Below are 468082 nucleotides of genomic sequence, written 5' to 3' on the forward strand. Positions count from 1 at the left end.
CTCAGGAAATAAAATTAAAAATCCAAATGATATATTACAATGCCTCAACTGCTTTTCAAACATGCAAGAATTATTTATATATATATTATATAAAAATATACACACAAAAATATTTATTAGTATATTCAGATCTAAATAGGGAAATTGATGTTTAAACTCAGTGGCCTGTGAGTTGGACTCTACTGCATGAGGAGGAATCCAAATGCATGTGAATGTATGTTAAGTATTATTTAGATTTGCTGCCGTACAATCAACGTGGGCACCATTAGACATAGGAGTAAAATTAGGCCATTCAGTCCATTGAACCTGCTCTGTCATTCTGTTATGGCTGATTCATTTTCCCTCTCAACCCCATTCTCCTGCTTCTCCTTGTAACCTTTGATGCCCTGACTAATCAAGAACCTATCAACCTACTCATTAAATATATCCAATGATTTGTCTTTCACAGCAATCCAAACAGTCACCACCTTATGACTAAAGAAATTCTTCCTCATCTCTGTTGTAAAGCATCATCTTTTTATTCTGCCTGTGCCCTCTGATCCTAGACTCTTCCACAACTGGAAACAGCCTCTCCACATCAACTCTATCTAGGCCATTCACTCTTTGGTAGGTTTTCAATAAGATCTCTCCTCATTCTTCTAAGCTCCAGTGAATACAGGAACAGAACAATTGAATGCTTATCATACATTAACCCTTTCAAGCCTGGGAACATTCTCATCAACTTCCTCCGGACCCTGTTAAATGTCAGCACATCTTTCCTTAGATATGGTGCCCAAAACTGCTCACAATGATTAAAATGTGGTCTGACCAATGCCTTAAAAAGGTACAGGTATTATATTCTTGCTTTTATATCCTAGTCCTTTGAAATGCATGCCATCATTGCAATTGCCTTCCTTACTGCCAGCTCAACCTGCAAGTTAACTTTTAGGGAATTTCTGAAATCTCTCCTCATTTAGGAACAGTGTACACCTTTATCCCTTTTACTAAAGTATATGACCCTACACTATATTCCATCTGCCACTTCTTTGCCCATTCTCCCAATCTGTCTAAATCCTTCTACAGACACCCTGCCTCCTCAGCACCACTTGCCCTTCCACCTACCTTTGTATCATCTGCAAAAGTCATCAAATCCACCTTTAACTTATAATGTGGAAAGTAGCAGATCCAACACCGACCACTAAACACTGGCAGTCAATCAGAAAAGGCCCCCTTTTTCCCTCCTGTATGACTCCTGCCAGTCAGCCAATCTTCTGTCAGTGTTTGTATTTTTCTGCAATACCACGGGCTCTTATCTTGCTTAGCAGGTTAATGTGCAGCTCTTCGTCAAAGCCCTTCTGAAAAATCGAAGAATCCTGAAACCTCCAAATACCTTTTATACCTCAGCTCTCCTCAATGAAATGCCTTCGTAGAAAAGCGCCACGGTAGCATAGTGATTAGCGAGATGCTAATACAGCTTGGGGCATTTTGGAGTTCAATCCCGGCGCCGTTCTGTAAGGAGTCTCTCTGTACGTCCTCCCTGTGGAATGCGTGGGTTCGCTCTGTGTCTTCTGGTTTCCTCGCACAGTCCAAAGACATACTGGGGAGGTTAACTTGTCATTGTAAGTTGTCCCGTGATTTGGTTAGGGTTATTGGAGGGTTGCTGGGGCGATGTGGTTCAAAGGGCCGGAAGGGTCTACTCCGCACTGTATCACTAAATAAAATACAAAAACCTTTTTTTCAACTATAATACTGACACATTCAATTTTAGCTTTGCTCTTTTAAAATGTAGGGTAAATTCTATTCTATTATGATCAATTTCATCAACATGCATTGGAAATGTTATTTGATTATTTTCAGTCAGTGCAGAAATTGCACAGTGTTGAATTTCTCTTGTCTGCTGAGTTTGGGCAAGAAAATTTGCTGCTATAACCAACTGTATCATCTTCAAAGACCTTGTTTATCATAACTCTCCTCTATTAATGCCATGATGCTGAACTTTGCCTTTTGTGTCCAGAAGGCCTGACGAACCCTAGAAAATCACACGAAGAGTAGGTTCTACAAATACTTATGACTCCAGCCATTCAATGTCTTGCCTGATCCTTATTTTCTGAACTCCATTTCTACCCAACACATAATATAGCTTAACTAGTACAACCAGAACTTAAAGATACTTCAACTTCACCTATTAAAAGGTAGGACATAGCAGTAAGCAGTCACTGGTAGGGATTCAATTCCCACTGCTTTTGTAATCCCCATGACCTCTTGGGTTTCTTCACACCAAAGATGTACGATTAGGGTTGGTGAGTTGAGGGTGGGTCATGTTGGCACCAGAAGCATGGTGACACATGGGCTGCCCCCAGCACAATCCTCATTGATTTGATTTAATGCAAATCATACATTTCACTGTATGTTTCGATGTACATGTGACAGATAAAGCTAATCCCTTATCTTTCAAAAGCTACTCTTTAACAGTCCATTGCCTACCAATTTAAAACAAGAGTCTTCAGGATCAAGGACAGCTTCCTTCCATTCCAGTTCTGTAGGTTTTGAGGTGACTAATGAGGCCAATTCAGGACTGGCAGACCCTGTTGGAGGTGAGGGAGGAGGTAGTTAATGGTTGGGCAGGGATTCTGCATGGGCCTGATGAATGAACTCCCAGCTCTCAACACCATGGTGATTGCTCCTTGCACTTTGAGCTGCTGTGGCCCATGAGAAGATGTTACAGTCTTTGGCCACATTCTTGAATCACTTCTATTCAGCAGGTTTGCTCTTCTCTTGACAGCCTAAACAGAGAAAATGTTGAAGAAGTTGGTGTTGGCTATGCAAACAACATGTTGGGGAGCCTTGCCTTCACTGAAAGGGAGCTGCTGAGATATAGGAAGTAATCCACATTATCCAGGGTTGACTCATGGACCTTCTTCCATGAGGATGGCACAGTAGCGTAGCGGTTTATATAACACTTTACAGCACTGGCGATCATGATTTTCAATTGCTGCTGCTGTAAGGAGTTTGCACATTCTCCCCATAACCACATGGATTTCCTTCAGGTGCGCTGTTTTCCTCACATATTCCATATACGTATAGGTTAGGGTTGGTATGTTAGAGCTGACACTTGTGGGCTGCTCCCAGCACATGCTTGGACTATGTTGGTCATTGATGCAAAATGACACATTTCACTGTATATTTTGACTTACATGTGACAAATAAACCTAGATCTTTAATCCTTTTATTATTGGGGAATGGTGTTGTGCACAAGTAGATCGATAGGGACACAAGAAACTGCAGATGCCGGAATCTGGAGCAACACACAATCTGCTGGAAGAGCTCAGCATTCTCTCTTCCCGCTGATGCTGAGTTCTTCCAGCTCGTTTCAGTTTGATAGAAAATTCTTCTTTTGCCCATTTTGCCACTGGCATTTAGGGCAGCAATGAAGGTCCTCCATCTCTGGCGGCGTTCACGTTTCCTTCATTGTGTCAGTACCTTCCTCTTGGTTTTCACAACTGTCAGTCACGCAAGTCACAGATCGAGACTCAGGAATACCATTGCACTCAGATGTAGAAGGATTCTTCATTGCTGTTTCTGTAACAATTTTGTTTTTTGACCAGTCAGGGTTGTCAGCCCTGAGCTGAACTCCTGAACTTAGAGGATGAGTGGACCACTCTTCGTCTGGCCTCTACCCTTTGACTTGTTTGGCATGGGTGACCCCACCAAGAGCCAAAGAGTAAAGCCCAAACTCCTGCCAACATAGCTCTACAGGTCATTGAGGCATACAACCCTCAAATCATGATAAGGCCATGGTCCCCTTGGAGGTAATAGAAAATTAACACACACATGCTGGAGGAAATCAGCATTTCAGACAGCATGTAAGGAAAGGAATGGAGTTTGCATTTCAGGCTGAGACTCTTCCTGATGAAGGGTCTCACCCCAAAACTTCAACTCTTTGTTCTTTTCTATAGATTGCTGCCTGACCTGCTGCATTGCTCCAGAATTTCATGTGTGTTAATTTGGATTTCTAGCATTGATAGAAGATTGTTGTTTTATGGATATTATATACAAGGCTCATTTTCTTGGATGCTTCAGCCAGTGATGACTTAGAACCCGAGCTGTGTGCATATTCATACTCACGCATTATATGTGCATACGGCTGTCTGAATGAAATGGACCTGAAGTGGAATTAATGTAGATTGAACTGTTTCCCCATTTGTCCTGGAGTTTGGTTCCATCCCAGTGGGAAGCTTTGTTATGAGTGAGCTAACAAATTGCCACACAAAAGATTCAAAATAAGGGTACAACTTACAAGCACAACTCTGACACTTAAAAGACATTTGGACGGGTACACGGATAGAAAAGGTTCAGAACTAAATAGGCTCAATGCGGTCAAATGGGCCTAGGTCAATTTAGCAACTTGGTTGGCGTGGGTGATTTGGACCGAAGGGCCTGTTTCCATGCTGAGTAACTCCATGAGCACCCATCTCCAGTAAGATTGGATCTACACTAGACCCCCTGGCCCACATCCCATCGCATAGGGAATGTAAGTCTGAGATGAATTCTATGAGGGTCCAAATTTTACAAGGATGCTCCATACAAATTCCCAATGGACAGATTCAAAGGCTTTTGTGAAGATCATGTACAGTCATTGATATCCTGCCTGCCATGGTGTTTGAAAGAATACAAAGAAGTTAGGAACACACAAGGAGGTTCTACAGACCTTTGAGACTCTCAGCCATTCAATATCTCAATCTCCAAGCTCCAGTTCTGTCCACATCTGTAGAAATATGATTCAAACTTCCAGATATTTCAGTTTCACCTTAATAATATCCCAATATATTGTCCTTTCATTTTCAATGTATTAGCCTAAGGTAGAGTATGCAAATGAATTTATTTCAAACTATTGCAGATTACCTTAAAATCTCATTAAAATTAAGTCAACAGAACTCTTTAATGAAGTATCAATTTTCACATGAGTATTAATATCCATCTATCATACAAACATTGAGCAATTAATTTTAAATTTTCACCCAGCAGAGTGAGCAATGAGGTTTGGTTATTTGACATAAGCTCTTGCGTAACAATAGTCAGTGTTAAAATTCTGTCATTGCTACGTCATCTTGTATAAGCTTTTCTGATTTGCATTTTGGGCTGAGATGTGTTGAAGAAGATGCACTTTGGAGTCATTGTTTGTCTGGTTCTTTGCCTAACAAAGAGTGAAGAGTAGTAATTGATGTACATATTGTATTTAATTCTGTATAAAAATCCTTATAATAGCAAATTAGCTTTATTTTATATGATGTGACAGGTCATTTTGAAATTATGAATGTTCTTATTCAAAATTTGTTACAGCAAAGTGTCTTACAGAAAGGGGTTGCGCAATTTACGTCTTTGTGAATAAAATATCTTTGCACAAATTCTGCTGGACTTTCAATTTCAAATGTCATGTTCTACACAGGAATATTGAAAATATATTATAAAAGATTTCCAAGAGATTTCATAGAGAAAGGCACATTTTCTCTTCTTTTTTCCACATGTGCAAGGGACAAAATTGGTTTTCTGAAAGATCAGAATGATAATCCATGCGTGAAAGCAAAAGAGATGGGGAAGATCTTAAGTGGATTTTTTGCCTCTGTATGTATTCAGGAAATGGGACAGAGTTTATAGACGTGAGGTAAAGCAGCATTGACTTCATTGACCCTGTACAGGTTACAGAGGAGGTATTTACTGTCTTCAGGCATATTCAGATGGATACAGCCAATGGGATGTTATTCTGAAGTTGTATAAGACATTGGTGAGGCCTAATTTGAAGTATTATGTGCAATTTTAGTCAGATGTAAACAAGTTTGGGAGAGTACAGAGAAAATTTACAAGGACGTTGCCGGGACTGGAAGATCTGAGTTAAAAGGAAAGGTTGAAGAGGTTAGGACTTTATTCCGTGGAACGTAGAAGATTGAGGGAAGATTTGATAGTGGTATACAAAACTATGAGGGGTATAGACAGGGTAAAAGCAAGCAACCATTTTCCGCTGAGGTTGGATGGGACTACAAATAGAGGTCATTGGTTAAGGGTGAAAAGTAAAAAGTTTAAGGGGACATGAGGGGAAACTTCTTCTCTCAGAGGGTCATGAGAGTGTGGAACGAGCTGCCAGCGCAAGTGGTGCATGCAATCTAATAGGAAGGATGTGAAAGCCTTGGAGAGGATGCAGAAGAGATTTACCATGACGCTACCTGGACTGGAGTATGAAAGGTGTACAAGATGACAAGAGGCATCTTACATGAAGAATGGTGGGTACACGGAGCAGAGGCAGAGGCAAACACATTAGGAACAATTAAGAGACTCTTAGATTGAAACATAGATGAAAAAAGGGAGGGCTACGTGTGAGGGAAGTTTAAATTAATCTTGGAATAAGTTGAAGCGTTGGCACAACATAGTAGGCCTATGGGCCTGTACTGTGCTGAACTGTCCTATGCTCAAACAGATTCTCCCAAATAAACTTCCTGACATACAATAGTGCTCACATTCTGGATGTGTCAAAGGTTCTGTTAACTAAACAGAATGGAGAAATAGGTTGAGAGAGCATGGCACCAACAGCAAAGGATTTTAAGTGCAAGATGATGATGAGGCAATTCTCCACATAATGGAGTAAAGGGAATTTGGAGGGAAAGTATTGTTAAGGTAGCAGATGAATTTGTCTTCACTGAGAAAATGCATAGATCTGGTGCCATTAAAAAAAAAGCCTCGATGTGTGTTGCTGCAATAATGTACATTCTGTATGTAACTGCTGATAAAATGTGGGCAAACAACACCCAATCTGCTCATAAACAAGAGAATCTGCAGATGCTGGAAGTCCAAGCAACAAACACAAAATGCCTCGGCAGGTCCTGCTTGAAGGGTCTTGGCCCGAAACATCGATTGTACTTTTTCTCCCCCATAGGTGCTGCCTGGTCTGCTGAGTTCCTCCAGCGTTTTGCATGTGTTGCCCAAACTACTCATGTTTCCTCTGGTGTGGCAGACTAGAATCCGAGGGCACAGCCTCAAAGTAGAGGGATGTCCATTTAGAACAGAATTGAGGAGATATTTTTTAGCCAGAGGGTGGCGAATCTGTGGAATTTGTTGCCACAGGAATTGTGGAGGCCAAGTTACTGGGTGCACTTAAGGTGGAGGTTCTTGGTGGATAGGTTCTTGATTAGTCAGGATGTGAAAGGTTACAGGGAGAAGGCAGGAGAATGAGGCTGAGGGGGAAATGAGTCAGCCATGATGAAATGACGGAACAGACTCAATGGGTCAAATGGCCTAATTCTGCTCCTATGTCTTATGATAATTCATCACCTAGCTGCTTATTTTGCTGGTATTGGCAGAATTGTATATCTTGATAAAAGAGCTGTCCTGGTCATCAGTAGGGAGAAGCTCCATGTTTTATCTGCAAGACAGCTATACCTTACCATACATTCACAGTATTGTCCTAGATTGGAAGTGGTATTTATTATTATTGTCATATACACTCAGTGGCCACTTTGAGGTATACCTGTACACCTGCTTGTTAATGCAGTCTATCATGTGGCAGCAACTCAATGCATAAAAGCATGAACACATGGTCAAGAGTTCAGTTGTTCAAATATCAGAATGGGGAGGAAATGTGATTTAAGTGATGTTGATCATAGAATGATTGTTGGTGTCAGATGGAGTGGTTTGAGTATCTCAGAAACTGCTGATCTGGGATTTTCATACATAACACTCTCTAATGTTTACAGAGAATGGGGAGAAAAATAAACAAAAACATCTTGTGGACATCAGTTCTGAGGGTGAAATGTCTTGTTAATGAGAGAGGCCACAGGAGAGTGGCCAGACTGGTTCAAACTGACAAAAAGGTGACAGTAACTCAAGTACCGATGTGTTACAACAGTGGTGTACAGAAGTGCATCTCTGAATACACAACATATCGAACCACAAGGTGGATTGGACCACAACAGCAGAAGACCACAAAGGCTTTTGTTTGTATGCCATCCAGACAGATCATTCTATATACTAAGTAGATCAAGGTAGTAAAGAGAACACAGAATGCAAAATATAATTCAGCAGTGATAGAAACATAGAAAATCTACAGCACAATACAGGCCCTTCGGCTCACAATGCTGTGCTGAACACCTACTTACTTTAGAAATTGCCTAAGCTTACCCATAGCCCTCTATTTTTCTAAGCTCCATGTACCTATCCAAAAGTCTCTTAAAAGACCCTATTTTATCCACCTCCACCACCGTCGCTGCCAGCCCGTTCCACACACTCACCACTCTCTGTGTAAAAAAACTCACCCCTGACATCTCCTCTGTGCCTACTTCCAAGCACCTTAAAACTGTGCCGTCTCGTGTTAGCCATCTCAGCCCTGGAAAAAAGAGCAAGTCCAGTAGAGGTAAACAAATCAAGTTCATCATCATGATGAGGGAAATTGGGAAACCAAGCCAATGTGGCACTTGTATTGGTTTATTATTGTTGCATGTACCAGGAAACAGTGATAAGCTTATAGGGATCAAATCATTACACAGTACAAAGAGCTAGAATAAGGCAAGACAATAACAATGCTGAATAAAGTGCAAAAGCTACTGAAAAAGTACAGTACGGATAAACAATTATGGTGGCTCTGTCGTGTAGTAACTAGCATGCAGTACCAGTGATCAGTGTCCAAATCCCACTGCTGCCTGTAAGGAGTTTGTATGTTCTCTCAGTAATCGTAAGGGTTTCCTCTAGGTATTCCTGCTTCCTCCCACACTCCAAGGACATATGCATCAGTAAGGGTTAGTAAACTGAGGACATGCTATGTTGGCACCGGAAATATGGTGACTCTTGCAGGCTGCCCCCAGCACATATTCCGTACGTGTTGGTCATTGACTCAAATAATGCATTTCATTATATGTTTTGAGTACATATGACTAATACAGCTCATGATTATCTTTAAAAAAGTGCAAGGGATAACAAGGGATAAGAACCTCTTCCAAATCAGAGGCATGCAGAACATAAGGCATGCCCTACCATAGATCAAGAGTTTGCAGTTGCTTGCTTTAAACAATGCTCTTGGCTGAAAGTTGGATATGAGCACTTGTTGTTGGTTTACATCATTGGTAAGTTAGCTTATTAAATTGGAAAATGCAGTGGCTGGTGATGGGGAAGGAATCTATATCAGAATGATCCATTCAGGAGTTCCCAATCTTTTTTATGCCATAGGCCAATTATCATTAAGCAAGGGGTATGTGGACGCCAGGTTGGAAACTCCTGCATACTCAAAGCAATAGAGTGCATGGGAAAAGGGCAGGAAAGTGGGACAATTTAATTAGCTATAATAGCTGGTGTGTTGAAGAAATGACCATTTGTGTTATTCTTTGACACCGATGCAGCCCAATCAAATTAGGAGTGAGAGAGGAGGTGACTCACAGGTTGGGGCGGCCTAATCAGATCACAATTCATTAGCAAGCTCAAATAAAATAAGTCAGGGACAAGCAGAGTGGTCATTGTTGGAGTGGACCAGTGTTAGAATGGGGAGGCTTTGGCTCATCAGGCTTGGGCGAGGTAAGTATCTGATACGTTTCTTCATTCTTTGTTAGTACATAGATAGAGCAGTGATAATGGATTCAGCGGCTGTGTTGTGTTCTTTGTGTGAGATGCGGGAACTCTGGGAGACAATCAGTCTCTCGGATAACCACATCTGCACGAGGTGCACCAACCTGCAGCTCCTCAGCGAACGTGTCAAGGAACTGGAGCAGCAGCTTGATGACCTTCGGCTCATACGGGAAACTGAGGAGGTGATAGATGGGAGCTACGAGGAGGTAGTCACCTCTAAGTTGCAGGAGGGAGGTATCTATGTCATTGTGAGGAGAGGGAAAGCAAACGGGCAGCCAGTACAGACGACAACTGCGGCCGTTCCCCTCAATATTAAGCGTACCGATTTGGATACTGTTGTGGGGTAACAACCTACCGGGAAAAGCCACAGCGAATGACTCTGGCGCTGTGGCTCAGAAGAGAAGTGGGAGAGAAGACAGCTGCAGTAGAGATAGGGAATTCCATAGTTAGAACAGTTGACACGAGATACTGTGGCTGCGATAGAGACACCCAGATGGCACGTTGCCTCCCAGGTGCCAGGGTCAGGTATGTCTTGGGTTTGGTCCATGGTATTCGAAAGGAGGAGAGTGAGCAACTAGAAGTCTTGGTACATATTGGTACCAATTGCATAGGTCAGAAAAGGGAGGAAGACTTGAAGAGATAATTTAGGGACCTAGGTAGAAAGCTGATAAGCAGGACCTCAAAGGTAGTCATCTCTGAATGGGATGTCTACCAGTAAGAGTGAGAATAGAATGATTTGGCAGGTGAATGTGTGGCTAAGGAAAGGGTGTAAGGGGGAAGGGCATTAGATTTGTGGATCATTGGGAACTCTTCTGGGGAAGGTATGACCTGTATATAAGGGATGAGTTACACCTGAATTTGAGGGGGACCAATATCCTGTGGGCAGGTTTCTAAAACTGTTGGGGAGGGCTTAAACAAATTTGGCAGAGGGATGGAAACTGGGGTAATAGAACAGAGGATGGGGCAGTCACTATACTACTAGATGCAATGCGTATCTGACTATCAATGACTATCAGGAAGGACATGCAGATGATATGGCAAAATTGCAGTCAGTGGGATAAGTTGTAGTGTAATGGAGGACAAACTTGGAAAGGGTGACGAATACTGGACTGAAGGTGTTATAATTGAATACACACAGTATATGGAATAAGGTAGATGATCTCATAGCACAATTAGAGATTGGCAGGTATGATGTTGTGGGTATCACTGAGTTGTGGATAAAAGAAGATTATGGTTGGGAGCTTAACGTCCAAGGACAGGCAGGTAGACAGAGGTGGCTTTGTTGGTAAAAAAAATAAAATCAATTCTTAGAAAGAGGTGGTGTAGGACCAGAATATGTAGAATCTTTGTGGGTAGAGTTAAGAAACTGCAAGGGTAAAAAATCAGAATCAGGTTTATCATCATCGACATGCATCATGAAATTTGTTAACTTAGCAGCAGTAGTTCAATGAAATACATAATATAGAAGAAAAAATAAATCAATCAATTACATTATATGTATATTGAATAGATTAAAAATCATGCAAAAACAGAAATAATATATATTTGTAACCATTATGCCCCACTTGACTCCCGTTCATTGAGGATAAACTGGCATTGACCCCGCCAACTCTGTAATCGCGTTGGTGTGGATACCGTGTGATTGCACCCAGGTACAAGCCCAAGACATAAAATATCAGATGGTACACAATAGGCAAGCAAATGATTACTTTTTATAATTATTTCTCGGTGATGGGTTAGTAGAAACAAATAAAATAAAGGCGCCAAATCAATAAATTTTATCAGTTCTGTGCACAATAATTCGTTGGAGCTCACGAAATTGGGTATCCGTTTCCTCCCCTCGATCTCCTCCGAACTCCGTCGACCCTTGGCTGGGATCACTCCCGGTGATCTACCAGAGCGCTCGACTCACGTCCGACCTCTTCTCTTCTCCTCCACCAAAAGTCTGCGCTTCTCCTCCGGTTCCTGCACATACAGATAGAATAACATGATTTCCATTGGCTAGTAAACGAATACAAGTCCCGTTATCACTAATTATAACTCAAACATGCTGCTACAGAGAACCCCTTACTCAGCAGTTAACAGTACAGAGAAGCCATTTTGTCAGCCTTAACAACTAACATTACCATGAGTATTACTGAGAACCCTACATTCTCCTCCCACCGAATTTAGTCATGCCCTTATGACATTCAAATAATTTGCCAACCCTTCCTGCAAAACACAAAGCCCAATCCAAGTGCGGAAAGCAGTGACATGGCTCCCCAGAACAGTGGAGACCACACCCTGTTCCCCAGGTGCTACATAGGCCAACCTCTCTGGGGGGTTCCTACTTCTCTGAGACCTGCATACCCCCTCTTCTAACTCTTCCACCTCAGGCACTACAGGAGACCCTTGGGAGCAACGTGGCAAACCCTCCCGCGAGCGATCACTCAAACCCCTCTGCACCCCCGAACCATCTGGCTCTCGTTCAGGCCCCACATCCTCTCCTTCCGCACCCTGCGGTACCACCGACTGCCCATCACCAACCCCCCTTATCCTGTCTAACCCAGTGGGGGAAGGGGCAGGAGTCTCTTCCTCCATCACGGGGGCATCAGCGAACGGCAACAGCAACCAATCGTCCGAATCATCATCCTCTGAATCAGTACACCCCGCAGGGGCTGGGCCCAGGCCTGTCTCTTCTGGGGTGGGCTTTTCCATCACCCCGTGGGTACGCAGAGTCCTTGTGCTAGGTGCAGCCACCGCGTCAGGCTCCCGCTCTACCTGTACATCTTGCCCCAGGGTCAAAAGGTGATTCTGATGGAGAACCTTGACAGGCCTCTTTCCACCTCGGGCCGCACCTGGAAGACCGGTAAGTTTGGCATCTGATTTTCCACCACATAGGGCGTGGCTGCCCAGTGATCAGCCAACTTGTGCTTTCCAGGTAATCCCAGATTCCTTATGAGGACTCAGTCTCCTGGTAGGAGTTGAGAGAATTTTACTTTCTCGTCATACCTCCTCATATTTCCCTGATTCTGCCTGGCGGCCGCCTCCCCAACCATCCCATAAGCCTTTTTCAGCTCTTTGCTCATATCAGACACATACTTCAGGTAAGGCTTCGGTGACACCTCACCCGCATCAGTCCCGAAACAAAGGTCAATGGGCAACCTCACCTCGCGCCCAAACATAAGATAATAGGGCGAGTATCCAGTAGCTTCGTTGCGTGTACAGTTGTAACAGTGAACCAGATGCCCAATATATCGACTCCATCTGTTCTTTTTGCTGATCTCCAGAGCCCTGAGCATGTCTAGCAGCGTCCCATTAAACCTCTCCGGCTGGGGATTGCCCTGCGGATGTTAGGGCGTGGTCCTCGATTTCTCAACCCGCAGCATGCCCAGTAACTCATAGATGAGCTTACTCTGAAAGTCCCATCCCTGGTCACTATGTATCTGCCGAGGAAGGCCATAATGCACAAAGTACTTCTTCCATAGCATTTTCGCCACCGCAGTCACCCTCTGATCCTTGGTAGGAAAAGCTTGAGCATACCTGGGTGTGGTGGTCCGTAATGACCAAGACATTCGCTGTGTTGCTGACATCGGGTTCTATGGAGAGGAAATCCATACACACCAGGTCCAAAGGCCCCACACTCTGCAAGTGGGACAAAGGAGCAGCCTGCCCGGGCAGCGTCTTCCGTCGTATGCAACGAGTGCAGGACTTGCAGTACTCTTCAACCTCCATCCTCATTCGGGGCCAGTAAAACGGTCCTTGAGCAATCCATAGGTCTTTTCCACCCCCAAATGTCCAGAGTCATCATGGAGGGACTTCAACACAACCTTCCGATACTTCTCAGGCAGGACCAGCTGCCAACACCGAGGTCGGTCCGGGGGTGACATGACCCGGTATAAAATTTGGTTCTTCAACCTCAACTGAAGCCATTCTCTCAGTAACAGAGACACCAAAACATGTTTTGCCTTCTCTGCCCATGTCACATCCCCCTCTTCAACTGCGTACCAGACAGGGCCAATGCCCGGGTCATCTCACTGAGCAGTGGCCACTTCCCCAGGGCTTAACTCCAGCAGCTGCATGGTCTTCAGAGCAGTCAGGTCACAGTAAGCTAGGGGTAGGGCATCATCGGATGTCCCCAATGGGTCCACTGTGCGACCTGGCCTCTCCTTTTCCTCGGCCTGCACGGTGATAGCAAACTGACATGTGGCCTCCGCTCCAGATGCAAGAACACTCTCCCACTCCTCATCCCTCTCTAGTTCCTCATGCATCCGTCGGGACAGAGCATCCACGTCGATATTCCGGTTCCCCGGCTGGTACTTCAGGCTGAAATCATATACAGACAAGGCTGCCAGCCACCGATGGCCTGTGGCATCCAGTTTCACCGCGGTCAGGATGTAGGTAAGCGGGTTGTTGTCTGTCCTCACCTCAAACTTGGCCCCGTAGAGACAGTCACTCAGCTTATCCACCACCACCCATTTCAACACCAGGAACTCCAACTTGTGGTGGGATAGTTTCTCTCAGAGGGCGGCAAACCCAAGCTGACAAACGCTACGGGCCTCAGCCCGGAGCCCGGAGCCCTGATCCTGATGCAGGACGGCCCCTAATCCCTCAGGGCCAGCATTGGTGTGTAGCACATAGGGCAATTGGGGGCCCGCAAAAGCCAGCATTGGAGCATGAGTCAGTATCTCTTTCAGCGACTGAAAAGCCTCCTCACATTTGTCATCCCACCTCTGTCCGAAGGGCTCTGACGGGTTCAGATATTCTCCGACCTCCCATCTTCTCCTCCCTTTCCCTTTCCATCCCGGGGAGGGTAGCCACGCAGAAGCTGGTTCAAGGGGTGACTCACCTCGGCGTAGCCCTTCACGAATCTCCGGTAGTATCCACAGAACCCTAAGAATGAGTGCAGAGCACTCACAGTCTGGGGCCTTGGCCAAGAGGTCACTGCTTCTATCTTAGCTGGGTCAGTCACTACTCCATTCCGCTAGATTATGTGTCCAGCATAGCTAACAGACATCTGGCAGAACTGACATTTGTCCAAGGAAAATTTTAATCCTTCATCCTTCAGTCGGTTCAGCACCTTCATTAACCTCGCCTCGTGTTCTTCCAAGGTGGATCCAAATACCATCAGGTCATCCAAATATACCAGCACTTCGAACAGGTTCATATCCCCCACTGTCTTCTCCATGATCCTCTGAAAGATGGCAGGGGCTCCCGATATGCCCTGGGGCATCCTTTTGAACTGGAAAAGTCCCAGATGGCATATGAATGCCGTCTTCTCTTTATTGGCCTCACTCATTGGGATCTGGTAATATCCACTCCTCAGGTCCAGTACACTGAACCAGTTTGCCCCACTTAGACAGGCCAGCGCGTCTTCGACCCTCGGGACCGTATACTGGTCAGGGACAGTGCACCTGTTCAGGGTCTTGTAATTCACACACACACAAATCTTCCCATTTTTCTTCCGGGCCACTACTATTGGGGACACATAAGGGCTTCGGGACTCTGGGACTCCGGGACTCCGCGATGATCCCGGCTTCTTTCAACTTACACAAATGCTGCCACACATCTTCCATGTCGGTAGGGGCCAGTTGCCGCGACCTCGCTCGAAACGGGGTATCCTCAATCACCTGGATGGTGTGGCGAGTGCTCCTGGAACAACCCACATCAAACTCGTCAAGGGAGAAAACATCTTTCAGTGTCAACATCTTCTCCACCAGCCTCTGCTTCCAATGCTCCGGCACAGGGAAGGCCCCAAAGTTAAAAGCCTCAGTGGTCAACTTACCCCTGTTTTCCAATAGCTCTCCCCCAGCCAGCCTCACCGGGGCTCTATGCATCACCGTCACCGGGAACAAATGCGCCAAGGGCATCCCACGCTTAAAGGTGACCTCCCTTTCCGTAGTGTTCCTGACGATCACCACCATCCTGCGTGCCTGTACCACCGAGAGCTTCTGCAACTCAAGTCTGACCAGCACCCCAGCGGAAACCTCGATTCCCCCTCGAGATTTTCCGGGGCGTCCACTAACAAGGCTTCACCCTCAGGCACCCCAGGGAATCTGGGGGTCCCCATCACTCTCGCTTCTTCCCCGGGCCGTACCACCCTGGGCTTCGACTGAGCACACCACACCGTTCCACTTTTAAATTCCGTGTCCAGCCCAGTGCGGCCACACACTTCCTTGAAAGCAGCTTGAAACACTGGGTGCACCGACAGGGTCTCCAAAAAGTCCTCACCTGCCTACTCCTTGCAGGCCCCCAGGAGCCTCCGTACAATAGGGGTGTTGGTCTGCACCAGAATGGACACCCGCCCCCCCCCAGCCTCAATGGGGTCCGGGTAAACCAGCACCAAGGCCTTATCAGCTGCAGACAGTCCGACCTCGGCCTCCGAGAACTCCAGCTTCACTGACAAATAACCGTTGTACGGGTAATCACCAGAGCTGATGCCCAAATTTCCACTGCACTCAAGGATGTCAATGGTAAATGCTGCAAATACTGATCGTAGAACGAACAGTACAGTAAGGTGACCTGCAACCCAGTGTCGAGTATGGCTTTTGCATCTACTCCCTCTATCTGAATCGACAAGCTGGATCGGGGTCCCACAAATCCTTCTGGGATAGGGTCTTTCCCTCCCGGGGGTTCTGTGGCACATTGCTGGGAACGTGTCTTCCCAGAGACTCCAGGCTGTTCCTTCACTGGGTCTCCTCTAAGTTTCCTGACCCCTCTCCCTCCTGGGACACCCATGGACTCGCACTCCAAGGGGCACCCTGCCGCTCACATTCCAGCCTGAACTGCCCCTCTTCCCCACAGTTATAACACACGCCTCGTCTCGCGGGATCCCAGCCTCCCATGAGCCATTGTGCAGTCCGTCCCTTCGGGAAAGGGCCCTCTCTGCTAGTCCTTTCACGCGGAGGAACCCCTCCTGCCGCGACCCCCTTTACTATTTCCCGCGTGGAGCTGGCCCCAGTCACTTCACCACAAGGGGCTACTACTGAGGACTGCACCGTACTCACGGAACCCTCTTCCGACTCCCGTGTGTCCTCCTCCTCCCTCACCTCTCTGTGCAACTGAACGAAGGATAGGCGGGGGGGAACCACGTCCTACGGGACTGCCGGAGACCCATAGCAATCTTGTCATTCCTCTGTGCGCCCCTGGCTACCTGGTCTATCCTTATCCAATCCACCTCAGTCCCGAAAATGATCCCCTGGTGCCTCAAACAATTTAGCCATCGCTCTTTCCGGAAAAGATACTCAGAAAGCTTTTCTCCTTTCTCCTGACGCAGGTTCCGAAGCCCCCCTAAAAGTTCCACCGTGCTCCCCGTCAGACCGAAAGCTTCCTCTAATGCTTTTAGATACTCAGTCAGAGAAGCAGAAGGCTGATTAACTTTCACCCCTCTTACTACCTCAGCCGGCACCCCCTCAAACATTCAACCAATCGCTGTCTCTTTTCTTCCTCAGAACACTGCCACACACCTAGCAGCTGAGACACGTGCTCTATCCATGTCTCATAATCATCATCCCCTTCGGGGGTGGGAGTCCTCCCTGAGAAAACTCTCAACTTCTGACGAGGACCCACCGCCTTGTTCACCAGGGAGTTAATGGCTGAGGCCAACTTGGAGCCCTCACCCGTTCCGTGGGGGATGGGGACTAAGTAAATCTTCCAAATCTGACCACTCCCTTCCTTCATTTCTCAGAAACGATAAGACTCTGTCCCTAAAATCTCTGCCCCCAGCGTCAGGCAACTCCTCTGGTGTCCCATCAGACCCTTCCTCCGTGACAATGTGCACGCCCCACTGCCTGCCTCACCAGTGTCACTGATCGACACTGGCAGTCCCTCTGCCGTGACATCAGCACTAGTCTGAACTAACACAAAGCTGGCCTCCGCCATTTTACCAAACTTTCTGGCTACGATTTCAACTTTACCTACAGTTTTTATCATACTCAGCCATTGAATTAACACTTCCTCCGAGGTACGCATATCCACCCCACTTAATACGCAAGCATTAAGTAATGCCTGGTACTTCCTCAATCTCACACCAGGGTTCAATCTTATCTGGGTCCATCTCCACTAATTTAACCCAGGCAAATTACACAGTATCCATCAAAATTCAAATCCCAGATGAGCAACCCCCACAATGCAGCGATCATGCCCCACTTGACTTCCGTTTGTCTAGGGTAAACTGGCGTTGACCCCGCCAACTCTGCAATCGCGTTGGTGTGGGTACTGTGTGATTGCACCCAGGTACAACCCCACGACATAAAATGTCAGACAGTACACAATAGGCAAGTAGATGATTACACTTTATAATTATTTCTCGATGATGGGTTAGTAGAAACAAATAAAATAAAGGTGCCAAATCAATAAATTTTATCAGTTCTGGGCACAAATAATTCATTGGAGCTCACGAAATTGGGTATCCATTCCTCCCCTCGATCTCCTCTGAACTCCGTCGACCCTCGGCTGGGAACACTCCCAGTGATCTACCAGAGCGCTCGACTCACGTCCGACCTCTTCTCTTCTCCTCCACCAAAAGCCCGCGCTTCTCCTCCGGTTCCCGCACATACAGATAGAATAACATGACTTCCATTGGCTAGCAAATGAATACAAGTCCCGTTATCACTAATTATAACCCAAACATGCTGCTACAGAGAACCCCTTACTCAGCAGTTAACGGTACAGAGAAGCCATTTTGTCAGCCTTAACAACTAACATTACAATGAGTATTACTGAGAACCCTACATATTAAAAAGGTGAGGTAGTGTTCACGGGTTCAATGTCCATTTTGGAGTCAGATGGCAGAGGGGAAGAAGCTGTTCCTGAATCGCTGAGTGTGTGCCTTCAGGCTTCTGTACTCCTACCTGAAGGTAACAGTGAGAAAAGACCCTGATGGAAGTTATACAGTATACATGCCTCCTAACAGTAGCCAGGATGTGGCCTACAAAATACAATGGGAAATAGAAAATGCATGTCAAAACAGCAATGTTACAATAGTCATGGGGTATTTCAATATGCAGGTAGATTGGGAAAATCAGGTTTGCGTTGGATCCCAAGAGAGAGAATTTGTAGAATGCCTACAAGATGGCTTTTTAAGAGCAGCTTGTGGTTGTGCCTCCTAGGATCAGCTAATCTGGATTAGGTGTTGTGTAATAAACCAGATTTGATTAGGGAGTTTAAGATAAAAGAACCCTTAGGAGACAATGATCATAATATGATATAATTCACCCTGCAATTTGAGAGGAAAATCTAAAGTCAAATATATCAATATTAGAGTGGAGTGTGAGGATTTACACAAGCATGAGAGAGGAGCTGGCCAATGTTCATTGGAAGGAGACACTAGTAGGGATGATGGCAGAGCAGCAATGCCTGGAGTTTCTGGGAGCAATTCTGAAGATGCAGGATAGATATATCCCAAAGTAGAAGTATTTTAAAGGCAGGATGAAGCAACTGTACCTGACAAGTTAAGTCAAACCATCATAAAAGCAAAAGAGAGGGCATATAGTAGAGTAAAAATTAGTGGGGTTAGAGAATTGGGAAGCTTTAAAAGCCAACAGAAGGCAACTAAAAGAGCCATAAGGAGGAAAAATATGAAATATGAATGTAAACTAGCCAATAGTATCAAAGAGGATAGCAAACATTATTTTTTCAGATATATAAAGATTAAAAGAGAGGCAAGAGTTGATATCAAACTGCTGGTAAATTAAGCTGAAGAGCAAGTAATGGGGGAACAAGGAAATGGTGGATGAACTGAATAAGTTTTTACATCAGCCTTCACTGTGGAAGAAACTAGCAGTATGCCGGAAGTTCAAGAGTGTCTGGGGGCAGAAGCGACCGCAGTTGCTATTACTAGGGAGAAGATGCTTGGGAAGCTGAAAGCTCTGAAGGTAGACAAATCACTGGTCCTAATGGACTACATCCCAGGATTCTAAAAGAAAAGATTGTGGAGGCATTAGTAATGATCTTTCAAGAATGAATAGATTCTGGCATGGTTCCTGTTGTGACTGCGCACAAACACATATCGATTAAAATAAAAGCATGCACATGGGAAATGGCTTTAACTGGTGCATTCACATCGCAGTGAGAGAGGGAACAATGCGCATGCAGAGACAACAGTACATGTGCAGACAACAGATCAGTACGTAGTGTTAAGGGGGGGGTCATTGCTCTAAAAGAAATAGATGCACTTCCTCCTCCTTTAGATTAATGCAACATAAAACGGTATATATAGAAACATAGAAACATAGAAAATAGGTGCAGGAGTAGGCCATTCGGCCCTTCGAGCCTGCACCGCCATTTATTATGATCATGGCTGATCATCCAACTCAGATCCCTGCCCCAGCCTTCCCTCCATACCCCCTGACCCCCGTAGCCACAAGGGCCTTATCTAACTCCCTCTTAAATATAGCCAATGAACTGGCCTCAGCTGCTTCCTGTGGCAGAGAATTCCACAGATTCACCACTCTCTGAGTGAAGAAGTTTTTCCTAATCTCGGTCCTAAAAGGCTTCCCCTTTATCCTCAAACTGTGACCCCTTGTTCTGGACTTCCCCAACATCGGGAACAATCTTCCTGCATCTAGCCTGTCCAATCCCTTTAGGATTTTATATGTTTCAATCAGATCCCCCCTCAATCTTCTAAATTCCAACGAGTACAAACCCAGTTCATCCAGGCTTTCTTCATATGAAAGTCCTGCCATCTCAGGAATCAATCTGGTGAACCTTCTTTGTACTCCCTCTGTGGCAAGGATGTCTTTCCTCAGATTAGGGGACCAAAACTGCACACAATACTCCAGGTGTGGTCTCACCAAGGCCTTGTACAACTGCAGTAGTACCTCCCTGCTCCTGTACTCAAATCCTCTCGCTATAAATGCCAGCATACCATTTGCCTTTTTCACCGCCTGCTGTACCTGCATGCCCACTTTCAATGACTGGTGTATAATGACACCCAGGTCTCGTTGCACCTCCCCTCTTCCTGATCGGCCACCATTCAGATAATAATCTGTTTTCCTATTTTTGCCACCAAAGTGTATGCAAAACATTCATGTTCCCTTTCATAAACAATATTTCATATAAACATGCTTTTACAATAACAGTCCATAACACCCTCATAGATCTAAAGGTTCAGTCTTCTGGGTGGCGCTGTTTCTTTCAGGATAGCACCTCTGGAGTGGCATCAGGTTTGGTAGGTGCCTTGTTCAAGACAACGTTCTCGGTTTCCAGTGTCACGTTGCTGCTAATGACATGATCATCACCGAGAGACAAGTCCAGTAACTGTAATGTGTCCTTCTTGTTGAATGCAAGAAATGTCGAAGTGTGTTCTTCAGTTGAGCATCCAGCATCTGGTCCAATGTCTGATCTCCAACATCCACTGTGTACATCAGTGGTCCAGTTCTTGTAGCTATCCTACCGGGTGTTCACTTGTCTTCTCCGTAATCATGCACTAAGGCTTCCCGTCCAATCTCAAAACTCCTTGTTGTTTCACTTTGCAACTGATTGAACTGTTTATTCAGCACTTCCCTCTGTAGATCTGGTTTCAGGAGGTCTATGCGAGATCTCAGGTTGCTGCTCATGAACAGCTTTGCAGGTGTATGATCAGTCGTCGCATGAACAGAATTCTGATACACAAAAAGGAAGTTGGCCACCTTGTGCTGTAGAGAAATGACCTCCTTCTCCATCACTTTAGTGGACTTCTTGAAGGTTTGGATAAACCTTCCAGCCAACCCATTCGTTGCTGAGGAGCTGACTTGAAATGTCTGATGCCATTTTTCTTCATGAACAGTCAGAATTCTTCTGACGTGTATTGTGGACTGTTGTCACTCACAATTTGTTCTCGTAATCCATTTCTGATGAAGATGGTCCTCAGAGTGGAGACAGTCTGTGCTGAGGTGGTTGAGTTCATTGGTATAACCTCTGGCAACTTTGAATGAGCATCCACAGCAATCAGGAACATGGAGTCCATGAATGGCCCAGCAAAGTCAGTACATACCCTTTGCCATGGTGATGACGGCCACTTGCATGGGTGTAACGGTGCCTGTGGGGGTGCATTTTGAACTGTTTAGCATTCTGAACAGCTTTTGGCCAAGTCTTCAACCTGTTTATCTATTCCTGACCACCACACGTAGCTTCGGGGGAGACTCTTCATCTTGACTGTACCCACGTGTCCTTCATGCAGATTTTCTAACACTCTGGTGCACAGTTTAGAGGGAACCACACATCAGCGTTCTTTGACATACCAACAGTTATTTTCGTCTTTCTGAGAACTCTGGAAACACAGGGTTACCATGAGCTGGCCATCCTTGCATGGTGATCTCATAGACTTTTGACAATGTCGGGACATTCCTTGTTTCCCTTTGTATTTTGGAATTAGTTATCAGCAGCTGGTCCACCAATGTCGTGTGGGAAAACTTCTGCTGGGTCACAGTATGAAGACTTTTCTTCTCAAGTTGCCATTAGTGGAAGACGTGACAGGCCATCAGCATTGCTGTATTGTTTGGTACCTTTGAACTTTATGTCATAAGAGTGGGTTCCTAGGATTAGTGCCCAATATTGTAACCGGGTAGCAGTCATCACTGGAATTCCCTTCCTGATATTGAAAATGGACACAAGAGGTTGGTGATCTATCACTGGCATAAATAAAATGTCTTCTATTCATGGAAGGGAATATTGCACAGTACACAGCACTAGGTTGATGCTCACCTTGAAATCCCCACATATGAGAACGGCTCCAGCTTTCCCTTTCTTGAAGGGCATGGCCCAATTGCTCCACTCAACCTTCGAGGCAATTCCAGACTCGTCCAAGATCAGTTCAGGATCCACTTTAGGATGTAGTGCATAAGGCACTGGACATGATTTATGGAATCTTGGTGTTGCTATTTCATCCAGTTCAATTCTGATCCTCATGCCTTTGAGTTTTCCAATCCCCTTCTCAAACATTTTCTCATTAGCATTAAGCAGCTGTGCCAGTCTCTGTTAGTGCTACCATCTGGGCTGCCGTTGCCTGTTGATGTCACACTGAGAGCTTTGACTGAGTGCCAGTGTAGTTTGATTTTTTCTCAGCCATCCATGTCCGAAAAGTGCTGGCCCTCCACTTTTCAATACATAAAGCTCTAACTGTTGTGCTTGGCCTCCATACGTCACATTTACTTTCAGTTTGCCTTTAGGAAATACTTTTTCATCTGTGTAGGTCTTTAACATCACTGAGGTCTTCTCTAATGGTATCCTTGAAAACAGTCTGTTGTAGTCAGCCTCTGGAATTACAGACAAAGCTGATCCTGTATCCAGCTCCATTTTCAGTTTTACACCAGACACATCTATCGTGATCCAGGTGATTATGTGATCTGCTTCAGTTATACAATGCAGTTCGAAGCATAACAGCTCACCTTTGCAAGACTACATTGTCTGGTTCTGTCTTACGTTTGGTAACTTTATGCATTTGCTTAATTTTGTGTTCAAGACTTTTCACTCGGTTGAGTTTTTGTCTGCCTTGCACATTCTCTCTACGTGACCTTGTCTGTGACACTTTCTGCAGACTTTTTCTTCGAACAATCAGTCATATACATCATGGGAAGATTTGCTGCATCGATAACATCTTTGGCTTTTTGCACCATTCAGGGATAATTTGTGCATTTCACATTCTAACCTTTTCTGTATTTCTCCTGCATCCTTTGCTGGAGTCTCTAACAATATTGCAATGGTCAATGCCCATTCTAAGGTTACATCTCTTTCAGATACTAGCCTATTTTGAGTGCTTTCACTATGCATGCCATATAGAAGCCTGTCCCTTAATGCATCAGAAAGTCCATCTCTAAAGGCACAGCACTGCAATGTATTCAGAAATGCTTTCATCCTTTGACTGGTTCCTTTTGTAAGATCTAAATCTCTCAGCTATTACCAGCAGTTTAGGGCTGATTTTATTGAACATCTTGGTTGCTGCCTTTGCAGGGGTTATGAAGCTGCACAAGAGTCTATATGTTATTTCCACAGATTGAACTAAGAAGCGTAGGGGCTTTCTTTTGCTCCTCCATGTTGTTCATGTTTCGTGTTTCAATACAGTTCCACCCTCTTGATATACGACTCCCAGCCTTCATTAGTGCTATCAAATTCATCGACCTACTTGACTGAAGCCATTGTCACGTTATTCTCACTTTAAATTCTGCACCAAGTGCTAAGCTGTACTACACATCAAAGTTGCTTGAATTTCCAGCATCTGCAGAATTCCTGTTGTTTGCTATGCTGTACTCATGCTTTTGTTTGCATCTGTAACAACTTTCTTGTGCTGTTTAACTCTCACTATTTCTTTCCATAACTGTCGGTGCAGTTCATGTTATTTTCTGGCATTCAGGGTCATAAGCATCACCAATCTGCGTCTGTGCACAACTATATATCCATTAAAATAAAAGCACGCAGGTGGGAAATGCCTTTAACTGGTGCATTCACATTACTGCGAGAGAGAGAACAATGCACATGAGTAGACAACAGTGCATGTGCAGACAACAGATTAATAAGTAGTGCTGGGGGGGTTGCAGGGTCATTGCTCTAAAAGTAGTAGATCCATACTTTACAGTTCTGGATGACTGGAAAATTGCAAATATCACTCCACTCTTCAAGGGAGGGATGCAGAACAGAAATTATAGGCCAGTTAGCCGACCACAGTAGCTGGGAACATGTTGGAGTCGATTGATATGGATAAGGTCTCAGACTACTTGGAGGTACATGATAAAACAGGCCAAACTCAGCGTGGTTTCTTTAAGGGAAATCTGTTGGAATTCTTTGAGAACATCACAAGCAGGATAGACAATGGACAATCAGTGGATGCTGTATACTTGGATTTTCCAGATGTCTTTGACAAGGTGCTACACATAAGGCTGCTTAGCAAGGTAAGAGACCATGGTATTATAGGAAAGATACTAGTATGAATAGAGCATTGGTTGACTGGCAGGAGGCAATGAGTGGAAATAAGGGAGACTTCTCTCATTGGCTACTGATGACTAATGGTTCTACAGGGGTCAGTGTAGGGACAACTTCTTTTTACATTGTACATCAGTAATTTGGAAGAGAGAATTGATGGCATTGTGGCCAAGTTAGCAAGGGTCAGCTAATGTTGAGGAGGCAGCTAGGCTGCAGAAGTACGTAGACAGATTAGGAGAATGGGCAAAGCAGTGGCAGATGGAATACAGTGTCGGGAAATGTATGGCCATGCACTTTGGTGGACGAAGTAGAAACATAGACTATTTTCTAAAAGGAGAAAAAAAAATCTGAGATATAAAGGGATTTGCAAGTCCTCGTGCAGGATTCCCTAAAGGTTAATTTGCTGGTTGAGTCAGTGGTGAGGAAGACAAATGCAATGTTAGTATTTGTTTCAAGAGGACTAGAATATAAGAACAAGCAGGTAATGCTGAGTCTTTATAAGGCACAGGGGAGGGCTCACTTGGAGTGTGAGAGTGGTTTTGGACTCCATATCTAAGAAAAGTTGTGCTGACACTGCAGAGGGTTGAGAGGAGGTTCATGAGAATGATTCCAGAAATGAATGGGTTATCACATGAGGAGTGATTGATGGCTCTGGGCCTGTACTCACGGGAATTTAGAAGAATGAGAGGGGGATCTCACTGAAACCTATCGAATATTGGATGGCCTCGATAGAGTAGATGTAACGGGGATGTTTCCTACAGTGGAGGAGCCTAGAACTAGAGGTCAAAGCCTCATAATAGAGACATCCATTTGGAACGGAGATGAGGAGGAATTTCTTTAGCCAAAGGTGATGAATCTGTGGAATTTGTTGCCACAAGCAGCTGTGGAATCAGGTCATTGGTTGTATTAAGGCGGAGGTCGATATTTTCTTGATTTGCCAGGTTGTGGAAGCTTACAGGGAGAAGGCAGGTAGATGGGGTTGAGAGGAAAATGGATCAGCCCTGATGAAATGGTGGAGCAGACTCAATGGGCCGAATAGCCTAATTCTGCTTCTATGTCTCAGAACAGCTCTGAAGGAATGGTTGAAGGGTTTCACACAAGATTTTATTCGCTAGATTTACAAGAGACTACCGTTAATAAAATTGGTAGCACATTTACTGTAAGACCTAAGACATAGCAGAAAACCACGTAAAAAGTCTACCTATATTTTCCTCCAATCGCCTTAAAAGTTATGCCCCCTGTATTAACTATTTCCACCTGGGAAAAAGTCTCTGGCTGTCCACAGGACATCGGCTCACTGAGTGTGCTCCACCATTCCATCATGGCTGATTGATATCCCTCTGAACCCCAATCTCTTGCCTTCTCCCCATAATCATTGATGATCTTGCTAATCAAGAACCTATCAAACCTCCGCTTTAAATATACACAAATACTTGGCCTCCACTGCCATTTGTGGCAGTGAATTCCACAGGTTCACTACCCTCTGGCTAAAGAAAATCTGCACCTCTGTTCTAAAGAGATGTTCCTTTATTCTGAGGCTCTGCCCTCTGATCCTAGACTCTGCCCCTATAGAAACATCCTCTCCTCATACTCCAAACTTCCAATTTTGCTGAATAAATGGATTCTGGTCATCAGAAAGCAAAACTGAACAGTGGCAGTAAAACATATTAGCAGAGGCACTGAGAAATGGCTTAGATACACATAGATAAATAATTTCAACAGACTCACCCAGCTTGGAAATTTCTCCCTGTTGCTTCACCACCCATGTTGGCATTTACTGATATTGGTTATGCTGAAGAATACATTTTCATCACTTCGTGAGGTTTATTTGATACAGTGGCCTGGAATGAAATTCTTGTAATGCTGTCCACATGGGAATTGTACATCAATATATACATTTTCAGAAAAAAAAAGAGGGCTATGTTTCAGGGAAGGGTTAAATTGATCTTAGAGTAGGTTAAAAGAGCAGCAAAACATTGTGGGCTGAAAGGCCTGTACTGTGCTGAACTTAACTACATTTAAAAATTGAGGCAGTCATCAGTCAGCTAATCACTATCTGCGTCAGACACGTTATTGGTTTGAGAGCCAACTGTCAAGGAATTTGCCTCAGTTGGCATTTCTGACCACGTGGTCAGCACAACATTGTGAACCAAAGGGACTGTACTGTACTATGTGCTACATTTGATCAACAATCTTTGATGACTTTTCAAAAATTTACATATACCTAAAGCAAGTGAAGCAGAGGCTCAGAGTTCAAAAACAGCATGGATATAGAGCCAGAGAGTATAAATAACCCTTTAATGATTGAGAGTTTTGGGAGTAAGGTCCTAGTTTATTTAGTAGTTGCTAAAAATAACTAAATGGTTAGTGACGACAGGAGAGCACAGATCCATGTGCTTCTCCTGCACTAGGAGACATCATAGACCTCTCCATTGTACTTGGAAACGATGTGTGCACATATCCAATTACAGCTAACAATTAACTACTTTGTGGAGCTAGACATGCTAATGGACTAATCCAGGAATAACCACACAGACAGCCCTATTAAGCTCATGGTCACACAATAGAATAACAGACTCTCACCATCCAGCGGGACATGTCCCCTTCTAATTACTAACAGCAGGGAGGTGGTACAGGAGCCTGAAGACCACTCTTAATGACTCAGAAACATTCCTTCCTCTCTACTATGAGGCATCTGAATGGTTCATGAACCCATGGACACTACCTCATTATTCTTCCCTTCTTGCAATATAGATTTACTTTGTAATTTATAGTAATTGTACGTCATCGCACTGTACTGCTAACACGAATCATAGAAGGCAGTGATAATAAACATGATTCTGTCATCAGAGGAAGTAGAAGTAGTGCAGGAACATTCTGTGGCCATGCCCCACCCTAGCGGAGCAGCTGGTAAAACCGCTTCCTTACAACTTCAGCAACCTTGGTTGAATCAGAACTTCTGATTCCAGATATGTGTTGAGCTTGCATATTCGCCCTGTGTTTTTTCCACCATATGAAAGATGCGCAGGTTAACAGGCTATCTGGCCAACGAAGGGTCCAGGTGAAAGGCCTCAACACAAAACTCTGATTGTCCATTTCCCTCCACAGGTGCTGCCTGAGCTCTGAATTCCTCCAGCACTTCAATTTTTGCTACTGAATTTCACTGGTCAACTTTGATTCTAGTAAATGTCATAACAGGTTTGAAGGGCCAAATGGCTTTCTCTTCCTCCCCTCTGCTTCTGTTATAGTCATTTCTTTCTTTCTTCCTTTTCTTTGGCGTGTGCCTGCATGCGTGCGAGTCTGTGCGTGTGTGCATCCGTGATGATGAATTTTTCATGGCTTTTTACAAGGCGCAGAGCGAGAGAGAGACCGTGTGGCGCACCACTCCTCACACAGACATTTTCGCAGTATTTTCCCCTTTATTTTACGAGGTCGAGTTGTGATCTCGACACTCAACCCGGCACGGATGGAAGGCGTACTCAGGAGCGGACCCGACTGGTTTCGAACCGGGGAACCTCCGCTGCCAGGTCCGGCGCCGATGTCATTGCGCCACCAGCCAGCCCAAGGGTCATTTCTAAAAATAATAGAATTTCCCAATTTAATCCATCCATTTATTTTATTTTGAAACAAAGAACAGAGAACACAGACTAAAAAAAAAACACAAAATTGAAAACCGAAAGATTTAATTTTTAACATATCCGTGAGGTAAGCTTGTCTTACAATGTGAAACTAAGGAACTTAAAGCAAGGAATCATCACAAGTTGAATACAGAAATTAAACATACAACATAAAGCAACTGCCCCAATAATTGGCACAAAAAGTTGCATTTATAACTTTAAATCTATTTTTTACATTTGATCCTAAAAAACTAAGATTTGGCAGAATTATTTTAATGCTTAGTTTACGTTTAAGAGCAATGACTTTGAGCAGCCAATGGTATATTTATAGTGCTATAATTTTTGCATGGAATATAATATGCCTTTGTACTTCAATTAGAACAATGCACCATCTTCAGTGAACGTGAGCAAGTAAACCAAAGTATATTTTTGAGACTAATGTTTCTTTTCTTGCTATTTGAACTGTAAGGACGCATATAAATTTCATAATTATACATTTTTGTAATTACTGTATCAGGATGATCAGATCACTAAATAGCTCAGTCCTCTTTAAATATACTGTATGCTATAATTATAGTTTCATACAAAAACATTTTTATGCAAGAAAGCTAATATAGATTGATAAACTTCTGAAATTGTACAAGTGTGCAACATACTTCAAAAATACAGGACTATTTGTTTTTAAAGATTCCCTTTTCTAACAATTTGAAGAGCTACAAATAGTTTTTTTTTAAATATTAAAAAACAAACATGAGTATAAATCAAATGCATTTGCCTTCAGTCCAGTGACTGCTTAAACTATAAAAGGACAGCACATTTTTTAAATCTTATTCTCCAACCAATGGGAAAAATATTATGTGGGCGCCCTCTACAGGCTGAAAGGAGAGCTCAGAACAAAATTGTGGTGAACAAGTACAGAACAAAAACAAAAGTCTGCTACAGAAATGAGCAGAACAATGTGATTTCATGACCAAATTTCCTTAAGTCAGTTTGTCTTTCAACATGTTTCAGTATCCCATTTCATATAAGAGATCTCAGAAACACCCTTACACCAGCTCAGGGGGAGCAAACAAACTCATTCAGTGTCAGGAATGGATAGGTAGTTTTGTGCTTGTACAAAATCTATTAAACTGATATCCTATGCTCCAAAGTAAAACTGCAGCCTAGACATCACGGTCAGTTATGAGAATAATTAATAATTTCATTTGTGCAAATTTCCATGCTACTTTAACAGAGGCATTAATTAGCAGGGTAAAACCTGTGGCAGGCAAGGCAGTAGAGAAACATCTTGCGAAATGGCTGAGGCATTTACCTATTGTCCACCAATGAAGAGATTCAGAGCTTCCTGCATCAATGCAGAATGGAATATTGCATATGGGAATCACACCACAAACTCAGTCATTGGTTGTTGGCTGATATTTAGCCTTCAGTTGAAAAGATTTAGTTTGTTCTATTTTTACCTTTACGTCAAAATGTTTTTCAAAAAACGTAACCAGAACTGGTTCATTCAACAGCGATGCCAGTATCTGTTCAAAGGCAAAGGTCCAACCAATGTCAGTGTTAGATTCCTGGAGTGCTTCTTCGGCCTTCTGGGTCTCTTGGCCATCACTGCTGCTTCGGCAGTCGTGGCTTGCAACTGATGCACTGTGGATGGGGGAGTTGGGGCTGTTCAACATTCGTCCCACTTCTTCCATTCGAAGCAAGAGGCTGGTGACAGTAGTTATAGCTCGGTAGAGTGCTTCCTCGTTGGGATCACCGTGGAACAGATTGTATAGCGTCTTGGAAAAGTGGACAAATTGCGACTAGAGAGTTGAGAAAATCATCAGATGCATCAGTTTTCATCAAACCATATTTCTTGCTATCATTAAGATTATTTTGATCTCAAAATTCTTTACATATTATTTGCAAAGGACAGAAGATAATGGCTCATGGGAATCAGATAAGCACTATTTAGAGGGCAATAATCTTTCATGTGGGGGAAAATGTAGCCTGTAAATTTGGGGAAACAAGCTCAGAGAAACCCTTAATCCATTATTTCATTGTCTGTTTATGATTTCCAGCATCTATGCTACATTGCCAGCCACTTGTTTCTCCAAAATGAGCTGTTGACATGGAGATTTTAGTTAAGATCCTCTTTAAGTACTGAGGATTTTGCTTTAATGTCGCATCTTTTCATGTACTTATTGCATTTCAAAGTGACAAGAATTCACAGTAAAAAGCCAGAATACATTCTCCTGTCAGTAAACCTCTTGAATCTGGCAAAGATGAGGCTAAAGAGTCCTAACTGTGCATATTGGTAAGGAGTGCTAGTTTAATCTAAAGTTATTATTTTCTTTATACTTGTGAATAGTTTGAGGACGTATAAACTAATCAGAAACAATATAGGTGTTTATTCCAAAGGTTATTTTAATTTAAATGTTTCAGGATGCACTATAGTTTACTATGCTGAGGTGTAGAACATATATCTCTTGACAGTTTACTTATTTTTGACACAACTAGTGAAAGACAACTGAGACAGTCCTATGGAGAAATGGACCAAAATGTCCATCACTAAGGATCTAGTGTCTTGAAGGAACATTTTTGGGAGATATGTTCATAATTTTATTGGCTGTGCTACACTGTGTCACAATCAACATTATACATCAGCAAGGTGAGACGGGAAGGAAACAACAAAAAAAAACAATAAAGGTCACATTTTTCTCAGGATAAAAAAAGAGCGATGACATTTATTTCCTCAAGTCTTTCAGTCAAATTGCATCTGATTAGATATGGTCAAAATAATGAGTTAGTTACATTTCAATCATATTTAAACTTACTGAATATGAATTGTATTGCAGCAAGACGCAATACACTTCTCTACTCTAGCTTAACAGGCCAAAGGTAGCTAATTTCCTAAGGTAACATAAACAGAGGCCAAGTTGGCAAGGAGCTCAGGAGCTGCTCACACCTCTTAAGCAGTGTGCCATGATGAATCATGGCCTTCAGGAGAGGACAGATGACATTCCATCTGTTACCATTCGTCTGCAGACGAGGAACACAGATTGCAAATGTTCACTTCTTTCTTGCTAAATGCAGAGTCTTTGGTGGGATAGAACTGGCAGCATATTTAATATGCTCATAACTCCACAGGCGTGAAGCCGGTCCTAGGCCCAAGAGCTTCCTCAGAATTGGCTGCTTGACTGATGATTGTGAAGTGTATTTTCTATTTTACAGGTTTTTAAAAAAAATCATAACTGGGTAACGCTCTGCAGCTTACTGGTCCCATTAAAAAAACCCCACTTGGAGTACTGTGCTCAGTTCTGGTCGCCTCACTACAGGAAGGATGCAGAAGCCATAGAAAGGGTGCAGAGGAGACTTACAAGGATGTTGCCTGGATTGGGGAGCATGCCTTACGAGAATAGGTTGAGTGAACTCGGCCTTTTCTCCTTGGAGCGACAGAGGATGAGGAGTGAGCTGATAGAGATGTGTAAGATGATGAGAGGCATTGATCATGTGGATAGTCAGAGGCTTTTTCCCAGGGCTGAAATGGCTAACATGAGAGGACACAGGTTTAAGGTGCTGGGGAGTAGGTACAGAGGAGATGTCAGGGATAAGTTTTTTTACTCAGAGAGTGGTGAGTGCGTGGAATGGGCTGCTGGCGATGGTGGTGGAGGCGGATACGATAGGGTCTTTTAAGAGACTTTTGGATAGGTACATGGAACTTAGAAAAATAGAGGGCTACGGGTAAGCCTAGTACTTTCTAAGGTAGGGACATGTTCGGCACAACTTTGAGTGCCGAAGGGCCTGTATTGTGCCGTAGGTTTTCTATGTTCTATGTGCCTCTCCTGACATATAGCTGCAAGGATCTAGCTGCCTATGAAACAAACTGAGAACTGTTTTCCTGTCTGTACATGCAAGTGATTCTGCAGATGCTGGAAATCTTGAGCAACACACGCAAAATGTTGGAAGAACTCAGCAAGTCACACAGCTGCTATGGAGGGGAATAAATAGTTGCCATTTCAGGCCGAGGATGAAGAGTCTTGGCCAAAGTATCAACTGTTTATTCCCCTCCATAAATGCTGCCTGACTTGCTGAGTTCCTCCAACATTTTATGTTTCCTCTCTAGAGCTTCTTTTAACCATACTGACAATATCACTAATTTAAAAATTCTTTCACTGAAGAATTATAATTTGCAATAATTAGGCTCATCACTTAATAACTTTGACATTGGAGGTTGGTGGTGGTTGATGTGGTAGAGGAGAAAAAAAGCGGTCAAATTATAGATCATTCAGGTCATATGCTATGGAACTAAGGATATCAACTGTTATCATTGTACTAAAGAATGTAATAGAAACAGCATCAAATTGTACTGATAACAGCACTTCTAACATAAATATAACAGAGTTCATCAGGTTATTGTGCGCTGAAAATGATGAAAAGAAGAATGATAGTCTAAGAACTGGGCCTTTGGAAACATCTTAAAGAAGAGAGAATTGAAAGCAAAGGGAAAGGTTCAGAATGCAAATATAAGCATAGTATCAAGAAAACTGAGGCAGGTGCAAAAGGAATGACATGAGTAAGAGCACATGGTGCAAGTACGATTTTCAAGTTAAATCAAAACCAATGCGCCCAGAGGGTATGCCGCTGGTTCTCTCTTTCAATGATGTTGAAGGATGTTACTAATGTTTTCTGCATTTACAGATTAGGACTTTGGACTCCCAATGTCCCCCGTCCCCCCCCCCCAGTCTTATAGTTTTTATATTTTGTGTTTTTGACTGTTCCTTCCAGTTATTGTTTGTTTCGTGCAAGAGGAGGGGATTTGGGAATCGATGATCTTGTTGTGTTTTTGTTTTTTTTTTGTGCAGTGAGGGGGATTTTGGGGTTTCTCTTTTGTGCGGGGGTGTGTTACTGTTTCTCTCTGAACTGACTTCCACAGTTTTTCTTTGTTGCATGGCTTTCTGGAGAAGAAGAATCTCAGAGTTGTATACTGCATAAATACTTCCGTAAAAATGAATCTTTGAATAGGACAGCCTATACTGGGGCTAGAAGAGTATCATTAATGCAAAGAACACATTTCATTGTATGTTTAGATGTACATGTGATAAATAAATGAATATGAATAGAGATGCAGCTCGATGACCTTTGTCTGGTCAGGGAAAGTGAGGAGGTGATAGAGAGGAGCTATAGGCAGGTAGTCACACCAGGGCCTTGGGAGACAGGTAAGTGAGTAACAGTCAGGAGAGGGAAGGGTGGGAGTCAGATGCTAGAGAGCACCCCTGTGGCTGTACCCCTTGACAAGAAGTACTCCCGCTTGAGTACCGTTGGGGTGGGGGAGGGTGGTGGGAGACAGCCTACCTGGAGGACACAGGAAAGAAGCACGGATGATAGTTTTCCTCCCAGGTGCCAGGGTCCGGGATGTTTCTGATCGTGTCCACGATATCCTGAAGTGGGAAGGAGAACAGCCAGAGGGCGTGGTACATATTGGTACCAACGACATAGGCAGGAAAAGGGAGGAGGTCCTAAAGCAGACTACAGGGAGTTAGGAAGGAAGTTGAGAAACAGGACCACAAAGGTAGTCATCTCAGGATTACAGCCTGTGCCATGTGACAGTGGGTATATGAATAGAGTAAGGTGCAGGATGAATGCATGGCTGAGGGATTGAAGCAGGGGGCAGGGATTCAGATTTCAGGATCACTGGGAGCACTTTTGTGGCAGGAGTGACCTGTACTTGAATCCCAGGGGGACCAATATCCCGACAGGGAGGTTTGTTAAGGCTATTGGCGGGAGTTTAAACTAGGATTGCTGGGGGGTGGGAACCAAAATGAAGAGACAGAGGAGGAGGCAGTTTGCTCACAACTACAGAAAGCTTGGAGACAGTGCGAGAGGGAGGACAGGCAGGTGATAAGAGAAGGGGCATGCTCAGACCGATGGTTTGAGATGTGTCTATTATAATACAAGGGGTATTATGAACAAAGCGGATGAGCTTAGACTACTTGGAGCTATGATGTTGTGGCCATTACAGAGACTTGGATGGCTCAGGGGCAGGGGAATGGTTACTTCAAGTGCCAGGCTTTAGATGTTTCAGAAAGGACAGGGAGGGAGGCAAAAGAGGTGGGGGCGTGGCACTGTTGATCAGAGATAGTGTCACGGCCGCAGGAAAGGAGGAAGACATGGAGGGATTGTCTACGGAGTCTCTGTGGGTGCAAGTTAGGAACGGGAAGGGGTCAATAACTCTACTGGGTGTTTTTTATAGACCACACAATAGTAACAGGACATCAAGGAGTAGATAGGGAGACAGATTCTGGAAAGGTGTAATAATAACAGGGTTGTCATGGTAGGAGATTTTAATTTCCAAATATCAATTGGCGTGTCCCTAGAGCGAGGGGTTTAGATGGGGTGGAGTGTTAGGTGTGTTCAGGAAGGTTTCTTGACACTATATGTAGATAAGCCTACAAGAGGAGATGCTGTACTTGATCTGCTATTGGAAAATGAACCTGGTCAGATGTCAGATTTCTTAGTGAGAGAGCCCTTCTATCTCCTTTACCATTGTGTTGGAGAGGGATAGGAACAGACAGGTTAGGAAAGCGTTTAATTGTAGTAAGGGAAAATATGAGGCAATCAGGCAGGAACTTGGAAGCATAAATTGGGAACAGATATTCTCAGGGAAATGTACGGAAGAAACGTTGCAAATGTTCAGGGGATATTTGCGTGGATTTCTGCATGGGTTCGTTCCAATGAGACAGGGAAAGGATGGTAGGGTACTGGAACCATGGTGTACAAAGGCTGCTGTAAATCTAGTCAAGAAGAAAATAAGAGTTTACGAAAGGTTCAAAAAAACTAGATAATGATAGAGATCTGGAAGATTATAAGGCTAGCACAAAGGAGCTTCAGAAAAAAATTAGGAGAGCCAGAAGGGGCCATGAGAAGACCTTGGCAGACCAGACTAAAGAAAACCCCAAGGCATTCTACAAGTACATGAAGAGCAAGTGGATGAGGTGAGAATAGGGCCAATCAAGTGTGACAGTGGAAAAGTGTGTATGGAACCGGAGGAGATAGCAGAGGTACTTAATGAGTACTCAGCTTCAGTATTCACTACAGAAAAGGATCTTGGTGATTGTAGGGACGACTTACAGCGGACTGAAAAGCTTGAGCATGTGGATATTAAGAAAGAGGATGTGCTAGAGCTTTTGGAAAGCATCAGGTTGGATAAGTCACCAGGACCAGACGAGATGTACCCAAGCTACTGTGGGAGGCAAGGGAGGAGATTGCTGAGCCTCTGGCAATGATTTTTGCATCATCAATGAGGACAGGTGATGTTCTGGAGGATTGGAGGGTTGCAGATGTTGTTCCATTATTCAAGAAAGGGAGTAGGGATAGCCCAGGAAATTACAGACCAGTGAGTCTTACTTCAGTGGTTGATAAGTTGATGGAGAAGTTCCTGAGAGGCAGGATTTACGAACATTTGGAGAGGCATAATATAATTAGGAATAGTCAGCATGGCTTTGTGAAAGACAGGTCGTGTCGTGTCTTACAAGCCTGACTGAATTTTTTGAGGATGTGACTAAACACATTGATGAAGGTAGAGCAGTAGATGTCGTGTATATGGATTTCAGCAAGGCATTTGACAAGGTACCCCATGCAAGACTAATCAAGAAAGTAAGGAGGCATGGGATCCAAGGGGACATTGCTTTGTGGATCCAGAACTGGCTTGTCCACAGGAGGCAAAGAGTGGTTGCAGACGAGTCATATTCTGCATGGAGGTCAGTCACCAGTAGAGTGCCTCAAGGATCTGTTCTGAGACCCTTACTCTTTGTGATTTTTTATAAATGACCTGGATGAGGAAGTTGAGGGATGGATCAGTAAATTTGCTGATGACACAAAGGTTGGGGGTGTTGTGGATAGTGTGGAGGACTGTCAGAGGTTACAGCAGGACATTGATAGGATGCAAAACTGGGATCAGAAGTGGCAGATGGAGTTCAACCCAGATAAGTGCGAGGTGGTTCATTTTGGTAGGTCAAATATGATGGCAGAATATAGTATTAATGGTGAGTGTGGAGGATCAGAGGGATCTTGGGGTCCGAGTCCAAAGGACACTTAAAGCTGCTGCGCAGGTTGACTCTGTGGTTAAGAAGTCATACAGTGCATTGGCCTTCATCAATCGTGGGATTGAGTCTGACAGCCAAGAGATAATGTTGCAGCTATATAGGACCCTGGTCAGAGTAATGTGCTCAGTTCTGGTCGCCTCACTACAGGAAGGATGTGGAAGCCATAGAAAGGGGGAGATTTACAAGGGTTGGGAAGCATGTCTTATGATAATAGGTTGAGTGAACTGAGCCTTTTTCCCTTGTAGCGATGGAGGATGAGAAGTAACCTGATAGAGATGTATAAGATGATGAGAAGTATTGATCGTGTGGATAATCAGAGGCTTTTTCCCCAGGACTGAAATGGCTAGCATGAGGGGGCACAGTCTTAAGGTGCTTGGAAGTAGGTACAGAGGAGATGTCAGGGGTAAGGTTTCTGTTTTCACACAGAGAGTGGTGAGTGCGTGGAATGGGCTGCCAGCGATGCTGGTGGAGGCGGATACAATAGGGTCTTTTGAGAGACTCCTGGACAGGTACTTGGAGCTCAGAAAAATAGAGGGCTATGGGTAAACCTAGGTAACTTGTAAGGTAAGGACAGGTTCGGCACAGCTTTGTGGGCCGAAGGGCCTGTACTGTGCTGTAGGTTTTCAATGTTTCTATGAATCTAAAAGTGTATTAGGGACCATCACAAATGTTTTTCTTTGCTCCCATTTATTCACAGACATCAACATCCCTAGCTCGACTAGAATTTATTTCACATCATCTTGAGAACTATGGCATGTCATGTGATGTGTGTACACCAGTTAGTGATTTGCTAGACTTTTCTAGAAAGGAGCTGAGTCTAGTAAAATTTCATGGGTCTGGAACCATATACAAGCCAAACTGGTCAGAAACAACTGATTTCTTAAGGCTTTAGTGAGTCTCATGTATTTAATGTGTTAATTTGGGCTTACAAAATCAACTTTCTCAATGTCTGCATTTTGGATTTATATGATTCCACCACTGAACGTGTTTGTGGGTTATTACACCATTAGGTCCCATGTGGTAACATAATTTCTGCTTTGACAGTTACATCCCATAATTAATATTTGACCATACAATGCTTGTATTAATTCAGAATAAAATCAGAGGACCAGACAATGAAGTTACACCTGATAAGAAAGAGAAAATCTGCAGATGCTGGAAATCTAAGCAACACACACAAAGTGCTAGTCCATTCTGACACCTCCCACTCCTTTCTCAATCTGTCTCTATCTCTGAAGACAGCTTATCTATTGATATTGATTATAAACCCACTGACTGTCACAACTACCTGAACCCCAGTGCTCTTTCCACCCTATTACTTACATGCCATCCCCTTCTCTCAATTCCTCTGTCTCCACCACATCCACCCTCAGGATGAGGCTTTTCATTCTGGAGCATAGGACATGTCCTCCTTCTTCAGAGAAACGGGCTTCCCTTCCTCCAGCATCAACACTGCCCTCAACCGCATCACTTCCATTTCGTGCAGATTTGTCCTCACGCCATCCTCCCACCACCGCACCAATGATAGGGTTCCTCTTGTCCTCACCTACCACCCCACCAGCCTCCACATCCAGCACATAATTTTCTGTAATTTCCGCCATCTCCAACAGAATCGCACCTCCAAGGACGTCTTTCCCTCCACCCCACTTTCTGCTTTCCGTAGGCATCACTCCCTACGCAGCTCCCTTGTCCATTCGTCCCTCCCCACTGATCTCCCTCTTGGCACTTATCCTTGCAAGCGTAACAAATGCTACACCTGCCCCTACACTTCCTCCCTCAATACCATTCAGTGAGTCTGTTGGAGTCATCTACTGTAATGGGTGCTCACAGTGTGACCTCCTGTACATTGGTGAGACCTGACAGAGATTGGGAGAGCTCTTCTCCGAGCACCTACACTCCATACGCCAGAAAAAGCAGGATCCCCTAGTGGCCATCCATTTTAATTCCACTTCCCATTCCAACATGTCAGTTCACAGCCTCCTCTACTGTTGCAAAGGGCTACACTCAGGTTGGAGAAACAAACCTTATATTCCGTCTGGGTAGCCTCCAACCTGATGGCATGAAAATTGATTTCTCGAACTTCTGATAAAGTCCCCCACTTCTCCATTCCCTTTTCCCTCTCTCACACTATCTCCTTACCTGCCCATCACCTTTCCCAGTGCTCCTCCCCCTTTTCTTCTTTCCACGTTCTTCTGTCCTCTCCTATCAGATTCCCCCTTTTCCAGCCCTGTATCTCACCAATTAACTTTCCAGCTCTTAACTTCACCTCCCCCCTCCCGGTTTCACCTATCACCTTGTGTTTCTTCCTCCCCTCCTCCCAACTTTTAACTCTGACTCAACCTTTTTTCTCCAATCATGATGAAGGGTCTTCAACTATACTCTTTCCCATAGACGCTGCCTGGCCTGCTGAGTTCCTCTAACATTTTGTGTGTGTTGCTTGAAGTTACACTTCAGCTTCCTATGAAGTGAACAGGTCATCTGCTCTGTAGAAGAGTTACCAGAAGGAGCTATTTCAAAAAGATTCCAAAGTAGATTTTACATTGTACTGCTCTGCCAGGTTACCACAGCTTTGTGAATCAGTGCCAAGGAGACATTTTCAACATCATAAACACATTCCAAGTATAAGGCAAAGGCACCCCCTCATTTACACTGGAGGAATTCATTATGCTAATATCTTGGGCGGGATCATGTTGAACTTCTCTACAGAGCTTTCAGCTAACTGTAGTTCTTTGGTTAAGATTACCCTAGATTTTGTGCCTGCACACCACTAAAGAAAAATCAGAAGCAAGCTGGAGATCCAATGCATTTGACCTCCCACTATGCTCCTGTAATCAGTGCTATAATGAGAAGGGGATGGGTACGGCCTAGATCATCTGAATTAGGTCAACGACTTAACCGAGAATTTAAGTGTAGGTAAGTGTTTTTTTCTATATTTTCCTATTATTTTACTATTAGTTAATTCAAGGAATGAAGTATATTCTTCAAACTATTGAAATCAGCCTGAATACTTTAAATTCACTGAGTGGCAACCAAGGTTGGAAAACTACAGGGACAAACAGATCAGACATTCAGTGGTACTAGAAAGTTTGTGAACCCTTTAGAATTTTTTCTATTTCTGCATAAATATGACCTAAAATGGATTCCGATCTTCACAAGTCCTAAAACTAGGTAAAGAGAACCCAATTAAATAAATAACACAAAACATTATACTTTTCCATTTATTTAATGAGACAAATAATCCAATATTACATGTACTTGTTGGAAAAAGTATGTGAACCTTTGCTTTCAGTAACTGGCTGACCCCCTCGTCCAGTAATAATTTCAACCAAACATTTCTGGTAACTGTTGATTCGTCCTGCACATCAGCTTGGAGGAATTTTAGGCCATTCCTCCACACAAAACTGTTTCAACTCTGGGCTGTTGGTGGACTTTCTTGCATGAACTGCTTGCTTCAGATCCTTCCACAACATTTCTACAGGATTAAGGTCAGGACTTTGACTCAGCCATTCCAAAACATGAAATTTCTTCTGCTTTAACCACTCAATGGCAGACTGACGTGTGTTTAGTGTCGTTGTCTTGCCGCATGACCCACTTTCTTTTGTGCTTCAGTTTACAGATCGATACCCTGACATTCTCCAGTAGAATTTGCTGGTACAATTCAGAATTCATAGTTCCATCAATGATGGCAAACTGTCCTGGTCTCGAGGCAACAAAGCAGGCCCAAACCATGACAGTGCCGCCACCGTGTTTCACAGATGGAATGAGGTTCTTATGCTGGAATACAGTGTTTGCTTTTCGCCAAACATAACACTTCTCTTTTAAACCAAAAGGTTCTATTTTGGACTCATCTGTCCACAAAACATTTTTCCAATAGTCTTCTAGCTTATCCATGTGGTATTCAGCAAATGTTAAAACTTATCCACGTGGTCTTGGAGAGTAGTGGCTTTCTCCCTGCAAACCTGCTATGCACACCATTGTTGTTCAGCGTTTGCCTGATGGTAGACTCACGAACACTGACATTAACCAATGCGAGAGGCCTGTAGCTCCTTAGGTGTTACCCTGGGGCTCTTTGTGACCAACTGGAATATTACACAGCTTGCTCTTAGAATGATTTCTGTCAGTCGATCACTCCAGGGAAGAGCAACAACGGTGTTGAATTTCCTCCATTTGTGCACCATCTGCCTGACTGTGGATTGGTCGAGCCCAAACTCTTTAGAATTGGTCTTGTGTTCTTTTCCAGCCTGATGAACATCAACAACTTTTTTCTGAGGTCCTCAGCAATCTCCTTTGATTGAGGCACAGCATGTTTTCAAAAACATGCATGGTGATGATTAGACTAATAGTGAACACCCAGATTTATGTTCATTAAATAGGGTAGGGCCTCCCACACTCACCCGATTGTCATCCCATTGATTGAAACACCTGACTCTAATTTCCCCTTTAAATGAACTGATAATCCTAGAGGTTCACATACTTTTCCCAACTAATACATATAATATTGGATCATTTTTCTCAATAAATAAATGAACAAGTATAATGATTTTTGTGTTATTTATTTCATTGGGTTCTCTATCTAGTTTTATGACTTGCCTGAAGATCTGATCACATTTCAGGTTATATTTATGCAGAAATAGAGAAAATTCTATAAGATTCACAAACTTCTAGCACCACTGATCCATTCATTTTTCATTTCTTATCAATGAAATTACCAATATCTAATGGATAATATTGTGTTGATCCACATCTAACTTGAACCAAATGCAAAGTCCAACATCTTGCATTCATTTGGCTTCTATAAATTTGCCAAACATCTAAAGGCATTTCATAAATACTAGAGATTCTGCAGATACCGGAATTCCAGAATAATGCACACAAAATGCTGAGGGAACTCAGGCCAGGTCGCTGCAATGGAGAGGAATGAAGAGTTAACATTTTGGGCTGAGACTCTTCATCAGAACCGATGAAGGGTCTTGGCCTGAAATGTTGAATCTTTATTCTCTCCATATATGTCACTTAAAGGCATTTCATTGATGTTATATTCAAATCTGACAAATGCACCACATATTAGTTCAAATATCTTCAGCAGTTTGATCGGGGCACGACTGCGCAAGCGTGTGGATGTCAGCCAGTGAGAACAGCAAGAAGAGCTTAAAAGCGAGAAGAGTTTAAAAGGAGACGGTTATTTCTTCAGTGGTTTGATCGGGGCACGACTACGCAAGCACATGGACGTCAGCCAGTGAGAACAGTGAGAAGAGTTTAAAAGGAGACAGCTTTATAGAGCAGGCATCAGAGGAGTGGGTTACGGAGTAGAGGGAGACAGAGTAGGAAGGCTTTGGCTCAACGGGGCTTTGGTGATAACGGGTCGAGGCGAGGTAGATTATCTGTGTATATTACAGACAGGAAGTATGTGTGTGAGGCCAGTGTTCTGTGCTCGGTGTCAGATGTGGGAAGTCTCCCAGTCTCCCGGACGGCCACATCTGCACCAGTTGCATCAAACTGCAGCTCCTTGGGGACCGTGTTAGGGAACTGGAGATGCAGCTCAATGACCTTCAGCTGGTCAGGGAGAGTGAGGAGGTGATAGAGAGGAGCTTATAGGCAGGTAGTCAAACCGGGGCCTGGGGAGACAGATGTGGGTAACAGTCAGGAGAGGGAAGGGCAGGAGTCAGAGGCTAGAGAGCACCCCTGTAGCTGTACCCCTTGACAATAAGTGATCCTGTTTGAATACTGTTGTGGGGGGGGGAGAGGATGGCCTACCTGGGGGAAACAACAGTGGCCACACCTCTGGCACAGAGTCTGGCCCTGTGGCTCAGAAGGGTAGGGAAAGGAAGAGGATGACAGCAGTGATAGGGGACTCCATAGTTAAGGGGTCAGACAGGCGATTCTGTGCATGCAGGAAAGAAACACGGATGGTAGTTTGCCTCCCAGGTGCCAGATGTTTCTGATCACATCCACGATATCCTGAAGTGGGAAGGAGAACAGTCAGAGATCATGGTACATATTGGTACCAATGACATTGGCAGGAAAAGGGAGGAGGTCCAGAAAGCAGACTACAGGGAGTTAGGAAGGAAGTTGAGAAGCAGGACCTCAAAGGTAGTCATCTCGGGATTACTGCCTATGCCACGTGACAGTGAATGAAGGAATAGAGTGAGGTGGAGGATAAATGTGTGGCTGACGGATTGGAGCAGGGGGCAGGGATTCAGATTTCTGCATCATTGGGACCTCTTCTGGGGCAGGACTGACCTGTACAAAAAGGACGGGTTGCACTTGAATCCCAGGGGGACCAATATCCTGGTGGGGAGATTTGCTAAAGCTATTGGGGAGAGTTTAAACTAGAATTGCTGGGGGGTGGGAACTGAGTTGAAGAGACAGAGGAAGGGGTGGTTAGCTCACAAAATAGAGAAAGCTTGTAGGCAGTGTGAGAGGGAGGATAGGCAGGTGATAGAGAAGGGGTGCGCTAAGACTGACGGTTTGAAATGTGTCTATTTAATACAAGATGCATCATGAACAAAGCAGATGAGCTTAAAGTGTGGATCAGTACTTGGAGCTATTTCTAGGTAATTTCTAAGGTTAGGACATGTTCGGCACAGCTTTGTGGGCCGAACAGCCTATATTGTGCTGTAGGTTTTCTATGTTTCTATCCGAAAGATTACTTCCTCCACCAAGTCTTAAAGTGTAAAAAGAAAGAGAGAGCCAAAGAGACTGGGGACAGGATTTCAACTCGATGCAAGAGTTTGGTTAAACCTCTTATAAAGCTGACTCTGAAGTTACGTTCAGTGTTAACTCTGCATTTCAGCATCTGCAGAATTCTGTGTTACTGAAGTAAACCTTATGTTGGAGGAAGTCAAGCAGCATGTATGGAAATGAATAAACAGTCTTTGTTTCGGGCAGAGCCCCTTCTTCAGGAATGGAAAGGAAGGGGAAAGACACCCAAGTAAAAAAAGCTGAGAGGAGGGGAAGGAGGACTAGTTAGAAGCTGAAAGGTGAAGCTTGCTTAGTGGAAAGGTAAAGGGCTGGAGAAGAAGGAAACTGACAGAAGAAATTGGACCATGAGAGAAAGGGAAGGAGGAGCAGCACCAGGGGGAGGTTATAGGCAGGGAAGGAAAAGAGGAAAGAGGCCAGAGTTGGATGTTGGGGGGGGGGGGGGGGGAGGTCAAAGGAATAAAAATACTGGAAAGAGAAATTGATGACCATGCCTTCAGGTTGAAGGCTACCTAGACAAAATATGAGGTGTTGCTCCTCCACCCTGAGAGTAACCTCATTGTGACAAAAGGAGAGGCTCTCACTTAATCATCTGGCATTCCAAAATAAAAGAACAACATGGAAAGCCATTTCCCAGGATATGTCGGCTGTAAATGGTGAAATAGACTAGATTGTAACCTGATTTATCCTGGGAAGGGCTCGGATACTTTCTTCCTTCCGCACCAGTTCGTCATGACACTGTTTCAAATAGGACTGGATATCAACCTTCCCTTTGTTACTTCCTGGAGTGATTGAGAAAAGAAAAATATTAAACAATGGTGACTATTTGGCAACTTGTGCAGCTTCATTTATCTCATTAACTCTTTATCCACATTAGGTTATATTCCTTGCATTAAAAATCGTATCGACAGGCACACATACTGAAAAATCATAGAACTGTTAACATGGACAAATCATCAAGGCCTGATTCAATCTATGGGAGGCAAAAGAAGAGATTGCTGGGGCTCGAACAGAAATTTTTGCATCAATTTTAGCCATGGGTGAGGTACTGGAAAACTCCAACTAGCTAATGGTATTTCCATATTCCAGAAGGACAGTAGGGATAAGCCAGAAAACTATAGGCAGGTTAGCCTTATATCAGTACTAGGGAAATTACTGAGACAAAAAAAACCTTAAGGATACGATTTGTAATCACCTGGAAAGACAGGGATTAACTATGTTTTTGTGCATAGGAAATCCTGTCTAACAAATAGAACTACATTTTGTTTATTTCATTTTTATTTTATTTAGAGATACAGTGTGGAGTAGGCCCTCCCAGCCCTTCGAGCCACACTGCCCCACAACCCTCGAACAACCCTGATTTAACCCTGAAATAACCATGGGACAATTTACAATGACCAGTTAACTTATCCAGTTGAGCTAGTGGACTTCCGGGTTGAGCTGGTGCTGTTTTAGCAGACTCTAGTCTGACTATGCACGGTGTTTGGGAGAGTATGAGAGTGAGTGAGTGAGAGAGAGAGGGGTTTGGTTGGTTTGGCTGGTTTGGCTTGTAGCATTCTTTTGTTCCATTTTAAATTTTGGACATGGCTACTTGTACAACTTTTGTTTGGTTGCCTTACAAGGACTGCAAGGGGATTTTTCTTCTGGCCTATCCCTTGTTTTGGGCAGCTGGTTTTTCGCCTTTATATAACCAGTTTGCTAGCGCTAGCAGTAATTGAGGCACTTCGCGTGTTTACAAAGAAAAAGGCAAACTGATAATGAGAATAGCCGCAAAGTTGTTGCAGGCCTAACAAGGTGGGACTAAAAGTTGCTTCACAGTATAGTTTACCAGCAGAGCGGAGTTTACCGACTTCGGCTCAAGAGGCTTCGGTGTGGAGGCAAGACTGAGTAGCAGGAGTAGCTTTTGTAGCGGTTTGAAAATAGGTACCAATTAAACAACTAATTAAATAAAGGAAGGAAGATGCAGGATCAGGTGATGCGCTGTAGCTGCATTATGTGGGAGCTGGTGGACCCCATTGTGGTTCCTGGTGCACATCTGCAGCAAGTGTTCACTGCTCGAGGAACTCAGGCTCAAAGTTGATGACCTGGAACCTGAGCTTCAAACACTGTGACAAATCAGGGAGGGTGAGAGCTACTTGGATGCTGTTTCAGGAGGTAGGCACACCCATTATTTTCAGCTGCCTCAAATTCATCTGTGGTGTGGGACAAGAGGGTGCGACTGTGAGTGAGGCTGGTAGCGTGATCCAAAAGAAGGCGCTTGAGGAGCCTCAGCCATTAAGCTCGTCCAATAGGTCTGAGATTCTTGCTCCCTGTGTGGATGAGAATGGGGGACTGAGCAACCTAACTGTGGCATTGTAGCTTAGAGAGTCATTCGGGGGGCGGGGGGGGGTGGCGGTGGGAGAGAAGATAAATGAAGTGGTAATTGGGTTAGTATAGTTAGAGGAAAAGACAAAGTTCTCTTTCACAGAAATAGAGCATCTCGAAGTCTGTGACGTCTGCCTGGCTCAAGGATTGTTGTGGAAGAAGTAGGTTTGAATTAATGGGAAACCGGGGAAGGAAGCAGCTACTCCACCTGAACCGCGAAGGGGCCTGGATCTCGGCAAATCGCATAACTCGGGTTGTGGATAGGGCTTTAAATTAAATAGTGGGGGGGGGGGGTTCAATAGATTGGAGAAGTCTGGATAAAGTTAAAGAGAAAAGTGTGGATAAAGGTAAAGCAAAAGCAATAGTTAAAAAAGAGAAAAGTAAGGGTGGAGTGCAGAAAAGCCAAGTGCATAAGAGACAAAAATGACCAAATTTTAAAGGCATAATGAGTGCAAGGGCACTTTATCTGAATGCCCGTAGCATTCATAATAAAGTCAGTGAACTTATGGCACAAATCGGTACAAAGGGGTATGTTTTAGTGGCCATTACAGAAACATGGTTGCAGGGTGGAGACGATTGGGACTTAAATATCCAGGGATATCAGGTAATATGGAAGGATAGGCAGGAGATAAGTAAAGTGGGCTAGCGCTCTTAATTAAGGATGAGATCAGGGTGATAGTGAGAGACGATGCAAGACCCAAGGAGCAGAATGTTGAATCCATCTGGGTAGAGATAGGAACAGTAAAGGGAAATAATCATTGGTGGGAGTTGTCTATTGACCTCCAAATACAAACGTAGTAACATTACAGTAGCATAGGCAATAAACAGCAAAATATTTGAGACATGCAAGAATAGAACAGCAGTTATCTTGGGGGACTTGCACATAATTGAGTGAATCAAGTTGGTCGAGGCAGTCTTGAGGAGGACTTCATAGAAAGCATATGTGATAGCTTTCTTGAACAGCATGTTACTGAACAGCGTAGAGGTCCTGTGCAGTAAGTTTAGGGAGTTACAAGGAGGAGGCTGAAGAGCAGCACCTCCAAGGTGGTAATCTCCGGATTACTCCCAGTGCCACAAGCTACGGAAGGTCAGATGAATGAGTGGCTGAGGAGATGGTGCAGGGGGTAGTTCTTGGATCATTGGAACCTTTTCTGGGGATGGGTGACCTGCACAAGTTGGACAGGTTGCACCTGAACTGGAGGAGAACCAACATCCTAGGAGGGAAGTTTGCTAATGCTACTGGGGACAGTTTAAGCTAGATTTACAGGGGGTGGGAACCGAAGTGAAGAGGTAGAGGGTGGGGTGGCTGGGGCACAAGTAGAGACAGCCTGTAGGGAGTTTGTGAGGAAGGGCAACAGATGATAGAGCAAAGGTGCACTCAGATGGTTTGAAATGTGTCTATTTTAATGCAAGGAGTCATAAACAAGGCAGATGAATTTGGGGGGGGGGGAGGGAAGGGAACGTCGACTCAGACCATGAGAGATCCACTAAGAGCGTGGATCAATACATGGATCTATGACGTTGTGGCCATTACAAAGACTAGGATGACTCAAGGGCAGGAATGGCTGCTGAGTGTGCTGAGTATTAGATGTTTTAAAAAGGACAGGGAGGGAGGCAAAGGAGGTGGGGGTGGCATTGCTAATCAGGGGTTGTATCATGGCTGCAGCAAAGGAAGAAGACATGAAGGGATTATCTACTGAGCCATTGTAGGTGGAAGATAGAAACAGGAAGAGGCAATAACTCTACTGGGTGTTTTTTATAGACCCCCCAATAGTAACAGAGACATCGTGGAGCAGATAAGGAGGCAAATTCTGGAACAGTGCAATAATAATAGGGTTGTTTTGATGGGTGATTTTAACTTTCCTAATACTGACTGGCATTTCCTTAGAGCAAGGGGGTTAGATAGAGTGGAGTTTGTTAGGTGTGTTCAGGAAGGTTTCCTGTTGCAATATATAGATAAGCCAAATAAAGGAGAGGCTGTACTTGATCTGGTATTGGGAAATGAACCTGGTCGGGTGTCGGAGCTCTCGGTGGGAGAGCATTTTGGAGATAGTGATCACAACTCTATCTCCTTTACCATACAGCTGGAGAGGGATATGATCAGACAATTTGGGAAGACATTTAATTGGGGTAGGGGGGAAATATGATGCTATTAGGCATGAACTTGGGAACATAAATTGGGAGCAGATGTTCTTATGGAAATGCACGGCAGAAATGTGACAAATGTTCAGGGAACCTTTGCATGACATTCTGCATAGGTATGTTCCATTGAAGCAGGGAAACGATGGTAGGGTAAAAGAACCATGGTGTACCAAGGATATTTTACCCAGAGAGTGGTGAGTGCATGGAATGTGCTGCCAACAATGGTGGTGGAGGCGGATATGATAGGGTCTTTTAAGAGACTTTTGGATAGGTACATGGAGCTTAGAAAAATAGAGGGCTACAGGTAAGCCTAGTGATTTCTAAGGAAGGGACATGTTTGGCACAACTTTGAGGGCCAAAGGGCCTGTATTGTGCTGTAGGTTTTTATATGTAGAAAATCTAGTTAAGAAGAAAAGAAAAACTCATGAAAGGTTCAAGAAACTAGGTACTGTTAGAGCTCTAGAAAATTATATGGTTGCCAGGAAGGAGCTCAGGAATGAAATTAGGTGAGCTAGAAGGGGCCATGAGAAAGCCTTGGTGAGCAGGATTAAGGAAAGCCCCAAGGCATTCTACAAGTATGTGAAGAGCAAGAGGATGAGCCGTGTGAGAATAGGACCAATCTGGAGCAATAGTGGAAATGTGTGCACGGAGTCAGAGGAGGTAGTGGAGGTATTTAATGAATGCTTTGCTTTAGTATTCACTAGTGAAAAGGACCTTGGCGATTGTGGAGATAACTAACAGCAGACTGAAACGCTTGAGCATACAGACATCTGTTAATCATAAGTTGGAACAATTTGATTCATACTGGGAAAAATGGCTCAACTACATAACACCTCATAGGCCTGATTTTATTCTCACAAATCAAGGAATATGTTGTTAAAAAAAAAAATCACTCCCAACTTGTACATAATTTTCTCCTTTTGCTTCTTCTTTTTTTCCTCTCTTTTCTATAGGTGTATACCTCAGATAAATATTATGTGGAGATTTGTGGCAAATATGATTATATGATATTTATGTACAATATCTGAAATACATCTTATGGAAATGTTTGTTTGATGATTTACTTCAATAAAAAAATTACCAAAAAAAAGAAAGAAAGAAACAGGATGTGCTGGAGCTTTTGAAATGTATTAAGTTAGATAAGTCGCCGGGACCAGATGAGATATACCCCAGGCTACTGTGGGAAGCGAGAGAGGAGATTGCTGAGCGTCTGGTGATGATCTTTGCATCATCAATGGGGACGAGAGAAGAAGCAAAGGATTAGAAGGTTGCAAATGTTGTTCCCTTGTTCAAGAAAGGGAGTAGAGATAACACAGGAAAATATAGACCAGTAAGTCTTACTTCAGTGGTGGGCAGGTTGTTGGAGAAGATCCTGAGAGGCAGGATTTATGAGCATTTGGAGAGATATCAAAGATTATGTAGTGCATATGGATTTCATAAGGCATTTAATAAGGTTCCCCATGCAAGGCTCATTCAAAAAGTAAGGAAGAATGGGAACCAAGGAGATCTTCTTTGTGGATCCAGAACTGGCTTGCCCCACAAAAGGCAAAGGGTGGTTGTAGGTGGTTCATATTCTGCATGGAGGTCAGTGACCATTGGTGTTCCATAGGGATCTGTTCTGGGACCCCTCCGCATTGTGATTTTTATAAGTGACCTGGATGAGGAAATATTAGGTGGGTTAGTAAGTTTGCTGATGACACAAAAGTTGGGGGTGTTGTGGATAGTCTGCAGGGTTGTCAGAAGTTACAGCGGGACATTAATAGGATGCAGAACTGGGCTGAAAAGTGGCAGATGGAGTTCAACCCAGATACGTGTGAAGTGGTTCATTTTGATAAGCCAAATTTGAAGACAGAATATAATATTAATGATAAGACTCTTGGCAGCGTGGAGGATCAGTGAGATGAAATGCAGAGGAGACTTACAAGGATGGTGCCTGGATTGGAGAGCATGCCTCATAAAAATAGGTTAAGCAAACTTGGCCTTTTCTCCTTGGAGTGACGAAGGATGAGAGGTGATCTGATAGAGGTATATAAGATGATGAGAGGCACTGATCATGTGGATAGCCAGAGGCTTTTTCCCAGGGCTGAAATGGATAACATGAGGGGGCACAGTTTTAAGGTGCTTACAAGTAGGTACAAGGGGAATGCCAGAGGTAAGATTTTCACACAGAGAGTGGTGGGTACATGGATTGCACAGTCAGCCACAGTGGTAGAGGTGGATACAATAGGGTCTTTTACATAGAGCTTAGGAAAATAGAGGGCTATGGAGTAGAGATATCTTAGACAGCTTCTAGAGTAGGAGATATGGTCGGCACAACATTGTGGGCCAAAGGGCCTGTAATGTGCTGTACATTTCTATATTCTATGAACCTACAAGGGAACATGCTATCTTGGATCTGGTCCTGTGCAATGAGCAAGTAAAATTAGCAATCTTGTAGTTAGGGATCCCCTTGGAAAGAGTGATCACAGCATGATTGAGTTTCTCATACAAATGGAGGGTGCAATAGTTCAATCTAAAACTAGTGTACTATGCCTAAAAAAGGGAGGCCACAACAGGATGAGGGAGGAGTTGGACAGGGTAGACGGGGAACAGGCTATATGGTGGGATGGTTGAGAAACAGTGGAAAGCTTTCAGAGACTTTTCATGGTGCTCAACAAAATATATTCCAGTTAAAAGCAAGGACTTTAAGGGTGGGGAGAGACAGCCATGGATAACTAAGGAAATAAAAGAAGACATAAAACTAAAAACTTGTGCATACAAAGTTGCCAAATGTAGTGGGAAACTGGAAGATTGGGAAAACTTTAAAAAGCAACTAAGAACCACCAAGCGAACAATAAAGAAAGGGAAGTTAGATTATGAAAATAAACTAGCACAAAATAAAAATGGATAGTAGAAGTTTTTAAAATTATATAAAGCGGAAAAGGGTTGCTAAAGTGAACGTAGGTCCCCGTGGAGGACGAGGAGGGGAAAATTGATGTTGTGTAATGAGGAAATGGCCGAGACTTTGTTAAACTATTTTGTGTCAGTTTTCACAATGGAGGACATGTCCAACATGCCGAAGAGAGATGACATGGATGCAATGGGAAGTGAGGACCTCAATACAATAGCTATCACTAAAGAGGTAGTGCTGAGCAAACTTGTGGGCCTAAAGATAGACAAGTCCCCTGGTCCTGATGGAATGCATCCCAGGGTACTGAAAGAAATAGCACAGGTTATAGTTGAGGCTTTGGTGATAACTTACCAAAATTCTCTGGACTCTGGGCAGATCTCAGCAGATTGGAAGGCAGCAAATGTCATGCCATTGTTCAAAAGAGGATGTAGGGAAAAGGCAGGTAACTATAGGCCAGTTAGTTTAACATCTATAGTTGAGAAAATACTTGAAGCTATCATCAAAGAAGAAATAGTGAGGCATCTAGAAAGAAACGGATCCATCAGGCAGATGCAGCATGGAATCAGCAAAGGCAGGTCCAGTTTGACAAACTTACTGCAGTTTTTTGAAGACGTAACAAGCCCAGCTGGAGGACAGACGGACATTATTTACTTGGATTTCCAGAAGACATTGATAAGGTACCACATAAAAGCTTTATCCATAATATAAGGATGCATAAAATTGGGGTGATGTATTAGCATGGATAGAGAATTGGTTAACCAATAGGAAGCAGAGATTTGGGATACATGGGTGTTTCTCTAATTGGCAATCAGCGGTGAGCCGCAGGGGTTGATGCTGGGCCCGCAACCGTTCATGGTATACATTAACAATCTGGAAGAGGGGACTAGGTGTGAGTGTATCTAAGTTTGCTGATGACACTAAATTGAGTGAAAAAGCAAACTGTGCAGAGGGAACAGACAGATACAGATAGGTTAAGTGAGTGGGCAAGGGTCTGGCAGATGGAGCACAATGTTGGTAAATGCGAGGTCATCCACTTTAGAAGGAAAAATGAAAGAGCAGATTATTACTTAAATGGTAAAATTGGGAAAGCTTGAGCATGAATCTCAAAAGGTTGCTTTGCAAGTACAACAGGCTATCAAGAAAGCAAAAGGATTGTTGGCTGTCATTGCCAGAGGGATTGAATTTAAGAGCAGGGAGGTTATGCTGCAACTGTATAGGGTACTGGTGAAGCCGCATCTGGAATACTGAGTGCAGTTCTGGTCTCCTTACTTGAGGAAGGATATGCTGGCTTTGGAGGTGGTGCAGAGGAGGTTCACCAGGTTGATTCCAGAGATGAGGGAGTTAAAGACTATGAAGAGATATTGAGTCACCTAGGACTGCACTCTCTGGAATTCAGAAGGACCAGAGGAGATCTTATAGACACATATAAAATTATGATAGGGATAAATAAGATAGAGGCAGGAAAGTTGTTTCCACTGGTAGGTGAGATTAGAACTAGGGGACATAGTTTCAAGATTCGGGAGTGTAGGTTTAGGACAAAGATGAGGAGGAACAGCTTTTCCCAAAAAGTGGTGAATCTACGGAAGTCTCTGCCCAATGAAGCAGTAGAGGCTACCTCAGTAAATATATTTAAGACAAGGTTGGATAGATTTTTGCATAGTAGGGGTATTAAGGGCTATGGGGAAAAAGCAGGTAGGTAGAGTTGAGTCCATGAACTTATTAAACTTATCAGCAGGCCAGATAGCCTACTCCTGCTTCTATTTCTATGTTCTTATATTCTTACATCGAATTGAATTGAATTGACTTTATTTCTTACATCCTTCACACACATGAAGACATCTTTGTACCGTGGGAGAAAACCAGAGAACCTGAAAAAAAACCCCACACGTTCCACAAGGAAGGAGGTACTGAGAGACTCCTTACAGAAGACAGCAGGAATGATCTCCGAACTCTGAAGCTCCAAGCTGTAATGGTGTTGTGCTAATCACTACTTTGACAAGGCAGCAAGATCCCCAGGGCCTGACGAAATCTATCCCAGAAGGTTGTGGGAAGCAACAGTAGAAATTGCTAGAGCTCTGACAGAAATTTTTGCATCATCTTTAGCCATGGGTGTGTTACTGGAAGACTCCAAGTAGCTAATGTTGTTCCCATATTCAGAAGGGCGGTAGGAATAAGCCTTACATCAGAGGTAGCAAAATGATTAGGAAAAGCGATTTTACCAATAGGATTTGTGATTACTTGGAAAGACTGGGATTAATTAAGAGGAGTCAGCATGGTTTTGTGTACAGGAAATCTTGCCTTACAAATATAACTACATTTATTAGTAAATTACATAAGAAAATTATGTATAGGAGGTAATCTGAAGCGTAAGTTCATTGTTCCCTGTAAAGGTGACCCATGTGGATAGGGTAGTGAAGAAGGCTGGGCCTGCTTACTTTCATTAGTAGGGACATTGGATGCAAGAGTTGGGACAACACATTGCAGCTGCACCAGACATTGGTATGGTCCTGGAATTGGAATAATTTATTATTGTCACATGTACCAAGATACAGTGAACAGCTTGTCTTACACACTGCTTATACATATCAAATCATTACACAGTGTATTGAGCTAGAACAAGGTAAAACAATAACAATGCAGAATAAAGTATAAAAGCTACTGAAAAAGTACAGTGCAGGTTTAAGGGGGTTTCGACTTTTATGTTCCTGCGGAGGCTAATTAAAATGGTGTCTTTGTTATGTTAATCTGGGGAATGCAGCTTTGTTGTGTTAAACACTGAGAAAGTTTGCGCTAGCAGCTTGTTTTGGTTTAGTGTGTGATAAGAAATATGTTATTAACCAATTGGGGTAGTTGTTACGTTTTTGGTTTATTTGAAGATACTGTATGCGCGGGGTTTTGGGGCAGAAGGCGGGAGAGTGAGACAGAGGATGGATGAGGTGCTGTGATGTCCGCTAATGGGGTCGGACCCCAAGGAGGGCGTTCGGCGAGGAGACGGACTCGGACTCGTGTGGAGTGTCTGGTCGACCACCGTTGTTGGTCCTAGGCGACCGGTCGAGGTGGTCCGAGGGGTCGCAGGGTGAAGGTGGTCCTTGAGCTCCAACTGTTTGTGCACGAAGAAATTGAACTTTGATAAGCATGGCGCCTTTTATTTTCCTTTTATATTTTATTCTCTATTAATTATATAGTTCCAGTGATATCTATAAATTGTAAATCATTTGATTGCATCTGGTGTATTGTCTGTTATTTGGGCGGGGTGGGATACATCACACAGCATCCACACAAACAAATTATCCAGTTTGGCAGGGCCGAGGCTGTTTCTCTAGACGACAGCGAGCCGAGCCGGGGGGGGGGGGGGGGGCTACACGTGTAAATGATAAAACTGTAAGATCGTAAAGGTAGATGGTGAGGCCAAGAGTCCACCTTACCGCACAAGAGTTTGAAAACAATAGATTTTGAGCCTGGTGGTACATGCTTTCAGGCTTTTATCCTCTGACTGATGGAAGAGGGAAAACAGGATGACTGGGGTGGGCGGGTGGGTCTTTGATTACTGTGTTACTGAGGCAGTGAAAAAATATAGACAGAGTCTACAAAGGACATTCTGTAGAGACATCTGTACTCTTTTGCTGCCTCAAAGGGCCAGGCCACACTTGGAATAATGTGTGCAGTTCTGGTCACCACACTATAGAAACGATATGCTAGTGCTAGAAAGAATGCAAAAGAAACTCTCCAAAATGCTGCCTGGAATGGAGGGCTTCAGTTACAAGGAGAGACTGGGTTTGTTCACATTGCACTGCAAGAGGTCGAGGGGCACACATAAGGCAAACGATCATAGTCTTTTTCCATGGATAGGTAAATCTAAAACTAGAGGGCATCAGTTTAACGTGAGAGGAAAAGTATTTAAAAAGTGATCTGATGGGCAAGTTTATCCATACAGAAAGAGGTGGGTTAATGGAACAAGCTGCCAGAATAAGCGATAGAGGCAAAAACAATTATTGCATTTAAATAACATTTGAACAGGAACATGGAGAAGAAAGAAATAAAAGGAAATGAGTCAAATGCAGGAAAATGAGATTAGCAGAGATAGGCATCGTGGTCAGCATTGTTGAGCTGGACTGAAGGGTCTGTTTCCACTCTGTAACACTTTAAACAAGCAAAACATGGAGTATGTGGAAACCCTATGTTTTATTAGAAATATTTCTTACAATGATAATCATACAAGCTATAATTAGGGAAGGGGTGACGAGGGCATAGGGAGAAAACATAATTTCTCTTCTTTTCTCAGATCCTTCCTCAATACTGTTAAACCATTACACATACCCATTTTCAACCAAAGTTTATAAAAACTGCACAAGATCCAAGTAATGCCATTCAGTTGACAACAATAAAAGTCCTCAGATAAAGCAGTGTGATTCTCATCCATCTGTTTTGACAGTCCAGATGTCAAGGGGTTTACAAGTGGAATGTCAGACTAGAAGGTAAACTCTGGTTCCCTAGTTCTAGGTCCTGTCAAAAATTACCATCCTCCAATGCCCAGGTCAAACTTGCTACTCTCACATCATTCCTTTACAACAAATCAACAAAGCAGGTCAGGCAAAAACCATCTGCAATCTGAAAATATGTTCCAGCTCAATGGTCAGCTCAACTGTGCACTCCGTGCACAATTTAATTCAAAATGATGAGTTTTGTATCTGGGCACAATGCTACTTAAAATGTTGTCAAAATTGCTTCATCTCTGCTTACACACTCTTCCATGCACCTTGGTACTTTGCCCTGGAACCAGAGGGGTGCAACACTCGTTGTGAGGGAGAACAGGTTTATAGAACCAAGCGGGGATAGGAACAGGAAAAGGAACAGAGATATCCCAGGTACATTGGTGTTGGGCATGTGGAACTTGGTGGAGAGGAGCATGTTTAGGTAATGAGGGGGCGAAATGGACAAGGCGAACAAAGAGGAGGAAGACCCTAGTATAAAATATACAAAATGCTGGAGGAACTCAGCAAGTCAGGCAGCATGTATGGAAAGGAATAAACAGTCGAAGATTTGGGCCAAGACCTTTCATCAGGACCCTAATGGGAGTGGAGAAGGAACACAGATGGAGTGGGTTACCCGGTATCAGAAAATTCAATTTTTCTGCCAATGGGAAAGTGAGCCAAGCAGAATGAGATGTTCTTGTAGCTTGCTTTGTGATGCAGCACAGCAGTGGAGAATATCAAGAACAGATCGATCAGTGTGGGACTAGGATTGGAAGTTGAAATTACATGCTACCAGAAGCTCATGACTGCCGTTATGGACAGAACACTGCTGCTCTGTAAAATGGCTGCCTAGTCTAACCAACGTAGAGATCAAAGATTAAAGATCAGCTTTATTTGTCACATGTACATCAAAACATTCAGTGAAATGTGTCATTTGCTTCAACGATCGACACATTCTGATGTGTGCTGGGGGAAACCTGCAAGTGTTGCCATGTTTACAGCGCCAATATAGCAATTGTACGACTATGGAAACCAGACCACCGGATGAAACTCACATGGTCACAGGGAGAACGCAAAAACTCCTTACAGATAGCAGCAAGGATTGAACCCCGACCCCGATCGAGTACGGGAGCAGGGAGGTACTACTGCAGTTGTACAAGGCCTTGGTGAGACCACACCTGGAGTACTGTGTGCAGTTTTGGTCCCCTAATCTGAGGAAAGACATCCTTGCCATAGAGGGAGTACAAAGAAGGTTCACCAGATTGATTCCTGGGATGGCAGGACTTTCATATGATGAAAGACTGAATGAACTAGGTTTATACTCATTGGAATTTAGAAGATTGAGGGGGGATCTTATTAAAACGTATAAAATCCTAAAGGGATTGCATAGGCTAGATGCAGGAAGATTGTTCCCAATGTTGGGGAAGTCCAGAACGAGGGGTCACAGTTTGAGGATAAAGGGGAAGCCTTTTAGGACCGAGATTAGGAAAAACTTCTTCACACAGAGAGTGGTGAATCTGTGGAATTCTCTGCCACAGGAAACAGTTGAGGCCAGTTCATTGGCTATATTTAAGAGGGAGTTAGATATGGCCCTTGTGGCTAAAGGGATCAGGGGGTATGGAGGGAAGGCTGGTACAGGGTTCTGAGTTGGATGATCAGCCATGATCATACTGAATGGCGGTGCAGGCTCGAAGGGCCAAATGGCCTACTCCTGCACCTATTTTCTATGTTTCTATGTTTCTTACAGCAGCCACTGGAAAGTGCTACGATAACTGTGTTGTCTTCTAACCACATCAGTCACATGGAGAACACTGAATGTAAGTGATCAACCACTTACAGTGTACCCACTCAAAGTCAAAGATTTGAACAAAAAAGTGCAAACCGTTAAGCTGATCACCATAGGTCTTTGTTTCTTCAAAAAGTTCTGGGTGTTTTGACGCCATGGGAATTATTCCTTCATCTTCAATAAATGCTGCAAGCAGAAGATTAACAAAGTCAAATCATTACCAAATTAATTGTGAAATTACATCTATTCTTCTTAAAGACATTTCAAACTGTTTCACAGTGAATTCATTAGTGAATTGTAGTCACTATTTAAATCAATAACTTCCTAATTTGCTGATGACAGTAAATTGAGTGGAAAATACAAGTTGGGCAGAGGATGCGGAGAGGGCAGATAGATACAGATAGGCTCAGTGAATGGGCAAGTCTGGCAAATGGAGTACAGTTGGGAAACGAGAGTTCATCCACTTTGGAAGGGAAAACAGAAGTTCAAATTATTATTTAAATTGTTAAAGATTGTTGCAGCATGCTGTTGTGCAGAGGAACTTGGGAGTACTTGTACATGAATCACAAAAAAATTGATTTGCAGCCGCAACAGGTTATCAAGAAGACAAATGGAATGTTGGCCTTTATTGCTAAAGGAATTGAATTTAAGATCAATTCCTTGAGTTATGCTACAACTGTACAGAGTATTGGTGAAGCTGTAGCTGGAGTATTGCATGCAGCTCTGGACTCAATACTGGCTTTGGAGGTGACACAAAGGAGGTTCACCAGATTGATTCCAGAGATAAGGTGGGGTTAGCCTACGAGGAGAGACTGAGTCGCATGCCACTATACTTGTTGAAATTCAGAAGAATCAGAAGGCATCTTACAGAAGCATATAAAATTGAATGGGATAGATATGATAGAGGCAGGGAAGTTGCTTCTACTGGTGTGAGAGACCAGAACTAGAGGAATAGTTTAGGAAAGAGATAAGGGGAACGTACTTTTCGCAATCAGCAATATATCTATGGAATTCTCTGCCCAGGGAAGCAGTCAAGGCTACCTCATCAAATGCATTAAGACAGTTACAGTAGATAGATTTTTACATGGCAGGATAATTAAGGGTTGTGAGGGAAAAGACAGGTAGGTGTAGCTGACCTCACGGCCAGATCAGCCATGATCTTAGTGAATGGCAGAGTAGGCTCGACAGGCCAGATGGCCGACTCCCATTTACTGTATGTTCTCCAGAGCCAATTAACACAGAGCAAAATTTTTCAAACGCTAAAAATTGACATGCAACTACTTAAATTGTTTGATAGAACTGATCAAGGGACAGTTTCCGACAAAGAAACTGTGCAATTCAAGTACAGCTATAGATTATTTTACACTCTCTAACAAGGCAGATACAATCTCAGTTTTGTACCTCAGCAATGAAACAGCTCCTTTGCCTATGCATCAGCTTAAATCATTTCTCGAGATTAACCAAGCCAGCAGTTGAGGTGAGTTGATTAGAAGCCCATGAACACTACCTTGCTATTCCTCTTCTGCACTACTTATTTATTGTAATTTATAGTAATTTGTTATGTCTGCATTGTACTGCTGCCACAAAACAACAAATTTCACGACATATGTCAGTGATAATAAACCTGATTCTAATTCTGACCAAATTATGGTGTACATTTGCCTCCTGACCACAGCAGCACAGTGATTAGCACAATGCTCTTCCTGCTCAGGTTGGAGTTCAAAGTTCAACCCTGGCATCCTCTGTAAGGAGTCTCTGTGCATGGAATGCATGGGTTTTCTCCAGGTTTCCTGGTTTCTTCCCACAGTCCAAAGACGTATCAGGTAGGTTAACTGGTCATTGTAAATTGTCCTGTGATTAAATTAGGTGCTGCTGGGTGGTGTGGTGTGGCTCAAAGAACCAGAAGAGATTATTCTATGCTGCATCTCTAAATAAATAAATAATGGCATCATGTGCTCTGTGAGTCAGAGCTGATCACTATGAATACTGTGTGGCTTTAGATACAAGTGCTAACTACATCAATAAATAAAAGCCTTCTATAACTTTCTACTTGAGATGTGATCATCACCACTGAACCCAATATTTCAGTCAAATGTAACATTGTGTTGAGATGGAAACTGTGAAGAAATTGCACATTTTGCTTCAGTTCAATAATTTAGTAAATGAGTAATCATCCCATTTAGTATTGTAGAAATAATTTGACTGTCACAGTTAGCCCAAATGTGCTTTACAACCAAGCCAATTCTATCAGCAATTTTTAAGAGGTAGAGAACTACTCCACCCTTCAGCTTAATACTATGGTAATTACATGCCATTGCATTTTTAAATAGAAATGACTCATTAAGTATAAAATGATGTATCTTCACTAATAAAAACTGATAGCAACCATAATTACATGAAGTAAAATATAATCTTCTAGGGTTAAGAACATTATTCATTCACTGAGTTTAATTTTGTAATACTCAAGTGGATTTCCAGTAATTACTTGATTTACCTGGTGGAATATGTAATTTAAAAAGCAATTTCATTTTGTCTGTAAATGATCCATTGTACATCACATCTGCAACAGAAAAGGATTAACAAATGCATTACTCCATGACCTCAACTCATTTCTGCATTTTAATTAAAGATTCAATAGAAGAATAAGGATAAACTACTCTGCATTTTTAAAAAAATATTTATTTATTCATTTGAGGGACATGGACAGCACCAGCACTGTAGCCCACCTTAAATCATGCCCTGAATGGCACAGTTAAAAATCAAACACATTTTATCCAGCACAAGGAGGAGAACATCCTGTTAATGTCAGGCATCCTACCTTGTACTACACCCACTTGCAGGTGCCTGAAATCTACATCATTTTGGATGGTCAGTCCTTTTTTACACAGTAGAGGAGCCTAAAACTAAGATGGCACAGATTTAAAGTGAGAGCGGAAAGATCCAGAGCAAAAATGGAGGGGTAGGTTTTTCCACATGAAGGATGGTGGGAGTATGGATGAGCTGTCACAGGAAGTGAGACAGGTGAGTACAATTACAGAGTTTGGAGGAAGAGAGCACTTTTTTTTTTAAGGAAAACATATTTCCCAATTTCCCTCCAGGAAGTCCTGACATAAAATGTGCAACCTCTCTCTTTATTCTGCATTCCTCGTTTATAGTTGCTCTGAATCTACCTCATTATGCTTGGTGAGGTTATGCCCAAATTCTGGTTACCCTCTCACCTTTTTTCTACTCCTCACCTGCCCATCACTTCACCCTGGTCCCCTTCCTCCTTCCACGTTCCACTCTCCTTTATCAGATTCCTCCTCCCTTCAGCCCTTTACCTATTCCACCTACTGTATCTCCTTCCAGCTTCTCACTTCATCCCCCCTCCCCAATCCACCCATCTTTGCCCCCAACTGGCCTCAACTATCACCTGTCAGCTTGTATTCCCCTGCCTATAAAAAGTATTCCCCCCCCACCCCCCAGAAGTTTTCATGTTTTATTGTTTTACAACATTGAATCACAGTGGATTTAATTTGGCTTTTTTGACACTGATCATCAAAAAAAGAGCCTTTCGTATCAAAGTGAAAACAGATCTCTACAAAGTGACATAAATTAATTACAAATATAAAACATAAAATAATTGATTGCACAAGTATTCATCCCAATTTAATATGACACACCAAATCATCACTGGTGCAGCCAACTGGTTTTAAACGTCACATAATTAGTTAGAGATCTGTTTTTGGAGAACTGTGTGCAGTCAAGGTGCTTCAATTGATTGTAGTAAAAATACACCTATACCTGGAAGGTCCAGCTGCTGGTGAGTCAGTATCCTGACAAAAACTACATCATTAAGACAAAAAAAAACACTCCAAGCAACTCCATGAAAAGGTTATTGAAAAGCACAAGTCAGGAGATGGAAACAAGAAAATTTCCAAGTCACTGAATTTCACTTGGAGTACAGTTAAGTCAATCATCAAGAAATGGAAGGAATATGGCACAGCTGTAAATCTGCCTACAGCAGGCTGTCCTCAAAAACTGAGTGACCATGCAAGAAGGGGACTAGTAAGGGAGGCCACCAAGAGAGTTACGACAAATCTGAAGGAGTTACAAGCTGAGATGGGAGAGACTGCACATACAAATGTTGCCCGGGTGCTTCACCAATCGCGACTTTATGGAAGAGTGGCAAAGAGAAAGCCACTGTTGAAAAAAACTCTCATGAAATTTCAGCTAGAGTTTGCCGGAAGACATGTGGGAGGCTCCGAAGTCAGCTGGAAGAATGTTCTATGGTCTGAAGCGACCGAAATTGAGCTTATTGGCCATCAGACTAAACACTGCACATCATCAAAAACACACCATCCCCTCCATGAAGCATGGTGGTGGCTGCATCAAGCTATGGCGATGCTTCACTACAGCAAGCCCTGGAAGGCTTGTGAGGGTAGAAGATAAAATGAATGCAAGAAACTACAGGAAAATCCTGGATGAAAACCTGATGCAGTCTGCAAGAGAACTGCGACTTGGAAGAAGAATTGTTTTCCAGCAAGAAAGTGACCCCAAGCATAAAGCCAAAGCTACACAGGAATGGCTTAAAAACAAAAAAGTTACTGTCCTGGAGTGGCCAGGTCAGAGTCCAGACCTCAATCCAATTGAGAATTTGAGGCTGGACTTGAAAAGAGCTGTTCACCCACGATCCCCATGCAATCTGGCAGAGGTTGAGTACATTTGTAAAGAATGGGGAAAAATTGCAGTGTCCAGATGTACAAAGCTGACGGAGACCTATCCACACAGAATCAAAGGTAATTGCTGTCAAAGGTGCATCTACTAATTACTGACTTGAAGGGGATGAATACTTACACAATCAATTATTTTGTATTTTATATTACTTTGTAGAGATTTGATTTCACTTTGACATGATAGTCTATTTCTGTCAAACAGTGTCAACAAAACTAAATTAAATCCACTGTGATTAGATGTTGAAAACAATAAAACATGAAAACTTGCAAGCGGGGTGAATATTTTTAATATATATAAAAACATAGAGCGGTGGGTGCATGGAACGCACTGCTACGGGTGTTGGTAGAGGCAGGTGTATGAAGATTGGCACATGTATGAAAGAAAAAATGGAGAACTATGTGGGAGCAAAGAGCTAGAATGATCTTAGATTAGATTACAAGGCTGGCACAACATCATAAACTGAGGAGCTTGTACTGTGTTGTACTGTCTATGCACACTGGAGATGCTGATCAAACCTATCATGTCTGTAGTAGCAGCACACTGAATCCGATATTTAAAGAAAAAACAGGCAAGAGAGTACTGCTGATTTTCCAAAGAAATCAAATATCTGTTAAATAAACCATACTGCTCTAAGGCATATTATAATTTCAGGTTTAAATGCACCCACACTTAGCTTTTACATGGAACAGCATCAGCTAAAGCGCTCTCCACTGATATACTTCAGGGTTAACCCGTGATGCCAAATTCCACACATGCAAACATCCTCTCAAATACACAGGTTGTTTCTAATTACAAAAATCTGAAGCAAAAATACAAGTACTACAAAAAAGATACCCACAGCTTGAAGATTAAGGTGTTTTACCTAGAACAGACACAAATTCTTTGAAATTGATCAGGTTGTCCGAATTTTCATCTAGAAGCCGAAAACTCCACATTGCTAATGAATCTGCATTTGCAGAATGAGACCACGGACTCAAGTGCTTGAACAGCCTGCGGTACTGCTTACTGTCGATTTGATACTGTTCTAGATATGGGAGGCTAGAATCATGGTGTTTGAGTGCTGAACTATGCGAAATCCAGTAGCAGCTCAGGAAATGCTCTCGCTGCAAAAAGGAAAGAGTAATGTTTAAGGCTTACATTGAAATTAACTACACCAATCACAATAAACACATTGTTGGAAAAAGTGGGTTTTCTTAGAGTATGTTGCACGGGTACAATGTTATACAGAGCTATATTCTTCACATCCACTGAAAAAGAGCAAGTAATAATAGTGACAATTCAAATTTACCAAAAAAAAGAAAAAAATCTGCTTAACTTAAAATCAAAGTGCAAGTGACTCTGCTATTCAAATTCTGCTTTACAAATTCTAAAGGTTCAGAGAAATTAAATGTAGAAATAAATACCATGTATAGGACAATACTTAAATCAAACTAAAAAAAAAACAAGAAAATATTATTACATTTAATAAAAATGGAAAACCCTGAAAATACTTGGCAATATTTTTCTTGACTCTCCTATTAGACTAATTCTTACAGAAGTACTTTTTTAAAAATTTTGTTATTATGCAAATGTATGTATTATCAACTCATCAACTCTGTAGAACTCCCATCCACTGCAATCAAACTCAGTTGCCCGACCCCACACTGCTCACTTCTATCTCCTACCCAAGATCCACAAACCAAACTGCCCAGATAGGCCTATTGTCTCTGCCTATTCCTGCCCCACTGAACTTGTGGCTTCATAGCTTGATTCAATACTTTCCTCCTTGGTTCAGTCCGCTTACATCTGTGACACTTCTCATGCCCTTGATCTGCTCAGTAACTTTCAATTCCCTGGCCCTGACTGCTTCATCTTCACCATGGACATTCAGTCCCTATACACTTCTATTCCACCATGAAACGGCCTCAAAGCCTTCTGCTTCTTTCTTTATGAAAGAACCACCATCACCCTCCACCATCTGGCAGAACTGGTCCTCACCCCCAACAATTTTTCCTTCAGCTTCTCCCATTTTGTCCAGACTTGAAACGTAGCTATGGGCACCTGCATGGGCCCCAACTTCGCCTGCCTCTTGGTTGGTTACATAGAACAGTCAATGTTCGAAGCCTTCCCCTGGTAATACTCACCAGCTCTTCCTCTGCTACATTGACAACTACATTGGCACTGCTTCAAGCACCCTCATTGACCTCGTCAATTTTATCAACTTCGCCTCTAACTTCCACCTTGCCTTTAAATTCACTTGGTCCATCATCTCCCCTCTCTTGATCCCTCTGTCTCCATCTCTGGAGACAAACTGTCAACTGATATCTTTTAGAAACCTACAGATTCCCATGGTTATCGTGACTAGAATTCTTCCCACCCTAGCTCCTGTAAAGCCGCTATTCCCTTTTCTCAGTTCCGTTGCCTCCACCGCATCTATTCCCAGAATGATGCTTTCCACTCCAGGATATCTGAAATTACCTCCTCCTTCAAAGAACGAGGCTTCCCTCCCTCCACTATTGATGCTGTTCTCACCCACATCTCCTCCATTTCCCATACATCCATGCTCACCCCATCTTGCCATCACCTTAACAGCAATAGAGTTTCTGTTGTCCTTACCTACCACCCACGAGCCTCTGATTCCAACATATCATCCTCCGCAACTTCCACCATCTCCAAGGGATCCTACCACTAAACATACTTTTGCCTTCCAGCCCCGGCGTTCCACAGGGATCATTTCCTCCAGGATACCCTTGTCCATTCATCCCTCCCCACTAATCTCCCTCCTGGCACTTATCCCTGCAAGTGACCCAAGTGCTACACTTGCTCATACACCTCCTCCCTCACCTCCATTCAAGGCCCGTAACAGACCTTCTAGGTGAGGCAACACTTCACCTACAGATCTGCTGGGGTCATCTATTGTGTCCAGTACTCCTGATTCGCGCTCCTCTACGCTGATGAGACCTGTCGTAAATTGGAGGACCAATTTATCAAGCCCCTCCACTCCATCCGCCACAAGCGGAACTTCCCAGTAAACATTCTAATTCAGATACCTGTTCCCGTTCTGACAGCATATCGGTCCATAGCCGCCTCTTGTGCCAAGATGAGGTCATCCTCCGGGTGGAGGAACAACACCTTGTATTCCATCTGGGTAGCCTTCAAGCTGATGACATGAATATCATTTTCTCCTTCCATTAAAGAAATTCCCCACTTCCCTGCTTCCTCTATTCACCACTCTGACCTTTCACCTCTTCTTACCTATCTATCACTTCCCCCTGGGTCCTCTCCTCCCTTCCTTTCTACTCTGGTCCTATCAGATTCCTTCTTTTCCACTCCTTGACCTTTTCCACCCACCTGGCTTCACTTATTGCCTTCCAGCTAGCCTCCTTCCCCTTCTCCCCCACCTTTTTACTCTGGCAACTTCACCCTTCCTTCTCAATCCTGAAGAAGGATCTCAGCTCAAAACGTCAACAGTTAATTCTTTTCCATAGATGCTGCCTGACCTGCTGAGCTCCTCAAACATTTTGTGTGTGTTGCTTTAGTAGTAAATATAATTTATGTTAATTGTGGCTGACATTAATCATATTTGCCCTCGTTATGTACTGTGCTGCTGCAGGAAGCTAATTTTAATTGCATTTATACCCCAAATATGTATGCCTATGACAACAATAAATGCAAGTTTGAACCAATTACAACATCGTTTGAAATTTGATACATTAAACTACAAATCCTATATAGGTTGACTTCCCCACTTATAGTGCTGAGTCTTACTTACTTCCAGCAATCATGGCATTTTGCTATTGTATATATGATTACTTATGGTGGGCTATATGTGGCATATGCACAGGACTGCATCTATAAAGATCACTGCATTTCAAAATATTGTGCTGTATTGTAACACAAGGTGACCATTTAGCTTCTTGAGTCCATTACACCACTTATACAAGCCTCTTTCAAAACTATTGATGATCATTTGCACGAAATCTCAAACTGTTAGCACTGACTAAATGGAAGCAAATCATAAATACTAAAAAAGTCCAAATTACAAACCAGTTAATAGCATTAAACTGATCAATACAATCCCTTACATTTTCCCTGCATTTAAATTTCTGGAGCAATTTTGATTTTCCTTTTTATCCTTCATATTCAATTCCCTCTGCCTGACTGAAGTTTCTAGATCAGAGTCCACTGTCTCAAAAGGCACGGTCATTCAGAGGAGAGATGAGAGCTTTTTATTCCCCATATAAAGTTGTCTGAAATTTTCCACTCAAGGCGACTGTGAAAGCTCAATTGATAAGTTCATTCAAAACAGAGACTGATTATACTTTTAGATGTCAAGCAAATCAAGAGATCTGGATCTGGTGCCGTAAAGCAGCAAAGAGGTAAAAGATCCTGTTGAATGGCAGAACATGCATGATGGACCAAATAGCCTACTCCTCTTTGTTTCTTGTATTCTTTTAAATATTAAAAGAATATAAATGCAGTTAAAAGCATTTATATGACAGAAGAACTTACTAAGTTCATGTAAAGATACAAACGCAGATTCTGAAAACCCAGAGTAACATACATAAAATACTGGAATGGTGAAGGGTCTTGGCCCAAAATGTTGACTATTTATTCCTCTCTATAGATGCTGCATGACCTGATGAGCTCCTCCAGTATTTTGTGTGTGTTACTTTTGATTTCGACTCCTGTGGCAATACAAATACTCAAAGCAAGTTCCTTCTCTTTGGAACTATATGGATGGGCACAGATGATTTTGATAGTTGAGACTCAATAAAAGATGAGGAACTCTGACAATCTGAATTTATAAAGCATCTATGGAGATGTAAAATGCTAAAGTCATAGGGTGCTTCACAAGGGTTTAATCAAATAGCATATGATATCCAGCATCTCAGTAAGTATGATATGATAACGTACCCCCTACCATCAGGCAGGAGGTACCTCAGCATTAGGACAAGAACTGTAAGGACAGAAAACAGCTCCTTCCCTCAGGCCATAAGACTACTGAACTCCCTGCCACCACCCAGGTCACATCACTTATGAACAGCTGCAGTATTATACTGTTTACTTTTTAAATTTGTATTGAGCATGCACCTTATTAATTGTTAATTTATTTGTGCTAATATTACTTTATGTACAATATTACTTTTTTTGAATATGTGCGAGTGTGAGTATATACATACACGTGGGCACGTGGCCAAGTGGTTAAGGCATTCGACTAGTGATCTGAAGGTCGTTGAGTTCCAGCCCCAGCCGAGGCAGTGTGTTGTGTCCTTGAGCAAGGCACTTAACATTGCATTAACATACATTGCTCTGCGACAACGCTGGTGCCAAGTTGTATGGGTCCTAATGCCCTTCTCTTGGACATTGGTGTCGTGGAGAGGGGAGACTTGCAGCATGGGCAACTGCCGGTCTTCCATACAACCTTGCCCAGGCCTGCACCCTGGAGAGTGAAAACTTTCCAGGCGCAGATCCATGGTCTCGCAAGACTAACTGATGCCTTACATACATACTGTATTGTACACCTTGGATTGGAGGAATGTTGTTTCATTTGGCGATATACATGTGTACAGCTGAATGACAATAAACTAAACCTGAAATTGAACTTGGAAAAAGCCTGGTCAATGGGGGAGACTTTGATGAAAATATGATAACTGAGGTGGAAAAATTTAGGCAAAGGATTGGGGAATTTAGGGCTTTGGCACTGAAAGGAACAACAATCAAAAATAGTGAGACTAAAATAGCAGGTACAGGAGAAGGGGTTTTACGTACAGAAACATTATCAGGGGTTTCAAGGAGTAAATTCAGTATATTTATCTCCACCATGAGTATTGCTAAATTGATACTTGCTATGTAACAAAAGTTATTTCCAACTCAATACACCAACCTTAACAAATGGCAGTCAAAAAGCATCAAATAATTGTTAGCGATCAGATTAGTTTCAGTTCAACAGAAAATACTGATTTTTGAACAAGTATTTGATTGACGACAGCAGCTAAGTGAGTCCTTGAGTCACAGGTTTTTATCCTAAAGGATGTGAAGGCCCGATCTAGCATGTCTCTAAAGTGCCACATTTTCAGGCGTCATTTTTAAAGATAGGACAAGCATATGTCTGCTTGTTGCAAGATCTTACACATTTAATCAGAGTACAAAAGGTGTGACAGAATATAACTAAACTATTCCAACAATAGATTATATATAAATTTATAGATCCAAGATTCAAGACTGCTTATTGTCATCCTTTAGTATAATGGGTGTAAAGAAGAACAAACGATTGTTATTCTGGATCCAATGCAGCATAAAAAACACAATAACGATTAAAAAATTAATCACAGTGAATATAAATATAAAAGCAATTCTATAAAACTCAATGTACAAGTAACTTTTTAAGTGTGGCCATATATACACAAGATTAGCTTGTATACAAAGACTGATTGTATATACATAACTGACACTAATTGCAGGAGTATCTATACTGACAGGAAATAATTTGACAAAGTAACTCTTGGCAAAAGGAACGCTTCTAAGTAGCAGCAGGGCATCAGAAAACACAACAGAACAGTGACTGTAAGTGTAGCTATGAGGTGTGAAGTGTAAGCGTAAAGTGAGTGCATGGTGGGGATGATGAAGGGTGCTGAGGGACTGTGGAGGAGTGGCCTACGTGGATATAGTGGTAGTAGGGTGTGGTGGGGAGGGTTAATGGGTGGAGGTGTTGGTTATCCTGACAGCTTAGAGGAAATAGCTGTTTTTTTTTGGTTTTTTTTTTTGAGTTTAGTGGTTTCCACAGGGATCACTTCTAACACAAGTCCCTTGTCCATTCATCCCTCCCCACTGATCTCCCTGCCGGTACTTATCTGTGCAAGCAGAACAAATGTCATTCCCGCCCCTGCACCTACTCTCTCACTACTATTCAGGGCACCAACAGTGTTTCCAGGTGAAGCAACACTTCACCTCTGAATCTGTTGGGGTCATCTACTGTATCGGTGCTCCCCGTGTGGCTTCTTGTATATCAGTGAGACCTGACATAGATGGGAGTCCGCTTTGCTGAGCACCCACGCAGAAAAAGCAGGATCTCCCGTTGGCCACCTTTTTCAATTCTACTTCCCATTTTGACACATCAGGCCATGGCCTCCTCTACTGCCGCAATGAGGCCACACTCAGGTTGGAGGAGCAACACCTTATATTCTGTCTAGGTAGCCTCCAACCTGATGGCATAAAATTCAATTTCTCAAACTTCTGTAATTGCCTTTTTCCCCCTTCCTGGTTTCCCTCTCTCACCTTATCTCCTTACCTGCCCATCATCTCCCTCTGGTGCTCTTCACCCTTCCCTTTCTTCCATGGTCTTCTACCCTCTCCTATCAGATTCCCCCTTCCCGAGTCTTTTATCTTTTTCACCAATCAACTTCCCAGCCCTTTACTTCACTCATCCCACCTCTCCTGGTTTCATCTATCACCGACCACTTTGTACTTCTACCTCACCTCCCCCCACCTTATTGCTCTAACTTCTCATCTTTTTTCCAGTCCTGATTAAGGGTCTTGGCCCAAAACATTGACTGTTTACTCTTTTCAATAAATGCTGTCTAACCTGCTGAGTTCCTCCAGCATTTTGTGCGTGATGCTTGGATTTCCAGTATCTGCAAATTTTCTCATGTTTGACTTACCTTAAATAGCTCATAGAGGTCTTCCAAATCTTTAGAGCTGAACATCACTTCCTGAGATACAACCCGCAGCTAAACACAGACAAAAGGGTTCAAACTGTTAAACAGAGGACAGCATATTCAAATCAGAATGCAGTATAACATCAGATGTATAATACAGCTGAACTTTAATCAGGACAGATCAAGGTAATTTACTTCTTTAAATCAACTTTCTGGTCAGTAAAGTTATAATTCTAAGCAGAACAAGAGGAAATAGATGAGGCAAATACATTAATATTTAAAAACTTGGACAGGTATACCAATAGATAAGGTTTAGAGGGATACATGTCAAATGCAGGCAAATGGGACTAGATTAGATTGGCATTTTGGTCACATGGACCGGTTGGTGTGAAGGACCATTTCAGTGCTGTGACTATCACTCTGATATCTCACTTTTTACAATTCATGGGGATTTAAGCAGAATACTGCAGGTCAAAAATATTTGATTTCATGAACTAAAGTGTAACCATCACCACTGCAGTTATACAATTAGAAATTTATGCCATACTAAATGATAAATAGTTCTGAGGAAAACGAGATAAGGATTAACCAGGTAATAAACACACAGCATTGATCACCATGCCGTCACGAATATTAATAAAATGCCTTATTTATTGTTATGTAATCAAGAAGCTATCAACCTCTGCTTTAAATATACTCTATGACCTAACCTCAAAGGATGTAATGCTGAAGCTTTATAAGGCATTGGTCAGACTGTGCCTGGAGTATTGATAGCAGTTTTGGGCTCCTTATCTAAGAAAATTTATGCTGACATTGGAAAGGGTCCAGATGAGGTCCATGAGAATTATTCCTGGAATGAAAGGGTTAACATGTGAAGAGTGTTGATGCCTCTAGGTCTGTACTGACTGGAGTCTAAAAGAATGAGAGGGGATCTCATTGACACCTATCAAATATTGAAAGGTCTGGATGGAGTGGATTTAGGGAAGATGTTTCCTATTGTGTGTGAGTATATCATCTCAGAATAGAGAGATATCCATTTGGAACAGAAAGGAGGTGGCATTTCTTTAGCCAGGGGTTGGTGAATTTGTGAAATAATTTCCAGAGGCAGCTGTGGAGGCCAAGTCATTGAGTATAGTTAATGTGGAGGTTGATAGGTCCTTGATTAGCCAAGGTGTCAAAGGTTACTGAAAAAAGGCTTGGGAATGCAGTGGGCTGAGAGGGATAATAAATCAGCCATGATGGAATGCAGAGCAGACGCGATAAGCTAAATGGCCTATTTCTGCTCCTATGTCTTACAGTCTTATGTTGGACAGAGCAACTGCCTGCAAAGATTGTTAACAGCTGATGCCAGTTCATTGGCACTTCACTCAACCTTGGATAGCGAAGATGCTTACACAGGATGTCTTAAAATTGACTACATGTCTGCATTCAATACCATCATCTCCTCAAAACTACTCAGAGCTCTGAGACCAAGGCCTTGACACCTCGTTGGGCAACCAGATCCTTAATTTCTTTACTTGCAGGCTCCAGTCAGTTCAGATTGGCAACAATATCTGCTCCACAATCACTATCAGCACAGGTGCAACACAAGGTTGTGCGCTTAGCCCCCTGCTCTACACCAATGATCGAGTCCAAGCACAACTCAAAAGCCATATTTAAGTTTCTTGACAATACCACTGTCATTAGCCAAATCAAAGGTGGTGATGAATCAGCATATAGAGGGAGACTGAAAATCTGGCTGAGTGGTGCTACAAGAATAACATCTTACTCAATGTCAGCAAGACCAAGGAGCTGATAATTGACTTCAGGAGGAAGAAACCAGAGGCCCATCAGCCAGTACTTATTAGAGAATCAAAGGTGGAGAGGGTCAGCAACATTAAATTCCTCAGTGTTATCATTTCCGAGGATCTGTCCTGGGCCCAGCATGCAAGTGCAATTATAAAGAAACCATGGCAATGCCTCTACTTTCTTAGAAGTTCCTGAAGATTTGGCACGTTATCTAAAACTTTGACAAACTTCTATAGATGTGCAGTGGAGAGTATATTGACTAGTTGCACCAAAGCCTGGTATGGAAATATTGATGCCCTTGAACTAAAAAGCATAAACAAAAAGTAGAGGATATAGCCCAGTCCATCACGAGTAAAGCCTTCCCCACCATTAAGCACATCTACATACAGCGCTGTCACAGGTCGTGCCATCAGGGAGGTGGTACTGGAGCCTCAGGACTCAGACCACCAGGTTCAGGAACAGTTATTACTCCTCAATGATTAAGCTCTTGAATCAACATGGATAACTTCACTCAATTTCATTCATCCTAACATGGAACTGTTCCCACAACCTATGAACTCACTTTCAAAGGCTCTTCATCTCGTTCCCAATATTTATTGCTTATTATTATTTAATTTGTTTTTTTTTCTTTGTATTTACTGTGAATACACACAAGTAAATGAATCTCATGGTTTATATGCTGACCTATGTGTACTTTGAAAGTAAATTTACTTTTAAAGATTACTAGACTAAAAGGTTGTGTAAAGGTTGTCTCTTATGTAAAGAAAGGAACATGTAAGAATCACAAGCTAATCTGGAAAAGCTTGACAGATTTTCCTTGATATGGTAGCACGTTACAGATACCAAGCAACAGAGCACAGCTTAGCGAAAAACAGCCTGTTCACCTGTGGTCTTATTACAGTACTGGAGCCATCATTAAAATAGAAAAAGAGAGCAACCAAGGTGACAAGAGGCAGAAAGAAAGAGGAATGACTTTCTCAGTAATGAAAACCTTACTGGTACACAATGGATTAAAACAAAAATGCTGGAAATTCTCAAGCTAGACAGTATCAGTGGAGAGAGAAAACGACTGAGATCATGTTTCAGGTCAATGAACTTTTTTGATCTGAATTTTTAACCAAGTTTCAGATTGATAAAAGTCCATCAGCATGAAACATTAACTGCTTCTCTCTCCACAACTGCTGACTGCCTAGGTGAAGGTTGCTAGAATTTTAGCTTCGGTTTCCAGCATTTGCAGTGTTTATTTTGTTTTTCTCTGCATACTCTGATTAAAGAATCTGACCAGTATTGGTTAGAGTAGGTTCTCCAACTTTCATTGAAAGCATTTACTTGTTAGGATTCATTCAAATGATTCCTTCCAAATCATACACAAGAATCTAATTTCCATTCTAATGATCAAGTGGTGAAAACAGACGTTTCCTGATCACAGGATTTCCACTTTATGAACAGTAGGCTTAAGTGAATGCAGATAAGTCAGTCAATGAGGTCATGCTCTCCACCAAAGGCACCAAAAACCACAAGGTGAAGTCAAAAAGAAACCAGAGATAAACTACAGGTTCTCCCTCAACTTTGTCATATATGACACAATAATTATTGCTATTGAACCCAATCTTCTCTACCTCAGAATGCCACTGCAAGTGTTCCTCTGGGCAAACAGATATCACTGCTGCAAACCATAAGTGCTTAACATAGTGCAGATTCAACCAATTTTCAAAGAACACTTTAAACTCACAACTGGTTTTTCAGGTTCTATGGCAATTCACGACATCTCATTATCACCTTTTCAGGAGCAGTTCAGATATAACAATTACCAAAAGTACAAATTATGCCTATACTGAGGATTGAATAAAATATCAAAAGTACTTGAACTAAGAACCCTCAAAAACCTCTACTAAGTAAAATAATCACAGCATGTAATAAAAAAGCAATATATTAATTATGTATTCACTCATTAAAAGGAAAACAAAAATTTACCACATTTTGTTTTGTAGTATCTTCTAGAGTCTGAATGACATATAACCTGCTCCTACGTCGCAGACTTTCAACTTCCATTGATTGAACCTCACCATATTTCTGGAATAAAGAGATTTAAAATACTTTAGCAGTGTTTAAAAGTGAAAGTTTTTTCCCCTCATCATCTACAATAAAGACATGAAGTAATGGTTTGTGATTTAACCTGGTAGATTATGGGAAATATATTAATATGAATGTACAAACGTTTGTACTTTTATTGATTAATGGAATACACGCAAGAAAAAATGGGAAAGTCAGTCAATGCAGACAGAAAGGACTGAAGACTATCAAGTCATTGAAGTTTTAAAGATCCCTGGATCTTAATTGCATAAAAGTGGGAGGACAGATACACAAGGGAGGGAAGCAAAAATCAGCAAGTGAACTAATTGCAACAGCAACCTGCCATTACAAGAACAAATACTGTAGGCGTTCAATCCCATGGAATCAGAAGTATCTTTTATTAATAAGCCACTCAAAACCTCCAACAAATGTACAAGCTACATTTTCCATCTTATAACAAAGAGCTTAAAAAAAACTAAAAAGAGTGAAAAATAGAGAGCAGATTTTTCAATCAATATCACCCAAAGGGATGTTCTGAGTATTTTTGCAAGTAAGTCAGAAGGACATCTTCTTCTGCAATATTTATTATAATTGTGAAGTATTCTTAGAAAAAGTGCAAATGTGTTTACCCAAATACCCACTCCATATACTCCATCCTCATTAAACTGTTAGGCAGTAGTGATAATGTAAATCAATACACTGAGAATTAGTAACATAAAATTGCATGCATATTTTAACAAACTATTCAATAGCACAGAGGTAGCGCTCATCTCTAGTCTGAAATTCAAGTCCCACACCAAAATCCAAACATACACACTGCAGTACTGAGTGTGTGCTGCACTGTTAGACCCAGCTCTTTGAAACCAGATTTTAAAACAACGACCCACTAAACTCTCAAGTGAACACAAAATATCCCATTGATTTACTTTTACAAAGAGTCAGGGGAATTAGCTGATATTTATCCCTCATCTAAAATCTTGGGAAATGCTCGACAGGTCAAGACAAATTTCATCTTTATTTATGAAAACTGGAGAACTTTATATGTGAAGATTCTTGTTCAGGGAAGAGCTATTTTTCATTTTCACACATTAGCACCGTTCTGTAGATTAAATAAACCACTGTGGCCTCTAACTTCAGCACTTTCCACACACTTTTGTGGGTTAGTCAGAGAACTACGGCAGAGAAATAGGCCCTTAGGCCCATCTCATCTAGTCCATGCCAAACTGTTACAACAGGAATTCTGCAGATGCTGGAAATTCAAGCAACATACATCAAAGTTGCTGGTGAACGCAGTAGGCCAGGCCATCTCTCCCCCTTCTGTCTTCTCCTATCATTTTGGATCTCCCCCTCCCACTTTCAAATCTCTTACTAACTCTTCCTTCAGTTAGTCCTGACGAAGGGTCTCGGCCTGAAACGCCGACTGTACCTCTTCCTAGAGATGCTGCCTGGCCTGCTGCATACACATGCCAAACTGTTATTCTGTTTATTCCCATGACCCGCACCTGGACCAAAGTCCTTCATACCTTCCCATGCATGTACTTTTCTAAACATCTCTTAAATGTCAAAAATCAAACCCACATTCACAAACCCGGGTCCTGTCAGAAGAGATTCTAACATCTTGTTTTCCCCAAGGGTCAGTGACTACTGCTTCTTGGCGTTACAGAATATTTCGAAATTATATTATCACACAGTGGGAACATCAGTCTTTTCACCTACCTCATAAGATTCCCGGATAAGTTCAGTTATGTCCACTTTAGGATGAGGATGCTTGTCATCACAATCTAGAACAGGATGGTGCACCATTGGTGGTAAAGGGCTATCCTTGTTGGTGACGTTATCAAAAAATCTACAAAGCAATTTTATATTCCTTACTGAAAAGAGGTATTAAAGCCGTATTAAAGGCAAGATGCATCTAATCACATTTTAACCAGTATTATCAAATCATACTTTATAAATCACAAAATATTTCCTAGATAAACTCTACAAATATTCATTGACAATGGATCCAAATTTTAGCTTCCTTCCCTCTATAAAAGCTCTACAAACAACACAAGTACATTCGTTGTGGATGTATTCAACACAAGTGAATTCATTGAAAACAGGTGATCCTCCAGTTTTCCACGTCAACAAATTGGGTGAGTTGAGGTCATACTGTATATTGCACCTGAGTGGAGTTAATGTAGTAATTACGAAGGAGAGGATTCATTTTTCAGCCTCACAATTTTGGTTTTTAAATTTTTGGTAAGTTGTTGACAGGTTTTGGAATTTTTCTTTTCATTTGACATGTTGCATAATTTATAGGTTAGCTCAAAAATCCTAACTGAATATTTTTAAAATTTAGAAAATGAGACAATAAAATGTGAAAATAGTTGCGAGGGCTGAATACATTTTCAAGGCACTGTATTTATAGCTGCAAGAGAGTAAAGTCAATTATGAAGTGAATGTGGACATCAATATGGACATCTAAGTAAATCAATGCTGAATACTTGTAGGTCAGTTATACATTTTGGCTGAAGTGCTTTCCCACCACAACCTGCCGCTCATAAATTATGAAGGCACATTCTCATTCAGAACCGACTAAGAAAGATGAAAGCACTAAAAAGCATCTGAGTGAGTTCTGCGTGATGACGGAAGGAGTGGCAATGGAAGGGAAATAAATGAAAGTGGACAAGGGTGGATCTCGGATTGATAGGAGCAGAATAGGCCATTCAGCCCATTGAGTTTGCTCTGCATTCCATCATGGCCGATTTATTATCCCTCTCAACCAATTCTTCTGCCTTTTCCCCATATCCTTTGACACCCTTACTAATCAAGAACAAATCACCTTCTGCTTTAAATACACCCAATGATTTGGCCTCCACATCTGTCTGTGACAATGAATTCCATAGAATCACCACCATCTGGATAAGTGCCCATGCATATAAATTATGAAATCTTTCCTGAAGTACACACAATTGTCACCAGATCCTCATTACTACCATTTGGCAGAATAGCATAATTCCTAAATTAAGTAGGTGGTACTATTATATATACTTGAACTAGAATCCATAACAGTTTCTAGAATAACTCTTGATGAAGGCTACAAGGTTTTAAATTCCATACTTGTTTAAAATGGTGACTGCCTCAGCATCATCTTTGCAGAGTAGCAGCTTGTCCATGTTATAATCTAGAATGGCCAGGCCCAGCTGTAGGATTGCTTTTATACCATCGAAGAAAAAACAATCGACGACGTTCACTGCACTCTCGATGGGCAACACAGAAATGAAGATAGTGAGAAACCAGGACAAGGAAACAGATGAGAAGAAAGTCATATCTGTCATGTGGTCAGTCAGCTGAGGAAGGTGACTTCTAATGAATTCTTCAAAAACTGCCTGGTCCACCAAAGCACCTGTTAAAACAACAGGGACAATAATGCAGGACACAATTATTTTTCATACCCCACTCAGCTGTATTGATTCTAGTGATCAAATTTTTTGTTGCATATGTGCGGAGCACGAACAACAACAGAGTAGCAAACTTAAACATTTTACTGAGTCGTCTTAGTAATGGTACATGCTAGGCAACTTACAGTGGGGGACTGATGAACCACGCCCTCCAAGCCAAAACATGCACTCAAACACCTGAACATAAGGGTGAGGCCCAATCGATTCACTGCACTATCAAACAGCTGACTGCGCACCTGCTACATTCTCACAATCAATCTCCTTTAATTCTGTTTCTCCCAAAAAGCACTTAAAATTGATCTTACGAGCCCATTGGCAGGGATCATGGTACTTATCTTTGTATTTAATCAAGGGATTCCTACACAAGTTAGTTTAAAATCAATGATAAATACAATGCTCTTTCATTTGGGTGTTAGAAAAAGTATAAAGCAATAGAAGCAATACAATTAATTTCAAACAACAGGAATTCTGCAGATGCTGGAAATTGAAGCAACACACATCAAAGTTGCTGGTGAACGCAGCAGGCCAGGCAGCATCTCTAGGAAGAGGTGCAGTCGACGTTTCAGGCTGAGACCCTTCGTCAGGACTGGCGAATTAATTTCAACATCATTTTGCTTTAGCATTAGCTTTGATCAGGCAGAACCCTAGTTAAATGTCTCATACAAATACTGGAAAAATGTTTTAACTTAGCAATGCACCTCCAAGGGACTACAACCTTGTCATAGGGTTTGGAGGCTTGTGTGCCTGTAGACCCAGAGAGCTCTGTTGGCTGGGGTCAGGGCCTTGTGCTTTGGCTCTTGGTAGGGTTAGTCATGCCAAACAGGTCAAAGGGTAGAGGCCAGACTAAGAGTGGACCACCAGTTCACCAGTCCACCAGGTTTGGGGGTTCAGCTCAGGGCTAACAATCCTAACTGGTTAAAAAAAATTGTTATGGAAACAGCAATGAAGAATCCTTCTATATCTGTGTGAGATGCTATTCTTGAGTCTCCACCTGGGACTTGCATGGCTGATAGTAGAGAAAACCAAGAGGAAGCTACTGGCACGATGAAAGAAGCCCTGAGCACCAACAGAGGTGGAGGGCCTTCACTGCTGCCCTAAACGCCAGCGGGTTAATGGGCAGTAAGTCTGCAATGCAGACCGCAGGACAGCCATTGTACTGAACACATACACACAGTAAGTATTAACACACATTAAACTAAGGAAATAAGAGATTCATAACATCAAGTTAATCTTTCAGAAAGGCTGAAACTGTCACAGACTAGTGCAGTGAAGCTCATCTTACTTGGAAGGACACAGGATAGGTTAGAGGTAGAGTTACATGGGATGCTCCTTCACCAATCCCATGATAAAGATCACAAATATCTTTCAACAAAGCAAGTGCCATAAAAAAGATTTGAAGCATACTCACACAAGGATGATTAAATCTTATTTCAGATATCTAACATTTGGAGTATTTTGTTTTCGAATCCATTCTCATCTTACCCATTACTTTTTTAATGAACCTAACTTTCTATTATAGTGCAAATAAACTTCCAATTTCCATTAAGAGCTGAGAAATGAATTTCTGTCAGCCCAATTTTTAATTAGATATGAGAAAACAATGTGATAAAGAATAAGCCCCCTTATTGTCATAATGATTAGGAAATAAAATACTTGTATATTTGCAAACTCAGGAGATTGGGTGAAAATGAGGCTAAGAAGACAACTTACTTTGAATTTAACCAATGACTGCTTCACACAAGTGAGCTGATTGCAAACAAAGCCTTACTTTATATCTCCTAATCTTCAACCAAGAGGAGAAAAAAATTATACCCTGAATTTCCTCCATGAACTACTGGTACTTCACCACTTAGCTATCAGGGATTTCAGAATTCCTACGCAACAAAGTGCGCAGGAATATTTGTTACTGTGATTCTAACTAACATCTCCCAAAGCAGTGGAATGACAACCAATTCTGCAGTTTCACTGAGAACTTCAACCCTTGGTTTGGCAATGAAAAATTTAAAAACAACAGATACTTACAATGTGAATCTGGCGTTAGTTGTTACCATATTTTACATTTTATGAACTAAATGAAATGTATTGAATTGCTTTTAAGTGAAAAAGGATCTGGTGCTTTCCCGGTATATATAACAACTAAATTCTTCTCAGGCTTCCAGTCAGGTACAGGTATCAATTTTAACCGACACTTCAATGACAAACTCTGTCACCTTCGTCAGGGATCCAAATTCTGTCAACCCTGATGAAGATGGCAGAGCTTATCATTGAAATGATGGTTTATTTGCTTTGAAGTGTTTTAAATAATTCAGTGGTTCATTTATTTTTAAGAAGCTTTTTTAAAAAATACAAACGTTTGTACAATGATATAATGATGTAGTAATAGACAGCAAATCAGAGAATTGGATGGAGTACAAAAATGCTATAAAGAATGACTAAAAGATTAATAAGAAATTCCTACTATTTTCTAAAAAGGATTAGTTAGTGTGATCTTGGATGCATTAACTTACATTTTCCAAAATTTCAATAATTCAGGAGAGGATACATTAGATTAGAAAATAGCAATGTAATTCATTTATTCAAAAAGGGAGGAAAATAAGGTATGAAACTGCAGGCTAGATAGCACAACATCTGTCATGGGATGAATGCTAGAAGCTATATTAAATATATTACTTTGATTTTTTTTGTTGTGTAATCAGGCAAAGTCAATATGATTTTCTGTAATTAAAATTATGTTTGACCAATTTATTGAAATGGTTCAGATTAAGAATGGTTGTGGAGAAACATATGTACTGTGTGTACTAAGATTTCCAGAAGGCACGTGATAAAGTGCAACATCAAAAACTATGAAGAAAAACAAAAGATGATGTAGGAAGTAACATAATGGCAGAGATATATTGCCAGAAATCAGAGCATGAATAAATTTGTCATTTTCTGGTTGGGCAGTGGTATTCTACAGGGATCGACTTTTACAATTTATATTAAGGGAAGTTGTCAAAGCAATGGTCGCTAAATTTGTTGATGGCTAAGTTAGTTACCTTGCTATTCAGGAAGTTCTCAATGAAGGGATCTGGATGTGGCAAGTGCCAGTGCTCAACTATAATGTAAATAATTTCATTGAAGATTCATTGAACAGGCCATGTTTCCCTTGAAGCTAGCAAGTTCCAATTAAAATGAAAATAAAATTTAAGTCTAAACTGTGCTAATAAATAAGAATTTTAGCTTTGCCAAATGACATTCTGAATGTAATTAAACTATAAACATGTACATTTTGAAAGGCACTGAAGCTTATCATTCCAGAGCCACAAATATTTTAGAGCACACAGCACAGAGATTTACATATTAAAGGTTTGCTACAACACTATCTCAAACAGATCCAAATACAGGGAAGAATTTCACAAGGATATTTTAGCAATTTCGTCAAACTCAAAACAAAAGGCTTCTGTGCTGTCAGGTTTCCATTTTACAAGAACAATATGTTTAGTAATATTAAAGGACCTGAATTATTCATGAATGGCATTAAGATGCAGTAACCTAAGCTTATTATCCAAATGCACTCAACTGAATTGAGGAAAAAATGCCACAGTTATAGTACTAACTGTCACTTTTACACACGCCATTTTACTTATACTGACATAGTACATAACATGTTAGGAGAAAATATGTTGAACTTTTACAGGTAGACACAATACAGCTTATTGTGACAGATTGCCTGGGGGATGGAGTAAGATGATATGGCATTCAAAACAGGAACAAAGATGCAAATCATACTTCAAATAAAATTGTACCTACTGAACCCAAGTAACACACACACACAATGCTGGAGGAACTCAGCAGGTCAGGCAGCATCTACAGAGTGTAGACATTTTGGCCCAAGCCCCTTCAGCAGGACTCATGTACTGTGTTTACATATTGAACCAGTGTAATTACAAGAAGCATCTTCAGATTGAGCATATTTGAAGTTGCCCAAATACATCAGTCACATGTGTGTGCAAATTGAGTCCAGAGTACCTACGCCAAACAGAGCCTGGTTACTGGCAACAACATCACTTTCAGGATTACCAGGACTTGAGTCACATGATTATAGCTTGGAAGGACATTCTCATTAATCATATAAACAGCTATTCTGGGAGAAACTAGTAATTGCCTCTAGGGAGAGATCAGATGTACTTTGCCCTTGGGATGGATCGAACTTGATTCAAAGAGATGCCAAAATAACTCAGTGCTCAACGTAAGGACAACCTACTGGAACAAATCAAAGAGATCTCAATCTTTGACAGATAAACAATGGCGTGATATGACCAAGGTTGCACATAAACTCTTCAAACAAAATGGCAAAAGATTGCCCCATTTTCAGTGATTACAAATGAGTTTATATCATCAGCAAAATGTTTTTTGGTAGGTTAATCTCTGACCTAGTCATGGTTGTACTTAACCTAGTTAATAAAGTAACAAGCTACTTATGGAACAACTTTCAACATTAACTCATTAGAATACAGAACAAACCACCCAGTACAAGCTCTTGCAGATCAATCTAACCTACTCCTCCCACAGTCCTCCATTTTTCTTTCACCCACATGCCTAAGAGTCTCTTAAGTGCCCCTAAAGTAAATGCCTCTACCACCACAGCCAGCAGCATGTTCCACTTACATATCACTCTGTGTTTAAAAAAAAACCTACCTGTGACATTCCCCCCACACGTTTTTCCCCAAACACCTTAAAGTTATGTCCCCGCATACTAGTCATTTCCATCCTGGGTAAAACACTCTAGCTGCCTGTTCTATCTATGCCTCTTATGAACTTGTACACCTCTATCAGGTTACCTCTCATCCTCCTCCTCTCCAAAGAGAAAAGCCCTAGCTCGCTCATAAGCAATGCTCTCTAATCTAGGCAACATCCTGGCAAATCTCCTTCACACGCTCTCTAAAGCTTCCACGTCAGTCCTGTCCTGTAATGAGGAAACCAGAACTTAACACAATCTACATGCAATAAAATTGGTGTGGCTTGTAAAATTCCAATTTATGCACAAAACCAGAATCAGCTTATTTTTCTTATTTTTTTTAACCTGCTCTACTTATTCTACATAAGTGTTTATTGGGCTCTGTACATAAACCACTAAATATATGCATAAATTGATTTGTAATAGAAATATTAAGAGGATCACAGGAGCACTATGGCATAGAATTCAACAATAAAGATATGATGCAACAGATATTAAGGAGGATAACAGCAGAAAAAGGTAAACAATAAGAACGACTTACAGAAAGAACATCAGAACTTAGCGACTGCTCCCATACCAGAGTAGTGGAAATTAAGTGCAAACACACAGAAGTGGAAGCTTGTAGATGACAGGAGTTAAAGAGATTACTAGGAGATTAAGTTCAAGCAGGATATGAATACAACAAGATTATTTTATCATAAGATGTTCTTCATGTCTGCTTACACCATGAAACGGGAAAGGAAAATCCCGTTAAGTGTAATAATGACAAAATGATACAACAGAGGACAGTCAGGAACAGGTAGAAAATAAACAAACAATTCAAAACTAACTCACAGAAGGAGAACCGATGGGTAAATGAGGACTGGATGGAGTGGCTGAAAGCTTCTACTCAAAAGGTAACAGCTCAATTGTTGTTTACAAAATCCAATCTTTTAATTCTTGATTGTGCCCAATAAAGTCACACCAAAATGTGGTTTCACCACTGAACAACTAAAGATTGCTTATAGAGACCAAATGGACAAACTTGTCCAGCAAACTTCTGAAGTCCTCCACTGAGCAAAATTAAATCACTCAATACGTAACATCTGCTGGCATAAATTTACCTCATGAACATTTCTCAGCAAATGACAAGGGACTACAGCAGTTATAAACTTATTGTCAAGGATACTCACAATGAAAGCTTATTTTTAAATTCAACAGACAACAATCCTGTGTGCCCACTGTACGCTGTTAGATGAAACTGCATTTGGAAACAAAACTTCAAAAATGCACATCAGAGAATCTAATGCTTACCAATTATTCGACGATTGAAATAATCTGGCAACATCCTTTCACACACAGCAACCAGTAACCAAAAGGCTTCTTCTTCTTTTGCATAAAGTAGTAAAACAGATGTCAAAATATTCATCGCCTTTGCAAGTAATATGAAAGAAAGAACATATACTCTACTAAATAACTTGCAACTATTCATGAAGTTACAACATCATGCATTTTGCCTAGGCCCGGGGGTCCCAACCTGGGGCCTACCCCTCAATTAATGGTAGGGATCCATGGCATAAAGAAAATTGGGAACTCCTGGCCTAGGCCATTCAAACATTAAGTGACATCCAACTTTTGATCTAGCCAATGGAACAGGATAGTGTAGGGCAGCAACAGCGATTAAAGAACTGTGCAGCAACCTGTATTTACAAATGTATATAGTACCCATGAACGTAACTATCTCAAGATATCATAACCTTAAACCCACAGCCAGAGGAGTTAAGGGTTAGCTCTATGTTCAGCTGAATCCAATTAATGTATGAAAAAGAAACCTCTAAAAACTTCCCTAAGCATCCACCATGTCCGGGGTTATCCCAGACGTGGTCCAACTACCCTTCAACCTTCAAAATCCCAGCCAGGTCCAACTATCCTTCAAAATCCAATTTATGAACTCTAACTGCTTGATCCAGCATAGTTCAAGTACAGAAACTAATTTGATTCCAAATTTGCTTTGCCAGACATATCCTGGTGAAGATACTTATACCCCCATACTTACCCAAAACAAACGCCAAATTTACAAAAAACAAAATATACTGTTCAGTTCACTGAGAAAACAATACTTCAGTTGGGAAAGTTGTACTAAAGGTAGAAATACTTTAACCAGAAAATTATTTCCCCTTGCGTCCTTAATTATCCTTTGGCCACTCACCTGAGATGTACTGACATTTATTATCCATGCAATTGCAGAATAAAGTTCAAATCTTTCTTTATATGAGGTTTGCCCAGATATTAAAGAAGAAACAATGATTTAACATAGTCATCAACACTATGTGTCATGGTGTCTGATGTGGGCAATCATTGTCTTTAATTATGATTGCCCTTGGCAAATTTTTCTACAGAAGTAATTTGCCACTTCTTCTAGGCAGTGTCTTTACAAGACAGGTGACCCCAGGCATTATCAATACCCTTCAGTCTGCCTGGCGTTAGCAATCGCATAACCAGGACTTGTGATATGCACCAGCTACTCAGACCACCAACCACCACCTGCTCCCATGGCTTCACTTGACCCAGATCAGGGAGGCTAAGCAATTGCTACACCTTGCTCAATGGTAACTTGCAGGCTAGTAGGGGGAATGAGCTCTTTACTCCTTTGGTAGGGATGTATCATCACTCCATAACCCATTAATATATACACACTTGAAAATAGTTAGTTTGACAGTGAGCTACCAAATCCAACCTGACAATAGCCTATCTTCGGGTTCCGGGAAGCATAGGCTGTGAGAACTCTTCTCAATGCAGAGATGCCTGTATCACTTTGAAAAGCTGGATGTTCAGGAAGTGAGCGATGTAGGTCACGTTCTATTTCATCAGTAGCCAGACTACAGGTGCCCATCGACCTTTCCACCAATTGCGTATAATAGCCTGGGTGAGCAGCCATGTCATTAACTGCACCTAAAAGTTGAATTTTCACAAAATTTACCTCTGTCATTATACTGCCGTAGACAATGAACAAGGCATTATTATTTAGAAATATCCACCAATATAAAAATCAAATATCTAATTTTTATTGGTGTTCTGAAAATGACTTATTTTTAAGAACAGAAACTGTCAGCTGACACATCTTTTTGCAGATACAAGGATTGTTATCCAAAAGCGTATCCAAAACCAACTCTGCTCTTAACAAAGGACACGCATTGGAATCTGCCTTAAGAAGATGCAGTTAAATATTTGCTCTCCCAGCATCTGTATAATGAATTTTCAGTTAGGTTATAAATAAAATTCTCTGTTAATTGATCACACTGCAGTACATTACAAGTTTATTTTGATTGGAGTTATCAAAGAAGCTGAGAAACCTGACATGTTTTTAGTGGTAAGATTTCATTTTCCCAATGATGGCACATTGAGAGGATCAGCCAGCTGCTGAAGGGATAATTTAATGTGATAGGCTACAGCTGGACAGAGGAGATAGAAATGTATACACTTAAGGTGGGTAACTGGGATGGGAAAGACAGGAGATCTAAGGAAGGAGTCAGAAGAAACAGTAATTCAGACAAAGGAAGGCTGGTTAGGGGACAAGAGAAATAAGTCTGGGAAACACATGATCCACAAACTACAGAGGATTTACCATTAAACTACACACCCATAAGGCTCAAAATCCAGTTCTAGATTTCTGCAGTTACTTGCATTAAATCTGATTAGTAAATGTCAGGATCTCTCATTTGCAAGAAATTACCATCTAAATGCCTTAATGTCCCAACCTGTCTGGACCAAGCCAAACAAGCTTCCATGCAATCTGGCAGCCACATGCTGGAGCTGTACAAGATAATAAGAGGCACACATCAAGCAGATAGCCAGAGACTTTTTTCCCCCAGGATGGAAATGGCTAATACCGGGGGCATAATTTTAAGATCGGAGGGAAGTATAAAAGGGATGTTAGTGGCAACTCATGTATTTTTTTTAAAACAGAGAGAGTGGTGAGTGTGTGAAATGCCCTGCCAGGGGTGGTGGTAGAGGCAGATATATTAGGGACATTTAAGCAACTCTAAGATAGACACATGGATGAATGGACAGCTATGTAGGAGGGAAGGGTTAGATTGATCTTAGAGTAGGTTAAAAGGTCAAGACAACAGCATGGGTCGAAAAGCCTGTACTGTGTTGTTGCGAAATATATAGCTTTCATTATACCTCGTTTTGCCACTAATTCAAATTCAAGTTAATTGTCATGTGACAACCAAACGAAAAACAGTGATACTGTGGAGTACGCTGCACCCACAATACATATATTACACACAACACATAAAACAAAATATTACCAGAAATGTCAATAAAATATAACTCAAAATGCACATGAAGTGCACAGCACAGATAAACAGTATACAGTGCACAGCTCGCTGTTCTAGTGACGAGACCTTGGTGGTGGCAGGTCACTCAGTTGTCTCATAGGAAGCTGTTACCCAGTCTGATAGTCCTAGTCCTGATGTTCCTGTATCTCTTTCCTGATGAGAGGGGCTCAAAGAAATAGACAGGTGGTAGTCCTCAAATGAGATAGGTGGTAGTCCTCAAAAATGCTTCAGCCCCTTTGTATACAATGTTCCCACTAAATGTCACAAATAGCAGGGAGGGAGAGCCCAACGATCCTCACTGCGGTTTTAACTACCCTCTGTAGGGTCTTGCAGTCCAAAGCCTTGCAGGTTCCATATCACACGATGCAGCCAGACAGGACATTTTTGATAGTGCTCCTGTGGAGAGCTGTTAGAATGGGAGCGGGGAACCTTGCATACCTCAACCTCCTCAAAGTGTAGACACTGATGTGTCTTCTTGACTAATGAGGAGATGTTGTAGGTGCAGGTTAGATCGTCTGTTACATTCACACTTAGAAACTTTGTGCTCTTCACTATCTCCATGGCAGAGCCATTGATGTGCAATGGAAAGAGGTCCATCTACACCGTCCCGAAGTCCACAATCATCTCTTTTGTCTTGTCCATGTTGAGACGCAGATTGCTGTTCTCACACCATTTGACAAACCTCTCTCCATTCTCTCTGTATGCTGACTCATTATTGTTGCTGAGAGACCAACTACTGTTGTATCATCAGTGAACTTGATGATGTTGTTTCACCTGGATCTGGCAATGCAGTTGTGAGTCAGCAATGTGAGCGGCATCTGGCTGAGCACACAGGCCTGGGATGGAGCTACCATCTTGGATTGACTGCAGTCTTTCTGTTAAGAAGTACAAGATCCAGTTACAGACAGGTGTGTCGAGTCCCAAAGGAGCAGCCAACCCAATTCACGCATCATTTCTTGAAATTTGTCTTCTACTGACTCTGCAAGAGTTAAAGCAGGCTCATACCAAAGAAAAGAAAACCACAAAATGGATTCCACTATTGTGAAAAATGTGTGGAAACACACTCTGTAATTTGGAAAAACAGAATTTCATTCATTTCTGCAAATTTAAATGACTAATCATTTGAAAGACTTGTTTCATAGCCACACAGGTGACAACACATACCTGAAAACAACAGCCAAAGTTCTCCCCTTAAGGCTTCTGGGATTCCTCGCATTACCAGTTCTCGAGTCTTTTTTGTACGAAACATACAGACTCCTTGACCATATTCTACAAAATGAATGTTCCATGACTGCACCTTCATCTTTTCTTTTAACTGCAACCCATAAAAAAAAGCTGCAGTTTAGTATCTCATCCTCAAACAATACATTTATATATTGGTAATGAAGCAATAATTTTCTGCCTGCAATAAACTTGCTGGAGCACATTAAAGGAACCATCATGACCTGGATTTTCTTGTCTTGGACTTTAACAAATACCCTAGAATTAAATTACTCTTCCAGACCAACCTGTTACCAATATTTAGAATTGAAGAAGAACCAAAAACAACTTTGATAATCAATTTGTTTTATTATGCATGTTAGGAGAAGAAGAAGCGTCTACTGGCATGGCTGAGAAAAGCAATTCATATTGAAATAACAAACAATGTCCAGATAAATAAAGCAAATCTAATGAAGTCGCTGGAGTGACTCAATTTTGTTTTTACAATTCCTACCTCTCTATAAAACACAACTGTAGCCCCTAGATTACTACTGGGCTCCTGGTTCTTGAAATTTAAACCACAGTATTACATGGAACAAATCAATACAGGAATATGACTTTCAGCCAATAATGGCTGTGACAACCCACCCTGATGGCGATAAAAACTAATTTCATCTGCCTTCAGGTGATCTATAACCCTCCATTCCAACCCAGGGTCCTGACGAAGGGTCTCGGCCCGAAACGTCGACTGTACCTCTTCCTAGAGATGCTGCCTGGCCTGCTGCGTTCACCAGCAAATTTGATGTGTGTTACCCTCCATCCCTGCCTGCCCAGATGCCTTTCAAATTTTGAAGGACATGCTTAAATAAAAATTCTTATATTAGGGCGCGGCCTAAAAGCTTCACTTGCCTTTGGAGGACTGAGATTTCGTGCCTCTGGAAACGGGGTGGGAGGGTGGGAATCAAAGGTCAGTGTCCGGGCAAGAGATCCATGTGTCATGGCAGATGGAAGATCTAAGGCTGTGTGCCTGTTGACCCAAGATCTTCATGCACAGAGCTCGGAAAAAGCAACGCAGCGGACTTTTAACATCGTAAACCAGCGAGTTGTTTATGTCTCACCTCTCACTGTGGAACGGAGACACCTCTTTCTCCTTTATTAAGGAGGAAGGGAGCCTGTGGTACGTCAAATACCGGGTGAACTAGTAGTCTTTGGAGTACTACAAGTCTGTGTCTTTGCTGTTGCCTTGCTCACACTTGAGTGCTCAGTGGTGGGTGCCGATGTTTTTTTTTGCCAGAGGGGGGAAGGGGATTGTTGCTTACTGCCGCTTATGCACGGGAGGGAGGGGAGTTGGGGGGGACTTTGGGGTTCTAACATTTAACTATCATTCATTCTTTGGCAGCACTTCTCTGCTTTTGCGGATGGTTGTGAAGAAAAAGCATTTCAGGATGTTTATTGTATACATTTTCTGACATTAAATGTACCTTTGAAACCTTTGATGTTAGACAAAATAATACAATGATTTTATATTATATATAATAATATAATGACATAACCAATCTCAGGATTCTAGACTATTCAAACAGTAATTTACTCTACAAAACACATGACATTATACAGGTGACCTCCATGTCAGAGAACAGTCCATATCATGACTTTCCATAACCCAAAGCCACATCACCTGCACATGCATCAACAAGCATGAGATGGAAAAAATTGCATTTATTTCTTTACATTTTCTCCACACAAAGAGTGAATCTTATTCAGCTTCTCAAATTTTCTGTAAGTGAAATTCCTAATAAGAGCGGATTTCCATAACGTGGATGGCTGTAAAATTCCGCCACAGATAGTCCCAAATCCGGCTACGAAAGGAGGAGGGTTGGACAAGGGGACAACTTGAAAGACTGGCCCAGGATATAGAACTCGGGCAAGCTGGTGTCAGCAGCCTATGCCCCAATGGGTTTAAGTAAGAATAGCTGTAACATGGGGGTTACCTGTACCTTAAAGGTCTAAACCTGCAAGCGGAAAAAATTATCAATGGACACAATTAACCAGATTGTTAACACGGAGGTGATGTAGCAAAATATGTAAAAACTGCACACCAAATTTTTTTATGTACAAACAAAAAAAACTACTTGCCATTTTTGAATCCAGATTTTCTGCCTCTTGTGGATGAAAGGCTCGCATTAATGCTTCGGTATTGACTGTTTTATTGCTTTCTTTCAGTAATGCACTATGTTGTTCACCAGTAAGTGAAAACATGGAATCACTGTGCCCAAGGAAGGCATCATCTCCCTGAGCAACTTTTAGACACGATTCCTACCGAAAAAAGATGCATCACACATCAAAGTATGAGTAATCAGCTTCTACACCAAGGAAAGTTGGATTAGCTCAGCTGCTCCAAGTAAAGATTCTAAACTATTTCTTATTTAACTAAAATCCACGATTAAGCTTTGCAGCAATCGGTTGGGGGAACTCAGCAGGTTGATCAGCATCTGTAGAAGGAAAAGAATTTTGATATTTCGCATTGAAACCACTGCATCAGTCTGTATCTCTTGTGTCTTCATGATTAAACCGTTACTCTACAGATTGATAACAAGTTTACTATAATGTCCAGATACATGCATGGAAAAAATAATGATTTCAGTGTATATAAATTACTGTCAGAAAGGGCATAATATCTTAGGAGTAATGCAGAAAAGGGCTTACTAGAGAGGTTCCACAAATAAGGTATTTCAAATACAAGATATTCTTTTTATTTCTTCATAGTACAGCAAACTCTCAGCTATAAGGCATCCAAGTCACATGAGAATGGCATGCAATAAACTTGCAAATATATTGCCAAACTATGTCCTAGCTTTACACATTTCCATTTTCATTTTCAATGTTAAGAATATGCATCTGATTTGTACCTAAGCCAAGAGTATTGTTATCCAACAAAGTGGATAGAAAGGAGAAATAACACAGTTTCAGAAGCAAAATTGGAACTAACCACCATTTATACACATGAGAGACTGAGGACAATCTGCTCTGCTGAAGGTTGATGGGAGACAGAGAATAGACTAAAATCATTGTGGTGATTTATGTTTAAGAAAAAAATATTAAATTAAATTCTAATTTATGTTTAAGAAAAAAATATTAAATTGCTTAATATTCTGAGAAATTTTAGCACTAGAATTCTGGATGCACATGCAAATAGTTGAGAGTTTACTGTATGTGAACACCACTGACGACACCAGCATTTATCATCAATCCCGAACTGCCCCTGACTTACAAGGGGTGATTGATAAGTTCATGGCCTAATGTAGAAGGAGTTAATTTTAGAAAACCTAGCATATTTATTTTTCAGCATAGTCCCCTCCTATATTTACATACTTAGTTCAGCAGTCGTGGAGCATATGCATCCCTTCTTTGCAGAAGTTGGCATCTTGGACCTCCAGAAAGTGGTCCATAGCAGGGGTAATTGATAAGTTCGTGGCCTAAGGTAGAAGGAGATGAGTTATACAGCTTTCATCACATGCATGTGCAGTACAACTCTGAGTGATTATGCAGAAAGTTTGAAGTTAATAACTCATCTCCTTCTACCTTGAGCCACAAACTTATCAATCACCCCTGCTGTGGACCACTTTCTGGAGGTCCAAGACGCCGATTTCTACAAAGAAGGGATCCATATGCTCCACAACCGCTGGACTAAGTGTGTAAATGTAGGAGGGGACTATGTTGAAAAATAAATGTGCTTGGTTTTCTAAAGTTGACTCCTTCTACCTCAGGTCACAAACTTATCACTCACCGCTCGTAAGTAAATGAAGAGTCCACCATATAGATAGGCTTGCAAACACATAAATGCTAGAGTAGTAAAGGAGGATTAGAAACTTTATAATAATCCTATGACTTTCATGGTTCCTGATACTAGCAGCAGCAATTCTACAATTTAAACAACCAGTACCAAACTTCTAATCTACTATGGTATTTCCATACCAAGTTGCATCAAGGCCTGGTACGAAAACGCCAAAGCCCTTGAACTTTGAATCCTACAAAAAGAAGTGATACAGTCCAGTCCTTCAGGATAAAGCCTTCGACAACGTTTGAGCACATCTACACAAAGCGTTATCGCAGTAAAGTAGCATCCGTTATTAGGGACCCCCACCACCCAGGTCACGCTCTCTTCCCACTGTTGCCATCAGGAAGGTGGCACAGGAGCCTCAGGACTTACACTAGCAGGTTCAGGAACAGTTGTTAACCCTCAACCAGCAGGCTCTTGAACCAAAAGGGATAACTTCACTTGCCCCTCATTGAACTGTTCCCACAGCCAATGGACTCAATTCAATTCACTTCACCTCATCTCATGTTCTCAATACTTATTGCTTACTTATTATCATAACTTCTTTCTTTTTGTATTTGCAGTTTGTTATCTTCTACATTCTGGCTGAAAGCCCATATTGGGAAGTCTTTCCTGGTCTGACATCTGACAGGTAGAACCCTAGTGCATTAAATTTATGATTCAGACCGTCTATGATGTCTTGCCAACCCCTGCAAACCTCCCCATGTCTGGGGCAAGAGTGATACACCAGCATGTCCTCTCTGTCCAGAAAGAGGATCACTGGAGCACATCCTTAGCAGCTGCCCTAAAGCCTTGGGGGAAGGTTGCTACCGGTGGCATCATGACCAGGTGCTGAAGGCAGTGGCAGAAAGCATTGCGATGGCCATGACCACCAGCAAAAAGAGTGGTCAGAGGAATAACATCTCCTTTGACAGAGCCGGAGCACAGCCCCTACGTCAGCCCAGACCAGCATCATCATAGGGCCTGCTTAGCACCGCATCAGATTGGCTGCTTCAAGTTGACCTGGGGAGGCAGCTGAAGTTTCCCGACTAAATAGCAACAACTTTACTGAGGCCGGATGTGGTCCTTTCTTCAGTGTCCTTGAAGAAGGTTGTCCTCATCCAGTTGACAGTTCCCTGGGAGGACCGCATTGAGGAGGCAAATGAGCGGAAGTGGGCCAAGTACCAGGAGCTGGTGGAGCAGTGCTGGAGGGCTCACTGCGAGCCCATCGAAGTAGGATGCAGGGGTTTTGCCGGCCACTCACTCTGCAGAGTCTACACCCTACTTGGCATCACTGGGGCTGGCAAGAGAAAAGCTATCAGGACCATCACAGAGGCCACTGAGAGAGCCTCCAGATGGCTATGGATCAGGAGGGATGATCCGTGGGCGAATGCTGCTGGGACACAAGCTGGAGTCTGATCAACCCCGGCTGGGTCGCCTGGGCAAGGGTGTATGATGTTGAAAGACCCAAAACACCCGATGACCCCAGGTTACATCCTTGATGATGTGTCTCAGAGCATCCGCAGATGTATCTCAGAATCATTAATTTGGTTAGGGTTATTATTCTATAGGTTTATTATGCCGCAAGAAAATGAACCTCAGGGTTTATATGGTGATATATACGTACTTTGAAAATAAATTTATTTTAAACTGTGAACTTTTGCAAATAACAATCCCCCAAAGATCTTTACCTCTCCTTTTCCTAAAGTGTCTTGTGTGCTTCCACCCGTGCCACACTTCAGCTTCCCTTGGAGTTTCTTCGTCAGACCATCACTGTCCTTAATTTCAGTGAAGCGAAATGTTATTTTACTTCTGGTACTGAAGGAGATGTGTTTGCCTGAACCACCTGGCGTTTCCATACCAGTGACCTGTTGGAAAACTCACATCAATCTGATGTTCACATTTCCATAGCCTCTAGCTAAAGGTGTTAGTGAGGATGAAGCTGAAAGAACATTGGAAATAGTTCATATGCATCACAATGTGTGTGTGTATGTGTGTGTATATAGTCAGATGACACTAAACCTGTACTTCATTAAGAATTATAACTAAAGCATGAAGCAAACCATTTATGCATAGGAAAGGTTCAGAGGATAGACAGGAAAGGTGTAGGGAGGGGGTTATTAGCCAAATGGAACGGGCCCAGAACATAGAACACTGTGGTATAGTATAGATCTTTCACTCCACAATATTGTGCTGATCTTTTAACCTAGTCAAAGACCAATCTCTCCTACATAGCCCTCCATTTTCCCATCATCCATATGCCTGTCTTAAGAGTTAGAATGTCCTTAATATTTCTGTCTCGACCATCTCCCCTGGCAGGGCATTCCAAGCACACTGACCACTCTCTGTGTAAAAAAATCTATCTCTGACACCTCCACTATACATTCCTCCAATCACCTTAAAATTATGGCCCCTCATATGAGCCATTTCCACCCTGGGGAAAATAAATTCTCCAGTTATCCAGACTATCTCAGCTGCTTATCATCTTGTATACCTCTATCAAGTCATCCATCATCCTCTTTGCTCCAAAGAGAAAAGCCCTAGCTCACTCAACTAATCCTCATAAGACACTCTAATGCAGGCAGCATCTTGGTGCCATGATAACAAACAAATTAGTATGACGCTATTACAGCTCGGGGCATTCCGGAATTCAGAGTTTAATTCTGGCGCTGGTCTCTAAGGACTCTCTGTATGTCCTACCAATGGAATGTGTGGGTTTTCCCCCGGGTGCTCTGGTTTCCACCCCCCGCCAGTCCAAAGACGTACTGGATAGGTTAACTGGTTGTTGCAAATTGTCATGTGATTAGGTTAGGGTTATTCAACGTTGTGGGGTTGCTGGGACAGCGTAGCTCGAAGAGCTGGAAGGGTCTTCTTCAGGCTGTATCAATAAATAAATATCCTCTGCATCCTTGGGTAGGCAACATGGTCAGCATGGGTGAGTTGGGCCGAAGGATCCATTTCGATGTTGTATAAAACTACGACTTTGTGATGTTATAGCACTTACACAAACAAATGCAAGTAGGGCTATGACACTTAAGCACTGCAAAGGTCCTGTTTGATGTGTCACATCAAAATTGATCATAAAATTAGCTAAATGTTTAATATTGTAACAGCAGCTATATGAAAACAGACCATTCTTTCTGCAAGAAATGTGTAGCCCTACTTAAAGACCAGAACAGTATGTAACAACAAAATGGCTCTTTGAAGCTAGAACTGATAATGCAATTTTGCCTGTGGAAAATATTGGTTTGAAATGAAATATTAAAAACCCTTACAGCCAGATCAGTGAGATTTATAACAGCATTCCTTTGGTGTAAATGCCTAGTTTGTGGGAACAGAGAACCTGAACATTTCTCAAACTGTCGATAATTCCCAACCTTTCGATCGGCCCTCTTAGGGAGTGCCTAGCTCCCCAGAACCTCCCTGCAAAGATAGCAGTAGAAAAACTGTAACCCAAACCTACATTGCAGGTTAGTAATAAGCTTCCTTGGTGTGATGTAGATACAAATAAGGACATAAGCATCTTTCACCTTTTCATTATAGTGCCAAGAAAAGACACTTTAAAGCTGGATTTTTAACAATTTTAGCGTTAACCACTTCTTTGAAATTTCTAAGAAAGGTCTAGCAGGGGCTTTAACCCCCCCCCCCCCCAAGTTCTTTTAATATTACATATCAAATACAAAACTTGTTTGACAGCATCTGCAGTCTCCTGTGTCCATGATTAAGCTTTGCTCTACAGATTTATAACAATTTTACCAATAATTCATTACCTCCCGCAGTGGAATGACTACATTACAATGATTTCCATCCTGGCTACTGAAGCAGATGTATTTTTCTGAAATGAACATTTTCCCAAATGCATGGGTATGGTAAAAGGGAATCCAAAGAAAACAGTCAAGCACGTCATCCAGACTTTCTTCCCTGGGAAGCCTAAAGAGTGCAGTGAAATATTCATTCCTCGCTCGATTCTCCAAAAGTCTAAAAGAAGAAAAAATAAAACCACTGTTACAGGGCAGCTTTATGATGTATTAAGAATAAACTACATTGCTTGGCTTCAGTGACAAAAGTTCTTCTTCAATAATATCATAGTTCAAAAAAAAGTATATTTGATTTCTTAATGCTTTGGGTATCTCAGTACAGAGCAACATTTTTTCATTACCTTTTTGTTATTTGTAAATGATCACCGAGCAATAAATCCATTTCAAAGGTTTCTTTATCAAATAATCTCTTTACAGCATAATCTGCCAGCTGTTCCATCAGCAAAAATGTTTCATTTAAATGCATGAACATTGAAAAGTAATAGTCTTCTCCATGACTGCAAATGTGTATGCTCTCAGAGAAGATGACATTTGTTGTCTTTGTAAGTTGTGATACTTCATCCCAGGGAATAATAATCTTAACTGCAAGTTAAACAGAAGTTACAAAATCAATATACAGATAGCAATTACCAAAAACGCTTTATAGTAGAGTTGGTCATTTCAAGGCAACACAGTAGCTAATGCACAGACCTTCATACCCTGCTTTCCAATGAAGATGAAATACTTGCAGTAGTATTATTTTAAACCTGTATGCATTGGATCATCTTTAAATATTGAAATCTTTGGAGATCTGTAGCATTAGTTTCTAAAATTGTTTCCTGACTTAACCAATATTTTAAACCTGTATGCATTGGATCATCTTTAAATATTAAAATCTTTGGAGATCTGTAGCATTAGTTTCTAAAATTGTTTCCTGACTTAACCAATACAAGTTCTGATGAAGGGTCTCGGCCCAAAACACAAACTATACTCTTTTCCATGGACGCTGCCTGGCCTACTGAGTTCTTCCAGCATTTTGTGTGTGTTGTGAAGGAATGTGAGAGCAGCATCCAAAACAAAATGGAAAAAATAAAAATTGGAAACTGCTTTTGATGGTTGTGTAGTTCAAGTGTAAGAACATGTTAGATACTTTCAATTGTGAAGTAAAGCAAGCTACAGCAATTTCAGAAAAATGAAAACATAAGATAAAAAGTACAATTAATATTCTCCCTTTTGTAATACCACCCAAAGTTAAAATTATCCAGTTAGAACTTGCTTACCTCTAATCAATACAGTGCTGTAGCCTCCTTCACTCTAACATTTTGTGCACTTTGACCACTAACAGCAATGAAACCTTAAGCCACCTCACTGTCTGGAATATACTTCCCATTTAATTTTAGTCCTTTGAGTAGCTTTTGTAAAGTCATCTTTCCAATTACCTTTCAAATGACTTGGTCTAGCCTTTCCCTCCATGCCCTAGAACATACTTAAACTATAGAAAGGGTGCACAGGAGATTTACAAGGACGTTGCCTGGATTGGGAGCATGCGTTATGAGAATAGGTTGAGTGAACTCGGCCTTTTTTCCTTGAAGCAGCGGAGAATGAGAGGTGACCTGATAGAGGTGTATAAGATAATGAGAGGCATTGATCGTGTGGACAGTCAGAGGCTTTTTCCTAGGGCTGAAATGGCTAGCACGAGAGGGCACAGTTTTAAGGTGCTTCGAAGTAGGTACAGAGGAAATGTCAGAGGTAAGGGTTTTTTTTTAAAACGCAGAGAGTGGTGAGTACATGGAATGGGCTGCCGGCAATGGTGGTGGAGGCAGACACGACAGAGTCTTTTACATGGAGCTTAGGAAAATAGAGGACTATGCGGTAGAAACTCCTGGATAGGTACATGGAGCTTAGAAAAATAGAGGGCTGTGGATAACCCTAGGTAATTTCTAAAGTAAGTACTTGTTCGGCACAGCATTGTGGGCTGAAGGGTCTATATTGTGCTGTAGGTTTTCAATGTTTCTGTAACCAATATGCTAAGATGTTCTATTCAATTAGAGCCATGTTATAAAAGCATGGCATTATGGAGAACAACGATGTGCATATGTTATTTAAGAACATGGGAAGTGGGGTAGGACTTGTCCATATTACTCCTCAGATCTACTCCAGCATTCAGTAAGGTCATATCTTATCTGACCTTGCACTCAACTCTACCTGTGTGCCCATTATAAGCACATAACAAATAAACTAGTATAGTTAGTGGGACGGGTGATAACATTCAGGCAGCAGAATAAATACAGTTAGATCTAAACAAAATCCAGATGTGGGCAGATAAATGGCAGATGAAATTTAACGTAGTAAATGTAAAATAATACATATAGGAAGTAGAAATACTAGATATAGATATACATGGGGGGGTGGTCTTGAGTTAGAAAGCGCACTGTATGAGAAGATTTAGGTAACCCTATCCTCGTTATATACGTCTTCAGACAATGCGGATTCAGTTATGCGAGGAACCTATTTCTACCAACGTCTCCTTACATGCGTCCAAAACTCACAGTTATGTGAGGAGCACTGCTTTCCCGCCAATACAAGACAGGTGCACGCACCTCACACTCTCACTCCCGCCAGTCTCGCATTGGTTTTGGCAAGGTGGGGATGCGCGATCTTGCGCTCTTAAACATTTGTTGGTTTTACCCACGGTGCAGTGATTTTGCGCTTGAAGTATTTAACTATGCCTCCTAAGCATCCGATGTCATGTCTTGGGCCGTCAGCCGAGCGGCAGAGAACCGCTTTAACACTTGAAAAAAAGTTGGAAATTATAAACAACGCGGCATCAGCTGAAGGTAACATAGCTCTGGGACGCTACTGCCGAGAACAGAATCTTGCCTTTAAAGTTCTTTTGTTGCTTGACAATGCACCAGACCATCCTAAACATTTGCATGACATTCATCCTAATATAACAGTGCATTTCCTGCAGCCTAACACAACATTACTGATTCAACCACTCAACCAAGGTGTACGGATTTTTTTTTTTTTACGGCGAACTATCTCTCAGATGCTGCAAGCAACAGACGATTTTAAAAATCCCATGAGTTTACCAAAAGTGAGGGAATGGTGGAAGTCGGAACACTTGGCACAAATGGCGATGGACATAGACCCAAGTTTAGAACGGAGTCAGCATTTCAGTCATTCCCTGTCGTCAACCCTTCTTCCCTACAAGCAAATTTATGCTGAAAAACAAAATGCTGCCAAGCAAACAACCCTCATCACTTTCTTCAAATCGGTGTCATCTCCTGCTTCCAGCAGTTCTAAGAGTTCAGTAAGTCTTCCTTCACCCCTTGCTGTGCTTGATATGATCCTGACAACCACAACCATCCACCTTATCCATGTAAAGCTGCCCGACACCACAACGACCACTCATCTCCCGGAGTGAACACACCTGCCACTGTTGGTGAGTACTGTACACCCTCGGATGTTAACTTTCTATGATTTATTACATTGAATATTACCTTAAATTGATGAAATATAATACAAATGTTGTCTTGTGGTACTGCTTTTGTGTCGCATTGGTATAAAAATGTGAATAAATTACAGATAAAACATATTTAGGAAGCCCCCTGGAACGCATCCCTATTTTCTCCATTTAAATAATTATTCACATTATGCGATTTCACATTATGCGTCAACTGTGAGGAACGTATCCCCCGCATATAACGAGGATAGGGTGTATCCTGATAGACTCACCACCATCAACATCTAGACAATGCTCAGAAGCAATTAGGAAGGCTAAAAGAATGCTGGGCTATATAATGCACTCAGTGGAGTACAAGTCTAGAGATGTTGTCCCTAAGCTGTATAATGCACTTGTGAGGCCACACCTTGAGTACTATGCACAATGCTGGCCTCCATATTTTGTGAGGGATGTGAAGGCACTGGAGAGTTCAGAGAAGGGTGACGAGACTCATCCCAGGTCTGCAGGGTAAGAGCTATGAAGAAAGATTGAAAGAATTAAATCTTTTTAGCTTAAGTAGTTGTAGAATGAGAGGAGACATGATAGGTGTTCAAAATCATTCAAGGGTTTAAGTATAAATCATTATGGGATGCAGCTGCTACTTCAAAATTAATCCATCAATGAAGACACAGGGCCATGGGTGGAGACTGGTTAAAGGGAAATTTCAGACTAACATCAGGAAGCATTTTTTTTTCTTTTAAACACAGCAAGTTGTGGACACACGGAACAAACTACCTAGTTGTGTAGTTGAGAGTAGTACCTTTGAGACTTTAAAATCTAAACTCAATAGTTATTTCAACACATGATGTGAAAAGGAATTTGGTAAGCTTTGTTGGGCTAAATGGCCTGCTCTTGTCAAAAAATTTCTTATGCTTCTAATGTCCTGTAAGGCTGGGCTCCCTCAGACTGCAAAAATTTATCTTAGCCTTGAATATACTCCATTACTTGATCCCCATTGCTCTTTAGGTTGAGAAACATAAACATTCACAACCAAGAGAAAAGGGAAGAGAAAAGATCGCGCTACCGGAGACATGCAACAGCCTACTTGTAGTTCCAAGGCAAAAGATTTCCATTAAAAACATAAGTAACACTTTTTTTTTGCAGTAAATTAGGGTAAACTATCACCACAAGCAACAAAGAGGCAAGTGAGGGCAAAGCAAATTCGAGAGATGTGCCCTGCTGGTGTGCTGCAAAATCGATGCATTTGGAGTAGGAGCTGTGCTGGTTATAGTGGACGATTCAAAGGAGGGAAGGTGGGAAGGGGAGGAATTTCTAACGCCCGTCCAACTTACCTGGGTGCAAGGGTGGATTGCTCTAAGCGCAGAGCCAACTTGGTGAGGTGGAAAACGGCTTCTTTGGCAGCAAAATCCAGGTCCGAAGCAAAATCGCTGGGTGGTGTGATCCTGACCCGGACCAATTCGCTGCAGCAAGGCCTGGGTCCTAATGCGATGTACAATATGCTATTTGAACAACCTAAACACTGGCCTAGATAGATAAGACAGGCAGGGTGTCGAGAGTTGGGTGAGGTTGGAGTACTTTCAGTGCCGAACCAACTTGGAGAGGTTGAGAACGGCTTCTCCAGCAGTGAAATCCAGGCCTGGAGCAATTTGCCGCAGCAGGGCCCAGTTCTCAGTGCAAGGTTCAGACAATTTAAACACTGGCCCAGATAGTCTGGGGGCACCTCTCTCTCTGTGAGACTGCCCCCGGCTGCTGTGCTTCATGTCCTTGCAGTGACTTGTCCCGCTAGTATGATGAACAGAATACGGAGGCTTTGGGCCTACTCCTGGCTGCACCATAAGCCATAGGAGCAGAATTAGGCCATTTGAGTCTGCTCTGCCATTCAGTCATGGCTGATACTTCCCACGTTCCTCATATGATAACACTTTCATTCCCAGGTCCTTGTGAACCTCCTCCAAACTCTTTCCAATGCCAGTACATCTTTTCTTACATAAGGAACCCAAAAATGTTCACAATGCTCAAGGTGAGGCCTCACCAGTGCCTTATAAAGCCTCAGCATCACATCCCTGCTGTGGTATTCTAGACCTCTTAAAATGAATACTAACTTTGCCTTCCTCACCACTGACTCAGCCTGCAAGTTAATCTTTAGGATGTTCTGCACAAGGACTCCCAAGTCCCTTTGCATCTCCGATTTTTGGATTTTCTCCCCATTTAGAAAATAGTCTGCACATTTATTTCTTCTACCAAAGTGCATGTCCATTCATTTTCCGACACTTTCATTTGCCACTTTCCTGCCCATTTTCCTAATCTTTCAAAGTCCTTCTGCAGCCTTCCTGTTTCCTCAACACTACCTGCTTCTCCACAAACCTTCGTATCTTCCGCAAACTTGGCAACAAAGCCATCTACAGGTGTCCCCCGCTTTTCGAACATTCGCTTTACAAAACCTCACTGTTAGAAAAGACCTACATTAGTACCGTTTTCGCTTTCAGAAGGTGTTTTCACTGTTATGACAAAAAATTCAGCACGCGATAAAAGGCAGAGCGCGCCCCAAGCAGCCGCTCTCCCCTGGATTGGGAACTGCTTTGCTTTAACACGTGCCCATGAGCAGCCGTTTGCAAGATGAGTTCTATGGTATCAGAAAAGCCTGCAAGAGCTCGTAAGGGTGTTAAACTTACGGTAAACCTAGACATAATTATGCATTTTGATCGTGGTGAACAAAGTAAGGAGAAAGTGAGTTTGGCTTGTGGAAGCTGACGAACATGATGTTGAAGAGGTTTTGGCATCCCATCACCAAGAACTGACAGATGAAGAGCTGATGCAATTGGAAGAAAAAAGGATAACAATCAAAACCGAATGAGTAATGATAAAGTACGACTTTAATTTTGAAAGGATACGTCGGTTTAGGAGATATTTGCAGGATGGTTTGAGTCCTTATTAAAGAACTGTGTGATAGAAAAACGCACAAGGCTCAGCAGTCAAGCAAGCCTTCCACATCAGCCACAGCAGACAACGAACCTCGACCTTCGACATCGAGGCGGGCAGTCATAGGAGAAGATGAGCTCCCTGCCTTGATCGATGATGGGATGACACGCCAGTGTCTCACCACCCCAACCCCCAGGCCATGGACAGATACCAATTCGTGGAAAATGCAACAGTAGCCGGGACGCACACAGCACATCTTTAAGAAAAAAGCCAAAATAAATATGCTAATTAATTAGGTGCCGTCCAGCACGTATTTGTCGGCCCAGATCAGTGCCGATTTCATCGGCAATCGCCTCTGATCTTAAATACGAAATTAAGTATTTTGAAATGATGCAACTGTGCTCTGGAGTTCCTCCCAAGGTTTGAGTCTTAGGCATGAGTATCTGCTTTGAATTATGGAGGTACTGGAGATTTATGAGCTAGAGACTGGAGCACGAGAAGCCTACGAGACATACGTTGAAGAAGCTGCATCTAGATGCCATACGAACATGGATCAGACTATTAAACCCAAAAAAGAGCGATAAAGACACTGCACAAAGATAAATGTGAAGGATAAAAGGTTGGAAAACTAAAGTACGATTAAAATTAAGACTTGTTGGAGGGACGGGAACATATAGAAAAGAAGCCAAAAGAGGCCAGCACGGCTGTAAGATCGGGATTCAATTCCCGCTAATGTCTGTAAAGTGGTTCTACATTCTCCCCACGACCACTTATTTGCAATTGGATATTAGCTTTTTATGATCAATCAGAAAATAGGATGTAGGACACAGATTCTCACCTTCCTTGCCCAGGAAAAAGGAATAGAAGCTGAGAAAATTGGCACTGAGGTATAACCAGCCTTGGCACGGTACCCTTCCACTCCAGTAACTGCACGAATAGTAGGTCACCAACTTCTCTTGCTCAGGCAGTCCAAACCACTTATCAAACTTCAACAAGACCTCTCGAAATTTCTCAGGGTCATCTTCCTGCTTTATTGATGTACTTTGAGATTCTTCTGCTATTAGCCCCTTGGACAGAAACAATCCAGGATTACATCAAATATGATTTTTAAACAGTCACAGTGGTACATCTTATTAAGCCAATAAACTGATCCAAACAAAAAAAACGCAAGGAAGTTTCTTAAAGATACATATTTAGTTGAAATACAAATATCATTTTGAAACAAGTTGCTTTGTAAAATGTTGCAATTTTTTCTGTATAAACGCACAATGATGTTGGGGTAGCACGTACTCAAACTGCTTGAGTAACCATTCTAATTGCTTTTATTATTCATGGATCTAGAGATTCAAGATACAAGACTGTTTACTGTCATTCTTCAGTACAAACGCAAAGGAGAACAAAATGATTGTTACTCCAGATCCGATGCAGCATAAAAAAAAAGGAAAAATGCGGCAATAAAAATAACAAAAAACACATTAAATATAAATACAAAAGCAATCCTATAAAACACAATGTACAAGTATATGAGTGTGGCCATATACACACAAGATTAGTTTTTATACAAAGACTGATTGTATGTACATGAAGTGACACAAAGCGTAAGAGCATCTGTATACGAGGTGACTGACAGAAAAGTGAAAAAGTGACTCTTGCCAAGAGGAACTTCTAGGTAGCAGCAGGCCATGTGAAAATGCAATAGGACAGTGACTGTGTGAGGTGTGGAGTATAGGCATAAAGCGACAATACACAGGGGATGCAGTGTGCGGAGGGGCTGTGGAGAGGAGTGGCTGTTGTGCATACAGTGGTGGAAGAATATTGGGTGAAAGTGTTGATCAGTGTGATGGCTTGGGGAAAGTAACTGTTTTTGAGTCTGGTGGTCCTGGCAGGGATGCTGTGAAGCCTTTTCCCTGATGGAAGTGGAACAAATGGTCTATAAGCAGGGTGGGTGGGATCCTTCATGATATTGATGGCCTTCTACTGTGATCTTTCCCGATACACAGTACGTCTTTGATGAGGGATAGCTTTGGATTCCATTGCTCTGAAAGTTGCAAAATTACATCAGGAAACTTTTAGGAGCAGATGTCTGATCAGCTTTTTGTGCAGCCTTCAAACTACAGAATGGATTCAAAATTAGAAGCACTTTGACAAGACTGAATGGAAATATTCAGTTCTCCAAGGCTCAGTATTAGGACCCACTGCTGCTTCTAACAATTCAAAAATGATACAGGCAGAATGGTGAAACTAGGCAGACAATGTTAAAACAAGATGGTGAATTGTATTATCATAGAAAGAATAGAGAGAGAAAGTATGTAAATAACACAACTTTAAAATGCGTACTACATGAAAAAGTGCTTGAAGACACCATTGAGAGAAACAGAACAGATTACCAAAGCCACTGGGACTCCGGAATTTATGAACAAAGGATTACAGTCCATTGTCATTGCTAAACAGAAAACACAAGTTTAGCCCCTACAAGCGAGTACCCAATTTCAGGCACCTGAATGACCAGAAGGACTTTGAAAAGCTACAACAGAGATTTACTGATCTGTTAACTACAGAGAAACAGGAATAAGGAGCGGGAGTACGCCATTCAGTCCTTCCAGCCTGTTCTACTATTTCATACAACCATAACTGATCATCCAAGCTCACCCGTTTCTAATTTCTCCCCATTAGAAATATCTAACACTTTTTTGAATGGACTTAATGACTAGGTCTCAGCTCCCTTCCGTGATAGAGAATTCAGATTCAACACTTGGTGGATGAAGACATTTTTCATCTCAGTTGTAAATGGCCAACCCTATATCCTTGGGCTGTGAGTGCTGAATCTGCACTTTCACACCAGGACACCTTTCTGCATCTAGGCTATCCAATCCCATTAGTATATTATAAACTTCACCAAGGTGTACTCTCATTCTTCTCAACTCAAGCACATGCAGACCCCATCTTCTCAATCTCTCTTCATGCACCAAAACCACCATACCAAGGGCCAGTCTGGTGAACCTTCACTGGACTACCCCTTCTCTTAAAAAGAACAGCATTCCTCAGAGGAGGAGATCAAATTACACTCTAGGGTAGGCTCACCACGATGCCATACAACTGAAGACAGACATTTCTGCCCTTGTATCGGATATCTCCAGCTCTGAAAGGCAACAAGCCTTCTTACGCATCTGCTGCACTTCAATACTTATTTCTATTCAAAACTGCACCCTGGTCTCGCTGTAGCCACCAGTGTCCCAATGTCATGCAGTTCAGATAGCAATCTGCCTTTCTATTTTGTGAACAAAGTTGATAACTACATGATTATCCACATTATAATGTGACTGTTTAGCATATGTCCATTCAACTGGTCGAAATTATTCTGGAGCCTCTCTGGATCCTTCTCACAGTTCATACTCCTGTCCAGCTTTTCGTTACCCACAATCTTAGAGACATTACATGTAGCTCCTTCATCTAAATCATTAACACAAGTGGAGAGTTGAGAAAATCTGGGCATTTCTTAAATCAAGGAGTATGAGGAATTTAAGAAAAAACCAAAATGCTAGAAATCTAATAAAGCTTTGACTGAGGTGCAAAACTATATTATTGAATTGTGTCTAAATTTATTTCCAGTAGCTTAAAGACTGATAGCCAGAAAGTATCATTTAATATAATTGAGAAAAGAACAGGAAAAGCATAAGGAAGAAAAAAAAATCTTTATGACCCGATAGGAGGAATTTGAAATGTGCAGCCTGACAGAGTGATGAATACAGTAACCTACAGAAGAAGTTAAGTACCTGGAGGGTTAAAAAAAACTGCAGGTCAGTAAGAAAAGAAGGACTTAACAGACATCTAGTTAAAACGAGTCTAGACAATGGACTGAATGGATTCCTTCTACTGAGAATCCAATACCAACTCGGTCACTGGTGATACAGTTCATAAAAACCCTAGAATTTGATCAAGGCACGACTGCACAAGCGCAGCAGTTAGACCAGCAGGAATGATCTTAAAAGAAGACAGCTTTATAGAGCAGGCAACAAAGTAGAGGGAGTCAGAGTAGGAGGGCTTTGGCTCAACGGGGCTTCGGCGAGGTGAGTTGGGTGTGTAGAATAGAAACAGGAAGTAAGTCTGTGAGGTCGGTGTTCTGTACTGGGTGTCAGATGTGGGATGTCCGGGAGACTCCCAGCCTCCTGGATGGCCTTATCTGCACCAGGTGCACTGAGCTGCGGCTCTTTAGAGATCAGGTTAGGGAACTGGAGATGCAGCTCGATGACCTTAGTCTACAGGGAAAGTGAGGAAGTGATAGAGAGGACCTATAGACAAATTGTCACACCAGGGCCTTGGGTGACAGATAAGTGGGTAACAGTCAGGAGAGGGAAGGGCAAGAGTCAAGATACTAGAGAGTACCCTGTGGCTGCCCCCCTTAACAATAAGTACTCCTGTTTGAGTGTCTGAGTACTGTTGGGGGGACAACATATCTGGGGGAAGCAACAGTGGCCGCGCCTGTGGCACAGAGTCTGGCCCTGTGGCTCAGAAGGGTAGGGAAAGGAAGAAGATGGTAGCAGTGATAGGGGACTCTATAATTAGGGGGTCAGACAGGCGATTCTGTGGACACAGGAAAGAAACACGGATAGTAGTTTGCCTCCCAGGTGCCAGGGTTCAGGATGTTTCTGATTGCGTCCACGATATCGTGATATGAGAAGGTGAATAGCCAGAGGTCGTGGTGCATACTGATACCATCAACTTGGGTAGGAAAAGGGAGGAGATCCTGAAAACAGACTACAGGGAGTTAGAAAAGAAGCTGAGAAGCAGAACCTCAAAGGTAGTAATCTCAGGATTACTGCCTGTGCCATGCGACAGTGAGTATAGGAATAGAATGAGGTGGAGGATAAATGCATGGCTGAGGGATTGGAGCAGGGAACAAGGATTCAGATTTCTGGATCACTGGGATCTCTTTTGGGGCAGGCGTGACTTAAATCCAAAAGAGACAAATATCCTGGGAGGGAGGTTTGCTAAGGCTACTGGGGACAGTTTAAACTAGAATTGCTGGGGGGGGGGGGGTGGAAACTGAGTTGAAGAGACGGAAGAAGGGGCGGTTACCTCACAAATAGAGAAAGCTTGTTGGCAGTGTGAGAGGGAGGATAGGCAGGTGATAGAGAAGGGATGTGCTCAGACTGATGGTTTGATATGTGTCTATTTTAATGCAAGAAGCATCATGAACAAAGCAGATGAGCTTAGAACATGGATTAGTACTTGGAACTATGATGTTGTGGCCATTACAGAGACTTGGATGGCTCAGGGGCAGGAACGGCTACTTACAGTGTCAGGCTTTAGATGTTTCAGAACGGACAGGGAGGGAGGCAAAAGAGATGGGGGTGTGGCACTGCTGATCAGAGATAGTATCATGGCTGCAGAAAAGGAGGAAGTCATGGAGGGATTGTCTGCTGTCTGCAGGTGGAAGTTAGAAACAGAAAGGGGTCAATAACACTATTGGGTGTTGTTATAGACCACCCAATAGTAACAGGGACATTGAGGAACAGATAGGGAGACAAATTCTGGAACGGTGAAGTAATAACAGGGTTGTCATGACACAGTATGTAGATAAGCCTACAAAAGAGGGAGGCTGTACTTGATCTGGTATTGGGAAATGAACCTGGTCAGGTGTCAGATCTCTCAGTGGGAGAGCATCTTGCAGATAGTGATCATAATTCTATCTCCTTTACCATAGCAATGGAGAGGGATAGGGGACAGACAAGTTAGGAAAGCGTTTAATTGGAGTAAGTGGAAATATGAAACTATCAAGCAGGAACTCGGAAGCATAAATTGGGAACAGATATTCTTAGGGAAATGTATGGCAGAAATGTGGCAAATGTTCAGGAGATATTTGCACAGGTATGTTCTGCATAGGTACATTCCAACGCCAGCACAGAGCAGGAGATGCAGCGTGAAACGGACTGCTTCTCACAAGTCTGCGACAACTTCGGTCTCACTATCAGCACCAAAAAGACCGAAGTTATGTACCAGCCTGCCCCAGGAAAGCCATACCAGGAGCCGCGCATCACGGTGAAGGGCCAGAACCTCCAGGCAGCCGGCAACTTCACGTACCTGGGCAGCATACTCTCTCGCGCAGTGAACATAGACGCTGAGGTCAACAACAGGATTGCCAAAGCCAGCGCTGCCTTTGGGAGACTCCGTGAGAACGTCTGGGAGCGGAGAGGACTCAGCCTTACCACCAAGCTGAAGGTCTACTGTGCAGTGGTCCTTACCACCCTCCTTTACACCAGCGAGACCTGGACTGTCTACAGCAGACACGTCAAACAGCTCAATCATTTTCACCTGAGCTGTCTCTGCAGACTCCTCCACATCAGGTGGCAGAACAAAGTCCCCGACACGGAAATGCTGGAGCGAGCTGGGCTTTGCAGCGTCTACACCCTCCTGCTGAAAGCCCAAGCCAGGTGGGCTGGACATGTGGTCAGAATGCCAGACAGCCGATTGCCTAAGCAGCTGCTGTACGGAGAACTGTGTCAGGGCAAGCGCTCAGTCGGGGGGGCAGAAGAAACGTTACAAAGACTGCCTGAAAGCATCCCTCAAAGGCCTGGGTGTCGACATCAACACGTGGGAGACGCTTGCCCTTGACCGTCCAGCTTGGCGCAGCAAGATCACCACAGGAGCCCGTGCAGCTGAAGTCAGGCGCATCATCGAGGCGCAACGAAAGCGTGCTGTGCCCAAGGCCTGAGCAGCATCCACTGCCACGACAGCACCCACCCACTTGTGTCCCATATGTGGGCAAGCCTTCAGGGCCCGAATTGGCCTCATCAGTCACCTCCGGACCCACAGCCACCAATCTCCCATTTGACTTTGAAGCTATGGTCATCTTTGACTACGAAGGACGAAAAACAACAACAACAACAACATTCCAGTGAGACAGGGAGAGGATGGTAGGGTACAGGAACTGTGGTGTATAAAGGCAGTTGAAAATCTAGTCAAGAAGAAAAGAAAAGCTTATGAAAGGTTCAAAAAACTAGATAATGATAGAGATCTAGAAAATTATAAGGCTAGCAGGAGGAGCTTAAGATTGAAATTGGGAGAGCCAGAAGGGGCCATGAGAAGGACTTGGTGAGCAGGATTAAGGAAAACCCCAAGACACTCTACAAGTATGTGAAGAGCAAGAGGATAAGACGTGACAGAATAGAACCAATCAAGTGTGACAGTGGAAAAGAGTGTATAGAACCAGAGGAGGTTACAGTGGTACTTAATGAATACTTTGCTTCAGTATTCACTACGGAAAAGGACCTTGGCGATTGTAGGGATGACTTACAGTGGGCTGAAAAGCTTGAGCATATAGACAGTAAGAAAGAGGATGTGCTGGAGCATTTGGAAAGCATCCAGTTGGATAAGTCACCAGGACCAGACGAGATATACCCCAGGCTACTGTGGGAGGTGAGGAAGGAGATTGCTGAGCCTCTGGCAATGATCTTTGCATCATCAATGGGGACGGGAGATGTTCCAGAGGATTGGAATGTTGCAGATGTTGTTCCCTTGATCAAGAGAAGGGTTAGAAATAGCCCAGGAAATTATAGACCAGTGAGTCTTACTTCAGTTGTTGGTAGGTTGATGGAGAAGATCCTGAGAGGCAAGATTTATGAACATTTGGAGAGGCACAACATAATTAGGAATAGTCAGCATGGCTATGTCAAGGACAGGTCGTGCCTTACGAGCCTGAATGAATTTTTTGAGGATGTGACTAAACACATTGATGAAGGCAGAGCAGTAGATGTAATGTATATGGATTTCAGCAAGGCATTTGATAAGGTACCCCATGCAAGGCTGACTGAGAAAGTAAGGAGATATGTGATCCAAGCAGACATTGCTCTTTGGATTCAGAACTGGCTTGCACACAGCAGGCAAAGAGTGGTTGTAGATGGGTATATTGTATATGGTGGTTGGTGACCAGTGGTGTGTCTCAGGGATCTGTTCTGAGACCTTTTCTCTTTGTGATTTTTATAAATGACCTGGATGAGTAGTGAAGCCATGGGTTAATAAATTTGCTGATGACACAAAGGTTAGAGATGTTGTGGATAGTGTGGACGGCTGTCAGAGATTACTGTGGGACATTGATAGGATGCAAAACTGGGCTGAGAAGTGGCAGATGGAGTTCAACACAGATAAAGGTGAGGTGATTCATTTTGGTAGGTCAAATATGATGGCAGAATATAGTATTAATGGTAAGACTCGGCAGTGTGGAGGATCAGAGGGATCTTGGAGTCTGAGTCCATAGGACACTCAAAGCTGCTGCGCAGGTTGACTGCCTGGTTAAGAAGGCATACGGTGTATTGGCCTTTTATCAACTGTGGGATTGAGTTCAAGAGCCAAGAGGTAACATTATAGCTATATAGGATCCTGGATAGACCCCACTTGGGAGTACGGTGCTCAGTTCTGGTCACCTCACTACAGGAAGGATGTGGAAACTATAGAAAGGGTGTACAGGAGATTTACAAGGATGTTGCCTGGATTGGCGAGCATACCTTATGAGATTAGGTTGAGTGAACTTGGCCTTTTCTCCTTGGAGCGACGTAGGATAAGAGGTGACCTGATAGAGGTGTTTAAGATGATGAGAGGCATTGATCGTGTGAATAGTCAAGAGGTTTTTTTTCCCCCTACAACTGAAATGGCCAACACAAGAAGACACACCTTCAAGGTGCTTGGAAGTAGGTACAGAGGAGATGTCGGGGCAAGTTCTTTTTTTTTAAACGCAGAGAGTGGTGAGTGGTGAATGAGCTGCCAGCAACGGTGGTGGAGGCGGATATAATAGGGTCCTTTAAGAGGCTCCTGCATAGGTACATGGAGTTTAGAAAAATAAAGAGGGCTATGGGTAAACTTCGGTAATTTCTAAAGTAAGTACATATTTGGCACAGCATTATGGGTCAAAGGGCCTGTATTGCGCTGTAGGTTTTCTATGCTTCTGTTTCTATTATAAACAGATGGACATGGTGGAACAATATGTTGATTTATCATGTTTGTTAAAAAACTACTACAATAGAATTTGATTTATTACACTACTTGCTTCATACCCAACTTATAACTTCTGTAACTAAGGCTCGAAACTAAAAAATAGGAAAATAAGCAAAAAAAGAGAAATATAAGCAAAAATAAAAATGGAAAAGAAAACAACTTCTTGTGGGCTGAGAAATCTGCTCTTACCCGTACTTTTCCCTGAATAAAGCTGGTAACATCTTCATTACTGTCAAATATGGACAGTATTGGCATCACATTTTTCTCCAGCCATTCCCAGTGTTGGTTTATTTCTTCACTGCTGGCTCCTAGTTTAGACAAAAAGAAAAAAAAAAGTCCATTTGAAATTTTTAAAGCCCATGACTAAATATACATTTATCCATTTTAAGCAAACAAAGCCAATCAAATGGGAATCACTCTGGTTACTTGAGCAAGTAAAGCTCCTTAAGCAGCACACATTTAAAAACAGACAGACCTGAACATCCTTGCAGGTAATTTCTTAGAGCATGTGAACAACTGGTAAAATAGAGGCCAAAGACTTATCATCCAATTGCTATTTAGCTAATAAAATCAGGATTCAGACTCTTTTGATTAACAACTGGAGACTCCAACTGTTCTGGCCACTGTTTCATTGCTTTATTCAATTGTCACAGTTCTCATTTTCTGAACATCTTCAACTCTCTTACTAAAACTCATAAATAAGGTTAGTGAAAAAACTTATGTTCTGGCCTTTCACATACTATACACAAGCAACAGAAGATACACTCCAACAGAATCTGTGACCTCCGAGGCAGATTTACACCAAATATCAAGAGATTATTAGTAGGCTATAAAAGGAGACAACATAGCAAAGATTTGTTCCAATAAAAATAATGCAGGAATAGCTGCAATACAAAAATGAAAGTTGTATTAGATTAACCAGTTGGCATAGTGTCAAAAGCTATGTATCAAAGTATTGTATCTTATAATGAAGGCACATGCAACTTTCATAGGTCATGGAATCTGCCTTAAGTTCAGTAGAATTTTGGTCAAATCTTCATTCTGTCTCTATCACTATGTAAGAGGTGCCATCACAAAATTAGGTAGTCATTTTCCTGAAAACCACAAAATAATTTCAAGTCTTCCCCAACCAGAAGCCCTGGATGAACTAAGAGATCCATAATCTACTGAGGGCCAGATCAGCGGCATTCAGGACCGGTGACCAAGCAAGATACAGAGATCCAGGTACAAACTCCGGAAAGCCATCTCACATGAGAAGTGACAAGTCCAGACCGAACTAGAATCACAAAATGATGCTTGACAACTGTGGCACAGCTTGAACGCTGTCACCTCCCATAAAGTAAAACCAAGCTGACAACAAGGTTTTGCTTCTAGACAAGCTCAAAGCTCTTCATACTCACTTTGACCCACAAAACATGGAGGCAGCTTCATGAACCTTCACAGCCCCTAACAACACTTATGTTTTCAGTCTCTCAGGTCAACGTGAGAGCATCCTTCAGGAAGCTGAACTCATGGAAAGCATCTGGCCCTGATGGGGTACTTGGCCAAGTACCAAAAACCTACGCTGATCAACTGGCTGGAGTGTTCACCGATATCTTTAACCATTCACTTCAGCATTCTTATTTACCCACCTGCTTCAAGCTAGCTTCAATTATACCGGTGCCTAAGACGACCATGGTAACCTGTCTCGAGGACTTTCATCCAGTAGGACTGAAATGCACCGTGATGAATTGCTTTGAGAGGCTAATGATGAAGCATACAATTCCTGTCCAAGCAGCAACTTGGATCCGCTCTAGTTTGCCAACCATCGCAACAAGTCAACAGCAGATGCCATTAGCTCTTCGCTCAACTCTGGAACATCTGGACAGTGAAAATGCATACATCAAGATGCTCTTCATTGACTACAGCTTTGCATTCAATACCATCATACCCTCAAAAACTCATCATGAAACAGGATACTCATTTCCTCACTCGCAGACCTCATTCAGTTTGGGTTGGCAGCAACAAATCCTCCACATTCACTACCAGCACACATGCACCACAAAACTGTGTGTTTAGCTCCCTGCTCTACTCACTTTAAACTTATGACTGTGAGGCTAAGCACAGCTCCAATGCCATATTTAAGATGACCACTATCATCAGACAAATCAACATGTACAAGGGAGTTTGAAAGTCTGGCTGAGTGATGCCACAACAACTACCTGTCACAAAATGTCAGCAAAACCAATGAGTTGATTACTGACTGAAGGAGGAGGAAGCTGGTCATCCATGAGCGAGCACGAGCGAGTCCTCATTGGGGTGATCAGAGGTGGAAAGGTTGGCAACTTTAAGTTCCTAGGCATTATCATTTCAAAGGATCTGTCCTGAGCCTAGCACACAAGTGCCATTACAAAGAAAGTACAGCAGGAATCTCAACGTTCATACAATTTCCGAAGATTCGGTAAACATCTGTAGATGCGTAGTGGAGAGTATACTGAATAGCTGCGTCATAGCATGGTATAGGAACACTGATGCCCTTAAGTGGAAAAAAAAACTACAAAAATTAGTGGATACCGCCCAGTATATCCTTGGTGTACTGAGCACTGCACAGGAGATCCTTTACAATTTGAAATGCTTGCCTGCTGTTGTTCTTGTTCAGGATATCTCCTATCTCTGTACACTGTCTCTCAATGCATTCTTCCTTGGCCTTGATCATGTTTTTCCTGATCGTCTTGCTGATCTCTCTGTATGCTACAGCTCCTGTTGATGCGAAGGACCCCACTAAACAGAGTCTGAGTGACTAAACTGAGTCACCACTAGCCAAGACAAAGAAGGAAACTGTCTCACAGAAGATGAAGACATTCTCAAAGGATGGACTGAGTGTTGTTCAGACCTTTCCAACCATCAGACCCAAGGAGATTCCAGCATACTAGCAAGCCAGGTCTCACCAAAATGACATGGCTTTCCAATTCTGCGGCAAGAAGCAGAAGCTGCCATAAGATGGCTGAAAAATGAGAAAGCTGCAGGAATAGACAACATCCCAGCAGAGCTGACAAAACATGGAGGAGAGACAGTGACAGACATGCTCACCAATATCTGCAACAAAATCGCTCACCATCACTCTCCCAAAGAAAGACAACTTACAGCAGAGGCCAGGATTATAGAACCATAAATCTTATCAGCTATGCAAGCAAAGTGACGTTGAAAGTCATATTGAACAGACTAAAACTACAGACAGAAGAAATAATCACCAAAGAGCAGGCTGGATCCAGAAGTGGAAGTAGTATAAAAGAACAGATATTCAACCTGAGAACTGTGAGAAAAATACAGCCCATGTCAACAGGACATCTTCCACATGTTCATAAACTTCAAGAAGGTATTCGATAGGGTGTGGCATGATGTATTCTGAGCCACAATGAAGAGATACAACATGGGCCAGAAGCTGATCCAAACCATCAAGCCACGCTACACCAAAGCTAGAAGTGTGGTACTTGTTCGAGGCATAAATAAAAGTGGTTCTACAAGTCACTTGGTCCGACAAGGCTGCCTCTTTTCACCCACGCTGTTCAATGTTTCCTGGAGCAAATAATAACAGATGCCCTGTAAGGCCATATCAACACAGATCGGAGGACAGATCATAACCAACCACAGGTTCGCTGATGACACTGATGGGCTGGCAGGAAGTAAGGATGAATTGGCCAGCCTCATGAACTATCTGGGTGATACATCTACTAGATATGGCATGGAGACCAGCACAGAGAAAGCCAAACTGATGAAGAACAGGGAGGAGCAAACCATGACAAAAATCAGAGTCAGTGGACAAGAACGAGAGACTGCCACTGTCAAACGGTTCAAGTACCTTGGCGCCATCATCAACCAAGGATCAAACCCTGAAGTCCCTGCAAGGACAGCCCAAACAACAGCAAAGCTGGTTAAACTAAAACCAATCTGGAGGGACAATAACATCACTCTCAGATCCAAGTTGAAACTCCTGCATGCACCTGTGCTCTCCATCTTCCTGTATGCATGCGAGTCACGGACTTTGACAGCAGAACTACAAAAAAAAAGACCCAGGCAGTAGAAATGAGATGCCTTAGAAGGCTCCTCCACATCTATACAGACCATATCTCAGCAACAAAGTATGAAGAACCATCAGCCAGCACATGAGACACTACAAAGATCTACTGTCCACAGTAAAGAAGAGGAAACTGAGATGGTATGGCCACATAACAAGATCAAATAGACTCTCAAAGACCTTCTTCAGGAAACAGTGCAGGGAAATGAAAAAAGGGCAGACAGAGTAAAAAAAATGGGCAGACAACATTGCAGAGTGGACTGGAGAGAGCATTGCTGCATCCCAGGCACTCATCCACAACCATGAGAGAGGAGCAACTGGTGCAGCGCTCTTCTGTACAGTGCCCCTACGACCCAGGTGGGTTGTGAGATCTGTAACCGTAACTGCACAGGAAAACAGCATCCATCATCCAGGCCTTCCTCTTTCCTCACTGCTGCCATCTGAAAGGATGTACTGGAGCTTCAAGTCCAACACCACCAGGTTCAGGAACAGTAATTACCCCTCAACCATCAGGCTCTTGAACTAGAAGGAATAATTTCGCTCAACTTCACTCACTTCAAGAATGAACCGTTCCCACAACCTATGGACTCGCATTCAAGGACTCTTTATCTCATGTTCTCAATAATAAATATCTTTTTTTTGTATTTGCAGTTTGTTGTATTTTGTACATCGGTTGTTTATCCATCTTGTAGTGTGCAGTTTTTCATTGATTCTATGGTGTTTCTTTGTATTTAGTGTGAATGCCCACAAGAAAATGGATCTCAGGGTTGTAGGTGGTGACATACTTGTATTTTGATAATGAATTTATTTTGAACTTTGATCACTGCTTAAGATAACTACAATCATTCAGGCTTCGATGAAAGATGCATCACAGAACCGCTAATTAAAGTCAATGTAGTTAGCACTCCTGTACCTAATAGAGTGACCACTGCGTGGATGTTCATGATCTTCTGCTGCTGTAGCCCATCCACTTCATGGTTTGTTGTGTTTTATGCTCAGAGATGCTCAACTGTGCATTACGGTTGTAACGCGTGAGTTGCTGTCACCTTCCTGTCACCTTGAACCAGTCTGGCCATTCTCCTCTGACCTCTCTCATTTGGTGGACAAGGCCTTTCTGCCCACAGAACTGCTGCTCTCTGGATGTTTTTGGTTACTATGTCATTCTCTGTAAACTCTGGAGACCGTTGTGTGTGAAAATTTCAGGAGATCAGCAGTTTATAAGATACTCAAATCACCCCATCTAGCACCAACAATCATTCCATGGTCAAAGAAACTTGGATCACATTTCTTTCCCATTTTGATGTCTGGGCTGAACAATTGATCCTCTTAGACCACAAGATATAGGAGCAGAATCAGGCCATTCGGCCCATCGAGTCTGCTCCGCAATTCAATCATGGGCTGATCCAATTCTTCCGGTCATCCCCACCCCGCTGCCTTCTCCCCATACCCTTTGAGGCCCTGGCTAATCAAGAACCCATCCATCTCTGCCGTAAATGCATCCAATGACTTGGCCTCCACAGCCACTCGTGGCAACAAATTCCACAAATTTACTACCCCTGACGAAAGTAATTTCTTTGTATCTCTGTTCTAAATGGACGTCCTTCAATCCTGAAGTTGTGCCCTCTTGTCCTAGAATTCCCTACCATGGGAAATAACTTTGCCATATCGAATCTATTCAGGCCTTTTAACATTTGGAATGTTTCTATGAAATCCCCCCTCATTCTCCTGAATTCCAGGGAATACAGCCCAAGAGCTGCCAGACGTTCCTCATATGGTAACCTTCTCATTCCTGGAATCCTTCTCGTGAATCTTCTCTGAACCCTCTCTAATGTCAGTACATCCTTTCTAAAATAAGGAGCCCAAAACTGCACACAATACTCCAAGTGTGGTCTCACGAGTGCCTTATAGAGCTTCAACATCACATCCCTGCTCTTACACTCTATACCTCTGGAAATGAATGCCAACACTGCACTCGCCTTCTTCATCGACTCAACCTGGAGGTTAACCTTTAGGGTATCCTGCACAAGACTCCGAAGTCCCTTTCAATCTCTGCATTTTGAATACTCTCCCCATCTAAATAACAGTCTGCTCATCTATTTCTTCCACCAAAGTGTATGGCCATACACCTTCCAATATTGTATTTCATTTGCCACTTCTTTGCCCATTCCCATAAACTATCCAAGTCTCACTGCAGGCTCTCTGTTTCCTCAACACTACCCGCTACTCTTTGTATCATTGGCAAATTTAGCCACAAATCCATTAATCCCACTGTCCAAATCAATGACATACATCGTAAAAAGCAGTGGTCCCAACACCGACACCTGTGGAATTCCACTGGTAACCAGCAGCCAGCCAGAATAGGATCCCTTTATTCCCACTCTGTTTTCTGCCCATCAGCTAATGCTCCAGCCATGCTAGTAACTCCTCTGTAATTCCATTGACTCTTATCTTGCTAAGCAATCTCATGTGCAGTACCTTGACAAAGGCCTTCTGAAAATCCAAGTACACCACATCCATTGCATCTCCTTTGTCTACCCTGCTTGTAATTTCCTCAAAAAATTGCAGTAGGTTAGTCAGGCAGGAATTTCCTTTCAGGAAAGCATGTGGCTTTGGCCTATCTTGTCATGTGCCTGCAGGTACTCTGTAATCTCATCCCTAACAATCAACGCCTATTTTGTCATGTGCCTGCAGGTACTCCGTAATCTCATCCCTAATGATCAACTCCAATAACTTCCCAACCACTGATGTCAGGCTAACAGGTCTATAGTTTCCTTTCTGCTGCCTTTCCGCACCCTTTTTAAATAGCAGAGTAACATTTGCAATTTTCCAGTTATCTAGTGCAATGCCGGAATCTATCGATTCTTGAAAGATCATAGTTAATGCCTCCGCAATCTCTCCAGCTACTTCCTTCAGAACCCCAGGGTTCATTCTATCAAGTCCAGGAGATTTATCCACCCTCAGACCATTAAGCTTCCTGAGCACCTTCTCAGTCGTAGTTTTCACTGCACAAACTTCACTTCCCTGACACTCTTGAATGTCCGGTATACTGCAAATGTCTTCCACTGTGAAAACTGATGCAGATGGAAAATATAAGATGTATACCAATATGTTTCACTGAAATCTAACAACAACAATCCATTTCACTCAACTCCCTTCCCTCCACATTGGCTCAACCCATCCTGAGCTAATGTTGTCAATCCTTATTTCACCAACCTTAATGAATGGCAATAAAAGATCAGATTAAGAGATGAATTCTCTCTCCAGAAAAAAGATAAAAGAAAACTATATTGTTAAAGATCTCTCTGCCCCTCCCACCCCACACCCTCCAGACCAAGGTTAAACTAATATAACACCAGGAAATCAGCAGACACTGGAAATTCAAGCAACAAATAATAAAATGCTGGTGAACGCAGCAGGCCAGGCAGCATCTATAGGAAGGGGTACAGTTGACGTTTTGGGCCGACTCCCTTCGTCAGGACTAACTGAAAGAAGAGATAGTAAGGGAGATTTGAAAGTGGGAGAGGGAGGGGGAGATCCAAAATGATAGGAGAAGACAGGAGGGGGAGGGATGGAGCCAAGAGCTGGACAGGTAATTGGCAAAAGGGATATGAGAGGATCAGGGGACGGGAGCCCTAGGGAGAAAGAAAGGGGGAGGGAAGCCCAGAGGATGGGCAAGGAGTATAGTGAGAGGGACAGAGGGAGAAAAAGAGAGAGAAAAAAGTTTAACTACTATAGATTTGCAGAAAGCAAAAACAAGATAAAGATATACCCATGACGACTGTATAGAGATAGCTTCTTGGCAGTCAGCAACGAAACATTTGCAGCAACAAAAATCACTCCTCCATTAGACTACGAACCATGATCTACACTTACTCCGAGCATTCTCTGATGACAAATGCTACGGCAATTTTGCTGTCACCCACCACTTTAAAAAAAAACAAATGTTTGATTATGCAAAACCTCTATTTTCAGTAAAAACAAATATTAAACTGTAACTAGGATGTATTGTTTTGAATGCCCAAATAGCAAAATAATTGTTCTGTCAACAGTCTTTAGACTAAACTCTGTAATTTCCTAATACAAACCTTCAACAGGAGTTGTGCCTAAATCCAACAGAATGTCATGCTCCCAAGAATAATTACAACTGTGAGGACGTCTAAACTATTTCCTAATATAAACTTAATATTTAAAATCTCACATGATACTAAAAGCTAATAATAACAAAGAAATACAATCAAATAATAATTATAATTGCTGCAAAGCTTAATACGACGTTGGCCAGGTAAATTATTACTCTGAGGTTGATTACCAGTTTATTAGCTGGCAGATCAAAGAAAAATCACCATTACTTATGACAGCACCTTAGTATCAGTTACATCCTCCTGAAATGTAAGACGAGGTTTTGGGTTCAGAATGACTGCTGTGAAGGTGACTGAAATTTGATTTGTACTGAAGTGCCAAGTACTAAATTGTGGGAAACTTGCCACTGATAATATTAATATTTGAAAGGAGTTGAGGCCCTGTATGCAACCAGATTACTGCAGAACCATGGATTACAAACCTGGCAACTGACATCCCCAACTTTTGAAAGACTTGGGTTTACAGCTAATGGAAGAGAAAAGGAGGCATTACAAGGACATAGATTTTATTTCCCTTGTGAAGCAAGTTTTCAAGGATGCTGCAGGATACACACTCAGGCTACGTCCACACTAGACCGGATAATTTTGAAAACGCCGGTTTCGAGTAAAAACGACAGGCGTCCACACTACGCAGTTTTCAAAATATCTCTGTCCACACTAAAATGGATATTTGGGCAAATCTCCTCCTACTGGGCATGCGCAGACACATCTACAGAAAACAAGCGAAGAGGAAACGGTATAATATTCATGTTTCTGCAGCGGCGTTGTGCTATTTCCATTGGTCAAAAACTAGAGTACCAACAACAACAGCGAAAGAAAGTTTTCAAAATTGTCTTCAAGGAATACAAAGAAAACCTCCGCTGGAAAAAGCAGACTGGACTTCTTCGTTTAGACAGACAATGAAATCGAGCTGTTTCTGCGCGTTACAAATGGCTACAAAGTCAGCAAAGCAGTGGAGAAGGTGGAGGGAGATGTTTAACTCCAAACAAGCTATTAACGTAGACAATAAAGTTAACAACACACACATGAAGCCGTCCTCTACCCAAGATCAACAAGTGAGTGGAATCTTCTGCCGCCAGAGCTGCACATTAATATGACATTAATATTTTTAAAGACACACTCAATCAAAAAAGTTCACTTTACAATTTAACTCTCACGCCATTCACACTGACTGCGCGTTATAACAGCCGTCAGCAGAGCTTGCGCAGTACCAAGCAGAAGCAGAAAAAGCATTGTTGTTGTGGTGTTGTCATGACAATGTTTTTAAATCTCTCTGTTTACCCCGTCCACACTACAACACGAAACAATCGTTTTCAAAGTTACACACTCTGGAGAGTGTTTTCGAAAATCTCCATTTTCAGGGGATGAAAACGCCGTTTCAGTGTGGACGGAGGGTCAAAACGAAGAGTAAAAGCTTTGTTTTCAAAATTATCTGGCGTAGTGTGGACGTAGCCTCAGTAACCATATTAGAAACACCAGTAAACCTGCTCGATATTGCAAATCTCTATCAGTCAATCATATGGCAGCAACTCCATGCATAAAGCATTCAGACATGGTCAAGAGATTCAGTTGTTGTTCAAGCCAAACATCAGAATAGGGATGAAATATGATCTAAGTGACTTTGACCAAGGAATGACTGTTAGTGCTAGACGAGGTGGTTTGAGTATGTCAGAAACTGTTGATCTCCTGGGATTTTCACACACAACAATGTCTAGAGTTTACAGAGAATAGCACGAGAAAAAAAAACATCCAGTGAGCAGCAATTCTGTGGGCGGAAATGCCTTGTTAATGAGAGAAGTATGACAAAAATGGCAAAACTGATTCAAGCTGCCAGGAAGGCAACAATAATTCATATAACCATGTGTTACAACAGTGGTGAGCAGAAGAGCATCTCTGAACACCCAACACATCAAACCTTGAAGTGGACGGGCTATAGTAGCAGAAGACCATGAACATACATTCATTATTAGATACAGCAAGTAATAAAGTGGCCACTGAGTGTGCATCAGTTTGAAATTTGGGTAGAGATATGGCAGATGGAGTAGAATGTGAGGCAATGCATTTTGGGAGGTCAAATTCAAGAGTAAAAAAATACCGTCAAGGAAAGGATCCTCAGAAGCTTTGATAAACAGAGGGATCTTTGGATCCAAGTTCGTAACTCCAGGAGGAGAAGAAATATTTAGTAAATGATTCAACGTAATGAGTAGTTTTGTTATACTGAATAAAAACAAAACATTTCCACTAGCAAAAACAAACGATGCAAACAAAAGAAATGGAAAAAACATAACTTAAAGGAGAATTTTTTTTTAAGTGCTCCATTTTACTTAACTGTTCTCATCAAAAATTGCAGGGTCAAAGTTCAAAATACATTATCAAAGAATGTATACTATATACAACTAAGAGATTGGTCTCCTTACAGTCAGCCACAAAACAAAGAAGCCCAAATAGAAGCAACACACATCAAAGTTGCTGGTGAACGCAGCAGGCCAGGCAGCATCTCTAGGAAGAGGTACAGTCGACATTTCAGGCCGAGACCCTTCGTCAGGACAGGACAAGTCCTGACGAAGGGTCTCGGCCTGAAACGTTGACTGTACCTCTTCCTAGAGATGCTGCCTGGCCTGCTGCGTTCACCAGCAACTTTGATGTGTGTTGCTTGAATTTCCAGCATCTGCAGAATTCCTGTTGTTTGCGTTTTAGTAAAGCCCAATAGAATCTATTTTTTAAAAAAAGACCCAATGTTTGTGCAAAGAAAGAGCAAAACATGTAAACAATAAAAAACATTCAGAAATAAAATTCACGAAAGTGAGTTCACAGCCATGTAGCCAATCATCATTGCAGCCAGTCCAGGAGCCCATTAATTGCAGACAACAGCCTCAGCTCAGCTCAGAGACATGTAAACCTTGTCAAGCAGCGAGCTGAACACTGGCCCATTCCACACCTCTGGCCCTGAGACCCTGACCTTTCCAATCTGGCCCAGCACTTAGACTGGCCAAACCTCAGCTTATTCCTCGCTCTCGGACCCAGGCCCTGTCGCTTCGATATGCTCTTGGGCCCAGGCTCTGCTGCCACATCTTGGGTCACCTTGCCTTAGATCTGCCACTTTGAATCAGCTTCAACTCCACTCCAGCAACAACTGGGTCATTCCTCGTTCTCAGGCCTGGGCCCCTCCATCTCAATCCGGCGCATACAAGCCACACTACAACCATCCTGCATCTTCAAAACTTCGGCTCACACTATAAAAATGCCAGGTCATACAGGCAGTTCAAAAGCTCAACTCCGAAAGGTAAGTTACTAGCCATTCATTGCATTGATCATTGTCCAGAAAAAGTGTAATTAATATAGTTCGGATTTGTTTGCTGTCAGTAAAATGTCACTGTGTTTCACCAGCGCCATCTTAAACCAGAGCAGTTACTTAAAAGAAAAGACTACATGCTTAAGATTTTTAAATGGGGATTTGCTGATGCATTATTTTATATGTTGGACTGCGGCCCAGTAACTCTGACGTGCATCATCATGAAGTGGTTTGAGAGACTCATCATGGCACCCGTGCAACGTCAACTCACTGCAATACATCTATCACTCAAACAGATCTATGACTGAGACCATCTCACTGGCCTTACATTCAACTCTGAACCAACTGCAGAGTGAAGACACCTGCATTATACTACAGTTTATTGACTATTGCTCTGCCTTCAATACTATCATTCCAAACAAACTCATCACCAAACTCCATTACCAAGGAGTCAACACCTCCCTCTGCAACTGCATCATCGACTTCCTTACCAACAGATCACAAACAGTAAGGAAAGGCAGCAACACCACCAAAATTATTCGCAATACTCACTGGTGCTCCACAAGGTTGCATCCTCAATGCTCTGCTCTACAATCTGTAAACTCATGACTGTGCAGACAGATTCTGGTCTAACTCCATCCAGAAGTAGCAAATGAGACCATCATAGTGGGCTGTATCTCAAATAATGGGTCAGAGTACAGGAAGGAGATGGAGAACTCAAGTTAATGGCATCATAGCAAAAAAGATTCCCTCAATGTCAGCAAAACAGAGCTGGTCATTGACTTCGGGGTGGGGGGGTGGGAATCAACCACAAAAATGAGGAAATCTGCAAATGCTGGAAATCTGGGGGGGGGGGGGCGGGGAGGGAAGAGATGTGCATATGCTCCTGTCTACATGAACTGTGCTAAGGTGAAGAGGGTTCAGAGCTTCAAGTTACGAGAAGTGAAGATCACCAATAAACTGTCCTGGTCCAGCCACATATAGACACCATGGCCGTGCAAGCTCACCAGTTTCTACTTCCCCAGGAAACTAAAGAAACTTGTATGTCCCCTTTGACTCTCACCGATTTTTATCAATGCATCATAGAAAGCATCCTATCTCGATGCATCACGGCTTGGTATGGCAATGGCTCTGCATGTGACCACAAGAATATGCTGAGTTGTGGACACAGTTCAGCACATCACAGAATCTAGCCTATCCTTCATGGAATTTCTCAATACCTCTCACTGCCTCAGTAAAAGAAGCCAGAATAATCAAAGACCCCACCATTCTAAACATTCTCCTCACCTCTCCAAGAGACAGAAGATACCACGTCTGAAAGCACGTACCACCAGGCTCAAGGACAGTTTCTACAATGCTCTTATAACACTACCGACTGGTTCTGTCGTATACTAAGATGGAGTCTAGAACTCATGATTTACCTCATTATGACTTCTCACTTTATTGCCTATCTGCACTGTTCTTTCTCTGTAAATGCATTTAATTCTGCATTCTGTTATTGCTTTACCTTGTAGGTCAAAGAAAAACATCAAACTCCCAACAGGCAAAAAAAAAGAACAAATCGCCCAAACAGCAAAAAAAAACAAGTGAAAAACACAGAATATAAAACATCAAACCAGTCCAGACATATTCAGTTCACTCAGTTCAATCTACTGCTGCGTTGTTCGTTAACATCAGGTCACAGAGCCAGTGGACCCGATCGAAATTGCACAAAATAGCAACAAAATAGGAGTACAGTAACCAGAAACAGATCATAGCATGAACTACAGAGTCTAATCCTCAAAGCACGTTGATTAAACCTGTACTTTGGTACGTGTCATTAATAAACCGATTCCAACTCAACATGTTAATTAACATAGCTTCAACTAACCAAGTTCTGCAAATCCCAAACTAATGATGATTAAAGATTTAGCTATAATGATTAATACAAGTTTTTATTTACAAAGTAATGTTATGACTTACCACAGGCAATTGACCAATAAATCTGCGATTCTGGTATCTGATGTAGGATGCGATATGGAGCTACTTTGGAAGTTGAATCAAACACAGTGTCAAGTGTTCCAACAAGGAGACCTGTAGAAACCAGAAATAGATATTGCAATTTAACACACATAAAAGTTGCTGCGCAGAATTCCTGTTGTTTATTGCAATTTAAACCTGAATACTCTGGTACTTGTACATTCAAGCACACACATTTGGAAATGTATTTTAAATGAGAATTAGAGTAGAATATTGATCAAACATAAAGGCTTGTAAACAGAAATTATTTATAGTGAATTGTTGTATCAGATTGTTACAATTACTGAAAAAGCTCCTGTCAAGATCATATAAAACTTTGTCCTGTTCCATTTTCATATTGCTTTGAAAATAAATTGAAGAAATATTATCCTGTACATATAGTATGCTCAGTGCAGAGTAATACGCCTGCATGACTAATTTACCAGTCGGTTACTTCCAGAGTTAAAGCACTTAAGGGAAGAACAAACAGGACATTTCATCATTCAGATAAATACAAAGGATATCCAAAGGTTAGAGTATTTCTATTGTACAACATGCTATGTCTCAATCCTGAAAATATCTTAGTATCAGCGTTTTTGGAGTACCTTCACCATGAGGAATGCAGTGGCTCAGGGAAATGGATCGTCACTACTTTTAAAGATAATTAGGAATGGACAATCATCTACAGCTTCCCAGTGATTTCCACATTGTTAGTAAGTGAATAAGGGAAAAAAAAGTGTTTTAAGCAAGTAAGGAACTACTGTACATTTCCATTCTTGTAAATATCTGATCTTACAAATTATTAGGACCAAACAAACAGAAACACATCTGTACACGTAGGGATGGCCAAGCCACCAGGAACCACTTGCAAAAGCCACTTGGACCCAATCAGATATTATTTCAACAAGTTCAAGGTAGCAAGTTGCTTGTGTGTCTTAAATATGAAACAATCCCAAGCAATGACTATTTTGGATCTTCAACACTGACTCATTTACAGCTAACTTTTTTTTGAGACACTGCATTAATATTTAGTCATTTTACTAACATTCATTGTTATTCTAAAATAATACAAGCCTCATGTCATCATTAAGCAGAATATTTAACAAATTAAATCTTGTAAAAGAATATTGATAAATGATTAATCATGTCCACATGTCCTAGGAGAACTGTCAGGACATTAGTTTTCAAATGTCATCCAAGCCACAGCTAATATGCAACACACCTTAATTGTAATTTAATCCAGCAATTTGTGTTTCTCTACTTCTTACTGTGACGGGGTCTTATTTGAACTTTGCAGTGAAGGTATTTGTGGATGTTATACAGCTGTTGCTATTCTGGTGGATAAATCATAAAATTAAGTCAGTAGTAACAGCTCAATATCTAAATTAATAGGAAGGATGTGATCAAGTCAGAAAAGGTGAACTCACAAGGATATTGCCAGACCAAACAGTTCAACATGGATTAGAAAAACTGGAACTTTAATACCCAGAAAAAAAGGGACCAAGGGGATTTATAAAATTATCAGGAGCATAAACAAGGTAGCTAGTCACAATATTTTGTCCGTGACAGGGCAGTCTAAAACTAGAGAGTGCAGGCTTAAAGCAGGGGTTCCCAGCTAGGGGTCCACACTAAGGCTCCATGGCATAAAAAAGGTTGGGGACCCCTGGTTTAAAGGCAAGAGAGAAAAGGTTTAAAGGAGAAATTTTACCACACAGAGGGTGGTGGATATATGGAAAGAGCTTTAATTCCTGAGGAGGTGGTACAGGCAATTACAATGTTTAAAAATCATGGATGGAAAAGTTTGAGAGATGTGGACCAAACAGAGTCAAATGGGCATCTTGGTATCTCATCAAATATGGAGCTACTTTGGAAGCTGAATCAAACACAGGCATCTTGATCAGCATGATGAGTTAGGCTGAAGTGTATAACTCTACGAAGCTATTATTTGAAATATTACATTTTCTTCAAGAATTATTTTAGTACACACCTAAATAGTACCAAAAAATGAAGAATTTAAACACATTCACCATAAAATATCAAAACATATTTCTTAGTTATGCTTCATAATTTCTTTCCCCAGATGTCAGGCCACGGTTTCTTTATTGTTACAGAAATCTCTAAAGCAAGCCATGGAATGCATAACAAACAGGAACTGTGATTGGAAGCTGAAACCTCACTCCAATTATTGACTGAAGATTATTAACACACATCAAAACTCTGAATTAAAGGGGAATTGTACACTAAAATATCTGAAATACAGGAGCTGTAACAACTAAAAAAGGCAAATAGTAAGTTAAAGAATAAATGGGTTTAGGGTGGAAGGCGAAATATTTCTGGGGAACCTGAGAGAGAATTACTTCACACAGAGGGTGGTGAGAGTGTGGAACTAGCTACAGCCGAAGTGGTGGAATGTGGGCTTGATTAAGAGAAGTTTGGATAAGTATATGGATCAGAGGGGTATGGAATGCTATGGAGGGATATGGTCCAGATGCAGGTCGAAGAGAGTGGGCAGGATAACAATTCAGCCCAGACTAGATGAGCTGAAGGGCCTGTTTCTGTGGTATGGTTCTCCATGACTCAAGAATGTCAATATGCCTGCACAAAGGGCAGTAAACTCAGCTCTTAATTGTACACACTTTTGAGAATAACTAAACATAACAGCAATTTATAAATGACTAGCTGCTCTGAGCAGGCTCATTTGAACAGGAACTCCCTCCTTGGCTCTTGTTTTACATGTGTACTATTTATTTCCTCCCTGGTATGTTTATCCATTTCCCTCCAAAAAACTACTACTGGATCTCTTTTGGGCATACTATAATGCTTTTATGCAGTTTGGCATTCCTAGCCAAACTTGGCATAAAAAAAATCATTTGGTTTTTAGATCATCTGTCAATCTCTTTAAAATCAGAAACACAAGAGGTTCTGCAGATGCTAGAAATCCAGAGTAACACACATAAAATGCTGGAGGAACTCAGGTCAGGCAGCATCTACGGAAATAAACAGATAGTCAACATTTTGGGCCAAGACCCTGCTTCATGACCAAGAAAGAAGAGTCATGCCAGAATAAAAAGATGAGGGGAAGAAAAGGAGGCTGGCTGGAAGTGATAGGTGAAGCCAGGTGGCTGGGAAAGATCATGGTCTAGAGAAGAAAGAATCTGATAGGAGAGGAGAGTGGAGCATAGGAGAAAGGAGAGGACCCGGGGGAATGAAAGGCAGGTAAGAAGAGGTAAAAAGGCCAGTGTGGTGAATAGCAGAAGAGGGGAGGGGGAAGGAATTAAATTTTATTGAAAGAAGATATCGATATTCATGCCATCAGGTTGGAGGCTACCCAAATGGAATACTGCTCCTCCACGCTGAGGGCGGCCTCATCTTGGCATGAACACAATAGATGACAAAAGATAGGGTGGGAAGAGTTATAGTCAAGATAACTGTGGGAATCAGTAGGTTTATAAAAGATGTCAGTTGACAGTTTGTCTCCAGAGATGGCGACAAAGAAATCGAGAAAGGGAAGGGAGATGTAAGAGATGGACCAAGCGAACTTAAGGGTAGGGTGGAAGTTAGAGGCAAAGTTCATGAAATTGACAAGCTCAACATGGGTGCATGAAGCAGCAGCAATGCAGTCTATGTAGCAGAGGAAGAGCTGGGGAGTATTACTGAGGAAGGCTTCAAACATGGACTGTTCTACATAGCCAACAAAGAGACAGGCATAGCTGGGGCCTATGCAGGTGTGCACAGCTACCCCTTGAGTTTGGAGAGTGGGAGGAGCCAGCCAAAGGAAAAATTGTTGAAGGTGAGGATCAGTTCTGCTAGATAGAGGAGGGTGGTGATGGAGGGGAATTGGCAGGTTCTTTTGTCAAGAAAGAAGCGGAGGGCTTTGAGGCCTTATCAGTGAGGGATAGGAGTGCATAGGGACTGAACATCCATGGTGAAAATGAGGCAGTCACGGCCAGGGAACTGAAAGTTACTGAGGAGATCGAGAGCATGACAAGTGTCGTGAATGTTGGTGAGAAGGGACTAAACCAAGGGGGATAGAATGCAATCAAGGTATGAGGACACCAAGTTCAGTGGGCAGGAGCAGGCGAAGACAACAGGTCTAACTTGACAGTCTAGTTTGTGGATGTTGGGTAGGAGGTAGAAATGAGTAGTACAGGGTAAGGGAACTATGAGTTTGGGAGCCGTGGATGGGAGTTCTCCCGAGTTGATTAGGTTTCTGATTCCAGAGAGGGATCCTCTTCAGGGGTAGATATGAGGAGGTGTCTGAGAGTTGCCACATGGCCTCAGCAAGATAGAGGTCAGTGCACCATAATACAACAGCACCTCCTTTGCCTGCAGGTTTGATGGTAAGGTTGGGATTGATGCAGAGAGTAGAAAGCAATGAATCTAGAAGGACTAAGTTTCAAGGAGTAGAGAGGAATGCTGAAATCGAGATGGTTGATATTTTGTCGGCAATTCAAGATGAAAAAATCCAGAGCAGGCAAAGAACCAGAATGGGGTGTCCAAGAGGAGAAGGATTGGAGATGGGATAAGGGGTCATTGTGCAGGGTATGGAATTCTTGCTAAAGAAGTGGGCTCAGAGTCTGAGCGACGGAAGAATCTCTTCAGAAGCTGCATCTGGTTATGCACTCAGCACTAGAAGTCAAAAATTCCATGCATCCTACAAGATATTTCAACTCTCCAAGATAAAATTAATTGATAACCATGTAAACAAATTACCAGATGTCATAACAGTTGATCTCAAGTTTACTGTAAAAAGATTATCCCCAGATTTTAATGATGGTGCTTTTATTGCAACATATATATCCCTCTCCAAACAAAAAGGATGAAAACAGTGATCACAGATGTACTAAAAGGAATTCTGCTGTGTGTCATTTAGTGTACATTATGATTCCAATAATGCAGGCAAGCACTTTGCAATAAGTTCAGTGCTGACACAGTGACCTCCTGGCCTCCTCATCTACACTAAAGACTCCATGTACTATTTCTGAAACCCTTAGTGGGGACTTGAAAAATATGAAACCCTCTTGTAACATTACCGAAACCAAATTATCTTGTCATCACACTGATGTCTGCAGGACCTTACAGTGCAAATATTTAGTGCTACCTTTACTCTGTAGAGACTGCATCGGCTGAAAACATTACTAAGCACAACATAAATGCACGCACTTTTCTCAGGATTTTCTCAGGATGCAAGAATACGGGCCTGACTGAAGCAAAAGCAGACTACTACAACAACAATCTCTTGCATCGATAACTCAGATTTTATTGAGGAAAGATTCTTTGATGCGATTTGTCCAGAAAGGCCACAGAAAAAACAATAATAACACTCAAAAGGGAGTTAAACAAATATCAAGAACAGCAAATATCTTGATAACTTTTCAGAAAAAAACAGCAGCAGATAATTCTTTTGAGACCAGGACAAGCTATGGTGCAGTTATATAACACTATTATGCACTCTTGCAATGACAATGTAAAATAGATTGATTTTATAAAATAGGATTCATTCATTTGTTACGTGCCATGTCTTATGACGTGGGTGATCATGGTCTTTCCACGAGCAGGATTGTCCTTGGCAAATTTTTCTAAAGTGGTTTGCCACCTTCTTTTGAGCAATGTGTTTAAAAGACAGGTGACTCCAGCCATTATCAATACTCTTCAGAGATTGTCTGCCTGGCATTAGTGGTCGCATAACCAGGACTTGACACATACATACACCAGCTGCTCATACAACCATCCACCACCTGCTCCCATGCCTTCACGTGACTTTGACAGGGGTGGCTATGTAGGTGCTACAGCTAACCCGAGGGGAACTTGCCAGCTAGCAGAGGGAAGGAGCGCCTTACACCTCCATGTAGAGGCTTACCTACAACCTGCCACCCGATAAAATATGGTGGAACTTCAAAAAAAATACAATAAATGACAGGTAACGATCTTTTTGCTACATGAAGGCTTCCTGTCTATGTTCACACATTGAAAATGAAAAAAAACTGAGATGCTGGAAATCTTAAATAAAACAAAACTGCTGGAAATATTGAGCAGTTCAGGACACATTTGTGAGAAGAGAAACGGAATTAAGGCTTGTTTTATCATATTCTATATCCCATATGAAGGTTGTTTATATTTCAGATTAACATATTGTTAACTACGGGCATTTGTGTTGGTTGAAATCAATGGCATTGACTAACTTAACTCCTGACTTTTGGTTATTCTTTCTGAACGGGTACCAGACAGCTATATTCAAACACGATTAAAATTGAAAAGGCTACGGCTATTTCTCCAAAAATAAGTGAAGAAGCCAGCACTGGTAGGGTAAAACAACAGATACAAAATGCTGGAGAAACTCAGTAGGCCAGGTGGCACCTATGGAAAAGAGTAAATGGTCCATGTTTCAGGCTGAGACCCTCCTTCAGGTAGACCCTGAAGAAGAGTCTTCGCCCGAAACGGCAACTGCTTACTCTTTTCCACAGATGCTGCCTGGCCTGCTGAGTTCCTTCAGCAGTTTGTGTGTGTTGCTTTGGAATTCCAGCAACTTCCAGACCCATGACTACTACCACCGAGAAGGACGAGAACAGCGGATATCTGGGAACACCAGCACTTGGAAATCCCCCTCCAAGTCACTCACCATTCTGACCTAGAAACATATCGCCGTTCCTTCATTGTCACTGGGTCAAAACCACAGAATTTCCTCCCTAACAGCACTGTGGGTGTACCTACACCTCAGCGGTTCAAAAAGGCAGCTCATCACCACTTCCTCAAGGGCAGCTAGGGATGAGCAATAAATGCTGGCTTAGCTGTCAACACCCACATCCCGCAAATGAATTTAAAAAAATTCTGGGACGGGACCCCGCTGCCATGTTTCGGCCTGTACCCGACGTTCGCCCCAACTTTGCCTTGCACCCACATGCTTCGACCCTTGACTCAGCCTCGCCTTCACGCGCCTCTTCATTGTTTGCGGTGGTTGTTTACCATATTTTTTTTTTAAGAGTAAAACTGTTATTAATAAAGTATTTAGTTGTATTCCTTGTTTTGTTAACTGCCAGTAGGCAGATGTGGGATTTCAGCAGCCTTGTCTTAAACCAGACCATTCAAGTGAAAGCTAATAAATGTGAGCAAAGAAATAAAAGCCTCCTACAACAACTGCAATGAAGCAAGGCAGGAAGAGCATGGTGTAGGCCACAGGCATCCATGCAGACCAACTGTACCATTTCTGTGGTGTGAAACTCTTATGTCCACAATGACTATCCAGCATGAAGGTAAGCTAGCCAGCTAGAGGATACCAAATTTTTTTTTCAGCTATCAGAGCTCCAGAAAATGACAATGGAGAGGTAGTAATGGGGGACAAGGAAATGGCAGATAAACTTAAAAAAGTATTTTACACCTACAGTATCTTTATTGTGGAAGAAACTAGTACTATGCCTGAGGTTCAAGAGTGTCAAGAAGCAGAAGTGAGTGCAATTGCTTTTATTAGGGAGAAAGTGCTTGGGAAGCTGAAAGTTCTGAATATAGGGTAAATCACCTGGAGCAGATGGACTGCACTCCAGGGTTCTGAAAGAGACTGTGGAGATATTAATAATGATCTTTCAAGAATCACTAGATTTTGGCATGGCTCCAGAGGACTGGAAAATTGCAAATGTCACTCCATTCTTCAAGAAGGGAGGGAGGCAGAAGAAAGAAAATTACAGGCCAGTTAGGCTGAACTCAGGGGTTGGGAAGATGCTGGATTTGATTGTCAAGGAAGGTCTCAGGCTACTTAGAAGAACATAAGATAGGCCAAAAATCAGGAAAAAATTGCCAGACAAACCTGCTGTGATTCATTGAGGAAATAACAAGCAGAATAGACAAAGGAAAAATCTGTGGATGTTGTGTATTTGGATTTCCAGAAGGCCTTTGAAAAGGTGCCACACGAGGCTGCTTAACAAGAACCCATGTTATGACAGCACATCCTTTCTTACATAAGAGGCCCAAAACTCTCATCAGGTGTCTATAATGATTTCCATGGCAGACATATGAAAAATAACTATGGTGACAGTACAAAACTCCCAAAACAGAATCAGAATCTGGTTTATTTTCACCGGCATGTGACGTGAAATTTGTTAACTTAGCAGTGGCAGTCCAGTGCATGATATACAAGTAAAGATAAAAAAAATAAGTAAATCAATTACAGTATATGTATATTGAATAGATTTTAAATCGTACAAAAACAGAAATAGTATTTTAAAAAAGTGAGATGTGTCCACAGGTTCAATGTCCATTTAGAAATCAAAGGGGAAGAAGCTGTTCCTGAATCGCTGAGTGTGTGCCTTCAGGCTTCTGTACCTCCTACCTGATGGTAACAGTGAGAAAAGGGCATGCCCTGGGTGCTGGGGGTCCTTAATAATGGACGCTGTCTTTCTGAGACACCGCTCCCTGAAGATGGCCTGGGTACTTTGTAGGCTAGTACCCAAGATGGAGCTGACTAAATTTACAACCCTCTGCAGCGTCTTTCGGTCCTGTGCAGTAATACACCGCCCCCCCAACACCAGACAGTAACGCAGCCTGTTAGAATGCTCTCCACGATACATCTATAGATGTTTTTGAGTGTTTTTGTTGACATACCAAACCTTGTCAAACTCCTAATGAGGTACAGTCGCTGTCTTGCCTTCGTTATAGCTGCATCAATATGTTGGGACCACGTTAGGTCCTCAGAGGCCTTGACACCCAGGAATTTGAAGCTGCTCACTATCTCCACTTCTGATTCCCCTATGAGGATTGGTATGTGTTCCTTCGCCTTACCCTTCCACAACCAGCTCTTGCGTCTTACTGACGTTGAGTGCAAAGTTGTTGCTGTGACACCACTTCACTAGTTGTCATATCTCACTCCACTACACCCTCTCGTCTCCATCTTAGATTCTACCAACAATAGTTGTATCATCAGCAAATTTATAGATGGCATTTGAGCTATACCAAGCCACACGGTCATATATATAGAGAGTAGAGCAGAGGGCTAAGCACACACCCCTGAGGTTCACCAGTGTTGATCGCCAGTGAAGAGGAGGTATTATCACCAATTTGCACAGATTGTGGCATTCCAGTTAGGAAGTCGAGGTTCCAATTGCAGAGGCCCAGTTTCTGTAACTTCTCAATCAGGATTGTGGAAATGATGGTGTTAAATGAAGAACGTCCTGACATAGGTGTTTGTATTGTCCAGGTGCTCTAAGACAGTGGTCCCCAACCTCTGGGCCGCGGACCGATACACTGCCGCGAAGAATGCAGTGGTGTGGCGGTAATAATTTCGGCTTTTTTCTTAAAGATGTGCTGGGTGCATTCTGACTACCACTGCACCACTGCATTCTTCGCGGCAATGTATCAGTCCGCGGCCCGGAGGTTGGGGACCACTGCTCTAAGGCCATTTGAAGAGCCACTGAGATTGTATCTGCCATTGACCTATTTTAGCGATAGGCAAATTACAGTGGGTCCAGGTCCTTGCTGAAGCAGGAGTTCAGTCTAGTCATGATCTACCTTTCAAAGCATTTCATCACTATAGATGTGAGTGCTACTGGGCGATAGTCATTAAGGCAGCTCACACTATTCTTCTTAGGCACTGGTATAATTTTTGCCTTTTTGAAGCAAGTGGGAATTTCCACCAGTAGCAGTGTGAGTTTGAAAATGAGTGGGTAACTCCTGTGCGAAATGCAAGACAAGAAAATAATTTAAATGAAATAATGACATCATTTATTCTACTTCTGGGGAACATTCTGCTCAAATAATGGAATCAAAATACTGTCTCACTTCCAGCGGCAATAATGCTGCAGAAAATGCTAGTTCGTGATGCAAATTTGACAATGTCATTTAGGGGGCAAAGAATAATAGAGAATAACATAAAGAGAATAATTAAACAGAACGAAGACCTAAATTAAACACAGTTCAGAAGTGTTAAATCTGGAATTGTTAAACATGCTTGTATTAAATTCAAACTTCATTTTAAATATAGCAGAGGATGAATACCGTATTAACTATCTTAAATGACAATTTACTGCACATAACCTAAGTCTACCAAATATAGCACTGTAGTTACGTTTTTACTTATCGTGCCATGTTCAGTCTATGTGTAATCATTCTGTATTGATTAGTGAACATAATATGACACAAAGAACCAGAACTTCTACAACTGAGAAGCTGCATTGAAATGTGTGCATTTTAACCCGAGGAACAATTCGCATCAACTATCTTTGCCCCCTGAATGACATTGCCAAATATGCATCACGAGGTTGCATTTCCTGGAGCATTCTTCCAGCTGGAAGCAAGGCATCATTTTGATTCTATAATTTCGGCGAAACGTTGCCCCAGATGTGAGAGCCCATAATGTGAGATTAGCTTTTCTTTGCCATCATGTTCAATTTTCACAAGAAAACAGTCCCCTCTGCACAATAAAACTTCAGAATGTGAGAAAGTAGCTGCCAAACAGACAACATAAGTAAGCCCTTGCAGTCTGGTGCTCAATAAAGCTGTTCTCTGGGAAGCACATTTTCCCATTCAGTTTTAGCATGGAATGGAAAGTGCAGGATAGAGTAAGTGCACCCAGAAGAACAAGCCATTTTTTTCTTCTTTTTTTTTTAAAACACACAGCAATCTTCACAAACGACAGTGGAAAAACAAAAAGATAATGGTCTCGGCCTGAAACGTCAACTGTACCTCTTCCTAGAGATGCTGCCTGGCCTGCTGCGTTCACCAGCAACTTTGATGTGTGTTGCAAGATAATACACTTTAGTGATTCTGGCTAGGACTAAATATTGGCCCGGGTGTCAGTAATCAAACCCTTGTTCTTTTACAGAAAAACACCCTAAATGTGTTTAACAATGGCACACCAAGATCTTTGCATGTTTGAAGCCTCCTGTTTCAAAGAGAAACAGTACCACAATCTGAGCCAAGGATGGGATGCTCCCAATAGGAACCAAACAAACTGAACACAGCAAATAAACACTGACAGAGAGCCAGCAAATAAATGACAAGCTGTTACAACAGTTGAATAATATAACAGAAAAGTCAATGACAAGTACTTTAATCAGCCAGTAGCTAACTGAATACATGTTAAAAACTAAAAAAGTCATAGAAAAGTACAGCACAGAAACAGGCCCATCTTATCCATGCTAAACCATTTAAACTGTTTATTCTCATTGACCTGCACCTGGGCTACAGCCTACCATCCATGTACCTATCCAAACTTCTCTTAAACATTGAAATCAAACTTGTGCTTGCAGCTCGTTCCACACTCTCACAACACTGGGAACGAAGAAGTTTCCTCCTCATGTTTCCCTTAAACTTTTCACCTTTCACCCTTAATAAATTAGACTTAATGCATGACAAAAAATTAATCAGACGAATAAGAAGCCTGAAGCTCCACACCACCAAGTTCAAGAACAGCTACTTCCCTTCAAACATTTGCTTCTTGAACCAACCTGCACTACTTCAGAAGAGCAACACTATGACCACTTTGATCACTTACAATATACACTTCATTTATTCGGATTGTTCTTTCTTGTAAAATTTGCATACAATTTATACTTAATTTTTTTACTCTTGTGAATGCTGCGTATCTCATGCTATGTCCCTGTGACACTGTTGCATCTAAGTTTTTTATTGCAACACACACAAAACACTGGAGGAACTTAGCAGATTAGGCAACGTCAATGGGAAAAAATAAATAGTTGAGGTTTCGGGCTAAAACACTTCCTCAGGACTGAGAAGGAAAAGAGAAGGTGCCAGAATAAAAAGATAGGGGGAGGGGAAAGAGGCTAGCTGGAAGGTGATAGGTGAAGCCAGGTAGGTGGGAAAGGTCAAGGGCTGGAGAAGAAAGAATCTGATAGGACAGGAAAGTGGATCATAAGGAAAAGGGGAGGAGGAGAGGGCCCGGGGGAAGTAATAGGCTGGTGAAGGTCAGAGTGGAAAATGGAGCAAGTTTTTCATTGCATTTGTTCATGCATGATCCAATGACAATATGCACAAATGCATGTACACACAAGTGTATGACCCTTGACTGAGTGAAAAGATTACTAATGATTACATCATAGACAAAGTAAATACTAAGAGTAAACAAAGTTAACGGATAAACATGTAATTAAATGTAAAGCTTTACTCGTGTCAAACTTTTAGCCATTGACACTGAGGAGAGTAGTCCTCCAGGTTGTGGCGCCCCCAGCGGCAGGAAGTGCTAACTCGCCGTCCCGTCGCTTCTATCAACTTTACCCGTTAGTCCACCGCCTCCCTCGCCGTACCCTCTGCGCCGCTGCAAGACGAAGTATTTGTGGTTTTTCTCCGTCAGCCACAGCTTCAGGGCGTTCTTCAGCAACACCTCTTCGGGTTTCAACCACATCTCGGCACCCGGCTCCGGGGGAGGGGACAAAACGCCGCCGCCCCGCCACCTCACTGCATGCTCACACCTCGCACCCTCCCACGTCGACAAGCCACCGTCGTTAGTGACACGAATGCAACTGCGTAATCCCGTTTTCAGCGCTTGGCACTCCGGGAGTTGCAGTTCTAATCCACACATAAGAGAGGCTCGAATGTATTCGAACTACAAATCCCAGTTGACATCGCAAACACGTGTAAACATGGACTGTCACAAGATGGTCCAAATAAAATTGTCAGTGCCAAATCTTTATTGCTCCAAGGCGTGGGAAGTCAAAGTCACCGGAAGTTAGATTTTAATACAATATTCACCTTATAATAGAAGCAGAAAATATTCCCAACACAGCAGGTTAATTAAAAATAAAGTCAAGTTTATATGCATAGGTCCAATGAAAACCCTATGTGGTACATTAGTCTATTATTGTCACATCTATTGACAGACATCCCACCTCTCCCAGAAGTTCCGGGAGTCCCCTGCATATTGATAGTGGCTCTCTGACGCCCGGAAATTATATACAATATCCCGGAAATAGATTTTTTTGAGAGGGAGAGGGTCCCCAACCACCGGGCCACGAGGAAACGATATGATTTGGCGATATGAAAGGATATGAGTCTGCTGCACCTTTCCTCATTCCCTGTCACGCACTGTTGAATTTTAACGCACCCGAGGTCATCAGTGACCCAAAACGTGCAAAGGAATGGGTCCGTGACCCATTTGTGAACGTCCCCGGTGAATCATCCATGTCAGCGCGGGAAAAAGATCAACTCTTCGAGCTTGCAAACGACAGTGGGCTGAAAAGTATGTTTGGCATAACATCTCTGCCGGCACTCTGGATCAAAGTCAAGGCTGAATATCCTGAGATAGCCACGAAAGCACTGAAAACGTTGCTTCCATTTTCAACATATTTCTGCGAATCGGAGTTTTCTGCAATGAATGCAACGAAAACTAAATTGAGGAATAGACTGGAACCTCCTTCGTGTATCGCTGTCTCCCATCATCCCTCCATGACACTGTCTTGTTGCAAGGAAACAAGCCCAGGGCTCCCACTGATTCAGTATTATTGGTGTGTTGCAAGGATTTTATATGTTCATACGAGGAAAATATGTGCTGTGTGTTTAATATCCGAACATTACTTAAAATGTTATGATGCTATTGACTTATAAGTGACTTATAATTCAGTGGTCACCAACTTCCGGGCCGCGAAGAATACAACTGTGGCCGGAATGCACCCAGCACATCTTTAAGAAAAAAGCCAAAATAAACAAGCTAATTAATTAGGTGCCTCCCGGCACGTAATCGATTAGCTTGTTTATTTCGGCTTTTTTCTTAAAGATGTGCTGGGTGCATTCTGGCTACCGCTGTGCCGCTGCATTCTTCACGGTCCGGAGGTTGGGGACCACTGTTATAATTGACTTATCACTATATTCATGCGAGAAAAGTATGCGCTGTGTGTTTAATATTAAATTCGTTAGATAAACCCCTTTAGAAATGAAATTGAGTGTATTAGCTACTTACAAGTGAGTTATAGTTGACGTATCACCTATATTCCGGTCGCGTTTAACACCCACCCCATCCCCACCCCCACCGCCGGGGTCGGCCGGTCCACAAGAATATTGTCAATATTAAACCGGACCATGATGCAAAAAAGGTTGGTGACCCCTGATTTAAACTAGCTGGCTAGCTGCCAAGGAGCTACGCTATTGATGTCCTATGTAATGAGGCCAAACTCCCTGTAGACTTGCTTAAAGCTGTAATAGAATAAACATGATAATATAACGTAAGTACATATCTTAATGTCACATTTTCTGCATATACCCAACTTGGTTTACAGATTAGACAAAATCAAACTAAACAAAGTAGTACATACACGATACACCCTTGGAGGTCGACGGAGGGGGCGTGGATGTGGGATTGCGGGGAGGCGGGGGTGCTACATCCCTGAAATGAGTTTTTGCAGGGTGGGATGTCTGTATTGAGGTACAGGAAAAAAAAATTGAGTTGCATACTATTCATACAGATCAAAGCATTAAAACAGTGCATTGAGGTAGAACAAAGGTTGACAAGTACAGAGAAATACATTTCGAAGAGTTAAAAGATTACTTGCAGCAGCATCACAAGCAAATAACATCAGAGGTAACATTTGCAGAAAGAGAAGAAGAGTTTTCCTTTCAGGATAAAAGTTTTTCATTTTAGATCCTTTATTTCAAATTTCTTGCATCCATAGTCCCTTAATCTTCAAGCACCTAATAATATCCATCTGTTCTCAATTTCCAAATAATAAATTATTTTGAAAAAACATTGACTTCATCAACAAATCTCAAAATAAAGCCTTGAGTAAACACAAGAAGTTCAGCAGATGTTGTAAATCAAGAGTAACACACACAAAATACTGGAGGAACTCAGCAGGTCAGGCAGCATCTATGGAGAAGAATAAATAGTCGATGTTTCAGGCTGAGACCCTTCATCAGGGCTTGTGTACTCCCTCTCCAAGAACACCACAGGATTTCATAACTTTCAAACTTCCTCCAAAACGCTGAACAGAGAAAACATGGGAACGTGTGCTGATGCTGGAAATCCAAAGGACCACACACAAAATGCAGAAGGAACTCCGCAGGTCAGGCAGCATCTATAGAAATGAAAGATGTTTGATGTTTAGGGCTGATACCCTTCTTCAGGACCGAGAAGGACGGTGCCAGAATAAAAAGGTGGCCGGATGGGAAAGAGGCTATCTAGAAGGTTGACAGGTGAATCCAGGGGGGAGGGAAAGGTTGGAGAAGAAAGAATCTTATAGGAGAGAAGAGTGGAGCAGAGGAGAAAGGGAAGGAGGAGGGGAACCAGGGGGAAGTGATAGGCAGGTGAGAAGAAGTAAAAAGAGAGTGGTGACTAGAGGATGGGGGAAGAATTTGTTTACCAGAAAGAGAAATCGATATTCATGCCATCAAGCTGGTGGCTACTCAGACAGAATATAAGGTGTTCCACTCTGAGGCTGGCCTCATCTTGGCACAAGAGGAGGCCGTGGACCAACACGTCAGAATGGGAAGGAGAATCAGAAATAAAACGTTTGACCATCGAGAAGTCCCGCTTGTGGCTGATGGTGCAGAGGTGCTCGACGAAGTGGTCCCCCAATTTACGAAGAGTCTCACCAATGTAAAGAAGACTGCATTGGGAGCACTGTACACAATAAGACAAAAGTGAGGAAATTATCAGCCTGTTAGCCTAACCTCAGTGCTTGGGAAATTGTTGGCGTCCATTATTAAGGACAAGGTTGCAGGGTACTTGGAGACTAATGATAAAATAAGTCAAAGTCAGCATGGTTTCTGTAAAGGAAAATCTTGCCAGACAAATCTGTTAGAATTCTTCAAGGAAGTAACAAGCAGAGGGGACAAAGGAGAAGTAGTAGATGTCATTTACTTAGGTTTTCAGAAGGCATTTGATAAGGTGCCTCACATAAGGTTGCTTAACAAGATAAAATGCTATGGTGTTACAGGAAAGATACTGGCATGGATAGAGGAATGGCTGATGGGCAGGAAGCAGTGAGTGGGAATAAAAGGGGCCTTTTCTGGTTGGCTGACAGTGATTATTGGTGTTCCTCGGGGGTCAGTATTGGGACTGCTACTTTTCACATTGTTTCTCAATGATTTAGATAGTGAAATTGATGGCTTTGTGGTAAAGTTTGAGGATGACACGAAGATAGGTGGAGCAGTAGGTAGTGCTGAACAATGCAATTGCAGCAGCATTTAGACAACTTGGAAGAATGGGCAAAAAAGTGTCAGATGGGATACAGTGTTGGGAAATGCATGATAATGCATTTTGGTAAAAGGAAAAATAGTGTGGATTATTATCTAAATGGAGAGAAGGTTCAAGCATCAGAGGTGCAGAGGGAATTAGGAGTCCCTGTGCAAGACTCCCAGGAGGTTAATTCACAGGTTGAGTCTGTGATAAAGAAGGCAAATGCAATGTTGGCATTTATTTCAAGGGGAATAGAATATAAAAGCAAGGAGATAATGCTGAAGCTTTACAAGACATTAGTCAAGCCATACTTGGAATATTGTCAACAGTTTTGTGCTCCTTATCTCTGAAAGGACGTCTTGTCATTGGAGAGAGTCCAGAGGAGCTTCATGAGGATGTTTCTGGGAATGAAGGAGTTAACAGCTTTGGGCCTGTACTCACTGGAATTTATAAGAATGCGTGGGGATCTCATTGAAACCTACCGAATGTTGAAGGGACTAGATAAGTTGGATGTGGAGAGGGTGTTCGCTCTGGTGGGGGTATCCAGAACTAGAAGGCACAACCTAAAAACTGAGGGGTGACCTTATAGAACAGAAGTAAGGAGGATTTTTTTTTAGCCGAGGAGTGGTGAATCTGGGGAGCACTCTGCCACAGACTGTCGTGGAGATCAAGTCCATGGGTATATTCAAAGCAGAAGTTGATAGATTCCTGATTGGCTAGGGCATCAATGGATATAGTGGGAGGGCAGGTATATAGGGTTGGATGGATCCAGCAGATCTGGGATCTGCCATGATGAAGTGGTGGAGCAGATTCGATGGACTGACTGGCCTAATTCTGCTTCTATGTCTTATGGTCTTATTATGATCTAAAGTCCATTTCAGGTTCTAGCTATCTTTTGGATTGTAATGTTCTTCCTCAGATCCCTCCAAATCTTTCAGACTTTACGTAAACCTATGCACACTACTCTTAAGATACCTTTGCTCTGGGGAATGTTTCCTTCCATCTAACCAGTCTATATCCCTCCTTCAAGACCCCACATTCACTTTCGCTCCAAGAAAAACACACCCAGCCTAGCCAATCTCTCATAACTGCAGCACACAGTTCCAGATAACACCCCGGGGAGTTTTTTTGTAAACCCTTTTAATTTTAATTGCATTCTTCCTATAGTGGAGATCAAAATTGTACCAAGTACTCTAGCTCTGGCCTAACCAACTTTTTTATATGAATTTGGACCATAGTCTACCTGCTCTTATTTTCTATGCACGTTAATGAGAGAAAGAGCCTGTATTTCTTTCTTCAGTTGCCAACAGTGGAAGACATGATAAGCCATCAGCATTACTTTGTTGTTTGGTACCCTTATCTATATCATAAGAATCTATGTCATAAGAATGGGCTCCTAGGAAAAGTACCCAATGTTGTATCTGGGTAGCAGACCTCACTGTGATTCCCTTCCTAAAATTGAAAATAGACACAAGGGGCTGGTGGTGTGTCATTAGAGTAAATTTTTGTCCATAGGGGTAGTGGTGGAACTTCTTTATTCCCCCTACCAGACTAAGGGCCTCTCAGTTGATCTGTGTGTAATTTGCATTCTGTGCTTGTCAGTGATCTTGAAGCAAATGCAATTGGACTCTCAGATCCATCTTTCATAACGTGTGACAAAACAGCACCAATGCCATAAGGGGACCCATCGCATGCCATCTGATTGGCAGAGATTGGTCAATATGGGTGAGCAGTTCATCTGAGGTTATTAGTTTCCTTGCTGCCTTGAATGCTCTTTCACGCCTTTCTAACCATTCCCACTTTGCTCCTGTCTGTATAAGTGCGTTCAATGGATGCAGTGTGGTTGCAATGTTTGGGAGAAACCAGTGGTAGTTGTTTACGAGACCCAAGTATGACCTGAGTTGTGGCACATTTTCCTGTTTGGGTGCCTGTAGCATTGCTTCAATCTTCTCTTGTAGCTTATGTAAACCATGCTTTCAGTGATATGTCCACAATATGAGATGTCATGCTTGAAAACCTCACATTTCTCTCTCTTTGCACACAGACCATACTCACTCCGCCTGGTAAGCAATTTACCAAAGTCCTGGAGGTGCACTTCATCATTTTTGCCAGTCACAATGATGTCATCAAGGTAACATTGTATTCCAGGGATATCTTGGAGCACTAGGAACATTGCTTCTTGCCAAACTGCTGGAGCTGATGCGACACCAAAGACGAGACAATTATACTGCAACAGTCTCTCGTGAGTGTTGATTGTGAAGAACTTCCTGCTTGACTCTTCAATTTCCAATCTTTGAAAACCTCTCCCCGCCTGCCAAAAATGCAAAATTATCTTCTATTCATGGCAGGGGATACTGCAAGATACAAAAATATCTTTTATTCATGGCAGGGGATACTGCAAGATACAAAAATATATTTTATTCATGGCAGGGGATACTGCATGTTGTGCAGCACAGGATTGATAGTCACTTTGAAGTCCCTGCATATGCAAACAGTTCCAGACTTCCCTTTCACCAGGACAATGGGCGTGGACCAATCGCTCCACTCATCCTTGGAAAGAATACTAGATACCTCCAAGTTCTGAAGTTCAGCATCCACTTTAGGACATAGTACATAAGGCACTAGACACGCTTTATGGAACCTTGGTGTTGATGCTTCATCCAGTTCAGTTCTGGGGTTCATGCCTTTGAGTTTACCAATACTTTTCTCAAACACTTCCTCATTAGGATTAAGCACCTATGAGAGTCTCCAGTTAGTGCTGCCATTTGGGCTACCTGTTGATGACACATTGAATGCCAGTCTCGTTAGATTTTTCTCAACCATTCACATCCAAGCAGTGCTGGATCTCCACTTTTCAACACATTAAGCTCTAACTGCTGTGTTTGGCCTCCATACATCACATTCACTTTCAGCTTGCCCTTGAGAAACACTTTCTCATCTGTGTAGGACTTCGGCACCATCAAGGTCTTTTACATTGGTAGCTTAGTGTAACTCTCAGGTTCGGCTGGCGGCATTAGTCTAGGGAAGACAGTCTCTGGTCTGCCAAACCTGTGAAATCTGAGGTGCAAAACCTCTTATTTTTGTGGATGTTGCGTGATGTGTTCCCCTGTTACAAATCAGTACCATGAAATAACAAACAGTACACCATATGCAATTAAATGATTTAGCTTTATAGTTCTTAATTTGACTAGGGGGTTAGTAAAGAAAACAAAAAGTAAAAGGCCCATTTTAATGAAACAGTCTAATGCGCATATTGGAGCTCACGGTTTCCCGTCGGTTAGTCATCCATCGATTTTTCCTAGGCAGCGTCAACTCCTGGACCCATTCCAAGTCTGCTCTGTCCTGCAGTCTAGGACCTCTCCATTCTGGCATCTTCTCTCTCCATCTTCTGCTGAACAAAAGACCACAAATGCCTCACTCTCAGGCACACATGAAAGAAAAACACTCCCCTCATTGGCTGGCGCACATTCCAAAACCCCCATTATCTCTAGTCTTAACCCAAACATTGCTGCTACAGAAAAACCATCATATTAGCGGTGAAACCTTTCCCAGGGCGTTACATCATAAAACAACCTGTTGGAGTCAGTCTCTAAAATTATAGACAAAGCTGACCCTATATCCAGCTCCATTTTCAGTTTTACACTGAACACATCTGTTGTGATCCATATGATCATATGATTTTGAGATCTGCTTCTGTAATGTTATGCAGTTCTAGGTATAGCAGCTCCTCTTTTTCAGACTCTGTGTTATCTGATTCAGTTTCACATTCAGTCACTGTATGCATTTGTTTAGTTTTATGTTTGAAAATTTCATTCTATGTGGCTTTTCTCTTTGTTTGTGCTTTTTATCTGACTTGCACACTCGCTCTATATGGATTTGTCTGTAACACCTTCTGCAAAACTTTTCTTTGAACCAAGTCATTTGAATCACGGGAGGATTTGCTGCATCGATAACATTTTTGGCTTTTTGCGCCATTCAGGGACATTTTGTGCATTTCACATTCTGAACTCTTTTTCTGCAGTTCTGCCACATCCTTTGCTGCAGTCTCTAATGATATTGCAATTACCAATGCCCTTTCTAGGGTTAGGTCTCTTTCTGGCAGTAGCCTCTTTTGAGTGCTTTGACTACGCATGCCAAATACATGTCTGTCCTTTAATGTATCAAAAAATCCATCCCCAAAGTCGTAGTATTGGGAAAGTGTGCACTGTTCTGCAATGGATTCAGAAATGCTTTCATCCTTTGACTAGTTCCTTTTGTGAAATCTAAATCTTTCATCTATTACTAGCAGTTTTGGGCTCAAGTGATTTTGCAAAATTGCAAAACAATTCATCGAATGTCTTGCTTGCTGGATTTTCAGGAGTTATTAAGTTGCACAAAAACCTTTACATTTTAGCACTCATTAAGCTAAGAAGTGTAGGGGCTTTCTTTTCCTCATCCATGTCGTTTGCATTACAATACCGTTCAACCATCTTGATATATGATTCCTTGTCCTCATTAGCATTATCAAATTTGTCAACTTTCCCGATTAAGGCCATCATCATGTTATTTTCACTTTAACTTTGCTAGTTGTGCATTTCTCACTGTGTACTGTGCACTATTACTCACGCATCCCTTTGTTACTGTGTATGTGGTCATTCTCTGTATTGATTCACACGTTCCCCCTTGCAGTCTCTCTCCCTTCCTCTGAATTCTGTCATCTCGTAAATGTTGGTGCAGTTGGTGATATTCGCTGACAATCAGGTTTGTACTCGTTGCCAATTTATTATGTCTTTACAACTATATACCAATTAAATAACACCACACACATGGAGGTGAGGTTAACTGGTGTGTTCACTTTGCAGTGAGAGGACAACAGATCAATTCAGATGGTCAATAAGTAGTACTAAGGGGAGTCTGTGCACGAAAAGAAATAGATCCATGCATTACAAAGTGAATGGGCTACAGCAACAAAAAACCATGATCATACACTCTGTGACCATATTATTAAGTTCAGGAGGTACCTAATAAAGTAGCCTCGGGGTGTAATCACCATTAAATTGCAGAAGACTGGTTCAAGATCTGCATTAGCAGGTGTCGGAGTCTGTCTGCCTGGTGACTAACATGTATTATCTAATGCTGGGTGTGTACACATCTTAGAAATACGGCATAAGTCTTGTCTCTGTTTTGTTGATATACAAACCTAGTTCAGAACTGGTTTTACCTGCATGGTTTTAGGATCTAGCACACAACAGGGAAATCATTTCTTTTTCTCTCTCTGAGTTTTTTTGTGTTTAATAAAGGCACGCTGTTGATTTAGATTAATATCTATCCTTTAGTATCTGAGTGAGTGAGAAAGAGGTACTGAGAGTAGAGACGCCAGGCAGTATAGTTGAATGCTCTTCTTGCGGGATGTGGGAAGACAGGGAGACCTCCGGCATCCCTGACGACTACAACTGTGAGAAATGCATCCAGCTGCAGCTTCTAACACTCTGTGTTAAGGAGCTGGAGCTGGAACTTGATGAACTCTGGATTATTCGGGAGGCTAAAGGGGTGATAGATAGGAGATATAGAGAGGTAGTTACACCCAAGATACAGCACAAAGGAAACTGGGTGACAGTCAGGAAGGGGTAAGGGTTTAAACAGCCTGTGATAGAACCCCTGTGGCTATCCCCCTCAATAACAGGTGTATCACTTAAGATACTGTTGTGGGGGGATGACCTAACAGGGGGAAGTCACTGTGGGTGAGCCCCTGGCACTGTGTCTTCCTCTGTGACTCAGAAGGGAAGGAGGAGAAGAAGCGCACTGCGGTGATGGGGGATTCGTTAGTCATGGGAATGAACAGGAGTTTCTATGGGCGAGAGCGAGATTCCCGAATGTTACATTGCCTCTCGCGTGCCTGGGTGTAGGACATCTTAGATCGAGGCTTCAGAGTTCTTAAATGGGAGGGTGAACAGCCAGAAGCTGTGGTCCATGTAGGTACCAATGACATGGGTAGGATGAGCGATGAGGTTCTGCAAAGGGAGTTCAAGTTCAAGATTCAGGGAGTTCAGGGAATTCAGTGTTAAGTTAAAGAGCAGGACCTCCAGGGTTGTGATCTCAGGATGGTTACCTGTGCCATGTGCTAGTGAGTCCAGAGCTAGGAAGATTATACATGGCTAAGGAGTTGGTATAGGAGGGAGGGCATAAGATTTTTGGATTATTGGGGTCTCTTTTGGGGAAGGTGGGACCTTTACAGAAGGGACAGTTTGCACCTGAACTGGAGGGGGCTAATATCCTAGTGGGAAGGTTTGTAAATGCTGCATACTGGGGTTTAAATTAGAGCTTCAGTGGGATGGGAACCAGATTGCCAGAACAGTTAGTGGAGTTATTGCAAAGTGGAGGCAGATGTTGTTAAGATCTTAGATAAAGTCAGGAATCAAAAGGTTGAGCACGGTGCAACTATGCAAGAAGATCATGGGAAAGGAGGATGAGTTCAGGGCATGGATCAACACCAGGAATTATGATATTGTAACCACTAGTGAGACTTGGTTGCAGAAGGAGCAGGACTGGCAGCTCAATATTCTGGGGTTCCATTGTTTTAAACGTGACAGAGCGGGACAGATTAAAAGTGGAGGGGTGGCATTACTAGTCAGGGAAAAAGTCACAGCAGTATTCCATCAGGACAGACTGGAGAACTCGACTAGTGAGGCATTATGGGTGGAACTGAGAAATAAGAAAAGTATGACCACGTTAATGGGGCTATATTACAGACCACCTAACTTTCCAAAGGATTCAGAAGAACCAATTTGTAAAGTGATCACAGACTGTTGCAAGAAACATAAGGTTGTTATAGTAGGTGATTTTAACTTGCTACATATTGACTGGGATTCCTATACAGTAAAAGCACTTGATGGGATAGAGTTCGTCAAGCGTGTTCAGGAAAGTTTCCTTCATCAGTACGTAGAAGTCCCAATGAGAGAATATGTGATACTGGATCTGCTATTAGGGAATGAGACAGGGCAGGTGACAGAAGTTTGTGTAGGGGAACACTTTTCATCCAGTGACCACAATGCCATTAGTTTCAAACTAAATATGCAAAAAGATAGGTCTCAATGCAACTTGAGATTCTAAAGTGGAGAAAGGCCAATTTTGATGGTATCAAAAAGTATTTGGCAAGTGTGGATTGGGCTGTTTCCTGGCAAAGGTGTACTTGGTAAGTGGGAGGCCTTCAAAAATGAAATTTTGAGAGAACAAAGCCTTTATCTGTCTGTCGGAATAAAAGGTAAAGATAACAAGAGTAAAGAACCTTTTGAAGCAGGTGGGAACTTCTGACTGCAGGAATGAGAGATTTGAATTATCTTTGAACACTCCTCCCAGTTGGTTGGCATAGGTTTCCAGAGCCCTATTAGGTACCACATCGGGGCCTGTCACTTTGCAAGGGTTCGCCATCTTGAAAGACAGCCTGTCACTGGCCTCCAAGACATCATAGTGTCACCAGGCACTGCAGGGATCCTTATAGCTGTAGTTTTATTCTCCCTTTCAAAGCGAGTGTAGAAGACATAGAGCTCATCTGGGAGTGAAGCATCACTGCCATGCATCCGTACCACCTGTAACGAGATTGAGGAAACACATTTGTTAAGTGCCTCCACCTATCTTCATATCATTTGCAAACTTTGCAACAAAGCCATCAATTCCATCATCCAAATCATTGATATATAATGTAAAAAGAATTGGTCCCAACACCACTAGTCACTGGCAGCCAAATAGAAAAGGGTCCCTTTATTCCCACTCTTTGCTCCTGCTTATCACCACTGCTTTATCCATGCTAGAATCTTTTCTGTAATACCATAGGCTCATAGCTTGTTTAGCAACCTCATGTGTGGCACCTTCTCAAAGGCCTTCTGAAAATTGAAGTACACAACATCAACTGTGTCTCCTTTGTTCATCCTGCTAGCTATTTCTTCAAAGAATTCCAACAGATTTGTCAGGCAAGATTTTCAGGCATATTTTATCATGTGCCTCCAAGTACCATGAGACCTCATCCTTAATAATCAAATCCAATATCTTCCCAACCACTGAGGTCAGACTAAATGGCCTATAGTTTCCTTTCTTCTGCCTCTCTCCCTTCTTGAAGAGTGGAGTGACATTTGCAATTTTCCAGTCTTCCGTAACCATTCCAAAGTCCAGTGATTCTTTAAAGATCATTTCCAAAGCCTCCACAATCTCTTCAGCTACCTCCTTCAGAACCTTGGGGTGTACACCATCTGGCCCAGGTGACTTACCTAATTTTAGACCTGGCAGTTTCCCAAGAACCTTCTTTCTAGTATTGGTAACTTCACACACTTCATGTCCCCTGACATCTGGAACTTCTGCCATACTGATGCAAAATACTTATTCAATTTGTCTGCCATTCCATTGTCCCCCATTACTATCCCTCCAACATCATTTTCCAGTAGTCTAATATCCACTCTCACCTTTCTTTTACACTTCATGTATCTGAAGAAACTTTTGGTATCCTCTAATACTGTTGGCTCACTTACTTTCATATTCTAGCTTTACCTTCTTAATGACTTTTTTAGATGCCTTCTGTTGGTTTTTAAAAGCTTCCCAATTCTCTAACTTCCCACTAATTTTTACTCTATTATAAGCCCTCTCTTTGGATTTTATATTGGTTTTGACTTCTCTTGTTAGCCACGGTTGTGTCATCTTTCTTTTAGAATACTTCTTCCTCTTTGGGATGTCTATATCCTGTGCCTTCCAAATTTTTTCCAGAAATTCCAGCCATTGATGCTCTGCCATCATCCCTGCCAGTGTTCTTTTCCAATCAATTCTGCCCTACTCCTCTCTCATGCCTCTGTAATTCCATTTACTCCACTGTAATAATGATACATCTGACTTTAGCCTCTCCCTCTGAAATGGCAGGGAGAATTTGATCATATTATGATCACTTTCCCCTTGAGGTTCTTTTACTTTAAGCTCTCTAATCAATTCTGGTTCACTGCACAAAACTCAATCCAGAATAGCTGATCCACTCATTGGATCATCCATGAGCTGCTCTAAAAAGCCATCTCATAGGTATTCTAGAAATTTCCCATTGTGGAATCCAGCACCAATTTGATTTTCCCGATCTACCTGCATATTGAAACCCCTGATGGCTTTCCTGGCATATATGACAAGTAAACTCTTCTCAAACTTCCAGCCAGGTACAGGTTAAAATAGATACCCGTACCCAGCTGGAAGCCTGGGAAGAGCTTATTCCCCCTCTGACTATTGTAACATTGCCTTTTTGGCATGCATTTTCTATCTCCCATTGTAATTGGTGGACCACGTCTTACCACTGTTTGAGGGCCTGTATACAATTCCTTTCAGGGTCTCTTTACCCTTGCAGTTCCTTAGCTCTAACGATAATGATTCAATACCTTCCAACCTTATGTTGTCTCTTTCTAATGACTTGATTTCATTTTTACCAACGGAGCAACGTTACCCCCTCTGCCTTCCTGCTCGTCCTTGTGATACAATGTGTATCCTTGGACGTGAAGCTCCTAGCTATAATCTTTATTCAGCCATGATTCAGTGATGCCTACAACATCGTACATGCCAATCTGTAAATATGCTACCTTATTCTGTATACTGCGCTCATTCAAATATAACTCTTTCAGTCCTGTATTCACCTTTTTTGATATTGTCTGCTTTTTACGTTGCAACTCACCCTTTTGATTGCAATTTTTCCCTATCAACAGCCTCTCCTCACTACACATTGTCCGTTTGTAAACCAGCTACCTCATCTTCAGCCCTATCACTCTAGTTCCCATCCCCCTGCCATATTAGTTTAAACCCTCCCGAACAACTCTAGCCAACCTGCCTGCTGGTTCAGGTGTAACCTGTCCCTTTTGTACAGGTCATACCTTCTCCAGAAGTAATCCCAATGATCCATAAATCTGAACCCCTGTCCCCCTACACCAGTTCCTCAGTCATCCATTCAGCTGCCAAATTATCCTATTCCTATCCTCACTGGCCCATGGCACAGGTAGCAATCCAGAGATTACTACCCTGGAGGTCCTATTTCTCAGCTTTCTACCTAATTCCCTAAAATCTCTCCATAGGACCTCCTCACCTTGCGAGCCTATGTCATTGGTGCTAATATGTACCAAGTCTTCTGGCTGCTCACCCTCAGCATTGAGAATGCCATGGACCTGACCTGAGACATCCCTGATCCCGGCATTGGAGAGCTAACATACCACCCGTGTGTCTCTATCGCGCCCACAGAACTTTGTCTCTGTTTCTCTGACTAGGGAATCTCCTATCAACATGGCAGAACTCTTCACCTCTCTGTCCTTCTCAGCCATAGCATGAGAATCAGTGCCAGAGATGCGGTCACTATGGCTTCCCCTGGTAGATCGTCCCCCTCAATAGTATCTAAAGATGTGCAGTAATTATTGAGGGGAATGGCCAGAGGCGTACTTTGCACTGGCTGTGCAATTCCCCTCCTTTTCCTGACCGTCACCGAGTTTGACATTAACCCTAATTCTTTCATTCCCATTGGTCACTATAGCAGATAAATTCTAATAGAGAGAAAAGAGACTGCGGGTGGTGAAATCTGGAATAAAACATGATGTAGTGGAGACAGATTAAGCTGTTATTGTAAATGGTTGGTCATAAAGGGCAAGAGTTACAAAATACTTTAAAACCCAGACGAAGTCTAGACCAATGGAGTTATTATTTTTATTTTATTTTATTGACATACAGCATGGAGCAGACCCTTCTGGCCCTTCGAGCCACCTCGCCCAGCAGTCCCCCAATTTAATCCCGGGCCTAATCAAGGAACAACTGACAGTGACCAATTAACCTACTAATCAGTACGCCTTTGGAATGTGGGAGAAAATTGGAGCACCCAGAGGAAACCCATGCGGTCATAGGGAGAACGTGCAAACTCCTTACAGGCAGAGGTGGAAATTGAATTTTATGCACCATGCAATCCACATGAGAAGAACGTAGTTTAACACCACCAGTTCTGTAGTTGCCATATGAAACAGGGAGAACCATTGGACACTGAATGCAGCAGATAATCATGACTTTGATCTTCATCAGACTTTTATCAATGCACCATAGAAAACATCCTATTTCAGTAGTTCCTCGACCCCTTGGTTAATGGTAGGTTTCCAAGGGAGAAAGATGGTTGGGAACCCCCGTCCTATTTGGATACATACAGCTTGGTATGGCATTTGCTCTGCCCATCATCATAGAATGCAGAGAATTGTTGGCAGATTTCAGCACATCATGGAAACCAACCTCCCTTCCAAGGACTCTGCCTGCACATCTTGCTGCAGTGATGGGGCTCATGCAGTGGTGAGCACACGACAGTGGTGGGGTCCATCATCAAAAACAATGAGACAGCCTACAGAGAGGAGGTGCAAAAGCCCGAGGCCTGGTGCCAGCCAAATAACCCCTTCCTCAATGTCAACAAGACAAAGAAGACGGTTATCGACTTCAGGAGAACTTGCACCACTCACATTCTCCTCCACACTGGGCAGTGGAAATTGCGAGCTGTTTCAAACTCCTAGGAGTGCACATGTCGCACAACCTCGCATGGTCCCAGAACATATCCTACATAAACAGGAAAGATCACCAATGCCGATATTTTCCGAGGAGGCTGAAGAGAGCTGGACGATACACCTCTATACTATTGTCTTTCTATAGATTTGCAGTAGAAAGTTTCCTAGCATGCTGCTTTGTTATATGGTATGGGAACTGCACAACAGCGGACAGGAAGGCGTTACAACAGGTAGCTCAAATTGCCCAGCACATCACCAGCACCAGCCTACCACCATCAAGAGCAAATATACAGAAAGATACTGGAAAAGGTCCAGTAAAATCATGAAGGATTCCACCCGCCCTGCTCATGGACTGTTTGTCCCACTCCCATCAGGGAGGAGGCTACATAACATCCACACCAGAACCACTGGACTCTAAAATAGTTACTTTCCCCAAGCAGTAAGGCTGATCAACATCTGCACTCACTAACCCACCACTGCTTCATGATTCCTTGTCAGATTCAGTTTATGTACAGATAATTGTGTGCTTAGTATGTGCATAGAGATGGAGTTAGTATCGCCTAGTGTCACTTTACAGACATACCGTCAATCTATGTATATAAACTATATACGACACATATGTTTATTCTGTTTTTTATTGTTGTGTTCTTTATCCTATTGTGTTTTTTTGTGTTGCATTGGATCTGGAGTAACAATTATTTCATTTTCTGTTCACTTGTGTGCTGGAAATGACATTAAACAATCTTGAATCTTGAATTTAAAGCAGCTATCATTATTCAGGACCCCACACACCCCAGACATTCTTTCTTCTCCCCCCTACGATCAGGCAGAAATACGAATGTCCAAAAGCACCTACTACCCCGCTCAAGGAAAGCTCCTATTTTTCTGTTTTAAGAGTTTTGAAATTCTATCCCACTGTTATCACGTGTTTGAACAGGCCACTTGAACAATAACATGCACTCTCGACCTCATAATCTCCTTGTACTTCATGGTCTACCTGGACTTTACTTTCTCTGTAACTGCAACATCATATTCCACACTCTGTTATTGTTTTACCTTGTGCAGTGTGTTGATATGTATGAACTGTATGCAAGACAAGTGCTTTGGTACACGGGACAATAATAAACCAATTTACCATTTTACCAAACTGCTCATCAAAGTTTGGATTTGTGGATTATCGAGGACTGATGTGAGGGAAAGGCCTGAACATAAAGGTTAAATACTGCAGCTCATAAAAGCCAGCTAAAATCTCGTTGCCTTTACATCTTAAAGTCAGAATGTTGCAATTTAATTGGAAATATTCAATCAATAAATTGGAGAATAATTAAATCATAGAATGTAGGACAGTACAGCACAGTAAGGCACTTCGTCCCAGTATGTTATGAAAACTCCTAACCTACTTCACGATCAATTTAACCCTTCCCTCCTATATAGCCACCCCCCCCATTGTATTCATCCCCATGCCTACCTAAGGGTCTCTTAAAGGTCCCTAATGTATCTGCCTCCACCACCACCCTGACAGTGTGTGCCACACACCCACCACTCTACTTCTATACTTTCTACCTATACTTTCCTCCAAACACCTTAAAGTTATGCCCCTTCACGTTAGGCATTTCCACTTTGAGAAAAGAGCCACAGCTGTCCACTCTATCTATTCCTCATATCGTCTTGTACACTTATTGAGAATTGACATGAATTCATCCTTAGTGGATTTAAACAACCATAGTCTATACTAGTGTCACATTTACATGGGTAGTTTGGTTGGCAGGTTGTACTGGAGTAACAAAAGCAGTTACCAGTAGCAAGAGCATTTATGTCAGTTACAGGCAATGGCAACTGAACATCAGGTACTTTACAAACCCACAGGTTTACCCCCCTACCTATGATCGCAACAGAGCAGCAACGTTTCCTTTTATTCATACAGGTGACAGTCAGCCAATGTGTCACAACTTCACCTGTTGCAGGCACGGGTGGCAGGGGGTAATTGGGGTTCCAGAAGTAAAGTGATACTCGCCTGTTAGCTGTTGCTTATACAAGTGAGGGCACAAGAAGCTGAGAGGCCACGCTGTAACTGCTGACAGTGGGTTGGACACCATCCTCTGCTTCCATTGATAGAAAGTGAAGGGACTCTCACTGTGTGAGTGGGTGGGTCTCCTTGGAAGGGAGCAGCTAAAGTGAGAAACCAGCCAGGGTTTATTGGAATGGAGTGGATCCACCAGCTGTAGGAAGTTCTGGATCAATGTATATGACAGAATGTGAAAAGATGGGAAAGGACATAGAACATTACAGTAAATAGGAGAGGACATCATTTTACGATGATTGGAAGAAAGTATAAAGGGGATGTCAAAGGTAGAATTTTTACACAGAGAGTGTGGAATGCGCTACCAGGAATGGTGGTAAAGGCATCTACATTAGGGACATTTACGAAATTTTTAGATAGGCACATGGATGAGGACTAAGTGGGTGGGAAGGGTTAGATTGATCATACAGTAGATTGGGAGATCAGCACAACATTGTGGGCCGAAGGGCCTATACTGTGCTGGACTGTTCTATGTTCTACAATGCTGTGGTGACTGGTAAAGTATATTCCTTCCCAGGCCACAAGATGGAGGCATGCTGTCGTTCAGTGAAGTAGCTTGTGGGATGGCTTTGCTGTTAACTTTGCACAGTGGTCACCAGAGCAATTTCAATCAACCTGTGGAGATGTGAGATTGATACTTCCTATACTGAGGAGCAGATATAAAACCACCTTTCGAAATCAAATCATAGCACAGAGAACTTAGTTTTCTTTTACCCAATCCCTGCACTATCTCTTGTTTAATGAATTACTGGTGGTTATTTTGCTTTGTTACTCATATAAACAGACAAAAAATGATCTAGTATATTATTAAATCATTTGCAAATACTCAACTCTTTTAATGTCGTAAAATAGCCAGGAAGCTCATTCATGCTCTGTAACATTTTAGTCTGCTCTGCAAGAAATGTAGTTGAATATTCCATTACTATTCAACAAACAATCACAGGGGTTCCCAACCTGTTTTATGCTTGAGGGGTCAGTGGATCCCAGCTTGGGAACCCCCGCAGAGGAACTCAGCAGGTCGATCATCACTTGTAGGGCATTTTGGATCATAACCATGTATCGAATTTTCTTCCTCCCCACAGATGCCGCATGACCCACTGAGTTCTTCCAGTAGATTGATTGTTGCTTCAGGTTCCAGCATCTGCTGGCCTTTGTCACCCCATTACTAGGTATGGGTCAGGCAGATTACTAAAGAGGTTCTGAACTGGAACCAAAATCAGTTTGATTAACACTGCCATGTGTCGTGAAATGTGTTGACTGTGGCAGCAGTGACAGAAAAATAACTGTAAGTTATAATAAACAATAAATAAGTAAACAGTATGAAAGAGGAATAGTGAGATAGTGTTCATGGACCATTCAGATATCTGATGGCAGAGGGGAAGAAGCTGCTCCTAAAAGGTTGAGTGTGTGTCTTCAGGCTCCAGTACCTTCTCTCTGATGGTAGTAATGAGAAGAGGCATTTCTCAGATGGTAAGGGTCCTTAATAATGGATGCTGACTTCTTGAGCAATGCCTCTTCAAGATTGATGGAGGGGATTGTGCTCATGATGGAACTAGCTGAGTCCACTCCCTTGGTCAATAATGTAGCACTTAGGCAGTAGAGACACAAAAACCTGTAGAGGCTGATTTGGTGGTATTTGGTTTGCCGACCATGAAGTTCTAAACTTATCCAAACACCTTAAGTCCTATCTGATATAAGTAGCTATGGGTACCCTCACTAAAGGGAGGTTATACTGTAACTACCCAATCTGCAAAGACTAATTCACTTCCCTGTTTATTGCCCACAGTGTCTAGCTGCCAATATCCACTATTTGAACAGTGGGTCTCCCCACCTTCCTACCAAAGAGCAGATACTTCCAGATAACAAAATAGTTTAACACACAGTTCATTTATTTTCAGTGATGCACATTTAAATAAACAACATTCTTAAAATACATTTAAAACTCACAGAGGATTTATATCTTAAACATTTCCAAATTACAAACTATTTCTAAAATGCAATGGATTTCCAAAGCACAGGTACAATTCCTGTAAGCTAAAAGGACACACCAATGGTGCAGACTAATGAATCGCCCATTGCAGAGATTGAAGGCTGAGGAATGGACTCTAGTTCACCCCATGCTTCTTTCATGCTTCTCGATGTTCCTTGCACCATTCCTAATAAGCCTGAACTGCTCTCTACATTTATAAGGTTTCTTTGCCACTTGAGTGACTTCACATGTATATGATATTCCTTCAGATACCCTTTGTACACAATCAGTCCAAAAGACATAGTTCCCAGATCCCCACATTCAATGCTGTAAAGCCAACCTTATAACATTAATAGATCAGTTATCGATATGCTAAGTAATTGCCTGCATTTGAATGCTTCCTTAAACTAAGCAACTTGGCCAGTGTTGTCTGTTTTGAAACAGGCCAAATTATATAATCTTATACTCTTATACTGTATCATCAGTATAATCTTATACTGCTCCTCTTGAGTAGCAGTAAGCCTGGTGCAGTGACCAACATCCTACTTTCTATATACCAGGGGTTCCCAACCTTTTTTATGCCATGGACCCTTACCATTAGCCGAGGGCTCTGTGGACACCAGGTTGGGAGCCCCTGCTATAGAGGACGTGTATTTTTGCAAAGATATGTTTTCAAACTTCAGACTGATTACCGCTTGCCAATTACATGATAACAGCTGAAGATTGGCTGCTGTTTATGACCAGAAGCTAAACAACCGTTTGATCTTTATAAGTGGCAGATGCTGTGTTTAGAAAACTAAGGTTGGCCAAACCAAGAAGCCGCTGGGCCAGGAAGCAGGTATCCCTCACATCGGAATCTGGAGCAACAAACAATCCTGTTGGGAGATCTCAACAGAGTGAGTAGCATCAGTGGAAGGATTGGAAATGTCAGCATTTTGGGTCGAAATCCTGCATCGGGATTATGAGGTGAGAGGTGAGACGGCCATTATAAAGAGGAGAAGAGGAATGGTAGGAAAGATATCTGAGGTGATTGGAGACTGAAGTGGGGGGTGGGGTTGTAGGATAACATGCAGATAGTGCCAGATAGGGGAGGTGAAGTTAGAGGACAGTGGCAGGTGAAAGATAGAGGCAGACAAAGAGAGGGAGGAAAAGGGTAAAAAAAACACTGATTGAGGCAGTGTCCTAAAGGTGGTGAAGAGACTTGGACTGGAAATCCCAGAGATTATGATTATGAGGACACGCAGTCCTCTTTTATTGTCATTTAGTAATGCATGTATTAAGAAATGATAAAATGTTTTTCCAGAATGATATCACGAAAACACATGACAAACCGACATAAAAACTAACAAAAACCACATAGTTACAATAGTGCAAAGCAATACCGTAATTTGATAAGAACAGACCATGCACCATAAAAGTCTCAAAGTCTCTCAAAAGTCCCATCATTTCATGCAGACAGTAAACATCCAGCGCTGCAAACTTGCCGATGCAGCATCCGACCACAGTCCGACTCTGAGTCCGTCCAAAAAACTCCGAGCCTCCGACCACCTCCCGACACCGAGCACCATCTCTGAAGAGCGTTCCGACTCCAGCCCTGGCAACAGGCGATAAGCAAAGCCGAGGATTTGGGGCCTTTGTCTCCAGAGATTCTTGATCGCACAGTAGCAACGGCAGTGAAGCAGGCATTTCTTAAGTTACTCCAGATGCTCCTCTGTGCTCCTCACGGCTGTCTCCATCAAATCCGGATTGTGCACGGCACCCCTAGTTACACATATCGATATTCATTCGGAACGGCCGCACGCGAGGCGTCGCGTCACCATCTTCTCCTCCCTCCAATGACAATTAGTCATTGTTACCATCAGTGGATCAAGGGGTTGTTGGATTGGGGCGTAACTTCTTGTAGTTTAACTTTCCTATGCTTGTTGTATTTTTAATATAATCATCTATATACATGTCATTGCTCAGCGAAAGTTCCAGCAATTATGGTACAGTTGCTTATGTGTATTTCTGGAAACTTCTTAGTTTCAGTAGCAGGTGTTAAGCTACTTGAATCTGGCTATTCCTTGGATAATTTTTATCAGTGGAATTTCTGTTATCTCTAGAAATGCTGGAGGAACTCAGCAAGTCAGGCAACGTCTATGGAAACGAATAAATAGTTCTCATTTCAGACTGGGACTTTTCTTCAGGACTGGAAATGAACGGGGAAGGCAGCAGAACAAAATAAGTGGGGGGAAGGGAAGGAAGATAGCTGGAAGGTGAAAGGTGAACCCAGGTGGGTGGGAAAGGTAAAGGGCTGGAGAGGAAGGAATCTAATAGGAGAGGAGAGTGGACCAGGGGAGGAAGGGAAGGAGGAGGGGACCCAGGGGGAAGTGATAGGTATATGTAAAGAGGTGAAAGGCCAGACTGGGGAATAGAAGAAGGGAGGAGGGAGGAATTTTTTTTCTTACCCATAGGAGGTCTGTAGTCATAGTCATAGTCATACTTTTTTGATCCCGGGTATGAGAAGACAGCAACTATCTTTTTGGATCTTTTCTTTGTTCCCTATCACTTTTTTTTTATCTTGTAATACTTGATAAAATAATCATATGCCTCATTCTTGACTTCTTAAGAACATTTGGATTGCAAAAGTATCCAGATCCAACAGGGTGTAGGAGTTGCAGAGTAGATCAGTGTTGATGGAATACAGGGATCTTTTAAGACTTCGGGCACTTGAAAGTGGAAGAGGCGCGGCCATGAACACTAAATATTATACACTGCTCACATAGCGTAAGTGGTTAACATATAGATAAGGCAGAGACTTAAAAGTCACAGTGCGATGGGATATTGCTCATCTACTCTCTTGATTATGATACTGTTCTTAGAGGACTTTGGGATTGGTGTTGTGCATCCTAGGAATATTGACAGGTGAAATATACTCCTCCCCCACCGTATTCAAACAACTTGCAGTTTTAAATGTTCTCGCATCCAGAACAGAGAGCCCGTGTTGTATGTTATGGTAAGAATGTTACTGCTTGGTGCTTAGCTACGTACAATACGTCAGGATCCAGTGCTGGAGCCCAATCTGCTTTTTTAACCCAAGACATGAAGAGGGAAACAGTGGCAGCTTCCCCACCTAGCCAAATCTGGTGGGAGCTGTATTCAAGAGCAGATGAGACTTTGGGATGCAAAGAACATCTCCAACATAGTTAATTTCCCCATGGGTCAGGAGGAGCATTGGAGATCCCACCACACAATCTGGACCTTCTAGCATAAAACACTCTGGGGCAAAATCACAACATATATGTCACAAATCATCAGCATTTTACAATCTTTTGAAACAATCTTTTCCGAGGGAAGGTATTGACTGTGTGCTGACTCTGGAGCTTTGAAGTAGGTGTGATCTCAGGATAAGTGGGTAACAAATTCAGAATGGGAGATAAAGGAACTTCTTCACTCAGAGGGGTTTTTAATCCTGCATCTCAGAGGATGCGATGCCGTGTGATTAATTAGAGATTAATAGAATCACGGAATGAGTTGGAGAATCTTGAGTTGAAGGTGGAACAGATTGAAAGAGCCTACTTCAAGATTATTAAAGGTCATTTCCAGTACACAAGTGTAAAGGGAAATGAAGCAATTGTTACTCTGGATCCAATGCAGCACAAAAGAAGTAAGAAAAAGAACATGGTAGCGTAGTTGTTAGTACAACGCTTTACAGTTCCCGTGATGAGGGTTCAATTCCCGCCACTGCCTGTGAGGAGTTTGTGCATTCTTCCCATGACTGTGTGGGTTTCCTCTGGGTGCTCCAGTTTCCTCCCACAGTCCAAAGACATACTGGTTGGTAGGTCAATTGGTCATTGTAAATAGTTCCATGATTAGGCTAAGATTAAATTGGGGGATTGCTGAGTGTCAGGGCCTTCTCTGCGCTGAATCTCAAATAGAAACTAAAAATAAAATAAGTTCTGAGGGTAGGTATTGAGTGTGTGAGTTAACCCTAGAGCTTTGAAGTAGCTGTGATCTCAGGATAAGGGGTTAATAAATTCAGACTGGGAGATATAGCAACATTTTCCCTTATGGGGCTGTTAATCCTTCATCACAAAGGCTGCGGATACCAAGTGATGGATTAAAGGTAAATGGGAGTCAGGGAATGAGATAGAGATTCTTAGTCAAAGGTAGAACAGACAGAAGCGTACTTCACTTCCAATTCCTTATGTACATCCACTTGTCAGTTTGCAAAATTGGGACATGAATTTGCTCTTGACTTTTATTGCCTGTTTCTAATTTAATTAGAAGAACAAATTGAAAGGAGATAATTCTTCGAAATGTTATCAGCTTCAGAGTCTCTATGGTTGGTCACTAATTCAAAGATGAGAGAGCTTTCAATGTGTAAAGGCAGAGGGAGCCAAACACACACTGTTTCTGTTTCCAACATCCATACTGGCAGTGAATTACTGAGCATAGCCACTCTCTGCATAAGGTTTTCTTTCTAGTGACATTTCCCTTTAAGTTTTGAACGTTGCTCCTGAATGCATGGACTATTTTCCAAAAGGGCTGGTGTCTGAAGTATTCATAATCTTTTATTCCTAAAGCAAACTTTGTTCCAGGGAGAACCTTTTCAGTTTATTAATTTAGCCTTGCAGGTAAAATTCCTTGGAGCTATTTCCATGCTGGCATAGCTTGGGTGGGAGGCATGAAAGACCTTAAGATGTAGAAGCAGAATTAGGCCATTCAGCCAATCAAGTCAACTCTGCCATTTCATTATGGCTAATGCCATATCCCATTCAAACCCATACAGCTGCCCGCTCGCCATATCCCTTGACGTCTGACCAAAGAGGAATCTATCAACTTCCGCTATAAATATACCCATGGACTTGGCCTCCACTGCAGTCTGTGGCAGAGCATTCCACAGATCCACCACTCTGGCTAACAGAAAAAACTTCTTATTTCTGTTCTAAAACGTCACCCCTCCATTTTGAGGCTGTGCCCTCTTGTTTTGGATACTCCCACCAGAGGAAACATCCTCTCCACGTCCACCTTATCTTGTCCTTTCAACATTTGGGGGTTTCAATGAGATCCCCATGCATTCTTCTAACTTCCAGTGAGCACAGGCCCAAAGTAGGCAGACGCCCCTTCATTCCCAGAATCATCCTCGTGAACCTCCTCCGGACTCTCTCCAATGACAACACATCCTTTCTGAGATAAGGAGCTTGTGCTGGCATTATTGTTTTGTTGCTTGTTGTGTTTTGTTTTGTGTTGTTCGGGCATGCTATATTGGTGCTAGAATATGTGGTGACACTTGTGGGATGCCCGAAGTTGTGTTGGTCGCTAATGCAAATGATACATTTCTTTGTATGTTTCGATGTACAGTGGAAGTCAGAAGTTTACATACACCTTAGCCAAATACATTTAAACTCAGCTTTTCACAATTCTTGACATTTAATCCTAGAGAACATTCCCTGTCTTAGGTCAGTTATGATCACTATTTTAAGAATGTGAAATGTCAGAATAATAGTGGAGAGAATGATTTATTTCAGCTTTTATTTCTTTCATCACTTTCCCAGTGGGTCAGAAGTTTACATACACTTTCTTAGTATTTGGTAGCATTGCCTTTAAATTGTTTGACTTAGGTCAAACGTTTTGGGTAGCCACTTTTTGTGCTAAAGTACATTCATCGCTAGGAGACAGAGTGCGTCTCCTTCCTGAGCGGTATGATGGCATGCAGTCAAATGTATGTATCATTTACAGCTTGCTGACTTTCTTCAAAATTTATACGTTAATTTTATGACATATGAGTGCTTTCTAATGCATAGATGCTCTCTGAAGTGTCTAAGACTGACAGACCAAATGAGTAAAGAAGTCTCCATATTTTAACCATCAATGGTATACCAACATGCAGATTATTCCAGAGAAATTAATTTATAAACAATAAAGTTTATTAAATCATCAAAATGTACAGTTTGATAAAGCAGTTCTTACAATTTGTGTTTTAAATCATGTACAATATATTCCCAAGCAAAAAATTCTGGTACAAATGCTGATTTCTTCCTTAAATTTTTACGTGCCTTAAAAAAAAACAAACCATTAAGTTCTCAAAGTTCTTTGAGAAGTTTCTTTCACAGGTATTCAAGTAGAACCTTCTCAATCCAGATCACCCATGGGGGCAAATTAGAAAAGAATCATTCAAGTTCCCTGCATAAAGTGCATGAGATTAATATGAATGTTGCATATTGCTTCAAACTGTTATTTTATTTTCTTTAATCATTAAGGCTTTTAAATCTTCTACAGGAGGTAAACTGCAAAAAGTGGATGGTTCTTTTGGGGTGGTTGGGGATGGGGAGATTTTAATCACTTCTGCTCACTGGGATACACACTGGATTTGGTTCAGCAACCCTTTTTACTTCCCATTAACACAGTAGCTTTGGTGACTGATGGATGGTTGGAGGTGGATGATTTCTTTCAGAAGGGCAGGATTTAAACAATGTTGCAGCTAGTTACAGCAGCCAAGTAAATGAGGGGAATAAAACATAGCAGCCAATACACTGACATGAAATCTTTCCTGCCACATGTTCCCTGGGATATTCACAGAGTCTGTCCATCACATCTACTGGTGCTATTTCTTACTTTCACTGGGGATTGTTACACCTCTGGTGTTAATGTAATTACTCTTAACTAACTACCACTTGTGCCAGGATAATACCTAAAGAGCAAATCCAGAAGTTGGTGGACTCTTGAGAAGTGATCTATTCTGCACAATGTTTTCTAACCTACCAGCTGCACAAAATTGTTAAGTATGAAGAAGGAATGAAGAATGACTGCAGTTTAAACACTAGGTAGACCTCTATTTTATGGGACAGCTGCAAAGCATGCTCTGCATCATCAAGGGCCAAAGGGCCTGTGCTGTGCTGTAATGTTCTATCCTCAGTATTCAGCAGCGAGAAGGATCTTGACTTTTATGAGAACAGGATATGACATGGTAGAACATGTTGACGGTAAAAGGGTGTGATAGAACCTTTGAGAAACTTTAGGAGAGGTCAGTCCCCAAGGCTAGATAAGACATACCCCAGGTTAATACAGGAAGCGAAGGAAGAGAACGCTGCACGTTTAGTGATGATCTTTGCATCCACCTACACTGAATCCCTCCGCTACAACCCCTTTCTGCAGCTGTGATACCATGCTTGATTAGCAATGCCAGTCCTCCACCTATTTTGCCTCCCTCCCAGGCCCTTTTGAAACATTTGAACCCCGGAACATTCAGCCGCCATTCCTGCCCTTGTGACAGTCAAGTTTCCGTGGTGGCCATGTTATAGTTCGATGTACTATTGTCCTCAACATCGTAGTTCCATTTGGCATCTATTGAAACTAGCTGTTGAGTATAAAGCAAGATAATCAAAATGCCAGATCCAACAATCTGCTTCTAGTATTGTTCGGATTAAAATAGGACCACATAAATTCGAGTCTGGCACCATACTTTCTTATGACACAGAGAGCGGTTCAAATTGACCCATCAAGTCTCTGCTACCTCATAGCATAATCTCATTCCTCACTAATTTTCCCTGTAATTTATTCTTCCCACATCCCCATCAACTCCCACCAGATTCTAACACTCATCTACACGGGGTGGTGGGGGGGGGGGGGTGCAATTTACAGTGGCCAATAAACTCAGCAACATGCAAGATAACAGACAGAGATTGGAAGACCCTGGAGAAAGGAGTATGGTCACAAGGAGAATGTGCAGACTCCACATGGACAGCACTCAAAGCTGGATTAACCAAGGTCACTGGAGACAGCAGTCCATTACCTCCACCACCATGCTGCCCTATCAATACATTCAATAACTTTACAGCCAAAAACAACATTTCAGTCACTATTTGAACATAGACAATTTGCAAATAGCAGTTTCTCACAAGTATCAAGATGATTGTGGGCACTTAATCTCTTTTGATTAAGTTGACTGAGGTTTAAGTATTAGCTTGGTCTATATGGAGATCTTGCCTGCTTTTCATGGAAGTAATAGCCTAGCATCTTTTTCATTTACCTAATTATTAATGAGAGTGATAGAACATTCTTGGAGAGGTTTAATTTCTATTCACTAAACTGCTATAATGGTGTAAGCTGTTTCTGTTAAATCTTCATGTGTTTCCGAAGAAACTGATGCTTGGAGGAGTTATTGTAAACATAAGAGGTTCGGCAGGTACTGGAGAGCCAGACTAACACACACAAAATGCTGGGGCCAGGCAGCATCTATGGAGAGGAATAAACAGTCAACGTTTGGGGCGGAGACCCTTCATCAGGATTGTGAAAGGAAGATGGAAGAAGCCAGAATAAAGTGGAGAGAGGGGAAGAAGCACAAGATAGAAGGTGATGGCTGAAGCCAGGAGACGAGGAATGCCAGAAGGTTAGAACTTGTTGTTGTACCACATTAAAAAGATTAAATTTAAAGCAACACAAGTAAAATGGATTTCTATACACAGTTCACATGCCTGGAAATGAAATTTAGCTGTATGTCTGGAAGACAAATATAACTCCCTGTACAATAAGATGAACGGTGGACATTACACAGTGATAACTTTCCAATGTATACTTAGATATACAAAACTATTAGGGGTATAGGTAGTGTAAATGCAAGTAGGCTTTCCCACTGAGATTGAGCAAGACGAACTAGAGGTCATGGGTTTAGGGTGAAAGGTGAAATATTTAAGAGGAACATGAGGGTGGTGTGAGTGTGGAATGAGCCACTAGCAGAAGTAGTGGATGGGGGTTCGATTTCAATATTTAAGCAAAATTTTGAATATGTACATGGATGGGAGGGGTATGGGGAGTTATGGGCATGGGTCGATAGCACCAGGCAGAATAGTAGTTCAGCACAGACAAGATGGGTCGAAGGGTCAGTTTATGTGGTGTAGTGTTCTATGACTCTGTGGGAAGATGTGTTAGAAAACCAAGTACAAAGAACTGTGGTAAATGCTAAGGAAATTATAATCTAACAAGATCTCAGTCTACCAAAGTAATAGGCAGCAGGAACTGTTTTTGACCTTTGGAAGTGTAATAATAAGTTGTAAGCACTGCATTTTCATATGGTTTCTAGGCTCTTATGTTCAAGGATCTCTAGAGGGTGATTCACAATGCAACCCCACTGGGTTTGGAATGGTACTGCATATCATTGTATTGTATTGACAGTATGAATAATTAACCAAACGAGCCAATGAACTACCTGCAGTATCACACCAGGTATATCCATTGAATAAGACCATAAGACATAGGAGTAGAATTAGGACATTTGGCTCATCTAATCTGCTCTATCATTCCATCATGAACAATTTATTACCCTCTGAAGCCCATTCACCCCATAACCATTGTCACCCTTCCTAATCAGGAGACTATCAACCTCCGCTTCAAATATACCCAATGGCTTGGCCTCCACAGCCATACTTAGCAATGGATTCCATAGATTCACCAACTCTGGCTAAAGAAATTCCTTTTCGTCTCTGTTCTAATGGGACATCCTTCTGTTCTGAGGTCGTGCCCTCTGGTCCTTGTCTCCCCCACTTTAGGAAATGCCCTCTCCACATCCACTCTATCTAGGCCAGGGGTTCCCAACCCTTTTTATGTCATGGGCCCTTACCACTAACCAAGGGTTCCATGGACCACGGGCTGGGAACCCCTGATCCCAGGCCTTTCAATATTCGATAGATTTCAATATGAAAGTCACCTGTCATTGTTGAGTGAGGGCATGTGACACAAGTTGCTCATCAGCCAAATACTATTAGCATTCAGTGTGTGCAAGAACTCTGAGAACACCGTATAAAGTTGGGCAGTTGCAGAAAGTGTATTAAAAATTAAAATAAGATGATAATTTTCCCTATCACTCCTACTCCTGGGACTCTTGAAGATGCATGTGACTAGCAGCAGAAAAAAAAAACAACTTTCAACAAAAAATAGTGAATAACAGAATTAACATAGAAAATTCAGTTCCACATCAGGAGCTGACGCATCTTCCTCTCCCAAATTTTTGATAATATTCTTCAAATAACGTACCCACAAACACATTTTATCTCCAAAATAGAGTAACTTTATTCAGGATTTAAGTTTGCTTTTGGAAACAAAATCAGTAATTTGCATAAAGGAAGCCAATTCTGCAAAGGGTCATTAAAAATGCTCTTTGACCATAAAGTTTGATTAAAAGCCATTGGTGGTTTTAGGGCTGTAGATTTGGTTTGCTTCAGAATCCCTGAATGGGTTGAATAACTTGCCTTTATAACTGATCATTTTACTTTTTCAGAAGCTTAAAAAAAACAAAAAATTATCTGTTATTTTCACTAAAGTAAAATTTACTGGTAAACGTACCAGTAATTATGAAGCAAATGTACTAGCAACACCACTATAACTATGTGACTGATAAGTGAAAGGACTCTCCATATCAGGGAACCAATTATCTGGGAGCAATGCCACCAATAAACAGCACATGTTCTTTGCAATAGCATTGTGTTAATCGGATGAACAATTAATCTTTTGTATGCATTTTCTTCTAGTGCAGTGGTCAGCAGAACTGAGGCATGGTTTAAAGGCCCATAACAAAATAGATTCCATTATACAGTAGATATCAGATACCAGGGAGAAAATATAGCAGCCCATTCAATTTTGGAAACCCGAGGTTTCGTCGATTTCTAAACTTGCGCCATCCAAGGGTTTAGAATAATGTCCAATAATCTCCGCCTCTCACCTTACTCATGCAATCACAGGACCTCAGATAAATTAAAGCAGACTGATTGCGTGAGATCCTGAGGATTCAAACCAGTTCTAATCACAATTTGTCCATTATATTTAGGCTATCAAAAATGACTTTTATTTTAAAACATTGGCGTAAAAAATGCAGCAAAAAAGTAGATTGTGAGCCAGTCGAAAGACTTGGAACAAAGTGTTCACTGGACGGAGGGACCTGCCATATCAGTTGGTGGCTGACGGGCTCTTAATTGTTTTACTACTTTGGAAGTATTTACGACTTCACTTCATCGCGCAGGTCAATCTCTTCATAGGCTGGATTGTCTTGTGGCAGAACATAGACAGACAGAGCATTCCCTCGAGCATCATTATTGAAGAGACGCTGTTCTTCGCCTGTGGGGAGCACAGAGAAACAGTGATCTATGCACAGGGAAGAGATAATTACACACGCCAAAGCAGTTAGGAAATACCATCAAACTTTCACGGCTTCGTTGACTTGAATCTTTAAACAAAATCTATTAAATCTTCAGCATCTGAAAAATTAAAATTAAATGAAAATTAAAAATCTACAGATTGGAATCAGAAATCAAATAACTCAGGTCAGGCAGCATCTGTGGGTAGAGAAATCCAGTTTACTTTTTACAATGAAGTGTGAAGTATAAAGAGTTAATAAGTCAGGTTGAAGACTCGTTGTCAGAACTCAACATTGATCTGAAACCTTAACTCTGCTTCTCTTTCCACAGAGGCTGCATGCCTTGCTTAGTATTTCCAGCATTTTCTATATTTAATTTTAAAATCAAAAGGTAAAATAATGATTAAAGATTAGCTCTATTTGTCACGTGCATTGAAACATACAGTAAACTGTGTCATTTGTGTCAACGGCCAACACAGTCCGATGATGGGCCGGGGGCAGTTCGCAAGTATTATCATCCTTCAGCGTCAACATAGCATGCCCACAAATTACTATCCCTGACCCGTATTTCTTCGGAATGTAAAAGGTAGGTCAATGAAACTAAGGCTGTGGGCAAATTAAAAGCCATTCTATGACAGATTAGACAGAGTGGAGAAATACAAGACAATAACTACTCACTGAAATGGTGAGTCTCCTCAGTCACTGGAGATTGCTCAGCCGTGAGAGGTGAAGGCAGGGTATAGATGGCATGCTCAGGAACTTCAGTGTTTCTATCTTGCCCAGTTCTTTGGGGGTCACTTGATACCTGTTCCAACCCTGGAGATTCCTCAACTTTTTCTACATCAATCTGTGGCAATTAGAAATGAAATTCAAAGGTAAGGTCATAGGAATTAGGAGCAGAATTAGGCCATTTGGCCCATCAAGGCTGCTCCATGGATAATAAATCGACAGAGGCTCAAGACGCTCACGTACCACAATTGCTGCAAAATAAGTTGGGCATGTTCAGCTCAATGGCTCAAAATTGTGTCCAATCAAATTTGGCTCCAATTATGCATTTCTAGTAATATCAAACAGATAGACCTACAGAATGACACACATGCCAGAGTCACTCAACAGGCAAGGTAGCATCCATGGAAGGAAATATACAGTGGATGCTTTGGGGCAAGAGCCTTCAGCTGAACAGTTCCAATCCAAAATGATGACTGTCCATTTCTTTCCTAGATGCTGCCAGATGTGCTGAGTTCCTTCAGCATCTTGTGCGTTACTCTAGATTCCAGCATCTGCAGTGTCTTGTGTCTCAAGACCCATAGAGTAGCAGCACAAGAAGCTGCTTCCAAGTCAAAAGGCTGTGGGTTCAAGTCCCACTGCGGAGACTTGAACCCATTCAGAGTTTTTAGTCGAATGAGCTCTGCTCTCTCTAATGAGATATTAATCCCAGCTAGATATAAAAAAAGTCAACAACCACATTTTAAATACTATCAAGGTCATTTGGGCCCACTCCAATGAGTCTATAGGATGGTTAAGAAGGTATATGGCATCCTTGCCTTTGTTAGTGAAGGCACTGAGTTCAAAAGTCAGGAAGTTATGTTGCAGTTATAAAACTCTAGTTAGGTCACATCTGAAGTATTGCATATGGTTCTGGTTGCCCATTATAGGAAGGATGTGAGACCTTGGAGACAGTTCAGAGAGGTTTACCACGATGCTGCATGGAGTATAGCGCGTGCTATAACAAGAGGCTGGGCAAAATTGGGTTCCTTAATCTGGAGTGGTGGATGCTGAGGGGGGATCTAACAGAGGTTTATAACATTATGATAGGCATAGATAAAGTAGGCAGTCAGTATCTTTTTTCCCAAGGATGAAATGTCTAATATGAGAGGGCATTCATTTATGTTGAGAGGGAATAATTTGGAAGGAGATGAAAGGGTTTTAGACAGAGAGTGGTAGGTGCCTGTAATATGCTGCCTGGGGGTAGTGGTAGAGGCAGATACATTAGGGACTTTTAAGAAACGTTTAGATTGGCACGTGAATGTGAGAAAAATGGAAAGATCTGGACATTGTGTAGACTTAAGAGATTAACTTAGTTGGTCATTTGATTATTGTTCTATGTTTCCTCCAACCAATCTCACTAAAAGAATATCTGGTAATTTTCTTTTGCTGTTTACAGAAGCCTCCTATTGTATTTCCAATTTCACAACAATGTAATTCATTGTCAGCGAGGTGTTCTAGAATATCAAGGTTGTGAACGTAGGCTTATAAAAGGAAGACTCCTTTTGAGTGTGATTATCTTTACAGGGCCCATGTATCATTACAATCATCCAGATAGCTGTGAGGGCCAAGTCACTGGGATATTTAAAATAGAGGTTGATAGGTTCTTGATTAGTAGGCGCATCGATGGTTATGGGGAGAAGGCAGGAGAATGGGGTTGAGAAGAATAATGAACCAGCCATGATATTTGTTGGCTTCACTTCACTTGCTCTCGGGGGAATCACTCACGGTTAATACAGAGGCTGAGTGGGAGTCTCGAGTGATTGTTGAGTAACCTGAGGGGGAACTTCTTCACTCAGAGGGCCATAAGAGTGTGGAATGAGCTGCCAGCACAAGTGGTGCATGCGAGCTCGATTTCAATGTTTAAGAGAAATTTGGATAGGTACATGGATGGTAAGCATATAAAGGGCTATGATCCTGGTGCAGGACAATGGGAGTAGGCAGTTTAAATAGCTTTATCATGGTCTAGATGGGCCAAAGGGCTTATTTCTGTACTATGTCTCTATGAAATTGCAGAGAAAACTCGATGGGCCAAATGATCTAATTCTGCTCCTATATGTTATGGTCTTTTGGTCTTCAGCTTTTCCTGTAGCAACATCTACAAGATATTACAGAGCAGACATATGAAAAACTCACCTCAATTCCAAGAGCTTTCAGGATGTCACATTTACACATGGGGCAGGTTCTGTGCTCCAAAAGCCAGGGATCAATACAGTTTTCGTGGAAGAAATGGCTGCAAGAAAGATCACAAAAGCATAAAACATAAGTTTGGTTGCCTCCTCTGTTTATTGACAATTACCAATGACCTCTGCAAATCCTCCGTTATCAGCAATAGGATTGTTGTGACCAACATTCCGTCTAATTTTTTTTTACAGCTGCGCAGACCAACCATTGCTCTGAGCAGGAAGTTTTTACACGGCCTGAAAACTGCACAGTGCATCATATAAGTAAAACTTCCAGCTGTGCGGCAACAAATGCTATGTGTGTGGAACATTTCAGTCACTGTGCGGCCGCATATCCACACAGCTTAGAGGGAAGAGTGGTTGTGACTGACTCCTATCCATAATTTTATAACTCCAGAGTAATCCCCAACACTGATATTGATGAACAGAGGTAATTGGTTTAATTAGAACATAGAACAGTACAGCACAATAGAGGCTCTGCAGCCCACAATGTTATGCCAACCTTTTAACCTACTCAAAGGTCTAACATTTTTGTTCCACACAGCCCTTCACTTTTCTGTCATCCATGTGCCTGTCTAAGAGTCTCTTAAATGTCCCTAATATCTCTGCCTCCAAGCTGCTGCCAACCTCCTTCGAAAGAAAACTATAGGCCAGCTAGTTTTACTTCAGTGGTTGGAAAGATGTTAGGGTCCATTGTTAAGGATGAGGTGTCAGGGCACTTGGAAGCAAATGATAAAATAGGCCTTAGTATGCATGGTTTCCTCAAGGGAAAATCATGTCTGACAAATCTTTTGGAACACTGCAGGATTGACAAAGGACAATTGGTTGATGTGTATTTGGACTTTCAGAAGGTCTTTGACAAGGTGCCACACATGAGGCTGCTTAACAAGCTACAAGCCCGCGGTATTACAGGAAAGATTCTAGCATGGATAAAGCAGTAGATGGTTGGCAGGAGGCATAAGAGTGGGAATAAAGAAGCCTTTTTTGGCTGGCTGCCAGTGACTGGTGGTGTTCCACAGATTTCTGTGTTGGGATCAATTCTTTTTACATTATGTGCAAGTGATTTGGATGATGGAATTACTGGCTTTGTTGAAAAGATTGCAGACGATATGAAGATAGCTGGAGGTCGGGTAGTTTGGGGGAATTAGAGAGGCTACTTAAGGACTTAGAGAGATTAGAAGAATAGGCAAAGAAATGGCAGATGGAATATAGTGTTGAGAAGTGTATGGTCATGCACTTTGGTAGAAGAAACAAAAAGGTTGACTATTTTCTAAATGGAGAAAATATATTAAAAAAAACTGAGGTGCAAAGGACTAGGATATAAAATCAAGGATGTAATGTTGGAACTTTATAAAGCACTGGTGATGCCTCACTTGGAGTACTGTGAGCAGGTTTGGGCCCTTTATTAAAGAAAAGATATGCTGAAACTAGAGAAGGTTCAAAGGAGATTCACAAAAATGATTCCAGGATTGAATGGCTTGTCATATGAAGACCATTTGATGATTCTGGGGCTGTATTCACTAGAATTCAGAAGAACGAGGGGTGACCACATTGAAACTTATCGAATGGTGAAATGCCTTGGAAGAGTGGATGTGGAGGTGTTTCCTATGGTGTGAGAGTCTAAGACCAGAGGACACAGACTCAGATTAGAGGGGTGTCCTTTTAGAGCGGAGATAAGAAGGAATTTCTTTAGCTCGTGAGTGGTGAATCTGTGGAATTCTTTGCCACAGGCAGCTGTGGAGACCAAGTCTTTACGTATATTTAAGGCAGAGGTTGATAGATTCTTGATTGGTCAGGACATGAAAGGATATGGGGAGAAGGCAGGAGACTGGGGCTGTGAGGAAAATTGGACCAACCGTGATGAAATGGTGGAGCAGACTCGATAGGCCAAATGGCCTAATTCTGCACCAATATCTTCTGGTCTTCCAAACCACATCAAACACCAGGATTTGGTAGAAGTTAGCTCCTGGATTCCTAATGATTAGGCTTACAGAGAGCAGATTGAGGAAGACTGGTCATGATTGTACTGGAGTGATCAGGTATGGGGATGATGAAAGGTCTCAATATTCAATGAGCTGAAACAGGTGCCAGAATTGAAAATGGATGACCGATGTTGTTAAAAATAAACAGATTTCATTGAAAGAAAAAAAGGATTGGCTTTAAAATATTTCCTCAGCAGAAATGCCCAAGGGGCGGGAGTGTAGAATTGCATATCTCTCTGCCAAGTTTCTGGGAGGAGACTACTTTAAAACAGAAACAATGAACTTCTTATTAACTATTGGTGTAAGAAGGGGAGAAATAGGGAGGGATATTAGTGACAAGTTCAGACTTTACTACACATTCAATAAATAAACAACCAGAAAGATACCTGTTTCAATTTCTTCAGCCCTTCGTCACTTCCACCTCTCAGCTTCTTGTATCATTCCCACTCTCTCCCTCCCTCACCTGCCTATCATCACCCCTCTCATCCTCTAAATAGAATGGTTGATCAGATTAACTATCTGGGGGAAGAAACTTTTAAGATGGTGTGAAGTTTTGTTTCAATAACCCTATACTGGTTTCCGGAAGGGAGCTTTTGGCAAAGGCAGTTTGCGAGCTGGGTAGTGTCTGTAATGATTTTTCCTGCCTCCTTCTTTATCCTGGACACATACAAGTCCTACAGTGTTGCTGCATTCTCTGCTGTCATGCTCTCTTCTCGCTGCTACCATCAGGAAGGAAGTACAGGAGCCTTAGGTCCCATACCACCAGGTTCAGGAACCGTTGTTACCCTTGAACCATCAGGCTCCTGAAGCAGCGTGGATAACTTCACTCACCCCAAAATGAACTGATCTACAATCAATGGACTCACTCTCAAGGACACTACAACTAATGTTCTCAAAATCATTAATTTATTTTTTTTGTATTTGCAAAGTTTGTCTTTTACACATTGTCTGTCAGTCTGTTTGTGTGTAGTTTTTAATTGATTCTATTATATTTCTTTGTTCTACTGTGAATACCTGCAAGAAAATTAACCTCAGGGTGATAATACATAATTTGATAAAAAAATTAACTTTGAACTTTGAATACTGTAGTTTTCGTATATTCCAATAATCCAGGTGCAACCTCACCAACCTATATTACAACTAGTTGGCCTGTCTATACACCTTAACTCCTATGGGCATTTGTCTTCAAGTCAAAAACATGCTGAATCTTACTGCTGGAGGCTTAGATGACGTAAGCCTGAACAATAGTCTTTAATACGTCAGTGTTGTTTCCTCAAAGTAAGGATGAAAATATGCAATTACTGATTTGATATTTTGCAGTTCAGTCACAAGATCGCTCACCTCATGCCTGAAGTCAGCTGATTCCTCATAACCATACCATTAATCACAAGTTCAGGCCCCATGTTAATACACTTGTTTTTGTTTAGATCATTAGAACAGATGAGAACATTACATAAGAGAGTTGTTTAGCAAGTAGGATTCTTCCTACATTAGAAAATATGCAGTCGCTGGAAATCCAAAGCAACACACACAAAATGCTGGAGGAACACAACAGGTTGGGCAGCATCTGTGGAAAAGAGTAAAGAGTTGACATTTTGGGTCAAGGCCCTTCTCCCGCCCTGAAGAAGGGTCTTGGCTTGAAACATCAACTGTTCACTCTTTTCCATAGATGCTGCCTGACCTGATGAGTTCCTTCAGCATTTTGCGGGTGTTGCTTCTTCCTATATTTTGGAGTTTACAGACTATTTATTTATTTTGTGAAACGTGCCGTTAACTCAGGAAGGAATGGTTAGTTTGGTCCTACAGCTAGTTAAAAGATCAGCACAACGTCATGGCTGAAGGGCCTGTGCTGTAATTTTCTATGTTAACCAACTGCAGTGTAGATGATCGCAAGGAACTATAATGTCTTAAACACAAGAGATCCTGTAGATGCTGGATACCCAGACCAACACACAAAAATAAAATGCTGGAGGAACTCAGCAGTTCAGGCAGCATCAGTGGAGGGGAATAAACAGTTAATGTTTCACACTGCCACCCTTCATCAGGACTTATTATAATGTCCAATCGGGACAGAGTATCAAGAAGCCTATTGGTAGTTGAGCACAAAAATGGATTGCACTCGAAGTAGATGGTACTTCTACAGACAACAGACAATAGGTGCAGGAGTAGGCCATTCGGCCCTTCGAGCCAGCACCACCATTCACTGTGATCATGGCTGATCATCCACAATCAGTATCCAGTTCCTGCCTTATCCCCATAACCTTTGATTCCGCTATCTTTAAGAGCTCTATTCATCTCTTTTTTGAAAGCATCAGGAGACTTGGCCTCCACAGCCTTCTGGGGCAGAGCATTCCATATATCCACCACTCACTGGGTGAAAAAGTTTTTCCTCAACTCCGTTCTAAATGGCCTACCCTTTATTCTTAAATGGTGGCCTCTGGTTCTGGACTCACCCATCAGTGGGAACATTCCTGCCTACAGCATGTCCAATCACTTAATAATCTTATACGTTTCAATAAGATCCCCTCTCAGCCTTCTAAATTTCAGAGTGTACAAGCCCAGTCGCTCCAATCCAGAACAATCTAGAATTGTTCTGACACAGGATGGCTTTATGGTCAGACAGCAATCTCATTTTATCCCCTTCCCTGCTCTCTCCACATAAGGCAATATGACTAGTGGGATAAAATGCTCATGAAGTCCCATTTTGAAAGCCCTATTGATTTTTTCCATCAGCCCTCTGGCTGCAAGTTCTGAATACAAAACACAAGAGATTCTGCAATGCTGGGAATCTCAGCAGGTCAGGCAGCATCTACAGAGGGGGAACAAAGAATCGACGTTTTGCACCAAAGCTCTTCCAGGACCCTGTTAAATGATTTGTGCGAAGTTCTGAATAGAAACCACTTTTTTGCATAAACAGAAACACGCAAGACTCTGTAGATGCTGGAAATCCAGAGCAACATACACAAAATGCTAAAGGAACCTAGTAGACATCATCTATGGAAAGGAATAAAGAGTTGACGTTTTGGTCCAAACTCTGTCATGGAAGGTCTAAGCCCAACTGCAAAATGAGAAGGGTTAGGCATGAGGCTAGCAACCTCATCCCATTAAAAAAACAGTGAAACCAAAACACCAGCGGAAGCTCCAGAGATCTTGAGGACTCTGGCGAGTTGCAGTTTGCGATCTCTGCCCAAATAGGGTGATGGGCTTAAGTAAATAAGTAAACTTTGGAACACACACAAAATGCTGGAGGAACTTAGCAGGTCAGGCAGCATCTATGGAAAAGAGTATAGTCAATGTTTCAGGCAGGGCTGTTGAAGGGTCTCGGCCTGAAATGTCGTCTGTACTCTTTCCCATAGATGCTGCCTGGACTGCTGAGTTCCTCCAGCATTTTGTGTGTTTTGCTTGGATTTCCAGCATCTGCAGATTTTCTCTTGCTTGTGATTGGAAGTAAACTTGGGCCAAGACCCTTCGTCAATATTGGAAGGGAAGGGGGAAGAAGCTAGAATAAGAAGGTGGGGGGGGGGGGGATACAAAGCTGGAAGTTGACAATTGAAGCCAGGTGAGGGGGAAGTTAGGAGTGAGAAGATTTGGATGCTGCCTGAGCTACCGAGTTCCTCCAGCATTTTAGGTGTGTGACTCTGTACGAACAAATTTTATGGAAACAATATTATAACATACTTCAGCAGACAAATTAATGGAGGACACAAAATACCCTGCAGATGCTGGGGTCAAAGCAACACTCACAACATGCTGGAGGAACTACCCATTGTGCTTTCCCCTATTCCTTCTTTACCTTTCCTGCCTATCACCTCCCTGCTTCCCCTCCCCCACCCCTTGATCTTTCCCCTTACTGGTTTTTCACCTGGAATCTACCAGCCTTCTAGATAGAGAGATAGATAAATAAACATACTTTATTGATCCCGAGGGAAATTGGCTTTCGTTACAGCTGCACCAACCAAGAACAGAGTACAAACATAGCAATACAAAACCACAAACAATCAAATAATAATATGTAAACCATGCCAGATGAAAATAAGTCCAGGATCAGCCCATTGGACCAGGGTGTCTGACCCTCCAAGGGAGGAGCTGCTAAGTTTGATGGCCACAGGCAGGAATGACTTCCCATGACGCTCAGTGCTGCATCCCGGTGGAATGAGTCTCTGGCTGAATGTACTCCTGCGCCCAACGGTGTAATTGATGTTACACGCTGATGTCGGGTTGGCAGAGGGAGGGATGTACACATCAACCACAATTGCATGTGAGACTTCCCTTGGCAAGTACTATGGCCGGAGTCCAACAGCAAAAAGTTCAATATCCGGGCTACAAACACATTCTCCTTCCCACCCTCCCCCCACCTTCTTTATAGGGCCTCTGCCCCTTCCCTCTTCAGTCCTGACGAAGGGTTCCGGCCCAATACGTTGACTGATCATTTCCACGGATGCTGCCCGACCTGCTGAGCTCCTCCAGCGTGTTGTGAATTAATGGAGGAGTTTTGCAAGAGTAAACCCACGCCATTTGTGCAATCTTTTGCACAAGTTTCTATTTTGATGGGAAATTGGATCATTTTATTCGAGTTTAACCAGGGCACCATTAATTTCTATAAAACCCCCAAATTTCTCACATTACCCCCCCCACCCCCTTTGCGTTCTGCAGCAGTGCTTGAGTATTGTCAACTTACTTGCAGGTCAAGATGCGAACAACGTCGTTGGGCTTGTAAGCTTCGATGCACACTGCACAGGTGTCTGCATCTGGGCCAGTCTCCTGGAGACAGGGGATTGGGGTACAAAGAGAAATGAAAAAGCAAATAGCAATTGATTGTCAGCTTTACCTTAAGGGCGGCAGCAAGGCTGTTTCATTAACTGGGGGGGGGGGGGGGGTGCTGTGTCCAGGATATGCTGATGAGGAGTCGGAGATCTCACTGGGATAGACTGAATTCTATCAAGCCTGTGCCTCACATTCAACTTCCATGGGGTCTGGTGGTCCCTCTAAACACACGGAGCCTTGCAGTTTCTGTGCTGTTCAATTAAATGATTCCATTTCCTGCATCTACACTATAAAAATACAGTCCAAGACACCTAGTCCATAAATGCTGCAGCAGACTGCAGTCGAACATAATATCATGATATGCAATCCAGTTTCAAAATCATTGGAATTTGCGTGAAAGCAATGACTCATTTCTCCATTTCCACACCAACAGATTTTTCACCCATATCTTCTCTAACTCCTCCCCCCATCTTGTGACCCAAAGAGCGAGCTTGGAAAGGCCAGTCAGAACAAACCTACCATTCGGTTGGATCACATTCCTCTGTAGGTGGGAAAGTCTAATTACCTCCTCTCTCCGATGTCCCTCGCCCTTCCCTTTCTTCCATTCTGTTCTCTCCTCTCCTATCAGATTCCCTCTTCTCCAGCCCTTTAGCTCTTTAACCAATCAACTTCCCAGCTCTCTACTTCACCCGTCTCCCTCTCCTGGTTTCACCTACCACCTTATAATACTTCCTCACCACCCCCTCCCACCCGCACCCCGACTTTCTCACTCTGACCTCGTCTTTTTTCCAGTCCTGATGAAGGGTCTCAGCCTGAAACTTAGACGGTTTACTCTTTTCCATAGATGCTGCCTCACCTGCTGAGTTCCTCCAGCATTTGGTGTGTGCCGTTTTAATTCCCCTGTCTCATTCAGACTAAATCATTGAACTTGGCATGGAAATGACAGCAACATTACAGTGGAATCACGCAAATTAATGAGAGGAATAATTCACAAGAGATCTTAAAAGAACATCACAATTAGCCTTCTATTTGGGCCGCAGTTTATCAATTTCCTCGGATGCCATTCAGTAGTTCTGTGCCATCTACTGTTAGAACACACCTGGTCACCTTGCTTTAAGGTGCGTAAGTCCAGCTGGCTAATGGCCTTCTTGGCTTCATTCTTCAGTTGATTCTGTAAAGAAAATAAAATGGGTATTACTGTAATGTCCGGAAACCTCAGTAAAATGCGTCAACTCACACATTCTTCTGACAAAGCATTCTACAATCCAGGAACACCTCTTTGTATACTAACTGGAGGACCCACTACAAAAGTACTTTTAGTTTTATGTTAACAAGGCAACCTTCCAAACCCACATCTTCTGTGCCACCTGACATACAAACTGAAGAAAAACAAGCTTTGGCACAGTATAAAAGGAATTAATTGGGCAAAAGCAATATGAATTGGTTGGCAGGAGTCAATAGTTCCCAACCAGGGGTCCACAGACCCTTTGCTTAACTCTATTGGTCCATGGCATGTTGGAAGTGAATGAAAAGGATCTACCTTGCTAAAGCATCTTTTATCCAAAAGTACTTCAACAGTGGGTTTTGGTCACAACACAGCTCATCAGACGGAGCAGCCTCTCCATGGACTCTGTCTATACATCTCGTTGCCTCATTAGGGCAGACAACATCATCAAAGACCCTGTCTCAGATCTCAACATGCTGGAATATGGACTGCAAATTTTTGATGGACTCTAGATCAGGGTATCTTTACGGGTTTTTGCTATTGCTTGCATGGTGGGGGTGGGGGTGGGCACTTCTGCTTGTGCAAGTGAGGGGAGGGGGAGGGGATGGTTGATAATCCTGCTGCAATAGTGATGGATGGGAGGGGGAGGGGGCTTTGGAGTTCCTGATGTTACTGTCACTCATTCTTTGGGGTTTCTTGTGTCATAGCTGTTTTTGTGAAGAGTAAGATCTTCAGGTTTTATACATATTAAATTGAACCATTTGAACCCCACCCACTACAGATATTCTCTCTTCCTCCTCTCCCATCAGGCAGAAGATACAAAAGTCTGAACGCACGTACCACCAGCTCAAGGGCAGCTTCTATCCCGCTGTTACATGGCTACTGAATGGATCCCTCGTATGATAAGATGGACTCTTGACCTCACAACATATTTTGTTGTGACCTTGCATCTTATTGTCTGCCTGCACTTTCTCTGAAACTGTAACTCCTCATTCTGTATTCTGTTATTATCTTACCTCGATGCACTGTTGTATTGAATTGATTTCGATGAACAGCATTGCAAGACACGGTTTGCACTGTACCCGGTACTTGTTACAATAATAAACTATCTTAGAAATTTACACCAAATCACTTTAAAGATCAAGAACTTGCTAGGCAATCTATTTGATTTTTAATCCCCTCCTCTGTAAGGGGGATAGAAAATTGCCGCTAATATCAACATACTGTGAATAAAAAATATTACAGAAAAATAATTAACCTTCCACAAACATGAAATGGTCAATTAATAATTTTGTTTTTGGTGGTGCTCCTAGAGGAAGAGAGGGTGACCAGAAGAACTCCCTAACCCTTTCACACTTTCTCTCATTGCACATGAAAGCAAAATCTTGCTTTAGTATCAGAAGGTAAAATATGGAACTATGTCAATGCTAGACTTGCATTTTAATAGGATCTTTAAAGCTTTCAGAACATCTCGCGTGTTTCACAGTAAGTCAAGCCACAGTTGTAAATCAGGTACTGTGGCACTATCACTTAAAGTGCTGAACTATGATAAAGATCAGATGATGTTTTTACTGGTGTTGAAAGAGGGTCAAATTTTGGTCACACCAAATGGAGAGAACTCTACTCTCAAGAATCCAAGGGGCAAATGGGGCCTCTACCGAATGCTTCTTCTGAAAGGCAGCTCTTCATCGGATGGGGTTTCTCCTAGGAACTTCAGACTCACGATCTGAGGGACTGAAGGTCACAATCCTCAGAAGAAAAGTCACACACTACCAACTAAGGCTGGAGGAATTCATGAAGTCATCACAGCATGGAAGGAGGGCATTTGACCCTTCGGGCCTGTCCCGGCTCTCCGCTGGAACCATTCGGCTGTTTCCATTTTGAGGCTGATTTCCCAATAGCCCTGAAACTTCCACTCCTTTATATATACAAATTTCCCTTTGTAAGCCGTGATTATACACCACCCTTTCAGCAATTAATTCTCAATCGGGCAAAACACTAGAAGTCAAAAATAAAACCAGCGCTTGCTGGATACACTCAACATGTGAGTTTATATGCCCGGGAAGAGGGGCAGAGAGAAGCAGGGGAAAATCTGTAATTAGATGGAGACTGGGAGAGATTGAATGACAAAGCTCAAACAGTTCAATAGATAGATAGATAGATAGATATACTTTATTGATCCTGAGGGAAATTGGGTTTCGTTACAGCTGTACCAACCACGAATAGAGCATAAATATAGCAATACAAAACCACAAACAATCAAACAACAATATGCAAACTATGCCAGATGGAAATAAGTCCAGGACCAGCCTATTGGCTCAGAGTGTGTGGCACTCCATGAGAGAAGCTGCAAAGTTCGATGGCCACAGGCAGGGACAACTTCCCATGACGCCCAGTGTTGCATCTCGGTGGAATATGGCCTGAGTCCAACAGCAAAAAGTTCAATATCCTATTATCCTATTATCAAAGTATATACAGCGGCATGCAAAAGTTTGGGCACCCTGGTCAAAGTTTCTGTTACTGTGAATAGCTACGCGAGTAAAAGTGTGGATGTAGCCTAAGAGTCTTTCAATTCTTGTTTGGAGGATTTTCGCCCATTCTTCCTTGCAAAAGGTTTCTAGTTCTGTGAGATTCTTGGGCCGTCTTGCATGCACTGCTCTTTTGAGGTCTATCCACAGATTCTTGATGATGTTTAGGTCAGGGGATTTCCGAAAGGCATAAAGTTAAAGATGACACATTTCTTTAATATTTTAAGCAAGAAAACTATTCATTTTCATCTTTCACAGTTTCAAAATAACAAAAAAGGAAAAGGGCCCGAAGCAAAAGTTTGGGCACCCTGCATGGCAGCATTTAGTAACACCCCCTTTGGCAATTATCACAGCTTGTAAATGCTTTTTGTAGCCAGCTAAGGCTACGCCCACACTAGGTGTTTTTAAAAATACCTCTGTCCACATTAAAATGGATATTTGCAAGAATCTCCTCCTACCGGGCATTAGCAGGACACACAGAAAACAAGCGAAGAGGAAACTATATTACAGAAAAACTTGAAAGGAAATTGCCAAACGAAAGACTTGGTGCGTGTTTGTCTAGAAACGTTTCCTACAGCCATAGTCTCTTCACCGACGAAAGGGACGACAGCTACAACTAAATGCAGTAAGGCTTGTTACTGGGCAAAAGTGAAATTTGCTGTTACCTCAATTGTTTGCCTTTACTTTTGCCATGTCTTTGTGTATTATTTTGCTGTATTTAACATCTGCAATAAAACGAGTTACTGGGCAAAAGTGACAATTGCATCTATTAAATGTTTGCACAAGCAATACATTAATAAAAGCAGCTTGTTAAATGTATAAAACATGTCTGCATCAGTGTTATCTTGTATTTCCATTGTCAGATATTGTTGTGGTTGCATTCAAGAAAACAATGAAATGCTGTGCTGCTGCCACCATTTGTTCTGGCACGTCATGACAGCGGTTTTAAAAATAGCCGGTTACCCCGTACACACTATGCTGGACATTAGGCGCTTTCAGATTTATTCACTCTGGAGAGCGTTTCTGAAAATCTTCGTTTTCGGGGGAGGAAAATGCCCTTTCAGTGTGGACGGAGAGTCAAAACGAAGAGAAAAAGCTTCGGTTACGGATTTATCCGGTCTAGTGTGGACGTAGCCTAAGAGTCTTTCAATCCTTGTTTGGGGGGTTTTCGCCCATTCTTCCTTGCAAAAGGCTTCTAGTTCTGTGAGATTCTTGGGCTGTCTTGCATGCACTGCTCTTTTGAGGTCTATCCACAGATTCTTGATTCTTGAGGTAGTCCATTGTGGATTTTGAGGCCCAAAGCATGATCGATCCACCCCGTGCTTCAAAGCGCTATTTTAAATTCATCAGTCCACAGGATTTGTTTTCCAAAATGCATCAGGCTTGTTTAGATGTTCCTTTGAACCTTTTGAATAGAACTTATTGGCTGCAATGAGCAAAGGATTGTTTGGAGAAAAAAGGGTGAAGAATTTCATGAAAAGAACCCCTCTCCAACTGTTAAGCATGGGGGTGGATCAACAATGCTTTGGGCTTGTGTTGCAGCCAGTGGCATGGGGAACATTTACTGGTACAGGGAAGAATGAATTCAATTAAATACCAGCAAATTCTGGAAGCAAACATCGTACCTTCTGTAAAAAATCCGAAGATGAAAAGAGGATGGCTTCTACAACAGGATAATGAACCTAAACACACCTCAAAATCCACAATGGACTACCTCAAGATGCACAAACTGAAGGACTTGCCATGGCCCTCACAGCCCCCTGACCTAAACATCATCGAGAATCTCTGGATAGACCTCAAAAGAGCAGTGCATGCAAGATGGCCTAAGAATCTCACAGAACTAGAAGCCTTTTGCAAGGAAGAATGGACGAGAATCCCCCAAACAAAAATTGAAAGACTCTTAGCTGGCTACAAAAAGTGTTTACAAGCTGTGATACTTGTCAAAGGGGGTGTTACTAAGTACTGCCATGCAGGGTGCCCAAACTTTTGCTTCGGGCCTTTTTCCTTTTTTGTTATTTTGAAACTGTAAAAGCTGGAAATAAAAAAGTTTTCTTGTTTAAAATATTAAAGAAATGTGTCATCTTTAACTTTATGCCTTTTGGAAATCAGTTCATCTTTTACTCGCTTAGCTATTCACAGAAACAGAAATTTTGACCAGGGTGCCCAAACGTTTGCATGCCACTATATAAGTCACCATACACAACCCAGACATTCATTTTCTTGTGGGCATACTCAACAAATCCAATAACCATAATAGAATCAATGAAAGACCGCACCAACAGGGCGGACAACCACTGCGCAGAAGACAACCAACTGTACAAATGAAAAATAAAAATAAATAAATAAATAAATAAATAAGCAATAAGCAGAGAAGGCAGAAAGGACTTGGAAAACAAAAGACTTTCCACCCATGAGCATCTAATGAGTGGGTCAGCTGCACCTTTGGAGCCAAAAGGAAATGCCAGCATTTTGGGCCAACAAATGAAAAGTCAAAAATTCCTTCCTTTCCCCACAGAAGCTGTCAACCCACTAAGTTCCTCCAGCAGATCGTTTTTTATAAACTCCAAAATTCCAACATCTGCTTGACTTAACATCCATTTCAGCTTTTGCTCTCTTGTTTACGTGTAAGGGGTTTCTTCATTTACGTTACTGCTGAGACTTCTTTGTTATGTTAGAATAAAATGGCTTCTTTGTTATGTTAACTGCTGAGAAAGTTCTCTCTCTAGCAGCTTGTTTGGGTTATATTACTGATAAGAGCATTGTACAGTCGGCCCTCCTTATCCGTGAGGGATTGGTTCCAGGACTCCCCGTGGATACCAAAATTCGCAGATGCTGAAGTCCATTATATAAAGTGGCATAGTATTTGCATATAACCAACGCACATCCTCCCATATACGTTAAATCATCTCTAGATTACTTATAATACCTAATACAATGTGAATGCTGTGTAAATAGTTGTTAAACTGTAATGTTCAGGGAATATTGACAAGAAGAAAACTGTACAACGAGCAAACAACGAGTAAAATTTGTAATAATCTCTAGATTACATAATTCATAAGACCTAATACAATGGAAATGCAATGTAACTAGTCGCTACACTGTGTTTTGATAAGAAAAAAAGACTCTAGTGTACAGTACATGTTCCTCCCGCTCACAACACAAGCAGCGAGGTAATGAGACGCGAGGCGAACAATGATCAAACAACAAGTAAAACTTGGAATACCTGCACAGTAGTTGTTACACTGTCTTGTTTATGGAATAAGGATGCTTTGCAGGAGGTTCAATAAAAATAAAGTCAGGAACTGTGGAGGTTGAGGGCTGAGGATCTTCAAGCGTTGAATGTTGAGACTACAGAATTGCAGATGCTTCAGTTAGAAACATTGTTATAGGAAGCTGTCTCTTCTTTTTCTTTGCATCATCAAACAAATCTTGCAGTGGTTGTAGGCATGTTGTTAACCCTCAGGTGACACAGAGGCTTCGTTCCATCGAAGGATCATAGTCGAGGATCATATTTTTTAACACTTGCGCCTGGTGAAAAACTGCTGCAAATTTTTCAAGTGTCCATATTGATGGCTCTGCCTCCTCCAAATCTTCATCATCATCTTCTGCAGAGTATTTCAGATCTTTGAGGGCCTCGTTGGAAAGGGTTTCTCTATGCTCTTCTATGCGTTCCTCGACGTCGTCCTCGAACATGTCAGAGAAACCTTCTCCGCCAACTTCCCTTGCAACGTTCAAGATATCCCTGCCTTCTGCATCAATAGTGGGGAAGTCCCTGAAATCACTGACTGTCTCACTCCATAGTGGGTTCCAACATACATTGACTGTCTCGGGCTTTATGGCGTCTACAGCCTCTGCAAGAAGCATAATCGCATCTGCAATTGTGAACTTCTGCCGTAAATCCATGATGCTGCAGTCAGGGTTAGCGTCAAGGGCAGCACGAATCCTCCCGAAGGTGAGGCGGGTGTCAGTCGCCTTAATGCACTTGATGATGCCTTGATCAAATGGCTGAAGCAGTGACGTAGTGTTAGGAGGGAGGAACATCACCTTCACGTTATCCTCGGCGAAGCAGAGAGCTTGGGGGTGGCCGGGAGCATTGTCAGTTATGAGGACCTTGAATGGCAGACTCTTCTGTTCGAGGTATTTCTTGACTTCAGGAATGAAGCACTTGTGGAACCATTCCAAGAACAAGATCACTGTCACCCAAGCCTTCTTGTTGTGTTGTCAGAACACGGGTAGGCAATTTTTGTTTTTGTTCTTAAGGGCTCGGGGACTGTTTGCTCAGTAATGAGTCCTGGCTTGATCATGTGACAGGCTGCGTTGCCACACAGCACCAGAGTAAGGCGATCTTTCCAGGCCTTGAACCCCGGGGACTGCTGGGCACTCTTATGGATGTAGGTACGATTGGGCATCTTCTTCCAGATCAAGCCTGTTTCATCACAATTGAAGACTTGCTCTGGAAGGTAGCCTTTCTCTTCGATGAGTTCCTTCTGCTGCAGCCTCGGCATTAGATGCCGATTCTCCCGTGATCCCTATGTTCTTGAGGCTGTAGTACTTTACATAGCCAGCCAGCCATCCCTTACTAGCCTTAAACTCTTTTCTCTCGCTCTCATCAACCCCATCACAGTAGTGCTCATACAGACTAAGAGCTTTCTCACGTATAATTTGGCCATCGACAGGAATATACTTCTGTGACATGTCCTCTAGCCACACACTTAACGCTTTCTCAGTCTTCGCAAGCACCTTATCACGAACCAGAGAGACCATTTTTGCCATTGCAGGGGCAGCACTTACACTTCTACAGGTTTCAGCTTCTTTCTGCTTTATTGTGCGAATACTCAATTCGTTCTTACTGACCTTATGGCCCACTTCGGAATGCGACATGCCACTTTTCAAAAGATCTAATATTTCTACATTCTCGGCGAGAGATAGCACTTTACGTTCCCTCTTAGCCTTTCAGGAATTGCTTTGACTACCTAATTGCTTTTTAGGAGCCATTTATTGCAGGAAAAAGGTAGTGCGCAAACGCCACGTGAGGCGAATACAGTAATGCTCAAACAAGTGCTGGAAGAGCACTTCCAGGTTTTCTCGATTCGCGGTTGGTTGAATTCGCGCATGTGGAACTCACGGATAAGGAGGGCCGACTGTATTCATTTGCTAACCAATTGGGATAGATGTTATTCTTCTTTCTTGTGTGTCTGTAAGCTATTGTTTGCGGGCTTTGGGGCAGACGGCGACAGGGACAGAGAGAGGAGATGCAATGCTGTGACCCTGGGCGGCGGGACTGACCCCGAGCGGGAGTCCGAGGCCCAGGGTCTTCGGCGAGGAGAGGAGATGAAGACAGACTCATGTGGAGTGTCTGGTCGACCACCGTGGTTGGTCCCAGGTGGCGGGTCGAGGGGGTCGGAGGGGATCCAATGGTGGAAAGAAGACTCCGTTAATTGAGCTCCAACAGTTGTGCACGGAGTCGTTGAACTTTGATAAGTTTGGCGCCTTTTACTTTCCTTTTATATTTTACCTCTGTTAATTACATAGTTCCAGTAAGATCTATAAAGTGTAATCATTTAATCAGATATGGTGTATTGTCTGTTATTTGGCGTGGTGGGGTACATCACACAGCATCCACACAAACCCTATTACCCAGTTAGGCGGGGCCAAAGGCTGCTCCCCCTAGACGAAAGCGAGCCTGAGGCTTACTGGGGGGCTACATACGCTTTCCCAGGCCTAACTTCAGTTACTGAATCAATCTTTGGAAGTGATGTACAATATAATAAAAACATGCCTGATACTGTAAATACCCCCTCATCAGTCCTGATGAAAAGTCCCTATTCTGAACATTGGCACAATACAAACTGCTTGACCTGCTAAGTTCCTCCAGTGTTTTGTGTGTGTGTGTGCTGTATATCTCAACCCCCACAAATTATCAGGAAGGAATTGTAGTCATTTGCTTCTTGCCTAATTTCCTAATCATGATGCAAGACAGGGCAAAGGAGGAACTACTCAATATGTGAAAAACCATTTACTCATCTTTGTGCTGAACCAAGATTGTGGCCTATAACCGACAGGCTCCTGGACTGGCTGCAGCGATGAACCGCTTCACGGCTGTGATCTCCCTTTCGTGAACTTTAGTTCTGAATGACAGGTGTTTATTTTTTATTGTTTGCAGGATTTGTTCGTATATTGCACATTGGGTGTTCTTTTTTAATGGGTTCTGTTGGGTTTCTTTGTTTAGTGGCTGCCTGTAAGAAGACAGATCTCAAGGTTGTAGATAGTGTACACACGTGCTCTGATTATCAATGTACTTTGAACTTTAACCTTGGAGATACAACAAGTTCTACTTTGGTATAAATTAGATTAAATAGAAGTACTTCCCTGTATCAATCATTCCAGGCAATTATTAGTTCCTGCACAACAACACACCCAAGATTTATATTTACAGAATATAGAAACCATACCACCTGTCAATATTGATGGTTTCACTAGAATGATCAACTCTTTCAACATAAATTTTACCATGCACCATGCACAAAAGCACATCAAAAAATTGATGCAGAAATATTACACTATAATTTAAAACTGAATGCCCTGAAATCAGCTGCTCCCTACCTATATAGAACTGGAGATCCATGAGCCAGTCCTCACCAGGGATGAGAGGTGGAGAGGGGAGAGGGTCAGTAACTTGAAGTGCCTCAGCGTCGTCGTTTCAGAAGATCAGAGGACCTGTCCTGGGCCCAGCATGTAAATGTCATTGCAAAGAAGGCACAGCAGTGCCTCTACTTTCTTAGAAGTTTGCAAAGATTCATCAAAACTTTTGACAAACTTCCAGAGCCGCACAGTGGAGAATGTTCTGACTGGTTACATCGCAGCCTGGTATGGAAATACCGATGCCCAAGAATGGAAAAGCCTACAAAAAGTGGTGGATATAGCCCAAACCATCACAGGAAAAGTTCTCCTCACTATTGAGTACATCAACAAAGAGCACTGACACAAAAAAAAGCAGCATCTATGATCATTGACCCCCACCATCCAGGCCATGCTCTTTTCTCACTGCTGCTATTGGGACAGAGATACAGGACCATTAGGCCTCACACCACCAGGTGCAGAAACAGCAATTACCCTTCAATCATCAGGCTATGAACCAGTGTGGGCAAACTTCACTCACCAACACTCAACGCAACCTATGGACTCACTTTCAAAGGTACTACACCTCATGTTCTCAGTATTATTTGCTTACTATTTGCTTTTTTGTACGTTGGTTGTTTGTCAGCCTTTGCTGTAGTTTTTCATTGATTCTATTGTATCTCTTTGTGTTATTGTGAAATCCTGCAAGAAAATTAATCTCAGGGTAGTATATTGGGATATATATGTACTTTGATAATACATTTATTTTGCACTATAAATGAAAAGGGAAAAAGGTAACTTTTCCTCCTGGGGATGATAGTTATCTGGAGTGAGCCATCTGGAGGAGGTGGCAGAGAGATTTGGGGAGGAAGGGGCGGGGGTGGGTGATTAATGCAACCAAATGAGATTAAGGTAGTCAGTCATCATGGCTGACGTGTCCCTGAAGGGGTTAAAGGGCAAGTTACAATGCTTTACAATTCACTTATTCTATTTCCTACATCCACATCAGTCACGAAATTCTGGATGGGGTTATTCTTATTTTCTTTACTCTAATTAATTGGTTCTTATGATTGCAGTTTATTTATAATTATTTTATTATTTATTGAGGAACAGGCCCTTTGCGTCACGTCGCCCAGCAACCTCAGATTTAATCTGAGCCTAGTCACGGGACGATTTACAATGACCAATTAACCTGCTGGTCTTTGGATAGAGGGAGGAAACCAGACAACCCAGAGGAAGCCCACGTGGTCACGGACAGAATGTACAAACTCCTTACAGACAGGTTGAAGCTAAAGCATTACCTTATTTCTACATTTTCATGCCAACGAAATGACCTATCAACTGGCACTTGGACTGTGGGAGGAAACTGGAGCACACGGGAGGAACCTCAGGTGGTCATGGACAGAGCATACAAACTAATTACATAGATATATATATATATAGGCATCCGTTAGTCTCGTGAGACCATGGATTTGCACCTTAGAAGGTTTCCAGGGCGCAGGCCTGGGCAAGGTTGTATGGAAGACCGGCAGTTGCCCATGCTGCAATTCTTCCCTCTCCACGCCACCGATATTGTCCAAGGGAAGGGCACTAGGGCCGATACAGCTTGGCACCGGTGTTGTCAAAGAGCAATGTGTGGTTAAGTGCCTTGCTCAAGGACACAATATGCTGCCTCAGCTGAGGCTCGAACTCGCGACCTTCGGATCACTAGATCGACGCCTTAACCACTTGGCCACGCGCCAACACAAACTACTTACAGGCACGCTGGGAATTGAACCTGGGTTGCCGCCGGCACTGTAAAACGTTGTGTTAACCACTATGCGACGGTGCTGTGTATGTGAATTCTTGGGATCAAAAATGCAATGAGGTTTTGAAATCTTTGGAATCATGCAAAAGCATTATTTTATCTCTCCATTTTCATGCCAACATGATTTTATACAATCCACAGACTCTTTCAGAGATATTAATCAACCAAGAAAATCAAGAACACTCTTGTATATTTAGAATTTCAGTAAGGCATCATTGACTACAAGACCACAATTTACCAGCCATACTGACATCGAGATGGTGCCTGTGTATAATGCTACTTCGGTGAAAAACATCTTCTGGAAAGATCATGAAACCATTTACTTCACTTCTTTCATGTTTTTTCTACATTTGTTTTTCATCTTGGATGTGATTCTGGAACTGTTGGAACCTGTGATTTGCTGTTTGGAGCTCGTTTGGGTGTTCCAGCTCTTTGCAGTCCCTGAGAGGCAGAGGCAGCGTGCGCGTACCTCATGGTAGGCGGGCCGCGGGACAGGGCACGAGTCGATGTTCGACTCCATTTCGCTGATTAAAGCTGCCATTGTTCGCTGATCAAAACGATGAAGGTGATTGAAACATCAAGGTGAATTTGATCACTGAGGATCGCTCTGCTACGCTACTGGAGATGGGAGAGAATGCTGGTGTGCTCGGAGAATGTTGCCAAGTTTTTCTGCATTTTGGATCTGGACTTGGACTTCAGATTTTTTCTGGTCTTATAGTTTTTTTTTGTATTCTGTGTTTTTCGCCCGATCTTTCTTGTTTTGTTTTGTGCGAGTGGAAGGTGGGGGATTTGGGGGTCGATGTGCCTGTTCTATATTTGTTGTTTTTTTTGTGCAGGGGTGGGGGCAGATCTGGGGGGGAGGTTTATGTGCCTGATCCGATTTTGTTTGTGTTTTGATGTGGAGAGAGGGGATTTGGGGTTGATGATCGTGCTGCCTTTCTTTTTCACTCTCTCTTGGTTTCTTGGCTACCTGGAGAAGAAGAGTTTCAAAATTGTATACTTAGATAATAAGTTAACATTTGAACTTAAAATGCTGACTGCTATCAAGACTCTAAATAGGTAGTTGGCCTGGAAATGGATAAAGCAGCAGCTTTCCTGACCTAATGTCCCCCCAACCCCCCACAAGCCCTGTCCCCCTGCTTACGTTAAAGGCAGTACTGCCTTCCCATTGCCAAGATGCTGAACGTCTTGATTCACCAATCAGGTGAGGTTATCCTGCTCACCCGGATCCACCTATTGCTCGTCAGCTCTTCCCCCACTTTTCAGAATCAGAATCAGGTTTGTCAATGGCATATTTCGTGAAATTCGTTGTTTTGTCACAGCAGTACATTGCAATACATACATAATAATAAAAATATAAATTATAATAAGTATATATTACAAAAGAAAATTAACTTAAATATTTAGTGCAAAATGAAAGGAGAAAGTTACTGAGTAAGGTGAGGTAGTGTACATGGGTTCATAGTCCTTCCAGAAATCTGATGGCAGAGGGGAAGAAGCTGTTCCTGAAACATTGAGAATGTGCTATCAGGCTCCTGTACCTCCTCCTTGATGATAGCAATGAGAAGAGAGCATGTCCTTGGTGATGGAGGTCCTCACTGATGGATGCTGCCTTTCTGAGGCATCGCTTTCTAAAGGTATCTTAGATGCTGGGGAGGCCAGTACCTCACTGAGTTTACAACTTCCTGCATCTTTTTCTGATCCTGTACAGTGGCCCCTCCAGACCAGATGGTGATGGAACTAGTTAGAATGATATCCATGTTACTTTTGCAGAAATTTGCACGGATCTTTGGTGATGTACCAGTTCTCCTCAAACTCCTAATGAAATATAGCTGCTGTTGTGCCTTCTTTGCAATTGCATCAATATGTTGGGCGAAGAGATGTTGCCATCCAGGAACTTGAAATTGCACACTCTTTCTACTTTTGATCCCTCGAAGAGGACTGGTGTGTGTTTCTTCGACTTCCCCTTCCTGAAGTCCACAATTGATTATTTGGCCTCACTGACGTTGAGTGCAAGGATGTTGCTACAACACCTCTCAACCAGCTGATCTGTCTCACTCCTGTAAACCTCTTCGTCACAGTTTGCAATTGTGTGAATGATTGTTGTGTCATTACAAATTTATAGGCGGAGTTTGAGCTGTGCCTACCCACACAATCGTGGGTGTAGAGAGGACAGCAGTGGGCTAAGCACGCATCCTTGAGGTACGCCAGTGTTGACTGTTAGCTATCTCCCCACCCCCACAACTTTCTGTCCAGATGAAGAGTCTCAACCAAAAACACCAAATGTCCATTTTTATTCACATTTGCTGCCTGAGCCATTGAGTTCCTCCAGCATTTTGTATTTTATTTTGCTTTTTCTTAATTTAGAGAAACAGCGTGGTAACAGTTCCTACTGGCCTATCAAGCTTGTGCCACCCATGTGACCAATTAACCTACTCATCTGTATGCCTTTAGTGTGGCACATGGCCAAGTGGTTAGGGCGTTGGACTAGTGATCTGAAGGTCGTGGGTTCGAGCCTCGGCCGAGGCAGCGTGTGTGTCCTTGAGCAAGGCATTTAACCATACAATGCTTCAGTCTACCCAGCTGAGAATGGGTACTGGCAAAAATGCTGGGGGTTAACCTCGCGATAGACTGGTGTCCTATCTGGCGGGGCGGGGGGGGGGAGTCCCATACTCTCAGTCGCTTCACGCCATGGACTCTGGCATAAGCACCGGCCTGATGGGCCACGAGGCTCGTGACAGACTTTAATCTGTATGCCTTTGGAATGTGGGAGGAAACCAGAGCATCCAGAGAAAACCCACATGGTTACAGGGAGAATATACAAACTCCTTACAGTCAGTATAGCTGGACTCTATTGCTCTCAGTAAATGATCTGGCACTCCGTAAGCTTTCAGGATCTTCAGCATTTTACCTCAGTGAATGGAGTCAAAAGCTTTGCGAAAATCAATGTAAGTAAGCACGGCTGGTAGGTTGTTCTTCTTGACTTCCTCGATGATCCTACGGAGAGCAAGTATTTGCATTACTGTTGTGCGCTTCTGCCAAAAACCATTCTGATTGAATCTTAGCTTAGGGTCAATGGCGGTGCAAATCCATGTTTCGAAAACCATGACGAAAGTTGTATCACCAGATGGAGAAACAGCAGTGTTCGAGCTCCTAGCTGGTGTGCTGCAAGGAGACATTCTGGCACCCTACACCTCTATAATCATCCTTGATTACTCTCTGCGTCAAACTACCAAAGATCAGGACAAGCTTGGTTTTACCATAAAACCAGGGCAAACCAAAAGGGTCAGACCAGTTACACTCACAGATCTCGATTTTGCAGATGACATAGTCCTGCTCTCAGACCAGATGAAGGAAGCACAGCAGCTACTGACAAAAGTGGAAATTGAGTGCAATAAAGTTGGACTTCACCTAATCGCTAAAAAGACAGAGCACATGGCGTTTAACTGCGATGAAGGTACTCTCAAGACCTTAAAGAATGATATCACTAAGGAAGTCTTTGACTACAAGTACCTCGGGTCAAGAATGATGAGTTCGGAGAAGGACATAAAGGTACGGAAGGCGCTGGTGTGGAGGGCTATGAACGACATGAAGGAAATCTGGAAGTCGAACCTGACCAGAGGGCTTAAAAAGAGGATCTTCATAGCAGTCATAGAGTCCATTCTCACATACGAATGTGAGACGTGGACACTCACCAAGATTATGTGAAAGTCTCTAGCTGGTTGCTATACACGAATGTTCCGGATGGCTCTTGACGTGAGTTGGCAACAGCACATGACAAATGTCGAGCTCTATAACGACCTACCGATGCTCACCACTAAAATCGAGGCGAGAAGACCGCAACTAGCGGGGCACTGTCTACGCCACCCCGAGCTACCTGCCAGCCTAGTCATCATATGAGAGCCCAAGCACGGGAGGATGAACCCTGGGTGCCCTCCCAAGACTATGGTCAACACGCTCCTAGAAGACAGCGGCGCGGCTAATGTAGATGAACTGAACACACTGATGAGGGAGACGGAGAAATGGAGAGTCCGTCATTGTGCCCGACGCCGTAGTAGTTACAGTCAGTGGCAGGAAGTGAACCAGGGCTGATGACACCATAAAAGCATTACACCAACCATTATGTTACCTACCATGCCATCACACTGATGTATAACATTTCTCCCTGCAAGTTAAATTTAACCTGAATGTTTGGTGGGGGGGGGGGGCGGAGAATGTTTGTTTACAGTAACTCCTCCTAGAAACTCAACATGAGGACAAGGAAGTTTAACTCAGCAGCCAATAATAACTGCCACCAGCTAGCTATTGTATAAATCATTTCCAAATTCACAGAGATTACTTAAAGCGATTACGACTTTCTATGAGAAATCATGAATTTAACATTCTGAATTAGGGTAACGTGCAAAATAAAAAGTTTTGGGAATAGGCCAACATTTTTCATCCCTGTTAGAAAATTTAAAAGATTCTGTGTGTTGGAAACATTTCAGCTGAATTAGCTCATTTTAATTCTGCATACTGCTTGTTCATTGTACATCTCCTTGAGTCCAATGATTTATAGCATACATGGGTCCTATGATCTCCTTGGAGATTCTGAAATATTTATTTGTTGAATCAGCATCCATGGATTTGGCTGCGAATTCATGTAGGAGAAGCCGAGCAATGAATATTAATGATGTACAACACATTGTGGTATACCCGGGTGGGCGGGTGGGTGAACAAGGTAAAAATCTACAACTTCCAAACAAACTGCAGGAATGCAAATGCCATCACACAAATAGGTAGCATATTTGTCAATCTTGATTATATTTCTAGGCTTTCAACTTGAACTGTGGCAACAGCCTGGACATTAACGCTAGGAATAATCTTTGTTAAAGCACGAAGCAACTTTCTGTAGCAGTATTTAACTAAAGGGGGGAATCCCAAGTTTGTAATCTGCAGAAACAAGGCTGAGCACATTTATTGCAAGACTGTTACAAGGGTGAGGTGAACAGTTTTTGGGGAAAGACTGTACTCAATGATCTTGTTCCTCCTGGACTCAAAGGAGCTGGGTCCTGTGTAAAACGCTCTCAAGCACAGCGATTGTTCAATAGAATATATTGACTTGGTGTCACAATGAAGATATGGGCTTTACTTACAGCATGTATTAAGAGATGCAGGCCCTCACAGCCCAATGAGGCCCACTACCCAGCAACCCACCTATTTAACACTAGCCTAATCACAGCACAATTTACAATGGCCAATTAACCTACTAAGCGGCATGTCTTTGAAACTTGAGAGGAAACCAGAGTGCCAGGAGGATGCCCACATGGCCACGGGGAGAATGAACAAACTCCTTACAGGTGGTGCTAGAATTGATCTCTGAACTTCTGTGTCCCAAGCTGTAAGAGTATCGTGCTAACCGCTACTCTACCGTAGAGCCTATGACACTATGAATGTAAATTAAATTGATAAATTGGTTTATTTTTGTCACATGTACAGTGAAACACTTGTTCATGCTGCCCATGAATTTATTGTTGAAGTACTGCACATATATGTCACCACATACAACCATGAGATTCATTTTAATACAGACATATTCAGTAAATCCAACTATAATAGAATTAATGAAATACCACACCCAACAGGTGGACAAATAACCGATCTACAAAAGACAACGAATTATGCAAATACAATAGAAGTACTTATAATAAATAAATAAACAATGAATATTGAGAAAATGATATGAAGAGTCCATTGGTTGTGGGAACAGTTCAGTGATAGGACTAGGAAAGTTGAGTGAAGTTATCCCCAGTGGTTCAAGAGCCTGATGGGTGAGGGGTAATAACTGTTTCTGAGCCTGGTAGTGTGAGTAAAACACTGCATTGAGGTAGTATAGGGAAAAAGCAATATCAATATGCAGAATGTGTTACATTTACAGGGAAAGTGCAGTGCAAGCAAACAATAAGGTCCAAGACCATAATGAGATAGATTGTGAGGGCAAGAATCTATCTTATCGTACAACAGAAAACCATTCTCAGTCTTTTAACAACAGGACAGAAGCTGTCCTTCAGCCTGTTGAATGTGCTTTCATGTGGTATGTACGTCCTTTTCAGGGCGGTTAGTCCACCTTTGGTCCCCGCCTGGCACTCAGCTCTCACCTGTGGCTCCCCATAGCTATTTGCATGCGACAGCGGCCACACCCTGGGCAGCAGCTTCGGGGAGCTGGCTAAACCAGGTGAGGGTAGCCGGTGGGTCTCAAACCCTTGGTGAGATAGGGAGTTGTCTATCCCGGCATGTGAAGACAGACTCCGGTGGATTGAGCAGACGAGACCAATGGAAGGTCCAATGGTCAAGAAGGCGGTCTTTGCAAGCGTCGTGGAACGTGTAGAGCACGACTAGATACAGAAGATGTCCTGGTCATCCACTGCGTCTACTCCCATCACCAGCCGTCTCTCCCTCACTTAAATCCAAATCATGTGCTAGTCTCGACACCACCACAATGGTGTCGAGGTCCTCATCAACGTCGACGATGGACGAACACACACGTGCTTTCAGGCTTTTATACCCTCTGCCAAATGGGAGGTGGGATAAAGAGAGAATTATGTTGGCTGCTTTACTAAGGCAGTGAGAGGTGTAGATGTGTCCATGGAGAGGAGAGAGAGAGAAAGAATGTGTGTATATAAATAAATAACGGATGGGGTATGAGGGGGAGGTGGGGCATTAGTGGAAGTTTGAGAAGTCCATGTTCACACCATCAGGTTGGAGGCTACCCAGACGGAATATGAGGCGTTGTTCCTCCAACCTGAGTGTGGCTTCATCTTTACAGTAGAGGAGGCTGTGGATAGACATATCAGAATGGGAATGGGACATGGAATTAAAATATGTGGCCACTGGGAGATCCTGCTTTCTCTGGCGGACAGAGCATAAGCCTCAGCGAAACAGTACGGAAGACAAGCTTTTCTCTGTATCTTGGTACCTATGACAATGATAAACAATACCAATACTTATCACGGACTGGGAGTTGGAACTGGCTTTGCCCTTCCTTTGCACACCAATCTTCTCAATTTCTCTGTCTTCTGGAAAATCCTATCCTGAGAGTCCACCACCTATTATGGGTCTGCAGGTTTTGTCAATTAAAAGTCTAAAACCCCAAGCACAAACAGCAAAAGGCATTACTTTTCACTGCCAACATTATTATTTCCTCATTGATGAAAGGAAGCCAGACTGAAAAGAGATTGCCATGACAATAATTAAACCCTAACCTTTCAACAAGCGCACCGTCATCGAAACTGGTTTGGCATAGTGTCGGAGATCAGACTACTCAAATACTTTCACCAGGACAACGCAAGCCAAATGGGGAACAATGAAGCATTGATGTAATTGTTTGTCCATATATTAAAAAAAAACTCATTAAACCAATGTCTTGTATAATGATGGTGCACGCAAAGATCGTTTTGCAATGTCAGACAGTCTCTCTCTTGTTTAGCATGTGTAATGTAGTAGGCTGTTTAGCTGTTTGCAAAGTGAAATGTCTCCTCATCTGTCGATAACTTTGAAGCAAGCTATGCATGATCTGGTGCCGACTGATGATTTTTTATTAGCCACAAGCCTTTAAGAAAATGGCAAATGCATCGCTCAGCTAATACAAAAGTATAAACATGTCAGTCCTTGGGGGAACTAAGATTCAATCATCTTCGTTGCCTCCACCAAACACCTCCCAGCCTCTGTCGCTATCTCCATACTTCCCTCCCCTGCCTGACTCCAACTGCCAATCAACCTGGATCCACCTATCCCTTGCCAGCTCTTGCCCCACCCCTTCCCCTCACCTCTGTACTGAATATCCCTACTCCACTCTTTCAAAGCCTTGACCCAAAATGTCAACTATTAATTTCCCTCTACAGATGTTGCCTATTCTACTGAGATCCTCACAAAGAGAGCACTATTCACACACAACAAATGCTGACACTATCATCAAAACTTCTGTGGTTTACAACCAATTACTACAAAACAAAGCACACTGGTCATCTCTTGCATGACTACAGAATGGCAATAATCTTCAAAAGCTAGTGTCTCTAAAATAGATTTAAGAGGATGAAGATAAGTGGTATCAATTATTTCAAAGGATTTGCATTAATAAAATGCTTTTAGAACATAGAACAGTACAACACAGGAACAGGGCCTTTGGCCCACAATGTTGTGCCATTACACTAAACATTGACTGTTTATTTCCTTCCACAGATGCTGCCTGACCTGCCAAACCCCTCCAGCATTTTGTGTGTGTTGCTCTGGATTTCCAGCATCTGCAGAATCTCTTGCTCTACTATTAGTGAGTCTGGAGTTCCATGTGGATCAGAAAATGTAAGGACGGTGGCTTTCCTTCCTTGAAGGGCATAACAGGACAGAAGACAATCCAATGACTTTGTAATTAATGAACTATATTTTTTTATTATTTATGTTTTTATTTAAATTACATGATTTTGAATAAGCCAGAATAACAGTTCAGTACAGCCTACATGGGTCAATGGCCTTTTGCTATGCTGTAGAGCTCAATGCCTCTTAAAATCCCAAATAGCCCTGCTGGGATTTGAACGTATCTCTGGATCAGTGGTGAGGAACTCTGGCTGCTGCTCCAGTAATCATCTACATGGCTGCAGTGCTATAATAAAGGCCAGACATTCAGTACTCGCTAATGGTTTTGATGGGTACACTTTACCAGGGTATGGGCAAGAACCCTCTGCTCTTCTTTGAAGAAGAGCTCTGGGAATTGTTTAAGACCACACCATGACTGTGTGGAGGCATACTCTCCGTCCTGCTGTAAAGACCATGAGACATGAGATCAGAATTAGGGCATTAGGCCCATCGAGTCTGCTCCACCATTCATAGAAACATAGAAAACCTACAGCACAATACAGGCCCTTCAGCCCACAATGCTGTGCCGAACATGTCCTTACCTTAGAAATTACCTAGGGTTACCCACAGCCCTCTACTTTTCTGAGCTCCATGTACCTGTCCAGGAGTCTCTTAAAAGACCCTATCACATCCGCCTCCACCACCATCGCCAGCAGCCCATTCCACGCACTCACCACTCTGAGTAAAAAAATTACCCGACAACTCCTCTGTACCTGCTTCCAATCACCTTAAAACTGTGCCCTCTCGTGTTAGCCATAAATCATGGTTGATTTATTATCTCTCTCAACCCCATTCTTCAGCCTTCTCCCCATTACTGTTGCCTTTCTAATCAAGAATATATAAACCCCTACTTTAAATATACCCAATGAGAGTCATCAGTGGCAATGAATTCCACAGAATCACCACCCTCATCCTCATTTCTGTCCTAAAGGGACATCCCTCTATTCTGGTCCTAGACTCCCCACTATAGGAAGCATCGTTTGCACATCCACTTTACCTGGGCCTTTCAATATCCACCCCCCACCCCTTCATGCTTCTAAACTCCAGTGGGTACAGGCCCAGAGTCATCCAGTACTCGTCATACATTAACCCTTTCATTCTTGGGATCATTCTTGTGAACCTTCTTTGGACCCTCTCCAATGCCAACACATCGTTTCTTAGTTAAAGGGCTTCAAAACTGCTCACAATTATTCCAAATGCAATCTGACCAATGCCTTACAAATCCTTAGCACTACATTCTTGCTTTTATACTCTAGTCCTCTGTAGCTTCTTGAACGGGGCTGCAGATGAGCCTCGATCATCAGAAACCAAAAGCTTCCAAATAATAAGCAAAGTTAATGGCCAATAAGTGAGCTGAAAATTCAAATTTATTTTGGAATCCATACATTGAGAATGGATGGACTCCTCCCACTCTCAGTTCAATTACAAGTATGGTCCATATCACAAGTGCTTTTGATTTTTAAAAGAATCTAATTTCCATTTAAACATCCAGTCAAGATCAGGCTCTTATACCTGTGGAATGAAGCAATGGGTATCGTTTGAAAGTTCTGCCCTGAGACACCAGCTTATATCACTGTACAATACTTCTCACCCTCTGTATGCTTTGCTGATACTGGTAAACACACTGTAAGGATCAGCAGTAAAACCCTATTGTAAATGCTAGCTTTCCGCCATTACTGAAGGCACAACATTTAAAATGAGAGGAATCTAACATTTCACTCCATTCGAACTCAGACATTTCATCTGGCTAAGTAATACAGAAGGAGGAAGAAACTTTGGATCAAGTCAAGGATGTTGCTGGGAAGGGAGGACCTGAGCTATAAGGAAAGATTAAGTAGGTTAGGACCTCATTCCTTGGAATGTAGAAGATTGATGGGAGATTTGATAGAGATATACAAAATTATCAGGGGTATAGATAGGGTAAATGCAAACCATTTTTTCCACTGAAGTTGGGTGGGACTATAACTACAGGTCACGCATTAAGGTTAAAAGGTGAAAAGGTTAAGGGGAACATGAGGGGAAACTTCTTCACTCAGAGGGTCACGAGAGTGTGGAACTAGCTGCCAGCGCAAGTAGTGCGCGTAAGCTCGATTTCAAAGTTTAATAGAAGAAGTTTGGATGGACGGTAGGGGTATGGAGGGCTATGGTCCTGATGCAGGTCAATGGAAGTAGGCAGATTAAATGGTTTGGTATGGGCTAGATGGCCCAAAAGGCCTTTTCTGTGTTGTAATTTCCTATGACTCTCAGTCCTATTTTCTGTCCTCACTTTCAATAGTCCCTCCCTTAGAAAGTTTTCCACTTAAATATTCATAAATATGTTCTTAAAATTAGCTTCATTTGTCACATGTACACTGAAACACTGAAACATATAGTGACATAAATGTAAGTCATGTCAACGATGAATACAGTCCAAGGATTGAGTTCAGTTACCCCAACGCTGAGCCGTTCTCACAGCCTATGGGCTCACTTTCAAGGACTCTTCATCTCATGTTCACAATATCTATTTCTTATTGTTTTTAATCATTATTATTTTGGTTTTTTTCAATTTAGCTTTGTATTTGCACAGCTTGTTGTTTGTCTGCCTTGTATATGGCTTTTCATTGATTCTATGGTGTTTCAAGTGAATATCTCTGGAGATAATAAATTTATTTTATACCTTGAACTTTGAACTTTAGTGGCAGCCTACAAGTGTCACCACGGTTCCAGCACCAACTAACTAACTCCAATATCTTTGGGAATTGGGAGAAAACCAGAGCACGTGGAGGAAACCCATGTGGTCAAGGAGGGAGGAAGCATATAAACTCGAGATTCAAGTTTATTGAACATCGAAAAATACAGTAAAATGTATCCTTGGTGTTAACAACAAACACACCTGAGGGTGTGCTGGGGCAGCCTGCAAGAGTCATCACATCACACCAACATAGCATGCCCACAATGCTCAGCAGAATAACACAGAACACAAGAAGCAACAAACAACATCAGCAAAAACAAGCCCCGTTTCTCCATCGAACCCATGCACATACACAGTCCCTTAATCCCAGGCCTCCAGTCTCCATCCTCCAGGAGACATGGATTTGGGTCTGCAGACACTGGGGTTTGACCTCCACCAGCAGACTCATAGGAAATCGTAGACACAGCTCCGGCCAAAGAGTCTTGACTTTCGGAATTCTGATTTGACTCTCAGGCTTTAATTGTTGGCGTCAACCCCAGGACACATCGATCACAAAACATTAGGCCTTGAACTTCAGTCTCACTGATTCACAGACCCATGGGGCGATCACTACTCGTTCCTCCTGCCCGCATGGAACTTCAACTTGGTGACCTGGGTGGTCCCTTGTCCATTCTCTGCGGGTTCGACTTCCACATTCAACCACAAGTATCCCAAACCTGTGCCCCTGGTCTTCAAGTGAGGAGTAGGGACTTAGGCCCAAGTTTCTAATTCCCCCACAGCCCTTTTCCCAAGCCATAACCTAACCCCTAACACCCTTCTTTCCCCGAAACCACCCTGAACAGCCTGAATTTAATTAAAAATTAAACAACGAAGCAAACAATTAAGACTAAGCTGCTAATCAATGGAAGTTGCAGCTCGGCGCCATCTTGGATTGGTGCTGATCCTTACAGACAGGAGCAGGAATTGAAACACTGATCTTACAATCAGCGTTATAAACCTTTATGCTAACACACCATTGGGCCACCCTTTAGTCTCCATTATATTTACAATATATTTCAGGGATGGAAGTTGTATCTATTTGTGTCGCAAGCCTAATTAAAAAAACTGGAGAAGATCATTTCAAAGGTAATCAAGTGCATTCTCCTTGGCAACTTGTTTAATTTACATAAATTGACATTCGATATTAATTGACATAAATTTTGTTTCTATGCAGATCACTATGAACAGTTATCTGTTATTGTCCAATTGTACACATTTGATCTGCAGAAAATGGTGCTGTATTTTCTATACTCGGGGGGGGGGCACAGTAGCATCGCGGTATGTGTCACACTTTACAGTAGCAGTGGAGGAAGATTGAGGTTCAATTCCTGCTGCAGTCACTGTGTAAAGAAGGAAATGTGATTATTCCCACAAGCATCTTTCAGATCATGACCAACTGGCAAGTATGCAAAATTTTTAAGTGGGATTAGCTTAGATAGGCATCTTGTTTGGCTCGGGCCAGAGGGCTTGTTCCCATTCTGCGTGGCAAGTAATTTGGAATTATAGTACTGAAGATTGATAAATACATTATGGCCAGAACATCAGGAATAATAGACAATATGTCTTCCAGAAACTTAGTCTGCAATAATCAATTTGATACCTCATTTCTTTGAACGATTTTTTGTATTTCCAACTTTACCCTTGTTGTTTATTTGAGTAATACTGTATATACTGTGTATTGGTTGATTAAGCTTTCCCGTTTGTTTAATTAATTCATTACGGGTTATGTCTAAAAATACATGGAATTGCATACATCATCACACTGTCACATGACACATGTGTGCCTCACTTAAAGCAAACTCGAAGTTACACTGACGTTTCTTGGACTCCCATGTTTCTTTGAATTAGTTTAAGTTACAAGACACAACAACCCTGATTTCCTTACCACCACAGTAACTTCAACTTGGGTCCAAAAATACTGAGCTATATCCTGGAGTTTCAAGTCCTACTACCAGGATTCAAGAGCTACTGAAGAGTTTTTTTTGATGGGAGCGTTAAACGCAAAACCCATATAGATAGATCTGTTCGGGAACACAGGAGATTCTGCAGGTGCTGGAAATCCACAGTAAACACATACAAGATGCAGGAGGAATTCAGCAGGTAAGGCAGCATCTATGGAGGGCAAAAACAATCAACACTTCAGGCTGAGGTTCAGCAACAGGAGTGCCTTGGCCCAAAACTTCAACTGTTTATTCACCTCCTGCTCAATTAGTCCAGCATCAGGAGGTGTGGTTCTCATAGGAAAACCATGTGTATCCTGCAAATGTAAGTCCTTTAATCATTTATAGATGAACTTATTTATTCTTTGCTACATGTTATGATCTTCCTATGCACAAAACAGATGCCATATTTGCCTAAGAGAAAGGAGTGCGGTCACTATAAAAAGGCAAGTCAGAGTTTGTGTGGCCATCTGAGAGAGTCTAAAACAACAAGAGCTTCCTTCCATTTCACTCTTATGCACTCAAAAGGTAAACCCGCAATGCTTGTGCGCAGGATGCAGGAACGTTCGGTTCTCCAGGGCATGAATACAATAGGTAATAGCAGATAATGCACTGTCAGCTGAGATAAGAATCTCAGAACTTTCTACACCAAGCCCAAATGACGTAAATATGCCTCTCTACAGAAACCAGTTTTTAAACACATCCATTAAAAACACCATTTACTTCCTCATACCATGCTAAGTTACCCTAGACCTTAAGACATAGGAATGGAATTTGGTCATTCAGCCCTCTGAGTTTGCTCTGCCACTCCATCACGGCTGATTCATTTTCCCTCTCAGCCCCATTCTCCTGCCTTCTCCCAGTATCCTTTGATGCCCTTAGTAATCAAGAACCTATCAACCCCCACTTTAAATGCACCCAACAACTTGGCCTCCACAGCTGTCTGTGGCAATGAATTCCACAGATTCACCAGCTTCTGACAAACCCTCTCTGACTAGACTCAAGGACAACCCCTTCCCCACTGCATCCTGCCTCTGCCCGCATGGGTTCTTCCTCCAGGTGCTCTGGTTTCCTCCTACATTCGGCAGTTAGGATTAGTGAGTTATGGCCATGCTATGTGGTGTCAAAAGCGTGGTGACACTTGTGGGTTGTCCCCAGCACTATGATCAGACTTTTGCGTAAATCATCTCTCTCACATCCTCTTCCTAGTAGTGCTGCCAAATTCTCAAACCCTTAGTTCTTTGGTTATAACACAAAAGTTGCTGGTGAACGCAGCAGGCCAGGCAGCATCTCTAGGAAGAGGTACAGTCGACGTTTCGGGCCGAGACCCTTCTTCAGGACTAACTGAAAGAAGAGCGAGTAAGAGATTTGAAAGTGGGAGGGAGAGGGGGAGATCCGAAATGATAGGAGGGGGAGGTGGGGCATTAGCGGTCCAACATATAATTCCCCGTAACTTTCTCCACCTCCAACAGGATCCCACCACTAAGCACATCTTTCCCTCACCCCCTCTCTGCTTTCCGCAGGGATCGCTCCCTACACGACCCCCTTGTCCATTCGTCCCCCCCATCCCTTCCCACCGATCTCCCTCCTGGCACTTATCCTAGTAAGCGGAACAAGTGCTACACATGCCCTTACACTTCCTCCCTTACCACCATTCAGGGCCCCAAACAATCCTTCCAGGTGAGGCAACACTTCACCTGTGAGTCGGCTGGGGTGATATACTGCGTCCGGTGCTCCCAGTGCGGTCTTCTATATATTGGCGAGACCCGACACAGACTGGGAGATCGTTTTGCTGAACACCTACGCTCTGTCCGCCAGAGAAAGCAGGATCTTCCAGTGGCCACACATTTTAGTTCCACATCCCATTCCCATTCTTACATGTCTATCCACGGCCTCCTCTACTGTAAAGATGAAGCCACACTCAGGTTGGAGGAACAACACCTTATATTCTGTCTGGGTAGCCTCCAACCTGATGGCATGAACATTGACTTCTCTAACTTCCGCTAATGCCCCACCTCCCCTGCGTACCCCATCCGTTATTTATTTATATACACACTTTCTTTTTCTCTCTCTGTCCCTCTCACTATACCCCTTGCCCATCCTCTGGGCTTCCCCCCTCCCCCTTTTCTTTCTCCTTAGGCCTCCTGTCCCATGATCCTCAAATATACCTTTTGCCAATCAACTGTCCAGCTCTTGGCTCCATCCCTTCCCCTCCTGTCTTCTCCTATCATTTTGGATCTCCCCCTCCCCCTCCCACTTTCAAATCTCTTACTAACTCTTCCTTCAGTTAGTCCTGATGAAGGGTCTCGGCCTGAAACGTCGACTGTACCTCTTCCTAGAGATGCTGCCTGGCTTGCTGCGTTTGTCAGCAACTTTTATGTGTGTTGCTTGAAATTCCAGCATCTGCAGATTTCCTCGTGTTTGCGTTCTTTGGTTATGGTCATTTTAGCACTTCTTTTGACACTGCATTAGTTTACACTGCTATACTCTACACCATTCCAATGTACTTACGCTTGCTGTGTTTCTTATTACCATGTGTACTGTTTACACTGCGAGCTTCGTGCAAACAAGAATTTTCATTGCACCCTGCTGTATCATCATCATTCAGATGCCTTGCCCTTCGGCATGGGCAATCATGTCTCTCCAACCATCACGGTCCCTGACCCTCCGAATTATAGTTGTTGCCTCCCCTGTTTCTAACCATGATGTTATTCTATCTATCATTTTCATTCTGTCTGCCTCTGCTTCTTTTTCCTTCCAGCCTTCCAGTTGTAACTAACTGTTCTAATGTCTCTCTGCATGATGTGTCCAAAGAATTTTGACTGCTGATTTCTGATTTTTTTTTTAAGTAATGTACGTTTCGTTTTCGTTCTCTGTAGAATTTCTTCGTTGGTTATGCATAGCATTCTCCTGAGGAACCACATCTCAGCTGCATTGATTCTTTTTTCCATTGTATTTGTGATGGTCCATGACTCGCAGCCATACATCAATATAGGAAGAATGTAGCAGCTGAGAGTTCTAAGCCGGATGTCAATTGCTATTTTCTTGTTCGCTAAGATGTTTCTCATTTCTGTAAATGCTGTTCTTGCCACTGCTGTATATAGCAATCAACTAATTTGATCTGAAATCTCTAAACTCTGCCCTACATAAAACATAGCAAAAGCAGAAAATCTTTGGATAAAAAAAAATGCACTAGATTGGAGTGTTTCATCTTTCCAGTGTAGAAATCTTTCTCAAGGCAATACTTGTACTTCACGGAAGTACAAATATCTTATAGTATTTCCCCTCGTAAAAAAAACACACTTGAACAGGACATACAGAATCCCTGATGACCATGCAAGTTATTACTCTCTTAAAATAATCAACCAAATTGTTTAGAATTTGACCAAATGAATCTTGGTCAAATATCATTTTGCTTACATTACAAGATCACTTGCTTCTCTATACACCCAAAGTCAAGATCATTAAAGAAACACTTGGGTGGTCCAGTCAGGGGAGGTGGCATTACACAGCCCCCATATCTGTTACAATTCCTTAAGGTTGTCATGGCTTGGGGCAGGTGTTAGTGCAGATAAGCTCCCAGTACCTATTAAATGCTCCCAATGACGTGCGACATAAATAGACCTCTGACAACCAAGTCCAGTTCCTGGCTTTCACATGTGGCTTAGCTACCAGTTTCATGGAACCATTCTTATTGTTGGCAGAAGGGCCAAAGGTGGGTTTCTGACATCTTAAAACCAGTTTCTTTGGGCAGATGGGGCTCATCAGCCAGGTTTGGCAGTTCATCTGGAAGGAAAACTCTAATCTCAAATCTCTGTTGCCTTGTGGCTATACCCACTCATGAGGAAGGCTTTGGGAGTAAACCCCAAAGAAAAGTCCGGAGTTGGGCCTACGTTGAGTTCAATAATGACTGGCAACTCCTGCGAGCTGCTGGTGTCAAATTTTATCTGTCTCTGCCATTCCTTTGGATTCATCAGCTACGTGGAGAGGGGGAGCCTGCTACTTGGGCAACAGCTTGCTCTCCATATCATACTGCCTAGGTTTTCACGTCATGGAGACAGCTGGGACACAACACTGATGGTCAACCCCGACCAGTGAAAGGCTTCACATCTGCTCCATCGTTCCATTAGATTTGTTGATTTGCAGCTTAGTTTAATTGCACATCACTCTCAGGAGAACCATCCGAGATATGCTGGCATAAAGTGTATCTAGGTTTTTGGCTCAGAATCTCACAGAACAGCCTTGAGCTCAATGGCAAGCTCTGGGGCAGGGCAAAGGATCAGTGCACGTGTATCTAATCTCTGACACATTCCCGACATCTGTCACGAGCCCCTGGAACTCTTCCCCTAGGGTGGTGAATGTAGAGGGATACAGAGTCTTGATAAGCTGGGTGGGCACATGGAGCACACTGCCAGGGGTGGTGGTGGAGGCAGATACATTTGGAACATTTAAGGGTCACTTAAGAAAGGTCCATGGGTGAAGGAGAAATGGAGGGCTATGTGGTTTGTGGTAGGGAAGGGTTGGATTGATTAGCCCTGCCCTGTGTTGTACTGCTTTATATTTGAATCAAAAGGGTGACACGTTTCTGTGCAGGTAGGTGTTTGAGTTGAGGCTGCAGTCTCATGTGGAAGCATTGGAAAGGGTACAGAGGAGATTTACTAGGATGCTGCCTAGTTTAGGGAGTATGGATTATGATCAGAGATTAAGGGAGCTAGGGCTTTACTCTTTGGAGAGAAGGAGAATGAGAGGAGACATGATAGAGGTGTACAAGATATTAAGAGGAATAGATAGAGTGGATAGCTAGTGCCTCTTCCCCAGGGCACCACTGCTCAATACAAGAGGACATGGCTTTAAGGTAAGGGGTGGGAAGTTCAAGGGGGATATTAGAGGAAGGTTTTTTATTCAGAGAGTGGTTAGTGCGTGGAATGCACTGCCTGAGTCAGTGGTGGAGGCAGATACACTAGTGAAGTTTAAGAGAGTACTAGACAGGTATATGGAGGAATTTAAGGTGGTAGGTTATATGGGATGCAGGGTTTGAGGGTCGGCACAACATTGTGGGTCGAAGGTCCTGTAATGTGCTGTGCTAGTCTATGTTCTATGTTCTATGTTCAGTCAGATCTTACATGGTAGGGGCAGGTCTAGCAGTCAAATGTCCATACGGGATTCTAATTCAAGAGTTTGCGTGCATGCTTGTATATGCGACAGTCTGGAATGCACTGCTCCATGCAGTGCAGCTAGCCAATTAATTGTCTGCTGATTTGCAGTCAACAGGCAAACCATTCATTGGCCAGGGCATTGAGTATAACAGGCAAGAAGACATGTTGAAGCTGTATAAAACATTGGTTAGATCACACTTAGAACACCGTGTGTAATTCTTGTCACCCCATTACATGTAGAATGTGGAAGCTCTGGGGCGGCTGCAGAAGAGCTCTACCAGGATATTCACCTGCAAATCTGCTGGGGGCACCTATTGTGTCCTGCGCTCCCGATGCAGCCTCCTCTACATTGGCGAGACCTGTTGTAGATTGGTGGACCGCCTCATTGAGCGCCTCCACTCCATCCACCAAAAGTGGAACTTCCCAGTGGACAAATATTGATTCCCATTCCTGTTCCAACATGTTGGTCCATGGCCTCCTCTTGTGCCAAGAATACAAGGGTGGTGGAGCAACACTTCATATTCCGTCTTGGTAGCCTCCAACATGACAGCTTGAATATTGATTTCTCCTTCTGGTAAAAAAAATTCCCTCCCCGTTCCCTCTTCTTCTGTTCCCCACTCTGGCCTCTTCTCACCTGCCTACCTCCTCCCCCTGGGGACCCTTCTCCTTAGGAGAAAGTCCATTCTCCTCTCTTATCAGATTCCTTCTTCACCAGCCGTAAGCCTTTCCTACCCACCTGGCTTCACCTATCACCTTCTATCTCTCCTCATTCTCCTCTACATCCCCATTTTTTTATTCTGGCATCTTCCCTCTTCCTCTCCAGTCCTGAAGAAATGTCGACCTTTAATTCATTTCTATAGATGCTGCCTGACCTGCTGAGTTCCTCCATCATTTTGTGGGTGTTGCTTTGGATTTCCATCATCTGCAGTTTCAAAAATTATAACTTTTGTGTGGTTATAATACCAGGATATTGCCTGGATTGGGGGGCCATATAAGGAGGTGTTTTATAAGGAGAGGTTGGACAAGCTTGCATCAGGTTTTCCCTCTGGAATGATGAAAGCTACAAAGAGTCTTGATAGAATTTTTAGGACTATAAAAGGCATAAATAAGGTAGAAAAACAGAATCTTTGTCACCAGGGTATAAATGTCATGTAGTAGATCGAGAACATGCATTTATGGTGAGAGAGGGGAAGTTTAAAGGAGATATGCAGGTTAAGGTCTTAAAAAAACACACAGAGAGCAGGTGTCTGGAATGGGCTTCCAGTTATGGTGGTGAAAGCAGATAGAATAGTGGGACATAAGAGGATGGATATGCAGGACAAAGCTGCACTGAAGACAAATCAACGTGTGGTCACAAAATGTGGAATAGGAAGTATATTAGTATATCAAGGGAGGCTGAGCCAGCCCCTAATTATCCATCCCTAGATGCCCTTGACGTGGAGGTGGTGAGCTACCTTAATCAACAAACTGAAGTATGCTTTCTTCAGTAATACCCATTTATGGAACTTTAAGGAGTGAGACTAAGGTAAAAGTTCTGGGGCGGGATTAACACAATTCATCACTTTCATTCTTTCGTAAAGCGGAAATGTCATCAGTGCCTCGCACAACACGCTGGAGGAACTAAGCAGGTCGGGCAGCATCCGTGGAAATGAACAGTCAACGTTTCGGGTTGAGACGCTTCGTCAGGGCTGAAGAGGGAGGGGGCAGGGGCCCTGTAAAGAAGGTGGGGGGGGGGAGGGTGGGAAGGAAAAGGCAGGTAGGTACCAGGTGAAAAACCAGTAAGGGGAAAGATAAAGGGGTAGGGGAGGGGAAGCAGGGAGAGGATAGGCAGGAAGGGTGAAGAAGGAATAGGGGAAAGCACAATGAGTAGTAGAAGGAGGCAGAACCATGAGGGAGGTGATAGGCAGCTGGAGGAGGGGGCAGAGTGATATAGGGATAGAGGAAGGGAGGGGGAGGGAATTACTGGAATTTGGAGAATTCAATGTTCATGCCAAGGGGCTGGAGACTACCCAGACGGTATATGAGGTGTTGCTCCTCCAACCTGAGTTTGGCCTCATCATGGCAGTAGAGGAGGCCATGTACGGACATATCCGAATGGGAATGTGAAGCAGAGTTGAAGTAGGTGGCAACCGGGAGATCCTGTCTGTTGTGGCGGACGGAGCGGAGCTGCTCGACGAAGCGGTCCCCCAATCTGCATCGGGTTTCACCGATGTAGAGGAGGCCGCACCGGGAGCACCAAATGCAATAGATGACCCCAACAGACTCACAAGTGAAGTGTTGCCTCACCTGGAAGGACTGTTTAGGGCCCTGAACAGTGGTGAGAGAGGAGGTGCAGGGACAGGTGTAGCACTTACGCTTGCAGGGATAAGTGCCGGGTGGGAGATCCGTGGGGAGGGATGTGTGGATCAGGGATCAGTGCCTGTCTAACCCTGGCAATGTGAAGGACAGTAATAATGAGGAAAAAGTAGTTCAGGTGTATCTTATACCTGCGTTAGGAAACTAAACATTCCTGCAGGAATGAACCTCAAGTGTTTTACCTTCTTTCTAGTCAATGCCAATTTACAAACTTAGATCACAGCGTGAATGTATGGGAGAAGGTTACTGGTAGAGTGGACTGGAAGTGTGAGGTGTCTGAGAAACTAGCAGGCCATACTTAACCTCAAAACGGTTCTGTAGCCATAACACATTTTCAGTTTACATCACAAACGCTGCTGGTGCGTGACTGTGGTAGCGATTCAGCTCAGGAGTTAAGGGGATCTGCAGGTCCCCTCAACAAAAACATGCAGCCCAAAACTTGTAAAGAAAACTTCCCCAAAAACCAAACAGCACGTGGGTTACTGACCAAGTCTTGACCTTCACTTGATATAATGAAAATTGAGACATGAACTGGTTTGAAGATTCTTGTTAAGGTGAGTACAAAGTGTCCCGGACGGGGTTCAACAACATTTTATATTGTAGGGTCAATACAAATGCAGGCGAAGCAAGGAAGGACAGCTGCCTTAACTCCTTTGAATGGAGTTTAACCTCGACATTGGGAGCCGACTGTGTGGAGACTGCACCTCCTCTCCACGATTTCCACTTAACATACCAAAGATGTGCTAGATAGAAGGTTAATTGGCCACTTCGTGTAGCTGGCTGTCAGGTTAAGAAGGAGAGGGGATGATGGGTATATGAGCAAGAACATGGGAGAAACGGGATACCTCCAGGACCTGGCAAATCTCAACGGGCTAAATGGCCTCTTTCTCTGCCATAAACCAATTTTACGTAGCAATCTTAGCTTGAACATGTTTCACCTCCATCCTGCAACTCACCTCCATGACAACACTAGCTAGGTAACATTCCTGTAAACCAACACAGAATTACTAATCCTACAGCCTTCCAATTCTTTAAAACATTTCCATTATCTGTTCAATCACAGTATGAGCAGTATGAAGCCAGGGGCTGGCATTGCCAGCATTTATTGTTCTTCCCACTATCTAATTAACCTCCTGTGTCTTTAGTATGTGGGAGGAAACTGGAACAATTGGTGGTAGCACCACAGTCAGGTACGGAGGGGCCACTACACAGGATCAGACAAAGCTGCAGAGTGTTGTAAACCACAGGAATTCTGCAGATGCTGGAAATTCAAGCAACACACATCAAAGTTGCTGGTGAACGCAGCAGGCCAGGCAGCATCTGTAGGAAGAGGTGCAGTCGACATTTCAGGCCGAGACCCTTCGTCAGGACTAACTGAAGGAAGAGTGAGTAAGGGATTTGAAAGTTGGAGGGGGAGGGGGGGGGGGGTCCAAAATGATAGGAGAAGACAGGAGGGGGAGGGATGGAGCCAAGAGCTGGACAGGTGATAGGCAAAAGGGGATACGAGAGGATCATGGGACAGGAGGTCCGGGAAGAAAGACAAGGCGGGGGGGGGGAACCAGAGGATGGGCAAGAGGTATATTCAGAGGGACAGAGGGAGAAAAAGGAGAGTGAGAGAAAGAATGTGTGCATAAAAATAAGTAACAGATGGGGTACGAGGGGGAGGTGGGGCCTTAGCGGAAGTTAGAGAAGTCGATGTTCATGCCATCAGGTTGGAGGCTACCCAGACGGAATATAAGGTGTTGTTCCTCCAACCTGAGTGTGGCTTCATCTTTACAGTAGAGGAGGCCGTGGATAGACATGTCAGAATGGGAATGGGATGTGGAATTAAAATGTGTGGCCACTGGGAGATCCTGCTTTCTCTGGCGGACAGAGCGTAGGTGTTCAGCAAAGCGGTCTCCCGGTCTGCGTCGGGTCTCGCCAATATATAAAAGGCCACATTGGGAGCACCGGACGCAGTATATCACCCCAGTTGACTCACAGGTGAAATGTTGCCTCACCTGGAAGGACTGTTTGGGGCCCTGAATGGTGGTAAAGGAGGAAGTGTAAGGGCATGTGTAGCACTTGTTCCGCTTACACGGATAAGTGCCAGGAGGGAGATCAGTGGGGAGGGATGGGGGGGACGAATGGACAAGGGAGTGTTGTAAACTCAGCCAGCTCCATCACGGGCATGAGCTTCAAGAAGGTGGCATTCGTGGCCAAGGATCCTCACCATTTGGGACAGGCCCTCTTCCCATCACTACCATTGGGGAGGAGATACAGGGACCAGAAGAACCACACCCAATGCTTCAGGAACAGCTTCTTCCCCTCCACCATCAGATTTCTGAATGGTCCATGAACCCAGGAACATTGCCTCATTTATTTGTTTATTTTCTGTAACTTATAGTGATTTTTAAGTCTTTGCACTACACTGCTGCCACAAGACACCAGATTTTATGACACATCAGTGACAATGAACCCACTGTGTCTGAGGAAGAACATATAAACATCATACAGTGCTCTTGCTATGGACAAAGATGGAATTGGCAACATAAGGTGATGTTTTGCACACAGCAAACAAAACTACTAACCATTCTATTAACAACAGTTTTTCTGGACTATGATCACTGCAATCCACAGCCGGTAATTTCCCTTTGGGAGCTGCGCTTTTGAATTGTCTGTCTGACCTGATGTTTATGTGGTATCCGGAAGGATTCATCAAACCATACCTTGAGAATACTGGTATGGTCACTGTGGTCATTGCTGAAGTGGACTTAGGGCCAGATTGAAGGGCCTGAGAGCGAGAAATGAACTGAGGTTTAGCCGAAATAAGTGCCGAGTCAGATTAAAAAGATCAAGGCGTCGAGGCAGCTACAAATGAACTGGTGTTCGACTCTCTACTCCATGAGGCTTTATAGAGCTCAGCACTGAGGCCTGCAGCCATCACCACTCGTCTCAGTACTGAACTGGCACCGTAGCTGCAGCTTGCGGCCAATGGCCCCCCCCAGGCTGGCTGCAGCACTGAACTGCCTCCATGGCAGTGCAGTTAAGTTTGGGGACGCTGCAGTTCATGCTCTGTGTGTTATTTGTTTATTTTTTTTTATTATTTGCACGATTTGTTCTTTGTTTCGTACATTGGGCGTTTGACAGTCTTTGATGTGCTGGTTTTTTTAATGGGTTCTATTTTATTTCTTTAATTGTGGCTGCCTCTAGGAAGATGAATCTCAAGGTTGTATATGATATACAGTGACGTGCAAAAGTTTGGGCACGCCTGGTCAAAATTTCTGTTACTGTGAATAGTTAAGTGAGTAGAAGATGAACTGATCTCCAACAGTCATAAAGTTAAAGATTCTTTTCAACATTTTAAGCAGGATTTGTGTATTATTTTTGTTTTGCACAATTTTAGAGTGAAAAAAAGGAAAGGAGCACCATGCAAAAGTTTGGGCACCTCAGGAGTATTTCTAGATATTGAAAGAGCATATGACTCACTATGGAAGGATGGCTTATTAATTAAACTCTGTGATGTGGGAATTAGAGGTAGAATGTTTAATTGGATCAAAGATTTCCTTAAGAAAAGGACAATTCAAGTAAGAATAGGCGGAACAAGCTCCAAGTCAGTTAAAATAGTTAATAGTACCCCTCAAGGAAGTGTCATTAGTCCAGTTCTTTTTAATGTCATGATAAATGATATCTTTGATCAGGTAGGGACAGGATTTGGCAAATCATTGTTTGCAGACGATGGTGCAACCTGGAAAAGAGGAAAAACATCAAGTATATATTAAGGCAGGTACAAAAGGCTTTAAGATCAGTTGAAAACTGGGCTAATAAATGGGGTTTCAAGATTTCTGCTTCTAAGTATAAATACATGATTTTTGTCTTTACAAGAAAGATTCCTGATTGTGATTTGGTTAATAAATGGGCTGTGAAATTGAAACTGACTGAGGAAGACATAGTTGACCAAATTTGCTTGCTACCTGTCCCTTTCTGGCTCTTTCAGAACCAGAAGTAGACCTATTCCTCCTTTTTCAGCTTAAAGGAAGCAGTGCAATTTCATCAGTGTTGATCACAAATGAATATTTAAATAATAAATGGGGATTTATCTGTAGATTTTTACTGATGGCTCAGTGGACCCAGAGAGCAGTAGGACAGGATTTGGGATGTATGTGTCTCAACGTGGAGTTAAGATTGGTCACCAGGTTTCAGATGGTGTTTCTGTCTTTGCAACAGAATTATTAGCAATCCTCTGGGCCTTATGGTGGATAGAAGACTCTTGACCACGTAGGGTTATCACCTGTTCAGATTCTGCTGCTGCCTTAGAGTCTATAAAAGGGAGTAAATCAGAAGCTCATCCTGACATAGTTATTGAGATTCTCTTAGTGTTGTTTAGAGTAGGGAAGATGGGTTGTGCAGTTAGATTTTCATGGATACCTGGGCATGCTGGGGTGGAGGGAAATGAAATTGTGGATGGCATTGCAAAGTCTTCCTTACAGAGCAGGCAAGTAGAAATTAGAGTTCCCCTAGGCAGAGCAGAATTGAGAAGTAGGATTAAAAAAGGTATAGAGAAGAAGTGGCTGGAGGATTGAAAAAATGAATTAAGGGGCAGGCATTATTTTTCTAGTCACCCACTAGTTAAAAAGGTCTCAGACTGTTACCTTTTAAGTTATGGTGAAATTTACAAGACTTAGTTTGGGGCATTGTGGGCTAAACTATTATTTAAAGATAATAGGAAAACATCCTACTGGATTATGTGACTGTGGTAGCCCAGAGACAGTCCAGCATGTTTTGCTGAGCTGTAATCGATACAAAATTGAAAGAAGCATGCTGTTCAAGAGGCTGTCTGGCTTAAATTTATTTTGGTTTTTCTATTAAATCTTTGTTCGGCCATCAAGAGAATCAACATCTGATTGAAGAGTCTATTATTCAGTTTATACGTGAGACTAGGTTGTGTTCGAGAATTTGAGCTCCTTGAAGTTCTATAGTTAATTATACATCCTGCGGAGGGGCTGTAATACGCCTAGATGTGTCTAAACAGTCGGAAATAGAAGAAGAAACCTTGTTCCGACAATCAGCAGCCATGGGCTCCTCTAAGCAGCTGCCTAGCACCCTGAAGATTAAAATAAATGATGCCCACAAAGCGGGAGAAGGCTATAAGAAGATAGCAAAGCATTTTCAGGTCGCCGTTTCCTCAGTTCGTAATGTAATTAAGAAATGGCAGTTAACGGGAATGGTGGAGGTCAAGTTGAGGTCTGGAAGACCAAGAAAACTTTCTGAGAGAACTGCTCGTAGGATTGCTAGAAAGGCAAATGAAAACCACCGTTTGACTGCAAAAGACCTTCAGGAAGATTTAGCAGACTCTGGAGTGGTTGTGCATTGTTCTACTGTGCAGTGACACCTGCACAAATATGACTTTCATAGAAGAGTCATCAGAAGAAAACCTTTCCTGCGTCCTCACCACAAAATTCAGCGTCAGAAGTTTGCGAAGGATCATCTAAACAAGACTGATGCATTTTGGAAACAGGTCCTGTGGACTGATGAAGTTAAAATAGAACTTTTTGGCTGCAATGAGCAAAGGTATGTTTGGAGAAAAAAGGGTGCATAATTTCATGAAAAGAACCCCTCTCCAACTGCTAAGCACGGGGCTGGATTGATCATGCTTTGGGCTTGTGTTGAAGCCACTGGAACGGGGAACATTTCACTGGTAGAGGGAAGAATGAATTCAATTAAATACCAGCAAATTCTGGAAACAAACATCACACTGACTGTAAAAAAAAAGCTGAAGACGAAAAGAGGATGGCTTCTACAACAGGATAATGATCCTAAACACACCTCAAAATCCACAATGAACTACCTCAAGAGGCGTAAGCTGAAGGTTTTGCCATGGCCCTCACAGTCCCCTGACCTAAACATCATCGAGAATCTGTGGATAGACCTCAAGAGGGCAGTGCATGCAAGACGGCCCAAGAATCTCACAGAACTAGAAGCCTTTTGCAAGGAAGAATGGATGAAAATCCACCAAACAAGAATTGAAAGACTCTTAGCTGGCTACAGAAAGTGTTTACAAGCTGTGATGCTTGTCAAAGGGGGTGTTACTAAGTACTGACCATGCAGGGTGCCCAAACTTTTGCTTCAGGCCCTTCTCCTTTTTTGTTATTTTGAAACTGTAAAAGATGGAAATAAAAAAGTAATCTTGCTTAAAATATTAAAGAAATGTGTCATCTTTAACTTTATGCCTTTTGGAAATCAGGTCATCTTTAACTCACTTAGCTATTCACAGTAACAGAAATTTTGACCGGGGTGCCCAAACTTTTGCATACCACTGTACATATTTTGATAATAAATATACTTTGAACTGCTCTTACTAGTAGTTCCCACATTTGATGTATATCTCCAATTGCCACTAATCCAAGATGTAAGCTTAGAGTCAGGACTCAGATACCAGGAAGGGATGGCAGATTTCTTTCACTGAAAGAACATCAGGATTCATTTTTACAACAATCTAGTCATCTCCTGGTTACTGTTACCAAAATCGTTCTCTCTTAAGATTCCAGATTCATTAGTTGAGCAGCCACAAGTGGGAATTGAACACATCTTCCTAGGTCTATAGTCCAGACTACTGTCTGTTAGTTAAAGGTTCAGAAGTTCATTTATTATCAAAGTATACAACTCTGAAATTTTTCTTTTCCAGATAGCCACAAAACCAAGAAAGAAAAGAACGGCAGCACGATCATCAACCCCCAAATCCCCCTCCCAGCACACAAAAAAATGAGGAAGATTGATAAAAAACATTAAGACTGAAAGAAAAACCTGCAGTTCAAGTCCATAATTGATTCCTGGGATGGCAGGACTTTCATATGATGAAAGTCTCCCGTGATCAAAAGTCTAGTGACTTAACCCCTTTGCCCCAGGGTCCCTCTTGATCACCATGAATTTGTGCATTACAAATATCCCTTGTACAGTCCTGGAGGACATTTTAGACATCCACATGCAAATGTACTGTAGTATCTTGTCAGGGATCTCAATTTTCGCCTGAAGAAAAGTCAACTTACACCTTTTTGGGACAAATCTTAAGGTCTCATTAAGCTGATCCTCAACAGCCAAGATACATACTTGCCTAAGGCTGTGATCATGATAAAAAGTGCAGACTTAGGAAAGTAGGAACATCAAAACAACATCCATTTACGTATCATAATCACTTACAGTCACAGATTCAGATTCCAGGTCTCAAAGTCAAGCTCCTGACCAGTACATAACAGTTAGAGTCATTCAGCATGGAACCTTCAGCCCATCTGGTGCTTGTTGATCAAGATACTTACCTATGCTAGTCCAATTTGCCTACATTTGGCCCATACCCTCCAAAACCCTTCCTATCCTTGTACCTGTCCAAGTATTTTTTGTAATGTTGATAATGTACCTGCCTCAGCCACTTTCTCTCTGGCAGCTCATTCCACATATTGACCACTCTCTGGGTGAAGACATTGCCCCTCAGGTTCCTATTAAATCTCTCCCTTCACTCTTTCATTTCCAGTGTGATCAAATGGCACCAAGGAATGGGACCTCAGAGTGCAGAGGTGTATTCCTACGTAAGCATGCCCTGTGTAAGGGGGTTTCGACTTTTATGTTACTGCGGAGGCTAATTAAGATGGCGTTTTTGTTATGTTAATCTGGGGAATGCCGCTTTGTTGTGCTTTAACGCTGAGAAAGTTTGCGCTAGCAGCTTATTGTGGTTTAGAGGGTGATAAGAGGGTGCTATTAACCAATTGGGATAGTTGTTATGGTTTTGTTGTATTTGAAGACACTGTTTGCGAGGGGGTTTGGGGGCAGAAGGCGAGAGAGCGAGACAGAGGATGGACCAGGTGCTGTGAGTCCGCTAACGGGGTCGGACCCCGAGCGGGACGTTCGGCGAGGAGACGGAGACGGACTCGTGTGGAGCGTCTGGTCGACCACCGTTGTTGGTCCCAGGCGGCCGGTCGAGGTGGTCCAAGGGGGGTCGCAGGGTGAAGAAGAAGGTCATTGAGCTCCAACGGTTTGTGCACGAAGAGATTGAACTTTGATAAGTGTTGGCGCCTTTTTTTTTCCCATTACTTTCCTCTCTGTATCAAATGCATATTAATGTCATAGAATTAGTAATATCTATAAACTGTAAATCATTTAATTGCATCTGGTGTATTGTCTGTTATTTGGGCGGGGTGGGGTACCTCACACAGCATCCACACAAACGAATTACCCAGTTTGGCGGGGCCGAGGCTGTTTCCTTAGACGACAGCGAGCTGAGCGACCCTGAGGGTGGCCGGGGAGCTACACCTGGATCTACAGAGACCAGCTGTGAGTCAGAGCAGCCAGAAGCATGACATTTTCCATATATATATCTCAGGCCCTCAAGTCACAGCAACGTCCTTGTAAATATTCCTGCAGTCTTTCAAACTGGTTGATATCCTTCCTGTAGGTAGGTGACCAGAAATGCACACAATATTCCAAATTCAGCCTGATCAAGGACTTGTACAACTTCAACATAACATCCCAACTCCTGTACTTAGTATCCTGAATTAAGATGGCCAATGTGCCAAAGGTTGTCTTTACAACCCTGGTAGTATGTTTCACACACTTACCACTCTCTGTGTAAAAAACCTACCTCTGACATTCCCCGTATATGTTCCTCCATTCACCTTCAAATTATGCACTCTTTCTGGGAAATGGTGCTGACTATCCACTCTATCTGTGCCTCTTATCATCTTGTGCACCTCTGTCGAGTTACCTTTCATAATCTTTCACTCCAAAGAGAAGGGCCCTAGTTCACTCAACCTTTCCTCATAAGACGTGCTCTCTAATCCAGGCAGCATTTTGGTAAATCTCCTCTGCACTCTTTCTAAAATTTTCACATCCATAATGAGGAGACCAGATACAACACTATATCACGATTCTTGAACTCAGTCCTCCAACTAATGACAGCCAACCTACCACACATCTTCTTAACCACCCTATCAACTTGCGCAGGGACTTTGAGGGATATAGACGAGGGTTCCAAGATTCCACTGTTCATCCACGCTGCTATAGATCCAGCCATTAATCTTGCACTCTGCCTTTTAGTTCAACCTTCCAAAGTGTATCACTTCATACTTCTCCTGATTCAAAGTTCAAAGTTCAAAGTAAATTTATTATCAACGTACATATACGCAAAGTCTTAGGCACATATATATATAGCTAGGGTGCCAAGACTTTTGCACAGTACTGTACTTGTCATCATATACAACCCAGAGATTAATTTTCTCGCAAGCATACTCAATAAATCCATTAACCGTAATAGAATCAATGAAAGACTTGGCCAACAGTGTGGACAATCAGTATGCAAAAGACAACAAGCTGTGCAAATACAAAAAGAAAGAAAATAGGAAATAATAATAACTATCATCTTCAACAATATGAGATGAAGAGAGTCTAAAGTGAGTCTATAGCTTGTGGGAACAGTTCAGTGATGGGGAAAGTGAAGTTATCCTCTTTGGTTTGAGAGCCTGATGGTTAAGAGGTAATAACTATTCCTGAACCTGGTGGTGTGGGCCCCGAGGCTCCTGTACCTTCTTTCTGATGGCAGCAGAGAGAAGAGAGCATGGCCTGGGTGGTAGGGGTCCCTGATGCTGTGTTCCTGCAACAATGCTCCTTTAACGACTCTCAGCCCAGCTCTGTATCCTGTCAATGTCCGGTTTGTAACCTATGTACATCCACAACTCCGCCAAACTTCCACTCATCCTACCCATTATAATCACTCGACATGCTAACTTCTGCCTCCAAGAGGACCACATCGTAGGATTTGGAGGCTTGCTGGCCTCAGTGACCCAGAGAGCTATGCTGGTCAGAGTCATCCCCTTGTGCTTTGGCACTTGGTAGGGTCAATCATGACAAGCAGATCAAAGGGTGGAGGCCAGACTAAGGGTGGGCCACCGGTCCGCCAGGTTCAGGGGTTCAGCTCAGGACTGACAACCCTGACCAGTCAAAATAATTGTTACGGAAGCAGCAAGAAAGTTTCTTCTATATCTGTGTGTGGTGGTATGGATAGACTGAGATGGAGGACCTTCATTGCTCCAATAGTGTAACTATCAGTAAGTAAGTATCAACTTGCAAAGATCATATATCTAGGCTTTATAACTCCTGTGACATCATGCCATGACTGCTTAATTAACTATTCAAAATTATGGTATACAAAACATGTGACATCAGCAAATAATTACTATATTCAATATTAATCCCATTATATTATATACCCTTTGTATTATATATTGCATCTTTATAAACTTTGAGCGAGCCCAAACTTGGAATACTGTGTTCAGTTCTAGTCAACTCGTTATAGGAAAGATGTGTTAGCCTTGAAGAGGGTGCAGAGTAGATTCACCAGAGTGCTGCCTGGATTGGAGAGCGTGTCTTATGAGGAACGATTTAGTGAGCTCGAGCTGTTTGGAGTGAAGGAGGCTGAGAGATGATTTGATAGATGTGTACGAGATGATAGAGCGGATAGCCAGAGGCATTTCCCAAGTTGGAAATGGCTAATGTGAGGTGACATAATTTTCAAATGATTGGAGGATAGTGGGGCAGTGGCAGCAGCAAGTGTTTTCTTTATATTGCATAGAGTGTTATGTTTGTGGAACGCACTGCCAGTGGTGGTTGTAGAGGTAGGTATGTTATGGATATTTAAAAGATGGGCACATGGATGACAGAAAAATGAAGGGCTTTATGGAAAGGAAGTGTTAAATTGATCTTACAGTAGGTTAAATGGTTGGTACAATATCATGGGCTGAAGGGCTTGTATTGTGCTGTACAAGGGCTATGTTCTGTATTTTATATGAGATTATAAATTGCACCAGAATGCCATTTGGGAATTATGTGTTATTTTGAAGTTTGCATCTGGACATGTTTGTGAATTGTCTTCATACAGTTGAAAATATTCACAGATATTTGCCAGCAAAGGAAGATTTGCCCATCAATACAACCGAACCCCAGCAATAACGGACCTGTTTCCGTAACTGGGCCCTCGCGAGCTGCAATCTCCTGGCGGTGTAGAAGATGAAGTAGCCCACGGTGGCAGCAGTGACGACGAAGAAGGAAATGGAAACGAAGAAGATTGAGTACTGGCTCATCCATGGTCCATGTTGCTTCCCAACTTCAATCACCATGTAAACCGAGACCCGTTGCCTCACCAGTTCCAAGATTTCCTGGCCTTTGATGTTGCTGATCATTACGGCGATCGTTTTGCCGGTGCCTATGAAACAGGAGGTACAGTAAGCACTCTAAACGTTTCAATCCTGGACCAACATCCTGAAGATAACTACAATTTCCAAGGTTAGCAAAGCACACGGCATCGTTTAGTGAGACTTCTGGGCTGACCCCAGCACAACCTCGTGTGCATTGGTTATTAATGCAAGTGACACACTTCACTGTATGTTTCAATGTAAACCTGACAAATAAACTTGAATCTTGAAAAATACTGGCGGACAATGGCCTCAACTGGATTTAATCATATCAGGGTAACTCCCTTGGATTACAAACACCCTACTCATGGTGACCTCTACGCATTAACATAGTGGTCCCCAACCACCGGGCCGCAAAGCATGTGCTACCGGGCCGTGAGGAAACGATATGACTTGGCGATATGAGTCAGCTGCACCTTTCCTCATTCCCTGTCACGCACTGTTGAACTTAAACACAGAGTTGCCAACTGTCCCATATTAGCTGGGACATCCCATATATATTGGGCTAAATTGGTTTGTCCCATACAGGACCCCCTTGTCCCGTATTCCCCCCGCTAAGGTAGAACGTTCCTATGAAACTGCTCGTAAGCTGAAATGGCGTAAAGAGAAGAAGCAATTACCATTAATTTATATGCGAAAAAATTTTGAGCGTTCCCAGATCCAAAAAAATAACCTACCAAATCATACCAAATAACACATAAAACCTAAAATAACACTAACATATTGTAAAAGCAGGAATGATATGACAAATACACAACCTATATAAAGTAGAAATAATGTATGTACAGTGTAGTTTCACATAACAGAATCAGGAAGATAAAGCCAAAACTGATTATTAGAAAAAAAATCGGCACGTACACACATGCGCACGTCACGCATGCACACACAGGTGCCTGTGCAAGGCTTCATGGTCATGGTAGTCTTTCTCAGGGTAAACACAAGTGTCCTGTATTTGACTGCTACTTTTGCCCTTTATTTGGGAGTGAGAAAGTTGGCAACCCTACTTGAACACCCCCCCCCCGCCGCCCCCGTCCGCAAGAATATTGTCAATGTTAAACTAGTCCGCGGTGCAAGAAAGGTTGGGGACCCTTGCATTAACAAGCTCCACAATATTGAATTCAAAAGTTCAATGTACACATTTGTTCCTGAGAATAGCAGAACTAGTTGCCTCTCTTTCCATTTTCAATGTAGTTCTTTCTTCTCAGTTTTATTTATTTATTTATTGACATACAGTATGGACTAGACCTTCTGGCCCTTCGAGCCGCATGACCCAGTAATCCCCCAATTTAATCCTAGCCTAATCACGGGACAATTTACAATGACCAGTTAACCTACCACCCAGTACCTCTTTGGACTGTTGGACCTTGTGACTTATTTATCAAATCAACTCATGGATTTCTGTAAAAAACAGAACCTGCTTCTTACCTGGGAATGACCTGTATACAAATAAAAATATTGTGTGGATAATTCAAAACTCTTCCTTTATTTGAAACTAAAGAAGACTATTTGCCACTGTTAGTCATCATAATTTGCTGACGAATTTATTTTGCCTAGAATGCCGTGATATAAAACACTCTGAAAACCTCTTTGGGACCAAGATCTGGTACAAAATAGGTCATGAGGTCACAGTGTACACCTCAAGATCCAATGGCCGGTTACTCCTTCATGATTCCAGGGACCAACTAAAACACCAGTGAAGAAGAGCAATTTGACAGCAGATCACAGGATGTGATCACTTCCAGCCATTCATTGTCAAAGACCTCCAGCATCCAATCCACGCTCTCTTTTCACTAGCAGCATCGGGCAGGAGGTACAGGAACCTTAGATCCCACGCTACCAGGTTCAGTAACAGTTATTGCCCTACAACCATCAGGCTCCTGAACCAGTGTGGATATTTCAATCACCACAACTCTGAACTGCTTCTACAACCTGCAGACTCACTTTCAAGGAATCCATACATGCTCTCAGTACTATGTTTTTATTTGCAAAATTTGCCTTCTTTTGCACATTTGTTTCTCAGTCTTTATTTATAGTTTTTCATAAATTCTACTGAACTTTCTTTTCCTGAAAATGCCTGCAAGAAAATTAATCCCAAGGTAGTATATGGTGACATATACAGGTACATACTTTGCTAATACATTTACTTGCACTTTGGATTTACACTCACTTTGCTATTATAAGATCACTGAACAGATCTCTTGTACAATTAGACTGACTCATGATCTCAAAGATTACCTCAATATGGGCTTACGCATTATTGCACTGCACTTACTTTTTAACACTAACACTTTATTCTGTATTGTTATTGTTTTGCCTTGTACAACCTTAATGTACCATTGCCATGAAATATGGATGACATACAAAGCAAAATATTTCTCTGTACCTCAGTATATGTGACAATAGTAAATCAGTTTACCAATTTAGACTCAAATTAATGTAAAATATGTAACTTGCACACCACCAGGTTCAGGAACAGTTACTACCCCTCAACCATCAGGCTTTTGAACCAAAGGGTTTATCTTTACTCAACTTCCCTTGCCCCATCAATGAAATGTTCCAACAATCAATGGACTCATTTTCACAAGGACTCCCCGTCTCGTTCTCAATACTTTGTTTATTTATTTATCATTATTATTTCTTTCTTTTTGTGTTTGCAGAGTTTATTGTCATTTGTACACTGGTTGAATGCCCAGGTTGGTGCAGTCTGTAATGGTTATTCTGGGGATTTATTGAGTATGCCTGCAAGCAGCTGTCCTTGAGGCCGGTGGTTCACGATCTCAGGCTTTTTTTTTATCTTCCAGCCGATGGGAGGGGGAGAAGAGAGAGTGTGCAGGGTAGGACGGGGCCTTTGATTACATTAGATGCGAGGCACGGAGAAGCGTAGACAGAGTCAATAGAGGAGTGGCTAGTTTTTGTGCAATATTAACTAATATGTTTGTCATGTATGTAATGTACTGCACTATTGCCGCCAAAAAAAAACTAATTTTCATAGCATTCATATCCTGGGCATGTATGTCTGTGACAATAAACTTGAACTAGAATGCTTATCGCAACGGGAATCTAGGGATATGAGGGACAGAAAAGCTGATATCAGGAAGATAAGCTAATGTCTTACTTAATGGTAATCCTTCACCGGCAAAGCGCTTGGCACCCTTCAACATATCTACAAGGAGCGCTGCTATAAGAGAGCAGCATTCATCGTCAAGCACCTTACCATCCAGGCCGTGCTCTCTTCTTGCTGAGTAGATATAGGTAGCGATCTGGATGCTTTTGCACAGTACTGTATTTGTCAGAGACTGAGTTTGTAAATCTGATGGGAGCAAAGGATGTTGGGAATGGCAAGAATGGCTGCTGCGGAAGGTGTGTGAGACAAATGGTAGAGAAGGAGTGGCAGGGTGGGGGGGGGTGGCTCAAATGCAGACACACCCAGCCCTGAGGCATCAAGCAAAGTCATTTGATTACAAACAATCGGTTTGCTGATCATTACAGAATGTGTATCTGGTGCTTCCTAGTCCCTCCCTCTCCCTTCCCCTTTTCCCAACCATGATTCCCCTCTCCTGTACAGTACATGCTTTGATAATAAACTATTTTGAACTTTGAGCGGATTCCAGGGACGTTATACCTGCTGCTAGTTTAACAAGAGCAGCTGACTGAAACCAAATATTGAAGTAGACCGGTTATCGGTTTTACAGTGTGTGGATGGAGTTTCTGTGCCAGGTTTCGAGTTATAGTACCTTTTCTTCCATTAATCTAAATTCCACGCAAGGTCAGGTGCATGTTGGTTACTGTTCCTGCTCCTATTTCTTATGTTCTTATGTTACAGCTGCGTGGATCCCTCCAACTCCATATCAGGAGGCTGGGCTTGCAAACGGCACTGATAAAGGAAGTTTATTAATGACTGGGGAGAGAATGGGAGGGTGTGAGGCAGTGGAGAAAGGTGGAGGGGGGTGGTGAAGGAAGGGTGCAACTCACTTAGAATAGGGAAGCCTCAACAGCTCTGCAATACGTACTATCCGTTAACTAAATTTAAATATATTAAGAAGCCACAGCAATCCAAATGTCCCAATTCACTCTTGAATTTTGGGTATGTTCTTCAAATATCGCCGAACTGGAATGGATTTTTCCCTAATTATGTTTCCTTGTAAAAGAATGCGTACAACTTAATAGTTTTTCTTAGACCATGAGACGTAAGAGCAAAATTAGGCCATTCGGCCCATCAAGGCTGCTCCGCCATTTCATCATGGCTGATCCTTTTCCCTTTCAACCCCATTCTGCTGCCTTCTCCACGTAACCTTTCACACCCTGACTAATCAAGAAACTATCAGCCTCCACCTTAAATACACCCAATGACCTGGTCTCCAGAGCTGCCTGTGGCAATGAATTCCACAGATTCACCACACTCTGGCTAAAGAAATTCCTCCTCATCTCTGTTCTAATGGACATCTCTCTACGCTGAGGCTGTGCCCTCTGGTTCTAGACTCCTCCACCATAGGAAACATCCTCTCCATATCCACTCTATCTAGGCCTTTCAATGTTCAATCCCTTACTGAACCTGAGGAAATAACAATGAGCCACCTCTTTGAACCACTGAGTGAAATTCTTTGAGTGAAGTTAGGTAAGGATTTTGACCCAGCGACAATGAAGGAATGAAGCAGTTAGAGTAGTGGATGAATTGGAAAAGAACGTAGAATATTACAGAACAGAGCAAACTTTCTGGCCCAGGATGTTGTGCCGACTTTTTAACCTACTCCAAGGTCAACCTAACCCTTCCCTCCCATACATCCCTCCACTTTTATATCAACCACGTGCCTGGGCAATTTGTGTGCTTTTGCACTAAAACATCGGTCTTGTTTGCGTTCCTGTTGCTGTTTACTCAAACGCCAACAAACAATTAGCATTTGGCAAGCTCATTTCTAAAGCTGAACTGCCAATGTAAATACATTTCCTGGCATGTGAATGGGTAATGCAGGTTACCGTGGCAACAATCACAGTACCTTGCATTGACTGCCTGATTACCTTCCCTCAAAATGGTCCAGGGATTCCAGCACAATGGATCCTTGATAACAAGTAAGGTCCTTGTCCCAGAACAAGAGCTCAAGGCCACTGACAAATCATTAACACCACCATTCTCTCTGCTGATGTTGCCTGACCATTTTTTTCCCAATTTCAGCAGTCCAATGCCTGCAATAGCTTTTGCTTTTTAGTTAGAAAGATGTATCGGTTGTCTAGAACAACTTTCTTGACCTCGGGATGCCCTCTGTGATTTATAACCAATTACTTCAGAAGTAAGACTTTTTCAGTCTTATGGTTTTCATATCCTGTGTTTTCACCCATTCGTTCTCATTGTTTTTTTGTGCGGAGGGAGGAGAGATTTCGGTTGATGTCCTTGTTGCATTTTGTGCTGGGGAGGGGAATTTGGGGGTCAATGCTCTTATTGCATTTTATTAGCTTTTTTGTGTAGGAGGAGAGAGGGTTTGGGGGCTAAAGTTGTTGCGTTTTGTTAGTTTTTAGTGTGCGAGGGGAGGGGCTTGGGTGCCGACATTCCTGGTGTGTTTTTATGCCGGGGAGGGGGTTCCAGGGTTGATGATCGTACTGCCTTTCTTTTTTTTGTGCAGGAGGGGAGGGGTTTGTTTTTTCTCTGAGCGACTCCCATGAATTTTCTTTGTTTCGTGGCTATCTGGAGAAGACAGATCTCAAGAGTTTAATACTGCATACATACTTTGATAATAAATGAACCTTTGAAGTGTATAATTTTATAACGTCAGAAGCACAAAGAACAGCTTCTGTCCCAGTGTTATAAGATCACTGGATAGTCCCCTCCTCTAAGTTGGAGGATGAGAGGTGACTTGATAGAAGTGTATAAGATAATAAAAGGCAGAGATCAAGTGGACAGCTAGAGACTTTTTTCCCATGCTGGAAATGGCTACTATCAGGGGCCTAATTTTAAGATGATTGGAACAGAGTATGGTGTGGGGGGAGGTGTCATAAATAAGTTTTTTTTAAAACACGGAGAGCGTTGAGTGGAATGCCTTGCCTGGGATGCTGGTTGAGGACATTTAGGACGATAGGAAAATGGAGGCTATGCAGGAGGGAAGTGTTACATTGATCATAGAGCAGGTTATAACATTGGCACAAGATTGTTCTAGGTTCTATCAGATGGACTCTTGTGCTCATACAGTAATTTACCTTATGACCTTGTACGTTACTGTCTGTCTGCACTGCCCTTTCTCTGAATTCTATCACTTTTGTTCTGCATTTTGTTCTTAGTACTTCAATGCACTGTTGTCACGACCTGTATGGATGGCATGCAAAACAAAGTGTTTCACCGTCCCTCAGCACAGATGACAGGAATACACACTTCTACTAATTTAATTTGTACACTGTACACTCCACAAATAGCAGCGTGACAAACTTCAGGTCATCCATTTTTGAGTGCTTTTGGCTCCAGAAGAAACATGGTTGTTTTTCTTTTGTATGCCTACCCTCACATCTCCCCAAACATACCCTTTACCCCCAGGTGAAGGAAGGGCACCTGGAGAGTGAAACACTTTAAAGATAACATGAAAATCAGCCTGGAGAATTGCAACATTGCATCTAAAACCTGGGAAGGCTTTGCACTCAACAGATACACCTGGAGGAAATCTGTTCGAGAGTGCACTATGTTACATGAGCCCGATCCCTACGGTGCCGCAGGGAAGAAGTGGCAGCTGCAGAAGGATGGACTGAACAACCAAAAGACCCAACCACTAAGTTTTGCCCACACTGCAGCAGTGTACGTGGATCCCGGATCAGTCTGAACAGCCACCCGAAGACCCACCAATCCACAAACTCTCAGGAGAACATCATACTCAACTCCAGCGATGGCACTACTATACCACATTCAAGTGTTCAGAAAATCCCCCCGCCCTTCAAGAATTTGAGGAATGTCCCTCAGGCTCTGCACAAATTTTAGTCCTGTTCTCCCAATCATTGGGCATCGAATGCAAGGAAGGACAGATCAATCGAGGGGCCTCCTCCACCAGTCTGCTCCTGGTTACGAATAGGGCAGATAATCACCGGCCCCACAGGCAAGCTGACAAAGTGTCCATCCATTCTGATTTACAGGCCTTCTTCCATTGTTACATTCACACCCAGGTGTCCCTCAGTGGTGAGGAAATAGTGTTCACTCATAGCCTCTGGCCTTCTGTGACTGTTGGAGCCTACTGCTGCATCAGCCTAAACATCAGGGCAAATGAAAATAAAAACAAGACAAATGAAATCTCCACTGCTGCCCTTCCTCCTTCCCTTTTCCTCGTGGTCCTCTCTCCTCTCCTATCAGATTCTTTCTTCTTTAGCCCTTCAGCTCTTCCACCTATCACCTCCCATCATCACACTTCATCCCCCTCCCCCACTCATCTACCTTCCCCCTCATCTGTCTTCACCTATCACCCACCAGTCGTTATCAACCCCCAGGCTACCCGATGACGGGACCCTGAACTCCAAGCTCAAAGTCCAGGCTTGCCAAATTATCAGGCCTCATGCTTCCTGCTTGCACAGATACTTGCACTTGGAGCCCACTGACCTGGACAGCAGGACATCCATGGATGCCCTCCGCCACCCATGCATGTTGCTGGCCCGCGTGCACAGAGCAAACGTCTAGACTCCGGCTGCCCTTCATCACCCATCAAGGTTGCTGGACTTCGAATGCAAAGGGAGTCCTGACCTCTAACTCCTCTACATCCCTGACTCTTTCTGGGAACAGGAAAAGACGAAAAGGCAGAGGTGTTTTATTTTTAATTTGCAAAGAATGAAGGAGTTGGGTAGGTGGTGGGGGGTGCGGATTGGTGAGGGGGATTGCCTGTGACTGTTTGGAAACCCAGTTGTCCAGGTGACATAATATCCAGAAGCATCTAGTTTATTGAATGAGGAAAGCTCTCTAATTGTCCTGTTCACAGAGCAATACGGTCACCTTAATGGAATCTGTTTATTCCCAGCTGGAGTCTCAAGTCTCACTTTTTCCATGCACCGTATCGCTTGACCCAGCTAATAAAAATTAACAAGTGTAACTCGAGATGTAAAGTACAAAATGTAGATGCTAATCCACTGGCACAAGAAATGGAAATGAAAATGAAGTGGTATTACACCTACAGCCGTTCACTATATGGACAGCCATCAATTATACTGGTTCCCTCCGGTACAAACAGAGACAGTACTGGCAAGAGGCCCAGGTATCAAAGACACCTTTTATATACAGAGCTGAGTTCAGAACAGAACGAACATCTTTGTCTCGATGTAGACTGCTCAAATTTCCTGGACTGTGATCAATATTGTGCCTTCCGCTTATCTTTTGAATCTGCACGGCAGAGCAAAAGCTCAAGGTTTCAATCAGACTTTCACCACTTGGAGTGCAATTACAGGCAATTTCTTGTGTGTTGCATTATGAACCCACAATAAAAAAACATCCCTTCCCTATGTAGATCAACGAATGACTGTCGCTAACAGGCAATAGAACATAGAAATCTACAGCACATTACAGGCCCTTCGGCCCACAATGTTGTGCCGACCATGTAAACTACTCTAGAAACTGCCTAGAATTTCCCTAGCGTATAGCTCTCTACTTTACCAAGCTCCATGTACCTATCTAAGAGGCTCTTAAAAGACCCTATTGTATCCGCTTTCACCACCACTGCCGGCAGTGCGTTCCACACATCCACCTCTTTGTGTGAAAAACTTACCCCTGACATCCACTCGGTACCTATGTCCAAGCACCTTAAAACTATTCCCTCTCGTGTTAGCCATTTCAGCCGTGGGAAAAAACCTCTGGCTGTCCACACGATCAATGCCCCACATCATCTTATACACCTCTATCAGAATACCTCTCATCCTCCGTCACTCCAAGGAGAAAAGACCAACTTCACTCAACTTATTCTCATAAACTATGTCCTCCAATCCAAGGAACATCCTTGTAAATCTCTGCACTCTCTCTATTGTATCGACATCCTTCCTGTAGTGAGGTGATCAGATCTGAACACAGTACTCCAAGGTCTTATATAGCTGTAACATTACCTCATGGCTCTTGAACATAATCCCATGGATGATGAATGCCAACACACCATACACCTTCTTAACAGCACTGTCAACCCGCACAGCAGATTTGCGTGTCCTATGAACACAGACCCCAAGATCTCTCAGATCCTCCACACTGCCAAGAGTCTTACCATTAATATTATATACTGTCTTCAAATTTGACCTCCCAAAATGAACCACATCACACTTACCTGGGTTGAAGTCCATCTGCCACTTCTCAACCCAGTTCTGCATCCTATTGATGTCCCCCTGTAACCTCTGCCAACCCTCAAAACTATCCACAATACCCCCAACCTTTGCGTCCTCAGCAAACTTACTAACCCACCTTTCTATTTCTTCATCCAGATCACTTATAAAAATCATAAAGAGGAGGGGTCCCAGAACAGATCCCTGCGGAACACTTTTGGTAACTGACCTCCATGCAGGATACGAACAACCTACAACCACCCTTTGCCTTCTGTGGGCAAGCCAATTCTGGATCCACAAAGCAACGTCTCCTTGGATCCCATTCCTCCTTACTTTCTGAAGGAGCCTGGAATGGGGAACCTTATCAAATGCCTTGCTGAAATCCATACACACTACATCTACTGCTTTACCTTCATCAATGTGTCTTGTTACATCCTCAAAGAATTCAATCAGGCTCGTAAGGCACGACCTACCCTTGACAAAGCCAGCTTCATGCTTTTTCTGGCACAGGATATTAAACAATCCCTTATCAAAGGCAAACAGGGAGAGACTCAGGGATCGACACTGACTCAAGCATTCTTACGGGCACAAGCTGATGCTCCCCTTTTACTCTCAGATTCTTTTGACACACAGGAGCATCACCTTCAAGCTAAACTTGCAATTGGATTCCACTGTTCTTCACAAAGCCCAGAGAATTGCCACAATAAACAGCCAGAAAATAAAAATAAAATGGTGCAATTGGTGGAAATCTGAAATCAAGAGAGAAAGTATAGGAAGATCTCAGCAGGTTGAGCAACATCTGTGCAGAGAGAGAAATAGAGCTAATACTTCAAGGAAAAAATCCTTATTTGGTCCTCTGACTTGAACTGAAGCAGAGTTAGGCCAACTGACCAGGTCTACTCCGCCATTCAATCATGACTATCCTATTTTCTCTCCTAACCCCATTCTCCTGCCTTCTCCCCATAACCTTTGATGCCCTTTCTAATCAAGAGCCTATTAACTTTATTAAAATATACTTAATGACCTGGCCACCTACGGCAATGAATTCCACAGTTTCACCATGGCCTGGCTAAAGAATTGTTCCTCTTCCTTTTTCTAAAAGGATGCCCATTTTTCCTGAGGTTGTGCCTTCTGGTCACTGCTGGAAACATGCTTTCTATTCCACTCTATCTACACCTTTCAATGTTTCATAGGATTGGTGACAAGGCGGCGTACAAGTGTGAGATGCATCAACTGGCTGAGTGGTGTCATAATAGCCTTCCAGTCAATGTCATTAAAACCAAGGAAATGATTCTGGATTTTAGGAAGGGGAAGTTAAGTGAAAGTAACAGTCCGCATTGAAGGGTTGACAATGGAAAAGCTGAGCAGCTTCAAGTTTTTGGGTATCAATATCTAGGAGGATCTATCCTGGGTCCAGCACATAGGAATAAGACATGCCAGTCTCTACTTTTTAGATATTTAAAGAGATTCGGCATGTCATCAAAGATCTTGACAAACTTCTACAGATGTACAGTGGAATGCATTCTCCCTGTTTGTGTCACAGTCTGGTACAGAAACTCGAATGCACAGGAAAGGAGAAGCTCCAGAGAGTGGTGCACTCAGCCAGCTCCATCATGGAAACAGCTCCCCTCATCAATGAGGATACCTACAAGCGGCGGTGCCACAGGTAGGTGACATCCATCACCAGGGTCCCCGCTATCCAGGGCCTGCCTCCTTTACATTGCTGTTATCAGCCAGGAGGTACAGGAGCCTGAAGACCCGGACCTCAAGATACCATAAGACCATAAGACAAAGGAGCAGAAGTCAGCCATTCCGCCCATCGAGTCTGCTCCGCCATTTTATCATGAGTTGATCCATTCTCCCATTTAGTCCCACTCCCCCGCCTTCTCACCATAACCTTTGATGCCCTGGCTACTCAGATACCTATCAATCTCTGCCTTAAATACACCCAATGACTTGGCCTCCACTGCCGCCCGTGGCAACAAATTCCATAGATTCACCACCCTCTGACTAAAAAAATTTCTTCGCATTTCTGTTCTGAAAGGGCGACCTTCAATCCTGAAGTCATGCCCTCTTGTACTAGACTCTCCCATCATGGGAAACAACTTTGCCACATCCAGTCTGTCCATGCCTTTCAACATTTGAAATGTTTCTATCAGGTCTCCCCTCATTCTTCTAAACTCCAAGGAATACAGTCCAAGAGCGGACAAACGTTCCTCAACAGCTTCTTCCCCACTGCCATCATGGTTTTCGAACCAACCTGCTGACAAATTCTACCTCAGCCTATATTTCCCTCAACTTTCACAATGCTGTTATTTCATTTTGTGGTGTGGATAATGTATAATTTAGGTTAATATATAAATTATGTTAATTTAAGTTTATATTAACATGTTTATCGTCTGAGCAGCTGCTGCATAAAGCTCATTTTCATGACATTTATATCACGTGTGTGACAATAACAATGAACTTGATTGATTTATTGGCCATAGCACTTTCTGTGGAGGATACTCAGATTGTCAAGCACAGAAATTTCACAGCCAATTCCTTATTCCAAAACTAATAATCACCAATAACAACTAATTCCCTAATTGTAAAGAGTACAAATTCTACCTGTTGCATGCACTCAAATCATGACAGACCACCTGCACAAGGTAAACCCCTCTTCACAAATTTCATTGATGTCAGTGTAGAGTTGTAGAGTCCTTGAAAGTGAGTCTATAGGTTGTGGAATCAGTTCAACGCTGGGGTGAGTAAAGTTATCAGCTCTGGTTTAGGAGCCTGATGGTTGAGGGATAATAACTGTTCCTGAACCATTGATAATATGAGGGGGAACTTCTCCTCCTTAAAAACTCCAGTCAAATAGAAAAAAAATCTACCCTGTCAAGCTTTCTCCAGAAACTACTCAATTTAGCTCTTGGAAATAAACTATTAATTACTGAAGCAAATTACATGCATTCCACAGGCCACAAGCACCCACCTCATGAACACCTTTGCATGAGAGAGCTCCCATAATATCATTAAATTCAAAAGTCCACTCTACATTTATTGTAAACACATGAGATTCGGCAGATGCTGGAAATCCAGAGCAACACACACAGAATGCTGAAGGAATTCAGCAGGTCAGGCAGCAAATATGGAAAAGAATGAAGAACTAACGCTTTGAGCCGAAACTCAACACCAGTCCTGATGAAAGGTCTTGGCCCAAAACGTCGACTCTTTGCTCCTTTCCATAGATGCTGCCTGACTTGCTAAATCCCTCCAGCATTTTATGTTATCTATTTATTATGTTCAGTTCTGGTCACCTCTTTATAGGAAGAATGTGGAAACTTTAGAGAAAGTACAGAGACGGTTTACCAGGATGCTGTCTGGATCAGAGAATGTTTCATGAGAAAAGGCTGACAATAGACAATAGGTGCAGGAGTAGACCATTCAGCCCTTTGAGCCAGCACCGCCATTCACTGTGATCATGGCTGATCATCCACTATCAGTATCCAGTTCCTGCCTTATCCCCATAAACTTTGATTCCGCTATCTTTAAGAGCTCTATCCATCTCTTTCTTGAAAGCATCCAGGGACTTGGCCTCCACAGCCTTCTGGGGCAGAGCATTCCATATATCCACCACTCTGGGTGAAAAAGTTTTTCCTCAACTCCGTTCGAAATGGCCTACCCCTTATTCTTAAACCGTGGCCTCTGGTTCTGGACTCACCTATCAGCGGGAATATGCTTCCTGCCTCCAGCGTGTGCAATCCCTTAATAATCTTCTATGTTTCAATAAGATCCCCTCTCGGCCTCTAAATTCTGGAGTATACAAGCCCAGTCGCTCCAATCTTTCGACATATGACAGTCCCGCCATCCCGGGAATTAACCTTGTGAACCTACGCTGCACTCCCTCAATAGCAAGAATGTCCTTCTTCAAATTTGGAGACCAAAACTGCACACAGTACTCACCAGGGCCCTGTACAGCTGCAGAAGGACCTCTTTGCTCTTATACTCAAGTCCCCTTGTTATGAAAGCCAGCATGCCATTAGCTTTCTTCATTGGCTGAGCCAATGAGGAGTGTAGGAGGATGGGAGGTGACTTAATAGAGGTGTGTAAGATTATGTGAGGCACAGATAGATTCAATTTCTTGGATTTACTGTGAATGCCCACAAGAAAACAAATCTCAGGGCTGTGTATGGCAACATATGTAACCTGATGATACATTTATTTTGAACTTTGATATACAGTGCCTTTTCCACAGGGTGGCAATGGCTAATATTAGATGACATCCTTTTAAGGTGAGTAATGTAAAGTTTAGGGGAGATATCGCAGAGTGCGGCAAGTGCCTGGTGTGGTGGTAGAAGCACAGATATTTGAAAAATTGAACAGACTCTTAGATAGGCACACAGATGTAGTAAGGAAGGGTTAGATTGATTGCAGAGTAGGTTAAAAGATCAGCACAACATCATGGGCTGAAAGGCCTGGACTGTGTTCCATTATTATATATTCTATGCTTTATGTGTACATACATTCATTTGGTATCCCTCTCTCCATTTGTCAGTAACTGTTCTATATATCAATCTCATGCACTTTTAATGCAATTATTTGAAATACAGTGAAGGTATGATTACCCAGCCAGTGATTTTTGTGTATTTTCTCTTAGGGACAAAATCAGCTTTGGATGCCTTTAAAAATAGAACCTGTTCATCACCTGGGGATGGCCTTTCCATGCAGTGGATGGGAATTGTCCATAATGCATGAAGGTAAAGTAGGGGCTAATTGACAACTAAATTGAAGCACATGATCATTAATTGACCTCCTTCTGCCCAGAGGTGGTTCACAAGAATGGTCTTGGAATGAAAGGGTTAATGTATGAGGCGCCTTTGTTGGATCTGTGCCTGTATTCACTGGAATTCACTAGAAGAATGAGGGAGATCTCACTGAAATCTCTTGATTATTTAAAGGCCTAGACAGAGTGTACATGGAGGGGATATTCTCTACAGTAGGGGAGTCTAGGACAGCCTCAGAATACGAGGATGTCCCTTTAGTCCAGAGATGAGGAATTTCTTAAGCCAGAGGGTGGTGAATATGTGGAATTCATTGCCACAGATGGCTGTCAAAGCCAAGTCAATTGGTATATTTAAAGTGGAGGTTGGTAGGTTCTTGATTAGTAAGGGCATCAAAGGTTACGGAGAGAAGGCAGGATAAAGGGGTTGTGTGGGATATTAAATCAGCCATGATGGACCAACAGAACAAGGGTCGATAAGCCAAATGGCCAAATTCTGCTCCTATGTCTTATGATCTTATCATCTAATTCTTCCTTCCAGGGCTAACTGGGAAGAGACAGGGCACAAGACAGTCAAATTCAATGAAAAAGATGGAACAGAGATATTCCAGTCAAAGGTACACTGTGAGGGAATTGACTATAAGCTTATTACAAAATGGAAAAAGACAAAGTTCTTTCCAGGGCTAACTGGGAGGAGACAAATTTGATGAAAAAATGGAACAGGGATATTCCGGTCAAAGGTACACTATGAAGGAATTGACTATCAGCTTATTACAGAATGGAAAAAGACAAAGTTCAATCAGACAAAAGGAACAACCTGGGCAGAAGTGATAGGAACTAACTTCTTCCTTGTGTCAACATACAGATTTCTTGCTGGTAGGGTTGGTGTCGCAGACAAAGCTTTGGCTTTGTTACCAGTCCACAGATGGATGTTCTTTCACTGTTTGACTTTGACCCCATTAACACATTCCACAAAAGAGCTTTTTATTCAGTTATTGAGATACAAAGCAGAATAGGCCTTCTGGCCTTTTGAACCATGGCGTCCAGCAATCCCCAGATTTAATCCTGGCCTAATCGCGGGATAATTTACCATTTTCTCCCATGTCTTTGGACTGTGGGAGAAAATCGAAGCACCCGGAGGAATCCCACGTGGTCAGGGAGAGAACAAGCAAACTCCTTAGAGGCAGTGGCAGGAATTGAACCCGAACCACTGGCACTGCAAAACATGCTAACTACTAAGTTACCGTGCTCGCAAATGGGCTGTCTGGGCAATCACATGGGAGCTTCTGCCTGAGACAGGCGATGTACAGCATAACCCTCACCATCCAGGACATACCCTTTTCTCATTGCTACCATTAGTGAGGAGGTATAGGAATCTGAAGATACATATTCAAATGTTTTAAGAACAGCTTCGTCCCCTCTACCACCAGAATTTTGAATGGGCCATGAACCTATGAACACTACCCCTCTTTTTGCACCACTTATTTAAAATATTCCTATTGTATTATTATGTATTACACTGTCCTGCTGCTGCAAAACAACAATATCACAACATGCAGTACTGTGCACATGTCAAAAAATTCTGTAAAGTGAAGATGTTCTCTAAAATAATAAAATGAAAGGTTTCTAACTATCACAAAACTCACTATGAAGAGAAGTCAACAGTACTGAGGCAGCACAGTGACGTTGTGGTTAGCATAGCGCTTTACAGTGCTAGCGACTCAGGTTCAATTCACACCTCTGCCTGCAAGGTGTTTGTACGTTCTCCCTGTGAGCACATGGGTTTCCTCTGGGTGCTCCTGTTTCCTCCCACAGCCCAAAGGTGTACCGATTGGTAGGTTAATTGGTCATTTTAATTGTCCCGTGAGTAGGCTATGGTTAAATCAGTAGCTTTTGAGCGGAGTGGATCGAAGGACCATAAGGGTTTATTTTGCGCTGTATCTCAATAATAAATAAATAATAAAATCAAATCAATATTTGGTGTCACCACCCTCTGCCTTTCAACCTGTATCAATTCTCTTAGGCACACTTTCATGCAGTTTTATACGGAAAATCAACTGGTAGGTTGTTCGAACTATCTTGGAGAACTTGCCACTGTTCTTCTGCGGACGTTGGCTGCCTTGCTTGCTTCTGTCTCTCCAGGTAATCCCAGACAGCCTCGATAATGTTGAGGTCACAGCTCTGTGGAGGCCATACCATCCGAAACCATATAAAAAACCTGGGGTGCCCCAGACTTCTGCACTGTATTGTATATCAGTGATACTAAAGCCGATCCTCATTACCATAACCCTACTGAGCATAAAGTCCCAAAGGCAAGAAGGACCATAAGAATTGAAGATAAAGTCGGATGCATCATTAAATTAACAATAGAATTTGCCATGGAAAGGAGAAAAGGGGGATAGAGAATGGAATGCTTGAATGGTTTTGAAGGCATAGGTGATGGAGGAGATAAGGTGATATCAATATGATTGCCAGAAATTGGGTCTGGAGAGCGAGCCACTCTTCTTAGGGATCTATCAAAGTTCATCCTGGACTGCCACGGACATCAGCTCACTGAAATGCAAGGTCTGCAATTCCTGACCCAAGCGTTTACCAAAGGAGTTCAAAAAGTGACCAAGAAAATATATCAACAGAGAGGCAACTTTGGTTTGTGATTAAAAGGCCCCTAGCAGGGCAAAAGCAAGAGGTGTGTGACAAAGCCCGGACCTTGAAAACGGAACCCAGGTTAACTTTGTTAAACCATCAAATCATCAGATGAGTCAAAGTCCGTAATTGTCCATGTCATACGGCATGACACATAATGATGATGATGAATTGTAACTGCCTCTTCCTCTTTGCACTATGGCATTATGCTTACTTTGCCTAACTTTGTGCATGTGTAGGTTAAAGAGATTTAAAGTGAGATTAGCTTTATTTATTACATGCACTTCGAAATATACATTGAAGTGTGTCGTTTGTACCAAATCAAATCAGTGAGGATTGTGCTGGGCAAGAGTCGCCACAATTCCGGCACCAACATAGCATGCTCACAGCTCACCAATCCTAATCCATTCATCTTTGGACTACGGGCGGAAACCAGAGGTCCTGGAGGAAATCCATGTGGTAATGGGCAGACGGTACAAACTTCTTACAGAGAGCAATGGAAATTGAACCCTTATTGTTGATTGCTGCATGTGCTGCTATGCTACCATTTAAATTAATGTATATACTTATACATTAAATGCGTAAATTAATTTAAGTTGACGTAAGGTATGTTAAGGTTGGGGGCAGGAGCTACATTTCTAACAAAGGAGGTGCAAGGTGTTCCTTTGTTCCGCCAGCCTGCAGGTCATCCTTGGGCAAGGTGTAGCCCTAGCTTAGCCTCCCTATCAGGGTCATGTGAAGCCATGGGAGCAGGTGGTGGATGGTCGTATGAACAGCTGGTGCACATGACAAGTCCTGGTTATGCGACCACTGACACCAGGTAGACAATCTCTGAAGAGTATTGATAATGGCTGGGGTCACCCATCTTGTAAAGACACTGCCCAGAAGAAAGCAACGGCAAACTAGTTCTGTAGAAAAAATTGTGAATAGCAATCATAGTCATGACGACAATGATCGCTCACATCATATGACACGGCACATAATAATGATGATGATGAGGATATGTCTGTAATGTACTGAGCTACTGCTGCAAAAAAACCCCTAATTTTCATGACCTGTATACCCTATCTACGTGTGCCTATGACAATAACTTCTATCTGAACCAAGTTATTTAAGAAATCTATCCCTTTCATTTTGCAGGAGGACAGGAGATAGAGAGAGTGCTACCCGTTACTGATTGATGGGCTGACGAACAGCAGGTGTTAGCGATGTGTTCATCGAGTTCCTGGCCTTTGGTCCCAGCAGACAGTGGAATTTTCAAAACAATGAATATTGGTTATGGAGATCAGATAAATGACAGGTTGTTATATAAAATGGGTTATAAAGGAAAACTCCTCAAGGAGAAACGGTGAAGGAGTTATTCGATTAGCACACCTTTTTTAAAAAAAAAAGGGGTAGCCTGCTCACAGAAAACCTGAAAACAGTGGAAAATCCTAGTCAAGACATAGGACATAGAACAGTACAGCACAGGAAAAGGCCCTTCAGCCCACAATGCTGTGCCAAAGCAATAAAATTAGTTATTCATAAACACAAGAAAGTCTGCAGCTGCTGGAAATCCAAAGCAACAAACGTAAAATGCTGGGGGAACTCAGAAGGTCAGGCAGCATCTTGGGAAATGAATAAACAGCTGACATTTTGGGCCGAGACCCTTCTTCAGGACTGAGGAGGAAAGGGGAAGACACCAAAATAAAAAAGATGCGGGGAGGGGAAGGAGGTTAGCAGGAAGGTGAAGCCAGATAGATGGGAAAGGTTAAGGACTGGAGAAAAAGTAATCTAATGGCCAACTAAACTAATCCCTTCTGCCTACACAATGTCCATATCCTTCCAGTTTCCTCACATTCATGTGCCTATCTAAATGCCACCTAGAAGTCTTGAATGTATCTCCCTCTACCACCTGTTTCAATTATTACTGAGACCAATTACTGAGCTATGGTCTGTCAGAATGTTCAGCAATTTTTCACAAACACTCATCTACACCGAAACAGCGTTGGCAACACTCACTACCAAGAGTGAAAAACAATCCTGAGTTAGCTACAAAACCCAAAGTATGAAGTAAATGGTTGTCAGTTTGATTTAGCGATCAATTATTTAGTTAATTTAGAGACGCAGCATAGTAACCGGCCCTTTTGGCCCAAAAAGCTCGTGCCGCCGCGACATGTGGCCAATAAACCAACTAACAAACGTCTTTGGAATGTGGCAGGAAACTGGAGCACCCGGAGGAAACTCGCACAGTTACGGGGGAAACATACAATCTCCTGCAGGCAACGGCGGAAATTGAGCCTGGATCGCAGGCACTGTAAAGTGACGCGCTAACCACTACACTGATGTGTTACCTCAAATCTAAAGTTACATAATGTTAACAGCAGTCCATACTAGTTAATAATTTAAAACAAACATCAAAGAGCATTGCTCATCTTATACCAAACATTTACACCTCGGGCTGAGACCCTACCAGGGTCTGAAACGTTGACTATTTATCCCTACCCACAGATGCTGACCTGCTGGTTCCTCCAGCATTTTGTGTGTTACCCTTGATGTTGACTAAAGGGATTACAAATGAACCAGTAACACACACAAGACCCAGAGGGACGTCTGAGCTTTTGTTCTTGTGTGGAATCAAGTCACAAATGTTCACAATCCACTCAAGAAAAGGAACAATTGGAGCTTAACTAACACTACTTAATTGGTGGGACATTGAATGGTATCAAATGATATTGTCACCAGAGAGATTGTCCACAAGGTACTGAATTTCACATTGTGGAGTGTCCTGATGTGTTTTCTCCCCCTATTATAATGTATTGCTGCCTCAAAGTGAACAAGTATGAAACCTGATTCTGATTCTGTTCAGTGCCCTGCCATCAGCGAGTCCGAAATCCTCAACCAAGGTCCACATTTCATTGTCATCGGCAGGTCCTAGTGTTGATACTGAAGATTGAGGTCTGAAGGCCTCTCAGAAGTCTGAGGGAGACTTGGTCCATGTGTCTCAACGAGTCCACTGGGGAAGTTGAACCCCAAAGTCTGTGAATCCACAAGTCCGCTGGAGGCCGGAAATGGCCTCTCCTAGCGCTACAGGGCTGTGTTTGTGTGCATGGGTGGGAGGGAGGTACAGGGCTTGCTTTGCTTTTGCTGTTTTGTTGTTACTTGTGTTCTGTGTTGTTCTGCCGGGCATGGTGGCATGCTATGTTGGCACTGGAATGTGTGGCAACGCTATGCCCCCAGCACATAGTTAGGTTGTGCTAGTTGTTAATGCAAATGACACATTTCACTGTAAGTTTCAATAAATAAACGAATCTGAATTTGAATCAATTTGTGTAAGATTATTTTCAATGTGGGGTAAATGTGCCAACAACAGACAGACAGTCAGAATCTGTTTCCCTGGGGTAGAATTGTCAACCACCAGAAGGCATTTCTTTGAGGTGAAAAGGGGAACATATGAAGGAAATGAGTGCGGCATTTTCTTTTCTTACACAGCGATTGGTAGGTGCTTGGAATGGGAGTGGTGGAAGCAGGTAAGATTTGAAAGGCTGTAGCTGGGTACGTTAATAAGAAGGGGTGGGAGAGATATGGATCATGACCTGGCAGAAGATGAGAAGTTTAATTCAGCATCGTGTTTGGCACAGATATTGTGGGCTACAGGGCCTATTTCTGTACCGCTGTGTCCTAGGTTCCATATAGTGGATAACACCAATACAGAAAATTCAAAACAGTACCACAACATGTAAGTAATATGACAGATAGATAGGGAGGAGAAAATTTGGAAAAGAATTTGCTCTGTTTTTAATGCAAATGTGGAAGCTAGTTATAAAAACATTAATACAAAGGTATGGGGAATTCCCACCACCGTCCACTGATGATGACAGCTCCAAAGTCGAGAGGGTGGTCTGGGTTACTGAGTGATGCGTGCCCTGTTAATTACTGAAACCTACAACGTAAAGGAAAGCAGGCCGCAAAATCCACAGTCGGGTTTGTTTTCTTCTGAAAGGGAGCGAGCTCTGACCAACTTGAAACAAGGGAAACAAACTTTTCAGGAAAATTAATATTCTGATGGTGCAAGAGGTAACTGTGCAAGGAACAAAAGCTCTGAAAGGCAGCAGGAGACCTGGCTGAGGAAACGTCCAAACCACTGTTTTAATTTGCTGTTTAACAATGGCCAGCCTCATGGAGGAAGAAAGGGACACAGGACTGAAGAAAAGTTGACAAGGTTAGAATAGGAGTCAAGCATAGACTAGGTGTCAGATGGATTACAGCAACATGAACAGAATCAATAAAATTAAACTGTTTTTATGATTGGGCAAGGTAAAGGTAACTAGGTATTATATGTTATAATAGGAGTTCAAATGTTATCATGTGTTACAGGTACTATAAGTTCAAATGTTCAAAATTCAAAGAAATTTTATTATCAAAGTACATATATGTCACCATAAACAACTCTGAGATTTATTTTCTTGTGGGTAAATTTATAGCATGATAACTACAACAGGATCAATGATCAACCAGAGTACAGAAGACAACAAACTGTGTGGATGCAGATATAAACAAGTAGCAATAAAAAATGAGAACATGAGATATGAGATAAAGAGTCCTTAAAGTGAGAACATTGGCAGACATCCCACCTCTCCTGGAAGTTCCAGGAGTCTCCTGCAAATTGATGGTGCTACCTCCCTGAAATGAGTTTTTGCAGGGTGGGATGTCTGCATTGGTTGTAGGAACATTTCAATGATGGGACAAGTGAGTGTAGTTATCCCCTTGCATTCAAGAGCCTCACGCAGTAGTAACTGTTCTTGAACCTGGTGGTGCGAGTCTTGAGGCACTTGTACCTTCTACCTGATGGCAGCAGCAAGAAAAGAGCATGTCCTGGGTGGTGGGGATCTCAGAAGATGGATGCCGCTTTCCTTTGACAGCGGTTCATGCGGATGTGTGCTGTGCTTGGAGGGCTTTACCTGTGATGCACTGGGCCAAATCCAGTACCCTTTTTATAATTAGTGTCATATGTTATAATAGGTGTCAGAGGGATTACGTTGAAAAATTGGAGTGACTGGGGTTGTATACACTGGAATTTAGAAGGATGAGAGGGGATCTGATTGAAACGTATAAAGATTATTAAGGGATTGGACATACTAGAGGCAGGAAACATGTTCCTGATGTTGGGGGAGTCCAGAACCAGAGGCCACAGTTTAAGAATAAGGGGTAGGCAATTTAGAACAGAGTTGAGGAAAAACTTTTTCACACAGAGGGTTGTGGTTCTGTGGAATGCTCTGCCTCAGAAGGCAACTCTCTGGATTCTTTCAAAAAAGAGTTAGATAGAGCTCTTAAAGATAGCGGAGTGAAGGGATATGGCGAGAAGGCAGGAACTGGATACTGATTGTGGATGATCAGCCATGGTCACAGTGAATGGTGGTGCTGGCTCGAAGGGATGAATGGCCTACTCCTGCATCTATTGTCTATTGTCTATTACAGTTGCATGAATAGAGTCAATAAGATCAAACTGATAAATCAAGACAAGCTGGAGGAAGCCAGCTATCCCAGCTCGTTCCTTGCTATTGTGAGTTGCAGGAAACTTGAGACATGATAGGGTCTGCAGATGTTGGAACTTGGCAAGTCAGGCAGCATCTATGGAAAAGAATAAACATTTGACATTTTGGGCCTAGACCCTTAATCAGGACTGGAAAGGAAAGGGACAGAAGCCCGAATAAGAAGGTTGGGGGAAGGGAAAGTGTACAAGCTGACAAGTGATATTAGATCAGGTGAGGGGGAAGGTGGGGGAGGGGGGTATGAAGCAAAAAGCAGGGAGGCAATAGGTAAATGAGGAAAAGGATTGAAGAAAAAGAAATCTGATAGGAGAGGAGAGTAGGTCTTGAGAGAAAGGGAAGGAGGTGGGGCACCAAAGGTAGGTGATGGGTAGATGAAGTGAAGGGAGTGAGGCGGGAGTCAGAATGGAGAATAGATAGAGAGAAAAGTGAGTTGGGGTAATAACCAGAACTTAGAGAGAAATCAAGGAAACCTGGACACTGCCTGCGATAGAAAGTTTTTATTCAGACTGACAGTTGACCCCGTGATTTCAGTATCCGAGGCTGACATGAGACCTTTCTTCAGTAGGGTGAACCCACGAAAAGCAACTGGTCCAGATGGATTACCTGTTCAAGTTCTAAAGACTTCTGCTGATCAACTGACTTGAATGTTCACTGCGAAACTTAACCTCTCTTTTCGGCAATCTGTGGTACCTACCTGCTTCAAGCAGGCTTCAGTTACACCGGTGCCCAAAAGGAACGAGATAACTTGCCTCCAGTAGCACTTACATCCACAGTGGTGAAGTGTTTTGAGAGGTTGGTGATGAAACATACCAGCTCTTGCCTAAGAAGTGACTTGGATCCACTCCACAGCAGATACTATTTCATTGGCTCTTCACTTAACCCTGGAACATCTGGACAGCAACGATGTATACAACAGGATACTCTTTATTGACTACAGCTCGGCTTTTAACACTACCATTCCCTCAAAACTAATCAATAAACTTCAAGAACGCGGCCTCAATACTTCCTTGTGTAATTGGATCCTCGATTTCCTTACATGCAGACTTCAGTCAGTTCAGATTAGTAACAACAGCTCCTTCACAATCTCAGTCGTCACAGCTGTACCACAAGACCGTGAGCTTAGCCCCCTGCTTTATACCTATGACTGTGTGGCTAGGCACAGCTCCAAAGCCATATTCAAATTTGCTGATGACACCACTGTCATAGGTCGAATCAAAGGTGGTGATGAATCAGCATTTAGGAGAGGGATTGAAATTCTGACTGAGCGGTACAACAACAACAACCTCTTACTCAATTCCTTGGCGTTATCATTTCAGAGGACTTGTCCCGAGGCCAGCAGATAAGTGTAATTATGAAGAAAGCACGCCAACACCTTTACTTAAGAGCCTGCAAAGATTCAGCATGACATCTAAAACTTTGACAAACCTTTATAGATGTGTGGTGGAGAGTAGATTGACTGGCCACATCACAGCCTGGTATAGAAACACCAATGCCCTTCAATGCAAAATCCTACAAAAAGTAATGGATACAGCCCAGTCTGTCATGGGAAAAGCCCTCCCCACCATTGAGCACATCTACATGGAGCATTGGCTCAGAAAAGCAGCATCCATCATCCGGAAACCCCAACATCTTGGTCATACTCTCCTCTTCCTGTTGCCATCAGGAAGAAAGTACAGGAGCTTCGGGGCTTACACCACCAGGTCCAGGAAGTTATTACCCCTCAACCATCAGACTCTTGAACCAGAGGGGATAACTTTACTCAATTCACTTGCCCCGTCACTGAACTGTTCCCACAACCTACAGACTCACTTTCAAGGACTTTTCATCTCATTTTCTTCATACTTATTGCTTATTTATTATTATTATTATTTTTATTTTTTTTTCTTAGCTCAAGCTGATAAAGCCACAAGTACAGGCATAAGCCATGCACATTCATTTCTCAATTGCTAGGAATTTTCAGACTATTCAAGCGGTGTTTAGCTTCGTGGCTTATTATTATTTCTTTTTTTCTTTCTTTTTGTATTCACAGTTTGTTGTCTTTTGCACACTGGTTGTCCACCCCGTTAGAAACATAGAAACATAGAAAATAGGTGCAGGAGTAGGCCATTCGGCCCTTCGAGCCTGCACCGCCATTCAGTATGATCATGGCTGATCATCCAACTCAGAACCCTCCCCCTGCCTTCCCTCCATACCCCCTGATCCCTTTAGCCACAAGGGCCATATCTAACTCCCTCTTAAATATAGCCAATGAACTAGCCTTAACTGTTTCCTGTGGCAGAGAATTCCACAGATTCACCACTCTCTGTGTGAAGAAGTTTTTCCTAATCTCGGTCCTAAAAGGCTTCCCCTTTATCCTTAAACTGTGACCCCTCGTTCTGGACTTCCCCAACATCGGGAACAATCTTCCTGCATCTAGCCTGTCCAATCCCTTTAGGATTTTATACGTTTCAATAAGATCCCCCCTCAATCTTCTAAATTCCAACGAGTATAAGCCTAGATCATCCAGTCTTTCATCATATTAAACTCCTGCCATCCCAGGAATCAATCTGGTGAACCTTCTTTGTACTCCCTCTATGACAAGGATGTCTTTCCTCAGATTAGGGGACCAAAACTGCACACAAGTTAGTGTGGCCTTTCATTGATTCTATTATTGTTATTGGATTTATTGAGCATGCCTGCAAGAAAATGAACCTCAGGGTTGTATATGGCGACATGCCTGTTCTTTAATAATAAATTTACTTTGAACTTTGGGAATAATCCTTGTACCTTTGCCAGCGAAAGCAGTGAGTCTTTACTTCAAACCATGACTGATTCTTTTCGCAAAATGCTAATTTAGAAAATTAAATTGAATGTAACTAACTCTGAATTAAAATGCATCCTACAAAAATTAAAACAAAATACGTGATTTAGTTAACAAACCAAAGACGCTCCCCCTAACTATACACAATGGAAATAATAAATTGTTTCAACTCCCCACCTCCCCAAACAGCCTTGCTTAGTTACAATCACCAAGGCAGAATTGGCTATGAAAACAATAGTGAGTTTAATGGGCATAACATTACAACCAAGTTATGTATTATTAAAATCATCGAGAACAGATGGGAGCTCAGGCCGAGTGAAACACTCTGTACTTCTCCATGGTCATTGTCAATATCAACTATAGTGAATATCTGGCCAACATTTTATTTATGCAGAAGGTAAATCTATTACTGTGTCTCCAACATGCTGACATTGTTCCCAGTTTGTAACTTGACAAATCAGTAACTTAAGACTCATTATAGACATTTACAAATTTGAAGGATAGGCAACTCAGCTTCTTGACCTTTCTGTCATTTAATAACATCAATTTTAATCTTAATTCTGCAGCCCAATCTGCGCAGAGAACTCTGGTTCAAAAAATGATAAGGTAGACACTTGACCACACAATCTATCTCATTGTGATCTTGCATCTTATTCAGAAGAATGAGGAGGGGATCTCATTGAGACCAATTGAATGTTGAAGGTCTTGATAGAGTGGCATGGAGGATGGGTAGGGTAGTCTACAACTAGAGGGCTCAGGCTCAGAATAGAGGGACGTCCATTTAGAATGAAGATGAGGAGGAATTTCTTTAGCTAGAGAGTGGTGAATCTGTGGAATTCGTTGCCACAGACAGCTGTAGATGCCAAGTCATTAGAAGTATTTAGGCAGAGGCTTAATTAGTCAGGGCTTGAAGGACCACGGGGAGCAAGCAGGAGACTGGGGCTGAGAAGGAAATGGATCAGCCATGATGAAATAGCAAAGCAGACTCGATGGGACAAATGGCCTAATTCTGCTTCTATATCTTATGTTCTACCTGCACTGCACTTTCTCTGTAACTTGCATTCTCTTATTGTTTTATCTTGATCTACCTCAAAACGTTGTGTAATGATTTGATTTGCATGCACAGTATGAAAGAAAAACCTTGCTACATGTGACCATACTAAACCAATTCCAATAAAATTTGAAGGCTCTGTTTCTGCTACCTTTAAAGAAGAGGCTTCCAAAATCTCGGAACCCTCTGAGAATAAAAAGCACTTCATCTGTCTTAAGTGGATAACCTCATACTTATAAACAATGATCTCTAGTTCTAAGCCGTCTCACAATAAAACATTATCTCCTCATCCACGCTGTCAAGATCTCCCAGGATCTTTTATGTTTCAATCAAGTCCACCCTTACTCTAAATTCTAGCAGATACCAGCCCATCTGTCTAAATTTTCTTCATAAGATAAACATGCCCATTCCAGGTACGAGTCTCATAGACCTTCTGAATTGTCTCCAACTTTCCTCCTTATACAGTCTTTCAGAACCTGACCTGGTACAGTATATTATCGGGCCCCGCAGCTTTGCGTGGGTTGACTCTGGCATGGTCTTCTTCACCTCATCTTCAGCCTGACGAAGCTTCTGCTCCCCTGGGGGGAGGGGTGCCTTCCTCACCAGCACTTCGTTCTGCGCATCAAACCGGACATAAAAGACATTCAGCCTCTCAGGAAATAGAACAACCTGGTTGCTGATGTGCAGGGTAGACTTATCATCTGAACTCCCTGCCACATGCACTCTGAGCCTCTGGTATCGCGAAAGTGGCTGTAAATTCTCGGAGGATGCGCCCATTTCACCTTCCCAACGGAGCAGGAAAGCACAGTTCTTGCTCCCCTGAGAGCTGTTGCATCCCCCATCTAAAGGCCTCATCAAGATCCCTCGGCCTAGCACGGACCTCTGCAGTAAGCCACGGCTTCTGATTTGTCCTCGCCTGGATGAGTTTCTTAATGGCAACATCCTCAGTACATCTCTCTATGCAGCTGGTCATGGAATCCACACATTCCCCATGTTAATATGGTTGCCATGGGTAGCAGCCTCCCCGAACATTTGGTATTATCAAAGCAGTCCTGCAGTGCAGAGATTACACCTTCAAGCCAGATTTTCACCACCTTTAGAACTGGTTTGACCTACTTGGTCACTGGTTTGTATGCTGGAATTAACATTACAGATATGATCGGAGAGCCTAATGTGGGTCGAGGGACTGTTTTATAGGCATCTGGTATGTTAGTGTGTGTTCACCTCTGGTGGCCAAGTCAACATGCTGGTGAAATTTAGACAGCACTATCTTTAGGTTCGCGTGGTTAAAATCACCTGCGATAATGGAGATACCATTAGGGTGTCTGGTTTGAAAGTCACTGATGGCGCTGTAGAGATCACGCAGTGCTTCGCGGGCATTAACAGAGGGGGGATATTTACTGCTACCAACACAGTTGTAGTGAACTCCCTCGAAATATAAAATGGTCTGCAGTTCACAAAAATGAATTCAATCATCAGTGAACAATGAGATGCGAGATTCTAAATATTCATTTTATGCATATTACAAAAAAATATTTAAAGTGCCATGCAGTTTTCAGGCCGTGTAAAAATTTGCTGCTCAGAGCAATAGTTGGTCTGTGCAGCTGTAAATAAAATCAGAGGGAGCGTTGGTAGGAACAGCCCAGAGTCCAGTACCCAATCCACAGGCAGCACGAGATAATGGGGGCGCAGTTAATGAGACCAGAAGTAGCGAGTGGCATGACATCTTGACTGCAAATCCTTATTCAGAAGTTGCTCGTACAATATCTGGGCAAGTTCCAAGGGATAATCTTGTCTACCATTCAGTGCCAGTGTCACGCAGCACAGCAGTGTAGTGGTTAGCACAACACTTTACGGCGCCAGCGATCGTTGATCGGGGCTCAATTCCAAGATGGAGCCGGCGACCCATGTGACCCACGGTGACTTCCTGCAGACAGCTCATGAAAGTACTACTATTTCTTCTTTTAAATATACTTCTTCTCCTGAACCATGACCGATTTCAGCCGGCAATTGCCAATTTGATGTTGCATTCCTAGGTCCAGCTGAGCAATCTGGTACCTTTGCCATCTCCTGGGGAGTAGGGCGAGGTTGAGGGCAGGGACTGTTGTTTCCTCGCTATGGAACGTGAGCCCGTGGTCTGCTCCATTACTCTTCGCCGATTGAATTGGTGAGCAAGACTGGACCTGAGAAGGGTAAAAGCAGAAGGCAAATGGGTGTTCACTCGCCTTCCACAATGCTTCACGGCGCTTCTGCCTGTGTTGGGCCAGTCCCCCTCTCGCTGTTGCTGGAGCAGCACCGAACACGCTCTGTGCCCAAGGGCTTGTTTTTGGAGGACCTAGTGGTTCACGTTCTACGTGTTTAAGGTGTTCTTTTTTTTTGCTGGTTGAGCGATTTGAGTGAGACACTTCGGCGCAGGGCTGTCTCTGTGGCTGTGGCCTGCAGTCATCCACAGCTCTAAGCTGAACTGACTTGGTGGCCGTCACTCTTGGACTATTTCAGGAACTATGCTGTTGTATGTTTAATATTCCTTGGGTTATTTGCTTGCTTTTTGTTATTTGTGTGATTTGTTCTTTTTTGCTCGTTGTGTGTGTGTGTTTTTTTGAGGTTCCATGATGTTTCTTTTTTTTCTCCATGGTATCTACTGGACGCAACCTTTTTACTCTAACTTTTCAAATGGTTGTGACTATTTTCTGACAATTTCGGTCACTACAATCTTCCTTCTCTGAATGACAGCGTCTCCTTGGCAACATGAAGCAGAACCATCACCAGAAGATCAGAAACACAAACGACAAGCTTAAATCAAAATTTTGTTAAAGATCTACGAGGAAGGTAGAGGAAAAACTGTACAAGTGAAAGACCTTTGCTTGCAGCGACAGAATGACATTCAGTTTTGATAAGAGGGTTTTGAAATAATGATTTTCCCGCTATTTCACAATTGATTACTGAGAAATGATTTTGAAAGCAAGTTCAGCTCATTTGACTTGTATGGAAAAAGCTGAAGCAAGTTGAAATGAGTATATAGACAGTTTGCAACAGCATTTTCATTATCTGGATTGCTGATTGCGTCAGTGCATCAGAAACAAGGAAACGAAAATGAAGGATAAGAAAATTCCCCTTGTTCTTCATTAGACTGTGTAGTTCTGGTCCTCCCATTCAAGGAAGAGGACTTGGAAAGGGTGCAGATGAGGTTCACCAGGATACGATCAGAGGGTATGAGGGAAAAGGGAAGGTTGAACAGAATTAGGTTATTTTCTCTACAGCACTGAAGGCTGAACGGAGACTATGAATCAGAATCAGGATTAATATCAATGGTACACATAATGAAATTTATTGCTTTGTGGCAGCTGTAAACATTATAAAATACCATAAATTATAATAAAAGATGTGTATCTCCATACACATACATGATTTGGGTATCTATTGTGGACTGAAAGTGGGGAAGTGGGAACAGAGAGGGAAATCATGGTTGGGGGGGGGGGGGGAATTGGGAAGGACCAGAGAGGCAGGAGGCAGTCTGTAATGATCAATAAACCAAATGTTTGAAATCAAATGACCTCACCAAGTGTCTCAGGGATGGGTGTGTCTGCAACCACTCACTCCCCCACTAGTCCTTCTCTGCCAACTGTCTCACACCCCTCCCCTCCACCCTCATCATTCCCAGCATCCTGTGATCCCAGATCTACAAACTCGCTCTTCACTCCATGTGACAGACACAGTACTGTGCAAAAATCTTAACCACCCTAGCTATATACAGTATATGTATCATTAGTATATATAACCAAGTAGTGCGAAAAGAGAGGGTGAAATAAAGAAAAATAATAATTGTCCATTCAACATCTGTCGGTGGAGGGAAAGAATCTGTTACTAAAATATTGAGTGTGTGTCTTCACACTCCTGCACCTCCTCCTTGATGGTAGCAATAAAAGGAGTACTAGGATAGATGCTGCCTTTTCGAGGCATCACTTTTAGAAGATGTCCTCGATACTGGTGAGACTAGTGCCCACAATGGAGCTGGCTGAGTTTACTACTTTCCAGTCCTGTGCAGTGGTCCCTTCAAGCTAGACAGAGATGCAATCAACATAGACAGAGAGTTGAAAGATGAGAGGCATAGATTGAGAATCAGAAGATTTTTGCAAGGGTAGAAATGTCAAGTATCAGAGAGATTGACAGCTACAGATATTTGATTAGCCAATGGGAAGCAGTATTCAAAGCTGACAAGCATGATACATTGTGCAGTGTACAGAGACAGATTAGAGAAAGAGATTAACTATTTGTCACATGTACATCAAGGCATTAAAACATATAGTGAAATGTTTGTGTTAGTAACCAACACAGTTCGCGAATGTGACGGGGACAGACCGCAAGTGTTGCAATGTTTCAGGTACCGACATAGCATGCCCACAACCTACTACCCATACGTCTTTGGAATGTGTGATGTAACTGGAGCACCAGGAGGAAACACATGTGGTCAGAGGGAGAATGTACAGACAGTGGAGGAAATTGAATCCCGATCACTGGTGCTGTAAAGCATTACACTAACCACTATGCTCTCTGCTCCTGTAACGCTGCTGACATTTAGGGCAACAATGAGGGTCCTCTATCTCTGGTGGTGTTCAGGGCTCCTTCATCGTGTCAGTAGCTTGGTTTTCACTGCTGTCAGAGATGGGAGCTCTGGGTGGAGACTCAGGAATACCATTGCACACAGATATGGAGAAGGATTCTTCATTGCTGTTTCCATAACAGTTTTTGCTTTACCAATCAGGGTTGTTAGCCCTGACCTTAACCCCCAAACCTGGAGAACTAGTGAACTACTCTTAGTCTGGCCTTGACCATTTGATCTGTTTGGCAAGGGTGACCCTACCAAGAGCCAAAGCATAAAGCCCTGACTCCAGCCAACATAGCTGTCTGCGTCAGTGAGACCTACAAACCCTACAATGAGTCAACCATTATGCTACAGTGCTGCTGAACATGCAGATAAAGAAATACAAAACAAAGCATTATTGGATTTGTGATGTGTGCAGAAAGCACTGGAGATACTCAGTCCACCTGAGAAAGAGAAACTGAAGTTGGCATTTTCAGGGCACTGACTGGTTGATTATCTCCCTCCATAGATGATATCCAACTTGCTAAGTACTTCTAACATTTTCTGCCTTCAATGCAGCTAAATGAGAACCGCAAACATGAACGCAGTACAGTGCAATTATATCCTCATTCACCAAAAACTCCAGCAAATATCTTCTGATGTACCGTGGACAGCATTCTAACCGGTCGTATCACTCTCTGACAACAGAATCAGCAGAAGCTACAGAGGGTTGTAAACTCAGCCAGCTCCATCATGGGCACCAGCCTCCCCAGCATTGACGACATCTTCAAAAGGCAATGCCTCAAAAAGGCGGCATCCACCATTAAGCACCCCCCTGCCAAGGACATGCCCTCTTCTCATTGCTACCATCAGAGAGGAGACAGAGCAGCCTGAAGACACACACTCAACACTTTAAGAACAGCTTCTTTAGCTCCTCCATCAGACTTGTGAACAGTCGACGAACCTATCAACACTACCTCAGTATTTTTGCTCTCATTTTGCACTACTTATTAACTTTTTTAATAACGTTATAATTTATTAAATAGCTTAAACATTGCACTATACTGTTGCTACAGAACAACAAATTTAATATCAGTGATAATAAACGTGACGTTGATTAACTCAGCTGCTAATATTTCGTGTTTGTGCAAAGAATTAAAAGGAATCTAGTTGCAAATGTTTGATGGTTTGATGAAATGTTGAGCAGATATTGCTGCAGTGCTACAAGTTAGATCAAAACAAATGGCATAAGCACCACAAATAGACAATGGAAACTTATCACCTGCCTATCACTTCTCCTTAGTGTCTCTCCCAACCCCTCCTTCCATTTCTCCTATGGTCCACTCTCCTCTTCTATGAGATTCCTTCTTCTCCAGCCCTCTACCTTTCCCACCGCCTGGTGTCACGTATCACCTTCTAGCTATCGTCCTTCCCCTCCCTCACCTTTTTATTCTGGCATCTTCCCCCTTCCTTTCCAGACCTGAAGGAGGGTCTCGGCCCGAAACATCGACTGCTTATTCATTTCCATGAATGCTGTCTGACCTGCTGGGTTCCTCCGGCATTTTATGTGTGTGGCAATGAGGTGATAGGTAGAAGTGACAAAGAGCTGAAATGGTGGAATCTATTTGGGGAGTAAGGTGGAATAAAGTGGAGGGGAGGGGTAGAGAGAGCAGAGGGGAGTGGTGGAGGGAAGCAGAAGGGAGTTATAGACTACAAGCTTCACCGCAGGACATTGTCAAGGCGCAGTGTCTCAAGAAGGCAGTGTCCATCACTAAGGACCCTCACCATCTGGGATATGTCCTCTTCTTGTTACAACCGTAGGGCAAGAGGTACAGGAGCCTGAAGCACACACTCAGTAATTCAAGTACATCCTCTTCCCTCTGTCATCAGATGTCTAGGTAGTCCATAAACTACCTCATTATTCCTTTTTTGTACTACTTTAGCAACTTAAAATAATTGTATAACTTTGCACTGTACTGCTGCTACAAAACAACAAATTTCATGTCATACCTGCCAGTGATAATTAATCTAATTCTGAGGAGGGAAACACAAGGCACCCAGCTAGTTCCAAATATGGTCAGCCCTCCTTATCCGCGAGTTCCACATGCATGAATTCAACCAACCGCGAATCGAGAAAACCCGGAAGTGCTCTTCCAGCACTTGTCGTTCGAGCATGTACAGTCTTTTTTTTCTTGTCATTATTCCCTAAACAATGTAGTATAACAACTATTTTACATAGAATTTACATTGTATTAGGTGTTATAAGTAATCTAGAGATGATTTAAAGTACACAGGAGGATGTGCGTAGGTTATCGTGGATCAGGATTGAAAAAAACCGGAAGTTCTCTTACTAAGTAAGTCGGAACAGGTGCATCCGGTGTTATTTAGCCTCAGTTAGTCAAACGTTTGTCTTGGTATATAGCATATATTTTAACTTTCTATGCATATAAAACACTTAAAAAAAGTCTGTTTCAGCGCCGGGCTTGGGAACAGAAGTTCCTGAGTTCAATCCAGTGACAGACCACTCCCGAGCGCGCTCTCCATCTGTGCCAGGTTGATGTGAAGGATCAAAAACCCAATAATTAAACCACTGCGTCGCTTAGTAATAACTGTAGCTTTCATCGGGTAGGGCCTTTCTCACTTTATCCTTTAAAATTTTTCCAATCGTTGACCGACTGTAGCCTGACGCTTTTCCAATGACCGATGGCGTTTCACCTCTTTCTGATCGCTTTATTATTTCCACTTTATTTTCAATCGCGATCATGAATATTTTCCTGAACAGAAACACTGCGGATTCAGAGCTCCGCCGCCGGGTCCTAACATCCACCGCACTGAGACAGGTTAAATAAGGTCCAGGGTTCCACTGGGTCCTAAGATCCACCACATTTAGCCAGGTTGAATAAGGGACTTGAGCATTCGTGTTTTTTGTTATCCATGAGGGGTCCCGAAACCAATCCCTTGCGGATAAGGAGGCCGACTATACACACAAGCCAAGCTGGTGAACTCAACACTTGGAACCTAGATTTAAAGAAAAGGGATCAAGTTCTCTTTCAATATTGGTGCTATGGTGGCTCAGCGGTTAGCATGATGCTGTTACAGTTCGGGGCATCCCAGTGTTCGGAGTTCAATCCCAGCATCCTCTGTAAGGAGTCTGCACATCCTCCCCATGGAATAAGTGGGATTTCCACCAGATACTCCGGTTTCCACCCATAGTCCGAAGGCATACCGGTTAGTAGGTTAATTGGTCATTGTAAACTGTCCTGTGATTAGGCTAGTGTTAAATTGGGAGTTGCTGGTGGCATGACTCAAAAAGCTGGAAGGGCTGTATCTCTAAAATAAAAAAGTAATGCAGAGACAGGCTGAATTTTTTCCTTCACATGATTCTGAGTCATTGGAATTCTCACCCTTGAAGGGCAGTAGAAAGAGAAGCCTTTGAATATTTTCAAGACAAGGTTAGATCAATTCTTGATAATCGAGGACATGAACGGTGACAACAGGTAGACAAGAAAATACTGAGAATAGAATTATATTAGCCACCATCTTATTACAAGCACAGCAGACTGAGGAGTCACGGGACCTGCTCATAATTCATACAGAATGTCTACATCAATTACTCTTGGGATCTTGTGGCCCACAGCTCTCTGAATGTGGCCATACAAGCTAATAGGGGGGGTAAAGACATACTTGCTTTTATTGGTCGAGGCATTGAGTTCAAAGGCCAGGCAGTTACGACACAGCTTTACAACTAAAGTATTGCATTCAATTCTAGTTGCCTTTTATAGGAAGGATGTGGAGGGTTTTGGAGAAGATGCAAAAGAGATTTATCAGTATGTTTCCTAGATTAGCAAGCCCATGTAATAAGGAGAATTTGGACAAAGTGGAGTTGCTTGCTCTGGAGTGGCAGAGGCTGAGGGGAGACCAATACAAGCTCATAAAATTATGAGGGGCATAGACAAAGCAGATAGATGGTATCTTTCTTTCAAAGGCCAAAATATCTAATACTAGAGGCTATATATTTAAAGTGAGAGGGCAGAAGTTCAAAGGGGATATACGAGACTAGATTTTATACATAGATGGAGAGTTGTGGGTGCCTGGAATGAGGGTGGTAGGACCATGTGCAGGCAGAGGGATTAGTTTAATTATACCTTATTTAGTTTGGTATAGCAAAATGGGCTGAAGGGTTTGTTCCTGTGATAGAATTATAGGAAAGTACAGACCAGAAACAGGCCCTGCGGCCCATCCAGTCTGTGTTGAACCATTTAAACTGCCCACTCCCATTGACCTGCACTGGGACCATAGTCCTCTACACCACCGCTATCCACATACCTATCCAAACTTCTCTTAAACTTTGAAATCGAGCTGGCATGTATCACTGGCACTGGCAGCTTGTTCCACACTCTCACGACCCTCTGAGTGAAGAAGTTTACCCTCATGTTCCCCTTAAATGTTTCACCTTTCACCGGTGACCCATGACCTCTAGCAGTCATCCTACCCAACCTCAGCAGAAAAAGCCAGCCTGCATTTACCTTATCTGTATCCCAAATAACAGTGAAGAACAAATTCGATGCTCTACAAAACATCACTATTATAGAACAGCAATAAGAAAACCTCAGAGACAGCATAACATAAGCAGCACAAGAGGTGATTCCCAAACAACAGAAAAAAGCTAAAGAGAAATGGATGACAGAAGAAATTCTGAATCTTATGGAACAAAGAAGAAAATGTAAGGAAAACGAAAAAGCCTACGTATCCTTGCATGCACAGATAACAACCAAGTGCAAGGAAGCAAAAGGAAAGTGGCTTAAAACCAACAACAGCAAACGTATGCACAATGAGATCAAAGAGGTCACAAACAGGAAGAAAAGTGGGGCAACAACAGGATGTATAAAAGCAAAAGACGGCTCTACAATTATGGAAAAAGGAAAAATAATGCAAAGATGGTCAGAATACATCAAAGATCTATACGACGATGAAGACCCAGAGGACAATTTTGATACTGGCAACAACAACGAGAGCCCAGCAATACAGAAAGAAGAAGCGGAACATGCTATGAAGAAAATGCAAAAGGGGAAATTATCAGGACCAGATAACATTCTGGTTGAACTGTATGAAGCGCTAGAAGATTTTGGTGTAGAGAATTTAACAATCTTATTGAATAGAATATACAACAGTGGCAAAGTACCAGATCTTTTAAAGACAGTATTCACTGCACTGCCAAAGAAACCAGGTGCAACAGAGTGTGGACAACACAGAACAGTTAGTTTAATGAGCCACGTCACAAAAATTCTTCTTAGAATCATCATGCTCAGAACAAGAAACAAAATTAAACCAGAGATCAGTGAAGAATAGTGCAGCTTTGTTGAAGGTAAGGGAACATGAAACTCCACTTACATTCTCAGGAATATTACTGAAAGGTCAATAGAAGTACAACAAGACCCATACTTCTGTTTCATTGACTACACAAAAGCCTTTGACACAGTGAAACACCAAGTCATCATGAAAATGCTTAAAGATATTAATATCGACGGAAGAGATCTAAGAATAATCAGGGATCTCTACTGGCAACAAAGTACAGCCATACGGATAGACGACGAGATTGGTGAATATCAGCCAATAAAGTAAGGAGTCAGACAGGGTTGTGTTCTATCACCAGATCTGTTCTCCCTGTACAGTGAAAACATCATGAGAACCATACAAGACCTATCCGGAATAAGTATAGGAGGATACAATATCAACAACCTCCGCTATGTGGATGATACAGTACTGATAGCAAACAGTGAAGTAATTTTACAGAAACTAGTATCTACCATCAACACAGAGAGCAAAAGACTTGGCCTAACCTTAAACAAAAAGAAAACTGAAGTAATGGTAATATCAAAGAAACCTGATATTCCAAACTGTAGGATCGTATTGGGAAATGAAATCCTGAAACAAGTTTACAACTTCATGGGTAACATCTGATGGCAAATGCGAAACAGACATAAAAGCAAGAATAGCAATGGCAAGAGCAGCATTTACAGAAATGAGAAACATCCTAACAAACAAGAAAATAGCAATTGACATCCGGCTTAGAACTCTCAGCTGCTACATTCTTCCTATATTGATGTATGGCTGCGAGTCATGGACCATCACAAATGCAATGGAAAAAAGAATCAATGCAGCAGGGATGTGGTTTCTCAGACGAATGCTATGCTTATCATATACAGACAGGATAACCATCGAAGAAGTTCTACAGCAAACTAAAACAAAATGTACATTACTTAAGAAAATCAGAAAACAGCAGTCAAAATTCTTTGGACACATCATGCGAAAAGAGACATTAGAACATTGAGTTACAACTGGAAAGCTGGAAGGAAAAAGGAGCAGATGCAGACAGAGAATGAAAATGATAGATGGAATAACATCATGGTTAGAAACAGGGGAGGCAACAACTACAATTCGGAGGGTCAGGGACCGTGATGGATGGAGAGACATGATCGCCCACGCCGAACGGCAAGGCATCTGAATGAATGTATCCCTCATAATTTTGTACAGCTCTATTCCTTGTAACGTAGAAGATTGAGAGGAGATTTGATAAAGTCCTAATCTATCCAATCTTTCCTTATAACTTAGGTCCCCCAGGCCCGGTAACATCTTTATAAATTTTCTCTATACTCTATCAACCTCATTTACAACTTTCCTGTAGGCTGGTGACCAACAGTGCACACCATACTCCAAATTAAGCCTCACCAATGTCTTATACATCTTCAACATAACAGTCCATCTCCTGTACTCAATATATTGATTTGACATGCTGGTCTATGTTGTATTGTCAGTTTTAACTGGTTTCTGTAATTTAGAACATTCACATTACAATGTTATTGCTCTCAAACTATTGCCCAAGGTAAAGCTTCTCAATAAAAACACTCAAAAATGCTCTAATAAAGTGTTAATTTATACTTTGGCCATAGACCTTCATGAACGGATGGGCAAATTGCTGTTGCCTGATCAGTGTCCAAGTCGTGGCAATAAGTCCCTCCTGGCACTTATCCTTGTAAGCGGAACAAGTGCTACACATGCCCTTACACTTCCTCCCTTACCACCATTTAGGGCCCCAGACAGTCCTTCCAGGTGAGGCGACACTTCACCTGTGAGTCAACTGGGGTGGTATACTGCGTCCGGTGCTCCTGATGTGGCCTTCTATATATTGGCGAGACCCGACACAGATCTGGGAGATCGTTTCGCTGAACACCTACGCTCTGTCCGCCAGAGAAAGCAGGATCTCCCAGTGGCCACACAGTTTAATTCCACATCCCATTCCCATTCTGATATGTCTACCCACGGCCTCCTCTACTGTAAAGATGAAGCCACACTCAGGTTGGAGGAACAACACCTTATATTCTGTCTGGGTAGCCTCCAACCTGATGGCATGAACATTGACTTCTCTAACTTCCGCTAATGCCCCACCTCCCCCTCGTACCCCATCCATTATTTATTTATATACACACATTCTTTCTCTCACTCTCCTTTTTCTCCCTCTGTCCCTCTCACTATACCCCTTGCCCATCCTCTGGGTTTCCCCCCCTCCCCCTTTTCCTTCTCCCCGGGCCTCCTGTCCCATGATCCTCTCATATCCCTTTTGCCAGTCACCTGTCCAGCTCTTGGCTCCATCCTTCCCCTTCCTGTCTTCTCCTATCACTTTGGATCTCCCCTCCCCCTCCCACTTTCAAATCTCTTACTAGCTCTTCCTTCAGTTAGTCCTGACGAAGGGTCTCGGCCCGAAACGTTGACTGTACCTCTTCCTAGAGATGCTGCCTGGCCTGCTGCGTTCACCAGCAACTTTGATGTGTGTTGCCTCTTGTACCTCCTCCCTTGTGGTACTAATGAGAAGTGGGCATGTCCCAGAAGGTAAAGGTTCTTTAAGATGAATACCACCTTCTTTTGAAAAAGTCCTCGATAGTGGGGAGTCTTGTGCCCGTGGTGGAGCTGGCTAAGTCTCCAAGCCTCTGTAGCCTCTGTAGCCTCTGTAGTGGAGACAGCACAGCAGAGCCTTTGGTAATGCCACTAGCCTAGTCAGGGAAAGACCACTAGTCCGGCTCCTGTACTTGTTTAAACCACCAATGGGAATCATCCCCTTTAATTCTGGAATAAGCAGCAGGCTTATCAAGCACCATTTCAGGAAATACGTGACTTTCCAAGGGCAGTCATCACCCCCTATTCTACAAGAAGTGAATCCCAAAGTCCAACCTTTGTATCACAGGCCTAGTTAGAGAATTGGAAGTTCTTTAACCACTCAGTAGAAATAGCATCAGCTAGTTACACTACCATCAGGCAGGGAATAGTCTACAAGGAAAAGCTGAAATATTTAGTCAAAGAATTAGAATTAGCTTGTTATTGATACACGTACTGAGATACAGTGAAAAACCTTGTCATGCATACTGTTCATACAAATCAAATCACTACATTGAGCTAGAACAATGTAGGGTGCCACAGTAGTGCAGCAGTTAGTGCAACACTATTACAGCTCGGGTCATCAGAGGTCGGAAGTCAACTCTGACTCCGGCCGTAAGGAATTTTTACGTTCTCTCCATGACCGTGTAGTTTCCTCAAGGCACTCCGGTTCCCTCCCACATTCCAAAGACTTTCCAGTTAGTCGGCTGAATGGTCTTTGCAAATTGTCCTGTGATTAGGCTAGTGTTAAAAAGGTGGGTTGCTGGGCGGCATGTCTTGTTGGGACAGAAGGGCCTTTATTTATCTCAAGTAAAAATACATAATAACCATGCAGAATAAAGTGTAACAGCAACAGAGAAAGTGCAGTGTGGGTGAACCCTATGTGTGCTGTGAGTTCTGTGGAAGGTTGGGATTAAAATCCTTTCCTGGACTTTTGAAACTAGGTTCAAGTGGCACTGATAAACTCACTGGCAGTCATACCTGCCAAACAATAGGACACATAAAATATTTCGTAAGACCACGCGTTTCTGTAAACATACTAGATCGAAAGTTATGATGCAAAAAGGCAGGCTGGAAGATTTAAATATTACAAGCAGGTAAAATCCCAAGGAACCACCAGCTGAACTGCAGAGTAATGAAGTATAATCAAAGGACGTGAATCACTTTCCCAGAAGGTTAAAATGAGTTTCCCAGTCAAAGGATTCACCACAGTAGGGAACCAATTAAGCAGCCTTATGGAAATGGCTTGGGGCAAAAAATAGAAAAACCACGTAGACTCTGACTCTGAATTAGAACACCCAGAACACACAAATGTTCCAGAGCCATTGTTAATACGGCAAATTACTGAATAAGGAGAGCGAATGCAGATACAGATTGTGATTCATTTATTTATCACTAACATCAAACAGGGCCAGCCAATGGTGTCCGGACTTCGAGGCGAATAGTCCCAGGTTCGAACCCGGCGAGCTCCTTGCACGCTTTCCATCCGTGCCTGAAAATCGACCTAGCAACTCGGCCTCGTAAAAAAACAGATATAAATGCTAAAAGAAGCAGCCCACGGCATACTTTGGGATCACTTAATGTAATTAAATAGCTTCATTCTGTGAAAAGTTGTGACACGAGAGTGAGATAGACACGAGAGTGTGATATAGTACACAGGAGTGAGATAGATCAGCTGGTTGAGTGGTGTCACAACAACAACGTCAGAAGGACCAAGGAACTGATTGTGGATTTCACGAAGAAGTCGAGGGAACACACTCCAGTCCTCATCGAGAGATCAGCAGTGAAAAGTGTGAGCAGTTTCAAGTTCCTGGGTGTCAACGGCATTGAAAGTGTTGGCCCAACACATTGATGCAATTACAAAGAAGATAAAACAGCAGCTATATTTCTTTAGGAGCTTGAGGAGACTTGATACGTCACCAAAGACGAGCAAATTTCTACAGATGGACCGTGGAGACAACTCTAACAGATTGCATCAACATCTGGCACGGAGAGGCCACTGCACAAAAATCGGAAAACGCTTCAGTGGGTGAAAACTCAGCCAGCTCCATCATGGGCACTAGCCACCCCAACACCGAGGACATTTACAAAAGGTGATGCCTCAGAAAAAGTGGCATCCATTAAGGACCCCCTTCACCCTCTTCTCTGTGCTATCAACAGGGATGAGGTACAGGAGCCTGAAGACACACACTCTACATTTTAGGAAAAAGCTTCTTCCCCTCAGTCATTAGATTTCTTTTTTTTATAATTTTTATTGAGTTTTCAAAAAGAATACATGAAAAGATAAAATCTACCCTCCCCCCTCCCCTTAACCCTCCCCTCCCCGCATATATAGTCCTACCTAAAAAGAAAGAAGAGAAAAAAAAGAGCCGCCTGGGTGTTGGAAGGTTTCCACATGCTCCATGGGATTCAAAATAAATTTGGTATAATTATTCGTTACTTTCCCCAAGGGACCAAGATCTTTATCGGAGCACTTAAATATGCCATCCTATCTCTTGTAAATAAGGGTGCCAAATATTCAAAAATGTTACATATTTATCTCTTAAATTATAAGTAATTTTTTCGAGTGGAATAGAACTAGCCATTTCATTATTCCAACGATCCATACTTAAATACGAATCAGATTTCCAAGTAACTGCTATAGTCTTCTTAGCTACTGCCAATGCAATTTTTATAAATTCTTTCTGATATTTATTCAATTTAAGTTTCAGCTTTGTCCCTTCAATATCGCCTAATAGAAATAATACAGGGCTATATGGAAGTTGAGTTCCAGTAATTTGTTCCAATAAGACTCTTAAATTTATCCAAAAGGGTTGAATTTTAAAACAAGACCAAGTAGAATGTAAAAAAGTACCAATTTCTTGATTACACCGAAAGTATTTACTGGATAGATTTGAATTTAATCTATTTATTTTTTGTGGTGTAATATATAATTGGTGTAAAAAATTATATTGTACTAATCTAAGTCGAACATTTATTGTATTTGTCATACTGTCAAGACGGAGTCTTGACCAATTTGTTTCATCAATATTAATATTCAGATCTGTTTCCCATTTTTGCTTTGACTTATGGATCCTTGTTTAATTGTCTGTTCTTGAATCAAATTATACATACAAGAAATACATTTTTTAATTTTCCCTTTTTGAATTAAAGTTTCAATTTCATTAGGTTTTGGCAAAAGCATTGTTTGACCCAGCTTACCTTTTAAGTAAGCCCTTAATTGAAGGTAACAAAAGAAAGTATTATTTGATATTTTATATTTATCCTTTAGTTGTTCAAATGACATCAATATACCTCGTTCATAACAATCTCCTATAAATTTAATCCCTTTTTGGTACCAATTATATAAAAGTTGATTGTCCATTGTAAAAGGAATAAGTCTGTTTTGGAACAAAGGTCTCCTTGCTAATAGAGATTTCTGTATTTCATTATCAACATTTATCTTATTCCATAGATCAATCAAATGTGTTAATATAGGAGATTCTTTCTTTTCCCGTATCCATTTAGATTCCCATTTATATATAAAATCTTCAGGTGTATTTTCTCCTATCTTGTCTAATTCTATTTTAATCCATGCTGGTTTTCGATCATCGAAGAAAGATGCAATAAATCTAAGTTGATTTGCTTTATAATAATTTTTAAAGTTTGGAAGTTGTAACCCTCCTAACCCAAATTTACATGTCAATTTTTCCAATGATATTCTTGACATTTTACCTTTCCAAAGAAATTTTCTCACACATTTATTTAACTCTTGAAAAAATTTCTGTGGCAATTGTATTGGTATTGTTTGAAACAAATACTGTAATCTAGGAAATATATTCATTTTTACAACATTGACTCTACCTACTAATGTTATTGGTAGTATCATCCATTTGTCAAAATCTTCTTGAATTTTTTTCAATAGTGGTAAATAATTAAATTTATATAAATTCTTTACATCATTATCAAGTCTTATACCTAAATACTTTATACCATTTACCGGCCATCTAAATTGGGCTACTAATCGACATTGACTATAGTCTCCTTTAGTAAGAGGTAAAATTTCACTTTTATCCCAATTTATTTTATAACCTGATACCTTCCCATATTCATCCAATCTAGAAGATAATTTATGTAACGAATGTTGTGGGTTTGTTAAGTAAATCAAAACATCATCGGCAAAAAGATTAATTTTATATTCCTCCTGATTAACTCCAAAACCCATAATATCTGGATCAATTCTGATTAGTTCTGCTAATGGCTCTATCGCCAGTACAAATAAAGCAGGTGATAATGGACAACCTTGTCTAGTTGACCTTTTTAACTGGAATAGTGTTGAAATTTGAGAGTTTGTCACTACTTTAGCCTTAGGGTTAGAATTTAAAGTTTTAATCCAATTTATAAAAGATGTTGCAAACCCATATTTTTCTAATACTTTAAATAAAAAATCCCATTTTAATCTATCAAATGCTTTTTCTGCATCCAAGGCTACTACTATACTCTTCTCGTCCCTTTTTTGTGCCAAATGAATTATACTGAGTAGCCGGGTTACATTTATCTGCCAATTGTCTATTTTTAATAAATCCTGTTTGATCCATATGTATTAATTTTGGTAAATATTTAGATAATCTATTCGATAAAATTTTTACTATTATTTTATAATCCGTATTCAATAAAGAAATAGGCCTGTATGATGTTGGCTTCATAGGGTCTCTGTCTTTTTTTGGCAATACTATTACAATCGCTGTTGAAAAAGATTCTGGGAGTTTATGTGTTTTTTCTGCTCGACGTATTAGTTCCATAAAGAGAGGAAATAATAAATCTTTAAATTTTTTATAAAATTCAGGTGGAAAACCATCTTCTCCTGGAGATTTATTACTTTGAAGTGATCCTAAAGCTTCTTCAACTTCTTTTAATGTAAAAGGCATATCTAATCCCTTCTGTTCTTCCAAATTCAATTTGTGATAAAAAACCTTTCTATCTCATTAACATCATTTTGTGATTCTGATTGATATAATTCAGAACAGAAACTTTTAAAGGTTTCATTTATTTCAAGAGGTTTATAAGATATTTTATTTGCCCTTGTTCTAATTGCATTTATTGTTTTGGAAGCTTGTTCTGTTTTCAACTGCCAGGCAAGAATTTTATGTGCTCTCTCACCTAACTCATAATACCTTTGCTTAGTTCTTATAATTGGTTTTTCCATTCTATATGTCTGAAGCGTATTATATTGTAACTTCTTATTGACAAGTTGCCTTCGTTTTTCTTCTGACATATATCTTTGAGATTCTTTTTCTAATTTTGTAATCTCTTTTTCCAATTGATCTAGTTCTGCCATATATTCTTTCTTAATTTTAGACGTATAACTTATTATCTGGCCCCTAAGATATGCTTTCATCGCATCCCATAATATAAATTTATCATCCACTGAATGAAAATTTGTATCCAAAAAAAATTGAATCTGCTTTTTCATGAAATCACAAAAACCTTGACGTTTTAATAATGTTGAATTAAATCTCCATCTATAAGCCACTTCTTCCTTATCAGCCATTATTATTGTCATTAATAAAGGAGAATGATCTGATAATATTCTTGCTTTATATTCCATATTTTTCACTCTGTGTTGAATATGCATTGATAATAGGAAAAAATCTATCCTTGAGTAAGTTTTGTGTCTATTAGAATAGAACAAATAGTCCCTTTCTTTAGGATTGATTCTTCTCCATATATCAATCAAATTTAAATCTTTCATCAGATAAAGTTAGATTTACTACCTTCGATTTTATAACAGCCTTGGTTGATCTATCTAAGACTGGGTCTAAGCAAAAATTAAAGTCTCCTCCAATTAATATTTTTTCATGTGCATCCACCAAATTCAAAAAAGCTTCTTGTATGAATTTTGCATCATTTTCATTTGGTGCATAAATATTCATAAAAGTCCATAGTTCAGAGAAAAGTTGACAATGTATAATCACATATCTCCCCGCAGAATCAGTTATTACATTTTGTATTCTAATTGGTAACGTTTTATTGATCAAAATTGCTAATCCCCTCGCTTTTGAATTAAATGAAGCCACAACAACGCTACCCACCCAATCTCTCTTTAGTTTCTGATGTTCTGTTTCTGTTAGGTGCGTTTCCTGTAAAAAAAGCTAAATCTATCTTCATTTTCTTAATATGTGTTAAGATTCTTTTTCTTTTCACTGGCCCATTAAGCCCGTTAACATTAAAACTCAAAAAATTCAATAAATTAGTCATTATTCTTAACAAAGTTACTCCAATCTAAAACATTACTTATCTCCTCAACTCTCATAGTTCCTTGGGGAATCTCTTTGAACTTCACCATATTGCTATGTGTTTCCCTCCCAACCCTCCAGGCAAAAAGAAAAAAAAAGATAGAAAAGATACAAAAAAAGAAAAAACAAAATACCCCCCCACTAATGTTGTGAATGAAAAGAAAATGAAATAATGAAAATGAAAGTCATTAGATTTCTGAAAGGACAATAAACCATTAGCACTACCTTACAATTTTTTGCTCTCTTTTTTGCACTACTTATTGAAGTTAATTTTGTTGTGTATACATACATTGCTTATTGTCATTCATAGCTTTTAGTTGTTGCACTTTACTGCTGCTGCAAATCAAATTTTATGTCATATGCCAGTGACATGAAACCTGGTTCTGAAATTCTACTCACCTTTTATTAACTGCAGAGTTACTTTTAACTGATAGCAGCAAGTTCTAAAGTTTTGATCCATTAACCAACAAATGTAGTACATTAAAGTCACTGTTACCAATACATTTTGCCTCTCTCATTTATACTCTTTTCTCACTCAAAATAAAAGAATGGACTGCATTATTCAAGTGTTCTATGACTTACAATTTTCAGTCACACTTCCACCCAAATATCTTGTCTAGTATTACAAAAACATCACAGCATTGCTTATGGGGCCAAAAGATATCTGTGTTGGATACTGAGTCGGTAATAATACAAAATATTATTTAAAAGTCTTGTTGGCTGAAAGGTTCTTCAAAGCATGCAAACTCTGTGAAAGGCATTCATAACATAATAGCTTCTGTGTCACAGTTAAAGTAATGGAATTTAGTAAGTATTCTTACTGATACGACCCGGCTGGTGGTGTAGTGGCATCAGTGCTGGACTTCGGGACGAAAGATCCCGAGTTCGAATCCAGCCGGCTCCCCTGCACGCTTTCCATCCGTGCTGGGTTACGAGCTGGTGATCTCTTTGGAAATTCACCAGGCAGAAGGCAATGGCAAACCACTGCTGTAACTTGCCTAATACATGGTTTCCCCACTACGTCAGACAGGCATGGAGGGAAATCGTCCGCTAAGTGGAGAACCGTCCGGATGCGACGTTACCTTTCCTTTCCTTACTGGTAACTGGCTCTTCCGGTCCAACGGTCCGGCACTATCCAATTGCACCTACATGACCTAATAACCTACAAATCTGTATCTCTTTGAAATGTGGGAGGAAACCAGAGCACCCGTAGGAAACCCACGTGGTCACAGGGAAACATACAAATTCCTTATAGACAGTGGCGGGAATTGAACCCGGGTCACTGGCACCGCAACCCCTACACTGCCAGGCCCACCCCCCAACTCTCTTCCTGAAATAAAAAGTACTGGAAATTCAAAATAAAATGCTGGGAACACTCAGAAGGTCAGGCAGGTTCCACGGAAAGAAAAAAAAATAGTTTTGTTCCTCTTTCTACAGTTTAAGCCGTCCTAGCTTCACAACGCAAGAAACAGAATGAACAGGTATTTCTGTCTGGCCTGCTCCACCAAAGGTCATAACTGTTCCTCAGCTTCAGTATCACCTTCCCCCACCCCCACCAATTCCAATTTCTGCCAATTCTTCTAGTGTTCAACCTTGATCACTCCTGGTGACTAAGTATCCACAACTGCTGGGGGTGATGGATTCCTAAAATTCTCAGACTCCCCAGTAAAGATACTCTTCCTTGCAGTCCTAAATGGATAACCATAGTTTGTGCATGAATCACAAAGGTTGGTTTGCAAGTGCAGCAGGCTATCAAGAAGGCAAATGGAATGTTGGCCTTCGTTGCTGGAGGGATTGAACTTAAGAGCAGGAAGGTTATGCTGCAACTGTACAGGGGACTGGGGAGGCTGCATCTGGAGCACTGCGTGCAGTTCTGGTCTCCTTACATGAAAAAGGATACACCGGCTTTGGAGAAGTTCATCAGGCTGACTCCAGAGATGAAGGGGTTAGACTATGAGGAGAGATTCAGTTGCTTGGATCTGTTCTTGCTGGAATTCAGGAGAATGACAGGAGATCTTATAAAATCATATAAAATTATGAAAGGGATAGATAAGATAGAGGCAGGAAAATTGTTTCCACTGGTAGGTGAGACTTGAACTAGGGGGCATAGCCTCAAGGTTCAGGGGAGTAGATTTAGGACGGAGATGAGCAGGAACTGGTTTTCCCAGTGGTGGTGAATCTGTGGAATTCTCTGCCCAATGAAGTAGTGGAGGCTACCTCAGTAAATATACTTAAGACAAGGTTGGATAGATTTTTGCACAGCAGGGGAATTAGGGGTTATGGGGAAAAGGCTGGCAGGTGGAGATGAGTCCATGGCCAGATCAGCCATGATCTTACTGAATGGTGGAGCAAGCTCGATGGGCCAGATGGTCTCCTCCTGCTTCTATTTCTTATGTTCTTATGATTCTTTATCTTAAAACTATATCCCACTAGTCTTAAACTATCCAATAACATTTATCAAAATCATCTACGCTCAGTGGCCACTTTATTAGGTATAGGAGTGGAACGTGGTCTTATGCTGCTATAGCCCACCCACTTCAAGCTTCCACGTGTAGAACATTCAGAGATGCTCTTTTGCACATCACTGTTGTAACTTGTGGTTATAAAACAATAAAACCATTAGACATATAAGCAGGATTAGGCCATTTGGCCTATCAAGTCTGCTCTGCCATTTGAGCATAAACAAGAGAAAATCTGCAGATGCTAGAAATCCAAGCCACACACACAAAATGCTGGAGGAACTCAGCAGGCCAGGCAGCATTGACGGAAGAAAGTACAGTTGACGTTTCAGGCCGAAACCCTTCGGCAGGACTCAGCTATTTGATCATGGCTGATTCAGTTCCCTCTCAACCCCATTCTCCTGCCAGTAACCTTCCACGCCCTGTTTTATCAAGAATCTGTCAGCCTCCACCTTGAGTACACCCAATGACCTGGCCTCCACAGCCACTTGAGGTAACAAATTCCACAGATTCACCACCCTCTGGCTAAAGAAATTTCTCCACATCTCTGTTCAATTTCTGAGATTGTGTCATCTGGTTCTAGACTCCTTACTAGAGGGAAAAAAAAATCCCACTGCCTTTTTTTCCACATATCCATCAGCTCCCCCAGAGCCGATCACCCACCGACAAACATGGGACAACTTAACCTGAATCAGAATCAGGTTTATTATCACAGATGTACATTATAAAATTTATTGTTTTGTGGCAGCAGTAAAATGTATGACAAAAAAAAAACATAAGATACAATAAAAATTAAATAAATAGTGCAAAAGAGGAATAGTGAGGTAGCATTTATGATTTCTTGAGAAATTCAGAAATCTAATGGCTGTGGGGAAGAAGCTGTTCCTAAAACATTGAATGTGTGTCTTCAGAGTCTTCAGGCTATCATCCTCCCTGATGATAGCAATGAAAAGAGGGCATGGATGCCCTCTTATATTCTGTCTGGGCAGCCTCCAACCTAATGGCATGCATATCAGTTTCTCAAACTGCTGGTAATTGCCCCCCCACTTCACCATTCCCCATTCCTGTTTCCCTCTCACACGTTCTCTTCTCTCCTGCCCGTCACCTCCCTCTGGTGCTCCTCCCACTTCCCTTTCTTCCATGGCCTTCTGTCCTCTCCTATCAGGTTCCCCCTTCTTCAGCCCTTTCACCAATCACTTCCCAGCTCTTTACTACACTCCCCTTTCCTAGTTTCACCTATCACCAGCCACATTGTACTTCTTCATCTCTCCCTCCCCCACTGCCACTCCATGAAGTCTTACTCCATCCTCCTTCCTTTCCAGTCTTGAAGAAGCGTCTCTTCCCTAAACATCGACTCTTTACTCTGTGCCTTAGATACTACCTGGCCTGCTGAGTTCCTCCAGCATTCTGGGTGCGTTGCTATGGATGTTGCTTTCCTGAGGCTGTCAAAGTGTGTGCCTCAGGGATGTGGGAGGAAACGGGAGCATCCACAGGAAACCCATGTGGTCGCAGGGAGAACACGCAAAACTCACACAGACAGCAACACAAGTCAGGATTGAACCCCAGTCGCTAGCACTGTGAGGCAGTGAATCTATTAGTACTGTGCTGCCCATATCTTAATCAGTCTTTTTCCAAATGCCATCCCATAAATGAATCTAATAAATCCCACAGGCAGTTTATATCTTTCCTTAACAGTACACATGTCCGGTCAAGATGGCGCCTGTGTACAATAATTCCGTGGTCGACATCTTCTGGATAGACCATAAAACTATTTACTTCACCTCGTTTATATCTTTTACGTCTGTTTTTCATCTTGAATGTGCTTCTGGAACTGCTGGAACCTGTGATCTGCAGTTTGGAGGCCGTTTGGGTGCTCGAGCACTTTGCTGTCTCCGAGAGGACTCTGGGAGGCAGCGAGCCTCGAGGCAAGGAGGTTGTTGGGGATGTGAGCTGATGTTCAACTCCATTTCGCCAACTCAAGCTTCCATTATTCACCGATTAAAGTGACGAGGAAGACTGAAAGATTAAGGCAAACGTGGATGGTGAGCACTGGCTGTCTGCTTTTTGATCACTGATGGGATCGCTCTGCCGATCGCTCTCCTCAGCAGATCTCCCCGCTCTGCTGATGGAGAGGAGAGACTAAGTGACCTGCCACTGTGACCAGAGAACGTTACTGAGAGTTTCTCCATTTTGGATATGGAATTTGGACTATTGTCTATGGACTTTTTTCAATCTTGCAGTTTTTTTTAAAAACTATACTGTGGTTTTCGCCTGAACTTTCTCATTTTGTTTTTGTGTGGGAAAGGGGGATTTGAGAGTTGATGATCATGTTGCCGTTCTTTTTCTTTCAGGGTTTCATTGCTAATCTGGAGTAGAAGAATGACAGAGTTGTTTATTTCAATAACAAGTGAATTTTCATTCCTTTCATTCTTTTGAATCCAGATGTGGCCTCAGCAAATGCTCGCTCGACTGCAGCAAGTTCTTTATGCTTGTACCTTCACCCCTTTGCAATTAAAGAAAATCAACCATATGCCATTCAGAGAAATTTAGTTGTAAGGCATGGATTCCATCACTAAAATGTGGCAGAAACTCATTGCAACTAACTGAGGGAAGTCCCAGTGTCGTTATTCCATTATTTTGAATGCCAGCTAACATATCTCACAAATATTTTGTTTCAGCTTCCCTTGGCTGTGACAATATTTGCTCCCCTCAAATATTTTTTTATTAAAGCAGAATTAGGCCATTTGGCCCATCGAGTCTGCTCTGCCATTTCACCAAGGCTGATCCATTTTCCCTCTCAGTCTCCATCTCCTGCTTTCTCCCCTATCTTTTCTTGCCCTGTCCAATCAAGAAGCCATTAACCTCTGCCTGAAATATACAAAGATTCAGCCTTCACAGCTGCCTGTGACAATGAATTCCACAGATTTACCACTCTCTGGCTGAAGAAATTCCTCCCCATCTCTGTTCTAAAAGGACGCCCCTCTATTCTGAGGCTGTGTCCTCTGATCTTAGACTCACCCACCATAGAAAACATCCTCTCCATGACCACTCTATCTAGCTTTTCACCACTCAACAGGTTTCAATTATTCTAGTGAATACAGGCCCAGATCCATCAAATGCTCTTCATATGACAAGCTGTTCAATCCTGGAATCATTTTCATGAACCTCCTTTGACCCCTCTCCAGTTTCAGCACATCCTTTCTCAGATAAGGGGCCCAAAACTGCTCACAATACTTCAAGTGAGGCCTCACCAGTGCTTTATAAAGCCTCAACATTACATCCTTGCTTTTATATTCTAGTCCTCTTGAAATGAATGCTAATATTGCAGTTGCCTGCTTCACCACAGACTCAACCTGAAAATTAACCTTTAGAGAATCCTGCACAAGGACTTCCAAGTCACTTTGCACCTCAGATATTTGTATTTTCTCTCCATTTAGAAAATAATCAGCCTTTTCGTTTCTTCTACCGAAGAACATGACCATACACTTCCTGACACTGCATTCCATCTGCCACTTCTTTGCCTATTCTCCTAAACCCTAAATCCGTCTAAGTCCTTCTGCAGCCTCCTACTTCCTCAAAACTATCTGCCCCTCCACCTAATTTTGTATTGTCTGCAAACCTTGCAACAAAACCATCAATTCCATCATCCAAATCATTGGCATTTAACATAAAAGAATCAGTCCCAACACAGACCCCTGTGGAACACCACTAGTCACTGGCAGCCAACCAGAAAAGGCTCCCTTTATTCCCACTCTTTCCTTCCTGGCAATCAACCATTTCTTCATCCATGCTAGAATCCTCCTTTGATACCATGGGCTCAAAGCTTGTAAAACAGTCTCATGTGTGGCAACTTTTCAAAGGCCTACTGAAAATCAAAGCACACAACATCAACCCATTTGCCTTTGTCTATCCTGCTTTTTATTTCTTCAAAGAATCCCAAAAGATTTTTTTCAGGTAAGATTTTCCCTTGAGGAAACCATGCTGACTATTTTATCATGTGCCTCCAAGTACCAAAAAACCACATCCTTAACAATTGACTCCAATATTTTCCCACAAGGTCAGACCAACTGGACCATAATTTCCTTTCTTCTGCCTCTCCCCCTTCTTGAAGACTGGCATGATATTTGCAATTTTCCAGTCTTTCAGAAGCATTCCAGAATTGAAAGGGTTTACCTCTTTCAGAACCCTGGGGTGTACACCATCTGGTTCAGGTGACTTATCTACCTTCAGATCTTCCAGTTTCCCAAGAACCTTCTCTCTAGTAATGCTAACTTCACACACTTCATGACCGCTGACATCTGGAACTTCCACCATGCTGCTAATGTCTTCCACAGTGAAAACTGATGCAACATACTTATTCAGTTCATCTGCTATTTCCATGTCCCCATTACTACCTCTCCAGCATAACTTTCCGGCAGTCTGACATTAACTTCATGTATCTGATGAATTTTTGGTATCCTCTTTAATGTTATTGGCTAGCTTATTTTTGTATTCTATCTTTACCTTAATGACGTTTTTAGTTGGCTTTTTTTGATTTTTAAAAGTTTCACAATCCTCTAACTTCCCTGCTCTATTGTATTCCCTCTCTGTCTTTTATGTTGGCTTTGACTTCTCTTTTTAGCCACTGTTATGTCATATTTCCTTTAGAATGCTTCTTTCTCTTTGGGATGAATAAATCCTGTGCCATTCGAATTATTTTCAGAAGTTCCAGCCATTGCTGTCTTCCCGGCCAGTGTTAATTTCCAATCAATTTTGGCCAACCCTCTCTCATGCATCTGTAATTCCCTTTACTCCACTGTAATACTGATACAGTGGGCACATGGTCAAGTGGTTAAGGCATTGGACTAGCGACCTGAAGGTCAGGAGTTCGAGCCCCAGCCGAGGGAAGGTGTTGTGTCCTTGAGCAAGGCACTTAATCACACATTTCTCTCACACATTTCTCTGCGACGACACTGGTGTCAAGCTGTATGGGTCCTAATGCCCTTCCCTTGGACAACATTGATGTCGTGGAGAGGGGAGACTTGCAGCATGGGCAACTGCTGGTCTTCCATACAACCATGCCCAGGCCTACGCCACTCTCCAAGCGCAAGACTTTCCAGGCGCAGATCCATGGTCTCGCAAGACTAACGGATGCCTTTACTTTACTTTAATACTGATACATCTGACTTTAGCTTCTCCTCAAATTTCAGGGTGAATTTGATCATATTGTGATCACTTTTCCCATGGTTCTTTTACCTTAAACTCTCTAATCAATTCTGATTCATTGCACAATACCCAATCCGGAATAGCTGATTTCCCCATGGGCTTAACCACGAGCTGCTCTAAAAAGCCATCTCATAGGCATTCTAGAAATTCTCCCTCTTGGGATCCAGCACCAACCTGATTTTCCCTATTTACCTGCATATTGAAATCCTCCATGACTATTCTAACATTGCCCTTTTGGCACGGATTTTCTATCTCCAGCTGTAATTTGTAGACCATATCCTTACTACTGTTTGGAGGTCTGTATACAACTCCCATTAGGGTATTTTTTATCTTTGCAGTTCCTTAGCTCCACCCACCACGATTCAACACCTTTCAACCTTATGTCACCCCTTTCTAATGATTTGATTTGATTTTTGTACCAACAGAGCCACGTCACCCCCTTTGCCTACCTGCCTGTTCTTTCGACACAATATGTACAAGAGCTGGTGGTAGACCTGAGGAGAGCTAAGGCACCGGTGACCCCTGTTTCCATCCAGGGGGTCAGTGTGGGCATGGTGAAGGATTACAAATACCTGGGGATACGAATTGACAATAAACTGGACTGGTCAAAGAACACTGAAGCTGTCTACAAGAAGGGTCAGAGCTGTCTATATTTCCTGAGGAGACTGAGGTCCTTTAACATCTGCTGGACGATGCTGAGGATGTTCTACAAGTCTGTGGTGGCCAGTGCTATCATGTTTGCTGTTGTTTGCTGGGGCAGCAGGCTGAGGGTAGCAGACACCAACAGAATCAACAAACTCATTCGTAAGGCCAGTGATGTTATGGGGATGGAACTGGACTCTCTCACGGTGGTGTCTGAAAAGAGGATGCTGTCCAAGTTGCATGCCATCTTGGACAATGTCTCCCATTCACTACATAACGGACTGGTTGGGCACAGGAGTACATTCAGCCAGAGACTCATTCCACCGAGATGCAACACTGAGCGTCATAGGAAGTTATTCCTGCCTGTGGCCATCAAACTTTACAACTCCTCCCTTGGAGGGTGAAACGCCCTGAGCCGATAGGCTGGTCCTGGACTTATTTCCTGGCATAGTTTACATATTACTATTTAATTATTTATGGTTTTATTACTATTTAATTATTTATGGTGCAACTGTAACGAAAACCAATTTCCCTGGGGATCAATAAAGTATGACTATGGCTATGCTATGACAATGACTATCCTTGGACTTTCAACTATGGAGAAAAGTTTTTATGGAGAAAAGTTTTTATGGAGAAAATGTTGAAAAAGTTGGGTGACTTCTGGGAAAATTCAAAGAGCAGAATTCTGTAATCACATACTGTATAGTCTTAAATTCCTTCATAAATTATTGTATTCCTTCATAAAGTATTGTATTTTGTATTTTAAATTGTATTGTAAATTGTATTTTAATGACAATTTGACACTCAAGTCAATTTGTAGTTCTAAACCATTCTTCATTGAAAAACTACCATTTTTTCCCATGTGTCCAATCTATTCTGTACAGGAAGATAGTTTATATAATGTCATTTCTTAAATTCTCACTGACTCTCCATCAAATTCTAAAGATATTGGTGTTAGCAGATTATAATGCCACGAGTACAGAAGTCCTTGAATAAATTACAGAAGCCAATCAGCAGATTTCCATAAGTCATAGCAGCATAATCAGGCCACTTAGATCATCAAGTTTGCTTCATCAACCATGACTGATTTATTTTCCCTCTTTGCCTTATCTACATGACTTTTGATACCCTATCAAGGAACTATTGACTTCCACTTTAAATACAGCCAGTGACTTGGCCTCCACAGCTGTCTATGACTAAAGGGACATTTTTGAAATCTGAGGCTGTGCCCTCTGGTTCTAGACCTTTCCATGCCCACTCCATCTAGGCCTTTCAATGTTTGGTAGGTTTCAACGAGGTTCCCCCTCATTCTTCTGAACTCCAGTGAAAAATAGCCCAGATTACCTCGATGTACCTACGCCTGAACCATGTCACTCTACTGATGAACGTCTCCTACTTCATCACTTCCACAGCCTCCAACTTGTTAATTCCCCAGTCTCACAATGCCCATTTCTAGTTCCTGATCAAGTTTCACAGCAACACTGCCCCGATAGGCCCACGGAGTCTGCCTTCTCTTGTCCTACTGAACTTAGATCCTTCCATCTTTTCTCAGTGTTGCTCTCCACCATCCAGGCCCTTTGCCCTTTCACCAGCCCTCCCACCCCCATCAGAAATATCATAGGCTTATTTCTTTCTGAAACACAGACACAAAACATTGACTATTAAGCATAGTACAGGCCTTTCGGCCCACGATATTGCGCCTACCTTTCAACCTACTTTCAGGGCAATTTACACTCTGCATTGCATTCTATATTTTTAATTATCCTTGAGGCCAATTCAATTGCAATATTCATTAGAAGGGAAGCTGGACAAACATAGAATGTAAAGAGATACAGGGCGAAGGCCAGAAACAGGATGACTTGAATTGATGTCCTGCAAACCAAATGGGCCAAAAAGCCACCTTCTCTGCTGTAACCATTTCTGCAAGCTAACAATGTCAGGAGCTGAGAAGAGGCCAAATACTAATTCTAAGTTCTATGCTTTGAACCGGTGGAGAGACAGTGACTTTTTCCCAAGGCGGAAATGGCTAATACCAAGGGGCACAATTTTAAGATGATTGGAGGAAAGTAAAGGCAGCGGGGGGGGGGGGGGGGGGGGGGGGGGGGGGAATGTTAGAGATAAGTTTTTCTTTTACACAGTGGTGGGTGCACAGCAGAGCAGATTCATTAGGGACATTTAAGAACCTCTTAGGTAGGCACATGGAAGATAGAAGTATTGAGGGGAAAAAGTATTGAAGATAGAAGTGAGGGGGAAGAGTTAGATTGATCTTAGAGTAGGTCAATAGGTCAGCTGAAGGGTCTGATGTAGTGTTCTATGCTCTTTGTTCTAAGTTTCTCACATCTGTGGATTTTTCCTGTGCAGGGTTTTTCATAGATTCTATTGAGTTTCTTTTTGTGTCTGCCTGCAACAAGATGAATCTCAAAGTTGTATATTGAATGCATATTTTGAAAATAAATTTATTTTGTACTTTAAACAGATATAGTAGTTAGTCAGGGGCTCTCCCGTATGATGGAAGTGTGAAATACTGGAGAGCACAGCTTTAAGGTGAGAGAGGGAAAAGCTTAGGTATGCTGGTCGTCAGACAAGTTTACACAGAGAGAGCGGAAGGTGCCTGGGCTGGGACTGGGAGCGGCCGAAGCAGGTGGCGTTTAGTAAAGTGTTAAGACACATGAATAGCGCAGGGATTGGAGGGATACAAGCAGAACAGGTTTCGCACACTTCGCAACCGTGATCGGCCTTGGGATTGTGGGCCGGAGGGCCTTTTTGTGTGCTCTATCAGGAGAACGTTGTCAGCGCAACGCAAATCACGGGAAAAACCAAACAAACATCAGCAAGTCAGCCGCCTGCCTCTGTGGGAAGAGCTTCACAGGAGGAACGGAGGCCTCGTGCTTCCGCAAGGAACCGCAGAAGTCTCTAGCTGAGGCAGTTTACGGCGCAGGGATACCGAAGCAACCAGATAAAAACCGCCGATCCCGCAGACAGATGGGGAATTCGAGCGACCCGGAGAAATTCCTGTAACTATCCTGCTAAATTCTGGCATTTCTGTAGGGCACACTTTAACGGCCGGCACAATGTTCGCGCACATTGCATAACTTTAAACAAACAGAAGCAGCCCCGATCGTTGTTTGCATTAGAATTAGAGTCCCAGCGGCTCGTCACAAGGTGCCTTTGGTATGGCGATGAAAGTCAAAGTTTGAAAGCGGTTCCCGGATAAAAGAGGCGTTTGTAACACTGAAAAATACACACGTAAAAGCGTACAAATCTGACAAAGCCTTTACAACGCTGCAAACTTTGCAAAATAAAGTCACCTACCAAAATAAACCGCCCTCTAAATATATTCCAACACGGGCTTTGCAAATTACTGTGAAATTCGAGAACGCATTTGATCAGAAGGATTACTATCCAGGAGAGAAGTATAAAGAGGTTTTAGTTAGACGGCCGTCCCCGTCAGCGGGACGGGCACAGAGTAAACTTCTGCCGGGAATTCGGCTCTAGTTCTTACCGGGATGGGACATTTGGACCACTTCGTTGCCCTGGGTTGGATAATTGTAGATCACCACAGCACTCGCCCCCCACTTGGCGGCGTTTAAGATTTTTTCAGAAAAAGTGCATCCGTTCCCCCTCTCGATTAGAGCCACCCAGGGCTGTTGGAGGTCGGGTCTGAAGTATTCGACGTCCGCATCGCAGCCGAAGTTCAGCTCGGACTTCGCGATCCCCACCAGCCCATGAACGTTATTTAGCGGCGAGTCCTGGCCGTAGACGCCGCTCTCGGTCTTCTCCCGCACCGTCTGGTTGCTGTCCGGTTCGGTGTAGCTGATGTCGATGTAGGCGGTCCAGAAGGAACTGGCCAGCGAGCAATGCAGCCCCAGCAACTGAGCGGCTATCAGGGTCGCCCTCCAAGGGGCCGACAGGCAACTGAAGCCCCGCATCTCTCCCAGCGATTTAGCAGCGAGGAACGGTAAGCTTGCGTACAAATCTGAAACCTGAGCCAAATTCCCTCCCTCCTTCCTCTTTTCCTCCTCCCCTGCAGTGGGAACCACTTGAGCCTTGCTCAAATGTTCTAACCTGTGCAGGTAAGATCCCCTCTGCTCTGTCTGTTTCAACGCCTACAAAGCGAAAGACTCCACCTTCTCTCTAATTAAAACGGCAATGCAGCTTGTCCTTTTCCTCCCTCACCCTCTCTATTCCTTTCTCTCCCCCTCCTCTTTCCATCTATTTCATTCAAAGAAGTGCCCAAGCAGACAATATTCTACAGCAATAGTCCATTTTATAATGATAAATGTGTGTGGATCCGGATATGTTCGCTGGGAGATTCCTACTCAGAATCAGATTTATCATCACTGACACATGACGGGAGATCGCAAACACGAGAACGTCTACCGAGGCTAGAAGTTCAAAGTAACACACGCACAAAACGCTGGAGGAACTCAGCAGGTCAGGCAGCATCAGTCGAAATGAACAAGCAGTCGACGTCTCCAGCAGAGGGGCGGGAGACGCCAGAATAAAAAAGGTTGGGGCGGGGGGAGGAGAAAGAGGCTAGCTGGAAAGTGGTGGGTGAAGCCCACTGGGTGAGAAAGGTAAAGGGCCAGAGAGAAAGGAATCTGATAGGAGAGGGGTGTGGGCTAGGAGAAACGGAAGGAGGAGACCCTGGGGGAAGTGATAGGTGGGGAGAAGAAGTAAAATGTCAGAGTGGGGAATGGGGGGGGAGGTGTGCTGGAGATTGACTGTTTTATGGCACCAGTGCAGTGCAAAGACTTTTAAAAATGTATGAATTATACAAACAACTAAATAAGTGCAAAAAGAATAATGACAAAACGTTCCTGAGTTCATGGACTGTTCAGGGAAGAAGCTGTTCCTGAATCATTGAATGTGGGGTCTTCAGGTTCCTGTATCTCCTCCCTGATGGTAGTAATGAGACGAGGGCATGACTGGGATGAGGGTCCTTGGTGGTGGATTCTGCCTTCTTGAGTCAGTCTTTGTTTATGAAGAGTTTTTCATAAATCAAGATGTAGAACATCATAGCACTGTACTGGGCCTAGCCATGACATTGTGCCAGCATTTTAACAGACTCTAAGATCAATGTAACCCTTCCCTTCTGTGTAGCCCTCCAATTTTTCTATAATCCCTGTGTTGACCTAAGAGCTTCCAAAATGCTCCTAATGTATCTGCCTCTACCACCACCCTGACAGGGCATTGCACAGATTCACCATTCTCTGTGTAAAAACCCTACATCTGACAACCCCCTTATACATACCTTCAAATTCTAATAAGTGTCTTTATTTTCCTATAAGTACTTGCGGGAAAACGCATCTCAAGGTAGTAAACGGTAACATTCATGTATTTTGATAATACATGTGACTTTGACTTTCTTGAAGATGCCCTCGATGCAGGGGAGGTTTGTGTCTGTAATGATGGAGCCAGCTGACTCTGCACCCCTCTGCAGCCTCATGAAATCCTGTGCCTTGGAGCCTCCACAGCAGGCTGTGATGCAACCACTCAGAAAGTTCTCCACGGTACATTTGTAAGAGTCTTTGGTGACACTTCAAACTCGGAATGTCCACCAATATCTCTGAGGACCTAACCTGGACCCAACATATCGATGCAGCTATCAAGGACACAAGACAGCTTCATTAGAAGAAGTTTGAAGAGACTTGGTGTGTCTCCAAAAGCCCTCACAATTTTCTACAGATGTACCGTGGACAGCATTCTGACTTGCTCCATCACTGGTATGGGGCTGTGGCTACTGCACAGGATGGAAGTAAGCTGCAGAGAGTTGTAAAATTAGTCAACCCCATCATGGGATTTAGCCTCTGTAATATCCAGGACATCTTCAAGGAGTGGTGTCTCAGAAAGATGGCATCACCATTAAGGGCCCCCACCACCCAGGACATGCCCTCTTCTCATTGCTACCATCAGGAAGGAAGTACAGAAGCCTGAAGGCACACACTCAATGTTTCAATGCCAGCAATTAAATCTTTTGGCAAAACGAATCTGCTGACACCCCCTATTGGGAACATGTCCTGCAGGAAAAAGAAAACAGAAGATGCTGGAAACACTTAGCAGGTCAGGCAGCATCTATGGAGAAAGAAATAGACACACACTAACCTGCAGAGTTTCTTCAGCATTTGAAGTTTTCATTGGAGACTTAAAAATAAAATTGCAGTTGCTGGAAACTTTCTTCAGAGGGGTCTTTAAACTGGAAATTCGCAAACACTCTGTGGCCACTGTATTAGGTACATCTGCTCGTTAATGTAAATTTCTAATCAGCCAATCATATGGCAGCAACTCAGTGCATAAAATCATGCAGACACATTCAACAGGTTCAGTTGTTATTCAGACCGAACCAGAATGGGGGAGAAATGTGAATTAAGTGACTTTCAGAGTGGAATGATTGTTGTTGCCAGACAGGGTGGTCTCAGGGGATGCTGATCTCCTGGGATTTTCACACACAACAGTCTCTGCAGTTTACAGAGAATGGTATGAAAGCCAAAAGGAAACATCCAGTGTGTAGCAGTTTGTGGAAGAAAATGCCTTGTTAATGAGGGAGGTCAGAGGAGAAAGGCCAGACTGGTTTAAGCTGTCAGGAAGATGACAGTAACTCCAATAATCACACATTATAACAGTGGTGTGCAGAAAACCACCTCTAAATGCACATCACGTCGAACCTTGAAGTGGATGGACTACAACACAGGGTCCCACTCATCTACCTAATAGAGTAGTCACAGAGTATTACAGCACAGACAGATGCCCTGTGCCCCACCTCATCCATGCTAACCAAGATGCCCATCTAAGCTAGTCCTATTTGTCTATATTTAGTCTGTATCCTTAACCTTTACCATTCATACCTGCCCAAATATCTCTTACATGCCTTTACTGTTCCTGCCTCAACTACTTTCTCTGGATGCTTGTTCAATATACATAATACCTTCTATGTGAAGAAGTTGTCCCTCAGGTCCCTTTTAAATCTTTCCTCCCTCAACTTTATCTTCCGGTAAGATGGCGAAAACTTCAGATGCAGTGACCTCTCGGGCCAATCAAAGGTGCTCTTTTCTTTGTTAAATGTGTATTTTATAATCATAAGACTATGCTGGACTCTAAGAACTACGGGCACAGCAGGTCTACTGCATCAGTGAGCTGTTCGTTATTTGGAATAGTCGGTGGGGTGTTCTAGGAGCCAGCTGGCAGTTCAGGGAGCAGGAGGCCGGTAGGTCAGAGGAGCCAGATTGAGTTCAGAGGAGCTGACCTGGGTGGCAGACTGTGCTGCTGCCTGCTACTCAAAGGCATCGGAGTTGGTGCTTGAAGGTGGCGTGCAGTGAAACCATGAGTGACTGTCTTGGACGTTTCTCTTGCGATCACAAGACCCTGTTGGACACTGAGTGCCACAGGCTTGTTTCCCTTGTTTGGTGATGAGACAGGTGACTTGGGAGCTGCGTAGCCTCAGTTGCAGCGAGGACTAGGCCTCAAGCCGTGGGCGCGCCTGCTGCTGCAGTCCAGGTGAGGAGATGGCGGAGGTGGTGTAACATGGCATCTGTGCTCGATTTGGGGCTGGCCTCTCCTGTCAGTGCTGCCCTCCGGTGTTCAATTAGCAGAATGACAGGCTGGATTGCTGGGAACTGTACCATCAATTTGCTGGACTTGTTGCTCAGGGTCTTGGACTAAAAATGTGTTTTCCTGCTTGACTTTTTTTTTCCTTTCTTGCTATTTTGAATGCATGTGTAAGTTTTGCATCTTGGCCCCAAGGGAATGCTGTCTTGTTTGGCTGTATCCATGTACGGTTGAATGAATAATTAAACTTGATTTGATTTTAAACCCATATCCTCTGGTTTTTGATTCCCCTTTTTTCTGGGCAAAGTGCATTTATTGTCTATGCTTTCAATTTTATACACTACTGTAAGGTCACTCCTTAGTCTCCTATGCTCCAAAGAATAAAGTTGTAGCCTACCCAACTTCGCCTAGGTAACTACGTAACATTGTCATAAATCTTCTTTGCACTCTTTCCATCTTAATTACGTCTTTCCTATAACATAGTAACCAAACTTAATGAAATTTTTATGATTGTCATCTGAACCTACACACATAATCCTCATTACCCTCTGATTTCCTGTCCTCAGATTTGTCTACTCATCAGATCAGTTTCAGGATGCATTTTAATTTTATTTCTCAATAAATACACTCTGTGGCCACTTTATTAGGTACACCTGTACATCTATTCGTTAATACAACTATCTAATCAGCCAATCATGTGGTAGCAACTCAATACAGCAAAAGCATGCAGATGTGGTTAAGAATTTCAATTGTTGTTCAAACCAAACATCAGAATGGGGAAGAAATGTGATTTACCATGAAATGATTGTCGGTGCCAGACAGGGTGGTTTGAGTGTCTCAGAAACTGGTGATCTCCTGTGGTTTTCATATGCAACAGTCTCTTCAATTGCACAAAAACAAAAAAAAAAATCGAGTGAACAGTGGTTCTGTGGGAGGAAGTGCATGATTAATGAAACAGGCCAGGGGAGAATGGCCAGACCGGTTCAAGCTGACAAGAAGGTCACTGTAATTTGAATAACCACGAACTATGCAGAAGAGCACCTCTGAACATACAACACATTGAACCATGAAGCAGATGGGCTACAGCAGTAGAAGACCATGAACATAGACTCCATGGCCACTTTATTAGTATATCTGACTCTAAAGGAACATTGAAGAACTATTCAGAAAAATATTGATCTGTTTCCATACAAACTGTGCCAAGTGGCCGCCTGCTCTTTGATGTTCTTTGTTTTCAACACCTTATCACTCCAGGGTTCAATGTAAATTGTGTCATCATTGAATTACAGAGTATGGAAATAGGCGCTTCACGCCAGCCTGTCCATGCCACTCTGAGTTAATCCTGTATGGCTGCATTTGGCCAAAATCCCTCTGAATATTTCCAATCTATGAAGCTGCCCATTTGTCTTTCAGTGCACAGTAGACTCTGTCAATTCTCAGTGCTGTCTGCGAGGAGTTTATACATTCTCCCCAACACCATGTGGATTTCCTCTGGATGCTCCAATTTCCACCCACATTCCAAAAAGAATAGACATAAAAGGTAGGGTTAGTTATTAGTGGGCATGCTTTGTTGGCACCAGAAGAGTGGTGACACTTGTGGGCTGGTTGCAGCACATCTTAGATTGTTGTCGGTCATTGACAAGAACTGTAAGTTTCAGTGTACTCTACATGTGACAAATGAAGCTAAACTCTCCTTTAATACTTGTATTTTTTGTAAGTTTCCTCTACCTGCTTCAACTACTTCCTCCAGCAGCTCATGCCATATATCCACCACCCTCTGTGTGGGAACCATGCTCTTTAGCCCCCCTTTCATCCTTGAGGGACGAGAAGATGGCGGCGCGGCGCAGTGTGTGTGGCTGTTCTGAATTGATATCGATATGTGTTAACTAGGGGGCTGTGCACAATCCTGATTTGATGGAGACAGCTGTGAGAAGTGCAGAGGAACATCTGGAGAAACTTCTGAAATGCCTGCTTCGCTGCCGCTGCAACTGTGCGATTGAGAATCTCTGGAGGGGAAGGCCCCAAATCCTCGGCTTTGTCTATTGCCTGTTGCCGGGGCCGGGGTCGAAACGCTCGGCAGAGATGGTGCTCGGTGCCGGAGAGCTGATCGGAGGCTCGGAGTTTTCGGACGGACTCGGAGTCCGACTGTGGTCGGTTGCTTCCAGTATGCTGCATCGGCAAGTTTGCGGCACTGGAGGTTTACCGTCTGCGTGAGATGACGGAACTTTCGAGAGACTTTGAGACTTTTACCATGCCCATGGTCTGTTCTTATCAAATTGCGGTATTGCTTTGCACTGTTGTAACTATATGATATAATTATGTGGTTTTTGTCAGTTTTTAAGTCGGTTTGTCATGTGTTTCTGTGATATCATTCTGGAAAAACGTTGCATCATTTCTTAATGCATGCATTACTAAATGACAATAAAAGAGGGCTGCGTGTCCTCATAATCTAATCTAATCTAAATCATTCAAAGTTCAAAGTAAATTTATTATCAAAGTACCGTACATTGTCATCTACTACCTCAAGAGTCATTTTCATGCAGGTACTTTACAGATAAAAATACAATTAATTGACTTTTATTGAAAAAAAGCTAAGCATAAACAAAGACTGACAAGCAACCAGTATGCAAAAGAAGACAAACTTTGCAAATAGGTTACCTCTCACCCTGAACATACAATACTGTGCAAAAATCTTAGGCTCATGAAGTGCCTATAAAAAGTATTCACCCCCTTTGGATGTTTTCAAGTTTTATTGTTTTACAACATTGAATCATGGTGGATTTAATTTGGCTCTTTTTGGGACACTGATCAACAGAAAAATACGCCTTCATGTCAAAGTGAAAACAGATCTCTACAAAGACATCTAAGTTACAAATAAAAATCACAAAATAATTGATTGCATAAGTATTCACCCTCTATAATTTGACATACCAAATCATAAATTAGTTAAATGGAGATTGCCTCATGCAGTCATGATGTTTCAATTGATTGTAGTAAAAATACACCTGTATCTGGAGGGTCCAACTGCTGGTGAGTCAGTACCCTGGCAAAAACTACACCATAAAGTCAAAAAGAAAACTCCAAGCAACTCTGCAAAAAGGTTATTGAAAAGCACAAGTCAGAAGATGGATACTAAAAAATTTCCAAGACATAAATATACCTTGGACTACAGTTAAGTAAATCAACAAAAAAAAAAGAAATTGAAAGAATATGGCACAGATGTACATCTCCCTAAAGCAGGGAGTCCTCAAAATCCAAGTGACTATGCAAGAAGGGGACTAGTGAGAGAGGCTACCAAGAGATCTATCACAACTCTGGAGGAGTTACAAGCTTCAGTGGCTGAGATGGGAAAGACTGCACATACAACTTAATTAACAAATTTCGCGTCACGAGCCGGTGATAATAAACCTGATTCTGATTCTGTTGCCTGGGTACTTCACCAGTCACAGCTTTGTGTCGAAAAAATCCCACATGAAATCTTGGCTAGAGTTTGCCAGAAGGCATGTGTGAGACTGAAGTCAACTGGAAGAAGGTTCTACTATATGGTCTGATGATATTAAAACTGCACTTTTTGGCCATCAGACTAAATGCTATGTTTGATGTAAGCATTGGACATCATCAAAAACACACTGTGAAGCATGGTGGTGGCTGCATCATGCTGTGGGGATGCTTCACTGCAGCAGGCCCTGGAAGGCTTGTGAAGGTAGAGGGTAAAATGAATGCAGCAAAATACAGGGAAATCCTGGAGGAAAACATGATGCAGTCTGCGAGAGAACTTTGGGAGAAGATTTGTTTTCCAGCATGACCCCAATGGCCCCAAGCATAAAACCAAAGCTACATAGGAATGGTTTAAAAACAACAAAGTTAATGTCCTGGAGTGGCCAAGTCAGAGTCCAGACCTCAATCCAGTTGAGAATTTGTGGCTGGACTTGAAAAAGGCTGTTCACTCATGGACCGCATACAATCTGAAAGTAAAGAAGAATGGGGAAAAGATGCAGTGTCCAGATATGCAAAGCTGATGGAGTCCTATCCAAGCCACAGACACAAAAAGCTGGAGGAACTCAGCAGGCCAGGAAGCATCTAAGGGAAAAATGTACAATCGACATTTCGGGCCGAGACGCTTCAGCAGACTGGAGAGAAAAAAAAAGATGAGGAGTAGATTTAAAAGGTGGGGGAGTGGAGAGAGAAACACGAGGTGATAGGTGAAACTGGTAGGTGGTGGTGTGAAGTAAATAGCTGGGAAAATGATTTGTGAAAGAGATACATAACAGGAGGTGGGGATAGTCTGATTGGTGGGGATAGAAGGCCATGGAAGAAAGAAAAGGGGAAGGATCACTAGAGGGAAGCAAGGTGCAAGCAAAGAGATAAGGTGAGAGAAGGAACGGGATGGGGACTGGTGAAGGAGAGGGTGGGGGAGGGGGCATAACACATGAAACATGATAACAAAGAAAAAAGCCTATGGATGAATCTTTCATAAATAACAAGTTAAAGTTCATAATGGGTCTCTATTGTGGGGCAGGGAGAGGGGAATCATGGTTGGGAAAGGAGACGGAGCAGGAAGCACCAGAGGGACATTCTGTAATGATCAATAAACCAATTCTTTTGAATCAAATGACCTAGCCTGGTGTCTCAGGGCTGAGTGTGTTTGCACCCGCTCCACCTGCCACCCCTGGCACTCCTTCTCTGCCACCTGTCTCACTGCTCTCCTGTGATGCTCCACCTCACCATTCCCAACATCCTTTGCTCCCACCAATTTTACAAACTCACTCTCGGTTCCATGTTGACAAATACAGTACTGTGCAAAAATCTTTGGCACCCCAGCTATATAAATGTGCCTAAGACTTTTGCACAGTACTGTACGTCTCCAGTTTTAGACTCTGATACTCTGGAGAAATTAAATGGTGGCAATCCACTTAACCTATATCCCCTCAATATTGTTTCCCTGTACTGGCAATGTTCTTGAGTGCCTTTCCTGCACTCTCTCTACCCTAACCAAGTAGTTTATTAGGTAAAAACATTTCTCTATGGTTTGATACTTAAATATGGCACCATTCAACCACATTTTTAAATTTCCATCCTATATTGCCAATTTTTGTCACTACCTTTGATTCAGCCAACAACGCAAGCATTTTAGTGAACTGCACACAAAACATTGCTGTACATCACCAGTGCCATCTGGGAAAAATTTGGATTATCTAATGAGGAGACATTTTGTTTGTATGTAATTTTTCATTGACTCTATTGTACTTCTTTGTCCTACTGCAATTGCCTGCAAGAAAATGAATCTCAGAGTAGTATATGGTAACCTATACGCACCTTAATAATAAATTTACTTTGAACTTTGGAACCAGGCCTCCTTTTTTAGAAGAATGGGAAGTCGCCTCGTTGAGACATAGAAAATATTAGAAGGTTCCACATAGCAGATGCATGAATTTGTTTCCTTGGGCTAGGGGGACCAGATTCAGGGGTCACAGTCTCAGAATAAAGGGTATGCAGTTTGGAAGTGATCTAAGGAAGAGTGTCTTTACGGGGTGAATCCCTGTGCTTCTCTACACTGGAGGGCAGTCGAGACTCAGTCATTAACTGCCATCAAAGCAGAGTCCTGTTCAACGTCAATTTATTATGAAAGATTCATCTTATTGCAGGTACCCATAAAACAAAGAAACACAATAGAATCCCCATGAAAAACTACACACACAACAAGGACCTACAAACATCCAGTGTGCAAAAGAGGACAAATCTTGCAAACAATAAAATATAGCAAACAAATAATACAGAGAACATGAGCTACAGAGTAACAATATCACCATTCCCTCCCTGTCGCGATACTTTCATCCATCTCTTGACTGCTCTGGGGATGTTCTTACATTTCTTTTGTCTTACGTTACTGGCAGGCAGCCTCTGATATCAATAAGCCTTTCTTTAAATCTTATTTCGCTCTTTGAGTGTTCAGCCACTGGTTCATCATATAGATTATCTGTCCCCCACCACTTTCAATCTCCCTAGTCATGTTTGATCTCACTCTATTTCAGCCTTCAACTTAACTTTCCCAATGAAACCCCCATGATACGACGAAGGATTTCGTTTCCATAGAATTTAGTTTGAAATTTAAAACATAACGCTCTGGACATCATGATGTCCAGTGCCAACGTAGCATGCCCACAACTTACTAACCCTAACCCGTACATTTTAGAAGGTGGGAGGAAACTGGAGAAACTGGAAGAAACCCATGCCATTTCAGTCATAGCATACAGGCTGCCAACAAGGCAGTGGCAGGAATTGAACCTGTGTTACTGGCATTGCAAAGCGTTATGCTACCATGCTTGAGTTGCTTTGATTTTCCAATGAATATGCAGCCATGTCAGGGAGCAAATCCAACGGAGCACCAGAAGCTTCTGGAATATAGAACATTCCATACAGTACAGGCCCTTCAACCCATGATATTTTACCAATATTCAATCTATTAACCCTTCCCTCCAACACCACTCTACATTTTCCTTTCATCCATATCCAAACTTTACCTAAGAGTCTCTTAAATGTCCATAATGTATCTGCCCCTACCACCCACCTCTCTCTGTCTAAACAAACTTACACCTGACAGGATTCTCCACTGGCTCCTGCCACCTTTTGGTGGAGTTTCCACCTGAATCGAAACTGGACAGGTAACTGTGTTGTGGTGCTCTGGAATGGGAATGGTATTTGCAGAAGCCATGTACCTGTTTTCTATCTGCATGGTAGATTGTGTTGCGAATTTGTTATGTTTATTATGGTAGTTAGTCACGTTGGTTAGGGTGTGATAGAAGTGAAGAGTTTAGTTATGTATTCATTCTAGGGTCATTCTAAAGTCAGGGAGTGTGCTAGGCAGTGCTATCTTTCTTTTTTGTTATTTTTTTGTTGACAGCTTAAACACGCTTAAGCCCAATTAAGTTCACTTAATTATGCCTAATCACATTGAAGAAAGCTTAAGTATGTTTAATACAAAGAATGTTTATTTTGTTATATCACTAGTTTTAGTTTCATTAGTTTTATTGCTTCAAGATTGCTTATTTTGCTGGTTTCTTAATAAAGGATTGAACATATTCTTCGATTTGGGAGCCGTTTTTGGATTGGAGAGCATGTCATACAGGATTAACCCCCACTTGCTTCGTCTCTAAGCAGTGTTGGTTGTTCGAGTAGCCGCTACAGTAGTCTACAGGATGATCACCCAGACCTAGAACACTGAAACTATACTCCCAGTCCACGAACATGAATTAGAAAATTTAAATTTCGTTTGAAAATGGAATCGGGTACTTATGGAAAACCCAGCGGTTGGTTGGGTTACACTAATGATCTTTGAGGAAACCTGCCTTCACCCAGTCTAACTGATTCCAAAGTGATCAAGCAAGGCAATGAGTTGACGAAGGCAGCTAACTTGTTTGGCTAGTTCAAGGGATGGCTAATTAAAGATAAAGATTATCTTTATTTGTCACAAGTACATACAGTTAAATCTTTAGTTATCATCATCGTTACGTGCTGTTTCTTGACTTCTCCATGACCCTGATTGTTCTTGGCAAATTTTTCTATGGAAGTATTTGCCATTGACTTCTGGGCAGTATCTTTGGAAGATGGGTGACCTCAGCCCTTATCAACACTCTTCAGAGATTGTCTGCCTCTGCCTGACGTCAGTGGTCGCACAACCAGGACTTGTAATATGCACCAACTGCTCAGACAACCAGCCACCAACTGCTCTCGTGGCTTCACTTAGTAATAAGACGATGCTTAGTATAATAAAACCAAAACATATTGGAGCAGAATTAGGCCTGTCAGCCCACTGAGTCTGCTCCACCATTCCACCATGGCTGATTTATTATCCCTCTCAATTACATTCTCCTGCCTTCTCTCCATAACATTTGACGTCCTTACTAATCAAGAACCTATCAAACTTCGCTTTAAATGTACTCAATGACTTGGCTTCCACAGCTGTCTGTGGCAATGAATTCCATAGACTCTGTCTGAAGAAATTTCTTCATCACACGAAATAAATGTTACATGTCAATGACCAACACAATCCAAGGATGTGCCAGTGGCGGCTGCCCACGTGTGTTGCCATGCTTCTCATACCAACATAGCATGCTCACAATTTTCTAATCCTTCCAGAATGTGGGAGGAAATCTGACTACCCAGAGGAAACCCACGTGGTCACAGGGAGAACATATAAACTCCTTACAGACAGTGGTGGGAATTGAATCTGGGTCACCTGCATTGTACCCTCCAACAGGACCGAAACCTTTTTGTGGTTTGGAGGGTTGTGTGTCTCAATGACCCAGAGAGCTACGCTGGCTGGAGTCAAGGCTTTATGCTTTGGCTCTTAGTAGGGTCACCCATCCCGAACAGGGCAAAGGATTGAGGACAGACTTAAGAGTGGTCCACTGGTCCTCCAGTTTTTGGGGATTCAACTCAATGCTAACAACCCTGGCTGGTTGGACAAAACTGTTAAGGAAACAGCAATAAAGAATCCCTCTCCGTCTGAGCGCAAAGGTATTCCTGAGTCTCCACCTGGGACTTGCAAGACTGACAGTAGTGCAAACTGAGAGGAAGCTACCAGCACGATGAAGGAAGCCCCACCAGAGACGGAGGACCTTCATTGCTGCCCGAACCACCAGTGACTACACTGTAAAATGTTATGTGTGTCACCAGCGTCAATCCGTTGGCGCTCACATTGTCGTATAACGTAATTGGTAGAAACGCACATAATTCACAACCATTGACATTGAGCTGGGGTTCACTTTAAGAGGCTAGTTTGAGGTAATTACCTCAAGTTCTGGTACCGTGCTTTTTGTGTTCAGTATCTGGAATACAGTAAGTGAATTGTTACAGTTTTTCTAAAACACTGAAAGCATCATGTCGTTTTATTTGCGAAAACCTACCACATAAACTGACGTCAGAACAGGGGTGTGTACAGGAATTTAAATTTATCAGCTTTTAGAACCCATAACCAAACAGCATGAGCATGTCTATAACCTCGTCGCTAAATCTAAAGTATTTATTATGGGTGGGGTTGGAGTTACTGATACAGGTTATTGTGCACTGATTCTTCTAGTGATAGAGGGAGGAGACAGGCATGTTAACCTGAATGAGAGTATGTGGTCAGCGAGAAACTAGTTCTGGGTAACTGAATCACTGGAGCTGGATCTGATCCCACCTCAGACCACCTCAGTTTACATTGCCAAACCTGATAAGGTAAATTACGGCAGAATCAATTCTTGGCATATTTGTGAGTATAAGAGGGCGTCTGTTAGGGCTGAGTGGGTTGTAAGGGGGATGGATTGTTCTCTCTGGGATCTGCAGGTTCTCCCTGGGGCAAGTGGGGCATTGCTGATAGGATGTCCGGGAGCTCCTGTATTCCCTTCACTATGGCAAATGCCATGGAGGCGTCTCAGACCTAGTTGTTTTCTTAGGCTCATAGAGATGGTTCTGGGTGCAGCATGGGTATTAGGAGACACGCTAAGGTATCGGGACAAGGATGAGGAGAGTTAGCACTCAGGAGGCAGTAAATCAAGAGTCTGAGGCAGGAGCCGGTGCTGAGACATGGATGAGTGATCCCCAGTCAATGGGAGGCCCAGTACCCATAGGCTGGTGATAACACCACCACCACAATCCCCCCCCACCCCCACTCGGGTCGGCAAATCCCCCAGATCAGCGAGTTCAAGGGTTGGAGGTCTATGTGGGCAGTAGACAGGAGCGCTGTTGTTGAGTCCTTGAGTAGGAGACCTGACGATGTGTCTGGAAATCGGAGGACTAATGTCTGTGAGCCGGAAGCCGGCTGGTGTGTCTGCAAGTCGGAAGACCGATGCCTGCTAGCCAAACACAAACCTGCATTGGATGTGTTCCAGACGTGCTTGGTGATATGTCTAGAAGTCCGAGGATCGAAGCCTGTGAGTCTTCTGTAGATTGTAGGCTGGAGGCCCCAAAGGGGTCCCATACCTCAGTGGATGGGTTGTTGGGTGTGAAGGAAGAAAGGGGTCTGTTTGCTATTGTTGTTTTTGTTTTGTTATTGTTGTTGCTGCTTGTGTTGTTCTACTGAACATTGTGGGTAGGTTGTGTTGGTGTAATAATGTGTGGTGACAATCGAGGACGGCCCCCAGCACATCCTTAGGTTTTCTTGGCTGTTAACTCAAAGTTCAAAGTAAATTTACTATCAATGTACATATATGCTACCATATACAACCTTGAGATTCATTTTCTTGTGGGCATACTCAATAAATCCATAGAATAATAACCATAACGCAATCAATGCAAGACTGCACCAACGTGGACATTCAACCAGTGTGCAAAAGACAACAAACTGAACAAATACAAAAAGAAAGAAATAATAATAATAATAATAAATAAATAAGCAATAAACACAGATATTGCCAATAAGCAGGATGATGAAGACTACCTGGAAGTAAACGAGCAGATGTTCCAGGAGAAATTGACATCTCTCAAAAGACAGCCACAGCAGTTACAGGAAGGCACTTTGCAGGAGTATCAGAAAAGGATGAAGAAACTAGATCAACAATACAAGGAAAGAATACGAAATGCAGAGCTTTTTCTGCAACTGGAGACAGAACAAGTGGAAAGGAATTATATTAAAGAGAAGAAAGCAGCAGTGAAGGAATTTGAAGATAAAAAGATTGAGTTAGAAGAAAAGAAAAAGATGATTGAGAATGAGAGGCTAACAATGGAACTCACAGGAGATTCTATGGAGGTAAAGCCAATAATGACTATGAAACTAAGAAGGAGACCTAATGACCTTCTTCCAATTACAGATAAAAGATGAAAACCTGCACCTGTGCAGTTAAATTACCTGTTAACAGATGAACAGATAATGGAAGATCTGCGAACTCTCAATAAGCTTAAATCTCCAAAAAGACCAGCATCTCCGTCTTCTGCTGAGCATCTTCCCAGCACTCCTGCTGAATCACCAGCACAAAGATATGAAGCACGAATAGAAGGTGGAAAGTTATATTATGATAAGAGATGGTATCATAAAGGTCAGGCTATCTATTTGGAATCTAAGGAGAATACAAAGATTGGCTGTGTAATTAGCTCAGTTGGAACAAATGAGATATGGGTAAGGAAGACAAGTGATAGCAGAAAGATGCGTATATATCTAGGACAGCTGCACAGAGGAGTCTTCATGATACGGAGGCGACCTGCTGCCTAGAACTCTTAGCAAGTTGGAGGCGCACATCTTCTTAACTCCCTATGCTCAAAGGTCAACTGTTCGTGACTTTTATATGGAAATCTGTATTAAAACAAACAAGTTTATTGACAACACACATCAAAGTTGCTGGTGAACGCAGCAGGCCAGGCAGCATCTCTAGGAAGAGGTGCAATTGACATTTCAGGCTGAGACTCTTCATCAGGATTTATTGACAAGTTTATTGACAGACTGGAGAACACACTACTTGAAAACACTTTCCAATGCCATCTCAGTTTTGATGATTGTACATATTTTTCAGGATAACATTCACCTTTTCACGGATTTCACTTTGCTTTACTCATCTTTGCAAGATGGAGGTGACCACTCTTTATGGCTGGAACCTGCCAATTTGTGGATTGTTCAAATTATTCCAGATAATAGAGTGAAGACCTATTTGCTTCAGTGCCAGACAATCTAGAGAAGAACCCCCCACCCCTGAGACTTGAGTTATAAATGGGTCTTAGACCAAAAGTTAAAAAAAGGCTTGTTATAATTTGACATTATTACGTTACTTTGTTATAATTTGATATTATTAAGTTACTAAGTAAACAAATGGTAGGCATTTGTATGATAAGGGTAAACATATTTGTTTAGCATAGTGCCCCAGTAAAAAAAACAGTTGATGCACTATTAAAATAAAAGGGGAAGAGTGTACCGTATAGCCTACAGTATAATAAGGGACTAATTTATGTTTTAGTAACACGTCGTTGCATGCGCTATTAGGCACGTATTGATCTGTACGTGTGTGCCGAGTTCGGTTTCTGACAGTAAAGAACCGTGTAGCTCCCGTCTCCAGCGTTTTTATTAATAACATTGTTGTGTAAACAGGCCACATACACAATTAAAAAGAAAAAATACATAATAAGAATAAATAAATATTGTGAAGATAAGATGAAGTGTCCTTGAAAGTGAGTCCATAGTTTGTGGAAAGAGTTCGGTGATGAGGAGAGTGAAGTTGAGTGGCGTTATCCCCACTCGTTCAAGAGCCTGACAGTTGAGGAGTAATAATTTCCTGAACCTGGTGGTATGAATCCTGAGGCTCCTGTCCCTTCTTCCTGATGGCAGCACTAGTATCAGAGCTGGTCAAGGATCTAGCCAAATAGGAATGATGATGTGAGGTCAGAGAAGATGAAAAATAAGTTACATTTCAGAAGCAGTTATTATCTTTCAACATCAGTCTCTGACCCACCGTGGATAACTTCATTCACCTCAACTCTGAAAAGATTCCACACATTTTGGACTCACTTTCAAGGACACTATTGTCAACTCATGTCCTCAGCATTATCTATCTCTCTGTTTATTTTATTTGTATTTGTGCAGTTTGTCTTTTGTACATTGTTTGATTGCCGTCTGTGTGTGTAGTTTTTCGTTGATTCCATTGTATTTCTTGGTGGCACCAAGAAAATGAATCTCACAGTAGGACATGGTAACATATACCTACTTTGATAATAAATTTACTTTGAACTTTGAACATTGCTTCAGAGAGGCAATGGATAATGTGACAACACTTTTGTCCTCTTGACACTCAGGTTATTACAAGTCAGGAAAAATACAAGCCTAATTTAACTCCTCATCTACAATCCCAGGCTCAGCACAAGCACACATAGACATTGTTAAGTCATCATGTTGAAGCAGATTTCTGTCATGATAAAACAGGCAGGTACGTGACCTTCAGAACCTTCTTGAAAGTGTAGCAATGTGATCAGGTGAGGCAATAGCTCCACTAAAATAATTTTATGATTCATCTCTATTTGAATCCTCGTGATTTTGTGGTTTTCATACAAAGACATAAATACATGTTCATGTCCGTCTTGAAACTGTTGGCAGAATCTCAAATGGTGATGGGGAGGCATACAGGAGTGAGATAGATTGCAACAACCACCTTGCACTCAGCATCAGTAAGACCAAAGAATTGAATGTAGATTTTAGGAAGGGGAAATCAAGGGAACACATACCAGTCCTTATCGAGGGATCAACAGTTTTAAGTTTCTGGGTGTCAACATCTCTGAAGATCTATCCTGGGTCCAACATATTAATGCAATTATGAAGAAGGCATGCTAGCCTTCCTCAGTATTTCCTTAGGTGTTTAAGGAGACTTGGTATGTCACCAAAGACTCTAGCAAATTTCTATAGCATTCTAACTGGTTGCATCGCTGTCTGGTATGGAGGGGCCACTCGCATAGGACTGGAAAAAACTCATCCAGCTCCATCATGGACACTAGCTTCCCCATCATCGAAGACGTTTATGGAAGGCGATGCCTCAAAAAGATCCGCATCACCCAGGACATGCCCTGTGTGCATTATCACCAGAGAGGAGATAAGGAAGCCTGCAGAGGAATAGCTTCTTCCCCTCCGCCATCAGATTTCTGAATGAACAATAAGTCCATGAATACTCCCTCCCTCATTTTCCTCTTTTTGCACTATTTACTCATTATATATATATATCTTTATGAGTTATAAATATGTTATATATTGCACATAGAGACATAGTCCAGAGGTTCAGTTGTTCCTCAGACCAAACATCAAAATGGAGAAGAAATGTGACCCAGGTGACTTTGACCGTGGAATGATTTATTGCTATGCAACAGGGTGGTTTCAGTATCACCGAAACTGCTTTCTTCCTGGGATTTTCACACACAATTGTCTCTAGAGTTTATAGAGAATGGTGTGAGAAACAAAAACATGCAGTGAGTGGCAGTTCTGTGGGTGAAAATGCCTTGTTAATGAGAGATCTCAGAGAGGACTGACCAGACTGGTTCAAACTGAAGGAAGCTGGTACATTCAGCAGACTGTGTGCTGTATGTAACACTGAGGGTACTGTATAAAGAAGTTAGCAACAGCACTAGCTATTGTGATTGGGCTTCGAGCCCTGCCGCTGTCTGTAAGGAGTACATTCTCCCCATAACCACATGGCTTTCATCTGCATGCTCCAGTTCTTCCCACATTCCTAAAGTGTACGGGTACGGTTAGTAGGTTGTGGGCGTGCTATGTTGGTGTTGGAAGCACAAGGTCCATTTTTGTGCAAAGTGATCAAGGTGGTTATGGTGTTGCTGTGGTGATTAGGAATGTGCAGGCTAGTTTAGGAACTGAACAGTTGAAGGGAAGTAGCTGTTCTTGAACCTGGTGGTGTGGGACTTCACGCTTCTGTACCTCCTGTCCAGTGGTAGCTATGAGAAGATGGCATGGCCTGGATGGTGGGGATTTTTGATGATGGATGCTTCCTTTTTGAGGCAGTACGTACAGTCATAGAGTCATAGAAAAGTACAGACTGGAAACAGGCCCTCTGGCCTATCTAGACCGTGCCAAGCCATCTAAGTTGCCTACTCCCATTGACCTGCACTGGGACCATAGCCCTCCATGCCTCTACCATCCATATAACCATCCAAACTTCTCTTAAACTTGAAATTGAGCTTGCATACACCACTTGTGCTGGCAACTCGTTCCACACTCTCACGACCCTCTGAGTGAAGAAGTTTCCCCTCATGTTTCCCTTAAACTTTTCACCTTTCACCTTTCACCCTTAACTCATGACCTCTAGTCATAGTCCCACCCAACCTCAATGAAAAATGCCTGCTTATATATACCCGATCTATACCGTCCATAATTTTGTTTACGCTATCAAGTCTCCCCTCAATCTTCAACGATCCAAGGAATAAAATCCTAACCTATTCAATGTTTCCATGTAACTCAGCTCCACCAGACCTGGCAACATCCTTGTAAATTTTCTCTGTATTTTTCAAACTTATTTACATCTTTCCTGTAGATGGGGGAACAATACTGCACACTATACCCCAAATTAGGTCTCACCAAGGTCTTTTACAACTTCAGCATATTATTGCATCTTCTGTACTCAATACTTTGATTGATGAAGGCCAATGTGCTTTTTATAGATACTACTGGTGGTGGGGAGAGATGTGCCCAGGATATATTGGGCAATGCCCACTATTCTTTGCAGCTTCTTGTGTTCCTCTGCATTTGAATTGCCATATAAAACCATGTTGCAGCCAGACAGGATATTTTCAGCAGGACATTGTGTTTGGTGACCAGCCGCACCTCCTTAACCTCCTAAGAAAATAAAGTTTTCTTTGTGATTGCATCTATGTGCTGGGCTCAGGAGAGGTCATTCAATATGTTAATGCCCAGGAATTTAAAGCTACTGACTGTCTCCACCACTGATGTAGACAGCTCAGTATTCATCTAGGTAACACGATATTTGACACCAAAAATGAGGACGGATTGTAGGGAAGGGATCGTTTGTCAAAAAGTTCGAAGTAAGTTTGTTATCAAAGTACATGTATGTCAATATATATTTTCTTGCGGGTCCCACGTGAATTATGTGGAACTCATTGACACAGAGAGTGGCTAAAGTAAGCAGTAAAAATGATTTAAGGTGAGGCTGAGTGATTTACACGTTTACTTAAGGTTTGGTAGCCTTTTGTCTCATCCACACTGTGTCTGCCCCTCTCCATATTGTGTTAGGCACCTAAATTTCTGCACTGCTTGTTCTGAGTTCCTTTGTCCTCTCTGCACCATTCCTGCCTTCCCAGTTTAACTATGTTACCTTGCCCTACTGTATCCGGGAGAGAGAGTAAAATAGTTTTTCAGTGAGGAATCAAATTTAGTCTGACCAAATTAAATCAGAATCAGGTTTAATATACGAGCAACACACATCAAAGTTGCTGGTGAACGCAGCAGGCCAGGCAGCATCACTAAGAAGAGGTACAGTCGACGTTTCAGGCCGAGACCCTTCGTCAGGACTAACTGAAGGAAGAGTTAGTAAGAGATTTGAAAGTGGGAGGGGGAGGGGGAGATCCAAAATGATAGGAGAAGACAGGAGGGGGAGGGATGGAGCCAAGAGCTGGACAGGTGATTGGCAAAGGGGATATGAGAGGATCATGGGACAGGAGGCCCAGGGAGAAGGAAAAAGGAGGGGGAACAGAGGATGGGCAAGGGGTATAGTCAGAGGGACAGAGGGAGAAAAAGGAGAGAGAGAAAAAGAAAGTGTGTATATAAATAAATAACGGATGGGGTACGAGGGGGAGGTGGGGCATTGGCGGAAGTTTGAGAAGTCAATATTCATGCCATCAGGTTGGAAGCTACCCAGATGGAATATAAGGTGTTGTTCCTCCAACCTGAGGTTAGCTTCATCTTTACAGTAGAGGAGGCCGCCGATAGACATGTAAGAATGGGAATGGGATGTGAAATCAAAACGTGTGGCCACTGGGAGATCCTGCTCTCTCTGGCGGACAGAGCGTAGGTGTTCAGCGAAACGGTCTCCCAGTCTGCGTCGGGTTTCGCCAATATATAGGAGGCCACATCGGGAGCACCGGACACAGTATATCACCCCAGCCAACTCACAGGTGAAGTGTCGCCTCACCTGGAAAGACTGTCTGGGGCCCTGAATGGCGGTTATGGAGGAAGTGTAAGGGCATGTGTAGCACTTGTTCCGCTTACAAGGTTTAATGTCACTGGCATATGTCATGAAATTTGTTGTTTTGTAGCAGCAGTACAGTGCAACGCATTAAGAAAACAAATTGCAATAAGAAATATGTATTAAAAAATAAATTAAGAGAACCAAAAATAGTGAGGTCGTGTTCACGGGTTGGTTCAAAATTTATTACTTATTTACATATTATTATTATTTCTTCTTCTTTTGTATTTGCACATTTTGTTGTCTTCTGCACTGTGGCTGAATGGCCTATTTGAGCATCCTTCATTGATTCTGTTAGGGTTATTATTTTATAGATTTACTGAGTATGCCCACAAGAAAGTTAATCGCAGGGTTGCATATGGTGACATATATGTACTTTGATAATAAATTTACTTTGAGCTTGGAGCTTTGATTGTCCATTCAGAAATCTGAGGGTGGAGGGAAAGAAGCTGTGTGTCTTCAGGATCCTGTACCTCCTCTTTGATCAGAGCAATGGGAAGAGGGCATGTCCTGGGTGTCCGTAATGACTGAGGCATTGCCGGTTGAAAATGTCCTGGATGCTGAGGAGGCTAGTGCCCGTGATGGAGCTGGCTGAGCTTGCAATCCTCTGCCGCTTTTTCCGATCCTAACGACGGCAAGCATTACATTAATGGCAAATTTATAGATGGTGTTTGAGCGTGGATCCTTGAGGGTGCGCTGGTGTTCATCGTCACTGAGGAGGAGATGTTAATTCCAATCTGCACACACTGTGGTCTCCAGGTGAGGAGGTGAAGAATTGTTTTGAATGCTTATACACTGACACACTGCATTTTCAGTTCTATTTATTTAAATGATGCTTTTCATTGTATTTGGCAATACTGAGCAGCCTTGTGCCACAGGTTTAAACACACCACTCAACGCTGCCGACGTCCGTAATTCTCTCACAGTTTTTAGGACCCTGCCTTCTAAATCCCTGGAACACACCCAGGAAATGTTAAGCATATTTTTCTTCACTTTCTAAATGAATTGCAAAGATCAGTGTTCACTGGGAGGTTGATGTCAATATTTTCACACCAGGCTCTGAGAGTGATAGTCAGTCACCGCAGTGTAGGTTCACATTGCCAACAGCAGCCCTGATCTCGAGTTCCAAGCCTTTTCACAGTGGCTCCATTATACCTCGATGTGAGCAAGTCATATTAAGGTCTCTGGTGCTCCAGTTAGTTGGACTCAGCCTGCACACACAACTCAGGTCTCCTGCAGGCCCAGATTCCCCCACAGAAAGCCCCTTTCCTGCCTGGTTGCCCATCACAAATCCTTAAAAGTGACATCAGTGATATCACCTAGTATTAGAGTGTGGGGGCCGGAGGTGGGGGGGGGAAATGGTGCAGAGGTAGAGCTCGGTTTTTCCAGTTCATTAGTTGGTTGCCCGGTTGCCAGGCCCAGGATCCACCAGATACAATTCCCACGACCAAACACCCAATAGGTTACGTCCATCATCATCAGATCCATGTCCAAGTTCCAGACATGTGTCTGATCACTGAATATCATGGGTGCAGGTCTGTCATGGAGGAACAGAGTACAGTACTGAAGGGATGGATCTGTCAGAGTCAGAATCAGCTTTAGTAGCACTGACATATGTTGTGAAATTGGTTGCTTTTGCAGCGGCAGTACAATGCAATACATAATAATAGAGAAAAGCATGAACTACAGTCAGTATATTTATAAAAACAGTTAAATTAAGTAGGTAGTGGAAAAATAGAAATTAAAAAGTAGTGAGGTAGTGTCCATGGGTTCAATGTCCATTCAGAAATTGGATGGCAGAGGGGAAGAAGCTGCTCCTAAACCACTGAGTGTTCAGGCCTTCAGGCTTCTGTACCTGCCTCCTGGTGGTAGCAGTGAGAACAAGGCATGACCTGGGTGATGGGGGTTCTTCATGATGGATGTCGCCTTTTTGAGGCAACAGTCTTTGAAGATGTCCGGGATACTATGGAGGCCAGTGCTGACGATGGAGTTTCCAACTCTCTGCACCTTATTTCGATCCTGTGCAGTGACCCTCTCTCCCCACGCCAGGCAGTGACGCAGCCAGTTAGAATGCTCCCCATGGTACATCTGTCGAAAGTTGCCGGTGTCTTTGGTGACATACCATTTCTCCTCAAACTCCTAATGATATACAGCTGCTACCATGCCTCCTTTGCAGCTGCTTTGATATGTTGAGCCCAGGAAAGGGCGTGGATAGAGTTTTGGCGGGGAACAGGGGTGCAGTATAAAGGCAATGTTTCTGTCACTGAGGGACACAGATGGAGTACTGGTGGGTCACTGTGTAACACTTGGATACATGGCTGACCAGAAGAAGATGGTGCCAGTGAACAACACTACCAGTGATGACATCCTTTGGATGGTTCATAAAGCTATCTATTGTTTCACTTCTTTTACATTTTCTTTCTCTTTCAAATTTGCTTCTGCTACTGTTGGAGTTTGTGATCTGCTGTTCAGCGCCTGCTATCTGCATCTTGCCGGTATGTCTGCGGTCCGATCTGGTGCTTTGCTGTCTAAGAGGGTTCTGTGTGGCCTTCAGCGAAGCGTGTGGTCTGAAGGCCAAGAAGCCCAGAGATGGGGCACAGGCCCATGATTGACTCCTTTTCTCACCGACCTTGCCACAGGAGACTGCAGTGCAGAAGGTGCAGTGCTGTCTACTAGCCTCTCACTTGCTGCTGCTGAAGGAAGGTCCCTGCATTCAAATATCTCTCTCTCCCTCAATGCTGTCAGAGGATGGTGCCAGAGCAAGGTTTATCAACGCGGTTTGTGGGTTGCACTGTGATGCGTTCCTGGTTTCTAGTCACTCTTCTTTTGCTGACTTTGAACCAGGCAGGCCTGCAGAAACGAACTGAATATGCCCGGACTCTTTTGATTTTGTGTTTTATATTGTGTTTTTTTGCTCATGTTTTTATTGCCATTTTTGCAATTTTTTTGTGTGCAGAGGTAGGGGTTGATGTTTTTCTTTGAACGGGTTCCATGGTTTTTCTTTGTTTCATGGCTGTCTGTGGGGAAGACGGAATTCAGGGTTGTATACTGCAAACATACTTCGATAATAAACGTACTTTGAATCCTTGAATAGATCTGCAACTGTGTAACACTGGGACACAGTACTGGTGGGGAAGGGTCTGTCACTGTGTAACACTGGGATACAATACCGGTGGGGACTGTCTGTCAGTGTGTAACACTGGGGTACGATACCGGTGGGGATGGGCCTCACTGTTTAACACTGGGACACAGTACTGGTGGGGACGAGTCTGTCACTGTGTAACACTGGGATACAATACCAGTGGGGACTAGTCTGTCACTGCGTAACACTGGGATACAATACCAGTGGAGGTGGGTCTGTCACTGTGTAACACTGGGATACAGTATTGGTGGGGATGGGTCTGTCACTGCATAACACTGGGTTCAGGACTGGTGGGGACAGGTCTGTCACAGTGTAACACTGGGTTCAGGACTGTTGGGACAGGTCTGTCACTGTGTAATACTGGGATACTGTACCAGTGAGGATGGGTCTGTTAGCAGCATTGGCTAAAATTTTAGAGTGTTTATTCGCAAGCTGATAAAGGCAGCTTGGACTGTAAGGCTCTTCAACTAACCCTGCTCTGTCTTGCTTCCAGATCTTGCTCCTGTTGGAGTTAGGATGGGCACATGAAGTACAGAAGATGGAGGAGATGTGCACAAATTCCTGATTTAGGTGAATGAGAAATATTTGCCCTCAGAACATGTGAACAACTGGCCTTAAAGAAAGATATAGCTAATCTTTAATCTTTAAAACAACTGGCTTTCTTTTAAAATAAATGCAACTTAAAAAAAATTAAAGATTAGCTTTATTTATCACGGGTACTTCAAGACATAAAATGACCAACACAGTCTGAGCCTGTGCCTGTGCCACACTTCCAGTGCCAACAGAGCATGCCCACAACTCACTAACCTCAACCTACACATCTTTGGACTGTGGGAGGAAACCCACACGGTCACGGACAGAATGTACCAACTCCTTACAGGCAGCGGCTGGATTTGAACTCTGATCTTACTGTTGGTGCTGTTAAGCATTACACTAACCATTTAGTCTTGGACAAGACATTTCCAATGAGTTTGCAGATCTGGTCCTCCCCTTTGCGTTGGGTGCCAACACCTCTCCTCTGTGGCTCGACCGATCAAAGCAACGTGAACAGAAGCAAGTCTGTGTGCGCATTGAGACCAAGCCAAGAGGACAGTCTTCAGAGTCCTTTGGTTGTTCCTGAATCAACGCCAACAGCCGACTGATGCATCTACAATGCAGTTTGTGTAATCAGAATGTGTTGTTCATCTGAACTTAATCGCCAATGAAAGGCTCAAGAGAGACATTGCCGACACCTAGCCTACCTGCCATCAAGGAGATATATACATTCAGGTGCCAGAAAAGGGCCAGTAACGTAATGAAGGATCTCACCCACCCTGCTCCTGGACTGTTTGCCCCACTCCTATCAGGGAGGAGGCAATGTAGTACCCACACCAGACTCAAAAACAGTAACTTTCCCCAAGCGGTAAGGCTGATCAACACCTCCATTCACACCCCCAACCCCTCCACACCCCCAACCACCACTACTTTATCATTTCCTGTTAGAGTCACCTTATGTACTGACACTCCTGTGCCTAGCGTCACTTTATGGACTTACAATCAATCTGTGTAAATAGCTATCTTATGTATTTATATTTATTGTGTTTTTTATTGTCATTCTGTTCCTTTTGTGTTTTTTTGTGTTGCATTGGATCTGGAGTAACAATTATTTCATTCTCCTTTACACTTGCGTACTGAAAATGATATTAAATAATCAAGAATCTTGAAGAGATATCCAATCAGAAGAGGCATTTGCCACCAGGCTGTGAATGAACGGATGTTAATACTTGATAACGCTTTGACAGCCTTTGCACTACTGCAAAAGCACCTGGCGGTTTGGTTGTTGCTTGTCCTCTCAGCTGAGGCTTTCTTAAAGTTAATCTAAGAGATGTGAGCTTTACAGCTTAAGACTTAAAACCATCCTGATTTCGGAATCAGAATCATACCTACTAACACGGACTTACATGACATAAAATGTCTTTGTTTTACAGCAGTGTTACAGTGCAAAGTGTTGAAAATCTCTTGTTTCTGTTACTGTTTGTGCCAGTTAAAAGGGTGAACTAAAGGAAAACAATTGGCAGGATAAAAGTCATCAGTTACTGCCACTCCACATTTCCATGGCCGCGTCCCTCAACTGTTAGGTCCAATATCAACAGGGAAGGCAGATATAAGGTTCAACCACACAGAAAGTTTGTGGGGGATTAAGCACTGATATCAACTCATGATAGTGTTGAGTAACTTAATTGCTTCCGAATCCTGGTCACCTGTACCTAGCGTGGACCTGATGGGCCAAATTACCTGTTTCCGATGCTGTGTGACTCTATAACCTTCATGACTTCACTGACCTCCATTGTCTCCTCCGAATTCTTGTTTCTGTCCTTCCCTTTCCCCTTTTAAATCCTCAAAATCTTTGATCCGTTTTCTGATCATCCACTCTAAATCTCCTATTCCAATCAATTATGGTTTGGAAGCATTCTGGTTGTTGCTGCTGCTGCTTCTGTTCTGCTGAACAATGTGGGCATGTTTTGGTGGCACTAGAACATGTGGTAACACTTAGGGTCTTAGAATACTACAGTACAGACATAGACTCTTTGGGCCATTTAGTCTGTGCCAAACTGTTATTCTGCATGGCGTCATCAACCTGCACTTGAACCATAGCCCTCCATACCTCTCCAATCCATCTAACTATCCAAATTTCCCCTAATCGAACCACTTCTGCTAGCAGTTCATTTCACACTCTCACCACCTCTCATGTTCCCTTAAATATTTCACCTTTCACCCTTAACCCATGATTTATGGTTCTAATCTCACCTAACCTCAGTGAAAAATGGCTGCCCCAGCATATCCTTGGGTGTGTTGGTTGTTAACACAAATGATGCATTTCACTGAATGTTTTCATGCACATGTGATAACTAAAGCTGAATCTGGCGAATCTCCATCATGAGGATTTTACATAAATAGCACTATATAAATGGAAAATTTTGTAGTCAGAACCAGGAGTGCAGAGAGAGCAAAGGTTGTGTGAGACTCTAAACCTGATAGAAACTGGAATATTTGCATAGTCTCTGAGTTGGCATGACCTTCAGACACGGTTTGTTCACTGATGATTTAAAATTTAAATTTTAGCTCTTTCCAGTGTTTTAAATTGAAAAGGTGAATTGAAAATAGGCGAGTGGTTGTAATTTAGAATTTATGTGGCTTCACCTTATCTTCTTGTACCCATGTGCATCATTTGAGATTGTCGACAATTGCCTGATTTTTGACGGTATCAGGTTCTCATAGCGTTACTTCATGTGGGAATCCCTGGAATTTAAAACCAAGACAGTTGGGAAGCTGAGAGAAATAATTTCACTTATTAGTTTGTGGTAATCATCTAAGCCATGTCCTCTTCTCAGTGCTGCCATCCAGTAGGAGATACAGGTGCCTGAAGCTTCATATGCAAAAGGTTCAATTTCAACACTACCTCAGACTTTTTCCTCTCTCTCTCACTTACTCAATCTTTCATTAATGTCATTATTGTGTTTATTTTGTTGTTTACCTTGCACACTCAGTGGTCACTTTATTAGATACTGGAGGTCACAGGGTCATAGAAATATACAGCACAGAAACAGGCCCTTCTGCCCATCTAGTCCATGCTGAAACCAATTAAATTGCCTAGTCCCACCGACCTGCACTGAGACCATAGCCGTCCATACCCCTATCATCCACGTACCTATCCAAACTTCTCTTAAACATTGAAATCAAGTTTGCATGCACCACTTGTACTGGCAGCTCATTCCACACACTCACAAACCTCTGAGTGAAGCAGCTTCCCCTTGCATTCCCCTTAAACTTCTCACCTTTCATCTTTAATCCATGACCTCTGGTTGTAGTGTCACCGAAACCTCAGTGGAATAAGCCTGCTTGCATTTACCCTATCTATACCCTTCATAATTTTGTATACCTCTATCAAATCTCCTCAATATTCTATGCTCTAAAGAATACAGTCCTAACCTATTCAATCTTTCCTTATAACTTAGGTGATCTAGACCTAGCAACATCCTTGTAAATTTTCTTTGCACTCTTTCAACCTTGTTTATATCTTTCTTGTAGGTAGGTGACTAAAACTGCACACAATACTCCAAATTAGGCCTTACCAATGTCCAACATACCACCCCATCCTCTGTACTCAATACATTGATTTACGAAGGCCAATATTCCAAAAGCTTTCTTTACGACCCTATCTACATGTGACGCCATCTTCAACGAATTATGTCCTTTCGTCGCAACATGCTCAACTTTTTGATTCCTGACTTTGTCCGAGGTCTTATCAACACCTGTATCCACTTCTCCACTAAATACTGGCACTCTGGTTCCCATCCCCCTACAACTCTGGTTTAAGCCCCACTGTGCCGCATTAACAAACCATCTCACTAGAATATTAGCCCCTCTCCAGTTCAGGTGCAAACTGTCCCTTCTGTACAAATCCCACCTTCCCTGGAAGAGAGCCCAATGATTCAAAAACCTTATGCTCTCCCTCCTACACCAACTCCTTAGCCACATGTTAAACTGTATAATCTTCCTAGGCCTGGCCCCATCAGCATGTGGCTTGGGCAGCAATTCTGAGATCACAGCCCTGGATATCCTGCCCTTTAACTTAGCACCTTTAACTTGTCACTCGTCGTACCCGTGTCATTAGTATGGCATGGACCACGGCCTCTGGCTGTTTACCCTTCCACTTAAGAATGCTGAAGACTCGATCTGAGATGTCCCCAACCCTAGTACCCAGGAGGCAACATACCATCCGGGAATCTTGTTCTTGCCCATGGAACCTCCTGTCCATTCCCCTAACAAATACCTTATCACCACAGCATGCCTCTTCTCCCCCCTTCCCTTCTGAATCACAGAGCCATACTCAGTGCCAGAGAGCCAACCACTGTGACTTTCCTCTTGTTAGATCAACACCCCCCAACAGTATCCAACGTGATATACCTGTTGTTCAGGGGAATGGCCACTCTGCACTAAGGGGGACTCTGCACTGTCTGTTTAACCCTTACCCCTTCCTGACTGTCACCCAGTTTCCTGTGTCCTGCGCCTTAGGTGTAGCTACTTCTCTGTACAGTATGTCCTATCACCCATTCAGCCTCCCAAATGATCCAGAGTTTATCTAATTCCAGCTACAACTCCTTAACGCTGATTACTAGAAGCTGGAGCTGGATGCACTTCTCGCAGCTGTAGTCGTAAGAGACAATGGAGGTCTTCCTGCCTTCCCACATCCTGTAAGAGGAGCATTCCGCTATCCTGCCTGACATCTCTACTGTCCTAGCTGATATAAAGAAGGGAAAAACTTAACCTAAAGCATTTCTTTTCTTTTATTTTCTTTGACTGAAGCCTCTAAGAGCTAAAGCCTCGAGATCACCACTCTTGACTCTGTCCACCCAGATGATGGCTGCTGTGCTTGCCCCTGCCTTCTCTTAATTTGCAATTGCTAATCAACCTAAAACACAGATTGGTCCGCTGATCAAAGCTCTATTTGCTGCCGTGACTCACTGCTCCTGTTTCTGCTTGCTCAGTGGACCTGAGTCAACCTCCCTCCACTCAAACTTCTGATGTCCAGATTGGTCGCTGGGCAAAGGTCTATACCTAATAATGTGACCATTGAGTGTATGTTCATAGTCTAGAGATACCTTGTGCTGGGCATTCAGAGACGCCCTTCTTCACACCATTTTAGTAACACATGTTTATCTGAGTTACTGTTGCCTTCTTGTCAGCTGTCAGCTTGAACCAGTCTGGCCATTCTCCTCTGACCTCTCTCATTATCCAGGCATTTTCGCCCACAGAGCTGCTGCTCACTGGATTTTTTTTTTTGTTTTTCGCACCATTCTCTGTAAACTCTGGAGACTGTCGCACATAAAAATCCCAGGAGATCAGCAGTTTCTGCAATACTCAAACCACACCATCTGACACTTTTGATCTTTCCAGGGTCAAAGTTATGTAGATCACGTTTCTTCTGCATTCTGACATTTGGACTGAACAACAACTGAACCTCTTGACCATGTCTGCATGCTTTGATGAATTGAGTTGGTGCCACATGATTGGCTGATCAGATATTTGCATAAACAGGTGTACAGGTACCTAATAAAGTGGCCACTGAGTGTATGTAGTGCAGAAGAGAGCAAGGAGTGAGGTAGTGTTCATGGGTTTCATGCTGATAAAAGTTTAGAGATAAGTGTGCTAAAAACACGGGTAGATGGGACCAGCTGACTGGGCAACAGTTTTGGTATGGACTGAGCAGGACTAAAGTGCCTCTTTCTACACAGTACGACTCTGTGACTCCCAGGGAACTCGCCACCATTTCTCCAGGGCTATTAGTAATAGGCCATGATTGATGGCTATGCTGGATCTGAAAGAAAAAGGCTGTTCCACAAAGGGCTTCGTAAAAATCATGGGATCAATTTCAAATCATTGAAATTATTTTGTAGCTGTAATGAGAACTCACTGTGCGGTTTTGCACACAAAAAAAAACCTTACATTTGGAACGCACATAAAAGTTGCTGGTGAATGCAGCAGGCCAGGCAGCATCTCTAGGAAGAGGTACAGTCGACGTTTTGGGCCGAGACCCTTCGTCAGGACTAACTGAAAGAAGAGATAGTAAGAGACTTGAAAGTGGGAGGGGGAGGGGGAGATCCGAAATGATAGGAGAAGACAGGAGGGGGAGGGATGGAGCCAAGAGCTGGACAGCTGATTGGCAAAAGGGATATGAGAGGATCATGGGACAGGAGGCCTAGGGAGAAAGAAAAGGGGGAGGGGGGAAAAAGTCCAGAGGATGGGCAAGGGGTATAGTGAGAGGGGCAGAGGGAGAAAAAGGAGAGAGAGAAAAGGAATCTGTGTATATAAATAAATAATGGATGGGGTACGAGGAGGAGGTGGGGCATTAGCAGAAGTTTGAGAAGTCAATGTGCATGCCATCAGGTTGGAGGCTACCCAGACGGAATATAAGGTGTTCCTCCAACCTGAGTGTGGCTTCATCTTTGCAGTACAGGAGGCCGTGGATAGACATATCAGAATGGGAATGGGACGTGGAATTAAAATGTGTGGCCACTGGGAGATCCTGCTTTCTCTGGCGGACAGAGCGTAGGTGTTCAGCGAAACGATCTCCCAGTCTGCGTCAGGTCTCGCCAATATATAGAAGGCCACATCGGGAGCACCGGACGCAGTATTACATTTGGAATTTGGGCTTCAGCACAGTCTATTAGGAAACGCTCAACCCAATTCCATGGAAATTGTCTTCCCAGCTCTAAGAGCAAGAGGTAGGTTGTTATGTTGCAACTTCATAAAACTCTGCTTAGCCCACATCTGGAGTATTGCAATCAGTTCTGGTCACCCCATTGTAGGAAGGATGCAGAGGCTTTGGAAAGGGTGCAGAAGTGGTTCAGCAGGATGTTGCCTGGATTGGAGGGTATGAGCTATAAGGAGAGGTTGGAAAAAACTTTGAGCTATTGTCTGTGCAGCAGCAGAGGCTGAGAGGAGACCTGGCAGACATTAATGAGAGGCAGAGTTGGAGGAGATAGCAGGTTATCTTTTTCTCAAAGGTCTAAATGTCAAACACTAGAGGCAGGTATTTAAAGCAAGAGACAGAAAGTTCAAGGGCGATGTGCAGGGAAAGTATTTTTACAAAGGGACTGAGGGGTGTCTCAAATGCACTGCCAGGTGTGGCAGAGGAGGCGGTGACGAAGCTCTTACACAGGCACATGAATGTGTAGGGAATAAATGATATGGACACTAGGATCTGTTTAGACAGACAGTTAAATACCAATTTAATTAGCTTGGTATAGCATTGTGGGAAGAAGGGCCTGTTCCAGTCAATATTCTACATTCTCGTAGCCCAGTAGAAGCACCTTCAATGGAATCTTGAAAGTAGTTCAATAGAAAAGCCCAACATCTCCCCACCACCCACCGCATCTCTGCACACCAATATGGATAACTTCACTCATCTCTACAGGGAACTGATTGCTCAACGATGGACTCTGCAATTCATGTTCTCAGTTTGTAATGAATGAATTTTTTGTTTTATCATAGTTTGTCTTCTGTTACACATTGATTGCCAGTCTTTGTGAGTATTTTTATTGATTCTATTGTATGTATTTCTTTGCTCTACTATGAATGCCTGCAAGTAAGTGTTTCTAGGGTAGTATATGGTGACATACACGTACTTTGATAATAAATTTACTTTGAACTCCGGTCTGGTACTTTCTCAGGTGCGCTGAACACAAACGACCTGTCAGTAATGCACACAAACTGAGAAGGAATATTATGTGAGGTCTACATGGAATTCAAAGCAGATAAAGGCAACAGGGACTTGAAGCACTGAGATCAAGGTAGTGCTTTAAGCCAACTATTTCATGAATAACTCTGCTCTGAGAATATGCCACAGCCACATTCTGTAATGTAAGGCTATGATAACATGACACATCACGTTCGGAGAGACTGAGTCAATGCTTACGTTGGCTGAAAGAAGGGATGAAAGTGCAAGCCATTTTACGTGGGTAACCACTGACTACTGGTAATGTGACCTATAGACTGGGTAAGAGGGCAGGTGCTTCATTAGATTCCGTATTTGCTCAGTCACTGGAACAGTTCAGTAAACTGCAGCGGCTATACCTGCTGTCAATGGCTGTAGTGTAAGGAAATTTATTTTAACCATATAACAATTGCAGCACAGAAACAGGCCATCTCGGCCCTTCTGGTCCGTGCCGAACTCTTACTCTCACCTAGTCCCACCGACCTGCACTCAGCCCATAACCCTCCATTCCTTTCCTGTCCATATATCTATCCAATTTAACTTTAAACGACAACATCAAACCTGCCTCAAACACTTCTGCTGGAAGCTCGTTCCACACAGCTACCACTCTCTGAGTAAAGAAGTTCCCCCTCATGTTACCCCTAAACTTAAAGGGCAAAACTCTCAATTCATGTCCTCTTGTTTGAATCTCCCCCATTCTCAATGGAAAAAGCCTATCCACGTCAACTCTATCAATCCCCCTCATAATTTTAAATATCTCTATCAAGTCCCCTCTCAACCTTCTACGCTCCAAAGAATAAAGACCAAACTTGTTCAACCTTTCTCTGTAAATCAGTAGATGAAACCCAGGCAACATTTTAGTAAACCTCCTCTGTACTCTCTCAATTTTATTGACATCTTTCCTATAATTCGGTGACCAGAACTGTACACAATACTCCAAATTTGGTCTTACCAATGCCTTATACAATTTCAACATTACATCCCAACTCCTATACTCAATGCTCTGATTAATAAAGGCCAGCATACCAAAAGCTTTGTTCACCACCCTATCCACATGAGATTCCACCTTCAGGGAACTATGCACCATTATTCCTAGATATTTTATTTTATTCTATTTTATTTTACTATGTTATTACTTATTTAGGCTCTTCCAGTCCAACAAGCCTGCACCATCCAATTACACCCACGTGACCAATTAACATATTATTCCTTATATCTTTGGATGATGGAAGGAAATCAGAGCACCCAGAGGAAACCCACGCAGTCATGGGGAGAACATACAAACTCCTTACAGACAATAGCAGTGAACCTGGATCACTGACACTGTAAAGCAATGTGCTGACTACGATGCTACTGTGCTGCCCCAAATTTGACCCCTTTTTTTGACACGAATATTGACGCAAGTGTGCAAAACTTGTGGAAACTTGAGAGCCATAAGGAATTCAAATCGAAATAAGACAACAATCCTTTTAAAGATTTGCAGAAGCAATTACATTTCAAAGAAGAGAGTCATAAACATCTGAGATTCTGCAGAAGCTGGAAGTCCAGAGAAACACACACAAAATGCTGGAGGAACTCAGTGAAGGCAGAGGGATGGTCAGCAATTTGGATTGTTAAACTACATCAGGGCTAAGACTGCAGAGAGAAGCTAATCTGTATAAAGAGCAGAAAAGTGGAATGTAACACCAGCTGATAGGCTGAAAGCAGATGGCGTGGGAGATTTTGGATCCTGATGCTTAAGAATGAGATGTAAAACTTAATGCTTATGGTACTTTTAAAAATTGTTACAAGAGCGGAAAGCTAAGAAAGAGGAGCCGAGAGAGCAAAGAAAAAGAAAAAAGCATCTGTGGTCGTCTCACACTCAGAATTCATTCGTTCATTATGTGCCATGTCATGTGATGTGGGCAATCATGCCCTTTCTGTGACCATGATTGTTCTTGGTAAATTTTTCTACAGAAGTGGTGTGCCATTGCCTTCTTCTGGAAAGTGTCTTTACAAGACAGGTGACCCCAGCCATTATCACTACTCTTCAGACCTGGCATCAGTGGTCACATAGCCAGGACGTGATATGTACCAGCTGCTCATATGACCATCTACCACCTGATTCCATGGCTTCATGTGACCCTAATCGGGACGGGGGGGGGGTGGGTGCCGGGGAAGGAGGGCTAAGCAGGTGCTACACCTTCCCCGAGGGTGACCTGCGGTTGAGCAGAGGGAAGGAACACTTTGCACATCCTTTGGTAGTCATATCAGCCATCTGATTCCTAAATGGACATTGAACCCTTGGACACCACCTCAATTTTTAAAATATATATAGTTTTTGTTTCTTGCATGATTTTTAATCTATTCTATATACATATATTTTATAAAGTATACTGAATAAGATTTACTTACTTATTTACTTTCCCCCCTTCTATATTATGTATTGCATTGAACTGCTGCTGCTAAGTTAACAAATTTCACGTCAAATTCCGGTGATAATAAACCTGATTCTGATCTCCACTTCAACACCCAAATACTCAGACCAGCGATAAAAATATTCCAGTGATAACAATTAACCTACAAAACAGCCAAATTCAAATGGTGCGACATCTGCTACTGACAACTAGAAGTTGCTTGAAAAAATACAAAAGCAATTATACAATCATTACTAGAAAATTCACTGAACAATTCCATGTAAGTGATTATAAAGAAATAAAAGCAAGCTTAGGAAAACTAAACTACAAGAAAAAATAACAATTCAACACCCTAATCCAACAGAGATGATGGCCTGATAGACCCAGGCGAGGGAGATCCAGACCGCACACATTCAAAATGCTGGAGGAACTCAGCAGGCCAGGCAGCAACTACGGAAAAGAGTACAGTTGACGTTTTGGGTCTAGGCTCTTCAGCAGGACTGGAGATGAAAAACAGATGAGGAGTAGATTTATAAGGTGGGGCGAGGGGAGGGGAGGGAGAGGCATGAGGTGATAGGTGAAACTGGGAGGGGGAGGGGTGAAGTAAAGAGCTGGGAGGTTGATTAGTGAAAGAGATACAAGGTTGGAGAAGGGGGAAATCTAATAGGGGAGGACAGAAGGTCATGGGAAAAAGAAAAGGGGGGAGGAGCACCAGAGGGAGGGGATGGGCAGGCAAGGAGATAAGGTGAGAGAGAGAAAAAGAGATCTCCCAGTGGCCACCCATTTTAATTCCACTTCCCATATCCATTCCAATTTGTCTACCTATGGCCTCCTCTACTGTCATGATGAGTCCACTCTCAGGTTGGAGGAACAACATCTCATATTCCCTCTGGGTAGTCTCCAACCTGATGGCATGAATATCGATTTCTCGAACTTCCGGTAGTGCCTCCATCCCACCACCATATCCCATCTCTTTCACCAATCATCTTCCCAGCTTGTTACTTCCCCCTCCCCCTCCCGGTTTCACCTATCACCCTGAGTGTCTCTCTCCCCTTCCCCCACCCTTTAAATCTATTCGTCTTTTCTCTCCAGTCCTGCCGAAGGGTCTTGGCCTGAAATGTCGACCATACTCTTTGCCAGAGATGCTGCCTGGCTTGCTGAGTTCCTCCAGCATGTTGTGTGTGTTGCTTGGGATTTCCAGCAACTGCATATTTTCTCTTGTTTGTCAGAGAGATCCACATTCCAGTACGTGCAGTCTCCTTGTGTCTATAATCAATGTGCTGTTGATTGAGGGACAAAGCACCAGGTCATTTTTTAAAACCACTCAAGAGAATAGACAGGGATCGTTATATCTTTCAGCCACTAGGTAGCACCTCTGACTAGTGATCAATGTACACTGTACTGGAGTCTAAACTGAATTTGTTTCTGGAGTTGGAATGACATACAAAATTAACAATTAAAATCGGTTAAGGAAGACCATGGGTGAAATTCAATTTACTTCCAGTGGTTGCAAGTGGGTGAAGAAGGAATTTGTGCAGAGGGAGTTCAGGAATCAGCAGAGTGCAGCACATGTAAATCCTTAAGCAAGCATCTTTTTCAGTGTTGCAATGACCAATACCAGAGGAGATTGCCGGAAGGTGTTAGGGATAGATTTTTATTTTACGCAGAGACAGACAGGTGTCTGGAACACACTGCTGGGGGCAATGACTAAGGATGATAAATTAGGAGGAAGATTTACAATGCTCTTAGATACACATGGATGTAAGAAGCTTGAAGGATTATCATTGTGTACTTAATAATTCAGTACTATTTGAGTAATCATGTAAATATATTGTTTGATTAAGCATTCTTTGTTGTTTATATAATTCAATATATGTAAAAATACATGAACTGCATCCATCATGATCCAGCCATGTGATATGTGTGTGCTTCACGTGAAGTAAAAAAGAAGTTAGACTCACATTTTGAACTCCTATGTCTTTCTTTGAGTTAGTTTAATGTTTTGAAATTACAAAACATAACAGTTATGAGTTGTGTAAGAGAGATGGGTTAGACTGATCACTCAGTTTCAAATCGAGTAGTTTAATTATCATTCATGTATAGATACAGCTGAACAAGACAGCATTCCTTTGGAGCCAAGGTACAAAACATTCAAGATAGCAAGCAAACATTCAGAATAGTGAATAACAATTCAAAATATTGAGTAAAGAAGCATATTCACTAGGAACAAAAGATAGGTAGTCCAAGACTTTGTGGTACAACCTCCTGGCAGTGTATAGACACATTCAATCTACCCTGTCATTCCACCACTCCTCGAACACAGGAGGGCCAGCACTGACGGGCCAGGCCAGGCACCAGCCGCGATTTCAGATTTATTTATCACATGAACATCAAAACACATAGTGAGATGTGTCATTTGCGTTAACAACCAACACACCCAAGCATGTGCAAAGGGCAGTACATAAGCATTGTCAACATAGTGTACCCACAATGCTCAGCAGAATAACACAGAACAAGCAACAAAGCAACAGGAAAACAGGCCCCCTCCCACCCTCCAGCATGGGCAGTCCTCCAACTCATGGACATGCCTCCAGTGTCCGGGCTTTGGCCATCGGGCCCCGGCTACAGAGAGTATATCAGTGAGGTGGTGAGATACATCAGCTGGTTGAGTGGTGTCGTAGCAGCATCATTGTACTCAACATCAGTAGGACCAAGCAACTGACTGCTGACTTCAGGAAGGGGAAGTCAAGGGAACATACACCAGTCCTCATCGAGGGATCAGTAGTGAAAATGGTGAGCAATTTCAAGTTCCTGGGTGTCAAAATCTCTTAAGATCTAACCTGGGCCCAACATATAGATGCAATTACAAAGAAGCACATAAGCAGCTATATTTCATGAGGAGTTTGAGGAGATATTACCAAAGACTCTAGCAAATTTCTACAGATGTACCATAGAAAGCATTCTAACTAGTTGCATCAACATCAGGTATGGAGGAGCCTCTGCATGAGATCAGAAAAAAACAACAGAGGGCTCTAAACTCAGCCAGCTCCACCACGGGCAGCAACTTCCTCACATTTGAGGACATCATCAAAAGACAATGCCTCAAAAAGGTGGATTTCATCATGAAGGACCCCGATCACCCAGGACATGCCTTCTCATTTCTACCATCAGAAGGGAGATACAGAAACAGGAAGACACACACTTGACATTTTAGGAACAGCTTCCTCTCCTCCGCTATCAGATTTCTGAAAGGACAATGAACCCATGAACACTATCTCACTCTTTATGCTCTCTTTTTGCAGTACTTAGTTTTATTTACCTTGACATACCTTGAGACCTGCACAGGCAATGGAGCAAAAGCAAGCTTTCTTTTTAGATTCAGATTAATTTAGTGTCAGACACATCAATGTGAAACGAAACTCCTTGACTGTGTGAACAGTATACATGGTAGTAATGAATACAACAATGAGCACTAAACAGCAGAGTGGTGCAGAGAGAGTTGTGCAGATAGAAGAGGACAGAGAGCTTTGTGGAATGGTGCCATGACAACTTTTCTCACAATGTCAATAAAACAAAAGAAGAACTGGTCATTGACTTCAGGAAAGTGGAGGGGAGAATGGTGCGCAAGCTGCTATTTACATTAGTTGTACTAAGGTCAAGAGGGTTCAAAACGTCAAGTTCCTAGGAGTGAACATTAGTATCATCCTGTCCCCTTCTAACTACGTAGACAAACTACGGCTAAGAAAGCTCACCAGCACCTCTACTTTCTCAGAAGGCTAAAGGAATTTGACACAACCCCTTTGACCTCACCAATTTTTAATCGATGCACTGTAGAATGCAATTTAACTGGATGAGTGATGGCTTGTTGCGGCAATTGCTCTGAAAGTGGCCACAAGAGACTGCGGACTTGTGGACACAGCTCAGCACATCAATAAAAATAGCCTCCCGCGCATGGGCTCAGCTGCATTTCTCACTGCTTCAGTAATCAACAAGATCTTACCCATCCCAGACATACTCCCTCCTCCCCTCTGCCCTCCCCCAAATGGCAGAAGATATAAAAGTCTGAAAACATGTACCACCAGCTTCTACCCCACTGTTATCAGACTCTTGAATGAACTTCTTGTTTAATAAATGACCTCACATCTACGCCACCTTGTTATGATCTTGCACCTTATTTTCTAACTGCACTGCACTCTCTCTATAGCTGTTACACTTTATTCTGCATTGTTTCTGTTTGCCCTGGAAGGCAAGTCCAATGTCAGCATTCATTTCGAGAGGAGTAGAATAGAAAAGCAAAGCTGTAATGGTGAGGCTGTATAAGGCACCAGTGAGGCCTCACTTGGAGTACTGTGAGCAGTTTTGGGCCCCTTATTTAAGAAAGGATGTGCTGGCATTGGAGAGGGTTCAGAGGAGGTTCACAAGAAGGATTCTGGGAATGAAGTCTTATTGTATGAGAAGTAATTGACAGCTCTGGGCTTGTACTCACTGGAGTTTAAAAGAATGAAGGGGGATCTCATTGAAACCTACCAAATGTTGAAGGGCCGAGATAGAGTGGATGTACAGAGGTTGTTTCTTATAGTGGGGCAGTCTAGGACAAAAGGGCACAACCTCAGAATAAAAGGACATCCATTTACACAGACATGAAGAGGAATTTTTTTAGACAGAGGGGAATTTGTTGCCATTGGTGGCTGTGGAATTCGTTGCCACTGGTGGCTGAGGAGGCCAGGTCTTGGGTGTATTTAAGGCAGTTAGATTCTTGATTAGTCAGGGCATGAAAAGTTATGGGAAGAAGGCTGGAGAATGGGGTTGAGAGGGAAATGGATCTGTCATGATTAACTGGCGGAACAGTCTTGAAGGGCTGAATGGCCTAATTCTGCTCCTAAGTCTTATGGTTTTACCTTGTTCTACCTCAATATATTGTGCTTTGATTTCATTTGTATTAACAGTCTACACGAACAAGGTTTTCACTGCCTCTTGGTACATATGACAATAATCCTGGTGTCACGGATTCTTGATTACCTGACTGGCCGACCACAGTACGTGTGCTTGCAACACTGTGTGTCCGACAGAGTGATCAGCAGCACTGGGGCTCCACAGGGGACTGTCTTGTCTCCTTTTCTCTTCACCATTTACACCTCGGACTTCAACTACTGCACAGAGTCTTGTCATCTTCAGAAGTTCTCTGATGACTCTGCCATAGTTGGATGCATCAGCAAGGGAGATGAGGCTGAGTACAGGGCTACGGTAGGAAACTTTGTCATATGGTGTGAGCCAAATTATCTGCAGCTTAATGTGAAAAAGACTAGGGAGCTGGTGGTAGACCTGAGGAGAGCTAAGGTACCGGTGACCCCTGTTTCCATCCAGGGGATCAGTGTGGACATGGTGGAGGATTACAAATACCTGGGGATACAAATTGACAATAAACTGGACTGGTCAAAGAACACTGAGGCCGTCTACAAGAAGGGTCAGAGCCGTCTCTATTTCCTGAGGAGACTGAGGTCCTTTAACATCTGCTGGACGATGCTGAGGATGTTCTACGAGTCTGTGGTAGCCAGTGCGATCATGTTTGCTGTTGTGTGCTGGGGCAGCAGGCTGGGGGTAGCAGACACCAACAAAATCAACAAACTCATTCGTAAGACCAGTGATGTTGTGGGGATGGAACTGGACTCTCTGACGGTGGTGTCTGAAAAGAGGATGCTGTCCAAGTTGCATGCCATCTTGGACAATGTCTCCCATCCACTACATAATGTACTGGTTGGGCACAGGAGTACATTCAGCCAGAGACTCATTCCACCGAGATGCAACACAGAGCATCACAGGAAGTCATTCCTGCCTGTGGCCATCAAACTTTACAACTCCTCCCTTGGAGGGTGAGACACCTTGAGCCAATAGGCTGGTCCTGGACTTATTTCCTGGTATAATTTACTATTTAACTATTTATGGTTTTGTTACTATTTAATTATTTATTGTGCAACTGTAATGAAAACCAATTCCCCCCCTGGGATCAATAAGGTATGACTATGACTATGACTAATAAACCAATATCAATTCCATTCCTATCCTGAATCATTCAATTATATTCTGTACTGCTGTAGTTACCATTGTGTCTTTAATTATGAGTTCTGTAGATATGGACTAACTACAACTTGCAATTATATAGCATTTTTTCATAAGACTATATGGAAATAAAAGCAGAAAGACACATTTTGAAATATGCTAAAGGAAATGTTATGAATAAAACGAACTAAGAATATATATTCTGTAATTTTTTTCAAGTAGCAATAATTTATTTTTTCAGCCATAGCAAATAATTATGCACAAAGAACAACATGCACCTGAGTTCTCTTGCTTAATAGGATTAAGGTACTAAGCATGATAAAAATATTGTTTATAAAGTTTTCCTGAATAGTTTTCAGTTCAGAAATGAGATAATGTGGACTTGCCAGCCTGTGTTCAAAGTTCATCATATAGTACCCAGATTCACTTTTTTGCAGATATTCACAGTAGTACAGTAGTGTTGGGCATGTGGCCAAATAGTTAAGGTGTTCGTCCAGTGATCTGAAGGTCGCTAGTTCGAGCCTCAGCTGTGGCAGTGTGTTTGTGTTGAGCAAGGCACTTAACCACACATTGCTCCAGTGTCTGTGCGAGGAGTGGCGCCCCACACAGACTTCCAATTTGCGCCTTGTAAGGCATGAAAATACCCAACACAGGCCTCTCATGGTCTGAGTCGACGCTCCCCTCCCACAGTAGCACAAAGAATTACAATAGACTCAGTGAAAAACTACACACAAAGATTGACAAACAACCAATGTGCAAAAGAAGACAACCTGTGCAAGGCCACAAAAAATCAAACAATAAATAATAGCAAATAAATACATACATACTGAGACCATGAGTTGTAAAGTCCTTAAAAGTGAGTCCATACATCTGGAATCAGTTTAGTGAGTGCAGTTATCCACACTTGTTCAGGTACCTGATGGTTGTAGAGTAATAACTGTTCCTGAACCTGGTGGCATGGGACCTAAGGCTCTTGCACCTCCTTCCTGATGGCAGTAGTGAGAAGGGAGCATGGTGTCTGAGTGACCTGCAAATCCCATCATCATGTCCTTCTCCTCCTTTCCTCTATTTGCTATTTACATCATTTTAACTTCATAACTTCCCTCAACTGCTCCTTGTGCTACCAAGTTCCTTATGATAATGTCTCGTGGGTACCTAAATCCCCATAGAATCTACCTTGTGATCATAGTCCCTAGCTTGCTTTCACCCACAAGCGGAAACACTTTTACATCTATTCCGTCAAGTGCTTTCGAAATCTTAACAATCTCTACCAGGTTACCCTCAATCTAATTTTCTTGAGGGATTAAGAGACTGTTCAGTTTTTCCTGCACATCATAACTTTTCAGTTCTGCCATCATCCCAGCAAATCTTATTAAAACATACGTTAGTTCCACTTCATTCTCACTGCAATGCAGAGACTTGAAGTATTCCCAGTACTCCATGTGTGTTCTGAGGCTTGATACAGTAAAAGATAAACAAACTTAACTGTTTCTCAGGCCCTCCAACCCCAGTGCCAGGTTTGACTTTCTGTGCCATTTTGAAGCTGAACTGTTACTAAACAAACTATTATTTAACTGACTGTACTGTTTCTCCAGTCCACTCTTTACAGAAATTAACTCCAGTGCAGGTTTGATTTTCTATGGCATTTTAGACCTGAACTTTAGATATTCTGTCTGTCAGTAATGCAGACTCCCAGAAGCACACCAGGCACTGGAGGAGCTCAGTGGGTTGGACAACACCTGTGGAGGAAAATGGAGCTGAGAGCCTTCATGCAGACTTTAGATCTTTAGAACTTATAATATAGAAAAGTACAGCAAAGGAACAGGTCCTTCGGCTCATGACGTTGTGCCAAACTAATTGAATTAGTAATCAAATGCCCAACTAAACCATTCCCTCCTACCTACACAATGTCCATACCCTTCCTTTTCATGTACCTTTCTAAGAGCCTCTTGAATGCCTCTATCATCACTGTTGCAAAAACAAACTGGTGGAGGAACTCAATGGGCCAGAAATCATCTGTGCAGGGAAATGGACCACTGATGTTTTGAGTTGAGATCTTTCATTACCCGCACCCCCCACCCCCATTGTGTCCCCAGATCTCTGTTGCTTAATTCTCCTGGATATTTATTCATACAAACTAAACCCTCTCCCTGGTATTCACCTCTTTTCGTTGGAGATTTACTGAATCACTGCACATAGGTTTTCCTGTCCATCGCCAAATACAGCTAGACTAAGATGGTTTAGATATTGGCAGGATTGGAGTCACCTATTAGGTAAACCACCTATGAGTGGTAGATTTCTTTCCCTGAAAGGTATTAGTGAACCAGACTGGTCTTTATAATTATAATAATTTGTGTTCATCAATATAGGTACTTGTATTTTATTCCAGATTTATTTAATTAGTTTAAATTTCTCAATTGTACAATGTGCAACAAGCCTCAAAGCTCCATAGACCGGGGTTTAGTCCTGACCACTTGTATGGAATCTTACTCATGGCTTCATGGGTTTCTTCCCTGGATATTTTATCCCAGATTCGACCAGTCACTTCCACATTAGAGCAAGTCAATTTACAGTGGCTAATTAACTTACAGATGAGGATTTCCCCAGTCAAAGTTCAAAGTAAATTTATTATCAACTACCCTGAGATTTATCTCCTTGCAGACATTCATAGCAGAACAAAGAAATATAATAGAATCAATGAAAAACTACAAAGACTAACAAGCAACCAATGTGCAAAAGAAGACAATACATGCAAGCACAAAAAAAACCTACCTAAATAGACACATACAAAATGAGGAGGAACTCAGCAGGCCAGGCAGAATCTATGGAAAAGAGTAAACAGTCAATGTATTGGGCCAAGGCTCTTCAGCAGACCTGCATTTTGTGTGTGTTGCTTTGGATTTCCAACATCTGCAGATTTTCTCATGTTTGTGTGACTAAATAGACAGATAGATAACTAAGCAGATGGATAGATAATATAGATAAGATAGATAAGTAGATAACAAGCACTTAGAACATGTGTTGTAGAGTCCTTGAAAGTGAGTCGATAGGTTCTGTTCAGTGATCAGTTCGGTGATGAGGTGAGTGAAGTTATCCACGCTGGCTCGGGAGTCTGATAGTTCAAGGGGTAACAACTGTTCCTGAACCTGGTGGTATGGGACCTAAGGCTCCTGTAATCTCCTGCCTAATGTTCCCAGTGTGAAGAGACCATGGCTTAGATGGTGGGGCTCCTTGATGATGGATGCTACTCTCTTGTGACTCCATTTAAATGCACTCAGTGGTGGGGAGGGCTTTGCCTGTGATGGGACTGGGCTGTACCCACTAATTTCTGTAATCTTTTCTGTTCCGGGGCATTGGAGTTTCCATACAATTGGTGTTTTCCGGTTGTGTTTCCCAGTTCAGAGATGAGGTGAGTGAAGCTATCAACACTGGTTTAGGACGGTTGAAGGTTAATAACTATTCCTGAACCTGGTGGTGTGGGATCTATGATTCTTGTACCTCCTTTTGGGGTTGTGAGAGGAGGCTGGAGCACCCTGGAGAAACGAGGAAAGGATACGAACTCCACACAGCACCAGAGGTCAGGTCTGAACCCAGTTTGCTGGAGCCATGAGACATCAGTACCACTGTGCCAGCCTGATCGTCGACGGTATTCCAGACCATCGTGTCCGAGTGTTTGATGGCTCTGAGCCTGCACTCAGAGGATGAGGGGGAACCTCACTGAAAGTGACCAATTATTAAAAGGACTAAATAGAGTGGAGATAGAGACGGTGTTTCCAGTAGTGGGATAGTCTTGGACCAGAGCACACTGCTTCAGAATAGAAGGACGTCACTTTGGAACAGAGATGGGGTGGATTTTCTTCAGCCAGATGGTTGTGAAACTGTGGAATTCATCGCCACAGTGACCATGGAGGCCAAGCCGTGGGTGTCTTTAAAGTGGAGATTGATAGGTTCCTGATTAGTACGGGTGTTAAAGGTTACTGGAAGAAGGCAGAAGAATGCGGTTGAGAGGGATAATAAATCAACCCTGAGTGAATGGCAGAGCAGACTTGACAGGCCAAATGGCCTAATTCTGCTCCTGCTTCTTATGGTCTTATGGTCAACAGTTATGATCCATGCACTATTCTTCATGGAACAACACCAACCATTGCTTTAATTAACCAAATTAATCTGATAAGTTTAATTAACCAGTTAGGCATTCACTTAGACAGGAGGGAGAGGGATAACAGGGAACTATAATCTGTCATCAGTCGCAGAGAAAATGCAGGAATCATTTGTAAAGGAACTGGTAATCCCAGTCAGTCCAGATTGGAAGCAGCATCTTCAACACCATCACATTGAGCACAGGGGCCCCCCAGGGCTGTGTACTCAGTCCACTGCTGTTCACTCTGCTGACCCATGACTGTGCTGCAACACACAGCTCGAACCACATCATCAAGTTCGCCGATGATACGACCGTGGTGGGTCTCATCAGCAAGAATGACGTGACAGCATACAGAGAGGAGGTGCAGTGGCCAACGGACTGGCGCAGAGCCAACAACCTGTCTCTGAATGTGATCAAAACAAAAGAGATGGTTGTTGACTTCAGGAGGACACGGAACGACCACTCTCCGCTGAACATCGATGACTCCTCCGTAGAGATCATTAAGAGCAGCATATTTCTTGGTGTTCACCTGGCGGAGAATCTCACCTGGTCCTTCAACACCAGCTCCATAGCAAAGAAAGCCCAGCAGCATCTCTACTTTCTGCGAAGGCTGAGGAAAGTCCATCTCCCACCCCCCATCCTCACCACATTCTACAGAGGTTGTATTGAGAGCATCCTGAGCAGCTGCATCACGGCCTGGTTCGGAAATTGCACCATCTCGGATCGCAAGACCCTGCAGCAGATAGTGAGGTCAGCTGAGAAGATCATCGGGGTCTCTCTTCCTGCCATTACAGACATTTACACAACACGCTGCATCCGTAAAGCAAACAGCATTATGAATGACCCCACGCACCCCTCATCCAAACTCTTCTCCCTCCTGCTATCTGGCAAAAGGCACGAAGTATTCGGGCTCTCATGACCAGACTATGTAACAGTTTCTTCCCCCAAGCCATCAGACTACTCAATACCCAGAGCCTGGACTGACACCAACCTACTGCCCTCTACTGTGCCTATTGTCTTGTTTATTATTTATTATAAAGCCTGCACTGTTTTGTGCACTTTATGCAGTCCTGGGTAGGTCTGTAGTCTAGTGTAGTTTTGCACATAAAAAGGGTCTCGGCCCGATATGTCAACTGTACCTCATCCTATAGATGCTGCCTGGCCTGCTGCGTTCACCAGCAATTTTTATGTGTGTTGCTTGAAATTTCAGCATCTGCAGATTTCCTTGTGATACTGTAGTTTTGTGTTGTTTTACGTAGTTCAGTGTAGTTTTTGTATTGTTCATGTAGCACCATGGTCCTGAAAAACGCTGTCTCATTTTTACTGTGTACTGTACCAGCAGTTATGGTCAAATGACAATAAAAAGTGACTTGACTTGGTAATAGGGTGTTTGGCAAGACTGATGTATGAACTGAGATTGGTATGCTCGGGCTTACAAGCACTAGAATTTAGAAGAATGAGACTGGATCTCAGAGAATTTCTAAACTCCTGGAACACTAGACATGGGAAAGTTGTTTCTAAGGATGGGGTGTCCAGGGAGGAGTGGCACCTCTGGTGAAGGGGGTTATCATGTCTGTTCTGGGGTAATTCGCTTTTCGGTCCCGACAGACACTCAGCTCTCACCTGTGGCTCCAAGCAACTGTTTGCATGGGACAGCAGCCGCATCCCGGTATACCATTTTGACAGGTGGGCTAAAGCAGGTGAGGGCAGCCGGTGGGCCTCATACCTCACTGAGAGAGGGGCATGCCAGTCGGCTATGGTGGACTGGGCAGATGAGGTCTGCAGGGAGATCCGACGGACAGGAAGGCGTTTCTGAAATGCTCCGTGGAGAGCGAAGGGCATGACAAGTCACAGGAGGCATCATGGTCATCCACTGCAACCAAGGAAGACCCCAGTTTGTGATGCTTGTTCGTGCCGCTGGACCTGGACTTCTGAGGTTGAGGGAGTGGAACTGCTCAAATTTAACAGTTTTTCTTCTTTAAAAACTTTCCCAGAGAGGTTTCCTGTCATCGTTGGGTATGACAGACAACCATCAACCACAACGTAATGACAGGGTAAAGTGGAACCAGGGTCACAGCGTCAAGATGTGGAAGAACACAAGAAGTACTTTTTAAACTTTAGGAGCGGACTTCTTTGTCACAGAAGACAAGTGCTGCCTAATAAAAAAAAATTCAAGGTGTTTGATATAATTCAAATAGTTGAAGAGATCCAGGGACATGTGGAGAAAGTCCGTTTGTGTGTGGATCGACACATACAAAACGCTGGAGGAACTCAACACATCGGCCAACATCTACGGAGAGGAATAAATTGTCCACATTTCAGGCTGAGATCCTTTGCTGAAATGTTGACTGTTTATTCCTCTCCATAGATACTGCGTGACCTGCTGAGTTTCTCCAGTGTTTTGTGTGTGTGTGTGTGTGTGTTGCTTTAGATTTCCAGCATCTGCAGAATCTCTTGTATGAGTGAACTTGTTTGATCAGATGAATGGTATGGCAGTTCAAGGATCCAGGCAATCTACTCCTGCTGCTAGGTCCTCTGCTTCTAGGAAATATACTTACAGATTCTGAGAATACAAAGCCAGGTAACAGAGTGGTCAGTGAAGAAGATGAATGAAGACTTAGGAAGGGTAATAGACAGGATTAATTGAATGGGCAAAGATGAAATATAATGTGGAAAAATGTCAGGCCATCTATTTTGTTAGTAAAAAAAAATTACTCATTAGTTTTTTTAAAACGTGAGTTTGAAAAGGGGTCATATATGGAGAGACTTGGACATCATTATTTATGAATGACTTAAAACTAATACTGAGTTACAGCAAGCAATTAGTAAGTCACATTGTGTAGTTCAATTGTTTATTAGGACAAGCTATGTCCCATGTATTCTATGTAACTTTCCCTGTCACTTTGTTTAATTCTCTGCCACTAAGAAATAAAATTTTTTTAAAAACTATAATCTGATTTTATTATCAGGGTCTCAGGACTTTAAGTAGCCTGAGAGTTCCTAGAAGTGTGCTCACATTAGGGATGTAGCCTATTTGTTAATCTTTTCATACTCACTCTTACTACTTATTCTATGCATTTTGGAGCAACAGACAAAAACATTTGCAGGTACTCAGCACCTGTCGAGAGAAGTGGACAGTCAATGTTTCAGCTCAAAACACATCATCCGTAGGATCTATTTCCCTCCACAAACCTGCCTTACCCGCCATCTTTTTGTGTGTTGCTCCTAATTTCCCACATCTGCAGTGGTCTGTGTCTCTATCTGGTGTGGGAGCAGTCGGGCATCGGACCAGAAGTCCCTACAAAGGGCTGTGAGAATGGCTGAGAGGATCATCGGGATCTCCCTACCAGCCATCAGGAGCATCTAACAGAGAGCTGTGTACGCAGGGTCCTTAGTATTATCAAGGATCCCACCCACCCATCCTCCTGCATCCATCAGGCAGGAAACTTTGATGCAGAAAAACAAGAATGGTCAGGATAGGAAAGTTTCTTCGCTCAGGCCATTAGGATTCTAAATTCCCTGTCGCGTCGCATTCAAAGTATCACTGGTTAATCTGTTCTGTACCTTACAATATTTAATTTATGTACTTTAGGTTGTTTATTTATGTGTAATCCATCTGTAGATTTCATCCTCACTTTCATAAGTGTCCGGAGAAACGTCTCATTTGATGGTATACGTACAAATGTACATATAGTTAAATGACAATAAACTTGACTCGACCCTACTTTGTATTTTATCAATTTATCTCCATGGATGCATTTATTATTCCTTTTCTTGCTATTGTCTACATCAAGTAACTTCCCCCCTTCACCCTTAACCCATGTCCTCTGGTTTTTTCTCCCCTAGCCTCAGTGGAAAAAGGCTGCTTGCATTCACTCTATATATACCCATCATAACTTTAAATACCTCTATCAAATCTCCCCTCATTCTTCTACGCTCCACGGAATAAAGTACTAACCTATTCAACCTTTCTCTGTGAGAATCAAAAGATCATTAATGAACATTATAGTCAAAAGATTCCGTTTTTTCCTGTATTTGGAACTTATAAATTTCCTTAGTAAAACATGGACCAGTAAGTCAACTTAAGCAAGATAGCATAGTGATAGCCTAATGAATCACATCTTATCCCTCGATGTTACTCTTATGAAACACAGGATGTTTCCTATCATGGGGGAGCCTCAGACTAGAGGGCACAGCTTCAGAGTAGAAGGATGTCCCTTTAGAATAGAGATGTAGAGGAATTTGTATAGCCAGAGGGTGGTGAATGTGTGGAATTCATTCCTCGCAAAGTGGAACGTCCCGATGGAATACCTGGTAAGGCTCTGAAAACCTGTGAACCTGTGCCAACCAACTAGTGGGAGTACTCAAGGGCATTTTCAACCTCCCACTGCTACGGTAGGTAGTTCCCACTTGCTTCAGAAAGGTAACAATTACACCAGTGCCTAAGAAGAATAATGTGAACTGCCTCGGTGACTATCACCCGGTAGTACTCACACCTGCACTGATGAAGTACTTTGAGAGTTTGGTCATGACTAGACTGAACTCCTGCCTCAGCAAGGACCTGTACCCATTGCAATTTGCCTATCGCCAGAATAGGTCAACGGCAGACACAATCTCAGTGGTTCACCACACGGCTTTAGACCACCTGGACAACACAAAACACCACGTTAGAATGCTGTTCCATCGACTATAGCTCAGCATTTAATACCATCATTCCCACATTCCTGATTGAGAAGTTGCAGAACCTGGGCCTCTGTACCTCCCTCTGCAATCGGATCCTCGACTTCCCAACCGGCAGACCACAATCTCTGCGGATAACATATCCTCCTTGCTGACGAACAACACTGGTGCACCTCAGGGGTGTGTGCTTAGCCCACTGCTCTACACTCTATATGTACATGACTGTGTGGCTAGACATAGCTCAAGTACCATCTATAAATTTGCTGATGGTACAACTACTGTTGGTAGAATCTCAGGTGGTGACGAGAGGGTGTACAGGAGTGAGATATGCCAACTAGTGGAGTGGTGCCGCAGCAACAACCTGGCACTCAGCATCATTAAGACGAAAGAGCTGATTGTGGACTTCAGGAAGGGTAAGGTGAAGGAACACATACCAATCCTCACAGGGGGATCAGAAGTGGAGAGAGTGAGCAGCTTCAAGTTCCTTGGTGCCAAGATCTCTGAGGATCTAACCTGGTCCCAACATATCAGTGCAGTTATAAAGAAGGAAGGCAGCAGCTACACTTCATTAGGAGTTTGAAGGGATTTGGCATGTCAACAAATACATTCAAAAATTTCTATAGTTGACCATGGAGAGCATTCTGACAGGCTGCATCAGTCTCCCAGGAAATCTTCAAGGAGTGGTGTCTCAAAAAGGCAGCGTCCATTATTAAGGACCTCCAGCACCCAGGGCATGCCCTTTTCTCACTGTTACCATCAGGTAGGAGGTACAGAAGCCTGAAGGCACACACTCAGTGATTCAGGAACAGCTTCTTCCCCTCTGCCATCCGATTCCTAAATGGACATTGAAGCTTTGGACACTACCTTACTTTTTTAAAAAATATACAGTATTTCTGTTTTTGCATATTTTTTTAATCTATTCAATATATGCAATTGATTTACTTGTTTATTTATTATTACTATTATTATTATTAATACTATTTTATTTTTTTTTCTCTGCTAGAATATGTATTGCATTGAACTGCTGCTGCAAAGTTAATTCCACTAGCTGGCATAACAAGTTTCACGTCACATGCCGGTGATAATAAACCTGATTCTGATTCTGATTCAGACAGCTGTGGAGACCAAGTCATTGGGAACATTTAAAATGGAGGTAGGTTCTTGATTAGTAGGGGCTTCAAGAGTTACGGAAAGGAGGCAGGAGAATAGAGTGAGTAACTGAGAGGGATAATAAATGATCAAATGCCAGATCAGACTTGATGCCTAATTCTGTTCCTTTGTCATAAGGTTTTATCTAAGTATATTACATAAAGCTATCACCAAACTACCTTGCTTAAATCAACTTATGTTCTTACAACACAGAAAAAGGCCACTCTGCTCATCAGGTCCATGCTAGCTCCCAACAGATTAAACCATTTCTCCTCTCTTTATTTCCAAAGGTCCACCGAGATGCAACACTGAGCGTCATAGGAAGTCATTCCTGCCTGTGGCCATCAAACTTTACAGCTCCTCCCTTGGAGGGTCAGACACCCTGAGCCAATAGGCTGGTCCTGGACTTATTTCCTGGCATAATTTACATATTATTATTTAACTATTTATGGTTTTATTACTATTTATTATTTATGGTGCAACTGTAAGGAAAACCAATTTTCGCCGGGATCAATAAAGTATGACTATGACTATGACTATGATTATGGCTATGAGACTTGTTCTGCTACATGTCCATCAACTTCCTTTAGATAATTATGGTATTTACTGAACTGAGACACCAGCACATTATTGGATTTGGGTCTAAATTGTAGTTTTCTTGTAGTTTAATTTTCATTATGCTTGTGTATGCTTGTAGATGCTGAGTGGATTTTCAGTAGGGCGGCACCGTGGTGTAGTGGTTAGCACAATCGCTTTACAATACCAACGACGCAGGTTCAATTCTAAAGCTTCCTGTAAGGAGTTTGTACATTCTCCTTGTGACCTCGTCAGTTTCCTCCGGGTACTCCAGTTACTGCCCGCATCCAAAAGACATATATAGGTTAGGTTTAGTAAGTTGTGAACATGTCACTGGAAAGATGGCTACACTTGTGGTCTGCCCACAGCACGTCCTCGAACTGTGATGCTCATTGACTCAAACAATGTACTTCACTGTAACTTTCGATATATATGTGCCAAATAAAGCTAATCTTTAGGTAATTTGTAGTACAGTTGTATCTGTTTCTTTGTCGATATTCCTGAGTTAATAGCGGCATAAATCAAGGCTATGTTTGTTGTCTCATAGGCTGTACTCATCAAAGGAATTCCCTTATCTATCCAGCTTAAACTAGTTTTCAGTGTAAAGATCTGCCATAGTCCGGTCCGTGAAGTCTGTATTCCGGTCCGTGAAGTCTGTAGTCCGGTCCGTGACCCTTGCACCAGGTTTTCCTATCTACTCTGTTTCTATCTTGTTGAGCTGTAATTGAGTCAGCTGATGCTAGTTGGGGCTGGCTGCATAAATACCTCCAGAGACCAGGGCATGGCTGCTGGATTGTTCTTGTCCTTACTCCTTGTATCTCTTCCCCTGCCTTCCGTTTCCTTGCCTGAAGCCTTGCCTTGCCTTGCCTTGCCTTGCCTTGCCTTGCCTTGCCTTGCCTTGCCTTGCCTTGCCTTGCCTTGCCTTGCCTTGCCTTGCCTTGCCTTGCCTTGCCCTGCCCTTGCCCTGCTTGTCTCGAGTCTCCAGCCTCCCTCGCCTCGAGTCTCGAGCCTCCAGCCTCTCTCGCCTCGAGTCTCGAGCCTCCAGCCTCTCTCGCCCCGAGTCTCGAGTCTCCAGCCTCCAGCCTCTCTCGCCTTAAGTCTCGAGTCTCCAGCCTCTCTCGCCTCAAGTCTCCAGCCTCCAGCCTCTCTCGCCTTGAGCTTGAGTCTCCAGCCTCCAGCCTCTCTCGCCTCGAGTCTCGAGTCTCCAGCCTCTCTCGCCTCGAGTATCCAACCTCTCTCGCCTCGAGTCTCGAGTATCCAGCCTTGAGTCTCCAGCCTCCAGCCTCTCTCGCCTTGAGTCTCGAGTATCCAGCCTCCAGCCTCCAGCCTCTCTCACCTCGAGTCTCGAGTATCCAGCCTCCAGCCTCTCTCGCCTCGAGTCTCCAGCCTCCAGCATCTCTCGCCTCGAGTCTCCAGCCTCCAGCCTCTCTCGCCTCGAGTCTCCAGCCTCCAGCCTCTCTCGCCTCGAGTCTCCAGCCTCCAGCCTCTAGCCAAGCCAAGCCAAGTCTCTAGCCTCTAGCCTCTAGCCTGTAGATTTCTGCCTCGTCCTGCCTGCCTGCCAAGCCTCGTCCTTGCCTAGTTCTGGGCTCCGAGCCAGAGGCGAGACCCAGGTCCTGGGTCCTTGTCCAGTCTCTGGCTCGGAGTCCAAGCCCGGGCTCCTAGCTCTTTTGTCCAGTCCTATTCCAGGTTCCTGGTTTTCCTGCCCATGTCCTTGCTATTGCCCTGTATCCTTGTCCTGTCCCTAGTACTTCAGTGTCTGTGTCTTGCACTTGGGTCCGTTCCCAGCCACTGCCCTTATGACAAGATCAACCATAAGGCAAAGGTTTTTGTTCAATTCTTTGTTCTCTCCTTCCTCCTTATTTACAGTGAGAGTGAGCTGGTTACAATTAGAGTTAGTTACCTGCTGTCTTTGTTCTGAACAGCTTAATAAAATGGCTGTAACCACAAGATTTGAGGCTCATTCATGACATCAGAAGAGCCCTCTGGGCAATCTTATTTCAGCTTCAACAGCATCTTTTGGATGTGGTTGAAAAGTTGAACAAGTGAGATCTTGCTGCCACCATTGGGACAGAGGTATGGGAGCCTTAGGTCCTACAGCACCAGGTTCAGGAACGGTTGCTACCCTTCAACCATCAGGCTTCTGAACCAGCACGGATAACATCACTCACCTCAACACTGAACTGTTTCCACAACCTATGGACTCAATTTCAATGACTCTACAATTCATGTTCTCAGTATTATTTATTTTTATTACTATTTTTCTTGTATTTGCACAGTTTGTCTTCTTTTGCACATTGGTTATCAGTCCTTCTGTATAGTTTTTCATTGATTGCATTGCAAGAAAATGAATTTCAGAATAGTATCTTAGGACATATACTGTACATGCTTTGATAATAAGTTTACTTTGAAATTTGTTAACAGAGATGCACCCTAGGTCAGTATCGAAGTTGCAGTGTGATTCAGTGGTACAAACGGCCGCATCATGTACTGCCCTGCCTTCTTTTCCATTTGATTGCCCTTGTATCCGATTAGTGGAAGCAATAAGTTCAACAATCTCAGTGTTCTATTACACATGTTGACTTCTTATCAGCATCACGCTAAGAAGCAGTAAATTACAAATTTGACTGTTTTCAATCATGAAATAGCTAGTTGTTATAGACAATAGGTGCAGGAGTAGGCCATTCGGCCCTTCGAGCCAGCACCGCCGTTCACTGTGATCATGGCTGATTATCCACTATCAGTATCCAGATCCTGCCTTATCCCCATAACCTGTTCCAAGGAAGGTATTCAATATACCTCGCAAAACAACATCTACCATGAAAAGGTAAACTCATTCCATTAGGGCTGTGATTATACATCTCTTAGGCAATCAGCAAACTCACTCTGTTGAGATCCATTACCAACCTGATTTCCCAATCGACCTGCATGTTAAAATCTCCCATGACTATGATAACATTGCCCTTTTGACTCACCTTTTCCATTTCCTGTTTAAATCTGTGGTCCACCTCCCAATCACTGTTGGGAGGCCTGTGTATAACTGCTATCAGGGTCCTTTTACCCTTGCAGTTTGTTAACTTAACCCACAAAGATTCAACATCTTCCGATCCTATGTCACGTCTTTCTACGGATTTGATGCCATTCTTTACCAGCAGAGCCACGCCATCCCCTCTGCCCACCTTCCTACCTCTCCAATGTAACGTGTAATCTTGGACATTCAGCTCCCAACTACAACCATCCTTTAGCCACGATTCACTGATGGCCACAACATCAGAACTGGCAAACTCTAATAGTGCATCCAGATCATCCAACTTACTTCTTATACTCTGCGCATTGAGATACAACACCTTGAGTACTGTATTTGCTACCCTTTTTGATTTTGCATCCCTAATGTACTGATATTCACCCTGTTCGCTGCAACTATGTCCCATCGCCTGCCTGCCCTTCCTGACAGTCTGACTGCACACTATCTTTACTTTTTTGTCAACACTCCGGTTCCCACCACCCCGTCAAATTAGTTTAAGCCCTCCCCAGCAGCTCTAACAAACCTACCCATGAGAATATTGATTCCTCTTGGGTTCAGGTGCAACCCGTCACTTTTGAACAGGTCAGAAGAGATCCTAATGATCCAAGAATCTGAAGCTTCTCAGCCATACAGTTCTCTGCCAAATCATCCTGTTTCTACCCTCTCTGGCGCGTGACACAGGCAGCAATCCAGAAATTACTACCCTGGAGGTCCTGCTTCTCATCTTTCTACCTAGCTCTCTAAAATCTCTTTTCAGGACCTCTTTGCTTTTCCTTCCTATGTCATTGGTATCAATATGTACCAAGACATCTGGCTGCTCTCCCTCCCTCTCCAAAATGTTGTGGACGCAATCTGAGGCATCCCCGACTCTGGCACCTAAGAGGCAACATACCATCCGTGTGTCCCGTTCACGTCCACAGAATCTCCTGTCTGTTCCCCTCACTTTTGATGCCCTGTCTAAACAAGAATCTATCAACCTCTGCCTTAAATATACCCAATGACATGGCCTCTACAGCAGTCTGTGGCAGTGAATTCCATAGATTCATCACCATCTGGCTAAAAAAAAAATCCTCCCCATCTCTGTTTTACATGTATGTCCCTCTATTCTTATGCTGTTTCCTCTGGTCCTTGACTTCCCCCACTATAGGAAACATCCTCTCCACATTCACTCTGTCAAGGCCATTCAATATTTGATAGGTTTCAATAAGATCCTCCCTCACTTTTCTAAACTCCAACGAGTACAGAGCCATCAAAAACTCCTCATATGTTAAACCTTTCCTTCTTGGGATAATTGCAGTGAACCTTCTCTGGACCCTCTCCAATGCCAGCACATATTTTCTTAGATAAGGGGCCGAAACTGTTCATAACACTCCAAGTGCAGACTGACCAATGCCTTATACAGCCTCAGCATTCCATCCTTGTTTTTATATTCTAGTCTGAGATTACCCTGGATATCTCAATGTTTGTTGATCAGGTCACATCAAAACTACAATCATTCACTCTTACTGTTTCATTTCCATCCACACTTCCTTCATTATGGGTCACTCTGTTGTTGGAAAGGTGTCATTAAGTTGGAATGTATTCAAAGAAGGTGCATGATAACGTTGCCACAACTCAAGGGCTTGTGCTACATGGAGAGGATGGTCAGATTAGAACTTTATTCTTTAGAGTAGGGGTTCCCAACCTGGGCTCCATGGACCCTTTGCTTAATGGTATTGGGCCATGGCATAAAAAAAAGTTGTGAATCCCTGCGTTAGAGCCTAGGAGAGTGAAGGGAGACTTTACAGAGGTGTAAAAAGTCATGAGGGGCTCAGCTAGGGTGAGCACACAAAGTCTTTTTCTGAGGGAACCAAAACTTGAAGACATTGGTTTAGGTGAGATGACAAAGATTTAAAAGGGGATCACAATCAAAAACACCTCCTAATTTTGTCTTATCTGCAACTTACTGATCAAACCTGGTGTATTCGTTCGGCCAGATTTGGGAACAGCTTCTTTCCAACTGTGATAAAACTGCTGAACGGATCCTGACCCAGATCTGGGCCGTACCCTCCAAATATCCGGACCTGCCTCTCGGTTTTTTTGCACTACCTTACTTCCCATTTTTCTATTTTCTATTTATGATTTATAATTGAAATTTTTAATATTTACTAACTTTTACTATTTTTAATATTTAATATTTGTAATCCAGGGAACGGAAAGCGCAGAATCAAATATCGCTGTGATGGTTGTACGTTCTAGTATCAATTATTTGGCAACAATAAAGTATAAGGTATAAAGTATTCACATCCATATCATTTACATAAGTAACGAATTACAAGGGTCCTAACACTGATCCTCACAGCACACCTCTAGCCATCGGCTGCCATTCTGAGAACCTACAAACACCACCCTGTGCTTCGTACTCCAGAACCACTTGAGTTGCTCTCCATGGATTCCAGGGGAACTAATCTTCCAGACCAGCCTACCATACGAGTTCAAAACAACATCCAGTGTTCCAACCTCATCTACCCTTTATATTACCTCTTCAAAAAGCTAAAAGGTTTGTCAAACATGATTCTTTATGCACAAATCTATGCTGAATTCTAATCAGACCTTATCTACCCAGATGCTGGAAAATCCTATCTCTCAGAGTTCTCGCTACTAACTTTCCCACCATTGATGTCTGAGTAAAGGGCCTGTAACTTTTCTTGCTACCCTTCTTAAACAATGCAATGACATTAACCATCTTCTAGTCTTTGGGAATTTCACCAGTGGTTAACTATGAAGCAAATACCTCTGCAAGGACAATCACAATTTCTTCTCCAGCTTCCCACAATATCTGAGGATCCACTCGGTCAGGTGCTGAGATTTTATCCACCTTAACGTGCCATAAAGCTGCAAATACCACCTCCAAAACATCTCCACCTGTTTGCCTTATCTCTTGAGCATCCATGATTTCTCCACTGTAAACACCGAGGAGAAATATTTGTTAAAATTCTACCCAACTCCCTTGGCTCGGGATATTGGCAGCCCTGCAGATCTCTAAAGGGACTTACTCTCTCCCAAGCCATCCTTTTGCTCTTAAAATAGGTATACAACCTCCTGGGATTTTACTTAACCTGAACTTACTCTCCTAGTTTGAAGTTTGTATGGTGAAAATTACGACTGAGAAGGTGCTCAGGAAGCTGAATGGTCTAAGGGTGGATAAATCTCCTGGACCTGATGGAATGCACCTTCGGGTTCTGAAGGAAGTAGCTGGAGAGATTGCGGAGGCATTAACGATGATCTTCCAAGAATCGATAGATTCTGGCATTGTACCAGATGACTGGAAAATTGCAAATGTTACTCTGCTATTTAAGAAGGGTGGGGGGCAGCAGAAAGGAAACTATAGACCTGTTAGCCTGACATCAGTGGTTGGGAAGTTGTTGGAATCGATTGTTAGGGATGAGATTACGGAGTACCTGGAGGCACATGACAAGATAGGCCAAAGCCAGCATGGTTTCCTGAAAGGAAAATCCTGCCTGACAAACCTACTGCAATTCTTTGAGGAAATTACAAGCAGGGCAGACAAAAGAGATGCAATAGACGTGATGTACTTGGATTTTCAGAAGGCCTTTGATAAGGTGCCGCACATGAGGCTGCTTAGCAAGATAAGAGCCCATGGAATTAAAGGGAAGTTGCTAGCGTGGGTGGAGCATTGACTGGTCAGCAGAAGACAGAGAGTGGGAATAAAGGGGTCCTATTCTGGCTGGCTGCCGGTTACCCGTGGAGTTCAATAGGGGTCAATGTTGAACCACTGCTTTTTAGTCATAGTCATAGTTGTCATAGTCATACTTTATTGATCCCGGGGGAAATTGGTTTTCGTTACAGTTGCACCATAAATAATAAATAATAATAAAACCATAAATAGTTAAATAGTAATATGTAAATTATGTCATGAAGCATATCAATGGTTTGGACTACGGTATTAATGGATTTGTGGCTAAATTTGCCAATGATACAAAGATAGGTGGAGGAGCGGGTATAGTTGAGCAAACAGAGAGCCTGCAGAGAGACTATGAGACAGGTATAAGGAGGAATTTACGGTGGGGGGTTATATGGGAGGCAGGATTTAAGGGTCGGCACCACATTGTGGGCCAAAGGGCCTTACTATTCTGTGCTGTACTATTCTATATTCTATGTAGATAGTTTAGGGGAATGGGCAAAGAAGTAGCAAATGAAATACAATGTTGGAAAGTGTATGGTCATGCACTTTGGTGGAAGAAATAAATGGGCAGACTATTATTTAGATAGGGAGAGAATTCAAAATTCAGAGATGCAAAGGGACTTGGGAATCCTTGTGCAAGATACCCTAAAAGTTAACCTCCAGGTTGTGTTGGTTGTGAAGAAGGTGAATGCAATGTTGGCAATCGTTTCTAGAGGTATAGACTATAACAGCAGGGATGTGATGTTGAGGCTCTATAAGGCACTCGTGAGACCACACTTGGAGTATTGTGTGCAGTTTTGGGCTCCTTATTTTAGGAAGGATATACTGACATTGGAGAGGGTTCAGAGAAGATTCACAGAGAAGATTCACAAGAATGATTCCAGGAATGAAAGGGTTACCGTATGAGGGTCTGGCAGCTCTTGGGCTGTATTCCCTGGAGTTCAGGAGAATGAGGGGGGACCTCATAGAAAATTCCAAATTTTAAAAGGCCTGAACAGATTAGATATGGCAAAATTATTTCCCATGGTAGGGGATTCTAGGACAAGAGGGCGCGACTTCAGGATTGAAGGGTGTCCATTTAGAACTGAGATGCGGAGAAATTACTTTAGTCTGAGGGTGGTAAATCCGTTGCCACGAGTGGCTGTGGAGGCCAAGTCATTGGGTGTATTTAAGGCAGAGGTAGATAGGTTCTTGAATAGCCAGGGCATCAAAAGGTAGGGGTAAAGGCAGGGGAGTGGGGGTGACTGGAAGAACTGGATCAGCCCACGATTGAATGGTGGAACAAACTCGAATGGTCTACTTCTGTTCCTGTATCTTATGGTCTTATTTTCCCTCCTGATTTCCCTTTTAAGTGTATTCTTAAACTTCAGATAAGCCTTAAGGGATTCACTCGTCCCTGACTCTCTAAAGGTTGTGTATGCCCCTTTTCTTCCTGACCAGATCCTCAATCTCCTTGTTCCTTGAACTTGCCAGGTTCATTTTCTCCCTAACAGAAACATGCTACCTACAGCTTTCCTTTCAAACAGGCTCACCCAATCAGACTCCGCTGGATCCAGTCTAATCCACTTAAAGTTGTTTTGTTTCTTGTTGTTCTACTGATCATTGTGGGCATGCTATGCTGGCACTGGGATGCGTGGCGACACCTGTGGTCGGCCCAAGTACATCCTGAACTTGTGTTGGGCATTAATGCAAAAGACACATTTTGCTTATGTTGTTTATTTATTGAGATACAGCATGGAATAGGGCTGTTCAGCCCTTTGAGCCACACTGCCCAGCAATCCCCTGATGTAATCCCATCTGAGGAGAAGACAGGCGGTGCGACGCAGCTCGCAGCGGCCACTCCGGTGAACGATATCTGTTATTCGTCAAGTAGGGTGCCATGCACAATCCTGATTTGATTGAGACAGACGTGAGAGAACGGAGGACCATCTGGTGAAACTTCTGAAATGCCTGTTTCACCGCCGCTGCTACTGTGTGATCCAGAATCCCCGGAGGGGCAGGCCTCGAGTCCTCGGCTTTGCTTGTTGCTCAGCAGCTGGGGCGGGGTCGAAGCGCTCGGCAGAGATGGTGCTAGGTGCTCGGTGTCAGAGGGCTGGTCGGATGCTCGATGTTTTCGGACGGACTCAGAGACAGCTGCAGTCGGGTGCTTCCAATGCATTGGAAAGTTTGCGGCGCTTCCGTCTGCGTGAGATGATGGGGCTATTGGGACTTGAGACTTTTTTTTACCGTGCCCATGGTTCGTCCTGTGTTTCTTGTGATATCACTCTGGAGGAACATTGTATCATTTTTTAATGCATGCATTTCTAAATGACAATAAACGAGAACTTAGTGTCCTCATACTCCAATCTAATCCTAATCACGGGGTAATTTACAATGACCAAGTAACCTACTAACCAGTATGTCTCTGGATTGCGAGAGGCAAGTGAAGCACCCGGAGGAAACCCACGAGGTCACGAGGAGAACACACAAACTTCTTACAGGCAGCAGCGGGAATTGAACCTGGGTCACCTGCACTGTAAAGTGTGCTAACCACTGCACTACTGTGCCAGCCCACGTTTCAATGTACATGTGATAAAGAAATTAACTTGAATCTGAATCTGAAGTTAGCCCTGTTCCAGTCTATTTGTTGATTGAGCATGGATTAGGCCTTCTGCATTTTGAGCCATCCGGCCCCAGAAAAACTCACAACACCGATTAACCCGAATCTAATCATGGGACAATTTACAATTCCAATTAACCTACCCGGTACATCTTTGGACTGTGGGAGGTGCCTGGAGCACCCAGGGTCAACCCATGCATTCTATGGAGAGTATACTCCTTACAGAATGGTGCCAGAATTGAAATCTGAATTTCGGAACCGCTTCAGCTATAATGGTGTCACGCTAACCACTACTTTACCATGATGCCCCAGAACGTTAGCCAGTGAACGTGTCCTACCCTTTTCATTCACTATCTTAAAGCTAACAGAATTATGGTCACTGGAGTCAAAGTGCTCCCAGACTGTCACCTCCACTACTTGCCCTGTCTCGTTCCATAAGAGGAGGTCCAGTATTGCACTCTTCTCAGGTGGGCCCTCTATATATTGAGTCGGGAAACCTTCTTAGACACATTTCACAAATTCCAGACCCTTAACATTCTGGGTGGCCAAGACAACACTGGGGAAATTAAATACAACCACATTATGCATATAACTATGAGCAATATCGCTACTGCCCTGATCCTCAAGTTAATATTGAGGGGGTTTATAATACAGTCTGACTAGAGCAGGGGTTCCCAATGTTTTTGATGCCATGGACCAATACCTTTAACTGAGGGGTCCGTGGTCCCAGGTAGGGACCACCTGCATTAGAATGATCCTTCCTTTCTTGTTTCAAAGTTCTACACACATATAGCCTCACAGGACAATCCCATAAAAATATTGTTTCAAAGTACAGCAGTAATGTCTTCCTTTATCAAAAAAGGGACCTCCCTTCCGTCACGCCTGAAGCCTGGAACATTGAGTTTCTAGTCCCATCTTTCTCTCAGCCATGTTTCTGTCATAGTTATGACATTCCAGTCCCCAGACCAATCATGCTCTGAGTTTGTCCACCTTAAGGCTTGTTCATTAAAATAAATACAGTCTAACTGAGTATCCCTTTCCCTGCCTTCAGTGTGTCTATGGCTATCTGATTACTAAACTTCCCCACTTCCCCTTGCTGGCTACTGCTTTATCCCATGATATACTCCTGCTCAGAGTCCCACACTACAGAACCACAACACATTTCACAGCCCCCCCCCCCCCACCGTAACACCATAAGACATAGGAACAGAATTAGGCCATTTGGCCCATTGAGTCTGCTGTGCCAACACAGCGGACCCATTATTCCTCTCAACCCCAATCTCCTGTAATCATTGATACCCTGATGAATGGGAGTGATGATGGCACTAAACGGCGACTCCTTTGCTTGTATCTTTGGAACAGCTCTATTTCCATCTTTAATATCTTTATTTTCCCTTTCAGGGTTCTTTTGAAGACTCTGACCTGGAGTTACACACTGACTACAGTTCTTTGCAGAAATGAGACCCACTCTTGGGGTTTCATAACCGACTGTTGCTGTTCAGCACACCAAGGGCTCGGCCTAAGAGTCCGGCTTGGCTTTGGAGGCCTAGGATCTTGGCGCTCTCTGAGATGGACGGATTAAAGGTCGGTGTCATGGAAGGAGACCCGTGTGTCATCGAGGAAGTCGGAATATCTATGGCTGTATGCCCAGGTCTTTGGGCACAGAGCTCCAAAAAAAAAGCGACGTAATGGACTTTTAACATTGTAAACCAGCAAGTTGTTTGTTATGTCTCCCTGCTCGCTGTGAAAAGGGAGACGTCTCTTTCTCCCTTATTAGGGAGAGAAAGAGAGCCTGTGGTATGTTGAACACCGGGTGACACGCAGTCTTTGGGGTAACTGCAAGTCTGTGTCTTTGCTGTTGCTTTGCTCACGCTTAAGTGCTCAGTGGTGGGTGCCAATGCTTTTTTTTTGCTGGTGGGGGGGAGGGGATTGTTGATTGCTGCCGCTTACACGCGGGAGGGGAGCTGGGGGGGACTTTGGGGTTCTAACATTTAACTGTCGTTCATTCTTTGGGGGCACTTCTGGGTTTTTGTGGATGGTTGCAAAGGAAAATGCTTTTCAGGATGGATATTATATACATTTCTCTGACATTAAATATACCTTTGAATTGGGAACCTATCAACCTCTGCTTTAAGTATACCCAATTACCTGACCTTCTCAGCTGACTGTGGCAATGAATTCCATAGATTCACTATCCTATGGCTAAGGAAATTCCACTTCATCTCTGTCCCAAGTATATATCTCTCTCTTCTGAGTCTATACCCTCTGGTCCTACAGTCTGTCACTATAGGAAACATTAGGTCTACACCCACTCTATCTAGGCCTTTCAATATCCAATAGGCTTCAACGAGATTCCGTCCCCACCCATTCTTCTAAACTCCAGCGAGGACAACATTCCATCTTAAACACTCCCCAACTGCACCAGCAAATTTACCTGCAAGGACATTGGTCCCTCTCTGGTTCAGTGCAGCTTATTCCTCTTGTACACATTACCCTGCCCCAGAAAAGATCCAATGATCCAATAATGTGAATCCCTGCACTCTGAATCAACTCCTCAGCCGTGCATTCGACTGGCTTACCTTTCTGTTCCTGGACTCATGAGCATTAGACATCCAGAGCAATGCAGAGATCACTACCCGAGAGGTCCTACTTCCTAACTTCTTACCTAACTCTTTATACTCATTCCACTAAACCTCATCCCTTGTTCTACCTATGTTGTTTGTACCAAAAATCTCTGTTTGCCCCTTTCCTCGAGAATGTTCTGTAACAGCTTAGAGACTGGACCAGTTTGACAAACTTCAATAACGCACAGTGGAAAATATCCTAACTGGTTGCATCATGGCCTGGTATGGAACTACCAATGCCCAAGGGCACTGATGTCCTTAAATTTTCCCAATGGTCATCCAACTCATTGAAGCCTGCCCTTTGGTAATGATCACTTCAGTAGAAGTCTCATTGATGATTTTCTCATCATGCTGTACTGAGTTCATGCAAATTCCAGCTTCAGTTCCTTGGCCCAGTCTGCCTTCAATGCAGCCAGATAAATTGAGATGTTCTGCCAAACTTTCATCGTCTATAATATTCTTTTGTTACCAACAAAACTAAAACTACTTGGTTGCCCTGGAATGAGCAATGCCAGTAGTCCCTTCATTGAGTATATTTAAAGCGCAGGTTGATAGGTTCTTCATTAGTCAATCAAAGGAGTCATAGACTCCTATGACTAGGAGAAGGCAGGAGAATGGGGCTGAGAGGGTTAATAAATCAGCCATGACAGAATGGCAGAGTGGACTCGATGGGCCAAATGGCCTAATTCTGCTCCTATGTCTTTCACTCCAGGGGACAAAGAACTATATTAAGGGGAGGAGAATTAATTGATAAATTGGTTGATTATTGTGACATCTGTACAGTGAAAAGCTTGTCATGCATACCATCCATACAGATCAATTCATTACAAAAGTGCACATTAAAACAATAACAGAGCGCGGAGAGTAACACACAAATAAAATCTGGAGGAACTCAGCAGGTCAGGCAGCATTTATGGAAAACAACAGATAACCACCGTTCCCGACCAGACCCTAGGTCCTTTCCAGTCCTGATGAATGGTCTCAGCCCAGAACGACTGCGCAGTCCTCTCCATAGATGCTGCCCGACATGCTGAGCTCCTCCAGCACTTTGTGTGTGCTACTCTGGATTTCCAGCATCTGCGGAGAGTCTTGCGCAGAATAAAGCGTTACAGCTACAGGGAAAGTGCAGTGCAGGCAGACAGGAAGGTGTAAGGTCACAGCGTGGTGGATCGTGAGGTCACGGGGTCAGGATTCACATCTAGTAATTTTCAAGACGAACTTCGAACTCGCAGCATCAAACAATACAAAGCACAGTAGGTTCCAGATGCGTACGACTGTCAGCTGCTCCAAAGACTGGATCCAATTATTCAGCTTTGTTAGCGGTGCTCCAACAATCCACGCCAGGGGCACCAGACCCAAAAACAGTATCTCTCCAAGCCCCCCACCCACTGACACGTCCCTCCATAACTCAAACAACACTATCATTTCCTGTCAGAATCACCGTTAAGTGCGGGCACTACCGTCTATTTTCACTTTATATACATACAATCTATGTATATAATCTATCTTATGTATTTACATTCATTGTGCTTTTTGATTGTGTTATCTTACAGCGAATTTTTGTGCTGCATCAGATCCGGAGTAACAATTATTTCGTTCTCCTTTACACTTGTGTACTGGAAATGACATTAAATAATCTTGAATCTCTCCTCCGAGTGAACGTAAAGGTGATTTTACCTTCATGAGAAAAGTACTCCGTTGTATTGTCCGTCCCCGCTTCGCTGAAGATTACCACCGCATCCGCATTTTTTCTGGCCGCCCTATTAATCTTCTCCGTCAAAGTACAGTTGCCCTCCTCGATCAGTGCTATCCAGGGCGACTCCGTGCCTTCGAACTCAACGTCTGGTTCGCAAGCCAAAGCATCCTTGAATCTCGGAACCCGAATCACGCCGTTGGCCCCCTTCACGGGCGAGTCGTTGCCATAAACGCCCAACAGGTTCGTACTGACCGTGGTGCTGGTGTCCGGACTCCGGTGGGTGACGTTGATGATAGCCATGTACAAAAGGTGTCCCTTGATCGTGGTCTGGGACAGGACGACAATGAGTAGTAACAACCATGTTCTCCCAAGGTCTCGCGAGCCCCTCGACATCCTCACTTGCCGCTCTGGCCGGCGCTGGGCATTAACTCTGTTGTAAAATAACCTAAAAAGTTGTTTTGGTCAGCCGCTAGGAACTGGAAGTGAGACGCCGCGGGCAAGCGGAGGTGTAGTGCAACATGCATGCAAGTCTTTGTCAACCCGTGGTGTGGGTTTGCACGCAGGCTCCGCGCACTGCTAGGGAACACATGCCCAGCGTAGTCTACCGCCTCCTTATCTTTCGGACTTCGAGCTCTGCGCAGGGAATTACCTAGTCAGGTTGCAACGCCGCCACACTCATCCGGTTCAGGTCAAGTTTATCATATGTGAACAAGTACGCTGAGACGCAGTTACAATGAAAAAGTTGCTCGCAGCACGTTAAGTACACACAAGTTATTATATCCACCCACCCACCCACCGGGCTTCACCTATCACCTGCTAGCTTGTACTCCTTCCTCTCCCCCTCCGCCCTCTTATTCAGTTCCTTCCCCCTTCCTTTCAAGTCCGAATGAAGGGTCTCGGCCCGAAACGTCGACTTTGTTGATTTCCATGGATGCTGCGTGACCTGCTGAGTTCCTCCAGCATTTTGTGTGTGTGTTACTCTGGATGTCCAGCATCTGCAGAATCTCGTGTGTTTATAAATTATTCCCTTCCTTTGCCCGGAGCCTCAGTGATGTGTGAGGCGAGGAAGGGCAGAGAGTTGTGACGGGAATGGTGGGGAGAGGACACCTAGGGCTCCGGGAGCCCAGGACGGCTTAATGATTACACGCACCGTTGAATCGGTAGCGTGCTGGAACCCGATAGCTTGGAGCGTGATGGAAGCCTTCAGAAATCAGCACATCTACTGTTGCATGTGGGTCGCGCCGTGGCAGTCAATCAGCCCGGCACTGCGGCTTCCGCTACTTCTGCGGACGCACTAAATAGAAACAAACTAAAAGTGCCGGGAAGTCGCGACAGCACTCACGGGAAGAGGAATGGAGTCAGCGTTGAAGGCGGAAGACTCCTCCTCAGAAAGAATTCACGCTTTGAACAACGCCTACAAAATGCCGGAGTCAAGTAGCAGCGATGGAGGGGAGGGAGCGGCGCTTGGCGCCGAGACCATTCATCACGACTGAGAGGAAGGGGAGAGAGGCCAGAGTGAGATGTAGGACGGGACGGGAGGCAACGGGAAGGAGGATAAGCTGGTGGATGCTAGGTGAAGGAAAAGGTGAGTGGGGAGGGGGTGGATTAAACAGCTGGGAGGTGATGGGTGGGAGAGGTAAGTGGCTTGTGAAGAAGGAATCTTATAGGAGAGGAGAGTGGATTATGGGAGAAAGGGAAGGAGGAGGGGATCCAGAGAGAGGTGAAGAGAAGAGGTAATAGGGGAGTCAGAATGGAGAGTGGAAAAACACAGAAGGAGGAATGGGAAATTACTGGAAGTTAGAGAAGCTGATGTTTGTGCCATCATGATCTGAGGCTGCTCAGATTTTTTTTCTTTAATAGAATAGCAATTGTCAATAGAAAATATAGAGAATTTTTTTTAAAAAAAGGTACAGTGCACTATTCCCTCTGAGCAACATGGGTGCATGGTGATGCAGTAACTGAAATGCTTCCGCACATATGCTCTTTGTTGCAGTGCAACTAGAATTAGACATGGCCAGAAAAAGTTTATGAAATGTGAAATATTTTCTTTGCTGTACTGTATTTCATTGTATCCTTCAATTAAATTATTTTTGGTGATTTTTCAATTTTTATTCTAAATATTCATAGTATGCATATTACAAAAAAAAAATTAAGGTGTTGTTCAATTTTCAGGCCATGTAAAAATTTCCTGCTCAGTGCAATGTTTGGTCTGCACAGCTTTACAAAAAAATTAGAGGGAGGGAACATTGGTGCAGAAACACCTAACTAAACTAAGCACTTCTGTCAACACGATGTTCATATCCCTCCATTCTCTGCACAGGCATGCACCTAGCTAAGATCTTCTTAAACACCTGTACCATATCTGCCTCCGCCACTATCCCTGGCACCCGCCACACACTGTAAAAAAGCTGCCCCACACATATCTTTTGAACTTCCTCCTCTCACCTTAGATGTATGCCCACTTGTATTAGACATGTGGATCCTTGGAAAAAGATACCGGCTATCTATATCTATGTATCTCATAATTTATCAGGACTCTCCTCAGGCCCTGCTGCTCCAGTGAAGACAACCTAAAGTCTGTCCAACATCTTGATGAGGCCTAAGCAGAGTTTTATAAATGTTAATGCACACAAAATGCTGGAAATAGCTTTCCCCCCCCCCTTCCCTCTTCTTCATTTCCCCATTCTGGCTCCTCTGTCACCTCTTCTCCTCACCTGCCTATCGCCTCCCTCTGGTGTCCCTCCTCCTTCCATTTCTCCCATGGTCCACTCTCCTCTCCTATCAGATCTCTTCTTCTCCAGTCTTATACATTTTCCCCTTATCATCTCCCAGCTTCTTATTTCATCCCCCTTCCCCACCCACCCAGCTTCACCTATCATCATCTTGCTTGTACACCTTCCCCTTCCCACTCATTCTGGCATCTTCCCGCTTCCTTTCCAGTCCTGAAGAAGGGTCCTGCCCCAAATGTTGACTCTTTATTCATTTCCACAGATACTACCTGACCTGCTGAGTTCTCCGGATTACGTGTGTTGCTCTGGATTTCCAGCATCTGCAGAATCCCTTTTGTTTATAAATAATAATGTTACTTATGCTGAGCACCTGCACTCATAACCTTCTGGACGTCCTGGTTGCCAGCCCTACCCCATTCCCAAACCCACCTGTCTGTCCTCAGCCTCTTCTGCTGCTGTGGTGAATTTAAACATCGGCTAGAGGAACAGCTGCTCATATTCAGCCTACAACATGACTGTATGATTCAATTTAAGATAACCTGCTTCCCTTCTATCTCTTTTCTTTCCTTTTTTACCCAGTTCGTATTATACCCACCCATGCCCTTCCAATCTCCATCATGGTTTTCTCTCTCTTCCGCACACTCATCTGCCCATTGCCCACAAGTTCCTACCCCTACATTCTGTCCCTCTACTGTTCCCATCTGCCGTCCCCACCTCCCTTATTTGATTCCTTTGTTGCCCCCAGTTATCATCTCCCAGCCTCATTCGCAATTTCCACACACCTCTGCTCCATCTGCCCATTACCCCTCCTCTCCTGGACCTACCTGTCATTTGCCAGTTCTTGCCACTAACTTTCAGACCAGGTATTTTGCAATCTGGTCCTTTTCCTATTCTTCTAACTGGGATGGAGTTCCTCTTAACCTTGTCTACCACCCCACGAGCCTCAACATCCAACACATCATTCCCACAACTTCTGCCATTTTCAATGAGGTCCTACCACCAAACACTTCATTACTTCCACAGGGATCACTCCCTCCAAGTTTTCCCTGCCTATTTGTCCCTTATCACTAATCTCTCTACTGGCACATATCCCTACATATGATAGAAATGTGACAGCTCCCCATTCACCTTCTCCCTTACCTCCACTGAGGGCCCCAAACAGTCCTTCCAGCTGAGGCAACACTTCACCTGTGAATCTGTTGGGGTCATCTATTGTATCAGGCGCTCCCAATATAGCCTCCCCTATAACTGGTGACGCCTGACGGAAATTGGGGGAGCGCTTTGTCAAGCACCTGCACTTCGTCCAGTATCTGCGCTTCATCCGCCAAAGGTGGAATTTCCTGGTGGCCAGCCATTTTAATTCCTATCCCCATTCCTGTTCTGACATGTTGGTCAATGGCCTCCTGTTTTTCCATGATGAGGCCACTCTCAAGATGGAGGAACAACACCTCATTTCTCCTTCTGCTATTTTTTTTCCTCCTTCCTTCTTCTTCAATTTTCTACTCTGGACTCTTCTCCGCACCTGCCTATCACCTCCCCCCGGTGCTCCTCCTTCTTCCCTGTCTCCCATGGTCCACTCTTCTGTCCTATCAGATTCCTTCTTCTGTCACCGGATGCGAATGTGGCCCAAGTGCGGAGTGAGACACACTGAAGCAGGTCGATAGTTCACAGACTTTATTGACTCGACAGTTCAATTTCTCAGGCACGGCAGAATGCAAACAGGCAGCGAAGCGTTGCTGTGTCCAAGTCCCGACAAATACAATGACAGAATGAATGGAGTTAAAAGCTATCACAATGAAACTAATTAGCTGACACATGCAAATTCACAAGCGCAATTGCTGTATTTACTGCACTGCCAAATCCGTGGTTGTGACATCTTCTCCAGCCCTTTAACTTTCCCACCCATCTGGCTTCCCCTATTACCTTCTAGTTAGTCTTCTTTCCCTTTCTCCATATCTTCCCCCTTCCTTTCCCGCCCTGGAGAAGGGCCTTGGCCTGAAACGTTGACTGCTTATTCCTCTTCATAGATGCTCTCTGACCTGCTGAGTTCCACGTACGTTTTGTGTGTGTTGCTCTGGATTTCCAAAATCTGCAGAATCTCTTGTGTTTCCTCTTTATACTGCCTATCTGCACTCCACGTTTCAGTGTAGTTCAGGAGTTCCCAACCTTTTTTATGCCATGGATCCTTACCATTATCTGAGGGGTGTGTGGACTCGAGGTTGGGAACCCCTAGTCTGGATGAAAGGTCTTGACCTAAAAACTTGACTGCCCATTTCCCACGACAGATGCTGCTTGTCCTGCCGAGTTCTGAACCAGATTTATTTATAGTGTGGTATTTGTTGTTTGAGTAGCAGTTCAATGCGAAGACATAAAAATCTATAAATACCAAAAATAAATAATGCAAAAAAAAGGAATGATGAGATCGTGTTTATGGTTCATTTATAAAGCTGACAGCAAAAGGGAAGAAGCTGTTTTTAAATTATTGAGTGTGTGTCTTCAGGCTCCTATACCTCCTCCCTGATGGTAGTAATGAGAAAAGGGCACGTCCCATGTGGGGAAGGTCCTTAGTGATGGATGCTGCTTTTTTGAGGCACTGCCTCTCGAAGATGTCCTCAGTGGTGGGGAGGCTTTTGCCCATGATGGAGCTGGCTGAGTATACAACCCACTGTAGCCTCTGAGATCTTGTGCATTGAGGTTTCTATACCAGGCTATCATTCAACCGGTCAGAATGCTCTCCACTGTACATCAGTAGAAATACATATGTTTGTAATAAAAGTCTTTGGTGATATACCAAATCTCCTCAAACACCTAACAGAGTACGGATACTAGCAATCCTTGTGATTAAATCAGTCTGTTGGGCTCAGGGTAGATCTTCTGAGTGTCACAGCCTGGCAGCTCACCCGTTCCACCACTGATTCTTCCATAAGGACTGGAGCAGGTTCTCCTTTCTTCATCTTCCTGAAGTCTGCCATCAGTTCCTTGGTCTTGCTGATCTTGAGTGTGAATTTGTTGTTGCTACTCAACCGGTACTTCTATCTTACTCTTGTAAGCTTCCTCATCACCATCTGATGTTCTACCAACAACAGTTCCTACAGCACTTAGGAACGACACTGCCTCTTTGAGGAAAGAGGCAATGACGAAGATAATGAAGACCATTACTCAGAGCTTGTTTCTCAGATTTTCCACTCACATTGTCTCATTAAAGCAGGAAATAAGATTTTGCATAATATTTTTCAAATTGTTAAGTTTTAAAAGCGCACCCCACAAGCTGGGCTATGGGATAAAAAGAGAAAATGCTGGGGGTATTCATCAGATCAAGCAGCATCCATGGAGAAAGAAGGAAAAAAGTTAGCATTGCAGGTCAATGACCCTTCATCAGAATTGTTACTTGTGTTCACAATGAACAAAGCACCAGTGATGCCTTGGCATTACTCTGATACAGATTGTAGCCACTGGATACTTCAAGATATACGTCTTCCCTTTACCTTTCTTGCTTATCCATATGAGTTTAAGTCTGTGCTGGAGTCCTAAGAGGATGTCCTGTCTTGGGGTTAGAGGACTGTGTATTTGGGTGGGTGGGAGGGAGGTAAGGGCCTTGTTTTGCTGCTGTTGTTTTGTTGCTTGTTGTGTTCTGTTTTGATGTTTCCTGTGTTGTAGTGCCGAGCATGTGCGCGTGCTGTGTTGATGGTATAAGGTATGAGGGCTGCCCCAGCACAACCTGAGGTGTGCTGGTTGTTAACACAAACAATGCATTTCACTGTAAGTTACGATGTATCTGTGATAAATAGCTATGGAACCAGGTGATCCAACTCACCTGTCTCTCCAACAAAACTCATAACCCTTCATTTTTCCCACATGTATGTGTTGCTGATTTTGTTGTTGCTGCTGCTTGCATGGTGCTGCTGAGCATTATGGGAATGTTATGTTGGCGCCAGAATGTGTGGTGTGTCGGTTGTTCGGACAAATGACCCATTTCACTAAATCTTTCAAAGTACACAAGATAAATAAGCTTGAATCCTGAACCTTGAATCTGTGTGCTGAAGCTTCTAACCTGACACTGGTATTTATTCTCAATACTTTTCTCCAGGTTACTTTCATTCAGAAAGAACCTAAAGTTGAAAAAAAGAACAGCTGATTGAAATAAAACCAGAAAGCACTCAGCAGGTCAGACGGCATCTGTGGAGAGAGAAACAGAGTTTGTTTATTTATTTATTTACGGAATAGGCTCTGCTGGCCCTTTGAGCTGCATCACCCAGCAATCACCCGATTTAGTCCTAGCCTAATCATGGGATAATTTACAATGACTAATTAACCTACCAACCGGTATCATCTTTGGATTGTGGGTGGAGACCAGAACACCCGGAAGAAACCCAGATGGTCACGAGGAGAACGTATAAACTCCTCACAGACATCGAGCTTGATTTATTATCCCTCTCAACCCCGTTTCCTGCCTTCTTCTCGTAACCTTTGACGTGCTGACTAATCAAGAAACTTTCAACCTCTACTTTAAATATATCCAATGACTTCGCCTCCACAGCCATCTTTGGCAATGAATTCCACAGATTCACCAACCTCCAACTGAAGAAATCCCTCCTAATGTCTGTTCTAAATGTGGCCTCTGATCGAAAACTCCTTGAATAAAGGAAACATCCTTTCCACATCCACTCCATCTAGGCCTTTTAATATTTGATATGCTTCAATGAGATCTGCCCTCATTCTTCTAAATTTCAGTGAGGACAAGCCCAGACCCATCGTATGTTAACCCTTTCATTCCCAGAATCATTCTCTTGAACTCACTTATGAAAGACTTGACTTACATTCCACTGATGAACCGATCTGGAATCAAAAGCCTCAGAAAAATAAATAATATTTATCTCAAAATAAATGACATTTAAAGATAAATAATTTGACTCTGAATGGAAAAGGAATGCAGAATAATCACTATGTAGTATTTGTCCATTATTCAGTGGATTTCAGTTAATTGGGACACATCAGGACACATTTTGGCCCAGTTAAGTGGCTGCCCCAATTAGCCAAAGTTTCATAGAAATAGTAAAAAATGTATAAAAAAGACAAGCTACCTTTTAACTGAGTAACAAATTATGTATCTAAATGAAATACAAAGGTCCAAAGGTCAAGTGTAACGTCAGAGAAATGTATTCAATATATATCCTGAAATGCTTTTGCTTCGCAAAACATACACGAAAACAGAGAAGTAGCCCAAAGAATGAATGACGGTTAAATGTAAGAAACCCAAAGTCCCCGCCAGCTCCCCCTCCCGCGTGTAAGCAGCAGCGAGCAACGATCCCCCTACGCCCACCAGCAAAAGTAAACGTGCATCGGTACAATCACTGAGCCCAAGCATGTGCTAAGCGATAGCAAAGACACAGACTTTGTAGTTACCTCAAAAGCTTCACATTTCATCCGAATTCGACAACCCACAGGTTCTCTCTCTTCCTAGCAAGGGAGAGGGAGGTGTCCCCCATTTTCACAGCGAGCGGGAGACATAACAACAACCCTCTGGTTTACAATCTTTAAAGTCCGTTTCGTCGTTTTTTTCGAGCTCAGTGTCCGAAGATCGCAAAGATCTCTGGTCTTCAGGCCCACAACAAAAGATTTTCCGGCCTCCTCGACGATACACAAGTCTCCGGCCGTGACACTGACCCTCGATCCACCCGTCTCCAGAGCCCTGAGATCTTAGACTTCAGAGCACGATCGAGACTCTCAGGCCAAACCCTCGGCATGTCGAGTAACGGCCAGTCGTGGAACCCCAAGAACGGGTCCCATTTCCGCAAAGAACCAAAGCCTGCGTGTAACTCCAGGTCAGGGTCTTCAAAAGAACCCTGAAAGGAAAAAATAAAGATATTAAAGGTAGAAATAGAGCTGTTTCCGAAGATGCAAACAAAGGAGTCGTCGTTAGATGCCATCATTCCTTCTAAGCTCCACCCCCTACAGAACAAATAAGAACATTACCAATACCTCTTCAGTACTATAAATCTGTGTATTAGTTCCTAATAGTTTTCAGTGGAGGAATTCATCCAGTGTACACTGCCGTGTTCTTTTGTTTGATCGCAAATGAACAAAATTAGTGCATCATCAAAAGAGCTTTTGATGACTGGATCCTCCAAATCTTCATTTTCATTGTAACATTTAAGATGATTGTTAATACCTTCAATTTCTTCGTAGTTTCTAACTTGTTGAAGTAGTGAAATTGTTTCTTTTTCACTCCCGGCTGTTTCTGGCATCTCCAAGCCTGAATGCTTGAAACCACAGTAAGAAAAGCAGTTCTGAATTGTCTTAATGTTTATTACTCAGAACTATCAGTGATAAAAAAATCACTGCTTTTTGAAGGCAACCATCCTAGTCTAGTCACTCTATTTAAAATCTGCTTGCTGTAAGCACAATGTAGTGCCTAACAGCCACACGGCATGCATACGAAGGACCCTAGTTAGAAACTATTCAGCAACAGTCACCTGCCCCCAATTAAGCAGCACAGTATCTCAAATAAATGAAAGGAATCCCGCTATTTTCTTGATTTGTATTTGTTCTTTAAGAGTTGTCCCAAATAAGCATCTGTCCCAATTAACCGATGGTCTGATCCACTGCACTTGATTTGGAATTTGTATGATTGTTTAGTCAGTGTAAAGTTAGCATGGCTTTACTTTGCTCAAGTCTGAATCTTTCAGAAACTCAGCAGAAGACAAACCTTTCCAGAATCACATGTGTATTTTTTCTTGCCAAAACGTGTCTCCGGGACAACATCGCATGCACCATCAATCGACAGGCCAGGACAATCAGAGATTCGGGCTATATTATTTTTTGTATGTTTTTTCTGCTATCATAACTACATGTGCTGTGTGTTTTATGAGCTGTGTGTGTCTGTTGGCACTATGTTTTGCACTCTGGCCCTGAAGGAACACCGTTTCATTTGGTTGTATTCATGTGTGTGGCTGAATGACAATTAAACTTGAATATAAACTTAACTATTTTTGTCTATTTGCCTCATTTGTTTTACAGAATTTCTCTTTGATCAAAGGAAAACAATTCAGTCTGTGAAATGTTCAGACATCAGATGGACAGAGGGGAATGGTCCCTGTAACTGAGGTTGGAGATATATCACACCCACTTCTCTGAAAGAGAAGTAATCAGCGGCTTATTTTATTTGAAAATACAACTTAAGGTTGTAAAAATAAGTGATGTCTACTGAAAAACTTTGTACGTGTACTGAGAAGAAATATATTGCATATGCTGGAAATCGGATACCAAAATGGAAAATGTTGGGAGCCTCCAGGACATTAAGCAGCATCCCAGGGTGGGGGGTGTGTGGAAAAAGAGAACATCTGCTACTGAGATGTTCAACTTCAAGTTTATTATCATTCAACTGCATGTGTGTGTACAGCCAAATGAAGAAAATGTTCCTCTGGGACCAAGGTGTAAACACAGTACACATCCAATAGTACATACAGCACATAAAGTAATACTAACAGTCAATAAAAATATGCTGTAGATGTACAAATTCGCAGAAAGTGCATATATGACATGTCGTTAAAAATACAACTGTATTACTGTTACTGGCGCTGTCTTGAATACTGTGTACTGGGTGGTAACAGGGTGTTCAGAAGTCTCACAGCCTGGGGTAAGAAGCTATTACCCAGCCAAACAGTCCTCGTTCTTGTACTGTAATACCTTCTGCCTGAGGGTAGGAAGTCCATAGGACCATAGGTCAACGAGATTATGGGATGGATGGGAGAGTTCACTAATATGCTGTGGGCTCTGTGAATGCAGCATTTCTGGTATATGTCCTGGATTGGGAGGAGGGAGGCCCTAGTGATTCTCGCAGAAGTCCTCACAATCCGTTTCAGGGTCTTGCGGTCAGATGCCTTGCAATTCCCTCACTAGATGGTGATACAGTTGGTCAGGACATGGTTGATGGTGCTCCGGTAGAACGTGGTTAGAATGGGTATGGGGAGCCTTGCTGACCTCATTCTCCTCAGGAAGTGGAAGCACACAGTGCGTATTTGACTAAAGAGGCAGTGTTGAAAGATCAGATGAAATAATTTGTGATATGCACTCCAAGAAACTCGGTGTTCCTGACTCTCTCTATGGAGTAGTTGTGGATGCACAGTAGGGAGTAGTCAGCCTGCACTTTCCTGAAGTCCACAATCATCACTGAGACTCAAATTGTGTTCTCACCAGCCCACAAGCTGCTCCACTTCCACTCTGTATGCTGACTCATCATTGTTCCTAATGATGCCAGTCGCTGTTGTGTCATCAGCAAACTTAATGATGTGGTTAGGAGGAGACCTGGCAGTGCAGTTGTGTGTCAGCAGAGTGAGCACACGTGACCCTGGGGGGTGCGTTAATGCTCAGCATGATGGAGCTAGAAATGTTGCAGCCAACGTCGACTGTCTGGGGTCTCGCCGTCAAGGAATCCAAGTTCCAGTTACAGAGGGAGGTAGTGAGACCCAACAAGGACAGTTTACTCATCAGCTTCTGAAGAATGATCACATTGAATGGTGAACCGAAGTCGATGAACGGTATTCTAACCATGTTACATGATAGCAGCACCTCATTACATCAAGACTGAATGAATGAATTTCATTGCTGTTGTTCTACTGGACATGGTAGTCCTGCTATCTTGGCAGCAGAATGCGTGGTGACGCTTGTGGGCTGACCCCAGCACATCGTTAGGTTGTTAACGCAAATGATACATATTACTGTATATGTTTCAATGTACAGGTGATTGATAAATAAATAGATAGATAGATCAAGTTAAAATTAAATTGCCACTCAACCATACATGAATACCCATGAATACAGTCAAAAGAAACAATGTTACTTTGGGGCCAAGATGCAAATTCCAGTAGCAACAGTCATACACAGTACAGGGCACATATAACACATATAAGATAGCAGTAAACATGCAGTCACACACAAAATAATAATACAGCTCAAGTCCCTGAGTGTCAGGTCCTATAGACTGATAGTGCATGGGATGTTGTCGTCAAGAACAAGCCTGCAGCAGTCGGATCATCACGCACTTAAAGTGCTGCCACAGAGAAATGCAATCCAGCTTGTCTTCCTCTGAGTGAACACCGCAGAGTAGCACCAACAGTTGGAGGCCAGCCCTCCTCCCCACCCCCCCAACCACCAGGAAATGCTGCAACACACTGCGTGTAGAAACACACAGTGTTTCCTCCCCTGGGTGGATGCCAGGAACCACGTGGTGGCACGAGGCCCTGGTCTGCGCAACAACCGAGGCCCTGGTCTGCGCAATAACCGAGGCCACGCAGCTCCCCCGCCATTGGTCTCACCAATGAACCGAACTTGCAGTTTTCCACATTACCAATGTCCGACAGGTAGATAGATGGATAGATTCATAGTGTGACGACGAACCAAGTTATCAGAAGATTGATACTGATGAGAGAGATAAGGGAGACAATGGAGAAGCATTCAAAATGTTAATGAGAGAGGAGAGAGATTAACAAAAAGAGACACAGTTCTGAGTATTGACAGACCGGTTGCTTTGAACCTGAACTGTTTGAAGTTTGATGGACAGGCGATACCCCAGCAGGGGGATAAAAGGAACAGGTTCGCTAAGGCAAGACAGACACCACGAGATCACGAGATAACGAGACCCTGGAAAAGCGGTGTGCCCCCACAAGATGGTGAGAGTTTGGAGGTCTGGTCGCGGGACTTACCATAGACGCCAGGGTGAAAAGGTACGATCGGCGGGAACCTGGTGTGTGTGTCCGCCCTTGCCTGGGTGCCAGGTTCACCGCAGAAGAACAGTCGTATCCGAAACGGAGGGGTCACAGTCGGTGACCACAGAAGACATTAAAAGAGCTCGCCCGAAAGCTAACTGCGAAGAACAAAGGTCTGTCTGAATCAGATTTGCATATTGTCTCTCTCTCCAACGGCACAACAGTGATTACTGCGAACTGTACTAAGCTGAACTGAACTCTGCATCACTTGAGACTGATCATTTTACCCCTAGACTGCAATAGAGCTTGTTTGATTCCTATTACCCTAGTTCTGTGTACATGTGTGTTTTATCATTGCTAACCTGTTGCGTTTATATCCTTACGATTAGAATACCGTGTTACCTATTTCTTTAATAAAACTTTCTTAGTTCCAGTAATCCAGACTCCAACTAAGTGGTCCATTTCTGCTGGTTTGGCAACCCAGTTACGGAGTACGTAACAATAGATAGATAGATGGATAAATAAATATATAAATAAATGAGTCCTTTAGATTGTCAAGGAGATGAAATCTGTATGAGGTGGGTCATCTTCCATTTATAAGATGCCCATCACTAACTGCATTAAAACTGTTTTGAAAATAAAATATTGTGAATGTTGGACATCTTCTCTCTCAAAAGCCAGCTCCTGTTTCTACATGGGAATCATCACCATTGCCTTTATACAATACGTCATTATTACTTATCATCCTCCTGGTTGTACGACCTACCAGAGAAAACAGTTTTATTGAGTAATACAGCACAGAAACTGGCACTTCATCTGGGTCGCTCAGGATGCCCATCTCATCAGCGGGAGGAGAGAGAGCAGCACGCCACGCGTGCACAGCCCTCTGGTGAAAAATGATGTGGTATCCATTAAATAGGGGCCGTGGACAATTCTGATTTGATGGAGACAGACGTGAAAGCACAGAGGAACATCTGGAGAAATCTCTGAAACTTTCGTTCGCTGCTGTCGTTACTGCGCAGTCGGGAATCTTTCGGAGGGTAGGCCTCAAAATCCCCGGCTTTGCCTGCTGTTGGCGACCAAGATTGAGGTTGAATCGTTCGGACAGAGATGGCGCTCAGTACTCGGTATCGGAGAGCTGAACAGAGGCTCGAAGTTTTCGGATGACTCAGAGTTGGACTGTGGTCGGGCATGGCAGGGAGAGTTTTTCTTCCTTCTCCCGTCTGCGTGAGATGTGGGACATTTGAGAGACTTTGAAGTTTTTACTGTGCTCATGGACTTCTACATCAAGTTATGGTATTGTTGCACTGTTGTAACTATATGTTATAATTATGTGGTTTTGTTATTTTTTTCAGGCTTGGTCTGTCCTGTGTTTTGTGATATCACACTGGAGGAAATATTTTATCATTTCTTAATGCATGCATTACTAAATGACAATAAAAGAGGACTGCGTGACTTCATAATCTTATCTAATCTAATCTAATCTCATTTGCCTATGTTTGGTTTATATCCCTCCAACCCTTTCCTATCCCTGTACCTGTTTAAGTGTCTTTTGAATGTTGTTACTGTACCTGCCTCAGTCACCTCTGCAGAGGAGGCTATCTACATGAGCACATTGATCACATCTACATGAAGCACTTTCGCAGGATTGGCGGGTTGCAAACATTATTCTCTTATTCAAGAAAGGGAGTAGAGATAGCCCAGCAAATTATAGACCAGTGAGTCTTACTTCAGTGGTTGGTAAATTGATGGAGAAGACCCGAGAGGCAGGATTTATGAACATTTGGAGAGGCAAAATATGATTAGGAATAGTCAGCATAGCTTTGTCAAAGGCAGGTCGTGCCTTACGAGTCTGATTGAATTTTTTGATGATGTGTCTAAACACATTGATGAAGTTAGAGCAGTAGATGCAGTGTATATGGATTTCAGCAAGGCATTTGATAAGTACCCCATGCAAGGCTTATTGAGAAAGTAAGGAGGCATGGGATCCAAGGGGACCTTGCTTTGTGGATCCAGAATTGGCTTGCCCACAGAAGGCAAAGAGTGGTTGTAGATGGGTCATATTCTGCATAGAAGTCAGTGACCAGTTGTGGGACTCAGGGATCTGTTCTGGGACCGCCTTCTCTTTGTGACTTTTATAAATGACTTGGATGAGGAAGTTGAGGGATGGGTTAGTAGATTTGCCGATGACACAAAGGTGAGGGGTGTTGCGGATAGCCGTGGAGGGCTGTCAGAGGTTACAGCGGGACATCGATAGAATGCAAAACTGGGCTGAAAAGTGGCAGATGGAGCTCAACCCAGATAAGTGTGAGGTGGTTCATTTTGGGAGGTCAAATATGATGGCAGAACACAGTATTAATGTTAAGACTCTTGGCAGTGTGGAGGATCAGAGGGATCTTGCGATCCAAGTCCATTGGACACTCAAAGCTGCTGTACAGGTTGACTGTGTGGTTAAGAAGGCATACAGCGCATTGGCCTTCATCAACTGTGGGATTGAGTTTAAGAGCCAAGAGGTAATGTTGCAGCTATATAGGACCCTGGTCAGACCCCACTTGGAGTACTGTGCTCAGTTCTGGTCACCTCACTACAGGAAGGATGTGGAAACTATAGAAAGGCTGCAGAGGAGATTTACAAGGATGTTGCCTGGATTTGGGAACATGCCCTATGAGAATAGGTTGAGTGAACTTGGTCTTTTCTCCTTGGAGCGACGAAGGATGAGAGGTGACCTGCTAGAGGTGTATAAAATGTTGAGAGGCATTGATCATGTGGATAGTCAGAGGCTTTTTCCCAGGGCTGAAAAAGTTAACATGAGAGGGCACAGTTTTAAGGTGCTTGGAAGTAGGTACAGAGGAGATGTCAGGGGTAAGTTTTTTATGCAGAGAGTGGTGAGTGTGTGGAATGGGCTGCTGGCGACGGTGGAGGAGGCGGATACGATATGGTCCTGGATAGGTACGTGGAGCTTAGAAAAATAGAGGGCTATGGGTAACCGTGGGTAATTTCTGAAGTAAGTACATGTTCATCACAGCATCGTGGGCCGAAGGGCCCGTATTGTGCTGTGTGATTTCTATGTTTCTATGGTGTTTGGTCTGAACAGCAACTGAACCTCTTGACCATGTCCGCATGCTTTTATGCATTGAGTTGCAGCCATGTGATTGGCTGATTAGATATTTGCATTTACGAGCAAGTGTACAGGTGTACCTATTGAAATACTGAGTGTATTTCTAACATTTGATGAAGGAACTTTGACTTCAAGCTTACTTTTCCTACTCCACATATGCTACCCGACCAGCTGAGTACTTCCAGTGTTTTTTGTTCAAATGTGTTATAATCAGAGCAGCAGTAGTACAGCAGAGATGATGTTGCTGCAGTTTGCAATTTCCTTTGTCAACCTGAATTTGTACAGGTTAATAGTAATAGCAATAAAGAGACACGTCATCAAAATAAGGAAAGCATTTTATTCAGTTCAGTAGATCCACTGTGGGAATTAAAGATTATAAAAAAAACAGTAGCAATGGAAAATAACTGAATGTGTCTGTGGTAAACAGTGCAAGAAAGTAAATATCCACAAAACGTTTCTACAGCTGTGACTCAAATTAGGGAACTAGTTCATTCTTTAATTTGAATTCACGTTTTCCATCAAATGCTCAAACATGTCATATCAATGAAATAAGAATGAATATTGCCTATTAGACAAATTACTCAGATTCAATGGCATCACTGCAGAAAGTAAAGAAGACAGACTTGCCTTGGAATTGGGTTGGTAACGTTTGAAAGTGATTTCACCTGCGTTTGATCCTCCAACAATCTCTGCCAACAAATAGCCTTTGGAAAATTTGACCAAGTATTTTCACGTCAGGTAAAGATTAAGGATTCTCTTTATTTGTCAGTGAAATGTATTGTCAGCATTAAATCAAATCAGTGAGGTATGTGCTGGGCAGCCCGCATGTGTTGTCAATGCTTCTGGCACTAACATAGCATGCCCACAAAACACTAACCCTAACCGTACGTCTTTGGATTGTGGGAGGAAACTGGAGTACCTGAAGGAAATGCACATGGCCGTGGGGAGGATGTATAAACTCCATACAGACAGAAATGGGAATCAAACCTCCATCTGACAGTAACACACATCAAAGTTGCTGGTGAACGCAGCAGGCCAGGCAGCATCTCTAGGAAGAGGTACAGTCGACGTTTCAGGCCGAGACCCTTCGTCAGGACTAACTGAAAGAAGAGCTAGTAAGAGCTTTGAAATCAAATCTCAAATCTCTTACTAGCTCTTCTTTCAGTTAGTCCTGATGAAGGGTCTTGGCCCGAAACATCGACTGTACCTCTTCCTAGAACTGCTGCCTGGCCTGCTGCGTTCACTAGCAACTCTGATGTGTGTTGCTTGAATTTCCAGCATCCACAGAATTCCTCGTGTTTGCCCCATCTTACAGTTATTGTTTTTCACCTTGCTAACTGGGGGCCAGATTGAGATGAGAAGACTCTACATTCTCTGGTGCATGAATATGGTACAAGTTATCATCATGTTTGTGTGTTGGACGGTTTTCCATGGTAAGACCACTCTTATAGTCATGAATTAGAGCTGCTCGGTGGAATCCACGTATAGTGCGCAACATTTACACTGGAACTCTGAGAACGTCTTATTACCTTAATGCCTCTTCTGTAGATTTGAGGGGGGTGTGCTTCCATCGGGACTCCAGCCTGTACAGTCTCAGGACTCACTGTAAGCCACTCAACCAATTCCCAAGGCCCATGGTATGTGTTGCAATTCATCATTCCACACTTAACTGCTGACTAGTTCTTTAAATGGGTGGCTCAGTTGCCCCATCACTGGCAGTACGATAATCTTGGAGCTATAGCCTCAGCTTCCTTCTAGGGCTGGGTCACAGAACCTCAGGGCCATTGGCAGAGGAATGAATTTCCACGGTGTCCTGAGACACCATTTCTCTAATGATCAATAACAGGCATGTAACTGTGCAGCTGGGTCTTGTACTTAGACCGTCCCACCATGGTCACATTGATTCTGGACTTCCTTAGGCATAACCACAGCGTTGTCATCCAGGCACCGGCTAGAGTTTTAGAAGAAATCAGCATGGATGTAGGCCCTTCATCCCATCCCATCCACGTGGCCACATCACCCGGCAAAATGGTCCCATTTGTCCGCATTTGGCTCATGTGCCTCTATACCCCCCACCCCCCAGCCATGTACTTATCCACCATCATCGATCATAAGGAGCCATCTCTACATTTTCGTCAAAGAATGGCTTTCCTTTCTTTTATCGCACAGGCTCTTGTGGATCATTGGAAGGTTTTCCTGATGGTGAATGCTTCATTTCCAGGATGAACAAACAGTCCAGATGAAGGGAAAGGCATCATCCATCATCAAAGAACCCCACCATCTTCTATGCCATCTTCTCGTAGCTACCATCAGGCAGGAAGTACAGAAATCTGAAGTCCCACACCACCAGGTTCAAGAACAACTTCCCTTCAACCATTTGGTCCTTGAACAAACTGGTGTCATTATTCTGAGAGAGTGATTACATCCCGAATCATTATCTCAGAGTAATAACAACATGACCACTTTGATCTACAATAGACATCTTTTGTTCTAAGTGTGCTCCTTCTTGTATAATTTTGTATAATTTATGATTAATTTATGTTTTCCTTGTGAATGCTCTGTCTCTACTGCCAAGTGCCTGTAACACTATTGCAAGTATGTTTTTCTCTGAGCCTGTACAAAAGTGCTTTTACGGAAAAAAAGACAAGGTTAGCTTTATTTGTCACATGTACATCAAAGCAAGCAGTGAAATGTCTCGTATCATCACGCCTCCAGTACCAACGTAGCATGCCCATAACTCACTAACCAGAACCCATACATCTTTGGAATGCTGGAGTAAAAACTGGAAACCCATGCAGTCACGGGAAGAATGTACATATTCCTTCCAGACAGTGACGGGAATTGAAGCGTGATGCTGATTGCTGGCTGGGCGCTGTAAAGCGTTGTGCTAACTGATATGCTACCATGCCGTCCACATGACATTAAACTCAAGTTTGACTTTCAGGATATTATTGAAACCCATTCCAGACAAAGTGACAGATTTTGCATTTCAATTAACTTCAGCGTGATCCATTAGTAATGAGGGATATATAACAAGCCCCAGTATGTTTCCTGGCAGGATTACACTGTTCATTACACGCCAGGGAATGAATCCTTGACACAATTACTCAAGTGCGTTGCTGCAATTATATCCAAGACTGATCTTATGAGGACAGAAAGTTTATTTTTACATTGCTTGACTGAACAAGGGTTCTCATACCTAGAAAAGGTAGTTGCAGCCCCTTCCTAATTTGGCCGTGGTTGGTTTCATGGCATTTATCTCACTGATGAGAATGTCTGTGAATACTCTTCATCTCCATACTGGCTGCCATGCTCTTCCCACTCACCAATCTCTGTCTCAAAACCTGCCCTCCCCTATCTTGTTCCATTCACCTACCCATCTTCTCCCACAACTCCTGTTCCATCTCTCACCCGTCAAAGACCCCACATACACCAGGCTTATCCTCTCTCCCACTGGGCAGGAGATCAAGTACGGGCCACCAGGCTCAAGGGATCTGCTGTTATCAGATTCTTGAATAGACCTCTTGCACGATAAGATGGACCCTTGACCTCACAATCTACCTCATTATGATCTTGCACTTTGTTGTTTACACTTTATCCTGCATTATTAATATTTTCTGTCATTCTATCTCACTGCCCTGTGTAATGATTTGATCTGTATGAGCAGTATGCAAGACAAGCTTTTCACTGTTTCTTATAAACCAATACCAATGCTAACACACCCTCCAGTCTCTAATTCAACTGTCACTTTCACCTCTTTAGAACATTAAACCACTATATCACATTACAGGTCCTCGTAATTCTCCTCTACATCCTCTCCAAAGTTTCCATATTCCTCCTATTTTCCTTCTACACTCTCAGTCCTGATGCAACTTCTCAATCCAAAACATTGACCTCCCCTTTCCCCCTCACATACTGTTTGACACGCGGCATTCTTTGAGCAGTTTATTTATTTTTTACTCGAGATTCCAGCATCTGCAGACTCTTGTATCCCATTATGCATTGCAGCTGCCAGGCTGTTGTGCGGACTGCGCCTTTAAGAGCTGCTGCCCTACTGAAGTTGGTGGACAGCAACGGGACGCTGAGGCTGAGACACGAGCTTCTGTAAATCCTGGAATGTGGGAGGAACACACACAGAACTCTGGTTATTTTGGGAAATGGACAGGTCTAGAGTATCACATGATTCTGGCTGAAAAGCATCCATTATTTCCTCAAGCATCACTTTATCCCAAGTCATATTATGCACTGCTTAACAACAGCAAAAAAAAAACAAGTTGAGAGAAATCCAGTTGGTAGGTTGTGATTATTAACCATGCAGACTTCAACAGTTGTAGACTGATAGATTCTCCTGAAGCTTTCTATTAAAGGATGCAAATGGTAGAGGAGACCTCAAGACCATAAGACAAAGGAACAGAATTAGGCCATAGAGCCAATCGAACCTCTCCTCCATTTGATCATTGCTGATTTATTATCCCTGTCCAGCCTTCCTCCATAATCTTAGACACCCGTACTCATCAAGAACCCATCAACCTCTGCTTTAAATACACGAATGTGTTAGAATTGTTGGAAAAAATGTGTAACATTCAAGTGAAATGATTTTGCCTGTGGTATGCTGCAGTGCAAATTCAAATGTAGCCCCAAAAATAGTTCATTTAATGTACAGTACATAATGTATGTATTAAAGCCAATTATAATTTCTGTGCATATTGCCATGTATACTGTTTACTCTTTGAACTTCATGTGAACATGAACAGGGAATTACTCTGTACCCTGGGGTACATGACAATTAACTAATCTAATCCAAGAGGACCTAATAAAAAAAATGGGCAAGAGAGGCTATTCATTCCATCTAACTTCATTGATCGGATCAGTAATCAGGGACTCCCCAGTCATCTTTGACACCTGCTGCCATAATGTTCAGCTGCTCTTGAACTGATTCCAGGCCATTTCTCTGTCCCATTATTTGGCACTTGAAGAATTTCTCACCATCAATTCTACATTCCATCAGGGAGGAGGTACAGGAGCCTGAAGGCACACAATCAACATTGTAGGAACAGCTTTTTACCCTCAGCCATCAGATTTCTGACTGGACAATGAACCCACAAACACTATCTCACTTTTTTTTGCTTTATTTTTATACAATTTATTTAATTTATCATATATATATTGTTAAGTTTTGTAACTTCAAAACAGTAAATTAATTCAAAGGAAGTCACAGGAGTCCAGGAATGTGAGTCTAACTTTGTGTCTACTTTAAACGAGGCACACATGTATCACATGGTAGCGAGATGACATATGCAATTCATGTATTTATACATATAATTCAGAATGAATTATTTAAATAAATAAGTATGCTTAATTAAACAACATCTACAGAATTACTCCAATATTATAACATTATTATAATAAATACACAACACACACATATATATATTTCTTATTGTAAATGATAATTTTTTATGTATTGCATTGTACTGCTGCCACAAAACAACAAATTTCACAACATATGCCAGTGACATTATGACTGATTCTTATTCCCATATTATCAGTTTAGAAATCACCTTTTACCAATGTAAATCCTTGACATTCCTGGCTCTGCTTTGACTGTTGTCACTCTTTCAGCACCAGTGGAGCATCCTCACAACTCACTAACTCATATTTCTTTGTAAAGATGTGGAGAGACAAAGAATAGTACAACATCAGACTATCATTTCAAGGTTTCAGGTATAATACTTCATTATAAAGTGCTTGTGGCTTTTACAGAGATTATATTAAGTGGAAGCTCGTTCCAGTATTTGATTAGACACTTATGTTTTGTAAAGTGATTTAACAGTCTATTGGGCTGTTGACTGTTGCTCTGTAATTAGATATACATGGCTACTCAACCCATTCGCACTTAAAAATCTCAAGTTTGTTTCATCTTCATCCTTAGTTACTTCAGCTGGGTTTATGGAACATACAGTATGTATTTTTATGATGTTTTATTAAGTTATTCACTAATTCTAACTCCCTGATATTTTAGGACAGTTTTGATGAATTATCAAAGCATTTTGCATGAAGATTACTTGTTGCTTCTGAATCCAAGTTACTAATGTAGATGAGAAAGTTGGGATTTGAGGGGCAGAATGGCATAATTCTGCTCATATGACTTACAGTCTTATGGCCTATGGTCTATTCCCTCCATCTGAAAACTAAGTCCTTCATTCACAGGACATAACTTAAAGCCAGGTGTGAATTAAATCATCTCTGTGTGGAAGTGGTTAGAAGATCGAAAGCAGCTGCAAAAGCTTGTAAGTTTAGTCAGCTCCATCTTGGGCACTAGCCTACAAAGTACCCAGGTCATCTTTAGGGAGCGGTGCCTCAGAAAGCCAGCGTCCATTATTAGGGACCCCCAACACACGGGGCACGCCCTTTTCTCACTGTTACCAGGTAGGAGATACCTGAAGGCACACACTCAGTCAACCAGGAACAGCTTCTTCCCCTCTGCCATCTGATTCCTAAATGGACTTTGAAGCTTTGGACACTACCTCACTTTTTTTAATATACAGTATTTCTGTTTTTGCACATTTAAAAAAAATCTATTCAATATACGTAATTGATTTACTTGTTTATCTTTTTATTATGTTTTATTTATTTTTTCTCTCTCTGCTAGATTATGTTTGACACGTGGAATTATGACATTGTAGCAATTAGTGAAACTTGGCTACAGGAGGGGCAGGACTGGCAGCTTAATATTCCAGGGTTCCGATGTTTCAGATGTGATCGAGGCAGAGGAATGAAAGGTGGGGGAGTAGCATTGCTTGTTAGGGAAAATATTACAGCAGTGCTCAGGCAGGACAGATTAGAGGGCTTGTCTACTGAGTCCTTATGGGTGGAGCTGAGAAACAGGAAAGGTATGGCCACATTAGTGAGATTGTATTACAGACCACCCAATAGTCAAAGAGAATTGGAAGAGCAAATCTGCAGAGAGATTGCAGGCAACTGCAGGAAACATAAAGTTGTGGTGGTAGGGGATTTTAATTTTCCATATATTGATTGGGACTCCCATACTGTTAGGGGTCTAGATGGTTTAGAGTTTGTAAAATGCGTTCAGGAAAGTTTTCTAAATCAATATATAGAGGAACCAACTAGAGGGGATGCAATATTGGATCTCCTGTTAGGAAATGAGTTAGGACAAGTGACGGAAGTCTGTGTAGGAGAGCACTTTGGTTCCAGTGATCTTAACACCATTAGTTTCAACTTGATCATGGACAAGGATAGATCTGGTCCTAGGGTTGAGGTTCTTAACTGGAAGAAGGCCAAATTTGAAGAAATGAGAAAGGATCTAAAAAGCGTGGTTTGGGACAGATTGTTCTCTGGCATGGATGTGATCGGTAGGTTGGAAGCCTTCAAAGCAGAAATTTTGAGAGTGCAGAATTTGTATGTTCCCGTCAGGATTAAAGGCAAGGTGAATAGGAATAAGGAACCTTGGTTCTCAAGGGATATTGCAACTCTGATAAAGAAGAAGAGGGAGTTGTATGACGTGTATAGGAAGCAGGGAGTAAATAAGGTGCTTGAGGAGTATAAGAAGTGCAAGAAAATACTTAAGAAAGAAATCAGGAGGGCTAAAAGAAGACATGAGGTTGCCTTGGCAGTCAAAGTGAAGGATAATCCAAAGAGCTTTTACAGGTATATTAAGAGCAAAAGGATTGTAAGGGATAAAATTGGTCCTCTTGAAGATCAGAGTGGTCGGCTATGTGCGGAACCAAAGGAAATGGGGGAGATCTTAAATGGGTTTTTTGCGTCTGTGTTTACTAAGGAAACTGGCATGAAGTCTGTGGAATTAAGGGAAACAAGTAATGAGATCATGGAAACTGTACAGATCGAAAAGGAGGAGGTCCTTGCTGTCTTGAGGAAAATTAAAGTGGATAAATCCCCGGGACCTGACAGGGTGTTCCCTCGGACCTTGAAGGAGATTAGTGTTGAAATTGCAGGGGCCCTGGCTGAAATATTTAAAATGTCGCTGTCTACAGGTGAGGTGCCGGAGGATTGGAGAGTGGCTCATGTTGTTCCGTTGTTTAAAAAAGGATCGAAAAGTAATCCGGGAAATTATAGGCCAGCAAGTTTAATGTCGGTAGTAGATAACTTATTGGAGGGAGTACTAAGAGACAGAATCTACAAGTATTTGGATAGACAGGGACTTATTAGGGAGAGTCAACATGGCTTTGTGCGTGGTAGGTCATGTTTGACCAATCTATTGGAGTTTTTCGAGGAGGTTACCAGGAAAGTGGATGAAGGGAAGGCAGTGGATATTGTCTACATGGACTTCAGTAAGGCCTTTGACAAGGTCCCGCATGGGAGGTTAGTTAGGAAAGTTCAGTCACTAGGTATACATGGAGAGGTGGTAAATTGGATTAGACATTGGCTTGATGGAAGAAGCCAGAGAGTGGTGGTAGAGAATTGCTTCTCTGAGTGGAGGCCTGTGACTAGTGGTGTGCCACAGGGATCAGTGCTGGGTCCATTGTTATTTGTCATCTATATCAATGATCTGGATGATAATGTGGTAAATTGGATCAGCAAGTTTGCTGATGATACAAAGATTGGAGGTGTAGTAGACAGTGAGGAAGGTTTTCAGAGCCTGCAGAGGGACTTGGACCAGCTGGAAAAATGGGCTAAAAAATGGCAGATGGAGTTTAATACTGACAAGTGTGAGGTATTGCATGTTGGAAGGACAAACCAAGGTAGAGCATACAGGGTTAATGGTAAGGCACTGAGGAGTGCAGTGGAACATAGGGATCTGGGAATACAGATACAAAATTCCCTAAAAGTGGCATCACAGGTAGATAGGGTCGTAAAGAGAGCTTTTGGTACATTGGCCTTTATTAATCAAAATATTGAGTATAAGAGCTGGAATGTTATGATGAGGTTGTATAAGGCATTGGTGAGGCCGAATCTGGAGTATTGTGTTCAGTTTTGGTCACCAAATTACAGGAAGGATATAAATAAGGTTGAAAGAGTGCAGAGAAGGTTTACAAGGATGTTGCCGGGACTTGAGAAACTCAGTTACAGAGAAAGGTTGAATAGGTTGGGACTTTATTCCCTGGAGCGTAGAAGAATGAGGGGAGATTTGATAGAGGTATATAAAATTATGATGGGTATAGATAGAGTGAATGTAAGCAGGCTTTTTCCACTGAGGCAAGGGGAGAAAAAAACCAGAGGACATGGGTTTAGGGTGAGGGGGGAAAAGTTTAAAGGGAACATTAGGGGGGGCTTCTTCACACAGAGAGTGGTGGGAGTATGGAATGAGCTGCCAGACAAGGTGGTAAATGCGGGTTCTTTTTTAACATTTAAGAATAAATTGGACAGATACATGGATGGGAGGTGTATGGAGGGATATGGTCCGTGTGCAGGTCAGTGGACTAGGCAGAAAATGGTTCGGCACGGCCAAGAAGGGCCAAAAGACCTGTTTCTGTGTTGTAGTTTCTATGGTTTCTATGGTTTCTATGTATTGCATTGAACTTCTGCTTCTAAGTTAACAAATTTCACATCACACGCTGGTGATAATAAACCTGATTCTGATTCTGATTCTGAAGACATTCATCTCTCGATGAGAGTCCACATCTTTTCAGATTCATTTATTTTTCACATGTATGTACATTGAAACATATGGTGAAGTGTGTCATTTGATTTCAGCTCACATTTGGGACCCTGCAGCTCAAGTTCTCTGTACTATTTGTTTACTATTTGCACAGTTTGTCCTCTTTTGCACACTGGGTGTTTGTTGATCTATGGTGTATGTGGCTTTTCATGGATTCTATCGTGTTTCTTTGTTGTTGCCTGCAAGAAGGAGACTCTCAAGGTTGTATTTGGTATACACAGATTGATAATAAGTTTGAACTTTAAACTTTCAACTTTGAACACAATTTAAGGATCTGCTGGAAACAGACCACAAATTCTGGTGCCAACATATCATGCCCACCATGTTCAGCAGGACAAGAAAAGCAATGACTACATAACAGCAGCAACTAAACAATCACAGGTAAATAAGCCCCATCCTTCCTTCCCTCACACACACACACACACACACACACACACTGTTCGAAACTTAGCCCAGGCTGTCTCAGGCAGTGGATGTCATTTACTCGGATTTTCAGAAGGCATTTGATAAAGAGCCGCAAATGAGGCTGCCTAACAAGGTAAAATCCTATTGCGTTACAGGAAAGATACGTACTGGCATGGATAGAGGAATGGCTGACACACAGGAGGCAGCAACTGGGAATAAATGGGACCTTTTCTGGTTGGTTGCAAGTGACAAATGGTGCTCCTCAGGGGTCAGTATTGGGACCGCTACTTTTCATGTTGCTTGTCAATGATTTAGATAATGGAATTGATGGCTTTGTGGCAAAGTTTGTAGGTGATCCGAAGGTAGGTGGAGGAGTAGATAGTGCTGAGGGAGCAATACTATTGCAGTAGGACTTAGACAAATTGGAATAATGGGTAAAAAAGTGGCAGATGGAATACAGTGTTGGAAAATGTATGATAATGCATTTTGGATAAAGGATTAATAGTGCAGACTATTATCTAAATAGAAGAAAATTCAAACATCAGAGATGCAAAGCGACTTAGATGTCCTCATGCAAGACCCCCAGAAGATTAATTTACAGGTTGAGTCTGCGATAAAGAAGACAAGTACAATGTTGGCATTTATCTCAAGGGAAATAGAACATAAAAGCAAGGAGACAATGCTGAGGCTCTATAAGACCCTAGTCAGGCCACACTTGAAGTATTGTTAACAGTTTTGTCCCCCATATCTCAGAAAGGATGTGTTGTCATTGGAGAGAAACCAGAGGAGGTTCACAAGGATGATTCTGGGAATGAAGGGGTTAACATATGAGGAGCTTTTGGCAGCTTTGGGCCTGTACTCACTGGAATTTAGAAGAATGCTAGGGGATCTCATTGAAACCTACTGAATGTTGAAAGTACTTGATAGAGTGGATGTGGAGAGGATGTTTCCTATAGTGGAGGTATCCCGAACTAGAGGACACAGCCTCAAAATTGAGGGGCAACTTTTTAGAACAGAGCTAAGGAGGAATTTTTTTTTACCCTGAGAGTAGTGAATGTGTGGAATGCTCTGCCACAGACTGCGGTGGAGGCCAAGTTGATCAATTCCTGATTGGTCAGGGCATCAAAGGTTATGGCAAGAAGGCAGGTATATGGGGTTGAGTGGGATCCCGGATCAACCATGATGGAATGGTGGCGCATACTCAATGGGTTGAAAGGCCTAATTCTGCTCCTGTGTCTTATGGTCTTGTGGTCTTCAGTCTTCTGCAGACTCGCAGAAAGTGGGCCGTTGACTTCCTCAGTGGGTTCACACACTCGTAAAGCCAGGTCCCCAATCATCGGGCGTCGACTTCCAGACTCTCCTGTAAACTGTCAGGCTTTGATTTTCGCTATTGACCCAGGACTCGTCGATTATGGCAAATGAGGACCCTGGGTGAGAACCCCAAACTTCAACAGGTCAGGCAGCATCCGTGGAAAAGATCGGTCGACGCCTCGGGCCGGAACCCTTCGTCAGGACTCAGATTTCCGGCCTGAAACGTCGACCGATCTTTTCCACGGATGCTGCCCGACATGCTGAGTTCCTCCAGCGTGTTGTGAGTGTTGCTTTGACCCCAGCATCTGCAGATTATTTTGTGTTTCCCAAACTTCAAGCCTTGTTCTCCAGGCTCTCTGATGACTGGGACCCTGAACACTAGACCAAGTCTCTTTTGTGATTTTAAATAAGACTAGTTGCTGAAACTTCTCAGCAGGTCAGGCCATATCCGTGGGGAGAGAAAGAACATTACTGTTTCAAATGTAAGACCCTTTGTCAGGTCCGGGAAATGTCAACTGTTTTACTCTCTTCACAGATGCTGCCTGATCTGTGGATTGTTTCCAGTATTTTCTGTTTTGGTTTTATTTTAGATTTTCAGCTTCCACAGTTTTTATGATTTTCTCCCTTTTCCAATCCAGTGGAAAAACCAGAATTCCTCCACATTTCACTCTATTCCTGGCAAACGATGCCTTTCCTAAGCTTAGTTAAAGAAATGATTGTCCCTCTCACAATTTTGGAGTCTAAGTGAGATTTTTCTTACATTAAAATCAGGACGCTGGGTAAATGATGAATGTCTTAAGTGTTTCATGAGGTATGTTTTGATTATTTAAAAAAAGTTGATTGGCACAGTTTGTTCAGTTCAGTGAATGGCCTGTTGCCAAAAATATGGAGGGGGAACTGGCTGAAGGCAGAGAAGCTTTCGGTGTCTGAAAATTATCCCCCTTGGGTTCCCTCCCCCACAAAATTTCTAGATCCTTATGAGGCCCTCTGTCGGTTGGCACAAACCATGAACATTGCATCCCAGCTGTCTGCATGATACATAAGCTAGGACAGTATGATATGGAGAGCAAGTTGTTGCTCATACAGCAGGCTCCCACTCTCCATGAAGCTGACAAATCCAAAGGAATGGCAGAGACTGATACAGTTTGGCACCAAAGGCATCACAGGAGTTGCCGGTCAGCGTTGAACTCAACGTAAGACTCCAGCTCTGGATTTTTTTTTTCTTGGAGCTTACTCCTGAAGCCTTCCCCATGAGTGAAGCAACGGAGGTTTGAGATCAGAGTTTTGCTTCTCCTAGGTGATCTGCCAACCACGGCCTACTAGCCTCATCTGTATAAAACAACTGGTTTTGAGGCACCAGTGCCCATTCTTCTGTCAGTAGAAATGGTTCCACCAGGCTTAGTAAATAAGCCACATGTGAATGCCAGGTTGGTTGTCAGAATCTATTTGAGATGCTCTTCATTGGGAGCGTTCCATAGACACTGGGAGCTTATCCCCACTACTGTCCATGGCTATGACAACCTTAAGGAACCTTAACAGAATCAGAATCAGATTTATTAGAATTGATATACAGTGTGATCCAACAGTTGTATTTTATAGCAGCAATACATAAAAACCTAAAAATCACAAAAATAAATAAACAGTGAAAAAAAAGGGAAAACAAAGTAGTGTTTGTGAGTGTATGGACTATTCAGAAATCTGATGGCAGTGGGGAAGGGCTGTTCTGAATCACTGAGTGTGGATCTTCAAGCTCCTGTACCTGGTCCCTGACCAGAAGAGGTCATGTCCTGGGTGGTGTGGGTATTTAGTGATTGATGCTGCCTTCTTGAGCCACTGCCCTGTGAAGACGTCCTGAAAGATCAAAAGCAATTACCATGTCATCCCATGCCGACATTTCAGGAAGTCTGATCACCAGGCTGTACTTCTACTCCCTGATTATAGGCAGAGACTATAGATTGCAGTACCAGTAGTGAGGACCAAGAAGGTATGGACAAGGGAGGCGCAGAATCACTTACAGGACTGCTTTGAGTTGGTGGACTAGATTGTACCCAGGGACTTATCTTCGAGTTTGATTGAGTATTCCGAAGTTGTCACTGACTTCATTAAAACCTATGTTGACGGGTGTATGCCTACGAGAGCATACTGTACATATCTGAATCAAAAGCTGTGGGTGAACCAGGAGATTTGCAGTCTGCTGAGGACCAGATCTGTGGCATTGAAGTCTGGTGATTCAGGACTATACAAGAAGGCCAGTTATGACTTATGGAGGGCTATCTCAAGAGCAAAAGAACAATTCCGAAAGAGGTTCAAGGTGGAATTGGATGTACGTCAACTCTGGCAGGGTTTGCAGGCCATTGCTTCCTACAAAGTGAAACCTAACATGATGAATGGCAGTAATGCTTCAGTCCCAGATGAGCTCAATGCCTTTGAAAGGGAGAATTAAACTACTACTATGAGGATCCTTGTGGCACCCGGTTGACCCCGGGATCTCTGTCTCGAAGGCCGGCATGGGCTCATCTTTCAAGGGGGCGAACCCTTGAGTAACATGCTGCAGGGTTTCACTGCTGTGTAACATGCTGTAAGGTTTCACCGATAATGTAATGGTTTCTCTGTAGCAGCAATGTTTGGGTTATGACTAGAAATAATGGGGTTTGGAATGCTGTTATTTCTTGTGAGTCTGGAAGAGAGATTTTCACAGTCTTTTGCTGGGGAGAGATGAGAAGAGAAGACACGAATGGAAAGAGTTGGTAGACTGCCAGATGGGGTGTACTCGGAGCGAGTGTCCGAAGGGCAGCGACGATCGGAGGAGGTCGATGGTGGATGATCGGCTTATCAGTGAGCTCCAACATTGCGCAATAGACTGTTTCATAAGATTGGGCCCTTTTTCTTTTTTTTTCCATTTTCTTTACTAACCATATAGTCAAGGTAAGAATCATATGCTTATTTGTTTAATCGTATATTGTGTACTGTTTGTTATTTCGAGGTACTGATTTGTAACAGGGGACACATAGTGCAGCATCCACCCAAACGAGATTTCTTAAGTTTGGCCGGGCCGGGGGCTATCACCCCCTATATTTAGCCGCTAGCCGGTGCGAGAGTTACACTTGCAATGTGACAGACCCCAATGGAGTACCAGGTAGAGCTCTGAAAACCACTATATGAACAACTGGCGGGTGCATTCAAAGACATTTTCAGTCTCTCATTGATACAGTTAGAAGTTTACACTTGCTGCAAAAGGGCAAGAACTACACCAGTGCTCAAGAGTATCAGAATGAACTACCTTAATGACTATCTCCAGTAGCGCTCACTTCTACGATGATGAAGTGCTCCGAAAGATTGGTTATGACTATAATTAACTCCTGGCTCAGCTTGGACCTGGACACACTGCAGCTTGCATATCACCATCATGGATCTTCAGTGGATGCGATCTCACTGGCTCTTCATGCAGCCTGGGGTCACTTGGACAATACAAGTACCTACACACGAAATTAAAAGCTGAGTTGATGGGTGTGTGCCTACGAGAGCGCACTGTACATACCAGAATCAAAAGCTGTGGATGAACCAGGGGATTCGTAGCCCGCTGAGTGCTAGATCTGTGGCATTCAGTCTGGTGATTCAGGACTATACATGGAGGTCAGTAATGACTTACGGATACAAGTACTTATGTCAGGATACTGTTCATTGAATACGGCTCAGTGTTCAATACAATGATTCCTACAAGAATAATCAAAAAGCACCAAAACTTGGGCCTCTGTATTTCTCTCTGCAACTAGATCCTGAACTTCCTCATCAGAAGACCACAGTCTGTATGGATCAGAAATAATATCTCCACCTCACTGATAACCAACACTGGTGCTCCTCAGAGGTGTGTGCTTAGCCCACTGCTTTACTCTCTCTACACCCATCACTGTGTGGCTAGGTACAGCTCAAATAACATCTATAAATTTTCTGATGATACGATAATTGTTGGCAGAATCTCAGGCGGAGGGTGTACAGAAGTAAGATATACCAGCTGGTTGAGTAGTGTTGCAACAACAACCTTGTATTCAACATCAGTAAGACCAAAGGATTCATTGTGGATAAGACGAGCAAACACACTCAGTCCTCAAAGAGTGATCAGAATTGGAATGAGTGAACAATTTCAAGTTCCTGGGTATTAGCATCTCTGAGGATCTATCCTGGGCATAATATATCAATGCAGTTACAAAGAAGTGCCTGACGCTGGCCCCCTAGGCCTGAGTCGATGTTGTAGTAGTAGTAGTAGTAGTAGTAGTAGTACAAAGAAGGCATGACAGGGGCTAAATTTCATTAGGAATTTGAGGAGATTTGATGTGTCACCAAAGACACGTGCAAATTTCTACAGATGTACCATGGGGAGCATTCTAACTGGTTGCGTCACCATCTGGTATGGGGTGGGGGAGGGAGCACTGCACAGCATTGGAATCAGCTGCAGAAAGTTGTAAACTTTCATCATGGTCAACACCATCATGGGCACTAACCTCCCCAGTGTACAGGACATCTTCAAGCAGCGATGCCTCTAAAAGGTGGTATCCATCATTAAGGACCCCCATCACCCAGGACATGCCCTCTTTTCATTGCTACAATCAGGAAGGAAGTACAGGAGCCTTAAGTACATATACACACTCTTCTTTCTGTAATTGACAGTTGTTATTATTATGTATTGCAATGTAGTGCTGCAAATTTCACAACATATACCGGTGATACTAAATCTGATTCTGATTCCAAGGTTAGGATGTTTTTCCCCACAGTATTCAAGAATGAGAGGAGATTTGATGAAGGTATACAGAATTATGAATGGTATAGATAAGGTAGATGCAATCATGTTTTTTTCCCCACTGTGGGTGGGGGTAGCACTAGAGGTCAGAGGTTAAGGGTGAAAGATGAAAGGTTTAAGGGCAGCATGAAGGGCAAGTTCTTTACTTGGAGGGCGATGAGAGTGTAGAACGAGTTGCCAGCCAGCAAAAGAGGTGAATGCGGGTTTGTTTGCAACATTTAAGAGACGAGTACATTGCTGGGAGCAGCCTGGAGGGCTTTGGTCCAGGAAAATGTCAATGGGACTTGGAAGAGTTCTGCATGGGCTAAATGGGGTGAAAGGCTAGTTTCTGCACTGTAGTGTTCTGTGACTGTATGTAGGCTACACCATAGCCACATTTAGATTCCATTTTGACCCTTTGGTGACAGTCCACATGCTATTCACTGATATAAACATCAGAAACCAAATGAGCCTGTGCTCTGATTGATATCCTGCTGTTAAAGGCAAGGCAAGGCAAGGTATCCCCACAAGGCTGTATGCTTAGCCCATTGCTGTTTACACTGCTAACACATGACTGTGCAGCCAGATTCAAGGAGAACCTGATCATTAAGTTTGCAGATGATACCACAGTGGTGGGGCTCATCAGCAAAAATGATGAAACTATGTACAGGGAGGAGGTCAAACACCTAGAGAGCTGGTGCAAGAATAACAACTTGATGCTTAATGTCACCAACACCAAGGAGATGATCGTCGATTTCAGACGGTCTCAGCCTGAGCAAACACCCCTCAGCATCAGCGGCTCCACAGTGGAGGGAGTGGAAAACATCAAGTTCCTTGGGGTGCAGATCTCGGACAATCTCACCTGGTCCAGGAACACCACTGGGATTGTGAAACGGGCCCAGCAGAGATTGCACTTTCTGAGGAAGCTTAAACAAGCATCACTCCCCACTAACATCTTAACTACATTCTACAGAGGCGTGGTTGAGAGTGCGCTGACCTTTTGCATCACAACCTGGTACTCCAGCTGCAGTGCTGTCAACAAAAAAGCCTTGCAGAGGGTGGTTAGGGGGGCAGAGAAGGTTATTGGGGTCTCCCTACCTTCTGTCCAAGACCTCCTTCAGAGTCGATGCCTCCAGAAGACACAGTACATCATTAAAGACCCCTCACACCCTCTCCATGAACTGGTCGTTCTTCTACCATCAGGCAAACGTTACAGGAGCATCAAAACTAAAACCACAAGGCTACTAAACAGCTTCCTTCCACAGGCAGTCAGACTGCTAAATAGCTTCTCCACCTGACTCTGCTTTGGACACTTTTAACTTGCACTGGACACTTATAACTGATTTTAACTGACATGTGGCTATTGTGTTTTACTATTTATTGTTATGTTTATTATTTAGTGTTGCGTTTGTTATGTTATGATTACACTGCCCCTGAGAAACGCTGTCTCATTCTGCCCCACTCTGCCCTGCAGAGCTGATGTATGGTCAGAATGACAATAAAGTTTTTTGAATCTTTGAATCTTGAATCTTGAAGGCTAACAATGGTTCAACTCCTCTGAACGGCAGAGAAGCTCAGAAAGAGCCATCATTTGAACGTGAAAAACTCCTCTCAATAGGTCTTTGTTGTACTGGTACAAGTTGGCTGACTTGTGTGTTTGATGTGAACACACCCAGGCTCAGAACTATGTAAATGAATGCATAATCACTGTTAAATTTTACACCTTGGTTTTGAAAATAAACAGGAGCTGAAAGAACCTCTATTCTCCACCATAAATACTCAATTTTTTATTCAATAAAATGACCGGTTAATTTCAGTGATTGAAAGAATGATATACATTTACTGGTGTTTGCTTTACAATGTTTGGGAGTAAAAACCATGGGATGTTTGGCATAGGAACACAGGAACAGCAATGTGCTATTCAGTCTTACAAACTAACCTTCAATGAGATCGCAGTTGTTTATAACTTCCCTTACTCTCCCCATTCCTTAACATTTCCAGCTAACAAAAACAATCGACCAAATTCTGGGTCAAATTTAACAACTGATTTACTGCCTTGTTACTATCTATTGAAAATAAATTTATAGGGTTTTGAACTCCCTCTGGGAGGTATGGGTCTAATATTTAGACTAATTCCCTTTAGTGCTCTACTTCCCAAATTTCACTCTGTTTAGTTTCCCATCACGAAAACCAGCCTCCTCCCTTTACAGACTCCAGAAGTCTACACTTCTCGTTGCCTCGGTAAAGCAGCAAACTTAATCACAGACACTACCTACCCCACACCTTCTCTCTTCTCCCACACAGGGCAAAAGATACGAAAGTTTGAATGCAGGTACTACCAGGCTCAGGGAGAGCGTCTGTCCTCCAGGTGCTAAGATTTCCTGTGGAGGTTAGGGTTAGTAAACTGTGACCATGCTCTATTGGTACCAGGAGCAAGCTGACACTTGTGGGCTGCCCCCAGTGTCATCACTGATTCTGGTCTCCTGAAAACTCACTGATTCCTCAACCACACTTTGCTTTACTTGTGCACAAGGAGAACATCACGGTGCTTGTCACCCACACCATTTGGAATTCTGGACTGAGAAATCCCATTTTTATACAGAATTGACTCTTGTTTATGGATATTGACTATTTGGTAAACTGTGTATGTTTGACTTTCAGTACGCTGGATGAACTCAGCAGGTCGGACAGCATCAGTCAGAAACGATGAGTCGACATTTCGAGCCGGAACCCTTCGTCGGGACTGAAGAATGAAAGATGGGGAAGGATTTGAAGAATGCTTGTAGCGTCAGTTGAAAGACCAGTAATTTGAAAGACAAAGGGGTGGGGGAGGGGAAGCATTGACGTCATAGCCCTGAAAACAATGGGTGGTAGAAGAAGGAGGTGAACGCTACAAGCATTCTTCAAATCCTTCCCCATCTTTCATTCTTCAGTCCTGACGAAGGGTTCCGGCCCGAAACGTCGACTCATCATTTCTGACTGATGCTGTCCAACCTTCTGAGTTCATCCAGCGTACTGAAAGTGTTGCTTTGATCTTTTACAGCATCTGCAGATTATTTTGTGTGTATGTTTGAATTTGGTTCTTGCCAGTTAAATTCCATTCACAATAGATGTGTTAAAGAACAACAGAAACTACATGTTAACAAGCGATGATATCTTGAATTTACTATAATAACTGTCCCTTAATTGGTGTGTGTGTGTGTTTCACATTCATTTGATATATTGTTAAACACAAAATACTCTGCAGATACTGGGGTCAAGGCAACACTCGCAACACGCTGGAGGAACTCAGCAGGTCGGGCAGCATCGTGGAAACGATCAGTTGTCTTCTGTAAGTGAAAATGGCTCCGGGCACTGTTCAAAGAGCTTTCTTGCCTGGCTTGTTTGCACTCTATTTGCAATCTATCCTTGGCCCGGACATTATGTTAACCCTTGCCTTATCATAACTTCTATACCAGCACATACTCGGACTGTGTCAATTGTTGACAGAAAGAATGCATTTCACTAGGTGTTTTGGTGTTTCGATGTACAAGTGACAAATAAATTTTAATTTTTAACTTTATCCCATATTTATAACACTGTTAAACAGATGTCATGGATGTAAGAACAGACTTTTGATCTCACAATCTACCTCTTCATCGCCTTGCACCTTACCGCATTTTCTTTGTAAATGTAACCTACTGTAAATTCTCTCTCTCTCTCTCTATAATCAAGGTGTTGTTCAGGGCTTCCTTCGTCATACCAGTAGTTTGGTTTTCATTACTGTCAGTCACGCAAGTTCTGGGTGGAGACTCAGGAATACCGTCACACTCAGATGTAGAAGGATTCTTCATTGCTGTTTCTGTAACAATTCTGTTTTACCAGACAGGGTTGTGAGCTTTGAGTTGAACCCCCAAACCTGGAGGAGCCGTGGACTATTCTTAGTCTGGCCTCTACCCTTTGACCTCTTTGTCATGGGTGACCTTGCCACGGGCCAAAAATTAAAGCCTTGACCCCAGCCAACATAGCTCTCCGAGTTACTGAGGCATGTAAGCATCCAGACCTCAGCAAGGTTGTAGGTCCTCTTGGAGGACTGTAAATTCTACATTCCGTTCTTGCTTTTCCGTGGTACTATCTTGATGAGCATTCTAACTGGTTGCATCACCATCTGGTATGGAGGGTCCTCTGTACAGGATCTGAAAAAGCTGCAGAAAGTTGCAAACTCAGCCTGCTCCATCTCGGGCACTAGCCTCCCCAGCATCGAGGACACGTTCAAAAGGCAATGTGTCAAAATACGTCAGCCATAATTACCATCCAGGACATACTGGAGCCTGAAGACACACACTCAGCATTTTAGGAGTAGCTTCTTCTCCTCTGCTGTCAGATTTCTGGATGGACAATGAACCCGTGAACACCACCTCACCTTTTTTTTGCTGTCTTTTTGCAATGATTACTTAATATATTTTATTGCAATTTGTAGTTTTTATTGCTATGTATTGCAATGCACTTCTGCCGTAAAGCAACAAATTTCACAACATATACAAGTGTTATTAAGTCCGATTGTGATTCTGATGAACTGATATGATGATCTTTAGAAATAATTTGGAAATTATTCATCTGTATTGATGGCATTCAAAATAAAATTATCACTGTACCTCATACAAATGACAATAATGAACTAATTTACCAACCTTTATCAATTTTTCCCTCAGTCTCATGAAAAGTATAATCAATTCCTAACACTTTAAATTCCAGCAATGTAGCCCCAGTTTCCTGAATCCCTCCTTGCTATTTAGCCTTGGGAATGCTATGGACTATTCAAATAAACCTCCATCATGCACTTCATAATGCCATTTTAGTTTGCAATGTACCATCCAGGAAGTGACCAAACAGGTTGTCCTTCTATACATTTCAAATATCTCAGAAATGACAACCTGACTTTTCCTAGAACATAGACTTCTAGTCGCGCACACGCTAACAGCAATGTTGAGGACAGTACTTTTCAGACCAAGGGAATGAACCAAGTTATTAGACAAGACCAATGTGGTCTAAAAGATCCAGTGTATGGACTGCAGCAAATATTATGTTGGCCAAACTGGGAGAATCCATGAACATCAACCAGCTGTGAAGCAACATGACCAACTCTCCCTAGTCTCTACTCATGAAGATTGAGAGGGGCACAAATTCGACTGGGCATCAGTGAAAGTTATGGAGCAAGCAAACATGCAGTATGCAAGAGAATTCCTAGAAGCATGGTTTTAAATGAACAATTCTGTAAACAAACATGTCGACCTTGATCCTATTTATGAGGAAACGAGGAGAAAATTCCAGACCACAACGCAGAAGGTTCACCACACAGCCAATCAGCGAAGAGATTTCCTCCCCACATCACAATCGAGTATTCTGAAATGGTGACCAATCGACTGATTGAAAAATATATAAAGACCAAGCATTCGGAGGACACACCACGATCAACAGTGCACTGGTGATGTCTCCTCGCATGGAGATGAAATGCTTCCAAGTAAATTGCCAAAATTGGAGAACAACTCAACCCAACCACAAATAAAGCTAATCTAATCTAATCTGATTTAACATTCAGGAAGGATTTAGATGAGCACTTGAATTACCACAGTAGAACAGGCTGCAAACCCAGTGCTAGTGAAGGGGATTGATAAAGATGGTTACTTGATAACTGAAGTTGACATGATGGGCCCAAGGAACTGCCTCTGCAATCACTGACTCTGAGTGCCACAACCATGAACTAGAAGTCATAGGTTAAGGGTGAAAGGTGAAATGTTTAAACAGAACATGAGGGGAAACTTCCTCACTCAGGAAGGAACGAGCTGACAGTGGAAGTGGTGGATGTGGATACAATTTCAGCATTTAAGAGATGTTTGGATAGGTACATAGGTAGGAGAGGTATGGAGGGGTATGGTCCAGGTGTGGGTTGGTGAGACTAGGCTGAATAATAGTTCAGCATGAGTAGATGGGCTGAAGGGCCTGTTTCTGTGCTGTACTGCTCTATGATTAACCATGGTGTGACAGTGATGGACACACACCATTGCAGCTGCTTATACAGAGCCTATATAAAGTATTCACTCTCCTTAGAAGTTTCATGTTTTCTTCTTTTACAACATTGAATCACAGTGGATTTAATTTGGATTTTTTTGACACTGATCAACAGCAAAAGCCACTTTCATGTTAAAGTGAAAACAGATCTCTACAGATTGATCTAAATTAATATAAATATAAAACACGAAATAATTGATTGCATAGGTATTCACCCCCTTTAAAATGCATGCCAAATCATCACTGGTGCAGCTAATTGATTTTAGAAGTCACATAATTAGTTAAATAGAGATCTGTTTCTCAAGACCTGGGTGCAGTCAAGTTGTTTCTATTGATTGTACTTGTTACGTACCTCATGGGTATCTTGTGACTGTCTTATGACCATGATGTTATTGAGTATCTGATGAGCATGATATAATGGTCTTGTGGAAGTCACATGATGTAATTTTCCCAATGTGAGGTCACGTGATGACATGTTCTCAACAGGTATATAAAGGAGACTCCTGGTGTGACACAGTTAGTTTTTTTTCAGTTTAGTTTTGTGTGAGTTACTCCTTATTGCTGCTATTCGTCTTATGATGCAGTTTCGTTTTAAAGTGGAGTTCTACTTTTTATTGTAAGTGGTATTGGAGAATGGAGACCTTACCAAAGTACAGGAATTCGCCGAGTCAAGTAAAGCTGATATCGTTTGGCGGTTTTGGAGAGGATCAACCTTTATGGAATCTTCGTTCAAGGAACAGTGACCTGCATGAGATAACCTCTGCTAAAGTAGAAAAGGTTGTGCAGTGTCTATTCTCGAGGAAAATGTCAGTTCCTTTAAACCGTTTTATTTCCGTTGTCATGAATCCTGCCGACAAGACAGGTTCCGGCTGGGATCAGCAGTAACGTCACGTCTTCAAGGAGTTCTTTACTTCAGGAAAGTCTCTCCTAATTGACTGTATAAATCTCTTGGACTTTTGAATTTACCATTCTAAGAACTGTGTTTGAATTTACCACTTTAAGAACTGTTTTCGCTTTTACCCTTTTAAGAACTGCTCCAGAGTTGCTGTATAGCAGTTAACTTCCAGTTAAGTCAATCGCTTAAATACATTTTGCTATTTTTGAGCAGAGTTTAATAAATGTTCGTGTTTTTATAAAACCTGACTCAATTTTATATTCACTGTTGCCGGTCACGTGACATAGTAAAAATACACTAAAAATATCTGGAAAGTTCAACTGCTGGTGAGTCAGTATCCTGGCAAAAGCTACACCATGAAGACAAAAGAACACTCCAACCAATTCCTTGAAAAGGTTATTAAAAAGCACAAGTCAGGAGATGGATACAAGAAAATTTCCTGGTCACTGAATATCCCTTGGTGTACAGTTAATTCAATCATCAAGAAATGGAAAGAACACAGTTGTAAATCTGCCTAGAGCAGGCATTTCTGAAAAACTGAATGACCGTGCAAGAAGGGGACAAGTGTGGGATGATAACTTTTGAGGAGTTACAAGCTTCAGAGGCTGAGATGAGAGAGACTGCCCATACAACAGCTGTTGCCTGGGTGATTCACCAGTTGCAGCTTTATGGGAGAGTGTAAAGAGAAAACCACTGTTGAAAAAAACTCACATGAAATTTTGGCTAGAGTTTGCCAGAAGGCATGTTAAAGACACTGAAGTCAGATGAAAGAAGGTTCTATGGTCTGACGAAACCAAAATTGAGCTTTTTGGCCATTAGACTGAATGCTATGTTTGCTGTAAGCCAAACACCATACATCATCAAGAACACACCATCCCCACCATGATGCATGGTGGTGGCTGCTTCATGCTGTGGGGATGCTTCAATGCAGCAGGCCCTGGAAGGCTGGTGAAGGTAGAGGGTAAAATGAATGCAGCACAATACAGGGAAATCCTGGAGGAAAACTGCAACTTGGGAGAAGATTAGTTTTCTAGCAAGACAATGACCACAAGTATAAAGCCAAAGCTACACTGGAATGGCTTAAAAACAACAAAGTTAATGCCCTGGAGTGTCCAAGTCAGAGTCCAGAACTCAACTGAATTGAGAATTTGTGGCTGGACCTGGAAAAGGGCTGTTCACTCATGGTCCTCATGCAATCTGACAGAGTTTGAGCAGTTTTGTAAAGAAGAATGGAGAAGAATTATAGTGTCCAGATGTGCAAAGCTGATAGAGACCTATCCACACAGACTCAAGGCTGTAATTGCTGCCAAAGGTGCAACTATTGAATACAAACTTTAAAGGGATGAGTAATTATGCAATCAATTCTTTTGTGTTTAATAATTGTAATAAATTTAGACCAATTTGTAGAAATTTGTTTTCACTTTGACAGGAAAGAGTGTTTTTCTGTTGATCAGTGTCAAAAAAGCCAAACTAAATCTACTATGATTCCATGTTGTTTAACAATAAAACATGAAAACTAACAAGGGGGGTTTGAAGCAACACACATAAAAGTTGCTGGTTGAATACTTTTTATAGGCATTGTATAATCACCAGACCAGGCTGGATATGGTGACACGCTAAGACTCTTCAGCTTCATACCTTATTGTGACGGAAGAAATGAACCGTAACCCTCATGCCGCTGCCTCAGAACTGATGAGCTAACTGCATCTGACGTTTCAGCTGCTCAATGGGGTTGACCTGTTTATCCAGTAGCTACATTCGCTACTTGTCCAAACTCCAAAATCTTCAGCTCAAATGTGGCCACTGAACTCACGGCAGCTGAGTAACAGACGCAAAATGCAGCGGGAACTCAGCAAGTGGGGCAGTGTCTATGGGGAGGATAGACGGTCAATGTTTCCGACTGAGACCCTTCATCAGGACTGGAAAGGAAGAGGGCAGAGGCCAGAATAAGAAAGTGACGGGAAGTGAAGGAGTACAAGCTGGCAGGTGATAGACGGGCAGCACGCATAAAATTCTGGAGGAACTCAGCATGTCAGGCAGCAACTATGGAAGGGAATAAACAGTTAATGTTTTAGGCTGAGACTCTTCATCAGGACTGGAAAGAAAAGGGCCTCTTCGTCATTAAAGACTCAAACTCCCATTCCCCCCAACACCATCAGAAAATAGAACGAAAAGCCTGAATAAGGTGGTGAGCGAGGGGAACGAGTTCAAATCTGGCAGATGAAAGGTGAGGCCAGGTGAGGGGACAGTGGGATGAAGTAAGAAGCTAGGAGGTGATATGTGGAAGAGGAAAAGGGATGAAGAAGAAGGAATCTGATAGGAAAGGACAGTGGACTAAAGAAGGAGGTGATGGGCAAGTGAGGAAAGAGAAGGAGTAACAGGGGAAGCAGAATGGTGAATAGAAAAACAAAGGAGCAAGGTGTGGGGTGGGGAGATTACCAGGAATTGGAGAAATCGATGTCCATGCCACCAGGTTGGAGGCTACCCAGATGGAATAGGAGATGTTGTTCCTCCAACCTGTGCTTGGCCTCATCGTGGTAATGGAGGAGGCCATGGGCAGACATGGCAGAACGGGAATGGGAATTCAAACTGAAAGGGGTGGCCAACAACTGAGTTGAAATGAATGGCCATTAACTCACTTCAACTATTAATTCACTTTGAGTCAACCAAGAGCATTTCATGGTATCAACAAAAGGAGATTTATCTAACTCCTTTAACCAGTCAATACATACCATGGCACGTCACGGATGAGTGCGAGTCAGTAGGTCGAGCAGCATTTGTATTTTTGTGTGCGGAGCTGTTCCCCACCCCACCCTCCAAAGATGCTGCTCAGCTTGCTGTGACACCCCACCAGTGCCTGCAGCCAATTGTCCGCTGCTTCTGATCGTAGCACTGGCAATTCTTCATGTCTCCATTTTACGGATTGAGTGAATCCTGGCAAATAGATACGTCCAAGCAAGTGATGAGCACTTGGGGGAGGGGGAGAATCCCTGAAGGATCAGGGAGTGAGTAGACATGGCAAACTTTTAAAGATGACAGGTATCACAAAGACAACCGAATCAACAAGAATGAATCAGTATATGGTATATTTACACTGATACCAGTCCTATCCAAATCCAAAGCACTGGTCTGGGACTGAAATGAGAATAAACACAAAACTCTGCATTTAGTTTTGCATGTCTAGAAGACAAGGGCTTGATGTCTGAGAGTCTGGCTAGGGACTGGAGGTGGCCTATCCCGGAGGTTGGGGGCCTGGAGAGGACCTGTCCTGGAGTTGGAAGCCTGTCCGTGTGTGTGGTGAATGGGTAGGTGGGATGAAGGTAAAGGGCCTATTTTGCTTATGTTACTTTGCTTTGCTTTGTTGTGGTTTTGTTTTTGTTCTGCTCTAAATGGTGGGTGTGCTACACTGGTGTCAGAATATGTGGCGACACTTGTGGGCTGCCCCAGCACATCCTTCAGATACAAACCACGCGTTTCACTGTATCTTTTGCCGTATATGTGATAGAATATAGAACAGCACAGGCCCATCGTTGTGCTGACCCTTTAATCTACTCCAAGCACCTTAAAACTATGGACCCTCGTGTTAGCCCTTTCAGCCCTGGGAAAAAAGCCTCTGGCTATCCACATGATGGGAAAAGAAGAAGAAGAGATTGATTCCTGTTTAAAATTACCCCCGAAGAGAGTGGCTTGTTAGACCTTTGCAGAGGCAAATGCATTCTGAAAGTCTGGATCCTCTCACCTCAGACATTGTCTTCTGTCCCTCGCATTGTGTAAAAAATACTAAAACTTGAAAGCATGTCGTACCAGGTTCAAGGGCAGGTTCTATCCCACTGTTAGAAGGCTATTGAACAGTTTCCTTGTATGCCAAATTGACTTTTGACCTTAAAATCTACACTTGGTGGCCTCTTTACTAGGTACACCTGTGCACCTGTTTGTGGGCAACACAGTAGCGTAGTTGTTAACACAACGCTGTACAGTACCATTGACCTGGGTTCAATTCCCACCACTGTCCGTCAGGAGTTTGTACATTCTCCCCGTGACTGCATGGGCTTCCTCCTGCACTCCAAAGACACACTGGTTAGTAGGCTAATTGGTCATTGTAAATTGTCCCATGATTAGGCTAGGGTTAAAACTGGGGATTGCTGAGTGACATGACTGGAAGAGCCTACTCCACACTAACTCAATAAATAAATCGGTGGTATCTGATACTATGCATACATGCTTTTATAAGTTGTTCCTTCTAACTCATAAGACAGTTTGTTCATGCTTGGTTGCTGTATTTAATCCAGAAATTTATTTGCGATATTATAGTTGAAATACATACAGACTCACATATATAAAAAAAATCACATCAAATAAAATATTACTGCACATGTTTTGAAAATTATATTGAGGTGGTTAGTGAAAAGTAATAACTGGATTATGGTCTGGAATCTATGAGAGGAAAATGGATATTCCAGAATTGGAGTTGTCGTAGAGGCCATTGATGGCTTCAGTCAGACATTTGGTATATTTTGTTCAAAATCACTTCAGATTTGTCAGCACCGTGATGACACAGGTCAAGGACACAGATGATGTGCAGGTTGTCCAACTCAGCCGCTGTTCTTACTATGTGATCTAGAAGAGAAAAAGTGCGGAGGGTTTCATTTACACATCTGTTTAAGGATCAAGTGCTGACAAGCAAATCACTAAGTTCTCATCGGGCCCCCCTTCAAGTTTATAGTCATGAGGGGTCTTCTCATAGAGCAATACAGTAGGAAAACAGGCCCTTCAACCCACTGCTCTGTGTCCACCAAGGTCATCATACAAACTCGTCTCACGTACCTATGTTGTAACGTGGAAGCAAGATCACAGGTTGGGTGAATGAGACAGAAAACTCTGACTACGAATAAGCATATTGCTCATTTATTTACGAGCAGTAAAAGATTTGACCAAAAATTACACGAACTACAAAACTAAATATTCACCACACAGTTATTAAGTGTGTGCGGAGCATACCTTCCCAATGGTTTTTTGGGATGTGTGCACTGGGATCAAAAGGAAAGAGAGTGGAGTTCAAACTAACTGTAGTTCATATTGTCCACTTTCAGTTCTATGCTTTTTTTTGTGTTCTCACCCGTTTTTTTCTTGTTGTTGACTGCCGGGCTGGTGGGTTTAGGGTTTGATGTTTGATGTTCTTCTTGCTGTTTCTCCACATGGGCGATCTGTTACTTTTTATGCAAGTGAGGGGTTGGGGGAGGGTGGTGGTTGATTTATTTTCTTTCAGCTACTTCTATGTTTTTTCTGTATTTTTATGGCTATCTGGAGAAGACGAATCTCAGAGTTGTATTCTGCGTATATACTTTGATAATAAACGAACCTTTGAACCTCTCACACATGTTCCTCTTACAACCCCCAAAGTGCTTGAAACGGGCACCAGGCGCATTGGCGAACAAGCCAACCAATGGGAAGAGCCGCTGCAGTTTTTAAACTACCCAACGTGGTGGAAGCGGCTTTCAACTGGCAAATAAGCCACACCCCCATATTGCACATTTGTCCCATATCTCTCAAAACCTTTTCTATCTATGTATCTGTCCAAGTGCCTTTAAAACTGCTGCCTCACCTACTTCCTCATTCCATATGTTAGTCACTTCTGTAAAAAAAAATTGCCCCATATGGTCCTATTAAATCTTCCCCTCTCCCCTTAAACTTATGCCATATAGGTCTTGATTCCCCAGTCTTGTAGGCAGACTCAATACTCAGTGAATAGTAACCATAACACTATCAGTGAAAGACCTCAAGTCCTGACAAGATCTGTGTAAACCTTTTCTGCACTCTTTTCAGTTTAGATAATGGTCTTATCTAATCTAAGAGAGAGGTTAAAGATTAGCTTTATTTGTCACATGTTCATTGAAACATGCAGTGAAATGTGCGATGTTGCGTCAATGACCAACACAGTCTGAGGATGCGCTGGGGAGGGCGGTCCGCGAGTGTCACCATGCTTCTGATGCCAACATAGCAAGACCACTACGTACTAATGGGCTGTGATCATTAACAATCGCCTGAGAGGATAAAAGACATCTCTCACAGTTTAGTATTCCCTCAGTATTCCACCTGAGAAACTGGATTCTGTGCCCAAGTTCCCGGAAAAAGACTTGAACTCACAACCTTCTGATCCGAAGGAAAGGGCACCAGACTCCAATGGTTACACATATCTTCTACTGATGTAGAAAATTGTCCAGTCTGTTAGGACTTGGGTCAAAGCTCACGTGCTATCCTCTTCTCATTACTACCTTCAGGGAGGAGCTAAAGAAGCCTGAAGACACACACTCAATATTTTAGTAACAGCTTCTTTCTCTCTGCCAACAGGTTTCTGAGTGGACAATGAACCCTTGGACATCGCCTTACTACCTTGTTCTTTTTTTCTCCACAACTTATTTGTTTTTTTTAAATATTCAATATTATAACTTACAGGTTTTTTACGTATTGCACTATACTGCTGCTGCAAAACAAATTGCACAATAGTACCGTGCAAAAGTGTTGTGCACATATACAGTACACATATACATGTGTACGTATATACACAAACACACACACAGAGTTAGGGAGCCCAAGACTTTTGCACAGTACTATATTTGTCAATGTGGAGTGCAGAGTGAGTTTGCAAATCTGGTGGGAGCAAAGGATGTTGGGAATGGTGAGGGTGGAGCACTGGGAGGTCAGGTGACAGAGAAGCAGTGCTGGGGGTGAGGTGGGGGGGGGGATATGGGTGCAGGCACACCCAGCCATATAACCATATAACAATTACAGCACGGAAACAGGCCATCTCAGCCCTTCTAGTCCATGCCGAACTCTTACCCTATCCTAGTCCCACTGACCTGCACTCAGCCCATAACCCTCCATTCCTTTCCTGTCCATATATCTATCCAATTTAACTTTAAACGACAACATCGAACCTGCCTCAACCACTTCTGCTGGAAGCTCGTTCCACACAGCTACCACTCTCTGAGTAAAGAAGTTCCCCCTCATGTTACCCCTAAACTTTTGCCCTTTAACTCTCAACCCATGTCCTCTTGTTTGAATCTTCCTCACTCTCAATGGAAAAAGCCTAACCACGTCAACTCTATCAATCCCCCTCATAATTTTAAACACCTCTATCAAGTCCCCCCCTCAACCTTCTATGCTCCAAAGAATAAAGACCTAACTTGTTCAACCTTTCTCTGTAACTTAGGAGATGAAACCCAGGCAACATTTTAGTAAACCTCCTCTGTACTCTCTCAATTTTATCGACATCTTTCCTATAATTCGGTGACCAGAACTGTACACAATACTCCAGCCCTGAGACACCAGGCCAGGTCATTTGATTCCAAACAGCTAGTTCACTGATCATTACAGAAACGTCTCTCTGATGTTTTCTTCTTCCTCTCCCTGCTCCCTTCCCACTCTCAATCCACAATAGAGACTCATATCAGAATCAGATTTATCATCACTCACATATGTCATGAAATGTGTTCTTTTTTTTGCAGCAGATACAGTGCAATACAGAAAATTGTGACAATACATAAGTGCCTAAGACTTTTGCACAGTAAGTGATAATAAACCTGGATTCTGATGAAGATCTCAGCCTGAAATACTGACGGTTTATTCCTGCCAGAGTTGCTAAGTTCCTCTAGCATTTTATGTGTGTTACTCTGGATTTCCAGCATCTGCAGAATCTCTTGTGCCAATAAACTTGATTCTGTTTCTTATTCTGACTTATGTCCATTGCTGAGACCTAACTGGGGAGGTCCTTACTGAGTCCTTACCTGGAGAGGCAGACACCTGTCCTGTCTGATTATTGTTTGTGGGTTCCTGGTCACAGACGTATCCACTGGCCAGAATGGAAGCAAAGCTATTGTCATGGCTTTCCATCGGTAGACACGATGTGCAGAGCCCCTCGTGGCTCTTTAGGGCTGGTAGAAACACAACATCAGCTGCTACCTGGTGATTGATACCTGGATCGGAACAGCAATTTGCGTGGTTAATACAGACACGTCAAACGGTCCAACAATTTCCGCAAGAACTCTCCCAACATTGGAAAAGGCTACCGACTATCTGTCTGTGCCTCTCATACGTCGAATAAGTCTCTATTAGGCCTTCCTTAAGCCTCCATTGGTCCAGGGAATATAACCCAAGTTTGTTCAACCTCTCCTCATAGCACATGTCCCTTTATCCAGGCAGCATCCCGGAAAACCTTTCCCGCACTCTCCCCAAAGCCTCCACAAAGAGAGATGGGGGGAAACAGCAGCACCAACATAATCACAGGAGGAACGTGCAACTTTTACAGCTAGCTGCCGCAGTCGGGATTGAACCAAGGTGACTGGGATAGCAGCAGTAAGCTCTGCACCTCTGTGTCAGATCTGCCTGAGCAAACAGGCGACTCTCATCCTACATCCCCCTGCAGGCCAGCTCCTGTGCACAATTCTGGGGCAGCACAGTTCAATTCTAGCAGCTGTCTGTCAGGAGTCTGTACGTTCTCCCAGTGATTCTCTCACATTCCAATATGGGTTAGTAGGTTTATGGTCACAAGGGTGTAACTGGGTCACGTGGACTCATTGCACCGGAAGGGCCTGTTACTGTGCTGTATCTTTAAAGAAAAATAAGTAAAATCCAACCTGACCATGACAGAACCAAACTCAATCAAAATTTTATAAGTTTTTCTTACATTGAGAAGCAGATTTTAAGAGCAAATATGCTGGATGTACATTGCTGCTGATTGAGAAAAACGGGCGTGTGATATACAGGCATCCCCAGGTAACGAGCGGGTTCCATTTTTACAGATGCCCATCAGTTGGTTTTGTCCATAAGTGAAAAATACACAAAGATCACATTGGCATTTATAAATCAGAGCATTGAGTACAGGAGGTGGGATGTTATGTTGAAGTTGTGTAAGATGTTGGTGAGGTCAATTTCAGAGTATTATCTGCAGTTCTGGTCACCTTCCTGCAGGAAACTATTCATTAGAAAAATGCACATTGCCAGGACTTGAGGATTTGACTTATAGGGAAGGGTTGAATAGGTTAGGACTTTATTCCTGAGAGCGTAGGAGAATGAGGGAAGATGTGATAGAGGGACGAATACAAAATTATGAGGGGCATCAATTGGATAAATCGATACAGCTTTTCCCACTGAGGTTGGGTGATAATATAACTAGAGGTTAAAGGTTAAGGGTGAAAGGTGCAATATTTAAGGCGATCCTGAGGGGGGACTTCCTCAGTCAGAGGGGCTGTGAGCGTGGAACGACCTGCCAGTGGAAGTGGTGAATTGGGTTTGATTGCAGCATTTAAGAGAAGTTTTGATAAGTACGTGAATGGGAGAGTAATGGAGGGGGACGGTCCAGATGCAGGTCTATGAGACTAGGTAGAGTAACATTTTGGCACAGAATGATTAGGGCGAGGAGCCCGTTTCTGTGCTGTAGTGTTCTATGACTATGTCACTTGATACATTAACAATGCCTCCACAGAACTGTAATAAATGGTATCAAAAGCATATAAGATTATAAGAACTAAAAGTGGAGAGAGCCAGACTGACTTCTGCTATTTGTATGCCCCTTTTCATCCCGGGCATCTCTAAGAAGTCGCCTTTCATTTTCCTTCGTTCTAAAGAGAAAAGCCTCAGCTCACTCAACCTATCGTCATAAGACATGCTATCTATTCCAGGCAGCATCACGGTAGTTTGGGTAACGGTACGCACCAACTAACGTCACACAGTAGTAGCCGTGGTTGCACGCTGGTCCAAATCTCTGAAGGTCCATCCTGGTGTTGTCTGTAGCTGGCTCGTACTCGGCAGCCTGGAGGTTGTATTGCTGCTTCAGAAAGTCTCTATGTCTATAGTCAAATTTGCGTGGAATGCTCTCGGGAAGGAGCTGGCCAAAGTGTAAGTGGGCTGACAGGTGTCCTCTGATCTCTGGCCACATAGCACTCTGCCATGCATATTGAGGGCAGCAGTCTGTATGCGTCTCTGTAGTTCTCTCATTTTTGTCTGAAACAGTAAATAATTCATAAACAAACCATCACTCCTGTGACATTCACACTGAAGCAGAACTTAATCACGGCCAGTGTTAAATACTCGTACATAAATATGCAAAATCATTCACTACACAACTCAAGCGTATAAGTTACAACTGTGTCTCAAATAGAAACACCTTGCCATTAACTCTTGGCTTTGCAAACGAGGAATACGGGAAAGCTTGAGGGAGGATCACAAGCACAGGTCAACCTGACAGGAGATCATTGCTGAACAGTAGGAAAGGCTGTACACAGCATGTACAGCCTTCTTTCAGCATCATCACCTTGACGTGGTTGAGAAGCTTGCGAATTCCTGCAGTTCCAGGAGTGATACTGTCCAGAGTTCAGCCATTTGATGATTAGATCCTGACAGGGCCGCCCATGGTGTTAAGGTCAAAGGGGAAGTTCCAGACAAAAAAATGAACCAACCAAGGCCTCAGTGGTGGAGCTGGTGGACAATAATGACACATCACAATGGCAGTGAAGGTGGAGGAAAACTGCCGCAGTGAAGGGTCACAGGTCACCTCGCATTCCATTCCACTGGTCTCTGACCACTATCTGTCAAGGACTGTGTGGTTGTTGCCAGTGTGTCAGCCTCACCATGTTAAACAAAGTCACACACAGGTGTTCTCCATTAAGGCAATAACCCCCAAGAACAGGAGTTCCCAACTTGGGGTCCACTGACCTCTTGCTTAATGGTACTAGTCAATGGTATAGAAAAGGTTGGGAACCCTGCCTTAGGACAGCATCACACTCGACTCGAGGTGCTTAATGGATTTCAAACTGGGTTAGACCTGGGTGAAAAGAAATCTTTTCATACCTTTAGGAAGAAGGACGAAAATAAAACTTGTTTTCAAATTAAAACTTCCTGACTCTCTCCCTATGACTGTTTGTATTTCAAGGTTTAACATGGTATTAAATAAAATACTTGATACCAAGAGTGTTGAGGAAAGACAATCACCCTTTTAAACTGAACATTGCATCATGTATTGCAAACACTTTAGTGGTGTAATGAACTGCTACAATAAAACTGATGGAATATCAGCTGGCATCTTCTCCACAAGCCACTGCAAACAATCCACATTAACCCAAAATACCCAGTTTAATTTCAAGCAATCACTCGACAGGAGCAGAAATCACTGTGGACAGAAAACACACTGCTGGAGGAACTGACCTTCAAAGTTGACTAGCCTTTTCCCTCCACTGCAGTTGCTTGAACTGCTGAGTTCAAAGTACATTTATTATCAAAGTACGTTAAAGTTTTACAACCTTAAAATCTGCCTGCTTACAGCTATAAAATAAGAAACCAGACGCAACCCAATTAAAAAAGACAAACACCCAATGCATAGAGGAAAAAAAACATAAATCATACAAACAATAAAAGCAAGCAACAGCATTCAGAATGAAAGGGAGTCCACAGACGTAAAGCCCGGAACATCCAGAGTAGGCCCGTAGCCTCAGCCTCAGTTCATCACAGAGAGAGGCAGATCATTGCAAAGCTTGGAGACATGAAGCCCGGAGCAGCTGGGGCAGGCACAGCCTCAATTTCAGCGCCACGGAGGAAACGACGCAGAGCAGCCAGCAGAAGTAGCCCGACCCCCGCCTCCGGTCTCGACTACCTGCCTTTCCAGTCCACATGGCCCAGTGTTTAAATTGTCCAAACACCAGGTCATACCCTGTGCTAAGACCCGGGCCCAGCTGCATCAATATGCTCCGAGATCCTCCAGGGGGGTTTTCTTGTTTCTTCCAGGTCCCTGCAACTTCAGCCTCTTGTGTAGAACAGTGGGGCAAATCAGTGCTGTGAAACGCTGACAGCACAGGAAAGCAGCATCCATCATCAGGGACCCTCCACCCAGCACATGTTCTCTTCTTGCTTCTGCTATCAGGAAGAAGGTACAGGAGCCTCAGGACCCACACTGCCAAGTTCAGGAACAGTTATTACCCCTCAACCATCGAATTTGTACCATTAGGGGATAACTTCACTTGGCCCAACCTATGGACTCATTTTTAAGGACTCTACATCTCATGTTCTCGATAGTTATTGCTCATTTATTTATTATTATTATTATTTCTTTCTTTTTGTATTTGCAGAGTTTATTGCCTTTTGTACACTGTTTGAATGTCCTGTTTGGTGCAGTCTCTCATTGATTCTATTATGGTTATTATTCTATTACAGATTTATTGAGTATGCCCACAAGAAAATGAATCTCAGGGTTGTCTATGGAGACATATATGTACTTTGATAATGAATTTACTCTGAACTTCGATGACTTTTGTTAGACGTTCGGTGGAGATGAATAGTTTCCACTGACCCGGAGATCATCTTACATCACAATTCACTCCAAATCCTGCGCACGTATCCCGAGTCCAATGATTAAACTGTGTCATGATTTTAAAATCCCAATCCTTATTTTCAAATCTCTCCTTTCTGTAATCCCTCTCTTTATAATCTCCTGCAAGCCCCCATCCCCTGAGACACCTATAGATCCAAGTTCAAATTAAATTTATCAAAACACATATATTTTGCCATATATTTCCTCGAGTCATTTTCTTGCAGTCATTCACAGGAAAAAAAGAACTACAATGGAACTTAATTACATTTATTTGTTTATTGAGCACAGCGTAGGTCCTTCTGGTCCTTTGAGCCACACCGCCCAGCAAACTCCCCGGTTTCATCCTGGCCTAATCACGGGACAATTTACAGTTATGTGTTCACGGTTAAAACATACAAACTCCTTACAGGCAGGGGCAGGAATTGAACCCAGGTCACCTGTTCTGTGAAGCATTGTGCTAACCACAACACTACCATGCGCTGTTCTGCACAGATTGGCGAACATGTGGAATGTGTTGCCAGGGTAAGTGGTAGAGGCAGATACATTAGGGACATTTAAGAAACTCTTAGATATGCACAAGCATGATAGGAAAATGGAGGGTTATGGAGGAGGGATTGATCTTAGAGTAGGTTAAAAGGTCAACAGAACATCATGGGTTAAAGAGCCTGTACCTTGCTGTAATGGTTATGTTCTATGAAAAACTATTCATAAGCAGACAATGACTGACAACTGATGTGCAAAAGAAGACAACCTGCAAATACAAATATTAATAATTCATGAAGGCCTTCCATGCATCCTTGAATGGAATTGCTTAATCACTGGTAGTCATGCCTTTAGATGCCAAAGCTCTGGAATTCCTTCCTTCCTCTAATTCACTCCTGAAAACCAACCTTGTCTATTCCTGACTGGTCTGGTGCGGCAAATCAAATGCTCAGGAACATAAGAAACTGCAGAGGGTAGTGGAATCTTGCTCCACGTGCTATAGAAGCAATGTAGCCATTACATTGTTTGTGGGAGTTTGCCGTAGAACATGGCAACCATACTTCCTGCATTGAAACAGAAACCAGGAGCAGAAGTAGGACATTCAGCCCTGGACCACCCATCTCGGTATCATACCCTCATGCCCCTTGATACATTCTGCAACCAGAAATCTATCTTTTCTTTTTAAAATATTCAAAACATCATGTTCTCTGTGGTGCTTTGTGTTAAACTCCACAGGTTCACTACTTTCTGAATTTTAATCAGATCCCATCTCTTTCTTCTAAGCTTCAGTGAAGACAAATCTGGCTGACTTAAATTCTCCTCGAACAACAGCCCCACCAACTCAGGGCTTTACCTGATGAATCACTGGTGAACTGGCATCATGTTCTGGTGCGACAATTCAGATGCACAGGAGTGCAGGAAAGTGCAGAGGGTAGTGGACTCTGCCCAATAGATCACAGGCACATTTGTTCCCACCGTCAATAGTATCCACGGGAGGCGCTGCCTTCATCAAAGAAGCCCGCCATCGGGCTATGCCATCTTCTTGCAGCTGCCATTGGGCAGGTACAGAAGCCTGAAACCCCTTCAACCATTTGGTTTTCAAATCAACTTTCACAGCCCCAATCACTACCTCAGTATACCAACACTATGACTACTTGACTACTTCATACTACAATAGAATTCGATTTTTCTTTTGGTTGCAGTAATTGTGTTCTTTCTTGGGTGACACGATAGCATAGCAGTAAGTGAACTGTGATTACAGTGGCAGAAGTACAGTACTGTGCAGAAGTATTTGATACATATTCTATATATAGCCAGGGTGCCCAAGACTTCTACACAGTACTGTAGTAATTTTATATATTGCACTGTACTGCTGATTCTGATATTGGTCTCTATTGTGGATTGAGAGTGGGAAGGGGGCAGGGAGAAGGGAATCATCGTTGGGAAAAGGGGAAGGGAGAGCGGAGGGAGCAGGAAGCACCAGAGAGACATTCTGTAATGATCAGTAAACCAACTGTTTGGAGTCAAGTGACCTTGCCAGGTGTCTCAGGGCTGGGTGAGTTCACACCCACTCCACCCCCTCCCCACCTCGCCCCAGCACTCCATCTCTGCGAACTGTCCCACATTCCTCTCGCAGCGCCCCACCCTCACCGCTCCCAACATTTTTTGCTCCCGCCAGATTTACAAACTTGCTCTCTGCTCCACATTGACAAATATGGTACTGTGCAAATGCTTTAGGCGCCCTAGCTATATCCATGTGCCTAAGACTTTTGCATGGTTACGTAATTGTGTTCCTCGTATAAATTATGTTGCTAATATACAGTTTACTTGTGAACGTTGTGTAACTGATGCTGCTGTAAGTTTTTCACTGCACCTGTGCATACGTACGGTGGGGCGGCTGGCAGCATAGTGGTTAGCACAACGCTTTACGGTACCAGTGACCAGGGCTCAGTTCCCATCGCTGCCAGTAAGGCGCTCTTCCCATGACCACATGGATTTCTCTGGGCACTCCGGTTAGACGTACTGGTTGGTAGGTTCATCGGTCATTATAGATCATCCGGTGGTTGGGCTAGGGTTAAATTGGGGGTTGCTGAGTGGCGTGGTTTGAGGGGCCGGCAGGGTCTATGTCATGCTGCATCTCAATAAATAAGCAAACACATAAGCATATGGGATGTGTAAATTTCACTAACCCTTTAGTGGTTCAGTGATGGTATCGGTATGAATGGCTGATGAGATGCCTCCAGTTCATCTCACCAGCCAACGTTTAAATGAACCCCAGTGACTGAAAGACACAAATTAAACACTGCCTAGCATCACTAATGTTAACTTTGCTGGAGAGTCTCATTCACAGGAGTCTTTGGGGGGGGGGGGTGTTGAAGACAGTAAATTGGTACCTCTGTTCACTGCCACAGGCTCCTCTGCACCTTGAGAAGGTCCCTTGCCGTTCACAGAGTCACCAGCATCCTGATCAGATGCCCTCCTGCCAAACACAACAGTGCTCAATGTAAATGAACAGTTAGCAGAAGGGAATCAGTGAGTTAGAAGATCTCTCAGCACTAGCCTTCACACCAGGTCAGAGAAGCAGGCTGGCCACGCAGTCTAGGCCAACACGGAAGCATACTGCTCTGTCAGTGATTTGACCAGGCACATGATGTAAAATCTGGTAGATCTAATATGTTAACACGAGGAAATCTGCAGATGCTGGAAATTCAAGCAACACACACAAAAAATGCCGGTGAACGCAGCAGGCCAGGCAGCATCTCTAGGAAGAGGTACAGTTGATGTTTCGGGCCCAGACCCTTCATCAGGACTAACTGAAAGAAAAGATAGTAAGAGATTTGAAAGTGGGAGGGGGAGGAGGAGATCCGAAATGATAGAAAACAGGAGGGGGAGGGATGGAACTAAGAGCTGGAAAGTTGATTGGCAAAAGGGATAACAGACTGGAGAAGGGAGAGGATCATGGGACGGGAGACCTAAAAGGCGGGGGGGGGGGAAACCCAGAGGATGGGCAAGGAGTTATAGTGAGAGGGAAAGAGGGAGAAAAAAGAGAGGGGGGAAAAAGAGGAAATAACTAAATAAGGGATGGGGTACGAAGGGGAGGCGGGGCACTAACGGAAGTTAGAGAACTCAATGTTCATGCCATCAGGTTGGAGGCTACCCAGACGGAATATAAGGTGATGTTCCTCCAACCTGAGTGTGGCTTCATCTTGACAGTAGAGGAGGCTGTGGATAGACATGTCAGAATGGGAATGGGACGTGGAATTAAAATGTGTGGCCACTGGGAGATCTAATATGTTCGCTGGCACCTATTGGCCAGTGTCCCCCTATTAATCCTTCAAAGAACATCACTGGAACATGTTCCTACATTCGAACAGCAGAATTCTGTGAAGGGTGAATTTCTGTATAATGCGGAGATTACTTATAAAATTAATGAACAGGTGATCCCGGCTTATACAGTTGGCCGTGTTTCAGAAATTCACCCTCCCACAATTCACAAATCACCACCCAAAAATTTCAGATCTGGAATAAAGCCTTCTCTCACAGTAGATATGTGGAAAATGTTAAGTAGATAAAGGCAAAATTTACCACTTATCAACCTGCAGCTCAAGGCACGTGAGGTGACAAGGCTTAGAGCATAATGGAAAATTGTGATGTGGCCACTTTCTAGGATTAAATCACCTCTCACTCACACTGGAGGCTGTGGTAGAACAAAGGACTCTACAGAAAATCCTGGCAATTCTAGACAGTGTTTCTCACCTTCTGCATGCCACCTTGGTGAAACAGAGGAGCACTTCCAATAATAGAGTAAGACAACTGTGCTGCTCCAAAGAGCGCTCTATGAGGTAATTCTTGCCCTCAGCTATTAAGGCTCTATAATGAGTTGGGGAAGTGATGACCTCCCCCTCCAATTAGACTGTTTGTGGTAACTTATTTATTTTTTTCTACTCCTCTTCTAATTTTTATATCCGTGCACTTGTAATGTTACTGTGACACTGTAATTTCCTTCGGGATCAATAAGGTATCTATCTATCTATCTAATGAAGACGTCACCTGTATTGGTTCTGAAACACTTCTATGTCACAGCTGTGAAGAAAAGAATCTCAGGGTTGAATATGGTGACATACATGTCCCCTGGTAATGAAAATTATTTTGCACTTTGTTGGTGCACAAGTACTGATTTTTTCCCCCATGGCCCTGCACCTTACTGTCTATCTGAATTGCACTTTCACTTTACTCAGCATTATTTTATTGTTATTTTTTCCTTTGTGTAATGAATTGATCTTTAGCAACAGAGTCATGGAGCACTACAGCAGAAAAGCAGGCCCTTTGGCCCCTCTAGTTCAAGCCAGACTGTTATTCTGCCCAGTACTGTCGATCCACATCTGGACTACAGCGTTACAAACCCCTCCCCATCTATATACCTATCCAAACTTTTAAATATTACAATCAGGCGCATATCCACCACATCTGCTGCCAGCTCATCCCACACTTGCACCAACCGCTGTGTGAAGAAGCTCACCTTCCAAGAACTTGCAAGTCAAGTTTTTCACTGTACCTTGGTAATGTGACAACAATAAAACAATTTATCAATTTAACTGTAACACTATATCCTGCATTTTTGCTTTTCAGATGTATAACCTGCATGTGATGAAATGATCTACCTGGATGGCATGCACAACAAAGTTTTCACTAGCTCAGTACACATGACAATATTAATAAACAAATTTAAATCTGTCATCTTTGGTCTGCATTTTTCAGGAAGGCTTAATCTGGCACCCTCCTCGCTCTGAGTCAGATCACTGCTTCAGCACCCAGCTCGGGAAGTTTACTTCAGTAGAAGACTGAGGGAATGTTTACTGAAGGCAATGAGAAGCTCATGAATCAACTCCTCAAACCTTCCCCTTTTAATTGTCCCCTCGTTCAGTTATCTGCCCCAGTGTCAGGGCTTATCTTACGACATTGTATGATGCTGAAAGTGTTGCACAGGTACAAGCAGCCTTTGGTTAAAGCACAACATGGAACACACTGTTAACATTACAGCACAGCACAGGCCCTTCAGCCCACGATGTTGTGCTAACCTTTTAACGTACTCCAAGATGAATCTAACCCTTCCCTCCTACAAGTTTCCCCCCTGGTATTAGCCATTTTCCCTCTGGGAAAAGGCCTCTGGCTATTAACTCTATTGATGCCCTTTTTTGGGGTAGACGGGGAGTCCAGGCAGGGGTAGCCCTTCTGGTGAAGGGGCTTGTCATGTCCATTCGGGGGCAGCTCACTCACCTGTGGTTCCCACCGGGTAATCAGCTGTGACCTGTGGCTCCAAGCAGCTGTTTGCATGGGACAGTGGCCACGCCCCGGTACACCGCTTCGACAGGCGTGCTAAACCAGGTGAGGGTCGCTGGAGGCCTCATACCCCGGTGAGATAGGCCTCATGCCTGTCCTGGCGTGTGCAGTCAGCTCTAGCTGGGCGGACGAGACCTACAGTGAGATCCCACAGCGAGGAAATTGGTACCGAAATGCTCTGTGGAGAGCGAAGAGAATGACAAGGCACAGGAGGCATCATGGTCATCCACCATAACCAGGGAAGACCCCCGTTTGTGATGCTTGTTCTTGCCACTGGACCCAGAGTTCTGAGGTTGAGAGAGTGGAACTGCCCCAGTGCAACGGCTTTTCCACTTTAAAAACTCTCCCGCACAGGTTTCCTGTCACCATTGGACACCACAGACAACCACCATCTATGCCTTTTAACACCTTGTATATCAAAAGTCTTTGAAGGCCGCTAAGTTAAGTAGAGAAGCTTGCCAATGCTCCCGTCAGCCAATGCACTAACAGGCCTTTTATTTCACCATGGATTCCCAGAGCTTCACTGGCACAACATGGCTATTACTTTAATCCACATACGATCAGAATTTAAAACCATTGTGAGAAGAACACTTGGGGCAGTAATTGAAAGATTTGACAGGATTTTGTGGGGAACTATAAACATCTACTGCAGAAGGCAAATCCACATGATTAGCATGGAGACAGAAGAGACTGCAGATGCTGGAATGTGGAACAGTACTCAGTGGGCTGAAGGAACGGCAGGTCGAGCAGCATCTGTGGAGGGGAAAGGAACTGTCGATATTTCAGTTTGAAACCTTGATGTATTAGCACTCACAGTGAGAAGCGTAAAGGTACTTCCATCGTTGTTTATGTTCGGGCAGTGTCCATCTGTCTGAGTGAGAAGGAATGAGAAGCCAGAATCAACCCTGGTTTGAATGCTTGAGAGATGACTGAAATGTTACCTATAAAAACATTCCAAAGATACAAATGCCATATGATCAATGTTGACGTTGTATTTCATATCCTTTTTCCTGTTCCAGAATCTGTGGCATAGTAGTGTAGTGTTTAGAGCAATGCTTTACAGCACTGGCTGTAAGATCAGGGTTCGACTCCCACGGCTGTCCATAAACAGTTTGTACATTCTCCCTGTGACAGAGTGGATTTCTTCCAGAAGTTCCAGTTTTCTCCCACATTCCAAAGACATATGGGTTAGAGTGAGTGAGTTGTGGGCATGCTGTGTTGGTGCCCAAAGTGTGGTGACAATTGCAGGCTGCCCAGCACAAACTGCTCCAGTTTGATTGGTCACAAACGATGCATTTCACTATGTTTTGATGCTCATGTGACAAATAAAGCTAGTCTTTAAAAGTCCCCATAAATCCATTTTGAATGTACAAGGCATGTCCTTTCTTTGATACACCTTTAAAAGTGCTGACAGCAAAATAATACTGCAGGATTGCCAGATAAAAAATAATGCAAACATTTAAGGCGTGTCGTTGACAATTTCAGGTTCCACTGCAAGAAATAATTTCTTGGCAAGCAAACAGTACTGCCATTCACCAGAATCTTTAGTTTTTGTTTTCACTTAGTGTCAGATTATGTGGTCAGTCGTCATTGTTGCTTGTGGAACTTACTGTGAAATTCAATGTTCAAAGTTAATTTATTATCAAAGTATCCATACGTCACCATATATGAACCTGAAGTTCATTTTCTTGCAGGCATTCATAGCAGACCAAAGAACTATAATAGAATCAATGAAAACAACAAGGACTGACAAGTAACCAATGCGCAAAAGACGACAAATGACACAAATACAAAAAAAAACAAATAATAAACATGAGTTGTACAATCCTTGAAAGTGAGTTCAGAGGTTGTGTTTGGCAGTCAGCTCAATATTGTGGTGAGTGAAGTTTCCGATGCTGGCTCATGAGCCTAAAGGTTGGAGGGTATAACTGTTCCTGAATATAATGGTGTGGGACCTAAGGCCCCTGTACCACTTCCCAAGTGTGTGTGCACGTCCATTGAGAGCGATGAGGACCACTGACATCCCTGAGTGGGTGCACTTGTTATTTGTGTGTCTGGAGGTGACTGATGAGTCCATTCCGAGCTAGGAAGTACCTCCCCCATATGGGGCAAGTGTGTGAAGGTTCTGTAGTTGAGATGCCTGCTGCTCGTTCTTTCCGCTGTTGTCATTTCCTTTTTGCTTCAGCTTTGCAACCCTTTTCAGCTTTGATGACACCTCTATTGAGAAAACTGCGCCAGGATGAGCGATTCAAGGCCGCACGTTCCCTAGATCTCAAAGGCCTTCAGCGAAGTCTTGAGCGTGTGCTTGAATCGATTTCACTGAACACCACGAGAACGCTTCCCTGCAGACAGTTCCCTGAAGAACAACTACTTGGGGATGTGATCGCCCGACATCCTGACAACATGGCCTGCCCGTCTGACTTGGAGATATGTCAGCCGTGTGTGGACAGTGAGCATGGCTGCTACAGACAGCACTTTCGTGTCAGGAATTCTGGCTTGCCAATTGATACTCATGATCTTCCGTAGGCATGACAAGTGGCAGTGGTTCAGTCTACGCGCATATTTCACGTACACGAGTACTGAGAAGGGAGCATGGCCTGGAGGGTGCAGGTTATTGACATGTTTCCCACAAGGCAACAGCCACTATCATTCAAGACTGATTCACTGGATTGGTGTAATTGCTTTAAGAATGAGCATAGTTCTCAAAGATAGAGTGCTGTGCAAAAGTCTTAGGCACATATGCTGTCAATCCAATGGAAGCAAAGGATGTTGGGAATAATAAGGGTGGAGCACTGCACAGTGGGTATGGGACAGCTGGCAGGGGAGTGCCAAGGGTGGGGAATGGCACGGGTGCAGACACACCCAGCCCTGAGACACCAGGCAAGGTCATTTGATTCCAAACAACTGGTTTATTGATCATTACAGAAAGTCTCTCTGGTGCTTCCCATGATCTCTTTCCCCTTTTCCCCAACCATGATTCCCCTCTCCCTTCCCCCTTCTTACACTCAGTGCACACCAAGGACCTATATCAGAATCAGGTTTATCATCACCTACATGAGTCATAAAATGTTTTTTTTTATGGATGCAATTCAGTGCAATACGTAAATGACTACGGTACTGTGCTCGTGTGAACACTTACAAGGATGTTGCTGGGACTGGAGGCCTGAGTTTCAGGGAAAGATTGAATAGGTTAGTGCTTTATTTCCTGCAGCACAGGTGAAGGAGGCGAGATTAGATAGAGGGATACAATGTTTTGACGTGTATAGATAAGGAAAACGCAACCAGGCTTTTTCCATTGAGGTTGGGTGAGTCTAGTGGTCAAAGGGTAAAAGCAAGGAAGTTGCAATATTTAAAAGGAAACTCTTTACTCTCTGAAATAAGGGTAGTGTGAGTGTGGAATGAGCTATCAGCAGAAGTAGTGGATACAGGTTCGATTGCAACACTAAAGTGAAGTTTGGATACATAAGCCGGGATATAGACAGCTATGGTCCAGAATCGATATGATGAGGCAGGACAATGGTTCAAGATGGACTAGATGGGCCAAAGAGGCTGTCTGTGTGTTGTAGGGCTCTGCGACTCTAGCGTGAACTTGATGGGCCAAGTGGCTTCATTATATATTGAAATATGAATTAAGAATATCTCAGGAACTAAGGATATCCCCTCCGTCATCAGATTTCTGAATGGAACATGAACCCATGAACACTACCTCACATTTTTTTTGCTCTAATTTTTAAAATATGTATTTCTTTTTGTAATTTATAGTTTGTTCGTCATGTGTGGATGATCATGGTCCTTCCATGACCATGATAGTTTTTTTCATTGCCTTCTTCTGGGCGGTGTCTTTACAAGACTGGTGACCCCAGCCATTATCAATACTCATCAGACATTGCCTGTCTGACCTCAGTGGTCACACATCCAGGACTTGTGACATGCACCAGCTGCTCATACATACAACCATCCTCCACTTGCTCCCATGGCTTCACGTGATTCTGATTGCAGACACCCCACCCTGCAAAAACTCATTTCAGGGAGGTAGCACCATCAATTTGTGGGAGACTCCCGGAACTTCCGGGAGAGGTGGGATGTCTGCAATAGAGTAGCTCCTTAGCAGCTAACCAGCTAGTTTAAATAACGTTATCTATGCTAATGAACGAATGACACCTGTTAAACTCACCTCAACATGTCTTTTACAGTCTTAACCCACCATGGGCAATAGAAAAGTCACTGTTGCAAACAGTGCAGCGAGCAACACTGTCATTATTTTTGACCCCTATTAGGCAGGGGTACACTTTAGTGTGGTCTGGGATAACGTACGTCTTATATTTTCTTTTTTTGGAACACTCTGCCATGGCGCACTCTCACTCTCTCTCTCTCTCTCTCTCTCTCTCTCATGGTCTCTCGCGCTCTCGCTTGCTTGCTCTCTCTCTCGCTTTCTCTCTCTCTCTCGCGCACTCGCTCTCTCTTGCTTTCTCTCGCTTGCTCTAAAAAAAATTGATTTCTGTGATCTTGTATATAATTTGCAGGCATCAGGGAGCCACTATTGCTATGTGGGAGACTCCCGAAACTTCCGGGAGAGGTGAGATGTCTGTGATTGGGTGGGGGTGGGGGGGAGGGGGAGGCTAAGCAGGTGCTACCTCTTGCCCAAGGGTGACCTGCGGGCCAGCAGAAGGAAGGAGCGCCTTACACCTTCTCTGCTAGAGACTTATCTCCACCTCGTCACCCAGTAATTTATAGTATTTTAATGCTTACACTGTACTGCAGCTGCAAAAGAACACATTTCTCAACATATGTCAGTGATAATAAACCTGAATCTGATTCTGAATAGATTTGAAGAATGAAAAAAAAAACACCTCATCATAAATCTCTCAGACTCTCAGCTTTGAACAGCCCTGTGGGCTAGACAGCCACAGCTGTGGAAATACCCTGACAGGCGATGATCAAGCAGTTAATTTATTTCTGCTGGTGTTGGCTGAGGAGCAAAATTGAGTGAATATTAAGGACCCCCACCACCCAGGACATGCCCTCTTCTCATTGTTTCCGTCGGGATGGAGGTACAGAAGCCTGAAGGCACAAACTCAGTGATTCAGGAACAGTTTCTTCCCCTCTGCCATTCGATTTCTAAATGGACATTGAAACCATGAACTACTTTGTTATTTGCTTTTTTTGCACTGCTTATTTAAACTTAACTATTTAATAGATATATATATAATTCAGTTTTCTTCGTCTATATTTATTTACCATGTATTTCATTGTACTGTTAACGAATTTCACGACATATGCCGGTGATATTAAACCTGATTCTGAGGTTTAACATGCGGCTGAATGAAATGAACAGGCAGCCAGGCACCTCTGTGTGAGCATGTTGTGTGGGTGTCTCTATCTCCAACTACAAAGCACTCCCCCTATCCCATGCTGGCTGTCAGCCTGGATGCAATGCTCAATTAATCAGCGCAGTTTCGCTTCAGATTGCTGTCAGTGTCTGCCAAAAGCATACGCCCAATTTCATTCCAGTCAACTGTTGCACTTACATTGAGTTCCATAAACATAATAATAGCTTTGTTTTTATCAGATACAGATCTAGCACTGGTGCCTTGTGCAAATATATAAAACAAAGAGTTGTGCACACCCTAGGTTTGAGTACAAGTTGTCCTATAACAAGAAGATATTGCAGCTGTTAATTGTTTGACTGGGGACCAGGAGACCCAGACAGAAATCACATTTCTCAGGTTCCCAACTGGAGTTTAAGCATTTGTGCATTCGCAGTCGGCTTATTTGCTTTTGCAGTCGGTTTGAGTATTTGCAATCAGCTTAAAAGCCTTGAAAGTTGGAGCCAATGGCAGCAGCATTTGTGAACACCTCTTTGTTAAAAACCTGATGACCTTTACAGAAGGAAATGTGCCACTTCACAGGATATTATAGAAAATAGAAGCTCCTGTTGCAGGTAAACAAATTGGTGTGATAGAAAGTAGCTGGTTAATAGGGATAGACTGAGAGACATAAATGGGTCTCTGTTGAAGGGTCTGTGCCTGAAATGTGGACTGTACTCTTCCACAGATCCTGCCTGGCCTGCTGAGCTCCTCCAGCGGTTTTTGTGTGCTGCATAACTGGGTCTCCTCCCCGTTGGCAAGATTAAAGGGTGGTATTTGCCACAGGGATTGGCACTAGAAACTCAACATTTTACAATCTATATAAATTGGTACTAAAGGCATGGTTGTCCACTTAAGACAGAGTTAAAAAAACAGAGTTACAAGTCAAGTTAAATCTTTCGTCTCAGTGAGTCTGAATACTTGGAGCACTTTTGCTTAAGAGGACTTTGGAAATGCCACCTGTGAGTATTAAATAAGATGGATTCATATAAGGAAGGGAATGAAAGGAGTTGAGGTTACAATCAGGTTGGTGTTGATCTAAATAAATGACTCTGCATACTGTAAAGGTGGAATAGTCTACTCCTGTTCCCAATTCAGAAGTAGGTACAGCATCCTCTTCTACTCTGGGCCACAATGGACACAAGTCCCAGACCAATTTGCAAATTTCTACAAGCATACTGTGGAGAGCATTCTAACTGGTTGCATCACAACCTGGTGTGGAGGCAAGACTGAAAGAGGCTGCAGAAAGTTGTAGACAGCCAGCTCCATTACAGGAATACCCCTCCCCACCATCGAGGACATCTACAAAAGGTAATGCCATTATTAAGGATCCTCACCACCTTAGATGTATCCTCTTCTCACTACTACCATTAATGAGGTACAGGAGCCTAATAACTACACTGAACAGTTCAGGAACAGCTTCTTCCCCACTGCCATCAGAATTATGGTTTAATGACTCATGAGCATTACATTATAATTCTTCTTTAGAAATATTTATGCATTTCTGTAACTTATTGCCACTTTACAATGTATTGCACTGCAAACCAACCAATTTCACAACGTATGTCAGTGACAAAAAACCTGATTCTGATTCTAGTCTTTGTAGCCAGCTTCTGAGGTAAAACTGGAGGCTCTCAAGATCAAAATGCACTGATGTTTCAGCAACTGCCACATCCTGATTGGATTTTGAAGAGCAAAAACTATTGGAGGAACTCAGCTGATCTCTGCCCTGGGAAATGGACAATTGACGTTTCAGGAGGGCATCTTCACCTGGATCGCTCTTGATTCCAACATCTGCATTCACATGTCTCCATGGATTAAAAAAATATATTTTTGTAGCTCTTCTGCAACAGGATAACCTTTTGTTCTTGTCTGCCTTCCACAGCTACAACACTCAGAAAGAGTGCTGTGAAGAAAACGAAACTCAAGGCGGTATAGGGTAACATATACACAGTGGAAACTTTATTGGGTATCTATAAGGTGACCACTGAGTGTATGTTCATGGCGTTTTGCAGCTGTAGCCTGTCCACTTCAAGGTTCGTTGTAGTCTGTATTATAAGATGCTCTTCTGCACACCACTTTTGTAATGCGTGGTTATCAGTAACTGTCACTTTCCCGTCAGTCTGCCCATTTTCCTCTGGACCCTCTCATTAACAAGGCCTTTTCTCCCACAGAACTGTCGGGCACTGGATGCTTTTCATTTTTCACCCGATTCTTTGTAAACTCTAGAGACTATTGTGCATGAAAATCGCAACAGATTAGCAGTTTCTAAGGTACTCAAGCCACCCTATCTGACACGAACAATCGTTCCAGGGTCAAGGTCACTTAGATCACATTTCTTCTCCATTCTGATGTCTGGTCTGAACAACAACTGAACATCTTGATGATGTCTGCATGCTTTTTATGCATTGAGTTGCTGCCACGATTAGCTGATTAGATTTTTGCATTAACGAGGTGTTCAAAAGGTATATTTGATGTCAGAGAAATGTATACAATATACAGTACGTCCTGAAATGCAGATGTACCTAATAAAGTGGCCACTGAGTATGGATCCAATGTGAAACACCCCTCAGAATAGAGAATTATTAAGCTTGACTTGAGAGGAAATTACAGCAGCTGATTAGGCTTCCTATAAATATACTGACAGAATTAAATTTTAAAGTCACTGTTGATTTGGGCTCCACTCCAACACCTGATTAACATATTAATCCTGCCACAAAATCTGTTTGCTTTTATTAGACAAACATTTATTCTAGTCATCAAATGGGTCTACATAATTGCAAATTTAAAAAAAAAAGTAAAGAAAGAATGCTTGCCACAGCTTATCTTATCCTGGTAATGATATTTCAATTTTCACTGTCCTTTACAGGACTACCTGCCTTGAATTTTACCTAGGGAAGATGAAGCGTACATTTGGTAAAAAAAAAAGTGCCCTTGGGATCAGTTCCCCATCTTGCCCTCCCTGATCTTGAATGGCCATTTTCCTGCCATTCTTACAGACCAAAGTCACGGATTAGTTCTGGTCCAAGTAGAAAATTTACGCTGTTGAAGTACGAGGGGTGATTGATAAGTTCATGGCCTAAGGTAGAAGGAGTCAATTTTAGAAAACCTAGCGCACTTATTTTTCCTACATGTACACACTTAGTCCAGCGGTCGTGGAGCACACGGATCCCTTCTTTGTAGAAGTTGGTGTCTTGGACCTCCAGAAAGTGGTCCACAGCAGGGGTGATTGATAAGTTTGTGGCCTAAAGTAGAAGGAGATGAGGAGAAACATCAAACTTTCTGCATTTTCACTCAAAGAGTTGAACTTCATGTGCATGTAACGAGAGCTGTATAACTCATCTCCTTCTACCTTAGGCCTCGAACTTATCAATCACCCCTGCTGTGGACCACTTCCACAAAGAAGGGATCCGTATGCTCCATGACCGCTGGACTAAGTGTGTACATGTAGGAGGGGACTATGTTGAAAAATAAATGTGTTAGGTTTATTAAAATTGACTTCTTCCACCTTAGGCCACGAACGTATCAATCACCCCTCGTAACAGTCTAGGGTCTGAGCCCACTCATTCAGAGACACAACCTCAAATCCCATAAGAGCAGCAGTGAAATTTAAGTGTTCAATAATTAAATCTGGAATTAAGTAAACTAGACTCAGCAATGGTGATCATGACTCTGTCACTGTGGTTTTAAGGATATAAACTTTTCACACGAAGAATAGTTGGTATAAGGAAGGAGTTGCCAGATGACATGAAGGAGACAACAACAGTAACAACATTTAAGAGGTATATTGACAGGTACACGAAGGAGCAGGGCATGGTGATTTCAGATGCTGGAACCTGGGGCAAACAACACACTGCTGGAGGGGAAATACCTTCCGTGGAGTGAAATGAACAGCCAATATTTTGGGCTGAGACCATTCACCTGGATTGAAAGATAGAGTGAACTACAATGAGATGAGGGGAAGGGTGGAAGTGATAGGGGGATCCAGACGAGGAAGGATACTTGGCAGATAGAGGAGAGGAGAGTGGAAACAGTGATGAAGGCTGGAAGGTGATAAGTGGACCCAGGTGCGGAGGGATGACAGGTAGATAGAGGAGGGGAGAGTGGTAATAGTGACAGGCTGGAAGGTAATAGGTGGATCCCGGTGTGGAGGGATACTAAGCAGATAGAGGAGGAAAGAGTGGAAATAGAGGCAGAGGCTGCGAGATGATAGATGGTTGTGACAAAGGGCTCCAGGTGATGGAATCTGATAGGGAGGATGTGGAACCTCATATTGGAGGTGGGGTGGGCAGATAGGAACAGTGGGGAGAGCGGTCCTTTGGAAGATGGAGGAGGGGAGAGAAACAGGGTGATGGAAGGGGCAGAAGTGGATGTAAGAGGAAAGAGATTGATTAGGAGGAGAGGGAAAATGGACTGAGTGAGAGCAGGCTACCTGAACTAAATAAGAGAAGTGGGTTACTAGATAGAGACATGGAATTAATGCAGGCAAATGTGATTAGTATTGATCGGCACTATGGTTTGCATTGACATGGTGAACAAAGTGCCTGTTCCTTCCACCAGTGCCCCTGGCTGCCTATTCTATGCAACAACTACTCTGGGTAAAAGAAACTTGCCCCAAATAATTCCCTTGAGCTTTCTTCCTCTTGTCTTGAAGCTATGCCCTCTTGTATCTGAAATTTATATTCAGGGCAGGAGACTCTTATTTACCTTATCTATGCGACTCATAAGCTTAAAAACTTCTGTCTGGTCTCCGCACAGCCTCAAACAACCCAAGTTTTCTAACCCTGTACTTGAAATGATTTAATCCAGGCAGCATCCTGGTAAACCTCTTCTGTACCCTCTCAAAAGCCTCACATCTTTCCTGAACCGGAAATGAACACAATCCAGAAAACGTGGCCAACCAAAGTTTTATATAACTGCAACAGGATTTCCTAATTCTAATACTCAGTCCCCTGACTGGCACGGTAGCATAGTGGTCAGCACAATGCGACCTGGGTTCAATTCTCCCTTCTGTCTGTAAGGAGTTTATACATTCTCCCCGTGACTGCATGGGTTTCCTCAGAGCGCTCCAGTTTCCTCCCACAGTCCAAAGATGTACCGGTTGGTAGGTTGATTGGTCATTGTAAATTGTGATTAGGCTAGGATTAAATGATGGATTGCTGGGTATCGTGGCTCAAAGGGCCAGAAGGGCCTATTCTGCACTGTAAATAAATAAAGAAATGAAGGCAAGCACATCGTACACCTCCTTTACGAGCAAGTGTTTGGCAGTCACTCAAGTTGGATTCACTGGCAGGGCTCAAGGCATATTCTGCCTGGTGGGAACTTGGCTCGTGGCTGCATTTGCGACTTGAGAACTGCTCAGGTTACGAACAGCTCTCAGCAAATGACCTTCCTTTACCTGGGAATGGAGGGTGGCGCAGTAGCATAGCAGTAAGCAGAATGCATTACAGCACCTACCGTAAGATCAAGGTTGAATTCCTGCACTCTCTGTAAGGAGGTTGTATGTTCTCCCCATGACACATGGGTTTCCTCCTGTATTCCAAAGAGACTCAGGTAAGTTGTGGACATGCTATGCTGGTGCTGGATGAGTGGCAACACTTGTGGGCAGCCAAGAGCATATTGTCAACATTTCACTTTACGCTTTGATGTTTCGATGTACATGTGACAAGTTAACCTTTAATCTTCATGTGTTACTCCAGGGAGGGCCTGTATGATTGCTGCAGTCAATGGAAAAAGGTCATCCTCTAAACCAGTGAGGGAATGGGTTTAAGGGAGAGGTGACGAGAGGACCTGCCACGTATGTACGCAGTGTGACGCCTGGGCAATGCTGGGTTCTGACATTTACCTCTTCAGTAACTGGGCCTTCGTTTTGCTCGCCTTGTTCCTCTTCCTCAGAATGGTAGGTGCGTTCAGCAGCTTCACCCTTGATTCAGTGGACAACAGAGAACACCATGGGATGAATGGTCCCATCAACACTTCATGGAGGAAGTCATGCCAGGGTTGATAAGGATGCACCAACATACCTGGAAGCTCGTCCTTTGTTCCTGTCAGTCTTCTGTAAATCCCTCAAGTTATACCTGTGTCTGAAAGAACACAGAGGTATTAAAGTTCAATCCCACCAGTTTCATTAAACTGATGCTGGAAGTAGCTCATATTGATTGTAAACACAAGAGATTTTGCAGATGCTGGAAATCCAGAGTATCTTACAAACAAAATGCTAGAGGAACTCCGAAGGTCAGGCAGTATCCCTGGAGAGGAAAAAACAGTCAACATTTCGCGCCAAGACCCTTCATCAGCTCTATCTGAGACCCTTTGTTGACTGTTCATTACTCTCCATAAATCAATAGAGTTTACATTTTAGGCCAAGACCCTTTATCAGGACTGGAAAGGAAGGGGAAAGAAGACAAAATAAGAAGGGGAGAAATTACTGGAAGTTAGAGAAATCAATGTTTGTGCCATCATGTTAGAGCGGACCGGTTTAATATTGACAATATTCTTGCAGACCGGCCGACGGGGGTGGGGGGGGGGGTGCTGTTCAAGTAGGGTTAAACTCATCTCAACATGTCTCCCAGGACACTTGTCTCCTGGGACTACCATGACCATGAAGCCTTGCGCGGGCATCTGTGTGCACATGCGTGATGTGCGCATGCGCGTACGTGCGGATTTTTTGGCTTAATCTTCCCGACTATACTATACATACATTATTTCTTCTTTATATAGGCTGTGTATTTATCAAATCATTCCTGCTTTTACTATATGTTAGTGTTATTTTCGGTTTTATGTGTTATTTGGTAGATTATTTCTTGGGTCTGGGAACGCTCAAAAATGTTTCCCATATAAATTAATGGTAATTGCTTCTTCGCTTTACGCCATTTTGGTACGAAAGGTTTCACAGAACGCTCTACCTTAGCGGGGGAAATACGGGACAAGGGCGGTCCTGTATGGGACAAACCAATTTAGCCCAATATACGAGATGTCCCGGCAAATACAGGACAGTTGGTAACCTGATATTCAAGTTCAACAGTGCGTGACAGGGAATGAAGAAAGGTGCAGCTGACTCATATCGTGACCTCATGGCCCGGTAGCACATGCTTTGAGGCCCGGTGGTTGGGGACCGCTGTGTCAGAGGCTTCCAATACGAGGTGCTGCTCCTCCAGCCTGAGGGTGGCTTCATCATGGCAGTACAAGAAGTCATGGACCAACATTGCATGATAGGAACGGGGAGTGGAACTAAAATGCTGCCCACCGGGAAATCCTGCCTGTTGTGGCAGATGGGTGAAGGTGCCCAACAAAGCAACCTTCTCAATCTACGTTAGGTCTCACCAATGTAGAAGAGGCCGCACGGAACACCGGATACAGTAGATTACCCTGACAGACTTGCAGGTGAAGGGCTGCCTGACCTGATAGGAAGGTTTGGGCCCTCAATGGTGGTGAGGTAGGAGCTAGTATGAATTATAAATTTTAAGGGCTGTAAATCACACTGTTTTCAACAGGCAAACAGTTATCAATTACAAAGCCTTTAAACAGCATCTACTTGGACTGTTGATTGGGAACTGACATCACAACATAGCTGGAGTTCCATAGGGCAACACCTCTGAAACTAAGAAGTCACGGGTTCAAGTCCCACACGGGAAACTTGGCTGAGCTATGGAGAGTGACACACCATCAGGAGCTCCACCTTTCATCGAACAGCACATCACAGTACAGCTCCATGAAGTCGGGCCGACCTATTAACTCACTCCAAGATCAATCTAACCCTTCCTTCCTACATAGCCCCCCATAACAGGACTGTGGCGTACTGGTTAGCACAATGCTCTACGGCACCAGCAACCCAGGTTCAATTCCCGGCATTGCCTGTAAGGAGTTTGCACGTTCTCCCCGTGACTGCGTGGGTTTTGTCCGGGTGTTCCGGTTTCCACTCAAAGTCCAAAACTGTATGGTTGGTAAATTAATTGGTCATCGTAAATTGTCCCGTGATTAGGCTCGGATTAAATCAGGGGATTGCTGGGTGGTGTGGCTTGAAGGGCCAGAAGGGCCTATTCCACACTGTAACTCAATAAATAAAAATAAATTTTTCTATCATCCATGTGCCTATCTAAGAAACTCTTAAATGTTTCTACTGCATCTGCCTCTACCACCAACCCTGGCACCACATTCCACACAGCCACCACTCTCTGTGTAAGAATCCTACTTCTGACATCCCCCCGATATCTTCCACTTGTCATCTTAAAATTATGCCCTCTCATATTCGCCAGTTGCACCTAGGAAAAAGGAGCTGGCTGTTCACTCTACGAGTGCCTCTTATCATCGTATACATGGACATCAGGTTAGCTTTCATCCTTGTTCACTTCAAAGAGGAAAGCCCAAGCTCACTCAACACTTCCTCACTTGACATGCTCTCTAGGCCAGGCAGCATCCTGGTAAATCTCCTCTGCTCCCTCTCTAAAGCTTTCAGATCCTTCCTATTAAGAGGCAACCAGAAATGAACACAGCAAGAGAAAACCTGCTGATGCTGGAAATCAAAATAACACACACAAAATGCTGGAGGAACCCAGCAGGTCAGGCGGCGTCTATGGAAAGGAGTAAACAGTTGACGTAGATTTGTTTTTTTTTTAAAAAACAGAGTGTGGCAGGTAACTGGAATGCACTAATGGGGGTGATGGTTGGGGGTGATGGTTGAGGCTGATACAATAGGAACACTTAAGAGACTCTGAGATAAGCACATGGATATACTGTAAGAAAAATGGAAGGTAACAGGCGGTGTAGAAGGGAAGGGTTAGATTGATCATTGACTATGTTTATATACATCATCATCATGTGCCGTGTCATATGACATGGGTGATCATGGTCTTCCAGCCAGCTTTAATCCATTGCCTGTGGGGAAGACCCCCTTCACTCTTTGCTCTTATTCTTTTCTCATGACCATGATTGCTCCTGGCAATTTGCGGTTTGTTATTGCCTTCTTCCGGGCAGTTTCTTTACAATACGGGTGACCCCAGCCATTACCAATACTCTTCAGAGACTGTCTGCCTGGCGTCAGTGGTCACATAACCAGGACTTGTGATATGCGGCATCTGGTCATACAACCATCCACCAGCTGCTCCCATGGCTTCACGTGACCCTGATTGTGGGGGAGGGGGAGGGGGCTGGGGCTGAACGGGTGCTACACCTTGCACTAGGGTGACCAGCAGCTAGTGGAGGGCAGGAGTGCATTACACCTCCTTTGGTAGAGAGGTATCTCCACCCCACCACCAAAAAATTGATATAGATTAGCATAAAATGGTGGGCCTTTAAAATGCTATACTATTCTATGTTCCATCCTTTACTGCCCTTGAGAAGGTGGTGACGTGCAGCCACCTTGAACCTTACTCACCTTAATACGTAATTATTCAATACCAGTGACCTGCACTTCTGGCGCCCCTGGGCCTGCACAGTCTGAAGCCTCTTTGCCGGCTGGTTCAAACGTTTCTCTAGATGGTCCATCAGTTGGACTGGCTCCAAAGACGACTGTGGGAAAGCGTTGCCTTCCTTCAATGACAGGCCTGCATTATTGGCAGTATTCTGCTCAGCACAAGAACAGAATTAAAATCAGGTTTATTATCGCCGACATATGTTGTGGAATTTGTTGTTCTGTGGTAGCAATACATTGTAATACGTAAAAATAAAATACAAATACATAAATTATTATTTATATACTTACATATAAATATATAAACAGCATAAACACATACCCTCAGTGGCCACTTTGTTAGGTATGGGAGGTTCCTAATAAAGTGGCCACTAAATGCACGTTCGTGGTTTTCTACTGCTTTCCTTTCGGAATGGCAGGCGGTGACCAGCGGGGTACCGCAGGGTTCAGTGCTGGGATCACAGCTGTTTACAATATATATTAATGATTTAGATGAGGGAATTAAAAGTAACGTTAGCAAATTCGCCCATGACACAAAGCTGGGTGGCAGTGTGAAATGTGAGGAGGATGCTATGAGAATGCAGGGTGACTTGGACAGGCTGGGTGAGTGGGCAGATGCATGGCAGATGCAGTTTAATGTGGATAAATGTGAGGTTATCCACTTTGGTGGTAAGAACAGGAAGGCAAGTTATTATCTAAATGGAGTCAAGTTAGGAAAAGGGGAAGTACAACGAGATCTAGGTGTTCTTGTGCATCAGTCACTGAAAGCAAGCATGCAAGTACAGCAGGCTGTGAAGAAAGCTAATAGCATGCTGGCCTTCATAACAAGGGGAATTGAGTACAAGAGCAAAGAGGTCCTTCTGCAGCTGTACAGGGCCCTAGTGAGACCACACCTGGAGTACTGTGTGCAGTTTTGGTCTCCAAATTTGAGGAAGGACATTCTTGCTATTGAGGGAGTGCAGTGTAGATTCACAAGGTTAATTCCCGGGATGGTGGGACTGTCATATGTCAAAAGATTGGAGCGACTGGGCTTGTATACTCTGGAATGTAGAAGGCTGAGAGGGGATCTTATTGAAACATATAAGATTATTAAGGGATTGCACACGCTGGAGGCAGGAAGCATGTTCCCACTGATGGGTGAGTCCAGAACCAGAGGCCACAGTTTAAGAATAAGGGGTAGGCCATTTAGAACCGAGTTGAGGAAGAACTTTTTCACTCAGAGAGTGGTGGATGTATGGAATGCTCTGCCCCAGAAAGCTGCGGAGGCCAAGTCTTTGGATGCTTTCAAGAAAGAGATGGATAGAGCTCTTAAAGATAGCGGAATCAAAGGTTATGGGGATAAGGCAGGAACTGGATACCGATTGTGGATGATCAGCCATGATCACAGTGAATGGTGGTGCTGGCTCGAAGGGCTGAATGGTCTACTCCTGCACCTATTGACTATTGTAGCCTAGCCACTTCAAGCTTCGACATGTTGTGCATTCAGAGATGCTCTTTTGCACATCACTGTTGTAATGCGTGGTTACTTGTGTTAGTGTTGCCTTCCTGTCAGCTTGAACCAGTCTGGCCATTCTCTTCTGACCTCTCTCATTAACAAGGTGTTTTCACCCATAGAACTGCTGCTGACCGGATGTTTTAAATTCTTGAACCATTCCCTGTAAACTCTAGAGACTGCTGTGTGTGAAAATCCCAGGAATTCAGCAGTTTCTGAGGTACTCAAACCACCCTGCCTGGCACCAACAATCAGCCCAAGGTCTAAGTCATTTCTTCCCCATTCCGGTGTTTGATCTGAACAACTGAACTTTTTGACCGTGTCTGCACACTTTTATGCAGCGAGTTGCTGCCGCATGATTGGCTGATATTTGCACTAACGAGGTGTACCTCATGAAGTGGCCACTGAGTGTATGTTACAGGTTTCGGTACAATACATTACAAGTGCACGTTAACATGGTACTACGTGTGAGCAATACAGGTGGAATCAGATTGTCCACCAGACTACTCTTATTGAGACAATGAAAACATAAAAACATAGAAAACCTACAGCAAAATACAGGCTCTACAGCAAAATACAGGCCCTTCGGCCCACAAAGCTGTGCCAAACATGTGCCTACCTTAGAACTACCTAGGCTTACCCATAGGCCTCTATTTTTCTAAGCTCCACATACCTATACAAGAGTCTCTTAAAAGATCCTATCGTATTCGTCTCTAGCACCGTCACTGGCAGCCCATTCCATGTACTGACCACTCTCTGTGTGAAAAACCCATCCTTACATCTCCTCTGTACCTACTTCCAAGCACCTTAACATTGCGACCTCTTCTGCTAGCCATTTCAGCCCTGGGGAAAAAGCCTCTGACTATCCACATGATTAATGCCTCTCATTATCTTGTACACCTCTATCAGGTCACCTCTCATCCTCCATCGCTCCAAGGAGAAAAGGCCGAGTTCACTCAACCTATTCTCATAAGGCATGCTCCCCAATCCAGACAACATCCTTGTAAATCTCCTCTGCACCCTTTCTATGGTTTCCACATCCTTCCTGTAGTGAGGCAACCAGGACTGAGCACAGTACTCTAAGTGGGGTCTGACCAGGACCCTATATAGCTGCAACATTACCTCTCAGCTCCTAAACTCAATCCCACGATTGACGAAGGGCAATGCACCATATGCCTTCTTAACCACAGAGTCAACCTGCATAGCAGCTTTGAGTGTCTTATGGACTCGGACCCCAAGATCCCTCTGATCCTCCACACTGCCAAGAGTCTTACTATTAATACTATATTCTGCCATCCTATTTGACCTACCAAAATGAACCACCTCACACTTATCTGGGTTGAACTCCATCCGCCACTTCTCAGCCCAGTTTTGCATCCTATCAATGTCCCGCTGTAACCTCTGACAGCTTTCCACAACACCCCCAGCCTTTGTGTCATCAGCAAATTTACTAACCCACTCCTGCACTTCCTCATCCAGGTCATTTATAAAAATCACAAAGAGTAGGGGTCCCAGAACAGATCCCTGAGGCACACCACTGGTCACCGGCCCCCATGAAGAATATGACCCGTCTACAACCACTCTTTGCCTTCTCTGGGCAAACCAATTCTGGATCCACAAAGCAAGGTCCCCTTGGATCCCATGCCTCCTTACTTTCTCAATAAGCCTTGCATGGGGTACCTTATTAAATGCCTTGCTAAAATCCATATACACTACATCTACGGCTCTACCTCAAACATCCTCAAACTGTCCAATAAAGAGACCGTCTGTGGATTTTCAGGACGTGGCTATCCAGAAGCCAACACTTGAGGATGGCATCGAGGGACACAAAGTGGTTGAACGAGTCTCCATCTGCTTTGATCCATTGGCCCTATTGTTGACCAGTATGGAACACTCGGTCTACGTGCTAAAAAATAACCTATTTATCACGTTGTTGTTTGGGCAAACATGGTATAAAGATCAACCTTATTTGTCACACATACATTAAAGCAGCACAGCACACCGTGCAATAGGTTGCTTGTGTCAGTGACCAACACAGTCCAAGGATTGCGCTGGACAGTCCACAAGTGTTACCATCCCATGTTTCCAGTGCCAGTGTAGCATACCTACAAATTACTTATTCTGAGGCATACAGGCCAATAGCCATCAAATAAACCTCATGCATTAACCCTTTCATTCCTGCAATCGTTCTCATGAGCCACCACTGGACCCTCTCCATTGCCAGCACATCCTCTCTTGGATGTGGCCCAAAACTGCTCACAATACTCCATATGTCTTCTGACCACTGCCTTGTCAACCGTCAGCATTACATCCTTACTTCCATATTCTAGAATGCTGGAAATGAATGCTAAACCAGTACGGAGCCAGACACACACCAGGAGCCAATACATTAACTGTGCTTACCTGCACATGATCAGTTCCGTTTCCCGACGCTGCGTGTCTGATGAATCGGACGGCAGCAATGATTGCCTGCAGCGTAATCCGCCGATGCTCCCTGTAATGCAGACCCGTAATCACCTTCATCAGGTCACTTGTGGAGGTCAAGACAACCTCAGCTGGGGAATGAAAAATCATTGCAGATGCAAGATTAAACTACACGTAACCCGTAAGTAACCCAACAACCCACCAAAATAAACAAGCATGTTTATTGCCATCTGCACAACAGCATGTATACACAGGTGCAAGGAAATACTTACCTGGAGCAGCATCACAGGTCACGGGGACTCTTACAGACAATAGCAGAATTGAAACCAGGTTGCTGATATTGTAACTGTGCGATTCTATAATTCTAGAGTAGGACTGTCTAAAAGATCAGCACACATTTAATGGGCCAAAGGGGCTTATTACTGTGTTGCACAACTCTATGTGCTACCTGTTGCCATGATCCCATGACAACGTTAATGTGATAATGCATGCAAGATATTTTTATATGGATATGGCAGCAGTGAACACAGCCCCTGACGGTATATACACAGAGTGCCACTTTATTAGGTACACCTATACACCTGCTCGTTAATGCAAATATCTAATCAGCCAATCATGTGATTGCAACTCAATGCATGAAAGCATGCAGATATGGTCAAGAGGTTCAGTTGTTGTTTAGACCAAGCATCAGAATGGGGAAGAAATGTGACCGTGGAATGATTGTTGGTGTCAGACTGGGTGGTTTGAGTACCTTAGAAACTGTCGATCTCCTGGGATTTTCACACCCAACAATCTCTAGAGTTTACAAAGAATCGTTCAAAAATCAGAAACATCCAGTGAGCAGCAGTTCTGTGGTTGAAAACACCTTGTCAATGTGAGAGGTCAGAGGGGAATGGCCTGACTGGTTGAAGCTGACAAGAAGGCGACAGTAATGGAAATCAGCAACAATGGTGTGCGGAAGAGCATCTCTGAATGTACAACACGTCAAACCTTGAAGTGGATGGGCTACAGCAGCAGAAGACCATGAAAATACACTCAGTGGCCACTTTATTAGGTACCTGCTATATGAGTACAGGAGGTACCTAATAAAAGTGGTCGCTGAGTGGATTTGGATCAGGTGGGATTCCTCAACCTGTCAGGGGAGGACAATGAGCCTCCCCAGCGGACAGCCTTTGCTCCTTGGTTCCTGTGCACCCTCATACTCTGATTGTGAATTGGAAGTCAGTAGCATCACCACCACACCTCCACCCAATCACGAGTTCAGCCTCTTGGGGATAGAAATGGCACAGAGCCATTCACAATCTGGGACAAAGCAAGCTTCTGCATTCAACTCGCCGAGAAAGTCGTGTTACTGTCGCACCTTCAGCTGGGAGGTCAGCACACCCGTTCCTTGCTATCCATACACATGCACACCTGTGAGGCTGGTTGTGTATGGGGATATAGGTGAATACAGGGTACTTCTTCAGATCCCCTTTCTCCAGTATCCAGTGACTCCTGTTTACCATGGGATGCACTGCATCTAATGCGTTTGTGTGGGCACACAGAGCGGCGTCTATCATTAACAACCCTCGCCGCCTAGGACATGCCCTCTAATTGTTATCACCATCAGGGAGGAGGTACGGAAGCTGAAGGCCCACATGCAGTGATACAGAAACTTTTATTTCTGCATTTCTGAACAGTCCATGAACACAAAATCATTGTTTCGTTTATGACTCTATTTGTTTATTTTGGTAATTTGTACTATATGAACTTGCGCTGTCCTGTTGCCCAAAGATAATACACTTATGGAACATAGAACATTACAGCATAGTACAGACACAGTTCCGTGCACAATGTTGTGCCGACCTTTTAACCTACTCGAAGGTCGTACAACCGTAGGTCACAGGAGCCGATCAGATGACCTGCCTTGCTCCCAGCAATCACAAGGAAGGCCCACCAGCTTCTGTACTTTGTTGGAAAGTTTAAGGAGGCTTGGCTTGTCACCAAACACCCCAGGTGTAGCACTGAAAGCATCCTGACTGTTGCGTCAGGATCTGGTAAAGCAACTTAAGCATGCAGGAACATAACTTGCCCATTCAGCTTCATAGTATCCAAGACATCTTCAAGGAGCTATGTTTCAAAAAGGCATCATTTATTATTAAGGACCCCCATCTCTGCCTTGTACTTATTGCAACAGGAGCCTGAAGGCACACACTCAACGATTCAGTAACAACTTCTTCTCCTCTGCCATCTGATTTCTGAATGGACATTGAACCACGAACACTACCTCACTACTTCTTTAATTTAACTCATTTTATTTACATGCACACACTTACTGTAATTCATGTTTGTTTTCAATTATTACGTATTGCATTGTACAGCTGCCACAAAGATAACAAATTTCACAACATATACCAGTGACATTAAGCCTGATTCTGAATCCTCCCTCATCTCACTTCAGGCCCACAAACATTTCTCCCACGTGTGGCAAAACTTCACCTGCAAATCTGCTGGGATCTTGTCTGCTGCTCCCGATGTGACCTTCTCTTTTTTTAAATTTTTTATTTTTATTTGGATAAGTAATTCACAAGTATCATGAACTTTTTTCACATGTATAAACCTTTTCCATTTTTTTTTACATATGTACAACTATAATTATTTATACATTCCAAAGTACACATTAAGATGATATAAAAAGAAATTAGACACTTAAATAGATAATTATGTGCAGTTGAAATTCTAATCTATTAGGCTAAGTAATGATATTAGTTCTTAAGGAAAATAGTAATAATAATGGATTAATAATAATTTCCATATATCTCTTCTGGACCATTTCTTTCTGGTCCAAAATGTTGTATGTAAGCCTATGTAACAACCATTGTAGGTGTTTATATCCTAACTTGTTCATGTTTGCTCCTACCCCCAAACATAATTGTCCAATCCCTACGTACTTACTTACTTAATTTTATCATTTTTTATCCCTTTCCCAAATCTTTTCCTTTACTTGTGTTCATTCTCTATTTTCCCAAAAAAAAACAAAAACAGTAAACATTTAGACCAGGGGTGCTTATGTTAGTGACATTACTGTGTTGATGAGAAGAGCAGTATAAATCATTAGGCGAGTCATCTAACTAGTAGGGAAAAAAATGCTCCTTTTCTAACCAAACAGTAAGCTATCCCTTCTCAACAGTAAACCAAAACATATAACCATACCCTAGGCATTTTTAAATGTATAACATTTGAAAATTTTCCCCGACTTCCAACAGTGAGGCCTGAGCACCGACCCGCCCTAGTTCAGGGGGATAACCTCTATCTTCACCCTGTGTCAGAGGGCCCTCAGCAGTTTCAATAATCATAGAGACTTTTCTCCTATTTATGTCTCGACCATATTGCTATCATTCAAGTTATTCCGTCTAGTTTATTTTCAGCTACCTGCTTTCATTTTACCTTTAAGTCCGATTTACTCTTTTCAGTCATTTCTCTTAATTAATCTATATTCTCTGTACATTCGCGTCTGAATATTTGCAGCTTTTCCTTGTAGTTTGACACCCTGGTTCACGTGGAGCGTCTTCGCCACACTGGCTGCCACGACTTCTGCCGAATCCTCTCCAGTAGTGACTCCGGTTGGGTGATAACTTTAATAGGTAGTCCCCGGTCTGCCAAGTCCAATGTTGCCTCCTCCGCCGTAGCATAAGTTTTTGTCCCTTCGTTGTAAAAGACTCTCAGCCGAGCTGGATACAGGGTCTGAAATCTGATGTTGTTTTCCTTCAGGACCCTCCGTGTTTCCACATATTCCTTCTGTCTGGCAAGGATCCCCGGTGCGTAATCGTGGTCTAAGCTGATTTTACAGTTGCTCCACATGAAACCTTTCTTTTGCCATGCCCGTTTAAGCACCTCTTCCTTCGTTCTGTAACTGAGAAATCTGACCAGAATCGATCTGGGCTGGGCACCTGCCGGAGGCTGTGGTGCCAACGCGTGGTGAGCCCTTTCTATCTGTAGGTCTTTTGCGTCCGGTATATCAAGGTTCTCTCTAAGCAGTTTCTCCACAAGGGAATCATCAATCCGGGTTTACCTTCAGTTCCTTCGGGAACTCCGTAGATCCTCACATTTTCCCTTCTTGAGCGGCCTTCTTGGTCTATTAGCTTCCACTGGAGCTGCTCTTGTAGCTTTAGCATTTCTGCTATCACTTCCTCTGCACTTTGTAGCTTCTCCTCAATTCCTACAATCCTCGCTTCAGCTTCATCTATCCTCGAATTAGTTTTTACTATTTCTCCTTTAATATCCTCCAGCTGTTTGCTGTTATCTTGTCGGAACTCGCGAATCTCTCTGAGAATCAAAGACAGATTCACCGATTCCTCCTCATTATCTCCATCCTGGCTTGCCGTGGGGGAGCTAGGCCCGTCGCCTTGCTGCGTCTCTTTGTGTTTATCAGCCTTCTGAGCGGACTTTTTAATCTTGTTCTTAGACATCATCTTTGCCTCATTTATTAATATAGTTATACAATATTAAGTATTTGTCTAATTTCGATTTTGGGGCAGTTTACCTTCTTTTTTGTCAAGAGACCTTTTCCTTACGCCACCATTCCCTTGATGACCCGGAAGTCTCGATGTGAGCTTCTCTAAAGACCTATTATACATTGGGGGCCACTTCGTCGAGCACCTCCACAACATCTGCCAAAAGCAGAACTTCCCAGTAGCCAGACACTTTAATTCTGATTCCTATTCCTGTTCTGATATGTTGGTCCATGGCCTCCTCTTGTGTCAAGATGAGGCCAACCTCAGGGTGGAGAAGCACCACCTTATTTTCTTCCTGGGTAGCCTCCAACCCGATGACATGAATAGAGATTCCTCCTTCCAGTAAAAAAATGTTTCCCACTCCCTCCCCTCTTCTTCTATTCCTCACTGTGGCCCCTTACTTCTTCTCACCTGTCTATCATCTCCCCTGGGTCCCCTCCTCCTTCCCTCTCTCTAATGGTCCACTCTCCTCTCCTATCAGATTCCTTCCTCTCCAGCCCTTTACCTTTTCTAACTGCTTGGCTTTACCTATCACCTTCCAGCTGCCCTCCTTCCCAGCCCCCCCCCCCACCAATCTTTTTATTCCAGTGTCTTCCCCCTTCCTTTTCAGTCCTGAAGGAAGGTCACAGCCTGAAACCTTGACTTTTTTTTTTATTAACTTCCATAGATGCTCTCTGACCTGCTGAGTTCCCTCAACATTTTGTGTGTGTCGCTTAGGAACATGAGAAGCTTTAGATTAGTAAACTCTACCAAATAATTTACATCGTGGGCACATCCTTCCCGCCATTGGTAGTATCTATAGGCTGCCTCAAGAAGACAACATCTATCATCCGCCCTATTCACCTCTCATCCTCCTCGGCTCCAAATCCAAAAGCCCTAGCTCGTTCACGTAACGACATAAGACACCCTCTCTATAATTCTGGTAAATCTCCTCTCCACCCTCTCATGCTTCCCATAATTCCTTTCGTGTAATTTAAGTCGGTGATAGTAAATCTCATTCTGTTTCTCACCATTGAGATTTTTGCAGTAATCCTGGAAGAGGCGGGGTGCTGGGGGAAATGAGTAATGGCCGCCAATGACCGACCTCCTCAGCAGATCCTTCTCCTGCTGCCCTTTCACCCACTGAATGAAGTGCTGCACCTTCGGGTCCTGAGTGTATGGCTGTCCTTTGTGGTGCCCTGAAAATTAACAGAAAGAGCTGTCAACATAACGGATTAGAATAAGTCATGAGTTACAGGGGACAGACAGGAAGGTAGAACTGAGGCCAAGGACGCATAATCTTATTGAATGCCAGAGGGTTGGTAACATGGCAGCACAGATTTCACACGACTGAGATAAGGAGATGAGAACTCATTCCTCTATCTAAAATCAGGGAGTTATTGTGAACCAGCATGTACTGAATGAAATTCGGGGAAAGACGGAATTTAAGCGGATTGTGTGTTTAGTTGAAAGGACATTAGCAAGACTGTGGGGAAGAGCAGAGGTAGGACAATCAATTGGTAACTTTCGTTACAGCGCCAGAGTAGGTATAGTGGATCAAATCAACGCTTGTGTTGATTCCATGTCTGAACTGCCACGGATGGATCTATTTTCAATTTCTAGGTTTCAGAGCTGCTGATAAATTGTCATAGGTAGATCCATCCAACAACAACCAGGAGATTACTTATTTACTGCCTGTTATGCCACTAGCATTTAGGTCAGTAATGAAGATCCTCATGGGAGGTCTTGGCCTGTGACGTGAAGAATGGTAGCTATGAAAACGGCAAACAGAGTTGGGGCAATGATGCACCCCTGTCTGATCCCAGTCTCAACCTTAAAAGGTGCCATTTCAGAGCCACTATTGCTGATGACTGTTGCACTCTTATCATTGCGTAAGAGCTGCAGATCATTGTGTAAGAGCTGCAGAATTTTGAGGAATTTCTCTAGGCACCCAATTTTGGACTGTACCTGTCAAAGGGCAGCACAATTTACAGAGTCAAATGCTTTTGTAAGGTCTACGAAGGCCTTATAAAGTGGGAGATTTTGTTCCTGGGCTTTCTCCTACAATTGACGTGCTGTAAAAATCATGTCAGATGTTCCTCTGGCTGAATGGAAGCCACAATTAGACTCAGGCAGGTGATCTTCTGCCAGAGGTGAAAGCCGGTCACGTAAAAATTGGGTGAGCACCTTTCCTGTTGTAGAGAGGAGGGAGATGCCTCAATAGTTTCTGCAGTCAGCTTTGTCACCCCTTTTGAAGAGTGTGACAATCAGGGTGCCCCCGGGTTCCGCTGGAATCTTCTCCTGGTCCCAGATCTTGACAGGCAGGTCATGAATATGATCTAAAAGTTCTGTCCCACCTTCCTTGATGATTTCTGCTTGGATTCCATCAGGTGCAGTGGCCTTGTTGTTCCTCAATTTCTTGCAAGCCATCTCCAACTCTTTGACACCAGGAGGCTTATTCATATCCTCCTTTGATGGACCACTGTGGGAGCTGGTCGATGACTTCAATGTCAACAGTGATGCTACAATTAAGTAGGTCCTGAAAGTGATCCTTCTATTGAGAATTGATGGCATCATTGTCCTTTAGCAGCCTTTGTCCATCTTTGGAGTGAAGGGGGTTTAGGCCACGATGGTTAGGGCCACGCACTGCCTTGGTGGCAATGAAGAAACCCCTGATATCACCCGAGTCAGCAGGCTGCTGTATTTCTAGAGCTCTCTCAGTCCACCACTGATTCTTTATTTCCCTTACTCTCTGCTGGACTAAGGCCTTAGCTTTGGAGTGGGCTTCTCTTTTTGCCTTGCAGTTGATGTCCTTCTGCCAGGCACAGAAAGCTTTCCTTCTGTTGTTGATCAGCTCTTATATTTCATTGTAATTTTTATCAAACTAATCTTTGTTTTTCCTGGTCTTGTATCCAATGATGTTTTTACAAGTATCAAGGATGGTGGTTTTTAGTGTCATCGTGACCTTAATTGTCCTTCGAAATACCTGATAGTATGCCGTCTAGGTCGGTGTAGAAGGTCTCCCTAACATTGTCTGGTAAGTCCAGGGCTGGAGCGCAGGCAGTCACAGCTGTAGCTATCTGGTTGTAAGTGAGCTGAAAGCACACTGTCATGAGGCATTCATCAATGTCAACTGGCAACTTGGAGAGGTGACTGACGATGCTTTACTTTATGATGAATCCAGCTCCGTAGATTCTGGGTTCATCAGCTGATTTCCTCTTCCAGAAAAGGAAGGGGAAATTAGCTTTCCCCTCCTTCAATTGTCCTTCTTTGGCCAATCGCATTTCAGAAAGGGCAGCAACGTCAATTTGGAAACTTCTCAGCTCTCTTGAGATGAACGCAGTACGTCTTTCAGCAGGATCACTGGTTTCTCTGTCCATAAGTGTCTTCCCATTCTAGACTCCAAAATTCATACACTTCTGTTTCAGACCGCAGTTTGGTGATCCCACTGCACATGGTAATCCAGTCAGGAGTGTGGAGGCAGGCTACTTTTTGGGCACACTTTCTAGCCCCTTCCCCAGGTGAGCAGAACAGGTTCTGAATAGGGCTGCTCAGTCATGGGTGCAACTGCCAAAAAGCTCTATCTGCCTCAGTCCAAGAGCAACATGCTGTATCTAACACACACCATCTGCGTGCCAGGTTGTGGCTGGGAGCTCCCAGACCTCGCTGTCCTGCTCCAGTCACCACTTCCAGGTCACCATAGGGCTTTCCCCAAGTTGGTCGATCAGATTACCAAACTAGGAGAAACGCCTGTGCATCAGGTCTTCTCATGTGGGGAGACTGATGCACAAGCAGCCAACACATGGCCTTTGACAGAGAAAGGGTCAAATCCCCGTGGCATGGAGAACAAGATGATGGGGGGCCCTCTTCTGCCGCAGCCTTCCTCCATCTTCAGAACCTTGTGGTGATCCTCATAGGTCTAAGATTCTGGAGACTCTAGTTTACCACCATCTTCCGCCTGCTCCACCATTGAGGTCCCAGTTGGACCATGCTTCATCAGGATCCTCCTCCTTGACCTTGCCACTAAGCTCCAGACAACATCGTTCTCAGGTTTTCAGGATTACACAAGCCTCTCCACCATAAGGTGCTAGTACCCACAAGGAGTCCAGATTCTCTATAGGACAGACTGGGTGCTCTTTAATCTTAACAGGTTCAAGGCAAAGAGCAAGGCACCAACTACTTCAATCATGGATCTCCAATATGCAGGCGACAACGCCATCGTAGCTGTCCCTGAGGAGGATCTGCAGTGCATCATGGGTGCTTTTGCTGGAGCATACAAGCTCCTGGGACTTGATCTAAACATCAAGAACACCCAAGTCCTGCACCAGCCTGCTCCAGATCAAGCTCCTAAACCTTCAACCATACAAGTTGACAATATCCTTCTGGAGAACATTGATCATTTCCCAATCTTGGCAGCCTTCTTTCTTCAAGAATCAACATTGACCTTTAAATAAATCACAGAGAAGGCTGTGCGAGGGGAGCTTTTGCCAGGCTGAGAAAGAAGATTTTTGAAGATCAGGATACCAAGACTAACACTAAGCTTCTCGCCTATAAAGCTAGTCCTCCCCTCCTTACTACATGGAGCTGAGTCATGGACAACTTGGAGCAGGCACAAAATGTCCCTAGAAACCTAACGGCAAAGATACCTCTAAAAAATTCTGAGAGTTAGCTAGAAGAACAGGCATACTAACTCCAGCACCCTGGAGGAAGCTAATATTAACTCCATAGCCACAATCGTGACTCAACGCCAATTGTGATGGGTCGGCCACTTCATCCTTGTGCCTGTCTCCCTAAGCAACTTCTTTTCGGCCAACTCAAGGATGCAAAGCACGCTCCAGGAGGGCAGAAATAGCAATCAAGGGCAATATCAGGACCCGCCTGAGGAAGTGCCAAATCAACTTGAATGGATGGGACAAATTAGCACAGGATAGGAAAAGCTGGAGAAGGACTGCCTATGAGGGGACAGCACAGCTTGAATAATACCGGCACTGTGCCGCTGAAACCAAGCGGCTTCAACGTAAGGAGAGACTGGGAAAGGCACAACCAGCTACATCCACCACCACCTCAATAACTTACACCAACCACCACTGCAAAAGGACTTGTGGATCATGGATTGGCCTCTTCAATCATCTCAAGACCCACAAGTGACCAGATCAACCACCAGGCGAAGAATCACACTCGACTACGAGTGATTGCTGATGAATGAAGGTCCTCCAATTCAGGTGGTGTTCAGGGCATCCATTATCATGTTAGTAGCTCAGTTTTCACTATTGTCAGTCATGCAAGTTCCTGGTGGAGACTCAGGAATACTCTGATGTAGAAGGATTCTTCATTGCTGTTTCTGTAACAATTTTGTTTTATCAAACAGGGTTGTTAGCCCTGAGCAGAGCCCTTGTATCTGGAGGACCAGTGGACCACTTTTAGTCTGGCATCTACCCTTTGACCTGTTCGGCATAGGTGACCCTACCAAAAGCCAAAGCATAAAGCCTTGACTTCAGCCAACATAGCTCTCTGGGTCATTGAGGCAGATAAACCTCCAAACCATGACAAAGCTGGGGTCCTCATGGATGAATAACTAGGAAGCATCCCTCAAAGGCTCTCCTGAAGAGGGAGTCTGCTTTTATTTCACCAGAGTACTGATGCAGGGTTTTGGCCCAAAACGTTAACCATTCTTTTCTTTCACAGACACTGCTTATCATGTTGAGTTCCTCCAGTCATTTGTTTTGTATGCAAAACTTCAAGCTCTTCTATATACACAAAAAAACCACATCTGAGCAAGGAAAGACTATTCCTTTATACAGGTATTCCCTTTGTGGTTTATACTTGCAAGCTGTGAAGTTAGGAACAGAAATACAAAGGGCACTGTCAGGGAGAAATTAGTCTGTAACTTAGTTCAATAGGTTTCAGATGACAACTCAGACCTACAGAAGGAAAGCGAAAATGAATCGTTTGATATTTGAATCCGCAGATTGAATTGCAGCCTTCTGTTCATTTATCTATCCCCTATCTGTGACAATATGAATGCGATGCGAAGGGAAGTACAAAACCCTATTAAAATGCAGTGGACTGTGCAGAATCATATAGGCAGCTGTTAAAACCCTATACTGTTATTGCTGGATCCACAAGAGACTGCAGATAGTGAAATCTGCAGGAACACACACATTGCTGGAGGAATCAGTGAGTCCAGCAGCATCTTTGGAGGGAAATGGGCAATGGACAATTCAGCTGAGACCCTTCATCTAGAGCGGGCACGTGGACATATTCAGCCAGATGAAGGGTCTCGACCCAAAACGGTGACTTTTCATTTCCTTCCATAGATGCCAGCAGGCTCTTTGAGTTCCTTCAGCTTTTTGAATGTTATTATCGATAGGTCTGAAAACAGGCTTGTGATTTTTTTTGTTTTGCAAAGCATAATTTAAGAAGAACATCATCATCATCATCATTATGGTGTTTAATGATATCATCATTTTTTTTGCTGTGTCATATGACATCATCCACGTGCTAGCGAGGGCAAGAATAGTCGGATCAGGCAGATGAATGCCTGGCTGAGAGACTGGTGTAGGGGGCAGGGCTTCAGATTCTTGGATAATTGGGATCTCTTCTGGGGGAAGTATGACCTGTTCAAAAAGGACAGGTTACACCTGAACCCGAAGGGGACCAATATCCTGGCGGGAAAGTTTAATAGAGCTGTTAGGGAGGGTTTAAACTAATTTGGCAGGGGAATGGGAACCGGAATGATAGAGCGGAGGAAGGGGAAAACAGAAATAAATCTAAGATAGTGAGCAGTAAAGATGTCAGGAAAGACAGGTAGGTGATGGGGCAAATGGGTAGCCATTGGGATGAGTTGAAGTGCAATAAAGTTGCAGTGAAATCAAAGCAAAAAGTATCAAATACTGGTCTTAAGGTGTTGTACTTAAATGCACGCAGCATAAGGAATAAGGTGGATGATCTTGTTGTACAGCTACAGGTTGGCAGGTATGATATTGTGGCCATCACTGAGACCTGGCTAAAGGATGCATGTCTCTGGGGGCTGAACGTCCAAGGATACACGGTGCATCGGAAGGATAGGAAGGTAGGCAGAGGGGGAGGCGTGGCTTCATTGGTACGAAATGATATTAAATCATTAGAAAGAGGTGATATAGGATCGGAAGGTGCAGAATCTTTATGGGTTGAGCTAAGGAATAGCAGGGGTAAAAAGACCCTGAGGGCAGTTATTTATAGGCCTCCAAACAGCTGCAGTGCTGTGGACTACAAATTACAACTGGAAATAGAAAAGGCTTGTCAGAAGGGCAGTGTTATGATAATTGTGAGGGATTTTAACATGCGAGTAGATTGGAAAAATCAGGTCGGCACTGGATCTCAAGAGAGAGAATTTGTAGAATGTCTGCGAGATGGCTCTTTAGAACAGCTTGTTGTTGAGCCCACTAGGGGATCGGCTGTACTGGATTGGGTATTGTGTAATGAACCGGAGGTGATTGGAGAGATTGAAATGAAGGAACCCTTAGGAGGCAGTGATCATAACATGACTGAGTTCACTGTGAAATTAGAAAAAGAGAAGCCGAAATCTGATGTGTCGGTGTTTCAGTGGAGTAAAGGAAATTACAGTGGCATGAGAGAGGAACTGGCCAAAGTTGACTGGAAAGAGACACTGGCGGGAAAGACGGCAGAGCAGCAGTGGCTGGAGTTTATGCGAAAAATGAGGAATGTGCAAGACAGGTACATTCCAAAAAAGAAGAAATTTTCGAGTGGAAAAAGGATGCAACTGTGGTTGACAAGAGAAGTCAAAGCCAAAGTTAAAGCTAAGGAGAGGGCATACAAGGAAGCAAAAATTAGTGGGAAGACAGAGGATTGGGAAGTTTTTAAAACCTTACAAAAGGAAACCAAGAAGGTCATTAAGAGAGAAAAGATTAACTATGAAAGGAAACTAGCAAATAATATCAAAGAGGATACTAAAAGCTTTTTCAAGTATATAAAGAGTAAAAGACAGGTGAGAATAGATATAGGACCGATAGAAAATGATACTGGAGAAATCGTAATGGGAGATGAGGAGATGGCAGAGGAACTGAACAAGTATTTTGCATCAGTCTTCACTGAGGAAGACAGCAGGATACCGGACACTCAAGGGTGGCAGGGAAGAGAAGTGTGCGCAGTCACAATTACGACAGAGAAAGTACCCAGGAAGCTGAATAGGCTAAAGGTCGATAAACCTCCTGGACCAGATGGAATGCACCCTCGTGTTCTGAAGGAAGTAGCTGTGGAGATTGAGAAGGCATTAGCGATGATCTTTCAAAAGTCGATAGATTCTGGCATGGTTTCGGAAGACTGGAAGATTGTAAATGTCACTCCGCTATTTAAGAAGGGGGCAAGGAAGCAAAAAGGAAATTATAGACCTGTTAGCTTGACATCCGTGGTTGGGAAGTTGTTGGAGTCGATTGTCAAGGATGAGGTTACAGAGTACCTGGAGGCATATGACAAGATAGGCAGAACTCAGCATGGATTCCTTAAAGGAAAATCCTGCCTGACAAACCTATTACAATTTTTTGAGGAAATTACCAGTAGGCTAGACAAGGGAGATGCAGTGGATGTTGTATATTTGGAATTTCAGAAGGCCTTTGACAAGCGGCCACACGTGAGGCTACTTAACAAGATAAGAGCCCATGGAATTACAGGAAAGTTACATACGTGGATAGAGCGTTGGCTGATTGGCAGGAAACAGAGAGTGGGAATAAAGGGATCCAATTCTGGTTGGCTGCTGGTTACCAGTGGTGTTCCACAGGGATCAGTGTTGGGGCCGCTTCTTTTTACATTGTACATCAACGATCTGGATTATGGAATAGATGGCTTTGTGGCTAAGTTTGCTGACGATACGAAGATAGGTGGAGGGGCCAGTAGTGCTGAGGAAACGGAGAGTCTGCAGAGAGACTTGGATAGATTGGAAGAATGGGCAGAGAAGTGGCAAATGAAGTACAATGTTGGAAAGTGTATGGTTATGCACTTTGGCAGAAAAAATAAACAGGCAGACTAGTATTTAAATGGGGAAAGAATTCAAAGTTCTGAGATGCAACGGGACTTGGGAGTCCTCGTACAGGATTCCCTTAAAGTTAACCTCCAGGTTGAGTCAGTAGTGAAGAAGGCAAATGCAATGTTGGCATTCATTTCTAGAGGAATAGAGTATAGGAGCAGGGATGTGATGTTGAGGCTCTATAAGGCACTGGTGAGACCTCACTTGGAGTACTGTGGGCCGTTTTGGTCTCCTTATTTAAGAAAGGATGTGCTGACGTTGGAGAGGGTACAGAGAAGATTCACGAGAATGATTCCGGGAATGAGAGGGTTAACATATGAGGAACGTTTGTCCACTCTTGGACTGTATTCCTTGTTTAGAAGAATGAGGGGAGACCTCATAGGAACATTTCGAATGTTAAAAGGCATGGACAGAGTGGATGTGGCAAAGTTGTTTCCCATGATGGGGGAGTCTAGTATGAGAGGACATAACTTCAGGATTGAAGGGCACCCTTTCAGAACAGAAATGCGAAGAAATTTTTTTAGTCAGAGGGTGGTGAATCTATGGAATTTGTTGCCACGGGCAGCAGTGGAAGCCAAGTCATTGGGCATATTTAAGGCAGAGATTGATAGGTATCTGAGTAGCCAGGGCATCATAGGTTATGGTGAGAAGGCGGGGCACTGGGACTAAATAGGATAAAATGGATCAGCTCATGATAAAATGGCGGAGCAGACTCGATGGGCCGAATGGCCTACTTCTGCTCCTTTGTCTTATGGTCTTATGATCATTATGTGCCATGTTGTATGACATGGACAATCATGGTCTACATGACCATGATTTTTCTTGGCAAAGTTTTCTACAGAAGTGGTAGTGGTTTGGCAATGTCTTCTTTTGAGCAGTATCGTTACAAGACAGGTGACCCCAGCCATCATCAATATTCTTCAGAGATTGTCTGCCTGGCGTCAGTGGTTGCATAACCAGGGCTTCTAATTTGCACCAGCTGCTCATACGACCATCCACCACCTACCCCCATGGCTTCACGTGACCCTGACTGGGGGGTGGGAGAGGTGCTAAGCAGATGCTACACCTTGCCCAAGGGTGACCTGCAGACTCACAGACAGGAGAACTTTACACCTCCTTTGCTAGGACGTATCTCCACCCTGCCACCCGGACAGGAAAGAAGAGCAAAGTCTGAAGTGGGACATCTTGGGAATTTGTTATTCTGGTAGACGAAATTCAGCCTGAATAAAGTGAGGCTGTTTTCCCTGGAGCATAGAAGGCTGAAGGACGATGCTACAAAGTTTTATAAAATCATAAGGGGCAAAAATAACGTGAATGTTGGCAATCTTTGTCCCAGCATTCAGCGACCCTAGCACAAGGAGACACAGGTTTAAGGCGAGAAGGAAAATTTAAAGTGAACGCTTGGAAGAGTTTTTCCACAAAGAAAGTGCAATGTACGCAGATGTATTAGAAATTTGCTGTGGCGTATTGGCGTGACATGCAACAAAACACAACAAAATTCAAACAATAAAATTGTATAAAATATTCAAAAGATATTTGTACAAGTACATGGATGGAAAAGGATTAGGGCAGGGGTTCCCAACCGGGGGCCATAGACCCTTTGCTTAATGGTATTGGTCCATGGCATTAAAAAGATTGGGAGCTCTTCCACTGGAGGTACCTGGGCCAAAAGCAGGTAAATGAGCTTAGCTCAAGACAGCATCAATGAGTTGGGCCCAAGAGCCTGCTAGGTGCTGTTTGACTCTACAACCCTGAACCTACCCGTGATGGATATCTGGCTTTCGTTGGAAGTTGTGAGGTAGGGAACCGTGAACTCTCGAACCACTCTCATCTGTGTGCACACCAGGTACGTCACTGGGGGAAAAAAAGAATTCAGTCATCAGTTTGCTTGTCTTTCTACAGCAGATATCACCATCCTATAATAGAATTAGACCATTCAGTCCATTGAGTCAGCTTTGCCGTTCAATCATCACTGACTATTTTTATTTATCCATTTAGAGACAAGCCCTTCTAGCACAACAAACCACGCTGCCCAGCAACACACCTGTCTAACCCTAGCCTAATCACAGGGCAACTTGCAATGACTAATTAACCTCCACCCACATGTCTTTGGACTGTGGGAGGAAACCCATGGGGAAGAATGGTACAAGCTCTTTACAGATGACGTTGGCATTGAACTCCAGTAATAGCATCGCTCTAAACGTTTCTCTTATTTTACTTTCTCTTAAGCCCATTCTCCCACCTTCTCCCTGTAACACTTGGCCTCACACCAGCAAAGAACCGATTAATCTCTGCCTTACATACACCAAACGACTTGGCCTCCACCTCACTCTGTAGCAATGAATTCCCCAGATTCACCCACTTCTTGTTGAATTCTCCCAGTGATATTTACAAATTTAGAATGAAAGACTAGACAGAGAAATGCATGCTAATGTCATATTTTTAAATTCATTACAGTCAGATATCCTATATCTGGGTTTCTGAGTCATGTGGCATATAGCGACTACTTCCCCGTATTTCAATTGAGTGGATGCTTTAAGACAAAAATCAAAAATAATTGCAGATTTTGTAATTCTAAGATCAAAAACAGAAAATGCTGTAAATACTCAGCAGGGCAGGCAGCATCTGTGAAGGCAAAAATGAGTTGGTGTTTCAGCCTCATAAAGTGGACCACACTGGGCATGTCACATCACTCACTTGCCCAACACCAGACCCCAAAACAAAAGCTTTATTTCAAGCTCTCTGATAGGATGACATTACCAGGCAGAAGGAGGAACGGTATGGGGGCAGCATGGTAGCATAGCCGTCAATATAACACTTTACAGCGCTATTTGTAAGATTGGGATTCGATTCTCGCTGCAGTCAGTAAGGAGTTTGTATATTGTCGCCTTGATCACATGGGTTTCCTCCAACATTCCAAAGATGAATGGGTTAGGGTCAGTATGTTGTGGGCATACTACATCGGTGCTGGAAACATGGCGACATTTGCGGGCTGTCCGCAGCACGTATTCGCACTACAGTGGCTGTTGATGCAAATACTTATACTTACTTATACTTTATTGTCGCCAAACAATTGATACTAAAACGTACAATCATCACAGCGATATTTGATTCTGCGCTTCCTGCTCCCTGGATTACAAATCGATAGTAAATATTAAAAATATTAAAAATTTAAATTATAAATCATAAATAGAAAATAGAAAAATGAAGAGTAAGGTAGTGCAAAAAAAAGCGAGAGGCAGGTTTTGATGCATTTCTCTGTATGTTTCAACATGCATGTGTCAAATAAAGCAAACCTTTGGTCTTTAAAGAAAATTTTCAAATAATGTACACAAAGCTCTCTTGAAGAAATGTAATAATCTCATTGACTCCCATTTGTCTATTCAATTGGCCACCTCCTGTCCCAAGTGCAGAAGAGTCTGTGCTTTCTGCACTTAACTCAAAAGCCATTTGAAAACCTATAAAACTGAACATTCCTAGATCGTTTCAGGGACTCTGCATTTCGATGTTTAATATTCTGCGTTATTCGCTCGTTTTTTTTTTGCCGCTTGCTTGATTTGTTGGTTTTTTTTTGCGCACTGGGTTTCTTTGAACTGGTTCCAAGGTACCACTTTGTTTCATGGCTGTCTGCAGGAAGAAGACTCTCAAAGTTGTATACTGCATCCGTACTTTGATAATAAATATATGTTGAGTCTTTGAGGCAGAAGCAAGCTACCCTCAAGTTTGAGAGACTGTTGAACAGGAAGAAAGAGACACACCTGGCCACAGTGACATGACTGGTCAAATTGGTTTGCGGGCCTTTAACATTCCTACTGATGCTGCACTGGTTAAAACAAAACAGACCATTTTCATTCCATCTTGTTAATTTTTTAAAGCCAGCAGTGCTTTTCAAGCACAACAGGCTGTGGAGTTCTCATATTCTCTGGATAGTTGGACAAACATTTTAGTCTAGTTCTCCCCTGTGCAATACTGAGATCCATAGACGTGAGCGCATTCACGGGTACGCGCATACACACAGACACAAAGCTGTATAGATACCTCATAAAGCAGTGGCTGTTAACTGTGATATTTAGATACAGAGTAATGCATGCTAAATGCTGGAACTCAGTAGCTCTCGCAGCAACCACGGAAAAGAATAAAGAGTCAGCGTTTCAGGCTGAGACCCTTCAGCAGGACTGGAAAGGAAGGGAGAAGAAGCCAGAGAAGGTGGGAGGGAGGGGAAAAGAGTACAAGTTGGCAGGCAACAGGTGGTGACAAGTTCCCAGGAAAGGTACGTGCCTGTGGTAGCAGATCTGGGCGAGCACATGGTCAAAGAGTTGGAGGGCAGCAGAGATCACAGAAGGGGAGCAGTGAAAGATGGTCTTCCCTGAAGAAGTTTTAAACGTCTTCAGGGTAGGTTCCCCTAGAATAGACTTTGCAATGGAGCAGTAAATCATAAACACAAGAGATTCTGTAGATGATGAAAACGCAGAGCAACAGGCACAAAATACAGGAGGAAGTTAGCAGGTTAGGCAGTATCTATGGAAAGGAGTAAACAGTTGACATTTTTGAGACCCTTCATCAGGACTGGAAAGGGGGGGGGGGGGGGGGAAGAAGCCAGAATAAGAAGCTGGAGGAATATTTAGATACAACCTAGTGTTACAAGTAAAATAGGTAATTTACACTGGTACTCCGGACTCACTAAGTGTTTAATTACTGAACTGTTACTTACACGGGTGAACTTGTTGAAAAGTTTCAGGCTGTGAAGTTGCAAATATTTCAAGGATGAAAGGTTGCTGGGTGCTGCCATCTACAGCGTGTACCCAGCGGTACAGGTAGAAATCCTCGCTGCCTTCTGCATTGGGACAAACATGCAGCAGGGTTAGACACTCCTTTTGATTGTTAGAAAACAACAGCCAAAGTGCAACTGGAAACTTCTCCCAGCAGCCACGCCTAGAAAGATTACCTTCCTTTCTTCTTCTTTGACACCTTCCCACAAAGGTCACGACTCCAATAACATCACACGTGTAAGCATCTGGGAGTTTATCCAGTTCCACTCTAAAGGGACAAAGTCAGGTGAAATATCACTCCAGAACAGTCTGAAAATGGAGCACTTACACTCAGTGGCCACTTTATTAGGTACACCTGTACCCTTGCTCATTAATGCAAATATCTGATCAGTTAAACATGTGGCAGCAACTCAATGCAAATAAACATGCAGACATGATCAAGAGGTTCAGTTGTTATTCAGACCAAACATCAGAATGGAGAAGAAATGTGACTTAAGTAACTTTGACTGAAGAATGATTGTTGGTCGTTTGAATATCTTAGAAACTGCTGATCTCTTGATTTTCATGCATAACAGTCTTTAAAGTTTACAGAGAATGGTGCGAGAAACAAAAAACAAACAGGTAAGTGGCAGTTCTGTGGGCAAAATGCCTTGTTAATGAGAGAGGTCAGAAGAGAAAGGCCAAAATGGTTCAAGCTGACAGGAAGGTGACAGTATTCCAAATCACTACAGTGGTTACAACATGTAATATAGTGTAGGGACATGTATGGTCAAGCATTTTGGTAGAAGTAAAGGTGTAGACTATTTTCTAAATGGGGAGAAAATTCACAAATCAGAGGTGCAAATGGACTTGGGAATCCTCGTGCAAGATTCCCTAAAAATTAACTTGCAGGTTGAGACAGTGGTAAGGAAAGCAAATGCAATGTAAGTATTGATTTCGAGAGAACTAGAATACAAGAGGAAGGATCTAATGCTGAGTCTTTATAAGGCACTGGTCAGACTGCACTTAGATTGCTGTGAACAAACAAGGCTGGATTATTGTGAGCTTGCTTGGGCCCATTACCTGAGAAAATATGTGCTGGTATTTTGCAGAGGATCCAAAGGAGGGTCAGGCAAATGATTCCAGGAAAGTAAGGGTTAATATATGATGAGCGCTTGATGGCTTTGGGCCCAGAGAGCCTGTACTCGCTATAGTTTAGAAGAATGAGGGGGGCATCTTAGATAGAGAGGAGATGTCAGGGGTAAGTTGTTGTTTTTTTTAAAACGCAGAGTGGTGAGTGTGTGGAATGGGCTGCTGACGGCAGTGGTGGAGGCGGAAGTGACTCCTGGATAGATACATGGAGCTTAGAAAAATAGAGGGCTATGGGTAAAGCCTAGGTAGTTCTAAGGTAAGGGCCTGTATTGTGCTGTAGGTTTTCTATGTCTCTATGCATGTTGAAAGACTTGGATAGAGAGGGCATGGACAGGATGTTTCCTATTGTGGGGCAGACTAGGACCCAAGAGCAGAGCCTCAGTACAGAGAGAGGTCCAGTTAGAACAGGGATGAAGAGGAGCTGCTTTAGCTAGAGAGTGACAAAGCTGTGGAATTCATTCTGGAGAACAAATCATTGGGTATATTGAAAGTGGAGGTTGACAGGTTCTTGATGGTGTCAAAGGTCACGGGGAGAAGGCAGGAGAATGACATTGAGAGGGATAATAAATCAGCCACACCGGAATGGCACAGCAGACTCAATGGGCTGAATGGCCTCATACTACTCCTATGTCTTTTGGGCCTATGTTGTAAAATGTGTTGTTTTGCAAAAGGGTAAGATATTAAAATTACTGCAATAAACAAACAGGTAGTGCAAACAACAAATAGCAAGGTAGTGTTCACAGATTCATAGACTGTTCAGATATCTGATGACAGAGGAATAGAAGCTGTTCTTAAAACATTGCGAATGGGTCTTCAGGATCCTGTACTTTGAGAAGAGGGCACGTCCCAGACAGTCGGAGTCCTTAAGGATGGACGTGCCTTCTGTAGGCATCAACTCTTGAAGGGGAGGGTGGAGCTGGCCTGGCTGGGAAGGTAGAATAATTACCTTATGGTAGTGTTTAAAATTATGAGAGATAATGTGGATGATAACAGTTCCCCCCCACCCCCAAGTCTCCTGGAATTAGGGTGAGAGGGGAGAGATTTGAAAGGACTTGAAAAGCAACTTCATTTTTTTTTTGAACACCTAAGTGTCCTGTGGGGGCATGGTTTATTCTGATTGTTAGAAGTTGCTTCCTTCATGATTGGCTAGTTTAGAAACGCTGGGTGGACGCTGCTTTTAGGATACTCTGTGAATGAGTTGGTCTCTACCCAGATGCTTTTTCCTTCTCAGTTGTTCTCTGATAAGTGCTGTTTCTCTGTGAGAGATTAACTGTCTGTTTTAAATTGCTGCAGTTCCATATGAAGTTTTAGAAGAGGAATACACCATGGGCTTTGTGTTTTGTGTTCTAATCTGTTACTTTGTTTCTTGTGTTTGTTTAGTCAGTTACTTTATTTCTTATTTTCTTAATCTGTTCCACATTTATTGTGTCTTAATCTGTTACTTTGTTACTTGTTTCCCCATGTAATTGGTTTTAGGGATGACTCATTTTTCATACTGGCCATATGAAAGTTGAGTTGAAATTTGGGCAACCTTATTCCAGAATGAGATGCCCACATTTCAGAGGGAATTGAGTATTCATTTGGGGACCAATTCTAGTAGTTCTATTATTTTTGAAGTTTCTGAATATTCAGTGACTAATCAGGAGTGAGTGCAATTGCATCTTCCTGCATTAAAGAATGGTAAAGTGGTGGATGCTGACTTGTGGTGAGAGATCATGTGATACATTCCTGAGGACTCCCTACTACATCGTGGATATTGATATTGATCCCTTTGCTAAAGGAAAGACTGTTGAGGGAAATTATCTGGCTTCTTGGGTTTTGGCATTCTGTTTTGGGGGAGCTGGGGAGGAAACATAGAAACAAATAAAAACCTACAGCACAATACAGGCCCTTCAGCCCACAAAACTGTGCTGAATATGTCCTTAGAAATTACCTAGGGTTACCCATAGCCCTCTATTTTTCTAAGCTCCATGTACCTGTCGAGGAGTCCCTTAAAAGACCCTATCGTATCCACCTCCACCACCGTTGCCGGCAGCCCATTCTGCATAAAAACTTACCCCTGACATCTCCTCTGTACCTACTTCCAAGCACCTTAAAACTGTGCCCTCTTGTGCTAGCCATTTCAGCCCTGAGAAAAAGCCTCTGACTATCCACACGATGAATGCCTCGCGTCATCTTATACACCTCTATCAGGTCACCTCTCATCCTCCGTCGCTCCAAGGAGAAAAGGCCGAGTTCACTCACCCTATTCTCATAAGGCATGCTCCCGAATCCAGGCAACATCCTTGTAAATCTCCTCTGCACTCTTTCTATGGTTTCTAGGAGTAGTTTATTCCAGCCAACCCTGACCCAGAGTATGGTAACAGCCTTAAGGGACGTGAGCCTTAGTAGCCTTGGTAGAGTAAGTGCAGCAAGCTCCGTTATTTCCCTGCGTAGCATTTTTTGAATTGGAAGGTTCTGGCTCTTAAAGTGATTTCCCCACCTGACAAAGTGTTGATGTAGGTGGCAAGTTGAGTACAGGTACAAGGTGCAAGGTGGATGGCAAGTGTGAGCAGGAACAGTATCCTGGTTCAGCTGTGTCTTTGCCAACTGGTGTTGTGAAGCTGAGCAGTTGTTGGATGCTGAATGGCACTTACTGGATGTGCAGTTCCCAGGCCTACCCTGGTTCCAACGGGGTGGTGTGGCTGATGTGTGGTGCCATATGTATACCATCCCAGTGCCCTGGATGAGCACCTTGCCCATGCAGGTTGGTATGACAGCTATTACAAAGGAAGGAAGGTTTTGAATGATAGCCTTTCTCAGCATGGTGTGGCCAGACTGTCCCAGGAACTGATTTCAATGCCTTTAAATTACCTGCTCATGTAGGACGGTGGCACTTGTACTGTCATTCGTCAAGAATGCTGCACCTACATCCCTAATAGGTCAGGTAACATCACTCATCTGGTTGATCACACCTGAGAGTCAGTGTATAAGATTAAGTGGGGGACCAGCTAATTGGCTGTTACACTCCAAGGTGGGGCTGGTGGCTTTTTGGGGCACAGGGAGGCTGGTGGACCACTGTAGTATACTGGGAGGTGACCACTGGGTTTACAGTACTGGGTATTGTACTTTAGTGTTTTATCTGTAGATTAGTTGGGAGTTCGCAAGAGTCATACTTGAGGGTTGGATCATCACATTCACAACTTGAGGGGCATAGTGTCCTGTGGTGGGCAAAGCCTGTTCTGATCATCGAAAGTCACTTCCGTCAGAATTGGCTAGCTTAGAAACAGCAGCTGCTTTTCCAATTGGATAGCTGCCTGGTGTCCAGTTTCAAATACCCTGGGTATATAGAGAGTCCATGTGGGAGGTTCCCTCTCTCCCTTTGTTTAAGGCAAGCGGTGCACATGGCCATTGGGAAGACATGCTCTGCGTGCATTTTTAACTAAGTATCTTTGTTTGTTGAATATTCAGTTTTGTAGTGTTTAACTTGGGAAAATGAATGCTTGGTAGAATTTTTACTGTTTGTAAATAAATGGTTAATATACTCAACTGAAGCCAGTGCTTGCTGTCTCATTTGCTAGACCTGCGAACCTAATTCAATGTTACAGGAAGATGGTGAGTATATGCTGTTATAAGAGTATAATGGCTCCAAGGCTTTTAATCTCACAATCTACCTCATTATGATGATGCACCTTATTGTTTACCTGCACTGCATTTTCTCTGATGCTGTTACACTTTATTCTGTATTGTTACTGTCTTGTTCTACTTCAAAGCACTGTGTAATGATCTGGACTGTATGAATAGTATGCAACACAAACATATCACTGTATCTCGGTATGTGTGACAATAATAAACCAATTCCAATTCTATGTTCTGTTGTTACAACTACACACACATACACCACAGTGGTATGATGACCACCAGACTCCAAAACACAAACAAGACCAGCAGATGCTGGAAATCTAAGTAATACACACGAAATGCTGGAGGAACTCAGCAGGCCAGGCTGCATCTATGGAAAAGAGTAAACAGTCGACGTTTCGGGCCGAGACCCTTCATCAGGACTCAAAAACAGTTACTTTCTCCAAGCAGCAAGGCTGATCAACACCTCCACACACTAACCCACCCCTCCACCCCCTCCAACCCCATTTCCTATCAGAGTCAGCTAATGTACAGACACTCCTATGCCCAGTGTCACTTTCTGTACGTACAATCATGTATATAAGCTATCTTATGTAATTATTATTGTGTTTTCTTTGTGCTGCATCAGATTCTGATTAACAATTATTTTGTCTCCTTTACACTTGTGTACTGGAAATGACATTAAACAATCTTGAATGACTGTAATGCACTGGCTCAGATACAAACTCATTCTAGGACAGTACCTCGTGACGAAATTGTACTTGATGTCAGGCAGTCTCCACTCTGCCTTGACTTGCTTCGTTGGTACAATCTGGATTTCTGTGTGAGGCTCCCGTGGGTTGAGGCAGATCTCTGAAATACATCGCGGTTTTCCAGAAAACTTGTTAATGATAAATCATAAAGGTGCACCTTTCTCTGGAAGTTAGTCAGTACTGGGTACAAATGTAACAGCCTCGCTATCTTGCGATGCACCTGAGCCAAGCTGTTGGGTAGACCGTACTGTCGAGACTTGCCAATTTTGGAACCCACTCTCCTCACCACCCCCCGCCCCCCACAGAGGGAGGCCCAATTTAATGAGATTTGAATTGCTATAGCACTGAAGTGTAGTCATTGTTGCATTGTAGTAAAGAGGGAAGGCAAAATCTGTGAGACACAAGAGACACTGCAGATATGACAGAACCTGCAGATGCTGGAAATCCAAAGCAATGCACACAAAATGCTGGAGGAACTCAGCAGGCCAGGCAGCATCTATGGAGGAAAGTTAACAGTCGACATTTCAGACCAAGGTGCTTCACCAGGGGAGGGTCTCACCTTGAAAAGCTGATGGTTCATTTTCTTCCGGCTATTGCCTGACTCGATGAGTTCCAACAGCATTTCATGTGTGTGTTAAGGCAAAACTTGTGGATAGCCCGAGCCCAGACCCCAGTGCTCTTGGCTTACTTGAGGACTAGCTATTTGTGGCAAGTTCTGTGGAGTTTGATTAGGACTTGAGCCTGATGGTATGTGTTTTGAAACTTTTGTACCTTCTGCCCAGTGGAAGGGGAAGAAGAGATACTGACCGAGATGGGAGGGGTCCTTAATTATGCTAGCTGTTTTCCTGAGGGAGTGCGAATTTAGACAGTCAATGGGGGGGGGGGGGGCTGGTTTTGTGATAGACTGGGTTCACAACTCCCTGCATTTTCTTACAGACTTGGACAGAGCAGTTGCCATACTGAGCTGTGATGCATCTGGATAAGGTTCTTTCCACTGTGTCTCTTGTGGGAAGTCAGGTCTCTTTGCAAACCTCAAAACCCCTTTCTTCATCAATCAGGGTATCCTAGATGTCTCCCCTTCTGAAGAAATTTGTTGAAGGCCATTGGGAATATTCCAAATTTCCTGAAGAAATATGTGAGGACCAATAAGAACGTTCCAAATTCCCTAAAGAAATTTGTAAGGCCATTCCAAATTTCCGTGGCCTTCTGAGGAGGTAGAGGAATTGGTGTCATTCGTTGGCTGCTGGTTCAGGACAAATTGTTGACAATATTTATACCTAGGAGCTTGCAGCTGTCAACCATCTCCAGCTCAACAGCTTCCTTCTCTATCCCAACAAGTAAAGTGTTATCACACTCGATATTTACACTGATTATAATGAACTTGGTTCTCTCTCTTACCTACTGACCGATAGCTCCTCATCTGCAGGTCAGATGGCATGGCCCAGGTTCTTCTCTGGTAACTCTGCTTGACGGAGTAGCGATGAAGGAGGAGCACTGTGCCAACGTGCAAGGACTGGTACCACTCTCGGCACAAGGAGTTCCACAGGACCACTGGCATCATGCCTGACTGGTCTGCCACTTCCAAGTAGGCCTGCAGCAGGAGCCAGGGTTAACCTTTTCCACCATCACAAGCCACAGCACAGAGCGCATCACCACCGCCAAATGGGCAACCCCCACACAGGCCAGTGAAGCACACAGAATCAGAATTACTCACACCTCTTGCTAATGGTTTCAAAGGGAATTTCAGGTTCAATTCCCAAAGAAGCAAAAACAAACCCTGACATGAAAATCAAAAATTCTAGATACTGGCAATCTGAAACAAATACAGAAAATGCTGGATATGCACATCAGATCAGGCTGCAGCTATAAAAAATGGGACAGGTAAGATTTTGGGTCCAATATCATTTGGTAGAACTTCTAAGGGCTTCAAATCTGAATGTTTAGCTCTGTTACTCTTTCTGTAGATACTGCCCAACCTACTGAGAGTTTCCAGCATTTTCCTTGTTGTTAAATGAACTTTAACTTGCTAACAAAAATCTAATTTAATCTTTTGATATGAGGACTAAATTCTCCCATCCCAAAGACTTTGAAGATAAACAGACTGATGAGCCTAAATAGATGAAGATATAAATGTGCTGAGCTTATCTGCAAGGATAGAAAGCAGGAGGATGAAAGGTAACTTAATCAGGGTGTACAATATGGTAAGACATAAACAGAGTAGATAGGAAGAAACTACACTCAGTGGCCACTCTATTGGGTACACCTGCTCATTAATGCAAATATCTTATCAGACAATCATATGATAGCAACTCAATGCATAAAACCATGCCGACATGGTCAAGAGGTTCAATTATTGTTCAGACCAAACATCAGAATGAGGAAGAAATGTGACCTAAGCCACTTTTACCATAGTTGGTGTCAGATGGGGTTGGTTGAGTATCTCAGAAATTGCTGATCTCTTGGGATTTTCCACACACAACAGTATCTATTTTACAGAGAATGGTGTGAAAAAAGAAATTCAGTGAGCAGCAATTCTGTGGGCAAAGACGCCTTGTTAATGAGAGAGGCCAGAGAATGCCAGACTGGTTTAAGCCTGAAGGAAGGGTGACAGTAACTCAAGTAACCATGTGTTAAAACAGTGCCTTGCAAAAAAGCAGCTGAATGCACAACACAATGAACCTTGACGTGGATGGACTACAACAACAGTAGATCTCAATGGATTCCACTCCTGTATCTAGTAAAGTGATCACTGAATGTGTTTCTTTTTTAGCTGAGGAAACCTGAATCTGTGGGTATGGAGTTACAGCACCCCTCTCTCCAATTGAGCACATGAAGCAATATCTCAAGAATGCGACGTCTGTCATTAAAGGACTCCCACCACCTAGTCCATACCATCCTCTCCTTGCTGCCATGGGACAGGAGGGACTGATGCCTGAAGACCCACATCTCAAGGTTCAAAAACAGCTTTCCCACTACTATCAGGCTCTTCAATAAACCTGAAACACCCTAATACTACATAATTCTCTTTATTCCTCCCCAATTTGCACTGAATTTGTCATTCTTTAAATTTGCACTAATGACAATGTTTGTTAAACTTGCAGAAAATTTACACATTATTCTTTATTCTGTTACATAAGTTATGTACTACTTAATGTTAAATTCAATTATATTCATTTCCATTAGTAATGTACCACGATCCTGCTGCAAAGAGTTCTTTTAAGATATTCGCTTTATTTGCCACACGTACATCAAAACACGCCGTTTGCATCAATGACCAACAATCTGAGGATTAATGGGGCAGTCTGCAAGTGTTGCCACGCTTTCCACATCAAGGTAGCTTACCACAACGTACGAACCCTGATCTGTACGCCTTTGGAATGTGGGGGAAAATGGAGGAGAGTGTACAACCTCCTTACAGACAGCAGCAGGGATCGATACTCGATCTTCCCATCGCTAACACTGTAAGGCGTTGGGCTACCTGCTGCACTACCATGCTGCCCATTTCATGGCACTTATACCCTGGGTTTGAATGCCCATGACAATAACTTGAACCTGTAGTCATTTGAAAAATATCAGCAGAGAGCTCGGATGGAATACTTTCACCTGGGTGAAGTGAGTGCCTGGAACTCACTGACTTAAGACAGTAGAGCTCTTAGATGTGTCCGTGAAGAGGTACGTGGCCAAGAGCTGAAAGGTGGGAGTAGACCAAGAATATTCTTATCATGGAGCTCAGGAACAGTGGGACGATTGGCCTCATTCCCTGTGGTAAATTTCTTTGATTGTATAAAGCTCTTCCCTGGTTGTTTATAGTAAATGTGTCACAATGTAGTAGGATCACTTCATGTTCTGGTCTGGAAATTCCGTTCCATTAGAACAAGGGTTTCCAACATTTTTATGCCATGGAGACCTACCATTAACTGAGTAGTCTGTAGCCCTAGTTTGAGAACCTGAGTTAGAGTCATAGAACACTACAGCACAGAACACAGGCCCTTCGTCCCATCTTGTCCATGCAGGACTGTTATCTTGCCAAGTCCCATTGATCCACACCTAGACCATAGCTTGCCCTAGCATATGATGGAACTGGGCCTGTACTCACGGGAGATTAGAAGAATAAGAGGGAATCTCATTGAAACCATTTGAATATTGAAAGGCCAAGATCGATTGGAGGTGAAAAGGATGTTTCCAGTAGTGGGGGAGTCCAGAACAGAGAGCATAGCCTTAAAATAGCAGGACGTCCCTCTAGAATAGAAATGAGAAGGAATTTCTTTAGCCATAGATAGTGAATCTGTGGAATTCATAGCCACAGATGTCTGTGGAGGCCAAGTCATTGGGTATAATTAAAGTGGGGGTTGGTAGATACTGAATTAATAAGGGCATTAAAGGTATCAGGGAGAAGGCAAAAAAATGGGGCTTAGAGGGGAAATAAATCAGCCATGAACAGACCTGATGGGATGAATAACCTAATTCTGTTCCTATGTCTTATGTTCTAAAGGTACTGGACATTGTGAAGTACTTGGGTGGAAGTTTGTTTCTTCCACAGTGAGTAATGATACACTTCATGAAAGTATGATGGAAAGAGATTTCATCAAATTGAAAGTGAATAATTTCTTGGAAATTAAAAAAAAATAATTGTGGTGTTGTGGGGAAAGGAGGGAGGGGAGTCTAGAATCAGAGGGTACAGCCTCAGAATAGAGGGACATCCATTTAGAACAGAGATAAGGAGGAATTCATTTAGCCAGAGAGTAGTGAATCTGTGGAATTTATTGTCACAGACGGCTGTGGAAGCCAAGTCATTGGGTATAATTAAAGCAGGGGTTGACAGGTCCTTGTTTAGTAAGGGAAACACAAAGGGATCTTGATCAGCTGAATACATTGGCCAGGGAGTTTAATTTAGATCACCTTTTGAGAAGACCAGGGAGGATAGATCTTCCACAGAGAAACGCTGGGCCGAGGGGAGTGTTGTTTAACAGGGACGCAGGAGTACAAATACATGGTTCCCTCAATGTGGCATCACCGGTAGACAGGGCAGCGAAGATGGCTTTTGGCATGCTGGCCTTCATCAGTTAGGGCACAGAGTACAGAAGTTGGGGGTGTACAAGGCACTGATGAAGTCACATTTGGAACTGAACATAGTGTTCAGTTTTGGACTCTGCTGTAGGAAAGAAGCCACTGAGCTGCAAGAATTACAGAGGAAATGTATGAGCTTGTGTTTGGAACTTGAGGAACTGAGTTATAGTGAGAGATTGAGTAGGTTTCGGCTTTACTCCTGCAGAGTAGCAGAATGAGGAGTTATATAATAGAAATATATTAATTCATGAGGGACATAGATTTTTTTCTTGCTTAGGGGGTTTTTTTTAAAGTCACCAAATTTTTTTCAATCTTTTAAATAATTTTTTTTCTTGAAACATTGTAAGTGTTGCTTACTTCGATGTACTCATGTAAATTTTGGATAATAATAATAAAAAGATTTGAAAAGAAAGAATAAGTTCGAGAGGGACATATATTTTTCTCTTTTCTTTCTCTCTCTCTCTCTCTGCACACTGGGTGTTCGAATGGTCTTTTTTTATTTTTAATGGATTCTATTGGGGTTCTTTGTTTCATGGCTGTCTGTGAGATGATGAATGTCAAGATTGTATTAAGTACTTTGATAACATAGAAACACAGAAAATAGGTGCAGGAGTAGGCCATTCGGCCCTTCGAGCCTGCACCACCATTTATTATGATCATGGCTGATCATCCAACTCAGAACCCTGCCCCAGCCTTCCCTCCATACCCCCTGACCCCCGTAGCCACAAGGGCCATATCTAACTCCCTCTTAAATATAGCCAATGAACTGGCCTCAACTGTTTCTTGTGGCAGAGAATTCCACAGATTCACCACTCTCTGTGTGAAGAAGTTTTTCCTAATCTTGGTCCTAAAAGGCTTCCCCTTTATCCTCAAACTGTGACCCCTCATTCTGGACTTCCCCAACATCGGGAACAATCTTCCTGCATCTAGCCTGTCCAATCCCTTTAGGATCTTATACGTTTCAATCAGATCCCCCCTCAATTTTCTAAATTCCAACGAGTACAAGCCCAGTTCATCCAGTCTTTCTTCATATGAAAGTCCTGCCATCCCAGGAATCAATCTGGTGAACCTTCTTTGTACTCCCTCTATGGCAAGGATGTCTTTCCTCAGATTAGGGGACCAAAACTGCACACAATACTCCAGGTGTAGTCTCACCAAGGCCTTGTACAACTGCAGTAGTACCTCCCTGCTCCTGTACTCGAATCCTCTTGCTATAAATGCCAGCATACCATTCGCCTTTTTCACCGCCTGCTGTACCTGCATGCCCACTTTCAATGACTGGTGTATAATGAGACCCAGGTCTCGTTGCACCTCCCCTTTTCCTAATCAGCCACCATTCAGATAATAATCTGTTTTCCTAACTTTGCCACCAAAGTGGATAACTTCACATTTATCCACATTAAATTGCATCTGCCATGAATTTGCCCACTCACCCAACCTATCCAAGTCACTCTGCAACCTCTTAGCATCCTCCTTACAGCTAACACTGCCACCCAGCTTCGTGTCATCTGCAAACTTGGAGATGCTGCATTTAATTCCCTCATCCAAGTCATTAATATATATTGTAAACAACTGGGGTCCCAGCACTGAGCCTTGCGGTACCCCACTAGTCACTGCCTGCCATTCTGAAAAGGTCCCGTTTATTCCCACTCTTTGCTTCCGGTCTGCTAACCAATTCTCTATCCACATCAATACCTTACCCCCAATACCGTGTGCTTTAAGTTTGCACACTAATCTCCTGTGTGGGACCTTGTCAAAAGTCTTTTGAAAATCCAAATATACCACATCCACTGGTTCTCCCCTATCCACTCTACTAGTTACATCCTCAAAAAATTCTATGAGATTCGTCAGACCTGACTTTCCTTTCACAAATCCATGCTGACTTTGTCCGATGATTTCATCGCTTTCCAAATGTGCTGTTATCACATCTTTGATAACTGACTCCAGCAGTTTCCCCACCACCGACGTTAGGCTAACTGGTCTATAATTCCCCGGTTTCTCTCTCCCTCCTTTTTTAAAAAGTGGGGTTACATTAGCCACCCTCCAATCCTCAGGAACTAGTCCAGAATCTAACGAGTTTTGAAAAATTATCACTAATGCATCCACTATTTCTTGGGCTACATCCTTAAGCACTCTGGGATGCAGACCATCTGGCCCTGGGGATTTATCTGCCTTCAATCCCTTCAATTTACCTAACACCACTTCCCTACTAACATGTATTTCGCTCAGTTCCTCCATCTCACTGGACCCTCTGTCCCCTACTATTTCTGGAAGATTATTTATGTCCTCCTTAGTGGAGACAGAACCAAAGTAATTATTCAATTGGTCTGCCATGTCCTTGCTCCCCATAATCAATTCACTATGTTTCTGTCTGTAGGGGACCTACATTTGTCTTTACCAGTGTTTTCCTTTTTACATATCTATAAAAGCTTTTACAGTCATTTTTTATGTTCTCTGCCAGTTTTCTCTCATAATCTTTTTTCCCCTTCCTAATTAAGCCCTTTGTCCTCCTCTGCTGAACTCTGAATTTCTCCCAGTCCTCAGGTGAGCCACTTTTTCTGGCTAATTTGTATGCTGCTTCTTTGGAATTGATACTATCCCTAATTTCTCTTGTCAGCCACGGGTATACTACCTTCCTTGATTTATTCTTTTGCCAAACTGGGATGAACAATTGTTGTAGTTCATCCATGCAACCTTTAAATGCTTGCCATTGCATATCCACCGTCAATCCTTTAAGTGTCATTTGTCAGTCTATCTTAGCTAATTCACGTCTCATACCTTCAAAGTTACCCCTGTTTAAGTTCAGAACCTTAGTTTCTGAATTAACTATGTCACCCTCCATCTTAATGAAGAATTCCACCATATTATGGTCACTCTTACCCAAGGGGCCTCTCACGACAAGATTGCTAATTAACCCTTCCTCATTGCTCAAAACCCAGTCCAGAATAGCCTGCTCTCTAGTTGGTTCCTCGACATGTTGGTTCAAAAAACCATCCCGCATACATTCCAAGAAATCCTCTTCCTCAGCACCTTTACCAATTTGGTTCACCCAATCTACATGTAGATTGAAGTCACCCATTATAACTGCTGTTCCTTTATTGCACACATTTCTAATTTCCTGTTTAATACCAACTCCGACCTCACTACTACTGTTAGGTGGCCTGTACACAACTCCCACCAGCGTTTTCTGCCCCTTAGTGTTACGCAGCTCTACCCATATCGATTCCACATCTTCCCGGCTTATGTCCTTCCTTTCTATTGCGTTAATCTCCTCTTTAACTAGCAACACCACCCCACCTCCTTTTCTTTCATGTCTATCCCTCCTGAATATTGAATATCCCTGAATGTTGAGCTCCCATCCTTGGTCACCCTGGAGCCATGTCTCTGTGATCCCAACTATATCATAATCATTAATAACAATCTGCACTTTCAATTCATCCACCTTATTACGAATGCTCCTTGCATTGACACACAAAGCCTTCAGGCGCTCTTTTACAACTCTCTTAGCCCTTATACAATTATGTTGAAAAGTGGTCCTTTTTAATGCTTGCCCTGGATTTGTCGGCCTGCCACTTTTACTTTTCTCCTTAGAACTTTTTGCTTCTACCCTCACTTTACACCCTTCTGTCTCTCTGCACTTGTTCCCATCCCCCTGTTGTGAACTAATCTCCTCTCGCCTAGCCTCTTTAATTTGAATCCCACCCCCCAACCATTCTAGTTTAAAGTCACCTCAGTAGCCCTCGCTAATCTCCCTGCCAGGATATTGGTCCCCCTAAGTCCAAAGCAAACAGTTTTTTTTTCCAGGGTTGGGGAAATCAAGAATTGAGGACCTGGGTTACATTTAGAGGGAACAGATTTAATAGAAACTTGAGCAGCCATTTTTCTCCACTCAGGTTGGTCCATCTACGAGATGAAAGGTCCTGGTGAAGGGTCTCAGCCCGAAATGTCGACTGTTCACTCTTTTCCATAGATGCTGCCTGGCCTGCTGAGTTCCTGCAGCGTTTTGTGTGTGTTGCTTGGTCCATATACCATGGGAGGAATGGTTGCATAGTGGTTAGCACAGCGCTATTTCAGCGCCAACAGCCCGGGTTCCAGTCGGAGTTTGTGTGTCCTCCTTGTGACCATGTAGGTTTCCTCCGGGTGCTCTGGTTTGCTCCCACATGCCAAAGACGTATGGGTCAGTAGGTTAATTGGTCACATGCGTGTAACTGGGCGGCGTGGACTCGCTGAGCCAGAAGGGCCTGTAACCGTGCTGTATCTCTAAAATAAAAATTACATGGAAGGAGCTGCCAGAAGAAGTGGTTGAGGCAGGAATCATGAATGTTTTATTATCACTGTTTTATATGACATGAAATTTGTTGTGTTGGGGCATAGTGAAAAGACAGAAAATGACTATAAATTATAAAATAAGTAGTGTAAGAGAAAGAGGAATTATGAGGTAATGTTCATAGACTTGGGCAGCTAGATTACTGTGCAAAAGTACTGAGCATCCAAGATTATATTTATATGGTTTCAGATGGTCTGGCCTCCACAGAGCCCTGATCTCAACATCATCGAGGCTGTCTGGGATTACCCGGAGAGACAGAAGCAAGTGAGGCAGCCAAAGTCTGCAGAAGAACTGTGCGAAGTTCTCCAAGATGCTTGGGACAACCACTAGTTGATTTTCTTATAAAACTGCACGACAGCGTACTTAAGAGAATTGATGCAGGTTTAAAGGCAAAGGCTGGTCACACCTAATACCGATTGGATTTAGTTTTCTTTTCCTGTTTACTGCTCTTTATAGTAATTTTTTTTGAGATATAGAAACTTTTCAGTTCATTATTTTTGAAAGCATCTTCACTTTAAATAGTTTTTTTACATGTGCCTAAGAGTTTTGCACAGTACTATACATGGAAAGGTTGAGAGGGATATGGGCAAACACAAACAAATGAGACTTACTTATAATGGGAACCTTGTTTGGCATGGACTGGTTTGGGGGGGTGGGTGGGATGTGTGTGTGTCTCTCTCTCAATGATTCTATCTCCAGCCCCAATTGCCATTGAGAAATAAGCAGCATCATTCTGCATCGCACCTGCAGACGTCACAACATTAGGAAGGGAACGCTTCCGAGGTTACAGACCTGATATGGAAAGTCCACCTTGGTGCCAGGGCGTCCGTAATAGCGCAACCGGGACTTGTACATCACGCGGACCAGAAGGTGGGGAAACTCGAATCTCGTCCTCCAAGTCCTGGCCAAGTGCTGGAGAGAGATGAATCTGCAACCTGCCGGTGAACAAGGAAAATAAAGTACCAATCCATTTTGATAACAATGAACCGAATTTTTAGTAGCCTGCTTTGAAGTGTTTCTAAATGATCAGATTCACGATTACCTGGACAAATAGCAGATCATTAGATATAGGAGCAGAATCAGGCCATTGGACTCATGAGTCTGCTTTGCCATTTAATCACCGGCTAATTTATTTTTGAACCCCCAATTCTCTTGCCTTTTCTTATAACCTTTAACTCCTTTGCCAATCAAGAATCTGTTGAGATTTGCCTCAAGTACATCCAATGACTTGGTCTTGAATGCCCTCTGTGGCAACAAATTCTACAGATTCACCATCTTCACTGAAGAAATTCCTCATCTGTTCTAAAGGGATGCCCCTTTCTTCCAGGGGTTTCCAACCTGGGGTCCACAGACCTCTCACTTAGCGGCAGGGGTCAATGGCATAAAAAAATGTTGGGAACCCCCGCTTTATTCTGAGGCTGTCTCCTGCTGACGGAAGCTCTATCCAGGCCAATTTCTGAAAGAATTCAATGAGATCTCAACCCACACTGCACCCCCTCCAACCCATCCAGCTGAATATCTTTGATCAGAGACAGTCAGCATGAGTTTGGGAAGCTTGAGAAAGCCATGAGGCAGATTATTGTGGGAGATGAAAAATCAAAGAACTACAAGTGCTGGAAGTCTGAAAGAATAACAGAAAAATGCTGGAAACACTCAGGAAGTCAGACAGGATCTGAGGGAAAAGGAACAGTTCATGTTTCAGGTTCAGGAGCCATCGCCAGAACAGGAAAAGGGAGATAAAAAAGCACAGAAGAGATTCTGTAGATGCTGGAAATCCAGAGTAACACACATACAAAATGCTGAAGGAACTCAGCAAATATGGAGCCGAATAAACAGTGGGGATTTCAGGCCGAGGCCCTGCATCAGGACCGGAAAGGTGGGGGGAGGTGAGGGTGATAGGTGATGCCAGGTGAGGGGGAAGGTCGGTGGGTGAGATGATGTCAGAAGCTAAGAGGTGATAGGTGGAAAGGGTAAAGGGCTGAAGAAGGAGGAATCTGATAGGAGAGGACAGTGGACCATGGGAGGAAAGGGGGGAGGGGCATCAGATGGAGGTGAGCTGAGAAAAGATGGCAGCTGAGAAAAGAAGAGGTAATAGGGGAGAAAGAGTGGAAAATGGAAGAAGGAAGAGGGGTAAAAATTACCGAAAGTTTAGAGAGATTGATACTCATGCCATCAGGTTGGAGGCTACTGAATACAAGTTGTTGCTTCTCCAGCCGGAGAGGGGCCTGATGATGGCAATCGATTATCTATTCATTCCCATGGATGCTGCCTGACCTGCTGAGTTCCTCCAGCGTTTTGCAAGTGTTGCTTGGGAAAAACAAGCTAGTTTTCAGTAGCAGAGAAGATGGGAGAGGGACACAGAAAACAAAGGGAGTACCTCTGATAGGGTCAGACTAGTTAGGTTAATAGGGGCAGTTGGAGTAAATAGTAACAAGCACATGATACTTCTAATTCTGTGTAATCTGCTCTTAATAGTGAGATTGAGGGACATGCCAGGCAGGCTAGATAAAGATAATGAGGCCCTCTGTTGGTCAGGGTGAACCACGGATGTTGTGTCCTAGCTGTCTACGTGATACGCAAGCCAAGGCAGTACGATATGTAGAGCAAGCTATTACCCAGGCATCCAGCTTCCCCTCTCCAAAGGAACAGCAGAGACCGATGCAGTTTGGCCCCAGAGGCATTGCAGGAGTTGTCAGTCAGTGTTGAATTCAATGCAGGATTCCAACTGCAGATTATTTCTCAGGGTCTACTCTTGAAGCCTTTCCCGTGAGTGGGTATAGCCACAAGGCAGCAGAGGTTTGAGATCAGTTTTCCTTCCCCTGGGTGAGCTGCCAATAACAGCTGATGAGCCCCGTCTGCCCAAAGAGACCGGTTTTAAGGCACCTGTAACCCACCTTGCCCCTTCTCTAATCAGTAAAAAATGGTTTCGCTGGGCTGAACAGCTAAGTCGCACATAAAGGCCAGGAGCTGAACTTGGTTGTCAGAGGCTATTGGGGTGCAGGCCATTGGGAGAATTTACTAGACAGTGAGACTTTATCCACACTACCTCCACCAGCTATGACAACTTTAAGGAACATGAGATAAAGAATATCAGAACCAAAATGATGATGGTCAGAAACGGTCAGTTCTGATGTAGACACAAAGAGTTACCTCAAATTGGAAAAGTTGATAGTATGTGGAAGGTTGTCCAGAAGGAAGATGAGGTGTTGCTGCTAAACTTGCTTTGGAACTCATTATAACAGCACAGAAAGGTATATACTGCATAGGTCGATATGAGTGTGGGGTGGTGGGTAGCCGACAGCTCAGGGTTATTTCTGAGGACTGAAATCAGGTGCTCCAGGTTAGTCATGCTAACTCTAGTCCCCTTTTCACAAAACGCTGCAGGAACTCAGCAAGTCAGGCAGCATCTGTGGAGAGGAATAAACAGTCACACAAGGAAATCTACAGATGCTGGAAATTCAAGCAACACACATCAAAGTTGCTGCTGAACGCAGCAGGCCAGGCAGCATCTGTAGGAAGAGGTACAGTCGACGTTTCAGGCCGAGACCCTTCATCAGGACTAACTGAAGGAAGAGTGAGTAAGGGATTTGAAAGTAGGAGGGGGAGAGGGAGATTCAAAATGATAGGAGAAGACAGGAGGGGGAGGGATAGAGCCAAGAGCTGGACAGGTGATAGGCAAAAGGGATATGAGAGGATCATGGGACAGGAGGCCCAGGGAGAAGGAAGAGGGGGAAATTATGAGATAAGGTGGGTGGTAATAGTCTTTTTCCCAGGGTAGTCCAAAACTAGGGGGCAGAGATTTAGGGTCAGTGGGGAAAGATTTAAGAAAGAACTGAGGAGCACCTTTTCACAGAGAGGGCAGTGAGTATATGGAATGTGTTAACAGAGTTAATGAAAGATTTATTTGTCACATGTACGTCGAAACGTACAGTGAAATGTGTCATTTGTGACACCGATCAATGGGGTCCAAGGATGTGATGGGATGCGTCCACAAGTGTAACCATGCATCCGGTGCCAACATAGAAGCCCTCAACTTATGAACCCTTACTATCATTTACATTTTTGGAATGTAAGAGGAAACCCGCGTGGTCACGGGAAAAATGTACAGACGTCTTACAGACAACGGCGGGATTCGAATCAGTAATGTGTTACACTAGCCACCATGCTGCCATGCCATAGGTACAATGGTGTCAGTTAAGAAGCACTTGGAGGGGTACATGCAGAGGAAAGGCATGGAGGGGTAGGGGCCAAACACAGGAAATTGGGACTGTCTGGGTGTGCACCATGGTCAGCAAGGACTGGATGGGCCGAACAGCCTATAACTAGGCTGTATTGCTCTTTTACTCTATCACAAGTCAGACTTACCATGGAAGGGAACCTCTGAGGCAGGAAGTTGATTGGCGTTCCATTCTGCACCACAGGGGTCAGTGTTATTCCACAAGGGTAAATAGTGGGTCCTCCCACCCCTCAGCGGGGCTTTCGACTGCAGGGTGGTTATCAGATCCCGTCCTCTCTGGCTGGTGGTGAGGTCGCGGAGGGACGCGGCGCTGAGGGCACCGAGGTCCACCTGGCCAGCGTGCTCGCCACCGCCGGGCTCCAGCTCCAGCTCCTCGATCTGCAGGAAACAGTGGCCCAGCCTCTTCTCATCGTACACCAGGCTGCAGCGGGTCAGGCGGACCCTGCAGCCGACTCGCAGGCGGTTCTGCTGCACCAGTGGGTTCAGCCCCGGCGACAGGTGACCCTTCACCCGACAGGAGCCGTCAGTCACAGTCACGTCGTACAGATAGCTAGGGGGAAGCTCGCCACCGCTTTCACTGGCTGGTTCTCCCAGGTAACGGTGGACAGCCAATACATAAAGAAGCTCGGAGATACCCGCCGACCTCGGGGTGACAGAGGATACGAGGTGCAGGAGGAATCTGGAGATGCTGGAGGAACGTCCTTGATACGCAGCAGACTCGGATGTATCACTGGAAGATGAATCGGTGCACAAATGTGCTGACATCACCTAGGAGGACATATCAATTCAGTTACAAAGGCGGCACAACAGCGGCTATATTTCATTAGGAGTTTGTGGAGGTTTGGTATGTCACCAAAGGCACTTGCAAATTTCTACAGATGTACCATGGAAAGCATTTTAACTGCCTGCATCACCATCTGGTATGGGGTGTGTCTACTGCATAGCATCAAAATCAGCTGCAGAAAGTTGTAAACTCATCCAACGCCATCCTGGGCACTAGTTTCCATAGTATCCAGAACAATTTCAAGCAGCTAGGCCTCAAAAAGGGGATATCTATGGTTTAGGACCCCCATCACCAAAAGCATGCCCTCTTCTCATTGCTACCATCAGAGAGAAGGTATCTGAAGGCACACACACGCAATGATTCAAGAACAGCTTCTTCCCCTCTGTCATTAGATTTCTGAATGGACATTGAAACCAAGAACACTACCTCACTACTTTTTTCCCCTCTTTTTGCTTGACTTATTTAATTTAACTTTAAAAAATATATACTTACAGTAATTTAGTTTTTTTTAAATGTATTGCAATGTGCTGCTGCTGCATAACAACACATTTCATGACATTTGCCAGTGATTCTGAGAAACAAGTTAGGATCACGACAGTGGTGCTTTGGAGGGAATTATTCCTCTGAGCTACAATCACTGTTCCCTCTAAGCTGCGTGGATGTGTGGCCACGTAGTAACTGAAGTGTTCCCGCGCACATAGCCTTTGTTGTCGTGTAGCTGGAATTTTCTTTTATATAATGTTAATATAATTTTGAAATCTATGTTATTATAAATGTGATATACGACATAGTTAATTATGTTTTATTAATATTATATAAAAGAAGTTCCCGCTGCAAGGCAATAAAGGCTATGTGCGTGGGAGCATTGCAGTTACTGCGTGGCTGCACACCTGCGCAGCTTAGAGGGAACAGTGCCTGCAATGAACAACAGAATAGGGAAGATGACTGCAATTCGCACAGTGGACATCAAGGCAGAGATCGGTACTGTAACTCAGACACTGAACATTAGAATGGTATTGTTCGCGAGAACCAGCATAAACCAAGACCCTACCTATCCATCGTATTCTCTCTTCTCCCCCTCCCATAAGGCAGAAGATACAAAAGCTTGATTGAACTCATACACTGCCGGGTTCAAGGACAGATCTGTTAAACGACTTGAATGGGCCTCTTGTACAGTAAGATGAACTCTTGACCTGACAATCTACCTCAAGACCTTTGCACCTTAGTATCTGTATGGAAGGCATGCAAAACAGTTACTCGCAGGATGTCAGTGCATGTGACTATAATAAACCAATTACCGACACGCACAGTAAACATTAGAATGGAGAATCCGGAAAAAAAACAACAAACTCTACGGGTCAGGCTGCATCTCTGGGAGGTGGGGAGGGAAAAAGAATCTAGACAGGAAACCCACTGTCCATTTCCCAACGCAGATGCAGCCTGAACCGCCGAGTTTCTGCAGAATGCGACCGTTAGGATGAGCTTGTCACTGAACGTGAGGATGCGATTTGTAATTGCAGTTCACACTGAACCCTCGGGTGGGATTGTCGGCCGACAGCACTGAACATTAAAATGAGACTGCGACGGGACGCACAGCGAACTCCCAGATGGGACTGTCACTCACCATTAGGATGGGTTTGTCAAACTGAATATTAGGATGAGAGTCATTACTAAAACTCACAGTCTTAAATACGTTCACCTCCTGATCAGCCCCAATATTCATTCCTCATTGACGTTTGCATTCTAACGACAGAAGTCGAATATTTGTGTTTAGAGGTGGAATGCGCGAACCGGAGAAGGAACCAATAAGAACCAGCTTTACTAAAGACAAAAGTACGGAGCCAATAATCGCACCCGATACTATGTTTCAAATCACACATTTAACGTAGAAAAATGACTGAGTATTAAAGGAGCCTTCCCTTAAAGGAACTGGTGAAGCTATTAAAGTGTTGATAATTTTGTTTTGTCGACGTTTATTAGCTGTTTGTTATTAATTAGCCAACGATCCGGGTAGTTTTGGGCGAATCGTGGGCATTTGTTACCGGAGTTGTTTGCTTTTTAAAGTTAAAAAGCTGTACAGCTTAGATGCTGCAATAAAGTGTCCGCCACCGGATCCCGCTGTGTGGCGACCCGGTGTTAGGTGTACGAAGTGCAGTCAATTGGGCCGACTCCTCGGGAAGGGCACCCGTTGGTGAATGCACAGCTGGAGACGGAGACCCGAAATCATCGCAACCTCCGTCACGTAGATGGAATTTACCTTTGCGCATGTTACGGGGCTGAGCTCCGAATAGAATCATTAACTGAACATTGGAATTGGTTTATTATTGTCATGTATAGTCCGAGGTACCGTGAACAACTTGCCTTGCATACCGTTAAAATCACAGTGTATCGAGGCAGTGCAATGCAAAATAAAATACAGTTACAGAGGGAGAGGGAGAGAGAATATCCGAGGCGAGTTCGGTCTCTGTGTTTGCTTCCTTCGATTATTCCCTTCTACTGACCTGCGGCGACCCAATGCAGAGTCTACTGATAATTCCTTTTGCCTATCACCTGTCCAGCTCTTGGCTCCATCCCTCCCCCTCCTGTCTTCTCCTATCATTTTAGATCTCCCCCTTCCCCCTCCAACTTTCAAATCCCTTACTCACTCTTCCTTCAGTTAGTCCTGACGAAGGGTCTCGGCCTGAAACGTCGACTGCACCTCTTCCTAGAGATGCTGCCTGGCCTGCTGCATTCACCAGCAACTTTGATATGTGTTGCTTGAATTTCCAGCATCTGCAGAATTCCTGTTGTTTGGGTTCCTTCAGTATTTTGTGTGTGTTGCTTTGGATTTCCAGCATCTCCAGAATTTCTCATATTTTATTTGAATATTCTCTTCTGCTGTGGTCATTTGGTCACTACATTCGGAAATGTGAACCCATCTTTTTGTTACATAACGGGGCTACTCATGGGGCTCGGTGGGTTGAAGCACTCTTCCGTAGTCTGACGAATTTCCCATTAGACTCAGTCCCACGTTGTCCAGTAGAGGAAGGACCCTTTCTTCACAAAGCCTTTGCATTGGTTATATTTTATTATCAATCAAATTTATTGTTGAAATTACAAGAAAACCCTTCTACCTTGGAGTGCAGTTGCACGGTTTCTGAAAGTGATGGCACGGAGACTGTAGTTGTATATGAGGATGTTTCTGGGACTCAAGGGATTGAGTTGTAGAGAGAGAATGAGCAGGTTGGGACAGTTTCATGGGAGTGCAGTAGAATAAGGCGTGATCTTAAGGAGTCGTGTAAAATCATGAGGGGTATTCACGTATTCAGTATGTGCCATGTTGTATGATGTGGCCGGTTACGGCCCTTCCATGATCATAATTGTTCCTGGCATTTTTTTTCCTACAGAAGTGGTTTGCCATTGCCTTCTTCTGGGCAGTATCTTAACAAGACAGGGTCCTCTCCCCACCCCACCCCACCCCAGCCATTATCAATACTTTTCAGAGGTTCACAAACACAAGAGATTCTGCAGATGCTGGAAATCCAAAGCAACACACACAAAATGCTGGATGAACTCAGCAGGCCAGGCAGCATGTATGGAAAAGAATAAGTGGTCGATGTTTCGGGCCGAGACCCTTCTTCAGGACAGGAAAGGAAGGGGAGAAGTCAAAGTAAAAATGGGAAGATGGGGGGAGGTGAGGAAGAAGTACAAGATGGCAGGAAAGAGACAGGGCTGAAGTGAAGAGCTGGGAAACTTAATGCTAAAAGAGATAAAGGGCTGGAAAAGGGGGAATCTGATAGGAGAGGACAGAGACCATGGAAGAAGGGGTTGGGGCAGGAGAACCAGAAGGAAGTGATGGTAGGTAAGGTAAAAGGTGAGAGAGGGAAAGACGAACGGGGAATGGTGAAGGAGGGGCAATTACTGGAAGTTTGAGAAATTGATGTTCGTGCCATCAGGTTGGAGGCTATGCAGACAGAATATAAGGTGGTGCTCCTCCAACTTGAGTGTGGCCTCATTGTGGCAATAGAGGAAGCCATGGACTGACAAGTCAGTATAGGAATGAGAAGTGGAGTTGAAATGGGTGGCTACTGGGAGATCCCATTTTCTCTGGATGGAGCATAGGTGCTTGGCAAAGCGGTCTCCCAATCTACTTCAGGTCTCATCGATATACTTTATAGGAGGCCACACCAGGAGCACCAGATACAGTAGATGACCCCAACTGACTCGTAGGTGAAATGTTGTCTCACCTGGAAGGACTGTTTGGGGCCCTGAATGGCAGTGAGGGAGGAGGTGTAAGGGCAGTTGTGGCACGTGTTCTGCTTGCAAGGATAAATACCAGGTGGGAGATCAGTAGGAAGGGATGACTGGACAAGGGAGTCGAGTAGGGAGTGATCCCTGCAGGAAATGGTAAGTGAGGGGGAGGGGGAAGGGATGTGATTGCAGTGGAGAGGTGCAGAGGAGGCTCATTAGGAGATTGCCTGGCTTGAAGTTTCTCAGCCAGGAGGAGAGAATAAATAGCTGAAGTTGTGTTCCTTGGATCGGACATCCTGAGTGGGGAGTATAGGATAATGAGAGGCATAGACAGCATCCATGTTACAGTCGGTGCTGCTCTCCAGTGTTCGCTCGGCAGAAGGCAAGTTGTATTGAAGAGCTTCAAGAACTCAGGAATTTGGACTTTATTTTTTGTGGGACTGTATTTTACTGCTGTTTTATATGTGTTACTGGTGCCTTGTGCTGCGTGTGTCTGTTGGTACTGTGTTTTGCACCTTTTTAGGTATGTCGCATCTGGAATTTTCTGGTTAGCGGGTGATTTCCTTCCACGCCGCTTGGACGTATTGAGAGATCGTGTATGAGGCAAGTTACAGCAATAGTTTGCTACTGCCTTCTGCCGGGTGTTTTTTTTTAAAGAGATCACCAGCTCTTAACCCAGCATGGATGGAGAGCGTGCAAGGGTGCCGGCTGGAATCGAACTTGTGACCTCTCACCTCTGATGCCACTACGCCACCAGCTGGCTATTTTGTACCTTAGTCCCAGAGTAATGCTGTTTCATTTGGGTATATTTGTGGGTATTCATGAACAAGAGTTCTAGAAACATTTTCTTCAGCAGAGATGTATTTTAACAGAGGGGATGATATTAAGATATGGAGGAGAATATTTAGAGGGAGTTTGACTAAGAAATCTTTCATCCATAAGAATTTTGAAATCTTGAACACAGGGAGTATTAATTCACATCGGGTATATTCAAAGTTGAAGTTGATAGGTCCTTGATTAATAAAGGTATCAAAGGTTACAATGAGAAGGCTGCAGAATGGGGTTGAGCGGGATAGTAAATCCCGTGAGTCATCATGGTAGCGTAGTGGTTAGCACACGCTTTACAGTACAGGCGACCCAGGTTCAATTCTTGCCACTGCCTGTAAGTAGTTTGCATGTTTTCCCTGTGACCGCGTGGGTTTCCTCTGGGTGCTCCAGTTTCCTCCCATAGTCCAAAGATGTACCGGTTGGCAGGTTAATTCTTCATTGTAAGTTGCCCCGTGATTAGGCTAGGGTTAAATTGGGAGGCTGGAAGGGCTGGACAGGCCTATTCTGTACTGTATCTCAATAAATAAATAAATCATCCATTGTGGAATGGCAGAGGAGATTCAATGGGATGAATGGCAGGTATTATCTCAATGCTTAAGATTATTTACATGAGCACTGAAATACGTTTTGGAAAATGGGATTGGTATAGATGGCTGACAGAAACATAGTGACCCGAAGGGCCTCTTTCTCTGCTGTCTGACTCCGTGGTTCCTGTTCTTCTGTGGTGATTTCTGAGACCTGTTTCACACACAGTAGGCAGTTTACGGTAGCTATGCGGTATAGTAGTATAGCTGTTAGCGTGACACTTTACCATGCCAATGAGTTTGATCAGGGTTCAGTTCTTACGACTCGTTAGGGTTAAGTTGTGGGCACGTTATGTTGAAGCTGTAAGTGTGATGCAGCTGCCTCCAGTACAACCTCAGGTTGTGTTGATCATTGGCACAAAACACTACATTTCATTCAATGCTTTGATACAAATGTGACAACTAAAGCTAGCTATTTCTCTTTAAAGGTAAGGGACTAGAAATATACTACAATAATTTCTGCATAAATCCTCTTATTGACTATGAGGATGAGTGAGCCAAGTTCAGTGTTCCCATTTTCTCCCCCACCTCCCCCCCAGTGATGGGCTGTTTACCCTCTGCTCGATATCTTGGGCAGGCCACATTGATGCACACCAACCTTTTAACCTACTCAAAGTTCAACTCTAACCCCTCTATTTTTTTATCTTTCATGTGCCTATTAAGTGCCCTTGAAGTATCTGCATCTACCACGATTCATGGCACCATGTTCTACAACACTCTGTTACTTTTTAAAAAACTACCTTTGACATTCCTTGTATGCTTTCCTCCAATCACTTTAAAATTATGCCCCCTCGTATTAGCTGTTTTTACCCCGGGAAGAAGTCTCTGGCTGTTCACTGGATCTAGTCGTCTTATTTATTGATTTTTTTGAGATACAGTGTGGAAAAAGCATTTCCAGCCCTTCGAGCCATGCTGTCCAGCAATCCCCCAATTTAATCCTAAACTAATCATGGGACAATTTACAAAGACCAATTAACCTACCAACCCGTACATCTTTGAAATATGAGAGGAAATCAAAGCAACAGAGGAAACCCACACGGTCACGGGTAGAATGTGCAAACTCCTTACTGGCAGCAGTGGACTCATCTTACACACCTCTATCAATTACGAACGAACTAAAGAAAATATTTTAGGACGTCCCCACTGACTCCTGGGAATCTCTAGCCAACAATCTCTAAAATGGAAAAGGAATATTTTGGATGGTATTGTGAACATTTGCAGCATTGCAATAGGAGCACGGGAGTGGGGAGGGTGCTGAAATAAATGAATCTTCTCCTAAGTTGGCCCCACCCCATTTTGCTGAATCTATGGTTCCCACATAGGCCTCATTGGACAGCTGAGAATCTGCACCAGAAAGATGACCCCATAGTTAAGAGGTTAGTCAACTTAACTATCAGAATCAGATTTATTTTAACAGGCATACTCTCAGTGGCCACTTTATTAGGTACAGGAGATATTTGTGGTCTTCTGCTTTTGTAGGCCATCTGCTTCAGGGTCTGGTGTGTTGTGCATTCAGAGATGCTGTTTTGTACACCATTCATGCAATATGCCTTTGTTTGAGTTTCTATTGCCTTCCTGTCGGCTTGAAACAGTCTGACCATTCTCCTCTTAGCACCTCTCACTAACGTGGTATTTTTGCCCACAGAACAGCTGCTGACAGTATGTTTTTTGTTTTTTGCACCATTTTCTGTCAACACTAGAGAAACCTGTGTGGGAAACTCCCAGGAGATCAGCAGTATCTGAGATACTCAGGCCACACCATCTGACACCAACAATCTTTGTTTGGTTTGTTTTTCAAATCTTTTTATTATGTTTCCAAAATAAACACGAGTACATCGAAGTAAACAACACTTACAATGTCTCAAGAAAAAAAAATTATATAAAGATTGAAAACATCTTGTGATGAAAAAAAAAATCCTACTAAGCAAGAAAAGTGGGAAAAAAGAAAAATCCCATTAGGTGTTAGGAGCCATCTGTCATACACAAAGCTTCTAAAGATAAACATCAAACCACCATCAAAAAAGAAAGTAACAAAAAAAAATTTACAATTAGGTCGTGGAGAGTCCATCAATTAACTCAAATGATAATAATGAGCAAATGAACCCCACCTTTTCTCAAAATCAAACATAGGTTCAAAGGTTCGACTTCTAATTTTCTCCAAACTAAGACATAGCATCACTTGAGAGAACCATTGTGACAAAATGGGAGCCGTTGTATCCTTCCACTTCAACACTCCTAGCTATCAATGTAATAAATGCAATAACATATTGGTCAGACACAGAGATACCATGGACATTTTGAGGAATTATTCCAAAAAGCACAGTTGATTTGTTAGGATGTAAGTTAATTTTAAGTGCTTTAGTAATTGTCGAAAAAACTGACTTCCAGAACTCTTCCAGTATAGAGCAAGACCAAAACATATGTGTCAGTGTAGCTATCTCAGTTTGACATCTATCATAATAACTATCAACATTAGGGAATATTTTAGACAATCTCTCCTTCGTCAAATGGTAACGATGTACAATTTTAAATTGAATCAGTGAATGACTAGCACAGATTGAAGGAGAGTTAACCAACTTCAAAATTCGCATCCAATCTTCTGTTGTAAAAGTTGAATTGAGTTCCTTTTCCCAATCTTGTTTAATCTTAAATAAAGGACGCTTATCCCATTGTAATAGTAAATTATAAATTCTTCCAATGGAAGGGTTCATACTCGTAATAGTATCTAACATCCAAAATGTAAGGAAAATTACTTAAATATTTTTGTAAGAAATGTCTAAATTGGAGATATTGTAAAAAGTGAAAGTATGGAAGAGAATATTTATCAACTAATTGTTCAAAGGACATCAGTCTACCTTCTTTAAATAAATCCCCCCAAAAAATACCTTTATTTTTCCAAAGTAAAAAAATTGGATCACTCAAAGAAGGCTTAAAAAAAGTAGTTTCGATAAATAAAACTACAAAGCTTAAATTTTTTAAGATTAAAATAATTGCGGAACTGAAGCCAAGTTTGTAAAGAATGCTTAATCACAGGGTATAAGTTTAAATTAGCAACTTTAGCTAATTGTATAGGCAAGGCAGCTCCCAATAACGAAGTTAAATAATACTGCTTTACAGCTTTCAATTCCAAATCTACCCAGATAGGCCGATCCTTCTTATCAACCCAATATAACCAAAAGGACATGTATCGCACATTAACAGCCGAGTAATACATTCTTAGATTAGGCAACTTTTTCAACTTTTGTAAATGACATTTACTAATTCTTGGTCTTTTATTATTCCAGATAAAAGATAAAATAACAGAATCAATCCAGTCAAAAAACTTCTTAGTCAAAAAAACAGATATTCTGAAATAGACATAAAAATTTTCGTAGAATCATCATTTTGACTATATGGATGTGACCAACAAGTGAAAATGTAAGTGGACTCCATCTGCTAAGTAAATATTTCATAGAGTCTAACAAAGGAACAAAATTGGCTTTATAAAGATCCTTATATTTTTTAGTGATTGTGACACCTAAATAACTAAAAGAATCTGTGACTTTGAAAGGAGTATTGTCATACATAGAAACGGATTCATTTATAGGAAACAATTCACTTTTACTAAAATTTATTTTATATCCTGAAAACGCTCCAAGCTCATTAAATAATTTTAACAAGGCAGGATAGATTCCTCAGGATTTGATATTTAAAACAAATAAATCATATGCATAAAGAGAAATTTTATGAATGGTCTCATTCACATAAATCCCATAAATATTTCTAGCTTCATGGACACCAACAATCTTTCCACGGTGAAAGTCACTTAGATCACATTTCTTCCTCATTCTGATGTTTATACTGAACAACGACTGAACCCCTTGACCATATTTGCATACTTTTATCCGTTGAGTTGCTGCACATGGTTGGCTGATTAAATTTTTGCATGAATGAACAGGTGCACAGTTGTCCCTAATAAAGTGGCTGCTGAGTGTGTGACGTGGAACTTGTTGTTTAGCCAAAGCAATTAGGCTCCTCATAAGTTAGTAGAATTGTTCAGTAAGATGTGAGGTAATGCATAAACAATTAGTATTTGTTTATCATTGTCACATGCACTGAGTACAGTAGGTGCTTGTCTAGCATACTGTTATACAGATCAGATCATGACACAACATGCAGAATAACATGGAAAAACTACTGAAAAAGTGCAGTACAGGTGAACGATAAAGTGCCAGATCATAATGAGGTAGATAAGGTTGATTTATTCTCAGAAAATCTTAAATCACAGCCTTGGCTTGCCTGGATGAACATGTGCTTTGTAAATTAGGTCATCCAGTTTGCTGCCGTATCCTGTGGCAAGTTCTGTACAATTTCCTGAATTGTCACACACAATTGGTTAATGGTCGTAGGCTTCAGGAAGTGGTGTGGTGCACACAATTCGGTTTGTACCCGTGGTGCTGAGTTTGAGATGGTTGAGACCTTCAAGTGAACTTCACGTAGATGTTACAGCTCATCAATGCCTCTACTTCCTCAGAAGGCTAAAGAAATTTGCCATGTCCCCGTTTACTCTTACCAATTTTTATCGATGCACCATTCTGTCTGGATGCATTGTGATTGGAATGGTAACTGTTCTGCGTGAGAACACAAGAAACTGCAGAGAGTTGTGGACACAGCTCAGCATAGCACAGAAACCAGCTTCCCTTCCAGGGATTCTGTACCCTCTCACTATCTTGGTAAAGCAGCCAGCATAAACAAAGTCCCCACCCATAAGAGGATGAGACATAGGAGCAGAATAAAGCTATTAGACCCTCCAATCTGTTCTGTCATTCCATCATGGCTGATTTATGATCCCTCTCACCTAGCCCAGACACTTTCTTCTTCACCATCCCATCAGGTAGAAGGTAACAAAAGCCTGAAAACATATACCACCATCCTTAAGTACAGCTTCTATTCCATTGTTATGTCTTGAACATCCCCTAGTATGATAAAATGGACACTTGAAGTCACAGTCTTCCTCGATATGGCCATGCACCCTCTTGTCTGCCTACACTGTACTTCTGTCAATCTAACACTTTATTCTGTGTTCTGTTATTGTTTACCCTTGTACTACCTCAATGCGCTGATGTGATGAAATGATCTGTAGCGTGCAAAGCTAGCATTTTCACTCTACATTTGATAGTATTGTAGCGGTGTGCTACACACAGTGCTAGAATAACCACACGGAGTTGGTGAGTTAGAGTTGCGATGAAAGAGATTTATTCAAACTTTGTGGCCTGTTTTAAAGCCTTCCCGTTCCCGTCCTCCCTGGGCGGGACTGCTGTGGGGAATGCATATTCCCAGACCCTTTCCGCGCGCGGGATTTTCCCCCTGCTGGTAAAGATGGCCTGGCGCCCTTTTTGGGGCCGGCCCTCTGCCTGCGCGCGCTGTTGTGAGCCGGTTCGTGTGTGCTAGAAACTGGGTCGCCACAGTATTTTATTATTATTCTGTTTTAGCCATATTTTAAACAGCATAGTTGGTTAGACTATTATCACTAAATTTATAAATAAAATTATTTTTATGATCGTAAGACCTGCTGGGCATTAAGAACTATAAGTACTGCAAGTCTACCCCATCAATGAGTTGCTCGTTGGCAGAGAAACTAAAGGGTTTGGTCTTGGTGGAGATTTTGCCACTGTCTGCGTCAGAGAAGTGCCAAAGGAGGCATAACACAAAGGCGTTTTGTATCCTAAAAGTGAGCGATTGTCTTAGTCGGCTTTCTTGTCATTGCAAGACCCTAGTCGGCACTGTTAATGTGGAATGCTGCAAAGCCGATTCACTAATTTATTGGCAGACAGTAAGGGTGAACAGCAGGGGAGCGGCGTGGCCTTGGTCGTGGTGAGGACTAAGTCTTAAGTCGCAGTTTCACCTCAGCTGCCCAGGGGAGAGCAGTTGGAGTCAGTGTGCTCCACTGGAGTGCTGGGCGCGGTGTGGCTTGGTGTCAAAGCTGGACCAGTGCTTCTCCCTAGTGCCCACTCAGCAGTGCTCAAGTTGTGTTGTGTTTGACTGCAGACTGCTGCAATATTCATGGACTCAGGGACTTGGACCATATATTTTTTTGGTGTGACTGATTTTGCTGATATCTTACATGTGCTTTCTCTCTGATATATGCTATACAGTATGTGGCGTGCTGTGTATGACTGGTGGTACTTTGTTTTGTACCTTGGCCTCAGAGTAACACAGTTTTGTTTGGCTATGTTCATGGGTACTCATGAATGGTTGAATGACAATTCAATTTGAGCTTGATCTAAATGACTTATCTCTAATCCTTAAGCAACAGTAACTACACTCAGTGGCCACTTTTTTAAGTACCTTGTGTATCTAATAAAGAGGCCACTGAATATACGTTCATCGCCTTCTGCTGCTGTAGCCCATCCACTTCAAGATTTGATGTGTTGTGGATTTAGAGATGTTCATCTGCACACTACTGGTGTAACGCGTGGTTATTTGAGTTACTGACACCTTCCTGTCAGCTTGAACAAGTCTGACCATGCTCCTCTGACCTCCCTCATTAACAAGATGTTTTTGCCCACAGAACTGCCACTCAATGGATTGTTCTTCATCATTCTCTATAAACTCTAGAGACTGCTGTGCATAGAAATCCCAGCAGATCAGCAGTTTCTGAGATACTCAGACCACCCCGTCAGGCACCAACAATCATTCCACAGTCAAAGTCACTTAGATCACATTTCTTCCAACATTCAGATGTTTGGTCTGCATGATAACTGAACCTTTTGACTATATCCACATGCTTTTATGCATTAGGTTGCTGTCACATGATTGGCTGGTTAAATATTTGTCTTAACGAGCAATTGTACCTAAGAAAATTAATTAGTCTACGAACTGTAAAATGACTCACCATTACACACACAGTTTGTGTCACACAATTCTGCTCTATTACATTGCATGGCTTACCTTGGTGCATCTGGAAAATTCTGAAATTTTGGTGTGAGTTTGGATTCTCCACTCTTGTTCATGAATAAAATATTATCATGTTTCCCTAATTATCAACTCATCATTTGACCCTGTCAAGTGAATAATTTAATTCTGATTTATTTGTCCTGAAGTGTCATGTGTGAAACAGTAACTATATGTTTTAAATGCTGGATTAGTTGCAGAGATACGCAATCCTGTCTGGAAGTCTCTAGGATAAAATTGACGCTTATTCATGAAGCGTTGGATCCAGACTGGTATAAGTATTTTTTATTATATTCTATAAATCACACCTGCTACTTATCTCCCTTAAGTACAGTAACTCTTTCACATATTCTTAAATACAAGGAGTTTTTTGTTTCTAATGATTTCAAGACAGTATTGCCCAACAGTCTGGCACTGAATAATTAAAACAGAGGTGTCATAAATAAAAACATTTCAACATTTTTAACTGAAATGCAGTAATTATTTAAAACATGATAGACATCCAATGTTCATTCGAAGTGTTGGTTTGACTGGACTGAGTGTCACCTGCCAGCTTTTACTCCTTCCCTTCCCCCCACTTTTTATTCTGGCTTCTTGCCCCTTCCTTACCAGTCTTGCTGAAAGGTTTGGTCCCAAACAATGCCACGTTATTCTTTTCCGTAGATGCTGCCTGACCTGCTGAGTTCCTCCAGTACTTTGTGTGTGTTACTCTGGATTTCTAGTATCCACAGAATCTCTTGTGTTTTGGAGTGAGGATGTTTTTACTTGGTTAAAGTTTGAATTAACTTGAACCAGGACCTGTTTACACATCACCCCTTAATCATCTTTAATGGGTCCAGGTTAAGCCAGAGGGCGATTTTAATTCTCGTAACTGTTTTAAGTCCCTTTGTTGTCTGGTCTCTCCTTACCTATGTAGCCCAACATCCTTGCATCCCTGCGTGTCCACCAGATGCATGACCTCAGCAACATCCTTTAATTGATCACATATGAATTTTGAGAATATTTGTTATGTCACCAAAGACACTTACAAATTTCTACAGGTGTACACTACAGTCTGATGGCATCTCAGCCTGGCATGGGGGCTCTATGGCACAGGATTGCCAGAGACAGCAGAGGGTTGTAGTCTTAACCAGCTCCATCACAGGCACAAGCCCCTCCACCTTTAAGGACATCTTCAAGAGCTGGTG

At 42.9% G+C, this 468082-nt stretch overlaps 3 protein-coding genes and 1 pseudogene across 7 annotated transcripts; 1 reads left to right on the forward strand and 3 right to left on the reverse strand.

Moving 5' to 3' along the window:
• Positions 1-28081: 28081 nt before the first annotated feature.
• tbc1d8b (TBC1 domain family member 8B) lies at positions 28082-135296 on the reverse strand. The gene is made up of 20 exons (XM_072271026.1): positions 135093-135296; positions 122838-122948; positions 109580-109698; positions 101241-101469; positions 94380-94620; positions 93991-94198; positions 91912-92088; positions 88540-88719; positions 86368-86518; positions 83598-83812; positions 82175-82292; positions 75824-76109; positions 74438-74567; positions 72623-72721; positions 68864-68932; positions 62086-62326; positions 59002-59067; positions 56604-56693; positions 43532-43635; positions 28082-29872 (listed from the first exon to the last, which is right to left on the reverse strand). Exons 1-20 carry the CDS (start codon positions 135217-135219, stop codon positions 29465-29467), a joined length of 3369 nt encoding a protein of 1122 aa, XP_072127127.1. The 5' UTR covers positions 135220-135296; the 3' UTR covers positions 28082-29464.
• Positions 135297-160430: 25134 nt separating this feature from the next.
• rnf128b (ring finger protein 128b) lies at positions 160431-341307 on the reverse strand. Of its 3 annotated transcripts, none has more exons than XM_072271028.1 (7): positions 340627-341307; positions 219048-219295; positions 176444-176515; positions 175259-175341; positions 168552-168648; positions 166329-166497; positions 160431-165631 (listed from the first exon to the last, which is right to left on the reverse strand). In XM_072271028.1, exons 1-7 carry the CDS (start codon positions 341036-341038, stop codon positions 165513-165515), a joined length of 1200 nt encoding a protein of 399 aa, XP_072127129.1. In that variant the 5' UTR covers positions 341039-341307; the 3' UTR covers positions 160431-165512. The 3 variants fall into 3 exon arrangements, with proteins under 3 accessions (XP_072127129.1, XP_072127128.1, XP_072127131.1); XM_072271027.1 differs by lacking the exon at positions 340627-341307 and adding an exon at positions 275921-276547; XM_072271030.1 differs by lacking the exons at positions 160431-165631; positions 340627-341307 and adding exons at positions 165639-165771; positions 275921-276554.
• Positions 289793-291151, forward strand: LOC140204397 (sin3 histone deacetylase corepressor complex component SDS3 pseudogene; annotated as a pseudogene).
• Positions 341308-383545: 42238 nt separating the features above from the next.
• On the reverse strand, positions 383546-456101 carry radx (RPA1 related single stranded DNA binding protein). 3 transcript variants are annotated; one of them, XM_072271032.1, is made up of 18 exons: positions 456002-456101; positions 453665-454304; positions 450092-450234; positions 441304-441496; positions 439897-440005; positions 434578-434669; positions 434344-434466; positions 431394-431486; positions 421642-421809; positions 416118-416269; positions 412187-412374; positions 408837-408896; positions 408659-408736; positions 408271-408345; positions 394501-394586; positions 388978-389265; positions 387051-387239; positions 383546-383883 (listed from the first exon to the last, which is right to left on the reverse strand). In XM_072271032.1, exons 1-18 carry the CDS (start codon positions 456041-456043, stop codon positions 383759-383761), a joined length of 2844 nt encoding a protein of 947 aa, XP_072127133.1. In that variant the 5' UTR covers positions 456044-456101; the 3' UTR covers positions 383546-383758. The 3 variants fall into 3 exon arrangements, with proteins under 3 accessions (XP_072127133.1, XP_072127132.1, XP_072127134.1); XM_072271031.1 differs by having other exon boundaries at positions 455945-456101; XM_072271033.1 differs by lacking the exon at positions 408271-408345 and having other exon boundaries at positions 455945-456101.
• Positions 456102-468082: the final 11981 nt, after the last annotated feature.

This window comes from Mobula birostris, chromosome 10 (genome assembly GCF_030028105.1).
Source record: "Mobula birostris isolate sMobBir1 chromosome 10, sMobBir1.hap1, whole genome shotgun sequence".
Lineage (NCBI taxonomy): Eukaryota > Metazoa > Chordata > Chondrichthyes > Myliobatiformes > Myliobatidae > Mobula > Mobula birostris.

Bases quoted from the DNA above. Each gene is read 5' to 3' on its own strand.
- tbc1d8b (XM_072271026.1), bottom strand. From the start codon at position 135,219: ATGTGGTTGAAACCCGAAGAGGTGTTGCTGAAGAACGCCCTGAAGCTG. The intron at 101,470-109,579 runs GTAAGAGCAGAT...TTTCTGTCCAAG, and splicing joins TTATTCAGGGAAAAGTACGG to GGGCTAATAGCAGAAGAATC. The intron at 56,694-59,001 runs GTAAATCAAGTA...TTCTGCTTGCAG, and splicing joins TAAATTACATATTCCACCAG to CATTTATTGAAGATGAAGGA.
- rnf128b (XM_072271027.1), bottom strand. From the start codon at position 276,347: ATGCGGGGCTTCAGTTGCCTGTCGGCCCCTTGGAGGGCGACCCTGATA. The intron at 175,342-176,443 runs GTGTGTTCTAAC...CCCTGTCTCCAG, and splicing joins CCTTAAAGCAAGGTGACCAG to GAGACTGGCCCAGATGCAGA. The intron at 166,498-168,551 runs GTGAGTTTTTCA...TAATTGCCACAG, and splicing joins TGAAAGCTCTTGGAATTGAG to ATTGATGTAGAAAAAGTTGA.
- radx (XM_072271031.1), bottom strand. From the start codon at position 456,043: ATGAATATTGGGGCTGATCAGGAGGTGAACGTATTTAAGACTGTGAGT. The intron at 450,235-453,664 runs GTAAGTCTGACT...GTTCACCGGCAG, and splicing joins CTCAGAGGTTCCCTTCCATG to GTTGCAGATTCATCTCTCTC. The intron at 434,670-439,896 runs GTACTGTCCTAG...TTGTCCCTTTAG, and splicing joins AAGTACAATTTCGTCACGAG to AGTGGAACTGGATAAACTCC.